Source organism: Danio rerio, chromosome 7 (genome assembly GCF_052040795.2).
Source record: "Danio rerio strain M-AB ecotype USA chromosome 7, GRCz13ab, whole genome shotgun sequence".
Taxonomy (NCBI): Eukaryota; Metazoa; Chordata; class Actinopteri; order Cypriniformes; family Danionidae; genus Danio; species Danio rerio.
This window is the reverse complement of record NC_141027.1, coordinates 31,544,512-32,121,227: the sequence shown is the minus strand read 5'-3', so window position 1 is coordinate 32,121,227 and position 576,716 is coordinate 31,544,512. Positions and strand designations below refer to the sequence as shown.

At 35.7% G+C, this 576,716-nt stretch overlaps 9 protein-coding genes and 9 long non-coding RNA genes across 60 annotated transcripts in view; 14 read left to right on the top strand and 4 right to left on the bottom strand.

Annotated features, from left to right (window-relative positions):
- mettl15 (methyltransferase 15, mitochondrial 12S rRNA N4-cytidine) overlaps nucleotides 1-10,367 on the bottom strand; it is a 305,277-nt gene extending 294,910 nt beyond the window's left edge. For 5 of the 12 annotated variants that reach the window (XR_015494813.1, XM_087259617.1, XM_087259620.1 and 2 more), the window contains exons 1-2: nucleotides 9,475-9,547; nucleotides 8,678-8,939 (exon numbers count right to left, since the gene is read on the bottom strand). Coding sequence is in view for 11 of the 12 variants with exons in the window: in XM_087259617.1 (XP_087115743.1) it covers nucleotides 8,678-8,932 (255 nt within the window). In the remaining variant the exon portion in view is untranslated. Of the gene's footprint in view, nucleotides 1-8,677; nucleotides 8,940-9,086; nucleotides 9,563-10,204 lie in introns of those variants that run through there. The other 7 variants (XM_087259615.1, XM_087259612.1, XM_087259611.1 and 4 more) reach the window with 6 other exon arrangements.
- Nucleotides 9,230-54,603, top strand: kif18a (kinesin family member 18A). 3 transcript variants are annotated; one of them, XM_087258958.1, is made up of 18 exons: nucleotides 9,230-9,475; nucleotides 11,082-11,456; nucleotides 12,244-12,401; nucleotides 13,302-13,406; nucleotides 13,501-13,611; nucleotides 16,465-16,662; nucleotides 27,810-27,986; nucleotides 28,072-28,146; nucleotides 30,164-30,264; nucleotides 33,957-34,119; nucleotides 35,280-35,444; nucleotides 43,620-43,741; nucleotides 43,954-44,195; nucleotides 46,912-46,971; nucleotides 52,951-53,299; nucleotides 53,391-53,483; nucleotides 53,582-53,691; nucleotides 54,268-54,603. In XM_087258958.1, the coding sequence occupies exons 2-18, from the start codon at nucleotides 11,138-11,140 to the stop codon at nucleotides 54,405-54,407; spliced, it is 2,688 nt and encodes an 895-aa protein (XP_087115084.1). In that variant the 5' UTR covers nucleotides 9,230-9,475; nucleotides 11,082-11,137; the 3' UTR covers nucleotides 54,408-54,603.
- LOC103911387 (uncharacterized) lies at nucleotides 47,250-100,556 on the bottom strand. 4 transcript variants are annotated; one of them, XR_015495781.1, is made up of 6 exons: nucleotides 100,492-100,556; nucleotides 96,985-97,096; nucleotides 95,472-95,625; nucleotides 88,100-88,239; nucleotides 87,681-87,780; nucleotides 47,250-47,527 (listed from the first exon to the last, which is right to left on the bottom strand). It is a non-coding gene; the product is annotated as an uncharacterized LOC103911387 (long non-coding RNA). The 4 variants fall into 4 exon arrangements; XR_015495783.1 differs by lacking the exon at nucleotides 100,492-100,556 and adding an exon at nucleotides 98,304-98,528; XR_015495780.1 differs by lacking the exon at nucleotides 87,681-87,780.
- bdnf (brain derived neurotrophic factor) lies at nucleotides 89,697-106,396 on the top strand. 4 transcript variants are annotated; one of them, NM_001308649.1, is made up of 3 exons: nucleotides 89,697-90,082; nucleotides 90,798-91,167; nucleotides 104,800-106,377. In NM_001308649.1, exon 3 carries the CDS (start codon nucleotides 104,821-104,823, stop codon nucleotides 105,631-105,633), a length of 813 nt encoding a protein of 270 aa, NP_001295578.1. In that variant the 5' UTR covers nucleotides 89,697-90,082; nucleotides 90,798-91,167; nucleotides 104,800-104,820; the 3' UTR covers nucleotides 105,634-106,377. The 4 variants fall into 4 exon arrangements, with proteins under 4 accessions (NP_001295578.1, NP_001295577.1, NP_571670.2 ...); NM_001308648.1 differs by lacking the exon at nucleotides 90,798-91,167; NM_131595.2 differs by lacking the exons at nucleotides 89,697-90,082; nucleotides 90,798-91,167 and adding an exon at nucleotides 98,644-98,926.
- A 3,325-nt stretch (nucleotides 106,397-109,721) lies between these two features.
- lin7c (lin-7 homolog C (C. elegans)) lies at nucleotides 109,722-129,085 on the top strand. Of its 3 annotated transcripts, none has more exons than NM_001362514.1 (5): nucleotides 109,722-109,876; nucleotides 110,702-110,820; nucleotides 119,611-119,682; nucleotides 123,257-123,466; nucleotides 125,386-129,085. In NM_001362514.1, the coding sequence occupies exons 1-5, from the start codon at nucleotides 109,840-109,842 to the stop codon at nucleotides 125,551-125,553; spliced, it is 606 nt and encodes a 201-aa protein (NP_001349443.1). In that variant the 5' UTR covers nucleotides 109,722-109,839; the 3' UTR covers nucleotides 125,554-129,085. The 3 variants fall into 3 exon arrangements, with proteins under 3 accessions (NP_001349443.1, XP_087115285.1, XP_087115284.1); XM_087259159.1 differs by having other exon boundaries at nucleotides 109,742-109,876; nucleotides 119,611-119,691; XM_087259158.1 differs by lacking the exon at nucleotides 109,722-109,876 and adding an exon at nucleotides 109,954-110,393 and having other exon boundaries at nucleotides 110,613-110,820.
- LOC147843126 (uncharacterized) lies at nucleotides 115,501-118,140 on the top strand. Its single transcript, XR_015495811.1, has 2 exons — nucleotides 115,501-115,792; nucleotides 115,858-118,140. It is a non-coding gene; the product is annotated as an uncharacterized LOC147843126 (long non-coding RNA).
- Nucleotides 129,086-132,209: 3,124 nt separating the features above from the next.
- On the bottom strand, nucleotides 132,210-193,349 carry mybpc3 (myosin binding protein C3). 9 transcript variants are annotated; one of them, NM_001044349.2, is made up of 33 exons: nucleotides 193,282-193,349; nucleotides 187,053-187,322; nucleotides 185,543-185,713; nucleotides 183,774-183,860; nucleotides 183,552-183,700; nucleotides 183,322-183,439; nucleotides 182,384-182,432; nucleotides 176,912-176,971; nucleotides 175,605-175,607; nucleotides 174,737-174,760; nucleotides 173,310-173,473; nucleotides 170,776-170,908; nucleotides 170,607-170,609; nucleotides 169,390-169,514; nucleotides 168,915-169,020; nucleotides 165,789-165,955; nucleotides 159,449-159,614; nucleotides 158,595-158,701; nucleotides 158,481-158,510; nucleotides 158,173-158,312; nucleotides 154,077-154,236; nucleotides 152,819-152,923; nucleotides 151,917-152,105; nucleotides 149,515-149,649; nucleotides 148,137-148,304; nucleotides 147,801-147,889; nucleotides 145,595-145,790; nucleotides 145,376-145,515; nucleotides 140,179-140,338; nucleotides 139,930-140,066; nucleotides 137,582-137,768; nucleotides 136,126-136,128; nucleotides 132,300-132,632 (listed from the first exon to the last, which is right to left on the bottom strand). In NM_001044349.2, exons 1-33 carry the CDS (start codon nucleotides 193,304-193,306, stop codon nucleotides 132,601-132,603), a joined length of 3,798 nt encoding a protein of 1,265 aa, NP_001037814.2. In that variant the 5' UTR covers nucleotides 193,307-193,349; the 3' UTR covers nucleotides 132,300-132,600. The 9 variants fall into 9 exon arrangements, 7 of the variants coding, with proteins under 7 accessions (XP_087115592.1, XP_087115593.1, XP_087115595.1 ...); XR_015494787.1 differs by lacking the exons at nucleotides 170,607-170,609; nucleotides 175,605-175,607 and adding an exon at nucleotides 154,962-155,027 and having other exon boundaries at nucleotides 132,210-132,632; nucleotides 135,914-136,128; XM_087259466.1 differs by lacking the exons at nucleotides 136,126-136,128; nucleotides 170,607-170,609; nucleotides 175,605-175,607 and adding an exon at nucleotides 154,962-155,027 and having other exon boundaries at nucleotides 132,210-132,632.
- LOC147836016 (uncharacterized) lies at nucleotides 141,533-145,469 on the top strand. Its single transcript, XR_015495810.1, has 2 exons — nucleotides 141,533-143,647; nucleotides 143,691-145,469. It is a non-coding gene; the product is annotated as an uncharacterized LOC147836016 (long non-coding RNA).
- On the top strand, nucleotides 148,171-151,381 carry LOC147836015 (uncharacterized). The gene is made up of 2 exons (XR_015495793.1): nucleotides 148,171-148,393; nucleotides 148,470-151,381. It is a non-coding gene; the product is annotated as an uncharacterized LOC147836015 (long non-coding RNA).
- On the top strand, nucleotides 160,765-168,215 carry LOC147836014 (uncharacterized). 2 transcript variants are annotated; one of them, XR_015495800.1, is made up of 4 exons: nucleotides 160,765-160,875; nucleotides 162,917-164,039; nucleotides 164,237-164,937; nucleotides 165,035-168,215. It is a non-coding gene; the product is annotated as an uncharacterized LOC147836014 (long non-coding RNA). The 2 variants fall into 2 exon arrangements; XR_015495801.1 differs by lacking the exon at nucleotides 160,765-160,875 and having other exon boundaries at nucleotides 161,204-164,039.
- On the top strand, nucleotides 171,718-176,288 carry LOC141375385 (uncharacterized). The gene is made up of 3 exons (XR_015495807.1): nucleotides 171,718-173,535; nucleotides 175,444-175,522; nucleotides 176,216-176,288. It is a non-coding gene; the product is annotated as an uncharacterized LOC141375385 (long non-coding RNA).
- LOC147836013 (uncharacterized) lies at nucleotides 191,433-194,735 on the top strand. Its single transcript, XR_015495799.1, has 3 exons — nucleotides 191,433-191,562; nucleotides 191,639-193,932; nucleotides 194,018-194,735. It is a non-coding gene; the product is annotated as an uncharacterized LOC147836013 (long non-coding RNA).
- A 5,947-nt stretch (nucleotides 194,736-200,682) lies between these two features.
- cars1 (cysteinyl-tRNA synthetase 1) lies at nucleotides 200,683-235,546 on the top strand. Of its 3 annotated transcripts, NM_001118900.1 has the most exons (23): nucleotides 200,683-200,774; nucleotides 204,322-204,558; nucleotides 208,296-208,387; nucleotides 210,658-210,746; nucleotides 211,057-211,153; nucleotides 213,060-213,158; nucleotides 213,755-213,904; nucleotides 214,024-214,164; nucleotides 215,814-215,902; nucleotides 216,001-216,122; nucleotides 216,480-216,592; nucleotides 219,045-219,173; nucleotides 220,603-220,732; nucleotides 222,030-222,133; nucleotides 224,692-224,789; nucleotides 224,871-225,060; nucleotides 228,310-228,378; nucleotides 228,558-228,639; nucleotides 228,838-228,918; nucleotides 228,992-229,059; nucleotides 234,330-234,389; nucleotides 234,514-234,597; nucleotides 234,782-235,546. In NM_001118900.1, the coding sequence occupies exons 1-23, from the start codon at nucleotides 200,753-200,755 to the stop codon at nucleotides 234,908-234,910; spliced, it is 2,475 nt and encodes an 824-aa protein (NP_001112372.1). In that variant the 5' UTR covers nucleotides 200,683-200,752; the 3' UTR covers nucleotides 234,911-235,546. The 3 variants fall into 3 exon arrangements, 2 of the variants coding, with proteins under 2 accessions (NP_001112372.1, XP_087115006.1); XM_087258880.1 differs by lacking the exon at nucleotides 204,322-204,558 and having other exon boundaries at nucleotides 200,730-200,774; nucleotides 234,782-235,545; XR_015494608.1 differs by lacking the exons at nucleotides 204,322-204,558; nucleotides 234,330-234,389; nucleotides 234,514-234,597; nucleotides 234,782-235,546 and adding an exon at nucleotides 229,974-231,665 and having other exon boundaries at nucleotides 200,730-200,774; nucleotides 228,992-229,678.
- A 1,392-nt stretch (nucleotides 235,547-236,938) lies between these two features.
- Nucleotides 236,939-255,839, top strand: nap1l4b (nucleosome assembly protein 1-like 4b). 10 transcript variants are annotated; one of them, XM_087259241.2, is made up of 15 exons: nucleotides 236,939-236,994; nucleotides 239,232-239,279; nucleotides 241,750-241,846; nucleotides 244,518-244,659; nucleotides 246,621-246,707; nucleotides 246,803-246,931; nucleotides 247,147-247,218; nucleotides 249,606-249,745; nucleotides 249,818-249,963; nucleotides 250,556-250,575; nucleotides 250,676-250,795; nucleotides 250,884-250,919; nucleotides 251,008-251,058; nucleotides 251,273-251,310; nucleotides 253,662-255,839. In XM_087259241.2, the coding sequence occupies exons 2-14, from the start codon at nucleotides 239,255-239,257 to the stop codon at nucleotides 251,273-251,275; spliced, it is 1,068 nt and encodes a 355-aa protein (XP_087115367.1). In that variant the 5' UTR covers nucleotides 236,939-236,994; nucleotides 239,232-239,254; the 3' UTR covers nucleotides 251,276-251,310; nucleotides 253,662-255,839.
- A 6,351-nt stretch (nucleotides 255,840-262,190) lies between these two features.
- LOC147836012 (uncharacterized) lies at nucleotides 262,191-266,825 on the top strand. Its single transcript, XR_015495805.1, has 2 exons — nucleotides 262,191-263,723; nucleotides 263,783-266,825. It is a non-coding gene; the product is annotated as an uncharacterized LOC147836012 (long non-coding RNA).
- A 5,422-nt stretch (nucleotides 266,826-272,247) lies between these two features.
- igdcc4 (immunoglobulin superfamily, DCC subclass, member 4) lies at nucleotides 272,248-401,541 on the top strand. Of its 2 annotated transcripts, none has more exons than XM_087261269.1 (20): nucleotides 272,248-272,567; nucleotides 324,645-324,953; nucleotides 334,298-334,457; nucleotides 350,418-350,551; nucleotides 362,057-362,188; nucleotides 366,431-366,583; nucleotides 369,513-369,923; nucleotides 374,591-374,755; nucleotides 376,600-376,737; nucleotides 378,335-378,499; nucleotides 380,258-380,479; nucleotides 381,293-381,391; nucleotides 383,032-383,215; nucleotides 383,644-383,771; nucleotides 385,295-385,462; nucleotides 385,544-385,678; nucleotides 388,318-388,420; nucleotides 394,640-394,877; nucleotides 397,512-397,640; nucleotides 400,217-401,541. In XM_087261269.1, the coding sequence occupies exons 1-20, from the start codon at nucleotides 272,501-272,503 to the stop codon at nucleotides 400,715-400,717; spliced, it is 3,741 nt and encodes a 1,246-aa protein (XP_087117395.1). In that variant the 5' UTR covers nucleotides 272,248-272,500; the 3' UTR covers nucleotides 400,718-401,541. The 2 variants fall into 2 exon arrangements, with proteins under 2 accessions (XP_087117395.1, XP_087117396.1); XM_087261270.1 differs by lacking the exon at nucleotides 272,248-272,567 and adding an exon at nucleotides 301,784-301,945.
- Nucleotides 277,551-280,807, bottom strand: LOC137496176 (uncharacterized). Its single transcript, XR_015495772.1, has 3 exons — nucleotides 280,713-280,807; nucleotides 278,794-278,841; nucleotides 277,551-277,938 (listed from the first exon to the last, which is right to left on the bottom strand). It is a non-coding gene; the product is annotated as an uncharacterized LOC137496176 (long non-coding RNA).
- A 10,045-nt stretch (nucleotides 401,542-411,586) lies between the features above and the next one.
- On the top strand, nucleotides 411,587-530,938 carry igdcc3 (immunoglobulin superfamily, DCC subclass, member 3). Its single transcript, XM_087261286.1, has 14 exons — nucleotides 411,587-411,870; nucleotides 426,345-426,650; nucleotides 490,825-490,969; nucleotides 491,084-491,214; nucleotides 492,457-492,594; nucleotides 499,530-499,688; nucleotides 505,055-505,220; nucleotides 519,029-519,276; nucleotides 522,074-522,238; nucleotides 523,310-523,498; nucleotides 524,955-525,059; nucleotides 525,159-525,294; nucleotides 525,432-525,663; nucleotides 527,987-530,938. The coding sequence occupies exons 1-14, from the start codon at nucleotides 411,807-411,809 to the stop codon at nucleotides 528,122-528,124; spliced, it is 2,322 nt and encodes a 773-aa protein (XP_087117412.1). The 5' UTR covers nucleotides 411,587-411,806; the 3' UTR covers nucleotides 528,125-530,938.
- The last annotated feature ends 45,778 nt before the right edge of the window (nucleotides 530,939-576,716 follow it).

The following is a 576,716-nucleotide window of genomic DNA, read 5'->3' as shown; positions in this document are numbered from 1 at the left end:
GACAGAAGGGAGCAGGACATGCATCGCTACCTGTTCAGATAGGTCGCGCACAGTGCAGTATTACACACTGCTGTAGGTTCCGAAGTGGACAATAATGTCTATTCCCTTCAGACAGATGGAAATTCCCACTTGTCCGTCTCCGACTCTGCTGCTTTTGTCATTCTCAAATGGCTTCCACGTTACACCCTTGTAATCAAACTGCTGGATTCATACTGCTCATTATTCAATTAGCCAAATGCTACAATCGCATCCTGATGGCTAAGATAATTAGTGTAAAATGGTTACCCGGCTGGCAAAGTGGATCAGCAATTCAAGGTGAATAGAATATCCAATTGTACCAAATATAATTTTTTTCAAGGCTAATTTGGTGGCTAATGAGGCTGCTCTAGTTTGGGTAATTTATGGACGAGTGGAAGGTGAAAAAGGCCAGAATGAGAGAGAATAGAGAGAATTAACAAAGAATTCCCTTTCTCCCTCTGCTCTTTCTCTCACTGTCAGTGATTTTCTATAAGAACACAAAACAGGTTAATGAAACACACTGAACAACTGAGACTGTAAAATAACAGATCATTTACTATGCTGTAGTCCCAGATTTGTATCATTGCGGCTTGTTTTACACACTTAGATATCTATCAGAATTAACTAGGGGTTGTGACAAAAATGCTACCAAAATAATCAAAAACTCCCCCTATATTCAATTTAATTCATGTTTATTTCTATAGCGCTTTTACAATGTAGATTGTGTCAAAGCAGCTTAACATAAAAGGTCTAGTAAATTAAAACAGTGTCAGTCCAGTTTTCAGAGTTGAAGTTCAGTTTATTTCAGTTCAGTGTGGTTTAATTTTCACTGTTGAAAGTCCAAACACTGAAGAGCAAATTCATTCATGCACACCTCCCCAAATCCCAAACCAAGCAAGCCAGTAGTAAAGGTTGCAAGCAAAAAACTTTACCAATTGACGAAAGTGAAGGAAAAAAACTTGAGAGATACCAGGCTCAGTTGAGCATGACCATTTCTCCTCTGGCCAAAATTCTTAATTAACGTCCTTACTTTTAAATGTATGCACACTGCATTACAACCAATTACACACATTTTTATTGTGTTTATGAACACAATGGCCAAAGATTAGCCTTTAAAAAATGCGGGGATTTTGTTGAGTGTGCTTCTTTATGTGATTAAACAACAAAGTACACATACAATTAGGCAGTATAAGATTCTTACAGAATGATAACCTTGGATAAAAATATCACAGTTTCACAGGATTGTGTTTACTGCTCTAAAATATATTCTTTTAAAATGTCTGGGTAAATTTTTTCCCTCCTTTGAACATGTATTTTATTTTGAGAAACATTTTAAGCATTTTGGAGCAGTAAACATATCAGGCTAAATAATTCAAATGAATCATTGCATTCTGCTGTCTTCATTTGTTTCAAAAACAGTTTTCTTTACAATTTAATATCTTTTCTGCTGGAGTTCCTAAAAAACTAAAATAAATAAATATAAAATATGAATTCAGAATATGATGTGCTGTTTTTAATAATGATTATAGAAAATGATGAGCCATATTCAGCAATAATGATTGTAAGAATGGGACTTAACTACAGCGGTTCAAACTGTGGTTCTGCCGAATGGCTAAAAAGTTGATAGTGAAAAATTTACATTTCTAGTCAAACCATCCTTCTGCAATCTTATACCAAAAATAGAAATAAGGGTAGCATTAATAGCTTTTTAATGACAAAAATTCCCCGTTTACAAATGAATTAGTTACAAATAACTGTATATAAAATAGTAAAACATGAAATGTTAAAAACATATAATATTAATTGTACCCAGCTTAGTTGTAAAATAAAGTCACCTAAGGAACAGGTAGAGACAGGGGAAAGTCAGAGAAGATGGAATCCAAGGCAGGAGAGGAGCAGAGCAGGAAAAGCACAGATCAGGAAAAAGAGACCAGAGCAAAGTTTACCACTTTTTTGTATCTTTCTTGACCATGTGACAAAAGTCCAAATACTAAGACATACAAACTGACAAATCAACATGTGACCACATCATAAAACCCCCAAAGTATACACACATATTAACCATCCCTGATATTATCGGTATCTGCCTTGGGGATCAGTATGGACCTTCTTGGTGAAAAAGGCATGAACAAATGCATTTGATAATATGCATTCCTATATGTATTTTTGATTGTGGCAATACTGCAGCTCAATCTCCCTAGTTTTAGATGCATCGTTTACAAGTAATTTGAAACAGTTTATTTATAACATTTGATGGCAATTGTTTAAAGTATTCTAATTGTCCAAATTGGTTAAAAATACATTTTAGACACAAACAACACCATATATGCCATTATATCACACCATATATCATTATAAAAAGCGCCGGAAATTCATTCTCTATTTGAGAAGACTTTCTGAACTACACTATTCAAAGATTTACATCTTTTTAATAGGCTATTTTTTCATAGAGAATTTACGTACACAGTAGCTTTGTCTGTGACTTCAAGTAATTTCTTTTTGCTTTGAATCAAATGTCGTAATGTTATGACTCATCTTGGTTCAAGGACTATTTATGAAATACTTTTTTTTTTTAACTGCCTTCTAAATAGAATGAATGGGAATAAAACAGTCTGAAAAAATGTGAAAAAATACTTGTGAAAATTTGTCTGAGGAAAAAGTCAGTGGTCACTTTTGAGCTCTTCAAGAAGGCACTGAGTAAAATCCCCCCAAACATTTGGGGATCACTAAAAACATTTTGTAATGCTCTGAGTAGTAAGCTAAATATGGGTAACCTTCCCTCAGCTGTTTCAATGGTTCCCATGGCAATAGAAACTTAGCGTGGGCCACCACACATGTTGATGATACCTGTGCGCAGAATGAGAAACGTGTAGCCACCACATTGTGCATTGTGGATAATTATTCCATTGCAGGTAGAGTGTGACATGAGTAACAGTTGGGGTAAAAAGGCATTGAAAAAGAAAGAAACCCATAGTGTCTTGACCGGATGTATACAAGCAGAACGTTGTAAAGTAAACAAAGCGCCGACCATATGTTGTCACGGAGCATTCAAGGGCAATCCCGCTTACAGAAGCAATTTTGATGAATTGTCAGTGAAATCTGTACTCTGCAGCTGCCGTGCCAGGGGGTGCCGTGTGAAAGCCCTTCACCTGTGCCGCTATCCATTCCTGGATAACTGCGTAGGAGGTGGCGGCCGGCTGAAAGCCTACATTTACCCACTTTGGCGTAATTGCAGCGTTTACTCTTTGATTGCCTAAGAGCTCCATTCATACTCACTCCTGCCTCGTTGGATGAGAGCTTCTGCAGTGGGGTTGATTGCTTTACAATGGCAGATCAAAATATTAGAGTGATCCCTCTGAGCAGTCACAGTAAGCGTCTGACTAACAGTTATTATTACGCTGTCTGTCAGTGTAATAACAAAGAAAGCTAAATTGTTTAATGGGGTAAAAAGAGCTGGTTCATGCTCGCCTAATGATTACCAATTTGCTGCTTGCTTACTAGATTTTGATACTAAACGCCTCAAATCAGAGAAAACAGATCATGTGACTTGAAGACCAAGTCATGGCGGGAAAAGCTTCTCCTGCTATGTCAAAATCAGGAAAATAAAATAAAATAAAAACTGCATATACTTATTTGACCCCCTCCCCCCTTTTTTTCTTATTTTATTTTATTTATTTAATATATACTTTTATGTATAAAATTAGTGTACATGCGCACAAAAAGGAAAGCATATATAGCTAAATGAGAAAGTGGATGTTATATTTGTAAGTGTTTTCAATTGTATGATCTCAAACATGTATGTAATGTAAGTGTAAAACTATTTAAGAAAATAAAAAAGAAAAATATTTTGTTGTAATAACAAATATAATTAGTTTTTCTTCTTCATTTATTCATTTATTCATTTTCTTTTTTGGCTTAGTCCCTTTTTTATTAATCCGGGATCGCCACAGCGGAATGAACCGCCAACTTATTCAGCATATGTTTTTACGCAGCAGATGCCCTTCCAGCTGCAACTTATTTTTGGAAAACATCCATACACACTCATTCACACTCATACACTAAGGACAATTTAGTCGACCCATCTCACCTGTACCGCATGTCTTTGGACTGTCGGGGAAACCGAAGCACCCGGAGGAAACCCATGCGAACGCAAGGAGCACATGCAAACTCCACACAGAAACGCCAACTGACCCAGCCGAGGCTCAAACCAGCGACCTTCTTGCTGTGAGGTGACAGCACTACCTTCTGCGCCACAGTGTCGCCTATTTTTCCTTTTTTGTTTACAGAGATTTGTTTCTGGCACTTAATAATAAAAAATAATAATTACATTTAAAAAAAGGTCATTGCACATTTTTATCTCAGCATTCTGACTCTTTTCACAATTTTACGTTTCTAATCTATATTGCATTTTTTCTTTAACTGTAAGACATAAACTCAGAATTACATGCTAGAAAAGTCAAAATTATGATAACATTTAATTCTAAGAAAAGTCTTTCTTCTAAGAATTGAACTTTAATGACTCTCTTTATTTCACAGTTTATTTCTTACAATTACAAGGACACAAAATTGTGAATTTATTCTTTTTTGTAAGATTTAGTTTTGTCAATTTCACCTTTATTATGATAGGACAATTTATATTGACAGAAAGACTTAATTAAGAAATGTTCTTGGAAAGGAAGCAAGTAGCAGAGATGCAATACATGTCGAGACACTGATCACTAGGCTCTTGGCATTGACAGAACTGTGGATTTATAACTGCTAAATCTCACTATTCTTTTTGTAAGTCTGACTTTTCTCTTACCGAGAAGATATCTTACAATTCTGTGTAGCAAATGTTAATTTGACAAAAAAAAAAATTATACTGGAAATCTCAATTAAAAAGTCACAATTATTTTATTTCTTTATTCTGTAGAGGAAACGAGTTTTACTCCTATGAGCCAACTAATAATAAGAAAGACATTATACATGTAATGGCATTTTAAAAGATGAATTATTTAAAAAGACTCTTTTGATAGCCAAGACTATTTTGCCCTGTTCTCTGTAAGGAACAGTTTTACTAATAGATCTTTAGCCCACTAGTGATGTCTGGTTCATGAGCAAATTGCTCTTTTGAACCAGTTTATTAAAGTGAACTTTGTGAACTTAAAATCAGAATGAATCATCTAAAACAGTTCATGGATTGAGTCAGTACAGATCTACTAGTTACTCAATCAAAACTCACTTTCAGACGTGCCTGTCTGTCACTTCTACTTGACATGAGCCAATCTCCAAGAGTACAAGATCCTGTGATGTCAGTTTTTGCCTACTCATTCAAACACTCCAGTTACTCAACAGTACGCTGAACTGGGAACAGTACAGACACTTCTGACATGCTGAGAATATGTTTCCCATGTCTTCTAGAGTGAAACAAATACATTTTTGTGAACATATAGTCTACATTCTAAAAGGATTTAAATGAACCCAACTCCCTCAACATTTACTTCGTGTTTGCTAATTCAATTCAAACTCAGATTAACTGGAAATTACACAACATGCTCAATACAATACTAAACGGAGCCCAACCCCATTGCAAACCAACACATCAACAACATCTGTGAGATACAATCCGTATTGATGCACAGACGGTCTTATTTCATTATTTTTTATTTGATTATTTGTTTAAACGCATGCCTTTGGCAGGCTGTTTCTGCACCAGTTGGCCCATGGGCGGATAGTGAAGTTAAGAGGTGCAAACCTTAGTCAGGAGTGGTGCGGTACTGTGTCGCCCCACGTTCTGCCAACAACCCGACAGTGGTGCCATCACTGACTCAGTCACTGACCCAGAGCCCCCACCTGCATGAGCAACGCTTTGAGCTGTAGGACCCAGCGATGCCCATCTCAAGCTGCCCACTAGAGCAGAAGGCCCTTTGACTCACGCCCATCTGGCCTGCTAGCACGTTACAGTACGCCAAGGTCTGTGAGCACACTGCTAAATTCCCTACCCTTCCCAAGAGGGGACAGTTAACAAATCGGGAGTCCTAAAAGTTTGGTGACAAGCAACTTTTTTTTTTCTTGACAAGACGGCATGTGGTTAAGATGGCGATGACAAGTCAACATTCCGCCTCCAGGTTTTCCCACATACATACACAAATACACAAACACAAAAGTTCAATGTTGCACCCTGTGTAGGAGTTAAAAAGGATGCACGTTGTGGTCTTCATTAGTTATTTCCATCTAAACATGTCACGAAGCACATGATTTCCGATGATGCTGCTATACAAGATGATTTTCGTTACATGGTAAGTGCAAAAAATATTGAATGAGATTTAGGTTTAAAAAAAAAAAAAAACACACGCAACAATTTAAATAAATAAAAATGTGTTCATAAAACTCAAATTATGGGGGAAACAAATCAATGATTGTAGCACCATTTAATTAAACATATAAACATGTGCTACATGTTTTCCTCCTAAAATAAAATAAAAAATACTAAAATTTCACCAATAAGAAAACAGCAGTTAAGAAAGCATATCATAATAGCAGATTGGATGTTTGCAGTTTGGCTCTAAAAACTCTCAAAAACTCTACAATTTGGCTCTCCTGTAAACTCACGTCAAACTTTGTATTTTTCATTGATTTAAGGTCAGTGCACAGCAAGTCAACGGCAAACAACTAGCACCGACGACATCTAACTGTGTGGCTGCCTTGCAGTGATTTACTTCTGGTCCAATCTGGACCAAAATGCTGCCCATGAACTCACCAAAAAGATAAAAGCCGACTGAAACAAATGTTCTGCGCCTACATGGGCAGTTTTGCAAATGGCAGTATCTGTTTTCTTATTTACAACTGAATACTAAAAGTGTAAACAAAACAGCATTTAGCACCATATAAATATAAATATGTCTGATAATCTATTAAAGCATACGGTTTGTAAATATTTGAAAAATTTGAATTTACAGCCAGCCTCTTAAATTGTTCACTTGCTACCTCACTTCATTACGTCACACTTACGCTCGGATTTGTTGCTGAATAACCAGTCAGAACGCTCTCTTCAGACAACCCAATGCTGAATAGGGCCAATAAGCTCCGATGTTAACCCGACCAGAGCAAGTAGCTTTAAAAATCTACATTTTAAAAACAATGTCAGTGTTGCTCAATTTCAATTTATTTCATTTTTAATAATAAAGAAAAGTTCTGGCAACTGACTTCATCAAACTGGACAGAGGAAATGAACTGGACAAGAAGTCAAAGAAGCTGAATGCCCAGAGCCACACTTACCTGCATCATCACCACAGACCAACAGATGTAACAAGTTCACTGTGGCATGCTGTTTCCCAAAACAAACTAGCCTGATTTTGTCATATTAATTTGTGTTGAAATGCCTAACAAACATTAACATTAAACAAGTGTATTTTCCTTACTCAAAAGCATAATATAAACAAATATTATTTAAGTAAACCTCTGGTTTTAAACAACGCTGTCCCAAACCAATCTCAAGGGTTAATATCAGTAGCTGATTAAATTGTATCTTTATATTTAAAATTTTTTATCTGCATTGGCTATGCCATTTATTTCACATGTGAGGTATCATGCAACAGGTATGAAAAAGGCACTTTCAATTAGGTTTCTAACTCAATTGTCTGTGCAATGCGAGAGAAGCAATGAAGTTTGTTCAAGCATTTAACATGGACATTCAAGCTCTTAATGTTTTCTAATATTTTAATGACTAATATTTTAATGACTTTTTTTCCTCAGTTTATGAATTTGGTGTTATTAGAGGCAAAATGCAGACATGACTGTATTCCTATAATTAACTTCATATGTTAGAAAAACTTTCATGTTGTTATTCAATGTTATGCTTTTAAAATTAGCTATTTAAATGTATTTGAACAGTTCAACTTAAAGTCCTAGTTTATTAGCATTTTGTTTGGGTTATTGGGGACAGGTGAGACTCGAAACCCTTTCCTAAACCCAAAGTGTGGAACGTCAGAAGTTCGAGAAACACTAACTTGAAGGAACAACTTTGTGCAGGTACATACCGTCTATGCTCACTAAATCACATTTTCACTTAAGATTTAATACATAGAACTTTTGTAAAAGTTGCAATTTTGTCATCATTTACTCGCAATCCACTTTCTTCTGTTAAACAAAAAATAGATATTTTGAAGAATGCTGAATCCCTGTAGCTTACCCTAAATGATAGGGTTGTGCAATTAATTAAAACTCAATTTAAATTTCAGCCACCAGCATTTATGAAGAAACAACATATCTCACCCACTTACTAGCAGTCTGAATTCAGTTGAATGCAGATTTCTGCAGCATGTATACAATCTTTAAATAAATATTTTTGGTCATAAAGCCCACTAATAATTGTTTTATATAACCACGATTATAATACTGACCAAAAAAAAAAAGGTTTTTCTTTTCTTACGATAAATGTCACTGACTATTCAGCATTCTTAAAATGATCTACTTTTTGTCTTCAACATAAAAAAGAAACTCAAAGACAGTGAGTAAATGTTCCTTTTTGAAATTTAACACTTTAATAAATACCTCCTTTTCCACAGGCATAGATTGTATACAAGTCAAAAGGCATAAATGTTGCCTGATAAACATCAAACTATCACTGCAATAGCCAGGTCTTTTAAATTAAGAGATTCCTGATGAAGGACTAACTGACCTGTCCAGGTTTGATGTTCAGAAACTGCAGCACTTCCTTCACCATGACCGGTGTGTGAAAGGGCTTCTCCTCTTGGACTGGCATCTCACAATCGGGGCTTGAAGGGACTGATCCAGTATAGAGTCTCCCTGGATGCCACGACTTTCTCCAGCACCTCCTGAACATTCTGGGGTTTCGGAGAGTAGCCACGTGTTTCCAAACTCCCAAAGTCTGTCTGCAGGGTGCAGCCATGAAGCAGCTATAATATTGGGGCATATAGATCCTGCACAGAGGACACATATTTCATCAGAATAATATTAAAAGGACAAGAAATGCAGGGGATTACATGTTGTCAAACATGCCATCTGGTATAACTCATTTGTATTAGTCATTAAATGTTTAATTAAAGACTGAGATATTTAAAACTCACAATACAAATTGTTTAAGCATGTAAACATGTTGTTAATATGCAAACGTTAGAAATGAATCTTCTTATTTAATCTAAATTACCCATCATTTTCTAATTTGCAAATGTCTCTGCATCTATAATTGAGAAATCCCCGCTAGATAGACGGACACGTGCCAGAGCAGGGTTTTTCTGGCATCAGTGGCATGTGTTCGGGATCATATATTTTCGGATTCTAAAAGGAAGTGCGTGTGTTTGCTGTCATATATTTTAACACGTGATGTAGTTAAGGGCATACGACTCCGCACACCATTGAGTAAATCATGTTCAAATGTCATTTCGGAAGCACATAGTTTACTGTGCAAACAGATAACAATACAGCAAGTTGTGATTTTGATTAAAGGTAACGTACGGTAAGTATTAAACAGCGTTGCTTCTTTAGCGATGTGTGTGTACTGTAGTAGGTTCACGAGTGCAGCTCTGACAGCTCCCGGAAGAAACAGGAGAGACAAATATTTGTTCCTCCTGTAACAGAAATGATACAGTCAGATAATTCGTTATCTGTTTATTGGAAACACGTGTAGCGATATTGACAAATGAAGAAATGTATGCACAGATGTGTTTATCCTGTCCACAACTGCCAAACTAAGAATATTTGTTTCGTATTTTGATGAGTAATATCCAAATAAAAAGTCTAGTTTAGTTTTTTTAACGTTTGTTATAACGTTATAACACGTTACAAATTTACTGTTTCATAAAGTAAACCAATAAGTGAATTTTTCTGTGATTTTCCACGTGAGATTTGTGTCGTATTGAAACGTTTCGAGATCATGAGAATATGCAAATAAATATATGTAAACATTTCATACTACATAATGTTAATATTATATTACTAAATATTATATAAATAAAAATAAGTTGTATCTGTAAACGTCTTATATACATTTTAACAGGCGCTTAAAAACATTCTCGGAGGAAACAATTAGAGAAAATTTTAGACACCTAACGTTAACTTTACATCAAGAAAAAAAAACTTGTTAAAATGAAAATTAATGTTCATTTTGGTCACAATAATTACATGTCAGCCGCATCACTAAAAACTGCTGGTCTAATTGCGCTAATAACAATAAAGTAACTTAAACCTGGAATATCGTATGGCGTAGAAATCATAATGTTCAATATAAGAAACATTTCTTGCTTTATTCCACCCCATGTATCCACCGTAAATTAAATTCTTCATCATCCTTGATTCTATGGATTCAGTCCATTCAGTCGCAGCATCATACGTCATCTGACGTAAGAATGCCCTCATCCAATCAGACGCACGAACGGAACTTCAGCTTGCGTTTGAAATCTTCGCGCTTAGGGGTTTGGAATTGCTACTATCAGCGCGAATGTCGGCATTTAAACTCACATTTCTCATAATAACATAGTGAAATTATCTTTGAGGCATCATATTGTATCAGATGGTAGGTTGTACGCGTTTTATCGCGTTAGCTCAGTCTTTGTGAATGAAATGAAAGAGGTAAACAGTTAGCGGTAGCTTTTAGCGCAGCGCTAACAGATGCTATTGACAAATGCTAATAAGAGGTTTAAAGTAAAATTCGGTCGAACTTTGTGCATAAATGTATCTGCTGGTAACTTATAGTCGATTGTCATGTTTTCCTTAAGTTACTGCGCACATGTTTGCAGTATAAGCTTCTGGATCAAAACATTATGTGTGTAAAGAATGGTCTTTTATTATTAAGCCCCAATGTGCTCTTATTTTTTATACATCTTTATAAACAATAATAACAAGCCATAACAAAGCAAACAGATTTGGGTTGCCAGAATTTATACTCCTTACACACAAAATAACATGTCAATTAATGTTGTATAAGTTAACATGTTGTTTCTATTTACATAAAAAGTAATAACTAAATTGTTTGAGATATGCACTTTACATCTGTTCATTTAAAATGCTTTCAAATACATTATAATCAGTTACACTAAGATTCTGTTATTGTTTTTTTTTAACAGATCCAAAACAACAAGAAAGGAGCAGAGATCTTCAGTGATTAGTTGTAAACAGGACAATGTCCAATGGAGAGGTCTGCAGCCACGTTAAAGTGGTGGTCCGTGTCCGTCCCTTAAATGACAAAGAAAAGGATGGAAATTTCAAGAAAGTTGTCCACGTTGTTGACAACCACATGCTTGTCTTTGATCCTAAAGAGGAAGAAGTGACATTTTTCCGGGGACAACGTGTAGGCAACAGGGATGTGCGGAAGAGAGCAAATAAGGACCTCAAGTTTGTGTTTGACAGCGTGTTTGGTGAAGAATCTTCACAGATTGAAGTTTTTGAAAACACCACTAAAGCAATTGTTGATGGTGTCCTGAATGGCTACAACTGCACTGGTGAGAAATTTGATTACTTTCCATTCTTAAAGTAACGTTTTGTGCTGTGTAGTGCAATTATCTTGCAGTGTTAAGCATGCAGTATTTGAAGTAGAACGTAAAGCAATATTTCACATTTTGTTAGTGATGCAAGAGCAAGGTCTTGTAATTTGTCCCATTTCCCCCCTATTCTGCCATGCTAAAGGGATTTTTTACAATTAATGTAGTAAGGCATTTTCAAGGATTATCTCGGTTTGGAAAAGTCAAGGTCTTAAAAACCGCCAAATGTTCTGCTATACTGTTCCTGCAGTATATGTAAGATTTTTTTATTTTATTTTTTTACATTTTTTTTTCTCTCTCTTTTTTTTTTTTTTTAGGACAACAGTTGCTCCAGCAGTAAATAATCCAAAAATGTTATTTTAAATTGCGAAGAAATCTGTGTTTTTAAAACTAATGAAGACAGCAGAAGCCAATGATTTATTTGAATTATTAAGCCTGATATGTTTACTGCTCTAAAATATAAAAGTTTCTCAAAATAAAATATATTTTGTTTAAAGGGGGAAATGTTTTTACCCAGACATTTAAAAATAATATTTTAGAGCAGTAATCACAATACCGTGAAACCGTGATATTTTTATCCAAGGTTATCATACTGTCAGAATCTTATACCCGCCCATGCTTAAATGTAGTATGAGTAGTAATCTGGTAATTTATTGGTACATTTAACACTATTTGGTATTTTTCTGTTAGTTGGCTTTAATATAGCTGATTATGTTCATTCATTAAATTGTCATTTTATTTTGCTCAGTGTTTGCTTATGGAGCTACAGGAGCTGGGAAAACACACACCATGTTGGGCACCAGTAATTCCCCCGGAGTAATGTTTCTCACTATGAAAGAACTGTTTGCACGCATGGACCTCATCAAGGAAGATAAAGTGTTCAATGTAGCCTTTTCTTATCTTGAGGTGAGGTTTTTATTTATTCAGATTTATTGCAGTTTTTACTTATAAGTGTCATTCACTAAAGTACATTTGGGGTTGGAAAGCTTTTTGGAAAACATTTCTTGTCAAAATTGGGGTTTCATTTATTTGAGCAAAATTTAGGGAAACAAAAATGTTAGGAAATGGCATTACAATTGAAATAAAAAAAAGCAGAGCTGATCTATAAGCAGCAAGTCATTAAATCTTTAATCACATGAGCTATCATATATTGATTTGTTGCTCCAGCAACATTTCATATTATTGTCAATGTTAATATAGTATTTTTGCAGAAAACAATATTTTTATGAATAGAAAGCATTTATATTCATAAGAACAGCATTTATTTGAAACAATGTAATATATATATATATATAAAAACATTGCTTTCACTTTTGATTAATTTAATGCATTCTTGCTGAATTAAATATTTGTTTTTCAAAATATATATATATATATATATATATATATATATATATATATATATATATATATATATATATATATATATATTTATATATATATATATATATATATAGAGAGAGAGAGAGAGAGAGAGAAAGATTTATTTTTTGGCCATTATTTTGGAATGGTAATGTACATATATTGTAATTGTACACTTAATGTATTTAATTGCTGTGATCAAATTATGTAATATCAGTTTACACTTTTATTGACGCATAGCATCACTGATGCAGAATCGCACATAAGCCAAAGATTTCAGTAATAATGGTATTTTATAAAAGTACCATTTTAATGAGGGAAAAAAAGTACTGAGAGCAGCTTACAAAAAGTGCTATTTCTGTGATAGTTCTCAATTCATTGTTCCTGGAACAGTATGAATGAATAAGTCTGTGCTTCTGTGTCTCTGCACTTTCTCCTGCACAGGTTTATAATGAGCAGATTCGTGATTTGTTAACTAACTCTGGTCCATTAGCAGTAAGAGAGGACGGCTCCAATGGAGTTGTGGTTCAAGGACTCACCCTGCACCAGGTGAAAATTGCCTCCATGTGTCATATGTGCACTTTCTGTGAGCTTGAATCATGTCACCATAGACTGACAATGTGTGTGTTTGTCATCTTTGTAGCCCAAATCTGCCGAGCACATCCTTGAAGCCCTTGATTATGGCAACAGAAACAGGACGCAGCACCCCACTGATATGAACGCCACATCTTCACGCTCTCATGCCGTATTCCAGGTAAATGGTCCAGGTCTCTTTTCTCTGTAAATATCACATCCAGTTCTGTGTAATTGTTTGCATCCTCTTGTTTTGATACTGAGTCTGAACTATCAGTTGACTTGTGTGAGTGAACAGTTTGCTTTTTTGTTATTTGTGCATTTCCTGGAAGTCTTGAGCAGGCAATGGGCTTTATGCACTGAAGTGTTTTTCAGCCACAGATGAATTTCCAGTAAAAGGTTGATGTGACTATTTTGAGTTTCATAAGGTTCCTTTTATAGCACCATTATGTAATTTAATTAAAATAAGGGCTGCACAATATATTGTTTTAGCAGAAATGTTCTGCAAGTAACACAGACCACAACGAAAATGTGTTGGACATTTATAGATTGTTTGTTTATTAGATTTTATGGAGGAGCATTCAAACTGCAGAATCATCTCAGTTGATCTGAAGCCTGATCTGAATTAAATATTTTTTGCAAAGAGATATTGAGTCATCTTGTGAAATTTTATTCATATCTCAATATATATCACAAAATAAAAAAAATATTGCAATGCTAGATTTTTATAGTATCGTGCAGCCAAAAACAAAATATAGTCTGTTAAATAGACTTAAGCATTCTTTTAGTTGTTCAAGCATAAAATGAGATAAAAGTCCTTTTATATGCAAGTACCATGAAGATAAAGTATTCTGTGATGAAAATTATTATAGGTTAAAATTTTCAAGGCATGAAGTGGAAAAAGCACATTTAATGCAATGCATCTTGTCCGATTTGAGACCCACTTTATATTGTTCAGAGAGAGAAGATCACTGATTTTAATCAAACCAGATCTTAAAACTGGCGAATTATTATAATTATAATGGCCTAATGGTTCACCAGAAACTAATTCAAAATGAAAATTCCCCATGCATAATATGCTCTTATGCATGGGGACTTTTCATTCGGAGTAAACTTCAGGTGAACCGTCCTGCCATTATAAACTAGAACTGGGCGATTAATCTGAAAGTAATCGAAATTGTCATTCATAACATAAAATCGATCTAATTTTTCCTAGCCGATTTTTATTTATTTATTTTTGTTTAATTTTTTTGTAATTTAATCTATTGCAGTTGTTCAACATTGATGTTAAATAAATAATCATAGAGAGTAGATAGTGTGTTTTTCCTTCATTTATTTTAAAATCAAGTAATGCACCCTTTATTCTAAAATCTCTCACTGGTAATATGAGAACATATTTACTGTATACAACTGGTCAGTGACTATAAGGGCAAAAATAACTAACTAAATAAATAAAATAATCGTTTATTAATTGTAATCGAGTTAAAATGTTCAATTAATCAAAATTTTGATTGTAGGCCAAATCGCTCCACACCATTATAAACTCAACACATTTAAGATCTGGTTTATAACCATAATAGCCCATTGTAAATAAAGTTATTTTGCTTGTGATTATTTTATACCTAGACTTTAGAATATACCTAGACTCTTCATACCTAGGGCTCTTATCATACACCCGGCGCAGTGTGGCGCAAGGCGCGGAGCAGTAGTCTTTTGGTAGTTTCAGCTTGGCGCAAGAGTCGTTTTGAAGCGTTGCGCTACGCTGTTTAAATAGCAAATGCATTTGCGCTCAGATGTGCGCCCATAGGCGTTCTGGTCTAAAAAGGGAGGCGTTCTGAGGCGCACTGCTGGCGCGTTGCTATTTTGAGAAACTATAATAGATTTTTCATTAGACCAAAACAAACCCGGTCTAAACTCCGTCGCTTACGAACTGCTTAATACGCACAAGAGAGCAATAGGCAAATATCTTTACATATGAAAAAATTTAAATATTAAGGATATATATATATATATATATATATATATATATCCTTAATATTTAAAATATTTAAAAATATATATATATAGGATATAATAAGAATAGATATAGGATATAAATATAAAGGATTAAAATATTACAAACATATTATTTTCTAGCCTACATAAATATGAAAAATCACTGCTTTTATGTCTTCTTCATCTTGAGAGGCTTTTTCAGTTCATTCATAACAATTTGCTTTTGTATAATGTTATTATTATTAGCAGTATTATTTAATATATCCATATTTATATTTGTTTTATTAAAAACAAGCTTAGATTTGCCCACCTGTCAGGTTTTAGACCATATGGGGCACAGCATGTGTTTTAGGATATAACTCAGGTTTTTGAGCACATTTTGTTATTATTGTTCATTTATTTGTTTGCTGAAAATTAGAACTGAATTTAGAAATAGTTTTATTTTAACTTAAGAAAATAAACTCAACCCTTTTAGACCATGCGCCACAGCGCAAAGCAGATTTTCCTGTCCTCAAATTAGCAAAAATGCGTTCTGACCCGCCCTGAAAGCATTTGCGCTCTGCGCATGGACCGTCAAAATAGAGCCCCTAGACTCTAAAATATTAAAATTTATTAAGTATACATTTGATCAAATGTTATAAACTAGAAATATTTTTATTAAATATTTTAAAGAAAAAAAATGTTTTTTTTTTTTTCTTTTTTTTTCAGAATTATTTTTACTTCTTTTCTTACTGAACACCAATGAAAATATTGGAACCCAGTAACCACTGACACCCACAGTAGTGTAAAATACATAAAATGGAGGGAAATGGCTTCTGGTTTTAAACATTCTTCAAAATATCTTCCTATGTGTTAACAGAAGAAAGAAATCTTTTTTTGGAACAAGTGGAGGATGACAGGATTTATCCTTTTGAGAGATCGATCTCTTTAACTGAGCAGTTCAAACCAGTGTCAGCTGGCTTACAAAGTAGTCAGGACGAAATATTAATATTCAATCTGACTGAAATGTTCTTACTCCATCTTTGTTTTCTTTCTTTAGATCTACTTAAGGCAACAGGATAAGACAGCCAGTCTTAATCCAAATGTTCGGGTGGCCAAGATGAGCTTAATCGACCTGGCCGGATCAGAAAGGGCCAGTGCGACCAACACCAAGGGGGCTCGTCTCAGAGAAGGGGCCAACATCAACCGCTCGCTCCTTGCTCTGGGGAATGTCATCAACACGCTCGCCAACCCCAAAGTAGGTCTACACCTTCTGTTAAGTTTAAGGGATTACCCAGATCTTGTTGAAAAGAAATGTTTTATAATTTCACACGTAAACGAGTTGCTAGTATTATTTGCAGTTTGCTTTAAAAGTGTTATTTGCTCAAGCTCTTTAGATTTAAGTGGAATGATCCGATTGGTCGTGAATTTTTTTTATTGTTCATTAGCTGGGAATAAATGTCTTTGCATGGTGTTTAAGTGTTGTTTGGTTTGTTTTTTTGCAAAGTGAGACATACTTGCACATTGTTAAAACAACAATTATCATATGAGCGACAAATGTAATGGAGTGATGAATCATCTTACAATAAGTATTCTATTAGGCTATAGCCCAAACACAACTCTATTGTCCCCATGTGTCATTATCTTAGTTTTCCTAATCTAATATAAAAATTGAGCCTCTGTATATTCACCTTATTGTCAGCTGACGAGCGGGCGCTGCCATTTGAATCTTTTTGTCTCGCGATTTCCGGTCACATTCACTTCCATTCATTTTTTGACGTTAACAACTGCTCGTTACGCTGCTTGATGTTGCAATTTAATATTTTCTTATTATATTATGCTACTTGGTCTGTGTAGTCATGCAAACATTTGTTTGTTGAGGAAGTAGTTTGGCCATTTTCTGCCGTTTATTATTCCTAGTCATTTCTACCATAGGCGACTGAATCGGAAGTTCTAAGACAATCGCGAAAACAGGCGCACTTCCGCATTTTAGAATAAGGTCAATATAAATAAATTCATAGGAAAGTTATTTTGATCCTGCTTCAATTGCTAAAATTGAAAAAAAGCACACATTATTGGAAATATAAAACATTGTAATGATTAACATTGCAACCTCTGTCTGTGCTTATAACCTTTAATATGTTTGCTATTGCATGCTAAAAGACTTATATGGTGTCTTGTGCTTAGTTTTGCACTGTTTCTCAGAGCCCCTTTCCAGTTTGGTGTTTAGGTTTGTACCGCTACAAAGTTTTTATTGTGGCAGGCTGGCAGCATATGTTTAAGACTTAACGATGATGTAGTTTGTTCGCTAATACTATCAGTTGCTTTCCATTCTATCCATTAGTTTATAAAAGAATGAAGTATTTTTAGCTTCATTTAACACTGGGTTAAATGCATACAATAGGTACACAAATTCTGTGTGGGCCTGCCACAAAAGCAATTACCTGCATCTTGCTATGATTTAAACCAATGAATTTAGTCTATCAGCATTACTTATCTTTACTTTAGCCTTTTTTGGTCTTTAGCCAGCCGGGGTCAGCTTGCTGTATACGGTGTTGTGGCACATTTGCTCTTAAGGTATTAGCCTTTCCATCTCTTCTTTGCTTTTGGGAAACACCCAAAGGCTCTGTGGTTCAGGGACTGATGCTATCAGATTGGGAGACCTACAACCCAGACTCTGTTGTGTACACTTACCCCTCTCCTCAGGGCTGCCTTGTGTGTGTGTGTGTGTCTTGTGCTGATTCCAGTATGCCTCCACCAGAGACGCTGTGTGGAATTGTATCCAGATTTTTTGTCTGTGAGCCTGTTTGAGGGTAATTTGCCACCCAATCCTATTATGCCGTGACTGATGTAGAATGAATTCATTCAAAATGGTTGGTAAATCTGCCTTGCAGCATTTGTTTCACCCCACGAGTCATTATAAACATTATTTAATTATTATTGAGTGTTAGGTGGGAATTTGCTACTGCGTAGTCCTTAAACCCTGGCATATTATGCTTTTTTTACATTCATTGGCTATGAAAAAGATTGAATAGAAGCTGATGTGTTTAATTTCTTTGCTATAAATGTCTTTCACGAGCTTAGTTCAGCTGAATAGTGAACCTTCTCAAGGAAACATTCAGGAAATGTTTTTAGTTCGTTTTGAGATTAACATTTTTAATACAGACATGGCTATCAAATTGTAAGTCATTTTTTCTCATATCACACATTCACACTGTAAATAAAGTTTAGTAAATAAATACATCTGTAGTTTAAAAATGTTTGTTTTTTAAAATCTTGTGGCAAAATATTTTTAAAGGTGTTCAAAGTGTTTTAAAATATGCATTTTTATTTGATTGTTGACGTAATCTTAATCGAAACACGTATAGTGGGTGGGACATGTAGCCCCTCCCCTTTTAAAAAACAGCCAATAGCATTTTGTTTCATCACCACTCTGCCAGTAAGAGTGGTTTAGCTCATGTGATTAAATAAAAAGCAAATAAGAATAATTTTGAAGGGGGTGGGGCATGTCAAGTTCTAGTAGGGAGCATTTGATTGGTTATGATTTGATGAGAAACTGAAGTTTGAGATGGCGTGAATAAACTGTTGATCCCTTTAGTTGGAAGTGACAAACTACAAGCTTTACATGTTTCTATCAGTTTGATATTTTCTAAATGGGAATTTTGTCACTGTTTTAAAGTACACAAGCTTATAGATATCTTAAAACTAACTACTCTGATACTAACATCTAAAAAACTTTATTTTAATTTCATGGAACCTTTAAAAAATAATGTGGTACTTTAGACATCTTAATGATAAAAATATAATGTATTATTGCATTATGTTGTAATAACATTTGTACTAGAGCTGTGCGATATGGGGGGAAAATAATCTGCCATTTTTTTGGACAAATATTGTGATTTGATTTTGTTGTCAAGATTCAGCTTAATCTGTATCGTAGCTTCTTACTGCTAAAATGCAATGTGTTACTTACAAAAAGAAATGAAAATATATTGACTTACTCCAACATTTATTTAAAGTTGTTTTTAAATATTTAGAAATGTAACAAATTTTTCTCTATAGCACATTAAAATTACCTTACCTTTCTGTAAACAAGTTCAACTCAAATTAGAGAGATCATGTAGCTTATAATACAAACAAAAACCAAAAAATTTTAATTATAAAAATACAGAACACTCAGCAAACTAACATGGCTGATTGGGCAGAATGAAAGTGTGCTCACTCAATTGTCTAGTGAAGACTATCTCACACAGACAGCAGTCACGCATTTGCTCTGGGCGGAGGAAATTAAATAATACATATATATTCCATATCGCTTGCGATTAGCTAATTGCAACTTTTCAAATTGCGATTTGATATTAATTAATTGCACAGCCCTAGTTTGTACTACATCTATAACCATATATCATATCTCGATTAACATTTTGCTGTATGTTTGCACAGTTAAAAGCAACCTTGATGAGGATAAGAGTCCAGAATATTAAATCTTTTGAAAAAGCCCTCAGAAATATTTTCGTTTGTACTGTGCATATAAAAGCAAAGAAAGAATTTGGTATGAACAGGTAACTGAGGTTAGTCTTGTCCTCTAACTACTGATATCCTTCAGTAATGCCTGTAACCATAGTGACACACACCAGCAATAAATATCAAGACTTTGTGCTGTGTTTTTATGGCTTTTTTATTCTAAGCTCTTGTTGGCAGCTCCTGTTGTTTTAAGCCAGAAACTGTGGTTTTCTTCATATTGTATTGTTCTCCTCCTCCTAAACACCTAAAATACTTTCCACTTTTCTTTTTGACTGCACACAACACCATAATAATCTTTGGTTTTGCATAATCTGAAGGAGACTGACAATTGTAATACTGGTGAAAGCACAACAGATTGTGTGTGTTATTCTATACAGGTGTCAATGACGCGACAGACTAGTTGACTGCAGAGCGCATCAACTAAACTCGATGCACTCTAAAAATATGATTGTGGTGACTCAGGTCTCTCTGGCTCAGATTGATAGAACAGGAACATCTGCAAAGGTTTTTTTTTTTGTGTGTATAAAAGAATTCTCTTATGTTCACTAAATTTGCATTTCTTTGACTTATAGCTATATTAAAACTGTAAAATTGGGAAATTACCTTTTAATGTATTATTTCTATAATGGCAATGCGGAGTTTTCCAATATCTGGATTTGCAAACTGAGACTGCATGTCTCAGAGATGCAATGCCAGACACAATGCACTCCAATGGAGCTAGAGACGTCAGTGTGAAGGTTAGGGGTGGGGTGTGGTTAGGCGTGGGCATTAAAAGCATTGCATGCAGCTCACGTTGCAACTGTGCAACTGCACTGTATCTGAAACCAGACCCTCTCGAATCTTCAGCAGGACTTACTCATCAATTCCTTAGAATCCTTCTAATGTGATGCTCAAGAAACATTACTTATAAAACGATTAACCCTTTGCAAACCCCTTCCCCACTTTTTTTTTTTTTTTGTCCGACAAGCATTCAGTATCAGCCAGAGCACTCTCATTACAATTTGCGCACTCCACAGGAAAATAAAAATGAATAATTTCTGGAAAACAATACAAGTTGAAGCATGCATATAGGTCTGCAATATGCATACAAGATATATATTAAGGATGTGAGAGTAACTCTGGGGGGGGGAAAGGCCAATTTAGGTCTAATTTATTAATGGGAAGTTTTGATCATTTGAATATAATTATAATGTTCATTCCCTAACATAATTAGCAAACAGACACAAATGACGGCATCTTAAACAACAACTATAATGCAACTATGAACTATGAGATTATAAGATACAGTAAAGATTAATTTATAGATTATCTGGGCCTCCAGGCAATACAGTTTTAGCTCACCTCACCTCATGTCGTTCTTCAAGTTCCTGTTTTATTTTTTATTTTTTTGCCACGTCAAAAGTAGGCATGGAACAATAACCATTTTCAAGGTATACCTGGTTTGGAAAAGTCAAGGTTTTAAAACCGTCAAAAAAAAAATTTCTGCTATACCATTCTTATGGTATATGGATCCCCAGCAGAAAACACTTTCAAACATGGCAAAGAAATCAGTGTTTTTGAAACTAATGAAGACAGCAAGTCAATGTTTTACTTCAATAATTTAGTTTAATTAGCTTACTGGTCCAAAATATTTTAAATGTTTTTTAAAATAAAATATTTTGTGTTTTTTTTTTTTTTTTTACCAAGACATTTATAAAGAATATATTTTGGAGCAGTAATCACAAAACCGTCAAACTGTGATCTTTTTATCCAAGGTTATCATACTGTCAGAATCCTATACTGGCCCATGCCTAGTCAAAAGTCACATCTCCATGAAACAAAGATATGCTGGTTATGCCCGTTCCATAACAGAAAATGTTTGATCATCCATCCTGAGTCATTTCATGTTAAGTCATTCATTCAGCGAGTAACAGCACCATTGATTGACAGTTGATGGGGATTCATCCACACAAAAATATACCCGTTTAATGCACTTATGTAGGTTTTGTAAACGAATGAAATAGTCTATTTTCATTTCTTATGTACCTTGCATTTCTCATTAACATCTTCTCATGTTAATTAGTCTGCTACAATACCTGACTATTGTGGGTTAATTGGGTCAAAGGGTCAGTTATGCTGCTTATTTTTATTTATTTATTTATTGTCATTCAAAATCAGAGAATTTAATTTTAATTTCATATTACAAATGTCTCAACTGTTACTTTTGCTTGATTCAAGGCATTTTAGAATGAAGGTGTTTACAATAAACTAACTCCAGTCTTTTGAATGGCAGTGTGTGTGAGTGACTGTGATCTGGATAAGGAATGAGATGAAATGCGCGTGCACAACACCATTACAACTGTTGTTTCTCAAGCGTTTGTTTTCGGTGATGAAGTACTGTAGAAAGGTTTACGTGTTCGAGCTCTTGCCCAAGTGTCTCAATTACTGGCTTTTGTTTGTGTTTATTTTACAAAAGAAAAAAAATGGATGGAGACATTATTTGAATGCTAGAGCTGTTCTAGTTTCCCTCTCGTTTGTATTGTCTGGAGTTGTTCAGCATGCGCCACATCTTTTCGTCCTGTAGTACAGCTGCATCTTAATAAGCCAGTGACCCATAAATGTGGGAATGGTCAAAAACCTCATGTTCGCTTGAGTTATTTTGGTGCTTGATAAGTGCAGGCCCTCTTTCTGTTTATTGTCTGTCAAAGCACCATCCATGTTCTTTTCATTATTCTTGTAAATTGATTGTATTTGTAGTCATGGTTGTTCTGGGACTGTTTAAAGGTTCTCGGGGGGATTGTTTGATTTGTTGATGTACTTTTGTTTGTGTTGCGTCTTCTGTGGTTTTTGTATTTGCCGTTTGATGCCAGTGTTTTGGCTGGTGTGTGTGAGTGTGTAAGGTGAGGAGGTTTGTCCCTGTCTCTGGGCCCCTCCGCAGTGCAGCTTCATAGGTATTGTTTTCATGCCATCCGCATAAATTAACCTGTCACGCAGACGGCTCTCCTTACCCACGTTCTCCTGGGAGGGCCCGAAACAGGCCACTCGCGCGCTCTCTCTCACACACACACACACACTGCTAACACAATCGTGCCAACAGAGGGAACATGCTGCCTTCTCAATTGTGATTTTTCACAAACTTGCAATCATGATGGCGCTGCTTGTATGTTTTTAGGTTGCATAAGCTGGTGTTTTGCCACCAGTGTTAGGTGTAATTAGTATCAAAGCAACTAGTTGGTGTATTAAATTACTTTTTTGCTGAACAGGTATTACTTAATTTTTAGCTAATTTTTTTACAGTTACTTGTAATGTGTTTGCCTTAAATACTGTACATAAATACAACAGTTATGAGTAGGGATTTAACGGTATCAGAATACCTCGGTATGAATGGCACAGTACGGTATTTATTGAATAATATACAAGAAAAACAAAATTAATGAAAAGACTCGAAAAAAGTGCCAAAATTGTTTATTTACCTTAGCACTGAACATATTAATGACATACTAATTAGCCATCTATCTGTAAGTTTCGAAACAGGAACTTCAATTTTTCAATTTTAATAACAAAAAACTATTAAACCATATAAAAAAAAATAAAGTTTCAATTTAGTATTGTTAAACTCATCACATTCAACATTTAATCACTCACTCACTTAGATAGAGATGGGTTTTTTAAGGAAAATTATCATATAACTATAATCTGGTAAAAGCTGGGATCTCTGGGCATGTCCCCTGCAACAGAAAAAAACCCTCTAATTTGGGACTGAGGTGTCTGGGACAGAGAGATATGATTAAGCCAAGGTTGACAGCAGTGGGTAACGTTGTGCATTGTCTTTCCACCACTTGAGAGGACAAGCCATGAATGAGATAGAGGTCTCTTTGCGGTACAAGTCAATGTCTGCATCAATCTAACAAGTGTGCCGTGTTCTGCAGTCCCGATGACTGTTTTTAGTCTTATTCCCCGACTTATATTTTTCGTATCTTTTTAGAAAGAAACCAAAATGCTTCCACACATCCGATTTAAAACTCGCTTTAGGTTCAATCATTTCCAGCTCTTTTTCTTACCTGCTACTAGCAACACACTGCATTTCCGCATTACTGGATCTTTAGTAACAACAGACCGCAAAGGATGATGGCCACGCCTAGGCTAATGGGAATTGTAGTTTCCGCTACCTCCCGTTCGCTTCATTTGCCTAAGCAAACTTTTCTCAGAAATATAGTTTTATTGAGTCATGCGCCCATGGTAATGTTGAAAAAAAATTACTATTGCGGTATGACGGTATGACGGTATTTACAATACTGTTACATCCCTAGTTATGAGTAACTCAATTCAGATTCAATAAAAGTAAATCAAGAAGTAAAGTGGAGTAAATGTGTTATTGTATACAAATATATTCTATAAAATAATTATATTTTTAACCAAAGACAATTGCACATGCTTAAGAAAAATGAATTATTATTCAGATTAGGCATGGGCCAGTGTAAGATTCTGACGGTATGATAACCTTGGATAAAATTATCACAGAATTGTGATTGCTGCTCCAAAATTAGTTCTTCTTAAATATCTGGTTAAAAAACAACCTTTTCCCACATTGAACATAATATATTTTATTTTAAGAAACATTTAAAATATTTTGGACCAGTAGCTTTCGATGTGAAGGTTTCTTTTCTTCTGGGGATACTGTTGCCCTAAAAAGTAAATAAAATTGTTATAAAAACCATGTATCAAAAATAACCTTTCATATACCTTAGGAACAGTATAACAGAAAACTTTGGCGGCTTTATAACCTTGACTTTTCTAAACAAAGGTAAACCTTGAAACCGGTTATCGTCCCATGCCTAAGTCAGATAAGTTGCAAAGTACTTTTTTGGTGTTTTTTTTTTTTTTTTTTTAATAAAACATGGTTAGAGAGTGTTCATCCCAAAATGAAGATTTCCTGTTAATTTAATCACCCACAGGTCATCCTTGATGTAGATGACTTTCTCTTTTTGGTAAAAAATGAAAGAAGATTTTTTTTTAACTGTATCTTAGGTCCTTCGTGATTCTTATAAGGGCAGTCGATGTTGATAATGTTTTGCGATTAAAAGCAAATGAATATAAACAATCCACAGCCTAATCAAACAATTATTGGTGAATGTAGTCCAATTGTAGTCCTGTCGCTTTAAAGGTCTCATAAAGTGCTTTAAAATATGCATTTTTATTTGATGTTTGATAATAATTTCAACTGAAACACTGAGAGAAGGTCGGGCAAATTGTAGTTACTCCCCTTTTTAAAAACAGCCAATAACATTGTTTCATCACTGCTCTGCCAGTGAGTGTGGTTGAGCTGAAGCGCATCAAATGAAAAGCAAATGAGAAGCGTCTTTAAGGGGGACGGGGTATGTCATACTTAAGGGCATTTGATGGTTATGATTTAAAGAGAAACTGTAGTATGAGATGATGTAAATAAAACTTTTGATCCAATTCGGTTGAAGTGACACTGCAAGCTTTACATGTTTATATCGGTTTTATATCTCCTAAACATGAATTTTGTAACTGTTTTGGAGCACAGTTAACCTATAGATATCTTAAAAGCTAACAATACAGATACTAAAATCTAAGAAACTTATTTTAATTTAATGAAAATGAAATTCCTCATTTAATGACGAAGGCATGAGGGCTGGAGGCACAATCACCAATAATTATTAACAAACCAATATCTATCAACAAAGACCTCCATTCCAAGCATGCGCTCTCCACATTCATCATTAACGCGACAAGACTGCATTTGCACCTGCAAAATTATGTTTAATGTTTAAAATTTCTTAAGTAATAAATTAGATTGAATAAAGTGAACATGCCCTGTTTGACCCAAACATGTAAGAATAAAAAGTTTTATTTCTTTTGTCTATGGATTGAGATTTATTGCAATTTTACGAGGTTTTAAGTAATTAAATCACTTATTGAGTAATTAAATATCTTTTTAGACAGTTAAATAGTAATTTAAATACTATTTTTGTAATTCTAATCATGAATTAGTAACTACCTAACTTACCCAACGCTGTTTGTCACTTAAGATGTCGTTTTTCTGTTTGGTGCAATCGTTCTGACCAGAAAATCAGTGAAAAGTGGGCCACAGACTTTTTCACCTCTTTGCAAGAGGGTGCAGTTGTGTGAAGTTCCCAGCAGGCCACCATTTGAATCAAAGCTAATAGAAAAAATGAAAACATACACAGTCCAGATGTGGGCTATAGTTTGAGACATCAGCTGGATGAGATCAGATATACAAAGTTTCCACATTTGCCTCCCCTGACTTTTGTGTTTTCTTCGTGTTTGTTTTGGCACATTGTGTGCATGTCATTCTCCATGTATGTTGGAGGTTTCACATCAGCTAAGTGGAAACTTGGCTTTGATGTTTGGGATATGGAGTGTGCATCAGTCGTTGGATGCTGAGATTAATTAGACCATCAGTTTGCGAATGCTTTCTTTTGCGGGTCAGACAGGCCAGCATGATGAAAGCCAGAGTACCAACTGGCCATTTGAACATGAAGCTGCTGAGATGAGACAAATTGAAATTATTGTTAGGATGTGTTAGTGAAGGTCGGCATCATTATTTGTTGCCGACTCTCTCTTTAAAAAAAATATTGTTTGCAATTGAAGTGAAGATTTAGCTTCATGATATAACAGGCGTTGAGACTAAAATCTGTGAATTTAGAATGAATTGGCCATTTTAGTGAACATACGCGTGTGTGTGTGTGTGTGTGTGTGTGTGTGTGTGCGTGCGTGCGTGATGTATACAAACATTTTGATAGAAGTATTTATTACAAGGTTAAATCAATTTTAAAAGGTCCTCTATGGGATTAAAATCTAGTGACTGTGGAGATAATTTGCTCTTTATGAGATGGCATGTTATTGTGCTGGAAGTAGCCATCAAAAGATGGGTACACTGTGGTCATAAAGAGATGGACATGGTCAGCAACAATACTTGGGTAGGATGTGGCATTGACACAATGCTCAATTGGTACAAATGGACCTAAAGTTTCCTGTTTTTAGCTGACAGGAGTGGCACCCGGTGTGGTCTTCTGCTGCTATAGCCCATCCGTCTCAAGGTTGGACTCGTTGTGCATTAAGAGATGCACTTCTGCATTGTAACAGGTGGTGATTTTAATTACTGTTGCCTTTCTATCAGCTCAAACCAGTCTGGCCATTCTCCACTGACCTCTGGCATCAACAAGCCATTTGTGCGCACAGAACTGCCACTCACTGGATATTTGCTCTTTTTCTGACCATTCTCTGCAAACCCTAGAGATGGTTGTGCGTGAAAATTCCAGTAGATCAGCAGTTTCTGAAATGCTCAGACCAGCCTGTCTGACACTAACAACCATGCCACTTTCAAAGTCATTTAAATCACCTTTCTTCCCCATTCTAAGGCTCAGAACTGCAGCAGATTGTCTTGACCATGTCTACATGCCTAAATGTGTTGAGTTGCTGCCATGTGATTGGAGGATTCAAAATTTGCACAAACATTTCTTTCAGAAGTTGTAGCTAATAAAGTGGCCGGTGAGTGAATATCAGAATTTCAGATGATTAACCAATAAATGTGACATGAATAGTAATTAATTTCCTTCAAAATGCTTTTAAAAATGTTTATCTAGACACAGATTCTCTGTAGACCAACTGAAAAAAATAAGAAAAAAGCTTGCCTCAGATTGGTCAGTAACATAGTAGGGTGAGCCATAGACAAGGATCCATTGTGAACTCATCTCAGAAATGGCCTAAAATGAAATTTTAAGCCTAATTGTGTCATCTCAGCCTAGTTTTTGAAGACTCTATGCATTTTGGGTTTGAGTCATTGTGTCTTATATGTTGTTGACATCTTTTACTGATGTTCTTGGCTTTAGTTTGTTGTTGTTTTTATTTTCTCAGTGTAAGAAGACGCACATTCCTTACAGAGATAGCAAGCTGACGCGACTTCTCAAAGACTCTCTGGGTGGAAACTGCCGAACTGTAATGATTGCAAATGTCAGTCCATCCTCACTTTCATATGAAGATACACACAACACTCTCAAATATGCCAACCGCGCCAAGGAGATCAAATCCACTGTAAGTCCCACACACACATGCACACTCATCCATGAGTTTACCACAAATAAAGAACCTGGATTGTATTTCTTATTCTGTTTTTCAGCTGAGGAGTAATGTGATGAGCTTGGACAGTCACATAGGACAGTATGCCATCATCTGTGAAAAGCAGAAAGCTGAGGTAAAAACAATAAAACTTAAATAATCTCATTCTACGGGCCTTATGATTTCAATGATTAGGAAATGTGGATGGGATCTCAGATTCTAAGAGGGCTGCCCAATATATAGTTTCAGCATCGATATTGCAATGTGTGCATTCGCAGTAGTCACAGCGTAGGCTTTGCACTGTAGGGTCAGGGTTATAGTTGACCTGTAGCCTCAGTAATTTATGCTTACATTTTGCAGTGACTTCACAATGTTACCAACAACTTTAGCATTTGCATGGTTTCTTAAGGCCCATGTTAGCATTTTTAGCAAGTTCAAGCATTCAGGCATTATGAATTATAATGTTTCTAACTCGGGCTGATATGCACAATATCGCAATATCTATTGCAGGAAAATAAAATATTGCAATGTCAGTTTTTTCCCCAATATTCTGCAGCCCTAGGATCTAGTCTTAAAAATGCAGTTTACTCTCTGTTGTTTGTAAATCTTAAATAAATTTCTTACATTTTGGATGAATGTAAGAATTGCTGTACATCTTTACCAGAGAGGCCCAAACTAGGGCCTGTGCCAAAGTGGGCCCAACATCCCATCTTGAGAAGTGAGGGAAAATGATGAGAAGGTTGGGGCCAATGCCTTCATCAGAGCTTGTCATTTCCAATTTTAACGTAACCTTTTTGTTTATTACAAGGTCAAATAAAATTTTATATTAGCGCAAATATAAATAAATTGTTCACAATAATTACTACAATTACTGCTGTACAATTACTTTGAAAATCGCAATGTATTTTTTTCCCAATGTCGTGCAACCCTTAAATCTAGTCATACAAATGCTATTTGCTCAATATTGTTTGATAATTATTACATTTCTTACATTTTGGATGAATGTAAGATTTGCTGTACATCTATATCAGAGAGACCCTGAACTTGGGCCTGCGGGCCAAATTTGGCCCATGTAACTTTTGATTTGGCCCATCATCCCATTTTGAGAAGAGAGGGAGAATGATGAGAAGGTTGGGGCCTTCAACAGAGCTCGTCATTTCTAATTTTATTGTAACCTTTTGTTTGTTTGTTTGATTGTTGAGAAACAAAAAAGCAAATGGAAGGAAAAATCTTAAATGTTGTGCATGAATCAGATTTTTTTTTTTTTATTTAGGATCCTCGCAGAGCAAATCAGGTGTATTCAATGAATAATTTTTATTGAAAGAAGCTCATTATAAATTGTAAAAAAATATATATAATTAATAATACGATTAAAGTATTTATTTTTTTTTTTTAAATATGTATAAATTAGGAAACTACCATGGCAGCTTTAATGTAATAGTTTAGTTTATTTAACTTTAGCCCCCACCACCCTCAATCAAGTTTAGTTTTTAGGCCCTCATATGAAAAGTTTGGTTACTCTTGATCTTTATGAATCAGGATATATACTAGTGTGTAAATATTAATCGCAAAAATATGTTTCATTATACGAGAGCATAAATGTGTCAACTTCTCTCCAGTGAAAAAAAGTTTGATTTATATTGAATAAATTATGACAGAAATATCAGACTATTATTGGACAGTAGCTTGTACTTTTACAAAGTAATACACTTATTAAAACGTTTTTTTTTTTTTGTTTTTTTCAATTTTAGCAGAAACTTGATCTGTTTTTTTCCCCATGACATAGCCAGAGAAGCTGACAAACTCAAATCTCTATCTCTCTCAATTTTAGCAGCAATAAAATTAAATTGAGCAATAAAATAAGAAAAAATGTCATTAACTTGTATAAATAATAGTAATACATTTCAACAGTTGTGCAAGTTTTATTATTTCAATTAATTTCATAAGCTTTTTAATTACTGAAATCAAAAGTATTTGGAAGTAACCAATTTTATCTTCCCTGCATTTTGTAATCTGGTCTTAATGTAGAACAATTTTCTTTTGTAAATCTGGTTTGCTTCTTCAGTTAGTTAAGATGGCTCTCATCCACATAAAACTAACTTGTTTAATGAGAGCATGTATGTATATATGTTTGTGTTTGTGTGTGCTTTCAGATTGTCATGCTGAAACAGAAACTCAAAGAGTATGAAGAGCGGAAGGCAGAGGCTCCTGCCCTGAATCCAATCTCCATCCAGAAAAGAGCTGAATTTGAGAAGTAAGCACTGCGTTTGTGCACGTGTGTACAAGGACGCTTATGTTCGCTCCATAAGCGTGCACCCATGCGACGCTGCAAACTCTATTTGCAGACATGGGCACGCTCCTTGAGACCTGTGTTTTTGTTTGTTTAGATGTTGTTTATTTTATGCCATGTGTGATGTGCAGCTCTTTAACGCTGTCCTTTGAAACTTTGAATACGCCTCAATTATTCATGAGTAAGAGTACACAGGACAAAGCCAGACACCATCGCAGGTGGAGGTCTCCTTACCTCTGCATTTTTCATCAGGCCCAGTGGAGATTGGAGACTTGTGCTTTGTTGTTTTTCCTCTGTTTCTTTAATTTTTCACGTTTGTTTGTTTATCCCCCCCCCCTCCATCCCTCTTTTGTTTTTCTGCTTTGTTGCTTGTTTAGACAAGGGAATGTATCACAGTTTTGCGACACGTCCCGCATCCCCACCCCTCTTGATTCAGTTCTCCTTTTCTTTTTTTTTTTTTTGTGGTTATCGTCAGCAAAAACCACCGCAGCATCCGTAGATGGGAGGGAGAAAAGGAAGGACAGACGGAGGGAGGAGGAGAGAAACAGGGAAAACAGCAAGGGTGGGAGGTATAGAGAGGGGAAGGAGGAGGGGAAAAAAGCTGAATGAGTCTCACTCTTACGCGTTTCATTCACCGGCATCAGAATTCACAACTTGCCGAGTGAGTGAGAAAGGGAGGGAGGGAAAGAAGGTGCTCGGCGAGCTCCAGCCCACATTAATAATGCAGGAGTCTGGCAGTGTCAGCGCTGCACCAACATTATGGCCCCAAATACAGCCTCTGCACTCTCTCTCAATGGACTTTTTTTTTTTCTAAATCAAAACTTATGCCTCCCCCACACAGTTCAGGTGATATCTCAAAGCATTCATTGAGGTGCCATGTTGCAAAAGGCAGTGTTGGAGTATTGAAGGCTCTCAGCGGAGAATGTGTTTGAATGAGAGCACGATGGCCTTTAGCACTTTCCTATATTCAATAGAAGAGAAACTGAGGCTTTCATAGGCAACCTTTGGATGTTTTTTTTCCCTGTGACTTACTGTTGTTCAATGTCATAAACTTTTCAGAAATTATAATAATTTTTAATTATGAGAAGGCATGATGGCTTAGTGGTTAGCACTGTCACAGCAAGGTTGCTGGTTTGAGTCCCGGTTGGGACAGTTAGCATTTCTGTGTGGAGTTTGCAAGCTCTCCCCTTGTTCACGTGGGTTTCCTCATGGTGCTCTGGTTTCCCCCACAGTCCAAAGACATGCACAATAGGTGAATTGGATGAACTAAATTTGCCGTAGTGTGTGAATGCAAGTATATGGGTGTTTCCCAGTACTGGGTTGCAGCTGGAAGGGCATCCGTTGTGTAAAACGTGCTGGAATAGTTGGCGGTTCATTCCACTGTGGTGACCATTAATAAATAAGGGTCTAAGCCAAAGGAAAATATTTAAATGAATGAATATAATTATAGGGTGCATTGCTTGGGTCCTCTGAACCACTTTTGTTCAGGACTCTTTTAATATTGGTTAGATTTTAAGAATCAAACGGAATGTCCAGTTATGGAACAACATAATCATGAAACTTTTAATTTAACTATTTTCATGAGACCTATTAACAAATTAAATTAAGAATTATTTTATTTAACATTTGTAAATGTTTAATATATCCATGAAAATCATAGGGTCCAGTGTCCAGTTTTTTTTTTTTTTAATAATGAGATAGAGTTCACCCAAAAAAAAAGTGATGCTATTTAATGCTTGCCCTCATGGCATTCCAAACCCCTGAGACCTTCATTAACAGGGTTTGTACAGGTGCTGGGAATACTTTTAATGTAGTGTTTGAAGGTTTGTACATGTTTAGAATTTAGATAAACTGCTTGAAAATGTAATTGTTGCTGTCAATAATTATTTATTTTACTAAAAGGTCCAGTGAAGTGCTTTTAAAATATGCATTTTTATTGGATGTTTGACATGATCTTAACCAAAACATGGAGAGGGCGGGGTATATAATAGCTCCGCCCCTTTAAAAAGCCAATAGCGTTTTTTTTTTCTCACAATTCTGCTAATAAGATTGGTTGAGCTCAAGCACGTTAAATGAAAAGCCAATGAGAGAAGGGGGTGGGCATGTCAGATACAAGAAAACATTTGATTGGTCAGAAGATTTGATGAGAAACTGAAGTATGCGGTGGCGTCAAAAAAAAAAAAAACACTTGATCCATTTAGACAGAAGTGACAAATTGCAAGCTTAGGATGTTTATATTAGGTTTCTATCTTGTAAATGTGAATGTTGTCACTGTTTCACTAGCTAATTAACATCTTTAAAACTAACAGACTGAAACTGACATCTAAAAAATGTAATTTAATTTCATGCAACCTTTTAATAGAAAGTAATTAGCTCTTTAAATAAATTTAATATTTTTACTTTTGTGTAAAATGAAGTTTCTAAAGTCTGTCTGTAGCATGATCTTCCTGTATTTTATTATAACCTTTTTTTCATCTCCGCTCTTTAATCAGTGATTGAAGACAGAACGCATGGAGATTAACATTTTCATTATCATAAGTGAACAATGCATAAAATTAAAATCAATTTTAAAAAGCTGACACGTGAGTACATGACATTTAAGAGGGTAAATGACAGTAAATCATTGTTGGACTTGTACTATAACAAATAGCACCTAATATAATGTGAGTATGTAAATATGCAATTTGCCACACAAAAGTTTGAAAGTGCATCTGGAAAGAACCCTACATTCATCTTCAGAAAACAGATATTTTGAATAATATGAGAGCTCTCTGAGCCTCCCTGGGCTTTTTTAAATCCAAAACAGGTACAAATACCACTTTTTATGAAGCCACTGAAATGCATTTTTGCCCACTCTTTATTGTCAGTTCAGGGCACACTTTCACACAAGTGCTGTGCTCTATATGCGTGTCATGAACATATCATTTGTCTGTGCCCACATTTTGTTTCAAACAGAGGAAATTGCACACAGGCATTCGAAGTATACACCAGTGCACATGAACTCACGCCCTGAACTGACACTGAAGAGAAGAAAATGTTGAGCAAAGTCATTATTTCTAATGGGGGTTTTTTTGCACACAAAATAATTCCTGTAGCTTCACAACATTACGACTGAGCCATTGATGACTTGTGGACTTTTGAGGATATTATTGGTACTTTTTTGGACTTTTAATGACTCGCAACTCTTGCTGTCTAAGGAGGGTCAGAGAGCTCTTGAATTTCATTCAAAGTATCTAATTTTGGTCTCTCAGGGGTTTGAGAAAACACAAGCGTGAGTAATTTGGTGAACTAACCCAACTTTTGGAACTGGATTAAGTTTTGGTTGTGTCTTGCTTAATTTTTCAGAGACTGATCTTCCATTGCAAATGAATTACTGTGTACTTGTTTGTAACTATTTGAATCAACATTATATTCTTTAATAACCAGCATTAGATGACTGATTTTATTTAGTGTTTGACCCTGGCCCCCTAAGAACTCCCCTTCTACAGTTCAAGATGTTCATGTTATAATTTAATCCACACTGATGATGGGAGAAATGCATTTTTGCATGTACATTAATTACAAGGGAACTATTTCAGAGGGAAAGTGAGAGTGGTGTGCGTTGTAATCAAGTGGTAGGCAATCAAGATAGCGAGTCTGCTTTTGTGTCTGTGCAGGATGTCGGAGTCCCTGCGCAGTGTGTTTTCAGATCGTCTGAAGCTCCGTAAAGAGCATTTGGACATTGAGAAGCAGCTGAATGAAAGCAGGTTGACTATGAGGCACAGGGAGTCATGGCACCAGCAGAGTCTTATCTTCTTCCCTGACAACAAGGCTGAAAGGGTAAAAACACTCATACACAGTTGATTAAAGATATTGGAGGAGAATATCTAAAACGCTTTTGTTCAAAGTTATATGTGGATTAAGTGGAAATGGTCACAATTTGCAATATCAGATAATACAAGTTAAAGGACAAATTTAACCTTAAAATGAAAATTTACTCACAATTTACAAACTTTTATCAAAATAAATAAATAATTAAAAGATTCAGTTGAACATTAACATCCAATTCACATTATAGTCAACAATTCCCATTCACTTTGAATGGTGACATCAAGCGTTGCTGAATTGAAGGTCTGCTCACTGCAGAAGTTAAGAAATTCTCAAATTTTCAAGGCCATCAGATGCCTTTAGATTAGATTAGATTAGATTAGATTAGATTAGATTAGATTCAACTTTATTGTCAATACACATGCAATGAAATGCAGTATGCAAATACCCCAGCTCTATGACGATCGCGTCAGCACAAAGCTTCAGACACGCCCTTTGTCAGGCACTGATGCCCTGTGTGAATGTACTGTAAAGAATATATATTTTTGAAGAAAGCTGCAAAACTGTAATTATGACTTCCATAGTAAGAATAACAAAAACTACTGAAGTAGTAAAATATCTTCTCTTGAGTTCAGAAGAATAAAGAAAGATTTGGATCATGTAGTAATTAATGACGCAATATTCAGTTGTGGGTGAACTATCCCTTTAATACTTTAACTAGTGCTGTTGTTACAGTATTTATTCATCTTGGTTAATGTTAAAGAAAATAATGTAACTGGACACATTAGATGAAAGCATTTGAACAGATACTTAAAAATTATATTAATACTTTAGTATGTATTACAAACTATACAAAAAATTTTATATAACATTTGAATATATGTAAAATTGTGTAGGTGTGTGTATATATAAGAAAGATAAAAGTAGTCTTTTTTTTGTTTTAGTCATGGAAATGTTTGTTTGTTAGTTTTTAGTTTAGTTGTTAGTTTTTTTTAATAAGTAATCTTTCAATTTAGCTAGACAATACCGTCTATAAAATTAAACATGTAAAATGTAATACATAATAATATCTTTCTTCACTAATCTTGCATAACTGGAAAAGTCACAAACTCACGGTTCAGTATGTGTGCAAACCCTGTTTTATTTATTTATTTTTGTGTTGCTTGTTTTAGGCCACCTGTAAGTATGAGCGCAAACTGGCCTCCCTAAAGTCTCACCAGGAGCACTTGCAACAACGCTTAATGGAGAGTGAAAAGTGCTTCCAGGAGAACGAGGGATGGCTTCACCGCATTGAGAATGAAATGAAGCTGCTTGGACATGACGGACACACTCCAGAGGTCAGTGCTAGGTCACTTTTGCCTCAAATTAAGGCTGTGTGAGCAGTTAATATACACTTGTTGAAACAGATATACCAGTTTAGACCACTCGATCAATCGGGCAATCAAGAAAATCAGCAGCCAAAGCTTCAGAAATGTGCTTCCAACATGCTTTATTGGCTGTAATGGTAGATGTAATGTTTATGTTCTGTAATATGAAGCTGATTTTGCTGAGATATTTATTAATAACCTTCTGGTTCTTAAAATTGATTTTCAAATTTAGATAAGGCCTTAATTTTCCTTTTTACAATGTAACAAATTACAATTATTTTAAATCAAGAAAAAAAGCATTAAATACATAAAATCATGGAATTTATTGCGTCAAGCTCTGCAATAAAATTGAATCTTTCTTATTTTTTTATTTCTATTATGAATTTATAATCTTTGATTCAAAATACATTTACTGGAAATCAAAATGAAGAAATAACGTTATTAAATAATTTCTGTACTTGTGGTTACTTTTTCCTTGGTCCATTGTCATTGTTTTAAACAGAAACCCAATTTAATTTGATCAATTTATCTGAAAATGTTCTTTATTGCATGTCATTTTGCATCCCAATTAAATGCATTTTGATTTTAGAAGTTTTAGATATTAATACTGGAAAACATGGCAAAAATGCTGATAAAGTAACCCTTTTTTTCTATATTCTATTGTTTGAATATAAACATAGGTGTACATTAAATATTATTATCTTACTAATAATTTATTCCTTTTTCAAATGTTGGATTGATGCTAATATAACGCATTGTTTCCTATATTTACGTTTAGAGATCATTGATTTTCCCTTCAAATAATTCATTAAATGCTCTTTACTTGGATTTACATAGGTCTTTAATTTTCCTGCCTATTGTCCTATTTAAATTGAAGTCACTAGACTCTTAAAAAATACTTTACGTTTATGTAATATCTAAAAGATTTGAAGTAAGAATAGCTGTAGAGTATATGGTGATATAAGCATTTGTCATACCGCCTACCCCTGCAACAGATATTTTGTTTTTTTGTCCTTCAGTTCACTGTGATATTTCTTTATTTGAGCACTCATTTCAGCACCTGAGTGGACAGCCTTGGCCTGTTATCCATTTGGAAATGCCATTATTGAATGTTTTCATGTTTTCTATGCGAGCAGGGAGGCTCTAGGGCATTGTAACGTCTGAGGCAGACATGCTCGTCCGAAACACTTGTTTGAGCACATCAAACACCCAACAGCAATCCAAAATTGAAGATTATCATTATTTTAGAAAATTATTTTTTAATAAATATTATTTTTTATTTAATAGATATTTAAAAAATTATTATAATCAGTCCGCTTTTAGGAGGTAAACAATCATCAACAGATAATATTTTGTGATAATTGAGATTTTTCTACTTGCCAGGGCTGCATTTATTTGAACAAAAACATAAGACACTGAAATATTGAGGGGAAAAAATGTATTTATTCATGGGCTTCAAAGCAAAACTTTCAGAATCATTACTAGTTTTCATTGTCACATGATCCTTCAGTCATCAGTCCAAATTGCTGATAAGCAGCTGAACTATGATCAGTTATTGTTAGTGTTCAATTATTTATTCTCAATGGTTAAATATATTTGCTCCTTCGTATTTTTGTGGAAACCGCGATACAGTCTATTTTTCAGGATTCTTTGATAAACAGAAACTATTAAATTATGGCACTTTTAAAAAATATATATTTAGTAAGTTGGCATATTACGTAAATGTCATCACTTTCACTTTGATTTGATTCCTTGACAAATAAAAGTGTTTAAATGAATATTTTTTGAAAGGTAATGCATCCTAATACCATGAATATTTACATAACCTATTAAATATTTACAACTTTTTGCAACATTTGTGTACAACAAAACTTTATATATACAATTATTTATTTTAGTAAAAATGAATGTAATTATTTTAGATTGTTAATTTTATAAATATAATTTTATCAGTTTAATAGATATTTAATGGATTATTATAATTGGTCCGCTTTTAGAAAGTCAACATTCATCAACAGACTACGCTTCCAGTCAGTATTTTGTTATCATTTAAATGTTTGTTTCTGAAAGAAGTACAAAAACAAAAAAACAAAGACACTGTGAAATATTTATTTTATTTATTTATTTTATGTAATTTGTTCATGGGCTTCAAAGCAAAACTTTCTGCATCATTACTAGTCTTCATTGTGTCACATGATCCTCCAGACATCAGTCTGAATTGCTGATTAATAGCTGTATTATGATCAGTTATTGTTGGTGCTCAGTCATTTGTCATCAACAGTGAAAATATATTTTTTATGCTTCATATTTTTGTAGAAACCGCTATACAGTCTATTTTTCAGGATTCTTTGATAAACAGAAACTACAAAATAAGAGCATTTATTTGTAATAAAAAGTTGTCATTTGTGGCATTATGCTTTCACTTTGATTTGATTTCTTGCTAAATGAGAGTGTTTAAATGGACATTTTTGAAAGGTCATGGATTATAATTTCCTTGTAAATATTAATCTATTATACTGTTTGCATCATTTGGTAAACAACAAACCTTCATATTACAATTTTTTGTATTAAAAATCAATATTGTAATTGGTTTAGAAGATTACTAGTTTAATAAATATATATATATATATATATATATATATATATATATATATATATATTATCAGTTTAATAGATATTTAATAAATTATTATAATTAATTCGCTTTTAGGTAGTCAACATTTATCAATTGACTACGCTTCCAGTCAATATTTTGTGATTATTGAGAATTTTGTGTTTTTGAAAGAAGTCTTTTCTGCTACCCAGAGCTGCGTTAATTTGACCAACATACAAGACACTGAAATATTTAATTTATTTATTATTTTTTATGTAATGTATTCATGGGCTACAAAGCAAAGCTTTCAGCATCCTTACTAGTAGAGATGCACAAGATATCGGCAGCCATATCAATATCGGCCGATAAATACTATTTTTAATGTTATTTTAATCGGCCGAATTGTCATATATTTAAGCCAATAGATTACTTAACTGTACAGAACTGCCATCCTCGTGCATGCGTAGGTCGAACTTGTTCAGACTTAAACTATGCACTATAACAGAACTTTCCTGACATTGTTTATTCATTCAAAGTCTGTCCTTTTTTTTTTTTTTTTTTTGTACTATTATTGCTGTGTGCTAACAATTCAAGTAACCATATTGCTTATCATTGTAGATATGTTTAATAGAGTTTCATTGTTTATTTTGGTTTAAATAATAAAATATTAAATGTGTAAAAATAATAGCACCGATTCACACGTGCTAAACAACTCGTTGGCTTGTTTGTAATTTAGTATGATTATTTTTTATTATCAACGCATTGCTTGCGTTACTTGTTCAATTAAATCCCATTTTGTTTTTTAAACTATTATTTTCATGCAACAGTCAAGTTGCATGTTAATTAGCTTTGCGAAAAAAATATTTTTGGGATGCTGATTTATCTGAAATGGTGAGGTCTATATAGTCACCTTTTGAAACGGAGTAGGCTATTCAGTTCATAAGATCGGATCAAACTTTAATGAAGTATTTTTGAATAAAATCAGTTGTTCGCTGTAAATAAATATAACATTTTGAAGTCTTTTTATTCATCGGCTAATAAATCTGTTATCGGCCTCTAAATTTTAAGAGTTATCGATATTGGCCCAAAAACCATTTCGGTGCATCCCTGATTACTAGTCTTCATTGAGTCGCATGATCCTTCAGACATCAGTCTAGCAGCTGATTAGCATCTGTACTATGATCAGCTATTGTTGGTGCTCAATCATTTATCATAAATAGTGAAAATATATTATTTTGCTTTACATTTTTGTGAAAACCATCATACAGTCTACTTTTAAGGATTCTTTGATAAACAGAAACTACAAAATGACGGCACCTATTTGAAAGAAATTTTGGTCACTTTATTTTGCTGGTCTGTTTGTTGAATTTAGGTTACATTGCATCTACATGCCAACCAATTCTCATTAGATTATAAGTAGACTTAGGTTGGGGTTAGTGTAAGTTGACATGTACTTGCAAAGCTTCTTATAGTCAGTTAAATGTCTGTTAAAGGAGCAGTATCAACAGGTATCAAGCAGACAGCCTACTAATGCTCAAATGAACCATCAAATTAAAGTGTTACGAAAATATTTAGTCATTTATCACATAATACATTTTTTTACTTTCGCTTTAATTTGATTCCTTGCCAAATAAGAGTGTTTAAATGGATATGTTTTAATAATTTTCACGTAAATATGAATCAGCAGAACTGTTTTGAACAATTTATAAGCAACAAATCTTCATATTACAGTTATTTTTGAAGGGTTTTAAAGAATTTCAGGTATAAATGACATAATAAAATAGAAAATAATTTTTCATAATACTATTGTTTATTTTTGATCAAATTAATGGAGCCTTTGTGAGCAGAGCATACTTTGATCTTTTAACCTGTAGTGTTTAAAAACGGGCACAAAATCACCATTTGATCTTAGGATATATTGTATAATGTTTGTTTTTGCCCTCATTTGTGGCCTCTTTGCAGACACTGCGACCATGTCTGTGTCTCTTTTAGCTCCTCTCTCTGTTTCCCCACTGGAGGATGTCTTAATAAAAGAAAAATCAATGCTTTTCCTTCATCACTCCCTACAGCTGCTTACCTAAATCCACACCTCTTTTTCTCGCTTTTTTTTTTTTTTTTTTTTGCTTTCCTGTGTTTTTTTTTTTTTTTTTTTGCTTTTCCTGGAAGTAGAACGGAGTAGTGACGCATCCGCCCATCAAATGTTCTGTGCTCTGCTGTTTTGCGTTTTCTTGCGTCAGAGGGGGTAGAAGACTCCTCAGAAGGTGCATTTTCAGTGAGACAGAAAGAAAACAAGGCGCTTGACTAAAAACAACATCTAAGCCGTTTCATCATTTTTGTAGTGTTGCCTTTGTTGCCTTACTCATTATAGCGCAAAGATGAGATGGTTTAATCTCGTCGTTCTCTTCACCCAGAATGCCACGAGACGTTGTATTCAAATTTGTCGTCTCATAGATGTGCGTGTTTCTCGATTCATGCTCGGAATTTGATTTGCATCGACAGCGTAAAAATAAAGCAGCTCTGTAAGAATTTTAATGCAAGATTTTTGGCCAGCTCACTAAATTTATTTTCATTTTAGGCAAAAAAGCAGGCCAAGTTACAGATAATAAGCTGTTGTATGGCTTTAAGTAGGTCTTAAATCAGAGCAGAAGTCTTCATTTTAGTCTTTGTGCAAATAATAATTATATTTCTCCTTCATCAAATATATATTTTATCCTTAAATCAAGATGCATTTAATTGACATGCAGAATTAAGTTGGTTTTAGTTGAGTAAGATTCAAAGTAAATTGATGCTTATAATAAGAACATAAAAACCATTTTGAGGGATGTAAACCATAACAGTGCTCCTAATGTATTTCCTGTTTTAGATTTTTAATTTCCATAGCTTCTAAGAATCCAGAAAGCTCCATATATTGAAAATATTTTTAATGGCAGCTGTTTTAGCATTGGTTATGACTAGGCCTACACAGAAATCCGCAGATTTCCACAGATTTTAAGCCAATCATTGAGTCTATTTACTTGTGTAAATATATATTTATTCAGATTTTAAAGGTTAATATCAGTGATATTATTGACTTATATGAAAGTGTTCAATTGATTTTTTTACAATACAGTTTGTAAAGTAATATTTTAGTCTTTTAGTAGATATATTCTATGATAGACTTACTTTGTTTAAGTGGATCTAGATGAATTTACATTGTGAACATAAAAGTTAAAGTTTTTTTATTTCATATATTAAATTTTTAGTTATAATACTCCCAAAATAATTCCCAAATTCTTAGCAGAAATAGCAAAAAATGTCCGCAGATTCTGTTTGGCCCTTGTTATGACTGAGGGCGTACTCACACTATGTACAGTTGCCTTGAAACGGGAAGAAGCACGGTTGTCCCCCCCTCCCGTCTCCCTCAACGGCCCGCACTCACATTGCATTCGGGCCTGAGCACGCTTACGTCATCGATGATGCGCTGTTCAGTTTAAAAAGCGCTCTCGCTCAGCACAGTGGAGATTTTTTTATATCGTTTAGTTGTTTGAGATGAAGTGACGCGGTCAAATATTTCGCTGAACAGATCGGCCACTTTTAATGCTCATAAACAATCATAAAGTCCTCATGCTACAGCAATTAGGAGGTTTGCTAAAGGTGCAGCTGTCGTGCAGTGAGGGGTTTGCGTCTTTAATAGTCTATGACATTTTGTGTTCATTGAACAGTAAAAATGATAAATAAATCCATTTGAAACAGTTACTTAAAAGTCACGTCTCATCTTCATTTTCGGGCTCAGGTGCGATTTGCACCCAAGTGAACTGCGCTCTGGCACACTTCTTCCAATCGGTCCCGGACTGGCCAACTGAACCACGCCTGATTCCAATTGAGAGCACACACTTGTCAAAGGATATGGGAAACGTGCCTCCCTGAATCACCTCTTGTTAGAGTTCTGAAATAGCTGGATGACAAAGAGGAACTGTTCATGGAACTTTGATATCGCCATATTAAAATCACATCTTTATATGTTAACGTGCCTTAAGAATGAATGTTCTGTGATTTCTGAGTTTCTTAAATGATGTTTGTTTGGATTTTTTAAATCAATTTATTTAATCAATTTAACTAATAAGACTTGAAGTTCTGTTTTCAAAGTCTTAATTTTAGATTTTACATGATTAGAAGTATTTTCTTTGTAAAATAAATAAAAATGTAAAGGAGATTTGTACAAATTTTTTAATTTAGATTTTTCAATTTGTGGTATAAAAACATGTTCACATATTGTGTTGCCAGCATAATTATTTATTATATGATTTTTTAATGGACTTAAAGCAGGGGTGTCTAAACTCCTGGAGAGCCGGTGTCCTGCATAGTTTAGTTCCAACTTCCTTCAACACACCTGCCTGGACGTTTCTAGTATACCTAGAAAGAGCTTGATTAGCTAGATTAGGTGTGTCTAATTGGAGTTTGGACACCTCTGCCTTAAAGCCTTGCATTTAAAACCTTACTAGGTTTAAAGTGGTTTAAACGGTAGCAAGAAAATGATACTTTATTAAAGTCAAAATGCTTTGTTCACATAATTCTGAATGCTAATCAAATTTAAAATTCCGATAATAAAATGTTAATTAATTGTAAAACCATATTTGCAAAGATCAGCACATTCGATGAAAATAGGTCACAAATATTCAAATGAGTTTGTTTTAACAATTTATTTCTCTAATTATTTCTCAAAAGAAAAGTTAAAATTAAAAACAACATTAAAATGTTTTGATCAGAATGTATTCAGATATTTATTACATTGTGTACTCTTATTTTGGTACGATGCAATTAATGAAATTTAATTCTTTTATTTATGTGAAGTAGACATTATTGCCACATTAATTTTTTATCGTTACTGGTTACACATTAATTTGCAGTCCTTTAGTTACAGTGTAACCAGGGTATCCGCGGGGTCTTAAAATGTCTAAAGTTTCCAAATCAAAATTGGAATAGGTCTTAAAAAGTCTTAAATTCACTGAAATAGTGTGTTGTAGGTCTAACATAATTTTAAACAGGTTTTAATTCTCCTATGTCTATGTAAAGATAACCAATCACAAACATTTCGTCTTAATAAAGGTTTTTTAAAAGTGTATTAATTCTTAATTATTTACCAACTCTATTTCTATTTATAAGCATGAGGTTTAATGGTCTTCCTTATATTTATTTTTACAGTTTTTTTTTATGTTTTAACTGGGCCGTAATCAGCCTTGTGTGAGTCTAAAAATATATTCATATTGGTCTTAAAAAATTTTAATTTAACTTGATGAAAACTGTAGAAACCCTGGTAACTTTACATGTAAATACTGAGTAAAATTAACTAAATAATTATGCAATTAATAATTTTGCATATGTTACTTATTTCATGTACTTACTATAGTAAGAAGGAATGCATAGGGTAAAGCGTTGCCCTGTTATTGCTGTTTGGTCAAAAATAAACACATTTATATAGAGAGAGAATCTCAAAGGTCAACAATCTGATGTTGCTGCAGTGATTGTTGCATTATTTGTTTGTTTGTTCATCTTTGTGTTGTTTCTTTGTACAGGAGCTGAAAAAAGAACTGCAGTGCCATCAGCTACAGCTGCAGATCAGCGACCTTCAGCAACACATGGAGCACATGAGCCACCTCATCAGCGTTCAAGACCAGGAAAACACTCACACACACAAGTATGAGTCAACACCCGTACCGCTTTTACACTGGCTTCCTTGATTTCCAGCTTAGTCACCCTCGATTTATATGCGTTTGCGGGAATAGCCTGACGCTCTATGTAGAAAGTTCTTAGTGTGGTTCAGATTCATTGAAAAATTTGCAATGTAAATGTGTTCATCTGTGTCATTCAACAATCCCGCTGTGCTTGCTGTCCCACCTGTCCTGTCAGGTTGGTGAACGCCCTGCTGTCCACCTGCCGCCGACAGCACCTGGCGTTGAAGGCCATGAGCGCTGATGGCGACGGCAGCGAGTGGGAGGAGCTGGAGCGTCTGGTGCACAGGGAGAGGGCTGTGGTTTGGGCAGACCAAGAGAAGGCAGAGGACAAGCGTGATGATAGTGGCATAGGAAGCACTCATCTGCGGCCAATCCTGTCCTTTTCGCACCTTGTTTCTCACCAGAGCACGCCATGCAGTGAGTCAAATCTTCACTCCCCAAACAAACTTTCTAATGAGTAAAATTGGCTTTTTCTGTGGCATCGTCTTACTTGAAATGCTGAATTCTGATGCAAACTAAATGGAGTATGATGACCTACAACTGAGATTAGTGACATAATCAGATTTATACAGCAAGAATGCATTAAATTGATATTAAGGGATATTTTAATAGTATTATAAGGAATATTACAGTCATTTTTTTGTTTGAAAATATCATTTGCTTTTTTTTTTTTGGTCAGGGAATTGTGAAAGTCATGGTGTCCAGAAAAGCATCAAAAGCAGAATGAGGATCATTTCTTGAGCTTCAGATCAATTTATTAAAATGGTTTATGAAGAATCATATATGACACTAAAGACTGGAACTGTTGCCGGATAAACTCTGCCATGAAAATAATAAATGACATTATAAAACATTAAAAAATTGTCATTTTAAATGTTAATACTATTACAAGTTGTTTTACAGTATTTACACTGTATATTTTGTTCAAAAACATTTGAAACCATTTTACTGACAAAAAAATGTGGATATGTAAAAAAACAAGAAAATCTAAAACATTTTGTTGATACACATACTTTTAAGTTTAACAAATTAGTGTTGCATTTATTTGACCATTTTAGTAGATAAGCATCACCATAAACATTCTTTTGCTATATGTTTATTTTTGTATCATTGTTTTATTATTATTTATTTTATTATTTATTACAAAACATAGACAGAAATTTTTATATATATATATATATATATATATATATATATATATATATATATATATATATATAAAGCATATATAAACAATATTCGTACATTAATAATTTTACTAAATAATAATAAAAAATGTAATTAAATATTATAATTTTTTATTATTATTTATTTATTACAAAACACACACGTATTATATATATATATATATATATATATATATATATATATATATATATATATATATATATATATATATATATATATATATATATATATATATAAAATATATACACACACCATCAATTCAGGCCACGAAGATACTGTATTAATTCAGAACTCAAATCAGTCAGAAATACTATATTTTATGTCATAAAACTTATATTAAGTTCAGAATTCTCAAATTATTAAAAACATTTTATTTGTACACACTGTGTTTTTTGTATATACTGTGACTCTTTTGTTGTCATAACATAGACAGAAAATTATATATATATATATATATATATATATATATATATATATATATATATATATATATATATAAGCATATATAAACAATCTTTATACATTAATAATTTTACTAAATAATAATAAAAATGTAATTAAATATTATAATTTTTTATTATTATTTATTTATTACAAAACACACACACATATTTATATTTATATATATATATATATATATATATATATATATATATATATATATATATATACACACACACACACACACACACACCATCAATTCAGGCCACGAAGATACTGTATTAATTCAGAACTCAAATCAGTCAGAAATACTATATTTTATGTCATAAAACTTATATTAAGTTCAGAATTCTCTAACTATTAAAAACATTTTATTTGTACACACTCTGTTTTTTGTATATACTGTGACTCTTTTGTTGTTATTGCAATAATAAAATAAACAAAATAATAATTAATTGAGATGCTTTATATATACAGTTACCGTCAGAATTATTAGCCTCCCTAAATTATTCTCCCCCGTATTTATTTTTTCCCTATTTTCTGTTTAACAAAAAAGATTTTTTTCAACACATTTCTAAACATAATAGTTTCAATAAATCATTTCTAATAACTGATTTTTTTTTATCTTTGCCATGATGACAGTAAATAATATTTGACTAGATATTTTTCAAGACACTTCTATACAGCTTAAAGTGACATTTAAACGATGGTTTGTTCTGTAGACTATCAGAAAAAAAATATATTGCTTAAAGGGGCTAATAATTTTGAGCTTAAAATGGAATAAAAAAAATAATAAAACTGTTTTTTTTCTACTCAAAATGAAAACAAAAAAGACATTCTCCAGAAGAAAAAATATTATCAGACATACTGTGAAAATTTCCTTACTCTGTTAAACATCATTTGGGAAATATTTGAAAAAGAAAAAAAAATCAAACGGGGCTAATAATTCTAACTTTAAAGATAGATAGATAGATAGATAGATGGATAGATAGATAGATAGATAGATAGATAGATAGATAGATAGATAGATGGATGGATGGATGGATGGATGGATGGATGGATGGATGGATGGATGGATGGATGGATCCGTATGAATAATAACCACCTTTATACATTTATTTGTCATCAATTTAAGTAAGATATGTTTATTTCAGTGTATTTATTACAAAACAAGTACCTCTGTGTGATTAGCAGGAGATCTATTTGTCTCCTCTTTCCTTTTTTTCTGAATATCTACAGCTGAGAAAATATTCCAGAAGATAATGTCAGTAAACTTCCTGAGCCGTCTCATTTCTATGGCACAGCCACCTCATAGTGATCTCATTTTATGTCTGCCTCGTGATTTACCATTCTCCATGTCAGTGTAATGTGATCTGCCTTGTCTGAACGTTGACAGATGTATGCGTCTTGATTTAAGATGCATTTAGTAGTTGTGTGATGTATATGGCGGACTGAACAAGAAGGACCAGTGCAGTTGAATAACAGTGCGTTTCTTCTCACTCAGGCTCCGAGAAACAGACACGACGAACCTCACAGCGGCTCAGACCAACACACTCATCAAAAGGTAACTCATCTCTGTCTCCCCATGGTCGGCTTCAACAAACTCTGCTTAAGTCATCAATCCAGCTGCCCGACTCTGTCACATTGCTCACACTGACAGCCCATGTGTGTGTGTTGCACAACTGTAAAGGCTCTCTTTTAAAATGCAGCATTGTTTACAATGGTCTTTCTTTTAATGTCAGTCATTTGTCATTCTCCTTGTAAGCAACAAAATTAAATAGTAATAGCTTCACTATCTCAAATCATGTCAGTTCATTAAAAATAAAAAAATGAAATTGACAGTTTTACTGCCATATGAATCGGTTTATTTCAGCTTTAAAACAAAGAGACTTGTTTGACATTCTCCATACTGACTGAATGAAATACAAAAACAAGCATTTGCTGGATGAGGGGTGGTGGGAGAAAGGGGAAAAGGAAGAGGGAAAGCTTTGGGAAATTGAAGCAGTGGTGAGTTATTGCTCAGTAAATGGAGAGTAATGATATTTGCTGCAGAACAGGTGTTCCTCATTTGATTGAGACACGCTGTGGGAAATACACACATTTCAGGAAAATACAGAAACCTGCAAAGAAGAAAAAGAGGGGAGTGGGGGAAAACAGACGGATATTGTTAGGAATTACATTTGGACGACATATCGTAAACCTCTGCATCGATAGCATTGCGAATATTTTGCATTGTTGAACATCGTCTTTATTAGAAACAAATTTTCGCTTGTCTATAATTCGTCAGTTTTGACAAGGAGATTGAGGTTTTTCTGTTGTTTACTTTTTTCTTTTTCACCCCACGTCCAATGGTTGTTTACATTTGAATGATTCATTTCAAACACCATATGGGACTTGACCAGGTCAGGACAGTATAAAAGTGGATTTTAGTAAAAGGAAGTGGAGCTCTTTTGAAAACGATGAATGATTTTGTTTGCTGCCTCAAACAAAATGTTAAATGCTCTGCATGTTTCTTGCAAAAAAAAAAATGGTGTGCAGGTTTAATGAGTCCACTGGGGTGGGGGAAATCGTATTTACAAGTTCCCAGACTGTTCCCTGAGCATTTCTGAGGACGAACTAGTCACTGGTTCTACAAGGTTTCTGTTAGCCAGTTAGTAAATATACATTTTTTTATTACAAGCACCAAATGAAGCATTTATTTCTTATGAACACGTTTGAATTCAAACTGTCCCTGTTCATTTCTGCCTGCTTCCTAAATGTGATGCACCATTTTAGATTCACATCAAAATTAATTTGCCACTTTTTTGTTTATTTCTTTTCCATATTTTCATTATTTTCAAGGTTTGCAGATTATTTTCAAGTTTTGTTAGCGTTCATTGAGTAGGAAATAAGAGCTGCACTCGGTTAGTCCTGCCCTGCGTCCCCTGTTTTAAAGACAATAGAGATGCAGCCCTGTCTGCAGGAGCTGAAAGGGATCCAGAGATTGAAAGAGAGGGTTATGAATGAACCTCCGCCCCACCCCCACCATCGACGCGCTTCATGACGATACCATCTCTGCACTCGTGCTCAAGTGCTCGCTGGAGAGAGGGAGCGAGTGCGTGAAAGGGTGGAAAATAGTGATGGAATAGAGGACAGAAGCAGGAGGGGTCACGTGTCGCTCCTGCCTCTCCGACTTAAGTCTGCGCTCTGTTTCTTTCCACACGCCTTCCTTTCTTCCTCTCATCGCCTTTTCATGTTTTTGTCTACGCTCTCCTCGTTTTATAATCAATCAATCAATCTTTCCATCTCCATTGTCTGTCTCTCTTCCTCACCTCTCCATCTACGTCTAGCCTCTTTCAGCGGCGCCGACCCTCTGCCCTTCCGAATTTCATTCATAAAACCATGGCTCGGTGCGGGGAGGGGGGGCGAGCTATTACATATAGTATGAAGCGCTCCTGGATTGGGCGAGGACGATTCTGCAATAAAAAGAGAGCAAGCAATGAGAGAGCGAGAGCCAGGCGACCCTAATCCGCAGTGGCTTCCTCCAGAAATAGCGCCTCATGCATGTTTTAATCCCACCAGCCAAAAATACGCCACCCAGAGCACTCTGCCACCAATTACTGATCGCACCTATTCCTCTGCCTCCGCTCTGGGCCATACATCACTGTCTGCCGCCCATCCACTGTTTCTGTGTGCATGTGTTTTTTTATTTTCTTCATCCCGTTTTGTCACCTGATCACCCCGCACCTCTCAAATGAAGTTAAGCATTTGGTGCTTCGGGAGGCCGTCGAAGCAATGCACATTGGAATGAGAGTTTCAAACTTTTCTTTTGCTAAATAAGTGAGTATAGTTAGTCATTAACAGGATGTCAGGTCCTCTCCCATGCAGTCCAGATTTCTGAGAATCAGCACTGACTCAGAGCGAAGGAGAGATGGCCGAGTGTCAACAGTTTAACCAGCAGGATCTCTGAAGCATCGCCATTGGTCAAGAACGCTTAAGATGCAGCCGCAGTGTCTCTCTCTCTCTCTCCCTCGCTTTTCTGCATGGTGTGAGTCAGTGCGCGGCCAGACTGCGACGTGCTCCGGCATACTCCGCCACTCAATATCCAACGTCAGACCCCTCCAACAGCTTCCTGGAGCCTCCCTTGCCTTCCCCACCCACATACACCTACCAGCACACACATACACACGTACTGTCTGTCTCGAACCTGCTCTTTAACGACATGTCGCTCTTGGTGTGCTCACGAGACAAGCGTGGATGAATTGCTCACTGTTGTATGAGTAAATAATGTTTGTGTGTTTGCATCAGCGATGTAAACTTCAAGCGTTGCTTGTGAGCTATACGTGTCCAGGAATCTGCCTCACAAATCAGATGATGACAACAACACTGAGTAATAATATTACATAGCAGTTACTTGTGTTGAGAAAGCTTCGTTTAATCACTTGTCCCTTTTATTTTATGAATTTGTTACTGTATATATACAGTATTCTGTAAAATCAATGTATACTGGAATCTGGTAAAATATACACTCGCTGGTCACTTTATAAGGTACACATGTCCAGCTACTTGTTAACGCAAATTTCTAAACCTCCAATATAGAGCTGCACAATTAATTGTAAAAAGATCACGATCTCGATTCTTTCCCCTAGACGATCTTAATCCAGCATTTCTACGATTCTGTCAATCATATTTTCAAGTTTAGCAGAGAAGCAAAAGTGGCTCACAAGTCTTCACATTGTTTTACATACGTTGTTCAGCAACGGTGACCCTTCCAAATGATGGTGAAAGAGTCACATACCCCAAAAATGTCATTTCTGTCTTTATGTAATTTATTTGCAACCGCAAAATCACACGTGACATGAGCTGATCACAGTGATCACAGAATCTACTTTAGTGAACAGAACCTGCATAAGCTGCGAATAACAGGTAATTAAGTTGTAAATAACATTCAGTTTGTGGCAGAGTGATCGTTTGGGAAACGCTCTTAGCAGTGAAAACGAATCCGAAAGCGAACACAGCAAGACATAGCTGACAGATTCCAGCTCAAAAAGTATCCAAAACCCGCCGAAATATAGAAATACCTGCCCAGTCTTTTGTGTTCACAAAATCACGTCAGTGACAGATTTTAAGCAGAAAATGACAGACTGTAAGCATATGTCTCAAACATAATAATTCAACATCAGAACTATCATCAGCATTAATGACCAGGACAAATCTTAAGTCTGTTCAAGTTCAACATTCCAAGTCTAAACAAAATTTAACCAACAGTACAGATACACAAAGCCTATTTTACCACATGTTTGAGAATAACAATAATAATAGCCCACTCATATTAACCTTTTTTTTTTTTTTTTTTTAACCATCTACAGAATCTTGTCAAAATCGTGATCTTTATTTTAGGCAAAAAAATCGCGATTCTCATTTTAGCCAGAATCGTGCAGCTCTACTCCAATCACATGGCAACAACTCAATGCATTTAGGCATGTAGACATGGTCAAGACAATCTGCAGCAGTTGAAATCGAGCATCAGAATGGGGAAGAAAGGTGATTTAAGCAACTTGAAGTGTGGCATTGTTGTTGGTGTATATAGAAGAGCATCTCTGTACACACAACATGTCAAACCTTGGAAGAGTTACAGCAGAAGACCACACCAGGTGCCACTCCTGTCAGCTAAAAACAGGAAACTGAGGCAACAATTCACACAGGCTCACCAAAATTGGACAATAGAAGATTGAAAAAACGTTGCCTGGTCTGAGTCTCAATTTCTGCTGCTACATTCGCATAGTAGGTCAGTATTTATCGTCAACAACATGAAAGCATGGATCCATGCTGCCTTGTATTAACAGTTAAGGCTGGTGGTGGTGGTGTAATGGTGTGGGGAATACTTTCTTGGCATACTTTGGACCCATTAGTACCAATTGAGCATCATGTCAGTGCCATGTCTACCAGAGTATTGTTGCAGACCATGTCTGTCGCTTTGACCACAGTGAACCAGTCTTCTAATGGCTACTTCTAACAGGATGACACCATGTCATAAAGCATGAATCATCTCAGACTGGTCTCATGAACATGACAATGAGTTCACTGTACTCAAATGGCCTGCACAGTCACCAGATCCTCAATCCAATAAAGCACCTTTGGTATGTTGTGAAACGGGAGATTCACATCATGGATGTGCAGCCAACAAATCTGCTGCAACTGCGTGATGCTGACATGTCAATATGAACCAAAATCTCTAAGGAATTTTTTCCAGTACCTTGTTAAACCTATTGACCTTACTCTTCAATGCGGAACTGCACTCGTTTTTGCAATTGTTCTATAACTCCCGATTCAGTTGCCTATAAGAGAAAGGACTAGGAATAATGAACAGCAGAAAACGATCAAACTACTTCCTCTACAAACAAGTATTAGCATGACTATACACACAAAGTAGGATAACATGATAAGAAAATATCGGTTTGCAACTTCAAGCAGCGTAACAAGCCGTTTTAACATCTTAAAATGAATGTCAGTGAATGAGACAGAAAGTCTCGAGCCAAAATGATTAAAATGGCTGCGCTCGCTTATACACTGAGAATAAGGTGAATACCACGAAGGATTAAGGCAGTTCTGAAGGCAAAAGTGGGTCCAACCTGGTACTAGTAAGGTGTACCTAATAAAGTGGTCAGCACACACACACACACACACTGGTAAAATTTTTAACTTTTGTTTGTATTTAGTGTTTAATTTGTGTTACGAAACAGCTCATTTCCTGTCTGCCTCTCCAAATGTATGCACTTTTTTATATTCTCTGTCTTTCTGCTTATCCATCCATCTCCATTTATCTATCTCTCTGTCTTCCATCTAAATAGTCTACAAATATTCAGCTCTCCATCCAATCTTGTCTGTTTATCTTTCTGTCAATTCATCTATTCAATAATTATAGACTGTATATTGTCTATCTGGTCTATCCATCAATCACCCATCACTATGTTTGTATATTCAGTATAATTGTTTAAATATCTATCATCAACTTGTAATTCAGCCCGTCTGTATACATGCATATACATGCCAGTCAATAAATCTACCCATCCACTTTTATCTGTCTATCCTTCTATCTCATCTCTCTCAATCCATCTGCTGTTTTATCAGTCTGTCTATCCACACATGCAACTGTATACATTTGTCTGTCTGTCCATCCATCTATCCAAATGTATATCTCGTCTAACTTCATCACTGTCCATATGTCTGTCCAACCAGTGGTAGATTTGTCCGTTTATACAACTGAATGCATGTCTGTCTATCCTTCTATTCTGACTATCAGTCTACGCGTTCATTGAATTATGTGTGTATCCAATTGTATATCTGTCTATCCATCTGTTTCTATCCATCGGTCAGTCATTCTGTTTGTGCATCTATATATACGTCTTGTTTAAATTAGTTTTAAACATTTCTGATGACAATGGTGTTGACGTTCTGGCTTTGATTTAGAATCGATCAACCACATTGATTATTTATCAAAACTAAAAGAATTCTGCCCATTTGGTTGAGTATTTTTTTTTTTTTTGCTTTCTGTCTATTTCAGACTGTGGTCCTCATCATCAGGTGGCAGAAGCTGAAGGTGTTCTTAAAAAACCCATCAGGAGGAAGCTGTCGGTTTCTCCTGCAAAACTAGATGGAGATGGTCCTGTGCTGTCCCATCACCCACCCGACCTTCAGGATGTCCTGAGACAGGAGGGCATGTTTCCACTGCAATTCACTCCTGAGGGACAGCCACACACCTCCAGCATCTTTGATCCAAACTCCACGATTGACATCGGTCACATTGAAGACCCAACAGGTGCTAATGCCACCATCATTTTGTCACCTGAAGACCCCGGTCGCTCAACACTCCAGGCATTACGTGCAAACAACGCAAACAAGCCAGCTAATAGGTACCACATCCCGTAAAAACAACATCTGTTGTAAGCACGATTTAAAGTTTGGGCTGCTGTGAATAAGTTTTCACCCCCATTTGGTTTCTAGGTTGGAGATCCCATCACTGTTAGACCTGCGAAGATCTAAACCGTCCTACATGGCCATGACATCAGCCGCACAGGGCAAGCGCAAGCTCAACTGGTGTGTGTCAGAGAAAATCATGCCTCATTGACATTTGCACTCTTGGTGTTTTCCAAAATCTCACTTTTTTTTTTTTTTTTTTTGTTTGCTTGTATCAGTTCCAGCATTGGGAAAGAAGACAGTTCTCAGGCCATGGCGGCGGCCCCCAAACGCATTAAGAGAGATCCCTGCGAGGCATCCAAACCACTGCGAATTCGACGGTTAGGAGGTTTGTATGCAATTCTCAAAGCAGAAAAAGAAACTGGTTATCCTTTGCGGACTCTCATTTGTATCTTGGAAGTGGAACATAAGCGTCTCTCATTATATTCCATTTATGAAGTCCTCACATAATCCATTATGTTTGGTAAAGTATTGTAATAGTGTAATGGGCGGACCGGCTGACAGCTGTGAAAGAATGTCAGGCGCACAGCCAGAATCTCCTCCTCCCACTCCCTATGGCTCTGGTGCTTTCTTTCTCCTTAGTAATATAATGCCACGAGTTGGCTGAATTTACCCCAATTTTATAAAGTAATAAGCCACTAGGGGCCGTACATTACAGCCCTTTTTGGCCAAGTCTGTGCGCTGTTGTTAGGCACAAGTGCTTTTATTTAAATGAAATGACCACAGTAGTGTATAAATAAGTAGGGCTTTCATTTGGTTAAAATGTATACTAATAATATATAAAACCTTTACATATGAGCAGCCTTTTTTGAACTACTGTTTCAAGTCTTTTATGCTAGATGTAAAAAAAAAAATTGTCCTTATTATAATCTTTATTCCTTCTGTTTTCTTCTACTGCATCTAGTATCATCAGAAAACGAGCCAAGCCGAAGAGTAGTCCGGAGCGTGTCTGAGGGAAACCTTCATCAGCTCGGCCGGCGTAAACACATGTTGAGCTCAATGGGACCCGCTGCTCTCTTTAAAAAAGTCACCAAGAGGATGTGAGCTTTTAGCTAAATTTTAAAGACGTTGATTTCTCATGCACTGAGCTTATGTAGAAAAGATGTACAAAGTTTTTTTTTTTTTTAATTGCTTGAGGAACTGCTATTTGGGCTTTATTGTTTTTAGAAAAATGATTTGTTTAATGTTAACTTTTTTCCTCTTTTAAAATGTTTAAATAAAAAAAACATTGAAAAAGCCACTTTTTTATCAGCTGTTTCGTAATTAATAGGCTACAGATGATTAGAAATGTACTGATCCTGTATTATTTATTGTTCACATATAGGAGTAATGCACATTTGGATATTCTTAAAAAAATAGACCATTTGTGGCCTTCTTAATTACAAAGAAGAGTCATAAAGATCATTGATTTTTAAACGTGCTTGTATCGTAATGTAGCTGTTGGCCTTTAACAGTTAGGGATGGACAATATATCTTCGGCCATATCGATATCTGCAAATAAATGCTATTTTTAATGTTATCATTATCGGCCCGATATGAAAATTATTATTTGTATATTTGTACATGTGAACATTTGAGCTGGTTTTAGTTCTTAGTTATTTCATTTTTAATTTTATTAAAAATATATTTATCATTAATTAACTAATTTTATGCAGTCAGGTTGCGTCTTAATTTGCTATATAAAGAAAATGAATTTATTTTTGGCATGCTGATTTTTTAAATCATGAATATAGGTCTATATAATCACCTTGCAATTTTAAAGTTTCATTTACTTTTTTTTTTTTTTTGCTTTAAAGAGGCTATTTTAAGGTCATTTCAAACTTAAATGAGGTATTTAAAATACAATAAAATGTTTACTGTATAAAAATTACCATTTTAAAAAAGTTTATATTTATCGGCTTTTGTATGTTTGTTATCAGCCACAAAATCGTAAGTTATTGGTTATTGATATAGGCCAAAAAATCCATATCGCTGCATCCCAAATTATAACTGACATAGTCCTTTGTAACATTTGCAGCTACACAGCAAAATCCAATAGTTCAGGTCCAACTACACACGTTCTCAGCACATTTTCCATTCATCTTCACCCTAACTATTTTCCAGGGCCGTTCAGTCATCTTGTTCATTGCTGATTTGCAGGCCTTTATAGTGTGTTCATAGCTATTGAGTTCAGCTCAGCAGGAAAAAATGGAGAATGAGACTGGTCGTCCACCTCGGTCCATTTCCTGTATGCCATCTGTCTGAACCGAAAGAAAATTGAGCCTCCTGTTAGGAGTGTGAATGCTCAAACTCTTTAAAACATCCCACAGCACAACCTCCCATAGAGGTCCCATAGACCTGTGTAAATGCTTTGGTTTAGCTGTAAGAGTTTGGTAAGAGCAAACTGTGTCATAAATGCATCTTCTAAGCTGTCAGATTAATTGGTGTTTTGGGTTGTTTTTACATTTGAGAGATAATCAAAACTACAGTGAGAAGCTCTGCTGGTTCTAACATCATGCCGGAGGAATTAACAGTAATCAATTCTGTTAATGAGGCTATTATTAACAGATAATGATGTAACACGCCTACAGGCAGATGTACTGAGCTCATGGCATCCAGAACAGGACATCCATAAAGTTCTGCCTGATTGGGCTAAAAAAAGAAACATCGCATCGGTGTTATCAAATGCATTGTATTGCAAATAAATTAAATGTTCAAGTATGATAATGACCGCCCATCTGTACAGACTCTTGTTTTGAATAGACTGTTATACATATGATTATACATCAGTGAGGCAAAACATGATTACCAGCCTAATACACTGTTGGTGCGCAGCGCATTGCTAGAACAGGGCTGTCCTGGCTATGCATGCCTCTGAAATACCTGTGAAGGTGCACTGTGGTTTATCTGGTTCCAAGGCATTAGCCAAGGATCCTTCAAAGGATCCTTATGCCTCTTTCACACTACAAGCCACTTGCAGTGGCAAAGTGACAAGTGACCAATCATTTCATCGAAGAGCGAGCGACTTCCGGCGACCTCCCTCTATGTTAACGTCAGCGACCGTTGGCGACCAGGTTGGGGGTGTGACAAGCGATGCAACATACTTAAGAATCCTTTACCTTATGCAAATAAAGTGATTTTCTTGAGTAACTGCCAATAGGAGCACCAGTAGAGGTTATGTGATCCTCTCAGCTCGCTCAGAAGCCGGTATTATTCTCTGTGCTGTATAGACCTACACAGACTTGCGTTTGCAGCAGATCGCCACTCAGAGTGACAGGCAGCTACAAAGTTGCTGCTAGTTTGAATGAGGCACAATGCTAATTATACACCTAAATCGGCCTTTAAGGCTCATACACACCGGGACACTTTTCGTTTGCGTTTATCCTCAGCGTTTTCAAGACGTTTTTTCGGATTCCATTTTTCCGGATTCCGTTTTTACGGATTTTCACTGCTGTTGAGCAGAAGAGTATGCAAATCACTCCTTGACGTTAGATGGTGCTACCCAAATTTAAGCTTCTGATACCCCCTTGTATCACAGAAGGAGAACACAAAGTTGACATGCTTGTTATGGATGGTCAAGTAGCAGCTACAGCTCTAGCGATGAAGAAATGATTATTGTTGATAATAAGCAGCTCCGCGTTTATATCGCCTCTGGACATCTTCTTCAATGTGAGCTCGCATTGACAGTTTTGCGCATGAGCACCTCCAAGTGCCGTTTACTGAAACTTAAGCAACTCCGTGCACATGAACAAAAGTGCCAACCTGATTGGTGGAGAAAAAAACGTGCATGAGGCGTTTCTTTAAAAATAACGCTTTTACGCCTGGTGTTTTGTGCGTTGGTGTGCACGATCACATTGACGCCCTTTATTTAGTCACGAGGCGTTAAACGTCGAAGGAAAACGCGAGCAAAAAACGTCTCAGTGTGCATTAGGGTTGTAACGGTATGAATTTTTCACGGTATGATAATCGTCTAAAACAATACCACGGTTTGACGGTTTCGCGGTATACGGTATGTTACAAATGTTACAAAATAATAGAACAGTGAAGCAAATTTGACTTTTTCCAAATAATATATTTTTAGTTACTATAAACAACACCACTTACAATGAACAAATAAAAATAAGAAAATAATAAATAATGTGTCAAAGTCCAAATAAAGTCCAAATAAACATGGTGCAAATCCTCAGTAAAAAATAGATATAAATATTTACTATACTATAAATAGTTACATAACGAAACTAGATTCAATATGGAACATCCTTAGGTTTTATGTGCCAGCATGGATATGGTTGTCTATCGATATGGATTTGGATATGGTTGTCTGCAATGCAGACAAACAGCTGCATCTTCATTTGCGTCTTTTGAAAACAGCAAGAGCAGCAGTTCGTCTTTGCTGTGTCACTGTTTTGTCATGTTTCTGTGCTGCTGTGCATGCAAAAGTACTTAGTATGAGAATTATTTCATGCAAAACTTTTTTTTTTTTGCGTTTTATTTAGCCGCGCATAAATGTATGCCTATCTCTCATTCCGTGTTGTTCAAAAAGCTTGGTCCACAAACAAAAGCGAAACCTATACTTATTGGTTGTGATATAGCGAGTTTGAACCAATCTGGGCATGGAGGAGGGACAATGCATCAATGTATCATGTCTGATTTGTCCGGAGACACAGTGACGAGCGTTTCTTTGTCAAATCAGCGTTGTCAAATGTTGATGACGTAACCGCACTGATTCCGGAGCCTCTGAAAGTCCGCGAATGTTATGTGATACAGCACTAGAAAGCTAAGATTCTCTTCTTTATGCCAATCTTTGAATTGTATGAATCGGATCAGCGGATCAAAAGTTATTAAACATTTAAGAGCAATACTTATTTTTAGCCGCGGGCGGCTGTCTCGGTCTTTAAGGGTTAAAACCGTTGATATGCAATTGTTCATGGTATGTTAATCGTGCACGTTCAAATCGTGGTAAACCGTCATACCGGTATATTGTTACAACCCTAGTGTGCATGGGCCTTTAAGATGTCATGTCTTGGCTGTGTATTTAAAAAGAGAGCTTACTCGGTTGTTGTTTCATGTGCAAATGACGATTATCTGTAGACCAAAAGTAACTGCCGCTGAATCTAGCTCCATACTTTTGGTACCATACTGTTGTGCTTGGTACCATTAAGAAAGGTTTGAAATGGTATGTTAATGCTATGTTTAATGTTATGGTTTACTACTGTGGTAGTAATGACAGCAGAAACAGACATAAGTGCGTACCATACAGTGCGAAACAGTACTGCTCAGTGGAAAGAAGCAGTGACAACACACAGGGATTCAGGATCTGTAGGATACAATCCATTATTCTGACAGTGAACATTCGAGAGCAATCTGCACAAATCAGTCAACTTCTGTCCAGTTTGGCCAATAGGAAGAGTTGGGGCGTGGCTATTGCAGCAGCAGGCTGAGCCAGAGGGTGTTTAGCCAGTGTGGAATCATGCCTATTGATAATTCAGATTCACTCATTGGAGTTCAGGCCAAAATTTGAAGACTATGCAGAGACAGACAATGGGGTAAAACAAGGATGAACACTGGCAGTACTTTTATACGCTTCTTTTTAAAGGTTCCATGAAATCAAAAGTATCACTATTAATCGTTTTTAGGATATCTATAAGCTAGAGTGCCTCAAAACTGACAAAATTCCCGTTTAGAAGATATCAAACTCATATAAAGATGTAAAGCTTGTAGTTTGTCACTTCCACCTAAATGGATGAAGTTTTATTCACGTCACCTCACACTACAGTTTCTCATCACATCATAAACAATCAAATGCTCTCTAGTATCTGACATGTCTCCTTTAAAGCCTGTTCTCGACAAGTAGGCTAAATTCAAGTCCTTCGCAATTGTTAGTTCTTTTCTATTAATCCCTATATACGATAATATTTACTACACAAAAGGGCATATTATGTTTACGGGGCATTTGCAAAGTTTGTTTGTTAGTCTGCTTGTTTTTGTAATTTCACTAGGTGACACCAGTAGCACAGAAGCGACACCTTTAAGCATTGTTCTAATAAAAGCAAGGCAAGTTTATTTATATAGCACATTTCATACACAATGGCAATTTAAAGTGCTTTACGGAAACAAAAATTGAATAAACTATTCATTCATTCATTTTCTTGTCAGCTTAGTTCCTTTATTAATCCGGGGTCGCCACAGCGGAATGAACCACCAACTTGTCCAGCAAGTTTTTACGCAGCGGATGCCCTTCCAGCCACAACCCATCTCTGGGAAACATCCACACACTCACACACACTCATACACTACGAACAATTTAGCCTTCCCAATTCACCTGTACCGCATGTCTTTGGACTGTGGGGGAAACCGGAGCACCCGGAGGAAACCCACGCGAAGGCAGGGAGAACATGCAAACTCCACACAGAAACGCCAACTGAGCCGAGGTTCGACCCAGCGACCTTCTTGCTGTAAGACGACAACACTACCTACTGCGCCACTGCCTCGGCAAAATAAACTATAAGAAATAAATTTAAAAATGATATAACAGAATAAAATGTTTTAAAACAGGTAATAAAAGAATGATAAATAAAAAAAGACAATAGTGTGATCTGTCGGACATAGGACAGTTGTCATTCAGTAAAGGCACAGCTAAACAGATGTGTTTTCAGTCTTGATTTGAATGTGCCTGATGTTGGAGCACATCTGATCATTTCTGGAAGCTGATTCCAGTAGCGAGGGTGTAGTAGCTGAAGGCTGATTCACCCTACTTTGACTAAATATTTGGAATTTGATTCTAGTGATCTAAAGATCTTTAGAGCTACTCTATAACAGAATAAACCATAATAGTCCTAACAGAGGAAAATAAAGTAACACCAGCAGCACCGAAACACTCCTGGCAACGCCCTTCTTAACACCTGGAACATTAGTTAGGCTTTACTGCTTTCTCTAGAGTTTTGAATGTGACATAATCCAATTTACAATAGTTTTTTTACATCATGCAATGTTTGTTAACACAGTTTTAATGGGTGGACCACCTGACAGCTGTGAAGCAATGTCAAGCACAAGGCCAAAACCGCATGATCTGCTCCTCCTACTCCAAATCTCTCTCTTTCTCTCCCGCCATTATCGCTTGAATGAAACTATTTTATATTGAGCAGTTGGTATTACATTTGCAGGCATTTTGGGTTACTGTGTTATCAGTGGAGAATAAGCCAGGCCTGATGTTTGAGGAGACCACCCTTCAACTTTTTCTCTGAATGCCCAAATCAGGGCAGAGACGGATGAGCTTTAAAACAAATATATTGCTAACAGAATGTAGGAGGAATCCAGAACTCAGCATGTATGTGCTGAAATACAGTATTCTAGTACCTTCTTTCATGTACTGAGCTCAATGGAAAACAAATAAAACATGCATCTTTTATTTTAAGACTCTGTTTACGATTTAAATGCGCTTTTTTTATAATTCATTTCAACTATGTAGTCTGTATTTATTTATAAAATAAGTTAAAAGCACTGATTTGGCAAACTCTACTGTTTACCAGCTAGAATTGATCACTGGTGGGGCACACTATTGTTGACCATTTTGATTCGCAGACTAAACAGTAATGAGATACTTAGTTGCTGCTTTCATACTCTCACAGCCAAACATTACAAATGTTAAACATGGAATCTGACACTCACCTCCCCCTTTTTGAGTCTCTTAAGCATCAATTTCTACTATGAACCATAGAGAAATTATAATGCCCATAATATCTCTTCATATCAGTACTACTTTCAAATCAGTTTAATAACTGAGACTTTTCTAGCAGAGGGTTATTGAGTGCTTTGTTTACCAGTTAGCTCAAGTACGCATCAAGAAAACATGAGCACAGACACTCCCTCTGTATTCCAGTCTCCGTTCCTCCCTCTCTCTCTCTCTCATTCACAAAAATTCTACACTAAGCTTTTTTCCCTGCCTTTTTTTTCTGAAACGGGAAGGCTGTGACTAAAGTTTATTAACTTGCTCAGAGCCAATAGGCTGACAGCTGTGTTTCCAACATTACCCAATGAGATTGAGTGAGAGGTTGGAGGTGAATGTTGCTTAGCAACTGCAGGTAGAATGGGATCACGTTGAAGTCATTGTCTTATCAGAGGGCCTCCTGAGACTTCACATAGATTGTTTTGTGATTTAACTGGTTAAAGATGCATGTGTAAAATATTTCAAAAGCCCTCAAGTCTGACTTTTATAGGATTAAAATAACCCTATTATGGGTTTTTGACAATGACCTTACTTGTAGTGTGTAACACAGCTCTAAGTGAAAAGAAATATTCAGCTAAGGCTTAAACCTAAAAGTGCAAAGTGTTTAAAACTATTCATTCATCAATGAAAGAGTCGACTTATAGTGCTTCAAATGAATTGCCTTGATAACGAGTCTTTAGCCATTTTGGCGTGATGTCGATATGAAACATAAGCCCCGCCCAATTGTTGTGCGCGCAAACCAGGGAAAATTAAAACCTGCAGCCCACAAACACAGTAGCAAATAAAAAGAGGAAGACAAACAGATCCCAGTTGAATCAAGTCATGAATACACTGCGTAGCTGGACATGAGGGAAAGTTAGTGTTATTTTCTCTACCCAAAGATGAATCTGTGAAGAGTCAATGGTTGAGGTTTATTTTTGCAAAGATACCTCAGCATTATAGCCCAGCCTGTGCTGTTCTTGTCATTTTACTGACGCATGCTTTTGAAATCTACATGCTTACAACGGGGGTTTCATCGGACGTTTGTTAAAGGATGGATCAGAAAAGACAACTAATGTATGAGACTTTGTCAGAGCTCGACAGGAACTTTATCAGTACACAGCTTATGGATCAGTTTCTTCCTCCATTTCAAAAGTGTAAGCAAATGGTTGCCCTTTGTTTTCTCTAGTTTGCAAATGATGTATTTAATTGTGTTTTGTTACTTGTAACCGCTTGTCCTGTATCAGGTTACCTCTTCATATTTTTATGAAGAGGTAACCTGATTAGTTTTTGGATTTAGTTTTTGGATTTAAATGCATTTGTGAGCTCATGATCTACTGCCGTTTGCCGTTGCTATGGCCATTGTTAGCTGTTCTTACACATGTGAAGCGGTCAAGGTTCAGAGTAGTTTAGCTGTTGCCGCTTTGCTCCAAGAATGGAGCAATATGCTGGTGTTTAACTGCACTGCATTAATGCACTCATACACACACAAAAATCTGGGAGACTAGGGGGGATTAGGTTCGGGGGTGAGGTGTCTGAATAACATTATTGAGAACCGGTTACTGTGTACTGTGGGGTTAGAGAGTTAACTACTATGAAGCTTGTTTCGGGCGGCCGCTGCAATCGGATCCTATACCAGTGTTGGCGACCTGGGGGTTTCACAGGCCGTACCAAAATGCTGAGGACTGGGGGCTGGTTGAAATTACGGGAGTTTTCCAGGATAAATAACAAAATGGTTGAGTGGCTGAAGAAATACGGGAGACTGCCAGGAAAAAATAGCGTGTTGGCAGGTATGCTTACACATACACTATGCACTCTGACTGCTTCAATATTGCTGATAAGCTGTGCAGGGAATTTCACTCTGCCTCAATCTGAACACTGTCGACCAATCGCAACAGGCGGTCATCGATCCAATCAGTGCAGATTAGCTTCGCGCTAAGGAGCGGTTTGAAAACAAATGAATCGCTGAATTCATATGGGAGTCGCTGCGATAATTAGGTAAAAACAAATGCATATTATAAGACCATGAAAGTGTCTTTTGAGCTTGCATGCCAATCAGCATGTTGTTGGAGACCCTTAAAACCAAAATATTATTCTTTTTAATGTATAACAGGGGCTCTACAATTTTTTTTTTATTTGTTTAATTAGAGTTTCTGCAGTTGTAATTATCATTTCAAAGAGCTCACTAATGAAGTTGTGTCTGAAAGTAGAGGTGGTGTGGGGGAAATTGTATTATAATTTTACAACATTCAAATATAAAAAAAAAGATTTAGCCAAAAAGGGATACTTCAATTTAGCCATGTTTTAAACTGTTTTTCTTTCACCCCAAAATGAAAATTCTGTTTTATATCGTACTCAAAAATTTATCTTCAAAGCACAAAAAAACATTCTTCATCAATCTATTAATAATATTCATCAAACTTTGAAATATTCATAGAGAGAAAGCAAAGAAGGTCAAGGTGCTCCAGGATTGTCCAGCCCAGTCACCAGAAATGAAGGTTATTGAGCATGTCTGAGGTAAGATGAAGGAGGTGGCATTAAAGATTAATGCAAAGAATTTTGATAAATTGAAGACTTTTGTCAAAGCAAAGTCAGACTTTACTGTCCTAATAAAAAAATTAAAAATCAAGGTATGATCATACTTTATTTTGGTAAAATAAGCGTAATCTAGAGGCCTTTGCCTTTCATATAAGCCACTTCTGATTCCAAATGATAAAATAGAAGTCAAATTATTATTTGTTGTTCCTAAAACTTGGATAGGGTACAAGACTTTTTCCAGGTAGTGTACTCTGACATGATAGGCTACCATTAATTATGCTAATTTCAATTCAAAGTAAACTAGCATTCAGCAATAAGAGTTTTCTTTAATGTGTTTGAGAAAGGGAATCAAATGCTATCTGATTAGAAGTATATTTGTGTTCTGAAGATGTCTTCGGAGCTACTTGATGATGTGAAAATGACACCCCAATCTTCATTTGAGAATGATCAAACCTTTTTAAGAAACAACAAGAAACAGGAGGAGGACTTATGATGAAGATAGATTGATGAATATAGAAAAAACTTTCGGGTGGGCGCTTTTCCAGAATTGGAAAGCAGGCTGCTCCTTGTGTTTTAGTGACAGGTGAATGGCCTGACACAGACTAACACACCTTCGCCACAGAGTAAACAAACACACACACACACACTATGCCTCCTACAAAACAGCACAGCCTCTCTCCCCCACCAGCCGGATCACATCACACATGCCACGCTTTAATACCCGGCTAATTACAGACTGTACTACCAACCTCTGAGAGAGAGAAAAAGAGAGCTCTGATAATTCCCTGAACAAACCTTTGCTCCTACATATTACTACATCTGACCATACTTTTGAGTTATATTGTACAGCTACACAGTTGTAGTCAGAATTATTTGGCCACTTTTGAGAGATAAAGGACCACTTTTTGTTTTGAGTCATATTTAGGGGTGTGGAAATGCCCACTGAATAAAAACCTGTCACAAAACGTAACCATGCGTCATTCATTTACAAACGTCTTTAAAAGTCTACAACTTGAAGGATTTGATATCCCTAATTATCTGTTAGCAAAACATAAAGAACATCAGTTGGAAATGTATATAGATGCAGACTTGTTTTCAGGCAGGCTGGTTAAGATTGCTGCACGCTTGACACCTGGAAATCCTGTATATTTAAACCAATCAGAGGAGGACAGAAGGAAGTGAAGTGTTTTCTGAAAAGTGCCATATGCATCAGTCGTTTAGCCACAGGTCCATGGGCGATGCTTGGCATGACGTCTGAGGCTAAGACTACGTTAAAACAACCAAGGATTTTTTATAGTGAAGTACAAAAACACATTTGATTGATCTTGTTTGTGAATATTACCCTTATTTTTCTTTCATGTAAAAATATATATTTTTAAATGATGCATAATTTTGACTACATGAAGCTAAGTATATAGTATTAAAAAGTAGAACTGAAGTTTTTGAATTGTTTTAGCATTGCTCATCCTTTTTGTTACCTTTAAATAAGAAAAAAAGCTTTAAAATATATATCATAATGCATTAAACTAAAAGAAAAAAAAAAACACGATGCACCATTAATGAAGTTTTAAAAAAAGGCTTGGCATGGCTCATCGTATCACCTTCTTATACTTAATCTCTTATTGTAACATAATCTTTTAATCTAACCATCGACTCCTAAACTTCTAATATCTTATTAATGTAAAAAAGCAACAATTTGAAAGTCCTAATCAGATGGTAAAGTGTGTTGAGGTGAACCGGTGCAGGAACAAAAGGAATGCACTGTTTAAAATTAAAAAGACAAATAAGCTGAATCTTCAAGGCAATCTGAAGGTGAAAGCAACGGGGAGGAAGAAAAGAAATAGCAGGATGATAATAGTTGAAACCTGAAAGGATGAAGATAATGAATAAGTGAGATTTGATTAGCAGGAACACCTGAGACTGGCCCAGAAATAGAGGCTGACTCAATAATGGCCTCAACAGGAGTTGCAGAAAATGCCCATGATAGCAACGAGTATTCAGAGAACTAGCAAGAACAAAGGCTATATATATATATATATATATATATATATATATATATATATTGGTGGCACAGTAGGTAGCACTGTCGCCTCACAGCAAGAAGGTCACTTGTTCGAGTCTCAGCTGGGTCAAGTGACATTTCTGTGTGGAGTTTGTATGTTCTTCCTGTGTTAGAGTGGGTTTTCTCCGGGGGCTCCGGTTTCCCCAACAAGTCCAAGACGTGCTGTAGGTGAACTGGGTAAGCTAAATTGGCTGTAGTGTTTGTGTGTGAATGAGAGTGTATGGGTGTTTCCCAGTGATGGGTTGCAGCTGGAAGGGTATCCGCTGCATAAAACATATGCTGGATAAGTTGGCGGTTCATTAAGCTGTGGCGACCCCTCATTAATAAAGGGACTAAGCCGAAATTAAATTGAATGAGTGAATGAATATAAATACTTGACAGAGCAAGAAATGTTTCACAGTATTTACAATAATGTTTTTTTTTTATTTTGGAGAAAGTCTGATTTGGTTTATTTTGGCTAAAATTAAGGCAGTTTTAATTTAAAAATATATTTTTTGAGGTCAGTATTATTTTATTTTATTATTTCAATCAGAGAAAAGTACTTGAGGTAAGTTATTTTGATTTGATAAACATTGATTTATGGTTACAAAAATAGAAACAAATAAAGAACGTTTAAACTCATTTTAATGTAAAGAATTTACAAAATATGTTTTTAATTGTATGTTTTCTTGCTTTTAATCAACTTGTTTATTTAATATTTTAAATACACTCAGTGGTCAAATTGTAAATAAATAGATCTAAATGTATTTTTAATTTGAGAAAATGCTTTTTAATAACCACCAACCATTAACAATCTTAAGCATGTAATATTTAAGAAAACCGTGAAATTAAAAGGGACAGTTAATTATCAGACAATGTAAGTCATTGACTACCAGCAACTGTTTGATTGACTAAATATAAATGTACCTTTTTATATACACTTTGTTTACCTTATGTGGTCTAACTACATGAGCTTCTTTATATAAACTGAAATAATATTATTAAGAATATCTTACAATCAGTTTAAAACAACAAAACTCCTCGTTTGGTCAATCGTCGCTGTTTATAAGTCATACATTTTAGAACTTTAATCTTTAATTTGCATGATAAGTTTTACATTACACACACTGTTGTTAATGTAAAGGGGATGGTACTGCTAACACTTACATGCATCAAACTTCAAAGCTTTATTCATATCTATGATGTTTTATTACAGGGGAATTTGTTCATGAATATTTTGCCCAATTATTTACATTTTATTCTACCAAAGTTTGTAAAAAATTTAATTTTTGTGGCTGTTGAAAGTATTTTCTTACTTAAGGAGTAACAAAAAGAAATTCACAAAATCCCCTCTATAAAAACAATGTCAAAAATATAATTTTAAACATGACTTCATCCAACGTTTAGATTTTTGTGCTCGACACAAATATAAATTAGCACATTTTCAATTTAATTATGCCTCATTTGCATATTTAAACACCAATTTAGACACATTGTATTAAAGTGATAACGTTTACCTTATTGAAATATATATTTATATCCCATTTAATCACTAAAATGTAATCCTTTTAAACACTGCTGCATTAAAACTGCATGTAGGATCTGCATTGGGTTAAAGGTCATGAAATGAAATGCTGGTCTTTGTCTGCATGGAGCTCCTGCAGGGGCGGATTGATCATTATGCAAACCACAAGCAGGTGTGCCTGTAACAATCCTCATGATGCATTATCTGGTAGAAACTGGGTGAGTAATTATGAAATCGCTGCAAAAAGGACAATGGCTTGCTATATAAAGACAGTCTATGACTATATTAGAAAAGCCGGACACCAACAAAGTAATGTTGATGCAGATTAATCACCTTTTATTTCCTTTTGTAACCTCAATGCTGTGTTTACATGCATACAAAGTAAGAAAATGCTGAAAGTGAGAATTTCACTGTGTAAAGTTGATCTGATCTTGTAATAATTTCAAAGACTTCATTCTTCATAAATTCTAATAACATTTTATAGATTCTATATAAATTAATTAGGAAGAAATAAAATATGTTTTTAATACAAAAAGAAGCAAATAAATTAAACATTTAGCATGCAAAGTAGTTTGTGCATAATTTGCTAAGAAACAGTTGTCAGATTGAAATCTTGATTTCATTTCTTAAATTGCTCTGGAATAAAAATCATTTTTAAATACACCTAATAAAAGGAGTTTATTAAAAAATAGTCATAATTTTTTTTTGATGTTTCTCCATAAATTCTAGTTGAAAGTGTTGGCATAAAAAAGTATGTCAAAATAATAAAACATTTTTACAAATAAAATTGTGGATGACAAGTCAGAGAGTTTGTTCATGGACAATTTTATAGATAATATTTTATAGATATGTTGATGATTCTCCTTAAATTCCAATAGAAGACAATTTGGTAAGACTTTACTTAAAGGAGGTTTTTATAAGACTGTAATTAAACCTTCATTATTACAACACAAGTCATGAATATGAGTAAAATGTGCATGCATATGACAAAGTCACTAAGTGTCATTCACTCAGTTATGTCATTTTAAAATAAAGGTGATGTTGCTTGAGATATTTTTGTTAAGACCATTTGACATAAACATACATCATAAGTGACAGTCTTTTTCATACAAAATTAACATTATTAAGACAACATAACTTTTCATAAATCTGTAAACATGATTTTCATGAGGCCATTATGTCAGTGTCATGAATTCTACAGCAGCGTCATTATATATCTTGACCTCAAAGTTTTGACTGCCCACTTTTTCAGTAGTACAAAATAAATTTGTCATTTAATGTCATTAATATTAATGACACTGCCATAAACAAAACTGATAGTATTGACACTTTAAATGAGAAATTTTAATGACAAATTCACTTTGTCCCACTGAAAAAGTGGGCAGAAAATTATTCTTGACACAATTATAATGGCCTCATGGCAATCATGTTTATGACAGATTTATGACAAGTTTTGTTGTCTTGCTATTTTCAAGTTGTCATAGCAAGTGACAATTCATTTGCGTGACAATTAATGATAATGACATGCAATAAATCTCTTTCATATTCATTACATCATGATTATAAAAGTGTCACGACAGTCCTATGAACACACCCTTCACGTCAAGTGTAACCAAATATTTTTGCCATAATGACCAAGACTATTAAGACTTTTTTTTTTTTTTTCAAAATTCAGTTGTGGATAAACCAGTTTCTTCACACGCAAAATAATCAGAAAATCATTCATTCATTCATTTTCCTTCGGTTTAGTCGCCACAGCAGAATGAACCGCCAACTATTCCAGCATATGTTTTACACTGCAGATGCCCTTTCAGCCGCAACCCAGTACTGGGAACCACCCATACACACATATTCAAACACATATTCATACACTACGGCCAATTCGGTTCATTCAATTCACCTCTAGCGCATGTCTTTGGACTGTGTGGGAAACCAGAGCACCCGGAGGAACCCAATGCTACCACAGGGAGAACATGCAATCTCCACACAGAAATGCCAACTGACCCAGCTGGGACTTGAACCAGCGACCTTCTTGCTGTGAGGCAACAATGCTAACCGCTGAGCCACCATGCCACCTATAAATGGAATGATGAATTTATATTTATTGACTTATTTCTTCTTAAATCTTAAAGCTAAGGAATTAAAATAACAGTACTTTTATTCACAAAATAATTTCCCATTTTTACAAAACTGAATTGTGCTTGAAAAGCTGCATTGCTTGTTTCAAGAAACTTAATAAGACGCTAAATTTATGTTGAAATAATCAAAGAAAACGCAGATATGTTGACAAATCGAAGAACTTTTGCTGAAGTTTTTCTCAAACTCAAATCTCAGTATACTCTCAGAGAACTCTCATTGCTTTCTATGAGAAACAAGTGGAGATCTCATTAGAATCTCATTTGTGAATTTTCTTTCTCCACACGAGGAGCATCTATTATCGCAAAGACTGTGAGTGTCATATGAAGGATTATGAAACAGGAGTGTTTCAGCACACTAATTCCTAGCTTTCAGAGTGGAAAATATTCAAATAGATGGTATGGAAATCCTTGGATAAGCTAAGATTTGAAATGTAAAGCAGGGGACGTGGGAGAGCGACCCGATCCCTAATGCTCCCTGCAAGCTCCGCCACTCAGACGAATATCAAAAATTCCTGGAGCAGGGAGAGAATCTGCGGATCTGGCGCCTTTTCCGAAATCAGACCTAGTCAAATGGGACCACCGGTCCAACACTACATAGCAGCACAACACAGCATCGAGGTAAGACATTCGGACATTTTAGCATTCGGATGTAATCAGTAGTTTCTTTAGAGGTCACATACAGAAACAGATGCAAGGAAAAAACTTCAAGTTTGTCATTCAGCGATTTTCAGATAGAGAATAAGGAAAATGTTGCTGTTTTGATTGATCAATGTGTTGTCCGAGTGTAGCGAACACAAAGCTTGCAAGTAAAAAAGTTGTGTGGGTACATCACAGGGCAGCAAGAGGCCAAGCGCAGAGTGAAAACAATGCAGCTTCCATTCAAATATATTCAAACCAAAGCTGCAGAAACACCACAATATCCCATCGCATGACAGGTGATTGTATTCGGTGCATGGATCACCTGAAGGGCAAAAGTGGTGTGCGTAGTTATGATTACACTTTTATTGGTATACACAAACCTACAAAAAAACTACTATATAAATAATTTATATAAAAAAAAATATTATCTAATCCATTTTTTTCATTTATTTATTTATTTATTTTAATATATTCATGTATTTGTTGAGAGTTTAGGTGATGCTTTGTATTTAAGTACTAGTGATGATTTCTGTATTTACACTAATGGTCAAAAGTTTGGGGTCAGTAGGATTTTTAAATGTTTTAAAATAAGCATATCCTGTTTACCAAGGCTGCATTTATTCAATCAAAAATACAGTACAATTTGTGAAATGTTATTGCACTATAAAATAACTGTTCAAAAGTAGTTTATCATTTAATTTAATAAATTATTCTGTGATTTTATAAATTAATTTCAGCTTTATCACTCCAGTCCTCAGATTCACATGATCCTTCGGAAATAACTCTAATATTAATTATTATTATTACTATTATTATTATTATTATTATTAATATTTTTGTTATTAATGTTTGTAGTAATAAAAGCAATAATGACTAGAGTAATCATTTCATTTGAAACCATACAATAAGCAAGCAGTTATTTATTTTTTTATAAATATTGAAATTTTTTTTGCATTTAATAAATGTCGCCTTGATGAATGGAATCATTTTCTTGAGAAAAAAAAAACTGACCCTGAACCTTTGACCAGTAGTGTATATTTGGGTGATGAACCGTTTTTTTTTTTTTTTTTTGTTTTTTTTTATGTTTGTTTGTTTGTTTGTTTGTTTGTTTGTTTTTAGCTGTACTAAATTTTTCTTTCTTTATTTACTTATTTACTTTATTAAGGAGTTATTTGGGTATTTGAGTGGTGGTTTGGTAATGGGTGCTGATTAGTATTTCTTAAAATAAATTTTGAATTTATTATTATTATTTATAATAATTATCTAATTAAACTGACCACTTATTTTTTATAAACAGTTGATGAAGACTCGATGGTCTATTTTTTTTTTATATTTTCTGGAGCATTCATTTCAGTGTGCAGACATTTATTTATTTGCTTGTTTGCTATATTTGCCTTTTTTGTCTTAAAATCGAGCCTCTTTGTAAGATGTGCACACCTTTGTATTTTTGACTCTTACAATCTTAAATATATTAGTACTTTATTGGCATTAATGTGCTATATGCACAGCTAGTGCTTTTTAGCCAATGATGAAAGCTTAATGCGACTTTAATGTGAAATTATTTTTAATTTCATGAGGTTCCTTTTACAGCATCGATGCTGTGACATAATTACAATACATTCAGTTAAATAGACTTAAGCATCCATTTGGTTGTTAAAGCATAAAAAGAGACAAAAGACCGCTTAAGCTTGCAAAAGTTTCTTCATACTGAACAGACTTCTTTCAGTTTTGAAATTTGTCATTTAACATTTTTTAACAAGCCAGAATAGTTGATCAATGGCATCCCTGTAAAATCCAAGCTATTTTTAGGAGTCTAAGGTTGCTTGAAGAATCATTTGTAATAAACCGCAGGAGGAAAATGAGAAAGCGATGAAACTAAATTAGATCATTTTCTATGCTTATTTATATTATTCTTCCCACTCATGTACTCAATTTCCCTCCGGATTACAATGCTGATAAACTTGAGTGTACGTCTTGTACACTCTTTAAAATAAAGGTTCTTTATCAGCATAAACAGTTCCTGAAGCACCTTTTGATTCCACAATAGTTCCTTTAACTATGAGATTAGACTATGAAAGATGTTTTTTCTTTTCACCAAAGCATTCTTGGATGGTACTGAAAAGTGTTCCTCTATGGCATCGCCTCTTTGGTTTTTGCTGGCAAGTTTTTATTGAAGAGTGTTGGGGTCAATAGACAGAGTGAATGTATGGCACTGGTGTTGATGAGTCAGTGCCTGACGACCTCGCTCTTATTGTGAGGACACCTAAAGGCCGCCTATTGCGTTGCCATGGCATTCACATCAAACCATGGCTACAGCCTTATCCTGAGGGTGAACACGTCCTGAAGTTTGACAGTGAAATGAAAAACGGCATGTAATGTGGACTCTGGATTTGATTATTACCGCGGAGATCCTCTCTGAAGATTTGATGTTTTGTTGTGGTGTTCTCACCTATAGGGGTCATTCATTTTTTTGGTTGTTTGTGCAATACAGTTGACTGAGTCACAAAGGAGCGCTGTTGATTAGGTAACCCCTGGCGTCAGAATCCAAGGGCAAACGTTCATCCCGTCACGACGGGCTGACATTTGCAAAGGCTTGACGATAAACATTATCTGAAGAAGAAACATGTGCGAAAACGTTGTTAATGCGAACGCTCTTATAGGCTTTCTTTTGTCTTTCTCTCACTTTCTCTGCTGCCTTCTCTCCTCCTTTACCAAATATAGCCGTAGAATAATGAAAACAATATCCAGTTTATAACTGCAAGTTAGTAAGACACCCACTCTCATTTGCAGCGAGAGCAAATGACCCTGGGGATGAGTCATAACATCACTTTAAGGCTGTTTTATTCTCTCCTCACAAACACGGCAGAAATGCTGCATGCGTCCAGGTATCTTTGTGAGATATGTATGCGGTCAGATGGACAGATTGCATATCTGCCCCTCAATGCCCTTCCAAATCAAGCCTCTCTTTGAATGAAAGGCAGCTTTTTTACCCACTGGTAGTAAGATGAAGAGCTAATGAGAGACTTGCACGGCTCTTCCAGCCGATTAAACCTGCCATACAAGAAGCCTCAGATAGTGTTCACATTATTATTATGATTTTAGCATTTTTAATTGAAATAATAAATATATCCTGTCATCGTTATCATTTTTGGTCAAACTCTATTGACCTTATTCTTCAATGCGGAAGTGCGCTTGTTTTTGCAAATGTTTTAGAACTTCGGATTCAGTTATGAATGAAATGAGTAGAAATAAACGGCAAAAATGGTCAAACTACTTAGTCTACAAACAAGTGTTTGCATGACTAAACAGACAAAGTAGGATAATATTATAAGAAAAAATATCAGTTTGCAACCACGCAGCGGAACGATCTGTTTTTGATGACATCAGACATCTTGAGTCAAAGAGATTCAAATAGCTGTGCTCGCCTGTACACAAAGAATAGGATGGATATAAATTACTTTAATAATATTGCAAGCCCATAGCCAGCCTGGCGAAAGGGATGGTTATTTTTTCTTTAAAAGTTGACCTTAATTTAAATATTGTATTTTAGTGACATTTTAAGCACTATTTTTTGCTGGAGTAGCTGTACAACTTTTGATGTCAAAAAACATTTCTAAAACGTTTAGAATAAGGAAATATGAATACAATACTTTTCCCAGAGATGGGTTGCGGCTGGAAGGGCAACCGCTGCCTGAAAACCTGCTGGATAAGTTGGCGGTTCATTTCGCTGTGACGACCCCGGATTAATAAAGGGACTAACCAAAAAGGAAAATGAATGAAAGAATGAAAACAAAACTTATTTTAAGATACAAATGTATTACTTCATATATCATTAGAAAAAAAAGGAATCTGTTAAAGTTTTGAATTAAAAACTGTAGCCTTTTGTCACTTAATAGGCAAATAACAAAATGGCCAGCACATTCAGCACATTCAACTGTCGCACGGAAGCGACAGCCAACATGGCATTTTGCTTGGTCTTAAAGCATTCTTCAATTAGTTATTTTCACAATTTATGATGGCATAGCAGTCAAATTAGGACAAATGAGCTCATGAATCTGACAAATTCTGGACCTTTGTCAGTGTGGGGGTCTTTCAACCACCCCAAGTTATTAATTGAACTTGACTTCTCTTTAACTTTAGTTGTTATAACAAGTTTTGGATTTCAAACTGAAGTAAGTGTTTTTAAAAAGTGATTTCTGTAAAAAGAAATAATTTAAAAAATTAATTAATGATAATCATGAACATCATAATACATTAATTTTAGGTTAGATTTAGGTCATGATTTTTTGACGTCCAATAATGCTGTCAAATTGTGTTGATATTTGGTTGATTTTAGGCTGTGTTTACATTGTGTCTGATAGATGTCATATTGGCAATGTCCACACAACGTCAAGGTGTAACATGATTAGACGTTGATATTTGGTTGATTTTAGGTTGATTTCAGGTTGGACGTTAGACATTGACATCTTAATGACGTTGGGTCCTGACGTCAACCCGATTTTCAGGTCCAAACAAAATCCAACGTCCCTATGTCATTGGGGTATGTTGGGGTACAACATCAATATGACATCATGTTGATGTCCTGTGCCTGCAGGGATATATTGTCTGTATATATTGTTCATGTAAATTACAGTACAAAAAAATTTATTGAGCTGATAGCGTTTTTTCAAATTAATCTGAACTTTTTTCTAAACTTTTATTACAGTTTTATTGTTAAAAATAAATAAAAATAAATAAAAATAACAACAATCTCAGAAAGAATCAGAATCAGAAGAATTAGAAAATGTTCATCATTCAAAAAAAATATTGTTCGAAAAAATCTTTACTATGCTATCTACGTTTTTTCTTGAATAAACTGGATTTTGACAAAGGTTTGCAGGAAATGCTTCTAAAGAATTGAAATCTTAAAAAATCAGTAACATTCCCTATCACTTTGTAAAAACTTGTCTATATGCATCTAAATGAATGAGCGAAGACTGTAAATACTGTATTGGCCTTATCCTCTCATTCATCAAGCCACAGCATACTTTATATGCTTTAATTTAACACACAATTGAGTTTATTATATTGGAAAACTGTGTGTCGCAGTGGCGCAGTAGGTAGTGCTGTCACCTGTGGAGTTTGCATGTTCTCCCTGTGTTCGCATGGGTTTCCTCCGGGTGCTCTGGTTTCAGTCACAGTTCAAAGACATTAATTAGGTAGGCTAAATTGTCTGTAGTGTATTAGTGTGAATGAGTGTGTATGGATGTTTCCCAGAGATGGATTGCAACTAGAAAGGCATCCGCTGTGCTGGATAAGTCAGTGGTTCATTCCACTGTGGCGACCCCGAATTAATAAAGGGACTAAGCCAAAAAGAAAATGAATTAATGAATGAATATTGGAAAATATCCTGAATCTGCAAACCACTCCCTACTATACAGCCGCAGGCTTCAAGCTGAAGCGTTAAGTCTCTGTCTTATCAGACAGATATCAACTTTACTTAGTGTAAAGGAAGAAAAGAACCAAAGGAAAGGTACGGGGGGGCTGGCTGTAATCGAACCCAGTTTCTAGGAGTCTAAGAGGATTTCGATGGAGTAATATCATATGTCGGTCCCAGCTAGAGGCAGACAAAGGTGCGCAGCCAAGCACCAGAGCAAAGCATGTCATCTAAATAGTGCCGGGCTTCTTTTTGCAGTTTATTACATCCAACTGCTTTGTGTTGCTTGAGTTTGGCTGGGAGGCGGCACAAAGGAGGCAGTTTGTTCGCCCTCGACAAGCATGCTTTTATTTGCGGCAGCTCTTTGATGTATAGAAAGAAGCATTCGGAGTAGGATATCCCTAACAGATCAACAGGGAAGAAATCCCACTCTTTTAGTGTTTTAGTAACAATTCCCTGGCTTTCAGCAACCACAGCCTTTATTCTCTTTAATGGACTTGCTTTAGACTATTGTGCGAGCTGTCTATTATAGTAGCGTTAAGGGGAGGATGGCATTTATGTCTGTGTGTTTGATTTTCTGCATACCAAGCACAAGGGGATGAACATGTACAGTAACAGAAACAAGTGGCATCAAGCCAAGCACACTCGTTTGCTCAGTGTCAAAACTGACTTACAGGCCCAATAACAGCCGGGCCCAAATAACAAATCAAGTCAAGCAAGTCGCTAATATGCCACTTCCATTATGTCCACTCTTAATGGTAAGTTGCAAATGATGATGCAACAAAACCGTCTGACAATTTGCATTATATTACAGTGCAAGGCAAGCGGTGCATTGTTGTGACTCCACTCGAACAAAAACAATAGTTTAGTGGCTAATGAATGTTAGGAGGAAGATCTTGTCCTCATATTTGTTCTTTTAATTGATAAATAAGCAAATAAATTTTATTATATTTATTGATGTTTTTTTCTTCCATGGAGCACATGTTTTATTAGAATTTACTGCAGAGGTCTGAATAAAGTACAGGAATAAAGCAGAACAGTTGTTGAACACACACTATATATATACAGCCCCGTAACCAGCCAATTGAAAGGGGTGGTTCTTTTTACTCAAAAAGTACAGATTTTTGCAGTTATTCTCCTCAATTTTTATTAAATTATGAGGTTCAAATACAACATTTGAGACATTTTAGGCATTAATATTTGCTGCGTTAGCTTGTCAGATGGTAATCATAGTGCTTATCATATTATTTTACAACAAAATGTTTATTTAGAAATGTGCATTTAAACTGTAAGCTATAACAATATTATAAATATTGTTGTGTATATAGAACTTTTAATTAAACATTTTGAATAAAGAATAAATTTACTTTTTCATATTATTTATTAGGTGACAGTGGGTAGAGCTGTCATCTCACAGCAAGAACGTTGCTGGTTTGCATGTTCTCCCTGCGTTTGCGTGGGTTTCCTCCGAGTGCTCCGGTTTACCCCACAGTCCAAAGACATGCAGTACAGGTGAATTGGGTAGGCTAAATTGTCCGTAGTGTATAAGTGTGAACGAGTGTGTATGGATGTTTCCCAGAGATGGGTTGCGGCTGAAAGGGCATGCGCTGAGTAAAACAGGTGCTGGATAAGTTGGCGGTTCATTTCGCTGTAGCGACCCCAGATTAAAAAAGGGACTAAGCCAAAAAGAAAATGAATGAATGTTATTTATTACCATACATCATTAGGAAAACAATTAAGAATCTGTTAAAACTTTTAAAAAAACGAATTAAAAACATATTTAAACTGTAGATAAATGATAAACTGGCCAGCTCATTTTCTCAGTAATTTGTAAATTTGAAGAATTAAAGAATTTATTTGTCTTAAACCCTTTTTCTATCGATTATTTTCACAATTTATGAAAGCAAACTGTCAAAAATGGGACTCATATAAGCTCATATAGAGATCAAGGTCTGGACTTTGTCAGTGAGGGGGTGGGTCTTTCGAACCCCCCCAACCCCCCCTGGCTACAGGCCTGATTTTTGTGTGTGGCTGTGTAGGAATTGAGGAAATTTAGCAAGCTACAATGAAGTAGAAATTATAGATTTAATTCCACTTAAAATGTAGGGCGTTTATGAGTACAGACTCTAAACCACAACAGCAAAGTGTAACGACATAAGGAAACTGTCATTACAAATGCTGAATATTTTTGTTTTTGTGATATCAAAGGAATCATAAAGTAACTTACACAAATGGCACATTGAGAGTATATACAGGAATCAGAGAGTATAATTAAATACCTTTTGTGACCTTTTTAAAGACTTTTCCCATACATTTTAAGACCTACAACCACTTCAACTGGAAACACTAGTGAGGTTTGAACTTACAGTATATTTACTAAATATTAATGTAAGAAACTAATCCAAAACTAAAACTTTAACTAATACAGGCAAACTTTAGCATACAACCATACATTGCATAATCAAAAATGATATAAAATTCAATACCTTGCAATATAGCATTTAAGACTTTTTAAGGGCCTTAAGTTTCTCTACATTGATTTATCAACTTTTATTACTTTTTAAGACCCTGCGGACACCCTGACATTAGGTTTCTTTAAAGTACAAAAAGTTGTTTTAGATTATTAAAATATTCTTTACACTGGTTCCATTTACTGAAAGGTTGTTCATGGAAGCTTTATTATTTACAGTAATAACCTGACATCATTTTCATCTTAAACTGGTTAATTAACAGAAATTATTACTCCACCAACTGTGTGATGTCAATAATGGCAGTCCTAAGTGGCTTAAAGAATGGATCTACAATTTAGATTCTCCAACACTGTACTATGGTAACAGGTAATTTTGTTGCTCAGGAAATGCACTCTGTATCTGGTTTCATGTATCCTTTGTGATTCATTGAACAGATTTGACTTAACAAAACAAATCAGACAGTTGCTTCTCTCATGAACTGTCATGAATTTTTCAAGGTGACCTAAAACAGTGCGTCACAACATCAGCTTTATGTTCTTTTATAATACTTTTGCTGTTCAAAGCTTGAAAATTCAGTCTCCATTTCAGTGCAAAAGAGAATTCATTCATTCATCTTCTTTTCGGCTTAGTCCCTTTATTAATCTGAGGTCGCCACAGCGGAATGAACTGCCAATTTATCCAACGTATGTTTTACAGTATGCAGCAGATGCCCTTCCAGCTGCATCCTATCACAAGAATTATATTATTTCAAATGTTCTTATTTGTTTTTCCACTGAAGAAAGAAAGTAATATGGGTTTGAAAAAATTTGTCACTTTGGGTAAACATTTCTTTAAGGAATCATTATTTTTTTTATAGGTTTTATAGGTTAGTAGTACAACAAATGAGCAATCGTTTATTTAATTTATTTAATTCTCTTTCACAGTGTCATGTCTTAATTAGAAAAATGAACTGTGTTAAAAAAAAACTTTTTACAACTGCCAATAGTACCACAAGAGACTAAATTCTAACTAAAATGGCCAACGAAAATGGCCACTGACTCACCGGATGAATAAAAACATAAACAGTGCAAGTGCATATACTCTGGAGACTCGCAGCTTTCATGTCTCAGACCTTATTAAAAGAACAACAGTCTTTGATGTCTTCGGTACCTAATGATGTCAGCAGATTAATTGTCTAATTTTTTTTGTTTGTCCTATTTTGCCCATTTAGCAAAGGATTTTACCACCAAAACTATAAACAGTGTTGCTTATGGCTGTATGAACAGCTCAATATTAGATGTCCACCTACTACAAAATGCAAATCAACAAAACCTCACTGTTGTTGGCCCTTACAAACCTCAACTATTGAAAAGCATGCAAATGAGACTAGTCAAATAAACTGCTGCTTCGAACATTTGGCTGGGGGAAATCATAGGTTATTGTCACAAAATATTTTAGCCTTAAATTGGGCAAAATAAATAACATACACATAATATATCCCAACATGTAAATTTTAAGTTTTTACAAAGAAAAATTCCAATATAGCTTAAACATTAGTAGAGCACTAAATACATAAGTACACAATTGTTTGGTCCTACTTTATATTAAGTGGCCTTACTATGTATTTACATCAGAAATTAAGTACAATGTATTTATTGAGATCATATAGTATTGTATAGCACTTCTGGTGCTCATTAAGTGGGATACAGGTGAGGTTAGGGACAGGTCTGAGTGCATGTGTAGGTTTAAGTTTGGATTAAGTTAAGGAATAAGTCAACAGAGTAGATATAAATGTAATTAAATGAATTATTTACAGATGTAATTACAAGCAGATCATTTTCAAAATATCAGTACAATGTAAAAACATATGCACGTAACGAAGTACATTGTACTAAATAATTAATTAAATTGTAAGTTCATAATTAAGGCCACTTAATATTAAAGTAGGAGCATTTATTTTCTTGTGATTGAACTTGTTATTACTGTGTCACAACAAATTAGCAACATTTTAGCAACGTTTAAAATTAACAAATTCAGTAAGACTTTTGCTTGTTTGGCCTACATTACTGTTATTACATATGGTATGCAAATTAACATGCATTCGTTCTTGTGTTTTTATGTGTGTGCATATTTGCGTTTGCATTCAGACAGGGATATGATGATGCCTATTTTAAATACGTATCTAATTGTATTGTAATCGAGTGATGTCACTGTGAGGGGTAGGGTTAGGTCAGCGCAAAAGTATTGGATGCAGCTCAGATTGCACTTCACAGGGTCTGCATCCAGACCCCTCTCCTTCTACACACTACCCTGTAGATTTCTGTTATAAGCTCTGGTACCGGTATCTCAATTTACACCACTTGTGTTTGTGTTTGTGCTTATGCTTGTTCATATATGTTTTCTTACTATTGCCAAGCAGCTTCACAGTTGGCTGTTAGCCATGTCATGTTGATGTGTAAATTGTGTTGGTGTGCTACTGGCCAGAAACTGTTGCCATAGGCAATAATAGAAGTAAAATGCTGATTTAATTGGTGACACATTTTTAATTCTATTCCACAAAAGGCTCTTTAAAGTGGAAAAGGTTATTTAGATTTTTTTTTAAAGTTATTCATACTATAGGAACAAAATGTTTTATTTGGGGTGACATAGTGGCACAGTGGCACAGCGGCGATCGGCTCACAACAAGAAGGTTGCTGGTTTGAGCCCCGACAGGGTCAGTTGGCATTTCTGTGAGGAGTTTGCATATTCTCCCCGTGTTCGCATGGGTTTTCTTCTGGGTGATCCGGTTTCCACCACAGTCCAAAGATATGCACTAAAGGAGAATTTAATAAATTGGTCGGAGTGTATGTGTGGGTGTGAATGCAAGAGTATATAGGTTGTGGCTGAAGGGGCATACTCTGCATGCATAAAACATATGCTGGATAAGTTGGTGATTCATTCCACTGTGACAACCCCTGATTAATAAACGACTAAGCCGAAAAGAAAATGAATAAATGAATGAATGTTTCTATTTGGAACTTTTCAATGAAAGGTTCATTGGTGAAACTAAAATGTATCTATCACACTGGTAACTTTCAGGCCATCCAAGATATAGGTGTGGCTGATTTCAATAAGCAGTTCATTGAAAACGACTTATGAGACTTTTTAGATAAAACTGTGATCATTGGTTTATAAAGTCTTTAAAAAGTCAATAGCTACTGGCACTGACGAAAAAACACTGTCAAAAAAAGCATGTACAGGCACTACAAAATTAATGTCTGTGATTTCTGTGGGTTACAAGCAATGTGTGTTACGTAATCAGATTGCATCTTTCAACTTAATAGCAAAGTAACACATTAGCTTTTAAATATTAAGTAACTTTTTCAAAAAAGTTAAGTGAGTTGCTTTATTTTTTTCTTTTTTAGAGAGAAAGAGGTAGAGATCAGGAATTAAGTGCAAACGTGTTTTCTTGTAAAAACGTGATATTTAATATAGTTCTTGCCTAAATGTGAAAGTGTATTTACTTGTCTCATTGGCAAAGACACAGATTCAGTATTCCTGACTAATGCAAACTCTGAATATTCATTGCTGAACTTTCTTTTCATGCATCCTATTCTTTACGCAATGCAGAAAGGCAGCACAGCTGAAAGGTTTGTTTGAGCTCAACTGTACAGATGAGAATTTACATTTCCTTTAGCCTGAGGTTAATTGACTTCCCATTTCACTTCTGCTGAAAAAAAACCTATACAAAACTTACATCTGTCAGAAATTAAAAACACCGCCCAGATAAAAAAAGTAGTGCAACACTTTACTTTCATTAAAATGTAACTAAGTAAAACATTTAGTTACTTTTCTAAGAAGTAATGCAGCATTGTAATATTTTACTTTTACAGTTTTTCTTAGTCGCTTTGTTGCATTTCTCCAAACACTATTTACATTTGCACAACAGTTTATGCATTCCTCAAAACAATTAGTCGTTTGTGCACATCATAGTAGCAGTTTCTCGTTCCTTCCAACAGATTGCAAATGCTTTTGCATATACATAATTTTTTTGCATTGAAAAAAAAATTAACGGAGTAAACTGTCACAAGGAAAACATGACAAAGCCATTTTACTATCTTGTTCATAAACAATGGTGTCAGGACTTTTCATCCTTATGACACTGACACTTTCATTGACATCAATACTTGGTTTTGAAGAATGAGCTATCCATTTTGAGCAAGTGACACGCTTTTGCAGGTGCTCAACTAGGTTTTGCAGTTTGTAAAGCCACTGAGAAAAACTGTCAAAAGTAACTTTCCCTAACACTGGTCCAGAGCACTGTAATGATTGTCTTTGTTTGTTGGCTAGCATTTTAAGAATCACATCATATCAGCCAAAAATCTCAATTAAAAATGTCCCCTACATATCTGATGGCTTTAAAGTAATAGATATTTAAATAAGTACATAAATAAAAATGACAGACAGACAGACAGACAGACAGACAGACAGACAGACAGGCAGACAGAGAGACAGATATATAGATAGATAGATTAAGAGACAGACAGGCGGACGGACGGGCAGGTAGATAGATAGATAGATAGATAGATAGATAGATAGATAGATAGATAGATAGATAGATAGATAGATAGATAGATAGATAGATAGATAGATAGATAGATAGATAGATAGATAGATAGATAGATAGATAGATAGATAGATAGATAGATAGATAGATAGACAGACAGACAGGCAGACAGAGAGACAGATATATAGATAGATAGATTAAGAGACATACGGACGGACAGACAGACAGACAGACAGACAGACAGACAGACAGACAGACAGAGAGATAGATAGATAGATAGATAGATAGATAGATAGATAGATAGATAGATAGATAGATAGATAGATAGATAGATATATAGATAAATAGATAGATAGATAGATAGATAGATAGATAGATAGATAGATAGATAGATAGATAGATAGATAGATAGATAGATAGATAGATAGATAGATAGATAGATAGATAGATATTCATTCATTCATTCATTCATTGATAAATTAAATGAATAGATTAGAATAGAGCAGATTTTGCCCAATAAAAAGCATGAATCCCAAAATAATTTATGCTTAAAAAAGACTTTTGGCACACAGCCAATCACAGTCACTCCTGAAACATTTTACTCAGTCTTGCAGTCATCACGAGTTTGACATCATCATCATAAGTTTTAACACAGTATGATGACTCATAATAATATAAAGATCCACCTCCCTGTGTGATTTAGTCATTGGCACTTCTCGATCACAAACCATTAGATGCTTTACTAATTGAAATCATGAGGATTCTCGAGATTTTCCACTAAAGAATAGCAGTGTTAGCATCAAATCCCAGATCTCAGCACTGAGGAACAGTATGCCAGTCTTCTCTCATATTCTGCACCATTTTTTTCTGAAGCAATGGATTTAAAGCATAATCATATTCACCTGGGATGTGTAGAACTTGAATCACAGGCGTTACTATTCTGCTGATATCTTCAGAAAAGTTCATTGTGTGCAGATAAGGCGAATATAAGATTTGGTAGTGCCGTACAGATTATTTAAGAAAAACATTGGATTGACTGGCATATGTTTTTACAAATTTGACATAGTTCACCAATAAATAATAATAATGCTGTTTACGCATCATTTACTTGTTTTAAACTTTGAGTTTTTTTCTTCTGTTAAACCAAAAGAAGATACTTTGAAAAATGCTGGAAACCTTTAACCACTGACTTCAACAGTATTTGTTTTTCCTACTATGGAAGTCAATGGTTACATGTTTTCAGCTTTCTACAAAATATCTTTTTGTTTTGTTGATAGATAGATAGATAGATAGATAGATAGATAGATAGATAGATAGATAGATAGATAGACAGACAGACAGACAGACAGACAGACAGACAGACAGACAGACAGACAGACAGACAGACATTTTTAGATTTCTACAAAATATTTTATTTGTTGTTGATAGATAGATAGACAGATAAAGAGATGAATAGACAGACAGACAGACAGACAGACAGACAGACAGACAGACAGACAGACAGACAGACAGACAGACAGACAGACAGACAGACAGACAGACAGATAGATAGATAGATAGATAGATAGATAGATAGATAGATAGATAGATAGATAGATAGATAGATAGATAGATAGATAGATAGATAGATAGATAGATAGATGGATAGACGAATGGATAGATAGATAGGACGTCAATGGTTACAAGCTTTCAGCTTTCTTCAAAATATCTTCTTTTTTGTTCAACAGAAGAAAGGTTTGAAACCACTTTAGAGTAAGTAAATAATAAGTACATTTTCATTTTTATTAATCTATCCACCTAAATAGACCATTGTGATATTATTACATAAAGATAATAAAGAACTTATGTTCGAGTGAACTTGGGCATAACTTGGGTCTTTAAAGTCATGATTATGTCCCAAAATGTGTATGGGAGGGGGTTGATAAAAATTCAACCCACATTAATTCCTAATCCCCCCACTAGTCTGGATATAAACTCATCTGATTGAATCTGTCCTTTTCGTCCTTTTTAAGAGAACACAGTATATTTATGAACAGAATATGAATGTTGTGCATTCTTAATGTTTGAATTCATAACGGAAACAGTAAGGATGAGGGAAATTAAGTAAAGAAATCCATCCAAAAGGCGAGATTCATCCATACAAAAGACAGGATGCATCTTTCTACCGACATATGAACACACACACACTGCCGAGGGTTATCTTTACTGCCAGGTACTGTGTAAGTTGTGACGTGCGAGCCCCATTACTGATATTTATGGAACACAAATTGAAACAGAGAAATGATACGGCATTCCCCGCGGACCCATCCGCTCTTAATAGTGGTCGGTAAATGGAGTGAAGAAGGGGGCTCAAAAATGCTGACGGTGCAATTCTGTTGGCTGCCATACACTTCAGTTCTCATAATGATTTTGGAGACTGAGCGAAGCACAAATGTAATTAGGCATGACAAACAAGTGAGCTCAGGTGACCTGCATAAAGACAACATTGCGTTTGAAATAAAACTAGCTAGAGAAATAATTTTACATAATGTGACAGGATAGGGGTATAAGATAGACCTTTCTGTCTTCTTCTCACATGGCGTCTTATTAACCCAGCAAGCAATTGTGTGTTTAATAGACATCTAAACAAAGACAGCTTAGCTAAAACAAGGCTAAACTTGGGCTGTCAGTGAAAATCTAATAGACGTCTAAGAATAGCCCAAAACTAGACTAGTCGTCAAATAGACAGATTAGACAGACTTTTCATGTGTAGTCATTCATTTCTATTTATTAATGACTAGTCTAGTTTTGGCTTATTCTTTTACATCTATTAGATTTGCACTGACAGCCCAAATTTAGCCTTGTTTTAGCCAAGACAACTATGTTTAGATGTCTATTAGACATCTATTAGATATCTTCTAAAAACAAAAAAATGCTTGGTAAGCTTTAATAACTTATAAAACCTCAATTTTGATGTTTCAACAAGAATATGAATTTCTCAGTTCTAGATATTACCTACAGTGCATCCGGAAAGTATTCATAGCATTATACTTTTTCCACATTTTTTATGTTACAGCCTCATTCCAAAATTGATTCAGTTAATTTATTTCCTCCAAATTCTACACACAATACCCCATAATGACAATGTAAAAAAAAAAAAAAAAACATTTTTTGTAATTTCTGCAAATTTATTAAAAATAAGAAAAAATAATTAATCTGAAAAATCACATGTACATACGTATTCACAGCCTTTGCTTAATACTTTGTTGATACACCTTTGGCAGCAATTACAGCCTCAGGTCTTTTTGAATATGATGTCCAAGCTTGGCACACCTGTCTTTGGGAATTTTTGCCCATTCCTTTTTGCAGTACCTCTCAAGCTATATCTGTCATGGGTGATGATGCATGCGCCCTTTCTGTCATGTTGTCACGTGGGATTGTTTTGAATTCTTTCATGTACTTCTGTACTGTGTTGTAATCACATGATTACAACACACAACAGAAGGACATGAAAGAATACAAAACAATCCCACGTGACAACATGACAGAAAGAGCGCATGCATCATCAACCGTGACACCATCTGGTTGGATGGGAAGTGACGGCGTACAGCTGTTTTTTAGATCTCTCCAGAGATGTTCAATAGGATTTAGGTCTGGGCTCTGGCTGGGCCACTCAAGGACATTCACTGTTGTGAAACCACTCCTCTGATATTTTGGCAGTGTGCTTTAGGTCAATGTCCTGCTGGAAGATGTACCGTCACCCCAATCTGAGGTTAAGAGCACTCTGAAGCCGGTTTTCATTCGAGATGTCTCTGTACATTACTGCATTAATTTTTCCCTCTATCCTTACTAGTCTTCCAGTTCATGCTGCTAAAAATCATCCCCCCAACATGACGCTGCCACCACTGTGAGGATGTTATCAGTCTGGTGATCAGTGGTGCCTACTTTTCTCCAACTATAACGCCTGGCATTGACTCCAAAGAATTCAATTTTAGTCTCATCAGACCAGAGAATTTTCTTTCTTATGGTCTGTGAGTCCTTCAGATGCCTTTTGGCAAATTCCAGGCGGGGAGTGGCTTCTGTCTGGCCACTCTACCATACAGGCCTGATTGGTGGATTGCTGCACATGGTTGTCCTTCTTTAAGGTTTTCCTCTCTCCACAGAAGAATGTTGGAGCTCAGACAAAGTAACCATCAGGTTATTGATCACCTCCCCCAATAACGTCCTTTTCCTCCGAACACTCAGCTTAGATGGTTGGCCAGCTCTAGGAAGAGTACTGGTGGTTCAAAACATCTTCCACTCACGATAATGGAGGCCACTGTGCTCACTGGAACTTTCAGCGCAGCAGAAATGTTTTTGTAACCTTCCCCAGCCTTGTGCTTCGAGACAATCCTGTCTACGGAGGTCTACAGACAATTCCTTTGTCTTCATTCTTGGTTTTTGCTTTAACATGCACTGTCAACCCTGGGACCTTAAATAGACAGGTGAATGCTTTTTCAAATCATGTCCAATCAACGGAATTTACCACAGGTGAACTCCAATTAAGCTGCTGAAATATCTCAAGAATGATCAGTGAAAATAGAATGTACCTGAGCTCAATGTAGAGCTTTGCGGCAAAGCCTGTGAATACTTGTGTATATGTGATTTTTCAGGTTTTTTATAAACTTGCCACAATTTCAACATTTTTTCAATTTCTTTTTACACATTCTCATTATGGGGTATTGTGTGTAGAATTTGGAGGACATAAATAAATTAAATCCATTTTGGAAAAAAGGCTGTAACATAAAAAATGTTGAAAAAGTGAATCGCTATGAACACTTTCCGGATGCGCTGTAAATGAGCCATAAAGATTAAGTAGAGATCTCGCATGCCACAAGATTGTTTTACTTTTAAAAGTGAATGCATAAGAGAGGTTGTAAAATGATTGTTAATGAAACTTAAATTACTGCAATACATTATACCAGATGCTACTTATTATTTCCTATATTTCTGCTTTAAAAAATCCTTATTTAATTAAATGGATTTATGTCATTTCATTGTAATTATGAGAAAAATTTACTAGCAATTTCTGAGTGACAATAGTTTCTACACCCATTTTTTCATATTGCTATTGTTTTCTGACTTTTCTCCACTACACCACACAAATATCTAAAATTATTCTACTGGTAGAAAATCATTTGGCAAAGAAAATCATTTGGACTTAAGCAGACTAATAAATATAAATGGATATAAAACTGTGTGTATGTAGCTGGAAAATATTAACAGCGGTTCAGGTGCTTAAATGTACAACTAAGCCAAAATTAAAGGTGCCGGATGAGAGTGTGGTCTTAAGTAGGAGCTGATTGTGGTGGTCTGACTGACCTGTAGTGTGAGGTTCTGGGTATCTCTGTTTTGGAGTTACGGGGGAGGGCAGAGGTGGTGCAGAGGGCCGCATGTGAGTCATCCAGGGAGCCTGTGAAAACTGTAGGAGCGTTGAAAGAACGGAGGAGAGGAAGAATAGACTGAAGTGATGAAGTGATGCAGCTTTGAGAAAGGAGAGGAAGTGATGACGGGTTAATCTGAAGGAGGTTCTGGATGTTGCGTTTAGACATTCAGAAGCCCATCAGTGTGGTGTCCTCAGAACTGACCCTGACCCCTTCAGAGGAGGTACGCTTTTCATCAGTTGAGGTGGTATTTTATTCTGTATGACCACTTCAAGGGTCTTATCCCCAAGCAACATAACTCTTTTTTATCCGACTTGAGGATCTTTATTTGAAATATACTCCACTAAATATACTCACCCCTGACAGTATTGTCAACCTTTAGACATTCATTCTTCAAAAATGCCCATGTTTGTCAATGCGTCCTGAGGGAGAGAGCATTGTTGATCCACATGCGATCATGGACAACTAGTACATGTTTGTCTGCAGTGCAGCAAGACCTGCAAGAGCAAAACGAGTTACGCAGGGATGAATGTGAGGCGGGAAGCTCAGTCACAAATGTACAAAATTTTTATAAATAAATAAAAACAAATGAATAAATACATATTTAACAGAATATATTGCCCAAGGTACTTTATGTCACCAAAACAGTATTGTATTGTTTTGTTTCAGCTTTAGTAAAGAAACAGCTGTCCATATCATCATAACTTATTCTGTACGTAAAGACACAGAAATTACATTAAAAGTGATTTTTAAAACTTTTGGGAAAACTAGGGGAATTACTTCTTAAACTTGGAATATATTCTAGAAAGACAGGCAGACATGAGAAATGCAGTTGTGTGTAATCAGTCTTTCTTAAACAAAAGCAAAGCCATGACGAGAAAAACTAAGACAAGAAAAAGAGCCAATCTGTTTGAATTAATGCCCTGCCTAATATGAAGGGATTAATTAATCCCACTATAAGATCCAAGTCAGTCAGATTTTGTTTGCTATGTTCATTGTTTAGGGCAATAATCAATGGAACAATGAATGAATGAATGAATGAATGAATGAATGAATGAATGAATGAATGAATGAATGAATGAATGAATGAATGAATGAATGAATGAATGAATGAATGAATGAACTTAGACTTATGGGAACACAATGTCTGTTGATGCTGACCAGAGGAGAGGTTTATCTGAGAAACAGGTCTGTTGACTGATCTTTTAAACTTTTTCTCCTTTTCTTTGCTTCCAGTTCGTTTGCTGTGCGTGTCGTCTGTGGTCCAAGCATACTGTTTACTGTTGCTGTGAGTTATAAATACAATAGCGTTTCATGTCTTTTACAACTATCGGGCTCGAACGAATCTTGGCTCATATGCGGGTAAATACCACCAATTACTCATGTTACTTTTCAGCACATTTGAACACATCCAAGCATAGCGCCTCGTCACTGCATAACAATTAGATTAGTGTTCGTGCTCTGATGGAATTTTACTGATAACAGAAACGGTCGTACTTGGATTTCGTGACTTCCATTCCCTACTTTAGGTCAAGATAAAGGCGTACGGGGGAAAATAACGTTGTCATTTATTTAAGTTGACATCGTGCCTCAAGACTGAGGAGGATTCAGCTTTTTTTTCCATTTGCTATAGTACACACATAACGAAGCTCAAAACTGTATTGCACAGATGTAAGTATGGTACTTAAAACAATGTTTTTCCTCTGTTTGGCTTTCAATAGCACAGCTTTGCAGCAGCAGCAACAAGTCTCCCGAGAACTTAGTCCTACTTGGCAGAAAATAAGATTGTGAAATCTTACCTGATCTCCCTCAGCTGGGAAAACAGCCAGATTGAAAATGTCGTGAACTGTAGGCTTCGCGTAATGTTGACATATCACGCGCAATGCACGCAGAGACGCGCGAAAAAAAAGTGCACATTGCTGTCTTGGATGCGCAACTTTTCTAATGGTCATTCATTTTCAGCCAGCGTCTCGGGGTAGTTGCTGGTCAGTTTAGTTCCCACCTAAACTTGACCGCCTTCGCTTATTTCAATCACGTAAGAGCACTAACGGCGTTTCTCTGAGCGAGGGCACTGCGTAAATCTGTATAGGGGTTTTGGGTAAATCGCGACTGGTTTCTATTTGTCCTCTCGGCACAGTCGCCAAGGTGTAAGAGAGTTTAAGCACGAGGATATTGCAAAGGGTTATTAGATTCATAAGTCACCCAAGTGGTGGGCGATCTTCTGAGCACGGCAGAAGTTCTCATATGATGACTTCAAACAAGACACATTACCTACCAGCATCTGTTGGAGTGTGTGGATATTAAGACACTTCTATCTCCAGGACAGCATAGGGGAAAATGGTAAGTTGCATGGAAATACTACACTTAAAGGAATAATTACTCCAAAAGGCATGGCTTGTGTTTACACTGACTGAAGGGTTGCTTTCAGAAGAACAGATTTTGATGATGCACGACATATACGAGTGCTCTCGTGCTTATGGACCCAAACGCTGAAGGCTACTTAATCGAGGGTTCGGCTTTGCTAACGTGAATGTAAAACTTTGTAATGCTGCTGTTTTCTGGGATTCGTAGATAGAGGGGGAAAATCCGAGTAAAGCAAACGCAGCCGTAGAGAATATACATTCTAATTGGTTTTGCCTTTGTTGCTCTGTGTGCCAATCTGCGCTTTGATGCCTGTTGGGCTTTTAGCCTTTATACTAAATGTCGTTTTTACAAGTGCTCAGTGAAAAAGGCAACATGTGTAGACATGTCCATCTGCCCTGCAGGACAAAAGCAGAGCACCAAGGCGCTATTACTGTGTGATTTGGGGACACGGGTTGCAAGCCTTTTGGGGGACCCCTCTTTAGAGGGTTATGAGCGACTTTTCAGATAAGTGATTCTTTTGTTAAGAAAACGACCGGCCAACATGTGATCAAATATTAACAGGACGGGCTTGCCAAGGATATATTCACGTGACAAGGCGTGGGGAAGCAATAGAGTAAAGCAATATCAAGTGGCACTTAACGAAAGTATAGATTTTTGCCTCTAAGTAACCTTAGCTGTGCTATGATTTCAGCACTTTGGACAGAGGCACCGGGAGTCGTTGAACGCTGCGGACTAACACGGAGTGAGTGGACTTCGCCTTTTGTGTTTTGCCAAAGCTAGGGATTGTTTCACTTTTTCCTTCTTTTTTGCTCTCGGAGGGAGACCCGTGAGAAAACAAAACAAACAAACAAACGCGAGGAAAAGCATCAGTCGATAGCGGGGCTGCTTACTTTGCGCTTGGAGTTTTGTCGCCACTTAGAGCATGTGAAAGTTGAAATCGTAGAGCTGCTAGTGTACTCGTACTTTGCAATCTCCACTTGGTGCACAGCGTTAACTTTGGGAAATGCAAGTGTTGGTCTTGGAGATCTAACCACTGATAGTGGTTGTCAGCTCTTATAAAGGTAAGACCTGTTTGTTTTATTCTCCACTTTACTAGCAGCCCCTTCTCGGGCAGATGTTTATCTATCTGTACATAGCGAAATTGATCCTCTTTTTGCATTTTAACTCTACGGACAGAGAAAATGTAACGCTGTGAGGAAAAGCTTTGGGTTGTGATGGGAGAGAGAAGACGTGAGTCATGAGGGAAATGTTAAACTTACGTTATCATTTTACATGTTCCTTCTACTTTGTCCGTATGCTTTTACACCATGACTATAGCAGAAAACGGTCAGAAAGTTGTTTCAATTACCAGTCACAGCTCTGTCACAAATTCACAGAAACGGACTAATGCTTTTTTCTATATCTACAGTTGCCACATTTAGCACATATTTAATATGAGTTGTCATTTTAAAGCAACACAAATAAATAGTACATGCAAGTGCGTAAAAGCTCACTTTCCGTCCTCATCATAATCAAATGCTTGCGGAATTCTTGTTGTATTTAATGCGCAATTGTCTAGCGCACGCTTTTCTTTGCTTGCTGAATAATGGGGCATGTCTTTAATAAAATATACGACTCAGCACGAGCTACCTCCTACTTATTGTCTTGCTGAGATCGAAAAGATCCTTATCTATCTATCTATCTATCTATCTATCTATCTATCTATCTATCTATCTATCTATCTATCTATCTATCTATCTATCTATCTATCTATCTATCTATCTATCGGTTTAGCTGTCATTCTCGTCATCCTTTCTGATCAGCTAAAATGTTGTTTTCGTTAGCATGGAGGGATAATTTATTCGTTGAATCGATCCTAAAGTGGTGCAACCAGCCTTATCAAACTAATCGCGTCTGTAGCATCTCCGCACTTCGTCATCGTGGACATATTGCTAGTGTTTTTACTACGGACCGCTTCTCCGTTTCATTCATCCCGAGATTTCCACTCCTCTCCTCCAGCATCACCTGCTCATCTCGCTCCCCAGCGCACAGGTCTGTCTGTGCACACGCCGAACAGTTGGGAACCACTTAGAGCTAAAAGCTTTCGCCACAGATAACATATCATGTTAAAGTATTTTGAATTGCCTCGCCAAAAATAGCCCGATGGCCAAAACAATGTGTGTGTGTGTGCGTGTGTGTGTTCATATATATTTCCAGTTAAAGTGAATAAGAATTTGGATAGGCGTGGTCAGATTTTGTTCAGACTGGGTTAGATGGAGCCACCGATAAGATTGCCTGATAAGGAAATGGCTGAGAGGGTGTCACGCGTATTGTGGAGAAAACTGAAGAAAAGCCGTGCAAGACTGAGACGAAATTAGGACAGTCAGCGTTTTAAAGGAGCCTTTCGCTGATGAATTTCTGACTTTTATGCCGACTAAGTTTAGGAATTCGTCTCAGTTTCTGAGAGGGATGTGCGGAGGATATTGGATACGGTCGCTTTTTTTCCTTTGTATCCAAGAATCTGATTAAAGGGTGAAGCGATTGAATGACAAACAGACAGATATGAAAGCCCACGGGCGCCTCAACACTGCGTTAATCAAGAGTCTATCATGCGTAAGACGTTCAGTGTCTTTTAGCTGCTTTTAAATGATCCTTAGGACTGTTTCTCTTTGTCCGGCTGCGTTAGCTTCTTTCAACACTGCCAAATCGGTAATTTCTTTATTACACATTTGTTTTCTTTTTGATAATCGTGTAATTGAGTAGATCTCTGTTGACACAAAAAACAATGTATCGAATGTCTCGTTTTAAGTGACATAAATCAAACGGGACAATCGGCATATGCTTTTGGACTAGCCCGAAAATAATAGCAGCTGGTGCTGTAACTGTCGCTGTTTTGTCACTGTAATTTTCGTAATGCTCTTGTCATTTTTGGTTAAATGTAATGAACAACATCATTACTGACGTGCGTCAAAACGGTCACGAGCGCCGTTTTAATAAGCAAGTATTTAATGCACAATTTAAGCTGTATGTTTTTCAACGAAACAATGTCGGCTTTTGTTAGCAAAATAATATAGTGGTGAATGATTAAATTCTGAAATGCCCACATACACAGAATTGCTGTATTTGTTTTAGCTTTGTCTTAAATGAAATGCTATCATTAAATGATAATTTGTTGGTGGTTTTATACTAATGTGAGTCGTGTTTTCCTTTATTGAATGCACATTTTATTTTCAACGTGAATTTATTTAATTTATTTTAGTTCATAAGACTGAGGAATAGAGATGTGGATTGGTGGTGTGGGTGTGGGCATGCGGGGGGAGGGGGGCTGGAGGCGGATGCGGGGAGGGTGGGGGGTGCTGGGGGATGGCACGACACACTTTGTATGTACGGAAGGTTTTTTATAGAACTTTCTGCAATGTACGTCATCGGATCAGTCCATAAATGGGGTTGTGTTATCTAGCTGAGAATCTCCCTCTCCGCCCCCCTCCCCTCCGTTCTGATCGCTGCAGAGTTAAAGGTGGGCGTCAATAACAAATCTGAGCTTGGTAGGTTTTAATTCAGACAACACATAATGTGGCATTATATTTTTACAGTTTAATCGGCGATTCCTTCCTTGTCGTTTGACTGACCGCCGCGGATGATCAGGGGATATTTACAAAATAAATACTATAAAAATCGTTTTGTAGCCTGTACAGAGCGCGGCTTTCTTAATTAACTTTTATAGTAATGTACAGACTTACTGCGCCCTGCTTGACTCGCGGGAGGAATTTATTATAGGCCTACTGAATATGCTGAGTTCCTCTGGGAAATAAAAGCGTGTGCTCGTCACAATTGCGAAAAAGGAAAAGGTCCGTTTCTTTCATTCACCCTCTAGAAAATATATTTTTTTCTAGTCTCACAATTTTGAGAATGACAGTAAAAACTATTTTAAAGAATCATCATCATTATATTAAGTTTAATTATAATTGTAATATATTGCATATTTAAGAATGAAAATTTACTACATGCATATAATTATTCTATGCATACTACATGCATATAATTATTCTGTGTTTGTGGAGCTATTTGGACAATTCGAAAGACATTAGTCTATTAGCACCTCCGATTGCGTTTTTTGCACAAGAAATCCTCAAGAGACTGGAGAATTGGGCGCGCGCTCAACACCAAGCAAGAGCGTGACTTGCGGTGCTCTAGCGCAAAGCGCTCATTTTGCAAGAGGTCGAGTGATATCTACATTTTAAGGTGTAATTCCTTCATAATCTGCATGTAAATGACGCTGATTGTGTATTGAAACGTAAAGCAAAATAACTTTGCTATTTAGGGTGTTGTAAACCTGTTGTGTTTGTTGTTTGTGTAAAGAGGTGTTTGTTTGTCTGTGAATATGTGTATGGCATATGCAGTATTTATATTTTTGACCTCCAGCATGTATATTCATCTAAGTTTAAACAGTTTGACAGGGTCTGTCTGTATGATGAGCTCTGCTAGTTGTTTGCCACCCACCTGTGTGCTTTACTCACTGATATAAAATGGAGTGGCACTTGCCTCTCTGTATGTGAATAGCTACAGAGCAGCATTAGTGCTGGTGCCTGGCAACTAAAGCTCCGCCAAGGAATCCTCAAACTATTCGCCAACGTCAATGCTTGGGTATGTGTATGCAGGACTTCTCTAACTTGTTTGCAATTTGCCTCCGTGGATAACGGTTAAGAATGGCATCCCAAAGTGTTTGTTTCTACGTGACTTTGATAGACTTGCTTAATGCTGTTTGTACGTAATATCGTGAGCAGGTTGGACAAAGCTACATGTTTTTTCCACAGTCAAATGTTTAACATTTCTTAGAGGTCATTTATATTGTAGCTTCTCTCTGACTGCTTTGTATGGTGATTTTCATTGTTCGCGGACACTTAGTGAAGTTCTTAATCTTTCATCGTAATTTTCACCACCAACTAGCAAATCGATGTCGTTTTGGGCTCGCAACTGGCAAATAGCGCACTATTGATGGTGTTTTCTTTTAGATGGCTTTGTTCAATATTAAAATAGCGATATTTGAAATGTTTATTCAAACTATTAATGAAGTGACAGACTACAATAGTGCATGACAAGGACTGTCTACCTAATTATGTAAATATACTCACCCTTGACACATAAGGGTTTGTTGGGCAAGCAAAAGGCTAGATTACCAGAGGATGTGTGTACAAAGGGATAAAGTGCAGCAGAGGGCTTATACCCCACGGATACATTACCAGTGTAGCTGGTGTATGCTGCTAGGGATGGATTACAGTTACATGGATTGTATAGCTCATTGTGTCTATGTGCTAAAGTGGATATCTAAGTGTGTAGTCCTATAGTGTAGTTGCTATAAGTCAAGACTTTAAGATCTTTATCTTACACGGCTGGCCGCTGCTGACCACCACCGGCCCTTTATTGATAGCAGGAACCTGTTGCATCTTGCTGTTGGAGAGATGAGCACTGCGCAATTCGTCAGTGTGCTGATGAGAGACGGTGATGTGATGTCACATAAAGCACTGCCCAGGCTCCCTTCCCTAAAGACAGAGAGCAGGAGAAACAAAGACAGGCACCCAGGAATGGGCAAACTTGAGTTCCACAAAGTGACTCACTCATTTCGATGCTATGACAAAATGGAAAGACTGGACCCACTTGAACAAGTGTACATACTTAAACGTACACTCGACATTGCAGACTAAACAACACTAAATCATTGACGTGGACTCTTTAAAAAAATGCTGCATGAATAACAGGTTTTTCACATTAGTCATTCATATTTTTGTTGACAGCTGGGTTATGTGAGAAATGTTAGTGAACACTTATATACACTCTTCAAAATATAGACTTAAATATGGACTTTTTTGCATTGATGCTTTATAAAAGAAAAATTTTCGTTCCACAAAGAGCTTTAATTTCAATGAAGAGTAAAAGAAGATAATTATCTTGGTATAAAGAATATTTTATTTAACACGCAATCATTGTTTTAGTATAAGTAATCTATTATTATACAATGAAGAAAGACTACATTGATGTCAGAGGTTCTCCACTGGATCATCAAGGACATTGTATCTATATTTTAAGAGTGTATTTGAGTGGTTTACCTCTGTTTTCCATTGCAGTGCGATGGTTAGAAATGACATTGTACACTTTAATGTGCTCTGTGATGTGTGATAAATGACTTTCTCTCTTAGTGATTATTAAGAAGCTATCACATCCATTTTACTGCAAGTTTTGCCACCCTAAAAGTTTTGTTACCCTGCTCTGCAGTAGTGGAAACTATTCCACCATTTCAGGTTTGTACAGAGTCTAGATCTCTTCTAACTTGATGCTTTGTTATGTGTCATAATGCAACTTCAAAACTCAATTTTGCCATTATGTGGAAGACCTGCTCCAGGATGGAATATTCAACAACGGACAAGACAACAGTGGGCGAGTTTTTGAGAAAGCTGAGGTGACGTCATTAGCGACCCGACCTATTGGATAGAGACACGGCCATCGCTTCTGACGCCGCTCCGACTCTCTCAACATTCAACACCTTGAACCCTGATGGTCAAGTTTCAGCGGTACTGTCCATACTGCGTTTTCATGGACCCTACAGTTTCCACAAAGTTGCAACCAATGAAAGTCAAGGTCTTCCCACAGTTCATCTCTAGCTGTATTCTCATTAGTCCATATGTCCACTTTGTGGTTATCTTAGTTCTGTCTGTGGTGGTGGTGGTGTCAACTTTGTGCTGTATGTGCAGTTCTGAATGGGATCCATGTTGTTTTTGTGCTCCTAATGAGAAGCAGAGTGATTTATTTATGGATTACCTAGCTGGAACAGCCCTAATGCACAGTGTGAGAGTGTGCATGAGTGTATGTGTGTGTGTATGCGCGCGCCTGTGTGTGTGTTTTACCTCTCTTGGAGTCATGTCGCTCAGTAATTGCTGATGCAACTCTTTGTCATCCAGGGTTTGCCCTCTCCTCCTGTGAACCTATGGGATGAGTTATATTCATCTTGGCTTGTCCCTATAGGAGAGAGGAAGGGGACTGTAAGTGCGAGTATGTCAAAATGAGTGAAGGTGAAAGTATATTTGTATAATTTTATATTTGAAAGTGTTCATGTGTAGCAGTGCAAAAAGGTTGAAGATGAGGTGACAAAGAAACAGAAAGGTGGAGATGGAAATAAGTAAAGAAAGAGGGAGTTTGTGTGTGTATGTGTGCGAGTGTGTGTAAGTGTGTGTGAGAAGGCAGGTGTTAGCATCCACTCCCATGCTGGGAACAGCTAGGTTTGAAACCGCTCCACCTCATTACCTTATGCAGGGAATAATCATCATCACTATACACAAAACTCATCAATATAAATCTTGCACTGGACAAGATCCAAAAGCACTTGCAGCTTGGTGAAAGTATGGGGCTAATGATGTGGTGAAGCATAGGGTGAAAGAACAAGGAATGCTTTTGCTAAACTTCTCCAGGAAGGTCACGTTAAATAAGAATTAAACAATAAAGCCACAGTTGAAGAGCAACATTATATCACCTCTATGTTTTTAAACATGTTTGACCGTTTACAAAAATCAAACAAACCACTCCCAGTTATCAGAGGAATAGAACTGACACCGGAAGAACAATGAATAGTATTAAAATCAATGAACCAGCCAACATCTGGCACATAAGCTCCTTTGGCAGACGGGGGGCTCAAACCTGACAATAGTTTAAAATATCACATACAGAGAAGACTAGGGAATAATAGGACCTTGATGTGGTGGGAGCAAGGAGTGAGCTCTTTACTTTGAAGCTACCTTTGTGGAGTCACAATTGCAAATATCAATTTCAGCAGATGATCTATAGTCTTGTCACAAAAAGGTGTTTCAGATTAACCTAACGGCTGTCCATTAGGATGCTGGTGCAGCATTTGTTCGCAGCTAAGACAGTGAATTTAAAGTGATTTAGATGGCAAATGTAATAACTTAAAACCATAATTTACAGTTTTACAGGCAAGTGAAATAACATATAAATTATAATTTTGCCAATTATACAAAGCTGTAGCTACGTGAAGCAAAACAGGTGTTCACTAGAGCTAGGCTAATTTCTCATGTCTTTATACAAATAGTCAAGGAAAACAACACGAAACATCAAACCAAACGGATATATACATGAAACAGCACAAGCATACGCATAAGCGTATGAGATTCACTTTGTATCAGCACACAAAGGAATCGTATTTTATATATACCTTCATCAGTAATGACGAAGAATGTGAACAAAAATGTCAAAAGCCCACACTAACTCAGTGGTCGTCAGGAGAAGCCTGCTCGAGAAAAGAATGCGATGATTTAAAAATCGATGGGCGTTTAAAATCACCCCAAGCCTCTATATGTCCAGGAATTAAAATAGGTTTCTGTCATATGTTGCTCGGTAAACGCCATAATAACACACTTTCCGGTTATTCGTTAGGAATAAGCATCTGAGCCTTCACTTGGTTGGCGCTCGCGCTTGAGTCACATGTTGCAACGTCACGGCAGTAGTTAGTTACTGTAGTCGCGAGGAATGAAGCCGTCATTTCAAGCTGGAGAGCTCTCTCAATGCGCACTACACTGCGAGCGCTCACCATGTCATCCAACTGCTTCAACTCAACTCCAAAGGATCCGCTCAGTCATGGGAGTCCATTACCTCAACCATGCAATTTCCACCATCAATAATTTAATCTATTTGCTCAAAAGCTGAAGAGACAACTTGCAGCTGCTGCTTGGCGAAGAGCGGACGAATATCGCAGAATAGTTGCGCGGAGGTCTTATCCAAAACATCCCAGATGACACTGTCCTGCTGAATGGTCTCCTTTACGACTGGACAGTAAAGGTAGGTTTTTGTGCGGAAAGGAGTCATTATTAATGGGGGTTCTGTAGCCTATCGACTGTGCTACGTCTGTTGTGGAGTTAAGAAAAAGTAATCAAGTGTTGGATCATGCAACGGCAACATGAAACGCTATCCTCGCGTTCATTAATAAGATACGGCGTTATTATGTTGATTGGATTTCTGATAGGGGTCAGTGGAACCAAGTTGTTTTTGTTTAGTACATAGGGCTATCAGCTGTTTATCCTGGCAGATATAAACTATTCTCTTCAACTTTAATAGTTGGCTTTATTGTTTTGTTACTGTATAGATGTGGATGTTTTGGTGATCTAACTTGTTAGAGGCGTAAAAGTATTAACAATTGCCATTTACAATATATTTACTCATATGGACGCATTGTTTATAGTTTAAGCAAAAAATAAGACTATTTGTGCGAACGTACAGTGAATAGGCGCATTTCGTGAATTCAATGAGACTTGAAGAACATGAAACCTGAGATCATCGTTTAGGTTTACCGTGTAGAGTCTAGCCTTCCACTGGAACAGATAAAGTCCCAAAGCGAAGATAAAGTTTTCAGATTAAAAACTAACTGATTAATGTGGTCCTGGGATGATTTTGAATGCCAAGTGGGCAAAATTGCTAAAACTAAATCATAGGCAGTTGATTTCGTTTCCCCAAAATACAAATTTACTTTGTAGTAAAGTTGCTTTGCGGTTAATCTAGTATTTATATAGTCAATGTTGTGATTATTACATAGTAAATATATTAATAGAATATTATGTTAATATTTTAGACGATTAATGTTAATTTAGCATTGTGTATGCAAAGAAAACAGGCCTTTACTTATGGTATCCTATTAAACCGCGTTCTCTGTGTGTGAGTGAATGTTTATGATAGAAAGAGAAAGATGTTTCCAATGGTCTTTGCTTCTCTCCTAGCCTTCACTTCAGATGAGCTTTATGTAGACGAATGCGCCATCTAGCGTAATAGTGTTGTAAAGCCTGTTAAGGAGTAAAAGGATGGATGTGTGGTGCCGCTGTTTTGAGAAAATGATGTTCTTCCTGACAAAACTTTTTTAAGGGTAGAAACTCTGACTATGCTAACTATAATGGCTCTGGACACACCGCGATGGATTAAGACTTTTAAAACGGCTGGTACTCTAATTCTTTAGAAAGTTCAAAAAAGAAAACAAAGTGTCTAGCCTAACATACAAAGTAGCAAATCTAAGCAGATATTTCACCAGCGGATTTAGTTCGCCATGTGTTGCCCTGTCTCTTCTTACGACAAAAGACGAGCCGTATACATAAATTATTACAGCACTAATGTTTAATTTGTCTTTGTCTTCTGCCTTTCAGAAAATTTTAGTAAATGAGTATATTTTAGAGGAATTAAAAGTACCAGACGTAAAGTTAGGCCTACATTTCTGTGTGCTAAACGTCGAGTTTTGTTTTACGCAAATTGCCAGCAGTACCCAAATGTTAAATAGCTAACGCTTTTAAAAACAATATTTATTTTCATATAAATGATTTATAAAGATATTAAGTGTAAAATTGTTATTCTTTTCGACTTACCAACCGAAACCAAACATTCTGCGCCTGCGCAACGCACAGTTGTTATGGTTACCTGTCAAGAAATCGATTTCGTTTCGACAGACTACATTATTATGAACTACAGTGTCTAAATGTTCAGTATAAAGAATATCATTGTAGTGTTTTATAATTTGTTTTGTTTTGTTTTGGTAGTTACTAGTATAACTTTTTGTAGTTTTAAGAATTTGCGTAATTAAAAATTTATATATATATATATATATATATATATATATATATATATATATATATATATATATATATATATATATATATAATTTTTTTTATATATATTTATTTATTTATTTTTTCTAAAAATATACACTGCTGCAGTTCTGAAGCATTTGGGTCACTCTTATGTACTTGCCTGTCTAACATTATTTGTGTAGTTTAATTTAGACAAGATAAGAGGTCTTAAACTTTGTGATCTAGAGCCAACTCTAGCCTACTTGTTGAAAACTTTATATTTAACAGCAGACTGTCTTTTGTTGTGTTACCACTGATGTCAGATTGCAACTGTTATGGAATCCACAGTTTGATGTGTTGTCAAAGTCAGAATAATAATTAACAGCTGAGGCACCTGTGTGAGCTTAAGTGATGCACGCTACAGTTTTCTTGTCATTGACAAGTTCACCAAAGCGATTCAAAAATTTTTCTTGTCCTCTACCCTTTGTTGTCCTTTTCAAATATTTAATAGTGCATTTTAAGATATCTTTCACCCTAAGGAATAAATGTTTTGTTCTCATTTTCCTTTAGAGTGGTAAGGCTAATAGAAAAGTGTCTGTTACCGCAGTACTTTTAAGTTAGAAGAACCGTAGACATCTGTCATTAGTGGTTTTCTGTCATAATCCCTCTATGGTATGGAGATTTAAACAAATAGAGTTGTGGGAGAATCAGGATCATGCAGACCAATCTACCCTGTCCTACCTGCCCTTCTCCAAACAATTGAGCAGGTGCATGTAGTCTTTCTGCCAAAACCGTAGCTGCCACTCATGCCCAATTAAAGTACAATCCTGTTTTACAGTGAAAGGTGTTTGAACGTGCTCCTACCAAGCCCGACCATATGGATCAAATACAGCTGTGCGGTTGTAGTATTTCATCAAGCTTTCTGTGTCTTACTTTGTAGCTTGAAAGATCAGCGAAGGCTGGTTGCTTTCTCGTGTGAGAGGTTTGATTGATGGAAGCCTTGTATGTAGTATTTTCAATGCCTCATGATGAACCAGTCTTCAAAGATCTAACAAACGGGACACAAAGAGCATGAATTAGCAGCTTTGTTTGCACGACTGTTGAGCGGATTATCTTAGCATCAACCATGAAAGGCGTCTTTTTCAATTTGGACATTAAAACACCTGAAACCGTGACTAGATAAATTTTTTTTGACAACTACTACTGTACCACGCTTTCTGTGACCCATCAATGGCACCTGTAGTCGTGTGTACACAAACATAGTCATGTTTGCACATCATACCATATGATGACAGGATATTGATAGCGCATTATCATCAGCAGTTCAAATACACGCATATTAAAAGCAGAACAAACATGTCCGTCAAGGTAATCTCGTCTTCCCTCGATGCTTTGAATGAGACAGAAGGTTTCAGTTATTGCCAACTCAGTCCCAGAGCAATAAAGTGATTCATCGTCTAGATTACGTTTTAACAGGAAGTTGATTGAGAGCATAATCCATATTGATTCTCTTGATGGAAACAGGAAATAGCAGAGTTAGAAATAAAATCATTTGTTGTTCCTAGTGAGAAGCGACCCCAGAGGAAAATGGAAAGCAATTGCAAGCTGATGAGTGGCACTGCCCCCTAGCACCACTTCTTCTAGCCCCACCGCCCTTTTCCTCTCAAGCCCCTTAGAGACCAGAGAGAGACGTCATCAGGGTTGTTGTGCTCTTGGCCTCCATCTCCTGCCGCACAACTACACACCGGTGCGCTAGTCTAATTAGGAGGGAAAGATACAATTTAGCCGGCGTAGTCAGCTTTCAGAAATTCAAGAATAACTTACTTCAGTGCTTTTATGTGAAACTCCAAGCCATGTAGGTCTGTGGAATATTTAAGGTTATGTGTTACTGGCAGGATTTGGATGAGAGATGGCATATACTCCACCTGCTGTCAGGTAGGGCAACAGAAGGGATTTGGGTGTCAGCATGACTGATGCTGGTATTTCATTCAGAAGCCTCTGCAATATATATAAATACTTCTCTCATTAGGGAGACGACAGATGTTTCCTAATTGGGATCATGGTGAAACTGGGGCGGTTACTGGGTTGTGCTTCTCTGTATGTGCGTAAACCCCACATTAAGGTTGTCTTGAGAGTAGGAACGTTGACAATAATCCATCCGTCCTCGCAGGCACGCCACATCTGGAGGAATGAAATAAGACAGAATCATTGAATAATCCTCAGGCAGGCACTTTAAATTCCTCGCTATATTCAGCAGAGGTAATTGCTGACAATGTAAGAAGCTTTTTCCATTACGGGGGAAAGCTGACAGACTGAAGTATCTTTTCATGCCTGCAGAAGCAGCTTGTACACACATTTTGCGCCCTGCCTGATTTGATTAAGATTGATCTGTCCTCCACAGCTGTATCCTCGGCTCCGGGTTTTTCCATGCTTGTTTTTGACCATTTGAGAGCAGAGATTAAAGATGCTCCCACCTCATCTCCCGTACCGAACACACACACATACACACAAAACCCTCGTGGACTGCCGACGTCACTGAGCGAGGGGACTTTGAGCTCATTAAGCAGAGGGCTGTGATATTCTCAATCGAGACTGTGGGACTCCCAACCGGCCTATTTATAGAGCGCACATCTCCATGGCAGTCATCACTGCGCTAGCAAATCGCAGTCATGGCCCCAGACACCAATTAAGAATGAAACAAATGCCTTTTAGACAGGGCGTGTCCCTCCTTCACTCCTGCCGGCCCACACTGCCTTCTGCTCTGGGAGCGGATCCTCCCCCTGTCTCTTCCTGAGGATGCGTGGGGCATCGGGAGGACAGCACGCAGAGAACTGGCGAAGCCTTGCTGCGGTGCTGGATATTTTTAAATGCACCTCCTCTCCATCCCCCTTACCCCACCCCTACCTCTCCCCCTCTCCTTCGCCTTAGAAAAGTGAGAGTAATGGGTATCTTTTTTTTTTGTTATGTGTGCATGATCCCCTGTCTGTTCGTATGCACTGGGATGCTGTTGGATGCAATGAATCGCAGTGACTCATAGAGGGACTTCAGAGAGGTAAGAGAAAGGTGCAGGGAGAGATGAGGAATCACATAGACTCACCGGAATTTCAAATTGTTTGCGTACATTTTGCAGCCAGGGAAAATTTCATTGACTAGAGCATGGTAGTGTGTGCAGGTATGAGAGAATGAATGAATGAATGAATGGCGTCTTTTTTCAGCTCTCTTTGCATCTCTCCTCTCTCTGATCGCTATCTGTCGCTATCTGTTGTCGTAGTGTGTCTGTTCTCATCTGTCTTTGTCCCTTTGTATCTCTGTTTCAGTTTAAAACTCTCTTAGTGGAAAAGATAATCATCTGCGTGGCATCGTAGTGTGTGGGCTTTTTCTTACAAATCAATGTTTCCAGAGAAGTTTAGATTTTTTTTTTCTCATGCATTCAAGCAGCATATAAACTTTAGCCCTGACTCAGATAATAAATACACTGTTAAATAATGATGGGATTTTAACATCACAATTAAAAATGACAATTATTCCAATTTTGGACTGCTCGAGCAAACTTTAATGATAGAAGTTGTTCTGTCATTTTTTTTTTTCTTTTTTGGTGGGTTGGACTTGTTCCCTATATCTGCTCCATCTTATTCTCACATAAGCAGTTCACGGACCTCTTAAAGAACGGAAGAGGAGGCAAGGGATCAGGAGGAAGAAGAGAAGGGGAAGAGCGACTGAGGAGAGTGGGAGCAGTTCTCTTGTGTCCTCCTAATGATACTCCAGGGTCTCTGAATTTAGCCTGCTGTATTTGCTGGTGTTGGAAAGGGGAGGGGGCACAAACGTGCAGGTGTATGTGCAGGGACAGAGTGTTAGTTGCGCTCCCATGGGCATGAGACTAAAAATGAAACAAAGAAATAACAAGTTGGCACGTTGTGTTTGTGTTTTGCTTCAAATTGCGCCACGGGAATGATTCGCCACTATAAGAACCTTTTTTTTTTATTATGAATGAAGTGTTTAATGCAATGTTGTTTGCAAAACAGTTGTTTTACATTTTGTTTTCTGTCCCCCCCTCCCCTTTTCCTCACTCCCCCATCCCTCTTGTCCTTCCCCTTTTGCTGTCTCCAGTTCCAACAGGTTAGAAGAGTGATGACCATCCTGTTCGTTACTATGGTTATTTCATACTTCAGTTGCATGAGAGCTGCGCCCATGAGAGAGATCCCGGGCGTGCAGGGGGGCCACCGGGCCGAGGGCTACCTGGGCGCCGCTGCCGCTGCTGCCGCTGCCGTCACATCGGGCAGCCGAGGCCACGGGACTCCACAGAGTGGGGGCGGGCTGCCCTCGCTCACGGACACTTTCGAGCAGGTCATTGAGGAGTTGCTTGAGGTGGAAGGGGAAGCGACGCAGCAACTGGGGCCTGGGGCCGACCAGGGCCAAGGAGGGGGCGGCCCTATAGATGCGGCAGACTCGAAGGACGTTGACCTGTATGCCTCGCGGGTGATGATCAGCAACCAAGTGCCTTTGGAGCCGCCGTTACTCTTTCTCTTGGAGGAATACAAAAACTACCTGGATGCCGCCAACATGTCGATGCGTGTGCGGCGACACTCGGACCCCGCACGGCGGGGGGAGCTCAGCGTTTGTGACAGTATTAGCCAGTGGGTGACAGCTGTGGACAAAAAGACGGCAATAGACATGTCGGGCCAGACGGTCACCGTTCTGGAGAAGGTCCCCGTGACTAATGGTCAGCTGAAGCAATACTTTTACGAGACCAAATGCAACCCCTTGGGGTACACAAAGGAGGGCTGCCGAGGAATAGACAAGCGGCACTATAACTCGCAATGCCGGACAACCCAGTCTTACGTGCGAGCCCTTACCATGGATAGCAAAAGGAAGATCGGCTGGCGGTTTATACGGATAGACACTTCGTGTGTATGCACATTGACCATTAAGAGGGGCAGATAGTGTACACAATGTATAGATTTTATTGAGAGTTCTAAAAAAAGAGAGAGAGAAAGAGAAAATATCTATTTGTATATACATAACAGGGTAAATTATTCAGTCAGATAAAAATTTTATGGACTGCATGTAAAAAAGAAAAAGTTTATACAGTAAGTGATACTACAGTCTATTTATTGAACATATTCATGACCTTGTAAACAATTAAAAAAAGATCTGATCAGTCATTTGCGCCCAGTTCAAATTACTATATCACATTCCTCAAGACATTGTGTTTTTTACGTTGCCAAGATTTTGAGAGATGAGGAGAGGAGGGGGTGAGGAAGAATTACATTCAAGAAAGAAAAAAAAAGAAAAAAAAAAGAAAAAACTTGCATGCTGCTTCAATTGTGAATTGAAAAACTGTCCACTTTGGGAAAACAAGGAATCGGTTTCCGACCAAAACATTCCGTTTACATTCTCAACCGTAACAGGATTTCCTCCTCTCAGTACTCTGTCTGTTTACTATCCTCAACTTCTCAAGGTAATGTTGGAAATACATACTATGTCAAGGTGCTGTTGTCAAAGCTTTGCTGTTTATTTTTTTATCCCCACAAGATGAAAAAAAATATATAAAATATATATATATATAAAATTTATTCATTGACATGTGTTCTGGATTAATATAATTCATTTTGTATGTTGTGAAGTTGTTTGCAATATTAAATTGAAATATTTGAAGAAATAAAATTACTATAGGCAACTGAAAAACAAAACCAATGTCAATAAAGTTTGAGCTCTCCCTTTACAGGTCGAAATTTGGCACATGCTGTGCAGAGAACATCTTCTCTCGCAGGCAAACATACTTTGGATCCTACATTCATATGATTTCAAAAGGGATAATGATAGATATAAGTATATACACTACAGTATATAAGTATTTATTTCCCATCCTCTCAACATATATAGTTGAAGTCAGAATTATTAGCCTCCCCCCTGTTTCTTTGTTCCCCAATTTCTGTTTAATAGAGAGAAGATTTTTTTAACACATTTCTGAACATATTAGTTTTAATAACTAATACCTGATTTATTTTATCTTTGCCATGATGACAGTAAATAATATTTGACTTGATATTTGTCTAGACATTTCTTTACAGCTTAAAGTGACATTTAAAGGCTTAACCAGGTTAACTAGGCAGGTTAGGGTAATTAGGCAAGTTATTTTATAACAATGGTTTGTTCTGTAGACTATCAACTATATAGCTTAAAGGGGATAATAATTTTGTCCTTAAATTATTATTATTTTTTTTTATTAAAAACTGCTTTTATTCTAGTCAAATCAAAATAAATAAGACTTTCTCCTGAAGAGAAAATATTATCAGGCATACTGTGAAAATTTCCATGCCCTGTTAAACATCATTTGGTAAATATAAAAAGAATAATAATAAATTAAAGGGGGGCTAATAGTTCTGACTTCAACTGTATGTCTATATCCGTATTACCAAGCTAATGTGAAATCTCAAAGCCAGAAATGCAGACGAACACATCCATCCAATGTAAATTCTGATGTGTTCTGTGGAACAACAAACACTCTAGAAAGTTCTCAGGTAAGACTTGATATGTAAATTCTATGGAAACCAGTCTCTCATGTAATGTTGTCCAGAGGGAGAAGGCAATCATCACTAGCACTAAGAGATTAGGATTTTCTTTTGTCTGTAGGATAGATCAATGAAGTCAACACTCCAATGCACTCTGCGTGATATCTGATACACCTGAACACAGACACAGACCTATACACAAACCTGCTTTCCTTCAAAGGTTGTTATCAGACAACTGAACAGAAATCTGTCTGACACTGATACACTGCCACAGATAAGGGAGGAGTTTCATCTGTTCATGGTAAGTATCTCTGCATCATGAGACACATGGGCAGGACCATAAAGGATGCTCAGGCGGAAAGTCAAAACTGATTATAAGTGCATCCTTTATCAGAAACACAACTCAAATTAAATTTGTGTACCCAAGGATATTGATATGAAAGCATAATAATAGCTATCAGCCTTGCTTAATGAGTAAGTGTTTGCTTAACCTTATAGGAACAAATATGAAGCTGCAAAATATAAATCAATGGTGACTGGACTAGATAAAGAAATGGACAATAAAACATTCTTCTGGTGCATTTTATCTGAGAAACAACTTGCATTATTTTTGTGAGGATCAGATTTTCCCCAGTTCAAAGTAGTCCTTGGTAAGACCCAGCAGGGCCCTGTCCCATTTGCTACAGAAGTAGGCCACTCTATTCTCTGTTTCTTTTTCCACAATAACAGCAAGTAAACTCATAAAATTACTGTTTAAGCAGGGCAGTCCAAATAAAAAATGAGAATATGGAAAAAGTAAATACAAATTATATATATATATATATATATATATATATATATATATATATATATATATATATATATATATATATATATTTTTTTTTTTTTTTTTCCTCAATGTTTAATGGAGAGCCGATTTCTTCAGCACATTTCTAAACATAATAGTTTTAATAACTAATTTCTAATAACTGATTTATTTTGGTGAAAATAAAATAGTGTTTAAAATTTTTTAAACTGCTTTTATTCTAGCCTAAATAAAACAAATAAGACTTTCTCCAAAAGAAAAAAATATTATCAGACATGCTGTGAAAATTTCCTTTCCCTGTTAAACATAATTTGAAAAATATATATAAATAAAAATAAAATAAAAATCTTTCCCCATTTTTTGTTTAATGGAAAGAAGATTTTTTCAACACACTTCTAAACATAATAGTTTTAATAACTCATTTCTAATAACTGATTAATTTTATCTTTGCCATGATGACAGTAAATAATATTTTACTAGATATTTTTCAATACACTTCAATACAGCTTAAAGTGATATTTAAAGGCTTAACAAGGTTAATTTAACTAGGCAATTAGGCAAGTTATTGTATAATGATGGTTTGTTCTGTATATCAAAAAATATATAGCTTAAAGGGGCTAATAATTTTGACCTTAAATTTTATTATTTTTTTAAATAAAAGTTTCTTTTATTCTAGCCAAAATAAGACAAATAAGACTTTCTCCAGAAAAAGATATATTATCAGACATGCTGTAAAACTTTCTTTGCTCTGTTAAACATAATTTGGGAAATATAAAAAAAAAGAAAAAAATACAAAAGTACAACAATTATTTTTGCTTGATAAAAAAAAAAAACGTGCCGTTTGGTCATCAATATTTAATATTTCAAAGTCATATATATGTATTTGTATCCTCTATAAATGTTTTTTCTAAGAAAAATAGTTTTACAAAAATATGTAATTTGTTATCATTAATTACTTCAACAAAATAAACATTTTTAAAGCATTAATTAATCTTAACATTTTTTAGCATTAGCAACAAATAATTTTTATTTAAATAATATATAAGTAAACATATTTCATGTAACTAATATAACAGAACCAACAATGAAAACACAGTCATATATTTCTTGATAGTAATGTGATAACATTGTTAAAGTTTTTTAAATGTATCATCTGATGTCAAAATAACCCAAAAATAATACCCTAAAGTGTGCCTAAAGATTTCTAAAATAAACAGTTGTAGTCTGAATTGTAAAAAAAAAATTTAATAAATAAATAAATAAATAAATCATCATATATAAATGCATTCCTTACCTGGAATAAACTATTCATTCATATGGTTTAAAATGTATGGAAATATTTCTGCCCTTGGATTCTGATTGGCTAATACATTATCCAATTGAGCGTGGGTTATGTTGTTGACCATATATCACTGTATAGCTGCCATAACATTATTTTCTTAACTAGTCCAGTAACATATTACTGACAGTAAAACAGCCCTATTACACGTGTCTACTATCTGAATTGTAATAATTTATGCAGTCAAACTCGATGTCCTAAACAAAATACCAAGTCGAACAGTCCATATTTGCTTTAAATATATTGTTTAATGTTAAAATTATATATAATATATTCCAATTTCATTGAGAAAATCATAATAAAGTCAGTTTGTTATGGTATGCAAAGTGTCTGCGCGGAAGCAACGCAGGAATGACGCTCTTGACGCTCATCCGTAATCTCGGTGCATTAGCCACAACGCTTAAGCTCAGCAAGCTAACAGCAACAAACACAGCCGCCGAGTCGCAACTCTGGAGCTTTCACCAAACGCAAACTCAACAACCAGGGCTATAATGGCCTCTTTAGGAGAACCTGTACGTCTGGAAAGAGGTAAGCCGCGCACCGAGACACTTTCTGCCGTACGTGAAGCAGGATGTTGTGTAAATCACGCTTTTTGTTCTCCCGCTGTCACTTCGTGAGGATGGATTAGTGCTCGACAGAGAGCTAGCATCAATTCACCGTTCGAGATCATACACGTTTTTCTATAAACTAAACTACGTTCACAAAACGTATAAAATGTGCAATACGGACATTTATATGTCGTTAAAGCGGTGAGTTTACGTTCAACGAAAGGAAAACACGAGGGTAGCTGTCAAAAGCGTTAATCTTTTGTGAGCTCTGTTAGCATGGGCACTTCAGGTCAGAGATCAGTGCATCTGAGTATTTCTAGGGGTTAGTAAAGTCTTTCAGTGACGTCCTAATAGTCAGCAACTTATTTTGAGTTTAACTGAAGCTTTAATACACAGTAGAGTTAACTTAGGCTAGTAGATCAGCTAAAACTCTGATTTATGACCGTCTGTTTTTATCTTAATATTTACATGTATCTGTATAAATCAAGAAGAAACCGGTAAGTAGCATTATAATAGTAAATAATTTCATTCTTAAGTTATTTAGTTTTTATTTACAAACATTATTTCTTTTGGGTAGCGTTAAATTATATACTAGTAACGTTACATACAATATATGGCGCAATATTAATAACAACAACAACAACAATAATATTTGTCATAAAGAAAGGATTTGCTAAAATGTTATCTGCGGTCCGTGTTGTTGTTTTATTTATCAGGGAAAGCTGTTTAGCCACAGACAACATCTCCAGATGGCATGATGCAAATGATTATCCATGGTCTTGGTCTTACATATGTTATTCTACAGACATATCTCGTGCCATTGAGCTGCTGGACAAGCTCCAGAGAACAGGGGAAGTGCCACCCCAGAAGCTGCAAGCCCTTCAGAGGGTTTTGCAGAGCGAGTTCTGCAAGGCCGTAAGGGAGGTAAGTGTTCCAACATCACATTCATGCTTTCAAGTTAAATTTAAACGTCTTCTTACAATTTTGAGGGATGTAAACAATAACAACGGTCCTGACATATTTCCGTTTTTTAATTTATTAAAATTTATTTAAATTTCCAAAGATTCTAAGAGTCCAAGATGTTCCACATATTGATAAATAGTGTTACGATAGCTGTTATAACATCAAGTTATGAATAAATTGTCTCGTTACAGGTATAAAATAGTTTGATAACAAGCAGAAAATGTTCATTGGCCAATGACATTACCACATTGAAATGGTCTATAAAATTTCTAGGTTTGAAAACTGGGGATTGTTTTGCATTGGTTACCTTTTTAATGCTACGAATTAACCTTAACAAATCTGTTACAGAATACAGATTCTAATGCTTCAAACTTCATATTACATTAAGCACATTTTCGCTTTTAAGTACGATACTTAAGTAGAGATCTCTCCTTACCCCAGAGAATAAATTATGTCTGCTGCATATAATCCCTTAAACATGTCTCTTATAGCCTCTTATAGGTGTGAACATGTAATGGTCAGAAGCAGATACAGTATATACAAAATCATTGATAAAACATAAACAAATTGGTAAGAAAAATGACAAACAATGCAATTTGTATGCAAATGATGGAGTAGGAATTCAACATGTATAAGTAAAGAAAAAGTTAGAAGTGCATATTTGATGCATAAGAAGATAAAATCCCCACTATAAATCCATTACTTCTTTACTAAAAGGAAATAGGCATATACATTACTGTTTATTGCAGTAAGTATATTACAAGAAGTTATATTATTAAATATTCATGTTAAAATATATATTTATGTAATATTTCCAGACAGGTTTTAGTGAACTTTCAATATTGTCAAAAACACAGAACTTTTAGTTTTTGTTTGTAAAAAGGCCTAAATGCATGCAAGGTCATTCAAATCTTTTTACACATCTCCAACAAACACTTGCAATCGGTTCATGAGATCGGCCAGATCAGAGAGTACCGATTGAGTTATTAAATGCGTTTAATGGCCGATACCGATCTCTGGCTGATCAATCGGAGTATCCCTATAAATAATGTTTATAATGAATGCCTCTAACTATTCTTACATATTTATTTATGTAATGAGCATGTTATAATGTAATAAAAAATTTTGTTTTAAAATTTAGATTTAGGGTTATCGGCAGTCTATTTTACATCGTTCCTGAATTTAATTTGAAAATGGGTCTGATATTCCAGTGTAACTAACCAGACATCAGCATAAAATATATTTATAGCATCTAAATAGGTTATTACAGGTGAGTCTTTAGAAAGCACCATCTATTAGCTTAGAGTGGCTTATGCTTATAAAAGAAAAGTTGTGCATAAAGCCCTATGGATATTTGTCTGCGTTTTATGCAAATGACTAACTCTGGGCATGCAGCTGCTGTTTTTAAAGTACAACCAATTCATTAACATCATAAAAAGGATAACAAATTGATGCCCAAATAAAGTTTTGGTAAGAACTTCTCTTATTTGTATTCTGCTAAGGCGTTATTGGTGAATGAGATCCGCTGTGTGATGCTGAGGGGGAAAAAAAAGTAAGGTGTGATGAATGTGCCAAAGACTGACAGGTTAATAATACAAAAAATTGAGCAGGCGGATGTTGTTTCATCCTCACAAGCTCCTCTCTCTTTTTTTTTGCCCAAGTACTCAGCTCATTTATGCAAGCGGTCGTTATGACTGAAATTGCTCTCATCGCTAATGCTTATGACAAAGTGCTCATTAGTGTAGTACATGCGTAGTTATTGTTGTGCAGAAGGACTGGATACTAGATATTGATTCTGATGTCCACAAATAGCATCAATCCATTTGTCTGTTTCAGACTGGGCATAAAACTAGTGTTCTGCTGCCCATGTAGTGAATCTAAGACTGTTGGCACTTGACTGGTCTCCTCCCTGCTGCTTGGTCATCTGTCGTGCTCACTGAAGACTCTGAACTCTTTGCACAAGTGATGCTCGCTGCAGAGTTGCTGTTCTTTGCTTTGCTTGAGTGCCTGTAATAAAGCAGATTTCTGATGGAAAGATTAGGTTCGATAAAGCTTTTGTTAAAAGCTGAAATGTGGTCTCAGCACTCATCTTAAATGCATGTCCATTTATAAACTTTATATTCATCTTTCAACATAGGGCTGGGCGATTTGGCCTAAAATCTCGATTAATTGAACATTTTAACTCGATTACTATTAATGAACGATTACTTTATTTTATTTTTTTGCCCTTATAGTTCATGGACAAGGTTTGGACAGTAAATATACTCCCATATAACAAGTGAGAGATTTTTTGAATGAAGGGTGCATTACTTAATTTTAAAATAATTGAAGGAAACACACTCTATCTACTATATATGATCATTTATTAACATCAAAGTTGAATTACTGAAATTAAAACACACATTGCCTAAAACAGTCATGTTTTTTTGGATAAAAAGTAAAAAAGTGAAAATAAAAAACTTACACTTTTGGAGTTAAAATGAGTTATTTTAAATGTTTTTCATATTAAAGGTAGAAAATAAGCTGTATCGCTTCTAAATAAAATAATAAATGGGGGGTGGGGGGGGGGGTGGGGGGTTGGGTTTGGACGGCATGATGGATGATGTGATGGCAGCCACAGAACAACGGCGCTAGTGCACTCACCACACACCAGCTATAGGTGGAATGGAGAGACAGTGATACAACCTATTCGGTGGATGGGGATGATTGGGAGGCCATGATCATAAGGGCCGATTGAGGGACTAATGACCACAGAGAGTCAGGACCTCAGTTTAAGGTCTCATTCGAAAGACGGCACCCACTGACAGTGTAATGTCCCCTTTAATTTTACTGGGGCATTAGGACTCACACAGACTGCAAGTTGAACGCTCCCTGCTGGCCTCTCTTACACCAATTCTAACAGAAACCTAGTTTTCCCATGTGGTCTCCCATCCAGCTACTGGCTTGGCTCAGCGAGTAACCGGTCTTGGGCTGCAGGGTGATATGGCTGTGGCAATATCACCCGCAGTATGACCATGCTATGGCTTGTGACTGATAAATATTATATAATAGAGTTTAATTTGTATGAAAACAGGCAAAAATTAAATGTTTTTGTTTTAAAATGTGGTTTAAGGCATAACAACGTTATGTTCATTTTGAAAAATTCTGATGTAAATATAAAAATAATAATATTAACTTCTGCCGTTTTAGGAATTGGCTTTGTGATTGTAAAATGATGTAAAAGATGTAAGATCAAAATAAATAAAAACAAATAGCTATACTTCAGCTCTACATTAGTGAGTACGTTTACATTGACACCAATACTCCGATTTTATTTTGGTTAAATATAAGACATAAGACAATATAATTAAGCATATAATCTTAAGAATATAAGAGTATAAGACAATACTAAGAGTCTACCATGTAAACAGCAATTTTTAATTGCCTTAATCCGACTAAAGTCATAATTGATCAAAACAGAAATTGAATTAAGAGGTGGAGTATGCAGATTTTATTTGCTGTACAGATGACTAATTAACCTTAATCAATCTATTTCCATTGTAAAGGATTTTTGCCACGTTTTGCGACAGAGTAGTCTATACACAAAGCTATTTGACATTATTCTCTGCACCTACTGTGTCAATGAAGGACCACACACACCTGCATCGTTTTTGTTCCATATGGCATGCTGTATTAAATTCCATTAAAGCAACACTCTTCCTGCAGTTCTTTCTCTCATCCAATATCTTGTTTGTCACTGGGGCATGCATGAAATTTTCCTGAATGAAAGTGAAAGTGCCAAACTGTAGTTAACGTTGACAAATTAATAATGAAACACCTAATATTACATGAAACTATGGAGCAAATATGGATAGTGCGGTGACGCAATGACTTTAATTGAACCATGTGCTATAACAAGTAGAACGGATCATGAAAAGAACGTAGAAAAAGCAACTCATGTAATCACCTTAATCATATTATTGTCATATTCAGATTAAGGCAAATAATTCAACTACTAATGTCCATGTAAAGTAGTCAGTGTTTCTCAACCACGTTCCCGGAGAACCACCAGTTCTGCACATTTTCCATGACTACTTAACCAAACAAACCTGATTCAGATCATCAGCTCATTAACATAGACTGAAAAACCTGTAATGTTGTGACAGACGAAGGTGACATCCAAAACATGCAGTGCTAGTGGTTCTCCAGGAACATGGTTAAGAAACACTGCACTGCACATTTAAAAGTGTTTGGGTCAGTAAGATTTTTCTTTTTGTCTGTGTGTGTGTGTTTTTTAAGAAGACTTTTAATCCTCTCCATTTCTGAAATATTGTAAGATATTACAGTTTTAAAATATTTTTTTTTCCAATAATATGATTTAAAATATAGTTAAATATTGGAAGACAAAGCTGAATTTTCATTTGTCTGTGATTTTTCAGGAATTACTCTAATATATTAACTTGTTCCTGAAGTTACATTTCTTGTATTTATCTATGGTGGAAGATTTTTGTTTCCTTGAAAACTATATATATATATATATATATATATATATATATATATATATATATATATATATATATATATATATATATATATATATATATATATAACAGGTGTGAACCTATACTGGTCTCACGGTTCGGTTACGATTATCATGCCTTCGATTCGGTTCAATTCTATATCTTGGTGCATTGACGATGCTTTCCAATACAGTGTTATATTTTGGGGGGAGGCTATAACAAGCTGTCTGTATAAACACACAGTACCAAACTGTCTCTCATTCAAACACATACACAAACATAGACAGCACCAAAGAAACAAACAAACACACACACACGCCCGGGGGCTATTCCAGAAAGCAGGTTATGTGACATACACAGGTAAGTTTGAGAGTAAGTAGGTGGATAACCTCAACTTTTGTTCCAAAATCGGAGGTAACTTCTGGGTATGTTAAGTAGCCATAGCAACTTACTCTCTGAAGATAACCTGCTCCGGAGCAGGTTATGTTCAGAGAGTAAGTTGCTATGTTCCAGAGTTTGTCTGTTTCAGAGAGTTTACTGAGCATTGCGTGCTCTTTTGATGAGAATATTTATGGATGTGGACACACAGATACAAGTTTTTTCGTTGTGAGAGGGTTATAAGTGCATAGTTTTTTTCATAATGTTAATGTATTTAACAAACCTTTTTGAAATCAAATGTGACAAACCGCGGGTCTGCGCTTACCATAAAAAACATTCAGTGCAGCTCTTTGTATTCGCGTCAGGGCATTTTAGGCAACTGTACAATGTGGCAGTAGGACCACCTGTACAGTATGCCTGGCACTGAACTGTTTTTTAAACTTTTGTACAGTTCCTTGGTCATAAATCACTGCGTATCATTACACAGATGATTCAGAGCACGGCAATAGCGTAGTGGACAGTGCGTCGATAAAGAACAATGGAGCGAGTTTGAATCTCACTTACAGATCTTGTGTTTTTTCTCTTCTTCTGCACCCTCACATTTTCTGTATAATATTATAAGTGGCAGCTTTGTCTTTTGTAGGAAAATATATCTTTAATTTAAGATGTAGGACGTCGTTCTTATATAAACATTCACGCACACACACTTACATTTTTTTTCAGGGTTTCTAAATGCTATTGTGTGCATTAATTGCAGCCGATTTTAAAGCTCCATCAGTCACTAAAGGACACTGATAATATAAAATTTGTCCAAAGTATAAGTGTGCAGGTACAACTTAATTTTCTATCCTTAATCTTTTGGTGTTTCAACTATTAAACTCATTACTGCTTCCACTTACCAGCTCATCACACACCCCACCTCATCACTATGTTGAGGCTAAATGGCTGATTTTCAGGAAGTAGTGATTCAAGTGTATAACACAAATATAGTTTAAAAAAAAACTATAAAGCAAATGTTGCTCAACACAATGTTTATTTTTATTATATTATAAAATAGAATCATTACTGGGCACTACATTGTTACTTGCTGGAGGACAAAAGATACCCTTTTCTGCCTTATACGATGACACCCTACCTGCAGCCTGACCCAGAGGAAATCTCAGTGACCCAAGCAGACAAAACAGATGGAAGAGTGCTAAAAAAATATAATTAGTCAAAAAACTATGTTTAATCAAATAGTTTGGTCTGTTCATTTCTTCATTTCCTGAAATAAAATGAATGATTTTGTACACTGCTTTATACACACACCTTTCAACGTGTAACATATTTTTCATATACATTTCTCACCTTAAGTTGATGCTTATGTGACTTTATCTTTGAAGATGGACCTTATACAGCTACTTTAGAATTTAAATATGTAGATAAAAGATTTTGTGATCCAAGAGTAATATTCAAATATGGAAAAGTGCAGAAAATTCTTACACTGCTTGTTAGTTGAGGCAGAAGGAACTTCGTCTGCATGCAAAATAAAAAGAACCTAAAGCTATCTGACAACAATCACTTACAACAGTGACAGAGTGTGTGGTTTAAGTCAAAAACTCAACCACTGAAAAGCCTTTATTATAGGACACAGCAGTTAGACAGGCCTCTTTCTATTAGCTGCATGACAGAAAGAATATTCTAGAGTGTTAAATAAAGAGCTCCAGTAATTAAATATTACCTTTTATGATAATGTTTCTGTGTTTAATGACTTTGGACAGAGTTCTAGCTCCAGAAAGATTACAATTTCTATAAGCCTTATTAGTCAATACACATATTGTGGCCTTAAGAAATTAATGGCAAGAAAAATAAATGCATGAATGGTTACACAACATACTAAAAAAGAATGTTAAAGAGTAGTTTAATTTATCATTACAATAAAATGGAGGGTGGCATGTGTAATTTAATGAACTAATAAATTTTCTTATTATTTATTTTTTATTTTCTTATCTATTTCTTATTCTATATTTCTTTCCTTCGTTGAAGCAGATGTGTAATCTCTGTGTTTAAAACCTCCAGCTCTGCCTCTGTAAAGTGCGTTGCCCTTTTTTTCTCACCGTGACTTTCTATGGTGACTCGTGAATTCGGCGATCTACTGAAAATGCCTTCAGGTGTGTGCCGTGCACGCGCATTAACCCGCGGTTATCTTCAGGAGGTTGATTTAACTAACTCTTGTCACCTGTTTTGGAACCAACATACTCGCGGTAAGCAGGTTTTGGGTAAATCAACCGAGAGTTTAGGTTTTAGCAGATGGTAAGTTAACCCAGCTTTCTGGAATACCCCCCAGCACGCACGCACACACTTAAGCCCTCGCAACAGGGAGAGCTCGCGCTGAGCGGAGCAGAAAAAAAAAAAAAAAAAAGAAGCACTTTTTCGACGGTCCCTTGCTGAGAGCTCCTCTCAGCGCGAGCTCTCCCGGCTAAACAAATATTGCGAGGGCTTAAACGGAGCAGTGGTCGTAATATCGAGCAGAAAAAATAAAAAGACAGCTGTGAAACATAACCAGCTTTGTCTTTTTGTAGGAAACACACTTTAGATCTTTTTAGGGTAAGAGGTTTTTGAGTTAATGCCGTCTATAACTGAATGTGTGTCAGAAATTTTGAAAACAAAACCAACTGAACCGCGTTCCTTTCTGGCGCCCCCCTGGATATACAGCACCCTTAGCATTTGCCTATGGTGCCTATGCCACAGGCTGGCCCTGAGTTGGCTGAGTGTTGTAAATACTCGCGCTCACCTCCCTCGCGACAGAGCGCACAGGAGATAAATGACATCAGTACATAATAACCGGTTATGATTATTACTGAACCGATACCTTATTGTCCGCGTCTGCATCGCGGTGCACCGAAGAAACAATTAATTTGGACACCCCTAATATATATATATATATATATATATATATATATATATATATATATATATATATATATATATATATATATATATATATATATTTAAATGGTACATTACATTATTTTAGCTTTTGATTAATTTAATGAATGTTTGCGTAACTGATCTTTAATGGCTGATACTAATAAATTAACATGATCTTTAAAACTGACTAATTAGTACCAAGTATTTAAGATAAATGAAACATTTTAATATTATAGTCACTTTCATTGTTCAGTTGCACAAATCTAGTTTCATAAAATAGATTTTAGGCCCTTTTACACTCTTTACAACCATTTTGCATGTGTTGAGGCTCCAAGGTCACCTGTGACGTTTCTCCTGAAAAGCTTGTTTTTCAGTTGCATGTGATGGTGCTTGAGTAAAGTGCTGTATTTTTTTTTTTTTTTTTTTGATGGATGCGTAAAGTGCTTTATTAGTAACTCAAGAGCAGTGTCTCTTAACCATTTACATTTCACTCTGAATATTTGCTTGATTCTTAGATAAACGCACATGTCTCTTGGTTTAACACTGAGGCTTGTGTGTGGACGTATAATGATGGCCCTGAATGCAAGATGGAATAGCGGTGTGCTAAACATGTGCTAAAGCATCAAGAGCGAGCCATGTGAAGAGATTGATTTGATACTGTATTCTCCTAATGGTGCGGCTTTCCAGTCAAAGATTATGGTCTAGGACACAATTTCTCCGTTAATGGTGGCTGTCCATTGAAGATCTGATACAGACTAATGTGACGGACTTAAACGGCTTTTTAAGGTTGAATTACGATTCACAAGTAATTTAGTTTGTAGCTAAACTGAGATGGATCTGGGAAACTGCCTAAGGTTCTGGAAATCTGGTTTAAATTGTATGTCCGTGTTTGTTTGCCTGGATAGGTTTACAAAACAAGACCACAGAGTTTGTATTCATACTGCGTTTGTGTGCTTTCTGTCAGGTATACGAGCATGTGTACGAGACGGTGGACATAAACAGCAGCCCTGAGGTGAGGGCGAACGCAACAGCAAAGGTAAGTCAGGTAGACAACTCTATTCCTTCTCAGAGCTTAAAAATGTACTTTTGTTATTACTTTGTAACATTGGTGCGTGCAAGTTTAGTTTAAATGTAGAGAACTACAATTGAAGACATTTGTGTGTATTGTGTTTGTCTCAACATGGGTTTAAATTTAGTCAACGTGAGCTCTTCTTTGTAGATGGTGTGGGCCAGAAGTCCTTAGTGGTGCATTTGTTTGTTTTTATACATGACACAAGATCGTATAACTCTTACTAGGGCTGCACAGTATATCGTTTCAGCATTGATATCACAATGTGATCATTCGTATGCTCACAATGTGACTATTACGAATGATCACTATGTGATCATTCGTAATAGTCACATTGTGAGCATACGCAATATTGAGTCTGGATTATAATTCATTGATTGCATGTGTTTTTGATGCCTGTGATTGTATAATGACATTAAAGGCATTTAGAAATTGTATCATTTGTTACTATAACAATGATTAATTTTATTTAATTACTTTCATCATTAAGTTACTGTACTTGAATACCGGTAGACTCGGAAAACGATAAAACACTTTATTTCACTTTTATCTTTTTCTTGATTGTATTTATAGATTATTGTGCTTGAAAATACTCACAACACATGCAAATACAGAAATGCACTGCAAATAGCACAACAAAAATGTGTCGGGGGACCCCAAAAAGTTTAAAGCTCTATTAGATTTTATGAAGAGGCATTTTGAATGCAGAATCATCCCAATCAAACATTATAAATTCTTTCAAAATAGAGATATTCAAGTTATCTGTTGAAATTGTATTCATACCGCAATATTTATGGCAAAATAAAATATTGCAATGCTAGATTTTTCCAATATGATGCAGCCATAACTCTTATTTTAAACAAATTGCATCTCTGGCGTTGAAATTTGACAGTGCATTTTGAAATTAAAGATGCTATAAACTTTACGTGTACACTGTAGTGATGTGTTATTAGATTGTATCATTTCAAAAATGAAAGTAAAACAGTATTGTCTGACTTTATCTTTGGAAAAATTGGGAAAGTCAGTTTTTTTGATGTTGAAAATTCAACTCTACAGTTTAACAAAGTGACTTTATTCAAAATGTTAATACGTTTTAAATGATATCTCTGCATTGGTGGTGTTGTATATTATGATAAAAAAAGTCTTGTAATATGCTGCTAGTAGATTTTCTGTTATTTTACAGACTTATTTCTCTATATATTATTTCTTATGCGTCATAACGTTTCAAACTGCTTAAATGTCAATAAAAGTCACTTTGTTAAACTATAAAGTTGAATTTTCAACTTCAAAAGTTGACAGAGCAGAGATCAAGGCCAATAGGCAATTCACAAGCATACAATAAAGGGAAAAAGCTTGTGAATCACAAAATACTGAAACTGTTAATTAACATATTTTTTACAGTGTACTGTAGATTCCTTGGTTACTGGTACATTAGGAATGCTGCGCTTAGAAAAATGTTATGGCTCTGTACAAAGAAAAATACTTTTTGCCAACCAAGGTTATTGTAGTTTTGGAGTTTTTATTTCAGTACTATATTTAAAGTTGCTTTAAATGTAGTTTTAGTTTGGTTCATTAATGGTTTTGTTAGTTTTAGTTTTTATTTTCAGAACATATTTCTATTTAGTTTTTATATATTTAGTTTAAATTTTACTTTTTTTTCCATTTAAAAGAAAACTTTCAGTGTTGACCAGAGCAAAATTTGTGTTTGCACAGCTTTAAATCATGTGCAAATCTCATAGAAATAAATTTTAAATAATTTTATAAACTTCCAGTGTTTGCGTGGGTTTCCCCCATAGTTCAAAGACATACGGTACAGGTGAATTGAAAAAGGTAAATTGGCCATATTGTATGTGAATGGATGTGTGTATTCGTGTTTCCCAGTGTTGTGTTGCAGCTGGAAGGGCATCCGCTGCATAAAACATGCTGGATAAGTTGCTGGTTCATTCCGCTGTGGCGAAGCCTGATTAATAAAGGGACTAAGCCAAAAAAAAAATGAAATGATGAACTGTATAAACAAATATTGAAGCCAAAACCACACAAATACAGTTTAAATAAGTAAATGTAAAAATTATGCTTTTTAAATGTCATACAAGTAGATAAACATGCCTAATTTACATTTTTTTGGAAAATAAGGAAAATATTATGTATTACTGTTTCAATCTTAATTTTAGTTTTTGCTTACTAAAATAACCTTGCTTCTGACCGTTAGTTTCAGTTAGGGATACATATTAACATTTATCAGTGTTTAGAATAGGGGTGCCCAAACTCGGTCCTGGAGGGCTGATGTCTTGCAAAGTTTAGCTCCAACCCCAATCAGACAATCCTGGCCTAGCTAATCAAACTCTTACTAGGCTTTCTGGAAACATCCGTGCAGGATTGTTGATGCAATTTGGAGCTAAGATCTGTAGGACACCTGGCCTCCAGGACTGAGTCTGGGCACCCCTGAGTTTTTGCTTTCTCCCAGTATTTCAAATATTGTGAAGAGCATTCCTGGTGCAATGTTTTGTCTTCTAGCATGTCCGTTCTTAGCATTAATGACAAGCAGTGCATCTTTACTGGCAACCCTTCACATACAGCAGCTACTGTTAATGGAAAATAGTGAGAAGTTTATTACTAGTAAAGAATTATATTTCAACCACTCTCTCTTTTAACTGTAAGCTTTCTTTTTCTGCTGGTGGATACACATCATTGCCATCACAAAGTCCAGAAGTTACATTGAGTCTCGCCAAAAAAAATGATCTCTCTATGTTCTTTTCATCTTTTCTCTTGAGCTCTTTACATTTTTTTTATTTAACCCTGTTACATGATAATATTAATAAATTAGATTTAATAATGTAAAGATGATGTTTAAATGATTATGTAATGTTAGATAAAACTGCATCAGCGCGCAGCAGGCGTATACTCCACTGTAATTAGTGAAGAACAAAAACTAAACAAGGTTCCGCCACAGCAATTACACAGATACACTCAAATATGTATTGAGGTTGTGCAGATGAAATTTCTTAAGTATTTGCCATCAAAGATGCCATCTTTCTTCACTAGAATTAAATTCTGTGAACCATTTTAGCTTGTACCTTAACAGACAGGGAAGTCAATCTGATTATCTGATTGGCTTAGCTTGATTGTAATGCCTTCTTTTGCACAAGACTGATGGCCTAAATTACATCAGCAACTTATTTGAGGGAGGTTGTTATTTTCTCCTTTTATTTAGAAGACATATGTATTCTTTTTTAATGTCTGTTCACCAAACCAGCTTGCAGTATAAACAGTTATAAGCTGTTGTTAGAAATCAAAATGATTTTTTTCTTGTTATTCCTATTATTGTGAACCAGAAAAAGACGCTTTACTGTGACCTGATTCTTCAGAATCCAATTTAATATGATTTCATGCTGTCAATAAAGTTGAAATCCTAAATTTAGCTTTATGTTTTAAGGAGCTGTGACACATTTATATATAACAAATATAGTGTGTTTTGGTATGTCTATCCCTTGCAGAAGTAGTTTTTTTGTTATCCATAAGTGGTTGATTTCTTTTTCTACAGGCTACAGTGGCTGCGTTTGCAGCTAGTGAGGGCCATTCTCACCCACGTGTGGTGGAGCTCCCAAAAACAGAGGAGGGACTGGGGTTCAACATAATGGGTGGGAAGGAACAAAACTCTCCCATCTACATCTCCCGCATCATTCCTGGAGGCATCGCTGATCGACACGGTGGCCTGAAGAGAGGAGACCAGCTGCTATCTGTGAATGGAGTGGTATGTACACAACAGATCAAAATGCTTGACATTAACTTTTTATCTGAATTCACAGGTGCAGAATACACTTATTTATTTAATTACAGATTAATAAATTCTGTACTGCACTTCCTCATTTTGCTTTTTTTGTTTGAGAAAAAAATTGAGAAAATTTAAAACAAATTGAGAATTAAAAATAATTATTGTAAAAAGGGAATTTACATAAACCGGATTGGTGTGATATAAGTTAGACTAAATTATGTGAAATTTTTTTTTTTTCAAGAAAATACTTTACACCTTATTATGTTACACATAGCTGTCTAAATACCATTTTTATACGCTCCTAAGGAATTTAACATAAACAACATTTACACACAATGAAAATGGATTTGGTTCTCTTCACTTCTTAACAAACCCTTTAAATATAACAGTATTCAGAACAGAAAAGAGCAAATGCCTATAAAATAAAGAAGTTGTGGTGGCATTCACTATGTAAAATGTTTGACTGGTTGACCTTTTTATTCATCAAAACAAAATGCTCATTTAAATAAATGGTGTCAGAAATGTAATTTAAACAAAGTTATTGGTCAACCTTTATTTTCGATGATGGTCCTATTGAGTGTTAGTAGATTGTCTGCTTCATATGTTGATATTGCTCCTTCAACAGACATTTAACTTACTATGTGAAACTTTGCAAGTACATGTCACCTTACACTAACCCTACCCCCAACCTAACAGTTTGCTTCTAATCTAATGAGAATCAGTTGGCATGCATAGATATATACATTAGATGTCACCTACCCTGTTGTTGTCTATTAGAAGGAATGGGTCAATTGAGCCGCCATTTTAGTACAGGGTAGCGCTCCTTTTAAATAAATGTGGGACCAAGCTGCTATGGAGGACTGTGGCCATCCAGAGCCAGAGAATTACACACATACACAAATATCTATGGTCGGGAGTTTTCCCGGAGGTCAGTATGCAATTTTCTTTTTTAAATTATGAAAATTATAATTTTACATCACTTTTCTATATTGATGGATCAGTGATCGCACAGGCATTTCTGACAAAAAGCTTGTGTTTGTTTGTATGGAAATGTACTATCCATACTCCCTGTTAAATTTGATCAAATCCGTGTCCTGAAACACACCTCCTCACCTGCTTTCACTTTTCATACTGACGGAGGGGGAGATTCATTTGTGAATGAACGACTCCTTCACTTAACGGACAATAATACAAGTTTCCAGCATCTCGTTTTCATATATCTTTTGCATTGTTTGCTGATTTTATTCAACAAAAGTTGCATAAGCCGAGTGTTAGGTGTGAGTTGCTGCTGCTTTGCCTTTTGGTGAATGCAGTAAGAGACAGTATTATTATCAATAACGCTACCCGTTTAGCACAAAAGTTCATAATATACCAAAACGTAAAAAAACCTGAATCTTACCTATGAAATGTTCTGCCTTTGTGCTTTGTTTTCTTTGTTTTGTTACTACACCCGTAGACAGCGCTAAAGTCCCGCATCTTCACGTAGTAACACTGTCTTGACTAGTGCGGTTGAATGACACTTGTCCTGGGAGCACTACAAATATGGCGGCGCTATTGACGCATGCTCGGGGTCCCTATGCGATAACTAGTGTATATATCTATGGTTGGCTTGTAGTTGCTATGTAATTTAAATTCAACCAACAGACCATCAAAATAAAGTTTGACCAAGGGATAAAGTGAATAAATAAAGTGAAAGCTATACAAATCGAAATGTGGACACTTTGCACCCACTCAGATTGACGTAAACTGCATTATGTAAACTGCTTTAAAATACAAGTCACAGCACGTTTCAGATTATTAAAAAAAACTGAACTCATTTATAAGTTATGTCACACCAATATAGGCATTTAAAAAATAAAAATGTTGATCCAATAGAAAAAGAACTCCTTGTCTTTCAGAGTGTAGAAGGAGAGCACCACGAGAAAGCTGTGGAGCTGTTGAAGGCTGCTCAGGGCACAGTGAAACTGGTGGTACGGTACACCCCTAAAGTCCTGGAAGAGATGGAGTCGCGCTTTGAGAAGTTGAGGTCTGCCAAACGCCGGCAACAGAACAACTTCCCCAAGTAGGGGTCTCATCTGTGCCCCCCCCCCCCAAACTCTCTCTTTCTGTCTTTTTCTATTTGTCTGTATATCTTCTGCCATCTGTCTTCTTTGTCCACGCTCTCTCACCCCCTTTCTCCAGCCAGGGATTAGCCACATGTTTGGCTCTCCTTTTTGTGAAATTTTCTAAATCCTCACCTCCTCAACGGTTTTTTAACAGTGTTTTCACACGCCTCTTTCTCATAGCATGAACACTACGAAACGGGCTCTGGATGTTTTCACGTAGACATCACATACGTGCACTGTAATGGTGCGTTACTAAGAATGTACTGTCATTTGGGATGTTGATTTGTTAGATATGCAAGGGGACCATTGCAATGTTCAACTCCTGAGGTGATCTGAATGAAAATGTCTAAAAAAGTGCCTCAAGAGCTTTTAAAAAAAAATAATTGCAGCTGCAGCCTTCAGTGTGTCCCATCGTAGGCTGTGTTTTATGGTCCATGCACAAAACGAGTAAACACTAGCTCAACCGAAATGTAATTGAGTGCAAACGTTTAACAGAAATTCGAAAGAATGGTGTATAATTAAGAAAAGGGGTTATGATATACTCATTTCCAGTCAACTTTTCTCACTCTTTCACTAAGATAGAAGGAAAAGTTAACTAGAAATACATAACGTACGTGTTTGGAGAGATAGATAAATGGCAAATCGGTGATATGAGCATCTTTTCAGAACTGCTGTTTGCTTCAAACACAAGGAAATGCTGAAACAAACAGTGTAGCTGTTAAAAACTGACACTGTTTCTTTTTTTTTTTTTTTTTTTACATTTAATGAATTTACAGATGAAAAACACTGTGATCTACAGTAATTGGTGTATCAGCTCTGTGGAGTAAACAAATCAGCTTTTGTCAACAAGAATAGAGAAGAATGAGGCAGTCGGCTGTGTGTTTAGATTCATTTGGAGGCATAAAGCATGTTACATACGGTCACGATTACGCCATTTCAACAGTCTGCTTTTGATTGAAAATACGTGAATGGAATGTTTATAAATCGTTGAACCGGAAAGCAGTTCTGAGGAGATGCTTGTGGCGCTGTTTGGGTGTTGGATAAACAGAAAAATGAATGAAAATGTAACATTTTTGTAGCTTATACCCCTTAAAACACAGAAACGGAATGAAGCAGTCACTAGCTCTTCGTCAAGCACGCGTCTAGTTTTTAATTTGTAGAAGTAAAGCGTTTTTATTTTAAACACTTCAGCAGACACACTAAGTTAAGATTGTAGGGGAGGTTAGTTTCATTAGTTCTGAATGATAATGTGGCACTTGCCTTTCAGCTCTGGGTCCATATGATTCACCCAGTTTTTGCTGATTATTGTATAAACCTGCATCGTCATGGTTCAGAATCAATTTTCTTAAACGGTTATATTAGTGCATCACGAGGTAGCAGCTCAGCGTATTGCTAGCAAAACAGCAATGAATGCATAAATGAATGTCACACATATTCATTCTATGAGACATGTCTAAATTAAGCTCGAGTGATTTTTATTTTTTTTTATAAATTGGTGCTGTCATTTTGTTTTAAACCTGATCAGTCATTTGTTTTCCCCCCTGAAAAGTCAGCAATTCGTTCACCCGTATCAGTGTCTAGAATTTATGGGGAAAGTGATACAGATCTGGAGATGCTCAGCAGTAGTTTTTATCAGGTTTTCTCCCGATACACCCCTATGTTTAATACTTAAAGTGATCCTTTACACAAAAATGACAAATTGGTTAATTTAGTCACCTCTTCAGGCCATCCAAGATGTTGGTAACAATGTTAAAAAGATTGATAATGAAAATCCACTTATTTGTTCACCCTCTATTTGTTTCTTCTGTTAAATACAAAAAAAGATAAATAATTCAACCTAAAACAAAAAGTGCTCAGGAGTAGCTTAAATAATGTGTTCTCTTTGGTATCAGAATAACCAGCAAAAATTAGTCCAAGGCCTTCAGAAAAATGTGGAAAAAATGTTTAAAAGCCTTTATTAATTTAACAGTCATGTCAGTAATGGCTTTTTAATATTTTTTTTCTACATTTTTTAAATGCCTTGGACAAAAAAAGATAGAAGATACTTGGAAGAATGTGACTTCCAAGGTATGTAATTTATTTCTTACTATGAATGTGAATGACTTCCAGAATAATTTTGTTCAACAAAAGAAAGCAACTCAAATGAATTTGAAACTACTTGAGGTTTCAGTAAATGCTGAGTAGATTTTCGTTATTGGGTGAACTATTTCTTTAAAGATGATTTCTAGCTAAAACTGTGGTCATTGGACATTCCAAAAATGCATGTCAACTTCTATTAGCAATTTAAGAGATGAGCAAAGAAATGATTCAGGCTAAACATAACTAAAACCTCTTGCTCCTGAAAAAACATTGATGTCTTATGAAAGGAATTGATCAGATTGTGCAAGAAACAGGATGTTATTTACCACATTAATACTGTTAATTCACAGCCTTGGCAAGTGGTTTTGTTTCAGACCTTCATTTTTGATCAGGAATCTTGTTTTACCTGTATGTTTTTTGACTTGCAGTGTCAGTATGGATTGAAATGCATTTTACAAATAAATGGACCACAGTTTTATCTATAAACCTTGTCTAATTTACTACTGAACATCTTGGATGAGGTGAGTAAATTACCTGCAAAATTTCAGTTTTCTTAAACTATCCCTTTAGCGTATTTGAAGGATTTAAGTGAAATGATTGTTGAATTCAGATTACTTTAACACTGCGTCTCTTTGTACTAATTTTCATGTTTCAAAAATGTAACACAATGTATTTTTAACATCAAATGCAGGTATTTTCAGTGTCTGACAAGCTTGGGGGAAAAAAAAACCTGTCTATTTTTCTCAGTCTCTCATAAAATATTTAACGTGTCTAATTATAGAGGCCCATGACTCACCCCGAGCTGCGAGATGCGTAGGTGTTTCGGGGGTGAGAGATAAAAGGGAGGTCTGATGTCTTGCATGAAGGAATCATTTGTGTTATTGACAAAAAAAAAGCAGCATCAAGAATCAAACGATCCCTTTTCTTTCTGTGGTGCTCAGGTTGCTTCTTTCTACAATAACGTGAATTTTAAAAGCATTATGTATCACAAGAGCAATAATAAGACATGATCAGTTTCTCGCCATCATCATCAGGATACTCATTTCCCATTGATACTCAGATTTATCCACAGGGGGGGCTGATTAACTATTTTTATAACCGTTTTCTTTTGATATTTTACCCCTTTTTGATAAAAAAAATCTATTCTTTTTTTTAATTGTTACTATTGGCCAGGAATGCTTCATTTGATTTCTTAACCACCTTTTTGTTTTCCTGTGATTCAAGTAAAAAGACCAAACTTGCATCCTTTCTGGGAGCTCTTTCAGTGTAGTTTTGACTGTTTTTAACAACCTGTTGTTTTATTGTATTATTTCTGTCCTGTTGTATTGTTACATTTTAACATGGATGTATAAAGGCTGATCAAAGTGATTTTGTTTGAGCATACAGAGTTTAAATATACTGTGGGTTTAAATCATTTTTGTGTCTTGGCTTTTTTCTTTACGTGCGTGAGTGTGAGGAACGTTTCATAGCTTCTAGTGAGAGAGTTAATGTTATTAACCAGACTAGTACACATTTGCCTGAACACTAGAGGGCGCTGCAGGACTACTCAGTCATAACTTGAAGTCGTCGTCTCATTTAAAGAGCTGAAATACTTCGTCAGAAAGGTAAATATCAGCAATTTTATTGTTTCAAAAATTTATGTGAAACCCAATTAACAAAAATCGTCGAATTTATAAACAACACACTATCCACATACTTCATTTTTGTGTGGTAATGGGATGGCACTCGGTCACAGACTAGTAAACACACTGTCAAGGGATTTGTCAGCTCAATTTAGCTTCTTGTCAGCGTTGTCATCGACTGTGTTTCGTCTGTCTCGGGTTGCATCTTTAAGACGGAAGCGAGCGTCACTGACACTGAAAGCCTTAGCGATTAATAACATGTAATATAAAAACAATCCCCCTTCTGACAAGGTGTGGAGAGTTTGAACCGTGTTAATGAAGAAAAATGGGTCTGCTGACTATATTAATGAATGGATGTGTCATTCAAGAGTTCACTCGGACTGATTTTCTTTTCTCGTGTCCATCCAGGTTGGGGGTTGGTGGATATTGTTGAAGGATATTTTTCTCCGAAAATGTGCTTTTAAAACATTTTTCTAAGCTTTAGAATAGAGATGCCCAAACCAGGGCTAACCTTTGATTTGGCTTACCATCCCATCAAAGAGAGAGAGAATGCCTTTAACAGAGATTGTCATTTCCAATTTAACATGACTTTTGTTTTTAAACTGTTGAACTAAAAAGAAACTGCAATTAAATGTTTCAATTAAATGTGAATAAATCGGATAATTAAAAAAAAAAACTGCAGTCACTTGATGGATAGCAGACATTGCAGAAGACATCAGCAAACGAATCAAGAATCAAGTGTGTTTTTAGTTGTATTAAAATAAGATTGTTCATGATTTTTCTTATAAGATGTTCATTATAAAACGTACAAAAATGTATTATATTTTAATACAATTAATATATTTAAAGTAAGCTACAATACATTATAGTGTTAAATAAATTAAATAATGAATTATAAATTATAAATTGGTACTTAAATTGACAACTTTACGGTTTGGTAAGCTATATTTTCCTCTCGCGTACGACCTTGGCCCTTCATAAGAAAAAGTTTGAGCACCCATGCTTTAGAAAGTCTGATGTGTATATATAGTAAAGTAAAGCCTATTCCCTTTTTTTTTTTTTTTTTTTTTAAATAAAGACAGTAATATCTTATTTTTCGATTATTTCCAAAAAATGTCAGTCATTAACAATATACCAACAAGAATCATTTGATGACTTTTTTTAAGGATCATAGTGCAGCCCCAAAAGAAACAAATCTACATTTACTCATTGTTTACTTGTCACAAACCTGGTTTGGTTTCTTCTGTTGAACACACAAGAATATATTTAGAAAATTTTGGAAACTTAATAACTATAGACTTTCATTGTATTTGTTTTCCCTACTGTGAAATGTCAATGATATCTAGTATCTAATGTTCTTTGAAATTCTGTGCATTCTGGATTTATGATTTACAGATAATTAAACTACTTGTTTTAAAAGAAGCATTTCCTACTCATGAAGGTTGCATTTATTTAATCAAAAATACAATATACATTTTAAAATTGTGAAATGTTATTGCACTATAAACTAACTGTTCAAAGGTAGTTTATAATTTAATTTATTAATTTATTCCAGTGATTTTAATGATGAATTTCTAGTGTTATCACTCCAGTCTTTAATAACATGATTCTTCAGAAATCACTCTAATATTAATTAATCTAATAATAATAAGAATTATTATTATTAATAATATTAATGGTATTAATAACTAAAGCAATAATGACTAGAGTAATAATTTAATTTAAAACTACATACAATAAGCAAGCAGTTATTTAAAATTGTAATTTAACAAATAAAAAAAAAACTGCATTTAATAAATGCTGCCTTGGTGAACAGAATAATTTTCTTAAAAAATAAAACATGAAAAAACTGTTGACCGGTAGTGTATGTTAGACTTCATTTTTCCCCCCAAATAAAAAATAAAATGAAAATTTAAATTTTTTTTCTTTTTTTTCCCCCAAGGAGACATGGGTTCATGTGTTCAGTTTTTAAATAACATTTTTTTCTACAACCCAATACCAGTGTTTTAACTTCTAAAGAGTTAGGTAATCGAAATTTATAATTGAATTAACTGATATCAGTTACAAAAATCAAATAATTTGTTAATCTGACCAGAATTAACAATTCTTTGAAGCATTAAATAATCATTTACAAACCTTTAAAAAAGCATGATTAAATTCCAAAGTTGTGCTTCTTTACATTAAGCACTGTGAGTTGACATGAACTAACATTTAAAAACTTTTTCAATAACTAGCATTGACAAAGATGAATAAATACTGTATTGTTCATTGTTTGTTCATGTTTTTAAATTCATGAATAATATTACTATTATTAACTAAATGACCGTTATTTTAAAATGCTACTCAGAAAAAAACCTCCCATACCAGTTATTGTTTAATAGTGTGTACTACTTGTTGTCTATTTTGAACGGTCATAGAAATACCTTTGTGCGCAAGGACAGAGAGACACAGCTGCTTAACTTCAATCTGCAACAAACGTCCAGCGTCATTTTGACACCTTTACCCCTCATTGCATGTCTGGGCCTCATTTCAAATATTTCATCCTCTCAAACCTGCCCCTAAATTGCCACTGGAGAAAATTCCAGAACTAAGCCACCCAGTCCAGCCATGCTATCCATCTAAAACCACTGAGTTGACGCTTCCAGATGGACTTTGTATAGGCTTTGTTACATTAATACCAGCAGCCTGTTGATTCTGGGACAAACTTTGAAGCGTGCGAGGGCCTAAAGAATGCGTTCGATAGCTGCGGCAATGGCTAGTATATATGAGAGACTGTGTCATCATGATGTATGGAAACTTAGAACGGACATCTGTCTGCCATGGCTGTGGTTTCTAAGGTAATTAATCCGAGCGTCTGAACGAGTGACGCATTTTCGGTGTGTCATGGTTCACAGAAATCCTTCGAAACTCTAGGGAAAACGTTGAGATTTTTAATTGTGAATCTTTGAAACACAAGTTTAAAACATCAATGTACATACATTGGGGTTTAAATAAAATTCAGACAGGAACAATACACATCAGCTTTATTTATCTAGCATGTTATATAATATCACAGTGTTGAAGTGACCATACTAGATTCTACTGCAGAGATGATAAATACAATCAAATGAAATGAACACAAGCAATAACGAAGGGAGGGGGGGAAATCACACCATGGGGATGTGAGTGAGTAACGGGAAGCACAAACAAATGAAGAAGAAACACTGAAATATTTCTTTGCTTTGTCATTTGATCACGGGGATCAGTTTCAGGACAGAAGACAGAAAGAGGACAGTGTGACAGTTTCTCCAAAGTCATTACGTCTCTCTCATTTCTTGATGTCTTCTTTTGTGACTTGAGCTGCGACGAAGCGGAAGAAGCGTTATTAGATTACATCCTGCATTTACACTGTAGAATTACACTAAATGATGTTTCACGGTAATTCATTATACGTCTGAGTGATCTGCAACAAACCCACGTGCAATTCAAAGCCACAACTTCAATGTAGATTACGTGCTTTTTGTTAATAAGGGTTAACTGTCCAGTGTGATTGTCATACAGAAAAGAAAACGTGGTTTGGTTAGTGCATCTGTCGTTCAAAGGTTTGGGGTTATCATGAATTTAAATCATTAAATATATGACTTTAGCAAGGGATTCTGTGGTTCAAAATTGAAAGAATTATAACATTTTATTTTTCAGAATTTTCTTTACATCAAGCAAACTAAAAAAGAAATGTTGTTTTTTTTTTCATCATAATTATCAGGTTTAAAACAGTTGGCAACTGTTTAAAGCTGATAATTATGAGAAAAAAAGTTTTTTAAGTAGCAGAACAGCATATCAAAATGGTAAAACATCATCTGACAATTTAGAGTGTGATGATAAAATATATTAAAATTACTAAACGTTTTATCACATTTGTCACTATTAATAATAAGTCAAATTTCATGAGTACTTCTCCAAAGTTGTGAATGGTAGTATACATAAAATGTGTGTGCAACACATTAGTTCTGTCAGTATCTGGTGAATCAAAGACCAAGGGTGCGTCTCATAGGGCTGGGCGATTTGGCCTAAAAATAAAATTTCGATTAATTGAACATTTTAACTCGATTGATTTTTTTTGCCGTTTAAAGTTCACAGAGAAGTTTTGTACAGTAAATATGCTCACATATTACAAGTGAGTGATTTTTAATGAAGAGTGCTTTACTTAATTTCAAAATAATTAAAGGAAATGCACACTATCTATTATTATTTAACATCAGCGTTAAACAACTGAAATAAAAAACACACATTACTTAAAACCAAGTCACATTTTTCTTATAAATAAATGAAACTAAATAACTTGCACTTTTGGAAACAAAATCAATTATTTTCAATGTTTTTCCTTAATAAAAGTGGAAAATAAGCAGTATCTCTTCTAAATAAAATAACTCTTGTATGTTCTGTAAATAATATTTTAAACTGTGCATTTCTTGCATCTTCTGTAAACAAATGTTTTAATTTGAATAATAATTTTGATGTAATGGAAGTTATGCTCTTAAGGCATCTCTGGCGCAGATAAAGTAACATAATAGTAACAAACAGAGCGTGGTCACATGACCACATGTGGTAAGGTAAGAAATTGAAAAAAAAAAATCGCCCTTGAAAAATTAGATTGATTATTGGTTTAGAAAGTCGATTTAGATTATTCTTGATTATTCACCCAGCCCTAGGATCTCATTTCTTTAATGATCTGATTTCTTGCTTGTATTTTTCCCTCATACCTAACCTCTTCCATCTTCAAAGAGAAAAGGATGCCAGAACAGAGGAATCAAAGCAATGTACACTCATCAGCCAATTACAAGGCAGTAATTTAATAGATTTGGAAATTAATATGTGCTGAAGACCTTGTGCTGAACTTCAAACAGAGCATCTGAATGGGGAAAAAAGATGATTTAAATGACTTTAAATGTGGCTTGGTTTACTGGGATTTTAGCACAAATTCATCTCTGTGGTTTACAGAAATTAATATTGAAATCTTGAAGAAGATATGCTAAAGCAGCAGAACACCAGGACAGTGCTTAGAGGAACAGAAAACAATTCACACAGGCCCAAAAAAAATTGGCCAACAGAAGATGGGAAACAGGTTGCCTGGTTGGATGTGTCTCCCTTTCTGCTGCAACATTCAACTGGTATCAGCATTTGGCATAACGCATCAATCCATCCTGCTTTGCATCAACAGTTCCGGCTGCTAGAGTTTTACTTTGATCACTTTGGCCCGCTCAAAACCAACTGAGCTGTTTCAAAATCACAACCGACCCAAGTACTGTTGCTGACCATGTTCATACCTTTATGGCCACAGCAAACTCCTCTTGTGATGGCTATTTTTTACATTATAACTTGCCATCTTACAAAGCTCACTTAATCTCAAACTTGTTTTTTAAACATGAGCTCATGGTGCTCTACAGGATTGAGGTCTGGTAACTGTGCAGTTGCCTAGTTAACTAGATAATAACATGTTTTAATTTTTATTTTATACTATATTTAGGCTTTGCGTAATATCTTTGCACTGCTGCAGCCATGGTACGGCAGCAAAGTTTCTTGATTATTACACCAGAATGCTATTATAGTTCCTAGCAATATCAGCCTAGAAATTAGAAACATTAGAATATGAAAAATATTATTAAATATTTAAAATTAAAAAAATTGTTTTTTAGAGCGAGATGTTAATGGTCTAATCCGATTCAATGGTTTATGCTTAGCTAAGCTATAAGTGCTCCTGCCAGACTGGGAGGCTGCCTGACTCAATACAAAAAATTTTAGTTTACTGTTTAACTCTTGGGTACTTGTAAAACGGGTCTATTTCCAAAATAGAAGGTGTTTACTTATTTATAGTATAATATTGATTATACTTCAATCAAAATCTAACTATTTTTGTTTTTACTCTGGAATGGAAGTTCGGCTCTGATGACTTAACTTTGATAGCTTAAAATAAAACCCTGCCCCCTACTCAATAATACATTTCAGTTGTAAATACATAAGCAAATAGAATTAAAAGTCTGCAGCAACCTCCAGTTCACACTGACATAAAGACCGTTCTGAAGGCAACTCGGTACTAGCTCTGTGCATGTAATGTAGTGGCCTGTGAGTATATATTTAAGCATATACACTTGTGGTCTTCTGCTTCTGTAGCCCAAGGTTAGATGTGCTGTGCATTGTGTGGCTATTTGAGTTACTGTTGCCTTTCTATCATCTGGAACCAGTCTGGCCATTCCCCTCTGACCTCTGGTACCAACAAGGCATTTGCGCCCTCAGAACTGCCGCTCACTGTATATTTTCTCTTTTTCTGACCATTCTCTGCAAACCCTAGAGATGGTTATGCGTGAAAATCTGATGGGATTTGAACTGCAGCAGATCGTCTTAACCATGTCTACATGCCTAAGTGCATTGAGTTGCTGCCATGTGATTGGCTGATTAGAAATTACCGTTAACAAGCAATTGGACAGGTGTACCTAATAAAGGGGCCGGTGAGTGTATATGTGCTTGTAATAAAAAACACTTTATATGAAGTGCTAAACAATTAACAATGAAACCTAAAGATTGGACTGAATTTGAGAATTCATGTGGATCAGATGTTTCTCCAAACGTTTTTACAGCATGTTCACCTTTGTTTTCTTGCTTCTGAAAGCTTCTTTTCATTTTACACTTGCAGTCCTTTTAGAAAATGGAAATGTCGTTCATGATGGCACAGTTCAATCATTTTTTGATTTGAGAGTCGTGAGTGTTTTGTTAGAGAAAGTCCACACACACCACACTGTCATGCTTCACTTGGACACACTTCACACGCATTGCAAACTTGAGCTCATTGTTTACTCACGGACTGAGGGAGTATGGGTAGAAGGGGATATGATGGGAAAGTAAGGAGGAAGAAAAAAGGAAGTAAGGAGGAAGTATTAAAGTGTGACACACACATCAGGAAACATGGATCACTGGAAAGAAATCCATTCTGGACCCGCATCTCAGGTCCAATCCAACAGTTATTCAGCAAACTTAAAACTAGAGATTTATGCCAGGACATGTAATCCATTTCTTTTTTGTTTTGAAGGAAATTTGTCAAAGTAGCCTCATAAAATGTATTGTCATTGTAAATATGGACAGAAATGTAAATGGAGTTTGATCTATATGTCACAGCATATATCTTTCATATGAAAACAACATAAGAAGGTGCTTTTATGTTTAGTGGTCATTCAGATGAGTTTCATTCAAATGCACTGAAAAAAAATGATGTCTGCAAAATTGTTGCTAACAATTTATATGGCGTGAGTTTAAACAAACAAATCGACTTCAGTAATGTTACACTTTGTTTAAATTCAGCTTAAATAAATTGTTTACAACCACTTAACTTAAAAAAAATTAGTAAATCCAAGGAATCATTTTTGAATATTTTTTTTTTTTTTTCAGTGTGGGATGCCACTAATTGTGGACCAACATAACATCTCACATTTGCCATAATTCACTTTTTTTGGTGATATTGGCTGAATTGTAAAATTAATACCAAAAAAGTTATTTTAAAACTGAATAAATGCATTAATTAAAATATATCAATATAAAAAGGTGGTAAAACAATATTTATTATTATTTGTACTTTGCACATAAATATAGCTACACTCTTGTTCAAAAGTATTTATTTTAATTTTTTTATGTTACTTGGCAAGAATCCATAAACTTTACCAAAAGTTTTTAATTTTACTGACCAATAATTGTTAAAAATAAATTTTATACAGAATTTAAATCAGTTACAGTATGTTCGTTAAAAAGATCTCTCATTTAAACAATGATAAAAAAGAAAATCATAGTTTCCACAAAAACATTAGGCACCTCAAGTAAAACATTAAAACCTCAACTATTTTGGACATTAATTATTACACAGTTAATCCTCAGCAGAAAATCAACATAATCCAATAATCCAATGCATAATAAATGTTAATTTTTTTTCTGCTTTCTCAGGACAAGAACTAAATATTTTTTTCCAATACTAATTATAATTAGTGTTTAGGGGGTTTCACCTTTTATTGTAATAGGATAGTGGAGGACAGACAGGAAAGCATTGGGAGCGGAGATAGAGGACCTTGAGCCACTTAAGCCACTAGGCTGACTTCAATACTATTTAAAAAATGTGTTTTCACTAATTTATTAGCTAATACATTAGTTTTGCAGATTTTTTTTTTTTAACTTTTACTAAATTACAAATTTTAGTCTGTATTTAACACTGGTCATTAAATGATACTAAGCAAATCTGTAGGTAACTCTTGAGTTGTGCATAGTGTACTTACGGCGAACTTCCAGTTTGCATTCTACTAGGTCTTCCCCACTGTCATTGACTGCCTTGCACATGTACACTCCTCCATCAAATGGGCACGGCTTACGGATCTCCAGAGTCAACACTCCCTGATTGCTGAACATCCTGTACTTGGCTTCGTTTGTAATGTCCATCTTGTTTTTGTACCATGTGATTTTAGGCTGCACAAAATTGATGATAAACATAAACATGATGATGTATGAAAACTGCATCACTTCAAAAACATTACAAGGTCTTCAAATTTGCCAAATGTCTAGATTGACTAATTAATAAGATTTTGGTTTCTTCTCTGAGGCCGTTGCTGACTATGAAGATTGAGAGAGCTCTTAGATTTCGTCTAGAATTTGTGTTCTGAAGATTAATGAAGATCTGAGGGGATTGGAACATAGGGGTGATTCAATTAATATACATTTTCTTTTTAATAAACCAATCATTGAAGATAATGGTAAGATTGCAAAATTTATAGTATTATAAAACTAAACTAGCAAACATATCAAGAGCAGACTAGTCTACACTTTTGTGTTTTTTTTCATATATTACACTTCATATAGCTATTCAAGAGTTTACAGATAGCTGATGATTAATAATAAAGATTGTTTGGCATGCTGTCCCCGGAAAGAGCTTATAAGATCCTCGAGCCCTGGGCTCCCTCCCGTTAGCAAGGCAAGAGGGGAGTTTGAGCTCAGGTAGATCTCGAGAACTCCCCCGACTTATTCTAGCTAATGGCAGATAACGGGATGGCTACAGGGAAATGTACAGCTTGCTAAGAGCTCAACTATAATGTCAATTTAGCATGTTTAATTTAGTTAAGTCGCGTGTTTCTGGACTGTGGGAGGAAATTGGGGAACCTGGGGGAAACCCAAGCGAGTACAGGGAGAATAAGCAAACTCCACACTGAAATGTTGACTGGTTCAGTAGGGACTGTAACCGGTGACATTCTTGCTGTGGGTCAACATTGATAATCACTGGGCCGCCGTGTCACCCAATCTAGAAAAGCAGGGGGGATTCTTTAAGATGAAGATACTGAGGTATGAAACTCTGGTTATTTATTTGTGAGTTTAATCGTCTGATTGGTCAAGCATGTGTTAGCTAATGACTAGCTGTGGTCGATCATAAGCATGGGATCCTCTCGAAATTAGTTCATAAACAAACTGCACTTTGTGAATGGTCTACAAAGATTCAGACGTCAATAAATGGAGACATTTTCTCACAAAAAAAATAACCAATTCAGAACTGCCTGAGTAATTCACAGCCTCTCTGCTGGTTGTCAAAAATAGTACAATGCCAGCCTATGGTTTTCACTGACTGTCTGAGAACAATGTGTCTACTTTGACTGTCAAACATTGTAGATGATGCCTGGAAGAGTCTCGTTTATGTTCATTGTTGACAGAGAAGTAATATTCGTTATATAAAATGCAATACTCATTATAAAGAAAATTATATTAGTTGAGCTTGGTTGGCTGCAAATCTGCATGTAAGTTGTAGGAGACTCCTAAACAATAAATTAGGATAATACCATAATAGTAAAGGATAATACCATAAATAGGATAATACCATAAAAGTTTGTGTGAAAGCATAGTTTACAATGTTTAATTGGCTGTTGCACATTGTTATTCCTTAGGGGAACAATTAATCCATGCAAGTTAATTCAATGTAAGAAATCCATTGTATTTAATCTTCATTCCAACTCTGATCATTTGCTTCCACAGTTGGAGTGGCAGTCCTTCTCCGATGATGTCAGTTTGATGATTTAAATCACAATATTCTTAACCATGCCATCTTACCATTAGTTTGCTATTAGCGAATGATGAACAAAAAGAAAACCCCGCCCATACTCAATATTTTATTTGCGTTTCATTACATCAACGTACTAAAATTTAAGTCTCAGCGACTTCTGCTTCACATGGACTTTAAACTAGCACAAACAAGGGTCGTGTTCACATTCTTTTGTTCATATACTGTACAGCAGGGGTATCAAACTCAGATGCTGGAGGGCCGCAGCTCTGCACAGTTTACTTCCAACCCTGCTTCAACACACTTACCTGCAGGTTTCAAACAAGCCTGAAGAACTCAACTAGTTTGATCAGGTGTGTTAAATTAGGGTTAGAACAAAACTGAGCAGAGCTGCGGCCCTCCAGGAACTGAGTTTGACACATGTGATAGTGTCTTTCGCTTATACTGTATCGATATTATTGAAAGACGGTATTCATTGTTTAAAAGTTTTAAATCTTTTGCCTTCTTTGCTCATATTTAACAAGGGTTCCAGTATTAGTGGAGGCTCTATTGTGCAAAACGTTGAAAATCAAGGGTACACATGCTCACCTTAGGAATGCCTCTTACAGAGCAGCTGAGCGTAGCGTTGTATCCAGCTATAACTGAGCGACTTTTGAGAGGATGCGTGAACTTGGGAGCCTCAGAGAAATCATGGTCTTTGTAGGAAGGAGGCTTGTACACAATACCTGTGAAGGGAACCAAAACCTATATCAGGAGATCTGGGTGAGGCTCATGGGAAAAAAAAACTGACATCAAGATCTACATCAAAAACAAGTAAGAAAGACTGAAAATGATCACCTGTTTTTTGGATGTAGGCACTGTCTTTAGAGAGGCAAGGCTCTGGACTCAGACCCACCATATTTGCGGCGTAAACACGAAACACATACTCGTTCCCCATGATCAGGTCTGACACCACACAGTTAGTGCGACGATACTGTTCAAACACGGTGTACCATTCCTACATATGAAAGAAAACACAAAAAATTATTGTAGCAATACATTAATATGTATTAGCCCCTGTCTTTATGCTTAAATTACTGGTGAATGAACATTACAAGATAATGTGCGAATGAGACCATTTGAAAAATAATCATATAATTATTAATTCAGGCTGTTTTCTGCTATGATAATTTGTAACCAGGGGCAGACTTAACTAATAATCAAGGTAAAGCAGCTGCTTAGGGCCCCATGGAATTAGGGGGCCCAGAACAATGCCAAGAAAACTATATTAATCATATTGTTTTATAAAGTTTCTTTCGTATGATGTAAAATCTGTCTAAAATCATTTAACTTCTAACGCGATTACTTCTTTTGAAAACCAGGGACCCACATGAGTCCCAGGGACCCCTTCTGTAGTGCACATGAACATATTAAAGTCTAATCACAAATATGGTTAATTAACTGTATATAATTAGTTTGTCCACTTGCTTTTATATTTGTGAATTTATTGTATTTAATTTTACATTAAGAAGATAAAGCTTCCACTTAAAATATATTTTAAACATGCTGTTTATTTACATGAAAAACGAATCCATGGGCAAAAAATTTGCAGTCCAACAATTATTAATCATTTAACATTGCAAGAGCAAAAACACGTTCCCTGTGATCATCTCCTTACAGCCATCACTCTTTTATCAAATGTTAGCAGATTTGATAGATAATGAAACTAAAGTGCTTTGCCTCTTTGAGGTGGATAAAGAGCAGTACTTTAAGGTAATTTCAGGGGATTGACGCCACAAAGTTTATTAGTGTTTTGGTGCTGATGTTTGAATAGCATCTTATTGGCTAAATGTATGTATAGTCATACTGTTAATTTTACTATAATTTACCTTGATTATAGTGTGAAATAATATACAGAGCTCAGCATAATTAAGTAGACCCTATTTTGAATATTTTTATCCATTTCAGGCAATGTATTTTGGTGGATTTTAACAAAACAAATTTATTAAACAGATATATTTATTAAAATAGTATATTAGTCACCAAACATATTTAGAAATTGAAAGACAATACAATTAAATTCAAGCTAAATATTGCAAAAAAAAAAAAAAAAAAAAATATATATATATATATATATATATATATATATATATATATATATATATATATATACAACCTACATAATTTCAACTATAATGTTTTTGCTTCTTTTGACTTTTTCCCTTTTTTAAACTTGTATTTAATATTTTTCTATAACATAAATTTGGATGTACTAGTTTTCTTTTACCATTATTGAAAGTTATTGTAAGATAAGCTCCAGATTTGGCTTCAGTACTGATTAATCTAATGTTTATGCACCAATATAATATTTTAGCCTTCCTATTAAAAATATGAATTTAAAAGATAGATTTGTGATCGGTCTACTTATATATGCTGAGCACTGAATATATGCAGTAAAGGCTCTCCAGTCAAAATTGTGAATTCAAATGATTAAAGTAGCTTTAATTCAACCAGCAAGTTTTTTGTTGTTTGTTTTTTGGACTGGAGATGACACAGGCTTCTCCCAAAATATAATAAGACGATGTACAAGAGGCCTCATTGTTGAAATAAAATATTTCTCAGCTTGGATTTACATTTGAATTAATGCTTTAAGTTAGAATTTGCCAGAGGTATGAATAATTCCGAGCTTGATCTTTGAGTCAGTTTTTTTATTAAAAATGGTATTTTAATATTTAATACAACAAGAATGCTTTAACGTAAGCATTACTACTTATAATACATTAAACTAATACTATTACAAAATATTGTTTCACATAAGTTACGACAAAATCTTACTAGCTAAACCTTTTGGATGGTAATTTATTTAAAATATATTATTTTGTCAGAGTGTTCTAATTGTACTTATTGATTTTATTTGAATATTGTGTAATGATGGTAGAATTGAGCATTCTGCATTTCGTTTTAGCTGGTTTTAAAACATCTCTAATTAAAAACGGCCATTGTGCTTGATCAAATGTGTACAAAATAAATGTCTGAACATCAAGGAATTGCATTTAAGTAAAAACATTCCCTCAGATTTTTTTCTTCACACTTAAATCATTAGATGTAAAAAAAGCACACACACATTCATTGTGAAACAGTATGTGGCTACAACTGTATGTCACCAATTATCCTTGCTAATCTGAAACATTGTCATGTGGCTCTCAGATGTCTGAATATACCACTCTAAAACCATTCTGTCTATTGTTATAGACAATGAGGAAAACGTTGCAGGATCGCTTAGCACATGTATTAAGCCGCTGTGTGATTACGGTGGCTGTAGAAGCAGTAGATCCAGAAGCAGGTAAATGGGCTGCATGAATGTGGCCCGGAGGCCTGCAGCCTAAAGTGCTCTTATATTTAGCAGCAGAGCATCTCCGGTTTCTGATTGAGATTGTCCTGTGAAACCTGATAATTCGGTGTCTTCCTGCCTGCTGCTGTGGACACAGCGAGAGGAATAGACTGGCTCTAGTAACAATGTGAGGTGAAACCCAAACCGGCTGCTTTTTATTTAGCTGCTAACCTTAGTGGCTCGAAAGTACAAAGGGGTAAAGAGAGCACTATAATGACAGCACTTAAATCAGGGCAAGGCCATGGGCTAAGATTACAGCATGCCTGCGTCGAAGGGGGCACAGGTGCCCTAGTGGGCTCCGCGGCAAGGGTCATTTTGGAGCTTTGGGCACTGGATGTTCTGGATGCTGTTCCCCTGGACCAGTGTTCAGTGCCACTGGCCAACTGTATGTCACAAGAGAGCCCATAAACTCGTGGTGTCCCTGCAATGCTGTGCCACTGATGAATAGTGTACATACATTACTCAATTACAGTGATCACAAGCTTAGCTGCTTTAGATAGACAATGGCAGGCTTGCAAACTCTCTCTTTATCTCAGATTCTCACGGTGAGTTTGACTATTAAATGTGTTTGGCATAGGGAGCAGTGCTTTCTAAAGCCCAAAGTATGCTTTGAACTCAGTCCACTTGATAGAATGCACATGCACACTACAAAAGCTTCATCCTTGTCCAGTGTCTGCGCTTTTTCTCACTAAAAATTCTGAGCAATTCAAATGAGTTTGCACTTGTATAAAATAGAAATGTTTAAGTATATCTCTAATCCCCTCACACTTAAACATTGGTATTTATTGCCACTTTATTTATTCCACTGCAATGGATGGCTTGGAATGGCTCACTTTTGGGGAGTGTGCCACTGTGTACAGTGCCACTTATTTTGTACGACTTCATTTGAAGGTCCAAGCAAGCAGTATCGTTAAATGTGACGTGTAAACACCAGTGGTGGAAAGAGTACAAAAAAAAAATCCTACTCAAGTAAATGTAGTCCAGGTAGAGTAAAAGTATCTGTTGGAAATATTACTCAAACTATGAGTAAAAAGTAGCCCTTTTAAAAAAGTAGTGAGTATTGCACTGTGAAAGTCTGTTGTGTTTACATGTAATTTGTGCACATTTGTGAAAACGTAAAATTCTTTAGTGCATTTAGTGATTGTTTAAGGCTATTTCAGACATTATACAACAGTCATCCAGTCTAAACAGTGTCTGGGTCATTGCGTGTGACGATTTAGGACATGTTCTTGGACACTTTTAATGCTTCCAAATGGTTTGCTGCATTTATTAAGCGCCCATGTCTTGAGATTGTTCTGGATGATGCGATTTAGTTTCTATGTGCAATTTCATTGGATCACAGGACTGATTGTTCTACTTTAGCCAATCCCCATAGACAAGAACATATAAAGTAGTGACTGCAGTTTGATGGAAAATAGTGGTGTAAAAATCCAGATATAGCCCTAAAAATGTGCTTCACGGAAAGTAAAAGCACACATTTTTTAAAATACTTAGTAAATTACAGAAATTTGAGTGTTTGTAATTTGTTATTTACACCACTGGAGATCATTGATTGGTCTGAAAGAATCATGAGTACCTGCATCTGATCTGCAACAATTCAATTCATCTATATTCCTATTGTGCTTTTTACAATTTAAATTGTGTCAAAGCAGCTTAACTTCAGTTCAGTTGTCACAGTTAAAGTTCAGTTTAGTGTAATGTAAATGTCACTGCTTAAAGGAGAAACACTGAAGAGCAACTTAATCGATGTACAGCTCTGCTAGTCTCAAGCCAAGCAAGCCAGAGGCAATACAAAACACCAAGCCCGCTAGATTTAAATAAATAGTCAGCGACAGTAAATTAGACAGAATCAGCCAGTACATAATGAGGCCAGAAGGGGAGAACATTTTCAGCAAGACGCTCAACTTTTGGCTAATACCACAATAACTTGTTAGTGTACTGGTTTGGGCGATTCACAAGAACGCAAATCATGGGTATGACCTGGGTGTTACAATGTTGACATGGTTTATAAAGACATATCTTATCATTTATATGTACATTTAGCAGACACTTTTGTCCAAAGTGACCTACAATTGAGTAGGCATTCAGTGATTAAACAAGAAGAGGTAATATATGCAAGAAGTGCTAATTATACAAAGGAATCCCAAATATAATCCCAAACTCTATTGATCACCTGGTTTGTTCTAACATTAAGCTTTTAGGTTAACATTAAACTTGCTAGTCAATAACATTTATTTACACATTGACTTGGTGGGGAAAACTTTGGTGATCCCTCAAATTCCCTAGGTCAGTTAGTACAGCTGTTAAAAGATTAAGTTTCGGTCTCTTTTAGAAGATAATAGGAAGTCACAAGAGAGCTCTTAGATAGATAGGAAGTTGTTGTGACTAATTTACTCAGAAAACCTGATATCAATCGAGAAGAAATCAGTGTGACAATAAATGTCTAACATGACAGAAATCATCTCTGGAAAAAAATTGGTTGGGGGTGGGGTTTGTTGCAGCTAGCCCCCTGCTGGCACACAATTTCACATCCTCAATAAAAGTGTATAATATGTGGTTTGTGAGCAGTATAGCAAACTTACTAAACACATAAGACAATTTTCCACTTCACTGTATGTATGTATGTATAACTATATGCCAAAGAAAACAAAGGTTTGGGTTTACCATGGTTTTCTTGTCAGCCTTCTGGATGTTGTAGCCTGTGATGTCACAGTTCCCATTATCCTTAGGTGGTTTCCACTCCAGGGCAACATTGAAGCCCCAAACATCCATCACCTTTAAATTTTGGGGTGGACCTGGCACATCTGAGATTGAAAAAGAGCAAAATGCATTTTTATTGTTTGAATGACACCATATGCTATTAAACAATTCCTAGGAACTCACCAACAATCTGTATATTCACACTGGCTTTGTCCTCCACATTTTCAATTTGCACTTGAACATCATATTTCCCAGAATCCTTTCTCTCAGATCTCCTGATGAAGAGGATGGTATCAGTGTCACTGTTCCGTATACTGACTGATTTAGGATCCAGAGGCTCATCGTTTTTCGTCCAGGATACCTGAGGTCGGGGTTTACCCTAAAAAAATAAATTGCTGACTACATTAATGAAAAGAAACACTTTTGTTATGCCAAATATTGATGAATGGATAGGCAGAAAGGTTGTGCATGAATGTTTAAATGAATGGATTAATTGCTAGGCAGATATGTATGGATTGATTAAATGGATGGATGGATGGATGGATGGTTAGATGGATGAATGGATAGGCAGACAGGTTGTGTAGAGATGGTTGGATGGATGGATGAATGGATAGGCAGACAGGTTGTGTAGAGATGGTTAGATTGATGGATGGATGGATGGATGGATAGATGGATGGATGGATGGATGGATGGATAGGCAGACAGGTTGAGTATGGATGATTAGATTGATAGTTGGATGGATAAATGGATAGGCAGACAGGTTGTGTAGAGATGGTTAGATTGATGGATGGATGGATAGGCAGACAGGTTGTGTATGGATGATTAGATTGATGGTTGGATGGATAAATAAATAGGCAGACAGGTTGTGTAGAGATGTTTAGATTGATGGATGGATGGATGGATGGATGGATAGGCAGACAGGTTGTGTAGAGATGGTTAGATTGATAGATGGATGGATGGATGGATGGATAGGCAGACAGGTTGTGTATGGATGATTAGATTGATGGTTGGATGGATGAATGGATAGGCAGACAGGTTGTGTATGGATGGTTAGACTGATGGATGGATGGATGGATGGATGGATAGGCAGACAGGTCTTGTATGGATGGTTAAATGGATGAAAGATGGATGAATGGATAGGCAGACAGGTTGTGTATGGATGGTTAGACTGATGGATGGATGGATGGATGGATGGATGGGTAGGCAGACAGATCGTGTATGGATGGTTAAATGGATAGATGATGGATGAATGGATAGGCAGACAGGTCGTGTATGGATGGTTAGACTGATGGATGGATGGATGGATGGATGGATGAATGGATGGATGGATAGGCAGACAGGTCTTGTATGGATGGTTAAATGGATGAAAGATGGATGAATGGATAGGCAGACAGGTTGTGTATGGATGGTTAGAAGGATGGATGGATGAATGGATAGGCAGACAGGTCGTGTATGGATGGTTAAATGGATAGATGATGGATGAATGGATAGGCAGACAGGTCGTGTATGGATGGTTAAATGGATAGATGATGGATGAATGGATAGGCAGACAGGTCGTGTATGGATGGTTAAATGGATAGATGATGGATGAATGGATAGGCAGACAGATCGTGTATGGATGGTTAAATGGATAGATGATGGATGAATGGATAGGCAGAAAGGTCGTGTATGGATGGTTAAATGGATGGATTGATAACAGTTAATTCAATGGATAGAATGAAATGTGCATAGATGTATGGATAGATGGATGGGCAAATGGATGGATGAGTGAATGGATGGACAGACAGACTGTCAAGTTTATGGATAAATAAACAGATAGACAGGTCTGTGGTGGATGGAGAGACAGGCAGATTGATGGATGTATGAATAGATAGACAGTATGGTAGATGAATGAGTAACAGACAGGTAAATAGATAGAAAAATTAAGAGAGAGAGCGCAGAGTTTCCTAATGTGGTGTTCAAACTCATGTCACTGACTACCATCTGTACACAGCCTCCCTCATTCAATTTCAGCCATAGAGTTCAGTGTATTTATAGAGCAAGAGGACGAAGATATATGTTTCACAAACTGGGTTCTGTAAGCAAACAAGTGGACAAGTTACAGTCTAGCTAAACACTAACTCTCTGGCTGATGGAAACTGTTGGAGGTCAAAGTCTGCATGAAAAGAGGCCAGCCAATGTTACATACTGTGACAAACGACACTGCCCAATACGGCAATGCACAACTTTGCTGGATCTTCCATATCACTCACAGGACGTCTGACAGGAAATGAGTCCAAATGGTTTTCATTTATCAGAGGCTCAAATGGATTATTCACACATTCTGCAGCGCTCTGTATTTTGTCAGGAGTGTGCTTGTAAAAACACAATCTGAAAGATGACTTCTCACCTGGAAAGGGATTACCAGGTTAATGGTTTCTCCGACTTTCTTGATGAGTGTCTGACGCAGGTTACGGGGGAGCCAGATTTTGGGCCGCTCTGCAATAAGAGAACATGAGTGATTCACACGATAATCCTGCACCATTTTACCATTTCCATCCCAATGCTGGAATAATAATGTGCTGCAGTATTCACTCAAATCAAATTATCAATGAGGTAACACAACATAATAATATATAGAGTAAACATGGTGCATTATTGTGTATGGAATTTTATAGAATAGGGAAATTGCCTTTTAATGATTCTGTAAGCCTTACATTTTAAGGTCATTGTCTGTGTAACTCACGCATGATTTCACGGATAGTGACTGCTTGTTGCAGTGTGGCTGGAGCGCTCGGGCCTGCCATATTATATGCCCTCACGCGGAACTGCATCTTCTCTCCAGTTGGCAGGTCACGGATGATCACAGAGGTCCTTTCTGTGAGACCCGAAAATGCGGGGATCCATTCATCAGCTGAAACAGTGAAACACTGGCTTCAGACACAGAACACGAAGGATCTATTCCATATATTCGAGTTTGGGTATGATCCAGTTACAAAACGGGTATGATGTAAGATTAATTAATGACGTAATATTTACAGGTTTGCAACATTTTACAAAATATCTTCTTTTTCAACAGAATAAAGAAACTCAACATGTAAATGGTGAGTAATTGATGACAAAATAAAAAAAGTTGTGTATGCTATGCTTTTAAAAAGATTTGTTTTCTCATTTAAATGCTGCCTTTGTAAAGATAAACAGTTGAAGTTGAACAGTAAGGAATCTCTGGATAAACATCATAAATTACATAAGAAATATTGGTTGTTATAGAATACAGCTGAGCTTGATCTGCAAGTCATATTTAGTGAATTTTTAGACTCTTCCATACTTGAAAAACATTCAAACCAATTCACACTGCTGCTTACAATGTGGTGTTGTTTCAGCCCAAAGTTGGATAAAATAGTAAAATTATAAATATATATTATAAGGATGTCCAGATCCGATCACATGATCGGAAATCAGGCCCAATCACACGGTTTCAGATTCAATCTAAACTGCATGTTACCTCCCGATCAGGACTCAAATATATATGTATGCAGTATATATACAGTATATGTATGTATACGGCATGACATCACTTTGTCGCAGAGACACTATTGGTTAAATGCTGGCAAAGTAGAGCAGAGAAAGCAGCTTGAAGCGGAAAGCGAGAGTATTTCTGCAATCTGGAGGTATTATAAAGTTGATGACAACAACATTGCAATACATAGCAAACTGTGGAATATGTACGCTTGGGATTGCCTGCTGGGTATTTTAAGTTGGGGTACTATTTGTTTTGATATTTTATTTTTTATATATTTAATGTTGCACTAAAGTTCTTGACTGTCAATTCAAGTAGTTGAATGTTAAAATAAGGTGAATTAAATAAAAAAAATAAGATCTTGGATCTGTTTCTTCGCTCTTTATTCTTTTGTATGTGTTAGTATCAGTTCGGTATTGGTAGATACTTGGTAGATACTCAAAATCAAATGACTCGCACTCGGGGGCAAAAAAACACGATCTGGACATCCCTAATATATTAAATATATTAAATGAAAGTTTGTTCATATTTTGCCTAACCTTGCTTTGAAACAACCCAGCATGTTAGGTATGGGACAATGTGGTTTATTTTTACTTTAACTTACAGCCTTCCTTGCAGTACTCAACACCATAACCTTCAAGCTCAGCGGAGCCAATCCTCTCTGGTGTCCTCCATTTCAGAGAGATGGTGGTATCGCTGATGTCATCCACACACAGGCCAATAGGCTCGCTGGTAGGAGCTGATGGCAGAAATTTAAAAGAATGACATGTTGTCCTATTATACAGTTTTAAGTAACTTTCTATAACCCAGTAAACTAAATACAACATGTAAATGTTGGATTAATGTCAGCCAACACACATTCAGACTTTATCACTTTAGCCAATAAACTGGTTAGCATTTTTTGCACATAGCCACTCTGAAATCATACTCTACTAAAGATTAGCATTGCCATTTGATAGCAAGGAAAGCCTTTGTGCATGATGTATTTTGGGTACTGTATTATTTACTGTTACCCAGCCATACAAGACAGAGATAGTACTGACAACTTTTTACACCATGGCTGGATTTACTTGGACTTGTCGCTGCGGTCTCCATTAAAGTCCCATTGTACAATTGTGTTGCCACCAAACCAAGCAGCCATGGAAACTATAGAAGCAACCTCAGTTGTATTGAAGTCCATCTACTCTTACCTTTGAGACTACCCTTGTGTAATGTCAAGAATAGACAACATTGCTTGCATGAGTCCAAGTTTAGCTTAGGTCTGTGGTGATAAGTGCCTCCTGAAGATATTCATGCTGTCTGTTGTGATTTGCAAGCATGCTTGAGTCAGAAATGTTTGTGCCATAATTAAGCAGCAATGACATGCCCAGGTCAAGCTGTATTTATGAAGACTGTGAACTTGCAGCAAATCCAAGAACATCTATTCATATCTTAGCAAGTTCCTTGGAGTTTAAAACTGATCCCTGACCCTAATGTTTTAATTGTTTCTCACTTTAAATATTTTCTAAGACTAATACATACAGTAAAATGATAAGGTTTAGGAATGTATAGTTGTTCTGCAAATTGTCTGTTAATTTTAAAGCACATCCCAGTGTAGATTTCAGAGTTTACAGACCCATTTTTCAGACTAATTTACTTTTCAACCAATAAAAAGCTGCTTGGTTTTAAAGTGACATTGTATGAGCTGTTATTCATATATTGATACACTACTGACAATGGACCTGTTTGCTTGCAAAACCCAAATCTCTTTCAACCATTCATGCACATAACTGCATTGTAATTCCTAAATAGTAAAATCCTAGAGGCTCAATACAGCAAAACAACAGTTTTAATCTCACCTTAGCCCAAGTTAAATACTGTGGCCACAGATTAAATGTGGACAGAACTTTCATGCCTTAGAAAGTGGTTCTTTGAAATATTTAATGGTGCATCGGAAAAGCCATTAAAAGACAGAAGATGGTTAAAATCGCTGCATTAATAAGCTCCACAAATTTTTTTTATAAAAGGACGCCTACTGCCAACAGGTTCAGGCTCTGGTGCTGGCTGTGGTTCTGGCTCTGGTGGTGGGGCAGTTTCCTCTGGGGGCGCTTCAGCTGGTGGTGCCCCCTCCTCTCCCGTTGGTGCTGCTTCTGCTGGACAAACTCCATTTTCAGGAGGAGCAGGAGCAGCCTCCTCCTCGGCTGGCGGTGCAGGAGCTTCAGCACTGGCCTCTTGTGCAGGTTCTTCTGGAGGTGGTGCTTCTGGCTCTTTGGTTTCTTCTGGGACATCGGGCACTGCCTCAGCCGGCGCTGCTTCAGCCGGCTTCTTCTCAGCAGTCTTGGGGAGCATCGGTTTGGTCATTTTGCATCTGGATCACTTTCGGTCCGGTTTGCTGTCTAAGTAGAGGTTCCTGAAATGTGTTTGTCTGCTCTGTTACACCTGCTGTGGTCTTCTCCGCTGGCCGCAGTGACGGTGAGAGGACAAGCAACAAAGGAAGTGCAGTGTCCTGCTCCCTCCTCTCTTTCGACAGTGCCGTAGATACAGCTTTGCACAGTGTTAACATGCCATTATTTATAGAGGATGCCAAGGATAGTTTCCTAATCAGCTGTCTTGTAACAGACAACAGTCTACATGGATGTCAATGCATTCAACACAGCTTGCATGAAGATTAGGTGAAAGATGAGCAGATGGATGGAAGAACATCAATAAGACGTCTATTGATTACACTGAAAGGGACCTTTTTAGACTAGCACACAATTTGCCAGGACAAAAATACAACGTCAACGAAAACCACAGATGTTTGGCTACCAATATTCTCCAACACATCTGACATTCCACTGATGAAAGAATAATGACAAATTAAAATTTTGAGGTGAGATTTCAGATAATTGGTAATCAGCAAATCAAAACTTCTTTTTTAGCCATTACATATTAAATGTGGATATCTGTAACAGAGGCTAAAAATGGAAAGGAATACTAATGAATCCCTAAATACATAGGTAAAGTCATAAATCGAAGCAAACTCACCAACAGGCACAAATGGTTGGGAGGCGGCACTGGGGCGGGACATGCCAATGGCATTCACTGCATAAACACGCATCTCGTAGGGCACACCCTCAATCATTTTCTTGGCCTCAAATGTGGTCTCCTTATAAGGATCAAAATTGAGTCTCATCCATCTATAACTCTTTTTCTTCTTTCTTTCCAGGACATAACCTGAAAAGACATTAAATCCACACTGTTGTCATCATGCATTTTCTATATAGTTAGAAAATACATTTACAGCAAGGGACTTTTTTCAGCAAGATTTTTTGGTAATTTTCATTAGGTTTTATTGTTTGCTAATAGGTAGGTTTAACAGGTTACTTAATGGCAGAAAGTATGTCAAGAAAAGTAATTGTTATTTAGTTCTTATAAGAAAATGAGATGTCACCAACAATATTACACTGTAAAACCCAAAAAAGTTAAGGTAACTCAAACCATTTAAGGAAATCTATTGCAACAAACCATTTAAGTTCAAAAACTAATCCTAATGTGTACTGTGAGCTTAATCCATTTGAGTAAATAAAGCATTTTGAGCGCAGTGAAACCCAATAAATGAAGAGAACTCAAACCAACTGAGTCCTGTAAAACCCAATAGGTTAAGGCAGCGCAAACCATTTGAGGAAACCAACTTCTACAAACCAGAGTTAAAAAAACTAATCTACATGAGTACTGTGAACTTACTCCATTTAAGCTGAAGTAATGAGATATTAAGTTAACTCATTACCTTCAACACTGAGTTCAAAACTCTTTTCAAATGAGTAGAATTAATGTCCAGTAGATTTTGAGTTAAGTACACTCATTTCATTTGATAAGGTTGACTTTTTTGTTTTACAGTGTACTTATCTAATATGAACTATCTATCTGTGTAGTAATGGGAAAGTCACCTATGACTGGCTGACCACCATCAAAGCGAGGCGCATCCCATTGGACAACGCAAGAATCTTCACCAACACTCAAGATTCGGGGGGCTTCAGGTGGGTCTGGCACATCTGTAAAACATTAAAAGCTCAATCACACAATTTTCTACATAAGGGACAATGGAAGTCTGGCAGAGCCACAGCGAAGGCATTTTTTCTCCTAAATGTCAGCTCTCCGCTATATTTCTCAGGGTACTGCAAATCTCATAAGGGTAATACACACAGCGTGCTTATTAAAGGGTTAATAAAGAGATCTGTACAGTTCAGGTTTTGGTCTTTTAACATATATTTTAGTATCTTAATAGTGTGGCAGCAATCATGAAAACAACTTTGAACCAGAAATGCCCAAATTAGGGCCCGTGGGTCAAAGTTGGCCCATGGTAACCTTTGATTTGGCCCACCATCCCACCTAAGATAGGGAGAATGATGGAGATGGATTAGAGAATTATTTCTAATTTATTGTGACCTTTAATTTGTTTCTTTTATTGTAAAGCTATAAAAAGGCTAACTGAAATTAATCATTTAAATAGTGTCAATCAGATTTAGTTTAAAATGTACATACTGTCACCCAATGGATGAAGGACTTTGTTGAGCAAATCAAGGCAAAAGCAGGTTCAGCTTGACTAGTGTATTCAGCACTGAACTCCAATGGGTTATAAATGTGATTGCTTACGTTTTTATTGCAATTATAATTTAAAACCTGCATTAGTTAATATGATTAAAAGTAATGTTGTCACTTTATTTTTTAATACCATGAAATAAATTAGGGAATAACCCATTGCTACTTTAAAGTAAAATAGTTTGGTATATTTATCTTTGGCCAATGGCCATCAATGATACACAGTTTTTGGCCCTTTATATGAAAACGTTTGGGCACCCTGCTCTAAACACTTTATTTTGATAGCATCCAATCTGTTTAAAACCTGTAATTTTGCAACTACATGAAAACTAGCAACGGTTTACGTATTAGTTAACTGTGTGCTTAATAGCATCTAAAAACATTTCTTCCAACCCTAACCTAATAGTCTACTAATTTTCTAATGACAGTCAGGTAACATGTAATTACAAAGTTGTTCATAAAGTCAACAGAATATCTAAAGCGTAACCAAAGATCTCATTCAGTACACAACAGGATATTACAGCATGGCCCATAATGTGATTAAGCCCTAACTTCAGCCTCCCAAGGAACAGCTGGGAAGTGACGAGGGGGTTTTGAAAAGCTTACCAACAACTTTGACATTAATGTCAGCTGTATCCTCTCCAGCTGGATTGCGTACAATGACAGAGTACACGCCTTCATCCTGACGCTCCGCCCCCTCAATGGTAAAAATGCAATGGCCTTTGGTACTCTCCACATGGACACGCCCATCTGAGTCTGTCAGCACCTGGATCAGCCCATCAACAACCACATGGTAAAATAACAGTGGTTTGCACATCAATCTGGTTCAGTCGCAGGCTCCTAATGATTACAACTAGGCATTTAAGATCTATAAGGATGCAATATAATATTTATAAAATTGCAAATTATATATTTAATGCACGTAGATACTTCAGATATCTGAAATACCAGATATCATACATTACCTGATAAGTAGTTCCTATAATTGGATGGTGCTTGCTTACCTTGCTTACTTCATACTTCATGAAAGACACACTCACCTTTGTAGACACAACAGTGTACAGAGTTGTGTGTAGTGTACGTGAGGCATTTAAATAGCAGCATCATGATTTCACAAGTGTGAGGATTTGTGTGTCAAAGTGATGCTTATGTTAATATTTGAGCAGCTTGTTTCTGTTTCACCCAGAGATAGTCAAACCATATTTAAAGATGCTTTAAAAATGTTTACAATTTGACTTAACAAAAAAAGACCTTAAAATCAATTTCATATTAAATATTGACTATATATATATTGAGATATTGGCTATAATACAGCATCAAACATACTGTAAGTTACCATAGAGCACCCCACTGGATTAAATCGATCAAGTCTGCATCATCATGCAACATGGGTCAATAACAGCAGATCCAACATCACAGCCAAAGCAAGAAGCATTTGATCGTGTGCACTGATTGTACAAGCAGCTAGGGATTGTTAAGGCTCACACTCACTTCACCATTCTTCATTGTCCATGTGTTTTTCGGGTCAGGATGCGACTCTCCCTCCTTAGAGCTATCCTACATGAGCAGAGCAGAAGCCGTGAAGCCGTGGCAGTCAGGTCAGAGGTTAAAGCTGTAATCACATTAGGCACCGTAACCTTGTACCGGGCTCTAGTACCATTCCCACAACCTCAGTGTACTACACTGTCGTTGCGCTTTAATGTTCTGGAGCGTGCTTAAAATCATTTTCCACACAAGATTTTGGTATCAATGAAAACATGAAGAAAAGCACTTTCATTTAAGGGATGCCTAATCACTTATTCCTTGCAGCGATTTTTACTTAATTGTACCAAACATATTAAGGAAATTATTACAGGAGCAGCTAACGTTGATGAAGTACTTAGCAGCCTTATTGGACCCTTTTTACATTTCCGGGTTGAAAGGTAGAAAGGGAGAGTAAAACAAATAGTTTTTTACAATCCTATTTGCTGAAATAATAAAAGAAATTCTTGATGGCATTATCAAAACTTTTAGAAAAAGTGGAAAAAATAGTGTGTGACGATAGCCAGAAGAGAGAACAACGTTAAATTTAAAGTCCTGCCCATACACTCTTCATTAAAAACACCATGCATAAGCAGTATTTATATAATACAGTGGTTCTCAAACTGTGGTTCATGTACTAGCACTAGTGGTACGCAGGCTTCCTTCAAGTGATATGTGGAGGAATTGCTGAATAATTAAAGTAAAAAATTAGCACACTTTGAACCCTTTGATGCAAACGATAACGCCGATGTGATCAGTAAATTGATTTTAATAGACTAAACCTTTTATTTTATTTTATTTTCAATTTTCTAATGTTTGTTATCTATTCTATCATTTGAAGCTAATTTCCTCCCCATATTTGTATAAGTTGTTGGGGCAGATCCTGAATTTTTATATCCCTATGTTGAGAGGTATAGTTTGATCAATTGCTTTTCTGACACACAAAGCCTATACTCTAACACACAGTAAGCAGATCTGAATTCTAATTTAAGTATGTAAATTTAATTTGTATATTTAAAATACAAGTTAATGTTTAGATTTAAAAGCTTTATGTTGCATGTATATATGAATTGTTTGTATATTAAAAAATATCAAAAAGATTTTACATGGATATGATGACATTTAGCATATATTTACGAGGTCCAAGGAACATTTCCAGGTTTTGATAAATAGGCTACTATATGAAAATACTTTGCATTTAAATACAGCAGTTTTCTTTTAACTTTTTAAGAACAGTGTCATTTTTAATTAACCTTAAATTAACACATTTTAATTTAAACGTTGACATTATTATTTCTTTTTTTACCTGTAAGCACAGTGCAGTGTTAATGTTCAAACTATTTATAATATTTAAAGTGGCTGACAATAATAAATATTCTTAGTAAGAAGAATTAATCTGCCACGTTTTTGAACTGTGCAGAGCTGTAGCTGCCTATTTAGGTCTACTATGCTACTGCACTTCAATACTGGTTATTATGGTGGTACTTGGAGAGACAATTCTTTTTTGACGTGGTACTTGGTGAAAAAAGTTTGAGAACCACTGATATAATACATACATTAATACATATAAATGTTCATATGTTTTTAATAGAATGTTAGTATTAAAAACTTTCAAGGATTTAGGATGCTGATGACGAGTCATAAAACGAGTCTTAGCAGTCTTGTGAAAAGAGTCCATTCACAATCTACAATTACTAGTCATCAATAATGTAAGAAACAGACACGTAGTAGACCTAAGTATACTTAAATGAATGAAATTCATTGAAATATGTTCAATCCAAGGATTAACAGAAGTTAATTGCACTGTAGCAGACCCATAGCAAGCCTGGTGAAAGGGGTGGTTATTTTTTCTCAAAAAGTGGACCTTATTGCAGTTATTTGCCTTATTTTCAATAAAAACTAGGAGGTTTAAATACTGCATTTTAGCAACATTATAAGCACTACTAGCTTGTCAGATGGTCATCATAATCACACTTTTTAATGTACCAAAACATTTCCCAAAGATTTTGAATAAATAAATATTTTATATATATATATTATTATTTTTTTAAAATACAAATATCATTAGGGAAAAAATAAATCTGTTAAGGCTTTAAATTAAAAACTGCATATTAAGGCAAAGTAAATTGTGATATATTAGGCAGAAAACTAACTGTCTAGCACATTTAACTTTACTGTCTTTACTAACTTTACTATGGCCACTTGAATAATAAAATAATTAAACATAATAATAATAATAAAAATAATAACAATTTAGAGCTTCCTGATTTTTCAAGCCTCTCTTGTAAAAATTACATTTCTAAATTCATGAATAAAAACATAGCCTAATATTAGGATTAAAAATATCTTTTCTACGCTTCGAAATTAACTTTTGGTGCTTCACATTGTTTTATTGTTTTCTTTCAAGAATAAGGACCAAAGATTTAGAATAAAAGTTACTTGTGAAATGATTTAGCTATTTAACAACAATACAGTCGGCCAGTAGTGAAGTAGATGACTTCACTTACATCAACTTTTTCTCAGTTTTAAGGTCTCCTTTAATGAGTTATTTTCACAATTTATGATGTAATAGCAGTCAAAATAAGAAAAATCAGCTCCTGTATGGGACAAATTCTGGACCTTTGTCAGTGAAGGGTGGGTCTTTCGAACCACCCCAAACACCCCTGGATACAGGCCTGACTAGTCAAATGACAGATCAGACTTTGTGGGTTAAATGTGCTCGGACACGGTTCAGATGGTCTAGTGTGAGTACATCCTCAATCTCCCATCTCAGCACAAACCTCCCAGTCCCAGTGAGCCTCAACAAGACTTTCTGGTTATGGTTGGGAGATGTTATAGTACCTACCTGTCAAGGCTACTGAAGCCCAGATGCTGGATCTCCTGTTACATTTGCAGGACAACATGGCACAGTATTACAGTGCAAGCATACAGTACACCACAAACTGAATGAACAATTATTTATAATGTATCAACATTCTAAAAGTGTCTAGCACAGGTTTACATCTACTGTAAATGACCAGGGCTGGGTTTTCCCAAAAGCAAGTATATCCAACAGACTGTTATGTTTTCTATGATCTACTTAGGATTACCTTTCTTTTGGGAAATTTGGTCTAGACCGATTCTCTTAGACAGGGATTTAATAGAAATCAATATTAGAACAAATTTAATGCTTAACTCCTACCTTTTCTCCTTTTGTCCAAATCACAGTGGGGGCAGGATCTCCTGTAATTGGTACATCTAGTCGCAGTTTGTTTCCAGCCACAACCAAGATTGTGGACTCAGCAGTGCGGCCCATGCAGTCCAGATGAATCTTGGGAGGATCTTAAAGTAAGCAAAAATACTATTAAGACAATGCTCAAGTGTTTTCAACCACTCCAACAATGTGTTACCCTCTTCACAGTTTTTCTTTTTAAATCATTTGATGTAGTTTCTACAAATACACTAATAAATAAATTGGATTAATGCTGTTTTTGTTTTTGTTGTTGTTACCTTGGCGAGGAACAAAGTCAATCTTCACCTCTGTAAAGTAAAAGATATATATTTTTTAATGAACAGTGCCACAAAAATACAAAGTTACATTTATTTAGTAATAATAAATAGTACCTAAAAAGTTGAGCTTGGCGGAGAGATTGAACGCAAAGCCTTCAGGAACAAAGGTGTAGTCACCCTCATCTTCTGGTTTCACATCATCAATGGTGAGCTTGTGAATCCTAAATATGCATATATAAGAGTATTTTACTATTTAAACATAAGCAGCTATATCAAAACTCTGGCGTCTTGGACATTACAATAATTACAAACATCCATACATCTATAATAACGTCTCTAGTAGACAACATTCGAAGTGAATCAAAAAAGTTTTGCAAAATTTTCCTAGGACAAAAATGAGTGTTGTTCAATAGTTTAGGGCAACTTTGATACAGGTTAATGATCCACTTCAAATATTGACTACTATATTGTAATGCCTGTGGACTGTTTATTGATTAAGATGGACCCCCATATATTGCTATATTTTTGATAGCCTCTGTTTTTAGTTCAGAATTTGTGTGGACCATTGTTTTTGAATCGGTTTGCATTATAATTAATTTCTATTGTACATCATGTGAATTGTTTGGGGTTGTAACCAAAATAAAAACCAATGGTAAAATTAATACTTGACATTTTACAGCATAGTAAACTACAAATATGGCTGGGGGAAGTTGATATTTACCTACATAATTTGAGGCCTTCATTAAGGTTGACACTTTTTATGTGTTTGTAAACAACTTGTTACATAACAGGTAAATGCATTTTCTACACGATCATACAGGTAATATATGTGTATGTTCGTAAATTTAATTCAGTAATTAAATAAAAAAATATTTAGGCTACTGTAAAATGATTTAATTGATGGATGAGTGTGTATACATTAACATTAGACTACATACTGTATAGCCCACACACAGTCATGCCCTCACCTGCCGATGTGTGTGATAAGAGTTCTGGCATCTGGTTTCACCTCCACTCCATTTTTGTACCAGATGCCTTTCACATTCTCATCAGAAACCTCACATTTGAACACAGCCTGATCTTTGGCCTTCACTGTCAGGTCAGCAATGCTTTGATAGACCTCTAGCTGTTTCTCTAAAGGTCAGAGGTCAAAGAGAGAACAAAGTCTTAGTTACATGCTAAATAAGGAGGGTTAGCACATTACATCACATAGGCTTCATTTTTAAAAACATTTTTGTATCCTGGTGGAAATAGCATGTAAACACTGCAATATTTGAACATAATAATTATGTTCAGTATCATGGAATTATAATCTGATACTGTATAAATTTTAAAGGGCACCTATTTTACCGCTTTTACAAGATGTAAGGTAAGCCATTAGTTTCTGTAAAGTTTCAGCTGAAAATACCCATCAGATTGTTTATTATAGCCTTAAGAATCTGCCCATTTTGGTGTCTGAGTACAGTGTAGCTGTTTTTGTAGCCTGTGGCTTTAAATGCAAATGAGCACCCACCGTTTTCATGTGCACATCTGCTTCTCATCATGGGTTATGTCAGATAAACAGCAGTCAGTGATAGAGACAGACTCAGAATAAGTCAAAAATACCAAGCAAGTTTATTTCATGTATTTGTGGTGGAGTTTATTCAAGCCTTTCTGAAATGATGAGTCTCACACAAATGCCGTTTGCAGTACACACATTTTAACGTTTTTTTGACACCGTTACGTGGTGATTTTAGCAGCTAAGAATTGCAAAGTGATTTTACAGCTTTATTACAAACATGCTTTGTTTTAAAAAAGTTTTAAACTTACAAAACTTTTATAAATCACAGACAGTTGGAACAGATCCTTTAATCCCTGTTTATTTGTAAAAAAATGTTTTGTGGACGTGTAAACATGTTTGGACATGTGTATACATGTTATTATACAAACATGGCTCCTGTAAATCACAGGGAACAAACACAAGCAACGCGCGCAGTACAGCGCATTCAGCCTGGTTTTCGGTGAGCGAGAGCGACAGTCTTCAGACCAACACGCATGATCGTGTTCATCAAAAGTGCTTTACAAAAGTTGTGTGTAAGAGGGAAAGATGTCTTAATGACACATTTGAGGGCTCCTAGGCAAAGGAATGAGAGGGGTCTGGATGCAGACCTGGTGCAGTGCAATCTGAGCTGCATCCAATGCTTTTTAATAAGCTCACCTAACCCCACCCCTAACCTTATCTCAGCTTGCCTCATAAAGGCTGCATCCAGATACTACTGAAAGGAATGCCTCTCGCTTGCTCTAGGTGTCACGTGCAATCGCTCCCTCTGCTTTCACGGCACTTGCTCTTTCTGTGATGGTGCTGCACGCATCAGTTCCCCGCATTCCTCAGAAGTTGGTGCCCAAATTGACACAGGTGATAAAAAGATTAAACTTCAGTCATGTTCATGTTATTAAACACTATCAAAATGTCTACCGTTGATGATATTAGACTTCTGTTTTCAATTGCGATTTTAACACTTTTAATATAGGAAGTCTTTGGCTATGCAGAGACCATTATTAATCAGAAATCTATTGTACATAGTTTTATGTTAGGAAATGCAGTATTGAATTAACAAACAGTTGGCAAGTACTGTAGAACAGATGTAACACATTGATCAAATGTAGTTTTCAGTCACGCTCATGTAAGTCATATTCAACTCGTTTAGTTTTGCCTTCATTCATTTTTGATTTCTATCTTCATTACATAATTTATTTACAACACATTTTTAAACAAGTTTAACTCACTACTATCTAATATCTACTTTATCTACTACCCATAGTGACAGTTAGTGCATAACATTTTACTAGTTATTTTGCAAGACAGTTCAATTCAATTCAGCTTTATTTGTATAGCGCTTTTATAATGTAGATTGTGTCAAAGCAGCTTCACATAAATGGTCATAGTAATTGGATCAGGTTAGTTCAGTTTTTAGTGTTTAAATTCAGTTCAGTTTAGCTCAGTTCAGTGTGGTTTGAAATTTCAGACAAAGTTGTATTCAGACAAAGTCCTTTTAAATATTTTATTGTCTTTTATTCAGATCATTTAAAGACTTAATCAGTTAACTATGAAAGTTAAAATCATTAGTTAAATTATTTTGTAACTGATTTGTTGTGTATATCAAAAAAATACAGTAAATATTTCTTAAGGAGTCTAATAAAATTGACCTTCATTTTGTTTAAATTAAAAAACTGCTTTTATTCACAAAATAAACAATAAGAAATACGACTTATCATGACTCTAGAATAATTATTTTTTTAGGAAACACTGAAAATTTTCAGAAACATTATTTTAAATAAATAGGAGGGCAAAATAAATTGACTTCAACTGCAGCCCTATCTGTTAAAGTTTACAGGTACAACCATGTGCCTTGCTGTACTTGAAAATTAAATGTGTTATCCTACACCAGTACAACGTTACTTGTCAAATAAATGAACAAGGAAGATTATTTTGAGTCTAAGTTGTTTAATTAACTTGTTTATGAAGACTGCTGAGTGAAGCATGAAAAAAAAGACTTTGATTAATTTTTAAAGTATTTTGTGATGGATGTTAAAATGTGCCTCCCAAAAGTATGTGATAAATAAAATAAAATGATGTGATAAAAGATTTTTCCACCATCCACCATAATTTTGTGACTAAAAAGTATCGGTTCAGGCACCGTTTTGCCACCGGTATCGTTTTAAAACTATCAATTTAGCACCGGTATCGAAAAAACCCAAACGATACCAAACCCTAGTTATAACAAATAATTCCATTAACGTCTTTGTGTCATCATGCTATCCACATTTCCTCCAGAGTTTCATGTAATTTCGGGTGTTTCATTTTTAATTTGTCGACTTAAACTGTAGTTTTTCACTTTCACTTTCATTCAGGAACAATTCCTACATGCCCCCTATATGACAAACGAGATATTGGGTGCGAATATGAACTGGGTGTTGTTTTAATGGAATTTGATACTGCACGACAACTAAGAGAAAAAAAACTGTGGTCTAAAAAAAACTGTGTGTCTGTGTTCTATTATTGACTCAGTAGGTGCAAAGAATAGTGTCAAATAGCTGTCTGGATAGATTATCCTGTCACAAAATGCGGCAAAAATCCTACACGATGGTAATTGTTTGATTGCGGTGTTTACATGTCTGTACTGCACTCAATAATGCGACTTAAATTGGCATACTCCACATGTCTTAATTCGATTCCTGTTTAGTTCAATTATGACCTTAATCAGATTAAATTAATCAAAAATGGCAGTTAAAATGGTAGACTCTTCACCAAAGTTTTGTCTTAATCAAATTAAAATTGGATTATTGGTGTCCATGTAAATGTACTCAATGTTAAATATTTTCAAAGTACATAAGATAATATAATAAATTAACGGCTAGGTGTATAATAATATAATCTCATATTTTGTTTTATTTAGCTATTTTCAAAGCTTGACAGCCACTTCTCATCATTCACTGTCATCAAATGGCTAAGAAGAGTATAAAGATCTTGCGATAAAATATTCATCTGGGTTTGACTGAAGATGCAGGTGAGTAACTGATTTAAATTTGGCTGAACTGTCTCTTTAAGATTATAATGAAGAGAGGTGGAATAAAGAAAGCTAACAATCCAACCGCAGACTGGTAGGGTTTCAGTACTGCTTGCCAGCTGTTTTTTTTTTCTTTCTTTCTTTCCTTCTTGGCAGCCCTTGTACTTGATCAAAAGCCCAGACAACCTGGTAGCAGACATACCTGGGTATCAGTTTGCTTGTAAAATGTTCTACATGCTTTGAGCCTCAGAATAGGAGTCAGAAAGAAGGAAGGAGAGAGAGTGTGTGTTTGAAAGAGACAGAAACAAACAATAAAAAGAAATGGGAGAGAGAAAGGGAATGAGTCATAAATCTTTCTTAGATGCTATTAAAAGAGAGGGACTGAGTTGTGTGTGACAATGACAAAGAGAGAGAGTGAGGGAGGAACAGACAGAGTCACCTGCCCTGTTAAAATATATGGGTCAGGCGGTCTAACAATAGCTGGCATGTGGGCAGTGTGAGTGGTAACCTTGTACAGAAGTGCTGGTGGCCATGTTTTTTTGCACTGACAAGTGGCGAAGTTTGAATGACATGGCCATGGGAGAGTGAGGTTTAAGGGACGAGTGAAGAATGCTGTTAGATGGCTTTAACCTGACATGAAATCTTTTAGATCCTAAATATTAAATGACTTTGTAACTGCCGCATATACTGTAGCAAATACAGTGCATCTGGAAAATATTTACAGCGCTTCACTTTTCCCACATATTTTATGTTACAGCCATATTCCAAAATGAATTGAGTATTTCCTCAAAATTCTACACACAATACCCCATAATGACAATCTGAAAAATGGCTGTACACCGTCGCTTCCCATCCAACCTAATATAGCTTGAGAGGTACTGCAAAGAGGAATGGGCAAAAATTACCAAAGAAAGGTGTGCCAAGCTGACGACGCAGTAGGTAGTGCTGGCGCCTCACAACAAAAAGGTACAGGTGAATTGGGTAGGCTAAATTCTCCATAGTGTATGAGTTTGTATGAGTGTGTATGGATGTTTTTCCAGAGATGGGTTGCAGCTGGAAGGGCATCCGCTGCTTAAAACATATACCGGATAAGTTGGCGGATCGTTCCGCTGTGGTGACCCCAGATTAATAAAGGGACTGAGCCGAAAAGAAAATGAATGCTTGTGGCATCATATTCAAAAAGACTTGAGGCTGTAATTGCTGCCAAAGGGGCATCAACAAAGTATTGAGCAAAGGCTCTTATGTACATGTGCATACCATATTTTACAGTCTATGGTGCATACTTATGTACATGTCATTTTTTAGGTTTTTTATTTTTTATAAATTTGCAACAATTTCAAAAAATATATATTTTTGTTGGACAGGCCAGTAGCCTGCCTATTAAAAGAGGAGGTTCTTTTTTCCCCAAAAAGTGGACCTTTTTGCAGTTATTCGCCTCAAATTATGAGGTTCAAATGCTGCATTTTAGTGACATTTTAAGCACTAATTTGTGCTAAATTAGGTTGTCGATGGTTATCATAACCACACTTTTTGATGCAACAAAGATACTTCCTACATTTTTGTCAAAGTACATATCATACTATTTTTGTTCTCAAAAAATGTTTATTTACAACTGTGCATTTAATCTGTCAGGTTAATACAGTGTTATATAATGTAATGGGACTACAATTTATTATCATGCATCATAAAAAAACCAACAAACAAGCAAACAAACAAAAAACTGGGAATCTGTTAAAACTTATAGGCAAATAGCCTTTAGCCTATAGTCAAATAACAAATTGGCCAGCTAATCTCCACAGTCAGAAATTGTCCATTTAAATAATAAAAGCCTTCTTTTATTGGTTATTCTTCCTAAAGCCTTCTTTTATTGGTTATTTTCACATTTTATGATGGTATACTGTCAAAAATGGGTATCCCCCCCCCTCCTTATTTTTTTCAAATGTGATAAGTTGTATATCTTTTGCTGTTTTTATCTAGTAAAATTAAACACTTCTCAAAAAGAAAAAGAAAATCTGTATAAAATATTTTTGTCTGATGATTATAGAAGTTTTTTAAACCCTCACATTTGAATTATTTAATGTTAAGGATGTGTCTTTCTCACAGTTTTAGAGCCAAACGCATCTGAAAAAAACAAAATGTGTATCACTTTAGAATAGTGGTCCATTTTTAATGTTTGTTAATGCATTTACTCACATTAACTACTGTAAGTACTGTATGAATAATCTTGTAAAGCATTTGTTAAACATAGTTCAACAATAACCAATGCATTATCAAAATTCAAAGTTGTGCTTGTCAATATTTAAGTTTATGCACTGAGTTAATATGAACTAAAGTTATTTAACTTATCTAACATTATCACAGATGAATAAATACCGTAATGAGTGTATTACTAACTGTTCATGTTAGTAAATACATGAATTAACATTAACTACAGGACCATAATTTTTTAATGTTACCAACATGTATTTATCAAATAAAACAAAATTATGACCATAAATATCATAACAAAAATGTAAAAAAAAAAGTAAAAACTTTTTGTTACTTAAGCAATAATCTGCCAAGTTCTTCTTTAAAAGGAGATCACACTTAAGTGCTCCAAAGCATTCAGTCCTATGCTCAGATCACAGGTCACAGCTCATAAATGGATTATAAATACTCCAAAAAAACATAACTTTGTATAATAAAACTCCCTATAAAACAAAATGTTAAATAAAACACATTATATTTAAGGTGTTGAAACTATCCAAACTGAGATATTTACCCTGAACCATGAGCTCTGCTAATGACTGTCCTCCATTGGTTTTGACCCGGTAATGTCCACAGTCCTCCTTGGTCACATCGTTAATGATAAGGACATGCTTGCATCCATCTTTCTTAAAGCGATACTTGAAGGACTCGTCTCGGGTGAGTTCCACACCATCCTTTTCCCTATACAGATAAGACAGTTGTTATTTGTTAATATTAATTAATATTGATTAATACTAATGCATGCTTCTCATTAAATTGCATTTCACTATAAACATGTTAATTTTAACTTGATTTGAATTAATAAGTTCTTTATTCTTAAATATGTAAAAATGGGCACATTATTTTGTATTCTTAACTGGATTTAAAATTGTAGCAGACTACGGTTATATGGACAAGTTCAATCCATTTGTAACATAATGCTCTGAACGTATATACTAGACGATTCAGCCAGACCACAAGACTACACACCTGTCAACTGTAGAAACAATGTCTAACTGACAATTCCTCAGACATAAGATCTCACTGACACGAGATCTCTCAGAAACATGTGTGACTTCAGAAGAATCACATAAATGGAGGAGAGTTGACGTCATCAGCTATTCTTTGTGTGTGACGTTTTACCAAAAAAAATGGCTGGAAATATGGGTTTATCTTTTCTCCTCTGCTTCATTTTCATGACATGTTTGTGTCTTGAAGCTATAAAAATCCAGCATTAGATTAGTTATGCTTTGTCGCTCTCATTGGCTATTGTTGGTTTATTGTTAAAAGCAGCCCAATGAATGCTTGAAATTTACAGTTTGACTTTGGGGAGGTTTTAGCTCAGTCAGGAGCAGTAAAATAATCATTATCACTACGCAATTGATTTTTCTTTGGACAGGAAGTTGGTTGTGACAGGCTGTGTGTCACCCCCGCAATCAGAACAGGCTTAAATTCTTCAGCTATGTGGCCAGCCTTAAGTAGAGTAAATGTCTGGCAAATATCACCTGAGATAAGTCTGACATTTGCACTGGAAGATCATGAAATAAAGGTAATGAAATTTAAAGTTTGAGTTTAGGAAAAAAAAGTCATAAAAAGAGTATAGGAGAGTTTTCAATAAACCAAAATAGATTGACTTTTGATTTCATAGTCTCTTATACAGTAGTTAACTAAAATGCTTGAAAGAACTGGAAAAAGCTACTGAAATGACTTTTGAAACTGGCATGACTTGTGAAACAAACCAGTAAAGACACCTTGAATATCGTATAATAATATACATACAAAAATAAACTAGAAAAGCTCAAGTAAGAGGACTAAGAACACCTTTCACAGACAAGACCTGACCACTAACACAAGAAAGAATCACGAAAACACCTGGGCCCAGTTTTTCAAAACATTTAATCTGGATCAGATTGGTCCAGATTTGCAAATGTTCCAGACACATTTATAGCAGTTTTAAAGGAACATTGGGTTGGATCACTGTGAGCAAATCCTGTTTACCAAATGAAACCAACAGTATAGCCTACTGGCTTAGCGAAGAACAACAGTTAGGCAAAATACCATTGGCCACCAACAGTTATTGTTTGTTTTAATGGTAAGAAACAGAAACACTCAACGAACATCACACTAATCAACAAACATTTTACATTTTTTGATAGTTCTAAGGGCAGCACAGTGGTGCAGTGGGTAGCATGATTGCCTCACAGCAAGAAGGTCGCTGGTTTGAGCCTCGGCTGGGTCAGTTGGCATTTCTGTGTGGAGATTGCATGTTCTCCCCGTGTTTCTGTGGGTTTCCACTGGGTGCTCCAGTTACCCCCACAGTTCAAAGACATGCAGTACAGGTGAATTGAATAAGCTAAATTGGCCGTAGTGTATGGGAATGCAAGAGTGTGTGGGTGTTTCCCAGTGTTGGGCTTGAAGGGCATCCACTGCGTAAAACAAAAGCTGGATGAGTTGTCTAAGCTGAAAATAGAATAAATGAATGATTATTTGTTCTAATACAATACTGCTTTGATATTGTTTTGTCGTTGTTGTTTATCCTATTAGATGTGACATGCTTCATATAGGCTTCAATCATGATAGAATTGCTATATAATCAGTAACCATTAAGTTTGTGATCATTCACTTAAAAAATAAAACTTTTTTATATATTTATTTGAATTAAAAATTACAACTGAATCCACCCTTCTGATGGGATCAGGATAACCCTGTTTTTTTGGATAAAATAGATTCCAATCTAAGTTCAAAGTTTTGAATTACGCAAAGGCCAGGTTTAATCCAAATCAAATGTAAGATTGGATTACATGGTCTGATTTTAATTCAAAACCCCTGTTACTTTTGAAAAACCCATTTCCAAGATTTAATCCAATCTGTGATCGTTGTCTGGTGAAATTATACTAAAAAGTTACAAGGGCAGGAAACAATTCCTGAAATTGAAGAAAAAATAATTTAAATTGATGATGACCATGATGTATATTTATTAATAGCAGCCTCTTGAGTCTAGATTAGTGAACATTATTACTTATACCCAAGTGGGATAAATCAAATTGATGAAGATTTACGTTGATAGATGCTAATCTTTTCTCATGTACTCATAATCTTTTGTTACCAATGCAGTTCAAATTAGGCACACAGAACCACATTATTACACTATTACCCTTGTAATATAAACTGATGAATGATGTTTTGGTTCCAGCAACAGAATCTATTTCGTCATCCACTCATCAAGAGAGGTGCCATAAACTGCCGGTGACTTTCTCATTCCATTCTAGGAAACTTGTGAGGTGCTAAAAGGCTGCTATGACCTTTTCCAGGCACTGATCATTTACAGCCCAGGGTGATATAGAGGCTTGGCCAGAGCTATGGCAGAACCAGCACTCACTCACGAACCACCATCTGTCAGTCAGTGTGACTCACCCAAGCAGCCAAACTCGCTCATAGAGACACATGTGCCATCTACTGGACATCTGAGCAACGCCAGCACTCTGCCACATCCAAGGCAACACATCAAAACTCATTTTCTAGTGTGATTTTTGCCTTTGGTCTTATGAGGTTTGCTACAAACATCTGCTTTTTAAATGTTTAATCACACACCGCTTTTAATCTGTCCTTGAATTTGTGTTACAAAGGGGAAAATGAAGTGCTTTCATATTGACAGACCTACCATTTCACCTGAGCTCCCTCTTCAGACACTTCACACTCAAACTCCACTCGATCTCCTTTCATAGCCATCTGATCCTCAAGGTTGCGTACGATCAGTACAGGAGGCTCTGGGGATACAAAGTGATGGAAAAAATAAATGTTTTATTCTTTTATTTTATAAATTGTTCATACTCCTGGAAAACTCAAACTAAGTTATTTTTTTTCAACAGGCAAGTACTTTTATTACTTCTCATTCATTCATTCATTCATTCATTCATTCATTCATTCATTTTCTTTTCGGCTTAGTCCCATTTTTAATCTGGGGTTTGTTTACATTTTATTTATATTTGAACAAGCACTTTAAATCAGAATTTGACAGGGGTATGAATAATTTCAGGCTTGGCTGTATATATTTGCTAAAATATCTGTCTTAATTATAATATGTGCATTAATTGGAATGTGTATAATTCTAATCTCCATCTATGCAGGTTAATGACCTTTAACAAAGAGCTCAGTGACGGTCTTCTCATCTCCAACCACACACATATAAGCTGCATCATCTGACAGGGAACAGTTGTTGATGGTGAGGAAGCGTTTGTTGCCAACACTCTCGAAGATGTACCTGTGGGGTAAACAAATTAAAATGTCAGTAGCATTTCTAGCTTGGTTCTCTAGATGGAGACAAAGCATCACCGTTGAAGAGACTATACAAACATACAGGAGGAGACTGTATTAATACATGTGAATGTCAGAAATGAACAAAAGACTTATCAAGGGAAAAAAAATCAAATAATTTGTTACTTTTATAAACATATGAAAACAGTCATTTTAAAATTCTGCAGTTTTAGTGGCATTATGAGGAGTCTTTATTGTTGTTTATGGTGTAAAAATGTATTACAAGTTTATTACAATGTTCTTCACTCTAAGAAAAGTTTTCAAGTGGATATTTTTTCCTGAAAGCGTCTTTGTTGAACTTAAAAGTAGGGCTGGGCGATACGGCAAAAATGCAATCTTGATAATTATTTTCCATATTGAACTATAACGATATATATTTCAATATAAGTTGGCAATGCTTTCAGATTTAAAAAATTACCCAACAACGACTGACGCCACAAAATTAGAGGGTCCATTAAATGGCATATTAACATATTTAATAACATATTTAATAATAACAAATTTTTTTAGCCAATATATTTTCGGTGCCCAAATATTTGGTACATCTAATTTCACATTTTAGTTGCATATGTCTGCTGTGTGATTGGCTCCTAGATCAATATAGAGTAAAAAAGTCCAGATCTTATTGTTATTGACATACATTTTATTGCCATTCATTATAATATATATAGTTTATCGGCTTAGCCCTACTCACAATGATTCCTCTATGTCGCTCTCTTTATTTTTAAGAGGCTATATTTAGAGTGGGTTTTATTTAACTAAGGTCACTGGGGATCATTTTTAGGTGACATGCACCAACGGTGCAAGGACCCTCTTGGTATTGCTCCATTTATTTTTCTATTGTTATTTCAGTCTGTCCTTAAACATCTGACAACCTCCGTCCATTGGCACAGTTGACATCTGAGTCCACAGGTCTGCTATGTATTTTTGGAAAACTGTCCTTACATATTCATAGTTGGCGGGCTGTTTGAGACATCTAACCTCACAGACGAGCCCTAAGGACGCTTATCATGTATAAGGGTTCATATTGTGCACTCACTTGCTAGGGTTGACAGTGGAGAGAAGGGAGAGCAGGACATCCACCCACAAGCACAATGATGTCAAAAGGCAAAGAAATAGGTAGATTAAGCAACGACTTTAAAAGAATGCATAATAAATGTAGCTCATGTTTATTATATGTTAATTGTGTATTTTTACCATATACGTACCTTCCAGTTGGGTGTATCTCTTGTCCATTCTTCAGCCATTTAACCTCTGCATCTGGATTGGCCACTTCAATTTCCAGTTTGATCTTGTGTCCCTTTTCGACTTGGTATGCTGGGTCCAGCTTCTTAAGAAATGCTGGGGATAAAAAAGGATGGAAAGCTCAACTGCCATTAGAAAGTTACAGTAGCACTTAATTTTTATTTTTTCAATTTGTCTCTGAATCTAACCTTAAAGGGATAGTTCAACTGAAAAAGGAAAATTTACTCGTTATTTACTCACACATTCCAAACTTTTATGAGTTTCTTTGTTCTGTTGAACACAAAAGAAGATATTTTGAAGAAATTGAGAACCATTGACTTCCATAGCAGGAAAAACAAATACTATGGAAGTCAATGTTTAAAGGTTTTCAGGTTTGTTCAGAATATCTTTGTGCGTGTGTTTTTAACAGAACAAAGAAACTGAAACAGGTTTGAAGGGTGAGTAAATTATGACAGAATTTTCATTTTTGGTGAACTATCCCTTTAATCAACAGTATGTGGTTACTTTGTATAACTCTTAGCTAAGTACAGGCTAAGTACATGTGCTGTAAAACAAAGCACAATTGAATTAAAATAAATGTTTATTTTTTGCTTTTTTGGACTTTGTAGTCTTGTAGAAACACTTTTTTTTTTTTTGAAACTTTTTATTTAAGATTTTTCTATATAATTATTTTACAGAACAACCCCTTCCCCCAAAATTTTTACTCCTTACACACGAGGGGGAAAAGAAATAATGAAATTATAATAATAATAAAAAATAAAGAAGAAAATAAAAAAGTTAAAATAAAAGGTATTGCCATCATAATTACTTTCCAGGGGATACATCTGTACATCAAGTTACATTGTATTGCATAGTAGTTACATCAATTAACAGTCATGTTAAGGTGAGGTTAAGCAATCTCTAAATATACATATCCAAATATGTTGTAATACTTTTCCACCTCCTTAGAAAAATATCAGTTTTCATCTGTAGACATGCAGTCATTTTTTCCATTATATAGACCTGTTTAAGTCTCTGAATCCACTGAGACACTTTTGGAGAACTTTCTTCCATCCAATGTACTGTTATCATTTTTTTTGCAACCAGTAATAATATCCTTAGGACAAATCTTGCTTCCTTATCAAACATCTCTTTGGGCAGTGCTCCCAGTAAACACACAACTGGATCGAGGGGTATTTCCCTATCTAATATATTATCTATTTCTTTTTTAACATTTTTCCAAAACTCTTGAATCGTAGGACAGTCCCAAAAAATGTGGGTATGGTCTCCAATTTTACCACATTTTCTCCAACACAAAGCTACCGATGGTCCTTTTACGTATGTAGAAATTACAAAAGGAGTATTAAAGTATCTCATTTTTACTTTCCAATCAAATTCTTTCCACAATTGACTATTAATTCCTTTATGACATCCTTCACATAACTCAGTCCAGACCAGGCAGACCTCATCCTCGATTATGGTATTTAGTTCTAGTTCCCATTTTTCTTTAACGTGATCAGTATTTTGTACAGTATTATTTAGTAATCTTTTGTATGAATGGGAGACGTGATTTTTAGCTGGAGTGTTTTTTTCTGTAATATTTATGAAGTATTGCTCTATTTTATTTGGTTCTTGCATGATTAGAGCTTTTTCTTTATGGTATGTAATGTCTTATTTGGAAGAACCTATACATATCTTTTGGTGAAATATTAAATTTTTCTTGGAGTTGTGAGAATGATTTAATTTCTTTTCCAACGAATAACTGATTTATTGCTATAAGACCTTTATCTACCCATATTCGAAATCCACCATCCCACACAGATGGGAGAAACTCAATGTTTCCTACTATAGGCATGGCCCTGGATATAGAATCTGGACCCCCAAACATTTTTTTTATTTTATTCCAAATTTTTAGAGTATGTTTTATCCATTGGTTATCTATTTGAATTTTTGGAGCCTGTTTTACATTTATAAAAGGTAGAACGGACAGTGATGTCTCTTTTATTGTGCTTTGTTCAATTTAGACCCATCTTGATTCTTTATTACTTTTAATCCAAGCTACTATTGCGGTTAATTGAGCTGCCCAGTAGTAATATTTTAGATTTGGTAAGCATAAACCTCCTTTATCTTTTGATAAAAGCAATGTTTTATATTTTATCCTAGCTTTCTTTTTCTGCCATATGAATTTTCCAAATATTTTATCTAACGAATTAAATTCTGAGACAGGCACATTTACTGGGAGAGACTGGAACAAAAAAAGAAATCTGGGTAGTATGTTGGAAACACTTTTGAAGAGTGTTTGGAGAAAGAGACATTTACATGAGCATATAACATATTAACGTTTGATGTCGTATATTAGACAGATCGATTTAAAGCTATAAAGCACCTGAAGGTAAGAGAGCAAACTATGCATAATTTCTCTATATAGTCTTTCACTCAGCCCAATTCATAAATGACTTGATATGAAATGTTAAATATTGTAATGGATTACGTTTGCACTTAACAAGTTACTCCAAACCTGCACTTTTCTTTTCTTCCTTTTTCATTTTTTTGAGTCTCTTAAGCATCCCCCGCAGGTCTGTGATGCCATACTGGAAGGCGATCTTTTCATACTCTGATGGAGGAGCTTTCTGAAGGATATCCCATACATCTACGTCTGGCTCTGTGCTCACATGAACAGCTCTGCAAACAGAAGATGGAAACTGATAAGGACAGTTATCACAATGTCTGATTAATCAAGACAGGTAACACTGAGTTCACAATGTGCTAAGTTGGCTAAAGGAAGAATTTAGCAAAAAAATTAAATAAGGATCATTTATTCATTCCTATGTTTTATCAAACCTGTATGATTTTAACTTTGCTTTTTTTGTTTTAATTGTTTTACTTTTATTTATTTGTAAAACTGTATCTCTTTTGATATTCACTCCTTCCTTATTCCCTTTCTACCCTAGCTTACCTTGTATTTATGTAACAGAAAGTTTGTATTAGGAGTTACATTGAATAAAGTAGTTTGTCATTATCCTCCTTGCTGTACTTCGACATGGCATTGGTATTTGCTTGTTCATTTTTAAATTTTTTTTGTCAACACAATGAAAGTCAGTGGGTTCCAAATTAGTGACTCCTTTTGCCTTATAATAACTTGATAATAGGCCAACTTGTTCTGCACAACAACAAAATCCTACAGTTTTAAAATGACATTAATAAATTATGTCAAAATTCTCATTTTGAGTGAACCTTGCAAAAATGAAAAACAATTCACCCAAATGAGAGCAAAACAAGGCCTTCCTCCATTGACCACCCTTAATGTTGTAAATAGATTTGGTAATATATGAACGCAGTGAGAAAACCTTTATAAAGCAAATGCTTAATTTGGATTTATCATGCATTAAGTGTATGGATATTGTGGGCTAATCTGCATGCCATTATGTGCAGTAGTATTATCAATAAGTTGTATATTAAATAACATTTATGTCACATTAAATAATATTTGTGTTTAAGAATATCCCACAGTTTTAGTCACTGGTATACTGCTGCAGGTGCCCAAAACTTGCCATTTTTTCCACACGCTGTATACGTGTTTTTCATTTTTTGAAATCTGATCAAAATATCTGTGACTTTAAACTAATAAAAACTTGTGCTACAGTTCTACAGATATTTTCCATAGATGTTGAAAACTATGAGCATATTAAATGTCATTTTAGGCATATTATTTATTAAATTTTGTAGCTTGTTTACAATAGCAGATAATAATTCAATGTCAAGTAAATAATAATAATGTTATATATATATATATATATATATATATATATATATATATATATATATATATATATATATATATATATATATATATATATATATATATATATATATATATATATATATATATATATATATATATATATATATATAATTTATTTATATGTGATTAATATTATAACTTACCGCTGGCCCGTTTTTACGAAACTGCTGTACTTATGTAGAGGCAGAACCACAAGCGTCAAGCATGGTAAGACAAACCACATCAGATTATTGCACACTATCATTAGCAATGCAATGTATGAACATCAAGACAATTTTACACACACATTTACAATTCAGAATTATACAGGCACTTAAAACATGCAAAATCTACACTGTTTTCTGCAGAAGGCTTCTCGTCAAACTTAAAAATAAAGGTTCTCTATCAGCATCTTTGGTTTTGTGAAAAATTTTTAACACCAATGGAAATTGGTCATACTATAAAATAATCTTTAGATCCTTAAAATGTTTTTTTTTAATTAGAAAAACAAATGTTTCTTTCATGAACTGTTGACTGAAAGGATATCAGGGGAACCGACCCTTGTTCTTCTATGGCTACCTCAGAACCTTCATTTTTAGCAGTTTGGGAGTTTTTTTTATCCATGTGTATGTTTATTAAACTAACTGAAGTATCAATAATTTTTGTGAACACATGGTGTTTAACTGACATAACTGATTTGCTATGCTGTCGTGTCAGATGCAGTGAATGTGGGATGAATGCAGTGGGATGTAAAACGACAGGAATCGTGACAGTTCTAGGTTTATTAATGTGATTAATTAGGAGTATATGAGTAATGATGGAGTTTGCTAAAAATAATTCAAACGTGGCTCTCTGTCTATCTATTTCCAAGTGGGTGTGCAGTCTGCAGAGTGGAAAAACAGAAGAACTAAAGTTGGCAATCAGTGGCTGATTAGGAGAGAATGATCAAGGTATCGCACAAACAAACACTTGCCAGTACAACACTCAACATTCCATCATGCACAAGCAGGCAGTTCAGTGTGGCTCACTTACTCTCTGAATATGGGAGTGGCAAGGTCATAGAGGTGAAAAAGAAAACAAAATTTTACATAGGTGAGCCTTTGAAAAAAATATTGATAAGGCTTTACTTGAATGAGGTGTTCATAAGACTGTCATGACACAGTTAGAACCATGATTTTTCATAAATGTGAATGATATTTTAAGCATTATTATAGGTATGGATAATGAATGTCTTTTGGTCAGTTATGTCATTTTAAATGCAAATAAGACATTGTTTGTGATGTCTTTGTTATCACAACTTGACATAACCAAACATAACAACCTGTCTTTGTATTTGTTATGACAACTTGACATTACCAAGATAACATGTTATAAATCTGTCATAAACATGACTTTCATTGGGTCACTATAATTGTGTCATAAAATATTTTTATGATGACTTTTATAGCTTTATAACAAAGTCATTTATATTTAATGACATTTAATGATGTTTTAATTACAAATTCAATTTGAATAACTCTAGGCGGGGTCAACAAAAATATTAGGGATGCTGCTAAAAATCTCATGACAATTAACATAACAGACTCTGAGAGATTATCTTTTCTTAGTAGTCGAGTCCATTCATTCGTTCATTTTCTTTTCAGCTTAGTCCCTTTATTAATCCGGGGTCACCACAGCGGAATGAACCACCAACTTATCCTGCACATGTTTTACGCAGTAAGTGCCCTTCCAGCCGCAACCCATCTCTGGGAAACATCCATACACACTCATTCACTCTCATACACTACGGACAATTTTAGCTTACCCAATTCACCCACATGTCTTTGGATTGTGGGGGAAAGCAGAGCAACTAAAGGAAACCCACGCGAACGCAGGAAGAACATGCAAACTCCACACAGAATTGCCAATTGACCCAGCTGAGGCTCAAACCAGTGACCTCCTTGCTGTGAGGCGACAGCACTACCTACTGCGCCACCGCGTCGCCGTAATGTCGAGTTGTGATAACAAAAATACATAAATGAATGAGTGAATGAAACTTATGACAGTTTCATAAGCATGCATAAAATCTCAAATTCCTGATGTTTCATGATTATAAATGTTTTATTACAGTCTCAGGAACACCTACTTAAGTAAAGTGCTGGTAAAATATCTGGATTTAATACACAGTTTATTCATAATGCCATTGTTACAAACTACAACCGAACTAGTTTCAATGGACATAAAGAGCAATTCAGAGCCATAAGAACACTTAATCTTGGAACCATAATCTGTTTTAGGTCTTTTATAAAACTGCAAGTTATAAAATGTCCATTTGTGTATTGAATGAATGTATATCTCACCTCTTTTTCAGTAAAGCACTGAAGTCCAGTTCTCCAGAGTCATCACCTGCATCTGTGCTACTGTATATGAGAAAATGGAATCATGGGCCACAAAACATTAGCACATATGCAAACTTCATTATAAGGTAAAACTTTCAAAACTGGGAAAACCTTTTAACAGCTTTTGTAACATTAAAATGCAATCGTTTATTAAAAATATTTATCGAGTAGTGTGTAAAGTAGCAGAAATATGTTATGTTTGTTGATGCATATGTCAAATGTATAAAACAAATATGGAATAGATATGATTATGGACTCTACCATTCAAATATTTGGGGGAAGATATTTTTGAAAGTTTTATCAAGGCTGTAGTTACTTATAAAAAAGAGATCATTTCAAATGGAAAATAAAAGTAATGCTGGAAATTAGAAATATTATTACTATTTAAAATAACTTTTTGAGGGTAAGCTGAATTGTCAGCCTTTCTCCTGTCTAGCCAACCTCCTGTCTAGTGTATATTATCCTTAAGAAATCATTATGTTTGCTGATTTGGGGCTCAAGAAACACTTTTTATTGTTATAATTGAATTTATTTTCCAACTCAACTGCTTATGTGTTTTTTATTGTTACTGTTGTTGGAGATCATTATACACTCACTGGCCACTTTAATAGGTACACTTTACTAGTAACCCCCTTTTGCCTTCAGAACCGCCTTAATCCTTTGTGGCATGGATTCAACAAAATACTGGAAATATTCCTCAGAGATTTTGGTCCATATTGACATGACAACATCGGTTGTAACAAGTGGTTATTTGAGTTACTGTTGCCTTCCTATCAGCTGGAACCAGTCTGGCCATTCTCCTCTGACCTCTGGCATCAACAAGGCATTTGCGCCCACAGAACTTCCGCTCACTAATTTTTAAAAAATTATTATATGTTGTAGTCTTTACATAATTTGTCTTTAGTAAAAGTCGTTGGTTGTGGGTGAAAATCCCAGTAGATCAGCAGTTTCTGAAATACCAGCCCGGCTGGCACCAACAACCATGCCATGTTCAAAGTCACTTAAATCACCTTTCTTCCCCATTCTATTACTCTGTTTGAACCGCAGCAGATTGGTTTGGCCATGTCTACATGCCTAAATGCATTAGGTTGCTGCCATGTGATTGGCTGATTAAAAATTTGCGTTAATGAGAAGTTGGACAGGTGTTCCTTATAAAGTGGCCAGTAAATGTATGTAAATTCTTTATAGAATTATTTGGTAAGTAGAAAGTTTTTTAATTTTTTTTTAAATTATTATATGTTGTAGTCTTTACATAATTTGTCTTTAGTAAAAGTCTTTATAGTTGCTTTTAATCATGCATCTTTGCATTTTCTTTTCCAAAAAGATTTTGCTGACCTCAAACTTTTGAATGGTAGTATAATACACTGACACACACAGTACAGAATTTATTCTGATTTATAAACAAGCTCATATCGGACAGATGTTTACAGTTTTTCTCAGTTGCTTTGGTGCATTTCTCACTACACTATTTACATTTGCACAACAGTTAATGCATTTCTCAAAACAATTAGTGCAAACTGCAAAACCTAGCTGATAACCTGCAAAAGCACGTCACATGCTCAAAATGGATAGTTCATTCCTCAAAAGCAAGTATTCATGTCAATCAAACTGTCAGTATCAAAATGAAAAGTCCTGACACCATTGTTTATGAACAAGATAGTCAAATGGCTAAGTCATGTTTTCATTATGACAGTTTACTCTCTACATTTTTTCAATGCAAAAAAAAAGCCTGATTTTGGTGACTCTTCCTGAAAATGCTCAAGACAGCACTATAGACTATTTGCACAGCCATTTGAAAACTACATTAAAGTGAGACATCACTGCATTAAGTGAGTTATCTGAGTACAAGACAATAAATATGTATGTTTCACATTTTTACTGCATTTGCTCTTTGCAATCCTAATTTACTCACAGTGTTGTGCAAAATAAAACACACCCTTATTTACAACAAACATAAACTCCCTTTAGGTAGAGCTGTGCACAACTGTAAACAATATTGCAGTACATATTCGAACTGAGCCTGCAACATACATAGGTCTGTAAATCATTCATCAAATTGTTAAATTTTAAAGACATTTTCAGGAAAATAAAGATTTAAATTTGTTTTTATAAAAATTGGTTTGACAGATTTTGACAACTAGTTCACCATTTTTGTATGTAATGACTCAAGTAATGAAATGAAGACTATTAGTTTTATATAGAATGGCTATTCAGCATTTACAAGTTTAGTTCATTTTGACTGACATGACAGAAGCAAATGATAATTTTATAAATAGCAGAGAGTTGTATGAAAGCAATTGATGCTTGTCCAAAAGCATTCACAATTTGTTGAAAAGAATGAGAAACTGCTACTGGGATGTGCACAAATGACTAATTGTTTTGAGAAATGCATTAACTGTTGTGCAAATGTAAATAGTGTAGTGAGAAATGCACCAGAGCGACTGAGAAAAACTGTAAATACTAAAAGATGACAGATGGCACAAACAATACATGCAAACACTTAAACATAAAACATTGTGCTTAACAATAAGTGAAACAGAGTTTCACTACATTGTTTATAAAGCCATTTTGTTTCAAGACACAGAGGATAATAAAAACAAATGCTGAAAAAATCCATAGCAGATCCCTTTTATACACCCAGTTTTAAACACCCAGTCAGCTGTATAGTTAATGTAAGCGATAATATCAATCCTACATTGTAAAAAAAATATCTGTAATTAACAGCTTTTGTATTTTGTGATTCATGTGTGTTTTCCATTTATTTGCTTAGTTGTGAATTGCATTATGGGAACTTGATCTCTGCTCTGTCGACTTTTGATGTTGAAAATTCAACTTGAACAAAGTGACTTTTGTTACAATTTAAGTAGTTTAAAATAATATAATGTATGTGAAATAATATTTTAAGAAATAAGTCTGCAGAACATGTACTGGCAAGGTTTTTAACATAATTTACAACACCAACCTAGACAATATATCACTTTGAACTGTTAAAATGTTAATAAAAGTAACTTATTTGAACTTCAGAAGGTCAAAAGTTGTTGGAAGATAGATCAAGGTCCCATAAATCCATTCAAAACCATAAATAAACAGAAAAATAAAAAACATTAATCACAAAATATGGAATACTACTACTTTATATATTTTTTTACAGAGTAAAGTTTTGATCTGTTAAGCTAGTGGTTTTTTAAAGAAGTTTATGGATGGCAAAAAAACAGACATAATAAAAACAGTCCAGCATTGCTTAAATAGGGAGAGGGCGCAACACGGTATGGAAGAAACAAAAATGTTGTAATAAAGTATGGTAAAGTAGCTTTAAATGAGAACTGCACTGACTTTTACTTTATTAAGACATTTTTGTTTCTTCCATACCATGTTGCGTCTTCTCCCTTTCAAAGCAATGCTGAACAGATCATAACAACAGTCAATGCAGTTCCCATTAAAAGCTACTTTCCCAAAGATCTAAACAGAAATTCCCATAGAAAATATATAAAACATAAATATATATATATATGTATATATATATATATATATATATATATATATATATATATATATATATATATATATATATATATATATATATATATATATATATATATATATATATATATGTGTGTGTGTGTGTGTGTGTGTGTGTGTGTGTGTGTGTGTGTGTGTGTGTGTGTGTGTGTGTATTTTGTGTGTATGTATATATATATATATATATATATATATATATATATATATATATATATATATATATATATATATATATATATGTGTGTGTGTGTTTGTGTGTGTGTATTCATATATATGTGTGTGTGTGTGTATATTTTGTATATATATATATATATATATATATATATATATATATATATATATATATATATATATATATATATATATATGTGTGTGTGTGTTTGTGTGTGTATATATATATGTGTGCGTGTACGTGTGTGTGTGCGTGTGTGTGTGTTTGTGTGTGTGTGTATACACACACAAGTTGAAGTCAGAATTATTTGACCCCTTTTGAATTATTTTTTTTTTTAAATATTTCCCAAATGATGTTTATTAGAGCAATGAAATTTTCACAGAATGTGTGATAATATTTTTTCTTCTGAAGAAAGCCTAATTTGTTTTATATCTGTTGCAATAAAAGCTGTATAGAAGTGTCTTGAAAAACATCTAGTCAAATATTATTTACTGTCATCATGGCAAAGATAAAATAAATCAGTTATTAGAGATTAGTTATTAAAACTCATGGGGTAATTTAGGGGGGCTAATAAATCTGACTTCAACTCTATGTTATTTATCTGTGTATATGTCACGCATTTTTACGATTTTAGAGTTTACATATTGGAAAGAAATAGCTGCCCGCAGACATTGCAAATATGAGAGAACAGGTTTTACTTGAAAGAGACTTTGCTGTAACCTGTGATGAACCAGTCTTTCTCACCATATTTAGCAGATTATCATTACATGAAGAGAAACAACAGAAGAAGCACATCACTCAAAGTTTGCGCAGCTGGTTCCACTGATTTTGTCAAGGTGTCAGACCCAGTTGAGTGCATGAAGAGATTTGGCGTGTTATTATTCAAATAACCAAAATTATTGCAAAACAGTCACGCGGATGGTGCAGTTTCTGATTAAACCACTGCCGATGTTATTAGTGCGATCCTCTAATTTGCTCACTCTTAATCAGTGTCTGCGTTTGAAAAGATCAGTGGACAGGGAAATCATATTCACTTTTAGGCTCCCCTGACACTGATAGACTAGTAATGAGTGTTGGGAAATTGCCTTTCTCACCACAAAAAAAAAAAGAAAAAAACATAGAAAAGAGACGGAGGACGAGAACAGAAAGGAAATGAGAGTTTGCAAAGAGATCCTTGGAGAGTGAGTCATAAAGCGTCAGCAATGACTAATATCACTCTCCTTAGATGTTGGCACACAAAGGGAGAAGATTGAAAAGGACAGAAAGAAAAGGGCAAGCTATAACCAACGACTGACACTGATGGACAATGAAAGAGGACGCTGTGCACTTTTTCTGATGGTAAATTAGAAAGTTTGGTTGATCGAAAACTGTGTGAATATATCCCCTGCTTGCTGCTGCTGCAAACCCTATAGATACCTGCCAGGTTCTCCCATCTTCTTCTTACCACCTGCACTGGTGCTCCTGGGTAATCAGCAGTTCCATAAAGGGTTAATGCAATATAAATGAAAAACTTCAAATCCCACATATGGACTCAAACGCTCTCTCTATATGAACACACTTGAATCTACACACATAATCATGTCTACATGCAAAATATTGTCATCAGATCCCAAAAAAGCAAGCAAAGAAATCAGGTTCACATGTTGTTGAACTAGCACCGCAGACCTGCATGAGCAATAATAACCTTTATATTTCTATGCAAAAATTGTTATATCAAATATATAAATGAAATAAATACTCACGTGCGTCTAAATGCAGTGCGAATATCAAACCCTTCTGTTGTACGAGCCTCTGGAGTGGAATGTACACAATGAAAAAGCATACATCATTTAGCTATCAGTTAAGATTATTTCAAGAATTCCAAGTATAAAATTCACCTTTATTTTATTCTTCTAAATCAGGGGTGTCCAAACTCAGAGCTGGAGGGCCGCTGTCCTGCAAAGTTTAACTCATCTGCCTGGAAATTTCCAGTATATCTAGAAAGAGCTTTATCAGCTGGTTCAGATGTGTTAAATTGAGGTTGGAACTACAACATGTAGAATGCTGGCCCTCCAGGAATGAGCTTGGGCACCCCTGCTCTAAATTAAGTGAATTTAAATGGATGGATGGATGGATGGATGGATGGATGGATGGATGGATGGATGGATGGATGGATAGATGGATAGATAGATAGGTAGATAGATAGATAGATAGATAGATAGATAGATAGATAGATAGATAGATAGATAGATAGATAGATAGATAGATAGATGGATGGATGGATGGATGGATGGATGGATGGATGGATGGATGGATGGATGGATGGATGGATGGATGGATGGATGGATGGATGGATGGATGGATGGATGGATAGATAGATAGATAGATAGATAGATAGATAGATAGATAGATAGATAGATAGATAGATAGATAGATAGATAGATAGATAGATAGATAGATAGATAGATAGATAGATAGATAGATAGATAGATAGATAGATAGACGTTTACAACACTGCAATATATAAAAACACTTTTCCATTTGGAAGTTATTTGGTTTTGATTGAATTATTTAACAGAAAACAAGACTCTCTTTCAGATCTAATTTTGCTTTACTAGTAAATGAACACATTCTGTATGGCTATATATCAAACATGCATATTCTTGTATACATTTTGTCAGGCCTATGATCTGAGTCTTACCATGTACTATGAGGTCAAAATTACAGCTGTCAAACTTGTCTCTAGATGACACCTCACAGCGATAGGCTCCGGCAAAGTTGGCTTTAGCTGCAATGATATGCATCTCAAATGTGTACACCTGAATACAAAAAAAATTAGAAAAAAGTTTGTCACTTATTTTTGATTTCACGTTCTGAAGATATTGAGGAAATATAATAGTTTAGTTTAAATCTGTTTTCCTGTGGTCAGACCTTAGTGTTGCGGTCATAGTGCTCTTTGAGCTGCAGGTGCTTTCCTGACTTGCTGGCCAGATCCATCCACTTTCCTTTGAACCATTTCACCGTGGGCTTCTTCAGCAGAGACTCACCACACACCCGAGCAATGAAAATAATGTTTTCACCTAAATGGGAAGAAAAGATTGTAAGTTTTTCCATTTGTATTCACTTTCAGTTTCTAGATGGACTGTCACTCACCAACATTCACCTCCCCGCTGTGAGGTTTCTCAGTGAAGAGTCCTGTAAGGTCCTGCCTTGTGTCAGGCTGATGACTCTCAGGCAGAGCTTAAAAACAAATAGCAAAACAGGTTTGAAATTCATCTGAGAATTTAAAACTTTGCGATGTCAAATATAAAGTATAGTGACACATTCAGAACATACATAACTAGATCAAAGCAAAATATTTAACCAATAATTCATTCATTCAATAATTATTCATACATTTAGCCTTAGTCCCTGACTTTCAGGGGCATAAAGCTGCTAATGGAATTCAGAAATGCTTCTTTTTAACGACAACAGATGTTATTAAGTGAACTACAGCCAGTTGATTAATATACTCTATACTCGCATCATTATTTTTTCCCCTTTTGTTTAGAGGCAAAATAATTTCTAAGTTATATATATATATATATATATATTCATACACACACACAAACACACACACACACACACATATATATATATATATATATATATATATATATATATATATATATATATATATATATATATATATATATATATATATATATATATATATATATATATATATATATATATATATATATATATATATATATATATATATATATATATATATATATATATATATATATATTTCAGAATGCTTTTTAGATTAAATATGTGTGCGCGCATTCTTATGAATAAAAACAACAACAACAACAAAAAATGCAAGAAAATTTACATCAAGAAGAAAACAGTAGTTAAGAAAGCTAATAAAGGGTGTTTTGACTTCAGGAAAGTTATTAGTTCCCTTCCTTTGGTCCAGAATTTTTTAACACCAGATCTTTGATTCTAAATTTGGTGTGGTTTGCTTTCACACTAATATTTTTACAAATGAACCAGAAATTGTAAACAAAAGTACACATGCTAAAGTCAGCCATCTATTTAGATGAAATTTGCTTTTTGGCTTTGTATTTGCTGTGCAACTATCATCTGCACTGTCCAAAAGAACTGCCTATGACAGACTCTAACTGTAGCTTTGAGGACCCATTCAAATATTGCAGCTTTTGCTCTTATACACACTGTAAAAACAGTCAGCTTTATCATATAGTGTAGTTAACCCAACATTGACTGAAAGTTATCTCTACTCTACTGAAAAGAGTTTTGAACTGTTTTGAAGGTTTTGACTTAATTAAATACCTCATTACTTCACTTAAATGGAGTAAGTTTACAGTACTTATAGATTATCTTTTTTTAACTCAAAAGGTTTGTAGCAATCGGTTTCCTCAAACGGTTTAAGTCGTCTTAATTTATTGGGTTTTACAGTACTCAGTTGGTTTGAGTTCTCTTCATTTATTGGGTTTTACTGTGCTCAAATTGCTTCTTTTACTTGAATAGAGTGAGTTCACAGTACTCATTTGGATTAGTTTTTGAATTTTTAGATGGTTTAAATGGTTTATTGCAATCGGTTTTTATCAAATAGTTTGAGTTACCTTAACTTTTTGGGTTTTACAGTGCAGTATATTCTCTGTTTCAAATGTAGATGTGCACAAATAGAGTGCAACATGGTTGGTTGTAACACATTTCGGTTATAACGGTAGACTGGTTACCAAACACAGAAAAGCCGAATAAAGTTTCACACCAAAGTGAAACAAACTTGAGTTTGATCCAACCAAACTAAACAAGACAGGTGTGAATACATCCAATGTTATCAAAGATGTGGATATGTTTGCACAAGTGAGAACATGAGTAAACTTTGACTCTGTGTGTGTTTTTGTATCCACCTTCAGGTGCGACTCCATCCGATGGCGGTCCAGTGCTTTCTGGTGCTGAGTTTTCAGTTGGGGCTGGTGGAGGCTCTTTGGGCTCAGGTTTGGATTCTTCAGGTTTAGATTCTTCAGGTTTATGTTCCACTGCTGCAGGATCCGGGGATTTGGCTTTTTCCACTCCCTTTACTGCAAAAGTGCAAAAATCCTTAAAATGACTATCCGACAACATGCGATAAACAATCAGTCATGTGGCTCAGAGAAGTTTCACTTTTGACAGCTGATGAATAATAAAACAAGTCCCTGTAGCCATACATTACTAATACTTTATTTAAAAACTATCTGGACCCAAGTAAAAATCAAACCCTTTAGGGGCTCTAGAGGATAGTGATTTAAACTTAAAGTTGAACTTTGTTACAAAATTCAGAGGCTTACATTTTTCACATGAAATACCCTCAAAGACATTTTCAGTCTATTAATGAACATGATTGTGCTTGTAATGGTTTTCTCTTGGATCCTTTTCTGCTTTGATATTGCTCTCTTTGCAAATCTAATGACCATACAAATTAGGACTCAGTCTTGCTTTCATCCTCTGTTGTGCTTTGAAAAATAGCTCTAAATACTGAATGTATAAATATAGACCTATGCTGAATTGGTAGATGCTTGAAGCTCTCCAAGCAGCGAACAATATACCGAATTATGTCTACAGCAGCAATGGATTATATGAACAATTGACCAAATTTAATTAAGTAAATCTCACTGTAAAAACTGTGCAATTCCTTCATGTCAAAACAACTTGATCGAGTCTGTTTCCCAACCCTGTTCCTGAACGCACACCAAAAGTAGACATTTTCAACCTCTCCCTAATCAAACACATTTGAATTATCTCATCAGAACATTAGAAGAGACTCCAACACCTGAAATGAATGGGTCAAATAAGGGATGTACTGTTAGTGTGCCCCCAGGAACAGGGTTGGGAAACACTGGATTAAGTTAACATCATTGTTTTTACAAATTTAAGTTGAATGAACGTAATACCCCCTTAAGTATTGCTTTTTAACTCATTTTAAAAAAGTAAATTAAACAAGTAGCAAAAGTTAAAAAGCTTTTTTTCTTCTTAAACAGATGTCTTTTTGTACAAGTATAATTGTGTTCAATTTGTTTAGTTTGACAGCTATATTTTAGTGCGACCACCTAATCTGAATATATCAGGCTAGCTAATCATGTATTTAATTTATTTTGCACAATGCAGGAACAAAAGCTCTATGAATTGACACTAAAAGGCAAATGTTCAAAGTTCTAGTAAGTTTCTGAGAAAACAGCAAGCTGAAAAAAAACTTATAAATAGTGATAACATGCTCTGAGAAAGGTGCTTGAAAAAACAAACCTTTGTGACTAAAAGGTAAAGTAAGACGTAAAAAATGTAAGGAGAACTGGTTATGGTGCTCTGTGACTTTTACAAACAAACCAATGGTGGGGAGAAGGTGAAGTAGATGCAGGAATACGTCGCCATCCAAAAATCACCCACCTTCTGATTCTTTTATCTTTAATTCAAATTTGACCTTTGACATCCCAGCAATAACAGCATATCCCACTGCATCCTCCTGGATGATATTATTTATAGTGAGAGAATGCTTATTGTCCTCTGCTGAGATGGTGTATTTGTGACTGGGTAAGATGTCCTTGGATTCTCGCTGCCATTTCACTTTTACACCTGGCTTCTCAGTTTCAGCTTCAAATATGACTCTTGCCCCAATCTCAGCAGTCTGGGACTTTGGTTTCTTGCTGAAAGCTGAGACTGAAGGAGTGAGGGAGGTTCAAAAGCAAAGCATGAATTTACCAAACCTTAATCTCAAGATCATTTATATATGACATTTAAACCTTAGTGTGCACCAAACATTTCAAGTCCAGAGGTCTCAGTCTGCTTGTTTGATGTGCATTGATATGCAATCAGAATCAGAATCAAAAGTTTTATTGCCAGGTGTGTTTACACACACGAGGGATTTGTTTTCATAACAGAATTTTCCACAGTGCAACAAATTGACAGTGAAAGAACAAAAATTTAGATAGAAATGTTAAAAATAAGAATCAACACATTTGACAAACACATATACAGTATATTATTATATAAAACATCGTTTGTATGGTTACATTATGTGCAAATTAAATGTTAACTATATGTGTGCTGTTTATAAAAATAAAAAAATAGGTGTATTTGTGTATAAATAGTGTTTGTTCATGCAAATGGCAGCATTCACACTTCACATCGCACTAAAAGAATGATCACACCAGAGTTTGTTTTCACCAAACCATGCACACTCTGGTGCAGCTCTACTGAGATATGAACAAAGACATCTAAACGCCTCCAAAACAGGATATGATGTCAAAACATGCAACCATAATGCTAAAGCATCCATGTTTTTTTCTTGTAATAGTTATGATGTTGCCAAGCACAATTAAATGACGGCAGAAACACATAACAGATCTTCATTTGTGTGTTTGTGACTTTATTCTTGATTTGATATTGAGTCATTTATCATTTGTTTGTTTTGTATCTATACAAATTTAACTAAGCTCTTGAGCGTGAACACTTACTGTACATATGCCTTAAGATTTTGTACCATCAAGTGAGATGTCTCAGATAACAAGTAGATGAATATTTTGTTTTCAAATGAAGGGCAGGAAGTAAAAAACTGAATGGGAGACATGAGGAAAGTCCATATTTTTGCGATTTATACCATATTTCAAAGGAGATATAAATAGATAATAACCACATAAAATGGGTATGGTCCTTATATCATGAAGCGGGCCGAGTTTTCTACTGAACTTAAATATATTGGCCTGCCATCGAGGCGGTACATACTGTATGAGCTATTAGGTTACATGAAAAAACACTAGTGTTAATACTATAGCGGTTGGAAGCATACTACAGACCATTTTGAGGGATGTAAACAATAACAATAGTCCTAACGTATTTGTTTTACATTTTTAATTTCCATGGGTTCTGAGAATCCTAAATGATCCACATATTGATAAACATTGTTAGGACAGCTGTTTTAATGTTAAGATGTAATAGAATTTCCTCTTGTTACAGTTATTAAAACAGTTTGACAACAAGCAGGAAATGTTCATGGCATCACCACATTGAAATGGTCTATATATTGATAATTACTTGTATTGAACTGTCTTAGTAATTATATTGTTGTTGTGGTACGACACATCTGTAGTAACAAACAAATTATTTAATAGGCTTCAGTTTCTATATTTATACACCATCACAATGCACCACAGTTTACACTAACATTACAGTATTTATTACCGTTTACTGTGCTACAGTATTCGGTAGCATTCATTAACAAAGAGCCGTACACCTTATACACTTAACTATGTAGTTCAAAAACATGTTTATTATAAATTACGATAAGTTTTCCCCAAGTGGATATCTTCCAGACATCAGGAAACAACCGATGAAAGCATACAAAAGCCCAGACGCATACTCTACATTACTATTTATTTTTGTAAGGGGGAAAAGTGCTCCACAATAATAACCGTCTAGTTTTGTCAATGAACTTACCACGAACAAACATTCATCGCTGCTGCAAATAGACGTTAACATTACGGTTGTTTATTCCATCAAAATGCTAGTAAAGAGATAAATTATTGCAAAACTAGACAAAGATTTTATTACAACGATTTCATGGCAGGGTTCTCTTGGATTTTGTGTGGTGGTGTTTGTATCTGACTTTTATCAGATACAGTTTCTTGTCCCCCCTTCGTTTATAAGCAAAATCCTTTGGAAGTCTATATAAAAGGCGTTCTGCATTTCTTATTTTGGCCGATTTAAACAATTAGAAACAACATAAACCAGAAACATTTAAATGTTCTGATAGCGATTCCTACATAGAACATTCACTACCTGCCTTCCATCTGAATTTAGCACGTCATTGATAACGTTATGTGAAAACAACCTATAGCGGTGAGGAACAGTAAACGTGAAGGTTCTGGACTGACTTTGTGGCTCTCTGTGAAAACACATTAAATTGAAGCTTACTTACTGATCTAAGGCTTATAAAAGGGATGCTGACTTGTAAAAGCAAGTGGAATAGGAGAGTGTATGTCAGCTGTATAAGTATCTATGTCAAGCTTTAGTTGATCTAGTAACCAGTGTGGTGCTTGTAATTGTGGGCCCTATCATACACCCGGCGCAGTGTGGCGCAAGGCGTGGCGCAATAGTCTTTTGGTAGTTTCAGCTTGGCGCAAGAGTCGTTTTGAGGCAGCAAATGCATTAGCGCTCATTTGTGCGCCCATAGGCGTTCTGGTCTAAAAAGGGAGGCGTTCTGAGGCGGACCGCTGGCGCTTTGCTATTTTGAGAAACTATAATAGGTTTTTCATTAGACCAAAACAAACCCGATCTAAACTCCGACGCACAGTTGCGCCTCGCTTACGCACTACTTAATACGCACAAGAGAGCAATAGGCAAATATCTTTACATATGAAAAAATTTAAATATTAAGGATATATATAGGATATAATAAAAATAGATATAGGACATAAATATAAAGGATTAAAATATTACAAAACATATTATTTTCTAGCCTACATAAATATGAAAAATCACTGCTTTTATGTCTTCTTCATCTCGGGAGGCTTTTTCAGTTCATTCATAACAGTTTGCTTTTGTATAATGTTATTATTATTAGCAGTATTATTTATTATTTCCAAATTTATATTTGTTTTATTAAAAACAAGCTTAGATTTGCCCACCTGCAGGTTTTAGACCATATGGGGCACAGCATGTGTTTTAGGATATAACTCAGGTTTTTGAGCACATTTTGTTATTATTGTTTATTTATTCGTTTGCTGGAAATTATAACTGAATTTAGAAATAGTTTTGAAACGAATATTTGTGCTTAACAAACGCAATTATTTATTTATAGACTAATTGATGTCTGTGCGTAAAGGTTTCCCTATCCAAGAGTGAATGTGAAAGTAGTTCCATTATCTCTTATTCTCACGCAGTAGATGCTCTGTTTAACAGTTTTCTGTTAAAAAACTGTTAACTGTTAACTGTTTGCTAGTGAAATGCTCATTTTTTCCACTTAGACTTACTTTGCGTCCTGTAAATAGCGAATGCGCTCTTGGCGCGATGCAGCTGGCTCTTAAAGGGAATGGGAGATGAGACTCTAATTGGTTTATTCTCAAAACACACCTATAACTCATTAAGAAAATAAACTCAACCCTTTTAGACCATGTGCCATGGCGCAAAGCAGGTTTTCCCGTCCTTAAATTAGCAAAAATGTGTTCTGACACGCCCTGAAAGCATTTGCGCCCTGCGTTTTGCGCTCTGCGCATGCACCGTCAAAATAGAGCCCTGTGTCTTAAATCACAAATAGTAGGTATGTAGTTTGTAACTTGGTTTGCAACCATCAAAATAGTATGTTCTAATCATTATTTTAAATGTGTGTAATTCAAATGAAATTTTGATGGACTACATCTGACATTTTGCTTCTGTCATGTGACCTACATCTCCAGTTGCCTTGCTTTATTGTCCATCATAAATTCACAAAGTTAAGTGTCTGTTGTATGAGCACTTAAGAATTTCGCCAGACGTGTTAAGTCAGTTGAGTACTTTTTTGGGGGTACTTTTTCATGATTAGTGTGACATATTACTCAATGCTATTCCTTTTTAAATGCAAATTCTGTAAAAATGTAACAAATATTTGTGACTCGAGTCATACTGAAAAACGTAAAACATAGTTTTTCTAGCATGTGATATCAACTTAAGAAATATTTAGTACACTGTTTTTCTTTTTAACACTTGAAGGCGTTGCTGGAACTTGATCTTCATATCTATTGTTACACACATGCCTTAAATTATTAACTGCTTATTCATTGCTCTTTCTTGTAGTTGGAGTCACACATCTTCAATCACATCGATGCAAATGGTTCAAGCATAAAGCAAGCCAAGCCTCTGCGCTTAAAAATAGAGTGCATGTGCTCTCCATTGAGAACTGCGGTCCACGTCGACACAGCCACAGGTAGCTGCTAGATGGATTAGCTAGGATCTATTTTTGTTGTTGTTATCAAGCACTGGTCACTCTTTTGCCATTTCAGAACCGCTGGTATCTACATTGCCTTTGTTCCACACTACTAATGTCTGGATAGATGCAAGCAGTGACAGTCAACTAATGATGAATATGTGGTAAATATGCTTTGAACTGGAGGCATGAAAGGTAATAATTTTCACAGTCATAACGTGTCAGCCAGCGGTCAGTGGAGATCGTCAATGGGATGGGAAACTTTCTCATGAAGGTGACATGTTTATGTCCGTCACAAAGGTTACATTAGATGCTGATGGTTGGCGTCCAAATATTGACATCCTGGTGTGTCTAACACTCAAGAGTATTTAAAACAAAATCTGCCATCTGTTAAATCAAATTAAACTATCTTTGAGAGGTGTAAAGATGCCTTAAGTCTAGACTATAGCAATCATTCTCAACTTATTGGACCTGCTTTGTTCATATATACCCTATATGATGGTATATGAACCACTGGTATTTTGGTAGCCATGAAAATAAACAAGTATGTCATGGTGACTTCATTGGTTTTAAATCATTTTTAGACTTCTTGGGGTTCCTCTGGAAGCTTGCAGAGGCCCTCTATTTGGCCCCTGGTTTAGAACCGCTGGTTTAGAGCCTCTGAAATCCACCAATAGGGAAGAGAAAGTGTGAAGCTAAAATGACTACATGGATTTGGTTACTACCACTAAACTTCATTGCTTAATGCCGAAAAGTGATGCAACAGCATTGTTAGCATGCTCTTGGTCTTAGCGAATATCGCCACAGTCGGCTGTCACGAAACAGGTGGCATCACATTATTGCAATCTTTTAATTCCTGCGTAGGCAGGGTTATTTTCTCTGCACTTTTGGAAAAAAGCCCTTCAGCCCACGGCCATTATTCTATCACGTAAGCTTAGATACGATTTAGCAGTTTATACTAAGGATACTTTCAGTTTAAGTAGTTGCATGTTACAATTAAACACCTAATAATATTAATTACATATTAGATATAAGGTTGCACTATAATTTACAGTATATGTCTTACTGTGTACTTAAAGGTACGTAAATTAGTGGGTCATGCAAGGTACCATGGAATCAGGGGTAGGTTTAGAAATAGTGCCGAGTTATAGTACCCAGTTTTGTAATAACTAGTATAAGTATGCAGTATGTAATGTTTATATGCAAAACAGGACTGTAAAATAAAGTGCTAAGAATAGGGTTTGATTTAATGTTAGTGGCTTGTAATCACACAAAATTAGCTGTTTACTTTAGTTGCTAAATGTAAAATATGCAACAGGTCTGTTGTTAATATGTTTCTTTGTTTACAGTGCAATTTGTGCGAGAAAAACAATGCACAGATGCTTCATATATACAGTTGGCTTAGAAACAACAGCTGCAGAATGTAGTACAGTGTAAAGGAACATCCAGACAATGTTATGAAAATACTCATAGATCAAACTGATACTGCTAATTTTTACCTATATATTAAATTAGTATTTCTTATTATTACACCAAAAACCAAAGACACAGGAGCTGAAGTCGTATAAAAATAAAGTACAAATTGAAAAGTGCTTTTAAAGTTGTGATAAGGTCAGAGTTTAGAACAGAAATGTTACTATTTACTCAACCAACAATACAAAACCAATCTATTATACATGTGTTTGTCAGATAGAATCTACAAAATAAACACTGGCATACCTATTTTTTTAGTTGGCTCTGGCATCCTGGTTGAGTGTCCCTATTGGGTTCCAACAAACAGGCATTGTGGACACCAACAGCACCACTTCTCTTTTAATAGACACCCCACACCCCCACCCCCAAATGTCCCATGGAACATGCCCCAAATCATCCTGCCCACCCCGATGATCTGTCACTGAGCCCACTGTCCATCACCTCCACTGGATGACAGAACTCAAGAAGCTGAAGCAGGATAAGAAAGCAGGGCTAGATGAGGGTAAAATTAGAGTATGACTGCAACAAAGCAACTATACTTAAGTTGTTGTTGTTGTTGTTGTTGTTGTTGTTGTTGTTGTTGTTGTTGTTGTTGTTGTTGTTGTTGTTGTTGTTGTTGTTGTTGTTGTTGTTGTTGTTGTTGTTGTTGTTTGGAATTTCTAGGATACTTCAGCATGTATATCTATAGAATTGTATTCTGTTTTAAATCTTGCAATGAACAGGGAAGATTGCTTAAAAGTTGAGTAAATGTTAGTACAGTACATATGTAAAGTTTTTTAACGTTATTTTAACGTTATTTCAACATTATTTAACGTCAAATGATACTAATGTTCTTGGAACGCTTTTTATCAACGTTACAAGATTGTTCCAAAAACATTAATATCATTTGAATGGAATGTTCAAGAACAATAATATAACACGAGACTGAAACAGTATGAAATTGTTCTGAATTATCATAACCAACAAAAATTACAAAACATAGTCAAAAAAGGACAGGTGTTTTTAGAACTTACTCATGTTAGGGAAATGTTCATAGAAAATTTACTGTATGTATAAAATGTGCTAATAACATTTTAAATAATGTTCTGAAAACATTATTATAACATGAGACTTAAACTATGAAAACATTTTAAACAGCTTTATTCTAACCAAATATTAATGGTAAAATATCATCTAAAAACTGGACATTTTGAATGTTAAAAGAACATTAAGAAATGGGAAAAATGGGAACTTTAAAAGAATGTTTTAAACTTAAAATTTTTAGCCGAGTTCTGTTGTTAGCAGATAAAGACAATATACATGCACTTTACATGTAGCTACTTGGATTTTTCATCTCTGTTGTTATTGTTGATTTAAAACACACTAAACACCCTTGACCAATTATTATATGCATAGCAAGCCAATTGGAAAGTTTAAACTGGATGGGCTCAGAGATACAGACAGCTACTGTAATAAAAAGACAACATGACATGTTTAGTTCCACACTAGGGCTGACCCTTTCCTCATGCCATCAGTCAAGCATTCATAGCTTGACCTTTCTGTCAAGAGTTTAATGATAATGGTGCTTGTCTAGTGCACACTCAACTAGCATTGTCTGAACTCATTGTTTAATTCAGTTTATTCTTACAAAACATTCTGAAAAGCCCTTTGTAGGTTTTTGTTACTTCCATGAAAATGGAAATAGGTGATAAAGAAAATGCAAAAAATAAGTTAAAAATAAAATTAATGAAAAAAAATTAGATGAAAAGCCTAAATGCTGCTTAGTAAGTAATAAGCTGGAGTAATAAATTAATAAAACAGAAAGTAATCATATTAAAGATAATTAAAACATTCATGATTTTTTTTCCCTTTTTTAAATATTTCCCAAATGATGTTTAACAGAGCAAAATAAAAATTCACAGTATGTCTGATAATATTGTTTCATCTGGAGAAAGTCTTATTTGTTTTATTTCAGCTAGAATAAAGGAGCTTTTAATTTTTTTTAAAACCATTTTAAGGTCAAAGCTTTTATATAATTTTCTCGATAGTCTACAGAACAAACCAATGTCTTACAATAACTTGCTTAATTACCCTAACCTGCCTAGTTAACCTAATTAACCCAGTTAAGCCTTTAAATGTCACTTAAGGCTGTATAGAAGTGTTTTGAAAAATATCTAGTAAAATATTATTTACTGTCATCATGACAAAGATAAAATAAATCAGTTTTTAGAAATGAGTTATTAAAACTATTACATTTAATGAAATGTAAGTTTTTTTAGTTTACTATATTAATTAGTTATACAATAATTAATTGATTATAGCATTTTAAATAATACCAGGGTTAATGCTTTGCAACTGCTCCCCCTTTTTTAACAAACTTTCCCTAACCCTGGGACAAAAGAAGACACAAATCAACCTCAACAGCCACTCTATTCGCCGCCCAGACACGCTTCAAAATGCATTAAAAAAAACTCCTAATATGCAGCTCTGATGTCTTTTTGTATTTTTAAAAAAATCACTATTTATTAAATAACAGATTACTATTCTCTTCAGTTCTCTCTTACACATAAACACCGTCCGTCAGTCTGATGAGTTGTACTCTTTTGACCACTGCCATGCAAGCCTGTCAGCAGCTTGTCAATCCAGCATCAGAAAGTCACACTAGCTGTTGCATACTGACAACTGAAGGGGGATTCAACTTGAAAGAAAGTTATTTTTAGTTGTAATGGTTATACATTAAATTTAGACAGGGCTACATGGCTTTCTTCTAATCTACGTGCGAATCCAGCAGGGTCTGCCACAGCCGAACCACACTGAACTGCATTTTCAACCACTAGGAAATGGGGTCTAGAGTGATCTAAGTGCTTTCAGTCAAATGGTAAAATGTGTATTATCAAATATTTTTAAAAAGGTATTTAAAATATGCTATTAAAACTGCCTTGTTAAAGAAGTATTAAAATTATATGAAAAATATTTGTTTCTATGTTTGAACATGTGTATTTAAAAATAAAGTAAAAATACTGGTAGACTTCCAGAAATGCATATAATACTGTTAATTTAGTTTGTGTCTTCGCTGTACTACATTTATCAATGCACCTGTTTGGTTTTGTATACATTTTATGCAGATGAACTTCGCTACAAAATCATACCAATCAATCTAAAATGGTGAATTCTTACCATATTAAGCTATTTATTTCATCTGGTAACAATATACTCAATATCGCCATTTTTTTATTGCGATGTCAGTCTTTTCTAGTATCGAGCAGCCCATTTTAGTGTGTATATATATATATATATATATATATATATATATATATATATATATATATATATATATATGGTTAAAATGTAAGCGATATTTCACAAAAAGAAGGGAAAATTCTGTCATCTTTTACTCACCCCTGGTCTGATCCAAAACTGTTTGAGTTTCTTTGTTCTGTGAAACACACAAAAAAACATTTAAAAGAATGTTGTAAAGTGGTAACTATTGACTTCCGTAGTAGTAACAGAAAAAAAAAAAAAACTATGGAAGTCCAATATTCTTCAATATATTGTTGGAATATCTAATCAATTTTAGGTGTGTTCAATAAAAAGGGCCAGGACAGGTTTTCTTCAATGTCAAACATAGTAATTTAATAGATGCAAATGAATAATTCGATTCACAGAATTCTGGTATTCTCAATGCAATGCAAGAAGGTCATTCAGGAGGTGCACAACAACGTTCATTTCCAGATTCAAGCTTTTTATACGTAGCTGATATTAACAGGTGGAGTTTAGTGGAGTTTGTCACTTGTCAATCATTCTCCAGTCTTTCATTGGCCGCACCCATACATGCGTCCTCTTTTTCTACAAATTCTCTGCACAAACTATAAAAGCATAAGACTTTCTCAACTGCACATATTCTGTGTTCAGATTCAACCCATCTCTACTAACAGAAAGTTTAGCTGCAAAGTTGAAGTTAATTTTAGACAATCAGGCCTTTGCATTTCTATCAGCTTCATCTACTTCTGCAAAAATTCTTCATTAGTATGCAAATCATATCTCACTTAAGAGAAGAAGTTCAGTTAATATGTCACCTTTAAGCAATACAAATACAATTGTTTAATGAAAAGAAGACAAAAATAATACAAAAAATATACATTTTCCACAATAACATACAGAACAAAAAACTCAGGTCAAAGGTGAAAAAATGATAACTAAAGTAAAAATTTTTTTGCTAAACTACCCCTTTAAATATATTATATACTTTATATATAAAATGTATGTATGTGGTTTAATATTACATACATATGGTTACACAATATATTTATAATCTATTTAAAATGTATTTTAGCCAGATAAAAAACACCAACTTCTTTTACTGTACAGTCGGACAAACTAATGGCTGCAACACAAAATGTATTTTATGTATGCACGTGATGTATTTGAGAGAGTATCAGTAAATCAAGCATACGCAGAGAATACGTGGTCGCTGTGACTGTCGTGTGCATTCAGAAGGGAGGGTTCAGCGCTCAGCAGCTACGAATAATCTGCGCCCTTGTCAGAAAGGTTAGAAAGTCTGCAGTCTGTCTGGAGTCACAAAGCAAAGATGAGAGCAGGCTGACAGGCTCCTTGACCTGCAACCAATGCCACAAAATCTTGCGTGTTGCGCGTGCCAACTTCGTTTAATCACAAAGAACAAACATTTCTTAAGTCCGGCTTCTTAAGGTGGCCATCTGCCCAGTTTTAGCTCAGACTGTCCAGCCTAGTGAGTCTTATGCTCATTTGTCCTCCTTTTGAGATTAAGATTAAGGCTACTTTTAATGATCTTATATTCTGTGCTCACACTTAGATATGAAGACCTGTTCTTCAAGTCTTTTGTGAATATAAATAAGAATTTAACAATGAAAACAATGAGCAAATGATTCCTGAAAATAAAAAAAAGCCTAAACTGTTTACTCACCCTCCACTTGTTCTAAACCTTCATGTGTTCCTTTTTATTTTGTTCTGTTGAACAGTGAAGATTTGACATCCATAAAATAATCAATAATATTGATAACTAAAAACATACTGTGGAAAAATACTAAATGGAAGATAAAAAAAACACATTGCTTTGGAACACAATGAGTAAATTATGTCAAATGTTAATTTTTGGGTGAATTATCCCTTTAAGATTTGTTGCCACCTAGTGGAGGTTTTAGTTCTTGTTTAAAAGGGTAGTTCACCCAAAAATGAAAGTTTGCTATTTATAAATTCAGGTTATCCATAATTCATCTGACTACTTTGATTTGACTGATTTATGCAAGACTTATCTGACTTTTATCCTCACAATGTAGTCAGTTGTCCTCTGTGAATAATAAAAAAATTAATAAAAAATAAACAATAAAAAAAAAAAAACTGTAGAGACAAAATAAACTCCTACATAGCTTAGGGTTAGGGTTTAGTAAATTTACAGCATATGTTTATTTTTGTGTGAATTACACATTTAAAAGTAAATTTTTCATATTTTCATATTTAAAATATTAAGCTATACCTTATTTAGGCTGTGTAAATACATCAAAATGCCTATACGTTTTTAGATGTAGTTTATGTGCTAACTTTGCAGTATAAAGATTGATTTTGTCTGATTTGCATTTATTGAATTCCTTTATGATTTTACAAAAATAGATCATTCAGCTGAAATAATTAATGATAGATTCAATGGTTCAGTCATAATTCTTATTCTATGTCTGAATTATTCATTCATTTATATTTTATTTTATATTAATTATAGTATATTAATTTGGGGTCGCCACAGCGGAATGAACCACCAGCAAATTTACTCAGCGTAAGCCCTTCCAGCTGCAACCCAACACTGGGAAACACCCATACACACTCATTCACACACATACACTATGGACAATTTAGCTTACCCAATTCACCTATAGTGCATGTCTTTGGACTGTGGGGAAAAAACGGAGTACCTGGAGAAACCCAAGCTAAATTGGCCGTGGTGTATGCGTGTGAATTCAAGAGTCTATGGGTGTATCCCAGTTTAGGGTTGTGGCTGGAAGGGCATCCGCTGTGTAAAACATATGCTGGATAAGTTGGCGGTTAATTACGCTGTGGAGACCCCTGTGTTTAATAAAGGGACTAAGCTGAAAAGAAAATGAATGAATCAAAATATTTAAGCTCTAAAAACTGTTATGGGGTGGTAAGTTTTCAAAAGCTGCACATAATTGTGCCAAAGGGACCCGGAACCTTTAAGGTGCATTTTAGTACCCAAAGTGTACATATTAGTACCTATAAAATTAAAGTATCTTTTTAAAAGTTCCACAGTGATGACAGTTTTTGTGCTTAAATGATTTAATAATGCTTCTAATAATGGCTATATCCCCTGTATTCTGCAAAGTGTCATAATTTTTTTTTTAATGACCACCCTACTTTAGAAATTTTCCTGAAAAGTGTAAAATACAGTTTACAAACTTAAGCGTTAATTAATCAACACACCTGCCTGGAACATTCTGGTATACCTAGAAAGAGCTTGATTAGCTGGTTCAGGTGTGCTTGATTGGGGTTGGAACTATGCAGGACACCGGATTTTTAATAACAGTAATTACTTATTTATTTTTAATTATTCTGTCACTTATGTTAGAATTATTTTATAATACAGTCATATCTATGCAAACTCATACATTACATAATTTACATTTCATTTGGTGAAATTTCTTTATCATTTTGTAGTTTTTCTCTTTTACAGGGACAGTTCACTCAATATTATACACCTTATAACACACCTGGGCAATAACAACGTTATATTGACATCAAAATAAATACAATACAAAAGAAAAGAAAAAAAGATTCTAATTATTCAAAGACAAAATTTAAGATAATTAACAGTTATTTTTGGTTTGTTTTTTATTTATTTTTTTTATCGTAGGTAATGATGACCTATTTTTATTTTAAAGTGAGTAAAATTAGGGTTGTTTCACTGCCCAATTACATTTATGAATAAAAAATTCCATACATACCCACACACACACGTGTGTGTGTGTGTGTGTGTGTGTGTGTGTGTGTGTGTGTGTGTGTGTGTGTGTGTGTGTGTGTGTATATATATATATATATATATATATATATATATATATATATATATATATATATATATATATATATATATATATATATATATATCATAAAAAAGTATCCTCACCTTTGGATTGGATTCCCCCTAGTGGTCTGTTTTGTAGAAGAAGAAGAAGAAGAAGAAGAAGAAGAAGAAGAGATGCAATAATCTCATTATCACGTAGTAACATATGAAAATACTTCGAGAACTACAGTGTCTATATTACATTACAGTGTTTATATTACCCAATATTAGACTTATTACTCAATTTATTGTAGTCTGCAGTTCTAAAACATCGAAATTGTTTGTTTACATTGAATTTTTAAACATTGTATTGGGCATATTTATTATAAGCGTTAATTTTGAAATACTTAAATTTTCAAAGTTAATAAATGCTATAGCGGTACAGCTTACCTTTTTCTAATTTAACAGAGAAACTTTTATGTTGAAACCACAGACGCTTTAATCTTCCCGGAAGTGTTATTCCGCAATCGAGCAGAAGAACATCGGATCTGTATATGACAACCCACACACAAGAGGGACAGAAATTATCTAGAGATCGGCAAAGGCGCATTGCTTTCCTGCATGTCCTGTGTTTCATTGTGGTTTCCTTTCATTTTTTTCCGGACACGTTATTGTTGCATCAGATAGTGGAAAATGGCAAGCGCAGGAGACGCAGGTAATATTTCTGTATTTACTTATTTAATTTGATTTGCAGTTTTCATTAGTGACATTGTACTCTAATGAACATTCACGCCTTTCCCTCTGGTTAGGCCTCTTTAAAGAGATTCATTAATGCTGTTTCTATTCAAAACTGCAGCTGTTAACTTACAGGATTTACCCACTGCTTGTTCTGCTGAGCCACTGCTTTAATGTAAACATGTATTGTTATAGGAACCAAAGTCTCTTCTTTTTCTGTGTATAACAGCTCTGTTATTAAAATAGCTCCATTTCTCTCTAAATACAGCTTTGACAAATAAGTCGAGCTGAAAGCAGGTAGCTGAATGACACACAAGGAGTAAAATGTCATATTTAACTTAGGGTATGAATTGACAGGGAACATCCCCTCCCTTCTTTAACTTTCAATTAATTTTTACACTAATTATTGGCATGATAATACTTGTAGGTCTTCAAGTAAAATGAGTGCTGAATAAAGTACAAAATGCTGAAACAGATTTATACAGGGCATACACACATCAGCATGATTTATACTGTACGTCTTTCTGTGAGCCAGATTTATAAGTGTTTTTGGTTTAATTAGGAGCAGGTTCATTAGTTTCATTTTTTTTCTTCATTTTTTCATTAGTTTCATTTTTTCTCAATTGCACATTTTATTGTGTCTTTTTCGTTCAATAGTATATGCACTTCTTAAATTCAAAGTATAATTGTTTAGTATTTATTAATATGTAAATGTACTACTTCTTAATATTTATCATTAACACTTAATAATGTTTAAAGTAGCTGTAGTGTTTATTAAAATTTCTAATAAGCTCTTATTATAATTCAAGTTCATAGTTAAATTTTAGAGAAGCTTAGATTTTTGTCCTTTTGTCGTTTTAATGATTTTAAAAAGTATTGTTTATTTTAAAATATGTGTATTATATTTTATACAACAGTTCTGTTTGGATCTCAAATCTGATTGGCTGATAGCCGTGATATATTTAAGTAATATCAGCATCCGTACAGCCTCTTTACCCTTTGTGTATTACTCCGCCCACATACAGCCAGCTACAAGCAGACACTACAGTTTGACAAATATTGCTGTGGTTGGACAACAAAATATACTTTTGAGGCTTTTTTTTAGTCGAGAATGTAGTTGTTTAGATCGCAACTATGCATTTTATTTGCAAGAATAGTGCCTATTTTAAAATATTTGCAATTTCTGAGAGCTCGTCAGCGGCCAAAGACGGTTGACGTTGTCTATCCACAAGATGGCGCCAGAACCGCATAATAAGCCCTTGCTCAGTGTGTTCTCTGAGCGCGAATAAAAAGCGGAAAAGCCTCATGGTTTTTAAGGTAGACCGGATGGAGTCAATAAGAAGCTGCGAATAAGAAGCTGGATTCAGCCTTGCCCCTTCTTATCGCAAACACAACAGCAGTCTGGTGAGAAATCTCTGTAGACGGATGGCATTTCATGTCACATTCAGCCCTATAATCTTAAAATGTGAGCAAAATTAGCTGTTTTTTTCATCACCTTAAGGGGTCCCACACCAGAAGCACCACTTCACATTACTAGACATCTATAGAGAATCATTCAAACACTAGCTCTAAAGTGACATTGGTGAATTTGTAACGGCTTCTGCTGTTCCGACATCAGCTGCAGATGTGAATGAATGGCGGAAGAAAGTAGTTCCTAATACAAAATGGTTTTAGACTCTCTGTGTTTGATTTTCTTTTTTATGTACAAGATTGTGCCGTCGAACTGTTGCATAAATGCAATATCACACTCGTAGCAGTGTGCTGTGGCTGTATATCACCACTGGTGGGGCCTTGTGCCATCCACGCCTCCCACCAGTGCTGATTTACAGCCATAGCACATTGCTACTCGTACTCGTATACATCAAATATATTATTATATTTTAGTCTTGTTAGTACACTAAAACCTAAAAGTGAAAATCACTAAATTAAACAAGTTACACTAAAAAAACTTTGCTACTTTTCAAACTACTTATTTAAAATAAGTTGAAAAAACACAATTCTTTCAGAATTAAAAGAGTATTTTAACAATGACTGAAGCAACAAAAATTAGAGGGTCCATTGAATGGCAAAACAACTTTTTGGCCTATAAATTTTCAGTGGCAAAATAGCTTGAATATCAACAGACTTTTAGATTCCTATTGTTGTTCATTTCTGCTGTATGATTGGCTCTTAGATAAATATAGAGTAACAAAGTTTATCATTGAGCTTATCATTACTATTGACATCAATTTTATTGCGATTCGATATAATATCGTTTATCAGCCCAGCCCTAATGGCAATATAGTTGTTTGGACTTAATCTGTTCTGAACTGAACTCATACCATTTTAAAAAATGAACTTAAAAAGTTGTTAATTCTCTACATTTTTGATGATATCAGCATAAATATTATATGTACGTATATTACTTAATGTTATGTAAGTTTACAGTACTCACACCATTTTGTTTTTAAAACTTAAAAAGGTGTTCAGCAATCAGTTTCCTCAAACAGTATGAGTCAACTTAACATACTGGGTTTTACAGTGTATGTCAATTTAATTTAATTCTTTCATATGGTGGCATTTGACATTTTGAATGTGATATTATAATCAATTACTCAAGCCATTTTTTCATGTTTACGTCAAGATCTTTTTATGACTTATTGTATTTCAGCTTAATTTCAATGAAAATTATTTTAATACACTGTAAAACCCAACAGTCAACTTTATAAAATAAAAAAGTGTAGTTAACTCAACATTGACTGAAAGTTAATTCTTCTCATTTGGAAGTAGTTTTGAACTCAGTATTAAATGTAATGAAATAATTAAATACCTCATTACCTCAGCTTAATTGGAGTAAGTTCAGAGTACCCATATAGATTAGATTTTTAACTCAAATGGTTTATAGCAGTCGGTTTCCTCAAACGGTTTGAGTTGTCTTAACTTATTGGGTTTTACAGTGCTCAGTTGGTTTGAGTTCTCTTCATTTATTGGGTTTTACTGTGCTCAAATTGCTTCGTTTACTCAAATGGATTAAGTTAACAGAACCCATTAGGATTAGTTTTTAAACTTAAATGGTTTGTTGCAATCGGTTACCTCAAATGGTTTGAGTTACCTTAACTTTTTGGGTTTTACAATGTTGTAGAAATAAATATTTTTATTGTCACAGAGTTAATTTGTTTATTTGCATCATGTCAATATGTTCCATCTTTAGTTGCATAACCACTTCAAATATTTAGTTTTTCATTTTTCCATTTGACTACAAGCTAATTCTGGAACGTACCCTCAATTATTAAGTTAATTGACATAGTTATGACTGTATTGTTGCTTAATTGTGTGTGTGTGTGTGTGTGTGTGTGTGTGTGTGTGTGTGTGTGTGTGTGTGTGAGCTGATTATGACAGCTTACGTTTGAGAGTGCTGAGGTTAGAGAGGATTACAGGTGTCATCATCACAGTCACTCTCTATGGGCCCGTAGCACTCTAACGTCTGCTCCTCTGTGTCTGTGTGTGTGTTTTTGTGTGTGTCTCTCTATGCCCTTTTGTTTTCCCAGCCTTTGATTATGGCTTCTTATTGCGCATAAGTGAGGATTCTCGCTTGGTTGAGGCTCTGAATGAGTACTTGAGCAGTCGCAGTTACCTGGCTGGCTACGGGCCCTCGCAGGCGGACGCAGAAGCCTTTGCGCTTCTCTGCAGGCCCCCACCTGAGCGCCATGTCCATGCCCTGCGCTGGTACAAACACATAGCCTTCCTGAAGCCCCAAGCCAATGACCAGAGCCCAGAATGCAGCAGTGAGTAGACAGAACTCAGGGTGCATGAACGTAGGCCGTAGCTGTAGCTTTCGTACTTTGAGTTAGTGGTTTTTGTGCGGAGGATATCTGCAGTGTGTGTTTGCATGAGTCTGAGGGTGTGTTAGTGTACATAAGCTGAGGTGACTGACTATTTACAGTCAAAACAAGACCGTCCCTCAAGTTTGCTCTGTGCAGGAGAGGAACGGGTTGAATCACTGGTGATTGTTCCTTAATGAGGTGCTTGTGGTTTAGACACAGGGTTTGTTTGCACATAATTTTGTTTCACTTTCACAGTCATATACATCCATGTTTTCTGTTTTTACGGGCGAGAAAGAAATCCCCCATACAGCGCCCTGCGCTATTATTGTCTCCCTTAGTAAATGTGAGCAAAATAGGCTATAAAAAAGATGTTTTTGGCGTTTCACTCAAAATATTAACAATAAACTGACATGCTTTATTTGTTTTAAACTCTTTCAGCAATTTGTTAGGATAGTTAGTTAGTTAATTAGTTAGTTAGTTAATTAACTTTATTTGACCCCGTAGGGAAATTTCATTTGCAGCATACATTCACAGAGACATCTGACATTTCATATTTGGCATATATATATATATATATATATATATATATATATATATATATATATATATATATATATATATATATATATTTTTTTTTTATTTTTTTTTACACATATATATATATATATATATATATATATATATATATATATATATATATATATATATATACACATTTATATTTACATATATATTTACATATATTTATATATAAATAAATAAATAAATCACATAAAAACATGTTACCCCTACTCTAAATAAATATCCAGTCTACTGGCCATCAACTGCTTCTGATGGAGGAGGAATTAAACACAATATGAACAACCTGATGGTAACAATTGGAAGGCGTTTAATAAAAGATGTCTCTCAGGATTGGCAACATGATTGCTTTATTTAGTACTGTTTCTTATACTATCAATGCTCTTTAGTTTTATTCACAACAACTTACTGGCTGTTGTTACCATCTTCCCCAGTGACCTCTTCTGGGCATTACCAACAGATCACACAAAATGTTGCAATACACTATAAAAAGCACTATAAAACATGATCAACAATGTGTTGTCAACATTAAAAGACAATAGTTTCTTTTAGAAGCACATTCTCTGTTGAAGATTTTTCCTTACACCAGGGATGTCAAACTCAATTTCTGGAAGGCCGCAGCCCTGCACAGTTTAGTTCCAACCCTGCTCTAACACACTTATGCTGCAGTCACAGTAGAGTTTGTGCATGCAAAATTCTGTCGTATGGTGCTACAAAAATGGGGATTGCGATTGGTCCATGTTTTACATTTCTGTCTAGAGGTTATGTTTTGATCTTCAATTGGTCTCACGTAATCATGTTTGATTCGCAGGTCAGAGTTCACCAAGCTTAAACTTTCCAATGCAGTGAACTGCAAAACTTCTGGTCCAACGCATTCATGTGCGTATAAATGGAAGTCTATGGGGAGAAAAGTGCAGTGTGACCGCAGCTTTACCTGTAGGTTTCAAACAAGCCTGAAAGACTCAATTAGTTTGATCAGGTGTGTTTAATTAGGGTTGGAACTAAACTGTGCAAGGCTGCGGCCCTCCAGGAATTGAGTTTGACATTCTTGCCTTACACAGTCTGCTCATACATACCACTTAAGTTTATTGTACAACATCACCCCCAAATATTTATAATTTGTTGTTACTAACTGAATTTCCTCCCTTTTAATTGATGTGGGATGAGTTTTGCTTTGTGTTCTCTCTCTAAAATCAATAACCATCTTTTATTCTTTTGTTTGACCAGTTTTAGGAATGTTTAGGAGAAGGTTTGAATTTTCATACCAGTTTAAATGAAGTCAAGAACTAGTGTTCTTACTTCTCTTTATTTAAAAGGTCACTATAGTGGAAACCTCTGCACACTTTAACAATATTTCTGTTTTTAAATACATTTATACAAGAATTTGTATATATTAAATAAAAAATAAATTATGTAAGATTGTCATCATTCTGACATCATCAATCCAGAGATGCCTAAACTAGGGTCAAAGTTGGCCCAAGGTAACCACATTTGGCCCACCATCCCATCTGAGAAGAGAGGGAGGGACTGCTTAGAGATAGTCTTTTCAAATCTAATGTAATTTTAAGTTTGTTTTATTGTTAAAAGCTAATTGAAATTAAATTGTTTCAATTAAATATTGTAAATTAATCAGATTTAGTTTAAATGTAACTGATGGATAGAGGACAATGCAGAGACTTTCGTAAGCAAATCAAGGCAAATTCTGCTTGACTAGTGTATTCAGCGTTGAACACTGTTCACTCTTATGTGTTATAATGTTAGAGTTATACTGCATTAGTTAATACAAATTACAGTAATGTTTTCTATTTATTTTTTTATTAGGAAGTACATTAGGAAATACCCATAGCAACTTAAATGTAATATAGGTTGATATATTTACCTTCGGCCAACAGCTCATAATGGTATTTGTTTTTTGGCCCGTTATACGAAAAAGTTTGGCCACTCCTGCTCTAATGGCTTTTTGCCCCCTGAACCTCATCTTTCAGGCTGATTTAAAGCACTTCCTGTTGAGTGGAATTTCTTAATTATTGCCCTCATGGTGGAAATAGGTATTTTTAGCCTGATCTTATGAGGAACACTTTTCGCTAAAAAAACTATTTTTATCAAAGATTAATCGTGATTAATTCAAAATAAAAAGTTTGTTTTGACGTAATATGTATATGTGTACTGTGTATATTTATTATGTATATATAAATACATACACATGCATATATTTGAGAAATATGTTTATGTAAATCATATAAATTATATACTGTATACATTTAAATAGCTATGCAACATAAGAATGATTGTATAGTTTTGTATATATATATATATATATATATATATATATATGTATGTATGTATGTGTGTGTGTGTGTGTGTGTGTGTGTGTATTACATATTCATAATAAATATATATAATAAATACACACATATGTAATGTCAATATTTTTTTATTTTTGGATGTTATTATCTATAATCAAAAAAAAAAATTCGTACAAATTGAATTAATTTGTACTAAACGCGTATGATTATTAAAAGGAGGTTTGCTGCCAAATCCTAGTCCTCAAGCCAACCATTATGAGCAGGATGAGCATTGATACTAAAATGAATGAATGAGATCATACGAATTAACCACTGAATAAAAACAAATTGCTGTAAGATCGTGTTGGCATTTTCAGTTTTTCGCCATTACGGCCACTTGTGGTTTTGTGATGCTTAACAACCTTTCACTAAAAATAACAATGATATTATTGCCCTTGGCTTTATGATTGGCCCATTGTTTTAGTAGTCACCCAGGTGTAAATGTAAAACTATCAGTATTGCTCATGAGTTGAATTTGTGTCAATTCTTGTGGCACACACATATATTAAACAAAGATATTTGTCTTTTAATAAAACATGCTGTGTTTTAAGCAAAAGATAAAAAAGATTAAACAAAGACATTCTTCACTGTCTGCTTTGTTCATTTTTACCAGTTTTACTGGAGGGTACTCTGTATCGCAGCAGGTGTGCAACAACAGCTATTTCCCATGGTGCACCTGTTGTCTCCACACACATGCTAGAAAAGAAAGTGAATCATTTTTGTACTAATCAGTCATTTTTTTTTTTTTTTTTAAATGTCTGTGTTATTTTTCAGCGAAGGGAAAACGGGTGCAGCCACCATGGTCTCCTCCAGAGGGAACAGACATTTCAAAGCTACGTCTTTACAACAGCCTCACGCGCACCAAGGTACGATTTGAAAGATATATAACACAGCACATTGCTGTGAAATACACTACTGATTGTGTAATACTATTTTGATAGCTAAAAGCATATTTAGAGTAGCAAAGTAGCCAACAAATCAGCATGTATTGTATGTGGTTAGTAGTAGGCAATATTTGTATCATAACCCTGCTCGTAATGGTTGGGTTGAGGGCTGGGATTTGAGAGCAAACCTTCTTTTAATAATCATACGCTTTTAGTACAAATTAATTCAAATTAGTTTAATTTTGTATTTGATGAAATTAGTTTTTCTAATAATAGATAATCACATCCAAAATAAAAAAATTGACATTACATAAATGTGTGTATTATATATATTTATTATGTATACGTAATACAAAACTAAAGTATGTGGTTAGTAGTAGGCAATATTTGTATTTGTGAAATGAATACTCAATTTTCAACAACAAAGAATTAATTTGATCAAAAAAACTGAATTCAGTGACCATCTAAATTTTTAACAACCATTACCTGAGTCTTCAGTTGCACATGTAATAATTCTAATTTGTTATTTTAAATCGTCATAGTTTCCCCCAAATTACAATTGTGTTAGGGCTGGGGTTGTTGTTATTACAATAGTACATTTTTAGCCAGATAATTGCAGCTCTGATGATAGTAAATAGTAAAGAATCAGAACATTTTAAGTCAATATGTAGTGCATGTTTTAGCCGAGTTGTTTTTCTTAAAGGGTAAATGATTCTAATAGTGAACTTACTGGACCTACACACAGAAGCATGAGAAAAATGGCAAAGACTTTTGCATCTGAACTCGTCAAATATACGGAGCATATTATAAGAATTTAAACATTCTGCTTTGATGAAAACAACAGCAAACATTAAATTCTGCATTTATGTTGTTCTCTAAGATTTATTTATTCTGTAAGCATTTCATTTATGTCATCCCATAATGAATTCTTCATCAATACTACATTTACATTTAGTCTTTTAGTAAAGCACATTTTTTTGGACTGTCCTGTTTTTAATGATTCCAGAAGACTTTTTTATGATATAAACTCTCTTTTAGGACATTTTTATCAAAGTGACACCAGGATTTTTTTTTATTATGTATTAACACTAAATATCTTATTTAATTCATGTATTCATTTGTTTGTTGTTTTTAATTGTATATTTATTATTGAAATGTTGTCATGAAAATAGCCTTGGTTGCTGACATGGCATTAAATAAAAAATACATTACATTACATTTAGTATTTTGACCAAAGCAACTTACAATTGAGGAGGCATTTAGCGATTTGGCAAAAAGAGGCAATACACACAAGACATGCTAATTATACAAATTAACTGTTAGTGCTCGGAGAATTAAGTGTGGAGAGTAAAGAAAAGGGAGTTTTTTATTAGAGAGAAGAGTGTTTCTTCAGGTGGTTTGTCAAGCCCACTCACTTCATAAATGCACTTTAATGAAGTGATTGTAAGAAAGTGTCAGGTGCAAATGTGCAAAACTGGTGCAAGTATCTGCTAAAGTGTCAAAGAGATGAAAGTGTGTGTTTTATACAGGTGGTTTGTCAAGCCCACTCACCTGTCCAAAGCACAATAAAAAAAAAGTACAATATTGTTATTTTATATCCACAAAGTGCTATGCACTATCCAACGTCTACCGTATATGTGTTTGCCATAAGTAATGTGTTCTACAGTATGTCATGCTTACAGACCTTTCACCAGTGCAACATGGTTGAGTGCCGGGCAAGGTTAATAACTAAAAAACAACTACAGAAACAACATTAGTGGGGCAGTTCACAAAAGCACAATTTACTCTCTATGCTCTGCTATTTGCATCATTAGTAATGAATAGTCTACAAGGAAACTGCCATCTTTGTTGACTGCAAGAATACAAATGAAAAATATTAATAGTTTTTTTTAATTGTTTAAATAGGGTTGTACAATACATCATTTCACTACCTAAATACTAACCCCCAAACCCCCCCACCCGAAAAAAAAACGAAAAAAAAGTCAAATACAGCTATTTGAAACATCTGGTGAAACTGTATTCATATTGCAATATTTATCGCAAAAAATAAAATACTGCAATATCAGATTTTTCCAATAACTGCAGCTCTGGTTTTCATTCATTCATTCATTCATTCATTCATTCATTCATTTTCTTTTTGGCTTAGTCCCTTTATTAGCTCTTTTTTTATCATCAAAAATGTTGATTGGAATCTGTATAATAGCAAAAAACTCCATTTATCAATAATATCTATGCTGTTTTATGTTTTACAGGAGGTGTTTGTACCGCAGAAGGGCAACCGGGTTCTGTGGTACTGCTGCGGCCCCACGGTGTATGACGCTTCTCACATGGGTCACGCCAGGTGACATATTCCTCATCCATTCACAGAGTTTCTTCTTTGTTTACAGCCTGACAATAGACATAGCACAGTGGTCAATGAAAAGGCTGAAACAGACATTCAGGCATTCAGTCCCGGCTAATGAATTGTTCGTTTGTGTATGTGAGGCTGTAAACCAAATCACAAAGCACTCCGGGCTGCAGTGTTTGAATGCAGTTTGATGAGCAAAGAGAGCAAGAATAAATCAAGTTTTCCATCCAAGGCTCATTCAGCATTTGTCTTTATGTATGGGTTCTCTGTATTTGACAACGATTCAATGTCCTTGTTCTTTCAGGTCCTACATTTCTTTTGACATACTTAGGAGAATACTGAAGAACTATTTCAAGTATGACGTCTTCTACTGTATGAACATCACAGACATTGATGACAAAGTAAGAGAAGTGCTTGCGCACAATCTGTACAGTTGTCGACCTTAACCCATTAACTGTGGCCGCCACTTACATGAAAATTACATGTTCAACTTAAATCAGGGGTGTCCAAACTCGGTCCTGCAGCCTCGGTGTCCTGCTGAGTTTTAGCTCCAAGAAATTTTTAGTATATCTAAGAGCTTGATTAGCTGGTTCAGGTGTGTTTGCTAAAGGTTGAAGCTAAACTCTCCAGGTCAACGGCCCTCCAGGACCGGGTTTGGACACCCCTGACTTAAATACATGCCAATCTTCAGTGCTTTAGTGCATATGTAGTGCCTAAAGAAAATCATTATACGCCTTTGAAATAATGACTTTATTTGTCACACAGCCTGAAATCAAATTAAATTACAAATAACTTTTCCAGCCTTTAGCCTTTTCCTAACTTGTTTCTTTCTACAACTTTATTCCGATGGTCTTTTGACAGCAGGGTGTAATGTAAGCAATGGTATAGATTTTTACAGTGTATGATGATCTTCTATACACTCTCAGAAAAAATGGTACAATGTTGCACCCAAGAAGGTACAAACCCTTGTCACTGGTGAAGTACCTTTTTGTGGAACATAGTTGTACCTTAAGACAAAGAAACAAATTTGTACCATTGCAGTTTGTACCTTTAAGGACATGATTTGTACCATGGGAAACCAAAATGTACCTTTGGTTTTTTTTTAAAACCAGCAATGCAAAAATTTACCTTAATCAAAGGTAAAAATCTGATCCATGAAGGTATCACTACAGTGACAAGACACTGTACCCTAATAGTGCAAATTTGTTTCTTCAAGAACTATTTAAAGGCATTTTGCCATATCAAAACTGTTTAATTTATTTACAGTAAATATAAAACATCAAAAACATTTTAAACAATGTTTAAACAAAATTTCTGTTTGTGTAAATGCAATAGAATTAAAGAATAAAAAATACTTTAACATTAATCAAAGGCTGTATTTTTTGCTTAACATTTCACACTTTTACAAAAATGTTACAGAAATACATTCTCCCATGCACAGTATAAAACATTTTTTTTCTCCAGTTTTCACACAATACTTTGTAATCACTTAAAAGTTATTTGATTGATTTGATTTTACAATAGAAATAGAATTATGCAAAAGTATTGTAATGAGATGTGCACTATGTTTGATTAGTTTTACAATACTAAGATGTCTGCATGAACACTTTGCATATGCAGGACTTTTGCCAACTCACGTTTGAGTGGAAAGCAAAAGCCTAAACAGTACAACTTGTACAAAGGTACAAAACTGTTCCTTAAGGAGCATTATTTGTACCACCGTGTACCTTTTTTTTCTGGGAGTGTAGGCACTGCATTTAAACTTGGTCTCATATCTAAAGAAGATAAAAGTCAGATTGTAGCCGAGGTGAAAAAACTTCAACAAAACAAACATTATGTGCCTTTAAGGTTATGAAAATAATAATAAAAAATAAATGTGTGTTTTATAAAATATGTATTTGTATACATATATGTATATACAAAACCTGTTTTAGCCTTGTGCCTTTTATTTTTTGAAGTGAAAAGTTCTTTTTCAGAATTTCTTGGTTCAAGAAACAGTTTCCAATGTACAGTATTTCCTCCTTCTCTACCAAAAACAAAGCCTTTAGTGGTTGAATGTGCTCTAATCTGTCATGAGAATGCTTTCCTATCACACATTACACACGTGCACTACATACTGGCAAAACTAGGGTAATGGGCAAAAATCTGGATGTGCCAATTGATTTATGCTCAGTTGTTTGTGATAAAAGAAACCAGTTTAGTGCATTTGCATGACTACAGTCTTTGTCAGCTTATTAGGCATAATATGTTTTAGACTGTACCCTGTGTTCTCGAGATAAAATCACCAGTGTGACCTCTTTGTTTCAGATCATCAAAAGAGCTAGACAGAATTACCTGCTGGAGCAGTACAGAGAGAAGAAGCCCAGTGCCGCTCAGATCCTGCAGGATGTGTTAACAGCGCGAACTGTAAGCTACTCAACTCACTGTCTGAGAAGAAAAGTGCCATTTGGTCAAAAATAAAATATTGTTATCATTTATTCTGAATGAAAGAGTTCAAACCCTGAATGAGTTTTCCTTGAAAAAGATTTGTAGTTGTATTTTTCGTCACTCATATGAATAGATCACATACATAAAAACAACACTGATCCAAACTTAATATTTTTATTATTATTTTTATTCGAGAAAGTTTTGATATCGTTCACAATAGGGAAGAAAGGTTGTATGTCCATTTCATATAAACCTTGGGTTTGTTCAGGTCTATCTCTGATTCCACTAAACTCATTTTCAGTCATTATCAGTGTGCCTTGCTTTAAGGTTGAGCAAATTCTCCTAGTGAACATTAGCACAATAATAAAGATTTATACAAGCTGCTAAAGTACTGACAGAGCTGCCAGTAACTAATGAAAACAAATGATTTTCTTCTAACTAGCTCTGAAGACAAAATTAAAGCATGACGGGCTCAAACAGTTAAGGACTGGCCTTTCTGCAAATGTTTTCATAGCTTTTTTTCATCTCTTTCCACACCACTGTGCTTTAATGTAATTTGGTTTTATTGTGTTTAGCCTTTTAAAGCCAAGCTTGCTGAGACTACTGACCCAGATAAGAAGCAGATGCTGGAGAGACTAGATTCAGCAGTAGATGCCGCTCTGGGTCCCCTGCAGGTGGCAGTGCAAAGCAAGGCTGCGCAGGATTCAATTCAGAAGCAGGCACAGGTACGTCTTTTAAAAAAAACATTTTATGTGACCCAGTTTGATCAGCAGCATGTGACTGATTCTGTTCCAAAACATACAGCTGATGTCGTTCCGTGGCACATTATTGTGTCTTTTTTTAGGTCTTACTGGAGGAGGCCAAGGATCTTCTGTCAGATTGGTTAGACTCGCAGTTTGGGAGCCAGGTGACAGAAAACTCCATATTCTCTTTACTGCCAAAGTACTGGGAAGGAGAGTACCATAAAGACATGGAAGCCCTGAATGTGAGTGAGCTAACATTGATGGGATATTCAATCACTTTAAAATGAAACGAATACGTTGTTTGTGTATATACTGTTGTTCAAAGTTTTTAGGGTTACTTTAAAAATGATCATGATCAAATTATCACAATTAATTGTAAATCACATTTCTATTAAAGTGTTATTTCATTTATTTATTTACTTATTAAATAATAAGTAATATCTACTCAACCTCATGTTGTTCCAAACCCGGAGATCTTGGTTCATTTTCAGAATAGAATTGAATCATTTTAGATTAAAAAACAATAATAATATAACAAAAGAGATTCTATAGAAAAACAAATCGACCTGTAATTGGAATATTATCAAGCTATAAGAATACTTTAGTGATACTTTATCTATATTACTATTATATAGAATAATACTTTATTCTATATTTTCCTCCCCTCAATGTCAGTATAGGGTGCACTTTCAAGAGCACTCCAGACTAATGTATACCGCAGCTGCCAATGCGACTTCCTCTTTTTTTAAAGAGGACCTATGATGAAAATCAACTTTTGTAAGCTGTTTGGACAGAACTGTGTGTAGGTATAGTGTGTCCACTGTCATATTGGAGTGATCTAAACCAAACAAATCTTTTTTTTTTATTTCCTGACGTTAAAATAGGACCCCAACCCCAGTGATTTTGAGACCCATCGCAACGTGTCATGGAGTGTGGATTTCCCCACCCACCAAATTGATTAATATGCACCATGTTTCTATACTTTACACTTTTTTGCCAAAAAAAAGTGGAGTTAAAATATCTGTTCCAACTCTCTCTCTGATTTTTATAAGTTTTGTAAGTTTTAAGTGTCTTTAAAACGATGGGCAGGGAGAAGCAGCTCATTTGCATTTAAAGCCACATGCTACAAAAACAGCTACACTGTACTCAGACACCAAAATGAGCAGATTCTGCAGGCTATAATAAATAATCTGATGAGTATTTTCAGCTGAATCTTTACAGACACATTCTGGAGACACCAAAAGCTTATCTTACATCTTGTAAAAGAGGCAAACTAGGTACCCCTTAAAAAAAAGCACAGACACATGATATGACCAAGTGTAACATGCAAACAAGAACACAACGCTCTCATGAATGCACAACCTGTGCCCGCAATAAGAAAGTATAATAATAAGAATTATTCTTGTAGCTTCATTATTGTACCTCTACAGGCATATGGTCTGTTTTGAGGATGTTTTTTGTTATTTTTCTGGACTTTGAACGAGTCGGGACCATCTGTGGGCAATGACGGAGCTCTTGGATTTATTCCAAAATATTTTTAATTTTAATCTAGGCTAATCGTTTTGCAAAGATAAACGAAGGTGGCAGGGGTTGGGAAAGACATAAGCAGGAGTATGAGGAGCTGGAGCAGGAGAAATTTTCATTTCACTTCATTTTTGGGTGAACTAACCCCTTTTAATGCAGGTGTATATTAATTTCTAGAAAAACAATTACATTTGTAAAAAGTTATTTAAATATTCAGATTTTAGATGTAATAATCAATAAGACTTTTTAAGATTTGTTGCTGAACACAAAACTAATCCTATTTTATGTGCTTTTTAAGTGGCCATCCATGATCATGCAAATTTGTGAAAACATGTTCATTCTAAGCAGTGCTGTTTTTGTTTGGCAGGTCCTTCCTCCTGATGTACTCACACGGGTCAGTGAGTACGTACCAGAGATTGTGGAGTTTGTCAAAAAGATTGTGGACAATGGTTATGGGTAAGAATAAAACTTCTTTCTCCATTGATTGATATATTTCCTTGAGTATTTTGCAGAATATAAAAGAATGAATTTCTGCTCTTTTTTTTTTTTGTAAGGTATGAGTCCAATGGATCTGTATATTTTGACACGGCAAAGTTTGATTCTTGCCCTGCTCACTCTTATGCCAAGCTGGTTCCAGAGGCTGTGGGCGATCAGAAAGCTCTTCAGGAGGGAGAAGGTATAGGAATAAATTGCAATATACTCTTTAAAATTGTTTATGCTTTAATTATTTATTTGTAAACATGTCTATCATTATCAACTATTCAATTGTCTATAATATCTATGGAAAACAGATGTGGAATGTCAGTGCAATATTATATATATATAATAAATCTCGATGCACAGCAAAAGAGCACATTGATCAGAAAATGCATAATAAAGATGAGCAGTGAAATCAATGAGCCAGAATTATCCTCTGTATAACACTAAATTAGGAAAGGATGCAGTTGCTTATTTGCTGCCTTTTTATATTCACTAGATTTTTAAATGTTTTTTTATTTTATTATTTTTACCATTTCTTTTCTTGCTTATGCAGGAGACTTGAGCATCTCAGCAGATAGACTCAGTGAGAAAAGATCACAGAATGACTTTGCATTGTGGAAGGCCTCTAAGCCTGGGGAACCATCCTGGGACTCCCCTTGGGGAATGGTGAGTGATGACCCCTTGGTCTTCCCAGATGTGTATGACTGACTTTTCTCAACCAAAGTGAAATCAATGTTTTAGAGCAAAATGTTAGAGGACTTTTTTTTCTTGATTAATTGCAAGTGAATGGTCCTCAACATGTCAAGACTGTTATTAATGGTCCAGAATACATATTTTGGCGGTTATTCCGTAAAAAAAAAAAAAACAGGCTAACAAATAAGGAGAATTCTAGATTCTGAATTACGCTTTTTTTTTTTTTTTTTAAATGTAAACATTATGTAAAAATTAACTTTCCCCAACACTAGTGACAAGTATCACTAGTGTTGGGGAAAGTTAATTTTATTATATCATGCATTACAGTATTGAGTTACTCCCAAATTAAGTATCTAGTTGCATTACTTGGTTACCTTTTAAGTTACTTTTTTGTTCCTTTTGCACTTCTTTCAGAACTTGCAGGGTTTTTTAAATGGAGGAGCTCTAACAATGCACTGTATGACCTACACCTTCATTTACCTTTAAAAAAAACTCACAGATTAACAATAATTTAAGATAATGTTATCTTCTGAGAACTTCCTGACCCCAGAGCTATACATACCGTATAAACAGATTAATGAAAGTTTAGTGCAATTTGTTTGCTACTTTTGTACTTTTTATCATATTAGTAACATAAAATCACTGTCCATTAAGACAATGCTCTGTTTCTTTCTTTTTTTTTTTTTGATGCTTTTAAAATGATGAACGCATTTTCTGCTTGAAAATAAAACTCGCATTATATTAAAAAAAGAAGTAACTCAAACTCATTCATTCATTCATTTTCTTGTCGGCTTAGTCACTTTATTAATCAGGGGTCGCCACAACGGAATGAACTGCCAACTTATCCAGCTAGTTTTTTACGCCGCGGATGCCCTTCCAGCCGCAACCCATCTCTGGGAAACATCCACACACACATTCACACACACACACACACACACACACACACACACACACACACACACACACACACACACACACACACACACACACACACACACACACACACACACACACATACACTACAGACAATTTAGCCTACCCAATTCACCTGTACCGCACCTGGAGGAAACCCACGCGAACCAGGGAGAACATGCAAACTTCACACTGAAACGCCAACTGATCCAAGGCTCGAACCAGTGACCCAGCAACCTTCTTGCTGTGAGGCGACAGCACTACCTACTGCGCCACTGCTTCGCCCCAGTAACCCAAATATTATTGCTTAATTTTTTAAGTAATGCATTACTTTAATCGTTACTTAGAGGTGCAGTATTCTAGTTTGACACTCAGTGGTTAAACTTGGGATTGCGTTTATTTTGATCTAGAAGTGCAAGCACAGGTTGCCAGATTGATGACAGGAGCAAATGATTTAAACAGTGTTTTAAATAAAAGCAGCGGCACACGATAGAAGGAATATGATCAATGAAAATGACCACCTCAGGTGGTAAACCTAATGTGCTTTGTTCAGTGTTAAATGCTAACAATGTGAGTTTGAATGCCATATTACACAACATTTATTGTCATATACTGAAAGCAGCAACAGAAAGTTCAAAATATAATTGGCTAAACTGGCATTGGGCAGGTTAAAATGACCAAAACAAAGACAGCGTTCTGGCTCAGAACACTTATTTTCAAAGCAGAATATCTGACTTTATTTTTCAGATAATCAAGTATGTTCACTTGGCATGTTTCTTAAATATCTGCAAACATATTATTGGATTTTTATTCTTTAGAAGAGTCAAAAACGTACATGCAGCACCTTTAAAGTAATATTGTTATGTAACTCATGTTTCCTATAATGTGTCATCCCCAACACTGCTTGTTACTACATGTAATTTTTGTTGAGTTTTTTTGGTTCGACTCCACAATGCACATGTTATGACCTCTCATATGACATATGTACATTGGGATCTTCTTGTTGACTTAGTCCACGAGAACCAACTTTAATTTGTCCAACGTAGTCAAGGGTGTAACTTTGATTTGAGAAGTGGGTGGACACAAAATTAGGCAAATGTTTTTGATTTAAATGCCATTTCCTGCATTTACATACATTTAGGGACTATGGTGATACAACATACATGAAATAATTAAGGTTTTTAAACCAACTTTTATTTTAAACTAACCTCAAAATGTAAAAAAAAAAGGTTTTCTAGATTCATGGACATCTGGTGGTCTCTGTGAATATCAGAATCTCTCTGTGTCCTGCTTTGGACATACTCTGCTGTGTTGATGACGGCATGCATCACATAATTTAAAATAATTGATAAAAATTTATTTGAAATGGGTTTTGCATGTCCCCATTGTTACTGAAAATTAGGTCCACCTACTAGGTTTGACAAAGTACACCAAATGCACAAATGTTTTTGAGTGCATTGCCCATGTTTCTAAGTTATGCTGAATGTTTGCTATTCTGCTGGTGTTGTTACAGGGGAGACCTGGTTGGCATATTGAGTGTTCTGCCATGGCCGGATCCATACTAGGAGAATCTATGGATATCCACGGAGGAGGATTTGACTTACGTTTTCCTCATCATGACAATGAGCTGGCGCAATCTGAGGTGAGAAAACTGCAAGGTGGTCATATGTAAAAATGTTCTGCAGCCATTGTTGAAAAGCCATTATTAGATTTCAGATGATTATTCTACACATTACCCTGCAATCACATCATGTGAGAATTACCATAATTGAAAGTTTCTGGCTTGTTGTAAGGGTCCTTATAAAACTTGAGATTAAACACATATTACTGTTTAATATGCATTTAATTAGAGCCTTTTTCATTTTCGCAAGTGCACAAAGATGTGAAATAATGTAGTGATTACATATTTTGCTGTCATTTAAAGCCAAACTTTGATGCATTTTGTTTCTTTGAGCATTTTTTAAAATGTATTTATTTAAACCTTTATTTCACCAGGAATACCACTTGAGTTTTGGAATCTCTTTCTTAAGAGTGTCCTGGACAAACAAGTGATAAACATCACAGAATACATGTCTAAATAAATCTATACAAAATACAATATCAATAAATATATTACAGAATTGTGCCACCAAAACTTACCCAGGCTACAAGTAAAATATGCAATAAAATTGTAAATTATTTGAAGACAATATATGTGTATGTAAAAAGTCATAAGATTATATAATGGTTTAAAACAAACATAAAATATACTAAAATTAACAAAGCAAGTACCTTAGCATTTCAGATAAATAATGATACATGTCAATAAATCATGCAGTAAAGATTTATATCTGCCTGAGGGAATTAGTGATGGAAGTTTTTTATGTTCCGTTTGAAGAGTATTCCATGCTAAAGGACCTGCATATGAGTGCACTTTTACTAAATTCAGTTTTGACCTGAGGAACAGACATAAAAATGTGTACTCCGTGAAAGAAGAGTATAGCTTCCTGTCTCTTTTCTTGTCAAAATATGAAAATATGATCAAATTAATCCAAGAATGGTCTTGTAAATAAACCCTCCCAATGAATAAGCCTCTGAATAGTTAGGGAGGACCAACCCACCAGCATATACAAAGAGCATTTGCATGTAAAGAATTTTTTATTTTATTTCCTTAAATAGTAAATCAGAAGACTAAATGTCATGCTGTCATGAGTCTGGTTCTCTCAAGGTTTTTTTTTCTTCACTCTCCTATTGGTGAAGTTTTTTTTCCCTCTCCGCTGTTGCCACTGACTTGCATGGTTCAGGATCTACAGAGCTATGCATCGATAAATTTGCTCTTCAGTGTTTGGACTCTCAGTAATGATTTCAAACCACACTGAACTGAGCTAAACTGAACTGAACTTAAACACTAAAACTGATCTACACTGTTCCAGTTACTATGACCATTTATGTGAAGCTGCTTTGACACAATCTACATTGCAAAAGCGCTATACAAATAAAGCTGAATTGAATTGAATTAAAATAGTTAGGGGATGTGTGTATTCAAGCTTTGTCTTTGTGTCATTAAAACATGTTTGTTTTTGTTCTGATAGGCCTACTTTGAGAATGATTACTGGGTACGATATTTCTTGCACACGGGTCACCTCACCATCGCCGGATGCAAAATGTCCAAATCTCTGAAGAACTTTATCACCATCAAAGATGCCCTGGCCAAACATACAGGTAACCATGTTATTTTTACAGCATTATTTGAAAGTTACAACATTATATATTGACATCTGCCTATGATTTAGACGAGTTAATTGCACATGATCTCTAAATTTACAATGTATATTTGGCTAGTGCATATTATTATTCTTAAAGTGAACAATTAATCCATGGAAGTTAATCCACTTTTTTTGTTTTGAAATTTATCAAATCTAACAATTTGCATCCACTCTGCAGTGGTAATCTTTTACTGGTGGCTTGGGCAAAACATACATAGCCGCGCCCATTCAAGTATTACTTTGCTGTGAATGAAAGATGAGAGGAGAAGGGCAAAAAATACATAATTGTAACTGCAAAGTATTTTGATGACAAAAATTTCATTGTGACAATGTAACTAATTATGTTGTGACAACCGTCAAGCGTTAAAATAATATTACTTCATGACAATGCCAGACAATCACTTACCATAGCCTTTAAGTTTATTTTTGTACAGCATAGAATTAGATGTGTATGAGTTTATTGGTTCTAAATGTCTAATAATGGCCCAGGCAAATTTTGATGCCCCTGACTGAATGTAGGAAGTTGGATTTGCATAATTTTGAGTGAGTCCATCATTCATAAAATATTTCTCTTTTATTGGGCAAATGTGACCAAATTGGGACCAGTTATGACGATGTCACTGTGTCTTAATTACTAACTGGTAACAATATGAAGTTACACTGTAGCAACTTAACTGGGATTTTCACTTTTCCAGTTGTCACAAATAACACAATTAGTTACTTTGTCACAACGAAACTTTGGTTCAAAATGTTTTGCCGTTACGTAACAATCATGTATCATAGCTAGCGGGGCCCTCTCCTATGACCCCTCAGTATTCCATTTCAGTTAGAAATACATCATCATACTGAAATAAAAGTCTGCAGTAACGTCTGTTACTATAATGCGAACTAAATTTTTTTTTCTTTTCTTTTTTTTCTCTCCCCAATAAATGTAATAAATTAAATTTACTATATTTTTTTATATTTATGAACATAACTTATTCTACAAGATATTTTGACAAAAAATCTTTTTCATAAATTCCACAACATATCGACCTATATATCAGTTTCCAAATATGAATTATTATTGGTCATCAGTATCGGCCAAAAATATATATAAAAATGGGGATTAAGTAAACTATATGTATTTCTAGTTCAAGGAATGTATGTTTACTATATGGAAACACCACTTGACATTTTAAGGGTTTTTAATGTTTTTAAATGCAATAGGTTGACAAAATTTTGATGTGCGTTTGTTTTCCATTTTCTTTTAGCAAGACAACTTCGTTTGGCCTTTCTGATGCATTCATGGAAGGACACATTAGATTATTCCAACAACACAATGGAGTCAGCCATCCAATATGAGCGATTCATAAATGTAAGTAAGAAAATAAAAAAAGCAGTAAAAGGGAAATATCCCAAAAATAATAGTCTATCTTGGTGATACGGTGGCTTGCCGCACAGCAAAAAGGTTGCCATTTCTGTGTGGAAGTTTCCATGTTCTCACCGTGTTTGTGTGGGTTTTCTACATAGTGCATGAATGTATGTGAATGAGTTTGTATGGATGTTTCCCAGTACTGGGTTGCAGCTGGAAGGGCATCTGCTGTGTAAAATATATACTGGATAAGTAGGTGGTTCATTCCACTGTGGCGACCCATCATGAATAAAGGGACTAAGCCGAAGGAGAATGAATGAATAATAGTCCATCCAAATTTAATACCTGCCTTTTATCAGCACGCGGTATGCTCGTGAGTGCACAATAGGCTTATCTAGATTCCTTCAAGAATCCAGAAGGTCGGAGAATAGCGTGTGTCCTTCAGGGCGCATTAATTCTGTCTTGCGCTTCTTCCCACCTATCAATTACTCTGTCACCAAGGAATATAACATGGGCAGAGCTCCAAATGTGCCTGAAACTCACAGACAGCTATTAGCATGGGAAGTATGCAAAGGTTACGTATCACTGACCTACACGCTATATTTTCTTTAACCAGCCTCACCCGAACTTGAGGTTAGGCTCTTAATGAGACACAGCATGTTTTTCCTCTAGCCCAGTGCGCCTCCAAAGGCTGTACTTGAGTAAAAATGAAGATGGCTTGTTAGGAAGGTGATGCAATAACAGTGCAATTCCCTCCACAGATTTTGGCTAAAATAGTTTTGGAGATGAATAGGTGTTCTGAGGTCCCAAATTAGAAGTAGAAGCTGTAAATATTCAAACTAAGTCAATTAAAAAAGCTGAGGGTGTTATTAAGTGTCTGTAGGGTGGGAAATGTTACTCTTATAAAACTGTCTTTTCATAAAAGTCTAGCAGTGGTAGCATTTAAGAAAAATAAATGAAGCAAAGCAGCCACGGGGGAAGATGCTTATGAATAAAAAAGAATTTATAATAATTCTTAGACCTTGAGTTTTTTTTTTTAATTTAATTTTTTTTTTTTTCTAGATTTTATGGATTGTGGGTATATATGTATATATATATATATGTATATATGTATATATGTATATATGTGTGTGTGTGTGTGTGTGTGTGTGTGTGTGTGTGTGTGTGTGTGTGTGTGTGTGTGTGTGTGTGTGTGTGTATATATACGTATGTATGTATGTATGTATGTATGTATATGTGTGTATATATATATATATATATATATATATATATATAAATATATATGTATGTATGTATGTATATGTGTGTATATATATATATATATATATATATATATATATATATATATATAAATATATATGTATGTATGTATGTGTGTGTGTGTATATATATATATATATATATATATATATATATATATATATATATATATATATATATATATATATATATATATATATATACTTTTTTACCAAGATGTAAAATAAGTCTATTGTGTCTCTTAAGTGTGTATGTGGTGTATATGAAGTTTAAATTACCCCACAATTAATGTATTATAACTCTTTGAATTTGCACGTTATAATCCTTGATGGAAGTATGTCTTGGAGTTTAAAAGGAGTAACATTGAAATGACTAAAAGATTAAACTAAAGGGTAAAATGTGGCAAGAGAAATACAGAACAACAAGTTAGCACCGCAAGATATTTATTGCTTCCACAAACTATATTTTTACAGTATGTACCGACATAAAAATAATATAATGATAAATTTGAATGACCAAGACCAATGAGAGATGGAACTGAAAGTTGCGAATGGCAGATTGATGGATGGATGGATGGATGGAACGATAGAGAGAATGATAGAAGGATGGATGGAATGATATAGAGAATGATGGCTAGATGGATGGATGGCTGGATAGTCAGACAGATGGCAGATATGGGGCCCAATCATACACCTGGCGCAATGCGGCGCAAGGCACGACGCAATTGTTGTTTGCTAGTTTCAGCTCGGCGCAAGAGTCGTTTTGACATTTTGCGCCACGCTGTTTAAATAGTTGTCCTGTCAGCCAATAATGTTCCAAATGTAGGCAGTACCTAAATGTGAATGTGACAGGGAGAAAGAGAGAAAGAACATACAAGCACAGAATAGTGTACGGTTCTTCACCGCCCCTTTTAGGCTTTAATTCTAATTGTGTCATTCTTCTCACAGTCCTCTTTTCAAAAGAGGGCGGAGCTACAAATCCCTGTGTGTTAACGAAGTGGCAGCTTCAAAATTAATACTAACATCCTATACTAATGAGGATGAGCGGCAGAGATCATCACTAATGGGCGGGCTTTTCCCTTCTGATGACATGTACAAAAAAAAACATGTCAATCAAAGTGGTTCTGCTGATTTGTGTGATTATAAAAATAAAATTAATAATGTTTTACCATCAGAAGCTGGTTGTATTCACACATTGTTGCCACACAACTGTGATTACACCTCTTATCAAAGTGATTTTTAAATAATAGGTCATCTTTAATGCACATAATATTATATAGCTCATATTTCATGTCTCCACAGGAGTTCTTCCTAAATGTTAAAGATATTCTGAGGAGCCCTACAGACATCACTGGCCAATATGAGAAATGGGAAGCTGAGGAGATTGAACTGAACAAATGGTAACTTGTATGATTCTTACATGATTGTCATTTTTCAAAAGTTAAATTTCTATCACTCATTACATGTGTGTATTTATTTAGCTTCTATGACAAGAAAACATCAGTTCATGGGGCGCTGTGTGATAACATAGACACTCGTTCAGCTCTGGAGGAGATGCGGGCTCTTGTTGGTCAAAGCAACACCTACATGGCTGCCAGGAGGAGTGCAAAACTACCACCAAACCGCATGCTGCTACAGAGCATCGCCCTGTACTTGACTGACATGTTGAAGGTAACAAGTCAGCTTCACTTCTGACCAACATTTTCAGAAAAAAAATTTCAGGATGTGGTATACTTGTTGGTTTTTTACAGTTCTTCAATTGGGGGTAAAGAGAAAAGTTAGCATTTTTTCATTCGTAGTTCTATATAGTTAGCAAACATTTCAAAAAATGAGTATCTAAATGCAGATGAAATCATTAGTCCTTCTGTGAAATTTTCATTCATTAAAAAAAAAATTCTTCTTATCAAAGAAAATATTTTTTTCAACACATTTTTAAATATGATATCTTTAATAACTAATTTATTTAGTTTGTTCCATGATGATAACAATATTGTACTAGTTATTTTGAAAGATTAAAGTGAAATTTAAAGGCTTAACTAGTTTAATTATGGCTCGTATCCACTGAGTGGTATGGTACAGTATGGGTCAGTACCATTTTATGTCTGTTTCCACTGTCAAAAGGTACCTAAAAGTGAACCGTACAGTACCAAATATTTGAGCACCTTTTCTAAAGGGTACCTAGCACAACAAAAGGGTACCAAAAGGCGGAGCTAGACACACAGCTATAAAAAAACTACTGAGACAGCTGAGACATTACACCGTAATAATATATACATAAAATAACGAGTCATGGTTGACTCGAGCTCAAACAAACCTTGTCGTCGTCTTAATGAACAGCCACAAAAAGATAAACCTGTTGTACTGTTGTTGTTTACGAGGCCGTCTATAGCGTGAGCGGTTTCACTTTCTCCAGGGAACTTGTGATCGTTCGCCATGCTTCCATATTCAAAATAACAAACTACTTGAGCTGATGATAATAGCATGCACGTGATTATTAAAGTGCGTCTGACATCTGATCCTTTCAAAAAAGGACAAACACGGAATTGAAGCGTGTAAAAACAAGGGAGAAGCCGGAAAAAACAAAGGCGCAAATGATTCTTTCAGCAACCAAAAGCATCTTTAATTATTATCATCACATTTTAGACTATTATAAACTCAAAATGCCAGAATTACTTTCTAACAAGAGGTAACATGTGCTGGAGAAGATTAAAGACACAGATGAGAGGTAAAAGTGATAAAAGTGACCCGTACCCACCCATACCGAACCGTACCACTCAGTGAAAACTGACCATTAGGTTAACTAGGCACGTTAGGTTAATGAACCAATTTATTGGATCACTGGTTTGTTCTGTAGCCAATCAAAAAAGAATAATTTCTTATGGGGGCTAATACTATTGAAGGGCTTTTTTTCAGTTTAAAAACAGCATTTATTTTAGCTAGACTAAAAAAATAAGACTTAATATATTAAAAAATATATAGTAGAAAACACAGTGAAAATTGCTCTGATAAACACTGCATGGGAAATATTTAAGAAATTTAATAAAAGTAATTACAGGAGGCCAACTTATTTTGCCTTTAACTGCATGTGCTGCATGTTTTACTCTTAATGACAAAATAAACACACAACTAAAATGAAAGCAGTGACAAAACAGCAGCATTTGAAAATAGTGGATGTTTGCACAAGCTCTCTAATTCACCACTCTAGTGCCACGTTTATTTATAGAGCACACAGTGCTAAGCAGCTTTACTGAAATAAAGATGTAAAAACCATGTCAAACTTGCTTTTCATAACAATTACACTAAACTTTCTAATTCTATTTCTATTAAGCAGGTTTCCAGTGTTTATTTTGAGGCATCTAACCTTAAAAAAGTGTACATGAAACAGAAACATGAAACAGAGACGATCTTCAGTGCACACATACCTATTGTGTAAATCTTACAGACCATTAGTATATCAACGGTGGTTAACAGCACGAGTGTTTCAGTAAAAGTTGATGTTTCAAACTTTGGTAACAAACTTGGAAAGAGCTTATTTATTTTGTCTGATTATGTTTCATTTTGCTTGATTTTTATCGAAGCCTTGTCATTGGGGCAATACTGTTTAAAGGATATCTTTGTGCCTTTCCGCCTTTAGTATACACATAACAAAAGTAGCAACTTTTTGCAGTTAAAGTGTCAGTATCTGCTTGTTAAGCTGTGACGTATGGAATACTGTTTCCGGGTCCAAGTCGCTACTATTTTGAATTGAGAAAATATTCATTAATGTCCAACTTTTAGTCATATAACACATTAAAGGAAATTCTTTTTTTTTCTTTTTTTTTACTTATTTTTTTATAGATTTTTTAGAAACATATAACCAGTGGGAACAAAACAAACAAACAAAAATAATACTTATATACATAAATATATATACATACATATATACGTATATACGCAAATACATCCATTCCACACAGGTATATCTCTATACATGCATACATATATAAAATATTAAATTAACCTCATCAAAAAAAAAATTATAAAATAAGTGTAAAATAAAATGTAGTAAAAGGTTCCCAAACATAATCTCGCAATGGTGCATAACCTCTAGAATTATGTAAATGTAAAATTTTAGATAGTTATATTGTCGTTGTGGAGAAAGGAAGCCATTTACTCAAAGATCTCTAAGTGCATGTGTCATTTTTTTCATTTCCTCAACTTCTTCTTCTAAATGTTGAGTCCATACAGTTTGATAAAGCGCTTGAATCCGGAAGCGACTTCGTGTAACGTCACACTTAACAAGCAGATAGCAACCACCTCAGATGCAACTTCCTATGTTTAAAACGAAGCACAGGCACCTGTAGCTCCTCCCCTTTAAAAAAAAAAAAAAGCAGCCAATAGCATTTTGTTTTATCATCACTTTGCCAGTGAGAGTGGTTGAGCGCAAGCGCATCAAATGATAATCCTCTTAAAGGGGGCGGGTCATGTCAGATCCTAGAAAGCATTTGACTGGCTATGATTTGATGAGAAAATAAAGTATGAGGTGACATAAATAAAACCATTGATCCATTTAAGTAACAAACTACAAGCTTTAGATGTTTATATCAGTTTTATATTTCATAAATGTGAATTTTGTTACTGTTTTAGTGTACAGTAGCTTATAGATATCCTAAAAACTAACAATAACTGAAAAAAAAACTGATACTAACATTTAAAAAAAAACAAAACTTTATTTTATATTTATGGGACCTTAGAGGGTACAAGTTCTGCCCATTTTCCTTCTAAGAATGTTCTCTTTTTCTTGAAATTCTAAAACTGCGACATTAAATCTTAAAGGCAAATCTTTTCCTAAAATCAGTCTGAGCTGAGATGTTGAGGGACAAACTGAAAGAATGGATGCACCTTGAAGTGCTTGCTAAAGCTGTTTTGTGCTTTTGACAGACATTTGGAGCGATTGAGGGAACCGACCCGATTGGCTTCCCCGTTGGAGGAAACGGACAGAGCGCTGATGTAAGCAACACCACTGGGATCATGTTTGATTCATCAAAGCTTTTCTTTTTAATTAAAATGTTACAAAGCCAGACTTGTGAGGACATGTTATTAAAGATTCCGCCCTAGAACGTTCTTTGTCCTCCATAAGGACTCTTCTGTCATTAAACTCTTGTTAATCGCTTGATTTTCTGTTTCAGCTGGAGAGCACAGTCATGCCCTATTTGTCAGTGCTGTCCGATTTCAGGGAAGACGTCAGGAAAATTGCAAGAGAGAAGAAAGGTAAATCTCTAGGGGTGTTATATTGCTTTATATTTTAGTGTAAAGATCTACAGCGTGAGCTTGAGTTATTTGTTTTCTTATAATTTATTACCTTTTTTATGAGTATTGCAGCTGTATACCCAGCAGACATTTGCATACAATACAGTATTTGTTTATGCAGAATAGAGAATTCGTTAGGAAACTTTGCTTGTGTTTCAGTCACTGAATTGCTGCAGCTTTGTGACCAATTGCGCGACGATACTTTACCTGAGCTGGGGGTCCGACTGGAGGATCGTGATGGTAAGCAGAAGAAACTAAAACTTGTTTAAACTCTGATTGTCATGAAACATAAATATCAAATTGTTTGTCTAAGGGCTCCCCACATCGGTGAAGTTGGTGGACAAAGAAACACTTCTGAAAGAAAAAGAAGAAAAGAAAAAGGTAATGGTTCAAATCGCATAATATTATCTTTCTACTTGATTTATTTGGTGTCAGTACTGTAGATTCTGGTTACACTTTATTTTCATGCACCCCTTTAAAGGTACCATGAAATTAAAATAAAGGTTTTTAGATGTTGGTATCAGTATTGATTGTTTTTAGGATACCTAAAATAGGGCTGCGCGACACTGAAAAAAACTGACATTGCAACAGTTTATTTTTCTGTGATACATTTTGCGATATTGGGTATACTTTCACCAGATGAAAAAAACGGCTTTATTTGGATATTTTTAGATCAATTGGGATGATTTTGTAGCTTAGTGCATTTGCTTGAAATAAAATAAAACAAATCACAAGCATTGACAAATACAGTGGAGCAAAGATGCAAATGAAATGCACAGAATTTTATGTTTTTCTGGGAGTCTAGCGTGAATTGAATTGAAATGCAAAATATCACTGTATAGTCAACATCTTATAAATTCAATGAATCTTTCTTAAAGTTAAAAGCATTATAATCTCTTGCCTGAATGTTTTAGACTGGCTTAAATGCTCACAGACCTTAAAAACAAAGCAAATGATAGACATGATGGTTAACTTAAGTAGCATTAACATCAACATTACAGTTCCTGCGATGTGACTATTGTGGATGGGCACATTGCAATATCGATGCTATACATCAATGTCACTGTAACGATATATTGTGAAGCCCTAATCTATAAGGTAGTGTGCAACAAAACGGCAACAAAAAAAATTCATTTATGAAATATAAAACAGTTATAAACATGTAAAGCTTATAGTTTATCACTTCTGCCTAAATGAATCAATGGTTTTATTCTCATCAACTCATACTTCAGTTTCTCATCAAATCAGGACCAATCAGATGCTTTCTAGTGTCTAGCAGAGTTACTTTTAGTCAGTTTAATAGCATTAAAATAATTAATAATAGCATAAATAATAGCATTAAAATAAAGTGTTGGCAGATATAAAGCACAGTCTGCTGATAATAATGACTTCTTATTGACATTCAACTGAAAGTAACTTCTAGCTAACAGAATGTCTAATGGGAAACATCAAAACAATAGTTACCTAGACTTTAGATCTCATTTCACATGAGCCGTACAGGTGTACTGTACATCTTATTAAGTTAGAATTAGTCGTTAATCAGATCAAAGTTGTCTCTCTTCCAGGGTAAGTTGATCCGTTTCTTCTGTCCATGGAAAAAAAAAAAAGATTCTTCGCATTTCAGGCGTCACAAAAGAAATGATTCAGATGCAAACCAGGTCATGAAAAATGTATTTAGGCCTTTTGAGCTTGTGAGTGTAAATGTCGACCTTCAGAATATATTGTAAGGACTCAGGTTGCATCGGGTAATTGTTGTGCCTTCTTAGAATGACTCCTTTCAACCTTGTCTGCACGCTTGCAGCTCTGGACACACTTCACACATCAGTCATGATCCAACTGAGATGGTTATTGAGAAAACAGTGAATGGGAGCTGTCTCTGAGACTTGCCTATTGTGTGTTCGTATTGATCATTAATAAATAAGCACATACACAATAAATAAGCACAACCTTTCAAAAAATGGGGTCATTAAGGTCCTTTAGCTTTAATTTAATCAACTATACAATAAGAAAAGAGAAATCGTGAAATGGTATTACAGTTATTGCACTAAACTAAAAATTCTGGATAGAAGAAAACTTCTAGATGCACATGATTGTAAACTGAAACCAAAAATGCTTTGTAATAATCACTTCTTCTTTTTTCTATTAAATAATAAAAAGTAATTTTGTAAGACTATATGTAACTCAATAATTTGAAAATATACTGATTTTTAAAAAACACAAGCTGAGACATTTTATTGACAGCTGAATTTTATTACGAGTAAAGAAGCATCATTCTAGCAGTGTTGCCATGACCAGTATTGGGTAAAGTGACTTTTCAAAGGAATGCATTACAATATTGAGTTACACCCCCAAAAAAGTGTTACTGATTGTGTTACTTAGTTTTTATGATAAGTTTTGCAATAAGTTACTTTTGAGTTATTTTTGCATTACTTTTTATTACCTGACTGTGGCTTGATCCTTTACAGAACTTTTTTTTTCTTCTTTTTTTAAATAGAGGAGTTCTGCAACTAACAACACACTGTATAACCTACATCTTCATTTACCTTTTAAAAAAAACATATTTTTTTAGCATTTTAGGATAATGTGGTCTTTCTGAACACAGCGCCATACATGCCGTATACATCTGTATTGAAAGTTGAAAGCAGAGATGCCCAAAGTAGGGCCCGCTGGCCAGAGTTTGCCCATTGTAACCTTTGATTTGGCCCACCATCCAATCCGAGAGGAAAGCAAGAGTGATGGAAAGGGTTTGGTGCGATTGCCTTTAAAAGCGTCATTTCTAATTTGATGTAACATTTTTAGCTTCAAAAAAAGCTAACTGAAATTGAATGTTTCAATTAAAATTGGTAAATGAATCTGCTTTTTTTTTATAAATGTAAAAACTGGCTCACATAGAGGACTATGCTGAAGACATCGGCGAGCATATCAATGCAAAAACTAGAGTAATTCTGTTATAAATTAGATTGTTTTGTTTTTATTGTAGCAACTTCATTATAAAATGTAAAAAAAAATGTATATTAATTAATATAAAGGATGTTTATAATGTTTTTTTATTCAATTTTAAATATTATTAAATAAATTAGTGAATTAGGCATATACACCGGCTCACTAGCCTCAATTAATTTGTTTTTTGCACTTCATAATAAAAAGTTTGGACACCACTGGTTTAAGCAATGTGTTTGCTACTTTTGTACTATCCGTCTTAAGTAAAATCACTGTCCATTGAGACAATTTTTTCCTTTTCTTTGATGCGTTTAAAATAATGAACACATTCTCCCATTGACTGCGTGATTCATTGTGACTACTTTAATTTTAATTCATTCAGTTGTTTTTTAAAAGCTAATTAAACAAAAAAATAACTTGCGTTACATTTTCAAAAAAGTAACTCAAGTGTTATTACTTATTTTTTAAATGTAATGCTTTGCTATATTTAAGCTTTATAACTCACGTTACTTGTAATGTGTCATCCCCAACACTGGCCATGACAGCACATTAGTGATATTGCCGAGGGAGCAAGTATAAATGACGAACTTGGGCTATATTTTTTATATCCAAGCTAACTGCCTACTTAATGCAGGTGTTGCACATGCAAATTCCCCCAGTCGTTCATTTTTGGATGCAGAGCTGTTCGCAAAGTTGCTAAAAAGATTGTGTGCTCCATCAGCCAATATGATGTTGCACCCACCCAAAGCGATCTTCCGCCAACACTGTGATGATGTCACATTCGCTGCGCATACCTAATCGAACTTGCAGACATATCGAGTATAAACCAGCCTTTAGTCTGCACTGCGCAAACCATTGCAATAAACGGGTTTCATTGCTGAGTATCTACAGCTGGAGTGACTGTGAAACCAGCGCACTGAACACTGCTGGGCAATACATTGCAGCATAGCTTTTTTCATCTCATAATTTCTGTCATTTTTTCTTTCATCTGAAAATGTAAATTTTCTGTTTTTGGATGCTGTGGAATTCTGTGGATTCCTAGCTTTGATACAGTATAAATTGTTATTGATCCATGTGATGTCGAAGTTAAACTTGTATTGCTCATTTCTTCAATTATAAGTGTCACATGATTCATTATAATATACTGATTTGGTGCATGACTTGGTGAAGTACTGACAAATGTTGTGCTGTTTCAGTTAGGAACACATAAAAACATTTGTGATTCTTTTCCAATTTGGTAATTTTCTGGAGGAAAATATCATCTAAATTATATTTTTATTTTAAATTGGGTAGAAATTTTATCAGAGCGTTATGTACTAAAGCAAATATTACATTTCTTTCCTCAGACCCATAGATAATAACTAGTAAAATAGTTATTAATTTGAGTCGTTGTTTTGATTAGTTACTTTGGCTATATTACTTTATGCATGATACACAGTGTGCAAATTATACATTGACGATCGGGGGAGGTCAACTTTTTTGGTAATGTTACCAATAGTATCAGGATGCAGCCTTTATGATGCAAGCTGAGATTGCATCACTCAGTGATGCAATGTCCAACAAAATGCACTTAAATGAAGCGAGTGACGTCACTGTGAGGGGTAGGGTTAGGGGTGGGGTTTGGTGAGCCCATTAAAAAGCGTTGGATGCAGCTCAGATTGCACTGCACCAGGTCTGCATCCAGACCCCTCTCAATGTTACTGTAGTTTGTGTAATACAAGCTTCAGTCATTTATGTATTTATTTAAATCATATCTAATTGATTTATGAAACGTATTTAGGTGTTCAGTGCTTTTAGGGATATTTAGTGTCTGACCTACAGTATCCTCTGATTAGTTGTTTCAGAGGTTACTGGAGCTCAAACTATGCATTTAATTTGACTATTTTTTAGGCTATATAATGATACTAACACCAATTTACTTTTTTAAAGTGTCTTGTAAACACTTATGATGTCTATCGGTGCTTTACATCTCCTTGCATAGACCGATTAGCGGTGGTATTAACCATTATAGGGCTGGTCAAATGTACATTCATGTTATCTGTCATTTTAATCATGGACTTTATTGTTTAAAATACAAGTCAAAGTGAACTTTTTCTTTGACCCATCTATACATCTTGTTTTGACATCCTTCAGGGGGATCAAGCATTAATTAGGGGGGTCAATCCCCCGCAACCCCCCTGTAATTCGCACCATGATAATACTCAAGTATCATCCGGCAGCTAGCTTTCTACAACTCTCACATGGTCGCCCACTGAAGCTAAGCAGGGCTGCCGCCCGGTCAGTACCTGGATGGGAGACAACATGGGAGAGCTAGGTTGCTGCCAGAAGTGATGTTAGTGAGGCCAGCAGGGGGGTCCAGCCTGCGGGCCGTGTGGGTCCTAATGCCCCAGATGGGAACTCTATACTGCTCAGTGAGATGTCTTTGGGATGAGACGTTAAATTTGCCCACTCCTAAACCCCCCCCCGTATCATAATTCTCACATAAATCACAACTCTGTCTCCTATCCACCAATCAGCTGGTGTGTGGTGAGCGGTCTGGTGCAAGATGGCTGCCGTCGCGTCATCCAGGTGGATGCTGCACACTGGTGGTGGTTGAGGACATTTTCCCTATGTGTAAATTCTTTGAGTGCCCAGAAAGGCGTTATATAAATGTAAGGAGTTATAATTATTATTATTATTATTAATTTCCTCAATTTGTTTTATGTTTCAAGCTGAAGGACGACAAGAGAAAGAAAAAAGAAGAGGCTGCAAGGAAGAAACAAGAACAAGAGGTGATTTGAGAATCCTCTGAGACATCCTATTGTTTAAACTTTTAACTTGATTAAGAGTAGTGTATTTACATTAGGGTTTTGAATTATTTGTTTGATTCATATTTATGTATTTTTTTAATGATAGATGGCAAAGTTGGCAAAGATGAAGCTTAAACCTAGTGAAATGTTCCGGTCAGAGACTGACAAGTACTCCAGCTTTGATGAAACGGTAATGCAACCCATTCATTCTCCTTTGTCATAAGATACACACCTTTATGTCTCACTACTGTATATTGGATCCATTTCAAGGTGACTATTGGTCTATAGGGAATGCATGAGTCAGTTTAAATTATTAATCATTGGGTCACATCTATTCACAAAATGCTAATTGTATGTCTTTTTTGTATATACAGGGCTTCCCGACACATGATGCTGAGGGAAAGGAGCTCAGTAAGGGACTGACCAAGAAGCTGCGTAAGCTTTACGAGACTCAGGAGAAGCTGCATAACGAATACCTCCAGTCAACTCAGAACGGGAGCTGAAAACACAAAGCGTCGAGTCTGATTTGATCCGCCCATAGTGTCTGTTTGTGAACTTGTCGTCTTGTGTTTGTGAAAAGGCAGCAAAACTCTTTTGTGAGTTTTGGCTCTAAATATTAGCAAGAGTTGCCAAGTCCTTCTGATCACAATTGGAAAGTTAACGTTTTCCTGCAAACATGACTTTGGGAGGTATTTTATGATTCTGATGTTAAGGATATATACACTTTATTTTGTGTGCTTTTTGCACACAGAGGACAAAGATGCAAGTATATCACAGTTTTTCTAATGTGGGTTTGGTGGTTTATATGAAGTATGCAAGAACTATTTAGCTCATTTATGTGGAAATTAATGAAACATTTAATGTTTTCATTACTGATTCTTTGTTTTTTGTTTTTCAATAATCTGGCTGGTTAAGTAGGCGTTTCCTCCGAAACACTATTCACACATCAGCTAGTGCTAACTATTGATTCATAAATGTGAATCTAAAAATCTGATGCTACAGGAACGAAGGGACTTCAGGTTGGTTGATTACAAATGGAAAAAACAGAGGCATACATAGGAGAACCTGTTATTGCTAGTATTAACATACTCTTTACAAAAACATGAAATACCAAAATAAAAAAAGATTTTGAATAATGTATGAGGCCTGTTTGCTTCCAATAACGTTTTTGAACTGGTTTGTTTACACACATGTAGTATATACACTGTAAAAAATGCTGGTTTCCACACAATCGATTTGTATTGGGACAACTTGAAAGAATTAAGTTAACTCATTAAGTTTTTACAATTTTATGTGGATTCAAACATCAAATTAAAATGAATTAAAACAATTAACTTGGGGCGGTAGTGCAGTGAGTAGCGTTGTTGCCTTACAGCAAGAAGGTCGCTAGTTCGAGCTTTGGCTGGTCCAGTTAGCGTTTCTATGTGGAGTTTGCATGTTCTCCAGTTTCCCCCACAAGTCTAAAGACATGCACTATTAGTGAATTAGGTTAGCTAATTTGTGCATAGAGTATGTGTGGGTGTTTCGCTGCGTAAAACATAAGCTGAATAAGTTGGCGGTTCATTCCACTGTGGTGACCCATGATTAATAACGAGAATAAGCCGAAAATAAAATGAATGAATGAATGAAGTTGTGTTTAAAAAAAACCCCGCAAGATTTGTGTTGTTTTAGCTAATTTTAGAACTAGACTATCTAAAACTGGACTGTGAAGAAACTGGTCATAAAAACAGTCTTCCTACCTAAACTACATGATTAGTAGAGATGGCATGTAGATCAGATATGAATAATGTTTATTGAATAATCATAATATGCATGCACTTTTTATTTTAAATGTTAATTTTGTACGTTTCACAATTACACATATGTTGGGAAAAATGCCATTGGGGTATATGCTTGAAAAATCAGTAATGAGCTGAGAATTGAGAAATACAGTGTGAACTGCCTGATAGCTGATATAAAACCTACTATAAGTGTATCATTAAAGCTTCTTAGGTATTTTAAAGAGATTTTTATTTCAAAAGACAAACAGTCTGCAGCATAGCCTCAGGACCATTTACTGATACTGTGGTAAATAATTATCAGTGTCTTGCACATACCAATCATTGAGCCACGGGTATGCTTTGCCTGTTTGTATATACTCAGAGTAATAGCTGGTAGTATCAACTGTATTTTATTAATGACCAAGAACTACAGTTAAGCTTAAAATCTTCTAATTTTCTGCTGAAGAAGATGGCCTGGGGAGTAAAGAAATATTCAATGTTGTATAAACATTTCTTTAATAGATGAAAACGAATAACAATATTGTTCAAATGTGTAATTAAACTAAATTTTTTGTTTATCTTGATGGCTCCCACACACTAAAAGCATGAATTTGCTATAAATGTAATAGACAGGACCAAATAAATCAAGGGGGTGGTAAAGGGAATCACCGAATCTATCTCCAACTCGAATTTAACGAGTCGGTTCCTTCGAACGATGCATGTCAACCTGTTCAATCCATCAGTATCGCTGAGGCGGAGAAATACTGGACCAATGCTCTACTTCTTTACTGCCTAGTCCATCAGCTAAACAACACCCGCTGATTCAGGTAACAACAATTGATCTCACTAAATAAAACGTATGAAAAATAAACGGGGAATTTTTTTACTTTAAAATATCTGACATATTCATCCAATGTAGGTCGTGCGGAATAGATTATACTTCCGAGGGTGTAGGTGTGTGAAATGAGTGTCGTTTGTTTTGTGCTTATCATCAATGTTTTGGTAAAGTTACGTATGACTGTTAAGAATTGATACAGCTTCGATATAACACACTTATGAAGCGATGATCCCGTGAGCAGTTAACCGCAGAAAAACTAGTCAAAGCTTCGAGCCGGAGTGTTTCGTGAGGGTCTGTTAGCATGTTAGCCTGTGACATTTACACTTCAGACGTCTTCTGGGTTCGTTTGGAGGTTGTCCAGCGTCCAACCTGCCACTGTTATGACCCTCTCCATCACTGCTGGTAAAGTCTGTAGTTGTTGAGATATGGAGATCTGATTCAATCCGTTATGATCAGGGTGAGGCTAGTTTAGCGTGTTAGCTGCTAGCGGGAATGTGTGTGTCTGATGGGCGTCAACGTAAACACATCTGTTTGTAGCTTTACTTTTTATCTGTTTAGTTTTGCTGCTTGCTAAACACATTTAAACGTTATTTGGAACCTGGAATATTTGGCTTAGTCTTACCAACTAAGCAAAGTTTCTGCCATAATAATAAATCATAATTGATGTGGCATCTTTATCTAGCTAAAACGTTTTCAACATTTATTAGCAAAGAGATTTTCCGTTTGTTGTTGTTGTTGTGAATATTATTGTGTAATAATAATGATAATAATAACAGCAGCAACAACAACAATAATAATATTAAAACTATAAGTTGTTATTTTAAAGATGACACATTATCCTTAGTCTTTCAACTGCCCCACCACAAAAAAAAATTGGATTGCATTTATTTACTCCTAATGTCGCTAGTTAACACACTTAATACATTTTTCCAACACATCTCACAATTAAAAAAATATCAACCTCAACCAAATGGTTGAAATATTAGTTTATGGTAAAATTACTGCAATTAATGCGTATACTATGAAAAATCTAAAAATATAAAGTGTAAGACATTTATTTAAAAACACAACTTGTTTTTTTACAGTAAAAAAATCTAAATCAGCAAAATCTAGTGTATTAGTGCAACAGGATTATGTTTGCTTGATTATTTTGTAAACCCAACAATGCTGCGTGTGTAAACCATTATTTTAACAGTCATTATTTAAATGACTTTAACAGCCATTGTTTAAAACAGTCAAAATATGGTCAACCATTTAGTAGAGCAGGCAGTTAAAGGGTTAAATTGACAAATTATAAAAATGGAAATTTATTTTGCTTATACTGATAAACCTTTATTATTGAAATTGTAATAATTTTTATTGTACAGTGTTTATTATTGAACATCATTTCTCAAAAATGTAAATATACCCAAATTAGCTCAAAGTCTAGTTTTCATTAGGAGTCCCTGTACCAGAAGTTGTTGGCTACAATCAAACAACAAAAAAACAAAAAGAAGCCATTTATTAAAATTATACTTTAATGATACAAATTTTCTCACTGATTGTGGCATTAAGTTCCACTGATGTGAACATGTTTTTTTAACCATAAATTAATCTGTGTAATAGCAATCCAATAAGGAAATTAAATTGAAATCACCATTATGAATTTAAGGTACAAAAAGCAAAAAAATAATAAAAAGGAAAAGAAAATCAACTGTCTAATTCATTCATTCATTCATTCATTTTCTTTTCCGCTTAGTCCCTTTATTAATCCGGGGTCGCCACAGTGGAGTGAACTGACAACTTATCTAGCACATGTTTTATGTTTTAAGCAGCGGATGCCCTTCCAGCTGAAACCCATCTCTAGGAAAAAAAACTGTCTAATAATTATTATTTCATTAAATGGATTCACATTTAAATATTTTTATTTACAGCACATTGTTTTTCATTTTAAATTATTGTAAACGAGTATTTTATAGTAATATGGCATTAATGTAGTATGTATTATAAACAAGTATTTAATGTAATGTCTAAATCTGTATTGTTGTCGTTTATGTTTATCATACATTTGTATCATCTTCTCTATTTAATATTAGTGTATTTTTCTGATAAATAAGATTTAAAGTTCTAGTTAATTAAAATACATTTTTGGTCATTGCTGGACAGAACTAAAGCTTTTAAGCTAAGGACTAGCTTTTAACTTAAGCTACAGTTTTTTATGTCTTTTTTTTATTTTTATTTTTACAGAATATTTGAGCTGTAGTATCAAGATGGAGGCTGACAATGAAGCCAAAGGTAACTGTGAATTCCTGTGGTCTTTGATTAGCAACTTCAAATTGGAACTCCCAATTCCAATTCTACCCCTCATCCCTTACCCTTACCCCAACCCCTTGTTTTGCGCATTCATGTGAAGGGGTAGGGATGTCCCAATTGACCCTTCGTTAAGCCACACCCAAAAACCACCACCCACCAATTGTGGCTTAGCAACCGTAGCTATGCACAGGGGCTCTTTCAAGCTTTTGAGCGAGGGAAACAGGCCAAAGCGTTGCGCTTATGGATTGTGCATATCTAATACTCGGTATCCTAAAAGTTTGGTTGAGATGGTGGAATTTTTTCTCTTTTCAAAACCAAAAACCCAAGGGGAGAAATGTCAGAGTGGATCTAGCTGTGTGAGGGGCGCTAAAGGAGCGGAGTTAAGTTGGTTTTGTTTTGATATTCCTGACACGTTCAGTGATAGACTGACAGCAATAACTCACACACCTCTTACCCCAAACAGATCTAAACTGTGTTTTCTACAAAAATACAAAGCAGGTTATGTGTTCCAGCTGTCTTTTTCTCTTTTTTTCGCTCAATATTATGAGCACTGCTCCGTTTAAGTCCTTGCAATAGTAGCTTAAGCCTGGTTTATACTTCTACGTTGAGTGACCGGCGTAACCCACGGCACATGCAATGCGTGTAGCTGTGCATTTATACTTCTTCGCGCTGTCTCTGTTGGCCTGCATTAACACTTCCGAAACGCTAGTTGGCAGTGAGGTGTAAATGTTCCTCTGTGTCGAGTTTCTTCGCTGCTGTTTTGCTTTTCCTGAACACTTCCGGGATGTACAAGTGGCTCAAACTTGCTCATTTTGAGGCAGGAACCGGCGGACGTGCAACAACTTTAACTATGAAGTAAACACAAAACAAAACTTTCCATCCGGAGCTCCTTCACGGGACTCCACAATCAATCGGGTAAACAATCATTCACGCGGCTCTCTTTCCCTTTCTTGCTGCTCTTTCAATGAATGAATAATGTAAAAGCACTGTCCATGCATGTTTCCTCGACGGTTAGTAAAGCTTTATTTCATTGCGCAACATAAGTCTATCAGGCTTTTTGGCTAAAAATAAAGAAATCACGGTTTAATTTGTTATAATTAGATTATTTTGAAATTTCACCTCTCCTGCTGAGCATGAGCTAAGCTATTGAATGGTTAGCGTATGAGGTGGCTGGGTTCAGCTAGCTTCAATTTTGATTGAATTATTCTGTAATCGGTTGCCTATTATGTCGTGAATATACCCCTGTAATGCATACTGCAGTCCTTTTTTGTCTGGCTTTCTCAGATATCTCACCTGTTCGCCAAAAATGACATTATATCCCTGGCAATGTCCGACACCGGCGCATACACATTGTAAAAGCCATGCTGGCCATGAAAGCTTGACAGGTGTAACAACAGTAACTAAGGAGGGCGGGGCTTAGCGAAAGGTCAATTCTTTTTAGCTTGAAGGAGTAGGGCTAAGGGGAAGGGGTGAATAGCCCTTTGAGCGAAAATTTTTCAGGATCAGACTCGAAACCAAGGGGTAGGAAAATTTCCCAGAACACACCAGCCACAACTGCAGATAGTAACACCCGGAAGTAAAGAGATCCACAAATTAGTATTTTTTGCCATTATTAAGAATTTTTGCAACAAACAAACTAATGTTTTAATATATTCACACATGCATTGGTGTTTGACCGTCATGCTTTAAAAAAAACGCTAAAATTAATACTGCTAAATTTCGTGATCTATAATCCATAATCATAACTTCTGTATAGCAGTCCCAAAACATCCTGACACTCGATGACACTCAAATACCCTGTCGGTAATGTCTAGTGGCTGGTAATGGGTTTTTTACGGTGTCTGCTATAATGTTAATGCTGTTTTTGTGTTTACACAGATGAATAAGGCCACTGTGTAAATTCACGGTACAGTTACGATCTTATTGTCACGTTAGATCGATATGATAACATGATATGATTGCCTTCAGTGATTTCCAGAAGATAAATGCCAAAAAATAACACAACTGGAATAGCTACAGCAGTCATGATCGTCTGATCTCATATGAAGCAAGAGATCGCAAAGACATATGATGACGTGTGCAGGTTCTGTAGTGCTGTTCTAATTCTTAGGGGTAAATTTTGAAGCTCCTCCCCTTCACCCTCGATTTTAAGAGCTAAGGGGGAAGGTGTAGGGGTACAGCATATCACTGCTGCCGATGATTTCAAAGAACAGATTGTTCTGTAGGATATCTTCAGATATTAGCTTACTGAGAGCAATAGCAAAGGCTAAACAACTGTAAAGCAATAATAATGTGCTGAACATTTTGTTTCCTTCAAGGTGGATGTCTACTGTGTGCAGTTCAAATGTGTTACCACAAAGTCATAAATACCATTGATTTTTCAATCTTTTCTGAAGAATGTTGATTAAGGGCATTCATATTTTTTATCCCTATGATGGCACGTTATTTTCAGGTAAGGTGAGTGACCAGGCAATGCAGAACCCACAGGCGTTGGCAGCTCTTCAGGACAAATTAGACAGTGTCTCACATAGTGCTTCCATCATGGACAGGTAAGACACACACAAAAAGCTCTTCCTTATAAACCAAACTAATAACTTAAAACCAAAGGGACTAACAGGCAAACAATAATATTGTACCTCGTTATTCCTGGTCGTGGCCTTGTGATGTTTATAGTTCCCAATCTTGAAAACTATTTCCTGACTGGATATGTCTCATGTTTCCTGTGTGGAATTTTAAAACTGCACATTGCATTTTCATTGTTTCTTATGTTACCCTGTCAGTGTAATATAATCGTCTGTTGAAGGGGAAAAAAGTATAGTCAGGCCATCTGTCTACTACCTAAAATCTGTCTCTGCGTGTTACACTTTAACCAGAGTTTGAAATGAACAAACGCCAATATGCAGAAAGTCAACCATTTACGGTTAATACAATATACATACTAGCCTATTTGGTGGATAGGATAGATTTATACTAAATTTCCATGACATTTCTGCCAGAGTTCCTCTACCAAGTGCCTTTTTGACTAATAAATGGTGTATATCCACGACTTTGGTGTCCTCTAATGTTTTTGGCCCTGTTTACAACTAATATTAAGATAAGGTCATTAATTAAGATAAAATCATATTAATAATATATTAAGATAAGACTAATGATTGGACTTTATAGTGTAAACAGTACACTACCTGACAAAAGTCTTGTCATCGATCCCAGTTGTAAGAATAAAAAATAATGACTTGACTTTTAGTTGATCATCTGGAAAAGTGTCAGAAGGTAGATTTATTTTCAGATGAATCATCTGTTGAACTGCATCCCAATCATCACGAACACTGCTGAAGACCTACTGGACAGATATCAGTCAAGTTTAAAGGGAAAAAATCATGGTTTGGGGTTGCATTCAGTATGTGGGTGTGTGAGAGAACTGCACAGTGGATGGCAACATTACATTATAAACCACGGGAGAGGTCAAATTCTTCAAAGGATAGCGCTCCTCATACTTCAGCCAACATCAAAGTTTAAGAGAGCAAAATAGGTCAGGATGCTCCAGAATTGGCCATCCCTGTCACCAGATATGAACATTATTGAGCATGTCTGGAGTAAGATGGAGGAGGGATTGAAGATGAATCCTAAGAGTCTTGATGAACTCTGGGAGTCGTGCAAGAATGCTTTCTTTACCATTCCAGATGACTTTATTAATAAGTTGTTTGAGTCATCTCAGAGATGTATGGATGCAGTCATATAAGCTCATGGCAGTCATACACATTTCATTCTTTTTCCACTGCACCATGACTTTATATTCTATACTGAACAATATTTCTGTTAAGTGACAAGACTTTTGTCTAAGCAAAGTCAGACCTTAATGTCCCAATTAAATACCAAATAATCAACTAGAAGTCAAGTTATTGTTTGTTGTCCCTAAAACTTGGATAGGCGACAAGACTTTTGTCAGGTTGTGTAAAGGCATAAGCTGACCAGAAATTCTTCCTACTGAATGAATTCCTAATCATTACAGAACATTTTTTGTGAGCTAGCTAGATTAATTTTTCTGTCTGCAATTGTTAATGAAAAAGAAACAGATAAAACTCTCTCTTTCTTATATAATTATTTGTAGGGTTTTTTCACTTTTTTTTGGAAAGGACAGTAGAGGTTGTAGACAGGAAAGTATTGGGAGCAGAGAGAGGAGAAAGGACAGCAAAGGATCTCGAGCCGGGAATCGAACTTGGGTCGCTGTGAGCACCATGATGCTAAATGACAGCACATTTAACCACCAGACTATTGGCGCCAACAATGAAACACTCTCTTACCAGTCCTGATTTTAGCAAAAGCTTACACTGTTCAGCAAAGTTCTGCAATGATCAGAATAGATAGAAAAATCTGCTGCTCTCTATACTGGTGTCCATTGACTATTTTGCATTCATATATAAGTTACGTTGGCTTATTTTGCTACATTAGATGGAAAGATCGCAAAAGACAGAAGATAGAAATTAGTAAAAAAAAAAAAAGAGACCTGTACCACTATGGTGGCTCAACATACTCAGAAATAGTTTTGAGTTTACCAAACCAAACAGCCAGTCACATGCCTCAAAACTGTGATCGCTTGACTAACTTCTCGCAAAAGTCACAGTTAAAAGTTAAAAGATTGAACAATATGATGAATTAAAAAAACATTTATACAGCAAGATGAAAAGTGCTGCCAATGTACCAATCCGATTGACAATTGTTAACTTGCTAGCCAGTTAACTATCTGTTTAGTTTGCACCAATTCTGGGTTTTAGGTACCACAAAGTTAGCTTGGCTTTAATAGTCTTTGTTGCTGTGTTTTTTATGCTGTATGGCTAACCTGCTTCAGGGCAGTTTATGTTCTGGATTAGAGATCACAATCCAAGAGTGTTTATGCAAATGTTAGGATGCCTGAGGTTTGAATAACTCATTTGTTTGTAGTTGTGGTAGCAATGGAAACAATTGTATGGCTAACAATATATGCACAAAGCCACAATAATCCGTACCGGAAAGAAACATTTGAACATCATTATCACGTGCGTGTGTGTGTCTTTAAGCATTGTGTGTTGGCTTGTGATTTGAACAGGGATCTTGTATCTCATACTCTTTCTTCAAACCCATCTGTTGACCCCAGAGAGCAGGGAAGTGCATCGGTCCAGATGTGCATTATTGGACACCCATCTGCTCACACAATGCTTGTCTTCTCTCAACTTCTGTCTGCAGCTTACCAAAGTCTGTGAAAAGAAGAGTCAATGCCTTAAGGAATCTTCAGGTTAACAGCACGCACATCGAAGCCAAGTTTTACAAAGAGGTGCACGAGCTGGAGAGAAAGTACAGCGCTCTTTACCAGCCACTGTTTGACAAAGTGAGTCGGTTTTCGCGGTACAAGCTTTGATTGTGTTTGTGTGTGTGGGTTTGTATGACAAAGGGGGTTACAAAGAGTAGTTGACTTATGAGGACATCGGCCTTGTCACTTATTTATTTTTCAAAAGACTTATAAATAACATGGAAAGGTTATTTTCCACAATGCAAAAATGCACAGTTTCCTGTGAGGCATAGGGTTGCAGTAAGGTTATTGAAAATACAGTTACAATTTGAAACCCAAGGAATATTCCCACAGTTTACAAAAACTGTATTATTATTATTAATTTTACTAATTACTAATGTTACTAGTAATTGCTAAGTTTTCTTTTAGCAAGGTTGTATACAATTGATCCAGATTTATAGATACGAGGTTTGTTATTAAATATTGTAATTTAAAAATAAAAACAGCTTTAATTAAACATTCAGCTTTTGCATCACAGGAAAACATTTTTTTAAAGGGCCTATTTTACCACTTTTATAAAATGTAAGATAAGTCTTTGGTGTCTCTAGAATGTGTCTGTAATGTTTCAGCTCATCAGATTATTACTATTTTAGGATCAGATTGTACAGTGTTGGTGTTATTGTAGCATCTGACTTTAAATGCAAATGAGCTGGTTCTCCCCACCCACTGTTTCCACATGCTTGTCTGTATCTTCTGCATCACATCAGATTAACCACACCAGTGACAGAGACAGACACAAATGAAGGATTCAGTTTAAGAGTCAAGTTTATTTGACATGTTTGTTGGGGAGTTTATTTAAGCTTTTCTTCTTTTTTTGCACAAAAATGCTACACACACGCATTCACACACTTTATTAACTTTGCACTATTTTGCACATCCACTTGTGACAAATGTGACAGGATACAAGTTAATATACACTGCTATAATCATTATAATCAAACTTGATTTAATGTTCACAAACCCTGTTGTGTGTTTAAAGCATCTTTGTATATAGTTGTACTGACACTATGCAGTGGCTGTAGTGATTCCAGCAGTTATGAATTGCATAGCGATTGTACTTTATTACAAACATGCACTGTTTTAAAAACATTTTAAACTCGTACAACTCTTTTACATTCTTAAGGTCCAGCTGATCAGAGAGAGTTGGAACAGATCTTTTTATCCTAGTTTCTCTGAAAATCTTTTTCTGTGGACATGTTTAAATGCGTTACTACATGTTAATACGCTCCTGTCCTGCTGAGGAAAACCCCACTCCTACGCCACGTTGCCGTGGGCCTAGAAATCTCAGGGATTTGGATCCTATTTTAACGTTATGAATTTTTTTTTTAAATAAACTTGTGTTTTTATCTCAACATGACAGTAATTAAAAAAATTAAAAAGTTGTTTTAATTTTGTACTTTTATTTTATCATTTCAACAGTTTTAGAGTTTTATTGTTTTTGATCAAATAAATGCAGTCTCACTCCTTTCAAAACAAAATAATTTACCATCTTATTGAGTAGTATTGTACGTTAATGTTTATATATATATATACATATATATATATATATATATATATATATATATATATATATATATATATATATATATATATATATATACATATATATACATATATATACACATATATACACATATATATACATATATATACATATATATATATATATATATATATATATATATATATATATATATATATATATATATATATATATATATATATATATATATTTATTTATTTATTTATTTATTTATTTTTTTATTTATTTATTTTTATTCTATTTATTCCAAACTATAAAACATCTTTATATAGAGAATAAAAATCTGATTGTTGGACTGCTGCTTTAATAGTTAGTCCTTTTCAGTGTCCTATAAGTTTCAGCAAGGCTCAGAAACACAAAAAAAATCTCTTAAGCTCAATGTGAACACTCTTCTCATTTGTCTGGATGGGTAATGCGATATTCTTTCACAAGTGAGTTTGTGTGTGTGTGTTTCTAGAGAAGAAAGGTTGTCTCTGGAGAAGTGGAGCCCACTGATGAGGAGTGTGAATGGCAGAGCGACCATGAGGATGAAGCAGCATTAGCAGTGAGTATTATCTGTCCACTCACACTGAAATCAGACCTGATGCTCCTGCTGACAGAACAATAGTCCTCCAAGGCGAACCACTCTTTTTTTTCCAGGAAGACCTGAAGAAGAAAGCTGCTATAGAGGAAAAGACGGAAGATGCTAATGAGGAGAAACCTAAGGGAATTCCAGAGTTCTGGCTCACCATCTTCCGCAGTGTGGACATGTTGAGTGATATGCTGCAGGTGAACATTAGATATTCAACAAAGGACTTCAGATATTTTATATTGCATGCTGAATAATGATTATTTAATATTTGGTCTCACCCTGTAACCTTGGGCTTCATGACTTTGTATTGGGAATTTTAAATCTAGTTTTATTTATATGTATTCAAACATCACATATTTTACAGCTTTTTTTAAATTAAAGTGAAACTGAACATAGTGTTCTTTCTCTACAGGAGCATGACGAACCAATACTTAAACATCTTCATGATATTAAAGTGATATTTTCTGGTCCTGACCAGCCCATGGTAAGGACTTGATGTTAAAAAACTGAAACTCTCAGTTTCTCTTGATTTATTAGTCATGACTTAAAACATTAAGTTGTATTTTTTCTTTTTGAATGAAATAAAAATAGGTGTCTAATTTTCAGACAAGTTTCTGTGTATTTTTAGACAAGGCCAATGTTTCAACTTCGGAATCAATTGTTTAGTTGTCAGTCTCTAAAAAGTTTTCGAATACATGTTTTTCTGCGTGTGAAGCAAGTATATACAATCATGAACTAATCATGTGGCTCATTGTATACTAGTATGTGCGCTCAATTGGTTTAAATCTGATGGCCCGTTTCAACTGAGTGGTACGGTATGGTACCGGTCGGTACGGGTCACCTTTATCAGGCTTGCGTTTCCACTGCCAACAGGGTACCAATGCATGGTGTAAGACTGAAAGTTTCAGTCGACGTCATTCTTGCTCAAGGAAATGTCAAATTAAAGCTGTACGGGTCATTCACATATCATGAGATGCGTTATACACATAAATACTTGTGTAAAAATGTTACTTACTTCTATGAACAGGATTTGATTATAACTTCAGATCGATGATCGAGCGAAATGGCCTACTGTAACGTCTGCAATTAAATAAAATAAATAAATAAATGTAACATATATGAACACATACAGACCCTTATAGTCTTCGATATGTTACCAATTACAGAACAATACACACAACATACATTTAGTTCTTATTTGGGTTTAAAAACAACATGCAACATATAGCCCAGTCAGTGCAAACCTCTCATCTATATCTTTAATCTTCACCAGCACAAATAGCCTCTTGTTAGAAAGTTATTTCATCATTTCGAGTTCAAAATAGTCCAAAAGGCAACGATAATAATTAAACATGGCAGTTTGTTTAATGTTGCGGAAGCGATCATTTTTTGTTTTGTCTTGCTTCTCCTTTGTTTTTCACACTTTAATCTGGCGTTGGTCCATTTTTAGAAAAGATCATATGTCAGACTCAGAAGCACTTTAATAATCATGTGCACGTTATTATCATCAGCTCAAAAAGCTCGTTATTACAAATATAGAAGCGCTGTAAGTGCAAGCGAGAAAGCAAAACTGCTCGCTCTTTAGACAATCTTGTAAACTCGAATCGACCATGGCTTATTAATATATGCATGTATTATTATGGTGTAATGTTTTGGCTGTATTTTTAAAAATGCATGTATGAGTGACGTATCTCTGTAAACCAATAGTGTTCAGCTGCGCAATTTGCTTTGCCTTTTGGTACTCTTTTGTTGTGCTAGGTACCCTCCGAAAGGGTACCCAAAAAGTTGTACGGTACGCTTCACTTTTAGGTACTTTTTGGCAGTGGAAGCCACCATAAAAGCTGTACCACTCAGTGGAAATGGGCCATGAGTGTACTAACCTTACTACTGTGAAACCATCTGTGACTGCTACTTTCTTGTTGTTAAATTCTGTCATATGTAACACAAAAAGTGAAATTGACATTTGTGCTCTTTGTCAGAAATGCCATTATGGTTAAATGGTACCGTCAGCCCAGTTGCGTCCCCTGAATATCCCAATCAGTGCTGCTAACTGTTTGTGTTCTTTAAGACTTTCCAATTTACTCACCACAGTGTTATCTAAATGTGAATTGCACTTTGTAGTGACATGCTCGGATGCTTCTGTCTGCTTTGGGTGTTCTGAACAAAATATCTGTGCACTATACCGAATTCAATTATTTTTTGAATGCTTGAATGTTTTTAAATTGTTAAAATTGCAAAAAAAAAATGTTTTTTAAATGAGCCTGGCTAGCTGAAAGCATTCTTTTAAAAACCAGTCACATTTCATGCTTTTTAACTCATTTATAAATAACATTACCCTTTTTTTGTATGTTTTTCGATGTGAACAGGGTGAACCTGGGCCTGATCAGAATTTTAGAGATTAAAACTAAATGAAGATTTTCCAGTAAATCCTGAGAACTATTTTTTTCTCTCTTTTTTTTTTGTTCTCGCTCTCTCTCAAGTCTCAACCTCTCATTACATTGAAAAACAATGCCTTTGTAGTGATTTAAAAAGACAATAATTAACAGCATATTTAAAAATATACATTTTAAAATGAAACCTTATTAATAAATAAGATTTAACGGTATATTTAACAATCCAATTTATGAATCATTTATAAGAATTTTGTGTGTGTACTCTGAAATCAATTCTCTCTCTCTCTCTCTCTCTCTCTCTCTCTCTATCAATCTATATATATATATATATATATATATATATATATATATATATATATATATATATATATATATATATATATATATATAACGACTTAAGTATTGGACTAAAATATACCTAATATTAAGAAAGAATAGTATAATAATGATTCTAAATATTGAACTCTTGTTTTCACAGAGCTTCACGTTAGAGTTCCATTTTGAACCCAATGAATACTTCACCAACACAGTTCTCACAAAGGTATACAAGATGAAGTCAGAGCCAGATGCAGATGATCCGTTTTCCTTTGAGGGACCAGAAATCATTGACTGTGAAGGGTGAGCACACAATACCTGCTCCCATTCAACAGTCTTTCACACCTTTTCATTATTCATCTCTCCTGTTGGCAGGTGTGAAATTGATTGGCAGAAAGGCAAAGATGTCACAGTGAAAACGATCAAGAAGAAGCAGAAGCACAAAGGCAGAGGGACAGCGAGGGTCATCACCAAACAAGTGCCCAACGATTCCTTTTTCAACTTTTTCAACCCTATAAAAGGTACACTGCATTATGCATCTGCATGGGAACTTTTAGACATGGGTGGACTTAGGCCTTTCATGGTATATATTTTTGTTGTTGTATATATTGCAACAAAATATATTGAGATAAACCATATTATTGTTATTTTGAGACCATTTATGCCACTCTTTATATTATGCCAGAATGACATTATAATATTATCACAATGCAAGTACAACTCTTATAACACTCTTACTCTCACTAGCTTATGTTCCAAAGTGATGTGCAAAGCACCATTTGTTTTTATCTTTTTTTAAAGGTTCTTTATCTGACTGATGGTGATTATATGAATGATGTCAAAAAAATTACAGGAAATAATTGAATTTTAAAAATCCATTTTGAAATCTATTCAAACATAAAGCAGTTATTTTAAATAGTAGAAAGATTTCAAAATTTTATTGGTTTGCTGTACTTTTGGTCAAATGAATGCAGGCTTTTTTTTTAAACCATTGAAAAATATCTAAAATAATCTTCTAAGATTTTGTGATTTGGTCGATCACTCAGATGTTGTTTATACTGCAGATGTATTTTTTGCTGTCTCATGAACTCACAAATACTGTTTCCCTTTCAGTTTCACCAGATAAGGAATTGGTGAGTAGTTTGTTTCTTTATTTTTTCCTATTTTATAGCATATTTATTTTAGATTTGGATTTGATCAGAAAAGTTGATTTAATTCCTTTGTGCCCTACAGGACGAGGATTCAGAGTACACTTTAGCCACAGATTTTGAAATCGGTCATTTCTTCAGGGAAAGAATCGTTCCGAGAGCAGTTCTGTATTTCACAGGAGAGGCTCTGGAGGATGATGAAAGTGTATGTATTTCGAAGAACATTTCTATGCTTCATCAGAATAGTTTTAGTTGGGATTAATTTTTAATGTTTTTTTATTTATTTGTGGCAGTTTGAGGAGGAAGAATTAGATGAGGGTGAAGAGGAGGTGAGTTGAAACCCACCTTAAACTAGTTATGTCTTATAGGATATTCTGTTGGAATAGTTTAAGGTTAACTCTGTTTTCTGTGAAACAGGACCAAGATGATGAGGAAGAGGAGGAGGAAGAAGAGGAGGGAGATTCAAAGGTCAGTTTTGGGTTTCATTTATAGCTTAATTTGAACAGGTTGAATTTGAAAATGAATTGCTGCATTGTCTCATTCAACCTTTTGCAGATTCTGTAATTATTTTTTTTTTCTGTCTTTTATTTTTGATTTTATTTAAATGAGTGTTTGTGGTTTATTTGCATGTTTGATGATTAATAGTGATTGTGGTTGTTTTCTACCTCCTGTTTTGATTTAGTGACAGGCATAAGTCATTCTCACCTCATACATTTCTAGGTAAGAAAGAAATGTCATGAGTCCGTTCTAACTTTCTGTCTTCGCACATCCCCTCCTGGTCTCATTCCTCTTCTTATGTCTGTAATCCCATGCAAACAGTGATCCTATAACAATTTACCAAGCCATTTATCTCATTTCATTAAGACTTTGTCCAAATTCTCGGCACATTACCATGAACATAGCAGACAAGATGACAGAATTGTGACTGCTGTACTTGAGAATTTGGGACAAGGTTCTTCCATCCATTTTGCTTGTAATATTTACCCCGTAGTCTCCTTCCCTCAATCTTGCTTAATAGTTATTGATGGTATTTAGTAGGTCAAGTCCATTTCCAGCTCAGATATGCGGCATCCCCATTTGAATACATAATATCTTGCTGTAATTTACATTGGATCCACCTATTCAAGGTGATACTACACTGCTAGGTGTTGACAAAAAAGATATGAGGTCTACAATGACATTAAATTCCAGTGTTACTTATCGTACTTTATCTTATATTAAAGAGATTATGTTTTAAAGTACTGTTTAGAAGTGTGGGTTAGTAATTTTGTTATATTTTTTAAAGAAATTTTTAATTTAACTAATTATTAATAATTTAAGGATGCATTAGTTGTTGCAAAATAAAAAAATAAATAAACCTTTTTGTTTTCAAAAAATATTACAGGCACAGTATGTTATTTTTGCTGCTAGGTAGCCCATATTCACAACAAACATAGGTGTTGTTTGATGATGCCGTTAGGAATATATCCAAAAAACACTAGAACAGAATCCAGCCCTAAAATGTATGCATTATGATAAAATGGTGCTGCTTCTTCCTCATGTGATCATGAGTGGAAGAACTGAAAGCAGTTGACTGTGTCATAATAAAGCTCCACAGTTTTTATGTGGCGTCAAGCTCGCCCCCCTCAGCAATTACTTCAGCAGTCTTAGGGCTTACTTGCCTTGAACAATGCCAAAGCACGCTTGTCCTGCCTCCCCACTCCCCCATCGGCCTGCATTCACATTGCATCCGAGCTGGGGCACGCTTACGTCATTGATGATGTGCTGCTCAGTTTAACAGAAGAGAATCGCTCTCGCTCAGCACAGAGGAGATTGCTTTAGTTATATCATGTAAGTCAATTGATATGCAGTGACACAGTCAAATATTCAGATTAGTAACTTTTGACGCTCATAAATTATCATAAAACCCTCGTGCTGCAGGAATTAGGAGGTTTGCTGAAGGTGCAGCTGTCGTGAAGTGAGGGGTTTGCGTCTTCAATAAACTACGACAGTTTGTGTTCATTGAAAAGTAAGAATGATTAATAAATCTATATGAAACAATCTCTTAATCGTAATGTCTCACCTTCAGTTTTGGGCACAGACACGCTTTGCTCTCATACTACAAGCGTACCGTGCCAAAGCCCAAGTGAACCACGCTCTGGAACACCTCTTCCTACTGGGCCAAGGCCAGCCAACTGAACCACTCCTGAGCCCGATTTAGAGCACTCACATTTCCCAAACAATTTGGGCAACAGGCCTTGGCACGGTTCAAATAGCAAAGTGTGAGTGCACCCTCACTTTGCTTCCAATGCTTTCAACCTTAATCTGCTTCATACAAGTTTTGACTACTTTAGCTCATCCATGAACAAGATTTCTTCAGTAGAGTCCAGTAGGATGTAATGAAGAGGACAACTCCCATGATTATACACTCAGTCACGGCGTCATCCAACTATGCCTTTGTTTGTTATGACTACTTGCCCTCTTGTGTTCAAAAATGCATACTGTGCCTTTAGAATAACAGGTATAAGAGTATGTTTCTCCCTAAACTATATACCAGGTGTACACATGGCCTTCGCTGTTAATGGATTAGACAAATTTTGAAAATTATATCAGTTTTGTTAATATTTTGGATTCAAAGTGACAGAGGTAGCTTTCAGAGTGATCTGTTTTAGCAGCTTGTTACGTCAGTAAATGGTTTGTTTGCACCATAAAGCAAGTTTCTGAATATTTTTTTAGTCAATAGTGATTCTTTATGCATAGCATATGTACTTTAGGTGGACGGGGCTGTGGTTTCTCCCATTCAGTGATGTATCTGCAGTACAAAAGAGTGGTGATTCGCTTTAGTTTCCCTTTACGCTTTTATCTTAATTAACGACTGTATGCGCATTGTTGATGCTACAAAGGCCTAGAGAGATGTGTCAGGGTAAAAGTGCTTTCATTAGCCACTCTTCTGTGATGAAGATATATCTCTGATTATTTCTGCTGCACTCCCCCTGCCTCAGCTTGCAGAGATTGTAGAGTTACAGAATTTAAAGAACACCTCTCTTTCTCTCTTTGTTCTTCTCCATTTCTATCTTGAATCTTTCTTTCAGACCGGGGATCCTCAGCCTGCAGAGTGTAAACAACAGTAGTTTGGACTGCTCACTCCTGCCCATCAACTCATCTAGAATCTGCTCTGTAGTGTGTACGGTCTCTGCAGAGCACAACATCCAACAAAACAAAACAAAACATGATGCAGTACATTAGAAAACTTGGGAGTTTTTTTACCTGACAGAATTTGATTACTTCAGTTTAATGGATTTAATACAATGTTCTAAATAAATTGGGCAATTCCACATTACAGTCGGCCTCAGAATGTAGATACATATAAATATAGAAATGTAAAACTATTTTTTAATTCATGATGATTTAGGCATGTACAGACTTTGCCGTTGTGTAGCCAAACAAGTTGAATTGCATTTTGGTTTAAAGTGCAACCATATACGAGCAGGTGAATTTTTAAGCCTGAATTAAAAACAAAAACTAAACTAAAAAACAAATATGGGATTGTATACTAACTTCCTGTGCACATGTAACCTTTGTCAAGGTCGCTCGTATTTAACGATAGTTTCTCTTCTCATTTTTCAAGTGTTCTGTGTCATGGACATAACCATTTTTTACACAGCATATCTATTTATGTACTTTTGGAACAAAACCGCATGTTTCTGCACTTATTTATTTTATTGAAGTGACAGTTGCTAGCTAGTTGACCTAGCCCAAAAAAAAAACTATGTTCACTGATTCCTTTCAGGCATCAGGAGTTTGTGTTTAATCATATCCGGTATATTTACAATGTGGATGTCTAATGTTTGCATCTTAAAGATTATCATTTCGAAAAACTAATTCCCTGTCACGTTAAATGGATAGTTCACCCAGAAATTGTATTTTACTCTTCATTTATTTGCCCACAAGTTTTTCCAAACGTCTTGTAATAAACACACACACACAAAAAATGTTTTGAAGAATGTTTTGTGAAAATGTAAGAACGCCAGTGAAATCCAGAGTAGAACAAAGGTATGTTGTTTGCTTGCTAACATTCTTCAAAACATCTTATTTTTAGTTTTACATTTTGTGGGGGAAAAACGGCGTGAGGCTGAGTAAATTCAAAGAAGTTTTCATTTTTGGGTGAACAATCACTTTCAGTAGCTATTGTAATTTTGTTAGTGTTTAAATCTGCATTACATCCATAATGCTGGAATTGCTCAATTTAGATTTTAATGGGATAGTTCACCCAACAATGAAAATACTGTCATCATTTACTCACCTTTGAATTGTTAAAAACCTATTTGAGTTTCTTTATTCTGCTGAACACAAAAGAAGAAAGTTTGGTAACTGGGACCCATTGAGCAACTCATTTTCCCACCCATTCTTATTCTTTAAAATATCTTCACTCACACTTTATTTTGATGGTCCGTTTGTTGAATTTAAGTTATATTGCATCTACATCAACTAATTCCCATTAGATTATAAGTAGACTGTTTGGGGTTAGGGTTAGTGTAAGGTGACGTACTTGCAAAGCTTCTAATAGTCAGTTGAATGTCTGTTGTAGGAGCAGTATCAACAGATATTAAGCAGACAGCCTACTAATACGCAAATAGACCATCAAATTAAAGTATTACCATATCTTCTTTTTGTTTTCAACAGGAAAATGAAACTCACAACAGGTTTAACAACTGATAATAAATGATTTTAATTTTTGTGTGAACTATTCCTTTAAGGAATCAAAAATGACTGCCAATGGTCGCTGAATTCTGAGTGAACCGCAGATGATTACATGTCCTCATTGACAGGCCGCTTTTTGCAAAATACAACATCACATCCCAGAGTCAACTGAATTAACTTATTTTGTGACTTGATCTCATAGGTTACTCAGGGTTTTTTATGCCAAGTTGACAGTGTGCGAGTATCCAGCTTCGAGAAAACTGTTGATATCTAACCTGCTTAATGTTCTCTTTTGTCTTGTAAAAGAAGGTCATCTTTTCAGATCTAGTTTTAGTTGTTACAGAGTTATTTATATGAATCTTCTTTTCCATCATTTCGTTATTGTTTTCAACTCTGTGTCGGTCTTGTGCTTCTCGGTGGATCCCTGAGAGAATATGTTTCGCTGATGTATGTACTGTACCCAGTTGATTATAGCCCCTTTTAGCATTTTAAAAATGCTTTTGCTGTACTGCCCAAGCACTTACTAAAAAGAAAAAGAAAAAAAACAAGTAAACATGTTCATTGCCAAAGAGAGTGATCTGATTTCTCATTGTCACGTCCATTTCTGTGCATTTCAGCTCTGCATTTCATTCAAATGAATGCAATTTATGTGAAAGGATTGTTCCATGTTTAGTACTAGTTAAAGGGATTGATTCACCCAAAAAGTAAAATTCATTCATTATTTAACCTTTATGGATTTCTTACTTCTGTTAAACACAAAAGAAGATATTTTGAAGAAAGTGCAAACCCTGTAACCATTGATTTCTATTGTAGGAAAAACGGATACTATGGAGGTCAGTTGTTACATTCTTCAAAATGTTTTATTTTGTGTTTCGTTTCAGAAAGAGACCCAAAGGTTTAGACCAAGTAGGTGATGACAGAATTATCACTTTTGGGTTTACTATCCCTTTTAGCTTAGTCAACAAAAATTGGTGGCATAATGTTAATTTTTGCAAATGATAATCTTTCGTTTTCTTACAGGTTTAGTTTACTTGTTCGAAATGTACGTTTCTTTCTACTGTTGAAGACAAAAGTAGGTGTTTTGAACATTCCCTGGGTTGACTTTAATTATCCTGATGGATTAAATAAAAAGTAAATTCTGATAAATAATAATAAAAAAAATTTAAAATAATGAAAAAAGGTTGTCGAGTTTGTAGATTTAAAAATGGGAGGTTTTGGGGGAGAAGTCGTCCTAATAATGTCATATTTAAATATTTACAAACAATTTCAGAATGAAAGTGGTTTTAATTTTTTCCCTCTGTCTAATGTGACTAAATAGAAAACATTGGATATATGAGACTAAATAGAATAAATTAGAAATATTTTCCAAATAATATTTTAAGCCCATTTATATGATGCATTTTATTTTTACAGTAAAAACTGATGTAGTTGCCTTTTACATTTTACAATGGGGTCCATCGCTCAGGGATTGCCATACCCTGTGTAAAAACATTTCTGATGGGTCACTTGAAGTATACAAAAATAAAATGTAATTTTAATTCTACTCTTTTACAGTATGTTATACATTGTTTTATTAAGCCTTTATAAATGTTACAAATTTATATTTAAAAAACAAACAAAAAATGTTTCTTTAACCCTTTAACAATACCCCACCAGAAAAAAAAAAATTATTGCATTTCTTAACTGCTAATGTCACTATTTAACACACTCACTGCATTTTTTTTTTCCAACACATCTCATAATTTCTAAAATTTTTACCTTTAACAAATGGTTGATATGTCTGTGTATGGTAAGCGTACCAGAATTATTACAAATACCATGATAAATCTGAAAATATGAAGAGTAAGACCCATTTTTTTTTACAGTAAACCCAAAATCAAGTGTATTAGTAAATCAGGATTTTTATTGTTTTTTTGTAAACCTACAATGTTGTGTGTGTAAACCATTATTAAAAACAGTCATTCTTTAAATGACTTTAACAGCCATTATTTAAAACAAAATATGGTCAACCATTTGGTAGAGCAGAAAGTTAAAGGGTTTTAAGAAATATATTACATTATCAATGTGTTTTGACAGATCTGTGGTGTTATTATGACTGGTGATAAAAAAACATCACAATTGCATACTTGTATTTTTCAAGAAGATCACATTACTATAGTACTTTATCTTATCAGATAAACACTGCTATTTCAAAAACATTTTCTGGTCCTTAATCTAAAAGCAATTACCAGGCATTTGTATCTGTAATATTTGCAGATTTTTTTCTCATTGGCTAAAGATCACAATATGCTTAACTGTACTAGCAAATAATGCAGTATACCGTACTAAACGGTTTTGGACGATCAAAAGTTCAGGTAAAACATTATCGAATGCAAATAAGTTCTGCTCGTCAGAGATGAGATTTTGGCTGTATTTTGGTAGTTTTGTCTGTAGAGGGCTCTGCATTCCCTTTCTCCACAAACCACTAAATAAGGCTAAAACCAGCTACCTATTGCATTCACATGACATTTGTCATGCAGTTAAACAAGCACTTTTCAAATGTGAGCCATGTTCATGATAACATCTCTGATATGATCTTTTAAAAAGCACACATGCCAATTTTCACATCTCCTCTAGGACAAAAGGCCAGTTTGACTGGCTGAGACACTGGCTGAGGACTGCTTCACCTAAGGAGAGGAAGGAGTGACATGCCAGTGTGGTGCCAATGCCTAGTTAGCAGAAACTGCTGAAGTCAGCTGATTTTCAACTAGTGAGGTACACACAGGAATTCAGGAATTCAAATCGTATGTGCCAATTGTCAATCCGTCACACAAAGTTATCTTCACTCTTCCATAAAAGGTGCTGCTGGATTTCTCTCTCACTTCCCACAGTGGGACTGAAATCCAAACAAGCTTTACATATTCCAGAGTTTGGGGATATATGATTTGAAAGAAGCCTCTAATGCTCATTCAACTCAAAACTACAACAATAGTTTAAAAAATGTTTTTTTTTTAAATAAATGTTAATATAAATGTTATTTCAATTTTATAATAAATTTAATAACAATAAATGTTATTTCAATTTACAATGTAATAATGATAATTTTTCCATAATAAACGCTCACCAACCAATTTATTAGGTACATCTGTCTAAATGCTCATTAGGCAAATTTATAATCAGCCAATCACATGGCAGCAACTCAATGCATTAAGGCTTGTAGACATGGTCAAGATGATCTGCTGCAGTTTAAAACAAGCATCAGAATAGGGAAGAAAGGCGATTTAAGTGACTTTGAATGAGGCATGGTGTTGGTGCAAGTTAGAAGCGGCAGTTCTGTGGGAGCAAATGCCTTTCTGTTGTTCTGTTGTTTATTATTGTATTTATAATATAAAATACCAAATATCAGTGCTTAAATGAAATTGAATGTTTTTTTACACATTTATTGCCTAAATACTAGCCTCAAACTTTTGAAACTAATAATTATATATTTTTTTAAAAAGCACATTTATGTCTAATTTTCATTTTGGTATAATAAGCCTTTTCTCAAGCTCTATTGTGTGTGTGTACACGTGTGTCACTGTTTTTCATGTCTCTACACAACAACATACACAAATCATTCTCTGCTTTGCTGTGGGTTTTCTTCTTTCGTTTCGTTCTTTCTCTTCCCATTTGTCCCCAGCTCTCCCTTCATCCCTTTCCGTGTACCAGCTGATGAATATTCATCAGGTTAAGTCGGACTATGCTTCTCACAGTTCTTGTTAGAAGCAGTGTGTTAATGACATTCAGCAGAGAGTCCAAATGGAGATAAGTGTACTCCGGGAAAGGGTTTCCCCCCCGGCTGGCTAACAACGCTCCCATTTATGGGATGTTCATGATGGCACGGTGGTCAGCCGCACTGGACCAATTCCTTCTGTCTCGTGCATGCAGCCATTTACAAGCATTTAAAATCCACTTTTATGCTCATTACGATAAGAGAGCCTCCTCCTTTTGACCACTGTCCACTTCGTCTTCACAGGGGGGAAAAGGGTCATACTGTATGCATGGTTCCATTAAACGCCTTTCTTGAATGTGATGCGGTTTTATGCGGTGAAAGAATGAGCTTAAATGTATGTAGATTTATGCGACTGTAGCAGGTCTAGAATTGATTGACAGACCATCGAGGAGAATTCCTTCGAGGACAGATCTCCAAGTGGGTAATGGGTTGGTCTGGACACATCTGAGTTTTGTGTTTAATGAGTGGTTTGCTTTGAGGAAACCGATCTGCTGCTGCTTTCAGTCTTTCCTAGTCCCTTGTTGTCCAAGTGTCTCGCTACACTTATTTATTCTCTCTTTTTACGTTAAACATAAGATTAAATGTTGGTCTTTTGGGTCTTCATGCAAATGTGATTTAAATATGTAATGAATGTGAAGACCATTTACTAATATTTACAGTCTCTCTCACCATATTTAGTTAACTCACAAGAGTTCATAAATCCCCTCCCCCCTCCAATACCATTATTCTGCTACTTCAGTTTCTAAACCATTCCCATCCCAATTTCTGGCATCCGTGGTCTAGATTAAGGTTTTTTGATGAGCCCTGTCTGCCTTCAAATGCACTTCCAATAGAAACACAAGTGCTGGACGTAGGAATTAGGAGCATTGACAGAAGGTCTCGTATGTTAACCTGGACAAGTGAAGGCATCAGGATGCACTACTAAATAGCAACAAGCTGGTGAAGGGTGTTTGATTCTCTTGGAAATGTCCTTGGAAATCTCAGATCTGGTCATTCATGTAGAGGAAAATTTGAAGCATGCTAGCTAAACGTTGTAGACCAGCTACAAGTGAGACTGTCATTTCAAAGTTTATGTACTCTTTTATTGGTTTGTTTTATTGTTAATCTACAAAAAAAGCTAACTGAAATTAATTGTTTGAATTTAAATGGTTTAAATTAATCATATTTAGTTTAAAATGTACAAACTGTCACCCGACAGATAGAGGACAATGCAGAGACCTTGGTGAATCAAGGCAAATTCTGGTTCTCAATATTTAGATTTTGGCCATTCATACTAAAGTTTGGGCACCTCTGATTTAGACTATGCAGCCCAATGCATGGCTGAGTCTGATGAATTGATAAATTGCTTCAATAGCAATGATTAAAATGTCTGCGATTTGTGCTATAGTATGGTTTTTTCCAACACTATTCGTGGAGGCACACCAACAGTACATATTTTAGATGTCTACCTTAACTGACCCATTCAATTCTGGTTTTGAAGTCTCTTCTAATGTTTGGATGAGTTGATTCAGATATGTTTAATTAGGGAGAGGTTGAAAATGTCTACTGTTGCTGTGTCTTGAGGGACAGGGTTGGGGAATAATTCCATAGTATACCCTCTGTTGGGACTGGCAAGAAGGGGATACCCTTTGTTGGGCATCTGCATCAGTTGGCTTGTCCTTTCTAATCGCACTGCTGTGGGTGAATCATCATCGCTAGCCAAAAATACCCCACATTTTCCCAATACAATTAGATCAAAGTCAAAATAGTTCAAATTTACATTATTGCCCTTTTTATGTTGCACAAACACTTTTTAAAAAAAAAAAAATAGAGAGATTTGCATGTCATCTAATCTACCGAAAATTTAAAGAAAATAGGCACATTTTACATCTCCCCTGGGGTTAAACAGTTGAGTTTTACTCTTTTTAAATCTATTCAGCCAATCTTTGGGTCTGCCGACTAGACAATTAGCATATTAAAAATGTTTTTTTATAATTTTCCTGTTTAAAACTTGACTCTTCTGTCGTTCCATTGTGTACCAAGTCTAAAGGTGAAATGAAAATGTAAACAAAAAAATTAAAAGCTGCAAATTTTTTAGGCCAAAATTGATGGAAACTATACTCTGACTAACCATTCAACCAACTATTCCCATGTTATGAGGATGTCTTTGACTCCAATTAATTCATTAAAGCAATTCATTCTTGCTTATTGGTACCTTTTTGAGCAAATAACAAAAAGAGCAAGGCAGTTTCATACAACGAGTTGTTGTCATAACTGAATTAACAATAATCTTCTAATACAATAATTAGCATATTTTGTTTGTCCCATGACCAAAAAAAAAAAAAAAAAAAATCTTGTATGACAGTCATATACACTAAGAGATTACCATTCTTGCATTTTTGCTGAGCAGGACTGTAGCCTTGAAGCCTTAGTAGGACTGGACATGGAAGGACACATCTCCCTCACTAGGACATGACCTACCATTTAAGAAGGGCCTATAAATCAATAGTCTAGAAAGGTTGCTTGGCCAAATTAATTCAAGGACACTAACTTATGTATGAAATACAGTAAAACTTACTGTAGACTTAGAATACAATGTAATTCTGAATGCTGACAATTTTTTTATAAATAAAGACAATTTGTCACCTTAGAATTATATCACCTTATTAATTATGAGTTATTCACATATTCTTATTAAATGACACCTTATTTTATAAGTTGTTTACATTTTTAAGACAATTTAAAAAACAAATGTTACACACACTGTTATAATTCTAAGGTGACAAATTAAGCAATCAACTACTAAAAAAGTGAACTAAATAATATTCAAACCAACATGAAAAGACAATAAATCCTATCTCAGCCACAAAAAAATAGTTCGTCCTAAAGCTTCCAGAGTTAAAACTTCCCATCAAGGCTAGACCTTCAAGACGTTGAGGTTTCTGTAGATTTGACGCTACTGTTTAGATGCATCTCCATTTTTACTGTAGTAGCCTAAATACCTCTTGTCTCCCTCTCTGGGCCACATGCTAGTGTATCCAAGTGGCACTGGAACACCAATTGTACCACTGTGCTTTGTGTCCTATGCCTATGTGCCACTCCTGAGTGTCAGTAACCATGGTGACATGTTGACCGTGCCAAGCATACATTTGGTGCCCTCGTGATGGCAGAAGAGTGGGGTAGTAACTGGGCAGGGCAGTTATTTACAACACCATCATATTTGGGGACTGGCTCCGCTGGGTCATCAAGTCTCTGAGGTCATTTTGCTGATAGCAAGGCTTTAGTTCCTTATATTGGACACACAACACATGGCTTTAGCCTTGATTTTTCACTTGCTACAGTACTAGTTTTGTGTAGAGTACAGTACTAGCTTATAAATGAATTCCATAGATGAAATCTAAAGAACTACATTCTCACATAAAAAAGGCTCAAAAGTACATTATGTTGTCCAACAGCAGCAGGAACGATTTTGTAGTGTCTATTTAGGCTAAATGCAGAATGAGCTAGTTGAGTAATTCCCACCCAACACTATTCGATTGGTAGAGACACATAACTAAAGATAGTGGCAGATAGCAGCGTGAGTGGCGTAGCTCGTAAAGCGCATGGCAACATGTTTTGACATGATCGATCATGAACCCGGTTAAAATCCAGCGTCTGATGAACTCATTCTTCTTTTTCCCGAACTACATATCAGATTTTTCCTACTCTTCATCACAAGGAAGACATGTAGGAATCATTAATATGTGTGTGTATTATAGAAGAATCAGATTCATAGAACTGAACTGGATTGTAGAGGTGTTACATCCAAATCATATGCATTATAAGTGTGTAGAAGTTATACATTAAAAATACCCTTAAATATAAATTTTAGTTCTGCTTCAGTGAACCTGAACAAGTGTATTAAAATCCATTAATTTTTACTAGTTGTATATTTTTTTCAAAGTGTGCTTTAAATGCTTTAAAAATAAGTTAAATCATTGTAGACTAGAAATATATGTACTGTATATCATTTTTACATTTAAAAAATGTGGGCAATTCATTATAAAATAATTTTATTTAAAAAAATATGATATTAATCTTATTTTTTAATTCAACTATAGGTGTGTGGCCAGGTAGGGGGGCTACAAGACATTGTGCCCAGGGGACTCTGAATTCTTAATCCGAACCTAAACAGCAGCAATATTTGTCAAACTGTTGTAAGTTTATTGATCTGCTGTTACTCCTATGTAGGCAGAGTTATACACGGGTGTAAAGAGGCTGTACAAGTTCTGATATTGCAGAATATCACATGGCTATCAGCCAGTCAGATTCAAGAACCAGAGAGAATATAAACTGTATTAACCTACCATCAGACCAACTTGATAGCTATTTCCCTACACTCCAATTAGTCAAGTCGAATTGGATTGTTCTATTAACGTGAGACACAGACTGATTCAATTTAAAGTAATCCACAGACTTTATCATTCAAAAGTAAAATTATATAAGAGTTTCCCAAATGTATCCTTATTGTGCAATAAATGTAAAAACTTTTTGAAGGTACATTGACTCACTTATTCTGATCATGCCATAAAATTAGTTAATTTTGGCAGAACGTTTTTCATTTTTTATATCTGAAGTATACAGGATTGATCTGTCACCAGAGCCAACACTGTGCAGTTTTGGAGACACCTCAGAAATAGGAGATGCATATATATCACAGGCAATATATGTGTGTATGATATTAGTAAAGAAAATAATTGTACAAAAGTGGTAGTCAGAGAACGTGCCTGTCTTTGAAACCAGGATTAGGAGCTTAAGTTATGTTGTCTATGGAAGAAATGTAATATGTGATGGCAAACAAGCTAAACATATTTTTTAAAATCTGGAACCCAATTATGTGGAGTTGTGGAGCCTACACGTTTCTCTGTAAATTATTAGTTTTTTTTATATTTAGTTCTTTTTTTCTCTCTCTCTTATGCTTTCTGGATGATTATATTATGTTGTGTTCAACTGTCTGTGTATCGTGAAATGGCCTTTGCACTTTTTTAAGTTCTGTTTATGTTATTGTGTATTTTCTTATGCTAAAAACAATAAAAAAGATATTAAAAAGAAGATGAAAAAGAAAACCTCGGAAGCATGCCATGGTTGGCCATGAGCAAATACCTTAAAACTCTGTTACATTTTTACACTACGTTACTTTGTGCCATGCGCTCCCCTACAGACGCATAATTTGTAGACCAAGGATGTTGTGCTTCTTCCTGCTGAAATACTGATTAATGTATGGCCCCTTGTCACTAACCCATTCCTGCAGTGTGCACACAACAGCAACCAAATGGTCCCCCAGACAGTCATACAGCACGTGATAAACAAGAATTCACACGCTCCTGACATTACTTTAAACAAAATTCAAATCTGACTGAAAAATCAAAGCTCTTATTTCTTTGTATTTTTATTTAAAAATGCTATCCATGTTTGCATAAGTCACAGTGCACCCGGAAACCCTTACGAACATATTGAATAACTGCCTCAGAGTTCTTCGCTTAGTCTATTTTATACTAGAAATGTGTGTATGCACTGCAAAAAAACATCATCATTTTCATTTCCTATTAAAAAGCATTTTTTTTACAGCTTTTTCTTTTCATATGTTATGCCTTATTTAGAGTCTTTCACTTTAAATCACTCCGTTTTGATTTTCTTATTCAGATATGGAAAAACTAAACAGTTCAATGAGTAGCACAGGAACAAAACACTTATAAAATGCCTTGGCTTTTATTCACTTGCATGTATGGTTTCAAGGATGAAAAGTTCATCTCATTCACTTCATCATGCAGTGAACTGGATGACTCATTTTCACATCAACCTTAGGGCACTTCCTCTGACTTCCTTTAAGTAATCTGATTGCTTGCTTGCCTTTGCATCTTTTATAGTGAGACAAGACCTAAAAAGTGGTTCAACATACATGCGATCAGTGATAGATGTCTTCAGGCCTTGCTTTGATGATTCTTTCAGTCATACTACACTGTAAAAAACGGCAGTGATTTCAATGATAAAAAAACAGTAATATAGTACTGTAAAAATATCAGTTACCTGTTTATCAGTACGTTTTCTTAATATATAGAGTGAACAACTGTAAACTGCCTTCCTCAAAATTCCCTGTTTGACACTTAACTTTTTTTTATTTTTATTTATTTATTTATTTCTTATCAGTTATGTCAATGCTATCTCATGGCAATTCGTAACATTTTAATTCAGTAGCTAATTCGTCTGAAATTGCACGATTTGCTTATCCCTAATGATTGTTGGGTGATGTATGAAAATGTTTACAATTTACAAATTGAAAAAAAAGTTTAAAATTTACTGGACTAATTAAACTGATGAAATGTAAAATAGTTATGTTTCCTCGTGAGATCAGGTTGGTTGTGTACATTAGAGTTTTATGTTACATCTAAAGTGGCTCAGTGGCTCAGTAGTTAGCACTGTTGTTTCACAGCAAGAAGGTCGCTGGTTTAAGTCCCGGCTGAGGCAGTTGTAGGTTAATTAAATAAGCTAAATTATTCTGTTTGTGTGCGTGAATGAGAGTGTATGGGCATTTTTAAATATTGGGTTGCGGCTGGAAAGGCATCCGCTATGTAAAACATGTCTGAATAGTTAGCGGTTCATTCCGCTGTGGCGATGTCTGATAAATCAGAGACTAAGCTGAAGAAAAATTAATGAATGTTACATCTATTGTTGATGAATACGTAATGTTTATTGCATTAATTTTATGTGTTGGCATTGTGATATTTAGTAGTTTTGTGAATGACACTGGGGTCTTCTATTTATTGGTTTGTTTCTCTGCACTGTAACTAACGGCTGCTAAACTTGCTTTATTATTTTACAGCAGCTGACTGTAATTTATATAATAATGCAGATTGTTGCTGGATGCATTCTGTGGTCACGTGACAGATTAGCTGTAAATTTCTCGAGGGTTTGTTGGATCTTCAGCAGTCAAGATTCTGATAGCATAGAGGAGACGATGTAGTAAGTGACTTATTGCCATTAGGAAACCTGTATTTTTGTTGCCAGTGAGACTTTTTCAATTTAAACGGCACTGTAAATTAATCATTTCAGTTTACTGTAAAATTTACAGTAACTTGCTGGCAAATTTAGTTGTCAGAAAGATTGTAAATTTACACGTGCACTGTAAAATGATAAGGTAAGAATAGTTTCAATTATTTATTTACAGCATGCTTGTAAATGTACAGTCTTACTGGCAACCGAAATTGCTTGAAAGTTACTGTAAATTTTACAGTGTTATTTACAGTGTGCTTGCAAATTTACAGTCTTACTGGCAACCATAGAGTACTTCTAGAGGTATTTAAAATCCTGGAGCAGACCATATCCTGAGCAGATGCTGTGGCGGTCATAGTCATAGAGGAGTGGAGAGCATGAGAACGATTCTTGAAAGAAACACCTGCCAGTTCCCTACTCACACCTGCAGCTTCTTTACGATGGATATCCTGTGTTCTCCAGCCTCCAGTGACTAGACTGCAGCTTTGCACAAGACGTTTGGCCAGAAGAGAAATGGTTGTGCCCAACTGAGCCTGGTTTCTTTCCTTCAACTGTTGAAGTTTGTTCCTCACCAATGTCACCACTGGCTTGCTTGGTTTGGGATTTGTGGAGATGCACATCAATCGACTTACTCTTCAGTATTTGGACTTTCAGCAGTGAAAATCAAACCACATTGGACTGAACTTCAAATCTGAAAACTAGACTGACACAGTTTCGATTTACTAGAACTTCTGTTAAGCTACTTTGACACAATCAACATTGTAAAAGCGCTATAGAAATAAACATGAATTGAATTGAATCTAAATTGCCTGCAAGTTACTGTAAATTTTACAATGTAAATTTACAAGCACGCTTACTTACTGGCAGCCAAAATTGCCTGTAAGTTACTGTATTTTAAGTGTGCTTGTCATAGCTGTCAACTCCCCCATTTTTTTTTCCAGGATTCTCCTATATTTAAAAATTCTATCCAGCTATCATACCGTAAAGGAATTTTCTCGTATTTCTCCCATATTTTTAATCTTCCTAAGGGCGGCAATAATCATCAAAGAGCCAATCCTCCCTATATGCAACCTCTGGATTCTCTTCCTTTCCATTAAAGGCATTGTTCCTATGCAGTATTTAAAACAGTCAGTTCATGTAGCGATGCGGGACTGTCAGACGTGCTCCATAGGGATAAATAGACACCGTTTTTTACACGGATTGTAGACACAATTTGAAGCCGAGTGAAAGTGGACACTCTGGGTTTTAAGTGCATGTTTCAACATATACATGCACACACATAATAATAATAAAGAAAATAATAAAAATAATAAAAATAATAATAATATCTAAATTGGTCTGAGGGGTGGAGGATCCCTTATTTGCACATCCCAATGTTGACGGGTATGGTGCTTGTGGATGTGGATTGTTTCATCATATGACTGATTCATTTCCACATGCTTTTGGTTGAGGTTTTGTCTGTAAAATAATGTTAGGATGTCAAAACATTGTGTTAATGCTATAAATTAATAAAAAATGCAGTAGTTAAATTCTACTGTAATCTTTTTATTTACCGTAAATGTACAGTGCACATCAGACAGTTTGATCTTTATCACCCCTGCTGAACTCATTTGAGTGGAGATGTGGACACAGCATATTTCTGTTTTGGCATGTTTTCTTTGCGTGCGTAACAAGTGCATATCATTTTTCTATGTGTGTGTTTTTGTTTTGTAGTGATAACAGCCCACCCTAAAAACGACAAGTGCACGCTCACAATCACTCCATTGTACTTTGACAAAAGTGCCTTTGATGTGGTGGATGCGGAGCAATCTAGAGTCACGACAGCGTAGAGAGGCAGGAGATATTTACTCTGCTTACAGGAGCAGTGCTGTTTGGAGAGACAGCAGCTGCAGGAGGGACATCCCCATTGTTTGATCTGGTTCAGTCCCTCTGCGGTTTGGATACGGCTACCCCCAGGATGCCCATAGCTTTGCAGTTGGGAGAGATAAAAAAGCTCAGCTCATTCTGTGCACGCTTCGCTCTAGGCTGATTTCACATGTGCATACACTGAAAAATGAAAGTCTGTACCATAAAACATACTTCTGTGGGTAATGAATAATTGCTTACGTAATAATCTCCCATGGATTTTCTGTAATCTGGTTTGTAAATACCCAAGGCTGGACCCTCTCCTCAAGATGTTGCCATCTGGTGTGTATGATAACCTCATTTAGACCTAGTATATTATTGAATGTCCATTTTTCATTACTTGTGATTAGTATAAACCTTTTCTTTTTTAGATGGATAAACCCACATATAAAACTTCAAGATAAAAGCAACTCCTAATGCCAATTTAGGAAAAAATCTAAAAACAACTGGCGTGTCAGTTTTTAAATTGGGACTCCTGAACATTTACTTTAGTTTCAAGTATTTTAGCGTTAACTAGCTCCTAAATCAGTCAAATATCCTGACCGACTGAGAACAAACCACAAAACTATCCAAAAAATTTATAAAATAATAATGCACTCAACAAAGTCTCCATGAATACATTTCCCCATCAGCCAATGACGGTGTGCATTTACTCTTCGCTTTAGATCGCTCTCTGTTCTTTGAAAATGTTTGTCTCAGCAGCTTTGAGAACAGAGAATACTCTTGTCTGAAAATGTTTATGACTGAAGAACTCTTAGTGGTAAGATAAAATAATTTGTAAATACTGGCCCCAGGGGCGGACTTAACCAATAAGCGAGGTTAGCAGCTGCTTTGGGCCCCAGGGAATTAGGGGACCCCAACTAATGCCTAGAAGCCTGTTAATCATAAAGCTCTTTCATAAATGGTCAATGATATGTTGTAAAATCTTTCTATAACTGTTAAGATTTTAGCGTTATTAATTATTTTTAGAACCGGGGACCCCCATGAATAATTGAACATTTTAACCGTACTGCACCTGCGCAAAGTGTGAGCTCTTTAAAGACACTACCAATCCAGTGTTGCCAACTTAGCTACTTTTCAGACCCCCAGCGATAAATTTTTAAAATATTAACTAGCTACTATTTTTTTTGGTGTTGCCGGAGATTTTTCTCATGTGTCTGTTCTTTACCATTTCTACTCTTCTCAACGAGCTGTGGGTGATGCGTCAGCCTTTCCCCTGCCTTGGTGCACTCACAGACAGCCCAGTACAACACAGCTGTCTCTCTTAGCAGATCATTGTAACGGCTTCCGATTCACAAACAGCAAATATTCGATACATATGAAAAATTGTGAAAATATTAGTTTGATGGATTGTGAATTAAATTTGCTTAATTTGTTTTGTAATTATTATTAAAATGTAATCAAAGAAATGGCTAATTAACTGTACATCACGGTGCCCAAACTCAGTCCTGAAGGGCTGGTGTCCTGGAATGTTTAGCTCCAACCTGAATCAGACACACTTGAGCTAGCTAATCAGGTTCTTAAGTTTTAAGTTTTTTATACTTATTCTTAACATTTATTTATTTAAATAATTTTTAGCATGTTGTTTATTTTTGATAAAATGCTAGAGCCCCATACCTGGATAGGAGACCCAAATAAAAAGCCCCAATAAAAGTGGGGGGAACAGCTAAATGAGATCCAAAATTTAAGTTCATTTTATTATTAATCACCTGTTTTTAAATGGTCTGTCTCTAAAAGTAAGGGGGACGTATAACCCCCCCCCCCCCCCCCCCCCACCCCCACCCCGTTTGCTCCTCCCCTGCCTGATGGGCCCTGATTTCAAAGCCACTAGGGGCAACACATTTGCCCACAGAGAAGTAGCTTTTTAAAGTCATATTATGAAGCAGATGTGCCTTTATGCACTCAAATTATTGTGGTGGAAACTTTATATACATTGGTGAGAGATTGTGCTCACAAAGAATCATTCAAGAGCACAGGAATTTGCTTTTGACCCCTGCCCCATGAATTGTACAAGCTTCGCTACACTGAAAGCTACATTATATTTCCCACAGCTTCACTATAGCGGTGTTGTACAAATGCCGGTTATTCACAAACATAATCTGTCTTTCTCTCTAATTTATTTATTAAAATTCATTCAAATATAAAAAGGTTAATCTTATTGCACTACTTTATTTTCACTTCAGAACATAAACTGCAGCTAAACTTAGAATGAAGGACAACATTAGTTAAGTGTGTTCAGCAGACATTCACGACAGCTTGTAACTTAACTATGCTGTCAGATAATCATGGTACACAGATATCCAGTCCTGTCTAAGGTGAATGTAAACAAGTGGAACAAAAAAATCAATTATGGTCAAAAAGATCAGCCTTAATACTTACAGTAAAAATGTTGCTTTTGTTCCTCTGTCATTGAAGATTTTACATAATTTCATACATTTATTGTAGTGTAATATTCTTAAGGCACATAGGCCAATTCACACTGCATCAACAAACACATTCATTGGGTTTCAGCTATTAGTCAGCGCTTGTTTTACATTTAAAGAGTTCACACTTAGCTGGGGTTGATAATAAAGCTTGTTTGGCATGCTGTCTCGCGAAATAGCCCTGAGCTCAGAATATCCTTGAGCCCGGGGCTTCCTCCCGTTTGAAGGATGATAGGGGCGTTTGAGCTCATGTAGGTCTCGAGAACTCCCCTGCTTGTGAATGTGTTAGGAATAGCTAAGAGATATAGCTGTCTTATGAAGCCATTTTGGATCAGTCAATTTACTTATATTGTATGTCTTTGGACAATGAGAGGAAACCAGGGAACCCAGGGAAAACCCACGAGAGAACAGGGAGAACATGCAAACTCCACACAGAAACGCCAACTGGCCCGGTAATGGCTCAAACCAGTGGCGTTCTTGCTGTGAGGCAACAGTGCTTACCACTGGGCCGCCGTGGAGAAGGAGAAGGGTGAGGAGTAGGGGTGGAAGGGGGATTCTTCAAGACGAAGATGACTGAAGTGAAAAACTGGTTTAGTGAGTTAGGAATCATCAGATTGGCACAATATGTGAAGCTGATACGGGACCAGTCGTGATCAATCATAAGCACATGATCCTCTCAAAATAATTTTTTTAAATGAACCGCAATTTTTGGGTCTTGTAGTCTGGTATTGTAGTAAATATTGCCATTGATTGGTTTCTGCTGGTGTAGAACCTTTTTCCATGGATCCCTAACAAATGCAGAATGTTTGTCAATAGTTTGTGGATTCAAGTTTGAAAACTTTTGCTTCTGTGGAGCTTAATAGTTCTTTTAAAAGTAATAATATTGACCTTGCAACTTTCAGTGATCATTTCATTTTCTTTGATACTGCAAATAGCTTTTTTCCACTATAAAGAAACCAAACTATGTTTATTGGGTTCCATAGATGGATAGATGGATGGATGGATGGATAGATAGATATGGGTGCAACACATACAGAAATGTGATCATATCATGCATGGACAGTCCAACAAAACATCAACATTTAGAAAGTCTGCACATAATTCACAGCCCATTTATCTGAGAAAGAGTGTGTGGAAGTACACGGTCAGATATATATGAGTTGTTTACTCCGGTGCTGTCCCCTGCGGCTCTGGTTGAGCTGACCCTAGTTAGCTGTTTGTGTTCAGAGACAGTGAGGGTCTCGTGCACATGGCTGTGTCAGTGGCCAGGGACAGGGATCCTCAGCCTGTAGGAGCGCATGACACTGAGGCACATGTGATCTCTCGCCCCCTCAGACATGAGGAGACAAGAATCCTCTCTCAGCTCATTTGAAGGTCATGGCATAGAGGGGTCCTGCCACCCGTGTGTGTGTGTGTGTGTGTGTGTGTGTGTGTGTGTGTGTGTGTGTGTGTGTGTGCGTGTGTGTGTGTGTGTGTTTTTGTGTGTGTGTGTGTGTCTTTGGCTTCTATGAAAAAGTGAATGTTATTTATGTTATTACAATGTAACATAGCATTTTGTGTACCTCATGGACCTTTAAAATATGTAAACATATAAATGTAGGGATTTATTTGTAATATGGGTGAGCTATAGTAACATTTCAGCTATTCAAATTAAGGAGCGAAATGTGAAGCTGTAAATTAGTCAGTGTGTTTTGATTTAACATTGTGTCGTGAATTTGGCGCAGCGCGTTCGCAGGTTACAGGAAACTAGCGTGGAGCCGTGTACACGGAAAAGGGGGTGTGTGAGGATACTGGCAGCGTTTCATGCAGCTCCAGTGGACACCAAAGCGGGACTCGCTGGTGTGTGCGTGCGTGTGTGTGTGTAAAGAGAGCTAACACACACACTCTCACACACTTAACATTTGGACACAACATGGCGATGAGGCGCCGAGAGACACGACGACTCTTCCCCGACTAACACGACCACGTTATGTTCATAGGTTGGGGAAGCGCGCGACAAGGAAATAATTACGTGAAATTACGCGCAACTAATTAAACCTGAAGAGATCTTTCCCCCTCCGAATTCCATTATATGCATGTAGCTGTAGCGGTCATATAAAGCACGCACTGCTTTACCCCCGCTGCTGGAAATCAAACGCTGTACATGGCGGTGGAGAATATCTGGTTCTTCTGTCTACTTTCTCTGGGTTACTGTGGATTATCCGTGCAAGGTAATACAAGCTAAATCTAACAGCCAGTGCTATGCCTTTTTAAGTTGTGTTTGTGTCTGGTCGCTCGTGTCTGTATTTCTTTGTATCTGTCAGGATAAGCGAGTAGAGGGGCTGGAGAGAGAAATCGTGCACCTTGCTTGTTGCAGCGTTGTGGAGCTCTTTTACTTTTTCACGTTTTCTTGCAAACAGGCTGCTATTTAAGCTAAAGTGCGGGATTTATTTTTTGGACTCAACTTTTTTGTCACATCTGAACCTCACTTTTGCAAGCAATATTATGCGCGCACGGGTTGGTTAATTTGACGTAAAAATGATCAAACAATATTAGAGCAAATGGATTAGAGACAAAATAAAAGAAGGCAGTGTTTGCTCTGAGGGGCGTATATTGAGTAGGGGGTGAATTTATAGGTTCATCAGGATTTGTACCAAAGTAACCTTTGCCTTTAGCAAATCACCTTTAAAGTCCACTGTTTCTAGTCTCATATGTTGACACTTTGTAGCCCTTAGTGGACTTCAAAGTGGGGTTAGGGCATATTAAAAAGTCATATTGATAGTTACAATTTTATATATTACCAAAACTAAACATATTACCTCATATATTTAGTTCCCTCATTATATTATTTATAGCCAATTAAAAGTTTATTTGGTTACAATTTAATGACACTGAAAATAAGATTTAAAAGTAGATATTAATTATCTACTTTTTAACAGATTATTAATCTAAAATCTAATGCACATAGAGTTTATATACGGTTAATTATAGTAGAGTAAAAGCAAGGCAAGCTTAAACAAACGAAGCAGATTAGGTTTTTTATTTGTTAAACGACCAAAGTGCTTTGACAGTAGATGTGACGGAGGTCAGGTGGAAGAGAGATATGTTACGAGTTGCTTGAGACTTTATTCAAAAAGAACATGTATATAGTTTACCTCATATTATAGTCGGCTTTAAAATATTGACCAGAATTTTCTTAAGAATGCCAATGGCTACATGAAAATCAATAGCTTTGTGGTAGCTACTTTCGTCGGCCACTAGGGGCATTGGCCCGAAATACCCCCCGAAATTGACCCCCCTGAGAGGCATTGTGTGATTCGGACACTTTTAATAATAAGACTTAAATTGATTGAACAAGTCAGTTTGTTAACTCTTGCATAATTTGACTTGTAAATCAAATATTGATATAATTTAGTATTTAAAACATGGCTTTGATACCAATACTTTTAAGGTCATCTTGTGGCATATATTTATCGGACAGTATGGCAGTGAGATTAAAGGCAGCAGAAATGTTGATGTGGCTCGTGAAGGCTGAGCGCTGTTCAGTGCAGGAGCCTCAGGCAGGAATCAGCCACTCGCATTCAGTCACAGGCGCTGGAGGAAAAAAAGGGGTGGGGAGTGGTCAGGGCGACTTATCCAAAGACTATACACCTTATTTACATAACAAAGAAGAGCACTGAAACACATGGGCACCTCCTGGCACCCAGAGATGCCCTTCGTCTCACCGATGTCCGCTGGGAAGAATAAACGGCAACCACTGCGGTCAAAACACAGTGTCATCTTTGAGCTCCGTTAACGATTTTAGTGCCAGTGCAGATTATTTACAGCGGGGCGGAACCTACAGTGATCAATTGCATTCAAACTCCGTGCTCGGACTGCTAGGGTGCTCTGTTTCCCTGCCTTTTTATTAACGTTTTATTATATTATTAGTGTCTTTTGTATACATTTTAATTATAATTAGACATTTTAAAATACAACTTCGGGTTCTTATCCAAAGTTGTTGTTTTTTTGATAGATGATTTGTCATTCATCTTTAGTTAGCAGCTCACTATATTATCTTCATACAGCATGGTGATTGTCCTATATTTGTCACTATTAAGATAAATGCTTGTGCCCTGCTGATTTGCATGCTAGACCTGTAGATTATGCTTGGCTGGTTCATGAAGTAACTATCTGTTCTCTCTGATAGCTACTGGGGTTGTTTTTGTGGTCATTTGGTAATATATAAGAGCAATAATATAATTATAATAACACAGGGGAAACCTCTGTTTTTTCTATTCTGTGGTAAATATGATTATCAAGGCTCTTAAAGAGAAAATGTCCTTCAATAGATTGCTATTAAACTATTAAATATTTGCGCTAATGTATTGCTGTCTCTTTTGGTATGTGCTGGATGAAAAAAATAGACAGAAAAAAATTAAGATCTAATATTGCTCACATACCTTTCGTTGCCCTTAGTCAATGGCTACTTAGGTTTTTTAACGGTGAAAGCTCCCATTACTAGTCATAAACAAACCGTAATGCTTGTCATATTAAATATTATTCATCCCTAGGTCGGTAGTGGGCTCAGTGATGGGTGACTGTGTTTGGTAAGAGTGCCTGGCAAAAAAAAAAAAATTAATAATAAATGAAAAATATCTCCAACTTATCACACAGAGGGATATTTTTGGTCCTTCTTTTCTTACACTCATGTTTTTCTGACTCTTTATGACCTTTTTAGGATATTATAAAAGTTGATATTCAGACATTTTGTTTACTTTAGACTTCCATTTTATGGACAAATCAAATAATTTTTCAAGTATTTTGTGTTCCACATAAGACAGAAAGTTACACAGTTTCGGAGGCTCAGACAGAGTTCAACATTTTGAAGGAACTATTTCATTACACTAAGCCACATAACTAAAACCCCAGAATAGTTCATGAAGAGGGAAATTTCAATAGAATTTGAAGTCAGGTTCAAGTCAATGGAAAAGCCAAAAAGTTACAGACATTTCAGATCTTCTGAAAGTTCTAAATCTTCTTTTATGGTGTTAAATAGGGCAGCATGGTGGCTCAGTGGTTAGCACTGTTGCCTCCAGCAAGATGGTCGCTGGTTTGAGTTCGGGCTGGGCCAGTTGGCGTGTGGAGTTTGCATGGTCTCCCGTTGTTCGCGTGGGTTTCCTTTTTGTGCTGTGGTTTATCTGAATTGGATAAACAAAATTGGCTGTATTGTATGTGTGTAAATGTGAGAATAAATGTGTGTTTCCCAGTACTGGGTTGCAGCTAGAAGGGTTTCTGCTGCATAAAACATATGCTGGAATACCTGGCAGTAGGCATGTGATGATAACCGGTTTCAAGGTATACCGTAGTTTGGAAAAGTCAGGGTTTTAAAACTGCTAAATGTTTCTGTTACACCATTAGTACGGTATATTTTCTTACATGTTACAGTGTGTCCAGCAGAAAATATATCCAAATATGTCTTTTTCAAATAGTAAAGAAATCAGTGTTTTGAAACTAAAGACAGCAGAAGTCAATGATTCATTTCAATTATTCAGCCCGACATGTTTACTGCTCCAAAATATTTTAATTGTTTCTCAAAATACAATTTATTGTGTTCAAAGGGGAATTATTTTTTCAAGTGACTTTTTAAAATTAACTTTTTTTAGAGCAGTAACCATTATATTGAAACCGTAATTATATTATCCAAGGTTATTATACCGTCAGAATATTATACTGCTTCATAGTTCATTTTGCTGTGGTAACCCCTGACAAATAAGGCACTAAGCTGAAAGAAAATAAGTGAATGAATATGACTAAACTACTAACTGCTAGTTATAATCTTCAGGGTTTAACTGAAAGTTATTGTTGTAGCGTTAGCGTCAGCTTCCCATAGACCACTGGTTAAATGTCTTGTGCATGAAGGCACAAAAATATATAACGCTTTCGGAGTCAGCTGTTGTGGCGTCAATCCCCCTAATAAATAAAGAAAGCCATCGTCTTTACACTTGTGCCGCTGAGCGCTCATCATGATAGACTTACCATGAAACTATAAGAAGTATGTGGAGTTCTGGGCACAGACTCTTGTTGAATGTACACCACATTCTTGAGTTAATGATTTATTGGTAGTCTGCAGGTATATAATTTCTAGACTGTCAGCTTTATATGTTCACAACCTTAATCATGACGCTGAACAAAAAGAAATGTGATTGGTTTCATTTGTGAGCATGGCCCCTCGGGTGGTCTTTGGCCATGTGAAAGCAGCAATGGACTCTAGACCTGTCCTTAGTCTGAAGGTCTGCTTACACGAGATTATAGTTGTTGTTGGAAATGAAAATCAGCTGAAATGCTGACTCGAGCACCTGTGGTTTATGATAACAAAAGACATCAGAGATGTTTTGGGACTTCCATTATGGACAGGCGGTGATGTGGAGGAGTGCAATATTTTGACAGGTGTCACCGCAAGAGATGCTCTAAGCAAATACATTAATAGGAGAAGGGATGAGTGGTGGAGCAAATACACCTTTTGTTAGAGTTAAAATTTATTTATTTATTTTTTGTGAAACCCATGAATAAAGCATCCTTGTTTTCTTACTGCTACTGTTTCATTCTGTCCAGTAAGATATGCACCCAAGGCTTTCCTGGGGTTGTGTGTCTGGTTTACTGAGAGGAAGAGCGATGGATATGGAGAGATGTTTATGTGTGTTTTTAAGTAATGCAAAATAATCATTAGGGTGATTTTTAGGGAGATCTATGGACCCTATCATACACCCCACACTGTAAAAAATGTTACTTAGATCTAACTTATAAAAAGTGAGGCAAGTGGTTGCATCGGACGTTTTAGGTTGATTCAACTTCCAGCCTTTTTTAAGTATTTTAAACACTAAAACATTGCTTAAAACAAATGCAATAAAATTAAGTTGAGCCAAATAATATTTCTAAAATTACTCAAATCAGATAAACTTACTTTTTTTGTTAAATTTAACTTACTTATACATTGCTATATGTTGACTGTACTCATTTTAATTAAGTATTATGAACTTAATGATCTAAATAAAATTAACCATGCATATGTCATTTAAAACGAATTTAATTGACTTCTGGCTGTAACCTCAGAAAATAAATCGGCAATTCTATATTGTAAGCACAATATACACTAGTAAACACAGATAAACAGACTTTCCTGTCAATAACAATTAAATAAGAATGGGAAGATGGATTAAAGACCATAACATGTATTCAATATCAATCAATGTTCCTTTTAATAGTGACTACAAAATAGGCCATTAATGTGGCTACACATACACAATACATAAATAAAAACATTAATAATACCAGATCCTATTGAGAAATCATCCAAGGCAACTCAGTGAGGAGATTTGCATATTTTGATGAAGATTTTGGATGCATAATGTCCAGTCCCACAAAGAGTCTCTAATACATCTTAAATGTATACAGTTTTGATGGATACTTGAAGTCGAGGACATCGGTAAGTCCAAACAGGAGCCATCATGCATTTGACAGGTTTGGCAAACCTCTGACAGTCCTATGATAATCCAAACTGTGTTGGGCTGATGGCAAATTTTTCCCGTGGGCAGCCGCATGCACCTCTGATTCCTCACAACTCTATTGGTAGAGACAAAAAGAAACAGGAGTTCAGGTGGTTGCTACCAAACAACATTAAATAGCTAAATACTAAATAGAAAATAACTACAAGTGAAGTTACAAAAGTCCAGTGAGAATGATGCATGGATGAAACACCTTAGTTTATCAGTTAAAAATTACCTTAGTTAAAATTACCTAACTTTTATTTAAAAAATAAAAAAAGGTTATAGAGGTTGTGTAATTACATTATTCCAGGTGTTTTTAGTTATCAAATTTTAAAGAAAACTGTGATTTTACTCAGTGTAACAGTGCATGTCATTGTGGTTTCCTGTCAATCACAGAATTGTTAAAATTTAGGTATTACATTTTTTTGTTTATTTTGGCAACTTATAAAGCATAAGAATGTGTATTTAATTTAGATATTAAAACTGTTTGAAAACGGCTATAAGAAAATTATAGAATACAAATTCTATAATTTAATTGTCATCTTCATTTTGCACCAAACTTTGCACGTCATAATACAAATTTTATTAAATAAATAAATAAATACATTGCCATTTTACACATTACATTAAGGTTTACATTAAATTTTTGCTAAAGCTACATTTAATTGACTTTTTCTTCAAATTTAATGTCACTGGCAAATGACAGTTCAGTGATTCAGTGTTATCAGTTAGCTTTATTGAAAACCTGACAGATAATAAGAAACTGCATTAGGATATTTTTATACTGTTTTTACTGTTGCACACATAAAAAAAATCTTCAGATATCAAATGTAAGTTAATTCTATGGAGCCCACTATTGTTTGCAATTTTACCAATGTTTTACTTACCTGCAAATAATTATAGCTGTAATTGTATCTAATGTTTTTCTTACCTGGATGTGAAGTTTGAAGATCCACAGGTAACAAAATCACTTTGGTATCTAAAGACCAAGAACATGCATTTTAGAATGAGGTGCATACAATTTAAATGGTTCTGTAAACATCAGTAGTAAATGTAATTTAAGTTAAAATAAATTGTAAATCTGTAATTTATTCACTATGCAGCATTAAAAAACTTATGGACTAAATCTCTAAAACACAAACTTTAAGTTATACTTTCTCTTACGTTAAACACAAACTACTTAACTGTTGCATACGTTTCTGCATTTAATATCCATCCTTAATGTGCTGCTATAACTTAGGTGAGCTAACTTTAGCTAAGTTAGCGCTAACAAACTGAACCCCCACACCCCGACCGCCCACCAGTGACCTTGTTAATCGGTTCTGTACGGAACCCCGGAAGGGACGTAGTGGAGGAGAAAAAAAATGGGTGGGTGAAAAAAAAAATAATGGGTGAAAAAAAAAAATGGGTGGGAGGAAAATATATATTTCTAAGTTTTTTGCGTTCTCTCGCAAAGTTTTGCGTTCCCTCGCAAAGATGTTTTGCGTTATCTCGCAAAGATGTTTTGCGTTATCTCGCAAAGATGTTTTGCGTTATCTCGCAAAGATGTTTTGCGTTATCTCGCAAAGATGTTTTGCGTTCCCTCGCAAAGATGTTTTGCGTTCCCTCGCAAAGATGTTTTGCGTTATCTCGCAAAGATGTTTTGCGTTCCCTCGCAAAGATGTTTTGCGTTATCTCGCAAAACTGTTTCTCCACAAACACTTCCTGTTCACTGCACTCACGTAAACCCTCCCGTTTTTGCCGAAATTCTCCCGTATTTTACCATTCTACCCCACTTTCTTTACATTACTGTGCGTATGCTACCTATTAACCAGTGAATGCATGTATAAGCGCTGACTGACAGACGCGCTTCGTACAATAAACTGATCCCAGATCAGCGTCTGTACACGCCATTTACAGAGGAGCGGGTGCATGTTTAAACAGACAAATACACTGAATAATATGAAGTTTCTAAAGTAATAGACTGCTTTCATTATAAATCTGTGCATTCTTACAGAGACACCTCTGTTATCAAACTAAACAAAACATGAGATTCATTTGCTGCGCACTTGTTTGATAACAGAAGTGTCCCTTTAAATGGCGCGTACAGACGCTGATCTGGGATCAGTTTATTGTATGGAGCGCGTCTGTCAGTCAGCGCTTAAACATGCATTCACTGGTTCAGAGGTTGCAAAGTGAAAGGCGACAATCAGCGCACAGTAATGTAAAGAAAGTGGGATAGAATGGTAAAATATGGGATAATTTCAGCAAAAACGGGAGGGTTACGTGAGTGCAGTGAACAGGAAGTGTTTGTGGAGAAACAGTTTTGCGAGATAACGCAAAACATCTTTGCGAGGGAACACAAAACATCTTTGCGAGATAACGCAAAACATCTTTGCGAGGGAACGCAAAACATCTTTGCGAGATAACGCAAAACATCTTTGCGAGATAACGCAAAACATCTTTGCGAGGGAACGCAAAACTTTGCGAGAGAACGCAAAAAACTTAGAAATATATATTTTCCTCCCACCCATTTTTTTTCTTTCACCCATTTTTTTTTTTTTTACCCACCCATTTTTTTTCTCCTCCACTACGTCCCTTCCGGGGTTCCGTAGTTCTGCAACGTTAGTTTTACCTACTAAGTGTTTTAAAACTACTTTCACTATTTTTCTCAATAATATCACTTTTAATCGTTAGTATAAACTAGCGTTGGTTAGCGTTAGCCAACTTAGCTTTCCATGTGAAAGCAGTCTAACTGTTAACATACCTGAGGCTACAGTACAATTTACAAAGCTAAAACCTCACCTGCCTAGCGAAGACAGCAGTTTTGCATGACTTTACAATTATCATTCGGCTAAATTTGCAACTTACCGTGTTAATCAGATCCGCTGCTGGGAGCAGTTAATGTCGACCATTGCAGAAGCTGCGTCTGCCTGCTAAATCCCGGGCAATGAAAAAGGAGTCACGCCAAACTATTAAAATCACGTTTTATGAACACCTGCCCACATCGACAGCTGCTCTAATAAATTGTCTGTGTCAACTCACTTTTATAACATTTATTCTACACAATAACCACGTACAAAAATCTACTCAAATAAATTGCATTAGTTTTATTTAAAATATACAGTTATATAAAAACTGATATATTTTAAGTAAAGAGGAAGCAAATTTTATTTTTTTGGTATAAAACAAATAAAATTAACTAGATTGCAATTATTTAAAGTAGATAGAACCAACTTTGTGAGTGTAGCACTTTTTACAGTGCACACAGTAAGGCGCAAAACGTGTTTGGTGCGATTTGTTGCTATTTTCAGATCAGCACAATCATTATTTTCATGTTTTGCACCACTGTGTTTAAATAGTATATCCATTTGCACTACTTTGTGGACTCATGGGCGTGCTGGTTTAAAATAGAGGTGTGTTTGGCGCGTTGATATTTTGAAGAACTAAAATAGACCCTGCCATTGACCATCTAAAAGCAGGTCTACAGCAAAACACAAATATCTTTACATATCAAAAAAAAAAAAAAGTTTTGTAATTAAAATATTACAAAACCCCTGCCTCCATGCCTAATCCCGGGTTTTTTTTTCAGTTTGTTTATAAGAATAGATTTGTCCACCTGTCGGGTTTTAGGGACTTATGCATCACCTTATAGGGCGTAAGAATAGGGCGTGTGTTTGGATATACGTGTATAAATTTTTTATTTTTTTTTCACCACACTTCATTATTATTGTTTACTTATTAATTAACAGTTTTGAAACAAATATTTGTGCTTAACAAACAAAATTAAATGTGTAGGCCAATGGATGTCTTTAGTGGGGTGCTAACATCCCTGTTTCCTTATTCACTAATGTAACGGAGTAAAGTGAAGAATAAAATAAAGTGAAGAGAAAGTAAAGAGGCCGGTTGAAGTAGGCTTGATCTTTATCTTCGAACAGATGCTCTGTTTAGCCGTTTTCTTGCCAGTAAAGCATGCAGCTTTTCCCCTTACAAAGTCCACCATGTAAATGGCAAATGCCCCATGGCATGATGCAATTGACTTTTAAATGGAATGGGAGATGAGACTCTGACAGGGTATCCGCAAGGTCTTAAAGTATTAAAATATCTTAAATCTCAAAAGCTAAATTTTAGGCCTTAAAAAGTCTTAAATCTACTGAAATGTTGTATTGTAGGGCTTAAATCTTTTTATAACAGGTGTTAACAACAACCCATCCCAATAAAACGTTAAACTTTTTATTTAAATATAGCATTTAATTACTATTCTTGCAGTAACATCTGCTTAAATGTACTCCATTTATTTAGTGCTGAGGATACTTATGTGACCTATATTTTGTTATATTAAATTATTATTATTGTTGACTGAAGTAAATGACAGGTATGATTTGTTCTATTTTGGTATGGGATATAGGAATTGTAAATGGATAGATTTTAACTTTAATTAAAAAAATATTCAAACAAAATTATTATTGTATTATTAAATGTATAAATTTGTAATAATTTTTAAGGTCATGTGAAAATATTTTCTAACTGGAATATTTGAAAAAAATTATTAGCATGTAGCCCTGAATAAGTCTAAAATTTAATTCATAACGGTCTTAAAAATGTCTTAAAGTTTTAAATTTAACTTGGTGAAACATACAAAAACTATGCTCTGATTGGCTTAATGCAAATTATGCTCAAAATAACTCATTAAGGAAATAAGCACAACCCTGTTAGGCCATGCGCCAGGACGCAGAGCGTATTTTTCTGTCCTTTAAAATAGCAAAAGTGGATTCTGACATGCTCATAATGCTTTTGCGCCATGCGCTTTAGACTTTGCGCCTAGATCGTTAAAATCAAGCGCATTTTCTCTCTTTCTTTCTCTCCCTATCTCTTTCTGTCTCGATTTATAAACGCTTTACAGATATTTTTTAAATGTGTAATTTCATTTGAAAAAAATGCAAACTCTTTGTGAACAGATGAAAAGTGGTGGGTGATGCACTTAGCAGGCTGCTCCTCTACTACTACTACTAAAACTGATGTTTTGCTTTCTCATGCAAAGCTTCCCGCCGTGTTGTCTAACATTCCAGCATTCTTCTAGAAATCCATGTACAGCTGTCTGCTTTTAAAGATTCGCCAAAAAAGAGATGGAAGCAGCGTTAAGGCCAGAGGGCATGTTTTACAGGGTCTGTCACATGGTCTCGCAGGCATGCTACTCCTACCCGTGAATCCCTGCTGCAGTGCTGTGCTCCATCCTGGGGGGCTCGCAGTGTTTTCATCACCACATCAGTGATACACGGTCTGTCTCGCAGAAAGGAAAGAGTTACTCTTTTTGTGCTCCATCGCATTTATTTTCAGCTTCATCACTGGATGTGCTGTGTAATCTTTCTCTAGCACTGCTGCAGCACTTCTGCCATTACCGCCATTAAGCATCCCTTCATGACCTCATTTTCCCTTTTCTTTAACAAGTCTTAATATTGTTTAATGCCCCTGAGAGGGATGAAGGGATTTTCAATAATTGCACACACTGTAGAGTGAAGCAGATGCTCCTGAAGTCACTGTAGTTATATTAATGTGCAGGCGTTAATGCTCACTCTCACTGGCGATTCTTAACGGGATATTCTTTTTTTGTTTTGAGGTGTAAAATAACTCATGTGTTCCAAGAATATGTTTGTAAAGTTTTATCCCAAAACACGACACAGATTATTTGTTATACCATGCTGTAAATGCCTTCCCTTTGGATTATAGTCAAAACCGTTTTTGTTTGTGGCACTTTAAATGCAAATGAGCTGTTGCTTCCCACCCTCTCTCCAGAAGAGGGTGGAGCCTTTACAGCTCATGCCTCAGTTACTCCAGCAGTAGCAAACACAACTTTTTTAAAAGTCAGTTTAAGCTCTTGATAAACAGTTTTCTTAGCACACAGGCAGGAATCAAGCACACAATACTGGCTCTTTGATGGCATGTTGAGTCAATGTTGTTTGTGTCAATAAGCTGTCAAATACTTGGTCCAGTGCACACAAATAAATTAACTCATCAGTACCGTTAACATAAGATGCTGATGCTTGAGGGTTGGATTGTCCAAACTTTCGGGGGGAATTTTGGATATTGTGATGCGTGTGCTGCTATAAGAAATCTCAAAACTGAAATCTAGGCAATTGAGGGTAACAGTGGTTTCTGGTATATAATTTATTTTGGAGTGAACTTTGTGAATTGTAACTAGAGATTTTTTTCAGACTTAAACATCACACACTAAAGAAACTTTAGCACTATAGTAACACTCAAAAAAGCACTACAGGAACACTTAATGCTGAAGATATTGTTCAAAGAATCTCTTTTGTTATTCGTTCATTCATTCATTTTCTTTTCGGCCTAGTCTGAAAAAAAATTGGAGTCGCCACATCGGAGTGAACCGCCAACTTATCCAGCATATGTTTTTTTTTCATGCAGCGGATACCCTTCCAGCTGCAACCCATCACTGGGAAACCTCTTTTGTTATAAAATATCTAATTATGGATAGAAGGATGAATGAATGGAAAAAAATATGCCTTGTACTATTAAACTGTTAAGTAATGTGGTCAACAACATACTTCAGAAACTTAAAGCCCTTGCCATGGCTAACAATGACGCTTGCGTTCATCTCTCAAAAATGTAACTAAACGTTGCAACGATGTTTAGTGCAAGCTTTGTGATTGGTAGGCTTGGTAACTGTGACGAATGTTAAAAGCCGTGAGCCTGATGGGGACGCGTCTGCCAGTTCCCACCTCTAAATAAGCGAGTTTTAGCTACTTGTACATAAAGGTAACATTCAGGAAAAAAAAAAAACACTCAAGAAGAAACTTGACACAGAGCAACATAAAAAGCTACTGCCAGCTAGCGGTTTGGAAGTGTTATTGCAGAGCAACACAAACAGCATGCAGAAGTATATGCACGACTATGTGCAAGGCTAGCGCTGTGGGTCAGTATAAATCAGCCTTTACTTTTGGTATAGCTTTTTAAGTTACTGCTATATGACGCTCTAATGTGCAATGGAATATGCAGAAAGAATGAAATATTAACTATCAAGGGAAATATCTATATTGTATCTCATCTAATAAATGAGAAGAAAAGCAATGTTTTTTTTAGTCTGTGGAAAATGAATGTGGGAAAAAAGATTTAAGGATACTTGGTGTTAGTGAAAACAGCCTTTAACGTTGGCATGAGATTGCAGTCATCCTTTTGTCCCCATTGCGGCCTGTATTTGAGTAGTAATAGTAGTAGTAAACTTTATTGTTCCTGACAGGAAATTTGTTATGAGCACCGCCATATTGCTTCAGACATTCCATAAAAATAAACAATAAAACAATACAAAATACACTAGTTATAATAATTATAATGCTAATTGAGATAAGCTGTTTAAGATAAGATAAAGGATTTCTTATATCGCTTTAACCCACACTTAGGGACTCTATATCTCCTACTAGAGGGAAGCAGTTCATAATGTAGAAACAAAAAAATTGTTGGATCATTCAGAATCCTTTCCACCTGACTAAGGACACAATTCTCATATAAAACTTGAGGATTAAAATATTCATTGTGCCCAACAACTTTCCATACTGTCTTTAAGAAATGCATCAACTTAAATTTACACTGTACATACAGGTTGCCAAACCACACTGTGATACCATACCTGATAATGCTTTCAAGAACAGCTTCATAAAACGACATTATAAGCTTCTTGTTAACTCCAAAAAATATGTAACCTCCATTAAAAAATACAATCTTTTGTGTACACGAGAGCAAACCCACTATATGTGTGTTTTCCATGTAAAAGAAGTCAATGTTAATACTTAAGGTCTCTGACGGAATAAAAGGATGGTCATGTACAAACACTTGACGATGGTCAGCTTTATACTTTGGGCCAAATACCATCTCTTCTGTTTTCTTAGTTTTTATTTTTAGCGTATTTTTATCACACCAATCCACAAACTGGCTAATTTCTGACTGGTAGTTAATACTAATGTCCTCATGCTCATAAAGTAAACCTATGGCTGTGTCAACGGAATATTAAAAAAATAAAATTCTGTAAAAGCTTACTTGAGCATTTATTAGTAAAAAAAAAAAAGAAGTGAGCTGACACAGAGGCAACGCGGTGGCACAGTATGTAGTGCTGTCGCCTCACAGCAAGAAGGTTGATGGTTCGAGCCTCGGCTGGGTCAGTTGGCATTTCTGTGAGGAGTTTGCATGTTTTCCCAGCGTTCGTGTGGGTTTCTTCCGGGTGCTCCGCTTTTCCCCACAGTCCAAAGACATGTGGGACAGGTGAATTGGGTAAAGCTAAATTGTCTGTAGTGTATGCGTGTGAATAAGTGTGTATGTATGTTTCAGCTGGAAGGGTTGGAAGTTGGCGGTTCATTCCGCTGTGGCAACCTGGATTAATAAAGGGACTAAGCTGTGAAGAAAATAAATAAATGAATGAGCTGACGCAGCCTTGTGAAACCCTAGCACTACTAAACCAGCTACTTAAGCAAGAATGGAATTTAGGTAGCCACCAATAGCCTGGTTATAAGTTCATAGACAATTGGTATTACTGTGTTAACGGCGACTACAGTTTGATTTCCTTTTGGAGGTCTTTTGCCGATTGTTCCTCTGTTGGCTTCCCAAAATTTCTTGTGTACAGTCTCTACTTTGCCTATAAGATTAAAGCTGAAAAAAATGCACAAAAAGTAACTATAAAAAAGAACGAAATGTTGGATGGAACTTGATCAGGAATTGATTTGTTCCTTGTCGTTTGCTAATTGCTTTGTTCTCATGTGAATGACAGGTTGATAACAGCAAATAGGACCTGTCAGTTATGATTTATTTTCTGCTTGAATCCTTCCTTCTGTTCTGAAGTTTGTTTTGTTTGGTCTCCTTTATTATTTGGAGTTTTACATGGTATATATCAATCTTTGTTTTCATGTTCTGCCATATATAGATATTTTTAATCTTAATCATATAAACACACACACATACACACTATATATGCACAAATATTTAGTTCTGTCTTTGCTTGAAGCCATTTCACTGCCAAAAATGAAGACAAAAAAAGTATGCGTTTTGGATTGCTTGCTTTGCTGGTAAGTAGTGAGGTGAATCATTTTCAGGAGAAGGAAGTGTGGGTTGTAGAAGGAAGTTATTCATTATCCTTCTTCCTTTCAGTGTTTACAAAGGTCTGCCGCAGATTGATGACCCTATTGACGGGTCTTATGAATGATCTCTGTGATGCATTTAATTCATTATTTATTGCGTCTTGAATTTGATTTAAATTATTTTCTGGTTGAAAAATGGTATGCATGTACTATATGTTTGATTACCTTCAGCAAGTGCAATGGCAATCTATAAACCGATCTATGTGTCTATATGAAGCTGATAGTACTTAGTTCTCTGTGTTCTGTGTTGCAATAGCTATTTGACTTCAGCATTTGTACACATGGACTCCAGGGATACTGTGACCTGGATAACAGCTGTCAAAATCTTTTAGCATGTGGCTCGTCCAGGGATAGAACCTCAGATGGGTCAAAGGGAGAGGAAAAGATGGACAACAGGAACTAGATGGGTCGTTTGGAGAACGGACGGGATCAGTTTTGCCTATTTAAATGATCAATATTTCTGTCATTATTTACTCACTGCCGTGCAGTTCAAAACCTATATGGCTTCTTGTAATCAGTTCTTTGTACAATCCAGTGAAAATCATTGTTCACCAAAATGTTTGGTTGCCTACATTCTTCGAGATACATATATTTTTTTCTGTTGCACAAAAGAAAGAGCTCCATGTTGATATGAAAAGACATGAGTGTGAATAAATTGACTGAATTCTCATTCCTTACACTATTCCTCAGAGTAGCAAGTGGGACAGCCAGTATAAATGTCAAAGCAGGTTTGTGATTTTCTTTTCTTTTTTTTTTTCAAAGACACAGTATGCAGTCGAACTTGAATGGATCACTGCATTCCCTCCTCTATTAGTTGATAATTGACTTGTTTGCTTACATACAAACTGCCAAGAACATTCAAGCTCTGCCAAAGACCTCTTAGCCAAGAGCCTGGAGAATATTTTTAACATAAAGTTGAACTTTTATTAATGGTCTACTGTTCGTAATCGCATTTGATCCAATTCCCCTGCTTCTGTTAGACAGCTTGCTGTTAAGCAAAGCCAGAAATGTTTTCCTCACAGTGATCAACACATCCACAGCGCTTTTTTCAGCAGCTCACCAGCTCCCACTTGGGTTTCTGCAGCTTATGCACTGCAGCTCTTTAAACTTAGACTTACACCAACCACAGTGAACCCAGCAGACCTTTCTCTGCTCTCTTAAATCAGCCAGTTTTTATCCTGGAAACAAAAAATGGTGCAAGCGTAATGCAGGTTTTGAAGAAACATCTGAAATGTAATGCAGGTTACATAAGTTTACACAAAAACCTAAATGAAAAGAACAGCTTCAAAACCCTTGAAAATAATTGCTAGCGATTCACTGTGTTTTTCCCCATCTGTGAACGTTGCCGGTAAAAGGATGTGAGAATCCTTGAGATGACCGTTGGGTTTTGTGTAAGCTCCATTTTTTTTTTGAGAGAGAGATTAAGATCATCACTGCTGTTCGGTAAATGATAGTGGATCTCAATGGGCAATCATTATTTCTCTGAATTAAAGAAAATGTTTGGTGAAAGGAGGGTATTTACAGATGAATGAAAAGCATTGGTGCGACGTCAAATAAACATTAGGTAAAATATTATGCTGCCTAAGTTAATTTGTAACCCTGAACCAGTCTTATGTTACATATGTTGTATATTTTAGCAGTGGCACGGAACACATTGTATGGGTCAAATGATTTTATTTTCATGTTCAAAATCATTAAAATATTAAGGAAAGATCATGTTTCATGGAGATATTTAGTAAATTTTCTTTTGTGTGTTAAGGCAAAAACTAGGCTAATTAGGTTAACTAGGCAGGTTAGGGTAATTAGGCAAGTTATTGTATAACGATGGTTTGTTATGTAGACAATAAAAAATTGCTTAAAGGGGCTAACAATTTTGTCCTTAAATGGTGTTTTAAAAAAAATAAAAACTGCTTTTATTCTAGCCGAAATAAAACAAATAAGACTTTCTCCAGAAGAAAAAATTTTATCAAACATACTTTGAAAATTGCCTTGCTCTGTTAAACACAATTCGGGAAAAATTGAATAAAGAATACAAAATTAAAAGGGGGGCTTATAATTCTGACTTCAACTGTAAATGTGTGTCTGTGTGTGTGTGTGTGTGTGTGTGTGTATGTATATATATATATATATATATATATATATATATATATATATATATATATATATATATATATATATACACACACACACATACATACATACATACATACATACACACACACACACATATATATATATATATATATATATATATATATATATATATATATATATATATATATATATATATATATATATATATATATTAAAACTCAATGTCAATGTTTGGGTAATATGCATTGCTAAGATCTTAGTTTGGATCAATTTAAATATTATTGTATCCTAACAAAGTATACATCTGTAAAAAGCTTATTTATTCAAACATCAGGTGCGGTTGAATCTCAATTTTAAAACGTTTTTTTATGAGGTCACATATTAAACATTGCTGATTTGAACTCATTCTGTTGTGTTTTAAATAAATACACGCTTGACGAGATGCGCTTGTGTATAGTAGCATGTTAATGTGTGCATCGGAGCGTGCATGTGTGAGCGAGTGTGTGTAAAAGTGGGGTCTATTCCTCATGACGCTGGTTGGGTAAACAGTCATACGATCGCATTCCTTCCATTCCGTGCTGCTGTCCACTGGGTCACATGACCACACAGGAGGGCTCGCAGTGGGCAGAGGAGGCATGCCTTAGGAAGGGGAGCCATTTATCACTAAGGACGATTCAGATCGTGGACGCAGGCTCCCACATTTACAAGGGTGTTTTTTTTTCTCCCTTTCAAAGCAGAAGTATTAAACATGTCAGATACTGACTGTGATAAAATTCTCTAAACACAGAGAGGCTGTGAAGATAATTAACAAGAGCAGATTCATAAAAGGTTTATAACCTTGCCGGTTCACTAGGTGTTTGGCTTTCAGTACATGATTTTATACGTTTCTTCTCACAAATGGAGGTCTGTCTCGGTGCATTTGTTTGTCCTGAATTTCCTCTTAAACTTTTGTATTCAAAGGCTTGCATTGATTGCCTTGACAAAATAAAATGCCAATTAAGCCACAGAGGTGAAAGGGTTACTAAAAATGCCTCAACCGGTCTATTGAAATTCTTGTTTTTAGTATTGATTGTAATGCATGGATGAATGTGGTCTTTACCCAGCCGGTGCAGTTTATTTATTTATTTTTTTTTTGGAGATGCTTTTTACTTTCTCTTTAGAAAAACGAGAGTTGAAATGTTAATAATTTTGAAACTGTATGATGTTTATTAGCTCTTTGGCCATCGAGTTGGATGAGGTGGGAATCAGGTGACATTCAAATACTTCAATAATAAAAATAAGTAGGGATGCTCTGATCAGGATTTTTGCAGCTGATACAGAGTACCAATTTCTTGTCATGGTGATTGGACAATACCGAGTACCGATTCTAATGCTTCCAGCTTTATGCATGAAGCACAATTTCCCTCTAAGTGCGAAATTAAAGCGAAGATCTCTCCTTACCTAAGATAATAAACTAAGCATGCTGCATATAATCCTATACATTAATATTTCTGCATATAATCTCTAAACATGCCTCCTATAACCATTTAGTGGACAGAAGAAGCTTTAGAGAAAATAATAAATAATATGCGGGAGACTCATGGAGCTTCCAGCAGAGGTCATACGGTTGGAAAAGGTCGCAAGATAAGGCTGATTGCTCCATTCACGTTACAGCAGCTCAAAACACTGGAAATTCAATGGCTTCAACAAAGAGACCATCACTCTCACGAGCCATTCGGATAAACTGTATAAACAGAGGTCGTACCACATTTGTATATATTTTAGCTGCTGTGATGCGTGCGCAGACCACGCATCATTTACCTCCTCACATGTTGTAGTGCTGCTATCTGTATAACCCAGGTGTGCACAAGCATCTTCCTCTGCTTGTAAACTTACAAACAAACACTTGCGAACGGTTTTTAATATCGGCCAGATGTAATTATCGGCCGATACCGATCTCTGGCCAATCGATCGGAGCATCCTTAAAAATAGGCATAAAACTAATGGGCGATTGCAGTTACTCTCGTTACAATCTCCAGGCCTGGTCCTCTCTTGTCTTCCTCCTTTTACACTTCCACTCCTCCCGTGGGACTCAAGACAGGGGGCCCACACAGGTGACGCTCATCAGCGCTCATGTCCCTGACCTCATTCTCATCATGACAGAAACTTTTTTAAAAGGCAGTGCAGGTGAACAAGCATCAGATTGTTGCAAACTTGGCAGTAGCAAGTGCAAATGTTGATTTTGAGGTTGCCCTATCCTCATTCAAATCATATATTATAATAATAGTGTATTATATTTGGTAAAAAAGATAATAATAGTACCCGTTTAAACAATGGGTTCAAAATTAACATTTTTCTGGTTTTAAAATGTTAGTTTGCATTTATATGATGGTAAATTATCATTACTCTTCTACATCCGTGAGTAAAAATGTATTAATCTATATTTTCACACAAAGATCCCTCACATTGGCCAGGTAGTGATTTAAGTAATTAATTTAGTTTGGACAGTGGAATTAGGTTACATAAACATAACTCCATGAAATTAAAAGAGTAGGTAATGCTTAAAAGCAGGAATAACAATGATTCCATGGTTATTGCTGTAAACAAAACAGCTGCATAACAAAAGTCTAGGTTAGTCATCAAATAGACAGACTTCATGTGTAGTCATCCATTCCTGTGTATTTGATGACTAGTCTGCTTTTTACTTTCACAGACAGGCCAAATTTAGTCTCGTTTTAGCCAGACACCTATATTTAGATGTCTATTAAACACTTTCTGCTTGTAGGTTTTCAAATTACAGCCAATTTATACAAATAAAGGATGCTCAGCTATGGTGGATTAAGCCCATGTATAGGATATTAAGTTCAGATTTTTTTTTCTTGTCTTACATTGGTGATTTCCTCAACCCTCCCCCATTTTAAAACATAAATCTCCGAACAATAGCTTGAATATTTGCTATAGTATAATGAAAACTGCCCAAACAAACATTAAAGTTTTACACATTTTTTTTTAAATGAACGTTAAAAACATCACAAATGGCACAGGTTTGAACTGAACTTGGGTTAGTATAGTATGTTTAAGTAAAATGTTTAAGTAAATACAGATTTTTCGGCCATTCCTGTGTGTCACCTGTGTCAGTACAGTATCTTTGACTCATGTTTACTCTTGCATTACCTACTTTCTGATATATAATTGTTAAAAATGCAGTTTGTGTGCTAATTAAATGAAACCAAACTAAAAATCAGCTGGTTCTGTTAGTCTGCTCATCTCTATCATTTTTTTGAGTTACTGTTTGTTTAAGCTTTGAGAGTAACCAACTTTAGCAGTGATCTTGGGTACAGATGATTAACAGTAATTGATGAAATGCCTTAGAAAAGTGTAGCACGATCTCCAAAAAGTCGGTAATTTGTTATTTTTTTTATATTTAAGCTTCAGGACATTCCTGTGTTTTAATGTGACTAGTGTACAAATGCATTCAAAAAAGGTACTTCACATATTTTTTGTAGTGTGTTTTGCTGCTAGCAACATCAAGGTCAAGGGTTCGATACCTATAAGAAATGCATGTCGTGATAATTCAAACATTTAGACAACATCTGCCAAATGCATGAATTCCTGTGCTTTTTCTGATAAATTCCAGCTTCTGTTGCAAAATCTCTTGAGCTTATACTTCTCAGAAAACTCAGTTGTCAGATTCTTTTTCTTTTAGTTCTAATAAATCTCGTAATATTGCTTTAGTTGTACCTGTCTAATGCTCTTCTCAGTGCTTTTGATCTATCTGCACCGAGTTTCTCTAAGCAGAATTCAGAGAATTTTATACAAGGAGACAGATAACATCAATACATATCATGTTAGGACTTTTGTGTGTGTGTCTGTGGTTTCCAGATAAAGAGGTGGTGCTGAAGCTTCCGCAACTGCCGTGACTGCTACCTCTTATCATACAGATAGCACCTGTGACAATGGAAATGCTTCCGCCACTCAACCCACTTTTCCATGTAGTTCTTCAGACACACTGAGGGCATTTACTTGCACTTGCAGTTGCAGTTTTTTTTTTTTTAGTTGGACAAAAGCAGTTTTAGTTTTATTTTAAAGTTTGGTATCAGTAAGACTAATTAAATCTTTATGAAACTCTAACTTCAGTTATTTGATTAAAATATAATAGATAGTAAATTGTATATGTAGTATAATAGATGTAGTATATTATTTAATAGATGTAGTAATATTATTGCTTTAAATAATTGTTTCTCTTTGAATGAACATACACTTGTTTTATGTATTTATTTAAAATGCATGGCAAAATGATTTTTTCCCAGTCTTCATTATCTTTTTATCTCTAGTCTGGCTTTCATGCTTACTTGGTAAGAATTACTATTCATTTTTATCAAAATATTTATTTGAATGTTTATGAAAGGCACTTAAACTCACCAAGGTTGCATTTTTTAATCAGAAATATAGTAAATGCAAGTATGTCGTGTTACAATTATTACAAACACTGTAAGCTTTTTCATACATTTTAAATTGTAATGTATTCTTTTGGTGACAACTGATTTTTATCACCCATGCGGTCTTAGTTGGACTAAAGGATTTCTGGATCCTGTGACATTGATTCGATGCTCGAAGCATTTCCAACCGTTTTTATTTATTTATTTTTTAGATAAATAATTTATTTGAAATAACTTTTTATAACTTCGCTGTCACTTTGAATACTGTGATCATGATCAGTTTGATTAATACTTGTTTAATAAAGAGTACTAAATAAGTACTTAATAATAATAAAAAGTCTCTTATGCTCATCAAGCCTTGTTTGATTTGATTCAAAACACAGTAAATGCACTCAAAAAAGCCTCGAGTTCAAACTACCTATTTAAAAAGAGCTGAAACAACACAATTCTTGAGAATATTTGGAGTACATTTTAATTTATGTTTAATCCACTCAAATTTGATAAGTTGACTTACTCGATTTGCATTCAAAGGCATGGATGAGTTGTAGAACCCTGCATTTTTTATAGCGTAGTTATATATTATGACGTTTATTACAATGTACATTAACTGGTATTTATAATATAAATGACCTGATAGCAAAATGAAATTTATATCAGCCTTTTTGTTTAAAGTCCTCCAGATTCTCGGCAGGGCTAATGTTGAAAAAGACAGGGAAAGAGAGCTACTGCACTGCTAACCACTGTGTCTGCATTCAGACTCTGGAATTGAGGAGAAGAGAAGTCCTCCTCATTTATAGTGTTTAAATAAACACGATTATCTTTATCTTTATGATGATATAAGAAATTGTGGTTATGTGTATATGATATTACCAATAACAAATGTAGCAGAGTATTAAATAACTTACTGTTTATTTTTCTGCATTTTAACTTTGTAAACTATAAAATCACGTCTCCTCATGGTTTGTGTCACACTTTGTGAGCTAACTGACAGTTGTTTGCCCCCTTCTTTTTCCCCCTCGCTCCACGGCCATCATGAAAAAATTCTAAGGTAGACTTGAACCGAAAGAGAAGGGTTTCATGACCCTTTGATTTGCTAATGCTCAAGAAACATTATTCTCATCATATTTTCTTTGATGAATAGAAAGCTTAATATAACTTGACAGCATTTGTTTGAAGTACAAGTCTTTTTGTAACAATAAAAACGTTTAATTCAATGCATTCTCATTGCAGAAGCATTCATTTACACCTACTCTTCCTCCCAAAACACGACTACAGTTCATGCGTATAAGAGGCACATATGAACATCATCCTGTTTTGCATTTTGGTTCCAGTTGCAGTAGTTCACATGGCAGTGGCACAGCTGCAGGATGTGTGGAGTCTATCGAGTGAGTCATTTCTCCACTCATGGTCAGAGGATATAACGTGCCCATTCCAAGGGAACTTTGTTTTGGCCGTGGATGCCAGAAAGAAAAGAAAAAAAAAGGGTTTCACTTTTTTTCACACATTGAAATTTTTGCGCAAAAGGATTTAATGCTTGAAACCTTCATTAGTGATCCTGTTTCAGCGCGGTCCACTGAATGGAATGGCACTCTTGCGCAACCGCTCTTGAAGCCCTATTTAACACACTGTTAGGCTGTGAGAATTGGCTGTCATCTTGGGAAGCCGTGACCTCATGAATAGCATCAGCTCGTTGCTCTCATCAGGACTCGAATTAAAAGTCCTTATCATCGTCTTCATCTCGAACGGTGCGGGATTTGCTTGGAGTCTTGTAATTGTGCACCCATCTTTTTAGAGCATACTGTAAGCTCTTCTGTAATATTCATGCAAGGATTTCCTTCAGTTTGCTTGTAACCTGGACATCACAGTCCATGTTTGGAGAAGAGATCAGAATGTTAAATCCTGGAGCTCAGCATGGACTTAGATCTGCTGATTGACCACATCTGCTAGTAGAGAAGTCAATAAAGACACAAGCTACATTCAGATAAATCAAAGATGTTGTCTGAACTATTAATGGTTATAGTTGTCATTCTAGATGCGTAAACATCTGTAGTGGTGAATGGCTAGTGGCTACTATAGCTGATGTAAACTTTGGATTCCAATTTGCCCCATTCATGGTTTTTATTATCCATCACAGCTTATAGGAATACTAAGATGTAGAGCCAAACATTGCTTTTTCCATTGACAGCAATATATTAATTTAGCATTAAGAGTATATATAAAGAGTGATATTTTTTTCAAAAGACCAAAACAGTTAATGGAGCAGAAATCAATGTCCTGTAATGGAATTTAAAAACTAAACAACCATACTACTACTACCACCACCTACTACCATTAAATCACAAAATAAATGTTTAATTAACATTGTTTTTGCACAATTGAATAAATACAAAGTCTAGCGTTGCATAGATTTCTGACTAAATTGTATACCATATATAAATTTGTTGTTTTATGATGTCAATAACTAGTGAATGAGCATGTAAAAAGGTAAAACAATCTTTCTCACCTAAATGTGGCATCTGTGATGTAATATCTATGACAATGTCCATCAACAGGTCCTGAGGGCATTTACAGGAGGAGGTGTTTTAGTAGTAAATGCGAATGCTGTTACAGTATTTTTGTCAATCTAATCACAAAGTGGACAGAAATGCGGTCAGTCTGATATGCTATGGACTTGTCCAATTCAATGCAATTACAAGAAGCCAAAATGCATCCATCGAACTGAGTTTAAACAGTGTAAACACCCAGTTGATTAAACGTTCATTGTGAAAACATACCCCTGTATATATTTCTGGAGAGCGCAAATTATATAGCCAGAGCTACATATGGCTGTGTTTTGCTACGGGGCGGTGGCTTCTATTTTTTTCCGCACTACCAGCTTAGCTCTGTGTGGATGGCTTTTCCGCTTTTTCTAGTATGCACAGTAGCTTGTCATATACATTGGCAGACTTGAGATGCAGAGTGGAATTGACTGCGATAACAGGGTTTGAGCCCGGTGAAGAATGGTTCCAGAATGCAGGTCAAACTAAAACAAAAGACAAAAAATAAAATAAACAATTAAATATTAGGGTAAGAATGTTGTAAGCTCTGAAAATGTTGTAAAATGTTTGCTTAGGGAAGGGGATGATCTGGTCAAGCAGTGCTTTTGAAAACACTATTGGTTGGGTTTAGAGAAGGGGTGGGTGGGGTATTTGATCGGTCTGTCTGCCTGTCAGTCTGTCGACATTAGCCTCTGGTGGATTTACACGAGAACAGCAGGCATGATTGGCATTCGCAAAAGTCACTTGAGATTACAAAAAGCGTACACAGCCGCTCTGGTGCATTCATGACAACAAAAACTGCTAAAAAACATACCTTCTTGGATGGATGATCATGGTATACAGGGCTACGCATCCATAACGAGCCCGGCTTGGATGTATGGTGTAATAAAAAAAATACAAATTTTATTTTTTTATTTTTTTTAAGTGACCCTTTTCATTCGCTTGTTTTTTCACTCAGTGGTAAGCTGCTTAACATAGGCTTGTTCCTTCAGTAGTACATGTGTGTTGCATGATGTACACTGTGGTGAAATGAGAGCATCAGGTCTTAATAAAATCCAAACAAAAGCAGACACAAGGAGCATATACATGCATTACTGTTTCTGCCTAGTACAGGGATGGGCAAACTCTGTTCTGGAGGGCCAGTGTCCTGCAGAGTTTAGCTCCACCCTTAATCAAACACACCTGCCTAAAGCTTTTAGTGATCTTGAAGACACTGGGTTGACTCCTCTCTGAAGGGCTCATCCCTATGCCCTAATCCCTTTGGATGGTCCCTCTGAACGGATTAGAGCATACGGATGAGGCATTCCAAATTGAGTGCAGTGTGTGACAGCAAACAACTTCCCTGTGTAACAAAGGCCATCTAGTGAAGTGCTGTGCACTCCTCACTCCTCTGAACCCGAAAAGTTGCTCTAGTGACAGTTGCTAGATGCCATGGTCTTTAGCCTCCTTCTTAGAGCAACCGACTCCTATCCAAAAGAGTCAGCAGTTCGATCCCAGATTGGAGCAAGTTGGGTGGTGTAGGACCGGTGGCTTACACCTGCTCCAAAGGATAATTTCTCGAAATGCCCATCAGTTTTGAGCTCAAAGGGCTCTTCTAAGGGGCTAGATTTGATCACTCTGCTTTGGAATGACACTTCAATATGGCGGTCATGATTTTTTTACTTCGAAGTTCTCTTTGGGAAGCAATATATCTCGTTTAGAACTCCCCGTCAGATTTGATTGTTCAGGAGTGTTTTTTTTTAGTGTCGGAAAATTTACCCATCACTGGCTTAGTATTACCATTCTCAACTCACCGCTCATGAAATGAAATGTTAAAGGAATAGTTCACTCAAAAATGAAAATTCTGTCTTTCATTACTTATCACACACCTATTTGAGTTTCTTTCTACTAACTGAACACAAAATAAGTTTTTTTAGATGATTGCTGACTACTTTTAACCATTGACTTTAAAATTAGTTGTTTTTTCCTATTATATACTGTATGTCAGTGTTTATCGGTTTACAACATTCTTCAAAATATCTTATTTTATGTAAAAGGGTTTTAACCACTTGAGGAAAAGTAAATTGAGAGTACATTTTATTTGTGAGCAACCTACCCCTTTAATAGCAGAAGGATGCAGGGTTGTATTAGATGTGTTGACTGCCATCTTCATTGTAGCTCCTCTAGTTTGTCGATTCTTCTCATGCGTCAAGAGCACTGACCTCAGTTATCATTAAGTGCTTTGAGCGCCATGTCAAAACACACATCTGCTCATTCCTACCAGACCCCTCGGTACTCTGTTCTTGCTTACTAGCCAGACAAATCAACAAGGCCACCGCAAATCAGACCTTATCAGTGACAATGGGAAGATCTCTTAAAATAATCACCCTCCTAAAATCTTTTTTTTTTTGACCCTGTGGTCTTGCAGTCACGTTTCTGTCACTGCTAATAGCCTGCAATTATTGTGTTAGTGCATTGTTGCTTGCACATTTTTCTATTTACTGGTTTATTTATTGTCACATTACAACTAAATGACACATCTGTCACTTTATTGTCACCGACCGCTTTGAATTCCTCCTGCTTCATTCCCATCGGCATTCATTTTAAATTAAGTAAATTGATTGAGGAACAAAACAATGCAGCCTCTTATTTGTATCAGATAACTTCTTATACAGAACAATTTTAAATTAGAGTTGTATGTTGGTACATCATTATTATCATGATATGATCAACATTAGCATTTTGAATTTTATCTAAATGCATATAAAACATTTTTCACAAAAACCACACAATAAGTACATTTTAGTACAATTATACATTTTTAAAAAGTGCCCTAAAAGCAACAAGTTGACTAAGGAAAGTCAACTAATCCCTTTAAAAGCAATAGGTTTACGTCCCTTTTTTAAGTCAACTAATTATGTTTTAAAGAATAAAATGATGTTAAAATGCATACAATTTTGTCTAAAGAAAAACCTAAAATTAAATGAATTGTTTTACATTCATCAAGAGAATATAGGCATCACGATATGATAATGTACAGTATGGGGAAAAATTCGTTCATTCATTAATTTTCCTTCGGCTTAGTCCCTTTATTCATCAGGGGTTGCCACAGCGGAATGAACCGCCAACTTATGCAAGACATATCCAGCTGCAGACCCACAAATCCAGGACTTACAATGTAGATAACTATATATGATCATTTTTTTTGTTTAACAATGACTCTCTTCAGGAGCATTACCGCAACCTACTGTATTTCACAAATCTGGTGATCAAGACCGTTCATGCTACGACTGCCAGTCGTTAGACTGTGAACATTTTAGGGTTTCCCATTTTCCCAGTCATTATTTCATTGTTATATTGTCAAGATCATTTTAACGTCTGTGCAGTTTTGATACTCAAATTATGTGAATAAAATAATTAGTTAAAAGCCTAACTATTATTTGATTAAACAAATAAATACTATTCAATCGCTGGAGTAAAATATTAATACAGTGTTATACGTTTATTAAATGTAAAAAGATTTGTATTACATATAAAGATGTATTATAGCCTATACATATTAGATGCAGAATACATATTACATAGACCAGAACACCCAGAGGAAACCCATGTGAACACGATGAGAATGTGCAAACTCCACACAGAAATGCCAACTGACCCAGCTGGGACTCGAAACAGTGATCTTGCTGTGAGTGCTAATCAAACATTTTGCTTAAAATAATTGATTTTAATGTGCATTATGCAAATAATAGTTTTTAAACGAGTTGCTAAACAATTATAAATGTTCTTTCTGTATTACATTGTAGTATTTCCTTCTAATTAACTGTTTTGTTTTTCCAAATGTTTTGCCTTTTCATATCAGCATTTTCTCTTTTTTTCCTGCTAGCATAAGCAATCCATTTCTCCCTGGCATTCAGCACCCCAAACTTTTGCTGATCACTGAGTTTGGCGCAGTGTTGAGTTAAAAAATATCTTTATGCAGCGGCTTGAAAAGATCTTGTGTGACAGTTTGAAAAGAATGTACTCTTTTTCTTTTTTCTCCTAACACCAACAGTCCATCATCTTCCTTGAGAACTGAAAAGACTGTCCTAGATTGCATCCATTGTCCATTTCAAGAATGCCATTTCCTTCGAGAGCCACCAATGTTTGCCTCTTGAAATAAGTGCTTGCTCATTTTCTGCCACAAACACACGTGGGTTAAGATGTGCTTTGCCTCTGCGCAAATAGGATGCTGAGCTTTGTTGTTATTAGAATACTTAATGCTACTTTTTAAGTTGCTCCTTACTGAACTTGCATGCCAAAATTGTTGAAAGGAAAAAAAAAAACATGCCTCTTCTTTGGCACAAGACTGTGTGTAGGTGTTTCATGCTTTTCGTACTGTCAATTGTGTCATGTAAGTCACTTTGAAATATAAGTCAGCAAATATCAGGTGGAAAGAAATGGCTCCTTGTTTGACAGGTCTTATCCAAAAAAGAAAAATATAAAGTCCTGGGGACTCCTGGCTAAAGATGCAAGAAAGTATCTATATTTTTGTGAACTTACAGAGTATCCAAAAAAATATTGTGTGCACACATGATGGTATTTCTACAATCAAATAAAAAAATAATTGGTGTAACATAATATAATTATCACACACTTTTCCTCACATTTGAAAGGTGTTATTGTTTTTGACATGTTGCGTTCAAATTTCAGTCGAAACACACCAGTTGGATCAAAAACCACTTTTTCAGAAGATTAGGTTTACTTTTTGGTGCACACTGTTTGTGCTAATTCAAACTAACCACATTAACAAAGCAATCTCACCAATGTTCATTTCAAGAGTTCACACTTAGCTGATGATTGATTATAAGCAAGTTTGGCATGCTGTCCCGGGAGAGAGCCCTGAGCTCGAAGGTTCTTGAGCCCTGGGCTCCCTCCCGTTTGGAGGAAGAGAGGGGAGCCTCGAGCTCAGGTAGATCTCGACAACTCCCCTTTTTATAATAGCTAAAGATTAAGATTGAAGGCTATTAAAAGATATGCTGCATTATTAGATTACCTGTATTAAAATTTAGATTTAACGATTAACTTGTTGTACATGTTTTTGGAATGTGGGAGGAAACCGGAGAACCCGGGGAAAACCCACGCAAGCACGGGAAGAACATGCAAACTACACACAGAAACGACCACCGGCCTGTTAAGGAACTAGAACCGGTGACGTTCTTGCTGTGAGGCGACAGTGCTAGTCACTGAGCCACCGTGCTGCCCTATGGAGGGAAAGGTGAAAAGGTAGGGGTGGAAGGGGGGATTCTTCAAATCGAAGATGACTGTAGTGAGAAAACCCTGGCTCTTTATAGTGGTTAGGAATGGCCTGATTGGTGGATCAAGCATGCTAATGCAGGACCAGCCGTGTTCAATCATAATCACGTGCTCCTCTCGAAATTAGTTTATGAATAAACTTCACTTAATCTATCCCAACCTTTCAAGTGTGAACACCCTGACAAAATACAGCACATTAAATAGATCCTCGAGTAGGTACTACATTTGAATTTACTACACGACCATTAGAAAAGTACATTCTATACTGTATGAATGTGAGTAGTACAGTATGAATGGAACCTGGACATTGTGCATCTGCCATTTGTCATTATCACATTACCTACCCCCATCAGTTGCGTCGCTTCCCTCCCATTCATTCATTCATTCACTTGTGTGGAATCATGGGATAGCGTAGAACTTCAGGGGCTGCATCCAAAACTGCATAATATATAGTACGCTAAAAAGAGTATGCCAGCTGAGTAGCATGTCTGAATACATAGAATTCGAAAATCAGTATGCGAGAAGTACCCAAATGACCTGCTACTTCCAGCAAGATACTGAAATGGGCATCCCATGCTATTTTATGATGCCCCGCGAGAGAATTCATGAATGGGAGTGAAGCGACGCAACTCACAAGGGTAGGTCATCATGACAAAATGGCGGATGCAGTACATCCGAATTCCATTCTGACTTCTCACATTCATGCTGTATAAAACATACTTTTCTAACGGCGGTATGTTTAAATTTAAATTCAGTATCTACTGAGTAGTAGATACTTTCAGACACGGCCAGAATCTCATTGGAAGTAATCGGTCATGGGGAACTTCCATATGTTTTTTTGAAAATAATGAACTCGGACATACTACACAGCTTGCATATGGTTTTTAACGTACTATATATGTAAAAGTATATGCAATTTCTTTACTTATAGCAGTGGTTCTCAAACTGTGGTATGCAGGCATCCTTTTAGTGGTATAGTACGTGGAGGAATCAAATATGTAATATGTACATGCTACATATATTTCAAAATTTATCAAAAATGATTTATATATAATTATGACACATAATAATATTCATTATATGACATATAGCCTATATTTCTGAGGTCCGTCCAGGCAACATTTTCAGGTGTTAATGAATTGGCTACTTTATGTTAATACTTTACATTTAAGTACAGCACTTTTCATTTTACCTTTCACACATTTTAATTTAAATGTTGACATTTTATTTTTATTTTTTTTACATGTATGCACAGTGTTAACGTTCAGACTATTTATGTTTAAAGTGGCTGAATAATTGTGCAGAACTCTAGCTGCTTTACTGGGCTTACTACGCTACTGTATTTCAATACTGCTCATTATGATGGTTCTTAGAGAGACAATTTTTTTTTCTGAGGAGGTACTTGATGAAAAAAGTTTGAGGACCACTGACTTTTGTATGTATTATAAGTTTATGCGATTTCAGTTTTAGATGCAGCCATAGAGTCCTGTTTTGACACCCTCTATCGTGCACTGGGGAGGCTTTTTTTTTTTTTTTTTTTACATTTATTGTTGATTTTTGTCACATTTTGTAACTTAAAGTGGTGAATTTTCTAGTGGTGAAATTTACTGTCCTCTAAGATGATAGATGTATTGTTTTTTTTTTAAACTTTGAAATCAGTTAATTCATTCTCCACATTAAATTTTAAAGCTCATCCTTGATAATGCCTACAGACTTTACTTCAGTATTTATTTCTAATAATATTTCCAAGTGCAGCTGAATATTGAATACAAGGCAGGGTTTTATTTTATTGCTAACACGTAGTTAAAGTCTTTGTAAAATCTAAATGTACATTTATTTTATTAGCGCACAATCTGTGAAAGTTTTTATTTAGTATTATTATTATTTTCATTATTTCATTCATTTTGTTTTTGGCTTAGTTCCTTTATTAATCAGCGGTCACCACAGTGGATTGAACTGCCAACTGACCCAGCCGGGTCTCAAACCTTTTTTTTTTAACTTGGTTTAGGTAATTTTTGATCAAAGACTGACCATAAGCTTTTGTTAATACCGGTTTATCAGCTTAAGCCACAATATTCTTAACCACAGTCTTTACCGTTAGTTTGCTATGAGGGCATGATGCGCAAATGGAAAGCCCTGTCCCCTACTCAATATTCAGTTTCAGTTGGAACTAAATCATTATACTGAAATAAGCCTCAAAAACTTCAACTTCAAGAATACTGTGCCCGAGTCTTCAAACTTACTTCATTACAGAAGTTAAGGCCATTTCAGAAGTTAAATCAAATTAATCAGTTAAAAATATTTTCAAAGTTGAATTAATTTTTTTGTCTAGTGTATTAACCACAAGAATTAATTGACTACCTCAAATATATGTGCGCTGATAAAGTATTGTTAATTCTGATTTCATGAGGACTTGATGCTTGTGTTCAACATGTTTACTGACTCAAAGCGTTTACTGATTCATCTCCTCTTTGCAGGTAACTATCTTATGAAACTCAGTTATTTCCCTCTCTTACTGAGAAAACTACAGTAAAGTTGTATGAGCCATGTTGTGTCGACCTTGCAATCCCATGGTAACTTTCATGCTGCAGTAAATAGTTTCCTCATCATTGCACTCTCTCTTGTCAAATCCTTAAAGATGGAGAGCTCAAAGTCCTCCCACTCAGTTCCCATACACTGCAAGTGCCATTTATTCTTCCATGCCGTATAGTGCAGAAATTTCACCAGCATGATACTCGGATGCTGATTGCCTTTTGGATTTAGGTCTGAGCTGTATGATTTCTACAGTACTAAAGAAGTTCTGCATTAGAGTTTCACCTGTTGCAGTTCTTTTTAATGAAAGTCTGTGCAGTCCAAAATATCATTTGAATATGATATCATTCATTCATTCATTCATGTTCCTTTGGCTTAGTCCCTTTATTCATCAGGGGTCACCACAGCGGAATGAACCACCATTTTAACAAGCATATTTTTACACAGCGGATGCCCTTCCAGCTGCAACCCAGTACTTGGAAACATTCATAAACAGTCTATAAATACTAATAAATAGTAAAAAATACTAGACGATAGGGTATTTAGTGTCTTTATTAACTTTGTAATTGTTATTCAACAGGTTTTAAGCTGACATTTATAAAGCCAACATGATATGCTTTTGGGGTTGCAAGTTTTTTTTTATTTGTTTTTATTTAATTTATTACTTCACAAAAGATCAAAAGCATTCATGTTCTTTACTGGGATCTTTTTAAATAATCACCCCCACTCTCTATTGAGATTAAAGTTCTTTATTGGCATTAATGGTTCAGTTGATGGTTTTGCTGTCATTTTTTAGCCATGATAGACTTAAAAAAATAGTTGAATTCAAAAGACACATTTAATTTATGGGAAAAAGGAAATAATAGATTTTTTTTTTTTTTTCAAAAATAGGGGTTATGTTCGTTCGCATCTAATGATTCATTAACAAAAAGTACAAATATGACAAAATATGTGACTAGGTCCTACAAATATGGACTTGCACTCCATGCCAAAGGTTGAAGCATTGAGGGTAATGTAATGGTATGTTTGTAGAAAAGTGCATGCTTAGGAGACTGAAATATTTGACTTCTAATTTAAAAAATAACCAAAGAGCACGCCTATTTTGCAATTTGTTCCTGTTTGGTAATTTTTGTTTTTCAAAAAAACTGCATTCATTATTTCACACCTTTAAAGTTATTGTTTCAAAGAAAGTAAAAAAAAGAAAAAATATGGTAAGGATTTTTTTTAAAACCAATAATAGTTTTTGCACACTTATGTATTGAACTATATTTATAATTTCTTTTTATATCCACACTGTAATATGATGCTGTAAAATTTTCAGTATTACTGCAATGTAAATTAACAATTTCAACTGTGCTGTTGTTTTACAGAACAGTTTTAATTTAATTATTAATTTATTGTGCTCTTGTAAATTTTGCCAGTTACTGTAAATTGCCAGTAATGCTGTAAATTTTACAACAATTTGTTAGAGTGGAGATATAAAAATAACTTTTCTTTAGTAAAACTACAGCACAATTGTAGTTGTTATTTACAGTGCACTCATAAATTCTACAGTATTACTGGTAACCAAAATTGCCAGCATTACTGTAAATCCCACAGCAGTTTTTTTTTGCAGTGCAGCCTTTAACCCTCCATCGTGGTAAGGAACCATATATGGTAACTTCATTCACATTAATTACAACATCATTTATTTATTTATTTGAAGGTCATAAAAGTTCAAAAGTATTGTAATAAGCTCAAGTAAGACTCCAGGCTTTTTCAGATAAGAATTTTATTAAGTGCCCTATAAAGCGCCCTATATTATAAATATAAATTAGCCGGCAGCTAGCTCTTTGCAACTCTCACATATAGTCGCCCACTGAAGTTGTACCTCCCAGTCAGTACCTGGATGGGAGACCACATGAGAAATCTAGATTTCTGCCAGAAGTGGTGTTAGTGAGACCAGCAGGGGGTGTCAACCTGTGGTCTGTGTGGGTCCTATTGCCCCAATATATTGATGGGGACTCTATACTGCTGTCTTTCGGATGAGACGTTAAACCGTGGTCCCGACTGTCTGTGATCGTTAAAATTCCCAGGATGTCCTTCAAAAACTCCAGCATCATGGTCAAATTTGTCCATTGGCCTCTGTCCATCATGGCCTCCTCACCATCCCCATATCATAATTGGCTTTATCACTCGGTCTCTTCTCCACCAATCAGCCGGTGTGTGGTGTGCAGTTTTTCGCATGATGGCTGCCGATGAGGTAATTTCCTCCAAAAATGTGTAAAGCACTTTGAGTGTCTAGAAATGTGCTATATAAATGTAAGGAATTATGAATAATAATTATTTGTTATTGGTTATAGCGTCAGGGCTATTAAGGGTTAAAAAAGACAATGAGAGTTTGTAATAGAAAAAACTAAAACAAATTTGTCTCAAAAGATGGCTAAAGCCCACACACATCCCTAAACCAATATGTCAAAGACATCTATAAAATACTGGAATATTTATAAGAACAGTTCTACAGTAACACAGTGAGCAAGAAACTATCAATTCTGTAAAGTTCCATGTAGTAGTTTGTCTTCTATCATTTTACATCACTCTAAAATGGCAATGCCACATGTATGTTGTTTCTGTGTTCAAGGTTTCATTTTCTTTCTCTCGTCCGCTCCCTCTCATGCTGCTGCATTAAAGCTGGCACTGTAGGCTGACACACACACATAGTAATGCACCCACACAGACATGTTTGCCATCTGAATGTAAATGGTTTGTTGCACTGGGCTATCAATCAGACCATCTGTCCCTGTCCTCCCAGCCTTCATTAGTGCTTGTGCAGTGCATATGTCACACATCCAGCTGGCACAAACGCATGTTCATACACAGCTCCACCTTTGTCCACCTCGTGCAGTGCTTCGTTCTCAGCCAATAGCTGGCAGTGCCAACCAGAGTCGCTGTACGTGTGGGCAACTTGCTGTAATTTCATCCTCAGACAGGATGCTGATATGGATATCATTCAGATAAGAGTGTTTGGGTGTGTTTTTGTTTATATTTATATATATATTTTTCTTTCCTATTATGATTATCACTGGGGATTAATTGAGCACTTGTCAAATGTATGTAAATCATATTTTAAAATCCTTTTACGATCTAAAACCTTGACATCACAATATAGATTTTCACAAATACTACATTTTAATTATGTAAATTACAGCTGGATATTGATTTAGATATCTTAATTCAGCTCGATTCTAAAAGTATTTGAATTTATTGTTCAATTTTTTTGTCTTTTTTTCTATTTATTTTATGTCTTTTGTCCAATTTTCATAGCCTTTTAAATCAAATATTGTTTTTTATTTAAAATAATATAGCTTTAGTCAGCCCCAATAGACCAGATCAATGTGGTCATGTTATTGGCCCATGAACATTTCCTACTTGTTATCAAACTATTTCAAAACTGAAGAAGAGGCAATTCAATCATAATTTAATTTTAAAACAGCTATCATAACGTCATTTATTAATATGGGGCTCTTTTTGGATTCTCGAAAGCTATAAAAATTAAAAACGTTGAACAGGAAATAAATTGGGACCATTGTTTTACATTGGGGCTATTTCTTTCCTTCCCCCCAATCTATTTGTAAAAAAGTACAACAATATTTATAAAAATGGACAACGATAATGTCAAGTAGTCAAAAATATCCATATATTAGACAGGTTTTGTTTAGGTAAATTTGGGTTGATTAAAGCCATGCTTAATGTTTTAAATTCATGCAATTAGCCGTCAGAATGAAGATCTAGCTTATAAAAAAAGACTTACTGAAAACACCAAAAAATTGATGCAGTTTAATTCATAGCACTGTGGTTAATTTTGGTAACACTGTTTTCAGTGTTTCAGAGCAACCAGTCTGTGAGTTTAAGTTGTTTATGTTTATATATATATATATATATATATATATATATATATATATATATATATATATATATATATATATATATATATATATATATATATATATATATATATATATATATATATATATATATATATATTATTATTATTATTATTATTATTATTATTATTATTATTATTATTTATTTTTTAAAGCATTAATCGTTTCATGAAAGAATGATTTTTAAAACTTGGCAAATGAGAAGACTGTCAAAAGAAAAGTTCCACTAAAGTTTACGATAAAAACAAATACAATAAAATTCAATTAAAAACAAACAACAAACTAAGAAAATAATAATGCTGATATTAAAATCTTTAATATTAATAATGGTAACAATTTTGGGTAACCCGCTAAGTAACAATTCACACCATTTACTACTGGCTTATTACCTGCCTATTATTACGATAATAACTGTTTATGAGCACTTATAAGTATTATCATATTCTACAGTTTAACGTATCATCTTACTAACTATTGATAAGCAGCTAATAAATAGTTTGAGCTAAAAATCTTAGTCAATAGTTTATAATAGTGTGAATTGTACAGTATATTATAGTAAAACATCAGTATTAATTACTATTTTTTTAGTGAACTTGTTGAACTTAACCTGATTTTTGCCACAATCTGTATAGAACTATAGAAATAAAGGTGACTTGACTTAAAATGATAGATGACAAAGGTTTTAACAGTAAATATTCAAAGCAAAAAACAATTATCTCAACCACAAACCTAAATGATTACTTGAAAAGATATCAGAACTTTGACTTGCAAAATATTGAAAATACAAAAATTTTGTTGGAGATGCACAAATGTACGCACAACTATTTGTTATGTTAAAAGCAGTTTTTGCCATTGAGCATCATTTATCCTTCTCTTCCATTGCATTAATGCATTTCATTCTGTAAGTACATCTGAGCTGTAGTGGGCAGCATGCATGGATACATTTTCATCTGTGTATAGTTTTTATTCAGTCCTGTTGAGACTTCATGCATTATCATTACGATTTGCTGAACCAGATATGTAGTAAAAAAGTACACAAGAAAAGTGTGTTTGTTTTTGTGTGTGTGTGCGCGTATGATGGAGAGGTTGCTTGTTCATATGCTTAAAGCCTTCATTCAAATACTGGCATATTGGTTGGAACTAATGATTCATCTATAATATTACTTAGATTTTTTAAGCATATTTTCTGTTTTGTTTATATGGATTAGATTACAACCATGAATGCATGGTGTTCTAGCTATTTAAATAAACAAGTCATTTGAGCTTAAATGAGCTTTCATTTAAAGCATTTTTTTTTCTAACGCTGTTTATTTGTTAATTTATATTAAAAAAAAGATCATTATGAATATTAAATTTTGAATGCAATGTCTACTTGGGTATTTGTGAATATATGATAGGTATATAAAAGCCTGCTTTTGTTTAATGCACGAAAGAATCTAACATTCACAGTCATTGTTGTATAAAGATATTTTTATGTAGTTATAAATCAAGAGGGCATGCGAGATGGCAGATGTTCTGCTGTATGTCACACTGATGATGCAGTATGTTGCGTAAACACAATGCGCTGCTGTATTTGTTGAGTCACATCACGAGTGTTTCATGCCTTTGGCAGTGCTTTCAGGCTACTGCGAGTTTCACTGGATGCACCACAGTTCAGACAAAATGTCCTGTTTTACCCCTGGGCGCTGCTTCACTTCACAGCAGCACATGCAGAGGTGATAATTTTCTTGTGTATGTTGTGAAAAATGAGGCTGATGTGTTGTGTAACTGAGAAGTTTGTGCTGTGTATGTGTGTTATACACGATTAGGTGTTTGTGGGTAGATGAATGTGAATCTGTGCATGTCTGTGGGCTGCTGTAATTAATGGAGCCTGAATGACTAGAACATTCTCCATTGCAGACTCTATACTCTCAGTCTTTTATCTCTCTGTCTGTCATTCTTTACCTGTACTAGTCGCTTAATACGGCTAGACAGAGCAGCTGAAAAGACCAGCTTTTTTAGTTCAAGTAGTCGTAATCAGATAAAATTTGGACATTATTTAAAAATTAGCATCTGTTTTGACAGATTACCACAATGGTTAAGTTTGTCAGTTTCTTTGGATATGTATAAGATTAGGCAGCTCCATTTTCCGGTGATCGGATTTTAAAATACACTGCTTCTTTAAACTACTATTTTAAAAAGAGTTGAATCAACAAAATTCTTGAGTTTTATTTTACAAACTAATTATTTTATGTTCAATCAACTTAATTTTTGTAAAAACACTCAAGTTAACTTGATCGATTTGTGTTGGGACAACATGAAAGTGTTTCCAAAATCCCAATGATTCTGTGGAATCCAGTTTTGGGCTAACACCCTTAGTTTAGGTACTAGTGGCGTAATGGATCCAACCCGGGCTCATTGTGGAAACGTAGTCCCGCGGACGTTTCTGGAGACCGTGGAATACGTCCCGGCGGGTACGTACGGCTGCAGTTTTTGTTTTTGCGAATCTGCGAGAGGCTGCTGTTGTGCGCTTTTTCGCGTCTCAGACGTCTCTCTCGGGCGCGAACTTGCGTGAACCCGCCGGAGGCCACTGTCCGACTGACCAGATGATTGACTGCGCGACCGGCCAATCGGCAGACCCGCCCTCCTCCTTCCCTGAACCCAACCAATGTTACCGATCGTCCCGCCTGCCCGCTCGCTTTCCTAAACCCGAGCGACAGTTTACAAAAGCCGTCCAAAAAAATAAAAGCCCTGATTTTTTTTTTTTTACCGCGTTTTCGGATTTCACCGCATCCTCACCCTGTCACGAAACTCGTTCACTTAATTTTTGGGATTCTGTTTTTTTCTTACCTGATTGCTGGAACCGCTCCTCCCCGGACTCGAAACCGATCGCCGTGGTTGACCCCTCTCTGCATCTCGAGCCTGCCGACGTACACTGTGAGCTGAGTGGACAAACGTGTTGCAGCGGGGAAGCCCTCCACAAGGAGGTAAGCAACCGGCAAGCGCAAAAGGGAACGGCGTCACACCGCCCCCTAGCGTTCGATTGAAAAAAATAAACGCGGCCGTACGTACCTCCCGGGACATATTCCGCTGTCTCCAGAAACTTCCGTGGGACTACGTTTTCAGAATGAGCTTGGGTTGAATGGATCACTAATCTCACAGTTCGGATCACATATGGTTTTTGAGTCAAGGATTTTTTGGATCAGAAACACAGGTTTGCAAAAATCATTGGTTTTTACAAACATAAGCTTGAAGCTGTAATTTTAATAAAACAATTAAGAAAGTACCAGCTGAAAAAAATGAAAATATTCAATACGACAAATGATCTTTGTTACTGTTGCTAATAGTATAGTAACTGAGTTATGTGATTATAAAATTAACTAATTACCAGGGAAAGTAACTATTGCGTTACTTAAAAAATTGAATTTGTCAAACGACTATAAGTGAAGTTTATTCATAAACTAATTTCGAGAGGATCACGTGCTTATGATTTATCACGGCCAGTCTCGTATTTGCTAATCACTAATTTTCCAATCATACGAGCCCTAAGTCACCATAAATAGCCTCAGTTTTCAGTTCACTTTATCTTCGTTTGGAAGAAACCCCCCTCCTCCCCTATTCTCCTCCTTTACCTGTGATTGGGCGGCACGGCGGTCCAGTGGTTAGCACTGTGAACCACACAGCAAGAATACTGCTGGTCCTAGTCCTATAGGACCGGTGGGTGTTTCTATGGGGAGTTTGTATGTCCTTCCCGTGTCCGCGTGGGTTTTCCCCAGGTTCTCCGGTTTCCTCCCACCATCCAAAGACATTCAACATACATAACAATCAAGCTTGTCTAATTCCTTACGTCCCCTTAGCTACAGCAGCAGGGGAGTTCTGAGATCCACCGAGCTCGGGCTCCCTTCTTGCTCTGCCAACAGGAGGAAGCCCCGGGCTCGATGAGCCCTTGAGCTCGGGGCTCTCTCCCGGGACAGCATGCCAAATAAGCTTTGTAAATCATCAGCTAAGTGTGAACTCTTGAAAGTAAATATAAAACATTGTACACTATCTACACTATATCTACACTATTTAGTGCTGTTGTGGTAGGTGTGAGAGACAAGTATCAAATTAAATTTTTCATTATGAATATTATCATTGCTATAGTTGTATAATAAAACACAATACATGATTGAGAACTTTTAAAGAAAAAGTATGTGTTTTGTGTGACTGGATGTGTGTGTGCTTGTGTATATGAACACTTGCACTACTCTGCCTCTGATTGGCAAACAATGGAAATGTCCTCTATCTAAGCCAATCAACACGTTCTCAGTTACACCACGTTTACAGACACACCAATCCTCATCACTGGTTGGTAATGTGTCCAGCCCTGAACACACACACACACCCCAGAGAAAGAGAGAGCCAACGGCTGAGAGAAAGGTTGCTCGCTTAGTACCTTTATTAATCAGGGGTCACCACAGCAGAATGAACCACTGTCTTATCCAGCATACGTTTTACGCAGCGGATGCCTTTCCAGCTGCAACCCAACACTGGGAAACACACACACACACACACAAACACACACTTCTGACAATTTAGCTTACCTAATTCAGCTATATCGCATTTCTTTGGACTGTGGGAGAAACCGGAGCACCCGGAGGAATCCCACGCAAACACAGGTAGACAAACTACACTGGGATTCAAACAAGTGACCTTCTTGCTGTGAGGCGATCGTGCTACCTACTACGCCACCCTGATGCCATCTCTATTATAGTAACACGCATTTTATTGTCAGTAACAGCAATGGCGCTGTAACGAGGGAAACAGTAATTCTTTTGATTACTTGTTACTGAATAAAGTATCAGCGTTAGTAACACAATTGATTTATAGCACTGTTATCACCACTGGCTACTGCCTTTTTTAGCTATTTTTATAAAGCATATTTGGAGTTTATTAATCTTAAAGTCTTAGTTAATAGTTTGTTAATAGTGAGAATTGTACATTTTAAAATAAACTTATTAATTTGGGTAACACTTTATTTTAAGGTTTCAAGGTTACACCTTGACTTGACTGGTGTGCTAACACAAATTCTACCTACTATAATAATCGCATGCAATGAACACTAAACCTAACCTACATTTTAATCCTAATCCCACAGTTAGTACATACAATTAATTGATTTTAAATGAATAGTTACACTGTAACAAGGACACCTTAAAAATTTTGAAACAAAATTAACTTAATAAATGGATATTACAGGACAAACTTAATCTTTTAAATATATGAGCATTGAAAACACTTATTTTCGTATTACTCATTTTATTTTCATACAAATCATACAAATGCAGTTATGGATTGTTTGCAACTTGCATTGCAAATTGACCGGCATGAATCTTCTAGTAAAACTGTCTGAGACTGCGATCAATACATTAATTATAAAATAATAACCCATAATGTACAATTAAAGTGAATTGTTGTGTCTATGACTTCAATAGGAACCTGTTAAAATGATAAAATGGATAGTCCTGGCCTGGGATAATGATTATTACTCTGCTCATTGCTTATTGCCTCATGGAATCTTTCAATAAGACAACAGCTTCCTAATTGTGCAAAAATATTCAGTGATTCATTTAACTGTTGATTGAACAGTTGATCAGAAATATAAGAATGATTGTACTTTAGCGTTGCTGTGAAGCACCCTTTAGGAAACCTCATTTTTAAGCATGTACTTGATAAGGAAACCAGCACCCAAAACACATCAAATGACCTCTTTTTAGGAGAGTGTTTTATGGTTTTGGTAGTTTGTTTTGACAGATGCTTTGGGCTACTACATAACTGGTGTCTCAATGGAAAACACTCTCTCTTCTTTCTTCCATCTGTTTTGTGCGCTCCGTTCATTTGCAAAGCCAGAGTAACAGTGGTGATTTGATTGGATCTCTGCCATGCCGTGAGATTCGCTACTGGACTGATCTCAGGAGTTCACAACAGCAGAGGTCCATCGGAGTGAGAAATCACCCCACAAACACTGCCATTTCACAAACTCAGCAGGCTCTCGCAAAGATGTTGTGCATTTGCAAGCACAAGAGAGAGAGAGCCAGTGTTTTATAGCAAAGACACACTTCAGGCTTGTGTTTGGAAGGAGCTCCTTTTTTGTGTGCTGTAATCAAGACCACCTAAACTAAAACTGGCAGTGGGTCGAGACCATGATTAGACAAAAAACTCTAGCAGTTGAATAAAACTATGGCGTGGTGGGATCTTATACAGCAAAGCCAGAACTTCAGATGCACAGCAGAAAGTCTGGACTGCATCATAGATTACAATAGCCAAAGACTTCACAAGAGGAAGTCTGACTGGCATGTAAAGCAGCCAGTGATATTTTGTATTATTCAGGATCTTGTTTGGGGCATAAACATGTTACTTTTCCTACAAAATCAGACCTCTATGGAATCAATGATAATAAAGTGTCTCGAGGTTAAAACTACTGGATTTGTTTAAAGGGTTTACATTGAGAACCTCACTTACCTTGGAAAATTCAGATCATAACAAGCACTCATTGTCACTGTTATAAACTCCACATCAATCTTCTTTAATTAAGGGGTTTGGTGCCACAAAATGTTTGTCTCCAAATCTACTGTTCATGTCTTCAAATCTATCAAGCACGTCTCTTGGGAATCTTGTTATTTTCAGCTAATCAGATTATGAATCCTAAACTTGAAGTGTGGGCGGCATTGGCTGCCTTACAGCAAGAAGGTCACCTGTTTGAGTCTCAGCAGTTTGCATGTTCTCCACCTTGTCTGCGTGGGTTTCCAGTTTCCCCCACAGTCCAAAGACATAGAGGTGAATTGTAAAAGCTAAATTGGATGTAGAGTGTGAATTAAAGAATGTTTGGGTGTTTCAGTCCAAATACATGGAGTCTACAGTAGGTGAATTGTATAAACTAAATTGAATGTAGTGTGTGAATGGGAGAATGTGGGGATGTTTCCTAGCACTGGGGTGTTCACAAGTTAGTGTACTCTCAGTGGTGGGTTGCAGCTGGTATGGTATCTGCCGGTGATATATAAAAGATATAAGTAAGGATTAAACCAGTGTTTCTCAACCACATTACTAGAGGACCACCAGCTCTGCACATTATCCATGTCTCCTTAACCAAACACACCTGATTCAGATCATAAGCTCATTAGCAGAGACTGGAAGACCTGTAATATGTTTGACAGACAAGGGAGACATCCAAAAGGATGTCTCCAGGAACGTGGTTGAGAAACACTGCACTAAACCAAAGGAAAATGAGTGAGTCAACTTGAAGTGTTTTACATTTTTGTGCCTTGTTTATTAGGTGTTTAATTGTAATACTTAATTAAAAAATATTCAAAACAATAAAACATTTACTTATATTCTACATTTATCATTCATTTATTCAATGAGTTATCACAAATGTCACAGCTCAATGTAACGCTAAATCTGTGGAAGCTGCTAGATTGTTTCTATTACATAATAAAGTCCCAATGACTGATGATGAGACTCAAACAATGTTGTAAATGTCCAGAGTGACGATCTGTAATTTTGTTTTAGTGCCTGCCAGTGCAGGAAAGCCAGTTTCAAAAAGTATTACTTGGAAAGATGTTTTGTGAATTATGGCATATGCAAATGTGGATAGTAGCTATTAAACACCAACTTCAAAATACAGTGTCATATCTATTTTATAGATATTTTTCTTAGAATATTCATTTGAGCCAATAGCAAAACTTCCCCAGTTTCTTACTGTTTTTTTTTTTTTTTTTGTCATTCATTATAAGCGTTTGAAAGCCCCAGCCCCTCCATTTTGTTATTAATGCTTCAGTAGTTAAATGCCCAGAGTACATTTTAATATCAAATGATTAACTTTAGCATCCAGGTATTTCAAATGAATTATTTTGGAACTTTTATTGTGAACAACACACTACTTGTATTATTTATACTTGAAAGGCTAGTTCTCCCAAAAATAAATTATGTTATTAAATACACTCATGCCGTTCCAAACCCCTAAAACATTTCATCTTCGTTATACATGTTTTCTATACTGACACTGAGGAGAAGAAACTGTTTAATGTACACCACTTTATACACCCCTGAAGGTGCATAGTTTTGTTTTGAAGATGTTTCTTGGGATTTTGTCTGAACTGTGATCGGGTCAGGGTCATTGCTGTCTATGGAGGATCAGGAAGCTGTCAGATTTCATCTAAAACATCTTCATTTATGTTCTGAAGACAAATGAAGGTCTTGGAGGTTTGGAAAAACATGAGGGTAATTAATAATATAATTAAAATGTTTGGGTGAACTAACCCTTTTAAACTAGAAAAAAAAAATAGTGTCAAGATAGTGTATCTCAGATGTCCTGAAAAAAATAAATCAAAAAGAATATTACTTACATTTTTCTCAAAGGTGTTTTCCATCATTTTAGGTAATTCGTATCTTGCTGATATGTATGTTCAGGTGTTCGTTGTGTTTGCTTTCGTTTAGTTTTTTAAATGTCCCATAAAATTAAAATTAAAATCTATAAGTTAGTGTGCTCCAAAACAGTAACAAAATCCACGTTTAAAAAATATAAAACTGATAGAAACATGTAAACATTGTAGTTTGTCACTTCTGCCAAAATTGATCAACAGTTTTTTCTCTTCACAGTTTCTCATCAGATCTTGACCAATCAAATGCTCTCTAGTATCTGACATGTCCCGCCCTCCTCAAGATGCTTCTCAATAGCTATTTATTTGATGCACTTAAGCTCAACCACTGTCACTGGCAGAGCTGTGATGAAAACAAAACACTATTGGCAGTTTTAAAGGGGAGGGGCTACTCTATGCCCCACCCTTTTCATTTTTTGTTTTTTTTTGTTTTACATCAAACATGGAATAAAAAATGCTCATTTCAAAGCACTTCACGGGACCTTTTAATGCTGTAAAAATAATAAATGCAGGGTCATGATTGTGTACTTGTGATTGCATTCGCATGAAAAGTATGTGGTCAAGACAAGAACCTTTAGAGAAAAATCAGATTAGCTTCACAAGTAACACTTTACAATAACAGTACATGAATAATGGCGTATTAATATGTCAACTAAACATTACTTTATTACGAATTATTGATAATGATAAGTTAAAGTCTGCGCTCCTCATGAACTAACATTAACTACAACAAGAATCACAGGAGTTCATGTGTGAATAACGGCAACCTTACTTGTTAGCACATGTTGTTGATTAATGTATTAATTAACATTTACGTTTAAGCTAAATGTAACTAACAGGAACTCATGAGCTGTTAATGTATAATTGTGTCATGACTTTACTTGGAAGGTCACATCACCATGAGTAGTTAAGAATGGGTTGATGATGTGCCTCTCCGAGTAAAACCATGATGTAAAAATACATCAACATATGATGACTTCATGATGGTTAAAATAAGCATAAACTAATGTGGTAATTAATTCAATAAACAACAAACAATCATGAACTGACAAGTAATTAAGATAGCCGTTATTTACACATGAACTCATGTGACTCATGTTGTAGTTAAGGTTAGTTCATGAACAGCACATGTATTAATTAATCATTACTTCATAATAAAGTAATGCTTAGTTCACATATTATCATATCATTATTGATTTACTGTTATTGTAAAGTGTTACCGCTTCACATTTTAAAATCAAATTCTTTTTTATGTGACTAATGTGTGCTCAATATGTGGTTCTTCTCTGTGTATGTGTGTATGCAGAGTTCTGGAATAGTGTTATGGCTGGCTAATTTGCGTCGTCATTATAAAATTATTGCCTCATGCTTGACATGACTGACAACACGAATAACTCCCCTCTGCAGGGTCCTTTTTTAGTGTAAAGCAAATGGTGTTTTCCAGATGACTGTACGCAGATAAGAGATACATTTTTATTACTTGTTGAAAATAAATGTAATTTGTTAACTAAATACCGAGTCTGATATGCTGTAATGAGGGTTGATGAATCATATGTGATTTATACATTTAACACTTGTAACATTTTCTGGTGATAACATCAGACTAAAAGTGCTAGTTTTACATGAAGTGTTCCAAAACCACATGTTTCACTTGCGTTCCTTGTGATTTTTAGCATGCAAATGCACAGTAAGATTCATAAATACTACCTTTTAATCATATCTGGAATTTTGCAGGCATTTGTGTCATTTTTTTGTGACATTTTTGAAACAATCAGCTGTTAATTTCTGACCCGGCACAACAGTTACAAAATAAATCAAATTAGGAAAAAAGTTATTGATTGCATTTCAAGCTGGACTATGTGCATTTAATCACAATAATGATGTCTGGAAAAAAAAATAAGGCAATGTGTCGACAATTTTAAAGATGTTCCGACTGTTGTGCACTTGACTGGTCTTGAAATGAAAACTCATGCTTCTTAAGTCAACAAGGATCTTGAAAACCTTAGTCGACAGCCCAACTCCAAAAAAAAAAAAAAAAAAAAAACGTGGCAGAGAATGCTCGGAGAAATTGGCATAAATGTGCTTAATGGGATTTAATTGAGGACTGAATAGAAGAAAGGCGGCGAGAGGACAGAGAAGCGCAGTGAAGGTGAGCTGAGGTGACCGTCTATTGAAGCGATCCTGCAGTCTCTGTCTAACTGTTAATGGCTGGTGAAAGTAGGCCAGTGTTTCTGTTATTATGGCTCACAGATCTCTCACGCCTTTGATGCAGTGCAGCTCATTGTGGCCAGCATTTAGTTTTTTTTTCCTCCTCTCAGATCTACGAGCAGACGCACACATTTGTTCTCTCGCTTACTAATAAGGTCTCAATTAGAATTGTGCTGGCCTTTTTAGAGCCCGGGGCTTAGTGGCCTTATTTTCACCTATAAACAGAGGTAGGCGATTGCACTCAGGGACCCCGCGGCTCTGGTTGTGCTGAACTTATTACGAGTCTCTCTCTGTCAGTCTGTGTTGTTTCTGCCTCAGAAGTCACTCTCTCACATATTTGTCTGTGCACTCTGGCTTTCAGCCATCCAACAAGTATTATTGTGTTTTCTCTTCCTCCTTTTGTGCGCTGGCTGTGTGAGCCGCTCTTGCTTGCTAGCTTGTCTCCGTCTCTCTTTTTCACACACACACACACACACACACACACACACACACACACACACACACACACACACACACACACACGCACGCATATCCAGGGATGCCGGAGGGTCAGCTTCCACTTTAATCTAGGAAATAATTCCATTTCCCATTAGCGTAATTAATTGGGAGCTTACTGCAGCACGAAAATGTAGAGGACTAATGTGTGCTCAACGTGTGGTCTTTCTCTGTTTATGTGTGTGTGTGTACAGAGTGGTGAAATAGTGTTATGGCTGGCTGATTAGCATAGTCGTTATAAAATTATTGCCTCACGCTTGACATGACTGACAACGTGAATAACTCCCTTCTGCAGGGTCCTTTTTTAGTGTAAAGCAAATGGTGTTTTCCAGATGACTGTGCACAGATACGAGATCTGTTTTCATTGCTGGTGAAAATAAATGTAATTTGATTAGATTTCGGGTTGATATAAAGGGAGCTCTGTGTTCATGTATAACAAGGACTGTTCATATGCTGTGAAAAATAGCTACTTATTGTTTTTTCAATTTAATGCTAAAATAATATTAACATTCAGCTTCGTTTGCCATTGTATTGAATGGGACTAAGCTGAGATAAATTGTGAAAATATTATGTTGATAACATTTAATTAAACAGCCCCTATTATGGGTTTTTAAAAATTACCTTCCATGCAGTGTGTGACACAGCTGTAAGTGAATGGAAATAAACTGCTGAGGTTAAATCTGAAAGTCCTCCGTGTAAGTGCACTAGTTGCTGTGGGATGGGATTGCACATGACTATGGCCAGACAGAATCTGCAGATATTGTTAGCTATTTCTGCAGAGAGTTTTATTAAAAATCTGCAGATTTATGCAGAATTATTTTGGGAATAATGTAACTAAATACGTTAATGATAAATAAAATACAAAATTTTCGCTTTTTATTTATTGTTTACTATGCAAATCCATCTAGATTCACTTATTTAGTAAACAAAGAAAGACTTGCATTTAATATATCACCTAAAAGACAGAAAATATAACTTTACAAACTATATTGTAAATAAATCATATGAACATTTTACTATTGGTCAATAATATTATTAAAATAATAATAAAAAATGGAATAAATATAAATCTACACATATTTACACAAGTAAATAAATAGACTCATAATGGGCTTAAAATCTGCACGCACAGATTCTCTGTGGGCTTGCTCAGGACCATATTTTACTGAGTGTTAACTGTTTTACAATTTCAGTACTGGTTTGTACCAAAATTGCAGTATCGGGACAACACTAGCTTGTTCCTGTCATTTTTCTGATGATTAATACAATAATCTACCCTGCAATGCAGGATTCATCAGTTGTTTGTTATTAAAGGAAGTCACAGCAAAGACTATTAATATATAGGAGTTTGTCACTCTAAGTGCTTACTCACACTAGGTACAGTTGCCTTGAACCGTGCCAAAGCATGATTGTCCTCCCCCCTCTCTCCTCCAACAGCCTGCACTCACACTGCTTTTTGCCTTTCTAACCAGAGCACGCTTTTGTCATCGATGATACAACTGTTCAGTTTAACAGGAAGAGAAGTCATTTGAGGTGCAGTGACTCGCAGACAAATATTTTGCTGAACAACTTTTGACGCTCATAAATTCATAAAAGTCCAGGTACTGCAGGTATTGGGAGGTTTGCTGAAGGTTCAGCAAGATGTTTCCATCCTAAATAAACTACGACAGTTTGCGTTCATTGAAATGTAAGAATGATTAATAAATCATATGAAACAGTACCTTAAAAGTGATGTTGCGTCTTCAGTTTTGCGCTCAGGCACGCTTTGCATTCACACTTCAAGCACCGCACCAATGCCCAACTAAACTGTGCTTTGGCACACCCCTTCCAATCAGGCCAGGACCGGCCAACTAAACCGCGCCTGGGCCAAAGTCGGAGTACTCACACTTGTCAAATGAACTGTGAAACGTTCCTGAGCACAGTTAGCATAGCTTAGTTTGAGTGTACCCTAAATTCATATGGACAAGTTTCTTCTTCCTCCAGATCACAAGTGTGATTAAAATGGTTGCCTCCTTGTTTGCTTTAGATTGCCAACAAATATGTATTTAATTGTGTGTTATAACTTGTAATTGATCCGTGCAGCTTGCACTCTATCTCTCTGGATAACTCTTTCTTGGAAAATGCAAAACATGCCGCTTTGCGTACCGATTTCAATGCATTTTTGAGCTTTATTACTTAATGTATGGGATTGTTATTACTTGGGGTTACAGTTAAGAATGGAGTTATTTGCTGTTGTTTAATTGCATTGCTTTAGGGCACTCCTGCATTGGGCTCACACATATGCAAGTCAATAGTTACAGGTTTCTAGGTTTTTTAAAAATAAATTGTGTGTCCAACAAATAAAAGCAACAACAGCTTTGGAACCAGTAGAGGGAAAGTAAATAAAGACAATTTTCAGTTTAGTTTGAACTATATTCTCTTAAGTTCAGTGCAATCTGTGTATTGTATTATATTGCAATATATTATATGCATTTTGATTACAATTAGCTTGAATTAAGTACATTTTTCTGAGTTCATATATTCAGTAACTCTAAATAATACAGAACATTTACAAACATTACAAATGTGTTTTTGTGTCCCTCGCTTCACAGCGCATCCTTAAAATTCATTAGTATTCAGAATAGAAAAATGAATTAAAATAGCTTTGTTAAACACTCTAAAATCATAATTTATTACAAACATGAAGCATAAAGACATTCATTTAAACCAAAAGTGAATGGCAGCGTGTGGGAAATGAGCTTTACAAATACTCATTCAGCACCAACACAGATGTGTGAGCAGAGCCGCTTGCTTGACATTAATTGCATTATATAAGTCACTTTGAAATGTGTCACATCACGTTTCCGATAAAAATGCATCTTGTATTCTGTGAAATGAAATGAGCAAATCAAATCTTTGTGAACTAAATTGAATTTTACACTGAGTCAAATCGTTCTAAATAAGCAAAGATCTTCCCTTAAATCGAATCAGAATAACGAGAAACATGCAAAGTTGTACGTTGCATTGATTCGCTGTTAACAACCCATGTATAATTTTCTGTTGGCTTTCGTTTTTCTCTTTATTTGATTTGTTTGTTTGTATGCATGTCTCTGTGCCTGTAACATCAACTTTTCCTCCCCTCTGTCTCTCGCTCATTAGAGAAGCCTGTGTGTGTCATGAGCTATGGCATTTACTTTTCCGTTTGAATTTAGCTGATTTTTCTAAGCCCATCGGCAACTCACTTCACTTTAATGAGTTTAAGAATAGACATGACCTCTTATCGCATGTCATTCTGCTTACCGAGTAAATGTTTCTTGATTTAACATTTTGCACTAGACTGCCTGACAAAAGCCTTGTTGCCTATCTAAATTTTAGGAACAACAAATAATAACTTTAATAATGACTTCTAGTTGATCATTTGGTATCAGAAGTGGCTTATACGAAAGGCCAAGTCCTCTATAGATTACGATTATTCTACCAAAATACAATATGATCATGCCTTGATTTTTAATTATTTATTTAAGACAGTAAGGTCTGACTTTGCCTAGACAAAAGTCTTTGTCACCTAACAGAAATAATGTGCAGTATAGAATATAAAGTCATAGTGCAGTGAAAAAAGAATATTATGTATGATTCCCATGAGCTTGGAGGACTGCATCCACGCATCTCTGCAATGACTCAGACAACTTATTAATAAAGTCATCTGGAAAGGCAAAGAAAGCGTTCTTGCAGGACTCCCAGAGTTCATCAAGATTTTTTGGATTCCTCTTCAACGCCTCCTCCTTCATCTTACCCCAGACATGCTCAATAAAGTTCATTTCTGGTGACTAGGCTGGTCAATCCTGGTGCACCTTGATCTTCTTTGCTTTCAGGAACTTTGATGTGGAAGCTGAAGTATGAGAAGGAGCGCTATCCTGCTAAAGAGTTTGCCCTCTCCTGTGGTTTGTAATGTAATGGGAAGCACAAATGTCTTGATACCTCAGGCTGTTGGTGTTGCCATAAAATCTGCAGATCTCTCAAACCCCCCTTATTTAAGAGAAGGATATTTTGATTTCAAAGTGGCAATTGTTGGGGCAGTGTGAAAATGACAAATTTCTTCACAGCATTCTAAATACAATGGGCAATTTGTTTGCTAGTGTTTGTTGGCATTTATCTGTGCAGTGTGAATTGGCCCTAAAGTCTGTGTGAATTGATAGTCGCTGACACTTTTATTTCAGTATGTTGATGTACTTCTGGAACTGAAATGGAATATTTAGTAGGGGGCAGGGCTTTCTTTTTGCACATTATTTTCTCATAGCAAACATTATGGTATGTTACAAGGATATTGGAAATTGAGTTGCTATGGAAGCTATCCTTGATGTAAAAGGTATACAGTTGCTATACAGTTGATATACGGTTGCTATCCTAGATATACAAGGATATTGATAAACAGTTGTTATGAAAGCTCTCAGGTTGATTTCAGCAGAAGGACCACCACTCCAAAGGCGGCGGCAAATGGTCAGACTTTGATTGAAGATTAGCTAAACACTTTTCAGTGGATCGACCTTCACTGATTAATGTTTCATCTTAAGAATAACAGAGGGAGCTAGCAAAATAAACATTGTATGTTTTGATTTCATACAGACTTCAAGGTGTGCAGTAATTTTCAGGGAAACACACAGCTCAAGTAGGTCCAGGAAGACCTTGACCGCATTACAGTTCCATATTACTACAGCCAATAATTTTCAGCTATTGCACAGTGTAAGGGGCTATTCACATTTGGTGTCTTAGGCGCATGTAAGTTTGTTATTTCCAGTGATGGCTGACAATATTTCCATATTGAGAGTGACGCACGTGGCACGGAAGTGGCGCAACATGCTCACATGTCGCATGTTCAAACACAGAACACCCAAACTCTGCTGTGCTTTTTAATTTTCTCTATAAATAAAATTTGTATCAGAGCTGCAGCAATTTTTTGTCAACTTGCCATCCTCTGAGAGAATTGTTGATGTTGCCTAGCAGTGACAGATGACATGGGAGTGCGAGTGCAAAGCGTGTTGATAATGGTGAAGGAAGTGATTTATTTTCCACACATAAAATCAAAGGTAAAAATAGCCAGATGAAAAACGTAGTATTTGGCCCAGATTTAAAAATTTGATAAGTGGGCCATTTGAGTTTGGCCAGTTTTGACCCACATTTAAAATACACTAAAATCATTTTTGAGTAAAGAAAAAAATTCTACCAATCAGGTCACTTTGAGAAAAAGCGTGCCCATAGTGTGCCTAAAGCGCATCACTCCATGGGTTTATCAATTTCATTGCAATCGTGACACACCAACCTATCTGGCCCAGTTCAGGCCCAGTTATGAGTTATTAACTTGGCTGAGACTTGGCCCAGATATGGTCTGTGTTTGGCCCTTGTCTGGAAGCCAGATTTGGTCCAGTCATGTACCGTAATTCACTGCAGCATTGGGGGCAAAGCAAAACCTGATTGTGTGGGCCAGAGCTGGGCCAGAGAAATTTTGCTATGTGGGTCTATATTGGAATAATTGACTTCTGTCGATTGACTTATTTTTTTATTTTCAGCACACCTAGATGTGATTTGTTTTTCAAATAATTCAATGACCTGTCATCTATTATACCCTCTTTAATCTACTCTGAAATGTGTTCAACACGTAGATGAAATGTATTTTTATTAAACCTATTCCCAATAAATATCATTAACATCAACACTGAAGCAGAGAGTTTTGCCTTAGGCTGTTTCTTTCTTTCAGTTATTTGTTTATCAGCCAGTAACATCAGCTCTGTGCATCTCTGTCTCATTAGAGAAGCCTGTATCAGTGGAGCTGAGCTGCGGTGCTGGCCCGGTTCATGTGGTTTTGGAGCCTGATCAACCTCTGCTGCTGGACTGCCATCTGGGGGCCAGTGAGCCCCCGCTCAACGTGACCTGGCTGCGGGATGGAGTTGTCCTCTCTGAGAGCCAGACCATCCGGCCTCTGCCCAACGGCTCCCTGCTTATCTCGGCCTTCTCCGCGAATGGCCCGGCTCCAGCGGGTGTGGAGGGCGGATACAGATGTCTGAGTAGCAGCTCCGCAGGGGCTCTGACCAGCCGGACCCTCAGCCTGCATCTCGCCAGTGAGTATAGCGGCACTCATTTACCTCCAGTACACAGCACATGAGGTTCTGAGAGATCATTTCATGAGGCCGCTTCATTAGGCTGGTTATTGGTTGTGTGCTTTGCTTAAGTTTGCATCATCTGATCTGAAAACATCATATTGTTGTTATTATCTGCACACAAGGCTAACAAGTAGCTTTTTGACAAACTGGCCAATTGCTGGTGATGTAAACATATTAATATCTATATTTAAATATGTACTTATACTTTTTGTGTTGGGGTAACGTGTTATAAGCAACACGCGTTAAGTAATAATATTACTTTTCCAAAGTAACGAGCAAAGTAACACATTACTTTTAATAATAAGTAATATTATTTGAGTTACTTGTTTTAGGGGGTTTTCACCTTTAATTTGGATAGGACACTGGAGGTTACAGACAGGAAAGTATTGGGAGCAGAGAGAGAGGAAGGATTGCCAAAGGACCTCGAGCCGGTAATCGAATTCGGGTCGCCATGAGCACCATGGTGCTATAAGTCAGCTCATTTAACCACCAGGCTATTGGTGTATATGTATAAAAAATGTACCACGAGTTACTTTTTACCTTGCTTAATTAACTTTTACAAAATATATTGCAGAATAAAAATTACCCTAGGTTGAATCACACACTCAATGAGAAAGCATGTTGCGAGGGAACAGACAGTCGGCTCTCACTCATAATCATCTGGTCTCCTTTTTCACAGCAGACGAGTCGGTGTACTGTTCTAGTAATTGAATAACTCCAGGATATGGGTTTATTTCGACTCAGAGGTGGTATCCGGTATGTTAGTACTTACTGAAACCGCTTTATGACAACTCTATTTTATTTAAAATAAAGGTGTAGTCTATATACAGTAGGTGGTTGTTAAATGCAGAGCTTCTCTATAAAAAAGGAAAAGTAACGCAAAAGTAACTCAAAAGTAATATAACGCATTACTTTCCATAAAAAATAACTAAATAACTCAATTAGTTGCTTTTTTAGGGGAGTAACTCCATATTGTAATGCATTACTTTAAATAGTAACTTTGCCTAACACTGCTTATGTTGAACTAAAAGAATTTTATTATAAGAATTAATATTTTAAAAACAACAACAATAATAATATTGTTCTTACAAAACTATTGTTTGTGGTTTTTTAGAATTCCTTTTTTACATTAAACAATGCTGGAAGGCCATCCGCTGTGTTAAACATTTGCTGGAATAGTAGGCAGTTCATTCCGCTGTGGCATCCTACGAAATGTAGACTAAGATAAAGGAAAATGAATGAAGGAATTATGAACCTCCAAATAATTTTTTTGGAGACATTAAGCAATATACAGCATATAAGCTGAAAACAGGGACTCTGTAATAGCATTAGGAAATTAGCAAATAGTTTTTTTTTTTAATAAGTAAATTTAGAGACAATTTTGTGAAAGTAAAGTATACCCAGATCATCCTTTGTCTTATTCTGTGCCACATTCCTCTTGTTGGCTGTGTTTGCTCTGCTGGGTATGAGTTTGTTTCTCACCTGGTTTGCACAAGGACTCAATTGTGCTCCATGATGAGTTTTGAGGAGGCAAAGAGATCAAGCTTCATCCCCTTTATCCCTTTACCTTTCTCTCTCTCTTTCTCTCTCCCTGTGTTAAAGCAGCCCAATAGACGATAAAGACCATTTCCTTTGCTCATTATGTATCTCATTGGCCGTGACTCTGTCTTCCTTCATTATTTCTGTTCATTCAATTTTGCTTTATTGCTTTTGTGTAGATAGTAATGATGGCTACCCTCTCGGCTGCAGGCACTGACGGGCATTGAAAGAGCATGTCATGTTAGTGTCACATAAAAAAGTAGCATATTCACAAAATTATCCGTCATGATTTTCCTTTTTTGTTGTTTTATTTTATTTGCATTAATGATGGGAAATACATGCTCCTTATTGTTGTGGAAAATATCATCCTTCATTTAGCCATGACTCGAACCAGTGACCTTCTTGCTGTGGGGCGACAGCGCTAACCATTGAGCCACCGTGTCACCTGAAACATCATCATATTAGTCTTTTTACTTATTATTATTATTATTATTTATAATCATCATTGTTGTTGTTTTTTACTTTTGAATTGTATATTTAATTATTATTAATTTCCTCTAGTTTAATTATTTTGTTGCATTGTCTTTTTAAACATTGTCATTAATGATATGTTGACTGTTATTGATGACAAAACATTAAAAATATTTTTATTTACCTTTTTGTTGCTATTTCAGAAATGTTGTTTTTTGCATAATTAACATCTATAACATTCAGTCAGTCATTTATTATATATTTGTTTTTAATTAATTTATTTTAATTTAGTTAATTATATTTTATTATTATTATTATTATTATTATTATTATTATTATTATTATTATTAGTAGTAGTAGTAGTAGTAGTAGCAGTAGCATATAATTACAATATATTCATACACTGTAAAAAATGAAATGACAACTTTTTTGCATTTTATTAAGTTAATCAGGTTTCAACTAAATTTTTTAGGTTATACAATTTTTAACTTAGGGCGACGCAGTAGCGCAGTAGGTAGTGCTGTCACCTCACAGCAAGAAGGTCGCTGGTTCGAGCCTCGGCTGGGCCAGTTGGCGTTTCTGTGTGGAGATTGCATGTTTTCCCAGCATTCGCGTGAGTTTCCTTCTATTCCTTTCTTCTATTCCTTCGTGGGTTTATGCGCTATAGGTCAATTGGGGAAGCTAAATTGTCCGTAGTGTATGAGTGTGAATGCTAGTGTGTTGCTTCGTAAAACATATGCTGGATAAGTTGGCGGTTCATTCCACTGTGGCGACTCCTAATTAAAAAAGGTACTAAGCCGAAAAGAAAATGAATTAATGATTACGTTTTTAGTTTGATTGATGTAAGTTGAGATCACTAGAACAGTTTTAGCAGCAATAATATAGTGTACTTATTATTTTATTAGATATATAATATTTAACAAAGTATTTATAAAATGACTTGTATATTATTGATCCCAATTTTTATTTTTTCTTCATAAAAGGACACTTTAATTAATTTACATTTTTAAATATTAAATGTCCTATTATTATATTAAAAGTGTTATCATTGGTGATTCAGTTCTCACTGTGGCCAGAAACTGTCATGTTAGTCTAAGACAGATAGATGCCCAGATTTACTGTAGTTGCTCTATATTTTGCCACAGTATTTTTGCGATTGGCTAAGGAAGATTTGCGATGTGTAAAGCAGGTAGAGACAGCACAGGGATTGGATTGGAGAGACTGTGTTTCCTCCATCTGAGGAATCAGTGCAGTGAAGCTCTCCGGCAGGGGACTGGTGCGAGGGACGTGCTTTTGTAATTTAGCTGGTGATCTGTCATCTGCATGACTGCAGCGTGTCTCAGCAGCAGACACACACTTACAGTTATCAGCATAATTATCTTATTCATTATTACTCACTCTGTGCTGACAGCGGCAGAGGAAGATCCTCGTTTAAGGCAAGACACTGAAGGTGAATAATAATTAATAATAATCATTCCTTACATTTATATAGCGCTTTTCAGGGCACTCAAAGCGCTTTACACAGTGGGGGGAATCTCCTCATCCACCACCAGTGTGCAGCATCCACCTGGATGACGCGACAGCAGCCATTTTGCGCCAAACCGCACACCACACACTAGCTGATTGGTGGAGAGGAGACAGTGATGCAGCCAATTGAATATGGGGATGGTTAGGAGGCCATGATGGACAAAGGCCAGTGGGCAGATTTGGCCAGGATACCGGGCTTAAACCCCTACTCTTTTCGAAGGACATCCTGGGATTTTTAACAACCACAGAGAGTCAGGACCTCGGTTTAACATCGCATCCGAAAGACGGAGCTCACTGAGCAGTATAGCGTCCCCGTCACTATACTGGGGCATTAGGACCCACACAGACCGCAGGTTGGGCGCCCCCTGCTGGCCTCATTAACACCACTTCCGGCAGCAACCTAGCTTTCCCATGTGGTCTCCCATCCAGGTACTGACCGGGCGCAGCCCTGCTTAGCTTCAGTGGGCGACCATGTGAGAGTTGCAGAGAGCTAGCTGCAGGCATAGCTAGCTGCCGGGAATAAGGGTAAAAAAATATATATAAACATTTTTATGTTGATACATTTTTTTAGATGTCAAATGATATATATATAAGCTGAACACAGTAGGGACCCAGTTCTTTTATTTAAAAAATTTATTATGAAATTTGTTTATTTGTTGGTAATTAAAAATGTTTTTGTGAGTACATTTTGTAAAAGGTAAAGTATACCTAGATAAGCAGTTTTTTTTTTTTTTGTCTCGTTCTGTGCCACATTCCTCTTGTTGGCTGAGTTTGCACTGCTGGATGTGTGTATTTAGGGTAAAAAATATATAGACCATTTCAATGTGGTGGTGTCACCGGCCCATGAACATTACCTGCTTGTTGTCAAACTATTTTTTAACTGCAACAAGAGGCAATTTCATCATATCTTAACGTTAAAACAGCTATCATAACATTATTTATCAGTATGTGGACCTTTGGATTCTTGGAAGCTTTGGAAATTAAAAATGTCACTCAGAAAATACATTAGGACCATTGTTATTGTCTACATCCCTTGAAATGGTCTACAAACAGTTTTATCTCCATACTTCCACAGTTCATTGATTACATAAGAGTCGCAAACATTTTATATATTAAGTTTATTAAAATGTTTTCTAAAATGTGCAAAATGTGGAATGTTGTTGTTTGATTAAATATGCATTTATCTGCATAAACAGTTGACATTAAAATATGAGCCGTCCTGCTAAATGTGTCATTTTTTTTGAAATATTTACCAAGTGATGTTTAACAGGCCAGTGAAATTTTCAGAGTATTTCCTATAATCTTTTACTCTTCTGGGGAAAGCCTTATTTCTTTTACTTTGGCTGGCATAAAAGCAGATTTAGTTTAAAAAAAAAATAGTTTAAGGTCAATAATATTAATATACATTTTTGATTGCCCACAGGGCTATTCAATTAGTTTATCATGGGGCCCAGTTCACAAAAAGCATCCCAAATGAGGTGCCGGAGAGAAATGACTTGTGGTGACGCAAGAGCCCATATTTTGTATTTTTGCTCTTTAAGACACCCCATTGGCTTTTTTTTACATTAAAATGTTAATGTGTTGTATTTTGAAACTACATAACATTGTACACTGTATAATATATATATATTTTTTTACAAGCACATTCAAATGTATTTCTAAGGTAGCATATCCAAATCTACAATTATTTAGAAACTCATTTACAGCAAATGAAGCCTAAGTGCGCATAACAAAATATGCAGTCATTGTACAGTTAACATACAGGCTTAGAATAATTTTCTACTATACTGTTCCTAAAGTATGTGTAAGATTTTTAATTTACATTTTTTTGTTTTGTTTTTAAGGACAGCAGTATCTCCAGCAAAAAAGATATCCAAATAAACTGTTTTAAATTGTATAGAAATCAGTGTTTTTGAAACAAACAAGTCTACGATCCATTTTTATTATTTAGCCTGTTTACATGTTTACTGCTCCAAAATATTTTAAATGTTTCTCAAAATAAAATACATTGTGTTCCAAGGGGAAAAACAGTTTTAGTTTATTTACCCAGACATTTAAAAAGAAAATATTTTAGAGCTGTACTCGCAATTCTGTGAAACTGTGAAACCGTGATATTTTTATCCAAGGTTATCATACAGTCAGAATCTTATACGGGCCCATGCCTAGTACACAATCCCTTCTTAAAATGATGTAAAAACTCAGCGTACATAAATAAAACTGTAAAGTTTAATGTATGTAATTGCTGCTGAAGTGGAGATTTAGGGCAGGAAAAATGTTTTTGTGTTGAGAAACCGGCCTTTAAAAATCTGTAGATTGATTAAGCGTGACCAAAAGAAATGCTTAAAAGAGTATTTTGGATATGCTCTTTACGTGACACATAAAATAACTTAATAAATAGCCTAAACTCTCAAAATTAACTGTTTTACCAGCAGAGCAGTGTCTCACCTTGACCACTTTTCCTCCACCTTTTACTGAAGTGCTTTTCTTCCTCTCTCTGTGGTGGAATAGTTCTCATTATTTTCATTATCACACAAGCACATGTTACTGATCTGTGCTTCAGTGAATCTCTCATGTCTTTTTTTATCTAAAGCAGAGAGTGTTTGCTTTAGACCGCATGCTGTGTACAAGTCAGATATATCTAGTGTTAATGTTTAACAGGTCTCTGTCGAGCGGTCTGCGCTGCCGCAGGAGCTGTTATGTCCACCGCTGTGCTTCATGGGTGAGCTTGTTTAGGGGCTTTTAGATCTGAAGTTTCTGTATATGGTGGATTCCTCCTCTGGCTGACTGTAAATCACCCGATAAATGGGTTTAGTACAGTTAGCACCAACGTTTCCTGTGCTTGAGAGGTTTATGTTATGTTAAACGTTTAATTCTCATATTATCTCTTTGTTCTGGGAAAATGTGCTGTTAGTCTGACAAACAAACAAATAAATGAATAAATAAATGGTAACACTTTATTGTATTGGTCTATTTGAGTATTAGTAGACTGTCTGCTTAATATTGTTTGATACTGCTCCTTTAATAGACATTTAACTGACTATAAGAAGCTTTGCAAGTACGTCATCTTACTCTAACCCTAACTCCAAACCTAACCTAATAGTCTACTTATAATCTAGAGAGGATTGAGAGTTGACATGGAGAGGCAGTGTAACTTAAATACAACAAATGGACCACCAAAATAAAGTGTGACAGATTATTAATATTATTATTGACATTATTTTATTTATTTTATTTTATTTATTATTAAATTTATTAAACTTATTTTTTTATTACTTTTTGAGTTTCTTCTCTTGAACACAAAAAGAAGATTATATAGAAGATAATGTTCATTAGAAGAAAGAAACTCAAAGATTTATATAAAAGCACAAATGACACAAGTTTAATAATAAATAATGTCAATAATAATAATAAGAAGAATATAATATGTGCCAAATGATCAATATTAATAGCAAAAAAAGAGAACTGTTAAACTTATAACCTCCTGAGAGTGAGTAAATCTTCATTCCTCGGTGCTACCCACACATAGATTTTATTTGGGTGGGCCGATTGGGTCTATTAACGGCAGCCCAAGTATAATTAATGACACATTATTATCGTACTTTTACACTTTTTATATTCACCCAAAATAACCAAACATCCGGGATCAATTAATCTTCTCTCGTTTACCTGTTTTATACTGTTCATTCCGTGTTCGGGACAAATGTCAACACTCCCACAGATAATCTCACATGCTGCAGAGACCCACAGAGACTCACCTTTTTTGGGACTTAAAAAATTAGTCCAGTTTCCAGGCTTTTGCTTTCCAAAGATGTTGTTAATTATATGTGTTTTTTTCGTTACCTTTGTATTTTAACCTACTTTCGATTGGCTTTTCAGCTGCAAGAGCGAGAAAAACATTAAATAATTAGTTATTTAAACTAAATGACTCCAACGACTGAATACATAGCTAGAAGGAGATGAAATGATACCTAAACTGGCTGCTAAATATTTGTACACCGTTATATTTAGTTAATCAACAAATTTGCCTTGTTTTATTCTCATAATTAATGTAATTTTTTGAGATATTGTCGGTTTTATTCCTTTTTTATGTCATTTATTTCTCATTTGCTGTATATTTTATTAGTTTGATGTCAATATATTACATATTTTATGCCTATCTAAAATGCTTTCGCATTTAAGTTTGCTTTGAACTTGAATGAGAGAGAGAAGCCACTCATTTTACCAGTCAGTGGGTGCCTATGGCTCCTAAATAGCATACAAGTAAAAGAAATTAAATTAAATGTTTATTATTTATTTGCATATCAAATTGTTTGTACTTTTGGTTATATGTTGTTGCTTATTTAGGCTTCGGATTATGGGAAGTGTTTCAGGTGGAGTGTGCTGCTTGTTTGATTGTTTGTTTGTTTGTCTTGTCAAGTGTATGTACTTTATAATGTGTTGTACTCTTTTTGATTTGTGAACTTTTAGGGACCCCCTCGAAAATGAGATGATTCATCTCAAGGGGCTATCTTATTCAATAAATTCAAATTCAAATTCAAATAGTGGATTTCTTAATTTATTTCAACAGTTTTTTTTAATTACTTTTAACCCATTGTTAATTGTTTTTACATAAACCCAAAAATAAAAATATTGTTAAAAATCTAATTATGTTCTGTTTGTCTCAAATAGTTTACTATTTATGTGATGTGGGTAAAATGTGTGTTTTAATCCGACTACCACCGCAAGTATGTTACAAACCTGTTGGAAGCCCTGATTTTTAAATTAAATATAAACACATTTTTTTACATATCCTCATAATGATTTTTATGTAGTTTTGGATATTTTGTTATTGTGTTACACTTTTGGTTGTGAAGTTTAATGAGAATTAGCAACACAATACATTTTTACAGTACATACTGTTTCCTAGTTTCCTAGGGATTTGCTCTTCAGTGTTTGAACTCCCAGCAAATCAAATCAAACCACACTGAATTGAACTAAACTGAACTTTAACTCTAAAAACTGGACTAACACTGTTTCAATCTACTTTAATCTTCTATGTTAAGCTGCTTTGACACAATCTACATTGTAAAAGCACTATAGAAATAAACGTGAAATTAATTGAATTGAATAGTATGTACACACTTATGTGTATATACTCCAACTTGAAAGTGTTTGGATGACAAAATTATACTCAAAAGCAAATCTTACAAAAAAAAAAAGCATGTATTGGTAAACAAATAAAATATACATGTTTTCTGTCTAGGAGTTATCTGTGGATTTTATGCTTTTAGATAACTGTGTCGGCTAGGTTTTTACATTACTGTACATCGAAATAGTGCAAAAACTGGAATAAAAAAGTGTAGGGTTAAAGTTTAGTGGACAAAACAGACAATAGAAGACTGGTAGGTCACCACAAAGAAAGCAGTAGAGAATTTTGTGTGTGTGTGTGTGTGTGTGCGTGTGTGTGTGTGTGTGTGTGTGTGTGTGTGTGTGTGTGTGTGTGTGTGTGTGTGTGTGTGTGTGTGTGTGTGTGTGTGTGCAAGTTGAGTGTAGTGTGGCGTTATGAGCAGTGTGAGTCTGGCAGATGTAGCAGATCAAAGTGAGTATTTTCAAAGCTCTGGAGCAGAGGTCAGGGGCCCGCTCGCCTTCCTCTTCTCGCACCATGTGGCTTCATCGCTTGCGTGTTTATTCCACCAAAAGTTCATGTCATGCATTTACTGATTCTCATCTTGATTTCTGCTCCTTTTCTTTCTGCCATAACCTCTTGCTTTCTCTGTCTTTCTCAGGCTTGTCCCGTTTCCTTCAGGATCCTGAGCCTCAGATTGTGCCTGTAGGTGGCACAGCCCGCTTTGAGTGCTATGTAGATGGCTTGCCTACCCCGAGTATTACCTGGGAGAAGGACCAGGCACCCCTACCTGCACCCACAGAGACTATAGAACCATCCAGGTTAGTTTGATTGTTGATTGTATGTTCACTAAGCAACCACATCTAAGCAGGTTGAGTAATAGGCTGAACCTGCTTTTGCCTTCAAAATGGCCTTAATTCTTCATCTCACAGATTCATTATGGTTTGAGTCTGACATTAGAGCTTTATGCAAATGTCGCACATTTGGCTACAGCATCCATAATGTAAATCTCCTGTTTTAACTCAGCTTAAAAGTGTGCTGTTGGATTGAGATCTTGGGTTCGTGGAGGCCTTTACATTGCAGTGAATTCACTGTCATGCAGAGATGGAAAGTTATGAAATGCAAATACTTCATTACTGCACTTAAGCAGATTTTTCTGGTATCAGTACTTTACTCCACTACATATTTTTCTGACAACTTTTTACTTTTAAATTTTACACAAATATCTGTACTTTTTACTCCTTACACTTTTAAATCGGGCTTATTACTTTCGTTTAAATGTTTTTTTGTGGCGTGATCTAGAAACAGTGCATACCGGTTGCAATAGCAAACCTGTCCTGTTGTGCTGTTGGATGCCAAAATCCAAAGTCCAAAAATAGAAATTTTGACTTTTACTGTACACCACACTGCTTTTAATGCCAACCGCAGACATCTTTGGCTAACAGCCATCAGAAGAGCTGAATGGAGTAAGGACCTAATTAAAACTGCTGAACTCTGCAGTTCTCATGTAAATCAGGTAAGTTCACACTATGCTGAATCATACACATTACTCATTTTTGATTGCAGCAGTGATTTCAGCAAAAACAGTTAAATATGGGTAATGTAATGTAACGTAATGAAATGTAATGTAATGTGTATTTATATAGCACATTTATTGTGTATGGCCATACACCCAAAGCGCTTCACAGTCATGAGGGGGAATCTCTCCACACCACCACCAGTGTGCAGCATCCACTTAGATGATGTGACGGCTGACACAGGACAACGGCGCCAGTGCGCTCACCACACTCCAGCTATTGGTGGAGTGGAGAGACAGTGATAGATCCAATTAAGTGGATGGGGATAATTGGGTGGCCATGATCATAAGGGCTGATAGAGGGACTTTGGCCAGGACACCGGGGTTACACCCCTGCTCTTTCATGAGAAGTGCCATGGGATTTTTAATGACTACAGAGAGTCAGGACCTCGGTTTAACGTCTCATCCGAAAGACGGCGCCCACTGACAGTGTAGTGTCCCCTTCACTTTTACTGGGGCATAAGGACTCACACAGACCACAGGCTGAGCGCTCCCTGCTGGCCTCACTAACACCTCTTCCAACAGCAACCTAGTGTTTCCTAGCGGTCTCCCATCCAGGTACTGACCAGGCTCAGCCCTGCTTAGCTTCAGCTACATGGCTGTAGGCTAATTAAACTGCGGACACAAAATGCTTAGAATACATGCAAAAATGTAAGTTTACATACCCTGCCTAAAGGTGCAGTTCACTGTCAAAATGCAGTTGTTTTGCTTGTTCCTTTTATAGCTCCATCTTTTTTCCTTGTCTTTGGCTAGGCAAAACCTCAATTTTAGCACTACAAAGTTTTGAAACTGGTAATCATGGACCATTATTTCTTGCACATGACCACACAGAACAAAATTATAGCCATCCAAATACTTGTAGGCTTTTAACTTTTTCCTTGTAAAATGACATGGAGTTTCAATAAGAATGAGTTTGGGCAGGATGCTTAGCCATTTCGTCTTATCCAATATCCATTGGGAGGGTGCTATCGCAAACGGACCTGTCAGACAAACGGCACTCACTTTAACGTTAATTCTGTTGAATTTCTATGCTTATCACTGGGTGACAAGCTGTTAGGATACGCTGAAAGATATAATATAGATAATATGCAATCAATATAAGTTATCTGTAATACAACAACAAACTCTGTACTGCATTGAATGTCATTCCTTCACATCCTAAATGTTTACAAACCGGTAATTCGCCTATTATTTCTTGTCATTGGACAATTTGAAAACCTTATTGATTCGATCAATCTATTCTTTGTCATTGCACGGCTTTTTCAACCTCTGATTGCGCACCTTAAGTAGGCTTGTTTATTAAGCTTACCAGGGGAACAGCTAACATGGATGAGAGAGTGAGTCCGCAATTATTGTCATGTTGACACCAGGTAACAAGATGTGTTTTGGTCGATCAGATCACAGGTAAAACAAGACACGTAATTCTGTTCAAATCTGGCATTTAAATGGGGTTAAAGTCATTTGTCTACTTCCGACCATGTTGCAGTGTACTTCTCTCAATCTATTTCCGCGGGGGAAAAAACAATCACTCATGTGTTTTTTTTATTCAACATTTGTACAGTTTGCAAAAAGTACTAAAGCAATTCAATACCTATGAATATGTTATGAAATGAGATTTATTTCCCTTTGTTTCCAACGAGTTCATACTTCCTAGTACAGAATTTATACTGTTTTATATTTTAACATGTACAATTGAAATCAGAATTATTCACCCCCCTTTGAAAATGTTCTTTCTTTTTAAAATATTTTCTTAAATGATGTTTTACAGAGCAAGGAAATTTTCACAGTATGTCTGATAATATATTTTTTTTTCTGGAGAAAATCTTATTTGTTTTATTTCGGCTATAGAATAGATTTAATTTTTTAAAAACCATTTAAAGGACAAAATTATTAGCCTTTTTAAGCTGCTTTTTATCGATAAAAAATGTGTTTGTGTGTGTGTGTGTGTGTGTGTGTGTGTGTGCGCGTGTGTGTGTGTGTGTGTGTGTATGTATGTATGTATGTATGTATGTATGTATATATATATATATATATATATATATATATATATATATATATATATATACTATATATATATATATATATATATATATATATATATATATATATATATATATATATATATATATATATATATATATATATATTAATTCCTTTGAAATAAATAGTTTTATTGTGTCAAAATATGATATATGCATATTTTTTTAGATATCTAAATATTGCTGTTGGCTCCATTGCACATATGGACACATTAGCAAATCAAACTAGTTGCTTTTTATAACAATTTTAAAATGCAGTTTTTGAAGCAAATGGAAAAGCAGCTGTTGTAATATGGAATTCATTGGGAACTCATTCGCTGTTGCATCAGCTCACTTGCAATCTAGTCTGTGAGAGTCAGGGGAAACATTGACAGCTGCATAATTTATAATGCTATAGGAGAGTCAAAGCATCAAACAAAAAGTTTTTATGTCAATTTTATTGATAATTTCATTAAAAATGCTGATTTATGGAATCAAATAAAATGAAACTTGTTCTACTGTATTTTCAAAAGTGGATTTCACTGCACAGCAGCAAAAAATAAATAAATAAATAAATAAATAAATAAAAACTAAGCTCCATTGTAGTGCTGTAACTGAGAGATTTAAACTCTATCCGAACAGATAATGACCTGCGGTTAAGTTGGAAGCAGCCTAGCTCTTCCAATTATGTGCCTTGTCTAGAGAATACTTTCCTTGCGGTGTGTCCAGTGGTGAAAACTCATTAGAAATAGTGTGAGTGTAGTTCTGCCTGGACTCACTGTGTGTCTCCAGGTGAGGAGTTAGTATAACATCTGTTGACCACCTCTCCTGATGACATTATAACTAATAGGACATTTTTCACAACGCATTTTATTCAGCGGACTTCACTGAATTAATTTCTTTCTCTGTTCTTCATTGAATAGCTTCAGCATATCTTGTTTTGTGTTCCACAGAGGAAAAACATGAATAAAAGACCACTTGAGCATGAGTAAATGGTGAGGAAATAGAACTTTTTCATTTTGGGTAAAACTTTTATACATGTTTTGCATACATAAATATATTTTTCTCTAATATTTGAGGTCTAAAAACATTAAATATTTTAATTTGACCTAATGTAATTTTCTGCAAATAAATGTTCTAAGTGAAACTTTTCTTTTTTTTTAACTGGCTTTTATTTGAAAGTTTCTAGACAAATGCATAAATGCATATAAAACACAAATGAACATTAACTCAAAAATGTACCATTTAATGGCAAATCCAAAAAATGAATGATAATCTATGAATGATAAGTAGTCGCTTATTTTTCTTCAAGAGCTGTAGGTTACATAATTTATTTATTTTTTTATTTTCTTTAACCTTTATTTAACCAGAAAATTACTCTTTAAGATTAATAGTCTCTTTCATGGGAGTGTCCTGACCAAAATGAGCAGCAAGACAGACTTTACACATTAGAAAGACTTAAAGCAATTACAAATCATAGAGTCATCCATTTGGTAAGTGATTGACTCAAAAGAGTGATTGATTCAAAGAGTCCAATGGAAGTGAAGTAAAATCTGATGCAACTTGCATTTTATGCTTGCATTTTAAAGGAGTAGTTCACACAAAAATGAACATTTTCAAATTATTTACTTGCCCAAGGCCATGCAGGATGTAAATACCATCCAACTTCCTAACAAATGTACATTGCTGAGGTGAAAAGAGTGTTTGTTCAAATTTTATTATATTATTTGTCTGAAAATTCCACATTGTTTTTGGTTCAGAAGACCTATAGTTCTTTTAGTGTCTCGTGGATTACTTTGAAGCCTAAATATGGATTTTAGACCATCAAAAATGATCTACATTGAGAAAAATAGAGTATGTAAAACAGAGAAAAACCATTCATTTCTGCAATTTGTCAACATATAGCAGGAAAGACTGCATGTGAGAGGAGGCTCTGTGTAAAAGAGGCCCAGCAGGGGTCAAAGAGTTGGGCAAGGGCCCCATCAAAGAGCTGGGCATCAGAGGGAGGAGGCAGAGTGCAGGAACTGTTGCATCAAATGAAGTCAGGTCATCGGTTTAAAGTATGTTGTGTCATGTGATAAACGGTGGGCTTACTATAGCAAGGGGCCACCAGATTTCTGTCAACGACTTCAATCACCCCATTTGAAAAAAAAAAAACTCCAGATTTATTTTGGTTGTTTCAAGATGTTTTTGGTCAGGAAAACCTCCTGTTGGCTATGCAACAGAAGTTTGATCACAGAATACCCTTTGCAGTTGTCTCAGTATGTGCAAAATGATGTTATGGTCTAATGTTTTTTGTGACATTTTGATAATGCATTAGTAAGGTATTTCATATGTGACCTGCTGTATCAATGTATTGTTTTTTCATTATATTTAGACAGCTATGTTTCAATGTTTTTTTTTACATGTTTCTGTGTTGAGTTTACATGTTCTCCCCATCCTCTCTTGGGTTTCCCCTGGGTTCCTCGGGTTCCTCCCAAAGTCTAAAGACATGCGACATAAGTTAATTGACTAATCCAAATTGGCACCATAGACATGCTCCTAGTCAGCAGTTATCTCTTCTTAGCAATTCCTAATTGGTCCTTAGCTATAAACAGTAGGGGCGTTCTCGAGACCTACCTGAGCTCAAACTCCCCTCTCGCCCTGCAAACGAGAGGCTCGAGGATCTTATGAGCTCGGAGTTCTTTCCTGAGGTTAGCATGCTAAAAACGCTTTATAATTAATCATCAGCTAAGTGTGAACTCTTGAAACAGGAAAAATCAAGAGAAGCATGAAAATAAAAAAATTTGTTGATATTTTGTAGTTTGTGATTATTATTATTATTATTATTGTTATTATTATTATATATTATCATATATCATTATAATATATTATATTATAAATCATGTTTGAATTTAAATGCATCATCTTTTTATTACTAAAGATGCTAGGTGACCAAACTCCCGTTTTAATGAACATAATGATTTAATAAATCTGTTTTGTTTAAATGCATCAAAATGATTGGCTAAATTCACTAATGAAGGGATAAAAATGTTAATATGAAGAGTTCAGATGCAAAAACCTCTAAGTGCCATCTAGAATTTTCTTCTACAATGAGCATTTTTCTCTGCATCTTATGTTTTGGTTCAGTTATTTCATGTTAAAATCGATGAAAATAACATTCCATGCCATAATAGTAAAATACCTGAATCAAGACATAGAAGCCTGAGGGAAAAAATGCCAAAAAATTTCAGATGGTTTTTGTATCATATTCAAAAGTACTTATTTATTGCATGTAATAAATTGGCATATATATGGTATATTCTAACTGTTAAATATGCATAGCGTTTAAAGTTGTCTTGCAGCTTTGAGTTTCCCTTCAAAAACAACAGAATAATCAGGCTTAATCATGCTCTCTTTGTTAGAATTAAGCCAATCTACAAGCAACTTAAACTTTTAGTATATGTTGAGTTTAGTTCAGTTTCTCCTTTTTGCCATTTTATAATTAGTATGGTCCTATTCAGCCCTGGCATTATAGTATTTGCAGATATGCAAGATTTTATTTTTTCATTTGCCAATCCCCTAATTTGTAATTTGACTACTTATTTGTTTGTATAGAATGAGGAGCAATCATATAGTTTTAGAACGCTGATGAGATTTTATTATTATTTCTCATTATGTCTCTCTTTGTTGATTTTTGATCATATTTGATCTTTTTCCCCCTCCTGCACAGACATACAGTATGCTTGAAAATAAAAACAGGAGTGTTGTTTCTCTTTTATAAGAGCAAGCCTCTCCCGCTCTCTTTCACTCGTCTCACATACACACAATAGCGCATATAAGCACTATAGATATGGCTGTGCAGCATACATCTAAAGCACACATATAATCACAGTCTCTTTCAGACACACATAATAGGCATGAGAACATAATGTTCTCATAATGTAGCAGCACCTTTTCAATGATATCTCTCCTCTTGGTATCCTTGGGGATCGTTGCCATTTTAAAATCAGTCTTTAATAATGGTATATCAAGATCCAGGCAGATAATAACATTAGTATGCTATTATAATATGAATATTATTAGACTTGTATCTTATATTAGTTGTATATGCATGCGGTTGATTAAATAATTTTCATATAAAGATTTTTTTATATACCTTGACCTGTTTTTATTAGATTGTTTGAGTAAGAAGTTTAAGAGTTGATGCTTCGAACAACATGCAAAGTGAAAAGGAAACTTTTGAAAGGTTAAGTAAGGACACTGAGACTTTTATGAAAATGTCTTGTGATTGCATCATTGAGAGATTTCATCATCTGCTGTCGGATTCTGTTGAGGAATACACCGAGGAATGCTCCTCCGCGTATGGCAGAAACTGTTTATTGGAGTGCATCAAATGGCATGATACCAAAAATATTTACAAGTAACATTTACATGGAAAACAGTTCTTTTCAATGACATTTCACAATATTTCACACTGTGTTACTGTGTTTATTATTAATGTCTTGTGAGCAAAAAACATTTTTGAAGGTTAAGATCACCCAGAAATGATAATTCTGTTATTATGAATTATTCAGCTTCATGTTTTTTTCAAACCTGTAAGACTTTTGTTCACCTTTGGAAGACAAATGAATGTTTCCGGTCTCTTTCTTTACATACTGTGCAATCTAGTACTGTCTTTATTGAAAAATTACAATATGTGACTACAGTTTATGGGGTGGCACGGTGGCTCAGTGGTCAACACTGTCGCCTTGCCGCAAGAAGGTCGCTGGTTCAAGTCTCAGCTGGGCCAGTTGGCATTTCTGTGTGGAGTTTGCATGTTCTCTTTGTTTAAGTGGGTTTCCTCCGGTCTCTTCCACAGTATATAGGTGAATTAGGTAAACAAAATTGACTGTAGTGTGTAAAGTGTGAGAATGTATGGGGGTTTCCCAGTACTGGGTTGCGGCTGGAAGTTTTATGCTGCTGCATAAAACATATGCTGGAGTTGTCGGTTCATTCCGCTGTGGTGACCCCTGATAAATAAGTCATTAAACCGAAGAAAAAATGAATGACTCCAGTTTATGATTCTTAATTTTCTGAAGGTGAAGGAAATTATTTTGTTGTGCAAAAGACATAAAACTAAAATAATAATGAAAATAAACAATTTCTTGCCTTCTCTGACAAAAAAAAATGGTATGCAAGGAAAGGTTTTAAGCCAGTCAAAACTAAACGTTGGACTAAATGCTGTTGTGACTATATATTTCTTCAACAGCATTAATAATGTAAGACTAGTTCATAATCAGAATACAGTCAGTTAGAGGGTACCTAGTATACCCCTCTTTGCAAGTCTCTGATGTGCCTGGAGTGTGTATGTAAAGTCTTAGCTCAAAATACCACATAGATAAAATTGTATATCTCTTTGAAACTACCCTTTTTAGGCTTTGCTGTTTTGGTGACTGTTGCTTTAAATCCTGAAATGTATACAGAAGCACGTAGAAGGACTTGTCAGTAACCTGGGTCAAACGCTTCTAGTGAACTGTATGCCATTCCACAATTGGCGCGTTTAACGTCTATTTTCTTTAAAAACCAATGATCTTCACTGCTTAAATGATTATACGCTTTAATGTGGGTCTCAGAATGTACAAGAAGTATATCGGTATGGGAAGAAACGCTAGCTCTGCATATACCCTATACTGTATAAGTAGAGTAAATCACAGATTTTAAACAAGATCTTAAATGCTGGAAACAGAACATGGCATGACAGTTCACAGAAAAAAAAATTGTTTTGCTAATCAAACAGCAATACAGTTGAATACAGAAGTTTATACATACACTGTATTAAAAGACACATAACCATTTTTAAAAAGTCAGGCGTTAATGTGACTAAACTTTTTCTCTTTTAGGTAAGTTAGGATTATCAATTTTGTTTCTGTTATGCTTAATAGCAGAATACAGAGAGAGATATTTTTTGAGAAATTGTTATAACTTTTCTTAAAAATCAAGTTTACATACAATAAGATTATTAAAAAAGCTCAGATGGAAAAGCTCTGATGATGATGTCAAGGTTTTGAAAGTTTCTGATTGGCTAATTGACAACATTTGAGTTAATTGGAGGCACAACTGTTGAATAGTATTTAAGGAAAACCTCAAACACACTGCTTCCTTGTGTAACAACATGGAAAGATTAACAATCCAGAATTAACAACAAATAAGCCAGATTACAATATGCTAAATTACTCTCGGAAAAAGACAAATGTTTGGAGACAAGTCCTGTGGTCTGATGGAACTAAGATTGAACTGTTTGGCCATAATGACCAGTGTCACATTTGGAGGACAAGGGGGAAAGCTTATAAGCATAGGAACACCGTCCCAACTGTGAAGTGTTGGGGCGGCAGCATAATATTGTGGGGCTGTTTTGCTGCAGGAGGGACTGGTCCACTTCGCAGCATAGATTGCATTATGTAGAAAGAACATTATTTAATAGTAAAGCAAAATCTCAAGACATCAGCCAGGAAATTAAAACTTAGCCAGTTTAAAATAATCAGGGTCTTCGAAACAGACCATGACACTAAGCATACTGCCAAATTTCTTAAAATGTGCTTTGAGGACAACAGAGTGAATGTTTTGGAGTGGCCATCACAAAGCCCTGAGCTCAACCCTATACAAAATTTGTGGGCGGAGTTAAAAAAGCTTGTGCGAGCAAGACAGCCAACAAATCTGACTCGGTTACACCAATTCTGTCAAGAGAAATGGGCCAAAATTCCTTCAAACTATTGTGGGAAGCTTGTGGAAGGTTACCCAAAACATTTGACCAAAGTTATACAGTTTAAAAGCAAAGAAAAAAAAATACCAAGGAAATGTATGTAAACTTCTGACTGTCTAGAAAATTTTTAAAATTCTCTAAAATGTAAATCATTTGGGTAATCTTGATGGACCTAAAATAGTAAACGTTTACCATCAGACATTTAAAAAAAAAAAAAAAAAATTCTTTTTTTACAGTGTATGTAAACTAAATGGTTAATTTCCGATATGCTTTTATGAGAGTACCACAAGGCATGCATGCTATGTTAACATGAAAGTACCACATCCGAAAACTGGACTGTTTACAAGCAATCGCTTGACGCATCAAAGCAGTAAACCAACATCCTTATAAACAGCCAGCAGCCATAACTCTGCCTTTGCCATTACACGTTTTGAGCAAAAAATGTTGATTTATAAGTTTATTTTCTACTACTGATAACTTGTCTTCAAGGCTAAAAAGATAAGTGTAATTTAACACATGTGACAGTATGTCAACATAAAGTATCCTATTATTTTAGACCCTAAATATTGGAAATAATTATATTACTGTATATATATATATATATATATATATATATATATATATATATATATATATATATATATATATATATATATATATATATATTTTATTATATATATTTCCATTATTTAAGGTTTTAATAAATGGAATGCTTTATACTGACACATTGCAAATAAATGCCCTACTGAAAATATTCAATAAATTCTGAAGACTCATTATTAGTTGTTTAAAAAAACACAAAGGAACATTTACTTTAAAACAACAACCCATTAATATTAAAAGCAGATAACCTGTAATAACTTCAAAGCAGCCAATTACTTTATTTGCCAACATATGCAGTATATATGTATATACATGGTTTAATGAACATATTTACTTAATTAAAAGGATGTTCATCAAAATGACTCTCTGACTCTGTTTTCCAATCAGCTATCCAAATTTAAGCTGCGTGTAGGTACAGTAGTAAAGCTTCCAATAGCCTCAATAAGCTTGCAAGTGCATCTTCACACATCTCTGACCTCTAACAGCTCTTTTGTCTCTAGCAGTTTTGTAATTACAAATGAAAACCAGCTTAAAACGGGATCACTTGGAAACAGCCTCCGAAATCACTCCCTGTCTGCTTAAGATGCTTTCTTTTGTATCTGTGAAAAGCGTCTTTTGTATTCACAGCCCCTCTCCATATTAATGAGAACACAGTTGCACATTAGCCGTACATTAATACGCTCTGTCGTGTTCTGGCGGCTGCCGGTGCTGCAGTCAGTCGCTCATTTACATCCCGAGCGCAGCCGTGCCGCTAGAGGTGCAGCTCTGGCGTGAACGTGTCCTCGGCTGAACTCTCACAGACCCAATGAATTCGACAATAGCCAGTCACGCACACGCGATTTCAACCCGCTCACACTCACAGATGGACGAATTCACCCAACCTTGGTCTTTCTGGCCTTTCTGCCAGAGACTCTTGCTCTTGGGGATGAGACTACAAGATTAATGGTGTATAATATCTGTGCTGAATGAAAAGGGGATTTGAAAGCAGTCTCTGGGGGTGAAAGATGTCTGTGGAATGAATATTAGTGGTGCAACCTGACCTCGCCACCGCAAACAAAGAGCGAAAGAGTTGGAGGAAGAGAGAATCTGACTCTCCAAGATACAAGCTTTTGCTCTGTTACATCTGCAGACTAAACTCTGAGTCTCTGCAGCTCTTATTCTCTGCCATTTTTTTTGTCTATTTTTCACTCTCCTGCTGCTATTTTTGCTGTACGATTTTTGTATAGGCATTTTACATGTAGCTGAAGTGTTGTTAGTGCTGTGATGTATAGCAGATTGTTCTTTTCAAGATATTAAAAGTATTTTTGGTTTAGAAAAAAGCTAAAAAAATAAACACTTCCATTTTTCTTCCAAAATAGCACTCTTTTTTTTATTACATGGTGGTCGAAAAACAGTCTAACTAAAGAAGTGTTCAAATTCACAGAAGTAACAAAAGTGTATAAGGGTGTTTTTACACCTGCCTTATTTAATTCGGTTGAATTGCACTAGAGTTCGTTTTCTCTCTTGGTGCGGTTCGTTTGGGCAGGTGTGAGTATAGCAATCGCACTTGAGGGCGCACCAAAAGCGCACCAAAAAAGCGTGTTGAGACCTCCTAAACGAGGTGGTCTCAGTATGCTTTCAAATGTACCCTGGAGTTGTTAGTTTGTGGTGTTTTAGTTATTATCCGAACTAAAACAGACTCAACCGCAAAAAGTACTGGGCCTTTTTGAACTAATTCAGCTGAAGTAGTCCAATGCGCTGTCCCAACTAATGGGGTGTAGAGGAAAAATATTTGTTGACAGCACTTTACCAACAGTTTTAAACAGAGTGGGAGAAATAGGGTAAACATTAACCTGATGGATCGTTGGTAATTTTTCAGTTTAGCTAAATTAATTCACGTCTCCTCCTCCTGTAGTGACTTGTGATGCACCTTCGTCGTTTACAATGCATTTAAACATTGTTTTCCAGCCGCAGTCGCGGCTTCATTATCTTCATTATCACCTTCATTATCAAAATGTATAGTTTGTCTAAAGTGAAGTATACAAAGTATATAGTATATTATGACCTGGGATACAATCAGCCAACGCATTGGTCCCTCCATAGTAAAAATCGACATTTTGTGTCTGCCGGTTTGTTTACTTGTAGGAGTTCCATTGGCATTTTCCCACATGTTAATTATGACCAATTGAAAAGCAGTTTAGGAAATACGTTCAATAACATCTGGCCAATGAGTGATGTGGATTTTGTCCCATGACTACATTTTGGTTCCTTTCAACTGGTTCGGATCAAAGCAATCAGTGTGTTGTGAAAAGGACCCAAAAACAGCAGAAAATGCTAAAATGTGTCATTTGTTTCCCTTGGTCCGGACCAAATAAACCGAACCACAGATGTGAAAGCACCCTGAGTAAGGAAATCTGGGGCACCCGATAAATAAATACAAATATAAATTTTACCCATAAATTATATGAGATTGTTTTATATCACATTTTGTGTTGTGAGGGAGTAACAAAGAAAATTTTGACATAATTATTACATCTAAGAAAATTTATTCCCCACCCCAATCATGGAGCAGTCTGGCAGTCAAATTAGGTAAATATTTACAAAAAATTTAAATATTCTAATAAAGATTCTTTACTATTTTTAGTTGTTAATTCATTTTAAGAAAACAAATCATTTAAATATGTAGCAATTAATGTATCTTGAAACACTAATTTTATTACTTTTTTTAAATTTTATTTTAACCCTAAGTTTACCATTTACAAAAGACTTGAATTACTAGCCGATGGACGATTGTATAATAGATGGCTATATTATTGTATATGATGACATGAATCTTTAAATAAATGTTTTTAAAAAGGTGTAGCAATTGCATTACGGTAAAATGTAGCAAATGAAATTGAGTGATAAAAAAAAAATAGTACAAAGGGTGCATTTTAGGACATGGCTGGAATTGCTTAGGGCTCTCAAATCACTAAATCCACCCCTGGATGCAGCAGACATTTGTAGGTCATGTGATAATGATAAATCAATTCATCTGATTTTTTTTTTTTTTAATAACATATAGTTCATATTTTCCACAAAGTTATTATTTTATTAAGCATTCATAGAGATGTGTTGGATATTAGGTTCATTCCAAAACAAAATGGCGTACTTTTTAAAAAAGTTATTTTGATGAAGTTTCATCTGGAGAAATCAACACCAGGCCAGAGAGAAAATGGTAGCATCAAATTTGCAAACGTGCTAAAACTTGTTAGTTAACTTGTTAAATCAGTTCACAAATTGTACTGAGTAATTGATTAAAGAATTAGGCAGCTTTTTAATCAATTCCTTTTATAGTGAGAAATTTACTCATTCAAAAGATCCAATCAAAGAGTCTTAGCGATTTACTGATTCAAATGAAATGCTCAGAACAAGGCTGTGTCTGAAATCACCTACTGCTCAATAGGTACTGCATTGGAATTTAAACTTACTACTCGGCTGTTAGAAAAGTATGTTCTATACCAGGGGTGCCCAAACTTTTACTTATGAACGGCCCAAAACCAAACTTGAGGCTAGTGGGACAAAGGTAAATATAGCTACCATGGGTACTTCCTAATTTATTTAATAATATTTTAAAATAACTAGAAAACATTGCTTTGTATTAATTAATGTTGTATACATTTTTTTTTAAGTTTTTATAATAAACCTATAGCAGTAAAAATGATCTCATTTATAACAGACTGGGTTACGCTAGTCAAGCTACTGTAGTCTTCTGCATTGTCTTCTAACTGTCAAGTGACCATATTTACATTTTTACAAAATAGTTATTTATGTATTTACGAGTAACATTTAATTGAAACATTTAATATCTGTTGGCTTTTTTGTAGCTCAGCCTTAAAGCAAACAAACAAAAAAGATTATTTTAAACTAGAAATGACAATCTTTGTTAAAATCATTCGCCCCAACTCTGCCCATCATTCGTACTCCTTTCTCAGATGGGATAATGGGCCAAATCAAAGGTTACAACGGGCCAACTTTGGCCCACGGGCCCTAGTTCGGGTATCTCTGTTCTATAAAAGTCAGTAGCATGAATGGAACTCTCAGCGTCAGTTTCATCACTTCACTTCCGTTCATAAATTCTCTCGATGCATTATGGGATATTGTAGCGTCCATCGAATGTGCACTTCAGAATCTTGTCAGAAGTAGTACAGTATGTCATCTGGGTATTTCACACATGCTGTCTGTCGAATTCTATGAATTCAGACATACTACTCAGCTGGCATACTGTTTTTATCATACTATATAGTATCCGCTTGTTAAGTGTGACATCACGCGAAGCGGCTTCCGGGTCCAAGCGCTCTGTTAAACCGTATGGGGAGATTCATCAAATGGTAATAATAAATGTTTACAAAGCGCTGTAATATTTTCAAAAATCATGATCGCAATATAAATGTCCATGCCTAATATCCGATGGCCAGAAAGTGATTCATTTTTTTTATAAATTGTTAAAATTTTGGTATTTGTGATGCAGCAAGCCCTGAGACTGTTGTGTACACCATGATTTTATATACAATTCACTTTAATGTGTGATATAAATGAAAAGTGATCGTAAACGAATATTTTCTCAATTCAAATGAGTGGCAGCTTGGACCCGGAAACAGTATTTCATACTTCACCAACACGTCAACGCTTAACAAGTGGATGGAAGTATGTGATTTTGGACAAAGCTCTAGACTCTAGTTAAGGAGAAATTGATTAAAATTATCCATTCAGGGTGAATCTCCAGTTAATGATTCACTGATTGAGATGATCTGCTCAAAGAGCCCAGTTAGCAATTTACTGATTCAAGTGATGCAGCCACAGTGAGGCTACAGTTAATGATTTGCTGATTCAAATGACATGCCCAGAACACCTCTCCAGTTAATGTGAAATTGATTCAAATGATCCGTCCAGAGTAAGTCTCCAGTTAATGATTAACCGATTTAGTCGATCTCCTTTTTTGACCAGATAGCAAATATTCTGATTCAAACGATCCGGCCAAAGTGAGTTTACAGCTAATGATTCTCTGATTCAAATGATCTAGTCAGAGGGAGTCTAATGATGTGCTGATTCAAATTAAGTGTTCAGAGCACCTCTCCAGTAAATGTGAAATTGATTCAAATGATCCATCCATAGCGAGTTTCCAGTTAATGATTCATCAATTTAGATGATCTGATAAAAAATATGGCCAGATAGCAAACTACTGATTCAAATGATCTGGCTGGAGTGAGTCTTCAGTAAACAATTCACTGAATTTTCAAACTAATTCAAATGAAGTCAAACACGGGGATCCTTGAAATGCTTGAAATAATAATGACAAAATTTAGGTTTTATTTTTGCAAATATTTTTTTTATTTTGTTTTAAAGTGAACAACCTACTGTTTCAAAAGATCAATTCAAAGAGTCCACAGTTAGCGATTCAAATGATCTGCTCAGAGCAAGACTTCAGCTAATGAGAAATTGATTCAAAATATTCATCCAGGGTGAGTCTCCAGGCAATGATTCACTGATTCAGATGATTTGAACATTTCACTGAATTTGCAATCTAATTCAAATTTAGTAAAAAACAGGAAATCCTTCAAATACTAATAACAAATTTTAGGTTTGTTAAATGGTTTTATTTTTTGAGCTCCTCACTTCTAAGCAAAAAAAAAAAAAAACAATAACAGCAATGAATCACTTGAAGACGTCCTCATTGTAAATCACATTGGATTAACTTTAATATTTCTTTTGATTGATTTCTCAAAGAAAATCATTGTAATACATAGCAAACAGCTCCAAAAACAAAATACCTACAAGTTTGGAAGAATTTGAGATTTTTTGGTGGTTTAGAATGCTAATGGTGATTTCTCACTCTGTCACACAGGTACATATCTCTTCCTAACGGAGTGCTGCAGATTTTAGAGGTCTCCAAAGAAGATGAAGGCTTGTACCGTTGTGTTGCCTTCAACTCTGCCCGCAAGCGATTCAGCCAGGATGCTTCTCTCACAGTCAGCCCAGGTACTGCATAACACAAAGACCTGTTCCTAATTACCCCATTATAGAAGAGCTTTTCATTATTCATGATCTGTGCACCTCACATAAAACCCCGAAGCTCCATTCACCCCTTCTCTCTGACGCACACATTTTCAGGAGTCAGTGAGTGCTTTCTGTTGAATTCATTAAAACATCAGAATTATAGAGTTGCATTTAATAATTAGTTGTAAAGTTAGTTTGTGTGTGTGTTTTAAAAGTGCCCTCTCTCTGACCCTTTGGAATTAAGTGGTCTGTTTTTATTGCTTTTCAGAAAAAAAAAAGTGGATGAAAAGTGGATAATGTTTGGGTAGAAAATTACCAGCATGTTTTTTTTTGTACATTTTCCTCTAGCCTAGAACACAGTGTAATATGTAATTTAATCAAGGTGTATTACTTTGAGTTCTTATCACTTTTTTCTATGTGAAATCTTTTTTTGAGGTTGCAGTTGAGTCCAGGAGAGTTTTTAATTGCTTCTTCCTTCGATTCCAGTCTATTTGCAAAGGTTACATTACATAGTGTTGGGTTTACCTCAATCTGTGCTGAAATGTGACACTCAAAGTGTGAATATAAGACTTAAAGTAGAGCTACAACCCCTCAGAAAGACTTGTAGAACTGCAGCCAGGGTTTACTAGTAACATTGATACTGGTAGTGTTTAATATCTATCCTATTTTCTCTAAATCCATTTGTTAGGTCTGACATCACGCATCCAGGTCAACAGATACTGTTGGCCTGTTTACACCTAGTCACTTCATGCATTTTTTCTGACGGGATAGATTTCTAAAAATGGTTGCATTTACATTTCACCACATATGTGTCTCCACAAAACGGATATGGTTACAAATCCTCTGCTACAGTATGTAGAAATTTAGTTAGGTTACACTGAGTGTCACATAAACCTGCTTATTTACAACATACGAAAGTGTGAGATAAATATGTAAATACATACACACACACACACACACACACACTACCAGTCAATAGTTTGAGGTCAGTACAATTTTTAAATGTTTTAAAATTATTATTATAATTAATGGTAATGGTACTAAAAGCAACAATGACTGGAGTGATCATTTCATTTGAAACTACACACAATAAAAAAGCAAATATACACATAATTTATTAATATTTAACCATTTTTTTCACATTCAATAAAAGCTGCCTTGATGAACAGAATAATTTTCTTTAAAAAAAGACACACACACACACACACACACACACACACACACACACACACACACACACACACACACATATATATATATATATATATATATATATATATATATATATATATATATATATATATATATATATATATATATATATATATATACAAAGTTGAAGTCAGAATTAGCCCCCCTGATAAAAAGAAAACAAATTCAAAGGGGGGCTAATAATTCTGAGTTTTGATATTGATTTAACATTTTCATTTAAACATTTGTGGTAAAAAATAAAATTAAGCAATCATAATGTACAAATTGCCATCTGTGTCATTCTGTTACTTATGCATTTGTGCTGTTATCTTTTGGTCATTTAGCTGACAACACAATGCTCTCACCTTTTTTTAATTTTGGAAGGAGTACAATTTACATACAGTTTGTGTTTTTAACAACCAGATGCATTTAGGCCAGTCCAGTTTGATATGGAATGCGTCACTGACCACCTCCTGAAGTGGTCTGAGCCATCGTATTTATATACAGTTGAAGTCAGAATTATTATAAGCCCTTTGAATTATTTTTTCTTTTTTAAATATTTACCAAATGATGTTTAACAGAGCAAGGAAATTTTCACAGTATGTCTGATAATATTTTTTCTTCTGGAGAAAGTCTTTTTTGTTATATTTTGTCTAGATTAAAAGCAGTTTTTAAAAATTATTTTTTTTAATTAAATTTTTTTTTTTAAATAATGCTGACCTCAACTGTACATCCAGGGCACTTATACCTGTCCATTTCATGATTGATAGCTATGAAGTGATAAAGACATGAAGTACCCCCAAAACAAAAAAACAGAAGGTACTTCTACAATATATACTGTACATCACACTTGCATTGGAACGCAATGCTACCAAAACTTCATAATCCTAACATAATCCTATCCAGATAGTGATTCCATTCATTTTGAATCCTTCCAAAAAAATTGTGTCTGTGACACTTTGGCCACAGAGAGACTGAGTTACTAAAAGCTTAGCTTATTTGTGTGATTTAATGCTCATAAACAGATGTTGACACTGCACAGATGAAATGAATCTAAATGAATCTAGGAACAGGATTAGCGAATCACTTTTGCCGGCGATGCGGTGGCACAGTAGATAGTGCTGTCGCCTCACAGCTAGAAGGTCACTGGTTTGAGCCTCGGCTGAGTCAGTTGGTGTTTCTGTGTGGAGTTTGCATGTTCTCCCCGCGTTCCTGTGGGTTTCCTCCAGGTGTTCCGGTTTCCGCGACAGTCCAAAGACATGCGGTACAGGTGAAATGGTCAGGCTAAAATTGTCTGTAGTGTATGAGTGTGAATGAGTGTGTATGGATGTTTACCAGAAATGGGTTGCTGCTTAAACATGTGCTGGATAAGTTGGTGGTTCATGCCACTGTGTCGACCCCCGATTAATAAAGAGACCAAGCCGAAAAGAAATGAATGAATGAAACACTTTTGCCTGATAGAATAACCAAACAAATGTTTACATGACAAAATAATAGGTAAAAATCACTTTTTGGTTTTGTGTTTTTTCACCTTTCTGATGTCTTTTCATTTTGAAATGATCTTTTGTGCAGCTTAGATTTGATATTTGTTTAGTTTTTTTTGAAAGAATATTCCTGTATATTTCATAATACAGTTTCTAAAATTCTGAAAAATATCAGTTGTGTGCTTCTCTACCAATCTTTTTATGAAGTTTGTATATATCTGCAGTGGCACTTTCAGAGTTGTGCATCTATATGTGTGTGTGTGTGTGTGTGTGTGTGTATGTATGTTTAAGTGCCCTCTGCAGAGGTGGTCTGTGTTGCAGGCAGAATTGATTTCCTGCTGTCCTTAAGGCTGCTCGGCTGATGAAATGGAGGGGGCAAAAAGAGGGATGGAATAGAGGAATGAGATGAGGAACAAAGACAGAGAAGGCTAGAGAGATAAAGAACTAAATAAAATAAAAGAAAGTGTGGGAAGATGAGGGAGATGGATCGGTACTGCTATGAAGTCTGTCTATGTCTTTAACACACAGACATACACAGACACACACTCACTCACACACAAGCGCACACACACACACCTGAAAGACTTACATCTTCATGCTGACCTTCGCTCATTTCCATTATGCTTCCGTTATCAGCCAGAGACCTGAATGAGTTTTTCTCTTTCTGTGTGTGCGCGTGTGTGAGTGTGTGTGTGTGCTTCCATCTAGCACATTCATCTTTGAAGTGATCTTTCTAATTGTTCCACATTCATCTTTCTCCTTCTCCCCCTTTTTTTCTTCAGTTTGCTTTTTTAAGCCTTTTACTTGTATCAGTTGCTTCATAAAGCAGCTTCTCTCTCGCTCTTTTTGGAAGAAAACCAAATGGATTAAGTGAAATTTATCTGATTTTGAGAATTTAATGAGAGATACTAAGAAACTAAAAAGTCAAAACTATACTTTGTTTCTATTTTCTTAAATATCATTATTATTGATATAATAATAATAATAATAATTATTATTATTATTATTTATTTATTTGTATTTTTTAGCATTTTGTTATTTTATTATTATCATTTTTTTATTTATTCATTTATGTTTTTTTTTCTTCAATTTAAAAGCAGGCAAGAATGCAGGCACTAGAAAGATCCACACAGAAAGAATAATGCTACTCTAACATCTTTGACTTTTCTGTCTAAAAGTTATGAATGGGGGAAAAAAATCATCTACAGTTTGTACTTATTAAAATATACTTTGGGCTGCATATTTCTAAACAATGGACAAATGTGAAGCATTTAATTTCCTGGAATTTAAAAAAAATAATTCACTGAGTGACTTGCGATTTAATTGCAAAGTTGAAATGAAAAAAGATAAAGAATTAGTTAAATAGGAATGAATGGGTTTAATGGAATAAGAAATAGACAGAGACCGATGGAGAGACAGATAGAGAGAGAGAGACAGAGAGAGAGAAAGAGAAAGAGAAAGAGAAAGAGAGAGAGTAAGAGAGCGAGAGAAATAAGCAATTACAATAAATGTTGGGGAGAGTTACTTTTGAAAGTAATGAATTACAATATTGAGTTACTCCCCCAAAAAAGTAACTAGTTGTGTTACTTAGTTACTTTTTATTGCGTTTGTATTGCGTTACGCTACTTTTGAGTTAATTTTGTGTTACTTTATCTGACCTGGCTGTAGCTTGATCTCAGAATTTCAAAACGTGCAGGGATTTTTTCTTTTTCTTTTTAAATAGTGAAGTTAACAACACTCTATAAAACTTTTATTGACCTTTAAAAACATACAAAAATTACAAATAAGAATATAGGATAATGTTATCTTGGGAGAACTTCCTGAGCCCAGAGCTACAGTTGAAGTCCGAATTATTAAACCCCCTGGATTATTAGCCCCCTGTTTATGTTTTCCCCAATTTCTGTTTAACGCAGTGATTTTTCAACACATTTCTAAACATAATAATTTTAATAAGTCAGTTCTATTAACTGATTTATTTTATCTTTGCCATGATGACAGTAAATAATATTTTACTAGATATTTTTTAGACACTGAAAGTGACAATTAAAGGCTTAACTAGATTAATTAGATTAACTAGGCAGGTTAGGGTAATTAGGCAAGTAATTGTATAACAATGATTTGTTCTGACAGTCGAAAAAAATTTACATATAACTTTAAGGTGCTAATAATTTTGACCTTTAAATGTTTTTTTTTTTTTTAATTAAAAACTTCTTTTATTCTATCCGAAATAAAAACAAATAAGACTTTCTCCAGAAGAAAAAAAATATTATCAGTGAAAATTTATTTGCTCTTTTAAACATAATTTGGGAAATATTTAAAAAAGAAAAAAAAATGAAAACAGGGTTTAATAATTCTGATTTCACTGTATATATGGCGGATATACCGATTAATGACAGTTTAAAGCAAGGTGCTTGTAATTTTGTACTTATTTTTGTGTTATTAAAAAGTTAAATCACTGTTCATTCAGATAATCCTCTTGTCCTTTCCTTTAATGCGCTCAAACTAATGAGAATATTTCCATCGCAGAAATATAAGGCTCTGTCTATTCACTTCTGTCTGTTCCTGCATTCTATCATTGTGTGTGGGATTCAACGTGACAATGTTCATTTTAATTTAGCAATTTTTTAAAAGCGAATTAATTCAACTAAAAATTTACTCGCATTACAATTTTAAAAACACAACTCATATATTATTAGTTTTTTTTTTAATCAGTGCGCTACTTTACTCGTTACTCAGAAAAGTAATATAAGGTTTATGCGAAAGGATTTTAAACTTTTCAGTAACCTGGGTCAAACGCTTCCGGTGAACTGTATGCAGTTACAAAATAGCTGCGTTTTAGGTCTGTGTTCTTTAAAAACCAACAATCTTCACTGCCTGATTGATACAGTGTACAATATAAAGTAGGTCCCAGAATGTGCAAGAAGCACTGCATTACATTACATTTCCTGTGCCATGTCTTTAAAATATAAACATTTGTTGTGGTGTTTCTGCTGATTTTGATGGGCGTGTGTGTGTTAAGTGGCTTTTTATTTGGTTTTCTGCTTGAACAACTAAATGAATGCTGAAGTCTATTAAACTGATTATGTTTGAATTACAATACAACATCAGTGCTGTAAAGAGAACTGTATGAAATAAAAAAAAAGTCTCATTAACAGTTTACAGGAAGTTTATCAGTATGAAAAGAAACTTTAACTGTTTATATACCCTATTATTAAGTAACTTGTTACCCCCAACACTAGTTACAATGACTTATTTCACTGCAAAACATCAGTAAGTCAGTCACTTTTTATACAAGCAAGATAATCAGCAAGTGGCTTATGCTAAGTTATCTGAAAGCAAGACTATTTTGCTTGTTCAAAGGAGAATTAATTTTACCTTTTTTATTTTACATTGCATTGAGCAACTGCATTAAATCTAAGACAGAATGAAAGAGAGAGCAATAGTACGAGCAATCAACAAACAGTTTTTCAACCATGGAAACAGACGTACAGCAACATTAGATACATTTTAACACCGGTCTGTGTCTAAATATGTATCAGCCATATCATCATAGTATGTGTTCTGTCCACTTTCACCATGGTGACCTTGTGTCTGTATGTAGACGTCTTATGTAATACTAATGGTTTTCAATGTTACGTAAACACTTCAGACATTCACCTTAGTTCTTATCCATTATGTGTTGTCTAATGTATGGTTTCCATTAATATGCGGGTTTCTGTTTACATACATCCCTGGCTTTGCTAATGTTTAATATTTACACTCTTGCCAATAAAGCCAAATTGAACTGAATAGCGAGGAAAGCCAGCTTAAAAGAGAGCAGTCTTCACCTTGAGGTAATCATAGTTTTGCTCTGCAAATGCGATGCATGTTTTACCCATGAGAGCAGACAGCTCGACTGCACTGAAATAGTCACTGTGTGTGTAAGAGAGTCTGTGTTTCAGATACCTCAATGGGATGCTAGGCAGTATTTTGACTTATTAGTATTCTGTTTGACATTGTGCGTTTCGTTTCTCACACACACACACACACACACACACACACACACACACACACACACACACACACACACACACACACACACACACACACACACACACACACACACACACACACACACTTTATCTTGAAAGAGCCGAACAGCATTTTTTTTGGGGGGGTATTCATGGTCAAGTGTATGTCCACTATTGTGTTCACTCAAACACACACATGTTGGTGTGGTTGTTTATGAGGTCTCTGACAAAAGCATTGTCATCGATTGCAGTTGTAAGAGCAACAAATATTAACTTGACTTCTAGTTGATCATTTGGAAAAGTGGGAGAAGGTAGATTTTTCTCATGAGTCATCTGCTGAACTGCATCCCAGTCATCACAAATACTGAAAAAGACCTACTGGAACCCACATGGTCCCAAGATTCTTGCAGAAATCAGTCAAGTTTAGTGAAGGAAAAATTGTGGTTTGGGGCTACATTCAGTATGTGGGAGTGCAAGAGATCTGCAGAGTGGAGGGCAACTGCCCATTACATTACAAACCACAGTAGAGGGCAAATTTTTCAGCAGGATAACACTCCTCATACTTAAGCCTCCACATCAAAGATCTTGAAAGCAAAGAAGGTTAAGGCGATCCAGGATTGGCCTGTCCAGTCCCCAGATATGAACATTATTGAGCCTGTTTGGGTAAAATTAAGGAGGCATTGAAGAAAAATCCAAAGAATCTTGATGAACTCTGGGAGTCATTGCAGAGATGTATGGATGCAGTCCTCAGTCCTGCACTCATACACAATAATAAATCTTTTACACTGCACCATGACTTTATATTCTATTCTGTACATTATTTCTTTTAAGTGACAAGACTTTTAAGCAAAGTCAGACTTTACTTTCCCAATTAAATACCTGAAAATTGAGTCATAATCATGTTTTATTTTACTAAAATAAGCATATTTCAGAGGCCTTTGCCTTTCATATAAGCCTTTTTTAATACCAAATGATAAACTAGAAGTCAAGTTATTTGTTGTTACCAAAACTTGGGTAGGCGACAAGACTTTTGTCATGTAAAAATAAAATAAAATAAGCTGTAGCAAAATTTGAAAGTCAAAAAGACCCTGTTAAGTATGATTTCTAAGCATTTGAAGTACAAGAACACAGGCGAGTCCTCATAAACTACCTCAATTTTGTAATATCTAGGTTATACCCATGTAATTATACAAATATCTGTCATTGTAAACCTCCAAAACCAGTACACACACATACACACAAAAGCACCTTTTAGCCTCAGACAGAAATCTGACCCATTTTAAATCCCTGGGCACTCATGCATATGTGATTGGTGCTGTATGTAATCAGAGTGATTAATTTATGACTGTCATACCGTATCCATAGCTGCATGCTTATGTTTTACTTCATTGTGATCTGTGGGTGTTTCTGCTGAACTCATACAGGCTGTTCTGTGGCCACAGAATCAGGGCCTTTATTTACAAATGTACAGTTTATAGTAAAGCAAAGATTTGGGTGACCAGTGTGGAAAACAGCATGTACAGCAGCACTCTTTTGTGATATAATAATCTGATTTATTCAAACATTATTTAATAAGTGCGACAGCAATAACTGGTCGAAATAAATGTGCATTATGTGCAGCATGTATTAATAGTTCATCCAAAAATGAAAATTATGTTGTTAATTACTCACCCTCATGTCATTTCAATACCCTAACACCCTTATTTATCTTCAGAAGACAAATGATGGTATTTTAGATGAAATCAGAGATATATGCTGTCCATATACAGCAGCGATCCAGAAAAGGAAACAAAATCATTGTCAAAACATTCCCTGTCACTTCAGTGGGTCAACTGTCATCATGCAAAGCTTCAAGAAAACTTTTGTTCTCTGAAAAACTGTAAAAACAACACCAGTGTCTTCCATGTCAGATTATCAATGGCAGACTGCCCCTAGAAAAATGCTGCTGGAATCAGTGTCAAAAATGATCAGATATACTCCAACATTAGGCACATTCAAATCAAGACTGAAAACACATCTGTGCCTTCACCAAATGAGCACTGTGCTACATCTAACATCTGACAGATGACACTATTATGTCTTTTCATTTTTCTTTTCATTTTTATTTATTTTTAGTTCTCTGTATCATTTTGTTTTCTTTTGTCTTTTATTCTTGTTAATGTAAAGCAGGGGCGGATTGGCCATCTGGCAATTCTGGCAAGTGCCGGGCCATTTTTTAAATGTGGGCCGGTCAGTTTTTATTTATTTAGTGTTTTTATATGTATTGTTTTTACATGCAGGCAGCTTTTATCTCTTGCAAGATATAAATATTATTATGATGACGATGATGATAATATTAGTAATAATAATAATACATGTAATCAAAATCTGAAAAGCATATCAAACAGTAAGTGTAACACAAGCTAATCGTCAGAAATAGACCATAGACAAATAGGAAAGGCGCTGTCAAAAAGCTCAGAGAATGCACAAAAAAAGGGCTCTAAAACCAGACAATGCCAAATGCAGAAAATTAACTGAAATGTTTTCAAAAGGTTTCAATTCGTCAGAGGTAAGAAGAAAACAGAAAATATACTTCTAAGTCATTATGCTAAAATATACTAAGTAATCCTTACCCCATTCATATTACTTCTGACAGTTTTTGACAGTAACCTACACTGTTTACAGTAGTAAGCTTAGAGTAGACCTAGGTACATTTTAGAATGTCATTATTAGCAAAGACTGCTCTGCTAATAGTGCTGTGAGAAAGGATGCTACGGTAGGCCAAGCAGAGACAGGGAGGATTGAAGTAGAGGTAGGAAAAACAAAACAGTCACGCATTGTACACTGGGTTTGTAATAAATTCTAAAGTAGAGGTGAACACATGACAATAATTGTAATTATGTCTACATAGTTACATTTGAACTTAACTGTACACTGTAAAACCAAAAAAGTTAAGGTAACTCAAACCATTTGAGGAAACCGATTGCAACAAACCATTTAAATTCAAAAACTAATCCTAATGAGTACTGTGAGGTTAATCCATTTGAGTAAATGAAGCCATTTGAGCACATTAAAACCCAATAAATAAAGAGAACTCAACCAACTACTGACCAACCCTATAAGTTAAGGCAACTCAGACCGTTTGAGGAAACCAATTGTAACAAGCCATTTGAGTTTATTGAAAATAATGTACATGAGCACTGTGTACTTACTCCATTTAAGTTGAAATAATTTGGTATTTAATTAACTCAATACCTTCAACACTGAGTTAAAAACTCTTTTCAAATGAGTAGAATTAACTTTCAGTCAATTTTGAGTTAACTACACTTTACTTGATAAAGTTGACTGTTTTGTTTTACGGTGTACATTATGTCATAATTATTCATATTCATTCATTAGGTCCCCTTAAATTGTTTCATAAGCACATGTTTATTCAAAACAAAAATGTGGCAAAGCCTAGTATAAGCAGTGATCCAAGTAGTGATGACACTCATCATGAAGTTGTGGAAAAAGAGCTTGCAGGAGAGGCAGAGGCAGAGCACATAGGAGAAGCACAGCACACAGGAGAGGCGTGTCCATGGGTGGGGCTGTGTTGGTGTATGTGGGCTGGTGTGGCTACAGTACCAGGGCTGAATTTTTGTTCCAGTCCACCCCTGATGTAAAGCGCTTTGAATTACCATTGTGTGTGAAATGTGCTATATAAATAAACTTGCCTTGCCTGATGCGTGAAAAAAGATATAGTACAGAGAGTATACTATATATAGACTGATTAAGCACACAGAATCATTTTAACCTTTTTTTAGCACACAAAAATGTTCTTGGAGCTTTACATTATTGCAGTTGAACCACTAAAGTCACATGGATTGTTATGACTATATATTTGATGGCTGTTTAGGACCGATGCTGTATATAGAGGGTCAGAGACCTCTCTAAAATATCTTACATTGTGTTCTGAAGAATTAAGAACTCAAGAATGAAAAATGAGGGTCATTTTTTACAGAATTGGTTTATTAACCTATTTTTCTCATTTGTATTTATTTATTTTTCTTTTTGTGGATACTAAATGGGTTTCTGCTCAGCAATGAAGAGATGTAAGGATGTATGAAATACAGGATAAAATACAAAGTCATGTCAGATTTTATAGTGTATTTTACATGGTCCCTAGTGCTTTACAATAGCATGAAGTCATATGTACATACAGTACATGTGTAAATACACATATTGCCGTTTGAAGTTGGTAAATGTTTCTAAATTCTTCTGCTTAACAAGGATGGTTTGACCAAAAATAAAACTGTAAAAAATGTTTTCTGTTTCAAAATATTTTAATGTTATTTATAGCCTGAATTCAAAGCTAGAATCTGCATGATTAAGTTTTCAGTGTCACACCATCTTTCAGAAAACATCTATGCTGGTTTGCTGCGTTAGAAGAATTTATAATTACTTCATTATTTCATAAATGCTTTATTTAAAAAGTTTTTTAAAATAGCACTTATTTAAAACAGTGATCTTTTTTAAATCCTTGAAATCTCACATGAATGCCTTTTCATCAGTTTTATACATCCTTGTTGAATAATATTATTAATTTTTTTTTTTAAATGCTTCTCTTTCACTTTCTCAATCTGTCTATCACACCATTTCCTCAATCCTATCTCACTCTATCTTTGTCACTTCCTGTGAGAATAATAGTTTACACTATCAGGTCAAATGCTAGCTTAATTCTGCTTTCACTCAATTGAAGTTTGTGTCTAATGGTGAACACTCTTTTATCCTGTCCACAAACACACACACACACATACACGCACTCATGATATGTCTGTGTGTAGGTCTGTCTCAGGAGAGTGAGGTGGTGATTGTGGCTCCGCCACAGAACTCTACAGTAGTCATGGGACGTCCAGCTGTGATGGAATGCATGGCTCAGGGTGAACCCAAACCCTTTGTGTCATGGAGCAGACAGGGTAAGATTTAACATGTTATACACAAATGCAACTGAATGCTAGTCTACTTTAACAGTCTGTAGCTTTTAAGAGCAGTAATTTGAACCAGGTGTGTACTGTGCACCTGAAGCTGGTCCATAAACAAGACTGTGACCTCACCCGATCAGTGTTGTCAAATAAAGAATGAATATGTAAAAAGACTTGAACTCAAATCTAAAATAGCTAAAATACACTGCCTGACAAAAGTCTTGTCACCCATCTAAGTTTTAGGAAAAACAAATAATAGCTTAACTTTTAGTTGATCATTTGGTATCAGAAGTGACTTTTATGAAAGGCAAAGGCCTCTAGATTACACGTATTTTACCAAAATAAAATATAATCATGTGTTGATTCTTAATTATTTATTTAGGACATCAAGATCTGACTTTGCTTAAATAAAAGTCATGTCACTAAACAGAAATAATGTCCAGTATAGAATATAAAGTCATGGTGCAGTGGAAAAAGAATTAATATTATGTATGACTCCCATGAGTTTGGAGGACTGCATCCATATATCTCTGACTCAGAAAACATTAAAAAAGTCATCTGGAATGGCAAAGAAAGCCTTCTTGCAGGACTCCTAGAGTATATCAAGATTCTTTGGATTCCTCTTCAACGCCTCCTCTCCTTCATCTTACCCCAGACATGCTCAATAATGTTCATTTCGGGTGACTAGGCTGGCCAATCCTGGAGCACCTTGATCTTCTTTGCTTTCAGGAACTTTGATGTGGAGGCTGAAGTATGAAAAGGAGCGCTATCCTGCTGAAGAGTTTGCCCTCCGGTGGTTTGTAATGCAATGGTCAGCACAAATGTCTTGATACCTCAGGCTGTTGATGTTGCCATCCACTCTGCAGATCTCTCAAACCCCCCTTACTGAATGTAACCGCAAACCATAATTCTTCCTTCACCAAACTTGACTGATACTTGTAAGAATCCTGGGTCCACACGGGTGCCAATAGATCTTCTGCAGTATTTGTGATGATTGGGAAAAATCTAGTTCCTGCCACTTTTTCAAATGATCAACTAGAAGTCAAGTTATTATTTGTTGCTCTTACAACTGGGTTACAACTTACAATAAATGTTCTTTTCAAAAATGTACTGTAGAACCAGATTAATTAACATATTATAATTAAATTAATTAAATAACAATTAATTAATTAATTTAATAATTAATTAACGCACATATTATAATTAAATTATACTTTTAAAATAAAATGAGGATGAAATATTTTATTTTGAATAAACTTGTACAATTTAGTTTATATATATATATATATATATATATATATATATATATATATATATATATATATATATATATATATATATGTATGTATGTATGTGTATATATATGTATGTATGTATGTATATATGTATATATATATATATATATATATATATATATATATATATATATATATATATATATATATATATATATATATATATATATATATATGTGTGTGTGTGTGTGTGTGTGTGTGTGTGTGTGTGTGTTTTTTTTTTCTTTTTTTTTTTACATGTGTATATAGATTCTAAGTTTATGTATATATTTCTAGTGGTTTTAGTGCACTAGCTAAATGAAAATGAGAAAAACTAGAAACATTGTGTACAATCTATTGCAGTTTTTATATATACTTTTTAATTTGGGTAAAGTTTTGGTAATTTTTTCAGTTTTTGTTTTATTTTAGTTTTTTATATTTATGCACAACATGTATATAGTTTTTTTGTTGTTTTTAGTCTTCATTTATTTATTAATGTTAATTATAATAGATCATTAAGTTAAACTAAATAATAATGAGAAATATATTTTATTGCTCTAACTTCTGTAATAAAACATGTTTCACTTAAATTTTTTTTTTCTAGTAGGCCTAACAAAAAAAAAATAATAATAATAATATATATATATATATATATATATATATATATATATATATATATATATATATATATATATATATATATATATATATATATATATATATATTAGTGCTCTGTAAAATTCCTTATTATAGTTTAAAACTGATCCAAACTCTTAAAAGTGTCATGTCCTGTTTGACTTGGGTCAGCTAGAGATCCCAAACTCCCCAGCCATGTTGATGTTGTAATAATATAAGAGAACCTAGCAGCTAAAAACTCTGGTAAAAAAAAATCTTCAAGCAATCATTGCTCTGCACTTAAACCCTTGGCTGATTTGGAAGGCACTTGTGCTTTTACTGTAATGAACCTGTGAACCTGAAGTACTTATATAGACTAATGTTAATGAACCACACAAACTGTAATATATGAGCTTATATGTTTGCTTTATGGAGACGTGGCTGTGCTGCAACAGACACACCAACTACCCTCCACCCTTCACCCCCACTGTTACTCCCTCTCATGGTCTCATTTGGCCCTCTTTTCTCCACAGTGAGGCCAGAGCTGTATAAGTGAGAGCATTATTCTCATTAGCTTTCATAAAAAATTTACAAGATGCTGTAAAATGAACGAGATGTGTTTTTTTTTTCTTTGTTTGAGTGTGAATATGGCAGACGGTCAGTGTCTAGGTATTGTTCATGCACATCGTACAGTATTTCCTCCAGTGCTGTACTTCCCTCTGCTGGTTCATCAGACATATTACATCATTATTATTACTGTATGTATTTAACAGCTTGAAGTGATAGTTCATCTATAAAGAGATCTTATCTTCTATAATACATATCAAAGTTTTTGATATTATTAAAATGGTATATTTATAAATCTACATTTTTCAAAATTACCCCATGATTACACAAAAAACAGGATGCTTTGATTTTTAAGCTGAGTCAAATTAACCCTATGAGTCAATTGAACTTATGTTAAACTGACTTAAAACAGCTTGCGTAACCTATACAATTATGTTAGAACATGATCAACTTAGTTTAGTAAGTTACAATGAACTAAAAACACGCTGTCATGACTAATTGATCATATCATTTTTGCAGTGTGGTACTGTTTAAAGAAGAATTTGTGGTATACAGTATATGAAGACATTAAGAGAGATGAAAAGTCAAAAAGCAAGATATTAATATACCTTATTAGATGATTTTTGTGTTCATATTTTAAGACCTTCGACGCATTTATTATTTTTTAATGTATATATTATTTTGTTTACATATTTATCTGTTTGTTGTGTTATTGTTTTCAATGTGGAGGTACAGATTGTTAATGTAATTTGATTTTTTTTTGTCTTTTTGTGTAAATTTCAAAGATTCTTTTTAAGTGAATAAGAAACTCACTGAAATATCACAATAACAGACTTGACACATAGTTAGCCTACTATTAGTATATCCTAAACATTTTGTACAAATCAATGAGAGAAGAATAAATGACATGCCTATCGGTGCTTTAAAGATTATGCTTTTTAAAAAATGGTGCTTTTTAAAAATGACTTCTTAATCTTTCAATAGTTCTTATTGATTGTCATTTTGCATTGTTTAAAACAAAATAAGAGTAATTCAGTTATGAGAGTATTTAATTTTTTTTCCTGATAGTTTTAAACCAAGACTTTCATACACAGATTTAGCTACGAATAGCTACTTACAGTGCTCTGCATATACAAGTACACCCCTCACAAATCTATTTTTTTTAATTCAAATTTTAATAGTCAGCTATACAATATTTTATTTGTGCATATTCAGTAGATTAGTCGGTACTGAAGCAAAGTCTGGAGGTTATCTAACAAAATAACGTACGATAACGGTCCAAAAACTAGTACACCCAAATTTATTTATTATAGAAAAGTATTAAATACAAATTTAAACAAGAGGAAAAATCAAGAAGCAAAAAAATAAATAAAAATTGTTGAAATTTTGAAGGTTGTCATTTATTTAGCAATTTTTTGCTTTAATTTTATTGTATTATCTTTCTATTTTTTTAATGTTTGGTGACTAAAATATTATTTTAATAAAGATATCTCTTTAACAAATCTGTTTTGTTTAAATGCACCAAAATACACTGCCTATATTCACTCTTGAAATTGATTTAAAAAAAAAATCATTTTCAAAATGGGGTCTACTCAATGATGCTGAGCACTGTATGTGGTTAAATCCTAAGATTTTCTTTGGCTCTCTTTTTTATTATGTATAGTTATCAAGAAATGTCCAATGTCTCTGTGCATGCTCTGTTTTGATTCAATTCCCATTTGCTTTCATAATTTTTCCCTTATTGTTTTTATTTTTTAAACCTCTCCTCTGGGATGCATAGATGGCAAGCCTATAGCTACAGATGTTGTTGTTCTTGCAACAAACCTGGTGATTCCTGACACCCGCAGTCACCATGCTGGAGTTTATGTGTGCCGTGCCAACAAACCTAAAACCAGAGATTTCGTCTCATCTCCTGCTGAACTCCGAGTACTAGGTAAATGTGTGCATTTCCTCCTAACTGGTCATGCAGTGTGAATAAATACTGAATAAATTGTAGAGAGTGTGATAAAATATACAACGAGGCTTATTGATGTAAAATTAATGTATGAATAATATAGGCAGGAAATGTTCAATGTTTAGCAAGGCCTTTTTTCGGTTTTGGTTTTACATTTGGTATTGTCCTTGAGTATTTCTTGAGGAATTTTGTGCTTGCCAATTTCTCTGTCCCAGGGTTAAAATGCTTTATAAAATCCCTCGTCACCAAAAAATCAATAAGCTTTCCAGTAAAAAGAAACAGATGGTTGCTTAACCCTACATGATGGATATAAAATGGATTGATGTAAAACTCTGAAATATTTCTAATAGGTTGTCTTATTAGTGCTTATTCTTATGCTTGTGGTTATTATTTCAGGAATTCATCAAATACTGTAGTATCTATATGGGCAAATTTATAGACGAATGTTGACAATGACAAAACATCATTACTTAATTAAGTTGCTCAGACAAAAAGAGGACTCATTCTAACATACAGAAAAAATTAAAGCTGTATTATGTTTGGGTTGTTTTAATGTGTTAAAACTCGATATTGTCTGTTTACAAGGATCAAAATGACTCTTTTCTGAACTGCACACTTCAGAGGAATCCTAATGTTTTAAAATAAATCATTCAGTCAAGACATGTTTTGCATGAAAGTGCAGTATAATTGTTGCTCCAAAAATATGCTCCAACATTTACAAGGTGTTTTTTTTTTTTATTTACTCACTCTAATTGAATCATACGGATATCCATCTGTTGTTGTTTTTGTAAAGGAAAAAAATTGTACTAGTAGAAAGATTTGTCCTTGAAAAACTGATGGTTTTTCTAATTGTTTGAATACATTATGACTCATTATATGTGTTCAGTTATTTTTATTTATCTTTTGTTAAGATATGATTTATATTCAGCTCAACTCATATTTATCTATATAGTGCTTTTATAATGTAAATTGTGTCAAAGCAGCTTAACATAGACGTTCAAGTAAATTAAAATTGAAACTGTGTCAGTCCACTTTTCCGAGTTAATTTTCAGTTTAGTTGAAATTGTTTCCAATCCCATAGTTATAAATATGATTTCCATATGGTTTGACATGAAAATCTATTTAAGTGCCTGCTATCCTTTAACTTGTTTCAGTCCAATTTGGGATGATAACAAATTTAAAGCAGGTATATTAGATGCAGAATTCAAGATATGGGCAGAGAAGGGAATTAGAAACATAGCAGATTTATATGTTAACAATATTCTAATGTCAATAAAGGAAATTGTTAGTACATACGATATTCCTGCAAAACATTTGGTAAAGTATTTACAGATAAGAGATTTTATCCTCAAATCAGAAAACAATTCTATGGATAAGCTGTCTCTTTTGGAAAAAGTAATAACAAAAGATTGTTTTAGTGAAGGTTAAATTACTGCATTATGCAAGATCTGGGGTCAGGATCAAAGGAATCTTTAAATTGTAAATTGGAAGCTTGGAGATTAGATCTTAAAGAGGATACCTCTATAGAGGACTAGATGCTGTAGAGTACTGGTGTCAAATTCAGGTCCTGGAGGGCCGCAGCTCTGCACAGTTTAGCTTTCACCCTAATTAAACACACCTATCAAACTAAATTCTTCAGGCTTGTTTAAAACCTATAGGTAAGTGTGTTGAAGTAGGGTCGGAACTATACTGTGCAGAGCTGTGACCCTTCAGCAACTGGATTTGACACCTGTGCTGTAGAGGAATCTCAGTCACTAACAATGAACACATCTGAAACAGTTACAAAATAAGTGGTTGATGAGGATTTACATAACTTGTGTGAGATGCAGGGACCATAATGTAATGCTGTATCACTGTATATGGGAATGTAAAGGAATACAAAACGTCTGGAAAGGTGTGAAAGAAATAATAGAAAAGATTCTTTAGGTTAATATACCAATGTCTCTTTTATTTTTATTTTATTTCATTTATATTCCAAGAGACCAAGTTAAAAAAGAGCATATATTTATGAATATATGTATTTGAAATAGTTTATTCCTTTAAATTGGAAAAGTACATGTGCACCAAAAATAGCCCGTTGGCTGAAAGAGATGGTAACAAGCATGCCAATGGAAAAATATCTTGTATATTAAGAAATAAATACATATTTTTTTTAGTTTGGAGACCTTTTATGTTGTTTTTAAAAGGTGGTGGAGTTGGAAATGTTTTCTTAGCAGATTATTAAAAGAGGTGATATTGTATCCTGGTGTCAAATACTGAGAAGCCTTTTGTTTTGTTTGTTTATTTGTTTGATTGTTGATTAATGTTATATCTGGTATAGAAATGTGTACGTACACGTTAAATATAATAAAAAAAAGTTCAGTTTAGTGTGGTTTAAATTTCACAACTGAAAGTCCAATCACTGAAGAGCAAATCAACCGATGCGCAGCTCCACAAGTCCCAAATATGTGATATAGTATATATGATGTAACAATTATTCTTCATTATATCATTTATAGTTCATTAGAGTAGCTAATATGAACTTGCAATTAAGTTGTAAGAAAATTGCAACAAATTAATCTTAATGTTCATTGTGCTTTGTTAATGTTAACATGGGTTTATGCATCATGTATCAAATTATGGATCAGACTTGAATTATAAATGTAGAATTTTCTCATTAACCTACATTAATAAGCCTTTACTCATTACTTAAAGGTTCCACATACACTTAGAAAATACTGGTAAATTTCCACAAACAATTACAAATCAATTACAACTTGTTTAATTAGGTGTGAAATATTCAATTAGAAACTATTGTAATTGTTACTTTTTTGTTGTTTGTTCACAAACTAAATCTTGGAGTAAATGTATTACATCAGTATTTCTGAATGAATCTTTTTGTTTTTTGCCTACTCTTTATTTTTCCCAGCTCCACCCATCATCCTCCAGTCCCCAGAGGCGGTGTCTCTGTCCCGTGGGAACACAGCCCGGTTTGTGTGTAATAGTTCTGGTGACCCTCCTCCTGCTCTGCGCTGGCTGAAGAATGGAGAGCCGGTGCAGTCCAATGCCCGGGTGAAGACCCAGAACCCTGGTGTTCTGCTCATCAACCAGCTGCGACTGGATGATGCTGGATACTACCAGTGTATTGCTGCCAACAGCCTGGGCACGGCCTGCGCCACTGCCAAGCTGTCTGTGATCGTGAGAGAGGGTTTGCCCAGCCCTCCTCGCCATGTTTCTGCCACGCCGCACTCCAGCACCTCTGCGCTGCTCACCTGGGACCCTCCGGAACACAACAGTGACCAGATCATTGGCTTCTCCGTTCACTACCAGCGCACGGCAGGTCAGGACCACACTATAAAAAAATAACTGTTTCGCATTTTTTGTTTATTCACGGTTGTAAATTGCATTGTTGGGACCTTGATCTCTGCTCTGTCGACTGTCGATGTAGAAATTTCAACTCTGCAGTTTAACAAAGTGATTTTTTTATTGACATTCTAGTTTGAAATAATATAATGGAGTAGAAAATGGAGAAGTCTGTAAAGTAACAGAAATATATTAATTAATTAATTCCCTACATTTATATAGCGCTTTTCTGGGCACTTAAATCGCTTTACACATAGGGGGGAATCTCCTCATCCACCACCAGTGTGCAGCATCCACCTGGATGACATGATGGCAGCCATGGTTAGGAGGCCATGAGGGACAGAGGCCAGTGGGCAAATTTGCCCAGGATACCAGGATGAAACCCCTACTCTTTTTTTTTTAATATTTTTTTTTAACATCCTCATCCACAGAGAGTCAGGACCCCGGTTTAACGTCTTATCCAAAAGACGGCGCTCACTGAGCAGTATAGAGTCCCCGTCACTATACTGGGGCATCAGGACCCACACAAACCGCAGGTTGGGCGCCCCCTGCTGGCCTCACTATTTATTTATTCATTACAATATTTATTCAGATTGTTATTTATACATTGTAAACATTTTATTCTTTCTCAATATTATTCTTTTTAGAGGTTATTGATCTCTTTTTTTACGGTGGCTGAGAGAGCTTAACATTAACAATACAATTACAATACACACCAGCATATTAAGAAAAGAGCTTCATCCGTTTGACAGCACACGTGCTGCATTTCCTTACAATGCAAAGAAATGAATAAATAAAATAATTTAGGAAAACATGCTGCATTTTTTCACAACACTTTCAAATAGCACAGAACACAACGAAAAAATTTTGAGAGGACACTAAAATGTGACAGATGCGGCTATTTAGGTTATGGTTATTTAGGCTAGTAAAATACAAATGACAAGGGAATCAGGATGTTAAAATAAACAAACATAAAACTCATCTTTCAAGATCACTAACAACTTCACTGAGCAGTAGTCATGACACAGTGGCGTCCCTCATGTTTTTGTAATGTAATGTAATGTGTATTTATATAGTGCATTTATCGTATATAGCCATACACCCAAAGCACTACGCAATCATGAGGGGGGTCTCTCTACACCACCACCAGTATGCATCATCCACTTGGATGGACAACAGCCCCATTGCCCTCACTACACACCAGCTATTGGTGGAGTGGAGAGACAGTGATAGAGCCAATCCGGTGGATGGGGATGATTGGGGAGGCCATGATCATAAGGACCGATTGAGGGACTTTGACCAGGACACCGGGGTAACACCTCTACTCTTTACGAGAAGTGTCATAGGATTTTTAATGACCAGAGAGTCAGGACCTCGGTTTAATGTCTCATCCAAAAGATGGCACCCACTGACAGTATAGTGTCCCCGTCACTTTTACTGGGACATAAGGACTCACAAAGACCACAGGTTGAGCGCTCCCTGCTGGCGTCTCTAACACAATTTTTAACAGCAACCTATTTTTCCCATGTGGTCTCTTGTTCTGGTAATGACCAGTCTCAGCCTTGCATAGCTTCAGTGAGTAACAGGTCTTAGGCTGCAGGGTGATTTGGCTGTGGCTGTTGGGCCCCTTGAAACATTTCCGTTGTGTTTTTTAATGTGTATGTGTTGTGAGGATTTGCAGCTTGTCTGCTGTCAATTGGGTGAAGATCTTTTGTTAATATGCTGGTGTTTTTGTAATTGCACACATTTTCTTAAATTGCAGCATGTTAAGCTCTCTTGACCACTGTAATTTTTAGAGAACGTCTGTTCACAAAAAAATTTGAAGGCAGTAAAAAAATCATCTGTAATATAAGAAAACATAGATTGGTAACATTTGTTTGTATGATTTAGTAGTATGTACAGGTCAGAGTGGGTACAAGTGAAATGTTTACATTAATATATCTGTTATGCTGAATAACAATGTTTTTCTGTATGAATAAGTTATTAAAGTTGATGCTGCAATTCAGTGTAATGCATAACATTATGGCATAACAGAGAATTTTATTACACTGAATAAAAAAAACATTACTCTGAGTGATGAAACTCATACCGGAGCTTTTGCAGAACTACCCAACTGTATCAAACTAAGAGTTTGACCAATAAAATAATCACACTTATTTGCACATATTTACTGTTTTTAAGTAGGTAATAATCGAATTACTCTACATCCGAAAAGTCTTTTAGATTACCAAACTGAGTACTGTGAATTTTAAATTTTGATTACATTTTTAAGTAAGCTATGGGGTGTACACCAAATAAGGTAACTGATTATTTGTTTAAAAAACAAACAAACTATGCAGTTTGTTTATTTAGCCACTTGTAATAGAGCTTATCATCACAACACAAAAATATGCAAGCTATTTGTGGAATGCATTTCTCTTGTGCAAATACAAAGAGTGTTTTACTTGTAAGTCTGAAATAAACGGAACACCTCAGAACAGCGTAATCTGTACCTGCAACAAAGCAACAAAGTCAAATACAACAAAACAAAACGTTCTATCTGAAAAAGCATGAGGTAGTTCTTGATCTCTGAAACATTTTATACAGTAACTCTCACATTTTGAATGTTGAATGGTTATCATAATGTTTAACATTTCAATATAGAAATATGAATAATATTCTCATAGAACTCACATTGCATTCAGTTAACAGATTCAAACGAATCATCCATGAAATAAAAGTTTTTAAATTCAATAAGTAGTTGATGCTTAGGCCACCCATTTTTGTTCACTTCTCCATAGAGTGGAATATCAGTGAAGTGATCACTTAAAGTTTGGTGCATTCATTAAACAAATCTATATGGAACAACTTGGAGCCCTGAAGCAGTCGTTTCAGCTACTTTCATGCAGCAGTGGAAAGAATACTGAAAAACTATACTTATGTAAAAGTACTATTACTTGCCCAAAATGTAGCACAAGTAGAGTAAATGTATTTGTTAGTAATATTACTCAAAGTATGAGTAAAATGCCCCTTTAAAAGTACTCAAGAGTAGTAAACGTAAACGTGTAAACGTAACATTCTGTAGTGCATTTAGTAATTATTGAAGGCCATTTGGCAATTTCAGTCATCAGAAAGTAAACATCCACCATTTTCTCATCAATAACATGCACTCTAAATAGTCTTTGCATCATTGTGTGTAAAGATTTTAGACATTTTCTTTGACACTTTTCATACTTCCAAGTAGTTTGCTGCATTTATAAAGCACTCATGTCATGAGGTTGTTCAGTATGGTGCGATTTACTTTCTGTGATTGGATGGGAATAACAGGACCAATTTATCTACTTTAGCCAATCCCCATAGACAAGAAAAAATAAAGTAGTGACTGCAGGTTGAAGGAAAATAATGGAGTAAAAATACCAATACAGCACTAAAAATGTACTCAAGGGAAAGTAAAAGCACACATTTTTAAAACTACTTGGTTAGTTACAATTCCTGAGAAAACGACTCTATTGCAGTAACTGAGTATTTGTAATGTGTTACTTTACACCACTGCTTTCATAATATGTTTGGTTTGGATTCATATTGAAGCTTTTAATGCAGCATGATACAGTACAAGATCCTATTTATTTGTATTACGCAGCTTAAGTATTTCAAAGTATTTTAAAATATTTAGATTACAGTAAGTAAACCTGAGTAATATAATGAAACACATTAATAGTTACTCTTTAAAGCTGTTATTATGTTATCTGTAGCAAAAAAAAAATTTATAAGTAGCCTTACCAGACATATACAGTTAAAGTCAGAATTAGCCCCCCATTGAATTTTATTATTATTATTTTTTTAATATTTCCCAAATAATGTTTGACAGAGCAAGGTTAATTTTCACAGTATGTCTGATAATTTTTTTTTTTTCTGCAAAAAGTTTTATTTGTTTTATTTCGGCTTGAATAAAAGCAGTTTTTGATTTTTTTTAAATTTTAGGGTCAAAATTATTAGCCCCTTTAAGCTAATTTTTTTTTTTTTGAAAAAAAACAAACTATCGTTATACAATAACTTGCCTAATTACCCTAACCTGCCTAGTCAACCTAAATAACCTAGTTAAGCCTTTAAATGTCACTTTAAGCTGTATAGAAGTGTTTTGAAAAATATCTAGTCAAATATTATGTACTGTCATCATGGCAAAGATAAAATAAATCAGTTTTTGGAAATGAGTTAAAACTATTATGTTTAGAAATACGTAAAAAAAATCTTCTCTACATTAAACAGAAATTGGGGAAAAATAAACAGGGGGCGAATAATTCTGACTTCAACTTTATGTAATAAAAACGTTAAAAGAAAATGACAAATATTGCTACATTGAGCATTTTCTATTTTCGGATTGTTGTAAAAAGTTTCTATGAGGCTCTTCCTGTTACCAGAGGTTACTTGAGTCCCTGTTTGACCTGCAGCCTTTTTCATTACTCTGAGTGTAGCCAGCTTAAGTGGATCAGTCCACAGAGAGAAATCCAGTCTCATTACTTTACCGAGGCCAATTCACTTCGTACTGTAGACCGCTGCTATTGATGGGGTCACTCTTCTCCACATTCGCATGCTCATACCCAAAGGACAACAATGTTTTGCTTAGGAGCAGGTTTTTAAACTATAAATGTGCTTGTTTGTTTGCAGGCTCAGACAACATGGAGTATCAGTTTGCGGTGAATAACGACACCACAGAGCTGCATGTGAAAGAACTGCTCCCTCACACAGCCTACACGTTCTATGTAGTGGCCTATTCGCCCATGGGTGCCAGTCGCCCGTCTCTGCCTGTCACTGTGGAGATGCTGGAGGATGGTGAGCAATGAATAATAGAGAGTGGTCAATATCATAAAGAAAGTAAATTGAGCTGCTGGCAATCAAACATGCTATTTCCTTGATATCTGCGCTGTGTTTAGACATGGCTATTTACTATATACTGTACATGGAATACTGGAGTAGCTTGCCCTGAAATTCTGTCATCATCTAGTTAGGTCCAACCCTGGTTTAACAGGTCCAATCGTGTTTGTGTTTATTTCTATTGTTGAATAGATTTTTTTAAAGAATGTTGGAAACCGCAAACCATTGACATTGACTGCTGATGTCAATGACTGCCGATTTCCAATGTTCTTCAAAATGTCTTATTTTGTGTTCAACAGACAATAAATCGTGAATGCTTGGAAGCATAAGGTGGGTGGGCAAATGTACAGTTTTGGGTGAACTATCTTTTTTGCTGGGTTTATTTTGCCTTCCAATAACAACGCAAACTGACGTTGATATTTTGTTGATTTTGAGCTGTGTTCTAATGTGATTAAAATTCAATGTCGAGCCAACATCTTAAACCAACATCATATTGACGTAAAATACTGACATTTATTTGTCATATATGGCAACCAAAATCCAATGTCTGACAGACGTCATAGTGATAACATCCACACAACATCAAGCTGTAACATCATTAAATGTTGATATTTTGTTGTTGTTAGCTTGCGTTGCAAAGTAACCAAAATGCAACATCGATTCGGCATTGACGTCGGCCTGACGTTTAACTCTGACGTCAACCAGTTTTTCATTTCCAAACAAAATGAAATGTCCCATGAAGTCATATTGACGTCCTGTGCCTGCTGAGATTAGCCTACTGAAACTGATAACTCATTATTTCGGGCTTCTGATTGGCCAATGTGGATTTACGGTTAGACTTTTACCACCACTTGTTGGTTTGCTATGCTCTTCACAGCACTTCAGAGCTTAAACACTTTAAACTGTGTTATTATTTTGTAAAAATTCCCTTCTGAAATACGCTGGGCTTAATTTGTGTCGGAACAAGCCGGATCCGCATCTGGCACCTCTGAAATCTGATCCGCCACCTCTTTTTACGGTTGTTGCTAGATCAGATATGAATGTGGCTCGTCGGCGCCAGTGGTGTAGTGGTTAGTGCCTTGACACATGCACTCCGGTGCACCCCACCCCAACCCTAAACCCAACTGTCACAGTACCATAAAAACAAGTTGTACCAAGTATTATTTATGTTATCTAATAAATTTGCCAGTAAATTTTATTTTGAATGCCTGTGCTAACCCTAAACCCAACTGTCAAAGTACTGTAAAAATGTTAATTATTGTAATAGAGTGTCATAAAAAATGCAGTTATATTGATGTGCATATCGCACTTCCGGCATGCTGTGAATTCTATCTAGACTTTACCTCATTTTAACAATCCCCACCCCTAGCCTTCACTTTGGTTTGTGGCACCTCTCCCTCATCTGGTGACTTGCCAGACCCGTTACCCTGATCTGTTCCGGAACCTTGCAATTTACAAATTAAGCACTGGTACATATATGGTCTTATGACCTATCCGGTGCCATTTTGTAGTTTAAAAAAGTGCAAGTAGTATATGCACACTAATGTTTTCTTGTGTACTTCAAATACCAGGGTGATTATTTTAAAATGTATTTTTTATTTTGAGTATTTCAAGTTTAAGCTCTTTAATATTCTCACTTTTCTTGTGTAGAGAAGTAGGAGGGGTCATTAGACAAGCTCAATGACAAAATAACCTTTTACTGATAGATTAGTATATATCCGCAGAGTGTAAATCCGTCGTGTATAGTACATCATTTGCGACTGCTGTTTTGTAAATCTTTGTTTGCTTTGTGTTCTCTGCAGTTCCCAGTGCTTCTCCGCAGCTGTCCTTGCTGAGCACGTCTCCCACTGATATCAGAGTGATGTGGCTGCCTCTGTCCTCACAGCTAAGCCGCGGAGCTATCACTCGCTACCGCATCGATTATAGAGCACTGGAGCAGGGTAAAAGAGCCACCCACTGACCTTACGCATAAAATAATATTCAGATTTTTAAAAATGTGATCTTATTACATTGCTTTGTTGAGCGGTCAGACAAAAATATGGATACTTTTGTATTGTATTTTGTCATATTTAAAGAGAAGTTCACCCAAAAAGGAAACTTTACTTGATATTTACACACCCTCAAGTGGGTCCAAGCCTTTGAGTTTCTTTTTTAAATCTAAAGAACAAATTTTAAATATTGTTAGAAATCTGTAAACATTGACTCCCATGATAGGAATAAAAATTGTATGGAAGTCAATGGTTAGTGGTTTCCAACATTTTACAAAATGTCTTCTTTTGATTTCAACACACTGCATAAAATGCTTTTCTTTTTTGTTTATTTTTGTCTTGTTTCCAGTTCAAATATCTACAAGTTCTTAAATCAAGAAGCATTTTCTAGGCAAGCAAAAATATGTTATTTTATTTAATTATTTATTATTTATTTGTTATATTTAATTTTATGTTTTCAGAAATGATATGCAAAAATTAAGTGAGTTTTTCTTTAAAACACACTAAATAATCTGCCAAGATTGTAAGCAAAGTATTCTTGTTTTTTGTTTTGGCACTTACCTCATTGTCAGATTATTTTGCTTAATTTAAAGAGAAACTTTCACATATTATTACTTAAACAATACTATATATTTTGCTCATATATAAAATACTTGAACTAAAAATGTTTATATATTTGGATGAGAAATAAGACAACAACTTAAAGTAAGAAAATAATTTATTGTAGTGCAAAATAAAGAAACTTAAACAGGTTAATGATGTGTGAAGGGTGTGTAAATGGTGACTGATCTTTCAGTTTTGGGTGAACCATCCCTTTAATACATCAGTCTTTTATAGTATAATGTTCATAAAGACTACACACACGCAAACATGCAATTGGTTGTAATTTTTTAATATTTATATGTCCAAATAATACGATGAAATGGTGATAGCTTTAAATCAAAAGGGTTTTTATAATAATATAGCAGACTTCTTGCATAAAATGTGTGTAAGATTGCAAGTACAACAAAATGCATCAATTGCCCACACTTGAATGATCGCATTTGACTTCTCAAATTTCACTCCGATTACACAAGGCGTGTAGTTATTCATTCATGTAGTAGATTCATTCAAGTTAAAAGTTTAGAGGCTTTTTAAATTAGTAAATGAACGAGTGTGTGAAAGAGGATTGTGTGTGAGGTTTTGCCTTGACACACGTTGCCTGTAAAATTCTTAGTTTTGTGCGTTTAATTTTGTCACTAGCAGTGCAGCAGACATGTCTGGGGTATTTTGAGGAACGACAAAGACATGCCTGATTGCTTAGCTCTATTAGAGCTCTGGATGCTTAATGAACAGTAATAAAGGTGGAACAAAAGACAGATTCGCTCTGATGGCCTGTGACACTGAATGAGAGACGAAGCAAAGTCATTTCAGACATCCATTGTTCATGCTGCTTTATCAGTCGGCTACAGAAATGATTTTCACTGGCGTACTTATCTTCTGGCACGTGTTTGTGTGTGTGTGTGTGTGTGTGTGTGTGTGTGTGTGTGTGTGTGTGTGTGCCCTGCAGTGGATCACATATACTCTGTGGAAGTGGGTGGAAATGAGACGCAGGTGACTCTTAGGGATTTGAAACCAAATCAAGCGTACCAGCTCCGGATTTCTGCAGGAACACGGGCTGGTTTTAGTCAGTCTTCTGAGTGGGCTTCACACCACACACCAAACCTTACTCAGGGTGAGTAAACGTGCACAAACATAAATGCACACAGATGCAGTACCCGTTTCAACTCGCTCAGGGTTAAACTTACAGGTTTCCCAGAGGTCATAGAATTTCTGGAAGTTCATGGAATTTTAAAAAGCTCTTTTCCATACATTCAATGTCAGGCAGTTTTTTGTTCAAGTATTGGAATAACAGGCACTTTTGTTTATCAGTTTATTTTTGGCTGTTATTAAAATGTAATTTTTCTATACTGTATTATGTTTTTAGTCACCTACAGTGCATCCGGAAAGTATTCATTGCACTTCACTTTTTCCATGTTTTTTATGGTAAAGCATTATTCCAAAATGGATTAAATTAATTTATTTCCTTAAACTTCTACACGCAATACCCCATAATGATGATTTTTTTTTTAAATTATTGCAAATTTATTACAAATAAAAAAACTGAAAAATCACATGTACATAAGTATTCACAGCCTTTGCTTAATACTTTGTTGATGCACCTTTGGCAGCAATTATAGCCTCAAGTCTTTTTGAATATGATGCCACAAGCTTGGCATACCTGTCTTCGGGAATTTTTGCCCATTCCTCTTTGTTGATGTTTAATAGGATTTAGGTCTGGGCTTTGGCTGGGCCACTCAAGAACATTCACAGAGTTGTTGTAAAGCCACTCCAATGATATTTTGGCAGTGTGCTTTGGGTCATTGTCCCTCTATCCTGACTAGTCTAGTCCATGCATTGCTGTAGGGATGGTATTAGCCTGGTGATGATAACAGAATTGTAATTTTGTGGTGAACTGTCCCTTTAAGTCAAATGCAAACACCAAACTATACCTGTAACCAAAGTAAATATACAAGGGAATCTTTGGTAGACTCTGTCTACCAAAATGACCACTACAGAGACTAGATACTCTGGTTTCGTTTAAAAAATTTAAAATCTGAGGCAAATTTTCCATTGCTGCTCTAATAATGCCTATTAAATTGAAAAATTATGGTCAAGGTCAAACTATTATAATAGTATGCACCTTGTTTTTTCTGATTATTATAGATCATGAAATTTCAGCTTTTTAGTCAGTCAAAGTAAGGAAGAGGAAAATTTTGAATTTGGCCAAGAGTATGAACCCTAAACCATTTGCAGTGGTGCCTCTCCGTTCATCTGACATCTACCAGGATTGTTTATGTCCATGTTTAACTTCTTGTCTATATTACTATATTATTTTAGTGTCTGCATGTAATATTAGATACCAGTATAAACAATTTGTTAATTTTTTTAAACACTACTGTACAAAGTATGGGTTCACTTTTATTGATCAAAATTAAAATATTAAAAAATATTTTTTACAATTTAAAATAGCAGTTTTTTTAATAATTAAATATATTTTAAAATGTACTTCATACAAGTGATGGCAGCACTGTATTTTTAGCAGCCATTCCACCAGTCTTTAGTGCCACACAATGCTATTGAAATCACTGTAATATTTGATTTGATGCCCAGTTATTATTTGTGAGTTGTGCTGATAATTTGTTTTCCAGAATACCTGAAAGCTGTTTCTCAAAATGTGAAATATATCAATTCATACATAGATAGAATAATAATAACTTGTAACCATTTGAATTATTATGGTGGGATAAACATATAAGCTTCTTTACAGTCGTTTTTAATAGTACTGTAATTAGTATGTGATATCAGAGTCCCCTGCTAATAACATGTTGTGTAGTTTGCAAACACAAAACACACACTGCCATTCTCACATGCTCTGTTGTTTTTCCCACAGTGCTCTTTGCTCCCACTGAGCTCAAAGTGAGAGCCAAAATGCATTCCCTCCATGTCACATGGCAGTCGCCGCCCAATCACACGCAGATCACCGGCTACAAGCTTTCCTGGCGGGAGGTGGACGGAGACGAGCTGACCAATGAGGAGAAGCCTGTGATCAGCGAGAGGATTCAGCAGATCAAGCTGAGGAAGAGAATTAAACATCACGAGGTCACGGGCCTTGGTGAGAACTGAGCAAAGTCTTTCATTTTGCTCCAATTAATGTGAAGAGCTTGATTAGTTGTTTGAGATAAAACTGCAGGGGTCTGATTTAAAAAATGTACCAGGAGTGAATGTACACTAGAATAAATATTTGTTTTTTTATTACTGATTATGTCTCATACACTGTAAAAAAAATGCTGGGTTGCACACAGTCAATGTGTGTTGGGACAACATGAAGGAATCAAGTTAACTTGTTAGTTTTACAAATGTAGGTGGATTGGACATAAAGTTATTAAGTTGTCCCACAAAAACTGTCAAGAATTGAGTTATTTCAGCTCATTTTAAATAAGTAGTTTGAAATAACACCAATCATAATATTTTTGTGTATGATGATTTAAAGTGGTTCAATTAAATACATTTTAGGTTGTTAAATGTGTTTACCTTAGAGTTTACTTAAAACTGCACACATTTTTTCCATCAAGTTTGTTCTTTATAGATCAGTTTTTGCAAGGGATGTGGTTTACACATATTTCCATCATTGATTTGTGCATACGAACTTGATAAATGTGTTATAAATGAGACCCCTGGACAGAGGCGATCCTCTACTGTGCCCTTGCATACAACTATACATGAAGCTGAAATTTTAGACATCAAGAGTGATTCTCTTGCACTGCCAGTAGTTATAAAATGGAAAGCTGGAGGTCAGGTTTGACTTTATTGGATGATAGACAATGACTTCAGACAGTATTTTAGTATTTATTTAAACTGCAATTTGTGCTCAACAGACCAGTCTAGACCAGTCTGGATGATCATTATTTGTATCATTTTCTTTCAGCTCCTGATCGTCTGTATGAGGTGAGGGTTTGGGCATTTAATAAGCAGACTGAGGGTTATCCTGCTGTCTGGAAGGGAAGGACGGAGAAGCTCACACGAGGTGTGTGTATATTGGATGAAAATAAAATAGTAGATCAAATCATGTCAAGCTGTCCTGAAGATTTAAATTGATAACTTGCCTAAAAATGAAATACTTTTGGTGATTTTATGAAATACTAGTCACTAGTGGCACTTTGAGAGTTCAAAAAATAAAAATAAAAAAAACATAGCTTCTGATGATACCTTAGTCTCGGGTATTAATTTTGTTTTGAAAATATTCATGTTTTTTTTTTTTTTTATTCTCAAAGTGCTGGTAGCCGTTAAAGAGTTAAACCAACATTAAAAATTATTTTAGTATTTTCTCACCCTCCACTTGTTCCAAACCTGGTTGAGTTTCTTTCTTCTGTTGAACAAAATGTATATATTTATAAAATGTTGGAAAGCAGCAGCTGTTGACTTCCATAGAATTTTTGTTTCTACTATTGATGTCAATGGCTCCTGGTTTTTGTCATTCTTTAGAATATGTTTTATCTAAATAAATGGTGAACAATTATAAAAAAAAATAAGAAAATTACAGAATTTTCTTTTTTGGTGGAACTGTTACTGTTACCAGCATTTTTAAATCATCAAGAACCACAGTTATAGCTAGAAAATCTTTTATAATACCCTACTGCATAGAGTTGAAAATGTAAATGAACTGCGGACCCTTTTCATAAGACTGTTATGACAGCTGCCATCAGCATCTTAAATTCTTGAAAGTTTTTTAATTTAGTCTTTTTTTATCGTATGTACATTTATAAAGCTATACTTTGTATTACTGTACATCATCTTTGCATCAAATGACAAAAAAAAAAAATCATTGAGTTTTTCATTTATTATATCAGGAAAAAGAAAAGAAAAATGTATTTGTTGCATTTTCCGATTTACTGTGCTCCAAGTTTATGTCAACTTCCGCTGCTGAGAAACCCAGAAATGTGTAAAGGATCCATACTAATGCTGGGCAAAGATTAATTGCGATTAAACACATCCAAAATATTTTTTTTGCACAATATATGTCTTTTATTTATATAAAATTCATATATTGTGTCACCAGTCATGAACATTATTAAGCATGTCTGGGGTAGGATGAAAGAGGAGGCATTGAAGATGAATCCAAAGAATTTTGATGAACTCTGGGAGTCCTGCAAGAATGAGAGTCCTACACAGTATTAATTCTTTTTACACTGCACCATGACTTTATATTCTTTACTGTACATTATTTCTGTTTAGTGACAAGACTTTTGTCTTATCAAAATCAGACCTTACTGTCCTAATTAAATAACTAAAAATCAAGGCATGATCATATTTTATTTTGGTGAAATAAGCGTAATCTAGAGGCCTTTGTTTTTCATATAAACCACTTCTGATAACAAATGATCAACTAGAAGTCAAGTTATTATTTGTTTTTCCTAAAACTTGGATAGGTAACAAGACTTTTATCAGGTAGTGTAGATAATAAATGCACACAGTACACACACTTAAATTATGTCAAAACAAACTTTTATTTTGGATCCTATTAATCACAATTAATTTTTGACCAGCAATAGTCCATACATTTTCATTTTTGGGTAAACTGTCTCTTAAAGTCAATAAATAATATGCGTGTGTGTGTGTGTGTGTGTGTGTGTGTGTGTGTGTGTGTGTGTGTGTGTGGTTGTTTAGTGCGCACGACAGACTCTCTTCCACCACTTCCACCCATCAGTGTCAGAGCTCGAGCGAACAGCTCCACCTCTATCTGGCTCCGCTGGGAGAAGCCACACTTCAGCAATGTGCGTATCATCAACTATACAATACGCTGCAGCCCTGCAGGCATTCGCAACGCATCGCTAGTCTCATACTATACCAGGTACCGTTTTAAAGAACGCACACATACAAGAAAGTTTCTCACATGCTCAGATTTCTTCAGAAATCCTTGTACTACTTCATGAAATTAAACAAAAAATATATATTTACCAAATATAAATATTGTTGTTTAAACCATGCTACATTCTTTGAGAAGTTCAGTATTTTTTACAATAGAGATCAGTTTGTAGCATTAAAAATGTATTTTGCAGTCACTTTAGACTAATTGAATCTGTTTTTTTACTTGGATAATGGTAGTGTGGAAGAAGTGTTTCAAGTCTTACTAAAAAGACAATACAAACTTGATTTTCATTACAGTAATAAATAATGTACTGAAAACATATTTATTCAAATATCAAAGTCCTTCATAAACCATTGGTCTTTCCCACAAACATCTTCCCATGCTGTGTATTCCTCTTCATTATGTTTCAGCTCTTCTCAGGAGATTTTGCTGGGATCACTAAAGCCTTTCACCAGCTATGAAATCGCTGTGCAGTCTAACGGAGCTGATATGAGCGGCCCTTTCAGCAGTACAGTGGAAGAGTCCACACTTCCAGACAGTGAGTACGATGTGAAGCAACCTTTATACTGAACATATGAAGGAAATATCAAAAAGAAAGTTGAAGATGCTACACATGGTCTCCTTTACTCCAAAAAAATAAATAAATAAAAGAAGCAGCAGCTTTTTTCGCACATGTGAGTTTAGTTTCTGGTGAATCTGGCAGTGTTTAGTGTGTTCATGCGTGAGCGAGAGCTTTAATTATAATGTGTGTACAAGCGTGAATTTCTGTAGGCTTTTTTTTTTCTGCGTGGGAAGTGATGAATGAATGCGAATTTGTGAGCATCCTGTGAGTTTGTGTGTGTTTGTGTCTGTGTGTGTTAGGTTAACAGTTAGGGGATTAATAGGGAGAGGCGTAAGGAGATAATTGGCTTTAATTAAAAGCCCAGATGGAATTGCCCCTTTTGTTGGCCAAGAGTTTTCAGCTTGTCAGTCAGTCTGGCCAAGCGATGGCAGGGTGCACAGACACTGCCATTTAGTGTCACACTCACTGAGACCATCTTTATCTGCTCCTGAAGGGAGAAAAAAAAGTGGCCACTTTAAAAACAGACATTTCCCTGTTTAAAACGTGATATTATACTCACAGAATCTCAGTAAAACACACAGCCCATACCTAATGTGACCACATTTGTTTGGTTGTATTATTTGTTTAGCTTTAGCATCTAGCACACTATATGATTTAAAGGGGAAGTATCATGCTGACTTACTTATACAAATATTTACCCTATATTTTAAAGATTTTATTTATTTATATATACATCATATTTACATCATATTATTAATATTTTATCATTTTTTTCCTAATATTTATCTCATGTTATTAATATTTTAGATTTTTTTCTTAATGTTTACCTCATATTATTAATACTTTATTTATATTTACCTAATATGTACCTCATATTAATCTTGAGTACATCTATTGCCTACAAACTATTTAAATGTGTATTTTCCTTCTCCTCACCCCACAGCAATTCCTTTAAAGGGATAGTTCCCCCAAAATTAAAAAAATTAAACACTATTTACTCATACTCTAGTGGTTTTATCACTTTATGAGATTCTTTTTACTCTTAAACACAAAAGAAGATATTTTGAAAAATGTTAGAAACCTGTAACCATTCACTTCCATAACAGGAAAAACAAATGGTTACAGGTTTTCAGCTTTCTTCAAAACATATTTTTTCTACAACAGAAGAAAGAAACTCATAAAGGTTTGAAGGGTGAGTAAATGATGACATCATTTTCATTTCTGGGTGAACTATCCCTTTAAATAAAATAAATAAAAAGGAGATGTGCAATCTTTCTTTCATTTGGCACCAAATACAAATTTCTCTAGGATTTATACCTATATTGCTGCAATTAATTGCATTATATAAGTTGAAATAAAAGTTTCAGATGATTAAATTTCACAATTATTTGGTGGTTTATATTTACTATTCCGAACTACTGTGCTTCTCTTTCTTTTGTGGCTGTTGTTTGTGATTCAATTGTGTGTGTGTGTGTGTGTGTGTGTGTGTTTTCCGACAGGACCCTCCTCTCCTGTGGACATGCAGTTAAGCGCTCTGGACTCGTTCTCAGTTCTGGTGAGCTGGCGCCCTCCGCTGGAGCCTAATGGAGTTGTCCTGACCTACTGGATTCTTTACACCCCCAACATCAGCCATCCAGATTACCAGTGGACAAACCTCACACATGATGGTCAGTCTGCACACACACAAACAAGCCAATGGTGTTGTACTTTGTCATTTCTTGTGGCTCTGACTCTTCCTCGTCCCTCAGGTTACGTGACTAGTGCAGAGGTGCCGGGCCTGATGAGCGGGACGCGTTATTATTTTAAGATGGGGGCCTGCACTGAGGTGGGAGTGGGACCATATTCACCCGTGAAGGATGTCTATACACCTCCCAAAAAATATGGTATGCAGTCACTATTTGTGCAATGGATTGTTTTTATTTTTTTTGTTCAGGTTTTATTTTTTAAGGTTGTAATACTTTTTTATGGTCACCTTTTTTGTCCGAAACATGAAGATTATCAGTTTTTTCACTTTCACTTTTACATTAAATTTTTTTTTTTCTCTTTCATCCATATAATCCATATAATTAATTACACTGTTGTTCATCACACACACACACACACACACACACACACACTTTATATATATATATATATATATATATATATATATATATATATATATATATATATATATATATATATATATATATATATACTAGTAGCAGTGTAATATGGCTTTATATTGGCACTGGTGGGACTGCAGGCCAAGTGCCTTAGTGTCCAACCAGTGACGATAAACAGCCACATTGCACTCCTACAAGTGTGATATTGCATTTATACAACAGTTTCGCAGCATAATTATCTATATGAAAAGAAAATCAAACACGGAGAGTCTTAAATATCCTTTTGTACAAAGAACTACTTTCTTCCACCATTCATTGACATCTGCATTTCACTTCAAAACAGCGGAAACTATTATTACTTTACAACGTCACTTTAGAGCTAGTATTTCAATGATTCTCTAGCATAATGTCTAAAGTGATAACATAACATTTTGCTCACATTTTAAGATTGTAAGGTTAAAAAGCATGAAATGCCAGCAGTCTACAGAGATTTCCCAGTATTTCTCTATTGCAATTGGGATATCACAATAGTTAACCCCCAAAAAGCCAAAGCAAAGCAAACACTATCAGATTACTATGGTAGAAATACAGCAGTACAAAATATAAAAGAGAGGTCGACTTAGATTGAATATCACTTGCCTGTTTCGTAATGATTTTTTCAGCTGTAGAAAACGCTGTATTTCTCCCCTAATAAATTATAATGTGGTCTCTCTCACCATCTTGTGGTGAAACGTCAACCGTCTTTGCTTTGCTCAATGACAGGCTGATGGCTGCCGATGCACTGAATCTCAGAAGTTATACAAATTTAAAATAGGCACTACCCTTATAAATAAACTGCATAGTTGCAATCTAAACAGCTACATTCTTGCCTAAAAAACGTCAGAGGTACATTATTTTGTCCAACAGCAGCGATATTTGTCAAATTGTAGTGAGATTATTCCTCTGGTGTCACTCTATGTGGGTGGAGTAATACAGAAGGCTGAAGAGGCTGTAAGAGTGTTGAGAAATTGCACAGCTATCAGTCAATCAGATTCGAGAACTAGACAGAACTGTTGTATAAATATATTTCTATTTCACATAAAGGCATTTCTTTTTCGTTTTGGTATTAGTTAAATGAATCATGCAAAGTCTTACCCAAGACTTGTGAGCGCTAGTGTCTTTTTACTGTTAATTTGTTTTAATGGAAATAGAGCAAATGTTTCTATTTACACTAGAGATACACAATACTTAAAAAGCATGGCAAAAAGAGCTAATCTTCCATAATTACTAGTTGAATAAATGTCAAAATATTACAGCCATCTTACGGTTGCTTACATGTGCTTTTGCTAGACGCTTTTATTCAAGGAGACTTGCATTGCATTCAAGGTGTACATCGAATCTGAGTTAAACCCATGACCTTGCAATATTCTTTCACTAACAGAATTGCAATGAAAACTTGGCTGATATGTGAACATTTGCTTTCAGAAAATGTAAGCTTGAACCTAAATCCTTGAACCTAAAATTATCACGGTTTTGTACTTTGTGTGTCTGTATTATTTTCAATTGCCTAGGGATTGTAAACCCCAATTTAATATGGTAGTTAATGTTTTCTGTTTCTGCATCACGTGTGTGTGTGTGTGTGTGTGTGTGTGTGTGTGTGTGTGTGTGTGTGTGTGTGTGTGTGTGTGTTTCCATGGGGTGAATGAAGTATTGTGTTCTTGATTTAAACAGGACTTAATTTCCCTATGTTTATGTGCGTCTCTAATACTCACTGAAATACTCCCACAGTACTTTAGAATATCCCCCCCCTCTCTCTCTCTCTTTCTCTCTCTTTCTCTTTCTCTCTATCTCTCTCTCTCTTTCTCTCTTTTTAATTTTGTGGTCTTGTAATTCATTTCTTTTACCAGTCCAGATGTAGTTAGCTGTATTAAGTCCAAAAGAGACCAACATTTATTCTTAATGAGAATAAATTGTCTTCAAAAGTCTTAAATTTGACTTGGTGTAGCCTGCAAAAACCTTGTTTTATGTGTGTGTGTGCGCACATGGTTTGTGTATTTGTGTGTGTGTGTGTTGTGTGTGGAAAGACTGCCATCTGCCTCTGCCCATCACTGACACTCAATTAATAGCTCTCCCACAGGGAGTGTGAAGTGTTTCAGTCCAGCCTCAAACACACACACACACACACATCATCTGTGGAGAGTTGGCTGTAGAAATTCACACAGACTTGCGTACACTAGTCATATAATGAGTTATAATTAATATCATGCTTTCTGTTATAATTAATATCCCATTATTATACTTACGTTTGGTTTACTGTGAGCTTTAATTATCCTTACCTAATGATTGATTTCTGTAATATATTACAGATTCTTTTATTTCCATTCACCTGTTTTTTTTTTATCATGTTCTCCCTCTCTCTCTCTCTGTTTCTCCTGTAGAGCTGGATATTCATGCTGTGACTGGTATCATAGTTGGAGTGTGTCTCGGTCTGCTCTGCATCCTGCTCTGCATGTGTATCAGCTTCCGCAATGGAAAAACACGGTATGCTCCTGTCCAAACTCTCAAATTCACTATAGCCTCAGTTTTGAAAGCTACAGTCAGTATAAATAATTCACTCAAAATTGAATATTCCATCATCACTTACACATGCAAGCACTCCCTGGTAAAACAATGAATAATTTCTGTGAAACTAACTTGTTGATTTAGACAGAAGCAGACAGGAAGGCCTGAAAAAATGCATTGTAATGAGATGTTCAGGATGTAGAAATGAACTCAAGCAAAATAGTCAAATTGAACAACTGCATCACCTGCAAATGAGACTGAAGATGTCAACAAGTGATTCCCCAGATGTCAATGATGACTGACAGATTTACTGTAGATTAAAGGAAGCATCCACTGTAGATGACATGTTTGGTGGAGTTGAGTATGCTCAAATGTTGTTGTTTTTTTTCTGATAACAGAGACCAAAAATCCTTATTAGACCTTATAAAACCTTACAAGACTCTAAAATATTTATATTTTTTCAATTGAACGAATGAAGGTAAGACATAAAATAGTAAAGGGCTTGAAATGATAATAATAAAATAAACAATAAAAATTAAGTTTATTTTTATACTAATTTCGAGAGGAGCACGTGATTATGATTGAACACAGGACCTACAGTATCTGACCTACCTTCTCGAGACCTACCTGAGCTCAAACTCCCCTCTCCCCTTCAAACGAGAGGGAGCCCCGGGCTTAAGGACCTAATGAGCTCAGGGCTCTCTCCCAGGACAGCATGACAAGCTCACTTTATAATCAATCATCAGCTAAGTGTGAACTCTTGAAATATACTTTTTTTAAAAAACAGGAAATACCTTTTGCCATCCTAGTCTCTGTATGTATTCACAGACAGCTTGAAATGCCTACATTTAAATAAAACAAACAAACAAAAAACATGTTTAGTTAATCCATGTACAACAATGACAGGAAAATGTATTTATAAAACACTTCTTTCTGGTGCTCAAATCTGATTGGCTAGGAGCTGTGCAAAATTTTGGCACTATCATCCCTGATCCAGCCTCTTTTCCTGTGTGTATCATCCGAGTGCCAAGTGGATGTCTAAACTCACTATAGTTTGGGGCTTTTAAAGCATATAATGTATTTTTCAGAGTTTACAGATTGTACAAAATGTACTGTTGTTGTTTAGATGTTTAAATATGCAGATTATTTATAAGCGCAATGTCTATTTGAAAATGTGAATTGATGGTTTTGGAGAAATCCCTGCTGAGAGCACCCTCCTGAACGACACTTATATTGGAATCTGGTGCGTGTTTGTCATTCATTCATTTATTCATTCATTTTTCGCCTAAGTCCCTTAAGTAATCTGGTGACGCCAAAGCGGAATGAACCGCCAACTTATCCAGCATATGTTTTATGCAGTTTTACCCAATTCACTTATACTGCATTTCTTTGGACTGACGGGAGAACCAGAGCACACGGAGGAAAGCCACGTGAACAAAGGGGGAACATGCAAACTCCATACAGAAATGGCAACTAATCCAAGCCGAGTGGCCTTCTTGTTGTGAGGCGATTGTGACACCCGATACATGTTTGTTTAGCAGTTAAATTAGAATTTAAATTAGTTTGATTTATAAATTAATTTGGGTTGGGTGTAAAACTTAATAAACGATAATAGGTTAGTGTAAGGGTTAAATTTAGGGTTTAGGTTGGTGTAGGCATTAAATAAACTGAATAGATTGGTCTCTGTTACATGTACATGTCTTGAAATAAACCAATCAAAAGCCCCAGCAATGCAGCCAATTTGGAGCTCAAATTCCACCTATTTGTAGCTAACCTGCCAATTTGGAGCTGGCTCCTATCTCTGTTTATACAGAGGTGTTATAGCTTCTGTTTAACTCATCTGAAAGGCTTTGAGCAAACATGGGAAATCCCCAAAGGAAACATCACTTTCCTCTGCAGACTTATCAAACTACTGCTAAACCAATACTCTATTGTATAAACTTCTACATATAGTTATACTAAGTAGGAGTTTGGTGTTTACTTTGCTTTTGCCTTTATGGGCTGAAATGTTGCAGAGTAGATGTGGTAGTCAAAATAACACAGACTGGACTACTAATTACTTATTGATTTTGTTTAAACAAAATATTCCAGTGATACACTTGGGCGAAAAAGTTGAAACACAAGAAAACTTAGCTCTGCTTAAGTATAGGTTTAAAAAAATGTGTGTGTGTGTGTGTGTGTGTGTGTGTGTGTGTGTGTGTGTGTGTGTGTGTGTGTGTGTGTGTGTGTGTGTGTGTGTGTATATATATATATATATATATATATATATATATATATACATATATACACATATCTTATATATATATAAGATATCTTATTCTGTATATAACTTTTGTACACTACCTGACAAAAGTTTTGTTGCCTATTCAAGTTTTAGGAACAACAAATAATAACTTGACTTCTAGTTGATCATTTGGTATCAGAAGTGACTTAAATGAAAGGCAAAGTCCTCTAGATTACGCTTATTTTATCAAAATAAAATATGATCATGCCTTGATTTTTAATTATTTAATTAGGACTGTAATGTCTGACTTTACTTAGACAAAAGTCTTTTCACATTTCAGTCTGGGCGACTGCATCCTACATCTCTGCAATGACTCTGATAACTTACTAATAAAGTCATCTGGAATGGCAAAGAAAGCCTTCTTGCAGGACTCCCAGAGATAATCAAGATTTTTTGGATTCCTCTTCAATGCCTCCTTCTTCATCTTAACCCAGACATGCTCAATAATGTTTATGTCTGGTGACTGGGCTGGCCAATCCTGAAGCACCTAGACCTTGTTTACTTTCAGGAACTTTGATGTGGAGGCTGAAGTATGAGAAGGAGTGTTATCCTGCTGACGTTTTTGCCCTCTCCTGTGCTTTGTAATGTCGTGGGCAGCACAAATGTCTTGATACTTAAGGCTGCTAATGTTGGCAGATCTCTTACATTACCAATTGAAAATGGAACCCCAAACCATGATTTTTCCTTTACCAAACTTGACTGTTTTCTGTGAGAATCTTGGGTCTATGTGGGTTCCAATAGCTCTTCTGCAGTATAGGTGATGATTGGGATGTAGTTCAACAGATGATTCATCAGAAAAATCTACCTTTTGTCACTTTTCCAAATAATCAACTCAAAGTCAAGATATTATTTGTTGCTCTTACAATAGGATCGACGACAAGACTTTTGTCAGCTAGTGTGTATATATACTGTGTATATATACTGCAATTTACATGAAAAACTTCAAATTAAATACAAAAATGTTTACAACTTAAACTAAATTTATAAGACTAGACAAAAACATGCTTGCTTGAAATATATAAAGACAAACATTTTAAACTGAGCAAACAAAAATCTAAAAAATAAATAAATAAATAAATAACCCACAATTGCCAAACTCTGATATCATAAAGCCAATTCATAATGGTTAATAAAATAATAGCAAGACTAATAATATGTAATAAAATAACATTTTCATTATCAGGGAAATAGGACCCACTGAGTTTTATTGTGTAAGCTTGGAAACATTGTTCAAAAAGGGGCTGCAACAGCGATAGCTTAGGCAAAAAAATAAATGAAATAATAAATCTGGTTTCCCCAAAGGGTGTTCAAGATGAATAAGCTGCTGTGAAAAAGCCTCCCTAAATTACATTCAAATTCTTAAAGTTTCAAGGACCTTTTGGATGTTCCTTTTGTCTGAAATGAGCCATGGGTGAATAACAGCACTCAATCTCCCAGTGTGTGTCTGAAGCAGATGTGGCAGATGTGGAGTATTGAGAGCTGAATGACAGAGTGTCATGGCTGATTGCTCTTGCTCTATTAGAGCTCTGCTGGTTTAATGAACAGCCACAGAGGCAGATAGAGTCTGCTGGGCTTTTGCATTTAGAGAGAAACTCATTTCACCTTCTTCTGAGAATTGTGTTGAGCCGCAGTGATTATTGGTTAACAGAGTCTGAATAGAGCCATGTCGCCATTATACACGCGTGACCTTTAGAATTTAAAGCTTTCACATAAGTGTACATTGACATTAATGTGGTTGATTTGACAAGCTGTGTGAGGCTGGGTTAATGTGCACTCATCAGACTCGTAGCTGAGGAGTTTTGAGTGCTGTTGTACCGGACCTCCAGCTGGCAAATTGCGGCCAAGCACATTAGATGAAATGACTACTTCTTTAATATTCACATGTGCATAAAAGGGAAAATATGGGTATTTCTGACAAAGCAGTATGAGATTTGTTTGCTCTCTTTTGTTGGGGTATTTCAAAGCTGCAGTACAGTATTATAGTCCAACCATATGTTTAACCAAACGAGGAGTTTTACATCTAAATAAATGATAAACACATTTTCAAAAAGGTAAGGCCCCATCCCAATTCTATTTTTGTACCCTTCCCTTTCCCCTTGACTCTTGAAACGGAGTGTTAAGTGGAAAAGCTTCAAAATGTACCTCTTAGAAATGGGACAACACCTGCACACGTCATCATATATCATTGAGATCTCCTACTTCATACAAGATTGACAAAGCGACTGCTGTACTGTAGTTATTCCAGTTGCGTTTTTTCTTTTTTTTTTTGGTATTTATCTTCAGGAAATCACAGAAAGCAACGATATCATGTTATCATAATGATCTAATGTGGCAATAAGATCGTAACTGTACTGTGCATTTACACCATGGCCATATTCATCTATGTAAACACACAAAAACAACATTAACATTATAGCAGACACTGTAAAAAGCTCATTCTCAGCCACTAGACTTTTCTGACAGGGTATCCGAGTGTCATCGAGTGACAGAATGTTGTGGGACTGCTATACAGGAGTTATGATTTTGGATTATAAATAGGGAAATTTAGCTGTTTTTAATTCATCTTTTTTTTATTAAAAATTAAACATTAGTAATAATGACAAAAAATACTAATTTGTGGATATATTTTTTCCGTGTGCAGCCATGCAGCCGTTTTGGCTGGTTTATTCCGGGAAATTTTCTTATCCATGAAAACTATCTAGCCCTTCCCCTTAGCCCTACATCTTCAAGCCAAAGAGAATTGGGACACCCCTATCCTTTCACATGAACATACAAAATGAGGGGTAGGGAGAAGAGGAAGGGTTAAGGGGTAGAATTGGGTTTGGGCCTAAAGAGATGTACACTGTTGGAGTGTATTGATCATTTAAACGGGGCAATTTCAGGGTAAATTAACTAAATAAATGGAGTTGAGGGCTCTAACAGCCTGTGGGAAGAAGCTGTTGAGTAGTCTAGCTGTGGAGTAGTCTTTCTGTGATGCAAACCTGATTTTTAGCAGTCATATTACACTCAAAAAAATGTTTCTTGCGTTTTCAAACTTTTTATACTTATTTAAAAGGAACAGAATCAATACTATTGTGGTGGCATGGTGGTTCAGAGGTTAGCGCTGTCGCCTCACAACAAAGGAGGTTGCTGGTTTGAGTCCGAGCTGGGTCAGTTGGCATTTCTGTGTGGAGTTTGCATGTTCTCCCAATGTTGGCGTGGGTTTCCTCTGGTTGCTCTGGTTTCCCCCACGGTCCAAAGACATGCACTATAGGTGAATTGAATACACTAAATTGGCTATGTGTGAGTGTGAATGATTGTGTATGGGTGTTTCCCATTTCTGGGTTGAGGCTGGAAGGGCATACGCTGCATAAAACATATGTTTGTGTAAACATTGTGTGGAACTCTGCATTTTTACAGTGGATTCTAATACTCCGATTTGCTGAAGAAAATTTGGATTTATGCCTTCAATGACACTTTTGATCAGTGTGCATCCTTGCTGAGTATGCATGTTTTTCTTTAAAATTAAAGGTGGTAGGTTTGTGGGGTTTTTTTTCAGACTTGGGTTAAGAAACTTTTGTAGAGCTATTGCTTTATGTGCTTTGTATTCCAAAGTCGATGGTACTACCAAATAGTTAAAGTCTCTTTGAAAAGTAATAAGAAAGAGCTTTTGAGCTATTTGAGTAGATTCTAGACATTGCTGGTAAAACCTGAAGTCTTTCTCATAAAGCTCTCATTATATGTATATGTAACTGCTGCATCAATATTTTTATGACCTGTTTGTAGATCTTTTTTTTCTATGTAGATTTTTGGAAGTCTTTGTTAAGCTATTACCCAAAGGACATAGATTTGCCGAAGCTTTATACAGGTAAATCTGCATTTTGACTGCAAGTCATTGAGCCATGTTTCATGATGTTTCTCTCTGCCTTTGTTAGGGATGTTACTGGTGGGCTTGACTCAAGCTCTTTGAGTCCTCAGTACAGGAAGGGTAATCGTCCAGTGCCTGCTGCTTCAGCTGCTGCTGCTGTGCCTGACTGCAGTGACTGCCATGAGCTGGAGACCCTCATGCCCTCCAGTGCTCAAGAGCCCAGCAGACCCCTCACAGAGCCCAGCGAGGAGCACAGTCTCATGGGTAATGTAGGAGCAGCTGATGATGGCCTTGCAGAACCCAAGGTAAGCACTGTTGATAACAGAGGAGATACTGTAATTAAAACCATACCATCATCTACAGCAATACAGTGTACTATAAAAATGTTTTCTCAAGTAGGACGTGTTCCTGGAGTTACTTTCTTGTTAATCTTGGAAGTTCCTATCACACATTAAGGCTATTTATGATTGAAAATTAAATGAAGATTTGGTCATTCTAAACTCTGAATAACCTTGTGTAAAGTTATACGTGCTCAGAATTCTATGTCATTGACTCGAGGAACACAGTATGCCATGTGTTTACATAAACCAGGCCCTGTTTACACCTGGCATTAAAGGGACAGTTCACCCAAATGTGAAAACCATAGCAGCACAATGGCTAGAACGGTTGCCTCACAGCAAGAAGGGCCAGCTGGTATTTTTGTGTGGAGTTTGCATGTTCTCTCGTGTTTGCGTAGGTTTCCTTTGGGTGCTCTGGTTTCCCCCACAGTCCAAAGACATGTGCTATAAGTGAATTGAATTAACTAAATTTGCTGTAGTGTTATTGTGAGACTGTATAGATGTTTCCCAGTACTGGGTTGTGGCTGGAAGTTCATTCCGCTGTGGCGACCCCTGAAAAATCAATCGAAGAAAAATTAATTGATAACTGATAAACCGGTAACCACTGACTTCCATAGTACACTTTTTAGAAATAATTGTATAAAACCTTTCCCTGAGGTTGTATCTTTTTAAATAAAAAATACTTTTTTTTACCTTACATGTGTACATTGGTACCTTTTAGGGTACAATTTTGTACCTTTAGGTCAGGTTCTCACAGCTCATGGAATTTCTGGGATATCATGGAATTTTAAAAGTTCTATTCCATACATTAAATAAAATACTTTTTAATATATTTTGTCTAGGTCATGGAGTATCAGCTTCAATCACCTTTGTTTTAAAGGAGAGTGTAGAGGGAGACAGAAATAAATGAGGAGGAGAGAGAGAGGAGGAAGATCAGCAAGGGATCTGAGCTAGGCTACTGGCACCAACATACCAGTTTTTTTTTTTTAGGGTGATATACATTTTAGGAGCTTTGACTTTAAAAAGACCACTTCAAAGAGTGGATGATAAAATGTAGATGACAGAAAAGCTACATGTCATGTTTATAAAAACAGCTTTTGAGCTAAATTACGTTTAAAAGATAGGAGAGGGAGGACTTTGCTCCACACAAACAGCCAGAGAAAAGTCAGAGAACTTGATATTTGGTTCAACCCTGTTGAGGCACACATTTGTAATTTTTATGTATTAATATATTCTTTTAAGTAGGCCCACATGGAATCTGCGCGCGTAGAATTCCGCAGATTTTCCGCAGAATTTCGCAGATTTTTAGCCCATTATTAATTCTGTTTATTTACTTGAGTAAATGTGTAAATCTGAATTTATTCCCTTTTTATTCAGTAATTTATTACTTTTTATTTAATATATTAAATTTTTAGTTATGATACTCCGATGGATACTCCCAAAATAATTCTGCAGAAATCCGCAGATTTTTACCAAAATTCTCTGAAAAAAAAGCAAAAAATGTCTGCAGATTCCCTGCTTTTAAGAAACAAATGTGGACTTTTTTCAACAGTTTTGTACCTTTATTTCTGAGCAGGGGTCTTAAAAAGTAACAAAAGTTGATAAATCAACGTAGAGAAATTTAAGGCCCTTGAAAAAGTATTAAAAAGTCTTAAATGCTCTTTTGCATGATATCGAATTTTATATAATTTTTGATTATGCAATGTATGATTGTATGCTAAAGTTTGCCTGAATTAAATCTGCGAATATCAGGATGCTGTGCAGTTTATGAAATCAATGAAATCCTACCAGATTTGACAGCATGCTGCTTTGTTTATTGCAGTAACCAATTCAACACCATTATTTCTGCAGCTCTATAGGCGCCAACCTGCTGAATTAGTTAAGTTTAACAGATTTTTATTCAGTATTAAAATATTGTTTTAGTTTTGGATTAGTTTCTTATATTAATATTTAGTAAATATACTTTAAGTACAAATCTCACCTGTGTTTCCGGTGAAACCTAAAGTGGTTATAAGGTTTTAATGTATGGAAAAGGTCTTAAAAGGTATTGAATTTTACTCTCTGATTCCCGTATATTCTCTGCTGAGAGTATATCTTTTTCCTGCTATGGAAATTGATAGTTAATGGTTTCCAGATTCCAGCCAAAAAAAGAGAGAAATGTTTAGAACTAATTGAGAGTGAGTACATTTTCATTTTTGGGTGAATTGTCTTTTTAAGATGCTAAATACAAGAATAAAATGGCATCTGAAATGTTCTGAGCTTGTCTACTTACAGTATGTCCTATTAAAAACAGCTTCACCTGTATAACCATGTTAAAGTCACATGTGAAAGACTTTCATGTTAAACCCATTTAATCACGTTCCCACATTTATTCACATGTGATCACATGGCTTTTGAATGAAAGTTTTCCAAAACCACACATCACACGTTCTTAATGTGCTTCCTATTTGTTTCGCACATTTCATGTCATTGCAAATGTGAAGCTCATCTGGTTTTTCAGTGAGGGAAAATACCAAGGCTAACAAAAGATGTTAATCTAGGAGAATGAGTTCCTCTCTTAGTTTTCAGACTTTCAGTTTCTTCTTTCTGCTCCAAACTTAGCCAGCCTGGAATGGATCAGTTAGTCGCAACTGGGCCAACAGGATCACTCGATACAGAGATACAATAACTGAGGATTCTTCTGCTCTTATCAATGGAGCTCTGGAGGGACCTCCTTCAGAAAACAATAAGGTGAGCTAAAGCAGGGTAGAAATGACCATTACAGAATTCACATTAACAGATTTTATCCTTGAGCATCTGCTTGTGTGTTTATGAATGTGCTGTGATGGGGGAAGGTGCTAATAGATCCTGCCTCAAGAAGACAGGAAGTGTACAGAGAAAGTAATTACCATCAAGCAGACCGAAGGGAAGACACACAGCTAATTAGTATGTGACACTTGAAATGAAAAGCTGAAATCTGCATACCTTTTACCAATTACCGTCCTTCTCAAAGCTCCTCAGACATAGGAGCAGCAGGAAACAAACCATTAAAATTACACTTTTATCAATCTCCTCTTCTCTATTACCACTGTTTTATTTCCCTGTTGACATTTTTAAAACCAGTTTTTTGTGTTTTAATTGTGATCTAGTGCCATCTTAGAATTGTACCACACAAACTCATTGACATTTCAGTTTAAGATCTTCCTCCTTCCATTTCTACAATGTTCAATTTTCAGCCCATAACTCAGTGTTTATGTCAGACAATTAATTTAACATTTTGATTTGATGTGGTTTATTAGGGAAGAAAAAATTGTTTGTTAAATATGTGAAAAGTCAAGCTAAATTCAGTGTATTATAGTATTGTAAATATGTGCCATTTCTACTGTAAGAATCTGAAATCTGAAAAATAAAATTTTCGGAAATAAAGGAAGAATTGAAAGATGTGTACAGCTTTTATATCAAGTAACTATTATAATTATTACTATTATTATTATTATATACACTCACCGGCCACTTTATTAGGTTCACCTCTCCATATCCTCGGTAACGCAAATTTCTAAGCAGGATTTCTAAGCAATTTTTCCAGCAGGATAATGCACCATGTCATAAAGTGTGAATCATTTCAGAATGGTTTCTTGAACAAGACAATGAGTTCACTGTACTCAAATGGCCTCCACAGTCACCTTTGGGATGTGGTGAAACGGAGGATTTGCACCATGGATGTGTAGCCGACAAATCTGCAGCAACTGCGTGATGCTATCATGTCAATATGGACCAAAATTTCTGAGGAATATTTCCAGTGCCTTGTTGAATCTATGCCGCGAAGGAATAAGAAAGTTCTAAAGGCAAAAGGGGGTCCAACCCGGTACTATTAGGGTGTACCTAATAAAGTGGTCTGGCAGTGTACATACATGTAAAAGTTATACATGTTCAAATATTTGGGGTCAGTAAGATTTTTTTTACAAAGCAAGGGGGCATTAAATGAGTAAAGCTGAATGTAAATGTGTATCCATATGTAATATTGTGCATTTATTTTCAATAACCACCACTCTTTTGAATTTTCAAACAGACTAAATTATTTTAATATATGTTTTTAGGATTAAAGGTTTTAATTTCCATTAAGGGTATCATTTGCATTGTAAAAAATTATATTGTAAGTTTGTCATTTTTTACTGAACAGCATGAAGGGACTTCTTTCAACAATGGAATAGTGTAAAATAAAATGACCTTGATATTGAAAAAACAGCTATTGAGTAAAATTAGGTAAGTCAAGTAAAATTATAAACGGGTGACACAGTGGCTCAGTGGTTAGCATCGTCGCCTCACAGCAATAAGGTCACTGGTTCGAGTCCCAGCTGGGTCAGTTGCATTTTTCAGTTGCATCTCCCCCAAATTTTCCCAGTAATTTGGGACTTGTGGAGCTGCGGGATTTGCTCTTCAGTGTTTGGACTTTTAGTAGTGAAAATTTAAACCACATTGAACTGAACTAAACTGCACTTTCACTCTGAAAACTGGACTGACACAGTTTCAATTTACTAGAACTTCTATGTTAAGCTGAAAAATAAAGATGACTTAAATTGAAAAGCACAGGGTTGCAGCTGGATGGGCATCCGCTGTGTAAATTACATGCTGGATAAGTTGACGACCTCTATTTAATAAAAGACTAAAGAGGGAAAGTGAAATGAAATGAAAATAAAAAAACGTTCATAAAAACATTTATATAAAACCATAGTTAAAGTCTGACTCTTAACTAGACCTGTTAACAATTTTAAATTAAGTAATAGGATCACATTAGTAATGCTTTATATGAAAAATATATATATATATATATATATATATATATATATATATATATATATATATATATATATATATATATATATATACATATATATATGGAAGTAGAAGTCAGAATTATTAGGCCTAAGTGACATTTAAATGTTTAACTAGGTTAATTAGGCAAGTTAGAATAATTAGGCACTTCATTGTATAACAATGGTTTGTTCTGTAAATAATCTAAACAACCTCTAAGCTATAAATGAATAAATAAATAAATAAATAGCTTAAGGGGGCTAATAATAAAGACCTTAAAATGGCATTTAAAAAATAAAAAACTGCTTTTATTGTAGCCGAAATTAAACAATTAAGACTTTCCCCAGAAGAAAAAAATATAGGACATACTGTGAAAAATAACTTGCTTTGTTAAATATCATTTGGGAAATAATTGAAAAAGAAAAAATAAATAACAGGAGGGGCTAATAACTTGGACTTTAACTGTGTATATAATTATATTTTTCTTATATCTGTGTGATACTCTGTATTTGCAGAGTGGACACGTGGAGAGGTTGTATTCCCTCAGCAAGAACCAGGTGGAGGCTGAAGTCATCGTGCATTCACAGCTGTCCAACGCAACAGTTGACCAGGGGCCACAAAGCGACATGGAGCTCTGTCTGGAGTCTCCATCTTCCCAGCAGCCTTCTCCTGGAGAGAAGGCAACTCCATCAAGCCCTCACAGTGAGGACAACCATGAGACTCAATCACCATCCCCAACCCCCAGCACTCACATCTCTGAAGTACTGTCCAATCACAATGGACCATTCGAGAGTGGACCGATCGGTGCCAAAAACCAAGGAGTGGGGCTTACGAATGGCTTCCACTCATCCAAACCCCTTCGGTCAAAGGCAGAGACCCTGGAGAACGGGGCCCACAGACTGTGTCCCACAGGAAAGGTCCTGCCTTCACCGGGTCTCCCCGCTTCCCCTTCATCCTTCACCAGCTCTGGCCTTGTGCATTCTACCTCAGGGGCGCACAGCTATGTGTACCCCTAAGCTGGAGGGAAGAGAAATGTAATAAAAGTTGTTCTAGGACAACAGAGGAGGCCAACCAAGTGGCACCTTCCTGCTGGAGAAGTTGCCATTTTTTTCTTGTAGCCACGCACGCCTCCTCTCTCGGCTGTTTTATTGCAACCTTTTGGTTCCATTATTTTATATGTATGTACATATAGAATATTTTTTTAGCACTAGTATCCATGGATATGCATTTTATGGCATATCAGTGGCACACTTTAATCCCTCTTTGTGTGCATGTATTGAATGTGCTGAAGTGGTTTATATGTTTACATGCACACATGAAGTCGGAGTGTTCTTACTCTGAGGTCGAAGGATCCTAAAATCAGCCCTGCATACGGAAACGTAACTCATTCATGGGATTGATCTGAGATCAGTGCTAATGGTTGAAGATCCATTGTGTCAAAAAAGATTGCCCTGCCACAAAGTACCACCTCCTGCTGTCTCAGGGTTGCCACACATACACAAACACACACAAATCTGTGCATTTAAAATGTTTAGTATTTTTTTTCTCAACAAAACAAAACACATTTTGATGGGATAGTTAACCCAGAAAGGAAAATTTGCTGTTAATTTCAGGCCATCCAGGATTTACAGTAAGAGCAAAGGCCTCTTTGCATTATGCTTTCACATATGGATAATGTGAAGTATTCCTTTTGTAAACAGAAATGTGTGCACATCTAGGATTCTTAAAGGCAGGTGCTCGATCAAAAACACAGTGGCAAAAGTTTGAAAGAAAACTGGCACACTGCCACTTTAGCTTTCAAAATGTTTTAATGTAACAACATTTGAACCTACATGGTCTTCATCGGGTTAAAAAAAAACATGTTACAATAAAAAAGAATTGAGAGCTAAAGTATTCCTTTTGGCTCGCTGCTGTTCAAAAACAATGAAAATGCTAAACTATGGCTCAGAGTGGCTGTAGCTCATTCAGAGTGTTAAATAGCCCTATTTAGTCCCCAGTAAGGGTAAACATATATCCTGTTTTTCCCCAGAAAAGTCCCTTATTTTCCCAAGTGGTGCTCGCTGCAGAGCCATTTGAGGAGAGCTGAGCACCAGCGAGGGGGAGCTTAAGCTTGAGCTCCACCTTTTTTGCACTTCTTCTACGAGTGATGTCACTGGGGGTAGGGTTAGGGGTGGGGTTGGTGTACGCATTAAAACAGCTTACAGGGGGAGGAGCGACAGCTCATGCTCCCCCTTGCTGGAGCTCAGCTCTCCTCAAATGGCTCTGCAGCGAGCACCCTCTCTATTTTCCAGGACTATTCCTCCTTTCAGCTCTACTGCGAGAATGGTCTAGTGAAAGGTAGGCTAACCAGCTTGAGCCAATAGCCTAGTGATAAAGTGCGCTGACTTGTAGCACTGAGATGCTCACAGCGACCAGAGTTTGATTCCCAGCTTGAGGTCCTTTGTTGATCCTTCTCCCCCCTCTCCTCCCCAAGTATTCCTGTCTTATCTCTGCTGTCCTATTTAATAAAGGCGAAAAACCACTCATATATATATATATATATATATATATATATATATATATATATATATATATATATATATATATATATATATATATATATATATATATATATATATATATTATATTATATTATAAAAGGTATGCTATCCAAGATGATCATAGAACAAAAAAATTTGATTCAAACAATATCCGTTATTAACGTGCAGTATGAGATCTCAGGATAGGCGGATTTATGCAGAATGGACTCATAACTGAAGCGCTGTCTTGGCCACCGCAGCATGGCAGCCTTTAACATTTTAAAAGTTCAAATAAATTTTGTATGCTTGTACATCTACTTTAGTAAAATAGAAAACATTTATAATAATCAAATATAAATGAAGTGGAAATTGTTTATATAATAACATAAATTAGCAAATTAATAATATTAATAAAATCGAAAAAAAAGCTACTTTTGTGAGGCGATAAAATAAATGGGGCCCTTGAGTTTATATCTACTGCCCCAGGGCCCAATATGTTTCTAATCTGGCTCTGCTTCTGACTTTCTACAAATTTTGGTCTTGTGAGCAGCAGTTTACAGCAGGCTTGCATGATTTTTTATTAACTGTATTTTTTAGCATCAGATACATTTTCTTATGTAAGAGCCAACACGGATATTTCAATGCCCAAAACTATTTATTTGATTATGATAAAGTGGCAAAGCAAATATTCATGGAAAGGTTTGCTTTCTAACTGGTTCAATTAGATTTAATTCATAACCTACTTTATTTACCTGAGATAGATACTCCACACAATGGACCTTTTGACAACTAACTAATGGTGTTTAAATGGTCATTTTTGCATATGATGAGCTTAGTTAGCCTACCTTTGATTAAGCGGTCCTTGTGGAAGAGCAGAGATACAGGAATAATTAACAGCAAGTTTTCATTTTTGGCTGAACTATCCACTTAAAGGGATTGTGGTCCCACAAATGAACATTTTATTACGCTCACCCTCATGTCATTCCAAACCTGTACATACACAACTTTTTTGAAATCTTTCATTTTATGCAGGAAAAAAATAACAGTAATAGTATAGATTTGGAACGACTTGAGGGCAAGTCAACTTTCTCTTTAGCCTGATGAGATCACTTCATCTTCACATACAGTACATGCATGCAAACGCAAACCTGAATACAATACAAATAAAAACACACATTCCCTGACTGGAGCGAAGTGTCTCAGGAGTCTCAAATTCAAGGTGCATTTGTATATACAAGATTGCTGTATCAGATTCATGTAGAAAAAAACAACAAAAATGACGAAAAAAAAAAAAAAACACACCAAGAGTCCATGTAGATTTTCTATCATTGCAACTCTGAGTGTACTTGTAAAGACACATCACACTGATTCATGCTCCAAGATTTTCTCAGTCAACAGCACTACCTCATTTCTTTACAGGATTGTGTTTTTTTCTGTATGATTTTATGAAAGTAATTTAGAAGGCGAATTCGTTTTTTAACGCCGTCTGATTCATAGCCTTTGGATAATAGCAGAATCTACTGCCCTTCTCACTCTGTGTCTGTGTACTTGTGTAAGGGTTACTGAAGCCTTCTGGTTATTAGCCTGTGTGCAAGCATGTGGTCATCCGCTTGTCTAGTTCTTTGGTATTGGAGAAAAAAAAAACTTGCAATATATCTTTCAGATGTGAAGGGATATAAACGCGATGGAAGGCTAACCACAAGGTTTGTGTCCATACGATCTACCTGTTGACATGCCAGTCATCTCTGTTCTCAGGAACTTCTATGCAGGGAGTCTGAGAAGAACATTTTCAGCCAAACTAGCAAATAGCCTCCATCTCTCAGACAGGTCTCGTCCCGTACTATATTCTTTGTCTTCTGGTTGTGCGCCTGTCACCATCTAGGGTTCATCCGAAACTGTAAATAAACTGTCCTCCATGCAAAGTCATGTTGTATAGCTCCCGAGAGGGAGGTCTGCTTCTGTTGCGCTCCCTTTTTTATGCATTTTAAACACCTATTTAAAGTAGTCTCTTCTATTCTATTGAAAGAGAACCATCAACAACCTCTCATACTTTTTCAGGTCATTGACAGGACTGCCCGTGATGCCAACAACAACAACAACTCTCAGTCCCGGTCAGTCTTAGTCATTTCAATAATTTCACTGACTAGTACTTTGGTGCTAGAGCAAGACTATGTTCCTTTTAGATGGTCTTTTTAAAACATTCCAGCTTTTGTATGTACAGCAGGCCAAACTCAGGGCTGATCAAGTAGGAAATGATGGTAATGATGAATGTCTAAATGACAGTAAGGATCTCACACACCGCCAGCTGTCACACTTTTATATGTATAGAGGCCAGTCAGCTACTCATCCTTGATCCGTAGCTTTAAAGTCCTTGTGGAATGGAGTTTGCTTGGACTTTTATTTCAGTATGTTGAGGTACTTCCAACTGAAATAGAATATTGGGTTGGGGGTGGGTTTTTCTTTGTGTGCATCATTCAAACTGATGTCAACAGAAAAGGACCGCCACTCCAAATGGTCAGACTCTGATTAAAGATTACACCAAAACAAACCTTTTTATTTGGTAGATTAACTTGCATGCATTAATTGTTCGCCCAAAGAATCACAATGTGCTTGTAATATACGTAAATTTTGATTTCACACGGACTTTAAGGTGCAGTCACATTTGTGAAATTTCAGTGACATTTTACTTGCAAGAAGCCATTGTAGAGTAGAGTTTACTCAAGTCATCTTTACGTCTATAATGCTTCCAATTTTATAAAATGCAGAAACGGAAAGACTGAGGTGAATGAGTGCAATTATTTAGTGTTTCATTTTCAGAGCAATACCATTGTGATTCTGCAGCTTTCGTTCTCATCCAGTGTAGTCATATTGATGGATTTCTGAAGGTCAAGTGACTTTCAAACGCCAACTAAGCCAAAGACAACAGTAAAACCAACTCAGTCGAGGGGGCAGTTCTCCTCTGGTCTAAGTGAAAGTAAGAAAGTAAAGCTGCTGTTTAGCCAGTAGAGGGTGCGTGGTTAATTGATGGCCTTAAAGGGTTAGTTCACCCACAAAATAAAAATGTACTCAACATTTACTCTCCCTCAAGTTGTTATAAACCTTTGAATTTCTTTCATTTGTTGAACACCTATAACCACAAACAAAAAACAAATACTAGATTCGGATTAGGTAAATGAAAAGTAAATGATGACACAATTTTTCTTTGTGGGTGAACTATGTTTTTAAGCACGACGAGTCTCCTGGTGGGATGTTTTAAGCTAGCCATTGGACTCTGTGCCAAGGACTTGTCTAATAGAGAAGTCCTATACAACTCAGTACAGAGTATTTGCATGGCCAACCTGACCACAAAATCAAGTCAAATCTGTGTGGTTTCACCCTCTTGTAACTCTTAACTGTCCAAACTCCTAATGAAACCGCAGGATTTTGTTCGCAGTAGGGGCTTTCACACTGGAGGAGCTTTTCCCACAGTTCTTACTCAGTTGGAGTGTTTGCACTGCTAGAACTAAGAGCTATTTTGGTTTGAAGATTGCCATTTGGGTGAACAGGGTCAGGGTCTACTCCAGTGCAATTGGAACTACAGTAATGTACTATAAGTGTACACTGATTTGGTGGATGTAAACACTGACAAAGTATTTTAAAGCATTACAGGACATCAGACATATTTAGAAAGCTAATTTTAGTGGCATAACCTGTTGCCATTGTTTTCATCCACTTATTTTTATGCATATTGGAATATTGGAACCTAAACGCCAAGATGCACACTGGAAACCGATTTATAAAATAAATTCCAGCAAGCGCAACAGAAAAATCATATTGTTTTATTTGAACATGTAAGGTGATGACAAAATGAGTGTGATGTTCCAGCATTAATGGACAAGTTTATCAGGAAGAGACAATTTTGTTGTCTTTTGACATTGGCAACCATGCTTTATTCGCAAATGTGAGTTTTCTAGTTTTGAGCATAAATCTAATTGGCATCTTTGGACAGAAACATGACTAGTGACTTTGTTGCTGTGTTCTATTCTCAGCCTTGATGATACTATGCTTGTTGTTTGTCCAAACTACGTAGTTAAAGTTTGCTGAAACAACACAATTCTTGAGGTTTTTTTTATGCGATAACTTATACAACAACAATTTTATTATGTTCAATCCTCTTAAATTTGTACAATCTAATAAGTTAAGTTAATTCCTTCATGTTGTTCCAATACAAGTCAATTGTGTTTTAGTTCTTAAACCTCAATGTTCCATGTCCTTTATAATGAAAAAAAAACATGACAACAGTGGTCCTATATCCTCCAGTTAATGGCTTGTTTAAATATATCATTACATCCCTTCAGAGTTCAAGCATTAGTTTTCATGGAACTGAGCATGGTGGCTAGCTCCCTGTAACAAATTGGCCCATAATGTGACTGCACCTTTAGAGTCAGCAGCTTTATTGAGATTATAACAGTTGATCAACATGCTTCCTGTCAGTTCTCTGCAAAAACAATAGTTCACCCAAAAATGAAGGATCTGACATCATTTACTTAGCCTCACATGATTAAAAAAAGATAGCAGAATTACAATTTTCGATTGAAGGTTCCCTTTAAACTAAGTAGTCCAACCACAGTTACTGTATGTTACCACCAAAATCAGGATTGTGCATATTTGTTATGTTCTCACATTTTGTGTGGCCAAACGTATAGTCTTATCTTCCAGCAAGCCATTTTTGCTTTAAAAGATGTCCAATAGATGTCTAATAGACATCTAAACATGGTCATCTTGGCTAAAACAAGGCTAAATTTGGTCTGTCAGTGCAAATCTAATAGACGTCTAAGAATAGGCCAAAACTATAGGCTAGTCATCAAATAAACAGAAATGAATGACTACACGTATAAAGTCTGTCTGTTTGATAACTAGTCTAGTTTTGGGCTATTCTTAGATGTAGATTTTTAACAGCCCAAGTTTAGCCTTGTTTTAGCCAAGCTGACTACGTTTGGTTGTCTATAAGACGTCTATTAAACACAGAATTGTTTGCTGGGTTTGCTCCAGAGTCTTATTCATTGGATTATAGTGTTCGGCGCATCTCACCAACAGCATTTGGAATGTGTGAGGAAAAATGTTTCTCTAATAAAATAAGGAAATCTAGGTTTCGCCAGGGTTAACAGATGTCTTGTCTCTCAGATATGCATTTTATTGTTCAGAAACAGCCCTTCAGGATCAGATACAATTCAGATACCTCATTTGCTGCTTCTTAATTTAACCATAGTGACATCTTCAGCATGGCACAACTTCAGAATGGGTCAATTTGGGATTATCATGCATGCGCTTTCTCAAACCGGATGAGTCGATCGTCTAATTTTACCTCATTTTCAAGCATCAGGCTGGTTTCTGCTTCAGTATGTTAGGGAAAGCAATGATTTGAGGAGAGATGGATAGCAAACAGTTAGAAATGAGAGTTCCCCTGTCAAAGCCATACCTCTCCATACAGACACAAAGGTGCATATGGGACATTTTTATACAGTGCTTACTGCTCAGGTGTCATACCTTACTCTGAAGTAAAGCAAGTGTGCATTGAAGAATGAAAACCTCACCTTGTCTTCCTGGAAAGTGAAGGCTTTCACGACAGGGGGAAAGCAACAACAAATAGTAACACTGATGCACAGACATTGTTTTTTTTTTCTAAAGATATCAAATATTCTAATAGCTGTTTTCTCTTTGGTGCTTCGTGGTGACCTTTCTATTCCAGTGACGTGAGAACACATCCTTTTTTTATGTACCTCCCAGTCAACCAGCAGACCTGTGCTTTTCTGAGATTCTCAGCACACATACTGTGGACACATTTGTGTAACACCAGCAGCAGTATTTGGTCTGTGATGTTAATCGGTTAATGTGAGACACAACATCAGTCTCGGCAAACACAAAACTAAACTTACCCATTTATGTGTCTGTCTGATGTCTGTTTGTATGTTCTCATGGCCTTCTTTGTAAAAACTAAAGACTGTAAAGGGTTTCAGATACAGGTAAATGAGATCGAAGAAGCATTCATTGACCATTTGTTTTTGAGATTGACTCTCCATGTTATACTCTACAGCGCTATTATGATCTGTAGATATTGTGACAGCGGTCTTTTAGTTGTCGGATTATATAAGAAAGCTTCAAGTGACTGGGTTAGATTGGATCTAATCTTTTTAACTGGAACAAATGTGCCCTATGAATAATTGATACAAGGAAATTATATCTGATCAAATGTTGGTACTCAATTATATGCGTGAGCTGTGAAGGGTGGAGAGTTTGATGGATGGATGCAGTGGAGGAATATCTGATATTGTGAGGTTTATGTTCTTCCTCGCTCACTGTCTCTGTTTGTGAGGTTTTGCGGCAGCAAAATATCTGCTAACTTGTATTATGTAAATAAACATCTTATAAACAAAAACTGTCTCACTGTTTTGAAGCAATTATATAAATATGAGTTATGTTTTTAATTTTGCAGTAGTAATTTTCAAGAGAACTTGCCATTGACTGTAAAACCCAAAAAGTTAAGCTAACTCAAACCATTTGAGGAAACCGATTGCAACAAACCATTTAAGTTCAAAAACTAATCCTAATGAGTACTGTGAGCTTAATCCATTTGAGTAAATGAAGCAATTTGAGCACAGTAAAACTCAATAAATGAAGAGAACTCAAACCAACTGAGTACTGTAAAACCCAATAAGTTAAGACAACTCAAACCGTTTGAGGAAACCGATTGCAACAAACCATTTGAGTTACTAATGTATATGAGTACTGTAAACTTACTCAATTTAAGTTGAAGTAATGAGGTATTTAATTAACTCATTACCTTCAACAATGAGTTCAAAACACTTAGAGTAGAATTAACTTTCAGTCAATTTTGAGTTAAGTACACTCATTTCATTTGATATATTGACTGTTGGGTTTTGCAGTGAATGAAATACATAGTTGCATTGAAATACTTCTATGCAAACTGATTCCAGAGAATTTATTTAAAGGCCAGCAGTGAAGTAATGTAACGGGGCATTCTTTGCAGAGATCTTTAAAGGGGACCTTTAGTATATGCAGAAATCACTTTTACAAGAGGTTTAAACACAGTTGTAAGGCAACATTGTGTGATTATAGCCATCCTCTAATGGTATAAATTAATCACACTTCATAGAAACTGTCTGCATGAACACTTTAATTGGTATTTTCCCTTTGTACGTGTCATTATAGGCATGGGCTGGTATAAGATTCTGACGGTATGATAACCTTGGGTAAAATTATTCTGTTTTATGATATCACGATATTGCACTTACTACTCTAAAATATGTTCTTTATAAATGTCTGGGTAAAACAAAAAAATATATATTTTTCACCATTAAACATGGTATATATATTTTTTAACATTTAAAAATTTTTGAATGTCAGGCTTAATTATGTAAATAAGTCATTTACTTCTGCTGTCTTAATTAGTTTAAAAAAACAGATTTCTTGAAAAGGCATTTGGATACCTTTCTTTTCTTTGGATATAAAGTAAGCCACTGCACTGTTCAGCTCTACAGCATGCTGGATGTTGATTTAAGAGATTTATTTTTCAGATGTTTTCTGAATCATGCACTGACCAGTAGCTTGCGATGTGGAGGGTCCTTTTCTAATGTTGCCCTAAAATAAAACTCAATAAATGTACAAATACCTCAGGGATGATAAAGCAGAATTTGAATGGTTTTAAAACCTTGACTTTTCAAAACCATGGTAAACCTTAAAAGTGGTTATCGTCTCATGCCTAGTCATTACAGGGGAAAGTCTCGCTTATCAGTAAAGATCTTTCCCTCATAAACAGCCCTGAGTGAGAAGCAGCCGTTAGCTGCCATTCGATTTTCACACCATACCTGCTGAAGGTAATGTCAGTGACTAATGCCAAGTTCAGATTTTACTATCATACCAAATAGTAAAACTAACTATCAGATGGTAGAACTAATATATCAGAGAACTACATTAACTTTTTTTGGCACATTTTATTCAACAAAAAAAAAATAAATCACCAATTCAGATCCTTCTTCTTCACATTTTAAAATTGGAATTGATGTGTTTGGTAAAACTCTTAGATTGGTTAAAAATATTACAATCATTATTTTGAAAATGCCACTGATATAATTTTTTTCCTCTGCGTTTATTTTTCCTCTTTTCATTTTTTTCTTATTCCATTATTTTATTCATTCATTTTCTTTTCGGCTTAGTCCCTTAATCTGGGGTCGCCACATCAGTATGAACCATCAACTTGTCCAGCATATGTTTTATGTAGCGGATGCCCTTCCAGCTGCAACCCATCACTGGGTAACATCCATACACCCTCATTCACAAACATACATCACGGACAATTTAGTTTATTCAATTCACCTGTACAGCATGTCTTTGGATTTATGGGGGAAACCGGAGCACCCGGAGGAAACCCAAGCTAACGCGAGGAAAACATGCAAACTCCACACAGAAATGCCAACTGACCCAGCCGAGGCTCGAACCAACAACCTTTTTGCTGTGAGGTGACAGCACTGCCTACTGCGCCACCGCGTCGCCCACATTATTTTATATGTATTATGATTTAATCTACTCTGTTAAATTATTATCATTATTGTTTCTACTACTATTATTTACCTGTATGTTCGATTTCTGTATGTTTGTTTCTTGAATTAATAGTTAAAAAAAGGAAATTGTGAAAAACTTGCTTCCATTTTACAAATATTTCCTGAACAAAATAACAATGTAGCCTAGCCAATAAAAATATAGGCTTATTCTGTAGTCTGATGGTATTTAAAAAATAGTCATCTAATTACAAGTACTTTGGGGAATCTGATGATAACATAAGTTATTAGGCTACCTTCTGTTTGGACTTCTGTTTTGGAAGAAAGACACTTGTTTATGTCAGGCTCAATGCTGAACCTCCAATAGATGGCACTCTTTTATCACTGCTGGCTCATGTCTGACATTTTAACTTCTATTTATTCTATCAAAATGTGCAGTAGTAAAGAAACATAAACTAACATTATAAGCATAGAAATTAATAATAGAAATTAATCTGTTGTTGATGACAGTAGCCTATTATTTCTAGCAAAAGCTGAATCATCCTCCTCCAATTATTCCGCTTATATTAGTTTGTTTCTAACTGTCTTTGTTCGGCTGTGCTTTCATTATTGTAAACAATATTTGATATAAGATTATTTTAATGCCCAGCACACATAACCACCCGGTATCCTCTCTTCCAGCTCTGTGTTTGAGGCGTCTTTTGTTCTGAGAGAGAGAGAGAGAGAGAGAGAGAGAGAGAGAGAGAGAGAGAGAGAGAGAGAGAGAGAGAGGCTGCGCTCGGAAAGGTGGATGGATGAGCGCGCGCGTGTTGGTTGGTTGGTTGGTTTGGTCGCGATGAGGAGAGACTGAGAGCGCGAGATGCTGCTGCTACTGACACATTCCTTGAAAGATGTGTAAAATGGCGCAAGTATGTTGAAGCCACCGGCTGTAGTTTATTTCAAGAGGAGCTGATTTCTTCCTTCCCCATCCTTGTCTTCGCTCTTGCCTCACCTTCTTTTATTGCATTTCGTCTAATTTTCAATGTGATTAAATGGCTTCCGGACGGCGCCGCCAGGCTCCATGCTCTCTCGGAATACTCCTGCTCGCTTTTGTCGGTAAGTGTGTGCTCTCTCTCTACGCTAAACTCGCTGTATTGGGTCACTTGGGCAGTAGGGTTGACCGTGAACTTGGATCTTATTTAGGGTCTGCTTCGGACGGGGTTCTAAAGCGATTGTAGGGGTCGTGTTTACAGCTGTAGTTGCAGACTAGGGTGGGTGTGTTTGCCTGCATGTAGATGGTACTGAAGCATGGATTGGTTTTGTGAATGGAGACTTCCACGCGCTTGCTGACACACTGCATTTTGGGTTTCTGGCAGTTTTAAGACCCTGAAAATGCTTTTATGTTAAATTGTGAAGTTCATATAAATAAAAAAGCGTTGTTTGCACGTGTTTTGAATGTATGTGGGAAATAGCAATGATATTATAAGCATAATTTTTAAGTAATATGTAGCAACCTGATGTTATTGTATACACGTGTTCCATACGTTTGATTTGCTCAAATGCCTTATGCAAATTTAACCAGGATTTTATTATGTGTTTTTAAGGATTAATTGCCATGTGTCAGTTTTATTATAAAATGGTTAGGCTACTGTTGTTACATAGTTGAACTACAATAACCATGTTTTTAGTTTTATTTAGACATTTTTAATGAATATACTGCTTATGAGTGTTTGACTGTTAATATATATGAATACATTTTTTATCAGGATTTAGGCAGGCAATTGCTCTTGATCTTCGACGAGGGCTTTAATTAACTTAATAAAACCCCTTATGATAATGAATAATGGTTTTCTTATTATAAAAGTTTTCCAACCACATATATTTTTTTGTGGATTTAGCTTTTGTTTGACCAGTTTTACTAAACGAAGGTTATGAGTGCCACGATTTAACTACAACAAACATGGTGTTTGGATTTATTTGTACACTGTCAGAAAAAAAGGGTATGGTTGGGGTCCATTTGTGAACACTTGGGTTTCAAATAGAGAAGTTGTACCTGCAATGGTCCATAGTAGCACCATGTGTTACTCATGTATCATTTAAGGGTAAACAAAAGTACAAATAAGTTCCCAACTGTCAAAGGGTCCATTTTTTGACCATTTAAGGCCCAAACAAAGCTACAATCACTTGTGTGAAAAAGCAGAAAGTTAACATTTATGAAAAGGTCATTCATTAATATTAAGATAATAATTGCCATGAGTTGTAGGTTATGTGTTTGAAATACACACAAAGTGATTCATCAACAATAAAATTATTTAATTATATAAAGCATGTCCTTAATATTATTATTATTATTTTTTTCTGACAGTGTAAAACTAATTTCCATAAGGGGAGTGTGTTTGATCAGAACAACATTCTCCTTCAATTTTAAGTATCAGATTACTGTATTTTCATGCTAAAACATCAACACATGAACACAATCTAAAAAAGAATAAGCTATTATTGTTAAAATATTTTATTATTAATATACACCATATAATAGAAGCCAAAACTTGCTTGATTCTTCACAGACAATGAATGGACTAGTGAGCATAAAGATCATAGGAGAGAGCCTGAGGCTTGTGCAGTTTCATATTCTCTGATTTATGATCGACTGTAGCCTTGAATAGCTATTTTTAAGGTCTTTCTGCTATTTGACATCTCCAGCACTCTAGGCATGTGTATAGCTCTATTAACATTGACATTCACAGTATAGGTTTTCAGTACATATTGTTCATTTTTAGTAGTCAGGCCATCCAGGTATTCCTTAAAATTGAGATGCTTAATATATATATATATATATATATATATATATATATATATATATATATATATATATATATATATATATATATATATATATATATATATATATATATATATATACTTAATATTTCTATCCTATATTTTTCTAAACTAGCCTACAGTGGCTCATCTCAGCCCACAGGTGAGCAGCTTGTGTCTGTTATCTCTCATAGACAGCAGGAGCTCCGATTGATTGTTTCCTTTTTTTTGTGTTTCCATTGTGGTGGAAAAGTGAGGAAAGAACTGAAGGCTGCTGTTGTCTTGAAGATTGTGTGTCAAGGCTGTCTCTCTCTTTTCTTCTGTTTCTTTGTTCCCCTGTAATTGTCAGTTTGTGTATGTGAGCGTGTGGCCTGTTTGCTTGGGCTGGAGGGCAGTGTGCAGGATGCGTGTGCTTATGGAGCATGACATTCAGGGAATCGGGATTTTGCTTAGTGTTCACAAAGCTCATTTTACTGCAAAGTACTTCGATCATCATAAGCAAACCGCATAGACGCTGAGGTCACATGTTAAAATTACTGGCTTGTGCTGAAGTCTTCCTTCAGGTCTTCATGGTAGGGTGCCATTACAGAGCTGCCAATCAGGAAAGCACTTAGTGAAAGGAGGTAATGCATGGATTGGGTTGGTAAATTGCAAAGTGTCTTTAGTTAACTCTCTGTTGCGGAAAACTTCTTTTTAATGTTCTGAGGTCCAGGTTGGCAAATGTAATGCATGATGTGTGCAACAAATGAATGAAACCGCTTTGTATCACATGTCTTTGTATTACAAGACCTGTTGATGTATAGTGCTGTTGGCCTAAAAGCCTACTGTAATTCAATCATAGATACTCAAGGGCAGCAGTCTTTCCTTCAAAAGAATAGAAACTCACGATGTAATTACAATGTCAATGTCTCTAATAATAAATCTTATATCTCGTGGATGATCTTTGAGATTGGATATTGTGAATGTCTCAATACTAATGCTATATAAAAACAGTGTAAAATGCTAATCTATCTGCTGAAATTTACAGTCTGCCTGTCATTTGTGTCTTTATGCACTACTGTACTGTTTTTTTAAAGGGGTTTCTTTTTTTAAAAGCATTTCTTATTATTGGCAACGATATTACAAAAATGGTTGTGCTGCTTAATTATTATTTTTGAAAACCATACATATTTTTTACAAGTTCTCAAATGTTTTATTTAAACGGAAAATCATTGTAACATTGTGATTTCACTAGTTTTTATTAATTACATTATTATATCATGGCCAACAATCGGGGGTTTAAGTTGGTGGTTGGTGGCAATCGGTAAGTGAAGAGTGGTTGTGGTAGGAGATTGGGCAGGCATGATTCACGATTGACCGTAAGGTCACCGGGTGCTCCCAATGGCCAGACCGAGCTCCTGATTATGAATTACCAATTACAGCAAAATTATTAATAAACTTTCATGAAAACAATCAGTGGGTGTCACTGTGGCACAGTGGGTAGCACGATCACCTTACAGCAAAAAGGTTGCTGGTTCAAGCCTCGGCTGGGCAAGTTGGCATTTCTGTGTGGAGTTTGTATGTTCTCCCTGTGTTCATCCTCAACGTGCTCCGGATTTCCCCACAGTTCAAAGACATAGGGTGTAGGTGAATTGAGTAAGCAAAATTGACCGTAGTATATGTTTGTGATTGCAAGAGTGTATGGGTGTTTCCCACTGTTGGGTTGCAGCCGGAAGGACATCCGTTGAGTAAAACATATGCTGGAAAAGTTGGTGGTTCATTCCACACTGGCGACCACTGATGAATAATGGGACTAAGCCAAAAACAAAATGAATAAATGAAAATAATAAGTGTGATTATGGTGATTTTTGAAAGCAGGTTTAGAAAAAAAAGCAAGGGTTAAAAAAACTTTGTGAGAATTTCTCACAATGCAATTATATTTGTTTCACTTAATATGTGTTGGCGTTCCATGAAGAACCAATCACAATTATATTTGTTGGTCATATTCTGAACACAATGGGCAATCAGTAGTGTTTATGAATCCACTCTATAGTGCTCAAAAAGATGATTTAAAATGATTTAATCAAATAACCAAAACCAAATGTTCAGTTGTTCAGTTAATATATTAATAAAAGAGAAAAAACAAAAAAAAATGAATTATTAAAATGATAGAAATTAGAAAATTAACGAATTTAGATAACTTAATCTTACAATTTAAACATAGTAGATTTTACATTTGTGTATGCTAAAACAACTGTGTAAACAATGCATTTCGAAATGTCTCTCAGTTTGCATACGTTAAAGTAGATTTGTTATTTCAATCCCTTGTGACCTTCATTTGTGGTTAGAAGTTCATCTTCTAACCACAAATGATGAAGCTACTTTAGATGAAATTAGAGAGAGCTCCCTCACCCTCCATATTCAGCTGCAGTCCAGAGACATTTAGTGTCCTAAAAAGGAACCAAAAACATTTTCAAAACATTCCATGTGACTTCAGTGGCTCAACTGTAACCATACACAGCTCCAAGAACACTTTTGTGTTGTTACGAACCCCAGTTTTTAAGGCTCGTCTAGGGAAGGGGTTAGCAACATAAAAGGACACTGAAACCTGAAATACAATTCTCTGTTTATTTAGAAACCAGAATATAAGTGTCTGATTAAGGAAATTAAGGTGACAACAAAAACATAAATCAATAATTAAACAATATCTCTCAGTCAAAACAATTACTTAAACACAAAACATAAACTATAGAGAAAATATAGATAAAGTATAGATAATCATAGATCAAAGAAACGGCACAACACCAGCATGGCTCCTCAGCAGCGGCTGCACTAGATGCGCACAGAAGTCTCAGACCTTCATCAGGACAAGATACAGAGAGATTCTCAGCAAGTACAGGTCATACTCTCAAGAGTATTATAGTACCGCTTATAAAGGTGACAAGCCGAATGAGCGGCAGGTGCAAGGCGGAGCCAGCCTCACAGAAAAGAGAACAGCAATTAGTAAAACAAACTCCACCACAACACAATCACGAAGAAAAAAAAAAAATAATAATAACAATAATAATAATAATAGAAGAAGGCTAAATAAAGAATAAACCATAACAGTGTGCCAAAAAAAAATTTAATATCAACTTTGTTCAAATATGGCAATGGAGCGTGGGTAATAGGATGCTTGCGTGTCGGGCTGTTGACTTCAAATGGCAATACATCAGACTGCCTGTAGTAAATTTACCTGATGATTAATCAGATCATTTTGTCAGATGTGTAAACTGATATACAAAGCTAGCAAATATTTAACAACTTAAGATATTTGTGACTCTTTGTTAATAGACCTCCAGGTTGTGAAAGAATTCAGCTCAAAAATGAGAACGCTTCCTCTGTGAGTGGAAGAGAAGTGTGCTTATAATGGCCACATTGGGAAGGTGAAGACAACACCATTGTAGCCACAGGCTGAGTGCATGTGGAGTTCAAACAGAAGGCCTGAATTAATGCAGAATATTTTTTCAGCTTGTAGTACTGTATATGCCTGTCAATGTTTAGCATAAAATGGTATAGAAATCAACATTCGCTTGCTGAAGGATTTATTACATTTACTGTGCACTTATTGAGTAATGAGAATTTTAATTAAAAAATTCCTCACATATCAGGCTGGTAATTTAGTATTAAAAACAGCCTGCTCTAGTTTCACAAAGATGTTGATGATGATGATGATGAGGTTTTAAGGTCACCATAAAAAGAATGACTTTTCCTATTCCCTGCTCCGTGGCCTCAATCTGAGAGTTCTCTCTGTAAATCTTGACAAAAGAAAGGGGCTGAAAGCAGCCGTCACACTGACAGTGTGTTTCAGTGCTTTGTCACAAAAAGTCAAAACAAGACCTGCAGTGTGCGAAAAGACCGTCACACCGGAACCCTGGGAAAAAGATGCAAAATGAAAAGAGCAAAAGAGTTTGGTATTTGAATTGAGCAGGTGAGGCTATACAGATGCCCTGTTTATTATTAGCAGAAGGTTCTGTAAAGAGAAGGATGGATGATGCTAATAAGGAGGCAACATTTGGGGCCCCTGGACATTATTTAATTCATTGCTACTGTATAGGTCATGCTAAACCAATGATATTTAGAGTGAGGGAATGACTAGTAAGAGTGGAATTATCCTTGCTAATGAAACTGAGTTCTTCATGGCCAATGCATGCTTTAATTCGGTGTGCAATTGGTGTGATATTTCACCAAGTCAAGGTCAGAGAGGACCTAAGAATTGGCATTTAGTTATAATCACATTTTTATTATTCAGAGCAGGACACATTTTCTTTGCCAAGTCTGGTTGTACAGAAGGTGTTTTTCTTTTATTTCTACCCTTCGTTTAGAATTAGAGGTCTTACTTTGAGCGTGTAAAAATTAGAGCTGGGCGATTTAATCGGAGGATGATTTTTGTGCACGTTTTTTTTTTTTAAGTAAAGCCAGTTTTATTAAACCTTCAGTACATATACGTAGATGGTGCAGCATTTACTACACAGAGGCATAGTTTACTGATTAGCCACTGAAGAATTGTTTTTAAAATTGAATTCTATTAAATTGGTTGATTTTAACATCGAGATAATCATTCTGTGATAGCGAAGACTGTTTGCATAATTTCTCAGTGAACTATTGCTCTGAAATAAATCCTGCTCATAAAATAACAGGTGTTTTATTCCAAATTTGCCTCATAAAGTCAGTCAATTGTCACAAGTGCCATCACATGACTTTAGAATACTTGAAATGTAAGTCCATTGACCGTTTTCTTGGTATTAGCATTATTTTTAAAACATGCCAGACATGCATTCATTTTCTTTGGCTTAGTCCCTTATTTGTCAGGGGTCTCCACAGTGGAATGAACCACCAACTGGTCCGCCACATGTTTTACCCAGAGGATGCCCGTCCAGCTGCAACCTAGTACTGGGAAACACCCATACACTCTTACAATAACACACACACTCATACACTACGGCCAGTTTAGTCAGTCCAATTCACTATATAATATGTCAGTGGACTATGGCTCTGCGCATAAATACTGCGCATAAAATAACATTTTTTTTTTTCTTTTGCTTTAATGTTTGGATATTTGTTTTAGCCAGATAGGTTTTCCCTTTAATTAAAAAAAAAATAAAGAAATAGTCATCATTTGACCATGTAATTTTAAACATTACTTTTTGTTCTTTTATAATTTGAAATTAAATTTGAGGTGCAATAACCTTTAAATGCCATCTAAATTTTTCTTTCAAATTGAGCATTTTCTCAGACTTGTGTGTAGTTTCAGTAATCTTTACTTTTGTGATGATGATGATTTTTTTTTTTAGGTTTGGTTTCCTTGTATTGTATTTTTAAGTAAAATAACTGAACATAAATATAGAAGATTGAGGATTTTTTTTTAATGATATTTAGAGTTTTTTTTCCATCTGAAGTCTTCATTTTTTCTTTTTAATATTCAGTCCCATGTCAGAAAATGAATGCAGCCAAATATGTACTGTTAATGTTTATCCTTTTATCAACTGGCTAAAAGTTTCTGTAAGGGTTATAACTCCTTTGGGCCATTATTATATAGCTGTGGCCTGAAATCAGATGTTATTTATTTTCTGTATCGTTCCGTATTTTTTTTCTCTTCTTCATTCTAGTATTTGGTTTGAATGGGGCTTAACCGTGGAAACCATGAATGTTTTTCATCCTACTTTTACTCTACATTCTTCACAAGTCATATCAACAGTCAAACACAGCACAACAAAAATGTGAGCATAAAGATGTAAAATAAAAATGGTTTAAATAAAGATGATTTAAGTCAGTGTTTCTCAACCACGTTCCTGGAGGACCACCAGCTCTGCATATGTTTTATATTTCTCCTTAACCAAACACACCTGATTTAGATTCAGATCATTAACTCAATAGCAGAGACTTGAACCAGCATTCTTCTTGCTGTGAGGTGACAGTGCTAATCACTGAGCCACTATGCCACCCATGCCAGACATGTCCAGTGTTTATAATCCGAGATGCAAAGGATCAAATACTGACCAAAAATGCATCAATTAGAATGAAGAGCCATTTATTGTCTGAAAAGTGACAATAATAATTTACAATATATAATGTGAGCATTGCTAAAGTCATTATGTAAGCAAGAAAGTGTTCATCCAGTGACATTGACACTGCGAATAAGAACCTTAACCTTGGATTAAGGAAGGTTTAGCATAAGAATGTCCAGGATTAATTGCTAACTCTATGTAATTTATGAACAAAATGAAATGTGAAGAAAAATAAACAAGGACTTAGTTTATCCCAGGGTTTAAAATGACCTAGGGTAACTGCTTTAAGTATGAAAATCCTCCATGTGTTAAAGGAACAACGGCTTGGAAATTCAGCCAGATAACTTCCTTTGTGTTCCACGGAAGGAAAAAAATGGCACTGGTTTCAGGCGACATGAGGGCACGCAGATGAGAATCCCGTCATCTTGCCACAAACTATCCTTTTCAAAGTGTCTCTCTCTTCTTGGGATTTCTTTCTTCCTTCTCGCTGATAAATGTAGGCTTCTGCAGGGTGGAGAGAACAGTGATTGAGGCTGATGTGGTGTGGCATGTTGTTTTGAGTGTCAGTGGTAAACCCGTGTGTGAGCATCACTCAAAGGCACTCTGTGTGAGTTTGCCTGGCAGGCTGCTGGACTCACGCTGAGCTAATCCTGAACTCCGGGGTGCTCTAGCAGCGCTTAAACCCTAAACACTTCACCAGAGAGGAGGTGCTGTAATCAGCCAGTGTTTCTGTCCATGCTGCTGCAGTATATAATTTGCTTTTTTCACCCCTTTTATTATTGTTTCCCATTCTTTACTTGGTTTATCTCTTCGGTGCTTTTTTCTACATATCTGCTTTATTTTCCTGACCTTGACTGATGTGAGCTCAAGGAGCTTTCTTTAAAAATGTCTAATCAATAGTTGCTGCTGATTTGTTCCCTCTTTCTTTTTCGCCCAGCAGAGACTTGATTAAATATGGGTGCTTAACAGATTTAGCAAGAATTTGAGTGAGATTGTTGCAAGAAATTTTGAAGATAGCCCAAGCTTTATGGGCGAACACAAATATTAAGTACATTTACATGGATGGCAATAATCAGATCCTAATGCAATTAAGACAATACTCTGATTAAGAGTCCACCATGTAAACAGCAATTTTTGATTACCTTAATCTGACTAAAGTCATAATCGAAGTAAAAAGGAATTGAATTAAGATGTGGATTCTGCCGATTTTAGTCACATTATTGAAGTGCAATACAGACATTTAAACACCTTACCAAAACAATTACCATCGCAACACAATTTTTGCTGCATTTTGTGACAGGATAATCTATATACACATGGCTGTTTGACACTATTCTCTGCACCTACAGAGTCAGTGAAAAACCACAGACACCTGCATTGCGAAATGCAGAGTTTTTTCCCCATACGGCGTGCAGTATCAAACTCCATTAAAACAACACTCTTCCAGCAGTGCATACTCGTATCCAATATCTGGTGTGTCACAGGGGGCAGGAACGAAATGTTCCTAAATGAAAGTGAAAGTGCCAAACTGCAGTTAAAGTCGACAAATTAAAAATTAAACACCCGAAATTACATGAAATTAATTGAGATTTCTTTGGGGACAACATAATTGTTTTATGTTCAGTCTGCTTACTTTTGTTAAATTGACTTAAGCAATTTGTGTTGGGCAAACATGAATGAATTGTGTGGTACCTTGTATTTTGCAGTATTTAGTTCATCCATGAACATGATTTCTTCAGGAGTAATGAAGTAATAATGACAACCTCTATGATTCCACAATCAGTCATGAAATCTTCAAACTATGTCTTTGCTTGCAGTGAATGCATGCCACCAAGTGGCTAAAATTACATACAAGTGATTTTTTTTTAAGTACATACAGTTGAAGTCAGAATTATAAGCCCCCCTGAATTATTAGCCCCTCTGTTTATATTTTTCCATTTTCTGTTTAATGGAGAGAAGATTTTTTTTAACACATTTCAAAACATAATAGTTTTAATAACTCATTTCTAATAACTGATTTATTTTATCTTTGCCATGATGACAGTAAATAATATTTTACTAGATATTTTTCAAGACACTTCTATACAGCTTAAAGTGACATTTAAAGACTTAACTTGGTTAATTAGGTTAACTAGACAGGTTAGGGTAATTAGGCGAATTATTGTATAATGATGGTTTGTTCTGTAGACAGTCGAAAAATAATAGCCTAAAGGAGCTAATGATTTCGTCCTTAAAATGGTGTTTAATAAATTAAAAACGGCTTTTACTCTAGTTGAAATAAAACAAGTAAGATTTTCACCAGAAGAAAAAATATTATTAGACATGCTGTGAAAATGTCCTTGCTCTGTTAAACATCATTTGAGAAATATTTAAAAGAAGAGAAAAAAAATTCAAAAGGGGGCTAATAATTCTGACTTCAACTGTATATTGTGTTAGAGTTATTGATCATTGTTGTCTGCAAAATAGATAAATGGTACCTCTTTGTATCTATAAATGTTGAAAACAATTGTGTTGTTTAATATTTTGGTGAAATCGATAATACTTGTTTTCTAGAATTATTTAATCAATGGTATATAAAGAAGAATAGAATGTGTTTGAAAAAATTTTTTATAATGTAAAAGCATTCATTCTGAGTAATATATATTTTTTTACAAATCATATATGGAAATTATAACTCTTACTGTACTTTTAATCTAAGCCTTTGCACTGTAAGTCAGTGAAGCAAATGTAATACTGCCATCTAAATGTGTGAGTAAAAAAAAAAAGAGCACAAAAGCTTGCCAAGTGCCAAATCAAGCAGAACAGCATCAGACCTACTGCAGTTTATATGATGTAATGATAAATGATGTATTATAGTTTGGGGAATTCCATTTGCAAGTTATGCACAAGTGACTTTAACATCAATGCTCAAAAACATCTAAACGTTATCATGTGCAACGTTATCATGAGCAGATGTGAGCACTGATATAGCGATGAACAGATTGAGAAGTTTTCAGTTGCTCTGGGGACGTGTGTGCATGTGTGTGTTTGTGTGTGACCCAGCAGAATGACGTCCTGCTGGTGCTGCAATAAAACCTTGTAAGAAGTCAGAGGAAAAATTGTGTCTGTTAATAAAACAGAGATATTGACAGATTCTTGCCTCACAAATGAAGCAGGAACAGCAGTGAGATAAGAGAGAGAGATGTAATTCAACCCACTTTAGCAATATAACGTGAACCGTTTCTTCTCTCCCGCTTTATTTATTAGTCATGTGATCTGCAGTGACAGTCGATGCATTCTATCCTGCACCTAAAGGCGGTATATTTTGGGGCTGGAATTTGAGCGATGATGCCAGAGTTGGTGTCTAGCTGTGCCCTTGTGCCCCCCAGCCCAACTTGAGATGGATTCCTGAGCCGCAGGCAGAGACTGCTACAGCCCATCGCTGACTGAAACCCGATACCTCCAGAGCCGAGCACAAGAGAGTCCGCTAAGCTCTCCTTTATATCGTGCTAAGTCAGGACAGACTGCTGTTTTATTGTTGATTTTCTCATCTGAATGGGAGATGGGTGTCAGTGTTCTGCTTGAAGACTTTGTTAGGAATGTTTAGTTTGATTTAAGCCTCATTCTCACAAACGTTGACTGATAAAGATATTTATTTATTCATTCATTCGTTCATTTTCTTTTTGGCTTAGTCCCTTTATTAATCAGGGTGGCCACCGCGGAATGAACTGCCAACTTCTCCTGCATACGTTTATACAGTGTATGCCCTTCCAGTACTAAGAAACAACCATACATACTCGCACTATGGCCAATTTAGTTTTACCCAATTCACATATACCGCATGTCCTTGGACTGTGGGGGAAACCAGAGCACATGGATGAAACACGTAAACACTCGTAAAACATGCAAACTCCACACAGAAATGCCAACTTAATGTGAGGCGATTGTGCTACACACTATGCCACCGTGACGCCTGATGAAGATATTATTAAAAATTAGTTTTTTGATGGTGCTGTCCAGACATTTGGTGGCACAGTGGCTCAGTGTTTAAGCACTGTTGCCTCACAGTAAGAATGTTGCTGGTTCGAATCCCAGGAGGCAATTTTGTGTGAAGTTTACATGTTCTTCACATGTTTAATACCAATGTAAATCTCACCATTCTATCAGCAGTTTGTGATAGACTAGCTATATGGAGTGTTTTGCTGCATACAGCCTAAAAGACTGTGGTTTTACGCGGTTTGGAAGATGGATTGAGAGATGAACGGGTGGAGAATTTTTACAAGTTCACATGAATAGTACACTAGCTTCACACACATTTACACACATGGTATGTCAGGTAATGGCATTTGGTTTAAATCAAGGAGACATGAGACAGATTTCACTACACTACTGATCTAGACAGAAAGTATGACTATCAATCAAATTCACTGCAGATTCATTTCCCGAACCCTTTCTTCCCATTCACCACACTGATCTATGTCATCTGCCAGCCGGATAAATTGACATATAATTGCCAATTTTGAGATTGATATCAGCAGATAATCATCCTCACTTGACTGATTAATTTTTCCTGAATAGTTGCCTTTATAGTTGATGATGCAAATGAATAAGAGTATTGTAAAAAGTTTGGCTGGACAGTTTTTTTTCCCTGAAATTTATTCTGAGGAAATTATTATTTTATTCAACAAAAACGCAATGAAATTAAATTATCATAAAGAACTGTTATATTATATTATATTATATTATATTATATTATATTATATTATATTATATTATATTATATTATGTTATGTTATGTTATGTTATGTTATGTTATGTTATGTTATGTTATGTTATATTATATTATATTATATTAGATTATATTATATTATGTTATATTATATTATATTATATTATATTACATTACATTATATTAGATTATATTATATTATGTTATATTATATTATATTATATTATATTATATTATATTATATTATATTATATTGTTCTATTTAATTCAATTTATCTTCATTTGTATACCGCTTTTACACTATAGATTGTGTCAAAGCAGTTTCACTGAATTGAAACTGTCATTTCAGTTTTCAGAGTTTAAGTTCAGTTCAGTTCGGTTAAGGTCAGTGTGGTTTAATATTCGCTGCTGAGAGTCCAAACCAATGGTCCAAACACTGAAAAGCAAATCCATCGATGCACAGCTCTACAAGTCCTGAACCATGCAAGCCAGTGGCGACAGCAGCAAAGAAAAATGTTTATCAATTGGTGGAAGCGATGGATAAAAAAAACATTTCTACTATGGTTGTGTTGTTGCGTTACATTATACTCTTATATCATACTCTTATATTAACTCTTTTAGCTAATAATATTAATGAAATATTAATGAAAGTTTGACAGCTGGTTTTATCAGTTTGGTTTTCACATTATATTATATTAGATCAAATGAGGTGTGAAGTTTTTTACAGTGTGTTCAATGGACACAGTTACAACCAATATTAATAAAATTAATAAAAAGTATAAATAACAATATCAAAAATTATTAATACTATATTTTTAAAGTATCATACAAATTTTAAAAAGATTGTTATTATTAATATTATTAATAATAATAATAATAATAGTAATAATAATAATAATAATATGAAATAAAAACTGACCTTTTTATTGCCAGTTTATTAGATGCTGATTTAAATGTTACAAAAATTGGCATTTTCATTCAGACAGCACTACCTACGCCCTATTATTGGCATTTTATTTTATTGATTCATTATATTTGATTTTATTGGCGGTTCATTCCGCTGTGGCGACCCCAGATTAATAAAGGGACTAAGCCAACAAGAAAATGAATTAGTGAATAATGAATGAATTTTATTTTATTTGACTGGTAGAACGACAAAATCAGCATTAGAGTAAAAACATATAAAAATGTGTTATACTGTATACATTGTACAAATTAAATGTTATTTTTAAGCATTCTTTCTCAGGGTTTTCTCTAGGATTTTTTCCAACTGTGGCCTTTCACATAGATCTACCAACTACCTATGGCAATATTTGTGCAGTATTACAAGTTGAGATGACATTCATGTAATACGAGTATGCAAATCTCTTTCCTTGCGCTCCGATTTCCTTTTTTCGTGCACAAAACTTCTTGCACGCCCTCTCAAATATACGTTGCTCATTTATGTACAGAGTATGTCTCCAACATTTATTACATTTGCTAGGAATATTTATGAATGTCTCCAATAGATCTACAGAGCGGCAATAATGCGTCCTGAAGTAAAGTGAAACTGCTATAAATCCAGCAAGATAAAGTTATTGGACTGCATGCTGAACCATAGACCTTTATCTATAAATAAAGTATAATTATGGAAACTGTGTTTATCTTAAGTGAAAGCTATGCCGTGTTTGCTGGCCTCATGCATCACGCACCTGTCAGTCAATCAGTCATCAGGTCACCCTAAAGGGTTAAACAAATAACGCACAGCACTACTACGGTTACAGAAAAGTTTGCGCTGCTATAATTCACTTACCTTTTAATACATTTTTGGTGGGATAATAACCTTCTATTAAAAAAAAAAAAAAAAACACGACGGAATGTTTTGAATGAGAAGCTGTAATATAGCCATGCCGGGATGAATTGTGGTGTGGCGCCCCACCATGGAAGAACGAAAGCAGTGGAAACCATGCTTCTGTGTAAAGCCTTTCACTTGCATTGCCTCTAGCATCTACAGTAGGAGTTAATGGGTGTGTATTTTGTGTGTTTGCATCTGTCAGGTCTGACCTGTGGGGCTGAGCTCTCCTTCACCCTGGAGCCAAGTGACATCATCGCGGTCCAGCAGCAGCCTCTGATGCTGCACTGCCAGGTAGAGGGAATCCCACCCATCAGCACCCAGTGGAGGCGTAGTGGAGCCCTCGTCCAGGAGGACCACAACTATGTCATGTTCACCAACGGCTCACTGCTGATCACACACTTCCAGAAGATCAAGACTGATGGCTCATCGGATGAAGGAGACTATGAGTGCATCGCGCAGAACTTCTTCGGTCTGGTTGTGAGCCGAAAAGCCAGAGTTCAGGCTGCTAGTGAGTAAAGTTTCTGTGGCTTGTAATTCAGAGATGACACCTTGTTGTTTAGCTCACACTACACTACTACCACCTGTTCGTTTCAGTGCGCAAGTGCTTTTAAATGGCAAGCACTTAAAAGTGAAAGTGTCTCAGTTTTATAGAGAGCTGATATAATTGCGAGCAGTTGGTGATTAAAATTAAATTTTAATGCGAATCCATCTGTTTTAAGAAGAATAGACTGCCGTTGGTGATGATGGAAATAAACCTGCTTTAGAGTTATTACTGTATATTCCATAATTCTTGAGCTCATTTTTAATAAGCTTTTTTTATAAGCACAAAACAGAGATGCCCAAATTAGGGCCTGTGGGCCATCCCATCTGAGAAGAGAAGGAGAATGATGTGGAATCGGGGATGGTTAAAACAAAGTCATTTTTAATTTAATGAGACATTTTGTTTGTTTGTTTTATTGTGAAGCTACAAAAAACTGAAATGAAACATTTAAAGTGAATCAGTTTTTTTTTTTTAAGTACATGCATGTACTATCACGTGACAGATAGAAGACAATGCAGAGACATCAGTAAGCAAGTGATGGCAAAGGCAAACTAGTGTATTCAGCATTGATTCCACTTTAAAAATTTTATCATTGTGAAAGAAAATTTTGGAAATTAACAATGACAACATTAATGTAATATAGTGTAGATATATTTACCTTCGGCCCACAGCTCATTATGATATTTGGTTTTTGATCCTTCATATGAAAAAGTTTGGGGACCCCTGCACTAAAAAATACATAACTACTACTGCTACTGCTATTACTGTACCACCACTACCAATACCACCACCACTACTACTACTACTACTACTACTGATAATAATAATAATAATAATAAAAATAATATTACATCCCTAATCGTTGTTTATATCAATTATTTTACTTTTTTTGTTATTATAACTTTGTATTTACTAGCTATATTTACTGTAAACAATACTACTACTACCAAAATATCAAATAATTATTAAATATCATATATATTTCTTTACAATTTAAAACAGCATCTCATAAAAAAATCTTGCATATACCATAGGAATGTTATAACAGAAAAATCTTGGTGGTTTCAAAACCTTGACTTTTCCAAACCCCTCTATACCCTGAAAAATGGTTATTGTCCCATGCCTAATGGGGTGTACTCATTTATGCTGAGCCCTAACTATATATTATATTCTTATCATGCATCAAATGTTCTGCCAGAGTAAATAAAATGTCTAGATTCTCCACTACTGTAGATTGTCCCGTGAATCTGCAGTGAGTTTGACAGAAGCCTCCTCCAGATCTGGATCCTCCACAGAGCACACAGTGTTCAAGCTCGGCGTGACGTTCACTCGGGCTACATTAACTTTGGATGAACTGAACACGAGGGACACAGGGGGCTGCAACAAGCCATTTGATATATGGACAATGGGCGCCTTCTATTTCTTGAGATAAATTGGCTTGTAGGATCCAGTCTGGCTTTTTGTGCGCTCCCGCTCGTGCTAGTGTTGTGATTTATACGACCAAATCTCTGGCTCTTGTATTGAACTTAACCATCAAACCAGGCCATGCTGTGCTCTTTTCGCACCGCTTTTGTCGCTGTCACAATAATCTGGAGTGCTGTTGTTCGCCCACTTGCTGCTCACAGGCACCAAGACTAAATTTGCTTTTCTTGGTCATCCATACCCACCGTGGTCCCGTATGAATCGTGCCTTGTTCTTGTCCGGCTCTGAAAAGTTGTTACTGTATTGTGCTTCTGATTGGATTTTCATAAACTCAGCATGCGTTTATGCCAGCTAAAGATGACTTATTATCATATGTCCCCCTCTCATGCCGTCCACAATGCGTTTGATCTTTTCATCCAGATGCTGGATTTAATGTAGAAGAAAGGGCCTTATGGAGGCTTCTTTATGTTCTCTTTAGCGGTTAGCAGGAGGTAGCCGTGTTGTAAATAGTAGCTGAGGGGAGAGAGCAGAGTTGGTCATTAAATGGATGTCAGCCGAGTGTTAATTTGAAAGCGCACTGCAGTGTTAATGTGAAAGTGTGTTTTTGTGATGATGTGAGGAATTCGGGGGCCGCTTGCTGTTATTATGTGGTGCTTGAGAACGAATAAGCTCTTAGCAATCAGCCCTTTACGCATGAACTTCAAGCAATCAGGAGTTACAATCACCTGTTAACTTGCAATGATAAGAAAAATTTGAATATTTCACCAAACTTATTGTTATTGTTTATATGTATTTTTAACATTAGAACTACCTAAACAGATCGTTTTTAAATTTTATAATTAATAACTTTATAAAAAAGGTCCGTTTTACTACAATACCCTGCCTTTTCTTAAATGTGTGTATATGGCATTTGAACATTGTTTTTTTTATTCAAATTACTAAACATTAACAAGTATTAATACATTGAATGGCCGTAAGGCTTTCCATGCTTTTTAATGTGTGCTTCTATTGCCTAAAAACTTAATTAAATTGATGACAAACCTTTAAAGCTTCTAAATTTTAAAATCTCAATAGTTGCTTTGGATGTAAATGTAGCATGACACAAATTTAGTTTGGTCAGAATGACCGTTATTGCCATTATTTTAGTAGAAACGGTGGTAAGCGGTGGTAAGCATATATGTATTTCTTTACAAATGATTGATATTTATGGAAATGATTATGTAACCTATGTATATAAATGCATATTTTGTAAAATAGAAATACATGTTTTATGATGCACATTATGATGACATTGCAGAGTCTCTACTTGACAAATATCTTGTCATTGATTTCAGTTGTCAGAACAACACATAGTAACTTGACTTCTAGTTGATCATTTGGAAAAGTGAGAGAAGGTAGATTTTTCCAATTTTTTCTCCAATTTTTCCCACATAGACCAAAGATTCTCACAGAAATCAGTCAAGTATGGTAAAAAAAAAATATATATATATATATATAATGGTTTGGGGTTACATTCAGTATGGGGACATGCGAGAGATCTGCAGAGTGGATGGCAACATCAACATCCTGAGGTACCAAAACATTTGTGCTGAAAGTAAACAAGGTCAAGGTGATCCAGGATTGGCCAGCCCAGTCACCAGAAATGAACATTATTGAGCATGTCTGGGGTAAGATGAAGGAGTAGGCATTAAAGATGAATCCAAAGAATGTTGATGTAATCTGGGAGACCTGCAAGAACGCTTTCTTTGCCATTCTACATGACTTTATTAATAAGGTATTTATTAAGTTACTAGATACATTGCAGAGATGTATGGATGCAGTCTTCCAGGCTCATGGGAGTCATATACAATAATATTTCTTTTTTTCGCTGCACCATGACTTTATATTCAAATTAATTCATTCTAATTAAATAATTAAAAATCAAGGCATGATGATACTGAATGATCAACTAGAAGTCAAGTTATTATTTGTTCATCCTAAAACTTGGATAAACGACAAGACTTTTATCAGATAGTGTAGATATTTCTAACATATTTGGTGAAAACATAAAGTAGCAATGACTCTGTTGTTTAAAGAGATTTTCTAATAGTATTTTAGTATTAAATATGTACCTTCTGTCCCAATTCGGCATTGTTTGCCAGCTTGCATACATAAATAGACACATGGATCCATCGCACACATGGTCTGAATGAACAGTTGGCGGGGATATTGAGCTCTGTGTGTGATGTGGTGTGGTCAGCGATGACATGCCTAATTTAACATCTTTTTATCGACCGCATCATACGTGTGCAATTGATTCTGCCTCCGTAAAGCAAAACAGTGTCCGCATACGTGCATCTCTGTGGCCATATTGTCTGACACAGAAAGACATCTCCGCCTGCGGTCTTCTCACACACACACATAGAGGCAGCCCATACTGTGCCATATCTGAGCGCAGCAGTCCATTCGTTGGCCTTCTGTGTGTGTGTTTGTGTGTAATGTGAGGATCGTTGACTCTTGCATGCACACACACATGGTGAAGTGAGACTGGCACACTGTGTGTAGACGGTGCACCGCTGTGTTGCGGTACACACTCTGGCTCTTCTCCCAGTGGGCCAGTGGTTACCGGCTGGCCTCTGAAGTTCCACCGCCTCTGCTGCGCCACAGGGAACAGTCAGCTCAGCTCGCTGGACACGGCAAACCTTTAAACCCCCTCTCTGATTGGTAAAGGTCAGCGCATAGTTACTGTTTTGCACCTTTTTTCGATTTCTCATCAGGGCCAGAAAGGAATATGTGTGCTTTCTGCATAAATTACAGGCGAACAATAGCTGGAAGATAGAGTGGGATGCAAATCCAATAGCATTGGAGATGGAGATTCATTGTCAGGCTAAATGATTGGCAAGTAGAGCTGGATGGATAAGTATAATGAAGAGCACGCAGATAAAAGCTTAATTTTATCTTGGAGAATGTTTCTTTGTCGTTTTCGCACAATTGAAGTGATTCGTTAGCTATACGTACATTCAAAGTCCAATAAGGTCTACAAAATAAGGAGGTGCCGGTCGAAAGACCGCTAATTGGAATCATTTTTTCTGTCAAATTATTCCCCCAATTCATTGAGGCTGCTAACCAATTGAAGAATCCAAAGCCCATCAACACATCTAATAGAAACCATACTGGGGAATGAGGAGGATACAATATCTGAAGACTTTAAATGCAAATACCTCTAAATGGCGTCTGAAATTTTCCTGTAAAATGGGCATTTTTATCAGGTTTAGTAACATCACTTTTATGGCAAAAATTAGGTCCTTTTCCTGGTCTTTAAAGTGAAATATCTCAACATAAACAAAGGAGGCTGAGAAAATGTTAATTTTTGATAGAAATTTCAGATGACACTTAGAGGTTATTGCATCTGAACTCTTCATATATAGTTAAAGTCAAAATTATTAGCTCTCTTGTGGGCTCCTAGATTTTTTTTTTTTCAATATATTTCCCAAATGTTGTTTAACCGAGCAAGGAATTTTTCACAGTATTTCCTATAATTTTTTTTATTTACAGTATTTCCTATAATTTTTGAATAATGTTCTGATGAAAGTCTTATTTGTTTTATTTCGTCCATATTAATAGCAGTTTTAAATTTTTAAGTGATTTTACTCAAATCTCCTAACTGCGATAATTACGGTACGAGATGGCATACATGCATGTTTTGTTTCAAATTGTACAATCCAATTTAAATGAAAATGCGCTCATTCTGCAGTACGTGGTCGCCTTTGATTTTAAACATTGATTGTACAATAGAGATGGTCTGATCAGGATCTTCACAACCGGTAAAGACTGCTGATTAACTGCCATACCGATCATTTTAGAATCATGTACTGTTTTTATGATATTACAGGGCTAACCAAAACATAAACTCTGTAGGGATGATTTGCTTATAAAGAAGCTTATAAGAACATTTCAAATTAAAGATAACTGCAAACCAAAAGATTTTTCCCTAATTGTTGAAGCTGAGAAATACATCTCTTACTTATTATTTCTAGACTTTTTGTTGTTGAAGATGAGAGAATTCACAAGAGCACAAAATTCAATCAGTGCATTCTTAAGCATGTGCATTCAAGAAGACTCTGGCTTTTTCATCGGTGACTAATCTTGCACAACTTGTGGAAATAAGGATGAAGCGATGTTTAAATGACCGAATGAAGAGATGACCGCATATTTTAGAGGGAGTTTTCAGCCTTTTAGTGTACTGTGTAATTTCTGTGCAACAAATGATATGAAGTAGAAATTGCTTTCCTTTTGCATTAGTGATGGTTAGTTTAAAATATAAAGATTTATCTATAAATATTATTTTAGGTTCATTTGAACAAACTTAAATTGATTTCAGGCATCATTTTGTTAATAGTCCAAATAGCGCATTGCTCGAGAAATACGTGTCTGTCAGAATTCTGAATGTGCATCTTCATTACATGAAATTGCAGTCCATTGTAAGAAGGTGTCTATACGGATCATTGTGGTTTTATTATTTAGTGTGTATTTCATTTACTGACCCACAGACCTTATTTCTGTGTGTGTGTGTATGCCATATAACTGCACTCAAGACCAGCTATTATATACTTTCATGCTGAAACCCCATTAGCACAATATATTCTCTTGTATAACACAGGCTCCAGCAATAATAGTCGGGGTGCATACTTCTTATTTGTCAACTTGTGTGTAATGGATGATCCCAGCTTTGGTGCATATTGATCAGCGCTGTAGGATCACAACTGATACGAATGTCACTCAATGACCTTTTGATCCTCTCTCTGAAGAGTTTGAGCACTGACAATGGGCTCCATCTTAATGAAGCATGTAACCACTGTTTGTATGGATCTTCCTTTTATTGCATGACCCGCTGTTTCTGATATTTAAGTGACATTACAGGTGAAAAGGACTTTGTGCGCACTTAAAGACTCTAGTTTCGGGTAGGCATGGGCCGTTATAAGATTCTGATGGTTTGATAATCTTGAATAAAATTATCACGGTTTCACGGTATTATGATTAATGATCTAAAATATGTTCTTTTTAAAAGTCCGGGTAAAAAACAACAATTTTTCCCCCTTTTTCAATACAGTATATTTTATGTTAAGAAACATTTAAAATATTTTGCAACAGTAGCTAAACATGTTGGGCTAAATAATTCAAATGAATCATTGACTTCTGCTGTCTTCATTAGATTCAAAAACACTGATTTCTTAACAATTTAAAATGGTGTCCTTGGATATCGTTTCTGCTGAACATTCTGCTGGACACAAAAAATCTTACATATACCATAGGAATGGTATAACAGAAAATTTATGCAGTTTTAAAACCTTGACTTTGCGGTATAATTTGATAATGCAATCGTCCCATGGCTAGTTTCAGGGTACCTGTGCTCAGGACATAGCCTTTTCATCCATAAATCCTAAGAAGCATATAGGAGACTCTAAAATGAAGCTGTTCTCAGCTTACATTGATACTTGTGTGTGAGCAAACTTAAACCCTCAGGCCTTCAACTGAAATCAATCAGACGGTAATAGTTTCTACAGATGTTTTGCTGGAGATGGAGTTTGATCTTCAAGTCATTACATGGGTTTTGTACAGACTGCCTTGGGTTTCATATGATGACATGAAGCAAAATCCATAGTTGTATTCAAAGTCATTAAATTGGGTCTTTCTTCATTCTGTCATTTGGTTTTATGTTGTTCTCCGTCGTTTATTATTCTGTTTTGTCTGTGTGTAGTGGTGCGTTCATGTACTGTACCAGACTAGTAAACCTAAAACAAGGACGTTCTCTCATGTTTTGGAGTTTGTGTTGAGATTTATGGTTCTTATATACTTAGGCCCAATCCCAATTCTATTTTTGTATTCCTACCCCTTCCCCTTAGCCCTTACAATCGAGGGTGAAGGGGAAGGGCTTCAAAATTTTACCCCTAAGAATTGGGACAGCACTACAGCACCTGCACACGTCATTATATGTCATCCCAATCTCATGCTTCATGTGAGATCAGCCGATCGTGACTGCTGTAGTGATTCCGGTTGTGTTATTTTTTGGTATTTATCTACAGGAAATCACTGAAGGCAACAATATCATGTTATCATAATAATCTAATGTGGCAATCGTAACTGTACTGTGCATTTACACCATGGCCATATTCATCTATGTAAACACAAGAAAACACATTAGCATTTTAGCAGACACTGTAAAAAGGTCATTCTCAGCCACTAGACTTTTCTGACTGGGTATTCGAGTGTCATCGAGTGTCAGGATGTTGTGGGACTGCTGTACTGGAGTCATGGTTATAGATTATATATAGCGAAATTTAGCGAGGTTTTTTTTTTTTTTTAGGATTTTTTTTTTCTAAAAAGCATGATGATAAAACATGAACGCGGTTATAAATATATTAAAACATGTTTTTGGCATAAAAATGCACATGACAGAAAATACTAATTTGTGGATCTCCTTACTTCTGGTTGCTGTGGCTGGTGTATTCTGGGAAATTTTCTTACCCCTTAGTTTCAAGTGTAGTCCTGAAAAATCTTCATTCGAAGGGCTATTCACCTCTTCCCTTTAGCCCTACGCCTTAAAGCTAAAGAGAATTGGTACAGCCCTACCCCTTGACGTGAACGCGCAAAACGAAGGGTGGGGGTAAGGTAAAGGGCTAGAATTGGGATTGGGCCTTATTCATCATTTTCTCTCGATAGCAACATAAATATGCAACTAAAATGACATCAGTGAGCAAACTGGAGTTAAGAAAAAGTGTGATAAAAATGATAATGGGGTTCTGGTTGTTTGCGCAAACCCTGCAGTGGGCCATCCAGGGCAAATCAGAGAACGTTCATTTATGTAGCACTTTATACAGTAGATTGCTTTAAAACATTCAGTTTTATTGAAATATTATATAAAAAAACTCTGCCAGATTTGCTTTCAATTTGAATTGCTTGTCATTTTCTACTATAAGCATCTGTTTTCTGTTTTTATTCAGACATCTGACTTCAACTAACTGAACAGGGAAAATGAACTAGGGAAGATTTCTAAAAAAAAAGCAGAGCTAAAGCCGCACACTATTATTAATTGCCACAGACCATTGCAGGGCTTGACATAACTTTTGTAATCACCAGCCACTGTGGCTAGTAGTTTTCCAACATTAGTAGCCACTTGTCAGTTTCACTAGCCACAATTTAGTTGTTGTGAAAATTTATTTTATGTTCTTAAAATTTGATTTTGGCATGCTAAAATTACTCATTTATTTAACTTTTTTTTTTTTTTTTTTTTTTTTTTAGGGCTCAACACTAAGGATTTACATATTTTTTTTCTCTAGCCATGCCAAAAATAAAAATACTCTGTAAGCTAAAGAAAGCTGGTGAAAAACGTGTGCAACAATGAAAGGATTATCGTGTAAAAGGTTAAAGTGAAAGCAACCTGCTGCTTACAAAAAGACCTTTAAAAATTCTTGAGCTCTTAAGAGCAGCAGTTACGTTTCCAGGCAAGGATGCTTCGCGTAATGAACTGTTTTTTATTTTTACTTTTAAACACTTGAGTGCCTCACATCACCTGAAATCAGCCTTGACACTGAAGCCCTCAAAAGTGCATCAGGATCACCTGTGTCTCACCTTGCGTGTGGTCATCTTCTCATTCGGTATTCACCTGCTTTCTTTTGCTCACACGATCAAAGTTTTTATTGTCATCTTTCACGCTGGTCCCTCATTGGGCAATGCTTATTGTAGAACTTTACATATGAGAAAGCAGAAAAAAATTTTAACCAACTAAAGGGGCTAGTGCGAGTGACTGTCCAACCTGCCAGAGATGAAATCCAGCTGCATGTGGGTGTTAATGTCAAGTCTTGGACTGATGCGTCAGAGCAAACTTTTCTGGCTAGCTGTTTTAAACCCCTGAAATCCTGCCCAAAAACTTTGTTTCATCCTGGTTTAGTTTGACACTAATTGCTGGGTATATAGTTACCTAGCAAACAACTGTGTCTTTAATAGACATCTAATAGACCAGTGGTTCTCAAAGTGGGGTCAGGACCCCCTGAGGGGAAAAAATAGTCGTTTATAGTTACTATGTACTATATAGGTACTATAGTAGCTTATAGTTACTAGTTCTATTGGATTGCGACCTCTGGGGTAATTACATTATAATAATGACACAGCAATACATCAGATGCAGACGAAAGAAACATCAGATGCAGCAGATTGATTTTAGAACTCCAGATTAAACTTTCTGGCCCATTTACAGCACTGACATACATTGAAAATTTAAATAAAGTAAAGACTTGTGTCTATGGTGTGTGTGCACCATTGCATGCAAGGTTTCTGTATTTATAACCACCTCAGAGGATATTGGGGTTGCAAGTCACTGGCATTGTCATGTTGGGGGTCGCAGGCTGAAAAGTTTGGGAACCCTTGTAATAGACATCTAATTGTAGATGGCTTGCCTAAAACAAAGCTAAGTTTGGGCTGTCAGTGAAAATCTAATTGCTACCCAGCAAACAATTGTGTGTTTAATAGATGTCTAATAGACATCTAAACATAGACGGCTTGGCTAAAACTAATCTAAACTTGGGCTGTCAGTGAAAATCTAATAGACATCTAAGAATAGCCTTAAACTATAGTCGTCAAATAGACAGATTAAATGGACTTTATATGTGTAGTCATTCACTTCTGTTTATTTAATAACTAGTCTAGTTTTGGCCTATTCTTAGACATCTATTCGGTTTTCACTGGCAGCCCAAATGTAGCCTTGTTTTAGCCAAGATGACACTTAGATGTCTATTAGACATCTTTTAAAAACAGAAAATGCTTTCTGGGTATACCCTATTTCAGAAAAAATGTAATCTTTATTTTATTCTTATAATTAGCTTACCCTAATTTCATTACAAATTTGTTTTATTACATGTTCAGAAGACCAAAATAAATTTGCATTGGTATGATACAGTACAAAATAATAATTTTTTTTTAATCTAAGGGAGGTCAAAATGAAGAATTTCACCTTGACATTTGGAGCTAAATTAGAAGAGGTTAAAGACTCGATCATTGCATTATGTTTTACACAGAACGTCTTTTCAATAGTGTATACTGCACTCTTAATAGTTCAGTATTCACAATCATTATCTTATACAAATGTGCTATAAGCTTGCGTTCAAAGAATCTGCCTCCACCCAATCAATAAAGTTCCTTTGAGAACCTATTTCACTCACATGTACATAAGAAAGTATGGAGAATATCTCTCAGTTACTTCCATTACAACTCTAGAAGGAGCTGAATGTGTTGAAATCTGTGTAAAGACAGGTTCAGCGAGTTCATTCAGTGAAGAATTCGTCACGCTGATTCAAACGGATAACTTGTTTGTCTTCTTGTGCAGTTTTTTTAAAATACAGTCCATTAGATTGATACGTTCCATTATATGTGTTTGTTATTGAGAGCTGGCCATAAAGCATATGCTATAGAACAGCATGTCTTGGCATTTATGGAACTGTCTTTTTATCTCATCGCATTCAATTGCATGCTAGGTTGAAATATGATGTTTCGCCGTTGCGCTGCAGATTGAATGGTAATGCAGGAAACTGCGCTCATAATCATGGTGCGTTATAGGCACGATCTCATTCCTCGGTTGAAGACGGCAAATTATTAGAAGTGAGAAGGAAATGGAGAAGAAGAGATTTAATGTGACTTGTGAAGTATTTTCAGATCGACGCACACAGTATATTAACCTACCCTTTTTCAGTGAGACGTTTACAGTAGGAATGAGATAAATGTACCTGGTACTTTGCTGCCAAGGGGCTTTGTGACACCACAGGCAGGCTGTTTGTGTAACCGGTGCATTGAGTCTAATAAAAAGAAGGAGATGTGTAATGGCCAACCACCAGTCGGGCCGCTTTAGCATACAAGAGGCTTTCCACCCATTACAGCTCTCTTTCATCCTTTCGGACGCCACCAGTGTCGCACAGGCTGCTTTTCTCCTGCTAAGTGAGGTGACATGGATCTTTCTCCTTAGTCCTCAAGCTGATCAGAGCCCTTTGTTTTTTTTTGTTTTTTTTTGGTGTGTGTGTGTGTGTGTGTGTGTGTCTGTGCATTTTTCACGACACTGGCTCAATTTGCACTTTGGGGTAATTTCAGCCCCTGGCATGAAGAGAGAACGCTGCCATCGCAATAGAGGATGTGATTAGCGAGCTTTTTTACATCCGCCCTCTGATAAAGAGACCCCTTCTGCCCCCAAAACGGCCACTTTTTCCATAAATTACGCTTCCCCTTTTTTGCTTGTCGACCATTCCCGTGAGCACACAGTCGGGTGCTGAGCTCCCGCCGTCGCTCTCAATCACACAACCCTTTCAGGAAACACTTATTTTTGTAAATGTTTCGTCTTTGATGGCTTCGCTGCCTCATTTTCTTCGTCTCCTCCCTTTTCTGGTTCTTTCTTTTTCCTTTTTGCTTGTGGATCCTCATTAGCTGGGCCTCAGGAAGCTTTTCATAGTTTGAATGAATCATGGAAACGGTACAGTGGATCGCGACGCGCGGTTTATTCCTGCTTCCTGCCCTCCTCTTGAGCCTGTCACCAAGCAACTGATCATAAAAGCCTCCGCCCATTAGCAAACAGCTCTCCGGAATCAATCGCGACACATGCGTTTTTGTTCCTTTATTCGGTGTCAATTGTAAAAGAGTTTAAGCTTTGTTAAGTATTAATTAATTTTTTCTCACCGTCTCTTTCAGCTTTCTCGGGCTGTAATTGACCCCGTCAACTCTGGAGGGGATTTGCTTGAATTAAGATGAGAAAGGCTAAACTTGAAGGCCAGGGATGACGGTAGAGGGAACTGCAAATAAACACAAATAGATGGTTGTGTGTTCGCATATAGCTCAGTGCAGTTCAGCGCGCATTATGATCTAACACAGGATAAGGGCGCCCGGGGTACAGTCACCCCAATGGATGAATGCAAGCCCAATAAAAAGGAAGATTGTAAAGAGCATGGGAGAATGAACGAGAAGCAGGAGGCTCCAATAAAAAAAAATCATTATTATGAGCTTCCCTTCAGACATTTCCAATCAGATTTGACATTTTTGCCAGCCATCGTGTGTCAACAACTGATCCTGGGTGTTGAATGAGAGCTGTTTTGTTGGTCAAACCGGAGGGGAGGTTGTGTTGACACATAACCATCAAAGCAGAGGGCAGTGGTAATGGGGGGATGGGTGGAGGCCTCGCTCTTTCTCCAGATTTTACCCATTACTCTTTCTCCCTCTCCATCACTCTATAATCCATGTTCTACCTCTCTTCTTTGTCCAGTGTCCAAGCTCCTCCCACTCAGCCCCGCAGTCCCACAAGCCCCCTCTCTCCTGTTCAGAAACCCAACCGCACCCCACTGACATGGAGCTCAATGACACATGCTTTCAGGTCAGAACCGCCTCACAATGGGGCATGGAGAAGAAGGGAGAATGAGGGAAAGTGCTTGAGAGGAAGAGAGCCCTAATTAAGAGAGAAAGAGAGAGAGGAAGATGGTGGGTAATTCACAGGACCAAATTAGTGGACACTTAAACCTATTGCTGTTTTGTGTGTGGGTTTAAGTGTCCGATATACTGTTTGCGAGGCGCTGATGGATATTTTTGAATGAGAATATAAATCTGCATTAATTTGTTCTACAGCAAATGCGGCCATACATGTAATGACCGATAATGCTTATTCTCAGTTTTCTTATTACAAGCCCCATATGGAAATAAATTCTGGATTTCTTTCAAGCAGTTGTATACTGCTGGGTGTTAATATTTATCAGCCTTTTTTTTTGCAGTGCTTCCCACAAGTTTGAAATACACTTGTGGTGCTAGCCGGATTGAAATACACCTTTACCCATGGCACATGGTTTTTTACATGTGACAAAGAAGTGATTTGTAATGAAAATATGTATTTATTATGCATTGTTTCTTTTCGATGGGTTGAACTTTTTTATAGAAGACTGTTGAAAAAAAAAAAAATATAGTATTTGATTAACTTTTATTCTATTCAGGAGCCATGTGCACCCACTGACAGATAAAATCTGCTGCTGACATTTTGTACAGTATTGCCAAAGCATGTTAGATATGTATAATATATGTAATGAAGGAATGAAAACATATGGGACAAATATCTCTAAAAAGTATAATAATTACAAGAATAAAAATTGTATATTTTTAAATAAGGCAAATGAACTAATTAACAATTTCTAACAGTGTACCTATATTTTGCAGCCAGTTTAAATGTAATGTCGTCTTCTCTGAGTCAACAAAAAACTTTATCTGAGTTGTTTAGATCAAAGAATTAGTTAAATAATGTTTCGCTCGCTCTTGTGTCAGCTGCAGAGCCAAGTGAAAGTAAATTTTTAAATAAAAATGACGACGGCTCAGAAAGCGAAGCCAAAAGCTGAATCCTGGACATTTTAGGACATTTAGAAACCCCGGACGGACACATTTTTAAGACCCAAAAAGGATTCAATTCAATTCAATTCAGCTTTATTTGTATAGCGCTTTTACAATGTAGATTGTGTCAAAGCAGCTTCACATAAATGGTCATAGTAACTGGATCAGGATGATAATAATAAAAAAATAAATGACACCAAATGTACCGTTAATATACCTGGGTGGCCCACCCAAGTAAAGTCTATGTGTGGGAAGCACTGTATTGATACATCAGTTGGCGGCTTTCAAATCAGTGCATCCCTATAATTGTGAAATATAAAAGAACCTACTGTACATGTAAACACATATAAAATACCAGTTTATATGATGAAGTCTTTATTTGTTACATAAAATTTTACATGGAGCATAGTGGTTCACACCAAACACAAGCATCACACATTTCAGGGGAAGACAGGTCAAATGAGAGGAGGTAGTTTTAGAAAGAGGAAACAGGATAAATATGGCAAAAAAAAATAAAACTCTCAGACTGTCCTCTAATTAGAGCAGTGTGAGAGCGATGAACCTTTTGACGATGAAATGACTAATAATACACATATAGGAACCTGAGAAAAAAAGGCTCAATTTAGTTTCAGATGGCACTTAAGGCCCATTTCCACTGAGTGGTACGGTATGGTACGGTATGCTTTTATGGCTATTTCCACTGTCAAAAGGTACCAAAAAGCGAACAGTACCGTGCCACATTTTGGATACCCTTTCAAAAGGGTACCTCGCTCAACAAAAGGCTGAGCAAGATGCGTAGCCATTAATGAGCCATTGTTGACCCCAGCTCAAAAAAAACATGTCATTGTCTTGATGAACAGCCACAAAGCCATAAAAAAGTAGAATCTACCCTGTGCCCCGCTGTTGTGCCGAACTTCTTGAGTTGATGAAAATAACGTGTGTGTGATTATTGAAGTGCTTTTGACATCTGATCCTTTCAGAAACGGACTAACGCAAGAGTGAAGAGCGAAAAAACAAAAGAGAAGCCAGAAAAAAACAAAGGAGCAAATAAGTCTTTCACCAATCTAAAACATGAACAAACTGCCATGTTTAACTATTATTAAAATAATTTGGACAATTATAAACTTCAAAATACGGAATTACTTTCTAACAGAGCTTACATGTGCTGGTGAAGTTTAAAGATACAGATGAGAGGTTTGCACTGACTGTGGGCTATAGGCTGCGTGTTGTTTTTGAACCTAAGACTTAATGTCTGCTGTGTGTAGTTTTTTCTGTAGTTGGTAACATATTGGAGACTGTAAGGGTTTGTATGCATTCATATATGTTGCATTTATTTATTTATATAATTGCAGACATTACAGTAGGCTTCTTTGATCTGCAGTTATAATCAAATCATGTTCATAGAAAGGTTAGAAATGTATTTGTGTATACAACATCTGTTTTGCTAGAAGTGCTTCTTATATGATACGTGAAGGAATCATACAGCTTTACTGTAGACATTTCCTTGAGCAAGAATGACGTCGACTGAAACTTTGTCATACACCACGCTTACTATTGGTACCCTTTCGGCAGTGGAAACACAAGTCTAATAAAGGTGACCCGTACCGAACTGTTCCATACCGTACCAATCCAAATAATAGCTTTCCATCTGTACTCTTCATACTTATGTTTTTCTTTTTTGTATAAAGCAATTTTCGTACACTAAAATTGTGTCTAAAATTGTTTTAATTGTGGTTATCAAACATTGCATTTTGATTAAAAAAGTTTTTAAATCAAATCAGCCAGTTGAGTAGAGTATTGAGGTGTACTGTTATTCATTGTGAGATGAACAAAAACAGTTGCATACAGGTATGCTGAGATATAGAAAAGAGAGAGAGAGAAAGTGTGATTAAATAAGAGAAAGCTGAAGAGCTAAAATTAGAGTCGATACAGAATAAGATCTGTCCAGGGACTCTGTAAGCATCTGTCATTATGCCTCAGTGTGTAATTCACTAGAGATGAGCCATCAGGAAATTCAACACCTCGCTCTTCCCACCTTCTCTAAAGAAAGTGTTTTAACAGTTATTTGTATGCGCCACTCTAAGTGAAATGACACACAAGAAGAGAACATGGAAATAGACGATCATTTGGCCATCTTGTAGCAGATGTATCTCGCTTGAGTCTCAAGAGGAGTTTGAGTGTTTTCTCTCGCTTGAGGCTTTGAGGGTTTTCTATCAGTTCTGGCCTCTTTGAACCTCAAGTAAGATATTAATTCTGTGGAAAGTGCGGTAGTTGCACTTGACTACTTGGTGTTTTATTCGCACAGATTTAGTAGAGTGTGTTGAAGAACAGTGTGACACATTTATTATTTTAATTCACATGTTTCTATTTATTTAGAACTGCAAATTGTATTATTATTATTATTATTATTATTATTAATTTAGTCTACCCTATTCACCTGTACCGCATGTCTTTGGACTGTGGGGGAAACCGGAGCACCCAGAGGAAACCCACACGAACGCAGAGAGAACACCACCTGACCCAGCTGAGGCTCAAACCAGTGACCTTCTTGCTGTGAGGCGACAGCACTACTTAATACTGCACCACCGCCTCACCCTTATTCTCTTGTCAAAGAGCCCCTATTTTGCATTATAAAAAGTCATATTTTTGTTTTGGAGGTCTGTGAGGAACAGCTGATGGAGGCCATAGCAGAGGCAAACAGCAGTGGATCACGAGTTCAGAAGCATATTCAAATTGCATTCACACAGGGCTTCAGCGTCAACGCTTGACTGAAGACGTGTCTGAAGTTGGGGCTAACGCGATCGTCATAGCAGCGTCGGCCAATGAAATTCAGTCAGGAATAGGCCACTGTCTAGCTGGTGTATTTGCATACAGTGATTTGATTGGCTGACGCTTCTGTTGGCGCTTGAAAAGTTGAGCTAGTCCCAACCTGTGCAGCGAGCAACGCCTCTGAAGGGGCGCCGACAGATCGACAATGCAGTTCAGCACCGCCTGACGTCACCCATTCAAAGTCAATGGAAAGCATTGACGCTGACGCCCCGTGTGAATGGGGCGTAAAGGAAGAAGCACAGGTTGTGTTTTTATTGTGGCTTTGGCAGATTTAACCTGAGAGATACAGTACAAGTACTGCTATATAAAAGATAAGTAATTACAAGATGCAGGGAGCGATTACAACTTACAGCACACAATTAAATACTTTGCAAACTTTTTGCATATTGAAAACGAGGCAACAATTTTAATTACACTTATATGTTATGATCAGGAGGAAGAAAAAACTGGTCCATATGAACTGTAACAGTTACTGACAAAGTCCCTGTCAAAGTCTGACAAAGTCCTATACATACAGTAATAGTCTCTGTTGCTCCTTCCATTAATAGCAAAAGGCTGGCAAATCCTGCATTGCAGCGTAGGTTATTGTATCAAAAATACAGAAAAATTACAGGAACAAACACAGCACACGGTAGGCTATACTGTGGTGTTGTTGTGAAAATGAACTTTTTAACTCTTTATTTCCTGCAGCCGAATCTTCATCTGTCTGTGTTCGTCATTCTTCGTGTCATGATCAATCCCATGATCCACTTAGTGTCTAAAGGAATGGCGCGTTCACATTTGACAGGATCTGGCACTACATATTTGGTATTGATCTCATCAATTTTGATGCATTCTGGCAAAAGATCCGAACCCAACACGATTCTTTCATTCGACTCTGAGTTGACTATTTCTTTAAAGAATTAATAGTTTTAACCACGGTGCACTTTCAGATTTAAACCTCAGCTGGATGCTTTACTTAGTGCTGTGTTGTACACTGCATGGAAGTTCATTTTCAAAAACCCATAATAAGTTATGAGCAACAGAATTGTCTTTTTTTATTTTTTAGATCTATCAAAGAGATTAGCTGCAGTCATAAAGTCACACCAAAATATTTTAGAGATGTGTTGCCTTCTTTTGTAAGCCAACATATTTATTCCCTCATGTATTCAAGGAATTCGGGCAGCCTTCCAGCAAGGTCAACAACTAAAGGTAAAAGGAAATGAGTCCTGTTTCAGATTCCCCTGCTCCACACGCATTTGCCCGTTACCTTCATAATCTAATCCAGCCCATAGGCTTCCAAAGCAGACGTGAGGCTTTCTCTCATTTTGTTGGCACGGCTTGAATGGGTTGAGAGGTGAGTGCAGAGATGGCTTGCTGCCAGAAAGAGAAGTGGGTACATCTGAAATTCACACACTCTTAAAACTGGCAGAAGAAAGCGCAGAAGCAGCTGTCACATAAACATAAACTGCTGTGTGTCGGTGCATCAGCCTCCCTCACATGTATCATTCATGTCTGTCTGTCACTTCGCACATTTTCTTTGCTTACTATTTCCATTTCTCTCATGGTTTATATCACTTTCATGACTGTTACCGTATTCCTGTTTCTGTCTTCTTGCAGTCTTTCATATCCCTGCCCTGTTTTCAAGTCTCTCCCACTCTGCCCTCGTATCTGTGTCTTTGTTCTCAGCCTTTTAACAGGCCTGTCATTGTGGCGGTAAACTGGATGGCATGCTGATGATAAATGGCAGTCTGAAACAGGAAAGAAAAACAGCTGTCATTCACATTCTTGACTTTAAACTGACTCATTTCTGCACAGCTTCGAGTGGTCTCTATTGTGTAATTCGTTGCTGAAGGGATAGTTCACCCAAAAAAAAAAGAATTTTTGCTTACCGCTCAAGTGTTTCCAAACCTTCATAAGGTTTTTATCTTCTGTTGAATATGAAAGAAGAGATGTTGAAACTTTTGAAAGCCAGTAGCTATTGCCATCCATACTTGATAAAAATGTGTTAAAAATTATGATGAAAAAATCATGACATATTATAAAGCACTTTTGACCATTATCACTGTGTATGAAATGTGCTACAGTATATAGATAAACTTGTTCGTTGAATAATTATAATTTAGTAAACCGAGTTAATCATGCTTCTAATAAATTTTTTTAAGTGAATTACATCTGTAATTTGTGTCCTGTGACAAAATATTTTTTATTATAATTTTGGTAATCTGCTTCAGGTAGATCATTATTTTTATTTATTTTTTGCTTTTGATGAAGTAGCGTTCAAACTAAGAGCTCTTTAGACCATGTGTCGGGCCTTTTCTCCATGTTTCACTGGTAATTTCCTTTAAAAAAAATAATTATTCAGGCCTATTTCATTATTCATTTATTATTTATGTACAATTATTAAGACATAAAATGAGAAAGTAAAAAATAATCCGCAAAGATAATGTAAATGAAAAAGCTTATTTATTGACTGTCTTTTACTTCTCACTTTAAAATAACAAACACTGTACATCTCTCTATATTTAAGATAATACACAGATTTATTTATTTATTTATTTATTTATTTATTTATTTATTTATTTATTTATTTATTTATTTGTGTTTGTATGTATATGTTTGTACTTAAATTTTAGTTGTCTCTGTTTTCATTTCCTTAGTTTTAATTTTCAACATTAATTCTTATTGCACTTTACAAGTTTACAATGATAATAAAGCTTATTGACACGTTTTTAATGATAATAAAGGAATTATAATGCTTTGTTTTGTTATTTCATCTTCATGCAAGGCAAGGCAGGGGAAATGTATTTATATAGCACATTTCATACACAATGGTAATTCAAAGTGCTTTTACTTAAACAAGAATAAAAGAAACAAGAAAATAAACCTAATTCAAATAATAAAAATGATAAAAACAGATTAAAATGTGTTAATACGGATTATAAAGAAATGAAAAAAGAAAAGAAAGACATAGTGTGATCTGTTGGACAAAGCACAGTGCTCATTCAGTAAAGGCACAGCTAAACAAATGTATTTGAACTCTTGATTTGAATGTGCCTAATGTTGGAGCACATCTGATCATTTCTGGAAGTTGATTCCAGCAGTGGGTGCTTTGACTGAACCCTTGGCGTTTCTAATTTACTTGATTCTAATAATCTGAGTGATCTGTTGGATTTGTATTCAGTGACCATATCTGTAATGCATTGAGGTCCTAGGCCGTTTAGTGATTAAAGCCAAGTAGTAATACTTTAAAATCTATTCTAAATGTAACTGGGACGCAGCGTAAAGACCTGAGGACAGGTGCTCTGATTTTCTGGTTCTGGTCAGAATCCTGGCAGCAGTGTTCTGGTTGAGCTGCAACTGTCTGACTGTCTTTTTTTTTTTACAAGTAGCAGAGTATTTACAGCTACTATATATTTCTATACATTTGCATCCTGTCCCTTTTTGCCCCCTGGCGGCACAATCGCAAACTGCTGTCACACCTAAAAACCTTTTTAATCCCTTAGTACCGCAGTGGCCCCACACATGATGGTAATGGTAATTTTGAAGGGACACCCACTGTACAAGATGTTTTAATGCTGTGTATTGTAATTTAAGTTAAAATAACTCAATTTGATTAATTAGGCTAACTTGATTCAACTAGTTTTTTTTTTTTTTTACAGTGAAGTGACACTTTGACTTAAGTAAACTGGTTGTAACAGTTAAATTTTATTAACCTAATTATGCACATCGATCATTTACTTAATTATTATAATTTTACCTTTTTTGAGTGAAGTCAACTGATCGCGTTGAAGCGTTTCTAGTGCTTCTTTTTTTTTCTAATGCTTTTTTACAGCGAATTTGGAAAAAGTCAATGAGTTCCAAAACACTTTAAACTATTTTGTTTTGTGTTGAAAACCAAACAAACATAAAAACATGTCAAGTTGGTATGTGTGTCCCTTATCATAACATGGTGTTCTGGAATCAGGATTAACAATTCTGTTGTTAAACTAGCTTGGTCTTAACCTTGACCAAAGGTTACAACTCTTTTGGCTTCAAGTCCATTTTCAGATTCAAGGCCATTGTTAAGAGTTTTTTTTTCCACATGGTTAAGAAAGGGGCTTCATTTTGAGGCACGGCAAGGGGCAGGGGTTGTAAATGAATTCTGTCCGGATGTCTCAGGACCACCCCTGCTTTTTCCCAAACAAGCAAGTTAAAAGAGGTCCTGTGATCAGTCCTTTCTTGGTTTGAGAATGTGGGCTATTGGGCTCGTCGAGAGAATTCCTCAGTAATGGAGGTTAAAGGAAAGGGCTGCAAGGTCAGAAAAAGAGGTCAGAGATCATTGTGAGGCAGGACAAATTTTCCATGATGGGGGCACCTCTTTAACTGTTTGTATGAGTGTGCATGTGTAAAGAGGAGTTTGAAAAGATTATATTATATTATATTATTATATTATATTATATTATATTATATTATATTATATTATATTATATTATATTATATTATATTATATTATATTATATTATATTATTCATTTTCTTTTTGGCTTAGTCCCTTTATAAATCTGTAATAGCCACAGCGGTATGAACCGCCAACTTATCCAGCATATGTTTTACCCAGCAAATGCCCTTCCAGCTGCAACCCATCACTGGGAAACACCCTACACTTCCATTCACACACATACACTACGGACAATTTAGCTTATCCAATTCACCTATAGCACTTGTCTTTGGACTTGTGGGGAAACCAGAGCACCCGGAAGAAACAACGTGAACAGTGGGAGTATATTATATTATATTATATTATATTATATTATATTATATTATATTATATTATATTATATTATATTATATTATATTATATTATATTATATTATATCATGTTATATTATATTATATTATGATATATTATAAATAAATTATATAAATTCACACACACACACACACACACACACACAAACATCTTTTTGTGTTTATCAATTTAAATATTTAAATGTTTATAGTAACTCTTTACTTTATTATTATTTTAATCCAGAGTGCCTTCAGTTACACCATTTCTAATGTGTTTATTTTGTACTCCTGTATAAAGCTGTAGTTTTGATTGACATTTTTGGAACTGCATTTATTTATTTTAATCTGTACCGATCAGTACTGAAATTTAAGAAATGAGACAATCCAAGCATTTTTTCTTTAGCATTTTGAGCTCTGCAGAATGGATTCTTGTACACTTCTGATTGGCCATTGTGTTTATGCACTCAACAGATATGATTGTGATTGGCTTCAATAAGCATTGCATGTGGCTCTTCACCAAGTGATTACACAGATACATGGACTCTGGAGAGTTTGAAAGCCTGTCCACTGATCCATCAGCAGATTGCTTGTATATCTGCTCATATACAGATCATCTAGTAGATGTGTATTTCAGATGCTCCATTCTGTGTAATCACGCATTGAAGAGCATCAGTCGATGATAATTGAAGCCAATCACAATCACACATTTACTGGGCACATCTACACAATGGCCAATCAGCAGTGTTTAGGAACCTGCTCAACAGTGCTCAAATGTCAGCGGGAAATGGAAGCCTTTAAAATCACAATACCCATTAGTACCTAAGTTTTACTGTTTCTCAGCAGAATAATGTAAAAGTATCTTTGCATGACACTGCTTTCAACTAAAAACAGAAAACTTTGTATGTTTTGGCTGTTCATTTATATAACAACTGCATTTTGGAGGTCTGAAAAAGCTTTAAAAAAAGTTTTTTTTTTTTTTTTTTTAGAGAATTATAATCTCCATGCAAACTACAAAATGATGTAATTTGTCATATAAGGCCTACATAGCGCATAGTTTGTTTACCAAGTGATATAACCATCTACCGGTCTGCAAGCATAATACATTTTAGTTGACTATACTGTAAAATAAAACGTTTTAGTGGATAGAATCATTTTTGTGCGAACATTGGAAAAATATTTATTTTATTGTGTTGTTTTTTGTTTGTTTATTTTGTCTTTTTTTCCTCTGCATTTTAGTTTCCAAAATGTATCTGCTAAAATATCTTTATTCAAACTATTGTCTGTCTGGTTGAGTGTGTTCATGTGCTATGGCGTGTGTGCCAGCTCTCTGTGCCAGCTCCTCCCAGAAGTCCCCTTCTCTTCGTATCCACTGCCCCGTCACCGCGCTTCACTACACTTAACAGCACCTTTACAGCCAGCCAGTCCTGTTAAACACACTTTACAGGCCCCAAGCCATCCACCAATAAAAACCTCCCTCCCTGAGCCATCCACCAATAAAAACACCCCCTTCCTGTCCGCCCCATTCAGCAGACATCTTGGTGGAAGTTTGGCAGAAAATCGTAGAAGCTCAAGAGGAAGAGGGCGATGAGGAATGGGTGTGATGAGGTGTTTCAGCCTGTCACATCTTACTTATCTTCTGCTGTATCTTTCTTGCCTTCGCTGATCTCTGGAGATTTGGGAGGTTCTTGGTCTTTAAAAGAACACCCATCTTCTTAAAAAGCAATTTTGTAAGCCATTTAGCAAAATGTCGATGTCTCCCAAGTGAAATTGCTTGATGAGATTGAAATTGATCTATTGGTGTACTTTCTAGACTGGACAGTAAATATCAAAAGACTTGAGCCTAAAATATGCACTTACTACTTTTAAAAGTATGATAAAAGTGTGCTCATACTCAAAACATAATGATTCATCATTTTCCAGTGTCTGCAATCTTTTTGTATTGTTTGCCATCTTCTGTAGTTCAGTGTGGGCATTCTACCAGAAACCTACATTTTTCACATAAAAAATGTGACAGGGCCTGACCTTTAAGCTTGTTGTTTCAAAAATCATACAAAACAAGCATAAAATCATAAAATTCAATGATAGAGTACACGCAGTCAGCTTCTCCTCCTTCAAATGAAGTCAGCCCTAAAGGTGTACTGCATGCATTTTATATTCAATTTAATGCAAATGTGACAGGACTGATCGAAACATGGGGACAATTTTCAATTTTTTATGTTTATTTGTAGAATGTATTCATAATTTCATGTTTTTAGTCAATTGATGTGAACAATAACAACTTAAACTTTGCTATTCTTTGCTATTTCTGAAGTTTTTTTTTTTTTTGCACAACAAAACTATTAAAGCCGTAGGTTCAAGGATTGAGGTTGAGGATAAGGACGACAAGGTTTGCAAATTTGTAAAGTGTTTTTAATAAAGAACAAAAATCTCAGAATTAAATGAATGGCTTATTCCTTTACATAACAACTCACAGAAAACAACCATCAGTCCGTTTTAGAAATCTTTTGGATAAAACATTATTTATTATTTATTCAAATCAATTCATGTTTATTTATATATATTTTTTTTATGTAGATTGTGTTTAAAAGCTGCTTAACATAAAAGTTCTAGTTAAGTCCAGATTTCAGAGTTGAAGTTCAGTTCAGTGTGGTTTAAAGTTCACTACTGAAAGTCAAAACACAATTTCAGCATTTAAAAAATGTATGTTTTTATTTCTGGGCCAGATAATGTACATTTCTGGTAGAATGCTCCATTGGCCTTGTCGTCTTGCAGACTTACAAAAGCTGCTGTATATGCATGTCCAATAAGTCCATGAAACATAGTCTTCAGAAGGGTCACCTCGGTGACCACTACAGTATATTACCTATGATGTACAATAATAAAGCCCAATCTGAGACAAGCTCCTCAGCAGATTTCAACCCAACAGTCAAATCAGCATTACTTCGCAAAACTGTGGACTCAGAGAGAAACCCTGAGAGTTTAGAGTGCAGTTTGGGACAGGACCGTTGTTGTTGTTCCGTCGTCTAAGTTTGTTTCAATGGTATGTGGATGCAGCCTTCATGATGCACGCTGAGATTGCATCACTCAGCGATGCAATGTAAGACACAAAATGAAGCGAGTGATGTCACTGTAAGGGGTAGGGTTTGGGGTGGGGTTAGGTGAGCCCATTAAAAAGCATTAGATGCACTCAGATTGCACTGCACCAGGTCTACATCCAGACCCCTCTCGTTTGTTTTGCAGATTTAAAAATGATAACAATATTGTCTTCTTGTAGATGAAAAAAAAGAAAGAAAACGAGGACATCACATGCATGCATGTTACATTTTCACTCTATAAGGATGCACAAATACTTTTCCACCAAAACCACTTTGGCTTTGAAAGCAGGTAGATTTTAATTACATCACAGCCGTAAATTATGATTTACTTGCTACAGTAGTTGGCCAGCAAGACTTCCTATCAGGCTAAATTTCATTAGACTAGCAGTCATTAAATGCTAATTTACTGATTGCTGGACAGTTGCAGGTTGAGGTAACAATGTTCTCATTTAAATGTTCTTGATGCTCTCATTTATTGAACATTTGAATGATAAAATGTTTTCCAATGCTGCACCAGTATTCAATATTTTTGCTCAATTTTTCTGAAAAACAGTGATCAGTGATTGGTAATATATAGATTAGCTTTAAAGGCAAGATATATTAATGGCATTCTGTCATCTTCGTCTTGAATCTGTCAAAATTTACTCTGTAAGACATCTTTTTAAACCTGAAAATTTTATATATATATATAAAAAAAAAAAAACAACAACAGAAAAATCAAACCAAGAGTGATGGAAACTGAACTAATTGAAATGGACAAACAGTTTTATATTGCAGTGCTTCCCACACATAAACTTTACTTTGGCTGCCCCCAGGTATATTAACAGCTACCCAAGTACATTTAGTGACACATTGTTTTTTTTACTATTATTGTCATCATTTTACATGTTTTGTATCCCCTCAATATAAACAACCGCAATCGATTAAGTAGTGTAAAATCTTGTCTTCTTTACCTGTTTCACACTGCTTGTTCTGTGTTCGTGACACAGACAGTCTCACGTGCTCTGCAGACCCACAGAGACCCCCATCTTTTTGTATCTGGCTGGGGTTTCTAACTACTAAAATGTTTGGGATTTGGTTTTGCTTTCATTTTCTACACTCTCGTTAGTTTAATGTGGACATCTGCGAGAGAGACATAAATTACTAATTCTTTAACCTAAATGAATCAGAAAACCTTTACTAAATACTCAGAGAGGATGAGATTACATCAAAATTGGCTGCAGAATACTTGTACAGAAATAAAACTCATTTGTCTTATTTAAATAATCTACCCATTTTGTTCTTCTTCTTATTAAAATGTTTAGAGATATGGTCTTTTTTTTCATTTTATTCTGTCATTTATTTCTCATTTGATGTATTTTTTAATAATTTGATGATGTTAATATGTTACATATTTTATGCATCTAAAAATGCTTTTGTAATACTGAACGAAATGTTATTGGCATGACATTTTGTACAGTATTGCCAAAGCATTTTAGAAGCAATCTGAACTTGAATAGAGATAGAAAAGAAGCAGATTTGACCTGTCAGTGGGGTGCACATGGCTCCTGAATAGCATAAAAGATAAATATTTGATTTATTTATTTTTTTGTCTTTTTGACTTCAACCTATTGAAAAGAAAAAGTTTAAAACAGATAATAATAAAAATAGTATTAAAATCTAATTATGTTTTGTTTGTCACATAGTTACTATTTGTGTGCTGTCGGTAAAAGGTGTGTTTCAATCCGGCCACTACTGCAAGTATATTTCAAACCTGTGGGAATCACTGTATTGTGTGGAGAAATATGTGTTTCCTAAAAAGGCTTTTATTCTTTAGAGAATCTTTTTGTTTATACAATGGAAGTGTATGGTAAACACAAATGAAAACCATCATTAGCTACAGTAACTAAGGTCACAAGTTCCATCGTTACAAACATAGTTTGTTGATTTGGCGTTTCCCAAATCTGTCGTTCCAATGAACATTCACAAACTGAACTGTAGAAAGACTCGTCAATGCATCGCTCTTTTCCTAAACGATGCAATGTACTATGATAGTTCAGCCGTGAGTTATGTCGTTGTTTGGGAAACGCACCCCTGACTTGTCACCTGCATACTTCAAAATATATCAGTCGGGTACACGTTTGAAACAACAATTAGGGTAAGCAAACACATTTTAACTTCTGGATGAACTGTCCCTTTAACAGCCCCAAAACTTGAAATCATAGATTTTTAATGATCTTTCAGTCACATGCAATGAAGTTTGTCTCTTCTCAGATAGGTCGACCTGCTGGTCACATTGTTTTTGTGTGTGTGTGTGTGTGTGGATGACCAGGTTTCTCTTCTGCATTGCCTGGCTGACTGACTCTCCTGTCTCTGGCCTCCCTTTGTCATCACTCACTCCACATAGCGTTCATTTTTCCCCTGCTCTGCCTCATCTCTTTTTCCCCCTTCCCCCTGTCCGTCTCTGCATTTACTCAGTGATGCCAGGGTTATAGGTCACAGTAGGATGGCGAGGGGGAGGGTCAGCGGCAGAACGGTGACCTCTGTGTGTGCACTGGGGCAGAATTTACCCCTCCCTGATTTCGTCCTTTCCTCCAACACCTCTCAACTCTCCCCCCACTCCTTCACTCTCCCACAGGCCCCTCGGGGCCAGCGACATTGACCTTGGCTTTGTATGAATAAGGTAGCTGAACACTGACACAGGGCTGAGCTTTTTCCTCCCAAACATTAGCGTCGTCCTTCTGCAATCAGTGAAAGACCACAGCGATTTTAACACGCTCTCACACCCCGCGAAAGGCTTTGATTTGTCATGCTGTCATAAGAGATCTGTTTCAGTGGTTTAATGTTTTTCCAAGCCGCTCCAACACTTGGCTGGCACAAATAAATCCCTTTTCACGCACAAAGCATTTGCTTGCTCGGCAGCGCTGGTGGCGTAACACCACTGACTCTCGGTCAGATAACATCGCTGTGCTTTTTGAATCGCTGGGAAATGTTTGCCCTCCTTGTTTTACAGTTTTATTAAGAGTGTTAATCCCCGGCGGATTATGTTATCTTTGTGTTTTACAGTATGCAAGGGATGCGCACCGATCTGTTCGACTGCTGCTAAAACTGAAGGTTATTTTTAGAATCCAACATTGTTTAAGAAAGTGAAAAAGAGCAGAGAAATCAGTTTTCTCTTTCAATTTCTGTGGACAGTGCACATAAAGGGGATGGGGTTAAAAGGTAGTCAGACTGCTGGATTTGGGGTGGGCCATCTGGGGCCAAGCTGGAATTCCACAGGAACCAATTAGATGAAGCTGGGATGGAATGCTGGCATTCAGAAAAAAAGCCACTCCATGTCATGTTTTCTGTGGCAACTGGACTTTCACAACTGGCTGTGTCTGTGAGTGTGTGTAACAGGGTTTAAGGAAGTCATAATTAAACAACTGGGACCTTTTCAGTTATAAAGTTAGAATAAAATTTAGGGCATATGTGACATGAAATGCTGAAATGTTGAAGTTCACGTGTAATTGCATCTCATTATGTGAAGCTTTCTTTCAGTAGTTTTGAATTGTATACAGCAGTGGTCGAACGTGATCATATCGTCACTCTTTATTCAAGAATGGTGTTGGCATTTCTGTGTAGATTCTGCGTGTTCTCCCTGTGTTGGCGTGGGTTTCCCCCAGGTGCTCTGGTTTCCCCTACAAAGACATGCTATGTGTATGGGTATAGTTGGTGGTTTATTACACTGTGGCGATCTCTGAAATAGAGACTAAGCTGAAGGAAAATAAATGAATGAATAAAAGAATGATGATGATGATAATATTATTAATAATAATAATAACAGAACTAATAATAATATACCCTAAGAAACAGATTTGTATCATAATTTACATAACCAACCCAGACAACATATCTAAAAAAGTGTTTTGTTTTTTCTCCCCATCAAGTAGGCATACAATAACAATGCAGCCTACACAGCACATATTCACACCCTTCTTATACTTGTACAGGTATATACATACACGCATGTACACATTCAAATAACATAACTAAATAAATAAAAAAATATTGAAGAAAAAAAAATAAGTAAATAAAAGTGATAATAAATAAATAAATAAAAATAATGCATTAAACACTGAAAAATAAAAAAAAATTACAACATAACAAAAACAATCATACAATAAAAAAAATAAAAATACATGTTTACAAACACAATTTACATAATATTTATATGTGGTTCGCCAATGATAGCCAAAGTCCTTCTGCTTGCCTTTGATGATATAAGTTAGCCTCTTTAGTCCTATACCATTCAATATTTTTTCCACATTTCTATGGATGAAGCATCCATGTGTTTCTAGTTTCTAGCTTGAAAAAAAAACAAAATCCTAAATGTTTGTCTTTTCTCTTTCCGATTGTAAGTTCTATAGGATACAAACCAATAATACAGAGCTTGGCGTTTAAAGGGATTTGAATATTAAACATGTCTGACATACATTGAATTATCTATGGCATCTGTACATGGATCATAACTTTTTAAGAGGCTTTTTGATTTGAATATCAGTCATACCATCGATTTCCTTGCAGTGAATTTATCTGACCAATGTATTTAAATTCATGTCACTGTCTTACCACAGCATTTATGCAAGTAGTTAGTCATTCCGCTGACACTTAATTTTTTTTCCCTTGAACTGAAGTGCAGGGACAATACTGATATGGATAAACTTGTGGAAAGTGCCTTGCTTAAGGCTACAATGGCTGTGGATTGTCAATCCTGTGGAAAGTGAGTACATTTTGTGTGGGTCTAAGTGACAATTACCTAAATACTATGGCCAAATCTTAACCGTCAATGAGACGTCTAACACAGTATTTCCCCTCTTTTGTGTGGGAGATGGGTAAGCCGGATGAGCAGATGAATGAACTGTAGTTAGCAGGGGATTGGGTCATTTACTACTGTAGTGACACTGTGCAGCAGATATTATGGTTCTGTTGCAAACTCTAGCCAGCAGCACAGCTAGAGAACATTCTAGGCCAAATATAATATTTATTTAATGCTGAAAAGTTTAAACAAAATACGCTCCGATTCAAAATTTGGAACCAATAAAACTTTGTTTGCATTTGGTTGCATTTGTTTCATAAAAATGCAGCACAAATAGTAATAGTGAAATATGCAGGTCATTTAAAATACTGTTTAATATTTTAACAGTTTAAAATGTAATCTGTTTGAAATAGACAACTTTGGTAACCTTATGAATGACTCAAATTTCAGTCAACCGAATGCGTCTTTGTTAATAGTGTTTATTTTGGCTTGGGCATCCCCATATTTCCTCTCATCCTGTGGGATTAGATAGCACCACCCTCTGGTCGGCCATCTGTTTCTTTAATAAATGGCAAACATAATGATCACACTGCAAAACCTCTTTCTATTAAACTTATTTAGACTTATCGATTGACTAGGACTAAGTGTGGTCTAATCTCATCTTAACTTCTAAAAACTTAGATCATCATCTTATTTATTTCAGAGTCATACATAGAGCATACATAACTCCTTATAAGAATTTTTAAATGAAACTGCAGTTGAACTATAACTGTAACACTTTATCTTCAGGTACTTTTCTCCATATGCTTTGGGAATATCCAATGATTGTCGACCTGTGGTCTCATGTAAATTAAGTTTTTAAAGTAAGCTTTGTCCTTTTTTACTGCAAGTTGATTTTGTGTCTAATCCTGGTTTATGTCTTCTCAATGACAATTCTAATTTCTGTATAAGTACACTAAAGAAGAGAATGTTGTTTGCTGGTTTTACCGCTGCAAAGAAGGCAATCATTCAAAACTGGTTTACTCCGCAGTCCGCACGTGTGTTGGATTCGTAGCCTCCACAAATAGTGAATTGTGAAGATGCAATAGCACATATTAATAAGGCTAAACCTAGTACCATTGATGCATGGCAATGTTTTGTCCTTAAACATTTTAGACTATATCAAGGAATGATCCAAAAGTTTTTTTTTTCTTCTCTTCCTTCAGATAAAAAAAGTTGTTTATGTCTGTTGCTCCCCCTTCCCTGTTTGTTTGTTTGAATGTCCGTTATTTTGTTAATCTAAAGACAATAAATCGTTGACCACAAAAAAGAAGTAGTGTTTATTTTGGGAAATAATTAAAAGTCAGCTTGAAACAGAAATGACCGTTGTATTTTCTATTCTAGTAATTAGTTACTATTTAATTAAAATTATTAGTAACTAATAAAGTTATTGTAACTAAAAACCTTAACTCTTCTTATCTTGATTGTAATGCAATGTTTTAAACAATGATTATTGTCAAAAACGCTGTACAAATCAACTTGAAATTAATTGTATTGAATTTTCTGGAACAATTGTCTACTCATATAAGAATAAATTGTAAATAAAAAATAATATTATTATTAGTTGTTGTTTTCTAGTTGCTGTGATCTTAAACGAGTGACAGGTCATTTTAAATTTATAGTGACAAAAAAATTGACTTTTACTGACTTCACAGTTGTAAAACTGTATCAACAGTTTCCCAGCAGTACAAAAAAAAAAAAGACTAACATGTTGGTGGTCTCAGATGCTGCTGGCCCTGGCCACTGTCAATGTTTAACCTTGGACCTGTAGGGAGCATTTCATTTCATAGAGCACCTGAGCTCCTATATCAGCTCTCTTAAGGGCGCCTACTGTATATGCCCCCGCTTTCACATGCACATACTGCCTTTCTCTATGATGCAGAAAGATTTGTTGCCTCTACAAACTCAGTGTTTCTCAACAGCATGCTTGTGTGAATCTAAATGAATGCACTCATGTAAAGATCTGCTGTAGACAGCTGTAGGATCATGAGACGGATCCTGTTCTTCATCCCAGGGACTTGTTTCTGACCCCGGTCTTCGGTGTGGCCTTCAGTTGAGTGTTATTGCACACACAAGTGCTGAGAGCTGGAGAGAAAAAACTGAAAGCAACAAATAGGGGTCAGGGCTGAAGATGGCTCCACTGTAATTTTACAATTTCTCCACATGACCTTCACACAGTGTTCTTAGGAAAAAGACTAGTCATAGCAGAGATGCATGGAGTAGATTTCACTGTTGTTTATTGTAACACGGCATTGAGATGTTTGTGTGAGCTCACAGTTGTGTATTTATTTGCATTCTATAAATGTAATTTTTTAAAAATGGTATTAAATCAACAATTGTTGACCATTGTGCTGGACAAACATAAAAGCAAATTATCAAAAATACACAGCAAAAGATAAAACAACATAGAATACATCCAAAACACTGTACCATACTGCATCAATGATGAATAACAGGGCACCAGATAGGTACAAGAAGATCAGTTTTCTCACAATTTTAAAGCTCTTTCTAGGAGGTGTAGTTTAAGTTTCCCTCTGAACAAAGATTCATTGGAAATTGCTCTAATGGACATACAGTAGGTAACCTATTCCACATTTTAGGACCTACTACAGAGAAAGCACAATCTCCTTTTGTCTTCAGTTAGTATCTGGGTACTACTAGCATTTTCTGGTTCGATGTTCTTAAACAACTGCCAGATATTTTAACAGAAATAAGATTAGAGGAATATGTCAGAGTTTGGACATTTAATTCCTTAAAAACATACATTAAAACTTTCAACTTCATTCTAAAACATATCGGCAACCAATTCAGGCAGCACAGGATAGGAGTAATGTGTTTAAACTTGTGGATGCCACAAGCCTGGCAGCTGCATTTTGGACCACTTGAAGATGATTTATATAGGATTGGTCGATAGTCACAAACTGAGTTATAGTAGTCCAAGTGTGATGATTAAATTGAACCCTTTAACGTCCAAGTGTACTATAAAGTATATATTTTTTCTTTTGCAGACAGTAACCACAAAGCTTTTGTTTTAGTGGAAACCACATATATTTATAAAAACCTATATTTAAAAATATATATTTTTTTTCTTGGAAATAAACTTTGTTGCAATCATAGCTAATTCTGTTTTACTGTACTATGCACATTATAAATGACTCGCTACACTTGTGGAGATAGAGAATAAAAAAAATCCAACTGGCGAGTAACTAGGGCTGAGCAATTAATCGAAAAGTAATCAAAATCAACATTCAGAACCTATAATAGATCTAATTTTTTTCAGGACAATTTTTTTTCAGTTACTTTCCCAACCATATGTGGAGTCACGTGACCCTGCTCTGTTATAAGCTGAGGCTGATTTATACTTCTGCGACCACTTTGCAGCCACATCTGATCTCGGGTCAAGTTGGGCAATGGATCTATCACAGGTAGTAGATAGTGTGGGTTTCCTTCAACTATTTTGAAATCAAGTTAGGCACCCTTCGTTTAAAACTCTACCACTTGTAGTATGTGAGCATATTAACTGTACAAATCCTGTTGGTGAACTATGAGGGCAAAACAATAAAATAAATAAATGAAATAATTGTTCATTAATCACAATTGAGTTCAAATGTTCCAGTAATTGAGATTTTAATTTTAGGCCAAATCGCTGAGCCCTACGAGTAACACTGTTTTATGTACTCGCCAACACACATTTATACTTGCATTTGTTGTTGGAAGTGTTATGAATTGTAGGCCCTTAACCCTCTCAATGCAGGCGTTGCTGATTTGCAACAGTTAAAAGCATAGATTTTGCCTGTTTCTAAAATTGAATTTGAGCCTGAAAAGGTCCTCAATTGTTTTACGAAAATTATTGTGGCTCTTCATCTCTGAAATTAATATTGTTTGATATTATTTTGTAATATTTGTCTGTAAAAATCATATTATTAAATTATTGACATCTGTGTAGCACATTTTGAACACCATGGGGTAATTCAGTATTTTCTTCCTCGTGTCAGAGATTATTATCTTTTCACATTTAACATTTTACCCCCAATGTCAGTTGCTTGAATCATCAGGGGAAATATGTATAACTTTTGAAATTGTCATGTTTTGCAGGGTGAAAGACTCTCTCTTACTCATTTTCAAAAGCACACAACAGGACATGTGACACATTTACAGGGGGAAGATCTGCATCAAATACTATTTCTTTTGCTTCAGGAAAATATGTTCAGTACAGGAAGAACCCTGAGGATGTTACTAGCTCATGTAGAGCTATAGTATAAAATTTAAGATAAGACAGATCAGCGTTGCTGCCATATCTCGTCACTTTGTGTGGGATGTTGTTTTGTTTGGGTTCAGTGACAGTGACATCATAAGCTCAGGAGGAGCCGCTCTCTGTAACAGATGTTCACACAAGCCGTTAGATCTGTAATTACACCCTGGGCCTCTTTCATTTTCTGCTATATAACAAGCAAATTTACCTTTACAGCTGAACTGACCCGCAGAGTCAAATTACACCTGTTACTCCACAGCACTGTAATCAAAGGCTGGCACAAGAGAGGAAACGTCTTTTGCTGTTTTCAAAATGTAGGGGAAATGCTCTAAATTTTCATTATCTATCTGTCTGCCTGTCTCTCCATCCATCTGTATGTCTGTCAGTTTATCTATACATCTTTCTGATTTCAATCTGTTTATTTTTCTGTCAGTCTCAATCTGTCTGTCTGTCTGTCTGTCTGTCTGTTTGTCTGTCTATTTGTCTGTATGTTTTTCCCTCTGTCTGTCAATCTACATTAATTTCAATCTATCTGTCCCTCTTTCTGTTCATCTGTCTGTCAATCTATCTGTCTGTCTGTCTGTCTGCCAATCCATTTGTCTATCTTTCTCCATCTGTCTCCCAATCAATTTATCTGTCAATTTATCTGTCAATTTGTCTCTGTCAATCTATTTGTCTGTCTTTCTCCCTGTCTATCTCTCAATATATCTGTCTGACAATCTATCTATCCCTCTGTCTGTCAATTTATTTTACTTTCAATCTATCTGTCCCTCTGTCTGTTTATCAATCTATTTGTCAATCTATCTGTCCCTCTGTCTGTCTGTCTGTCTGTCAATCTATTTGATTGTCTTTTTGTCTGCCTGTCCTTCTCCCAACATATCTGTCTGTCAATCTACATATCCATTTTCTTGTCTTTATCTGTCTGTCTATCTGTCAGTCAATCTATTTTACTGTCAATCTGTCTCTCTCTCTCTCTCTCTCTCTCTCTCTCTCTCTCTCTCTCTCTCTCTCTCTCTCTTTCTGTCTGTCTGTAATTTTTCTGTTGGTCTGTCAATCTATCTGTCTGTCAATCTATCTGTCTGTCTTTCTGTCTGTCTGTCTGTCTGTCTGTCTGTCTGTCTGTCTGTCAATGTACCTGTTTGTCTTTCTGTCTGTCTCTCCCAATCTATCTGTCTGTCATTCTATATCTGTCCATCTTTCTGTCTGTCTGTCCATCAATCTATCTGTCTCTTTTTCTGTCTGTCAATCTATCTGTTTGTCTTTCTGTCTCTCAATCTATCTGACTGTCAGTCATTTATTGACCTTTTTGTCTGTATGTCAATCTGTCTTTCTATCTTTCTCTCTTTCTCTCTTTCTCTCTTTCTCTCTATCTATCTATCTATCTATCTATCTATCTATCTATCTATCTATCTATCTATCTATCTATCTATCTATCTATCTATCTATCTATCTATCTCTGTCTGTCTGTCAATTCCATTTATCCATCCGTTTTTCTGTCTGTTCATCAAAATTTTTCTGTCTATTTGTCCGGTCTGTCTGTTGATATATGATTCTGGCTCTATTTCTGTCATTGTGCCTATTTATAGCTTTGTCAGTGGGTTTGTTGTTCTGTTATTCAGTCTGTCTGTCACTTTGTTAACTAACAAGTACAACTGACCAAAGCCCATATCATGTGTCTTAAGTATTGGTTTCATCAAAAAGAAGATTTGCATGAAACAGAACAACTGTTTTTTTTTTCTGTAAGAGGTAGTCATAAAACCGTACTGCCAATTAGGTAAATATATTGTACTTTAAAGATTTTTTTTGTGAACTGGTCAATGTGACATACTGATTTAGGATTGGACTTTGATTAAGGATTGGAGGTTGCATTTTATACAAGCTATTTGTGTACAGTATTCTTGATCTGCAAGATATGTTATTACGCTTGACTGAGTCTTGACTGATGCTTTGTCTCCTCAGCTCATTGTTTTCTGTGATTGATCGTAGGTTGTGATGATTGATTCTTTGTCTGCTGCAGTGGAAAGGTCCATAGATTGATGCCTTGAGCACAGGCGTTAACACCATGGGTCTGGGGTCATAATTCTCATTCTCAGCCCTGGCTGCTTTGTGATTTGTCAGAAGCAAGGCGGACAGTACCGTGCTCAGCGTAACTGCATGCTGGGTTTGTGTTTGTGCATTTGCATGAATTCATATGGATTAGAGCATGTGCTGTAGGGGCGGAGCCTGGGCATCAGAGGGACCTGCACATCAACCCTGAGGTGATTTCCCTAGTGACTTGAGTCAGCTGGCAGTGTGGGGCCCCGGCGGAGGGGAAAAAGAAAAATATAAAAGAAAAAGAGAGAGAAATGGGCACCCAACTGCCAGCTGTCTTAGTAGGGTGGGATGATGGAAGATGTGATGGAGGGGAAAGAAGGATGAAGAGGGGGGCATACTGGGATATGGTCCCTGCGGCCACCTTAACTTTCCACTTGCCACACGCACACACACGCTGTTGCACCTCGTTCCATCACTTGTTCTGTCTTCCAGATGGACATGAGAAAGCAATTTGTGTGAGAGAGACCTTGATACAATAGCATCCCACTATTTGCCACACTATTTGTTTCATAATCCATCAAAACAATGTTTTACAAATTCAGACATTTTCATTAATATGCCAGATTAATTATAGGATTGTACTGTATATGGAAAGGATGTGAAGTTGGAGAGAAAAAGGAAGGAATTGATCTGGAAAGGTCCATGAGCTGGGATTCGAACTCGGGACGCTGGAAGTGCAGTTACTTGTCGACACACTGATTTTTTTCAATTAGAGACCTCTCTTTTAATAGGCCATTTGTGGTATTCGAATGATGGTGCTATATATATTCTGTTGTGATTTATTTAGATTTTTTGTTTGCCATCATTTGTTAAGACGCAGAGGAGCTGGTGAATGTCCGTCCATCTTGTTGAGTGTGATTGATGGGACGCCGCTCCTCTTGCGGTAATTGCGCTCATAGTGACAAACTCAGACATCGCCTGTTGTTGAGCTTCAGCCAATGGCTGAATCTGTTAGGTACATCAATTCCACTATTCTCCCTGTTTCTAGTCGGTGTTAAAAGTATCCGGGCTTGCCGCATACACTCTCATGCCACTGCCTTGCCCTAGATTGTGATTAATGGCCGCAATTCAGCCAGAAAAATTCCCTTGAGTGGGTGCCAGTTGGCTTATGCAGAGAAGAGGGGAGAAGAAACTCATTACTGCTGTCAGTTCAGCTGACAGAGCAGCCGAGGGTGTGTGCGAGTGCGTATGCGTGTGTTTAGCTGCGAATGTGCATAGGTGTTGTGCGCACGTGAGTCCCTAGATGTGTGTTTACTAGTGTGAAGGTAAGCCTGTGACCTGAAATGTAGCATTCTCCAAGAAATACACACACACAATTCTACGATTGCACTTGAGATGGCTCGTATTCCAGCTTTTTAATGGATAACTAGGCCACATCGATCATGTAGCTTAAGGAGTTATGTGTGTACACACACGCTTCTTTGAGGTTTCTTCCTCGGATGTTTTCTTTCATGTTTAGAGCAGATGCATTTGCATTTGTGTTGCCAATCCAGGCATTCTTTTAAAGGGTTTAACAACATTTAGGAAGCAGAATTTGGTAACAGCTCTAATCACTTCTGCTGTTGTTATAGTATGTAAATGTACTTTTGTTTTGTTTAAAGGAATAATTCACCCAAAAATGAACATTTTGTTATCATTTACTAACCAATAATTAGATACAAACCTTTAGTTTTCTTTCTCTTTTTTTTTTTTACCTAAATAATTTGTTTAAAAAAAGTTGGAAACTGGTCACCATTGACTTACACAGTAAACAAATGGTTCTTTTGTCTATATATATATATATATATATATATATATATATATATATATATATATATATATATATATATATATATATATATATATATATATATATATATATATATATATATATATATATATATATATATCCCTTGGTACATCAGAAGCAACATTTTTTTTAGTTTAGTTTAGTTGAGTTTAGTTGAGTTTAGTCAGATTGATGATTAAATGTGTTTTTTATTTTTTTGCTTTTCATTTTTTGCTCATGGCTTAATCTATTCTTGGGATAACGATTTGAATATAAATGTTTGATTTTAAATTAAATGTTATTTTAATCTGTGCTTAAGTATGAATCCTTAAATATGATTTTATGGAGGGGCTTTTTCTGATTGTTGTATACAGTTAGATCTTAAAGGAAAAGTATCCAAAATCAGTTATTCCTTGTTATTTTTCCTTGCAGTTTAGTATACTCATTATTATATGGTAAAAGCCATTAAGCTTACTGCAAACAATATATATTTGAGAGTGTATAGTTAAGAAAGACAGCCCTGCAACAAATCTAAACTTTATAAATAATCAATTATAATGAAATACAATCTCAAAGCTTTTTAACATATCTTTTCGGCAAATGCAAATGAAAAAAAAAACTGCTTGATTTAGATCTAGAGTGTATCTTCATCTCTGTAATATGAGATTGATATTGAAAACACAGCAAGTGTCGCACATCATGCTTGAGTAAGTGTGTTATAATAATAATACAGTGCAGTACAGGTGAAAAGGGCCTGTAGGTTTTTGTTCCCCAGTAACAGAGACTGAAAGCAGAAACCTTTGAATCTCAATGATCTAGACCTGTTCTTCTCGTGTGGAGAGCCAGACAGCCAGACAGGGCTGATCTCAGCAGCCACTCTGCATGAATCACGGCTGATAGGTCAACCAGTCTGTTGGCTGTATCATGGGCTGGCAACAGTATGCTGAATGTGACTCTTTCACCCACAAGAAGCTGACGGAGAGAACTGCACACAGTCAATTGAATAAGAGTCAAGCAGAATTTTGCATCCATTTAATGAGAGACACGCAGTTACCTTTCAGTGTCTGGTCAGTGGGATATTGGTGACAGAGAAAAGTACAAAATACATAATCCATGACAAAGAATGGAGATTTGAGTGGGAACCTTTGAGAACATAAGCTGCAGAATATATGAAATGTGGTCAAGTTAAAAGGAAGAAAATAGCTTGGAAAAAAACAAAAGCTGCTATTCTTTACCTCCCACAGTTCTGTCTTCATGGTTATATGGCATACTGCTTGATAACACTGCAAGGTTTACTGTTTGTTCCCTTGGCTGGTATGAATATGGACGTGGGCTTCGAACAGTCTAAGATGAAGAATACTTTGTCTGACTTGCTGAAAGTACCATGAATATGCTTTGCACCACCATGGACCTTGAATGTTTAAAATCCTCTTCAGCCGTATGCGAGTAACATGCTTTCAACAATAATTACAGCCCAGTAAGTTGAACAATTGCTTGTTTCTTCATTTGTGTTGTAACCTTTTCCTAAATTCTCGAATAAATGCAATCTTTACTTCTATTCTTTATTGCATACATGTACACTGGGGGAAAATCTTATTTTATGATGAAAAATTCTAAACACTATCATTTAAAAATAAACTAGCAACATTTAAATGGTCACAATATGTCACATGATGAACCAACACTTATGCTCACAAGCACATTGTCTTCCTTTTCCACTGAATACTAGTATAAAAGTTGCAAAGTGTGATTTATTTATTAAATGTAACCAGATCACTTCTAAAAATGTATTCAAATGTTGTTACACATGGTGTACATCATAAGGTAACTTACTCTTAACCAATCAAACGCTTTTACTGTAGCATTTTTCCAGCCTTTACCGTGTATATTACATTCTATATTTATTAATTGTATATATTTTTTCATTGTATACTTTTTAAAAAAAATTACTTTGTATATTTTTTTAAAGGGGTGGTCCACTACGATGTCATATTTTAAACTTTAGTAATGTGTATTGTAGCTGTGTAAACATAAACAGCATCTCTGAATGTAATACGCTAATAGTTTAATGCAAAGGGAGACATTGGCTTTTACAGAGTTAGCTTGGCAAAGGCTACAGCGAATGAAGTCTGGGTACTTACAAAAATTGCATCTGGGTTAGTGAGATCAAAAATACCTCAGGTTATGTGCAGTTGTGTTCTCTTCGTTTTCTATTTGTTTCAGGCTCACACTGATATAGCTAACAGCTACTCTGAATGACAGTATTTACACAGCAGAGGCATTTTGCGTACTAGTTACTGTACGTGTCTCATCCTGGTGATGTGAAGCTGATCTGCCAATCACAGCATATTTTGTTAGCTGACCAATCAGAGCCTCCTGAGGGCAGACTTTCAGAAGAACTAGGAAATGAGACATTCTACAAGTGAAGCATGTGCACACATAAACACAGCCAAGCCTTAAAAATACACTGGACCACCCCTTTAACCAATCAAACGCTTTTACTGTAGCATTTTTACAGCCTTTTTCACTATATAAATAACATTGTATATTTTTTATAATGTTTGTAACTCAATAGGGAGTTATTTATAGGTGTTGCAATATGGATCCCTTATGACTTTGACAGTTGAGTCAAATTGTTGTTTACCAAATGTAAAACAAGCAGAATAGCAATAAGCAACGCAATTGATTATTGCATTATTCATGTCTGATTACTCATTACTTTATTGCTGCAAAAATCACTTAAATAAAGTACATAAGCAAAGAGTGAAGAACAAAAAATACCATTTTGTGGCAGTAATTGCTCCTGTAGAGTTTAGCAAATTGCTTACGTTATTACACTCTTGTAGCAAACCTCCTAAGTCAAATCACATTTTCTTTTCCTTGAACACACCAAGTGCTGAATTTCTTGATTATCTTTGAACAGATTGTAATACACTACTTCTTTTCCTTGCATTACCATTACACAACTCCTGGCTTATCTCAGCGGACTGTTTGGCTGACAGATGGTGAGGAGTGTGAATATTAGTGAATAAACAGCTACATGCTGACTAGTGAGAGATGTCTGACCTCCACTATCCATCCACACTTATGCTGACAGAGACGCATGGCTCTTGTTTTCGGCATTGACCTGTCCCAACAGCCCTATTCGAGGACTCGCGGGGCTCACAACATGCTGAATATTGTCCGTTTGCGGTTATATAGAAATAATCTCTTCGATTTGTGTGAAACGCTCTATTATGGATGCGCATATTAATGCCATCTGGCTTTTTTACTGATTGAAAATGTGTGCCAAAAGCATGAATCTCAGGCCAATGCAATGTGTTTGTCTGTAGTACGATTTAAAGCACCTTGTTTTAACACCAAAAACACGCTGAATTACAGCCAATTTGTGTGCATGTGCATGTGTGAGAACGAGAGAGCGAGAGAAAGGGGTCTCAACAGTTGCCGCTAATGAGGGGGAAGTAATTGAGTCTTTGCTGAAGTGAATTGTGATGCCAAATGTCCGTCCACTTTGTTATTCAAAACTGAGGCTGTTTAGCCCCGGCAAGATTCAGCTCTTTCATTTCTGCTCTGACAAACCAAAGCGGGGTGAAAAGGACAGAAAAAGAAAGAAAAGACAAGCGAGCTGGAGAGAAAGTAATGACTGTTCCATTTGAATTTAAATGCTATTTCACTCCTAGCTGTCAACGCATTTTCCATATTTCACCATCCACTCAGGATATAAAGAAAATGCTCTTTTTTTTATCAAGCGTTTCTCCAGTTGTGGTTTTGTCAGGGATTGGAGGGACTATTCCTTTGTGGGACTGGGCTTGTATATGTTTGTATGTGTGACTATCACACTATAACATGCCTACCATAGAAGATTTTTTAATTCTGGGTATACCGTGATATACAAATGAGTGGGCTTAGCTATCTCAAGTGCAGTGTGCATGAGACTAAGATGAAGTTCAAGGAAAATAACATAGTGAGCACACCATTCCTGTTCATATCAACAGAAGCAGAGCATATCTGATGCACCATAAACTCCAGTGTTTAAATGCCTGATTTACCTTGACTTGGCAGAGAACACTCTGTTTTTCTTTCAAATACACATGGAGAGAGAATCCGAGAGTCTCACTTCACAGAGAATTGACAAGCTACATATAATACATATTCTTTGTTGTAAAAAGTAATTTGCTTTAGTTTTTTAATCATTTAGAACAAGCGGGAAAAACTACCTAGAATTTAGAAAAATAAAAATTCCCTGCAGCCCAAAACTGGTTACTTATTACTGGTTGCTAAGCAGGACTAAGCCTGGTCATTACCTGGATGAGAGACCACATGAGAAAACTAGGTTGCTATTGGAAGTGGTGTTAATGAGGCCAGCAGGGGGCCAGCAGGGGTGCTCAACCTGCAGTCTGTGTAAGTCCTATTGCCCCAGTAAAGGCTGATTTATACTTTTGCCTAGGTGACTGCACACGTACCTTACGAAACAGACGAGGCTTTTATACTTGATGCATTCACCGTTGGGATGTTCTTTAAACCGACAGGGGGCGGTCAAAAAAAACTGACCATAAAAAAAAGTTTCCGGAACTACAGTAAGTCATATCATTAATATTATTGAAGATTTTTCAACTAATATTTTTTATTATTTTGTACATTATTTTTAATAATTATAAAGATTTTTAAAAACCATTCAAGATTTTTTTTATCAAACTTTGATGCATCACTTGCTTTTGTTCATATCTCGGACAGTTCTACCTATTAATATATTACTGACAACAGAACATGGGTTGCTAAGTATATATTTTTATTATGGCAAGAATAAAAGCAAGACACTTACTAAAAAATACAGATTTTTTTTTTTCAGATTAAGCACGCTCCACAGTTGGCACATTACTGTCTGGCTAGTTTATGTCCTTTACTTATATGCTAAAAAGGTAATAATAGTCCAACATTCCTGACCATTATCACCAATAAAACCTAGAAAAACAAGGCATCAGTATATTGTGAACCGATAGGTTTAAATATTTCTTTCCAGTTATCAAATGAATAATTTGATCTTTAATCATAGTTTTGTAGAGTAACTATTAAATTGTATTAAATTCAAAATTGCACTATATACATCAGCGTAAAACCGATGAATAGTAGAAAAACATATTCTGTAATTGTGTACCAGAGTCTCCACTTTTGCCATGACCTCTTTTGACTGTAACAAACTTAACCCTCAAGTTTTTCCAAACTTTTTAACAAAAACTTTCCTTCTTTCCCACAGTTGCAATTTCAAGCCAAGAATTTTTGGTCATCTGGTTTCTTCCTATGATCAAGCATGGACTGATCATAAAGGTGTATGTACAGTCGCACCTGTTTTAGACAAAATCCCTTTTAAGTGATTCATATTCAACTCAAACTCAAACTTTTTGTATGCTCTGCCAGCCGAAATCATGTTACGTGCACCCAAACTGAACCTCTGCAAACACAGCGATGATGTCACATTCGCTGCGTGTTTTCAAGCAAACTAACGAATGCGTCGAGTATAAAGCAGTCTTTAAGTGAAGCTGACACTATACTGTCAGTGAGCACTGTCTTTCAGATGAGACTTTAAACCGAGGTCCTGACTCTCTGTGGTCATTAAAACCTCAGTATGCTGACCAAATTCCCCCTTACCCATCTATCCCCATCGATCGAATTGGCTCTATCCCTTTATCTTCACTCCATCTAAAGCTGGTGTGTGGTTAGCGCACTGGTACCGTTGTCCTGTGGCTGCTGTCGTACATCCAAGGGGATGCTGCACACTGGTGGTGGTAAGGAGAGACCCCTCTCATGATTGTGAAGCCCTTTGGTTGTATAACCATACACTATAAATGCACTATATAAATACACTTTTGTTTTGTATTTATATTTACTGGAATTAAAACACACAATAAGGGCCCTAATATTATCTGTAAATGTAATGACTCATTCCATGATACAGAATTCTGATCATATCACCCACCCCTTTCCTACAGCATGTAATCTGGGCTTCTACCAACCTCGGAAGGAGCAAGAAAGGATCCACTTAAGTCAGGAAACGCTTGGTTGCTCTGAATGCTGATGATGCTATTAATTGGGATATGGAGCGAGGGCGCTAATGGTGCTTTATATGAGATCTGCAACAATATCCAGGACTCAAAATGATTTACTTCAAACTGGCGAGAGATTGACAAAGCTATTTTGAGGTACATTAGTTATGTTTTTTTTCCTCAGCCTTTAGCCTGAATTACAGGTGTGATTGGTTGTTGAGGCGAGAGAGTAAAAATTACGATCATGTGTGGTGGCGAGGGGAGGATTTAGACTATCCAGAGCATGTTGTTTTGAGATTTGCAGCTATCCTTTGGGGAATGTTTGGGAGTGTTTTTCAGGTTAAGGTCTTCTCTGGTTTATCTGCCATTTTCCTGCTTCCCTCCCCTCCCCCCTCATTCTCCCTCCATTTTTCCCTCTCTTTTTGTGCTTTTCCCTCTCTGTTGCTCCTTCTCTTGGGAGCTGGTGTAGTGTTTGAGCACACGAGGGAGGGCGTCTCTTTATCACCTTCCCCCCTTTCCTTCTCTTTCAGCCTCCTGCTCTGATCTCTCTTTCTCTTGCTGTTTTTCTCTGGGCAGCGGACAACCCATTAAATCTGTACAGTGGTGTGAAGAAGATGATGTGAAATTACTGTCTGATGAGAGCGTGAAAGGCCTGATTGCTGCTCAGCATCAGGAGCGGGGCTGGTGCAAAGCCTCTGATGAGGGGGTAATTTCACAGTGAGGGGGCAGGAGCGACAACATCAGATTCTTTCAAGTGTAGCATTCCTGCCGACCAATAGAAAGATGAGCTTGGCCAGAAAAGCCATTTTGTTAGAGGAGGATTTTTTCTAATGTAGGTAGCAGATGGATTGAGGCTGTGATGTTGGATTTAGATTTGACTGATATTGATTTTTTTTTTTTTTTTTAGCTCGGCTTAGCCAATCACTTTCTTAATTGGCTATTAAATGTTATCTGACAAGCTATTAGTTAAGCAAGTGACCAAGTGGACCTGATTTATTGCCCCTGGCTGACAATAAAGCATGTTTCTTTCATGATCATCTTGCTCGAGAAATGAGATGTTGCTCAAATGCATATTATAAAATTACCATGCAGCTCCAAGAAGCTGAAAGCACTGGTCCGAATACAGTGCCACATGTCAGATTACATTTGTTTATAAATACAAGCAGTCTTTGCCAAGTACAATGCGATCCTGAACTAACATCTGTGTTGATCCTGGAATTTTTGTTTGAAAATTTAATCCATACCTATTTCCTATCCCTAAACACAACCATAACTGTAAATTTTTTACAAAATCAGAGGGGAAGAAGTTAATAGTCATGTAGAAGTGCTCAAACCTAAACTTAACATAAACAGTGAACATACAGTATCCCTTAATTATGATTGACTGATGTTGTTCCAGGATTAACTTTTAATCCAGGAGCATGTCCTACTTGGTGAAATCAGGTTGGTGGGCTATTTAATGTTATCTGACAATCCATAAATTAAGCAAGTGACTCGGTAGACTTGACATATTGACCTTGCTGCTGACAACAGTACATGTTTGGCATATGTCTTTTGTGATCATCTTGCTTGAGCATCGTAATGTCTATTGAACTTTAATGCTCTGTTGCACGATTTACAATTGACCTTGTCTTTATTGATGAAATAGTCTTACGCTCTGCATAATTGCTCAGTTTTTTTTCTTTTGACTGCAAGGAAACTAACTTTTGAAATACTTTTCTTTGTTGAAAATAGATGTATAAACCTTCTTATGCAGGGTATCCATGTGGTCTTAAATGTCTTAAAATGTTTTAAACCTCAAAAGCTAAATTTTAGGTTTAAAAAAAGTCTTAAATCTACTAAAATATTGTTTTGTAGGTCTTAAATATTTCTAAAAAGGTCTTAATTTTGCTTTGTTTATGCATAGCTACACATTCTGGCCACCCATCCAATCACCAACAATCCCAATCTCAATTAAACTTAATTTTTTATTTATTTAAAAGTAACATTAAATTCCTTTCCTTACAATAACATTTGCTTAAACATTCTCCATTTATTTACTTCTGAGGATACTGACATGACCTATATTTTTTATTATTAAATTATTAATATTGTATTATTAAATGCATTAAATTATATTGATTTTTAGATGGTGCAAGATAGCATCTTTTTGAAATGGGATATTCAAGAAAAATCCTTAGCATTTAGCCATGTATAAATCTAAAATTAGATTCATAATGGTCTTATAAATGTCTTTAAAAAAAGTCAGAAATTTTAGTTGGTGAAAGCGGCAGAAACCCTGTCATATCAAACATTAGAAGATGTTCGTCACATGTTGCATTTTTTTAATGCTCATAATAAGTGCATCAAGCTCCTCCAAGAAGCTAAAAACACTGGTCAGATCACAGTGTTTTTGCTGTTTGATAATTATGCTGACAAAATGACATTCTGCCAATGTAAAAATTTCATAATAAAGTAGTCAGCCAACTGGCCAGTACCACCATTTCTATTACTTCCCCACAGCAAATGTTTACCTAGTGAGGGTTAATTTTGGGTCACTGGTGTGATACCTTTTTTTTACAAGGTACACATTTGTACCGTAAAGGTTCATATTAATACCTTAAAAGTACTAAAGTGTACACAAGGTAAAAGTGTAAAGTAAAGGTGTGCCCCAGTGACAGGATTTGATATACATAATAATGATATACAAAATAATAACGAAAGACACAAACATTACTGAATTAAAAGTTCACAAATTTTACAGTATTTCCGCTTGAAGAACATTATAACACAGTGGAAGGACGTTGTAACTGGAATAATCTGTTTTTGTTTATGAATTTGAGTCTTGCAGGTTAAAGGTTAATTGTAAACCAATACATAATTTACACACATCCTCAGCTCTAAATTACCACAAATTGTCAGATTATTGTTTTTCATGTGGATTTGTGTAGTTCTGTTGGATATGGATTTATATGATGCAACCAGACTTGGGTGTAAAACGTTCCACAGTAAAGCAACTTCATGCTTTGTATGGAATATACACATTTCAATAGATTAATTACTTCAGACACTGAACGTCCAAACACTGCAGCACTTTTGCATACTATGGATGTTAATGGTTACAGGTGTCCAGTTAAAAAAAAAAAAAAGACAAACAGGTTTGCAACAAGTGAATGATGAGAGAATTTTAAGTTTTGTGCGAACTCTTTAGGACTTCTATATGTAGCTGTTGTGATCAACCCATTGTAATGTTTCTCAGTGAATAATAAATTACTGAAAGAGCTGCAGTTTATTTAGTATTGTTATAGGTATATTTTATGTTTTAAAAGTAACTTTAAAGTAAAGTAATTAGTAATCTGATTACACTTTACACTGTACATGAAGTAATTAGTGATGTAATCTGATTACAATTTTCCAGTAGTAGTCAGTAATTTGCAATTGATTACTTTTTTAAAGTAACTTAACCAACACTGAATGCAACAGATACAGCCGTAATTTGATTAAATATGATGTTTACCAAAAGAATTCGTTGATTATGTGCGACCGCCGCTCATTCTCTAATTACACTCCCACACAGCACAGCCTCAGGGTTCAAATGTTTTTCGAAACAATAATTGAAAGATTTGCTGTCAGAAATGGTGCATGAGCATGATAAACATTGGTTGCTGTGATAGGGAGGGGCGCAGACTGGAGGCTGATGGCTTGGGCGTTGTAAGGCTAATGAGATGTTAATTGAGAGGCAGCGGCCCAGTTTCAGTCCAACCCATTTAAACTCTGAGGGCCAAGAGCATGGGAACAGAGACGGGAAGAGAGCGAGTACCGGACAGCCCTCTGTAGGCCAGCGGACTCCCTGGGCAGTTTATCATCGGGCCTTTTTTCTTCTATTTTTCTGTTTTTCCTTTCTCCTGATTACGAGTAACAGTGTTTGAAGTGCTGTAATGAGCATGAAGATCTCGCCTCACTCAATCATTAAAACAAACAAAGGAGCCTCCCTAAACTCGCTCTCTCATTCACACACGCAGCACGTCTAGTGGACACTAATGAACATTCCTAAAATAAGCTAAAAGAAAAGAAATGACACACAAAATATCAACAAAGACAGCCGCAAAAGCACAGGGAAAAAGCCTGGCTAATTAATTTCATAACCCCCTCCTCTCTTTATCTGTCTCTGCATCTTTTTTTGTCATTCTCTCTCCGCTTCTTGCTCTCACAGCACCAGTCATTTAAATAATGTCGTAATTTTCAGCATCTGCTGTTTTAATGTTTGTGTGTGTGTGTGTGTGTGTGTGTGTGTGTGTGTGTGTGTGTGTGTGTGTGTGTGTGTGATTAAAGCAGCAAGTCTAAATTCAGGTCCAAAAGATAGAGAGTGAGTCTCTTGTCTGCAGAGACAGGGGTTTCCCATCAGTCCTCACTGCACATTTTACCCAGAGCCCATTGTGTTTGTCCATTAGTTGCCCTAAGTTAACCTTTTTTTGTGCAGATATGTATGTGTCGATGGGTTTGCAATATGTTTCAGGCCTAAAGGGATGGAGTATAAGCCCCTACGGCTCTCTTTTGAAGACGTGGTGCTGCAGTGATGTGTTAATGAGGTTGGGGACCATGTTCTAACAAGACAAATATGCTCAACATTTAGACAGTGTTTCAAATATACAGATTCTTCACATGGTAACACAATCTGTGTGAATTTGATTGTGTGAGAGACTCATGCAACAGCGCACACATACACCAGTGTACACTTTAAAGGAAACCAGCAGTTTAGTGCTCTTTATAACATGTTAAATGAATATAAAATCTTTTAACTGGTAGCGACTTGATTTATTGCAGCCCTGTGTGTTTAAGAGACACTTTAAAGTGCGTGTAATGACGAAATTTAACCAATAATAAAAGCCATAATTATAAAAATTAATTTAAAAATCATAAAAATAAATAAATAATTGACCACTGCAATGCCAATCCAGTTTTGTTAGAATTTATTATTTTTTTTGAGTCTATAGCAGTGTCTTATTTCAGAGGCTGCATCCTTCAAAGGATGCATTCGAGAGTGCTGCGTCATCGTGGTGCAACGAAGGCTGTCTCATTTTTAAAAAAATCGAAGTCTCCTTCAAATGCAGCTTTAAAATGCGTCCTTCATTTGCCAGGTAATGAAGGATACAACTTTACGATCCTTTACGGCCTCAAACATCCCAAGATTCATTGCGCGCTGATAATGGCAGGGCGTTTTTAAAAGAAAGCTCAGGATTATATGTATGAATCATGTTTTGTTTTGCTTACTTTTTTATGTGTACATGTATGGCCCTTCTTTACCTTTAGATTGCTTTAAATAAGTTTTAAAATCACTTTCAAACAGTCGTTACAAATTTTAATACCGCTTACTAACAGCAGCTATTATGTTGCTAGGTCATCTCAGTGCTCAGTTCGGCTCGTGTGGACTTCGAAGCACTCACCTTTGAAGTCTGCATTCTTCGAAGGATACAGCCTCTAAAATGAGAAGGCTTTTATGATGCAAGTAAATGGTAGCCCAAAAGGCTTCAAAAAATCAGACATTACCATTGTGATACATAACACCCTACTTGATTAGTTTATTCATTTAAAATCATAATCTACTTCTTCCAGCAGACTGGAAGCACGTTAATTTAGTAGTGAGGCCTAACCTTAAAGTGACCTTAAAGTTTACAACAAGCATGAACCCAAGACATTTGGAAGCAATAAAGAGTGAATAAATGATGAGAGTTGTTTCATTTTTCAGGGGAGTACCCCTTTCATTTGCATATGAATATAACCATAACAACTTATCTTTTTTTTAAATATACTACAAGCTAGGGCTGCACAATATATTGTTTCAGCATTGATATCGCAATGTGGCCAGTTGCAATAAACACATCACAGGATCTGATATATGGAGTCAGGATTATAGTCTAGTTAATACTATTGAGCCTCAGTTGAAAACACATGATTTATTGCAGTAACTCCAAAAATGTATCAAAAATTGTATCGATTGCATATAATTGTTTAGGTTTGTGACTGTGTAAGCATTCCCAGCCAGTTTTAAGCATTCGTGCACAACAATTTATAATGTCTGTAACTTAAAGAAAGGTAAGCGAAGTATATACAGTGTTATTTTGCATTTGATAATTCTATGACCTAAATACTTCTAGAGTCCCAGAAAACCACGAAGCACTGTTTTTTATTTTTTTATTTGTTTCTTTAGTACTTTATTTATCAATGCTTGGGATTGGTTTATTATATTTTAAGTATATTAGGAATCTGGTGACATTATACTCCATTGGGCAATATGTATCGCAGAAAAATAAATATTTTTTCTAATATCATACAGCCCTACAAGCAAAGCAGTTGTTTACCACTCAGACCCAGACATGCAGTTTCTCAGTATACTATGAAATCCAACACACCGCCTTAATTATTATTGCATAATTTAATTTCAGATAGCCTGCAGTCGTCAAAAATAGAAAACAGGAGAAAAACAATCATTTGCTGTAATTTCCAAGCTAGAAAAGGCTGTAAAATAAAGTTATTACTTTTTTTAATCCTCTGACTTTTTAAAGCCAATGAAAGCCTATTAACAAAGAATGCACGATTGTATAGTTAAATGTCATTAAGATTAAATATTTTAATAGGTTCTAATGAGAGCATTTTTGTCCTGAGTGTAGAATGTGAAATTGATTCATGAGAGAAAACAGGGTTAAGAAAAATGTAATTTCAACACAAGTAAACCATTTTGCAAAAGGTAAAAAGACAAAGAAATAACTGGAAAATACAAAACCTTCCCCGAGGACACACAAGGGTTAAATGATCATCAAAAAAGCAACTCTCTCCACATCCTAGCGTTTGCCAAATCCAATTCCAGTTTCTCATTTCTTGCCAAGTATTAGTCAACCTATGTTAATCACATGCAAATAGTGTTGTAAGCCCTTCGTTTTATTATTGTAACAGTAAAAATTTTACTATATATTGAATACAATTATTAATGTTGTTATAAATGGCCATACATGGTAAATGCGCTACATAAATACACATTACATTACATAAACCTCATAAATTCCAAGGTCACAGAATGCCTACAACGGCACGCATACTGTTGTGTTATGCATAACCCGACATCCATCTATCTAACACTATTAATCTTAGTTCTTTCTCTTGATGGGAAGAATCAATAAGTGTGTGTTTAGGTCAGCAGCAGTGGCCGTAGAGAACCTCAGAGAGCTCAGCGGGAGACAAAGAGGAGATTGCTGACCCAAATGAAAGAGAATGCTGTTATGATGTTAAGTGGAGAGATTGATTTCAGAAGCACCACAGAGCCGCTCGACGTGGCACACAGGAGGGGAACGCAGGATGAAAAGATTCAGAAAGATGAAGAAATAAGCGGCAGTGTATTACAAGTTCAGTTCTAGTGGAATTCTCTCTGCCCACTCATGCATGATAAAGTTCAGTATGAAAATGAAAATTCTTTCATCATTTAATTATCCCGTTTGGAATGTAAAACATTCTGGCACCGTAAAGTAAAATTTATTAAGTGCATTCTACTGGTTGTCTTGCTTTATATTCCACTCATGCGTATTGTGACGGATTATGAATCAGTGGGGTTTTAGCGTTTGCAATCTTGAAAGATATTTAAGAATTCTGCTAGAATACTGGTATGTTTCTGGTATGTTATTATTAAATACAGTTGTCAGTTTAAGTCAGAATTATCAATCCCCATACATCAACACATTTCTACAGTTCATACGGTCATGGAAAACCAGGAAAAGTCATGGAATTTTGACATGGCATTTTCCAGGCCTGGAAAAGTTTTGAAAAAATATAAAAACCCACAAAGTTTTGGAAAATTCATGGAAAACTTATATCTGTATACTTGAATATGGGTTAGTTGTCTTAAATTTTTTTCTGTCCTTGGCCAATCACATACTCTCACATTATTAGTGCATTGTAAGCGTTATCTAAATAAATTTCATGTAGATATAAATATAAATTAGGCATCACGGTGGCGCAGTGGTTAGCACAATTGCCTCACAGAAAGAAGGTCGCTAGTTCGAGCCTCAGCTGGGTCAGTTGGCATTTCTGTGTGGAGTTTGCATGTTCTCCCCGTGTTGGTGGAGGTTTCCTCTGGGTGCTCTGGTTTCCCACTGCATAAAACATATTCGCTGCATAAAACATATGCTGGATAAGTTGGCGGTTCATTCCCATGTGGCAACCCTGGATTAATAAAAGGACTAAGCTGAAAAAAAAAATGAATGAATGATTGAATGAATTAATGTACAGGTATATTACTATATACAATGTTTTATGTGCAGCTGTTATGTGCATATTGACATGAAAGTATTCTGTAACTGTTGTGAAGTCTGTGGGGGAGAACATTCATGGAAATACTGCACAGACTTATCAAGTTTTCATTTGATTCAAGTCACAATTTTTAGATCACCTCTAAAAAGGAGAAAATTTGTGAATTTGTTTTGGGTACTTGCAAACTATACACTCACAGCATCTGCTGCTCTATTTTAATCATTAAAAACATATCTTTATGTAATAAGACACCAAATTCAACATAGATGTGCATGTTATTGGCCTTATTCTTCAGTACGGAAGTGCGCTCGTACAGTATTTGCAATTGATTTAGAACTTCTGATTCAGCTGCCTATGAGGGAGATGACTAGAAATAATAAACCACCAAAAACGGTCAAACTGTTAGCTCTACAAACAGGTGTTGGCATGACTATACAGACAAAGCAGAATAATATAAGAAAAAAAATTCAGTTTGCAGTAGAACAAGTTGTTTTTAATGTCTAAAAATAAATGAAAGTGAATGAGACCGGAAGTCTAAAGCCAAAAAGATTCCAATGTCTGCGTCCGCTCTTACGCAATGCATAAGTTGAATAAAGACTTGGATAATAGAAACATTTTAAAAGCCTTGAGGCAGAGTAGATTAGCAGCGAAGTTTCATTTTTGGGTGAACTGTGCCTTTAAAAGTCTCAGTATGCCTGCAACAAATAAACCATTCATCTTGTAGACACTCAAACGAGATGACCTTATTTTCCAAGAGGTAAAAATGTGCAACCGTGTACCTCTGAGAGTAGAAGAGAAAGCGAAGGATGACACTTATTTACCTGTGTGTTAACAAAAAGATGTGTTGCTCAAAGACACTGTTGTTGAACAGGTTGCTCCTTCAGTGTTCTGTGAGAGGCTGAGCAGATTAATCACTGTATGTGTGTGTCTGTGTGTGTGGTCCTTTATGTCCCCACAAGTATAGCAACACCAATCATTTTTGTTTCATTGATGACAACAGCCCATAAATCATGCAGAATTAAATATTTTTGAGTAATGTTCAACTTTGGGGACATTATATACAGTCAGTATAGTATATAAATCAAAACATCTGTAGGAAGTTCCCATAAAACATGAGAAACATAAAACATTCAGGCATCACTGTAAAGCTACATATCTGCATTTAAATATCATCTGGGAGGTTTGTGCATGAAAACATTATATATTTCATTGGGACTATTTAAAGCTTGCTGAGGCGATGCCACATTGTGCTGAAAGAGCATCATATACTATATGCATTATTTATGGATGCCACCTTCATTAAAACACTTCACTCAAAGCGGAGGAGAAAGCAGCCTAATGGACCACCGCGTGGTAGTGATGTCACACAGCACGGATGGGCGGAGCTCACTGTAGTGAATTTATTAGATGGTGTGCAGAAACACTTTATAACACTATTGAAAAATAATGTGTTTGAGTGTTTGGCTATTTGTTTGTCAGAAAAAGGATCCGTCATCTGCTTTGCGGGTCTTTCACATCCATCACTGTGCAATGGATAACGTTATCATGGTTTTTTATTTTTTTAATAGGCCATATACTTGACACATGATGCAGGTTCTACAGCAGGTTCTGCCTTCGTAATCACATCAGTCTTCTCTTAGTGGCACTTTTCCTCCATTGCCTTCTGCAGTGTTATTCCATTCCCCTCGCTGACATGCAAAGCTCTTGAATTGAGTACCCCATCTAAAGGGCGAGCGATTTAGAAACAGCCTACACTAGCATATATATAATGTGCAATATATTCCAACATGTCATTTACATGTACAGAGAAACATGTTTAATTTAAGTATAGTGTCTATTATAATGTTTCAGATGACCCAAACTTGACTCCAAGATAAAAATATATACAGTTGAATCAAAATTATTAGCCCCCCTTTGATTTTTTTTTTCTTTTTTAAAGATTTCCCAAATGATGTTTAACAGAGCAGGGAAATTTTCACAGTATGTCTGATAATATTTTTTCTTCTGGAGAAAGACTTATTTGTTTCTTTTCGGTTAGAATAAAAGCAGTTTTTCATTTTTTAAAAACCATTTTAAGGTCAAAATTATTAGCCCCTTTAAGCTACATTTTAGCTTACAAACCATCACTATACAATAACTTGCCTGATTACCCCAACCTGCGTAGTTAACCTAATTAACCTGGTTAAGCCTTTAAATGTCACTTTAAGTTGTATCTAGTCTTTCAAGTGTCTTGAAAAATATCTAGTAAAATATTATTTACTGTCATCATGGTAAAGATAAAATAAACCAGTTATTAGAGATTAGTTATTAAAATTATTATGTTTAAAAATGTGTTGAAAAAATTTCTCCATTAAACAGAAATTGGGGAAAAATAAAAACAGGGGGCTAACAATTCAAGGGGGCTAATAATTCTGACTTCAACTGTATAATATTGGTTCAGTTTGTGCTTATTAATGCATTCTGAATGCTCACTAGATTTGAAAACAACCCTTTATTTAAGGTATATGTTTTTGCATAATTATTATATTATGTCTTTTTAAAGGTGCAGTAGGTGATTGTCTTCAGAAACATGTTTTGTTGTGCTGGTTGAAAGTCTCATCACATTCCAATAGTAATGATTAAAGTAAAGGATCTAGTTGTATTTATATGTATTTTTATATTCTGGATAAGGCATGAGACTAAAAAATGTTCATCCAATTAAAACTTGTCGGACGACAATTCCCATAAATCTGATAAGTAGCCCAAACTGTCCGTCAACAAATGTAGATTTGTACATCTGCCATTGCCCTTGCCCCCATTTTTCAAAAAGCTTATAAATCTTTTTAAAGGTTTCCTGTGAAGGTTGGATTAGGGCAATATAAAATAGTTTGTAGAGTATATAAACAATGGACAACCTATAGAATCTCCTCGCAATTTCCAAAAACATTTGTGTGTTTTCGCTATTCTATGGGAACTAATGGTTTGTGTTGTAAATAAATGTGAGTGGACCCCCTTAAAATAGCAGTGACCACCACTTAGCCATCCCATGAAAAAAATTGTAGCTCCGCGACTAGACAACAGTAAAATCATATTCTGAATCAAAACTTTTTCAAATCCTGAATCAATATTGGAGTTACTTTTGCATGCTGGAGGCAGGAAGACATTGTGGCTGAAGTATTTTTGTTAGACTGGTAATGTTCTGGTTTAAAACTCTTTTAGTCAAGCAAAGCTGATGTAGCATATGTTGTGTTATAAAAGGGTTATATGCACTGAAGTGTTGCTCAGCCTTTGAAATCTTTTGCCGAAAGATTGATGTGAATATTTTCAATTTCATTATGGACCTTGTCCAGCACAGCATTGATAATGTGTTTTTTGTTTTTTTTAGTTTAACAACAAAACATCAGTAAATAGCACTGTTCTGCCTAGTCTGCTTTTCTGAGCTGAAGTTGGTTTTATATTCACATCACATTGGTTTATTTTTGAACAATGACAACCTGTGATGCACTCACTATATTGTTTATCCTGCTACTTTGAATTTTCGGTCTGAAATAGCATGTAAGTATGGATTAGTCCTGCACCCCACCAGCCAAGCACCCATAGTTCCTTCACCACAAAACAAGTGAGACCAGTAATCCTAGCATGCATAAAATATTGCTACACAACTGAAAATGTGCTAGATATAGCAGTTTTTTTATTCAGAATTGTAATATTATAAAGTACTATAAGGTTTTCTAACTGGTGCATGACATGATCTAGTGGGTTGTCTACTGTCATCTTTACGATGCGTGTTTGTATTTTAGTAGGCATGGCTTTGGACGACAGGGGAGGGACTGTGTTTTCAAAATATGCTAATGCATAGCATTTTGGCATTATGGATTACCTACTGCACCTTTAACCAAGTGTAAGCAAGAATACTCCTCATAGATATTTTAGCCCTTCCAACATTGCATTAATTGCCATCTTTACAGTGCACTACTGTGAAAACTGCTCAAATTCCATAAACTGTCCAATAAATTACCTCTGGTTTAAATATTGACTCACCACTCAGGATCACAAGAACATAAAACGGCAAAATGACTTCCCAGAAGTGACCATTATGTACACACACTCACCAGCTCCTGTTACCTGCTACAAAATCGCCATTAGCAGGAGCTGCGAGTTTTGATTTCCTCCCGTTTCCACAGCGATTGTCATGGTGAATCCAACTGCATCCAAGCAGCGAGTTTTATCCAGCTGGACTCTTTAATGTATGGATGGAGGGAAAGATCTCTCTCTCTCTCTTTTTCTCTTTTTCTTTCTCATATTGCTCTTAGGCCCTTTCAATTAATCTCACTGTTTTTCTCACGCACACACAATCACGCTCCTTTTCTCAATTTCTCCCTCCTCTCCCCCCATAATTAGATCTGGTTAATTTACACTGTGTGGCGCGCTGGGAAGAGGCGAGCTGTAATAATGTGTGTGTGTGTGTTGGGAGTGGGTTATTACAGAGAGGGGTATAAAACGACTCTGCTGGGACTGTTACCGCTATACACTCTTAGCTTGGGTGCACTTCGCTTTGACATTCAGCCTGGCACTGTGTGTGTGTTTGTTTGTACTTTATACTCTTCACCTGTGAATTTGCTCTGCAGACTTTGATCTTCTGCAAAAAGAAAAACAATGCTCAAGTCTGTTTATGTTTGTGTGTTTTTGTGAATAAATGTGTCTGTGTGTGGTACGAGAGGTTGGGCCTCTTCTAGTTCCAATTTTTATGTATGAGGGCAGAGGCCAGGGGCCCTACAGGGGCTTCTCTGTGTGGGTGTGTGTGGGAGTGGCTGTGGTTTCTGCCAGCATGTTTTGATTGTGCTTGGCAATGACATTGGGATATGTTGCTTTACTGGAATTCTGTCTCATTTTGGTATAATTTGGAATGATTTATTAGTGCATGTTTATTTTCAAGGAAAGCTGGTTTTAATCTAAATATAATAAGATGCTTTTCTTTTATTTTAAGCCCTCCTCAACCATCTGTCATACACTCCACTCCATACGGTCCATAGTTGCTTTGCTCTATCCAAGAAGGTGACATCATAAAAACACTGATTGGCTAATTTACTTAACTTAATTTACATAATAGACTTCTTAATAGATGAAAGAATAGCTATTTGCTTATTTAGAACCATCAAATTTAAATTTTTGGGGTAAACTATTTTGCATTAAGTCAAAATCTTAATAGATTTAAAGACGACATCATTATTAAATCAAATAAAATGTTATAGTTTCCCAGTGTTGGGTTGCGGCTGTAAGGGCATCCACTGTGTAAAACATACGCTGGATAAGTTGGCGGTTCATTCCGCTGTGGCGACCCCTGATAAATAAGGGACTAAGCTGAAGGAAAGTGAAATAAAATGAAAATGTTTTAGACTGTACATGTGTTAAAATGAGCTAATTTATTTACTTTAATAATGCAAGTAAATGTATTTTAATTTGTTAAACAGTCTAAATTTAATAGCGTGGCTCATTGTTATTGAGAGGGCCCACATTGTACAATTATTTTAGTTTTTTTTAGCATGTATACAGTATGACATGTCAATTTATATGTCATATATATTTATATAAACAGAGATATACTGAATGCTTTAAAAGCATGTTTGACTGGCGTTTAAACATGGACATGTGGCTTAAGTCATATCAGTAGCCAATAAAGATTTTTTGTACAGGTCAATTGTGTTGAAATTGCGAAGAGGATTTTTGAAACCAAACTCCCTTTAAGGCCAGTCATTTCACTCTGTAGCCATCTTTGAAATGCCACAAAACCAACCTCATTTAATGCCATGTTACACTTTATCATCCTCTGGAAAATGCCAGATCGTCTTCTGAAGTAATTCACAACTTGGTCTTGATGGTGAATCTCCTCCAGAAATGACAGCGACTCTTTGTTTACTAGTTTGTGGGCGTTTGAGTTGTTGCTGTCATGTGATGTGCGTTTGACAGCCTAAACTGTACCTCACGCTTGTTTTATACAGATTACAAAACTAATAAAACGTTTGTTTTTAAGTGCATTGTGCATTCAAGTGGTTCATTTAAAAAGCTTTATTTGTATGTAATTATTATGTCTGTGAAGCAAGTATTCGCTAATTAATTCGCTAAAGAATGGCTTAAAATCTGTCATAAAAGCACACAGCTGGTCTAAGCTTATCCCCTGGAGAAACTTCAGTCTATAGCGATTGGTGATTGGCTCCTATACTAGCAGACGGGGCTTCATTCTCCTATGACCCTTACACTTTTCTCCATTAGTCTTTGAAACTGTATGTTTGCAAGTGGGCATTAAGGGGAAGTAGTTACCTTATAGTTCCTTCAGCCTATTTAGGAACAGCTTGAAAAAAAGTCACCAAATTACAGGTTTGTTGCAGTATGTGGTTGCTCAATGCTAACTGGCTGGATGTTATATTAAAACAGTAAATTACACTGACACAACAAATGTGCAAGTTAAAACATAAACAATGGTTTAGTGTAAATGGTCATTGCATATACCCAGGATTAATTGTTAACCGCAGGTCATTTGTAAGCTACTTAAAGCAAGACATCCCAGTGTTCCCTTTACCAGGCTTAACCATTTCGGCTGTGAAAAACCATAGGGTGTGTGTGTATGTATGTTATTGCTGGGATATCTCCAGGCCTCAGCGTGACCACTGAATGTTTGGTAGGGCCTGCAGGTCACCAGTGGTGATGGTTCTGCTCTGGACAGGGCTTTGTTGATTAGAAACTAAACTCCGGTGCTCAGAGTGCTTATGTTTTAATGACAGACGCTCCATGGCTACAGCTGGACCCTCTGTGGAACTCTGCACTCATCTTCAATTATAAAGGACAGAGCAAAGGAGGGGGTCTAGTTTACGTCACCACATATTGCGGTTTCTCTGCAAGACGCATCGCTTACTGGTGAACTTTCAGCACAATGTTGCCATTACAGTTTTAATTACATAACTTACACCAATAATATGAGGATCAGTCTGGCAATTAAATAATTATAGAGATAATGTTTGGCAGAAAAAGTAAGATGTGATCATTTGCTTGGTTTGTTGTAGTACTAGAACGCCTGGAAGGATGAACCATCGAGGAATGTTTGTTTAAAATTTAATCGGCTTGCTGTTCGCTGTGCATCCGCGAAGAAGAGAGGTCGGAGCGTGTCAGGAAATCGCACATTTCTCATTAGAGCACAGCCCAGAAGCAGTGATGCCGAAACACTACCGATACACAAAGAGATGAAAACAAGAAGAGAGAGAGAGAGAAAGAGTGAGAACAGAAGGACGGGGAGGGAGGACGAGTTCACAGAGAGATACAATATGCTCCAGTACCCCCACTGACTCCACCGCTACACTCTCATCCTCGGCTGTTTGTGTTTACATGTGAAATTGAATGATGATCGGTGCCAGAATGAGGAAGGGTGCTGGGTCTGAAGCAACACAGGGGTGCTTGCTAATGAGAAGCTAAGAGCTCAAAGCAGAAGACCTGATGAAACAACACACTTTGGTGCCTGGAATACAAAGCCGAAATAAGTACTCAGGAAGTTGTGCTTGAAGCTGGGGAATTGGTTCTGCCATACTTAATACTGTACTCCACACTGCACCGATAGACTGTGACCAGTGCGGACACTCACTGGATAAAACTACATCGGATCTCAGTCATTCCATGACCCGACAAATGGGATCTGAACATTCATTTGGCCAATGCAAGTGTCTGCCAATGCCAACAGATGCCAATAGTGGAAACACACTGATCAACCAAACCTGATGAAGTGTCTGTTGTCATTGGTCTGCGTCTGTTGGTGCCATGCGAATTGGCCTTATAGCACAAGCATTACTAAAGTCATTGATTTGTTTATAGGAAGAGGCTTGCTAGTAATGCATATGAAGAAAAATCAGGTTAATTTGGTTGCAATATTCAACTTTAAAGAGCACCTATGATGAAAATTATCTTTTGAAAGCTGTTTGGACAGAACTGTGTTAAGGTATAGTGTGTCCACAGTCATATTGGGGTGATATAAAGACAATAAGTCTCATTTTTAAAATTTCCTGACGTTAAACTAGGATCCAAATCCCATTCATTTTGAGGCCCACCGCGATGTGACATAGGAGTGCCGTTTCCATGCCCACTGAATCGATTGACAGCCACATATTAACACATCTCCGTAATTACGCGTATAATCATATCAGCAAGACAGGATGTGCGCCAAGCAACTGGGATTAAAATATCTGTTGAGCTTTCTGTGATCATCAATCATCAACAAATGTGATCAAGAATGATTTTACAAGTTTAAAATAACACAATGTGTAAAACAATGTGTGTTTGTCCTTACAGTGATTTTACTTTTCACCACAGCTGCATGTCAGTTATAAAAAATAACGCTTCAATCCCAGTTTGTGGACGTTAAATCAGGTTTATTTTGTACGTCAAGAACAGACATTAATGGATATCCAAACAGCAGTGTATATTAACGTGTCTGCTGTCAAATTTGCCATGCAAAAATAGTGCAAAATTAAATGCACATACTGTGTGTGTGAACTTTGTAATGAAATTGTGTGTGGCTCATCGTTGCAGAAAGGCATGAATTAACTCCACAACAAATACATCAAATAATCATTGGTTCTTACTGTAGTATTTCTCACAAACATTACGTGAGATCTGCTTAATTCATTTCTGTCACTGTGCTGTTTATTTGACAGAGATTAAGACATACTCTGACAGGCAAGTGGGAATGGTGGGCGGAGAGAACTAGCATTAAAGGCACAGGCAACAAAAACAGCTGCATTGTGTTCAGAGCAGAAAATTCGGTAACACTTTATAATAACTACACACTATGAACCATTTGATAAGCATTACCTAATAGTGAATGCAATGCAATACTTAATTTAGTAATGAAAAATGCATCATTAACAAATTATGAAAGTAAAATTATTAAGCACATTATAAATGTGGTTGTAAGTCAAGAATACAGCATTTGTATATGCAGTTATAAACTACTTACTGACGCTTATTAATGTAGAGTTATGCCTAACAAATAAGGAATTCATTAGATGCCAATGTTTAGTAAATGATTCATAGTGTGTAGTTATTATAAAGTGTTGCCGAAAATTTAAATAATCTAAAAGGTATAATCAATAATCTGATGGGTGTTTTGAGCTGAAACTTTACAGACACATTCTGGAGACACAAAAGACTTAAATCTTAAATCTTGAAAAAGTGGTAAAATAGGTGCTTTTTTAAGTTACAGACAGTAGTTTATTCGATCAACAGATGCGGTAGAAGCCTAATTTCAAGGTTTTTGCCATTTAGTTTTTACCATTTGTAGCCTTCTGAAAAAAGGAATCTGATACATTAAGTCATACTTGTGTTGACCAGTGAAGATTCTAAAGAGCCAAAGTCAACGAAAACATAAGTCCAATGTCATGTAGAGGATTTTGGTAAAGTCAATATGCAGATTTTCACCATATACATTAAGTAAACTTACTGTTAACCAGGTTATAGATTGTTAATGTAGCATTTTTACTGTGTTTAACATTAAAAATGTGGGCTTTTTTTACAGTTACTGTTTTAGACACAAGTTTTTCACACTTTTATTTATTTTTATTTATCCTGCAGGGCAGTGAAAGTGTAGAATTAAATAAGAATGAGGAAAATAAGGGACAAAAAAGAGTGACATTGACCTAGACATGATGCTTAAGAAAGAGATTTCAGAGACTGTAAACAATAAATTAAATGTTTTAGACACATTTGTGGGAAAGGTGATTGAAACCACAGTGGACAGATCAAGCAAGAAAGCGAAATAACCGAGACAGATATAGAGAGATTCGTTCGATTTATGCCTTCCCTTTCGTGTCTCACATCTCCAGCAGAGGCAATCAATGAGATATGTGTGAAAGCCTTGAAAAGATGCCTTTCTGAGAGCCCTTTTCCCTCCTTACTTCACTGAGAATTCTTTTTTTTTTATCCTGCTCGCCTCTGCCTGCCTTCTTTGACTCACACGAAACAAAACGACCAGTTACAGAAGCACCACTGTGTGAGTTTAAGCCGCCAAACACCACCCGGAGATCCTTCTGAGCTCGATGATGCTAGATTAGCTGGAACAAGTATATCAGTAGGACACAAAAAGAACACAGAGGGGTATAAGCGAGAGAGGACGCAGGAGGGGCCCAGCCCTCTTGTTATGCTAAGAGTGTCCCGAACGGTCCCGCTTGGTTCAAGTTAATTACGACCAACATTTAAATAAGAGCACTTGTCTTGAGGACGGTGGTTGGCTGCGGGAGAGACAGACCTCGTGCTAATTGTGTTTGTGTTTCCAGCTCCTCCCCTCATCTCCAGTCCTCTCTCAGTGTGAGCTCCTGCGGGACACGCTGTGTGAGCTGCAGCCCAATGAGAGGCTTTGGAAAATCGGATCTTGAAGGGTCCAAATCCTAGTCGTTATTCTGTAACTGGTTGCTTCTGTCTTTTCTTGTCTTGTGGATGGATGGGATTTTATTCTGCTGTAGAAATGGCTGTACACTTAAACCTGTCTGCTTCCTTTCATGCACTGTATGTAATTTCATAGATCAGACAAAAGGGTACATCTGTTCATGGCCAACAGATGCACCCTTTTGTGTCTTTCTTTGAGCTATGAAACTTAAGGCCATAAAGCAGTGTTTCGCACAATAACACACACTAAGAGGGTTAATGATTTGTTTATTGTATCTGAATGGTGTACAGTTGTGCTCTGTATGTGCAATTGTCTGTGCGGTAGAATATCTATTGTCTGTTCAGTTTGTTGGTTCATTGGTGTGTGCCGTCATTATGTAGTGTTGTTATGTTTTCTTATGTATGAGAACGTATTATTTTACCTCAAAATGAATGTAGGGATTGAGTAGGGCTGCACAATTAATCGAAAAAAGATTGCGATCTTGATTCAACCACTACAAGATCCTAATTTAACATCTCTAGAATTCAGCTATCTATATTTCCAAGTTTAGGAGAAGAAAAAAGATGGTCGCACAAGTCTTTACATTGTTTTATAGACATTTCTCAGCAACATGGACACCAAATATTGTTAAGTGTCACATACTTTATTTATAAAGTGTAATTCAAAAAAATGTGTTTCTGTCTTAATGTAATGATGTTTCTGTGGTTTACTACCAAGAGGACGCACGCGTTCGCGTAAATGATATCTACTTTAGTGTACAGAATCTGCTTAGACTGTAAAAAACAGGTATAAAGTTGTAAATAACATTCAATTTATTGCACAAAGCAATCGTTTGAGAGCCGCATGGAAAATATGATTTGCGTGTATGTATTTTTCCCTCAAAGTGGCAGCAGCCATAACGTGAGCTACATTCGGCATTGAAAGTGAAACTAAAACCGCGCACCTCATTTACATGATCCTATCGCATTTTAGAGTTATGATTACAACAAACATTTGATACGTTTTTTTCTTTTATAGCGAATACAAAGCGATGTGCATGAAAAAAAAGTTTTACCGTGTCACTATAACTACTCTAGCCTATATAATGTTGAATAAAATGCAATAGGGAATCTGATAATAACTAATGTCTCATTTTACCAGTGAAAAAAATGGTCTAATAATGTTGCTAATGACAAATTGCAAGAATATCTCTCAAACATTATAATTCAACTTCAGAATTATGAATTAACGACCAGGACTAATTTAAAGTTTATAAGTCCACCATTCCAAATATATACAAAATTAAGCATTTTAACCAGTAGAGCTACACACAGGCCTAATATTATTGTTGTTTTGCCATATATTTGAGAAATAACAATATTTTAATAATAATAAAAGCCTACTCATATTAACCTATTTTACATCTACAAAATCGTGAGAAAATCATGATCTTGTTTTTATGCAAAAAAATAATAAAAAAATTATTCTCGTTTTAGCCAGAATCACGCAGCCCTAGGATTAAGCTAGAATTATACTCTGCTTTTTAAATTTGCTTGGACATGCTGTAAATTAATTAATTAAAAAATTATTTTAAAAAAAATTGGTGGGCATATGCCAGAGTAAAAGTTTGGTCAATATGTTTGAACACTGCTGTTCAAAGGATTTAATACTTAAAAAAGGCTATTATGCTCCATTGCATATTTGATCAATAGTAAGTAAAAATGTGGCATTTTAAAATTACCCATTTAATGGCAAACTATAGTTTTTTAGCCATGATGCTGATTTTAAGTATCTACAGAAAATGTTAGGTCAGGTTAGGTTAGGTTAGGTTACTTTATTCATACCCGAAGGTAGATTTAGTTTGCAGTCCTCATTTCATAACAGTGCCAAATTAAAAATCTTGCATAGTGAAAACAACAAATAGACAACGACATGAAACATAAACATATAAAACACTTTCCCAAAAAAAAAATTATTATGTATTTTTAATGTGAATTGCAATCCAAGAGGTTAAAGCAAACCCTCTGTTGTTTTTGTCTTTAGCAATGGCAGATTTTCATGTCCAGCCAGAGTCAGTGCGTGCAGACGTGGGAGGAGTTGGCCGATTTCAGTGCCAAATTCATGGCCTGCCTGAGCCGGTCATCAGCTGGGAGAGAGACGGGCGGCCTGTGGACACCTCTGATGAGAGGTACGGTCACACATTAAATACACACAATAACATTTAAAGAGATGCAGTCTGTGATGTTGGCACATGTCTCTGCTTCACTCTTGGCCTGTCTTTATGTGTGACCGTTCTGTGCAGGTTTACTCTGTTGCCCACGGGTGTGCTGCAGATAACGGGTGTACGGCCTGAGGACAGTGGGGTTTACTGCTGTGTTGCCCACAACAGTGCTGGAGTCAAACACAGCGCAGGAGCACAGCTCACAGTCTCAGGTATGAGCTACATTTCTCTTCTTCCTTGTGTCTTTATAGGTCCTTTTCTTTTTGTAGAAACAAGTTATAGCGTTTCTTAAAGTTTTATTATTTTTAGTAGGCATGCACTGGTAAACCAGTGGTCCTCTTATCGAACTAAAGCTCTGCCTTTTCATTTATTTGGCTAGAGGAGAATAGTTCCCTGACAGAACCTGGTTTCTGCCATGGTTTCCATTAAAGGAACACTACATTTTTTTTTTTAATTAGGTTAGTTTTACAAGTGCTGCCTAAAGTTAAACTGGTCTGGTGGGAGCACTTGATTAGACTTAGATTTTGACTAGACATGATTAGCATAAATCGTTGAATAGGATTAGACTATTGGGATTTTGCTCAAAATATTCAGAAACGTATTTTGACAGATTTCCCATTTAAAGCTTGACTCTTCTGTTGTAGTTACATTATGTAGTAGCTAGCTAACAGTGCTGCATTGCGCCTGCTGCAGCCATGGTATGCCATCAAATTCCTTGATTATTTCACCAGAACGAGAACATAGGAAATAATGTCAATGTACTAGAAAATATTTTCATTTCAAGTTTTTATTATCTTTTGCTCTGATTTTTTTCAATGGTCTTTTCTAAGCTAATATATAAGTACTCCCACCAGACCCGAAGTTCAGCTGAATGGATTTTAAAATGGTTAATTGGTAGATTATTGGTTCTTCACCACTTTCTTTGCCTTTTGGCTTGCTTAGTTAGGGTCAGTAGAGCTGCCCTACAGTGATTCACGTCCTTCAACAATGAAATTCATATTGAACTGATCTTAATCGCCATTGAATTTAAACAGAACCAGCATTTGATTGACATGAATGTACAGTACCAAATGAACTGAACTTCTTTCACTGATAAAACTTCATATCTGATTTTTGATTATAGCCTGTCTTCTTTTGTCAATGCAACTCAGTTCAATTCATATTTATTGCTATGGCACTTTTACTATGTAGATTGTGTCTAAGCAGCTTAACATACATAATTCTAGTAAATTGAAGCTTTCTGAAAACAGTCCAGTTTTCAAAGTTGAAGTTCAGTTCAGCGTGGTTTAATTTTCACTGCTGAAAGTCTAAACACTGAAGAGCAAATCTATCGATGCACAGCTCTGCAAGTCCCAACTAAACAAGCCAGTGGTGACAGTTGACAGTATGAATATAAAGTGCGATATCATTAAAAAGGATATTACTTGACTAGATTTACCTTTCTCTTTCTGAAGGCTCCCAGTCATCTGTTTACAAAGAACCCATGATCCTAGTAGGTCCTGAAAACCTCACCCTTACGGTTCACCAGACCGCCATCTTGGAGTGTGTTGCGACGGGTTACCCTCGTCCAATCGTGTCCTGGAGTAGACTGGGTAAGACTCAATGTTGATCTGAAAATTGCCATGAGTAGTTCTCCGAGCAAAACTCAGCTCAGTTCCTGCAGAAATGCAGCAAAGAGCTTTAATATGCTCTCAACTACACAGACTGTAAAATACCCAATCAATTGAAAAAGAGAAAAGGGAAAAATATCCTCCAGCAAGGTAATGTAACATGAAGGAGGACGAAGATTAGATAAAATGAGTCAGTGGATGTACTGTATGTCTGGAAAGATCCTCTTGAAAGGGTCATACCCTAAATTATTTATAAGTATCAACCTATTTTTTCTCCCTTGAGCCCAATTATGCTGTCTGGCACAGAAAATGTCTTAGTTTAGTTAAAATTAAAGGACTAGTTAACTAGAGTGGTGAAAGGAAAATGTCATCTGTCACAGACTGTTTATGTTTTAAACATCATCAACTGCCACTTTTAAAAGTCTTCTCTTTATAATGTCTTATTTTATGATGTTTGTAATATGATGGTGAGTTTGAGATAAGCAATATTTTTATTAATTTTTAAAAAATTGTTAATCTATTACTTTTATTTAGGAAGCACATTAAATTGATCAAAACTGATCACATTAAAAAAACACCACCAAAAATAGTAAAATAATGTTTTCTTTCAAAAATATAAAGCAGCTTTAACTGTTCTCACATTGATAATTGTTAGAAAATTGTTAGAGTTTTTGGCACTAAAGGCCTGATTAAAATGTTATGATTATTAATAATTGTAATTGTAATTCATAACATTACTGTTTTTACTGTTAAAGCCAGACTCTGACTATAGGAGTTTTAAAATCCTAACCTATAATAAAATCTAGTTGCAGCGCACACATGAGGAGAATCTTCTGTGATTTTATTACCTCAAATCTTAAACGTGCGCACACTACAAGATATGAAAACTGCAGCACAGCACACACTAGAAGATATTAAAATTATCGTGCTCGATGGAACACATTACCTGATTGCAGAATAACTCACTTTATCAATAATTTTTATTTATTATAGGCTAGGTTGCGAATATTTGACCGACTGCCACTACATGCAAAACACTCACAAGCACTCAAAATAGGTTCCCGTTTGTGTAGCTGTTAGTGGCAGTTATAAAATAAATAAAGCGGCATATCTGCATACAAAGTGTCTGTTCATTTTCCTTTGTTCATTTTTCTTTCACACACAGAATGAAAAAGTGCTGCTTGTTGAATTGAGCACATTATGTTCAATCGAATGTCTAATAACAATAATAATATGAATAAGCTAATAATATATTCATAATACTGTGATGTGCTGTGCATCTTTTGGTAGCATAAAATGCTGTGGAGAGAATAAAGTATTGTCATGTGTTTTTCCTGGTAATATTATTTATAAAGTAGATGTTAATTAATCAGGTTTTGTTAAAAACCCAAATAATAAAAGCAATAAAAATGTAAAATAATAATAATAAATTAGTTAAAAGTAGTAACAATGGAATGATACAAAGAGAAAGTACTCAACTACTGAAATGTATTTAGTACTTTAAATAAAAGTTTTTTTTGGTGATGACAGCTTAAAGACACCTCTCGTAGGCAGTTGCATGCATTGCTCAGGTGTTATTTATTTATTTATTTTTCAGAGTGTAAACACCTTGATTTTTCTGTGGTTCTTGTCTTTCAAATCTGATTTTCATTTAGTGTTTTCTATTGGATTCAAGTCAGGTGATTGACCGGGCCATTCTCCAACTTGATTTTTTTTCTTTCTCTGAAACCATTTGAGAGTTTTCATGGCCGTTTTGGATCATTGTCTTACTAAAATGTAGGCCTGTCATAATATCTATTTTTTGTTGTACGATATATTGCACCAAAATATTGTGATAAACAATATTATTGTCATTTTAAGACCATTTGTTGCCACTTATTGTAAGTACACTCTTCCAAGAAACATAATATTTTATTCCTAAGAATATTTCAATTAATCAAAGTCATTTTAGCAATTTAGTATTGAAATCAGAATGTGAAAACGTACATAATATATAATAATAAATGGTAACAAAAAAATAACACGCTGCGATATCTGGTATCAGATCTATTTTCTGTTGTCAGACACCCACATAAAAATATACCAAAGTAATTTATAGTAGATATACTGTTTTTTAACAATACTGACACTGACACCTTCAGTAGAGATAGAGAGGTTGTACATCAGCTATAATGTTGCTAGAATTGGGTTTTATGGATGGGCGATATATATTGCATCACCAAAAATGATTGAGGTTGTGTCCATGTGTTGTGCGATAAGTTGATATACTGATTATTGTGACAGGCCTACTGAAATGTCCACCCTGGTTTTATCTTCATCATCCTGGTAATGTAGATGTCCAACTGAAGCAGCTAATATTAATTCACAATGATGAAGGGTAGAGGGTCATTTTCTAACTACTGAGGGATTTCAGCTGCTGTCTGGGCTTTCACTGCCTTTCTACACCTCCCTTTTTCATGTGTTTGATACTTTTTCCCTGTGTCATTTCATTTTATTTCTCATAACATAATTTGTAAACTAATTAGTTTTGTTTTCTTTGCTTATATGGTTTTCTTACCAACAGTGGGTGAACATTTCAAGTCAACATCACCTTTTGAAATGTTTTCTGAGAAAAAATTGTGACGTGTTCTATACTTATTTTCCCCACTGTATTTCTTTTAAAACCTTTACATAAATCTTTCATAAACTCTAACTTTCGAATGGTACACCACTAGCAGAGTACATCAAACTATTTGTTTCAAAGTGCAGGATATTCAGTATTTGATGATATGACCCCATTTTTAAAAAAAATGGCTGTCTTATTAAATTCATTTACACTCCAATCTACTAAAGGCAAATGGTTTGGAATGGTGAAAGAAATACTCTCTCATCCTCCTGGCTAAGAGATGGATATTACAGATGGAACTGGCTGATAGTGTACAGTGAGATTGGTTTCTGTGTGAAAAATAGCTCATTTATTTTTAAACGCGCTCCTAGTTCTGAAGCCAAATGCTTGCAGACGTTTTTCCTCATCGAACGCTCTCGGCCACATCTGTCTGTCTTGTCTTGATTAGGATTAATGGACATAAAAGTATCTCATCTATACTTCTAAAGTAGTGCTGTAGAGTAAGTAATGTCATTTTTCTGTTGAAATGTGTCTGTATTTATGTATGTGTGTGTTCCTCTTGCAAGCATCAGATTTACATTAAAATAAGGACATGGCTGGTGGATTTGTCTTCTAGTGCATCTCATGTTAAGGCCCGTACCTTTTGCTTTTTGCAATTAAAAAAGCTGTTCAGACTATATCGATATATTTTGGGGGTTAACACAACCTACTTGTGTTTCTTCTCTGAGGCAAATTAAACGCTCTCTCTAAAGCAAGATTTCACAGTGCCTCCCACACTCGTATAATAATCTGTTCTCAACTCCTCGCTATCCCAGCGATTACCTAATGTGATTCTCCCATTAAGAATGTAAATGATGGTGTCTTTCTTTAACGGCTGCTAATCAGATTGTGGATATTACCTTCCCGCAATGTTGCTGGAATTAACTGCAAGCACAATGGGATTTTGCTGGATTAGATTACAGCGAGAGCAAATGAAGGCTAAGCTCAGTAATGAATGTGAGAGATCTCCAACAGTTAGTGATTAACGCCATTCGGCATTTATGTCATCTTATTTGGGAGCCAGTGATTTTGAGTTCAGTATGCTTCAATGTGCATTACTGAGCATACATCTTGATTCACATCTTTCTGAACGCACACATTTGTTATAGGCCTGGTCAGGAAAACATAATTCATTCATTAATTTTCCTTCAGCTTAGTCCCTTATTTGTTAGGGGTCGTCACAGCGGAATGAACCGCCAACTGTTCCAACATGTTTTACGCAGTGGATGCCCTTCCAGCAGCAAATCAGTATTGGGAAACACTCATTCGCTCTCTTATTCACACAATCATACACTACACCCCACATAGTTAATCCAGTTAATCCACCTACAATGCAAAAAATGCTTTTCTTACTTAGATTTTTTGTCTTGTTTCTAGTCTAAATATCTCACAATTCTTAAATTAAGAAGAATTTTCTAGACAAGCAAAACATATTGTCTTGTTTTCAGCAATAATATGCCAAAATTAAGTGAGTGTTTTCTTAAAACAAGCAAAATAATCTGCCAATGGGGTAAGCACAATAATCTTGTTTTTCCTTTTGACATAAGATTATTTTGCTTACCCCATTGGCAGATTATTTTGCTAGTTTTAAGGAAAAACTCACTTGATTTTGGCATATTATTTCTTAAAACAAGACAATATGTTTTGCTTGTCTGGAAAATTCTTCTTGATTTAAGAATTGTGAGATATTTAGACTAGAAATAAGACAAAAAATCTAAGTAAGAAAAGCATTTTTTGCAGTGTATATCGCATTCAATTGAACTGTTTGGGAAACCAGAGCACCCGGAGAAAACCCACACAAACACAGGGAGAACATGCAAACTCCACACAGAATGCCAACTGGCCCAGCTGGGACTCGAATCAGCAACCTTCTTGCCGTAAGGTGACACTGGAAACCACTGAGTCTGTTTTTGCTGCCTGTAAATCATAATTCAAACACGTTGTCTTGTGAAACAGATTAGCTAGGGCAGCTGCATCTGTAACTTAAAATCTATTCCTGTTCGCTGTTTTGAGCCAGATGATGCTTTTATAGTTTAGCTAGGAAAGTGATGAAAAGTTGTACTTTAAATAATAAAGTGGGTAAATAACATTAAAGTGACCACACAAATCAATGACATTCATTAAAATCATTAATGATCAGGGGCTGGAGCTTTGATATTATGTTCTGTATGATGCTTTTTACCATAAGCTGAAAGAAAATGAACAAATTTATGTTATATAGGATAGCCAGCGTGTAGGCTTCCCAACAATCATTTAAAAAACTGCTTAGATGAGTCAAGGCCAATAGCCTAGTAGTAAAGTGCGTCGACATATAGCAACAAGGTGCTTACGGCGACCCGAGATGCTCGAGGTGCTTTGCTGATCCCTCCCCTCTCTCTGATCCCCATGATTTCCTGTCAATTCTCTACACTGTTCTGTCCATTAAGGTTAAAAAGCCTTAAAAATAATTATTAAAAAAAAAAGTTTGTTGTCCCAATACAGCTATGACAAATATCAAGAGACCACTTTGAAATTTTATAGTTTCTCTGGCTGTATTGGTTATTGTTAGACTAACAGGTTCATATTTGTTTTATTCTTAAATAGTGTACTACAGTGTCTTAAAATCATTAAAAAAGAGAAAATCATTATTCCATCAAATATTGATTCATTAACACTTCTGAAGTTAAAACATGGGTATTTTATTGTCTAAAAATTAATACAAACAGGTCTAAAAATATAGAAGCTTTTTAGGTATTTCATATGAAAAGCAAATCCTCTAAATGACAGCATTTTAATTTTATTTTATTTTACATGTCAACGATAGTTTAGACAATAAAACAAATATCTTATTTCACTCTGAAATCTTACTACAATTTTTTTAATCCAAACAAACTGGATTTTGTAGTTGCGGATTTTGTAGCCGCAACCCAGTACTGGGAAACACCCATACCCTTACATTGACACACATGCTCATACACCGCGGCCAATTTAGTTAATCCAATTTAATTATAGTGCATGTGTTTGGACTGTGGGGGAAACCAGAGCACCTTGAGGAAACTCATACACGGGGAGAACATGCACACTCCAGGTAGAGATGCGAATTAATAAAACATGGAATATTTTATTTTGATCTATTGTTCTTATCTTAAAATAAAGCTATAAATGTTAACTACTAACTATTTTTGCTAAATATTATTATTACATGTCATTTAAAAAGTTGCAATCAGTAGTTTATAAAATGAAACCTTTTACTCAAAACACATACCTACTGTTATAACAAACGCACAAATCCAGTCATTTTCAAATAATTTATCTTTTCCCCGAATTACAATCTGCATATGTATGTGAATGTAAATGTAGTGTACATATCCTAAACCCCCAATACTTCCTATTCAGCATCTCTGCCGTATTTCAGTAAACCCACTAGCACCAAAGCCTAAAAAGCATGCATCTCTAAATACAGACAAGTGTTGTTATCATTAACTGTGTGAAAACTGACTGAGAAGCTCCAAACAGCTGCTGAATGAAAAGTGGAAGTGTTTGAGCACCTCACAGCAGATGCCAGTCAATTAAACCTGGTGATATGTGAACCTCACCCTGGCGCAGTTTCTAACACCGTGCCTAATGTCATTTTGACAGGCACATTAACAAAACAGAATGCGAGACCTGAGAGGCCTGTGATATGAATGGAAAATGTGATTAGAGGGATTGTTAATTTTTATGAGCTTTAACTTTTCCTCGCTGAGTGTCCAATAGAGCTACTCAAGGCTGTGAGGGTCCTGACTGATGCGGTTTACTGTAGTCTTCTACGCATGTATGGGAGATGTCTATAATGTATGGTATATCATGCATCATTAGCATTTATGGGTCATCTCACTTGTCTAAAGTGCTCCTTTTTGGACCCTTGCTTTTATGTGTGTGCATTTATTTATTTATTTTTTTGTATTTCTTTCTCTCTGACTTTTACAGTCTCTTAAGATGTTCCTTGCCCCAGGCCAGAGCGATGGATAGTGCTTTGTGTGCCATAATTAGTCACATTTAACCAGTGCGGTTAAATTCAGAAGCTCATCACATGCTTCTGTTGTCCTGTTAAATTCATTTTTAGTTCCTGTGGGGCAGGAAATTATTTTATGGCTGGATGAACATGCGATATTTATCTTCTCTCTGATGCCTCTGTTTAAGCATATTTAAATGATCTCTTTAATTCTCTTTGAAAAGAAACATGCATTATGACCTCGTTCTGTTGTCTTTGATTTGTTTACATAATAACATTGTGCTTCCATCTCTCCTTTAGATGGACGGCCAATAGGAGTTGAGGGCATCCAGGTACTAGGAACAGGAAACCTGATGATCTCTGATGTGAGAGTTCAGCATTCTGGCGTTTATGTCTGTGCGGCAAACAAGCCAGGAACACGAGTGCGCAGAACTGCTCAGGGACTCCTAGTTGTGCAAGGTGAGGCTTTTTGGGTACAAAACTATGAACTTAATATTTGTCTATTGAAATCACGTGAATAAAAAAACAGTTGAGGTGTACTTTAGATCATTTGATGCAGTGCTTCCACAGAGCTTCTGAGGTTTCACATTTATATTGTGGGGTGCTGTTAAGAATCTTCTGAAGTCGTAATGGATGAAAAATCTGAAACAAGACATGAATTAGACATGATTGAGTTGAGTTCTTATACAAGTCATTATTTTGAATTGTTCTGGTTTCTATAAGGACAAAGACTTTGACAGAAAAGCTTTTTTTTTTAGTTTTGTTTGGTTTGTTTTGTTCAGTTTTTCTTGAGGGAGAGGGTTGTTTTGTATTTGTTGTTTAGCTTTTTCAACAGGCTTATTTTTTGGTTCTTTTTTACATTATTGACACTTAAAGGGACGTACTGTATTATCAATAAATTAAAGAGCCCATATTATACATGAAATAGGGTCATATCTTGGTTGTAAGGGTCTCCAACAACAGTCTAATATGATTAGAAGTCTGATTGAAGCACGCCTCCACAAAAAAGATAAAAGCAGTGTAAAATTAAGGTAAAACTACTTATTACTGCAAAACTCCCCTTACTGTAAAACACATTTTACTTGACTGTCCTTAATCTTTTAATGACTTTATGAAATTAACTGTCTTATGTACATTTTTTAAATGTATTAACAGTAAACATCTTATTTAATTCATATATTCATTTGTTTGTTGTTTTTAATTGTGTATTTATTATTGACATGTTCTTGCCATGAAAATAGCCTTGGTTTCTGACATGGCATTAAATAGAAAATACATTACATTACATGGTTGGAGGGCACTTTTTTCTACATTTGCTTTTTGTTTGGGTTGAAGGAAGGGTTTAGGTTAGTGGTTCGCTGGACGAGGTGATCTGCATGACAAACCCCGTCTTCTCTGTGTATTTGAAATGCACAGTAAAATATACCCTACATAACTTTAAAATTGTCAACAACACCCTCTATTGGATTTGTCATCTAAAACATGCAACAAAATGTACACAGAGCAACCAATTTTACAAATATGTAAACTGAGGGAAGTATTTCCAATGAGCCTAGTTTTTTTTTTTTTTTTTTTTTTTTTTTTTTTTTTGCCAAACTATGAAATTTGCCCATGTTTAAAGTCTGCATTTTTTATTTTTTATTTTTTTGTATTTTGACATGGTTCCTAGAGAACTGAAATATTAATTAAGAAAACAGTGGGTGTGGCTTGTTTTTTGCTTTGAGTTGATTGGATGTAGTAAAGTATGCATTTCATTTGGATGATTGGGAAAAGGCTTTCGGGACAGTTATTACAACCTAACAGACTCCTCCTCCTCTCCAGTTCTGTTTGTTGTCATAGTGCTGTCAAAACCGACAGGTGGAGGTGCATGGTTAAGTATGTATACCACACCTCAGACAGATGTAATCTGAGAATTTAACTAAAAACTAACAGGAAGTACATTCTATTCAAACAATAGTTTTATTCTTAATGACATGCACAGATGAATTGCTCACCTCCAAACTAGCAATGTGAGTTAACAAAATCAATATTTTTAATTTTGATTTTGTATGTACTCATGTAATTAGTAATTATGAAAAAGAAACAGCCTGAACTGAAAGACAGAGATTCTGTTCTTTCTTCTGAGAATTTTTTAAGAGTTCTTTCTTTTGGAATATTCATATTTTTACATATTTATGCAACAAACATTTGCGATTTTATTTTTTATTATTATTTAAATTTCATTATACAATGTACACACAGCTCACTCCTAAACTTTCTCACTTTTGAAGAGAAAAAGCACAAACATTGGACAAGAAAACATCATTCCAATTCAATATCAACTGTAATGTTCTCTCTAAGGCTGCACATTCAACTGTTTCATGATGCTAACATATGCTTAAAAAAAACAGAAGTACACTTAATGCTTTACATTGCGTACTATATCCAAACGATCAGACTGCAGCTGCCTTTGAAGTTCCTGTCTGAATCTCAGTGGGTGTAAACCATGATACCGCAAGCAGCGCTGTAGGTGTAGCTGAGAATTGATATGATCTTAGTAGCCAGATGGTGCAGCAGCCTCTTGCTTAACTGTAATACACTTAAGAATAGAGAAGGGAGAAAGAGAGAGAGAGTGTTTTTTTTTTTTAATTATGTACAAATTCGTAGTAATAGAGAAAAAATGAAATCCCAAGAGACAAATGGGGAGAAAAATGGGAAGATAAGAAAAAAGAAAGAGGTGGTTCAGTTGATGTATCACAGTTGCACATCAATACTCACTACCTCAGCCCATCCCCCTTCTCTCTATATCTCTCTCTGTCTTTGTCTCTCTCTCTCTCTTGTGCACTCAGGGATAAGAGAAGAAAAAAGTGAGCACTAATTTGCAGGGGTTGTGAGAAGCACTGGACGGACCTGTGAGAGCAGTTAGATCCTCTCATCATTTATTTATTGAGGGAAGCTGCTAACACTAAAAATACAGGAGAGGCACTGAGAGTGGGATCAACACTTGGCGATTAAAGGACTTCAATAATTAAAGCCATTGCACCCTGAACGAATATGAAAGCAGTGACGGTAATTAAAATGGATACAAATGAGCAAACCGGTTGCTAATCAGTCAGCAGTTTCAAATTCACCCAGATTAAATGTGTCCTAATTAAGCGGTAAAAGTCTATTGGATTAGCTGTGTCAGTTGGCAGTATTGCCATGCGGTGAGTGAGCCTGGTGAGGTTTGGGGCCGCAGAAGGAGCTGGGAATAGGTGTGCGGTCCAAATATCTCATCCTAGACCCACACATCTGTTCCGCAGTGCTTAATCTGTTTTAATTTTCACACCGTGTCATTTATGGATTGTCAGTTTCCTCTTCTAGCCCAGTGAAATCTGTTTTCGCCCCACTCTAATCGACGCTTTGTTGAAGTTTATTTCTGCTGCCACCCACTGCTGTCACAATACATTCATTATAAATGTGACGAAGCAAAAGCCACGTAGACAGTCTTCTCCCTCCCTCTCTCGGCGCTCCGTGCCCTGTGGTTTTCATCTACAAAAATGCCTATTTCCGTTGATAATAAATACATGACATATAGAAATAGAACTTTGGTGAGACATTAGTGCAGAGGAGCCCATGTTTAAAGGAATAGTTCACCCATAAATAGAAATTGCCTCATCGTTTACTTTCTCTTGTGTGGTTTGAATCTTTAAGAGTTTCTTAACACAAAAGAAGATATTTTGCTTTTGCAGAATGCTGGCTGCTGACACCATTGACTTCCATAGTAAGAAAAAAAAATACTATGTGTGCCAGCATTTTGTTAAATATCTTCTTTTGTGTTCAAAAGAACAAAGAAACTCAAATAAGTTTTGAACAAGTGAATGGTGAGTAAGTGATGTAAGAGGTTTCATTTTAACTTAAACATTAAAAACTGAACTACACTGTTCCAGTTACTGAACCACACTGTTCCAGTTACTATGACCATTTATGTGAAGCTGCTTTGACACAATCTACATTGTAAAAGCGCTATACAAATAAAGCTGAATTGAATTGAATTGAATTTAATTTTTAAATGAACTATCCCTTTAAGTCATCTACTTTAGGTTATTTACCTTTTAAATTTGAAGGTTTTAGATATTATGATTTAAAATTTGCAATGTTTATTTTGCTAGCCCACATTGTTATTCTTTAGGTAGACACTTAATCTGTGCAAACTAATTCACAGAGAAAAATGTTTTGGTAATTTTAAACCTAAGTCCAACCATTTGCATTTGGAGTGGCGGTTTTTCTCTGTTGATGTCAGTTTCACAGCTTCGGCTACAATATTCTTAAATATTTTTAACAATTCGTTTAGGGATATTAGTTTTTTTCTACCACATTATTTTTTACCAACGTTATTAAGGCAAATAATTTTAATAGTCAAAAACAAAAATATTTAAACAAAAAAATCTGATCTCTTTATAATTAAATAAGCATACGTGTCAAAGACACTCCTAATCTTGATAAATAAAATGTTACAAAGTGTGCGCAATGGTAAAGCATAAACACTGAACTATCAAAGCAAACTTTAAGGTAGATCAACATCTGTAAGGTGTGAATATGATACTCTAAACCTCAAACTCTGTAAACAAAAGAAATTATGATTACTGCTCTAAAATATATATTTTTAAATCTCAGGGTAAAAAAAACTAAAACTTTTTTCCTCTTTGAACAGAATATATTTTATTTTGAAAAACATTTCAATTATTTTGTAGCGGTAAACATGGCAGGCTGAATAATTTAAATAAATCATTGACTTCTGCTGTCTTCATTATTTTCAAAAAGATTTCTTTACAATTTAAAATGGCATCATTGGACATATTTTCTGCTGGAGATACTGTTGTCCTTAAGAAAATGTAAATAAATAAAAAATCTTACACATACTTTAGGATATTTTGGTGGTTTTAAAACCTTGACTTTTTCAAGCCACAGTAAACCTTGAAAACAGTTATCGTCCCATGCTTATTCTTAACTATCTTAGGGTGCTTTCACACCTACACTTTTGTTTCGGAACGTATCTCGTTTGCCCAGTTAGCGCGGTTCGATTGGCATATGTGAACAGGGCAATCGCGCTCTGTTCCGCGCCAAAGTAATCGCTCCGAGATCGCTTGAATGAGGTGGTCTCGGCTCGATTGAAACGAACCCTGGAGCGGTTCGATTGCAGTGAGAAAGCGATCCGATCCGAGCGCGGTTATATCACAGTGTTTTATGGATATGTAATAGGCTTACGGCTATATGAAGAGAGAATTATGATTAGGGCGGGAAGTTTCGCGAGTCTCCGGATGCCCGCAAACGAGTGATGATCTCCCGGTAATCTCGCGTCTCTCTCCCAGTCCTCAAATAGGCATCGTCGCGCACCCTTCTCACCCCTCCCCACCGCATCTCTCCTCAGACACGTCGCGCGCGCACCCTGTCAATCACCACCAAACCACCACCTCTCCTGACAGCTGAGCGGGACGCTGCAAAATAAACCCTGACACTCTGACCAATGTAAGGAGAGTTTCCCCGCACGTGACTTGTTTTAGCTCTTTTGGACCGATTAGAAACTTTGCAGTGTGAAAGTGAACCGCTCCAAGAGCAAAGAGCAACAATGTAACAATTTTAATCTCTGTTTCGGAACAACTGAATCGATTCACAGGTGTGAAAGCACCCTAAATTTTAGTTTGCTACAAGGCAATGATGTGCAAAAAGAAACCCCTGCTCCTTACTCAATATTCCGTTTCAGTTGGAAGTACATCGACATAAAGCATCTTCCAGTTCATGTGGAATTTAATGATCTCTCATTTTCTACCTCCAATAACTGTAAATCTTTTTCTGTCTGTCTTCAGCCCCAGCAGAGTTTGTGCAGCCCCCTCAGTCTATTGCTCGTCCTGTGGGCACCACTGCCATCTTCACCTGTCTGGCCCAGGGTGAGCCGGTCCCCCAGATCACCTGGCTGAAAAATGGACAGATCCTAGAACCTGATGGCCATGTCAAACTCAGGAACAATAACAGGTGAGCTGAAGAGACTCGCATGTATGTAATGATGTTTGTATGCAATGTCATTTTATGCTATAGTGTCTACACTTTTTATTTCTTCATCTTTAATTCATGTTTATTTCTATAGCGCTTTTACTATGTAGATTGTGTCAAAGCAGCTTAACATAGAAGTTCTAGTGGAAACCATATAATTTTGCGATATATTTCTACACACAAAAGCGTTTCATTGAAAACAATCCTGACAAAAAAAAAAGCACTGCAATAGTTCTAATGTGTCGATGGCATCACAATTACAAATGATTCAATTATATTTCCTGGTGAGTGTTATTTTTCTAATAATTTAAACTCCACAATTAGTTATTTGAAATAAATGCCAATTTTAGGTAAAAATAATTTGGTAATCCGTTTACTTCACACCGTTTTAGTATTTTAGCTCAATAAGATTTTATCTAAATAGGGGCCAAGCACCGAAGGTGAGTAGGCACCTATTGTATCCGTTTTTATTATTATTTTTTCAACTTCTTCTTCTGCTCTGGGAGTCTAAGGCAGCTCTATGTACCGTTTACGCCATTTGTGCATACTCTGGCACACTGATAAAGGACAGTCTGATCTTCAACCACATCAAAATTGAACTCTCTATCTCAAACTCTCTAGCACTTGTCCAAACTTTCACTTATGTTTTTTCTATAACCTTTGAACCGAATGGGCTACATTCAAATTTTTTTCTCTTGCTAATTCAAGGGAATGCCAATTCAAACGCACCCTATGACCTAATTTTCTGTCTTACTTTTTTTTTCCCTATTTCAAAATTTTTGTAAAACCTATTTGAATTAACTTTTTCTAGGCCGTTTGTCCGTTTTTTTTTTTTTTACCAAAATTAAATCACATGATCTACAGACCATGCTGAACAAAAGTTTTTGAATTTGAGTTGATTAGATGAACCATTTTGATTAACTTGCAAACAAATTTAACGTAGAGCTTGCAAAGATTGACTTAAGGTGAAACTAATTATCTTTGTAACTCATTGACGTTTTCTCACCAAACTTGATGTGTGTTATCACAACGATGGTCTGAAGTGAAATGCAGCATTTTGGCGCACTGCCCTCTAGTGATCCGGAGATACAAAAAAAATGTTTTTTTTCTTATAACAAAATTAATAAGATTGATCTCTTTACGTCCGGCAGAGCATGTCAGCCATTTTGGCCATCAGCCATTTTAATTGTCAAAAATTGCTATATTTTAAGAATGCATCGGCGAATTGTTATGAAAGTCGATATGTTTTTTTGGGACTGTGCCCTGAATGTGATCAAAAAGTTTCATCTCAGTACCACCTTTTGGTCAAACGTTATAGCGATATTTCTAAAAATGGTAATAACTTTTGACTAATTTTGCCTATTGTTATGAAACTTGTCTTTGATACATTCCTTGGGTGTCCTGAGAATATCGATACCAACTGTGCCTTAATTAACAGAACTTACTGTCTGCCATCTAGCCTCAAGTCAAAATCCTATTTTTTTTTAATTCCTCCTAATGATACCAAATTTTAGGTCTGTCATTGTTGCCTCACACTGATCACGACATAAACATTTGGTGACAGCACTACCTATGGGTCAGGAGTTATAAGACATTCATTAGTCATTATTAATGAAACTCACAAATTTGGTAATTACGTTTGACTGTATATGCTTATTTTGATTAAATTGATCTCATATTAATCTTTGGGTCATGCCGACAACACACATACCAATTATCCCATAATCTGCCAAACGTTCTCTTTGCCATTTTGATTTTGTTCAAACCATTCTTTTTTTTAACTCATCTTAGACTGTTGCTTCAACCTTCAGCAAAAAAAAAGCTATAGAATTTTCCAGTTGCTCTGTAGCTTGTTGCTTTGCTTGTTTATGATGTGGCTGCTTGGCCCCGATAATTGCTGCTTGCAGCTATATTTATCTAATTTATAGTTGGGGTTTTTTAAATGCTAAGAATGTTAAAAAATTTAACATGTTGCTTTAGTTATAGTTAGTGGTCACAGCTCTGGAAAATACATCATACAATAAAGCTTTTCTAAGCTTTTATCTATTAGATCAGTTTCTTTGTTGTATAAGAAATGCTCTTGGTAATTGTGTAAGCTGAATTCTGCTTGCATAGCATTTTGTTGCTGTTCATCAGCTATGAAAGTTATTCATTTGCACAATGTAATTTATTACAATTGAAGTCACCTTACACAAGGCTTTAGTGAAGGCGACCGCTGTTTGTTTTATTGAAGGACATTCTCATGTTGCTGCTTGTCCTTTTCCAGCTACAGTGTTATGACAACACTGTTTGGACGCTATTAGTCAAGGTCAGCAGAACACATCGCCCTGCGTTCTTCTGATGTAGGACGGCTTGTGTCTGCTTTGAGAGACACGCAGCTTTCTGTTAATCTTCAGTGCCTTTTTTTCCATGCCGCTGTTGTGATTATTATCATGTCTTTGGAAATGGAAATGAAATGCGAATCCTTGTCTATTGCTATAAATGTTTTATTGCCTGAGTTTTTTTGTTGTGGTTAAAGAGCGTGTTTATAGTGTGAGAGAAAATCAATTTCATTGAGGTTAAATTTATAACAGCAAAGATAGAGATAGGCTTTTCATTGCTAGAAGAAATCAAATGGGAAAGACAGGCATCGTCTGAAGTGGAAAGAAGCTGGTATACGGAGAGAGAGAGAGAGAGAGAGAGTGAAGGAGTTAAGTTAGCATTTCTGAGTCTGAGAAACACCATTAGCTAATTGACTCATAAAGTAGCAGAAGCCAGAGACTGACTTCTTTTATATGTCGTACATGACCAATATGTGTCAACAAACAACATCACCATGTTTCTTATAAAGATCTGCAGAAGCTGCAAAGTCTCATGTTGCCATTTGATTTCTGCTACTGTACCAAACCAAACTGAAAACAATTTCTTCGTTTTGTAACTATAACAAAAAAAATCTAAAGTAATAATGAGAGTGGTGCTTGCTGATGATGTTAGATGTTCTAAGTGGTTGAATAGGTGATTTGATTGATTTTCTCTGCCAGTTTGTTGGGATTTAGAGTGTTGGATGTGTGTGGCTAGCTGCCTGCATCTTTTTACAGTGTGTTTGCTATACATTTTTGCGTTTGGTACAGTATATGCTTTTATCAAACTGACTTATGTTACATGGAAGTACAACATACACAAAATCCATTAAATATTATCCATATTTTTTGCAGAGCAAAAATTAATAACCACTTCATTTTGAAGCCCACAGTATAGTGTATATATGGTATATATGGTATATATGGTATATATGGTATATATATATATATATATATATATATATATATATATATATATATATATATATATATATATATATATATATATATATATATATATATATATATATATATATATATATATATATATATATATATATATATATCTTTTTTGTTTTAAGAGGTTTTTTATGTGGAGTCAAATGAATCTGATTGTTGTTGGATCCATGTATTTGTGTTTTAAGAAATTATATTGGATACATATTTTTTTATCTCTCTTTAATAGTTCGGTTCATTCATTCATTCATTTTCTTGTCGGCTTAGTCCCTTTATTAATCCGGGGTCGCCACAGCGGAATGAACCGCCAACTTATCCAGCAAGTTTTTACGCAGCGGATGCCCTTCCAGCCGCAACCCATCTCTGGGAAACATCCACACACACATTCACACACACACTCATACACTATGGACAATTTAGCCTACCCAATTCACCTGTACCACATGTCTTTGGACTGTGGGGGAAACCGGAGCACCCGGTGGAAACCCACGCAAAGGCAGGGAGAACATGCAAACTGCATACAGAAACCCCAACTGAGTTGAGGTTCGAACCAGCGACCCAGCGACCTTCTTGCAGTGAGGCGACAGCACTACCTACTGCACCACTGCCTCGCCTGAGTTCGGTTCATAATATCGAACTTTTTGTACTTTTGTTATTGTATCCCTGAATTTTCTTAAAGTATCAAACTAAACTAATTCAATTCAAAACTTCCAATACCCAAGAATATTATGATATACTGTTAATTAGCTGATTTTCTGATTTTCTTTTTTGCAGTGAGGGATGTGCAGTATTGATAAACTATATCAAATGATTTGTTCAAAATAGCTGATCTTTTTAGAAAAATAAACAAGTAACTTATTTATGTCATTGAATCTTCAGCTGACTTGGTTAATTAAAAAACTAGTTTATACTGTAACAAGAGACGCAAATGTTCTGCTCCAGCATTGATTGGAAACACATTAACAAGCTAAACATAACAAAAATAAATGCAATATTGTGTCTGAAATGCAGTTCATCCAACCTTAACCTCATTTTGGTTGAGATGCTTTTCATGCTTTGTTGTTTGACAAACATAAACATGCAAACATAGTTATAATAATTCCTGTTGCTTACGGTGCAAGTAACATTGCAACTGCATGTAAACTCTCATTGCAAAAACATTAAAACATTGTAAATACAGTTGGCTATATAATAGTAGTTGTGTAAGTACCTATGTTGATTAAGGGTTTCTCTGCCTGACTACAGGCAACCAAGCTTTCTTACAGAGAGATGGGGAGATGCTGACCTTCAAAAGGTTCAGAGGGAGGATCGATTGTACATTTAACTAACTTGCATGTGCAATAATCCAGAGCTCATAAATAGGCAGCTTCCCCCCAAGCATGTGTCATACACTTATAATGACATGTAAACAAACACAGCTGACTTGTGCAAACTTATCTACTTGTCCTTTTGCACACATCTCTTATTTGTTGATGTGCATGCAGTGACATTCCTTGAGTTAAATGTTTTCTAAAGTTACATTTTATTATTATTATTATTATTATTATTATTATTATTATTATTATTATTATTATTATTATTATTATTATTGTTGTTATTATTATTATTATCATCATCATCATCATCATCATCATAATTCATTATTAATGCATGTAGTACTGGTTGTGTTCATATAATTCCCAATACATTACCTGTCTCATTATTCTAATTTGCAAATTGCTCATCCAGTTAAATGTAATATTTTACTGTATACCGGTGCCATATGATCATATCAGTTATAAGCTATCATCAGCCATTAAAAAAATTATTAATAAATAAAATTGTAGTATAGGTGTATTTGGATTTAAATGCATGTATTTATTTATTCATTTATTTATTGCTTATTTTTTTATTCTAATCTATGGTTTAGATGCCGTTTGCAATCATCTAGCATTAACTAATAGATAAGCACTTTCCTTTAAGAGTGAATGTCTGTTACTGTTGCACATAAATACAAAAATAATTTAGATTTGATCACAGGAATAAGTATATTTGAGTTTTAGTGTGCTTTAATATATTTTAATATCAGCTATTTATCTGTTATTGGCCATAAAATGAAAATAATGTTTGGTCGTTATCAGTATTAGCCACAATGTCAAATCTGCTTCATTCTTAAATTATAGCATCACTAACAAATCCTGTATAACTTCACAAGATACTGCTTCCAGGATATTACATGTCATTATTTAATAAGAAATCACTAAATGTGCCTGCGCTGTCAGGTTTGCAGACATGTGTTAGGGAACTGCAGTGAGAGCGGGAGGTCAGGCGGTTCAGTCGCTGCAGGAGCAGAGGGTGGGGTCACTGCCTGCTCCATAAACATAAAACACTATTACAGCAGTAATCAAAATGCCACAGTGACCCGCAGTCAAATCACACCACACCGGCCGGCTCTTAGAAGGACTTTAAAGGTGGTTATATATTATGTCTGAACATCACATTCTGCGCATAAATGCATGTGTGAATATTCATTAGAGCTGAGTTTGCTTGATAATGGAAATCTTTGTGGTTTGGTAAATCTTCAAAAATAAGATTCATTCATTCATTGTGGAGCACTTTTTTCTCTTAGGGTTTCAAGTTTGATCCATCATGGGTTTTTTATTTGCTAAAATGCAAATTAGTGCACATTAGTGCATGGTGATTGAAAATAGCTTTTTTTTCCTACAAAATATTTTCTCTTCTAAAGCCTTGCATGTACTTTGTTCATTTTTAAATTTTTTTGCTGTCTTCAGTAGTTTGTTTTTGTTGTTATTTCATTTTTTATGTTATCGTGACATTGTTAAAGTACAAGATGTCCATTAGTAAATGTGTGTGGTTAGAAATCATAATATAATATAATATAATATAATATAATATAATATAATATAATATAATATAATATAATATAATATAATATAATATAATATAATATGATATGAAACTTATGAAATTGTAAAAGCATACAAAAATAGATCTTCCTCAGTTCTCAATATTTTTTCAGTCATATTTTGTTTATTTTTTGTATGTTTTCAATTCAAGAATTTGATCAGTTTATTCTCTCGTAACTAGTACACAAAGTCCAATTTACATCACTGGCCATAGCAAACTGAGAACGACAACAAACAAAGCTGCATACAAGTCTAAATCAAGAAAATGAGTGCATTAATGTTACACTCAAAAAAATATGTTTGTTGTTTACTCAAACTACTTATTTTAAATAAATAATTTAAACAACTAAATTCTTGAGTTTTATTTTGGACTTAATTGTTTCAATCTACTTAAGTTTGTGAAAAGTATTAAGTTACCTTAATTGTTTCATGTTGTCCCTACACAAATACATTGTGTGGAGCCCAGAATTTTCTACAGTGTAGTTACTTATTGATACCTGAAATGTTGTACTTGTGCAGCTGGAGGAAAAAACACTTCTTAAAAGCAACACTGATGTTCACTCTCATTTAGCACAAGCTCTGTCGCTTTCCCTTTCACACTACTGGTTCTTTGCAATTAGTGGTGTTTCGTGGTTTTGACAACAGGTGATTCCCCAGATGTACAGTATGTGACTGGCATTTACAGCTTTACTAATTAAAGCATTCATCAAGAATGACAATTAAAAAGAGTTCTGAGCAACTGCTGTAAAAATAATCATCTTCAGCACCAACACACGACACATAATAGACAGATTGCAGTGTTCTTAATATGTACTGTCTTACAGTGTAATTATCTTAACTATGAATAGGTTTAGTACCTAGTTATTTTCCAGTTCATGTAATGACTTTTATAAATACATAGTATGTGCTGCAAAACAAGACCGTCAAATAAAAGTCTACCAGAAGACAAGCTTTTTTCTTTCTATCAACAGATATGGCATAAAATAATAAGTTGAGATGAATGAAGTGAAACTTACAATTTCATACTCAAACTGACTCAAATTTATAAGTGCTTATTATAAGCTTACCATTGTGAATCTGTGAAACGTATGGACACATTTCTAAATACTGATGACTTATGTAGATGTAAGATTATGATTTTGTTCCTTTTTAACTAACAGTTACAAACTGTAGCTTTAGTTTAATATTAGTTTAGTTTAAAACTTTATTGATTCTCTTTAGCCAATTAATTCTGACATGCGTGGTTCTTCACAGATAATTAACATAATTAACGCAATGATACCAACACTCACACAACAAAAAAAATAATTCAGAAAAGGTAAAGAATAAACATATAAAATCGGCTACATTGTTTATATAACCATATTGCTCCAGGCACAAAAGTAAATATGTAACAATCTGCAAATATCATCTAATAAGCTTTAATAAAAAATAAAAAATAAAAAAAACACAGAGAAAACAAGTTGGCTCGCAATCTTTTTAGCGTACTATATAGTATGGAAGTATGCGGTTTCGAATGCAGTCTATAATTTGCATTGTTATAAAGAGGGTGGGGCCAAGACCTGTGGGAAATGAGAGTTAATAAAACACACCTGTGGGCTGGCGCACTCGTCAGATGCATGCTGTTGTAATGGAAAATAAAATGCTAACTTGCTTAAAAATACTAAAAGAAATGCTAAAAATGCACAAAAACTTAAAAAAATTGTTTTTGAGTTAATTTTCACAGATTTTTATATTTTTTACCTTACAATTTTACAGAACCATATTGACAATATTCACCATGTTTTGCAGCTGAGTAGACAAAAACCGTGCACTCATTTATTCCCTTCATTTCCCTCTTTTCATCTGTTTTTAAGCTCCATTATGTACTTCTTGGTAATTACCTCCTCTCCAGTCCATGCGAAATGGAGCGAGTTTTGGCCTTGACCTCTGGCCTCTCCTGCAATCAGTCATTTCCACTAGGCTTTCAGTGAGCAGAGAGACATCCCTGCTTCACATGCCTCTCCCTTACCTAACACTCCCAATTCCCAGCCCTTCTCGTCTTTCTCTCTCGTCTAGAGGACTGTGAATAAGGGTTGACCGCCCCATTCAAGAGGCACTGCTCTGTGACGACTGTGCAAACATGTGCTGAATAGCGGTCCTCCTGTCTCAGGATGCTCTCTGTCAATTCGAGGAGAGGCCAAAATCTATAGACAGATAGAGAGGGTGCAGATGGTCCTGGCATGCTGTGTGCTTATCCTCTTCAAACACCAGTATTCTGAACAACAATGAAGTACTTTTGTTGTAAGAAGATAAGCAGCAAACAATGCACATGCATATTTTGGAAATATATAGTTCTTGATTTCATGCAGTAATGAATGCATTTAGATTCGCTTTGATGTCATTTAAAGTAAAATAAAAAACACAATTCAATATTATTTGTATGTACACTCACCGGCCTCTTTATAAGGTACACCTTACTAGTACCGGGTTGAACCCCTTTTGCCTTCAGATCTGCCTTAATCCTTCATGTCATAGATTTAACAAGGTACTGGAAATATTCCTCAGAGATTTTGGTCCATATTGACATGATAGCATTGTGCAGTTGCTGCAGATTTGTTGGCTGCACATTCATGATGTGAATCACCCATTCCACCACATCCCAAAGGTGTTCTATTGGATTGAGCTCTGGTGACTGTGGAGGCCATTTGAGTACAGTGAACTCATTGTCATGTTCAAGAAACCAGTCTGAGATGATTCGTGCTTTATGACATGGTGTGATATCCTGCTGGACGTAGCCATCAGAACATGGGTGCACTGTGGTCATAAAGGGATGGACATGGCATGCAACAATACTTAGGTAGACTGTCGCATTGACACTATGCTCAATTGGTACTAATGTGCCCAAAGTGTGCCAAGAAAATATCCCCCACACCATTACACCACCACCACCAGCCCAGCCTGAACTGTTGACACAAGGCGAGATGGATCCATCCTTTCATGTTGTTGATGCCAAATTCTGAGCCTACCATCCAAATGGTGCAGCAGAAATCAAGACTCATCACTTCAGGCAACATTTTTCCAATCTTCTATTGTATAATTTGGGTGAGCCTGTGCGAATTGTAGCCTCATTTCCCTGTTCTTAGCTGACATGAGTGGCACCCGGTGTGGGCTTCTGCTGCTGTAGCCCATCAGCTTCAAGGTTGGACGTGTTGTGCATTCAGAGATGCTCTTCTGCATACCTGGGTTGTAACGAGTGGTTATTTAAGTTGCTGTTGCCCTTCTATCCGCTGAAACCAGTTTAGCCATTCTCCTCTGACCTCTGGCATCAACAAGGCATTTGCACACACAGAGCTGCCATTCACTGGATATTTTCTCTTTTTTTCGGACCATTCTCTGTAAACCCTTATAATGGTTGTGTGAAAATCCCAGTAGATCAGCAGATTCTGAAATACTCAGACCAGCCAGTTTGGCACCAACAACCATTCCACATTCAAAGTAATTTTAATTACCTTTCTTCCCCATTGTAATGCTTGGTTTGAAGATTATCTTCATCATGTCTACAATGCACTGAGTTGCTGCCATGTGATTGGCTGATTCAAAATTTGCTTTAACGAGCAGTAGGACATATTAAAAGTGGCCGGTTATTATATATGTACCGTATATTTGTGTGTTTGTATATAAACATAATAAATATATGATACACTGATATATTATGTTAAAACAAACTTTTATTTTGTATGGAATTAAATGCAAAGGATCTTTTGCAATTCTAATAATAATTCTAGCTAAAGATGTCTTTTGGCGTACTTTACTTTGTTTGACTCTCTAATTGGTGGAGTTTTCTGTACAGTACCATTACTAATGTAATTTATCTGCATGAATGCTATTATTAAACTCAACTCAATTAATGTGAGCAGATGGGTTTAACAAAGGCATGTACAACCCCACAACTCACAACAGGTCTTTTTTAAATTTATTTATCAGTTATTGTTCATTGTAGATTTATTTTGCTGCTAAAAACAATGAATATAGTTAGCATTTGCTCTTTATTGTTGTGGACAGTGTCAGGTCTTGGTCTCAGAAATGTTAAGATTGACTGCTTTGGTCCTTACGGGCCAAAACAGACACTGACTGTGACGCTTAGATGTTTGTAGGGAGACCACTGTGGGTCCTGCACTTCACCAGAAAGCAGGGATGACATTTTAAAACGTTCCTGACAGTTTGGTCCATAGAGAACCAGGTTGGTGAGTATGACTTGCAGGCATGTCATGCAGGTATGAAATTTCAAAAACCGCTGGATTGCTATTGGCAGCTCTATTTGTGTGTGAGTGCTACACTACAGAGAGCAGTTTGAAGCTTCCAACCAGCCCTCTTCATTCCCATCAATGTTTCTTCATCAGAGTTCTGTTAGCATGTTTTACAGGTGATTAAAGCATTTTATTTACTCACATTATACACAACCTGGTGCACATAAGCACCTAAAGACGTGTGATTTTGAGTTGTCATTTGGCAGACATGAGGACATATTGTCCTCTGTCTTTGTAATTAGCATTAACCTTATTTATTAAGCAGACTATATTATCAAAAGCAGCTTACAGTGTAGAAGAATACAAGCAGAAGGGATTAATCCAATGGAGAACGCACTGTGCTAATAAGCACTCCTACCATATTAAATTCCCATATCAGAAGTGTAAAGGCCTGTTCACATCAAAGATGTCAACTGTAACAAAAATGAAGAAAATGTATTTCCTATCATGGGATAGATAAATACATTTTAAATAAGCTGAACAATATTGTCCACTAGTGTGAAATCTGATCTAGTTGTTGTTATAAATTCCTCAACCACTTTATGAGGTACACCCTACAAGTACTGGATTGGTACTGTAATACCTTTTTGACTTCAGAACGGCCTTAATTCTTTGTGCCATTGGTTCAACAAGGTGCTTAAAATATTCCTCTGAGGTTTTGGTTCATATTGTAATAGAGTTTGAAAAAAATATGTTTATGTATTACCATTTATAATAGTTACCATTTAAGGAAAGTAATGTGAAATTTGGTGTCATGTTATCTTTGCGCTTTTTTACACTTATCGGGATTACTTTTTTATCCAACACAGAGAATACAGTTGCTGCAGAGTCTTTTGTTCATAATCATAATCATCACAAAGGATAAGTTTCCGATGATTTGAGCTTTGTGACATGGTGCGGAAGTAGCCTTCACAAGATGAGTTTACTATATAGTCATAAAGGGATGCACATGGTCAGCTCATGTAGGATGTGGGGTTATCCTGACCTGTTGATGCAAGGCATTATGGATGCATGCTTTCATGTTGTTTAGTCTCAGTTTGCTGTTTTAGTTGACAGAAGTGTCAGTGTGCTCTTCTGCTGCTGTAGCTCATCTGTTTCAAGGTTTGATGTGTGTTCAGAAAGGCTTTCTAGAAGTTCTTGGTTGTATTCAGAAGTTATTTGAGCTACTTCATTTATGTCAGCTTGAATTAATTTTTCCATTCTCTGATCTCTGATGTGAGCCAGGTGTTTTTACAAACAAATCTGCTCCTCACTGGATGTTTTCTCATTTTACACCATTCACTGTAAACCCTACACTGGCTGTGCAATAAAATTCCAGTGGATCTGTGTTTTCTGTGTTTCAACAACCATGCCATATTTAAAGTCATTTCAATCACCTTTCTTTGCCAATCTGATACAGGGTTTGAATTCAGCAGGTTGTCTGAATTACGCCTAAATACATAAATGCATCAAGTTGCTGCTATGTGATTGGCTGAATAGATATTTGTGTCAACAAATAGTTGAAAAGACTTACTGAATACAAAAAGCCAGCGAGTGTAGTTATTTTTATGTTAGCATTCTTTGTGTAAATTGACCTGAACAGTGCAGAAAGGCCTTTACTGGAAGATATCTCCTCATCTTTTTTTATTTCACCTTTTGGGTTAAAGTTCATTCCATCAAATGGTGAGAAAGTGACCTTGAAGAACATTCTGATTGTACGCCAGGTATTGCCAGTTCAGACAATCAAATTAAGCACAAAACATTGATTCAGCCGTGCTCCGCTGAGCACTGACCTCAATAACTTGTTGACCACAGGGACCAAATCGTATATGATCAAGATAAAAATAACAAAAACATTGATCTACGTCTGTCCACAACTGCCGTACAGTAATTGTAAACAAGCAAGATCTCTGCATATAGCTTTAGTATGTACTGTACATGTGTAGGTGTGTACATGTAAGAGAAATAAAGATGTGGCAGGTGCTGGAGGCATGTGCTGATGAGATACGATGAGTATAAAAGAATGGACAATAATCTCTGGGACTGACTAGAATGTAGAAAAACCCCAGTTGTATAAGCTGCGGGCTTTTCAAGTGAATGAATGCATGCATTCACATGAACGCATATACTGAATGGCTTTCCGTTTTCCTATTCATTCTGAAGCTGCAATATCATAACACCCCTGCCATTTGTCCGAGAACACATACTGCATGCAAATATATCTCAAAAAATAGGTGGGGCTTACAAGGAAATATTCACAGTAGGCTTTGGGCTCTCATTTCCATATCCTAGTCCTTTAAGTGGTAAAAATTCATTTTTTTCAAGGCCTCGGGATTAAGGGAGAACAAACTCCTGATTATATATTCAGCACTAATAATGCTCCCCCATCCAACATCACCATCACCATATCCCCCAGCAATGAAGGGGAGGAGGTGTAAAAAAAAAACAACAACACTGAAGGAGTGAGAGCAGAGAAATAAGGACTAGTGAGGAAGAATAGAACGTGAAGAGGAGGATTCAGGAGGGAGGAGTTTGACAGATGGTTGGGTTTGCTTCATGTTAATGAGCACCCAGAGATGGCGAGTACATATGGTTTGTTTTCTACCTCGGCTTTATTCATACCAGTTACATCATTTACTTTGGAAACAAGGTTATACTGATGTGACATTGTTCTTGAGAACTTTTAGGAAGCACTAGGGTAGGGGATGTACACATATTGCAAATCTGGCTGAAATGGCTAAGACCTTTATAGTTTTTTGAGTATGTTTTGTCGAAATAAATGAAAAATAAAACCATTAGTGTGCACACAATAGTATAAAATACTGTATAAAGTATAAAATAATTGTAAAATATACTATAACATATCTTTCCAGTGTTCAAATCTTTCACATTGTTTGACAAACTTTGACAAACACAAACTAATAAAAATGTATGCTGTTATTATCTTGGAATTAACTTGTTATATCACAATATTTATGGGGTTTGATAAAAGCTGGGGAAAAGATTTAGACTTTTAATAGATTCTGGGATTTATGGGTTTTAACTGCAGACTGTCAGCTTTAACTTGAGATACAGTATTTACATCCAAAATCAGGTGAACAGTGTAGGAATTACAACAGTTTGCATATGTGCTTCCCACTTGTTAAGGGATCAAAAGTAATGGCACAATTGGCATCTCAGCTGTTCAAATCGATTGCAGTAAAGAGCCAAAAATGTTAAAATTGTGTCAATCCCAATTTTTATGGACCTGACTGTATATATGTGTATATGTATATATTGATGATTTAAGAATATTGATCTTCTCTTCTCTTCTCTTCCAGTACTCTGACCATCTATGGAGTGACCCAGGAGGATGAGGCCATATATCAGTGTATAGCAGAGAATAGTGCGGGGTCCACGCAGGCCAGTGCTCGACTGACCGTTCTGTGGGCTGATGGGTTGCCAGGCATGCCCACAGACATACAAGCAGATGCCCTTTCTCCCACCTCCATTCAGGTCACCTGGAAAGAGCCTACCCAAAACACTCAGGACATAATTGGATATGTGCTCCATATCCGCAAGACTGCTGGTAGGAAAACTGCTTATGAGCCAAAACACAAACACTCAAATCTAATTTACTCAGCTCTTCTGTTCTGTATTGCCGAATGTACACCCCTCTCCAGTAAATCAATAAGTGTAGATTTCCACAAACATTGTGAAATGCATATCTTATTCAATCTTCCCTTTAGGCTTTCTTTTTACGAAAATCATTGAGGTTTAAAGTCAGTAGCAAATCACTTTTTTTTTCTCTTGCCACCAACTGTAGCTTAAATTTATAGAAACAATTGACAATTTCTGAATCTGCTTAAATAGAAGTTTAACCAAAAGTTTAATGTCAAAAATGCTGAACTCAAAAGAAGATGTTAAACACCTATCAACTTTTTGCTATATATATATATATATATATATATATATTTTTTTTTTTTTTTTTTTGATGTACTATTCTTTTCAGATTTTTTTTTCTTCCAATTTAATCAATCTTAATAGTATAATGTTCAATGAATTCAGACATCGCACTATCATAGATACTGTACCATGCCTGAAATTTAAATATTTAAGCGATATTCTCATCTACACTCGAAATCTTCTAGAGTTCCATGCAAACATCAATGTTTATTTTTAATCAGCAACGTGAACTGGATCTGTCCATTCTATAAAACGTAATTAACATTAATTGGTGCATATTCAGTTTGACTGGGTTAATTTCTATTTTATTCAGACTGAGCTCAAACTTACAACCAAAATGCATAGAAATACTTTGCAGTGTTGAAGGTTGAGACATCAGCCTGAAGCATTTTCCTGAAAGCACAGCATGAGGATGCGTGTGTATTCTGATATCAATCCTCCTCTCTCGGGAAGCTTTAAAGTTGCATGTTGATGTTTATCGATGCCGAAGCTAAACAACTGATCTACGACCCATGCTGAAGTGCCCATGCAAAGAGTTCTTTGCTGAGCATTCTATTTTTTTTTCTTCCTCTTGCTGTGGTGTTTCCACCACTTTTAGCCTGTGCTGTAATTTATATTTCAGATATAGCATCTATAGCATCTCATCTGCTGCAATCTCAATGCCTTACAGCGCTGTGGGTTATGTTTTTATAGTTTGAGCCATTTATTATGTATATGGTTACTTAAAGCAATTTGGCATGAATAAGTAATGGAGAAATATAACTTTTACTGCTTCCATAAATGTGACTAAAGAGAGCCGCCAACAGTAAGAGGTGGCAATTGTTGCACATAAAAGGGACAGTTCCCCCCAAATGAAAATGTATTTTCCATTTTTCACCCTCAAATAGTTCTAAACCTTTATGGGTCGTTTTTTTACATAAGAGAAGATATTTTAAGTATGTTGGAAACGAGTAGCCATCTACATCCGTAGTACTTTTTTTCAAATAGGGTTTTATAATGAATTGATCATATAATTATGGTTAATAGTGATCAGCATTAAGCTTTATTAAATAGGCACAAAAGTGCCATGGAATAGTCCCGTGCAACACATGCCCTACACTGTAAATAATACAGGGTTCCACACAATTTTTTTGTTGTCCCAACACAAATCCATCAAGTTAACTTAATCATTTTTACAAATTTAAGTGGATTGAACATTAAACAATTAGGTTGCCTGGTTAGGTTAGGTTAGGTTGCCCCCCCCCAAAAAAAAACTTAAGAATTGTGTTGGTTCAGCTAATTTTTATTACGTAGCTTGAACAAGCAGCAAAAGCAATGTTTTGAATGCACACACTAAGGGCTCTATTATAACGATGTAGGCGCAAAGTCTAAAGCGCATGATGCAAAATCATTAAGGGCATGTCTGAATTCACATACATTTGCTATTTACATGGCGGACTTTGTAAGTGGAAAAACTGAACGTTTCACTAGCAAGAAAACGGTTAAACAATTCATCTGCAGCACGAGGATGAAGAACGAGCCTTCTCTATTCAGCCTCTTTACTTTCTCTTTCTCTTTACTTTTACTCTTTACACCTTTACTTTCGTGGATGAGGAAAAGGTGAGGAGCCTATATATTTAATTTTGTTTAAGAGCAAAGATTTGTTTTAAAACTATTTCTAAATTCAGTTCTAATTTTCAGCAAACAAATAAAAAAACAATAATAATAAAGTGTGTTCAAAAAATGATGCATACGTCTGCAAAACCCGACAAGTGGACAAATATAAACTTGTTTTTATAAAAAAAAATATGCATATAATGAACTATGCTGCTAATATTAATAACATTATACAAATGCAAATTGTCATAAATAAACTGAAAAAGCCCCCTGAGAAAAGGCATTGAGGCAGTGGCTTTTATATTTATGCGGAAAATAATAATTTTTGTAACATTTTAATCCTTTAATTTTCTTCATATGTAAAGATATTTGTGTATTGCTGTACATGCTGTCTGTATTAAGCAATGTAAATGCGTTTAAACTAACGCACTTTGCGCTGGTCTTTAGACCATGTCTTAGTTGGTCAGCAGCGCAGTCTATTTCAGAGTTTCCATGAGTCCGTAAAATGTCACAAATGGATTTGCTATTTAAATAACGTGTTGCAAAATGTGAAAATTAGGGTTGCGCTGGTCTGAAAATAGCAACAAACTGCAACAAACACGTCTTGCACCTTATTGTGCGTTGTGCAAGATAGGGCCCTAAGTGTGCTATTGTAATAAACATACAACATCAAAGCAACATTTTAAGATAACCTGTTCTTCTAGTTTTACTCTCACACTAATGATTTCCCTCTCTTGCACCATCCTTCTCCATCTTGTTTTTCTCTCATAACGTTTCTCTTCATCTCTCTTTCCTTCATTTCAACCTTCACTCTTTGCTCTCAGACCCAGTGGAAATGGAGTACCAGGAGGCTGTGAGTAAAATGACCCTGCAGCAGGTAATTGGAGATCTGGAGCCTTCCACCAGCTACAGCTTCTATGTGAAGGCCTACACGTCCCGCGGAGCCAGCAAAGCCTCTGAGACCACTGTGGAGAGCACTCTGGGAGAAGGTATGTGAAAAAACATATTTAAGCGATCATGCAGTAAGAAGCTTGTTTTATTGCATAATTGTCTAATTCCTAGTTGTTTAAGTTATTAACTGTGCTAGCGGTAGCCAAATGAAAAACACATTCTCACTTAAACCTTTTACACTTTCTTTTTTTTACCCACCTTTCAGTTTTGAAACTTTTTTCTGTGTTTTAGTCTAGTGTAAAGAAGACTCCTAAAGTGTTTTAGGTGTTTCTTTTGTCACTTTATCAGTTTGTGCCTGTACATTTTAATTATAATATGTATTTTAAAGTCTTATGTATTTTATGTGTTTTCATCTCAAAATGGACACTGGGAAACATTTATCTCCTTCAGCAGCTCTTACACACACACCAAAAATCAGTATTCTGAAAATTGTATTACAATTTTTAGTTTAGAATTGAAGTCAGAATTATTAGCCCTCCTGAATTATTAAACCACTTCAAAGCTTTACTAGAATTATTAGAAAAGTTAGGATAAATAGGCAAATCATTGTATAATGATGGTTTGTTATGTAATTGAAAATATCTATATTGCTTAAGCTGGCTTATAATATTGATCTTAAAATGGTTTTAAAACAATTAAAAAAGTTTTTTTGCAGCCGAAATAAAACAAATAAGACTTTATATAGAAGAAAAAATATTCTAGGAAATTACTGTGAAAAATTCCTTGCTCTGTTAAATGTAATTTGGGTAATATTTGAAAAAGAATAAAATAATAAACAGGAGCACTAATAATTTTGGCTTCAACTGTACATCCTCAACCATAAATTTCATAAACAGACACTTTAGAGAACCTATTTTACCCCCCAAAAGTGTGTTAGCCTTATTGTAATTAATCAACTGGGTAAGTATGGTGACAACTATTAGGTTAATTTTATTTTACCCTATTCACATGTGGTGTTTTGTATTAATAAAGCATTTCCCCGAGAGGTGTTTCTGTCATGGCATAATGTTTAATTCAAGGTCATTCAGGGTGAAATTTCCACCTGTTTTATTTTCTCCTACTGATGAAATGCATTACGCCTGATCATCTGTGTTTTGCAATTCTTACAGTCCCTGCTCCACCAGCCTTGTTCACCAAGGTGATTAATTTGACGGTGATTCAGGCCACATGGGAGGCCTCCACTAAGATGGGCCAGCAGGAAGGATTCAATCTCTACTATCGTAAGGTCCCCGTCCCTCAATTCACAGGACCCCTCACCTTCCCACGAGATGTGATGCAATACAACATCACTCAACTAGGTATCTGGCCACAGTTGGGCTTTATTCATGAAATATGAGCAGAATGGTTTTTGTGTGAAAAATTTTTGTTATAATCATTAGTAAAATCCCCAAAAATCCAAAGTATTAAATATTATATGCAATGTGATAGTTAATGTATTAGGTTTTTTCGAAGAATTGATGATGATTATTAATATAAATAAAAAATTATTACTATTATTATTATTTGTTGATTTATTTATTTATTGATTTATGTATTTACATTTATGTATCATTAATTATTAATGAATATATATTATTAATACTAATTAAAGCACTGTTTAAATATATACAAATGCACTTACTGGCCACTTTATTAGGTATACTTTACTAGTACCTAGTTGAACCCCTTTTTGGCAGAACAGCCTTAATCCTTAATGGCATAGATTCAACAAGGTACTGGAAATATTCTTCAGAGATTTTGGTCCATATTGACATGACAACATCACGCAGCTGCTGCAAATTTATTTACTGCACAACCATGATGCGAATCTCCCGTTCCACCACATCCCAAAGGTGCTCTATTGGATTGAGATCTGGTGACTGTGGAGGCATTTGAGTACAGTGAACTCATTGTCATGTTTAAGAAACCAGAACCAGTGAAATGATTTGCACTTTATGAGCGTGTTATCATGCTGGAAGTAGCCATCAGAAAATGGGTACACTATGGTCATAAAGGGATGGACATGGTCAGCAAAAATACTTGGATAGGCTGTGGCTGTGTGCCAAGAAAGTATCCCCCACACCATTACGCCACCACCATCAGCCTGAACCATTGATAAAAGGCAGGATATATTTATGCTTTCATGTTGTTGACGCCACATCCTGAGCCTACCATTTGAATATTGCAGCAGAAATCGAGACTCAGACGAGGCAACGTTTTTTCAATCTTCTATTGTCCAATTTTGGTGAGCCTGTGTGAATTGTAGCCTCAGTTTCCTGTTCTCAGCTGACATGAGTCGCACCTGGTGTGGTCTTCTGCTGCTGTAGCCCATTTGCCTCAAGATTTAATGTATTGTTGTGTGTTCAGAGCTGCTCTTCTGCAGACCTCGGTTGTAATGACCGTTGCCCGTTGGATATTTTCTCTTTTTCGGACCATTCTCTGTGAACCCTAGAGATGGTTGTGCGTAAAAAAACTGTAGATTCGCAATTTCTAAAATACTCAGACCAGCACATCTGGCACCAAGTGGCTTAAATCACCTTTCTTCCACATTCTGATGCTCGGTTTGAACTGCAGCTGGTTGCCTTGGCCATGTCTACATGCCTATATGCATTGGGTTGCTGCCATGTGATTGGCTGATTAGAAATTTGCATTAACGCAGTTGGATAGGTGTACCTAATAAAATGGTTGGTGAGTGCATATCATAGCAGGTTAATAAAAGTCAAATTGTCATTTACAGTTAGTATTCTAAAACACTTTTACTCCGTCTCTCTGCAGATCCTTCTTTTGTGTATGAAATTAAGATTCTGGCTTTTAACCAGCATGGAGAAGGCAATGCCACCCTGCGCTTTGTCTCACTGAAGGAAGCAGTGGAGAAATCAGGTGCCTGATGCAATGCATTAGTTCACGTCCACACATGCAAGCGCACTGTAATAGCTCAGTCGCATTTACTCTGTGGAAATGTGCTTTCTCTTCCTGCAGTGCTAAACACCCCTTGCGACTGTGTAAAGGACGAACAGAATAAAAGCTCCACCACAGGCATCATCATCGGCATCCACATAGGAGTCACTTGCATCATTTTCTGTGTCCTATTCCTCATGTTCAGCTACAGGGGCAGGTGAGAAATCGATGTTTACCACTGGTGTTGTTTTTGTATGCTGCAGTTTCAGTAGGCGTTGGAAAAGAAAGAGTATTGCTTACAGTAAAAGTCGATGTGTTTCTTGGATGCACTGTTGAATTGTTCTGTTGTTGCAGGTTGATGATGTGTAAAACCGTGCAGGCATCCAGACAGGCGGGCAGGAACCCAGCAGCAGGAGTCGTGCTGGAGTCCTCCTCCTCACAGGGGGCTCTCAGCGGCCCCCACAGGTTCAGCCCAGATGGGAATGGAGGAGCGCACAATGCAAAGAGCTGTACCGACTCCAACGAGATGGAGAGACTCTTCTCAGGACCATCCCACTACTCCCATCCACCTGACACCACCCACACAGTGAGCCTTGGGGGGGAAATGCATGCATTTATAAACATGTGGATTGCATGGTTATGGTTCTTCTCAGAGGACAACTTTATGAGTGCAAGTAATAGAGGTGCTTCTGCCTGCGTGTATTGAACGGGATCAAAGAAAAACTACTTGAGCTCTGATGAATAAGGTTGGGTATTGAGATGATATGTGCATTTCGATTCTGCATAGAAAATGCGTCTCATATTTCTGTGCAAAGCAGGGCTATCCAATGTTATTGATACAGTAGAGTGATGAAGAAACATGTATTGAACATAAAGCATGTGATGTGCTTAATGGTAAAAATATATCTCTCTGACAGCAAATGATGTAGCTTACTGCTTCTGAATGGTCAGAAAGACACCAAATAACATCTGAATGCCTGCCTTGGCAATTTTTGATGATCAGTAGGGCCAGACAGAATGTGTGGACATTTTTTTGCTATTTCTGCTAAGGATTTTGTTGCAGATTTGCAGCAGATTTATGCAGAATGGTTTTGGACGTATCACAACTTAAAACTTAATATATGAAGTAAACAAAATAATAGCTTTTTAACTTTTATTTAATGTTTACAATGCAAATCCATCTAGAGTCACTTATTTGGTAAACAAAGCAAGCCTCTCATAATATATCTCCTAAAAGACATAAAATATTACTTAATTAATATTACTACAAGCTGTATTGTGAATAAAACAAATGAACACTTTCATATTAGTTAATATTATTACAAAATTAATATTAGTCTAAATTAATTTAAAAGCCTGAATGAATATAAACTTACACACATTTACACAAGTAAATAAATAGATTCGATGATGGGCTGGAAATCTGCAGAATTCTGCACATGCAGATTCCGTGTTTGCCTATTGATCAGTCATAAATTCATTGGATGTTAATCAGTAAATTAGATGTGTATCAGCAAATTTAATCCATGCATTGGGACTAAAGGTGACAGTAGGCTAATAAACGCAATGATGGTGTTGTTTTCGATAGAGGTCTTCTAGGCCCTAAAATCTATATCCAAATCACTTCTTTTGTCCAAATCACTTTGTATTAGGTGATGTCATTTCAGATCATTCTTTGGTTTGCTTTGAAGTATATTGGGTCTTTAATAATGCTTGAGTTTCATAGTGCTGTATTATTATTGTAATTAATGATTACTGTAACCTCAATGAATCCTATAATTGAAGAGTTTAGATGCAAAAACCTCTAAATGCCATCTGAAATTTTCTTCAAAACTGAGCATTTTTATCATGCTCCTGTGTGTAGGTTCAATAATATCACTTTCATGCCAAAGAGTGTGGTCTTTTCATGGTCTTTACAATGAAATTACTCAACATAAACATAGAAATCTGAGAAAATGCTAATTTTCGATGCAAATTTCAGATGGCACTTAGAGGTTTTTAAATCTGAACTCTTCAATTGGTCTTAACCAGTCCATATACCATACCTGACTCCTATCAAAATAGTACCCATCAAAATTTTAGACCAAACTCAATTGGATCCCAGGTCTTAAAAAATCGGTCCAAGTAGACCTGTGAAAACCTCTAGTCCCTTATGTTAATCAGAAAACCAAAAGACTCTTACTGTTTGCTTGTGACTGAAAAGCTTAATAAGATTCCATCCAAGTTTTATTCAAAGTTAAATTTATGCTGCGTGTTGTTTTTAAGTTTGATTATTTAATCATTCTAGGGCAAGAGTATTTTTTGTATAAAGGGCCAAAAACCAAATATCATTGAGTCGTCGGCCGAAGATAAATATACCAAACTATTTTACATTAAAGTCGCCATGGGTAATATATTTAAAGTTAAATAAATAAAAACTATTTAACTTTTTAAATGATAACTTATTTCAATACAAACACAATCACATTTATTACACAGTAGAGTTCAGTGCTGAATACACTAGTTAAGCAGAATCTGCCTTTGACCTGATTTGCTCACCAAAGTCTCTGCATTGTCGAGTGACAGCATGTACTTTAAACAAATCAGATTCATTTACACCATTTAATTAAAACATTTATTTTCAATTAGCTTTTAACAATAAAACAAAGGGTTACATTTAATTAAAATTGACAATCTCAGAATTACCTTCATTCTCCCTCTCTTTTCAGATGGGATGATGGGCCAAATCAAAGATTACCATGGGCCAACTTTGGCCCATTGGCCCTAGTTTGTGCATCTCTGTTCTATGGCCATATTACTTAATTAAATGTTACTGTAATGATTATAAACATATTTTATCCTAGAAGAAGAACTTCTATACATTTACCATGTATTTAAACATATTTGTATTTGTCTGTATTTAATTCCAGATCGAGAGCTCTCTGGTCTCCTGTCCACTGAATGAAACTGAAATGTCTACTCTTCCCCTGGATGATTTCAGTCTGGCGGAGGAGTGCGAGTTGCAGTTCTGCCGGCATCCAGCAGAGGGCCAGCGGGATGAAGACTGAAAAAAAAATTACGAAGGCCAAGAATATCCTCCACTCAGACTCCTGTCCAACTCAGGTCAACTGAAAGTATTCATCTTTTTTTTTTTGTTTTGTTTTTATTGTGCAAAGAGTATATTATTCATAAGTTAAGTTCCCTTGTGGGAATCACTGGACTGTATGCCGAAGGTCCCTCTGGCCTCAAAGTGGGTGAAGTTCTGAGATGGACTACTGTTATTTCTCATTGGTAGGTGAACGAATACACTCTTACATTGACAACTGGCAGCAAGTCTTCAGTCACTTGTGTCAGTAAGAAGTTTATCTGGGCTTCTTCCGGACGTATTTCTAACTGTTACCACCAATTAGTTCTGCTGTTACCTACCAATGATTTCACAAGACCACCCAGCGGAGTCCAAGACCTTCTTCCAGGGATTTAAAATTATTCTCAGGATTTTTCTTGATTTTACTGATTTCAATGTTTTAGTTTTTTTATTTTATTAGGTTTCGGTCTTCATAAAGACTTTAGACTCTGCTATGTGAACCCTAGAATTTGCAACAAAAAATACCTACCTCAGCTGGATTGAATGTCTTTTAGGAAGTCTTTGAGATCTGCATCATGCTGTTTGTTCTGTTTTTATACACATCAAGCATTCAGTCAAAAGAGAAAAGGTGCTCCTCTACCTCAGATTTCAAGGACTGCCGCTCTCCTGCTTGCCGAAGCAAAACGAGAAAAAAAATCCAACATATAGCACTTCCAAATGTTGAAGTCAATGTTCTACCTCAAAATAACAATGTTGTTATTGTCGTTGTGGTTCTTTTTTCATATTGAAACATAGCCTCTGTTTGTGAGATCCTGGCTTCACTATGTTGATGAATTGCTGTGTTTTGATATGTCAGTACCTCATGCCAGTTGACAGATGACATTGTTCTAAGAATTCTGCTTGTAAAGATGTTTTGATAGTGTCCTTGTATTTGCGTAGGATTTTTTATGTTCTATGTTTCCAGATCAGAGTATTTTTATTTTAATGGTAGTCGACGCAGTAAAATGGACTTTTTAAGATGAACTGCACTGTTACTAATTTCTTCAGGATATAACTTCTGCTCTCAGATGAACCGCTGGAAGAAAGAGAGGCCACCATATGTAAAGCTGGATAGAAACATAAATTGCTGTTTAGGTAATTGAATAGATTAACACCACGTTTTGCATGTCGTGCGACATACATAACAAGAATAAGCACATAATACTGTTCTGTGGGTGCTGATCGAAGTAAATAGTGATATAGATTAGATCAGTGTTTCTCAACCTCATTCCTGAAGGACCACAGGTTTTGGATGTCTCCTTTGTCTGTCACACCCATTACAGGTCTTTCAGTCTCTGCTAATGAGCTGATGATCTGATTCAGGAGTGTTTGGTTAAGGAGACATGGAATTTGTGCAGAGCTGGTGGTCCTCCAGGATCATGGTTGAGAAGCATTTGATTAGATAAATATATATCACGTTGTGACATTGCGTGCGGAATTGATATAGAATTTTCCTGGGTTTTAACTACAGGACTTGTGATCAAATGCAAGCACTCTTAGATACCGTTAAGGCTGTTCAGATACTTTGTTGCATGTAATGAAGCGAGCACCTATGAAATAAAGAGGCTGGGCATTCTAGAACTCTCCAAGAAGTGAACATTCCATTGGAAGCCACATTCCACTGGAGATTCTAACGGCTTCTATGTTGAATTCCATCTCTTTTTTAGTTAATATCCCAAGCCCCTTGTCCATATTTTTAGTCCCACGTTGATCAGGGAGCACAGAGTATATCAGGCACACGCGCAGAACTCGTGCGCACACACAACATCTGTTGGCATTAAGACAGTGAGTAGATGATGATGATGATGATGCCTGAGCTACTAATGGTCATCTCTTCATATCTCTGGCCGGCTATTGAATTGCTTTTCGATAGCTTTTCACTGTGCTCAGCCACCCAATCCTAGACCAGCTGTTCCTTTAAGCGGGGAGGGAGAGTTGAAAGTACCAGCAAGATGTTCTTTCTCCTCTGGTGTCCCATAGTACTATGGTGCATATCTATATTTTTTTAATAACCTACCTCGACACAGCAGTCATGCTCTCAGGTCGCTCCTGCTATGATGGGGAGATTGTATCCTTTTTGTATAGTAAACACATGCACACGTACATTCACACATACCCTTTAGTGGATGAGTGTGTTACATTAGCTTTTCACGCTTTTTTGTTAGTGTAAAATGTTATTTTTAATTATCAAACTGTTCTTTTTGCTTTATTTTTCCCAGGACGTCATAGGTTTTCATTTTAGTTCCTATTCTTAAAATCGAATTATCGCCATCGGTGTAGATAATGAGTCAAATTAGCATATTTTCATAATGCCCGCAAATTCTGTAATCGATTATTTTGTAAGAAAAAATGGACAAAGCAAAGCCTAGATAATCAACAAAAAAAATCCCATTCTTATAATGTGTATTCTTACAAATACTGGTTCTGGAACAGAATTGCACAGTTTAGAAAAGACTCTGTATATTTATTGTACCCAATGCATTGTAGTATTGTCAGTGGAGACCATAGATGCTTTTGTGTTGTCCGTATACAGATAAGTGCTCAGTTCTTTGGCTGTGTTAAATAGAATTAATGGAAAAAGTGTCTGAACAACAGAAGGTATGTGATACACTGTGCTGTAGAAACGTGTCCCTAATAATGAAAGTCTCTATGAAATGTCTATATTGTACAGTTATGGTGCTCTTGACATTCTTGTAATAAGATGAAATGGTTTCATCTGTGGTGTAATGCAGTACAAACAATGCTGTTACATTTCCAAGAGTCTCCCGCAGTTGCATTTCCTGATGGATTTGGCCTTGTTTGGTGACGTTTCTAATCTCACTGTGTGTCGGTGCAAATCAGTACAACTTTTGAAACGTTAATATCATCATCAGGCCTCATGTTCAAATATTAATTAGAGTGGCTGTCTTGATTTGGTTGAATTCTGGAGGATGTGTGATGACAAAAACAAAAAGAGTTTATCAGATCATGTCAGCTTTATCTTTTCTACCTCAGAGCGATCTCATGATCCCGTCTTTTGTTCTGATGGATAATCTCCTCTCAGACTTTTAGAGAAGTTTTTTGTGCATTTCAAATACTGTTTCGCATACAGTACGTTGACTTTTTGATGATATGTTCATGCTGAAAAGTCTGTTACTGTGACAAAGATCCACAGGCTTCCTGGTCTGCTTGTCTTGCTTTGTTTTCATTCAATATTTAATATCGTTTCTGGCTTGAATCCATAAATCCAAGAACAAAAGATGTTTCCAGCCTCTAGAACACACATTGTACATGTAAACATACATGCGCACACACACGCGCACAGTCACATCCCTGTAAAGAATGACATGTTTGTGTCAGCATTAGTCCCGTGTCCCAGATTTCCCCTGGGAGACTCAGGGATGAGGCATTTGCATGCTCTATGGCAACACACCGACCTATTCAAAGCAGCAGAAAGACCTGCAAACTTTCAATCTGTAAAACAAACAGCATTTTGTACTGGATAATATGTACCAGTTTCAGTTTGTTAAGGTCCTTTCAGGAGCGGGATTATATGGGAGTGCGCTTTTGGTGAAGCGACCCATTGCAGCCCAACAGAGGGGAATTTATGTGCTTGCTTTCAGTTTTACACACACACAGAGAGTTCATTTTGTGCGTTTGATGGAACAGATATCCAAAATGTTGTCTAAGGGTTTGTTCACACTTGTTTAAATTGGTTATTTTTCATTTGGACCAAAAATGAACTTGGGCTAAAATGAGCTTGGGATACTTCACGCAAAGAATATATATATATTTCCTCACCCTTAAGCTGTTCGAAATCTTGATGAGTTTCTTTCTTCTGAGTTCTTTTCTTCTACAAAACAAGATATTTTGAGGAAAGCTGAAAACCTGTAATCACTGACTTCCATAGTGGGAAAAACAACATACTATTTAAGTCAATGGGTACAGACTTTCAGCTTTCTACAAAATATCTTGGTCTGCGAAGATAGCTTGAGTGAACTGTCCCTTTTAATTGTTCTTTTTTTTATTTACAAATGAACTTACCAAACTTCAGAGACAGTGCTGTGTGCGTAGTGTGATGGTATTTTTTTATCATTTGAGAACTTATAAAATATGTAGAGGAGTCCAAACAGTGGCAGAAATTATTCATCACATATGCAAAGAGGATTATACTTGCCCAAGAATTCATGAGAATCAATTGAACTCTCTGTCCTTTTTAGGGTCATCTTGAGACAATGTTTTTAATTTATTTAGATCCCTTTTGCTGTATGTTGGATACCTGTTTCAGTTAAATCACTGTAAGGAAAAGATTTAAGCCCCTCTTTTTAGTGGTCTTAGTTGTCCATCCACTGTTTGGTACAGATCAGGACTAGCATAGCTCACATTTATTAAAATAAACCAAGTATTTAATCTAAGTTTGTTTTAGTTTAACAAAACCTCCCAGGTGTGAATACATGCTAAATGCATTGGTCAGACTCTAGCGTAAGGTTCCATTAGTGCATGTTAGTTATTAATGTATTTACTATCTTGAACTAATAATGAACAATACTTGTTATTAAACATAGTGATTTAAATCTAAAGTTGTCTTTGTTAATGTTAGTTAATCCGCTGATTTAACAAACACTGTATTTTAATGTGTATTAACTAATGTTAACAAAGACAAATAAATGCTGTAATAAATGTATTCTTCATTCATTGTTCATATTAGTACATTTACTAATACAACCTTTTGGTAAAACGTTACAAATGATTTTGCTCATGACAGTCTTTAGAATGATTGTATTTCTGAATTTATCACATGAAAATCTGGTGCTGTGATGATATCTGTTACCATTAGTAAAATCTTGTAATACTGCACTGTTCATAAAATAAATGGAAGTGTGTTTACGTGAAACTCTTAAAATGGAAGCAGAAAAGTGATCTGTGGGATTTTAAAAACAATGTTTCATATTCTGAAGGCTAATTGACTTGAAGAACAGACATGTTTTCTTTAGTTGAACACCGGAGAACTCTGTTCTGTGTGCAGTTTGGCACATTGACTGATGCTAATGCTATTGTCCTTTTCTTATCAAGTGTGACGTATCTGAAATATTTATTTAGTGTGCCTCCCACTTGACTTTTGGGCTTCTATACTAAGTTTATTACTATATTAGTTTACCCTGTTTGTTTTTTACACTCCCAGTGTGATGGTGTGGTAATTGACTGCATGACACAGATGAAGTCCATAGACCTTAAAGGAACAGTTCACCCAAAAATCATTCTTTTAACCATTGCTTCACTTGTTCAAAACCTCTTTGAGGTGTTCTCTTTTTTTTTTTTTTTTGGTTAAACACAAAACAAGATATTGTAAAGAATGTTGGAAACCTGCAACCACTGTCCTCCATAGAATATTTTGTTTTCAACAAAAGAAAGGAACTCCTAAAGGTTTGAAACCACATGATGGTGAATACATTTTAATTTTGGATGAGGCATCCCTTTCAAATACCCACAATATTCAAATCAGTTATTTTTGAAGTACTGAAGAATAAATGGTTTCTAATCACATTGATGGTTACAGTAAGGATACACTGTAAAAAAAAAAAAAAAAAAAAAACCTTTCTTGATTTTCTTCTTTACTCGAAATCGATTCTGTATTTCTATTTACATTTATGAATTGTATTGTGGGACCTTGATCTCTGCTCTACTGACTTTTGATGTTGTAAATTCAACTCTGCAGTTTACCTTTACTAAAGTTGTAGTTTTTATTGATAATATAGTGTATAATAAATAAAATATAAATTATTATGTCTGTAAAACAACAGAAAATGGACTGCCAGTTTATTATTTTACTGAGTTGTTGTATCATTATTTTCTACACCAAGCGCCAGACAGTATATCACTTTAAACTATTAAAAATGTTAATAAAAGTCACCTTTTTTAAACTTTTCATTATCAAAAGTATTTGGAGGAATGATCAAGGTCCCACAATGCAATTAAAAAGCATAAACAATGATAATATTAATAAAAACATGAATCACGAAATACAGAAAATGTTTAATTTATGGATATTTTAAACATGTAGTTAGCAAGCACAAAATTGAAGAGCGGAAAGCACTAAATTTCTTACATTTCTTGAATCAAAAATGACAACAAACAAGTCTAGTTTGCCTCGCTTAGGTTTCTAACTACATCTCATCTTATTTAAAACCGTTAAAGAGGCTGAGCATTCAGTTTTAGTAAAACTGTTGAATGTGAAGATGACCGTCACTCCTTTATAACTGTGTGCATGACTGAAGCACTGAAAATCTCTTAGCCGTGGTGCTATTACTGTCACTGCTGCAGGTCACAGGATGTTTGTAGTCTTTTCATGTTCAGACTGTTGTCATTCGGACCACAAAACACAAGTTCTTCATTTAAAAACACTTGGCAATTTGACAGACTGATTCACTGTTGAAAAGTGTTCTGTTCATTAAGGGAAATGAAGGGAATTATGCATTAATGTCTGTATTTGTGTATAGCTATTTAACCACCCTCAGAGCTGCATATGATTATGGAAATGTAACAGACTGTTCAAATGTGTACCTCTGTAATCTATGATACAAACTTTAATTCTGGAGCTCAGCGGGAGAAACAGACGAGACGGTAATGCCTGCGGACAAACTCCAGTAAGTGCTGGTGTTCTCCATTCTTACTGAAAAGGGGTCACTTTTGAGCAACCGAAGAGAGCACAAGAGCTGAGCAGGTGTGAGATGTTCAGTTTTCACCCTTCTGTTCTTCATGTAACTCATCTCTCTGTAATTCAGGTCTGGGTGAAATTACTGTTTCCGCTAAATGCGTTGGAGACACTGTTTCTGCCAGTTTGTCTTTTCCAAATGTGATGTCTGGCCACAGACGGTCAGTGCTGTGTATGTACATATGCATATATTTGTATGTGTATATGTATATTTATATAAAGAAAGAATACTAGACCGTTTTTAGTGGTTTGTATTGTTTTAGGGTTCCTTGTGAAACACTGTTTAAAAACGTCAATACAATGATGACAATAAACTAGTTTTAGTTTTAAAAATGATTCCTTTCTTTGTGTTTTGTCAATATTGAATACTTGCCTGCTATGTAGTATGCAAAAATACTTCACTGAAGCTGCATTCAAAATGGCATACAGCCAGTACAACTACTGTATATGTATATAAGTCATGTGGTATATGCAAATATCATCCATTTTATAGATGTACAGTATATATACAGGGCCCCTTTTGCCTTCAGAATTGCGTTGATCCTTCTTCGTGGCATAGATTTAACAAGGTATCAAACAGTTGCTGCAGATTTGTCGGCTGCACATCCATAATGCAATCTCCCGTTCCACTACATCCCAAAGATGCTCTATTGAATTTAATTCTGGTGACTGTTGGGATCGTTTGAGTACAGTGAACTCGTTGTCATGTTCAAGAAACCAGTCTGAGATGATTCGCGCTTTATGACATGGTGCGTTATCTTGCTGGAAGTAGCCATCCATGCTTTCATATTGTTGATGCCAAATTCTGATCCTACCATTTGAATGTTGCAGCAGAAATCGAGACTCATCAGACCAGGCAACATTTTTCCAATTTCAGTTTTCCAATTTTGTTGAGCCTGTGCAAATTGTAGCCTAAGTTTCCTGTTCTTAGTTGACAGGAGTGGCAGCCAGTGTGGTCTTCTGCTGCTGTAGCCCATCTGCCTCAAGGTTCGACATGTTGTGCGTTTAGAGATGCTCTTCTGCATGCCTCGGTTGTAACGAAAGGTTATTTGAGTTACTGTTTCTTTTCTATCAGCTCAAACCGGTCTGGCCATTCTCCTTAACAAGGCATTTGTGCCCTCAGAGCTGCCGCTCACTGGATATTTTCTCTTTTTCAGAGCATTCTCTATAAACACTAGAGATGGTTGTGCGTGACAAGTAGATCAGCAGTTTCTAAAATAATCAGACCAGCCAGTCTGGCACCAACAACCATGCCATGTTCAAAGTCACTTAAATCACCTTTCTTCCCCATTCTGATGCTCGTTTTGAACTGCAGCAGATCGTCTTAACCAGGGGTGACCAAACTCGGTCCTGGTGGGTTGGTGTCCTGTAAAGTTTAGTTCCAACCCTAATCAGACACACCTGGGCTGGCTAATCAAGCTCTTACTAAGCTTTCTAGAAACATCCTTGTAGGTTTGTTGAGGCTAGTTGGAGCTAAAATCTGCAGGACACCGGCCCTCCCGGAGTTTGGACACCCCTGGTCTTTACCATGTCAGCATGCCTAAATGCATGTTGCTGCCATGTGATTGGCTGATTAGAAATTTGTGTTAACAAGCAGGCAGACAGGTGTACCTAATAAAGTGCCCGGTGAGTGTATATCTATGTATATTACCGTTCAACTGTTTGGGTTTGGAAAACATTTTATAAAATTTGTTAACATTTAGTTAATCGCATGTAACGGCCAGAATTATGTAGGTTTACAGCATTAACCCTTGTTTAATGGAAGTTCATGAAAATGTTAGTTACTTCACAGTGCAATAACTAATGTAATATTTGGACCTTTAATATGTATAAATAAACGCTGAATTTAACATTAAGATTATTAAATACTGTAATATTTAGTTAATCTTCACTAAAGCCAACGAATTAATCCTATTTGTAAGCGGTTAATGTTATTTTTAAGTGTTACTAATAGTCCCTTTATTTAATCAAAAATGCAGTAAAATATTAATGTATGATATTTGCATCTATCTTTATTTGAATTTGTCAAATCTACTGTGCAACATTTCTTTCTTCATGTTCAAGATATTATGTTTCTCAGTATTTCTGTAAAAAAAAAAACTTTATTAAAGCATATTTATGACCTTATAAATAAGGACACTTAAAGCCATTCAAATCAGTTGAAACGCAACATGTTGCAAGAGTTTTGATATTTATTTTTTAGGATAAACCCCATGAGATGTACCATCTAATTTTCAATGGGGTCCCACAATTAATCACAATCACAAAATAATAATAACACCAGAAGGTAAAAGCGCAACATAAATTACACAACATCCAAAAGACACACTTTTTCAAATTTGTTTGTGTGTGTGCGTGTGTGAGGATGTGTGTGTGAATTTCCCTCGTCAGCTCTCTGGAATCTCTGACTAGCCGTGAGTTCAGTATATCACACATGGACTGATTACCCTGCATGTGGAAGTGCATGAATTATTCACCCACACACAGAGACGGAACAATTTATCAAAGTACACTTCCCAGTGATTGCGACTTTGTCATGCAATATCCTCGAATTAAAGCGCTGAGTTACTTAAGCATCCCTCTACTGTTTGGAAATGAATGTGTGATTCTTCATTGGTACAGTACGGTATGTTCATATTTTTCTCTGAGTGTTGTATATGAGAGTTGATGAGACTGCTTTATTTACAATCATTGCAGAAGCCTGGCGAATCTGATCAGAATCAGACTTGTGCAGGCAATGATTTATTTGGGCTCTGATTTAACTGTGAGGTCGTTTGTCAATAGCATTAATCATTAGTCATTAATGTGCCCGGCTTTCCTAACTAAAATAAATAATAACAGTCATACTTCTAATTACCCAGTTAAATTGTACATTTGACCTATATATATATATATATATATATATATATATAATTTTTTATAAATATATTTTTAGTCATATATATTTTATTCCTTCCATCCTTCCTTCTTTTCTTTTTCTTTTTTCCTTTCTTTCCTTTTCTTTCTTCCTTCCTTTCCTTTTCTTTCCTTTCCTTCATTCTTTCCTTTTCCTTTATTTTCCTTTTATTCCTTCCTTTCCATCCTTCATTCCTCCCTTCTTCCCCTCCCTTCCTGTCCTTCCTTCCTTTTCGTTTCTTTTCTTTCCTTTATTTTTTCCTTCCTTCTTTTCCTTTCCTTTGCTTTTCTTTCTTTTATTCCTTCCTTCCATCCTTCCTTCTTTCCTTACCTTCCTTCATTTGTTCCTTCCTTTCCTTCCTTTCTTTCCTTCCTTCCATCCTTCCTTCCTACCTTTCATTTCATTTTCTTTCATTTCCTTTATTTCTTCCTTCCAGCCTTCCTTCTATTCCTTTCCTTTCTTCCTTCCTTCTTTTCCTTTTCTTCCTTTCCTTTTCCTCATTCCTTCCTTTTCCTTTGCTTTCCTTTCCCTTCTTTTCCTTTCATTCCTTCATTTCCTTTCCATCCTTCCTTTTTTCCCTTCTTCCTTTCCTTTCTTCATTATCTGTGCGCTGTAAATCAGAGGAAACTGAAGTTGTTTTCATGACTGGAGTTTCTGTTTGGTTAGACACAAACACTTGGACTGGCTGGATAAGCAGCGAAAGTCAACACCACAGACTCTACTCTTCTGACCAGATCCTCGAGACTCCTGCAGAAGAAGATCTGCTGCTGTTACACACACATTGATTGAACACGCACACACTTACTGTGAAGGTACTTATATTCTGTACACTGTTAAAACGTAAAGTTCCACACAATTTCTGTTACTACTAATTTAAGTGAATTGAACATAAAATAATAAAGTTGTCCCCTAAAAAAATTAAGAACTGTGTTTCATTCATTTATTTTATTTTCGGTTTAGTCCCTTTATTTATCAGGGCTCGTCACATGCAGCGAAATGAACCGCCGACTTATCCAGCATGTGTTTTATGCAGCGGATGCCCTTCCAGCCACATCGCAACACTGGGAAACACCCATACACTCTCATTCACACACAAATAGTATAAGGACAATTTAGCCTACCCAATTTACCAAATAACTTACCCAATTCACCTACAGCAGGGGCCACCCGTCTCGTTTACCATTCTGGAGGTCTGGTGCCCTGCATGGTTTAGCTCCAACTTGCCTCAACACAAGTTAGAGCTAACTTGTGTTGTTTCAAGTATACATTTTAAGACCTTGATTGGCTTGTTTAAGTGTGTTTGATTAGGGTTCAAGCTAAAATCTGCAGGACACCGGACCAGGTTCGGTGATCTCTGATCTAAAGTATAGCGCATATCCGGACTGTGGGGCAAACTGGAGCACCCTGAAGAAACCCACACAAACACGGGGAGAACATGCAAACTCCACACAGAAATGCCAACTTACCCAGCCGTGACTCGAACCAGCAACCTTCTTGCTGTGAGGCGATCATGCTAACCTCTGCACCACTGTGACACTGTGTTGTTTCAACTTACTTTAAATAAGTACATTTTAAATATTATTTTTAAGCAAGCAGCAAACAAAATGTCAGTGTAAATGCTTTCTTTTCTTATTTCTTTTTCGCTTGTTTCTTTCATTTTCTGTGTTCATGTTTCACTTTCCTTCATTTTTGTATTTTCTTTTGTTTCACTTTTTCCTTTTCTTGTTTTAATTTTCTAACAGAGACACACAGATGCCAGCAAGTTAATATTCAACAAATAACAACCGTAAACATTTAGACGCAGACAAACCAAAAACATTAAGTGTTCAGACATGTATATGTTTGTGTATTTGTGATAATAGCGTCCATTATGGATCGAGATGGCGAAATTACTGTATATGGATACGTTTGTGTGTGAAAACGTGCTGATTGTGGATGTGTGTGCTCAAATTACCTCAGGCTTTTATGGATAACTTAGGTAAGTGAATGTGTTTAATGTATAAGAGCAATGTTTATCACACAGTGACAAGTCACCTCATCACAACTTCAATCTTCCTTCAATTTTTAAAAATCTTTGGTCACACTTTATATTGATGATCCGTTTGTTTACTTTAAGTTACATTGCATTTACATGCTAGCTAATTCTCATTAGATTTTAAGAAGACTGTTAGGTTTGGGTTAGTGTAAGTTGACGTGCTTGCAAAGTTTCTTATAGTCAGTTAAATGTCTGTTAAAGGAGCAGTATCAGCAATTATTCATTCCTTTATTGATCATTTTTATTCTGCACTTCTTGTTTCACTTTCTTCTTTTTCATCACTATTTTATTTATTTTAGATTTTTTTTAAATTAAAAGTTTATTTGTAGAGCACATTTAATTACGACCTTTGGTTGACCAAGGCGCTGTACATTAGCAGTAGAAGATCAAACCAGCAAATACACAACAATAAAAACACTATAAAACTTGAGTAACATCAGTAAAAATTTCCAAGAATAAATCAATTTAATATAGCATGAAACTGCTGTTAGGGAATGTTAAATGAACTCGAAAAAAAGATGAGTCTTTAGCATTGATTTAAAAATAGATAGAGTGTGTTGTTCTGATTTTTAATGGTAACTTATTCCATAGTTTCAGACCCACATCTGCAAAGGCTCTATCGCCCCGGCATTTGAGACGGGATTGAGGTATTTGCGATAGATAGCAGTCAGAATTTGATCCAAACGATCGAGTTTGGGCCTTAATGGTGATCATATCAGAAAGATACAGTGGCACTAGGTTATACAAAGTTTTTTAAACAGCAAAATTTTATAGTCTATTCGGCAATGAACCGGCAACCAATAAAGTGATTGCAATGTTGGTGTGATACAGTCATATTTGTGGCTACTCGCGAGCAAACTTAGGCTTAGAAAGGGTTTCACTTTGGCTAGTCGTCGTAGATGGTAGAAATGAACTTACTATTTTACTTATTTGTTTGTAAAGTCTTGGACTACTGTCTAGTAGAAACCCAAGGTTTTTAATTTCAGAGGTGAGGTAACAGTTTTATACACCAAATTCAGTTGGTGTTTTGCTAAAATGTTGTGGAGGACCAAAAAGTAGAATTTAGATTTTTTCTTCATTCAAAAGCATAAAGTTGTTGGTGAGCCAGAAGATCTCTTTCTTGTTTCACTTTCTCATTTTCTCTTTCATTTTAATTTTAATATGTTAATTTTCTTTTTTTTTTGTTTTATTGCATTGTCGTCTTTAATTTATTTTCTCTCTATTCAATAAGAATATTTAGTTATTCCCTCTCTCTCTCTCTCTCTCTCTCTTCCCCAAACCCCCCCCCCCCCCCCCCTATCTCTCTCTCTCTCTGTCGTTACATGTCCCCCAGGTGACGGTTAAGGAGGGGGGAAAGAAAACATCCTCTAAGCATGTTGCTTATGATCAGACTCATCCAGGCGCATCCTGCTGCGATAGCAAGTGTTGTCAGTTTGTGAGTGTGTGTGCTTCTGCATGAAAACATGAGGATGTCCATTTGGAGGGGACAACTGTGAAAATATCATGTGGTGTGATAGTGAGAGAGAGTTCTGGCCTCTTACATTTGTTTTAGTATGCTTTAGATGTGTGTCTTTATGTATTCATACAGTGTATTCAAGTACGTTAGAACAGTTTGACATGATGTAACAGCTAAAGATTAGCAGAAAGACTGTTCTTTAAGACAAGGATATAAAAATCAACTGAGGAATGAGTCCAGGGAGTCGCTTTGGGCCACTCCGGAATGACTATTATATATACAGTATTTGCCAGAAATAAATCCACTGACCTTTATTGCGACTGTGAGAGAGTGTCTTACATGAGCAGAGATATAGAGTGCTGATTCCACAGAGATCCCCATTTCACACACACACACATGAGCAGAGATCCACATTACACACACACACACACAATTCTATACTGAATGTGATCAAATCCCAAAACACAAACACACCGTAAACCCTTACTCTCCTCAAATCTGTGAGACCCTCAAGAGAGCTCAGAGGTGGAGGAGAAAAGAGCTTTCTTTGAGCACCTGACAGCAGGACAAAGGGAAAAATCATAAAGCAAATTCATTATCATTCATTCACTATCTATACATGTGGAAATACACAGAAAAGGGCCTATCTGCAGCAGAACAGATGAGAGTTTGTGAAATATGTGTGTCTTATCAAATATTCCCACGAAACAGTTTTAGATAAAAAAATAAAAAATAAAAAAAAACACTAGATGATATGTATCGCCAGGTACATAAATATTGGGACATTGAAAAAATTTTAACATTTTTGGCTCTGTACACCAATGGATTTGATATGAAATTAACTCTGGAGCTTTTTATCTGCTCTTTGTAATTGGGATAATGAGGGAATAACACACACCTGGCCATGGAACAGCTGAAAAGCCAATTGTCTTATTTCTTTGGTCCCTTAACAAGTGGGAGGCACATATGAAACTGTTGTAATTCCTACACCGTTCATCTGATTTGGATGTTAATACCCTCAAATTAAAGCTGACAGTCTGCAGTTAATATTTATGGACCTGACTGTATCTGAACGTGTAAAAAAAAAAAAAAAAATGCTAACGGGTTTTCTGTCTATTGAAATCACCAAATTTGCATGTGTGTGTGGTTTAGGCTGAGCAGAAGGTCCAGTTTAAGACCCAGCAGTATGATGTTGTGTTCACGCAGTGATATGATAACAGTTATTTAGTCTTTATTGGAGTGTCAGTAATATTTTTCCAATTCATTCCTGCAGGGCTAATCATACTCCTTTGTGTGCAAGTCAAATTGCTTTTTCTGGTCTCTGTTTCTGCTGTACAGAGAAAGAGAGAGAGAGAATGAAGGATTTTCTGTAGTGTGAAGCACATCAATGGAGAACTAGACGAAACACTGCAGGGATGTAGGGAATAAGAAGGGGGGAAAAGCAGATAGTGTGAGAAAGGTGGAAAAAGCAGCGGATCTATTTCCTCTGTGTAAACCTTTATCAATATGGGTGCACAAAATGTTAAATTAATTTTCAATGTGCAACTGCCTGACTTCCCTCCCTCTCTGACACACCATCTCCAGCTTTTACTTTCTGTCAATTCAATTCGATTCAATTCAGACTTGCTTTATTGGTATGACAAATGGTACAAAATGTATTGCCAAAGCATTTGTAATGTTTACATTAAATAGAAAAACAGACAGATAGACAGACAGACAGACAGACAGAGAGATATAGATAGATAGACAGATAGATAGATAGATAGATAGATAGATAGATAGATAGATAGATAGATAGATAGATAGACAGACAGATAGACAGATAGACAGATAGATAGATAGATAGATAGATAGATAGATAGATAGATAGATAGATAGATAGATAGATAGATAGATAGATAGATAGATGAACAAATATATCAACAGATTAGGGCTAAACAATATATTTTTTGAGTATCGATATCGCAATGTTTGTATCCACAATATTCAGATTGCTGAATTAGATCATTTATTAAATATCAAAAAATGAATTTGTTATTTTTATATTAGTGTACATTCTTATTAATACATTGCATGTTATTTTGTTTGATCGTTTTATATTTGTACTTGAATACTTTTGGACTCCACAGAAATCCACAAAGCACTGTATATTTCACTTTTATCTTTGCTCTGTTTTTATATATGATTGTAATTTATTATATAGTAGAATAAATTATTTAAAATCTTTTCAAATAGAGCTATTTAAATCATGTGCTGAAATATAATTATAGCGCAATATATATACCAGCAAAACAAAATATCGCAATGTGAGATTTTTTCTAGTACTGTGCAGCTCTAAAATAAATTACATAGAAGTAGAGATAAAAAGTAATAATAATAAAAATGTCATAATAATAAACAGTACATTTCACAATCAACATTTTAGAATGATTTTATAACTGTGTGTGTTTTATTAGTGTTTCTCTCTCTCTCTCTCTCTCAGATATATATTGCATAAAAAAGCTCACAAAACAGTTTTTATAGGTGAAGCTGCAATGATTTTGTTGTTTCGCATTTACAGGTCACCTGGCATACGTAAAAATCGCATGATCTTTAGAAGATATTGCTGTGCTTTTATTTGTGGAACATGGCTCACTTGGGCATAATGCAGCTTGTGCTATAAAAGGTGGTAAAGATTTGTTCTGTTCCTCTAGAAAATCTAAATCCGCAGTTCCCCTGAGAAATTGGATAATGGGATTTTCTTATTTTCTTATGCCATTAATGCAGGGATAACACACCTATCTCACCTTTATTAATAATAATAATAATAATAATAATAATAATAAATAAATAAATAATAATAATAATTTGAACCTTCCAACATTCATCATGATGGGGTTTTTTTTACTTATCACAAAAGAAAAAAATAATGTTTGGCCATAAACCTTGGTTAATGAAAACTTGTCAATATGTTTTTAATCACTATTAGAAAATATCACAAGTTTTACATGAATCTGTAAGCCAGCCAAGTTTTTGTCCATGACTGTCATAGAAACTATCACTAATCCACTGATCCACAGCCATATCACCCTGCAGCCCAAGACCGGTTACTCACTTAAGCTAAGCAGGGTTGAGCCTGGTTAGTACCTCGATAGGAGACCAGATGGGAAAACTAGGTTGTTGTTGAAGTAATGTTAGTGAGGCCAGCAGGGGGCGCTCAACCTGTGCTCTGTGTGAGTCCTAATGCCCCAGTGAAGTGAAGTGAAGGGGACACTACTTTTAATGAACGCTGTCTATTACATGGGACGTTAAACTGAGGTCCTGGTTTTCTGTGGTCATTAAAAATCCCATGGCACTTCACGTAAAAGGTAGGGGTGTAACCAAATTCCCTCCAACAGCCTTTACCAATCATCATCAATAAGTGACCATAAAGCTATTTTTGCTAAAACAGGCAGTTATATTACTACAGTAACTAGTCCAACACAATCTCACAGCAGCTTTTGTAACTTTTTGATTCAGGGGATAAACCATTTTGCATGGAGTTGCTAAAGTTTGCCATGCGCTTGCGGTTTTTAAGAAACTTCTTTGGTGCGTCAATCTTGCCAATGCTATTATTCAAAAAAGTAATGGTTTGCACTCATCCACACTGAGGAAGGAATTATGCAGAAAGGTTTGTGTCTTTAAATCACCCGAAGAATGTAAGAAGAAAAAATAAAAACAGTACGAAGCAATTACTTGATGAGTGTGAATCATTACCTTTTTGGTAAATCATTTTGTAATATAATTTGTACATTTTAGTGCAATTTGCCAATCCTCAAAGGTAGGTTTAGGGGTGGGGTTTTGGGGGCACGCCTCCTTTTAAATATCAAACGTTTTCATACAAAATACATTGGAGGAATTTCTTCTAATAAGCCACTTTTGGCAACATAAAATAGCTGTTTCCTTTCATCATTTCATTTACATTTTTTTGTTTATCAAACTTCAAGAAATAAAATCAAAACAAACAGAATTTATTCATGTAGACTAAATATTTAGACTCTGGAGAAATCAAAAGAGGAACATATAAAGAAACTTTATAATTACATGACATATGTCTGAGAATCAGTATTAGGTCCACAGTCAAATGAGCAGCTCCTTTCTAGGGAGTAACTTGTGTGCTACTTACTTTAGGTTGTTTATAAAATGACGTGCTTTCTGACTATCTAATTAATTTGTTATATTCCTTTAGTTGATGTAGAGATTAATTTTAAAACAAGAGCTTTGAAAATGTTTATAGAAAGCGGTGCTGATGTTCACGGTAAACAGTAGTGACCTAGATAGGTTAAAATAGGTTAAAGAGATTCACGTCCTCGGTGTTACATGACAGGCACAAAGAAGCTAATTTACCCCAACACTAAAACGCAAGTTAGAGATGATTTTAAATAGTTAATTATGTGTCTAGTAAATCAAAACGCTAACGATATTTCTCTTTACATATGTGAACCTTTAGTCATATAGACAGATTCTTTTGTAGCCTACATGGAACAATAAAAGCACAAATCCACAAGAATTAATCTCTCTCCAATAATACTTTGCTCTGCAGAAGTGAAATAACTCAGTGGGGTAAAGAAGAGAAGCAAAATAATTTATGAATAAAGTAAGGATTTATGGATATTCTTTTTATTTTTGAAACCAAGTCTATGTTTTTCTCCTCTGGGATGTAAAGTTAAACAAATCTGCATAAGAGTCACCTGGAAAGAGCATCTGTTCCTGGAAAAACTAGCGTCAGTGGGATGAAAATGGGGTTTCCCTGGAGAGAATGACAATGGGATGCATCTTCAAACTCTTCAGACAGACAGGTTGCGTCTGCCTTTTCTTCTTCACTCCATTTCTTTAATGGTGTTTCTGCTCTATGCATTACTCATTGCCTGCTTCAGAATGAGAAACAGAGTATTCATAGCTTGTTTGATGCATGTTGTGCACAATAATGGCAGAAGTCTTTCTAAACTGACAAGCCCCAACATGATTGGCTGGCAGATGCACGATATCTCAGGAAACTGTTGGGTATATATATATAAGTTCTCGCATTTTATAAGAATACATTTTCACTGCACTTGCAATACTCATGCCATCAGAATTTATTTTTTTAGACATTTATAAACAAAGATTACTGTGTGAGACAAACAAAATCAGTTTGCTAAAAGCAAAAAAAAAAAAAAAGTTTTTAGATTATTTGAAAAGTTTTGTGTATAGATCACCGTTACATCAAAATGATTCAAGTTCACACCGATCAACGTGAACTAAAACTACATTGGTAATGCCAGGCCAGTAGTTGTAGTAGTAGTACATACACATAGATATCAATAATAAACATGACGTCAAGTGCTTCCATATGCTTATCTCAACATGTAATAAAGTTGTTGTAGATTACAAAAACATGGTAACAATATTGTTTTTTTTTTTTATTATTTGCACATTTTAAAATCCAGTGTTTAATGGTTAGTTTTTCAACCCCCCAAAATGTTATGTATGGTATTACCCCCAAATTGTTATGTAAATAGAACACCCATAAAATTGTGTTGTACAGATATTCCCTCAGTCAACTAATACCTGTTTATATCAACACAACCTCACAGCAATTCATAATGTTTTGGTTTAGTAGCTAATTCGTATGAATTCATACAATCTCACACATGCAATTTAGCACTACACTAACAAAATGTAAAAAAAGATATGTTTCCTTGTGAGATCAGGCTTGTTTACATAATATAACTTTGTTTATTCATTTAAAATTATAGTATGTTTAAGGTCCCACTTTATGTTAAGTGGCATTAACTGCTATGTACTTACCCTAAAAAATAAATATAATGTATTTACTATGTTCATAATGTATTGCAGAGCACTACTGGTGCTCTTGAGGTAGGATATGGTTAGGGACAGGTTTGCTGGTATGGGTATGTTTAAGGGTGGGTTGAGGTGTAAGGCAGGGGTGTCCAAACTTGGTTCTGGAGGCCCAGTGTCCTAGAGAGTTTAGCTCCAACTTGCTTCAACACACCTGCCAGGAAGCTTCTGGTATATCTAGTAAGAACTTGATTAGCTAGTTCAGGTGTGTTCAGGTGTGTGTGGACACCGGCCCTCTAGGACCAAGTTTGGACACCTCTGGTGTAAGGAATGGTCAACAGTTTAATTACAAATGTAATTATAGAAATTAATTACAGATCTATGTACATGCAGGTCAAAGACTTTTGACTAGCAATGTCTGTCTTGTTTTTGTTAATGCTAAATGTTGTTGTTCATTTGAGGTTTTACTTCCAGGTCCAAATAGGTCAAATCTTTTTAGACCTGATCAGATCAAATCAAAATTTGAATTTCATAGGGTGTCCTAACTTTTGACATGACTGCATACATTTGCATTTGTCAATACTTAAAAGTCTCATTTATGACTATCTGTCACCTAGACCCTAGATGTCAAGCATTTCAATATTGAGTGGGCATCTCTGATGGGCTGTGTACAGACTCCCAGAGGTCATGTGAAGGAGAGAGGGATATGATTGTTTGCTCAGCTGTCTGCTGGAGCTCAGAAGAAGAGGTGATGGCTGACAGATTTGGTGGGAGTAGCTACAAGTATGATCTTCATAAAGAAAGAAGTAGACTGAACAAAGGGTCTTTCTTACATCATACATCAGAGGAGTTTCTGTGCGAAACAAAAAAAAATGAGTGGGGGAACACAGGGAGACGTGGCAGCAGTGGGATGGTGTGTTGGCATTGTTTTCTCAAGAAGCAAGTCTTTAACTCTCATCTCATCCTCTCAGTCCTGGTCTCCTCTCCTGCAAAGCCATCCTCATCCAGAGACAAACTAATCCCCTCAAAGCCCTGCCGTCCCACGGGAATGCCATTCCTCCTTGTTCGTCTTTGCCTGCAAATCCCTCCTGTCTTTTATTGTTGTTTGCATTTCCACCCACATCTCCAGAATAACAAAACTAAACGCTTCTAGATCTTCTTATACATGCTGCAGAAGCACATCCCTTTGTCACCCACTCAGAAGTGTGTTTATATACATTCAGCAAATGCTCTCATATTTAATCAATTTACTTAATTCGGACCTTAAAGGATGTAACTCATATGCATCTACTGTATTAAACTCATCTAGCCATCTGGAAGCATAATGCCAGTAGGAATGCAAAGTCCTTCATTAATCAGATGAAGATGTTTTGAAATGCATTCCTGGTGTTTTATCTATGTGTAAATGAAGTCCAATATCTCACAGTAGATGCACTTTGATGTTGCAAAAACATGTCCGAGAGAAAGAAAGATGAAAGAAAGATGTGAGGCTAGATGGAGAGCATGAGAGGCTTTTGCCATTGGTTATAAGTCCAGCACAAAGAGACTTGGTCAGTCAAAGGATTTCTGTATGAGTCTTTGGAGGATTTATTACATCACGTTGCATCATCTTTAATGGAAGATTTGTGGCTGCTGCTGCTGCTGCTGCTGCTTTTGTGCTGAAATACTGTAAATTTATTTCAAGTAGAATCTCTTAAATGAGCACCGGTTCGTGAAATGATTGTCAGTTTTCTATGATTGAATGTGTGACCTGGCTGGCTGCATATGTCAGTGGTTCTGTCTTTATAATAACATGCAGGTCAATGGTAATTAACTCGTACAGGAGTTATCATGGTTAGTGAGGGGGCTGTAAAACGCTAGAAGAAGAAGATCAGGTTTGGCTGTTAATCAATGTTAAGTCTTTGATAACCAAACTCAAGGTTTTTCTGATCAGTGTCATTATATGTCACTGATCTAATCAACACAGTATTATTAGGCATAAAATAAATGTGTACTAAAAGCTTTAAAATGCTGCTCCAATGGCAGGAAGGCGTCAAGGCTGTCCCAATCAAAATTCTACTTCACTTTCTGTGTTGCGTGGTACCTTCTTCTGATCAAATTTCAAAGTCAGTATAAATGAGTCCTTCACTGCCTTTAAAATCCCACAATCTTGTGAGTTGACAGTTTAGCTAAAAAACAAAAACAAAATAATATACATGGCATTTCAAAGTGCTGCTTGGATGTCATTCTCTGTGTAAATAGATATTTTTGGCAAATGTTTTCCACTTTTTAAGCAAGAAGCTTTTGTAGTAGGCTAAGCAAATATTCTCCTGGTTATTTTTAAATTGGGTAAAACTTTACAATAACAGTACATGAATAATGATGTTTGAATATGTAAACATTACTTTATTACGAACTAATGATGAGTTATTCATGCGCTACTTATGAACTAACGGTAACTACAACATGAGTCACACAAGTTCATGTGTGAAAAACGCTACCTGTACATGATTGTTTGTTGATTAATGTATTAATTACCACTTTAGTTTATGCTTAATTTAACTATTATGAACTCATGAGCTGTTAATAATTATATTATGACTTTACTTGGAGGGACACATCATCCATAACCCATTCTTAACTACTCATGAACTCCTCATGCATATCCGTCTAGTGTGTTTACACTGAATAACTATAGAAAAATGATCTGTCAACATCAATAGTTTAAACAAAGGAGTTCATGGGTAGTTAAGGATGTAATGGTGATGTGCCCCTCCAAGTAAAGTCATGACAGAATTATACATTAACAGCTAATGAGTTCCTGTTGGTTACATTTAGCTTAAACATAAATGTTAATTAAAACATTATTTAAAAACATGCACTAGTAATTAGGGTAATCGTTATTTACTGATGAACTCTTATGACTCATGTTGTAGTATAAGTTAATTCATGATTAGAGCATGCCTTATCTAATCATTAATTCTTAACAACGTTGAGTTGATATATTAATATCATTATTCATGTACTGTAACTGTAAAGTTACCTTACATTGGGAAGCTGTCTCAGAAATCTGTCTGAAATCAATTGTCTGAGGTTCCAAGCTCCAGATTTATAACCATTTTGCTTGAATGGATGGTACTCTCAACCGTGAACATTTGCTGTGCATTTTCCCACCCTAAGGTCATCCTACATGTATGTGACTTTTTTTATTCAGTTGTGCAATAAAGGTAGGCATTTTAAGGATAAAAAATCATATACAGGCAAAAAAATAAATAAATAAATAAATAAATACTTGCTCATGGCTCATGGAGAAGAAAAAGGTCAATTTGAGCACGAAACAAGATTTCTGCTCATTACAACATTATTACCTTTACACGTGGCGGGTGCCACCTGCTGGCGAAAATCAGAAACGCGTAGCCTCTAACAAACTTTTCATGCTTTCATGAGACACGAGGCACAAAACCGTATATTTTCGGTCTAGAAAAAACATGTATCCAGTAATATGATTTCTGCTTTGTTGTAAACTGTATTTAATATATCCATGATTTAAAATCAGTGCTCCATTGCTTTCTGTATGTACAATGGGAATTGTAAATTCTGACCCTTTTTGTGTGAATGTTACAACTAATAATAACTCGTTTTATACATTATCACAAGATCACAGTCCAAATTCATACATATAGTATAGCAATCTATGTCAAAATTGCTCAATTTTCCCCTTATCTTTGTGTTTGCACTGAACTGAACTGCCATCATTTTATGCACAGATCCACTGGATGATAAATATATAAAAGCTTTGAGTGCTGTCGTTAAGCATTCACTGCTCTTTCTCATCACTGCATGCATTTACACCTTCTTGATTATTCTTCATAACAAGTAAGACCTCAGTGTTCTGATTAACAAAATCCACAGGTGTTTCTTTTTACCATTTAGGTGTATTGACAATGAAAAATAATTTTATCCAGGTAGTCTCTCTTACGTGCAGTTCAGTTATGTGTGCTGAAAATCACAGGCGTTTTTTTTTTTTTTTTTTTGATTGAATTGTTTTATTTCTGATGTCTCTTTTAGAAATTCATTTTTTATATCCTGCTTACATTGTGACACACCGGTCTCTAGATGTTCACTGGTTCACATGCAGTTGAACCTGACCCGTCATTAGCCCCACACTTACATCTCACCCTGTCTGTCATAACCAGTAAATGTTATACACCGCAATCATCCCTCCTATTGCCTCAGGAGAGACTCCTTTATGCATGGCTCATCATTGCATTTCACTGAGTAACTGAATTAGTCAGGATTATATCCAGATTATATCACATCATTCCCCCCTCCTCATTTTGAATATGTGCCAACCAGAAGATGATGGGCGCTCGTGTTTTGCCTTCTGAACGTTTTTTATGTTAGCCGCTAAGTTAAATTGAAATAAGCTGATTTTAAATATTGGAAGTAAAAGCTATTTTGGAAACACTAAGTACCTTAGAGTTTCTTTATGTTAATTTTTCAACTGGTGTTAATTTGCCTACAGAGGGTCACTGACATCTTCTTTCTGCATTTCAGTACATTATATTTTTAATGAAAGTCATATTCAGGTCATCTAAAGGTCATGCATAATCGTTCAAGTCATATTCAGGTCATGCAAACTTGGGTTCAACACTGTCTCATTCACTTCACCTCCTCTCTTCTCTGTTCAATCTCAAATCCAGGACATTGTGCCCAAGGTGTGTTTGAGCCGGAGTGGGCGATGGGTTTATTTAGACATGCAGGGAAGCTCCAGGCTGCTTGAGAAACCTGTCAACATCGTTCAAGCCAGCAGTCACTCACTGTCCAGGGAACCACAGCCTGGTGCCCTTCTGCAAAACACAACACCTCAATATCCCTCTCTTCTCTTCTCTTCTCTTCTCTTCTCTTCTCTTCTCTTCTCTTCTCTTCTCTTCTCTTCTCTTCTCTTCTCTTCTCTTCCTCTTTATTTTCCAGGTTATTTATTAATTATATGTATTTTGCTAATTTTGTATGAGATGTTTGTAACATGGGCAAGGCAGTGGCGCAGTAGGTAGTGCTGTCGCCCCACAGCAAGAAGGTCGCTGGTTTGAACCTCGGCTCAGTTGACGTTTCTGTGTGGAGTTTGCATGTTCTCCTTGCCTTCGCATGGGTTTCCTCCGGGTGCTCCGGTTTCCCCCACAGTCCAAAGACGTGCGGTACAGGTGAATTGGGTAGGCTAAATTGTCCTTAGTGTATGAGTGTGTGTGTGAATGTGGATGTTTCCTAGAGATGGGTTGCGGCTGGAAGGGCATCGACTGCGTAAAATCTTGCTGGTTAAGTTGGTGGGTCATTCCGCTGTGGCAACCCCGGATTAATAAAGGGAGTAAGCCGACAAGAAAATGAATGAATGTTTGTAACATTAACCATTGATAGAGATTTTTTATGAACAAAAAATGATTGCTAAATGATAAAAATATCTATGTTATCTGATTATTTACGGTTGTGAATTGCATTATGTGAGGTTTTATGTCTGCTCTATCCACTTTTGATGCTGAAAATTCAACTCTGCAGTTTCAACAGTGACTTTTATTGACATTTTAGTAGCTTCGGTTTTGCCCACAGTCCAAAGACATATGCTATATAGGGGATTTGAATAAGCTACATTGGTCGTAGTGTGTGAATAATTGTGGTGTTTCCCAGTACTGGGTTGCGGTTGAAAGGGCACTCACTGCGTAAAACATATGCTGGAATAACTGGCGGTTCATTTCCTTTGTGGCGACCTCTGAAATAGAGACTAAGCCAAAGGAAAATGATTGAATAAGTTTGTAAAATAACAGTACTAGTTTATTAACAGGTTTTTCCACAGTAATTTACAACACTATCTCAGACAATATATCATTTCAAGCTATTAAAATGTGAATAAAAGACAAATTGGCTAGCTTTTCAACATCAAAAGCTTTTGGAGGAAAGATCAAGGTCCCATAATGCAATTTAAAAGCCTAAATAAGTGAGGGAAAAACATAAATCACAGTTTACAGATATTTTTTACAGTGTAGTTATACAGTTGCAGGTTTTGTATTATTTCTTGTTTGTATTTGCACATTATTATTCAGACCTCACAGCCTATTAAGCCTATTTTTAAACGTGCGGTTAAACATGTAAAATAGAGGGCAGGTGAGCAGGTATAGCAATGGATTTTTTTAAAGTTCATGGACAAGTTCATGCATGAGACATTTGCACAAAGGTCAAACATATACTTGTAGTGTGTGCATAAATAATCAAACTGTGTAAATGTGCAAACCATGTTCTGTGTGAATAGCCCTTTATTGAATTTCTTAGGGATTGTTTTTATGTTTAAAAATGTGAGACATAGAGCAGACGCAAGATGCAAGCACAACAGTTGAACAGTGAAATGTTTCCTTTTTTTATTTAACAGATTTTTCAAAACATTGATTCATACAGAATGACTGGTTCCATCTAAAACAGCATGCTTCCCCACTATTTATTCAGTGGGAAAAAAAGGTATGTAAAAGGAGCGGTTTGTCTAAATTCACAGGATTTATAAAACAATCTATGAAAAAAGAATTTACATGTATACATCTACTAAGTCTGTAAATCAATTACTCAGCTGGTTTGTTCAAATTTGATTCGTTTAGTACTCCTGCTGTGCGGTGAGTATTACATATTGTTCTGTGATTTGTTGTGAGACATTTTCATTGTTGCTGCAACAATAAAGAAACTGGAAATGCTGTGTGAAATATTAGTCAGCATGATCTTCTTGTTTATTGGGCTGATTTATAAAAGGAATATTGCACAGATAACTGCAGTCACGCTGTCGATCTGAACTCCGAGTTACTACCCATCAAACTACTGCTGACTGCTATAAATGTTGACATATGTGTACATTATGTCTCTCACTTACACACACATAAAGCCTTATGCCACTAAATTCTGCCGCGTTCATATCAGCTTCCCCTGTGTGTGGTTATATTGGTGTAAAATATTTCTGGCATGTTTGTGGTTCGCTCCCTGTAGATCAATAAGCCGCTAATCTGTCACCACCCTGGGGAGAAATATATGTGTTTGTGTATGATGGTGTATCTGTATGTCCTTGTGCCGGATTGCACACTCTTGCGGCTCATCCGACTCTGATTTGCACCATGTCTCCCCAAGAGCTTTAATGAAAGGGCAAGGGAGACTTTTCCGTCGCCTGTTAGAGGTTGTGTGCGTGCCTTGATTTGTGTCTGCGCCAGTGTTTACATGTAATGAAAAAGTCTTTGCTTTGTCCTTGTGCTGCATTAGGATGGTGTGATCTGTACATACATGTTTCCTTGTGTTTGAGGTAAAGCTTGGAACTGGAAATAAAAAAAATAGGATGTCATCTCACAAAAGCTGTTCAAAGTCAAAGAACACATGATTATTACTCTGTGATTGTCCCTGGTATAAACCGGATGAAAAGCAGAAATGAATTTCTTGAAGGGACAAAAACATGCACTGTTCAGTCTCTCGCCGCTGTTACAAAGCACATCAAAAAGACAAGCCACCTTTTTGCTTTCACTGGGTTTTCTGGGTTATGTTCAAAGAACATCTAAATGAACCATGTGTTCACCCATGGCAGTCATGCACATACATCTGTAAACAAAATAATATTTAATTTAAATATCAATGAGACTAGCATGAAGTACATTTTAATTATTACAAAATCTAAAAATTCCAAAAAGCTTTTTGAGATATGACCTCTTCTTCTCACAGCATCCTCTTTTAGGAGAGATTCTAAAATGCTAGGTTACATTTTCTGACCAGATAAAGGTCGTTGGGTCATGTTAATGCTTTTAAATCAAATTTAAAGTTTTTTTTAACTTTCTAGCCTTTAAGTCAGTGTTTCTCAACCACGTTTCAGGAGGACCATTAACACTGCATGCTTTGGATGTCTCCTTTGTCTTTCACACCTATTACAGGTCTTTCAGTCTCTGCTAATGAGCTAATGATCTAAATCAGGTGTGTTTGGTTAAGGAGACATGGATAATGTGCAGAGCTGGTGGTCCTCCAGGAACATGGTTGAGAAACACTGCTATAAGTGATGCATACCTGTACATGTTATTTTATACATGTATTTCAGTTTATATATACAGTACACAACTCCAAATCAGAAAAGTTTGGGACAGTATAAAAAATGTTAATAAAAAAAGAAAGTAGCGATTTCTAAATTTTGACTTTTTCATTGCAGACAATATAAACAAAAAATATTTCAAGAGTTCACACTTAGCTTATGATTGATTATAAAGCTTGTTTGGCATGCTGACCTGGAAGAGAGCCCTGAGCTCATAAAATCCTCAAGCCCAGAGCTCCCTCCCATTTGCAAGGCGAGAGGGGAGTTTAAGCTAAAATAGATCTCGAGAACCCCCCTGCTGTAGTAACTAATGAACAGATAGTGATTGCTCTTAAGAGATAACTACTTACCAGGAGCGTGTCTATTGTGTTGATTTGGATTAGTCAATTAACTTAAGTTGTATGTTTTTGAACAGTGGGAGGAAACTGGGTAGAACATGTAAACTCAGAACGTTTCACAGAAACGTTGGCTGGCTTGGTGAGGACTTGAACCAGTGACTTCTTGCTGTGAGGCAACAGTGTTAACCACTGGGCCACCATGTCATATCTAGGGAGACATGTAAGGGTGAAAGGTGGGATTCTTCAAAACAAAGATGGCTTTGATATAGTACTTAGAGTATTTATAGTGGCTTAGAAATCGTCAGATTGGTGAATCATAAATTGGATAATGCAAGACCAGCCGCAAGCAATCATAAGCATGTGATCCTCTCGAAATTAGTTAATAAATAAACTTCACTTCATCTTTTGTCTGGTCTACTTCATTTAATTTGTAAATATATATAATTTCCTGTAATTCAGACCAGCAACACATTCCGAAAAAAGTACAAAAGTACAAAAATAGTTTAGGGCTAGTAATCAGGTAAACTGGTTAAATAATAATGTGATTTGAGACAGGTGATGTCAACAGGTGATTGTAATTATGACTAGGTACAAAAGGAGCCTCCCAGAAAGGTCTAAGGAGCAAAGATGAGCAGAAGTTTGCCAGTTTGCCAAAAAATACATGAGAAAATTATTGAAATGTAAAAAAAAAAAAAAAAAAAAAAAAAAAAGATTTTTGGATTGGGCTTGTATTATTTTTCTCTCATATATTAAATACTAATTAATATTTTATTTTTTATTTTTGTAAAGCACTTTGGATCAAGACTGTCGTGGTGGCTTAGTGGGTAGCACAATCGCCTCACAGCAAGAAGGTCGCTGACTGAGCCAGTTGTCATTTCAGTGTGGAGTTTGCATGTTCTCCCCATGTTGGCATGTGTTTCCTTCTGGTGCTCCGGTTTCCCCCACAATCCAAAGACATCCAGTATAGGTGTATTGAATTAACTTAATTGGCTGTAGTGTATGTGTATGGATAAGTGTTTCCCAGTACTGGGTTGCGGCTGGAAGGGCATCCGCTGCTAAAAACATATGCTGAAATAATTGGTGATTCATTCTGCTGTGGTGACCCCTGATAAATAAGGGACTAAGCCAAAGCAAAATGAATGAACCCTGGATCAACTGGTTATAACATTAAAACTATACACACCCCTCAATGAAACAATCGTTGGATACAAAGTGTATTTTTTAGAAGTTACCTACTATGCTGTTTTTTTTTTTTTTTTTTTTTTTTTTGGTGAAAATGTTTCATATAGCCTATTTTGTTTCATTTATAACATTTTTACCGTGTTGAAAATGTATTGTTTAAAGCAACACAATAAATGTCAGGCAACTAAACTCATTTGAATGCCTTTCACCTATAACCTGATGTGCTGTAATCTTTATGTAACGCTGAACTTATTTAACCTTGTTGTTAAAATGTGAACACAAAACACAATACTGTTTGTTCATGAACAGGTTAAAGAGTCAGTTATTCCATCTTTTGACTACAAGAAGTGTGTGTCCTGAACAGCAGCTCACCACCAGTTCAGATTTCAGCGAGACGTCAACATGAGAAAAAGCACCATTTCAGTTAAAATTGTAACTGTAAAAAAATGCTGGGTTCCTCACAATTGATTTGTGTTGATACAACATGGTGGAATTAAGTTAAATTGTAAGCTTTTTGCAAATTTAAGTGGATTGAACATAAAACAATTAAGTCGTCACCCAAAAAGTTTTGTCGCTCGTTTTAAATAAGTACTTTAAACAAACATCAAATGTCATTTTTGAGTGTATTTTAAAATCTTTTTTTATATCAATAACGAATTGAAAAATCGTCAATGTAATATTGTGTGGACATAAACAATGCTGCACTTATCCAAAATAATGTTTTGTAGCCTACATTTGTCCGTTAGTGTAATTGTTGCTTATTAAACTATTAAATTATTCTTCAGAAATGTTCAACAATTAATACTGTTGTTTCCAGTGATCTTGTGTGATGTTTTTCAACAAATGTTGGCTTTATTTTAGCATGAAATACATGAGTTACTATTTAAACATTACATAAAACAAACTAAGATACTGGTTCAACGATTTGCCCAAACCAGTGCTGGGCTAGCACATTTGACCTAGTAATGGGTTGCCAAAAAAACCCAGAAGAGATATTTTAGCCAAGCAGTATTTTATTAATTAAATATTTCTCTATTCTGCAAATAACATCTCATGGTAAAATCTGTATTATTTTTCTTATTTGAATTTCAGTGAGCATGGTGTGTGCAAAATGCTGCTAGCAGAATTATAATGTCTGTCAAATACTTCACCGTGAGAGCAAAGAGAGGTAAATATAGATTTCAGAATGTCATTCCCTTCAATCACTATTGAACTACTTAACCCTATCTAAGCCCATATGGCATCAATATGGACATGGAATTATCTGCAATGTGTCTGTCTGCATAATTATGACCCCTTAATTAGCAAGACAGTTCACCTCTGTTTGTAGTCATGTTCAAGATATAAAACAGATGTGATTGCCTGTGGACAGATATGTACAGTTCATACACAGTATATGCATGTAAACATGTTTAGCTTACATATGCAGTGAGATGGACTTGTCTGTTCGTCAAATCTAATCAATGCACTGTCATTCCTGTCTTGTTTTGACTTGATGTTCTGACATGTCCCATCACTCTTTATCTTGCAGACTCGATGTATAAGGCAGTAAACAAGTGTGACTGGCTGCAAACCAGACTCAATTTTCATTGATGTTTCTGAGGAATAAATGAACACCCGTGACGCACAAATTACACTCTATGAGGAATCCATACTGAAGGTAACCTCGACATTTGTAGACATTTATTTCAGAGAATTTGTGTGTAACTGATAGTTTGAGAACTAGCACATTTAAAGAGATATTTCTCCTAAAAACATATCAGCATGCTCAATATTTACTCATCCTTCCAAAAATGTATGTGTTTTGTCTTCTGTTGTTAAACACAAAAGATGATATGTTGGTAACCAAACAGTTGGTTACCCAGTGGCATCCTTAAAAAAAAACACAATGACTACTGTTAACTGTTTAGGTACCAACTTCAAAACATCTTTATTTGTCCTTATACATAGTATGAAATTCATTTACGTTGCAAACAAGGGGAGGGTGAGCAAATGGTGCTCACTTTTTTATTTTGGGTGAAATAACACTTTTAATATTATTAATATTGGCAACATTAAAGAGGTGCTCCACTACAATATCATGTTTTAAACTTTAGTGGATGTGTAATGTGGCTGTTTGAACATACAAAAATATCTCTGAAGGTAATATGCTCAAACTTCAATGCAAAGGTTCAAACTTAAGGATAGAAGCAGCAAAGGGGTGTGGCTAGAGGCACTGTAATGTTATAGCAGAAAAAGCTCAAATGGCGTCCAAGCACTGCTATTTCCACAGAGCTTTTCTTCTTTTTCTGTATTTGAGCTTCCAAAGGACATGACACAAAGACAAAAAGAGAAGTGCTTACAGTTTATTTTAATTATGTTCCAGAAAATTATTTAAAAAATATATAGCTAGCGTTTGACAAAGGACAGCTTCCAGAATGTCTCCTAGTTCAATGCTAGATTTAGCTAAACACTACTTAAAGAAGGAGCAGCTCCAACCATAGTAGACGAGGCTGTGGATTGTGAGCCACAACCTGTAAGTATTTTTATTTGTTCAAATTGATCTATTACATGCACGGTTTTTAGCGTTAACAGTATGCTGTAGTAAGGATGTAAACAAGGATGTAAACTGGGAAATGCTGTTTGGCACCGTTAACAATTTAGCGACAAATTCATGGTTATCCGTCAAATCGCTGTAAAGCCGCTTTCCCTGCATCCTCAGATAACAAACTCACAAAAGATATGTGAACTTTCCATATTACTTCCACATGCTTATAACCCAAATATATATTAAAGACATTTTCAGATGTTATCTTCATTTCCTCTTCATTTTTGGTTAATTCAGGCTCAAACTGATAAGGCTAACAGCTACTTTGACTAACAGTATTTACACAGCACAGAAGAGTGCGCTATTTATGGCTCACTTCCACTGACTGGTACAGTACGGCACGGTTTTGTAGGTGTGGGTCACCTTTATCAGGCTTGCATTTCCACCACCAAGGGTATCCTTTTGGTGAGCGAGGTGTATGACAGAAAGTTTCAGTCAACGTCATTTTCGCTCGAAAATGTCTACATAAAGCTGTACGGGTTGCTTACATATTATATGAAAAGCACTTCTCACAAAACAAATGCTTCATGCACATAAATACTTCTGTATAAATGTTTATTACTAACTTTTCTTTAAACAGGATTTAATTATAACTGCAGATCAATGACAGTGTAAAATAGCCTACTGTAACATCTGCAATTATATAAAATAAATAAATAAATGCAACATATATGAACACATACAGACTCTTTACAGTCTCTGATATGTTACCAACTACAGAAGAACTACACACAGCACACATTTAGTCCTTATTTAGGTTCAAAAACTACACAACAAAGCCCACAGTCAGTGCAAACCTCTCATCCGTGTGTTCAGCAGCACATGTAGCCTCTGTTAGAAAGTAATTCCATCATTCAGAGTTCATAATAGTCCAAAAGGTGATGATAATAGTTAAACATGGCAGTTTGTTCACGTTTGCTGAAAAAATAAAGTGCTCCTTTTTTTCCAGCTTCTTTATTTTTTCACGCTTCACTCTCGCGTTTGTCAGTTTCTGATAGGATCGGGTTTCAAAAGCACATCAATAATCAAGCGCATGTTATTATCATCAGCTCAAGAAGTTTGTTATTTCAGATATAGACGCACGGCGAGTGCAAGAAAGAAATCGAAACCGCTCACACTTCAGACTGGCTCGAAAAAACGAAGGGGCACAGGGTAAATCTGCTCTTCTTTTTGGCTTTGTGGCTGTTCATCAAGACGACGACAAGGTTTGTTTGAGCCCAGGTTCGACCATAGCTTGTTATTACTGTATATATATAATTAATTAGTAATCTCTCGGTTGTGTATTTTAAACATGGCGGTTTCTTTGTTTTTCTTCTGGCTTGTTGCTTAAGCAAATGACGTATCTCTGTAAACCAATAGGGTTCAGCTTCGTGTCTAGCTCCGCCTTTCTCGTGTTTGTTACCCTTTCGAAAAGGTGCCAAAAAAGTGGTAAGGTACGGTTCGCCTTTTGACAGTGGAAACGGCCATAAAAGCGTATCGAACCAAACTGTACCACTCAGTGGAAAGGGGCCATTAGAGGCATGGCACTTTCCCTAGTGACGTGGAGCTGATCATCGAATCACAGAACATTATGTTAGCTGACCCATCAGAGCCTCTTGAGGGCAGGCTTTTGGAGGAGCTAGGCAATATGATTGTCGTTTTCAAAGTATCAATCAAAGTAAGATATATGAAAAAATTACTTTTTTTTTTTTTTTTTACAAATAAAGCATGAGCACACATAACTTAAAATTTTATAAACACAACCAAGGCTTAAAAATACATACTGTACAACCCATTTAAAATGATTCTTCTTTTCAGAGAATATATTGTATTAATTTTATTACCCCTTTGACAGTTGTTTTATATTTTAACAATAAACCTTTCTAAGTGATATTACATTTATGACAAAACAAGAATATTTGCCACGATGCTTGCTGGAAATTAAACTAACAAAACCAATATATTATTATTCTGTTGAATATAAATTGAAGTTTATTAAAAGATTTGTAAAAATTGTACTGAAACAAATAAAACAGTTATTTGCAGTAAAATGATGAATCACAATGGCTCATTTACTTCCCAGTGATGCCAGATTTGTTTGAAAGTCCTGCAAAGGACATGTAGGATTAATGAAACATCCCTGGTATGATTCTTAGGCACGTGCCATATTAATTGGAAAATACTAACATGGAGCTAGAGAAGATGAATGATATTACAGAAGCAGAGGGTGGTGTGACCAAATTGTCATTACTTTTTCTCAAGGGCACATCAGCTCCAGACTGGCCCATCTTCTTCTGTTTCCTGCTCTCTAGAGGAAGAATCAATGTCATTTTCCCAGCTCACTCTGTGTTGTCTGCCTTCCCCTGTGCCTTTCATCATGTACACGGTAGAGGAATAAGACACTCCTCCGATCAATTCACCTTCTGCCCTCTATCTGAACGATTTTGACATAAATCAAAGGGCTGAGCAGTGCACAACCCTAGAGACAGACATGCTGGCATTCATTCTTGTGACAAGTTTATATCGTGCACAAAGATATCTCACAAGGTAAAATAATACAAATAATAGAAATAATGTAGCTGTGCTATAGCAAAGCAAAGCATTGTGATTATCTTTATTGGTGGTGCTGTTATAAATAATATCCACATCTGGCCCAGATCTGGCCCTCACAATTAGCTTTTGCTCGACCAACATGCCTCAGTAATTTATGGTACATGATTGGACCAATTCTGGCTTCCATACAAGGGCCAAACATGGACCATATCTGGGCCAAATCTCAGCCAAGGTAACAACATATAACTGCGTCTGAACTGGTACAGATATGTTGGTGTGTCACGACTGTAATGAATTTGTTAAGCCCATGAAGCATTTCATTTAGGTGCACTATTGCCTTGTGTTTTCTCGAAACGACCTGATTGTGAGAATTTTTTCACTACTCAAAAATAATTTAAATGTATTTTAAAAGTGGGTCCTGATAGTCCAAACTTACGTAGCCCACATATACATTTTTAACATCTGGTCCAAATACTACATTTGATATATGGCCCAAGTCTTGTGTGCCGCCTTAAAGACAGTGCCACCTCTGCCAAACTCGGGCCATGTGCCAGACGAACGCCTGCTGTGCCAGCTTTATGCCAAATCTGGGCAAGAATTCTTTGCTACCTGGGTATTATCGTTCATCATGCAAACAACATGTTAACTGTAAAAGCATTATGGTACATCTATTAATATCTTATTAGAAACGTGTTTTACGAGGTGGAATTTTTGCAATTACTGAATCAGCTGAGTTGGAGAGCAAGGTGTGATCTACAATTTATGTGCATCAGTGATCCTTTGCTTATTTCTGTTTTATTAAGTTTTCAAAGTTCCTGCAGACTAAATCATCATACATTTTATATTGTAACCAACCAGTAGCATAACCTAGATTCTTGTCATCGTTCTGTGGTAGAATTAACATTAACATGATAAAAAAAAATGCAAATTAAGATGTTGTAACATCATGCATGTTAGGAACTAGCTAATTGTGTAAGCATCATGTTAACATCCTGCTAATTGTGTTATGCTGACATCATATTTTCTTATATTTCTGTCTTGCTACAATCCAACCCGCTCTTTAAGATCTCAAAACTCAGAGCATCTGGTAGTAGGCAGAATAGCAAAGTCTACTAAAGGAGGTCGAGCCTTCTCATTTATGGCTTCTAAACTCTGGAATAGCCTTCCTGATAATGTCCAAGGCTCAGACACACTCTCTGTTTAAAACTAGATTAAAGACCTATCTTTTCTACACAATGCATCACATAACGGTATGACGCATGATTGTGCTCCATGCAGGTGAGGAAAGCTTGACACACTCCTCCTGTCGTAACGCACCAGACATTTTGTTAAAAATACTCATATGATTTACATGTTTGTTTCTATGCTCGTTATCATACATATTATACTATCAACATATGTAAGCATCATGCTACAAAAAAATGTTGATATCATTAGCATAATGCTAACAACACGTGTTCGTAAAATCCCAGAAAACCACATACCAACTAATTAACAACATCCTGGGGAATCATCCACAACACCTTAGAGATCACTTATCAACTATATAGTGATGAGATAGCAATTGCCTAGAGTGAGTTTAGCCATGGCAAGCCCCACACGTTGCCTATGTGCAGGTATCTAGTTTACCGTCATTGTTTTGTGTCATTTTAAGGCATTAGATCTTGCCAGAAGCCACATCAAAAGGTCATATCATTAGTGGCCATGGCAGCAGACAGAGAGTCTGTAAAAACATGTCTCTGTACTCATAGAAAATCCATCATGATTAATAGATCATTACTGAGCAATCACAAATTGCTCAGGGAAAAGTAACCTTGTTGTGAGATCAATTAGCATGCGCCACCATAGCTGCAAATTGACTGTCCCAGTTCTGCCCTCTGAACCTGTAGTTACTGAAATGGGATTGTGATCAATTAGAAAAATAAAAAAGGCACCAGACTAAATGAAGGAAACTGGCATGTATTAATTATGTCCTAATTTTAGTGATGGTGTAATCATGGTGTGGTCACTGGAGTTATTGAATGCACTAATCTCAATACATCTCACGGCAATAGCATGTGCATAAATAAAGACATTGGATGGATGGATGGATGGATGGATGGATGGATGGATGGATGGATGGATGGATGGATGGATGGATGGATAGATAGATAGATAGATAGATAGATAGATAGATAGATAGATAGATAGATAGATAGATAGATAGATAGATAGATAGATAGATAGATAGATAGATAGATAGATAGATAGATAGATAGATAGATAGATAGATAGATAGAAACCAGAGAAGACAGTAAATGAGCTTAGGGAGGAGTTAATGAAAGCTGAGATATTAGTAAAATGATGCAGTGATCTGCTTAGAGGGCAAGGAATACATTCAGAGCAGGTCAAGGGAGTTACTCAATCACCCCATGTGTTGGGTCTGCTTAAGGATCTGAAGGACAAAATAAAAGACCTGAAGCAGTAATCTCATAGATAATGGACTCCTCTTGGAACTGGGCTGGAATCAATGTTGGGTCAACCCTGGCTAAATGAAAAAGAGCCATTTCTCCTTGATTCATCAGCCTCGGCCAAACAAGGGGCCAAGTGTTATTCATAATCATAAGTCTGCACATAGTCATGCATGTGATGTGTGTGTTTCCTTACCCATCCATCCATTCTTCAAACAGCTTTATCCTTACTTTTTTTTTCTTTATGGAAATTATGGATTTATACACACATAGTATGTCACATATGGAGAATGTGTCACTCTTTTGAAAACACAAAGAGTACAATATGTGTGGGTATGAAGAATTTTTCATTATCTGCTCATTTGTTCTTAGATAGAATCACAGCAGCTTGTCATGTTGCTCTGTTAGAGATTGTGACAGGGAGACTATAAACTGAGACTCACAGCTTTCTCACAACATGAACACCAGTTCAACAGAAAAAAATGTTTTCACAGTTTAGTCAGATGGAACTAGTGTTTAAAGGTGCAGCATGTAAGTTTGACACCCAGTGGTTATACTAGGTATTACATTCCTGAATCAAAACAAACGCAAGCACAGGTTGCCAGATTGACGAGTGAGCCTGACGATTGAGCCTAAAGGCTGATATTTAAATCCTGTTCTAAATTAAAGAAACGGCACGTGATAGAAGGAATATTTTCTATATAAAAAGGAGTTTTTGTTTTTAGCATTAGAAGTTTGTTAGAATTGGCTTCTGTTTCTTGCAGCTTACCAACAGGACAAACTGACTGTGCTATTTAGGTACACCCCAGGTACACCTCATGTGCTTTATTTAGAGTTAAAAGCTAATTTCACAAGTTCACACTTACAGATGTTTAAGAATAAAGCGTATTTGGCATGCTGTCCAGGGAGAGGATTCTGAGCTCGGGGAAGACACCCCAACTCGTGTTATTCCTCTTATCGGGGAATAGAGAGATGTTGGAGTTCAAGCAAAGTGTCTAGCCCAGCCCCAGAACGCTAACCCCGGGGATATAATATTTAAGAGGTGAGGTGTTTGGTGGAGGGTTGCTAAAGTCGTGAGTGCAGGTCGGACAGCTTTGGTATTTTTGAAGGTTTGGTCTAATACTAATTGGATAATAGAATGATTGTCAATGACATATTGAATTCCCTAAACATCTACACATGCTCCTCCCGAAATTTGTTTATAAAACATCACTATGTGTGTTTGAATGGCATTTTACATGACATTTATTGCCATACTACTGAAAGCAGCAGATACTGTAGTTCATCTCAGATCTTGAAAATAAAATAAACCCTTTGAAACTGAACTTGAGATCTGTTACTCAAAACCAGCACATTCAGCATGTACATTTGATAATGTTAAAAAAATTTTATATGTATTAAATAGATTGTGATCCTTACCATTTCGTGAGTGTGCATATTCTGTGCTTCTGAATGGCTGTATTTAAATTTCTGTCATGTTCATCTGGTGCAAACAGCCAAATAGCTTATCACTGCAAATCTCATCACATAGCATGTTGTTACGACACAGGGTTACAATGTAACTTGCTCACCTAATGTTTACGCTCATAATATTTTTAATATTATTTGCTATTTAATAACCTCAGGTGGAAATCTGAATCTGCATCTCATTTCAGAGTCTGCTACTGTCCACCAGTGAACGCATTTTGGCTTGCTTTGAGAGCCTTTCTGAATGAATGAATGAATGAATGAATGAATGAATGAATGAAATGTGGTTTTCCAACAAGGCAACCCGAGGGGATTAAATATAATTTGCTAAACTGACATCAGGCAGGTAAGACGTTGGGTACAGAAAACACGTTTTCAAAGCAAAATATCTGACTCCAGCATTGTTTTTTTTTTCAGATAAACTAAAATGTTCACTTGGCATGTTTCTGAAATATCTGTCACCATATTGTGGGTTTTTATGCTTCAGAAGAGTCAAAAACTTACTGTACGTACAGCACCTTTAAGTCTGTATATTCTTCTACATTTAACAGTGTATTATACCAAGGAATAGTCTAGAATAGCAGTTTGCATTTCCATCTTCAATCTTTCTTGATGAACAAAAGCAATTAGATAAATAAAAATAAGATAGATAGATAGATAGATAGATAGATAGATAGATAGATAGATAGATAGATAGATAGATAGATAGATAGATAGATAGATAGATAGATAGATAGATAGATAGATAGATAGATAGATGGATGGATGGATGGATGGATGGATGGATGGATGGATGGATGGATGGATGGATGGATGGATGGATGGGTGGATGGATGGATGGATGGATGAATGGATGGATAGATCACAAAGTTCAAATGATCTCAAATAGGCAACACAAAGTAAACAATTGGTTATGTAACAGTTATATGTTAATCCCCCCTGACCTCTCTTTATCATGGTACTCTGTTTCAGAGGACACACTGTCCCAGACTCTTTTCACGCAGCTGCTGTCTGAGAGAACCTCTTGCTTCCACCTGTCTGTTAAACAACAACACAATACCCATTCAACAGGTCACCAATAACATCTGACCCTAAAAAAAAAAACAGCCACAAAAGTATACTTTCACAATGTTAGTATATAAAGCAGACACAAAGACAGAACCATTAGGCCAATGAAAATGTACAGTCACTTGCGCTGTAAAATGTTCTCCCAAAATCTTTTCGTCTAAACAATATATTGAGGACATCTAGAGAATCGTTTTCTCTATAGAAGCTATAGAGGGACAAGGGCCAGATGGAGTCTATGGAAGGAGAATTGAGCGTTTATTGTAACAGAGAGGGCCAGCAGGACAAAAGTGCAGGGAAATCACACAGGTCAAGAGCTTCGGGTACTCTATACACCAGCAGCTTGTGCGAACAGACTCTACTTTCATTTACTTTCGTGAAGAATAGGGAAAGGAATGTTGAGAGAGATGTATTGTGCCTAAAACTGTTCCAGTGTTATGGAAATAACTGAATAGAGAAACTGGGTTTATATCTAGGGAGTTAAATTGTGTGTAGAACAATATAAATGTATAATTTTTCTTCCTGTTAGTTAAAATTTTAAATACTGAAAGTGAAATGTGATTGGACGGTCAATTTGTTTAAAAAATAAAAACTGACATTATTGGCTACCATGTGATAGAAGATTACTACAGTACACTGTAAACAACTCCTGGCTGCCTTAAATTTTTTAACTAAATCAAATTAACCTCATGAGTCCACTGAACTTATAGTATGCTAAACTGATTTAAAACAGCTTGTGTAACTTATAAAATTAAGCTTGACTTGGTTTAATAAGTTGCAATGAACTAAAAATGTAAGCTGTCATGACTAATTGATATTATAATTTTTTACAGTGTACTTGTGCTCAGCAATTAGGATATTTTTTTTTTTTGAAAAGTGAAATATGGTACCAAACAAGGTATTTAGTTTCATAATGATTCAGAACGCTTTTATATATATATATATATATATATATATATATATATATATATATATATATATATATATATATATATATATATATATATATATAATGCAGGACTGACCCAGGAAAAATGGGAGACCTGTTCACCTTACTGCCAACAACTTATGTTGATGTCCCACATCAGACAAATCTTTTGTTCTCCCAATCTGACAATCTACTAATATAATAATGAATTTAGTTAATATGTAGTTGCTAAACTGTTTATAATTATAATAACACTTAAAGATGAGTCTTCGCATTGATCCTGTGGGCCAGCCTGAATTTACGGCTGTGACCTACTTTTTCACGCAGCTTCTCAATAATGGACGTCCAGCGTTCTCCAGCCTCCGGTGCCTAGACTGCAGCTCTGCACAAAAAGTTTGGCCAAAGGAGAAATAGTCTTTACTGTCTTTTCTCTCAAGGTTTTTTTTTTTCCTTCACTTTTGTCAATTGGTGAAGTTTGTCCCTCACCACTGTCACCACTGGCTTGCTTGGTTTGGGACTAGTGGAGCTGCACATCGATAGATTTGCTCTTTAGTGTTTGGATGGTTTCAGCAGTGGAATCTAAACCACACTGAACTAAACTGAACTCTAACTCTGAAAACTGGACTAACACAATTATTTATTTACTAGAACTTCTATGTTAAACTACTTTGACACAGTCTACATTGTAAAAGCGCTATTAACATGAATTTAATTTAATTTAATTAAAGGAGACAAAAACAGGCATGTTGACCCAAATTATCCTTGTCCAATTGACTTTTAGATTGTCTAAGTAACCAATGCTTTTCTTTTTTATATTTAATGACAAAAGCATGTTCTCTCTAAAGATCTTCTTTTGAATCAGGCAAGGCCCACATCATGGAAGACACCAAAGTGAAGAAAAATTAAACTGTAATCAAAACAAAAGGAAAAGAGAAGAAAGAGTCTTATGCAAGAGAAAGAAAAAAAGATTGCAAGCCCATTTCTCCTATAGCCTGTACATCTATTTTGTGTCTCTTTCTTATTCATCTTTGCTGGTGCATTACATGTTTGATCATGAGAGTAAAATCAAGCCCCTACGGCAGACTAGGCTCTGGTCTACAGATGGCCGTCTCTCTCCCTGCAGTCTGTACAGCACTTCTGGAGCTCACTGAGCGGGCTAGGAGCCCTAGCAGGCATCCAGATCTCAGCCTGCCTGCTGTGCATCTATCTCTCCAGGGCGCTGCAGCTGTGAGGCAGGTCTCAAGGTCCAGGTTGTTGCCCCCCCTCTCACTCCGTAATCACACACACAGGCTAGCTCTCATTTCTGTCAGACTCACACACACACATACAATCTCCCACTCGCTTCTGATAATCCACTTCCAGCAGCTCTGTGCTTCTTCCATTATCACATAGCGGCTGCACACCTCGCTAGATCGTCATTAAAAAAAAAATCCTGCACCACCGAGCAAACCCTCTGCATCAGCCACCCACCTTAAAAGCAATCAGCTCAGTGCACAAGGCGAGCCTCATTCAGCCGTGTGCAAGCCATCGAGCTCCACACTGAATGGATGCCAAGCTGAGATATCAGGTGGTTTCTGAGGCAAGTTAATTTTGGAGCAATATTTTGGGTTTAAATAGGAAATGAAAATGACTTCAGGGATGTATGGTTGTGTGTGTGTTGATGTCAACTGTGTGTGCTGCATATGTAGCAAATAGGATAAAATGTTTGTTTGTTTGTTTTTTATTTTGCACAGCTAAACGATATTTACCCCCAAAAATGTAGATTTACTCACCATATACTCACCTTTAATATGTTCCAAACCTGTGTGTTTATTTTGTATTAGCAGACTTTTGAAAGTAGTTATTGACTTCCATGTTAGGCTACAATCAACTGTTTGGTCATTTATCATTTACGTTGTGTGTTTATTCAATTCATCTATTTCTATAGCACTTTTACAATGTAGATTGTGTCAAAGCAGCTTAACATAGAAGTTCTAGTAAACTGAAACTGTCAGTCCATTTTTCAGATTTGAAGTTCAGTTAAGTTCAGTTCAGTGTTGTTTTCAATTTCACTGCTGAAAGACTTGGTTTTAAGGTCCAGGAAGGGCAAGTCAGAGCAGCACCCCCTAGTGGCACTTAGAGCCTCTCATTTTGCCACAAAATACTGCAGAGCAAATCCATCGATGTGCAGCTCCACAAGTCCTAAACCAACCAAGGCAGTAGCGACAGTGACAATGGACAAACTTCACCAATTGACAAAAGTGAAGAAAAGGAAACCTTCAGAGAAACCAGGCTCTGTTGGGCACGACTATTTCTCTTTTGGTCAAACTTCTTTTACAGAATGGCAGTCTAGGTGCCGGAGGCTGGAGAACGCTGAACGTCCATTGTGGAGAAGCTGCAGGTGTGAGTATTTCACCGGCGGTGTACAGACTGGCCAATGGCTTCACAAGATTTAGTAGTAAAACATGTGGACAGTAAATAACTATCTCATTATGTATAGCGTGTTCCATAAAATGCACATTTCTGATGAAATATACAAAATGTGCTTCTTAAAATATGAGCTACCATGCAAATTATCAACATCGGCTCATTCTAAAAACGTAGCCCTATATACGTTTCTGGACAACGCAAATTATATAGTTACGTATGGCTGCGTTTTGTCTTTAAAACGAATGCTACGGGGTGATATGATACTGTTCTTCTTTGAGATTACTTGCATGTGGACGGCTTTTCCTCAGTTACCAGTTTGTCTGGTAGCTCGACACGTATGTTGGCGGACTTGAGACGTAGAGCGGAGTTGACCACGACAACAGGATTAGAGTCTGATGAAGAACGGTTACAGAAAGCAAATAAGAAAAAACAGAAGCCAAAAAATTAGAGTAAATAACGGTGAGAATGTGGTAAAATCTGAAAATTTGGTAAAAATCAGGCGAGGGCATTTCTTTTTCTGGATTGCTTTTTAAAACACTGTGGTTGGGTTTAGATAAGGGGGCAGACGGGTCAATTTGTGCTTTTTTAATAATACTATTGGTTGAGTTTAGGGAAAGGGGAGGCTGGGGGCATCGGTTGGTAGGTCAGTCAGTAAGTCAAGTCAGTCGACAGTGGCCTGTGGTGGATTAATGCAAGAACAGCAGGTGCGAATGGCACTTGTGAAAGAAATTTTAAATCTGAAAAAGCATACATAGCGGCCTCCGGTGTTTTTTTTTGCAAAAACAAAAACTGCAAAAAAAAATGTAGCTCATGGGACATATTTTGCTCTCTCCAGAAATGTATGTAGGGGTTTGTAAACAGAAGGAGCCTGGGTTGCAAATTTTAGTGAAAATTAGATTGACAGATCGGTTGTAATTTTATTATCTTACTTGAACAGTTTTGTAACTATGTTATTTAGAATATTTTGTGTAACACTATGCTTTTTATTCTGTGTTTATGATTTTGATCTCTTTATACATTTAGCTATTTGACATGGCTTACAGATTGGCAACTTGATGAACTTTGATTTTACATGTGGCTTTCTGTTTTGTCACTTTGAAATATTTAAGTTAAAAATCGGAATATAGTCTTAGTCAGCAAAATGCATTCAGGCCTGTTGCAAGAGGGATTTGGGTAGTGTGAAAGACCCACCCCTCACTGAGAAAGGTCCAGAATTTGTCCCATACACAAGCTCATTTGTCCTGTTTTGACTGCTATGCCATAACAAATTGTGAAAATAACCATCGCGGAAGGCTTTAAGAGCAAGCGGAATCCTCTTTTGGCTGTTGCTTCAGTGTGCCTGAGGAAAGTTGAATGTGTTGGCTAGTTTGTGATGGCCTAATAAATTACAGTAGGCTAGTTTTTAATTGAAAACTTTATAAGCATCTTTTTTTTAATGACATATGATGTAAAAAATTTGTATTTGAAAAATAAGTATTATTCTCATGTTTTATTTTTCTTGTTTTTTTCTAAATCTTTAGTAAATGTTTTTGGTACATCACAAAGTGTGGTTGATGACCATTTGACAAGCTATTCCAGCAAAAAAATAGGTCTTAAAAGGTATTTAAATTTCATAATTAAATAGAAAATGAGGCTAATAACTGCAAAAAGGTCCATATTTTAAGAAAAAAGAACCCCCCCTTTTACCAGACTGGCTACCAGCCAGATTCTTTTTAGGAGATTCATAGGAATCACAGCTACCATAAATTTGACAGGATATTTTTGACAATGTATTTGAGTAGCAGCTATTATAAAAGTTGATTTTCTAATATTGCTACTCAAGCACACACACAATCATCATCATCATCATCTCCCACGTATATTTCTACAGTATCCCACACTTACCTCTTTTCTCTCCCACACAAGCTCACAGTCATAAAGAAAAGATAATGACACATTCGATTAAATGAGCCTTGGCTGTTTTATTCATGAATGTCATGCATTTAGACATGCAGCTTGCTTTCTCATGTTAATGCAGCCGCCACTAATGCATATATGCCTTTTTTCCCCATCCTCGTCCTTTATTCTAAATTATGCTGAATTCATATGCTCTGAGAACACACTTGTGGTTGTGGAACAGTACTGACAGGGAAGGTAAAATCTATATTTCTTTCCTTACTCTTTGATACAATAAGGTTAAGTCAGAGTCCTGTTCCACTTCCAACATGTAGTTAATGAGAAGTGGTTAAAATTGTTCAAACGCTTTGTGCACCAGAGCTGACTTTTGTTTTTTCACATTCAATTTCCAGATGCAGTTTTAAGTGTTTATGCTAATTACATGCTAATTAGGTACCAAAACCAAGTGTCTGTTTAAACGTTTTTGAGTGAGAAATATTCATATTAAAGGCTTGCTGCAGGAGTGCGGCTACGATGGTCCAGAGAACGTGCCAAAGAGACAAATCTGCAGAATAAGCTTTAATTGGGTAATTACACAAAGTGGGAATGAGGCATTTAGAGGCTTAAATGGAAGGCAAATTGCCCATTATCCAGTGATTGTCCTTTTCTATCTTACTTCTAGTGCTGGGATTTTGCAAAGACAGCATCGTAAACTTGAGTTCAGATGCATAAATTAACCACATTATTCCTTGTAAACATGGGATTCCACACCTGTAGACACAAACACAGACAATGATGACACAAATCACTGTAACTGAGCTTAAAATCAATGTTTCTTCATGGTCACAGACTGTGTGCTTATTTAGTGGAGGAACATTAATCATGGCTTTTTAATTATGGCCTGGCCCTGATAGTTAGGGGTAAAATTCAAACCCAAACGGCTAATGATCTTGTGAATTGAAGCGCACAGATGTCGTTTCTTCCTCTGCCTCCATCTTGACCTATAAATCCCAAACAGCCTTTTTTCTTAAAGCATATTACATTTTAACACAGTGCTGTCTCCACTGATGGGCTCGTTCATTTTAAAGCGGCGTTTGAGGTTTTCTGTCTGTTGTTTTTCTCTTTAGAGCTCCTTGGAAGAGAGCTGGGGTGAAAATGATTTTTGTTTGATTGATGGCTCTTATCTAATAAAGCATTTATCATTTTCCCACAGGTATAGGCTGGACGCCTCTGGCCCTCTGGACTGTCCGTGCAGTACACCACCTTACACTGCCATCCAGTGGTGAGTTAAAAATATTACACGATTGTTTTAGGTCCCGTTCAACAGATCAACAGCTCGCAAACTGACGAGAAATGAGTGTACACACAAATAGAACAATAATGTTGAGGCTGCTGAAATTACTTTCATCTTGAACGCTGTTATCATCTGTTCATAATAGACATCCTCCTGGGGAATTTCAGACAATCCACATATGATGATGAGTCTTCGTTTAAACAGTCCTCCGTGAAACTCCAGATGGCTGACATTACGTCTCAAAACCCATTTCCATTGATGAAAACATGCTTTAATAAAGAAAAGACTTAATTTGAGATGAATGAGAATGGGATCAGAAAGAGAAAATTAACAGGGTATTTTACAAAATCATGTTATGTAACAGTGGACTCAGTTTACGTAAATATTAACTGTAACTTATTGAACTGTATGTTGTAATGCGGATGATTATAGGGTGGTTTTGTTTGAAAGGGTGCCTGATAAAATGAATTCAGCTTGTAGGCCTATGTCCTGTTATTATGTTTTATTGTGTGTAATCTACATTTCACTTGTTTTCTTTATTTTTAAGAGATTTAGGGTATACTTTAAACTGTTTTGGGGTGATTGTTATTCATTTTATGATTTTATGTTTTCCAGCGTAGCCTATACTAAACATTACCTATTCGATGTCTTCTATGCAGTGACACCTATTGGTCATTATTATAAAGTACAGTATTTTATGGTTTCACACTTACTGGCCACTTTATTATGTACACATAACTAGTGCCGATCTGGACCCCATTTTTGACTTCAGAACTGCCTTAATCCTTCATGGTATAGATTCAACAAGGTACTGGAAATATTCCTCAGAGATTTTGGTCCATTTTGACATGATAGCATCACGCAGTTGCTGCAGATTTGTCGGCTGCACATCCATGATACAAATCTCTCTTTCCACCACATACCAAAGCTGCTCCATTGGATTGAGTTCTAGTGACTGTGGAGGTCATTTAATAACAGTGAACTTATTGTCATGTCCAAGAAACCAGTCTGAGATGATTCACACTTTATGACATGGAGCATTATCCTGCTGAAAGTAGACATCAAAAGATGGGTACACTGTGATCATAAAGGGATGGACATGGTCAGCAACAATACTCAGGTAGGCTGTGGCGCTGACATGATGATCAATTGGTACTAATGGGCCCAAAGTGTGCAAAGAAAATATCCCCTCACACCATTATACCACCACCACCAGCCTAAACCGTTGATACAAGGCAGGATGGATTTATGTTGTTGACACCAAATTCTGATCCTACTATCTGAATGTCACAGGAGAAATCGAGACTCATTAGTCCAGGCAAGGTTTTTCTATCTATCGTCCAATTTTGGTGAGCCTGTGTGAATTGTAGCCTCAATTTCCTGTTCTTAGCTGACGGGAGTGGCACCTGGTGTGGTCTTCTGCTGCTGTAGCCTGTCCACCTCAAGGTTCGACGGTTTCATTTTCCTCTGACCTCTGACCATTTTCTGTAAACCCTAGAAATGGTTGTGCATGAAAATCCTAGTAGTTTCTGAAATACTCAGCCCGTCTGGTACCAACAACCATACTCTGCTTGACCATGTCTATGTGCCTAAATGCATTGAGTTGTTGCCATGTGATTGGCTGATTAGAAATTTGCATTAATAAGCAGTTGGACAGGTGTACCTAATAAAGTGGCCGGTGAGTGTATACAGTTTAGCTACTGGATTCTGTTTGCAAAACTAAGTCACTGTAGATCAGAGATGCCCAAACTAGAGCGTCAATCTGAGAAGAAATGGAAAATGATGGTCAGGGGTTGGGGAAGGCCTTGATGATAGAGCCACTTCTAATTTAAAGAAACATTTTGTTTATTTGTTTTATTATTAAGCTACAAAAAAAGTTAAAGGTTGTGAATAAATTCAATTTTTGGATACTGTTAAAAAAACGATAGAAGTAGAATGCAGAAGACATTGGTGAACAAATTAATGCAAAGGCAGGTGCATCTTGACTAGTTTCTTCAGCATTGAACTCCATTGTGCACATGGAATTGTTGATGCTTTTATTGTAATAATTTTTTTATAAAATGATTTAAGTAATGTTTTCTATTTATTTAAATATAATGTAATACAGTTGGATATATTTACATTAGGCACAGTGCTCAATCATCTTTTGTTTTTGGCCCCTATATAAGAGAAAGTTTTAGCACACCTGCTTAGGATTAAATCATCTGCGAAATCCAAAATGGAAACGACACAATGTTTCTATTATCCATAAAAAAAACATTCTGGCACCTTATTGTTATTCATCTTTAAATATTGGGTGTTCATGCATCTTACAACATGTCTTACATCTGTTACAGAGTCTGGCACATACAGGCCGGACGTCTCTGCAGCCCTTTCCAGATGGCAAATGAGCAAAGAGTCCATGTGATGGGTGAGAGAAGTCTTAGACTTTGATGACAGTCTTGCAGATGCCCTTTGTGTTGTAGCTATCCTAGAAATTAGGTTAAAAAAAAAAAGCTCCAATAATGTTCTCAGCTGTTTTTACTGTCATCTGCTAAAACTTGTGGTCAGAAACCACAATCCCGGTACCAGACAGTAATGCATCTGGACAGCACACTCTCTACCTCCTGGTGCCACACGATACGGGAACAAATACTTTCCAGATATCCTCTGTTCACGCATAAAATGCAATACGTCAATGCAAGTGCAAAACAGTCAAGTAAACATGGGAAATGTTTGGAGCAGTCATGTTACATGGTTGGCTCAGTGCTGACACTTGTGGTTTCCTTTGTTCTTGGATATCCTCTCCAGAGGAAGGAGGTATGCGTTAATGCTCTGTTCTGTGGAGGAGGGAATCTTGGGGATTTCACTGCCTCTGATGGTTTTTACAGGACTCTGTGTCAAAATAAACATATTTTGCATGTTGTTTTCAGCAGATTATATAGAAACCTTTGATTTTGATTGACACAAAAATATACAAGTCTGATTCCACCTTTTACCCCAACAACACAGACCATTATAAGATCATCAAGATAATCAAGTTCAGCTTAAGATGAATTCTTTCAGCACCTGCTCTTAACAGTTTTTAATGGATGTCAGGGCAATTTTTTTTTTTGTGTGTGAAAAAAATGGACCAATGTTCTCCACAGAAGCAATGCAAATATAATCAGGCGAGAATGTCAGCTCTGACTCAAATTCAAAGGACAGTCTTGTATGTTGAATGTCTTGTGTGTCTTTTTTCTTATCTAAATTATTGCACTTACATTGTTTGTTTGTTTTTTCCTCATGGTTATGTTGATATTTAAAAAATTTGTTTGCAGGAAAACCTATACTGCAATGAATGATAGTGATGAGAGCTCAGACCTCTTTGAGAAGGCAAGCATTGAAAGAACTGGCTTATTTATTTTGACTAATTGCAAAATGGCAGCGTTTGTATGTTTTTGAGACTTAAATAAGTTAATGAGCCTTGAATTGTTTTGGCAGAA

Coding starts and splice junctions, on each gene's coding strand:
- igdcc3 (XM_087261286.1), top strand. CDS start 411,807: ATGGCTTCCGGACGGCGCCGCCAGGCTCCATGCTCTCTCGGAATACTC. Junction 411,871..426,344: donor ACTCCTGCTCGCTTTTGTCG/GTAAGTGTGTGC, acceptor TGCATCTGTCAG/GTCTGACCTGTGGGGCTGAG. Junction 490,970..491,083: donor GTGGACACCTCTGATGAGAG/GTACGGTCACAC, acceptor CGTTCTGTGCAG/GTTTACTCTGTTGCCCACGG.
- lin7c (XM_087259158.1), top strand. CDS start 110,335: ATGACCGTCTGTTTTTATCTTAATATTTACATGTATCTGTATAAATCA. Junction 110,394..110,612: donor TATAAATCAAGAAGAAACCG/GTAAGTAGCATT, acceptor TTTATTTATCAG/GGAAAGCTGTTTAGCCACAG. Junction 110,821..119,610: donor TCTGCAAGGCCGTAAGGGAG/GTAAGTGTTCCA, acceptor GCTTTCTGTCAG/GTATACGAGCATGTGTACGA.
- nap1l4b (XM_087259242.2), top strand. CDS start 237,386: ATGACCCTCTCCATCACTGCTG. Junction 244,660..246,620: donor ACCAGCCACTGTTTGACAAA/GTGAGTCGGTTT, acceptor GTGTGTTTCTAG/AGAAGAAAGGTTGTCTCTGG. Junction 250,920..251,007: donor TAGATGAGGGTGAAGAGGAG/GTGAGTTGAAAC, acceptor TCTGTGAAACAG/GACCAAGATGATGAGGAAGA.
- igdcc4 (XM_087261269.1), top strand. CDS start 272,501: ATGGCGGTGGAGAATATCTGGTTCTTCTGTCTACTTTCTCTGGGTTAC. Junction 324,954..334,297: donor CCTCAGCCTGCATCTCGCCA/GTGAGTATAGCG, acceptor TGTCTTTCTCAG/GCTTGTCCCGTTTCCTTCAG. Junction 385,679..388,317: donor TACACCTCCCAAAAAATATG/GTATGCAGTCAC, acceptor TTTCTCCTGTAG/AGCTGGATATTCATGCTGTG.
- cars1 (NM_001118900.1), top strand. CDS start 200,753: ATGGCAAGCGCAGGAGACGCAG. Junction 216,593..219,044: donor GGGACTCCCCTTGGGGAATG/GTGAGTGATGAC, acceptor GTGTTGTTACAG/GGGAGACCTGGTTGGCATAT. Junction 234,598..234,781: donor ACTCCAGCTTTGATGAAACG/GTAATGCAACCC, acceptor TTGTATATACAG/GGCTTCCCGACACATGATGC.
- kif18a (XM_087258958.1), top strand. CDS start 11,138: ATGTCCAATGGAGAGGTCTGCAGCCACGTTAAAGTGGTGGTCCGTGTC. Junction 35,445..43,619: donor ATGACGGACACACTCCAGAG/GTCAGTGCTAGG, acceptor TTCTTTGTACAG/GAGCTGAAAAAAGAACTGCA. Junction 46,972..52,950: donor ACCAACACACTCATCAAAAG/GTAACTCATCTC, acceptor TGTCTATTTCAG/ACTGTGGTCCTCATCATCAG.
- mybpc3 (XM_087259466.1), bottom strand. CDS start 193,306: ATGCCAGAGCCAACTAAAAAAATAG. Junction 149,650..151,916: donor CCAACCATTTGTGCCTGTTG/GTGAGTTTGCTT, acceptor TTCTGCCATCAG/CTCCTACCAGCGAGCCTATT. Junction 140,067..140,178: donor TGCCTACATCCAAAAAACAG/GTGATCATTTTC, acceptor TTCCCTTCACAG/GTATTGTGTACAAGCCTCCT.